The following is a 576,716-nucleotide window of genomic DNA, read 5'->3' as shown; positions in this document are numbered from 1 at the left end:
TACATTGCTGAATCAGCATTCCACCTTGAGCCAGCGTGCTGCTAAACAACAACGGAGAATTAACTGTGAAAAGATCCACAGCGCACACTCCCATGACTACAACTGTTGTAAAGCTGAAATGACAGAAATACCATATACCTGGAGTAACCTGATCAGTTGGATTTGAGGAGCTAGTTAGTTAGTGAGATGCCTGCACATTTAGACATGTAACTGACTGATGGCCCACAGCCTGGACAGAGCATCTGTGTGTGTACGTATACATATGTACATGTGGGTGTGTATGTCTTGTATGCGCATATCAAGAGGAAAATACTCGGTTACCTATAGATGCCAAGCAAAACTGCACAAAGAGCAGCACACTTTAACATGGTTGAGGCCAATGGACCATGATGGGCTAGTATCAAAGGCCATACCCTCAAGGACATGCACACTACCAGCTGCTGGCCTCAGCAAGTCGCTCCCCTGAAGATGCAATGACAGAAGAGAAAAATGTAATGTTGTGCACGGAACAGGGGGAGAGAAACACTGATCTGGGGAAAGAAAGGGGAGAAGCTTGCCCCCAGAAAGGCAGTCTGTGCACACAAGGCTGGGACATAGCACTTTAAAAAGAGCCAGTTTTAGAGGCAAGGCATGTTTGTGCCCCACAATACCCCACAGTGTGTCTCTCAGCCTAGAAATATTATGTATTTATCAGTGCTCAGTGCTCCCTAACAAGAAGTCTCTGCTGCTTCCAGCCTTCCAGCACAGCTCTGGGCAGTGTTACTGCTGCCTCCTCGCCTTCCTCCTCACATCTTCATAGCACATACCTGCTGGCAAAAATTTGTACAGCAGTCCCCAGTTTTGACCCAGGCTAACAGACCCATTTCTAGACAATTCCCATGAAGGATTTCTGATTTAACATGTCAGGGCTATTTCAACAAGAATCCTGCGCACAGAACTCTACACTGAAGGAGAAAAGAGTGGTATGGTATGGAGATGAGCCTACCACCTCAGCATCAGACAATAATACTGGGTATATTTAATCTACCAATATAGAGATGGCTTTCGAGAGCTTGACTCCACATTGCAACCTCATCATAACATAAAGCAGCCCCGAACACGTGGTGCTGTATTGTACACATCGATAAGCTGATTTGCTCTGCAAGAAGGTGCTGGTGTCAAGTAACAATTGCACCCTGCTTGAACTTTATGGACTCCAACTTTCTTTCTTCATTGATATTTTTTTTCTTGTAATTTTCCATGTTCCCGCAGCTCAGGGAATAGATCAGGAGTCCTCCTGTGGTTAATTTAGCATCTATTAGCTTTTTATCAACTTACTTGTAAATTAATTGTTAGGACTTCCTTAGAAGGAAGAAATTACATCTGATCCTCCACACTCTCTACGGAGCGAACTCCAGCCTACAAAGAGGAGCAGTGCTCCCACGCAGAGATGTGCAATCTCTATCAATAGCAATGTTAGCGAAGAGCCAGCTTGTTTAAACGGTCAAGATAAGCAAGGCAAAAATAAGGCTGACTTGGCATACATGTTCATTAACTTAGATGTGGGAGCTTTGAACTGAGGAGAGAAACAATTAAGCTCTAATTGTATCTTCTTTAAGGGGGCATTTTGAACAGCTAACCCTGTTGTAAGGTGGCTCTTGTTACACATCCCACGTCTTCCTAGGGATTAACAGCCCTTTATCTCACTCGACTTTTCTGTTTTCCTCTCCTTGTGAAATGCTGGATCTGATTTAACTTCTAATGTAACAGCCAGCATACAGTGACTCAAAATTCAATAGATCTTCCTTGTTGCCTCTTTCCTTTTGGAAAGTCTTCATCAACGAAACCCTTGAAGTTGTTTTAAACTGTAGTGCTCTTTTTAACTGTGTAATCAGAGATGATTTACTGAATGCATTTCAGGATGATTGTAGCATGTGTTAAGGGATTGCTGAAGAAAAAGAGGAGAAAGGTGCTAAGGCCTATCTGCCTCCCTCCAAAGGGCAACGCAAAGCAGCAAGAACACCAACTCTATATGCCACTATTATTACAGAATATGGAGTACCGATTAAAAGACAGAAAAGCCAATATGTCAGGTATTTGGACGCTTTCCACCCACTGCACGACCAGCACAAAGCACAGACCACAGTGATAGATCATGTTGACCTATTTCCTAGACTGGGTACTGAATCATACGCGCTATTTGCACACTCATTATTTTCACCAGATGCATTTGCGGACACAATTATCCGCTTTGCACATTCAGTGGAAGCTCAGTTCAAGTGCTGAAATGTTCATCTATCTTGTATGGAACACAAGCTCTTCCTTCAGCATATGTTACTTTTTTTTTTGTCTCAGGGCCAGCTGTCACACTATGCCTGTGCAGAATATATTCAGGATAACAAGAAGGAACAACAAAATACACTGATCTGTGGCAGATATCAACTGGTGTACTTTAGGTTTACGCCATCAACTTTGGCTCAGTGCAGTTGTGCCAGTTTAAGCAGATTGAAGAAGTTTAAATCAACCTTTTTCATACTCTGAGAGCACCTTGGACCAGGAGGTGATCTCTCATATCACGTGTGTTAGCTTCTGCAGCACTCAGACCAACAGATTTCTCTCTGTTGTTTTTTGACTTCATGTATTTAAATCAGCTCTGGAACATTATACGATTGAACCTTCTTTTAGCTTAATCAGTTCCAAATATGTATTTGTCTTTCTAATCTGAAAGTCTTTTGGTGCCTACTTATCAGCTGAGCTGAAGCCAAGGATCAGGCTCTCAGCAGTAAATATCTCACAAATGAGCTTGTGTAAAAAAAAAATTCAAAAATAGAGGACTTCAGTGGTCTGTGTGAGGATTAGTGATTACTATAACAGCATTGAATTTACAGGAGCTTGGAAACATAGGGGAGGTCTGATTCAGAGAAGAAATATGATAATTTGTGGCCAGAGGAAATCTGAGAGGGTTTAGCCAAACTAGAAATATATTTTGGTGCTCCTTTACTGTAATTCCTATAACTCAAATTATAGTAATACAATGGGTTGTTTAACTCTTGTCTTATACTGCCAGGCCTTATGCATGTCTTAATCCATCCAGCTCCTTTTAATGAACTCATTATTCTTATAAGGCTGAATTATGCAGGGTGGTTTGCTCTTGTTTAAGGAACAAAGTTGAGCAAATATATATTTAGGAAGCAAAAGAAGCCGTTACGGATGAGCCAGTACAACCCTTTTAGAGATCCCATGTGGTAACAACCAACCCAGGAAGAGGATTTAATGCACCAGGAGATATTTGTGTTACAAACCAATTTGGGAGTTCTGGGTGCGAGACAAAACTGCTCTGTTTGACCTAGGCTGATCTGCAAGTCCTCCTGGTACCCTCAAACACGGAGCTCACACACTGTATATTAATCTCTGTGGGACTTTCTAATATTTATCTGAGCTTGAGTCAGCTAGGCACTAAAGCTGTTCAGAAAATGTTATTTTTTGCTGTGGTGCTTTTTTTTCATTAGTTTTTATTCAAAAACACCATATCCTGAACACCTGTCAGAATGCTCCAAAGGAGATAAATTGCATAAACCTAATTTTTCTGACCATCAAGAATAACTTGTTATGCTACGTTTCCAGGAGCACCATAGTCTCCTCTCCTTCGGAGGGAAGCAGTGCATAATGAAAACCACGGTGTTACCACAGGTTCTGGACTAGAATTCAGCTTGTGAAGCCAATACTGGTGGGCCGATGGACACGAAGCTACAGTCCTGCACCAGCGCTAGCCCACGCTGCATGGATATTGAATGCTGTGCCTCCATGCAATCTTTAATTCTGCGGTGAGATCCATTATTTCCAGGGGATACTGAGTTTTTCTACATAAATCCGATTCCTTTACCAAAGATCTTCACTTACTAAAGTGAGATAACTCTCCCCAGAGAATGGCTTACATGACCCACCTTGGTCTCCAATAGTTAGAACCTGGCTTAGGCCCTGCGGATCTCTCATATCTCCTTCTCTTTAGTTTGACTCGTGGGTTTGTCTCTTCATAAACAGATTCTACATTAGGTCCCTTGCATAGATGTCTTATCTTGCAGTTCTTATTTATTTTCTCTTTCCTATACAAAGGATTTCTGCTGCTCAAAACCAGCATCTTTGAGTCTTCACACCTTGGCTCCTGGGAGTTACTCTCACAATCTCCTGCCAATCAGCACCGTTATATTTCCAAAGCAGTTCGAACCAGAAAAAAAACCCCACCTTTTGTGCACAGCTTTGACGTGTTTTCTTTCAGAAGGTCCCTTCCACCCTCAAGAAGCAGCCAGCAGAGCTGCCATAGGACCTGCAGATGGAGAGCTGGCCTCACACAGCCTCTTCCTCGCCCTTTGCTCTGCTTTCAACCATCTCAGGTTTTGTTTTCTTTTCTTCTTTTTTTTTTTTTTTTTAAAGCCTCTTCACCTGCTGCTGGACAGCAGCAGAACAGATGCTGCAGAATTATGTTTCAAATCTATCTTTACTCCCAGGCAAGACTCAATATTCAGGGGCATGGTTGGGTCAAAATTATTTCTTCATGGCCTTTGGGTATTCATCAAATACATACAGCTCTGGCATATTATCCCTTTTCAGTTATGTTATATTACTTTCAATAATAGCTACAATTTAGCAGGTGCACATACACCAAAGTAAAACCACACACTAAAAGCTTGTAGCTAAACTGTAACTCCGTGAATCCAAGGGGTAAAACCAGCAGAGTCTTTATAGTTGCATTAAACTACCTGGTAGCTGGGAGCTGGAGCACGTAAGTCCTAATTCTGGAAAGTATTCAGGCTGTGGAAGTTCACAACCCAACGGAGTTGTGTTTTTTTTTAAACTGGAAGCTTTTTTCCCTTGTTGAAGTCTATTAAATTCCGTATGTTAAACTTGCGCTTAAACTTTGTGCAGGATAAGGATGCTTAGGATGTTTTGTAACTAAAAACTCATCTGAAATGACCAAAGTTTCCAGCTTTGAAAAACAGGTGCAAAAACTAAGAAGGTGAAATTATTAAAACATTAAAGCATTTGAATCTCTTCTTCAAGTAAAGTCACTAGCATTTTAAAGCAGTAAAATCTGATGTAAAATCTCCTTCCACTGAATTTCTGAATTTCCCACTCTGGAATGGGTGTCTGGACACCTCTGTGATTAATACTTTCATGACTGCCCAGCCAGATGGATGCCTGATGGAAGACAGAAACATAACAGCCATGTAAATAAAGATGTCTTTACTCCAGGCCCTGCCAAGAGACTGAAATCTCCTGGCCTGAAAGAAACGCAGCAAAGTTGGGGGTGATGTGGGAGGAATAATTTTCATGTGAGTGTTCCCAGAGATGAAACTCAGTGAAAATGCTGAACATTCAGAAAGTTGTGGGAGGCTTTGTTTTGTATTCAAAATACTGTTGTTTGGTATTGACTGAAAATGTGACTTGTTATATGGTGTTGTGAATGAGCACCTGTGAAACAAATCTGCTGGTCACCTGGGCAGAGGTAAGAGGCATCAGAGAAGCCACTCCTGAACATTATTTAAACCAAATTTGCCAGTTTACTGATATTGGCATTTATCTTTTATTACTTCAGGGTCTGCTCCAGCCCACAGCCTGGGCTTAGTGCCCTTTAGCTCAGGGATACCTGTGGGCATACGCTAATCTTCCAGGATGAAATTGGGCTTTTTTTTTTTTTTTTTTTTTTTTTTACAACATTTTAACAGAGCTGAGTTCTTTTCACCGAACTATGAGTACTCTGAAGTAAGGCTCCTGCCTGTCACCTTCAAAAGTTCACTTCATTAATCTCACAAGAGATGTGAGGCTCAATCCTGGCTGAGTTACTCACACGCAGACAGGACGGGACTGTGTGCAATCCAGCACCGAGAAATGCTGGGGCCCTCTCCCACAGGAGCAATAACCAACTGTTAGTGTATACAAGCCTGATTTTGCAAGCCAGCCTCTGAGCTAAAATGTGTGAGAGAGAGTGCAGATGGACCTCAGCATTTAACAGGCAACCATGAGAGACCAGCAGCTCAACAGCATCGGAGGCAACCTGCTTGCAGAGAGGCTAAAAACACCAACCCCACCTTCTGCTCTGACAATCACGCCAGCTTTTATTGTCCATCGGCTACATTTTCCAACAAGCTTTTCCTTTTTTTTTTTTGGCATATTACCACACTACCCACGGGAGGAATGCAAAAGCGTGTTTGTTGTCCTCCAAAAATCTCATTAAAATTTACCTATGCCAAGATGCCTCCAAAATCCTTGTGAAGAGCAGGGCAGGTTGCACTCTGACACTCACCACACCAAATATAAAATATATATTCGCCTACCATGGGCTCCCATCCTGCCCCATACCTGCCTGTTTTGCCATCCTCGACTACACATACAGCATTAATGCAGTTGCGCGCAAAGCTTAACACCACAGAGCCTCGATCCGTGAGGAGTCATTAGAGGCTAGAGCAATACAAATAATACATAAATCATTCACAACAATCAATAGCTATATTCCTCAAATGCTTTATTTCCAACGAATAATTCCACTAGTTCACGTTGCCAGGCATGGAAGCGGGCAAAAAAAAAAGCTGCAAACAGCTCTGAAAACTTCCCAAATTATGGCTTCCCGCAGCTCTTTTACCTATGGCAGCTTTCGACGGGCTTTTAAAAGCGGATGAAGAATACAGGAAATCCACAGGCAGAGTGACTCTGTGTGGTGCTGCCAGCCCGCACGGGAGTCAGGAATGGTATAAACAGTGGAGAAAATGGGTTGGCAAAGATAAAAAGATTTCCCCAAAATAGAAGAGAAGAAAATACATGCAGAAGAGAAAAGGATGGACAACAGGGGCATCTTACAGCCGGTATATAGGTGTGCCTCCTGTTGTTTACATGCCAGCTCCTGCAGTTTCAGGAGGGAATTATGGGAGACTGAGACTAAAATAAGAGCTTTTGGGGGGTTTTTTGTTTGTTTTTGGGGAGCTGTTTTTTTTTCCTCCCCAAAATCCTATAGTCTGATACTGCATGAAGATTGTTCAAACGAACATTTACTGGGCGGGCTGTAGTCACCACGTGGAAGTTGCCATGAAGATGTCTCATGAGTGCCCACCTCAAAGGGAGCAGGGATGCTCAGCCCACAGGGACTGCCTTCCAGGGCACAGCATAGGCACTTGCAGAATAAGAAGGTTTCAGCTTTTGTCGTGTTCCCATGGTTAAAGACATTTGCCTGCTCCTGGTGTAGTTCACTCAGTGACATCTCACCTCATCTGACCCCGTTCACTTTGACTCTCTGGACATTTGCACTTTTTCTAAGTTCAGCTAGACCCAATCTCTGATAACACACCGACCTGCTGTGCACAGAAAGCGCTTCTGAGTTTGCATTGTGAAAAACAGCAGACTGTAATGCGTTCTCCTCTGGGAGCCCTCAGTTTGGAAGTATCAGGGAGCAGTTGCACAATTAATCTAATCAGAATAAAAGTCTGCATTTGCACAGCATCATTTTGTGATCTTACCATTACACAAATGCTTCCTAAACGCTGAATAATTAAGCCCTGCAGATCCCAAGACTGGTGGGTAAATAAGCACTTGCATTTTCTTCTACCAAGATGTTTGCAGCTTAAATAATTTGGCGAAGGTCGCACTGGCCGTCTGTGGCAGACACACACCCAGCAGCCGGTGCTGACAGTGCCTTGTTGGCTGCCTTTGCACTTTGATCTGTATCCCTATGTTGGTAAGACAGGATTGCTTCCTCCCCAGCACATCACTGTTCCTAAGGCAAATCGTGCGTATGCAGAAATACCTGGTTTTAATAGATGCATTTTTGTTGTTTTAGGTGGTGGAGATAGGTTCTTTTTTCTGGGAAAATTGGTGGTGGCCAAAGCAATCCGTTTCTGGAAATGGGAGATAGCATGATTTTTTTTTTTATGAGTGGCAAAACTCCTTTCTGATGCTCCTGCTGCTGGACACAATCTTGTTAGAAAAATTGTAAGGATCTGGCAACTGGATTTTGTGTCAAAGCTTTTTATTTATCTGCCTCTGCCTGCCAGCATGGTGACACTGTATCAGCTCTGGGACCCTCTGACACTTCCCACCAAGTGCCACGCCTGCTTTGGTCACTCCAGAGGCACTGGTGACAGGCGTCCTTTGCCCGCAGGTGGACCGCAGAAGCCACAACGTCATGGAGCCCCTTTTGCAACACTGGTTGAGATTTTCTAGTGATTTTGACACTCAGGGCTTGCACAAGCAGGTTTCTCAATGGGCAAGACATCGCTGGGATTTCCATGAGCAGGCACTGGCATCCTGCTCTGATCTATCCGTAGATAAATTAAGTCCAGCTACCGGCCACCTCACAGCACTGGCGTAACCCCATGTATGCCAACGCTGATGCCTCCACTGTATGCCCTCCTATGTTTATTCCTGTGGCTTCTGGGGAAACCCAAGCAGTCATTCCTTAGCTGTTCTTCATCTCATCACAATGCTCAGGTCTAAAACAAGTGAGACAACTTGTAGTCTAGAAGTGGCTGGGATTTTTTTTCCCTATTGACAGCAAAAGGAGCCTAAACAGTCAGCACAGATGTAGATGTCTAAAATGAGGTGAGCTATCTCCTGTCGCACCTGATTGCCTACATGGACTGCTGCATGGAGACACCCAACTTGTGTCCCAGTTGTCAACAGTGAAGCACATAAATACAGACTCTGCACAAATTAATACAGCACACTTTGCAAAGAACAGGTTAATTGGCCCAGCCACATGAACACGGTTCCACAGCTCCCTGGACCCAAGCAAGGGTGGCACTCCAAGTGATCCAACCAGACATGCTCACAAGAAGACTCAGTCCAAGGTCACACCATGATGCAAAGACCCTGCTGTACCCCAGCAAGAGCTCTTGCCTTCCACTCACCTTTTTTAAACCACTTATCCACATTTTCTGTGTAATTGCATCAGCGTAATAGCCTTCTGTCAAGCTTGTGCCACTCATCCATCACACATTAACAGTCTATTCTGATTTCTGAGGTACATTTCATCTTCTCTGACACCCATAATTTTCATGTTACCCCTTTACTGAGGCAATTAAGTCTTCTTCCAATCCATTCTTTTAGAGTTTAAATTTACATTTTTAGTACTAGTTTTTCAACAGCCCTGGTTCCTTCACAGTTGCAGAGTTTAATTCATGTTTATGTTCGGTTCACATGGCACCCTCATCACATGGTTTATTTCTGTCAACTATAACTCCCTGCAGAATTTAGATTGCAGCCTAAGCTCACTTTGCATTTCTACCACAAGAGACATCAAAACACATGACCAAAAATGAGATGTTTCCTTCTAACTTTGACAGTTTGCTTATGTGCTATAACATTTTTATATAAAGATAAAAAAAAATCTATCATTATTGTAGCTATTCTCATTATAATGCGTGCAAATGCATAATCCAGTGAGTATGAAAAACACAGACAGGGGAGAAAAATCCTAATGAAAAACTCAACAGAGCATGCAGTACTTCTGCCTAGCATTTCTAAAAAGTTGTCCATCTCCATCGTCTTGAGGACCACTTATAGTTTAGAGTGGAACAGGTCAGTGAATGCTTTTTCTTGCATGATTTAGATAACAAAAAAAAAGCTAATAGCAAGTTTATTTATCCTCACTGAGGAGGCTAATTGCAACAGAGTCTGGACCTCAGGAGCAAAAGGCAGCTGCATGTGGCTTCTCCTCTTTCCCATTGCAGCCCTGGGAATGCCAGACATTGGCACAGACCTGCCAAAAATGCTGGACAGTGCCGGGAGGCTCCAGAAAATCCCTTTTATTTCCCACAAGCCTTCACACATAGATGCTAAGTCTCACCTTTGGGAATGCTCGGAGCAGTGGCTCTGTGCCCATCCCTGCCCCGCCATCTCACTAGCAGGAGAGTTGCCAGCTGCGGTTCCCCAGCCGCGGCCATCAATCAGGCTGTTATTACCGCTCTAAACACTGCGTTTGTCAATGGCTAATGTTTTTCACAATCAGGGAGTGATGGATTAGTCTTCATTTGAATGGAAGTGTCAGGCTTCATGAGGATTAGATCACAGTAGCGTGCGAGGGTCCCATGGGTGCTGCCCACTCATGGCAAAGCCCCAATCCAACAGTTATTTTCCCATCTGTAGGACAGCAACCAAACACCTCAGGGAATAGTTCTGAAGTGATTTGCAAACGCGGGTGTGAGGAACATTTATAAAAACTATGACTATTTGACATTTACGCAGTGCTACCACTGCTGGATCCCAAAGCAGAGTGTAATAACTCCCATGAGCCGCGGTAAGCTATAAGAGTGGGACCAGCCAAACCAAAGCACCTCACTCTCCAACCCCTCCCGGCTCCTGACGCAACCCACGGGGCTCTGGGAACAAAGGGAAAAATGTGCAAACCTCGCTTTTGCCATGTGTCAGAGCATATTTCCCCCGATATCACCCAGCAGCACTGTTGTCTCAGCAGAGCACAGGAAAGACAGTCCTCCTTCTCATCTATCTACAGTGTCCTGTGCCTAGAGAGACTAAAGAGGCCTTGCCATCATTTAAAGTTTCTCACGCTGTATGTCTGCCTCCGGAGCTCAGCACCGTGGGTTGGTAGGTCGTGTCCCAGCACGGGCATCTTTTCAGACCCCAGGGCAGAGTTTACGCATGGCTCAATTATTACATGGCCTGTAATAGGTTTTCTACAGAGGCAGCTCAGCTGAAAAAGGTGAGGGTTTGTGGATCTATTGTAATTTTGAGGGGGAATAAAACTTTGAAGAGCCTCCTCCTGAAAAGCCAAGAGTTTCTCCCAGATAGGTCGCTGGTCCTAATGAGCTCTTATTTTTGACTCAGAGAAAACGCAAAATCTCACTTACAAAATGGACTTATCTGAAACTAAACCTGTGCTACCCACTGCACATTTCATCTCTCCTCTGCTTTCATTTTACTAACAGGGCTCTCCTAGCACGTTCACTTAGGTCTCTCTCTGCTTCCTCGGATGGCAGCCTAGCAGATTTGTTATTGAAGCTTACTGCAACCACTCCCCACCTTCCCTCCTTGTATTGCGTTTACCCTCAACCCTGCCCGATAACTCTGGCTGCTTTGCCAAATTGCTGAAAGTCATGGATACTTCACTAAGAGAACACAGACTCACAGAATAAATAAAAACAAAATTTTTTTAAAAATCAAGAAAAAGAGTAAAATTAATTCTTTAACTCAATTGTTCCAGTCCTTCAAAGCCATTACCTTAATGGAATAGATCTTTGTCATGAAGAAGTGATGCTGGGAGCCACTCCATCCTGCAGGTTTGGAAGCCAGTGACATGCACCTCCAGCAAGAATATCCCGAAGAGTCAGCAGGACCGCAACGATGAGCCTGGTGCTCTCAGACAAGCGAGGAGGGACTAGGAGGAACTTGCAGATTATACTGAGGATGAAATTACTCCAATCCTAACCAAGCTGCTGCCTCCTGGGCTTAGGGAACTGTAGGCAAGGGGACAAAAGGATAGTGTGTCCCGTGTGGCTTGCAATCAGCCCCAACTCTGGTCCCAGAGCAGTGTGTGTGTTGGTCCCAGCCTGTGACGCCAGCTTGCACCCCGCCTGGCCTGGCAGAGGAAAGGAGGGGAGTGTGGAAGCCAATGAGCGGCACAAACTGTTCTGGCCTCCTCAGCAGGGACGGCGTGCCAGGCTTTCTCCCATGGAGGGGGTTGGGGAGTCTCCAAGGGAGCTTGGACAAAGCTGCTCTGACAGACCACGAGCACTGCTGTGATTTCCATCCCTGCCTGGAGGCAAAGCCAGCCGCACTCCAGCAAGCGAGAGGATGGCCAGCAGCAACCTGGACTTATTGCCCATAGCACCTGTGCCAGGGTCCTCAAAAGCCCGGCTGGCTCCTGCTGTTCACTGGCGTGCCCAGGATGGGGTTTACGAGGGAGCATCCATTCTGGGACAGAGAGCATCTCCCCGGCAGCAGCACTCCCTGCCATCTCCATCCTTGCTCAGCAGCAGCAGCAGGAGCTGCAAATCTCATCCTACAGTGCTGTCGCCATGGGGACACCCCTCACCCTCGTGGAGATGCAGCTTCATCTGCACCGCCAAGGCATGCATGGACAGACATGGTGCTGGTATCACTGCTGCTGCTCCCAGTGCCCCCAGCTGACGCAGGGGTTTTGGAGAGCCCCTTGCTGTTAGCACACAACATGCAGAGCTTCCCCTACTGCCACTTGTCTCGTATGTTGGGTGCTATAGTGATCCATCACATCATCCCACATCTGGATAACAACCAAACTGGACCTTTTAATCATTTTTCCACAATTAGCAAGAACAGTTTTTAGGAATTAGAACACTGATGCTCTCTTCTTTCAATTGGATTGGTGGTACTTAGGAGCCCGTTACTTAGGAACATGGGCTGTTATATTAGTATTGTCATCTTGTCATCAATTAGCTTTTAATTAACTTGAATTTTGTCTTTTCTCTCCTAATTGGGGAAGGGAAAGAGGAGAGCAATCAGCAGGATAGGTGTATTCAAAGTAGCCTCAACCACAATTTCACTGAGCAAACTATGAGCCACTAAACACTGATGGCACTTTCTAATGTATGCTGTAAGCATTACAAACATGATGAGCTACATCAATTTCTAGTGCTCCTCTACATTTTTGACCAAGAGCCACTACTGGAAGCCAGGATCCACTCTGTCCCACTGACACAGTCAGGACGGCTAGCCACCGGGCAGCTCTGTCCATGTAGTTCGCTTCTCAGGCTGCAAAACTATGCAACTTCTGGCTTTTTGTTTTTTTTTTTGTTTTGTTTTGTTTTTTTCACTAGACAACCCAGAAAGGGGAAATCTACTCCAAAGTGGGGAAAGCAAACACTGAAGGAGAATAAGGTGAATATCCTCTCACCTTCTCTCCCATTCCTGATTTATTTATTGCTTCACTTTGTTGCATTTTACTAGCATCATAAGTGAAGATCTCTCCATTACTCAACTGCCATAGGTGGGCCAGTTCCACCATTAAATCCACCCTGGAGTCTCGTTTGTGCAAAGCTCTCAACTATGTGAGAAGCTAACACAGAATTTTGGGTCTGTTCATGGAGAAAAAACTCCAGTGAGAAGGAAAATATGCTGATGGTGGGGTGAGGGATGGATGGCGAGGTGTGGGAGCAAGCCAGGAGAATCGGTATTGCAGTCCAGAGAGAGGTTTTCATCCATTAGAGGGGACACATTTTTTTTCTTCCAAGTGAAACAGTGATTATAGTGCGTATAGGTAAAGAGAGACAAAGCATGAATTTGTGGGAAGAATCAAAAAATCCTAAATCCTCTTGGTTTAAGCCTTTATGGTACTTGCAACCTTATTTAAAAAATAGTTGAAGAAGCTCTCTTTTCACTGTACAGTTATACCCAAAAACGCAGTGTACTATTCATCTGCTTGTCACATGGCCATACATACCAAAGTCCTTACCCTGAAGGTGATGCTCATTGCACCTCTGCTGAATTTTTCTGGTCAACCTAGTTTCCTTGCAGGATTGGTCCACAGTTCCTTGACCTATCATCTCACCTTGCCCGTAGCAGCATCCCCACCAGCCTGTCTTTGATGCAAGCCCTGATAAAGGGCAGGGCTGAAGCCAGCCACAGTCAGAATTAAACAACAAGTTGGATTTCTCCACACCTCTTTTTGCCTCTTGAAATTACCTTCCAGCTGAGTACCAGACTGACCAAAGCTGATGGGAAATGAAAGTCATGGTCCATGGAGAGTTAATGGCTATCTGAAAGCAGCAAAAAAACTTAGGGGAAAAATTATCCTCCCCTCACCCCCAAAATCTACCTGAGTTGAGAAGGGCAATAAATCAACAGATGTGTTGTCCCATTTTATCTGTCTCATCATCTTGTGGACCTGCAGATTGGTGATAAACAGCTCCAGAAAGACTCAAGATGACGTTACAGAGAAAAATGTCTCCCATCTCCCTGTTTGTTTATGCACACTGATTCCACTCCAGAGTCATCTGTAAGGCAGTCTCCTCTTGCCACCAGTCTAAAATAAAATAAAACCCTAAATAAATCCCAGAAGCCTGAGGTCGGGGAAGGCTCAGCAGTCTTGAGCAATGACACCAGCACCGACTCTGGGGAGCTGACTCAAGAACCTGCCCAGAGATGTTTCCTTCAGTGGCTCCCCCCAGGGGAGATCACCCTCAGCTCTCCCTGCTTATGGATGACTGTACCCATCCTCTGCTTTTCCCCCAGGACATGCTGTTGGAGAATATAAGAGATGAGGACAGAAGGATGTCGCCTCCCCTTTGGCCTCTTGTTTTCTCTCTCTGGCCTTGAATTTTGTCATATCTGCTCTAAGACTTGTCTTTGTCAGAGATGTAGGAGGAGTCATGGAGGTTGAGACCAAGTGTACATCCAGCCCCACACACTGGCCCCAGTACCACCTCCAGCCTCACCCTCCTTTTATCTCAGGGATTTTTGTGAGACTGATGTGGCCTGTGAATTCAGCAACCACCAGCACATCCCCTGCGCTCTTTGCTCTACGGAGAAAAATTTAGCTTTGTCCGAGCCAGACCCTATAGCAACACTAAAGCCCTTGAGCTGGCCCAGTTCTGGCCCTTTCATCCCTGTTAGCCACTGCTACAAGCGAAATTAGAAGCAAAGTGCTTCTCCTGGGGATTACAATGTGTTTGGAGCTGTGACCCTACATTACAGTTAGCCGCTCTCGCAAGCCTGTAACTCTTCCTGAGTTACTTCTGTTGTCTCCATTACAGTTGCGTTCATTTGTCCCTCAGGCCCTGACCAACACCTCTGCAAGAGCCTCCCCAGTGGCAAACACGGCACAGCGGCGGCTCTGCAGGGAGGGGTGAGAGGAGCAGAGAGGGGCTGACGGGACTGCGGCTGCACAAGAAATCAATACAAAGCAGAAGATAAGACTGAAGTCTACCATGTCATATTCTGCGTAAAAAAAATTTGAAACTTGCCATCTAGAAATCTGATTATAAATAAATATTCATGTGTTACATAATCTTTTCACATTGGGATTTTCCTGTGAAGAGCCTGTTTTGGTACTCGTTCCTCCAGTCACTGAGCTGAGTCTGATGCACTGGGCATTTTCTGGATCCAAAACACAAGGCTATTTTGGTTGGTATATTTTTCTCCCTCTCCACCTTGCTTGGCTGAAGTCACTTGCACCTTTTTGGTTTTTGATGTAGTGTTGCCATAAGAACCCTCTGCCTGCTCTGCTACAAGAAGTGCAAATTTTTATCTCCCTGCTGCAAGAGAGTAGTAAATCAGAAGCAGCTGACAGCTTTGTCTCGCAGCCTGTTATCCATAGGCGAGAGGATGCCTCCCCCGAGATCCCATTAGGTGTACTGTCTCCACCACTAAACTTTCAACAAGCGCATTCGCGGAGACCTGCGTGTCAAAGAGAGTCCGCCAGCTAATGATCACTGGGAATTCACTTCCTCTTGCTCTTTCTCTCCTGCGCCCACCTCTCCCTCCTCTTTCTTTCACACTTTATTCTCAAGTTTATTAAAAATAGGCTCCATTTAGTTTCATCACTCAGAGCCTATGTAACAGCTCCTGTTAAATGGCAACACATACAGGAGCAAAGCCTCCCCTCTGGAAGGGCAGGCACTGGAAGTTGTGAGGAGTGACTATAAATCCTGCCTTTCCTTTGCTGACACGCACAAAAACAAAGCAGGAGAGAGCGACAGGGCAAAATAACTGGATGTAACAAATCCTCATTATGTCTAATACGCTGCTCACCTCCCCGGAACAAGGCAACCATCATTCACAGACACAGGGGGAAGGCACACCTGGAGCTCCTGTGAGCACCTCTCCTGCTCCCCAAAATTATGAGCACGTTCCTGAGACTGAAGTAAGAATTTGAAAATTGCCATACGAACCTGAGAGGAGCTGCTGTGGATGTGTAGTGGTCCTGTAGCATCGCACTCGCTGTTGTACCTCACCCATGGCATCTCCCCTGCAAGAGAAGGGATGAAGACCTTTCATCACAGAGCGTTTATAAGAGCAGCATTGTGGTGAAGACAGCAGAGCCCATTTTATAACTGTTGTGTGAGCACATGGTGGAGATGCTGGAAATGCATTCACTCCAGGAAGGCAACACACCTTGGGAAGAGGCACAGTGGGTTACCTAAAAGACCCAGTGCACTCATGGTAAATACACTAGAGCCTTTTCCGTCAGTGGGTCTTGGCTTTGGACTTGCACCACATAAAATAGAACAGGATATTTCTGTCTGAAAGCTCATAGCTCAATAGGGTAGATGCAGCCCTAGACAAGAGAAGCAGGACAGGCGGCATTTGAGAAATAAGAAACTAAAAATACGGAAGCCCTTAGGAAGCTCAAGATCACAGGTACCATGAGCAGACATGACAAGAGAGGCAGGAAAAAAGCTTGCAAAGCACTTTCTACTGCTGTTTTCTAAAATATGCGAGAAGTTTTAGTCTCCAGGAGGCTGTTGGAAAGAAGTTCTCAGCTCTGCCTCTGCTTCTACAAATAGTTTTCTAAAAATACCAGAAACCAGCAATTATTGCTAGACTTATTTGATATTTATTGTCATTCAAATGCTTCTGTAGACAAAAGACAAATGTAGATGTCAGCCAAACTCTGGACCACTTCTTCCTTCTTTCTGTGCTCTGGATGAGCAGGGCAAAAGGAAATCCCAGTCCCTGGCTGTGTAACTCCCACTGACGAGGCTCAGGAGGTGCAAGGCAAGCTCCACAGCACACTTGCTTCAAATTTTGCTCTCCCCTGATGAATCCATCCTGATATAACTTAAAAACTTACAGAATAGTTTTGGTCCTACATGCACAGCATCATTAAAAGCTCATAAAAACACATTATCTTTCCTTACAGGGTTTTATACCTAAGTGCTATCCACAGAGCCAAAGTTACGGCAGGGACAAGGTTTGCAGCAGCGGGGCTCTGGTCTTCAATTTTAAACAGAGGCTGTGCCCCTTTGCACAGCAAAGTAACGCTGAATGACCCTCCAGGCGCTCGTTAAAGTGAAGCCCGACGGACAACAGAGAGAACAAGGCAGTAAATCCACGCCGGAGCCTCCAGAGCCCAGCGAAGAGGAAAGAGCGAGTCAGAAAATCATGCTCCCTGCTGAACAACATTTCTCAGGGTTCAGAACCAGCTCAAAGGTGTCACTTCACGTGTCCCGCTTTGCAGAGTGCGAATGGGAAGGAAGCAAAGCCCAAACATGAGCTCACTCTTCTCTGCTGAGATTTATTGTGTGCAGGGACTGGTGGGGAGGACGAACCAAAGGGTGCTGAAAAGAGAGATGGATGTAAATCAGGGTCTTCTCAGACAGTCTGGGCTGTCACAGCTCAAAGGGGAAAAAAAAAAAAAAATCGTTTTCATGTCCGCCTTGTAAGCTTTGCCTGGCTTCATCTACAGGTTCACACCTGGCAGCATTTTCCACCCACTTTCCCAACACTTTGCACTGAGGCGAATGGGAACATGGTCGAAACATGCTGGATTGCTCCCTGAGAAGCAAAACAGCTCGAGAACCATTTCTCTCAAGTTTAACAGAGTGGGGAAATGATTTTCACCTAGCCTGCAGCGAGTCCACAAGACAATCAGTCACTGCCTCTGCTGCAGCGATGCTGCAGGCAGAGCAGCCCCCGGGCAGGTGGTCCAGCGGCGGAGGGATTAACTAGAAGATGGCACGAAGCAGCTCAGTGAGTGCAATAATGGCACTGCTGTACAGCAAATGCAGGAGCACGTTGCTGCCCATTACCATGAGAAACAACGTTTTTGCTGGGTGCAAATGGGTTGTAAAAAGTAAAAAGCAAAGCGATCTCTCTGCAGCCTGAAATACTCCCTACACACACGAAGGAGAGCTGGGAGACACAGACTAACCACTGAAATGCAGAGAGGGATGGGTACGTGTGAAGTATCTCTCTTTCTCTGATGCTGTAGATTATTTAAATGAGTTATTAAATTAACTTTTTACACCTGCAGCCACTCTCCAGCTGAACACACACTGGCTTATACACCCTCAGCCCATGGGAAAGTTCCCCCCAGTGCCATGCACAGATTGCAGGGGCATCCAAATGCTCGTGACATGCAAACCTTCCTAATTTGCTGTGCCAAAGGCTGTTTTCTTCAAACCAAGTCACTCCTAAAGCACACAAATAGTTTTTTCTTCGTCGGAGCTTCCTAACACATCTGTCTCACCAGGGCATGAAAGAAATCCCATTTGTCCCAGCATGACATTGCAGTCCCCATACTGGGGTACTGGTAGGGTTTGACAGTGAGTGATGCTGGAACGCAGGTTGGTGATGCGCAGGCGGGTGGGAGCAGGAAGGGAGCATTGGGGCACAGCCCTGAGGGGTGACCCAGGGACAGACAGAGGCAGGGAACAGAAATGCCCTGTGGACTCACCTGGGCTGCTTGGTTTTCCGTGGCGTACAGCAACAGGGATGAAGCCAAGTCCCCTCAAGTGTTAAAGTGGGATGAGAGGCAAAATCCTGAGCTTGACTTGAACCCTTTCTAGAGATAAGGGTCTGAGTAAGAACATATTTCTAAAACTCCTGAGTGGGATCCAGAGGGAGCGTCAGGTTTGATTGCGGGGTGTGGCTCACTTTCACCTCTACAAGAGCAAGAAATGAAAAAAAAATAAATTACATTTTAATCTGTCTTCTATCTTGTGTTTGTCTGACAGCTCCATAGGGGACCTCAGGAGCAGGGTAGCACAGATGCTGCAGGTACGGCTGTGAGCATAATGGATTTTTTCAGTTCATTTGGAAAACAAAACTGAGCCGTTCTGTGCTGACCTGAAATATTTTTTTCCACTCTAATGAGAGAGAAGGAGCAAATACTCACCTTCAATCAACTAAAACATCCAGTTTGACCCAAAGTGAAAGCTTTAGTTTTGTTTTCACGGCACTCAACCATTTCTTAATTCATGCTAAATTCAAAACAAGAAAGCAAAATGGTTTGCACTTAGCTAAATAGTTTTCCTTACCTTCCTACCCTCACCCGGGACACTCTGCACTAAATGCAAGTTGAGTCTACAAACTATGTTGGTTTTGAGCTCCGTGGAAAAGTGAAGGAAAATCTTACTGCCGGTCGAACCTCCCCTGTCCCTCCCACGGGCTTCGAGGCCAGGCTGACGGTGCATTAACGGCGCTGCAGGTACCCCCTCGCACAGGCATAATAACAGGACCAGCTCCCTCAAATTAGCAGCTTTAAACTCCTTTCCTGCCCCATCCAAATATCTATAATAAAGGCAGTACACAGCTCGAGAAAGGTGTGCCCTCCCCTACCCACTGATGGCTACCTGCTAATCAACTGCCGCTGCGCCCCCCCATCTACAACTTAAAATGTGTTCTTAATGGGTCGGCGTCCCCCGGAGAACAGCGGGAGAACTGAAAGTAAACCACCAGGATATGTCAGGATTTGAGTCACAGAGCAGCTCTAATTGAAATCTTCTCTGTCATTTACTCATCAGGAGTGTAGAGCTCCTTCTTTGAATGAAACATTAGACACCGGTCTGACAGCTCCAGGTGGAAGATCACTCGGCAGTTTAATCGCTCCCTGACAGCCCCGGTTACTCCTACATCAGCATCCATTAACTTTCATTTTATTCAGACCCTTTCATGCCTTTTTAATTGGTGGCTCTGGGTGCTCTGGAGCAAGAGGCGGTCATATCTCGGACGGGATGGGAGAGCTGCTTCTCACCGTAGTGATGCCATTTGGCTGGGCGAGGGCTGCCTGTCAGGTCACCTCCCCTCGGGTGGAAATCTTCAGAAAAGAGGTCATCTTGTGAAACCGCTAATCCAGTCAATCTCCGGAAAGGAGATAACTGTTTTGCCAGAAGCTGTGATGTTATCAAGAGCTTGAAACTTTTGGGGTGTACTGTTTAAAGCCTCAAGTCATGGATGGAAAAGGCACTGTGAAAAATTCAGCTTTAATTTAATTTTTTTTTATATATAAGTTGGTATCAAGCCTTTATGTTTGCAGAGAAAAGCTCAAAACCAGATGTGAGTGCACCCTCAAGGCTCAGACAATGGAAGACAGATAAAAAGAACCCAAAGTTTATCCTCTTTAAATCAAGACTGGATGTCTCTTGAAAATTGATGCTATAACTCAAAGAGAAGTTATGGGCTTCATGCAGAAATTATTATCTGAGGTTTCCTGAGCTGTATTATGCAAGAAGTCAGACTAGATGATGATAATAGTCCCTCCTGGCCCTCAAGCCCATGAATCCTTCTCCTGAGTGTCTCGCAATTGTCCCCAAATTGTCCTTTCCTGTGTTTATACGCTTGAGTATGGATTTTCAGTGGTATTCAGACATCCTGCACCAGGTATGGATTTTTCAGGGTGAAATAAAGGAATTTTAGTACATCCCTAACCTGTCACTCACCTGTACCAGATCTTTCTATTTTCTCTGAGCCCCCAGCCCAGACCCAGGGAGCCAGAAAACCTGTGGCAACGAGCAGGCCAAGGCATTTTGGGCTTCGAATTGCCCCCACCCTGTGACACAGGGCCGGTGCTTGTCACCAGTATGTGGGGGTTCAGCCTCTCCTTATTGATACCACCAATATGCCTCTCCCTGCTCAGTGGCCACGGACCACCGTGGTCCTGCAGACCTCACGACAAATGTTTACTGAGCAGATGGGAAGCGAGATGGCCATCTTGAGCTCTGTATTTGTGAAAAGGCTCTTCACTTCCTCTGCCACCTTTATCCCTTCCAATTTCATTCTGTGCTCATCTCAGCTAACCACCATTTCTCTGTAACACAACGGGGCTGGCTGGCTGCCGGCTCGTCCCAATTATCTGTGTTGCTGCACAATGTGCTGCTCCGCTTGACTGCTGGCCGCACCGAGCCCTCGCTCCATCCATGGACCCAGATGCCCAAAGATTCAACACTCCGTTCCCATGCGATTCTGGCAGATTTTTGCTCCAGCCTCGGTCCAGATTGCGTTTGCTGGCTCTGGCTGGCTTGGCAATGCCACGGTGGAGCCACCTCCAGAATAAATAACCCTCTTGTGACAGGACACCGGCAGGCCTCCTGCACGCACATCGTTGGTAAGTTCGGTTGCTGTGTGCGAAAGTCAGGACCAATGAAACGTGTCCTAAATTAGTGAGAAGGGGAGAGTGGGGAGAAGACACAGCTTTCAAGTGGTGATGCCGGATTTCTGCAATACAGCCCTGGAAACCTGAAATTCATCCTCCCAGCAGGGGTTTCCAGCCCCATTAATAATCTGAAGTAAGACTGAGTCTATGCCCAGCAGAGCTTCCAGCAAAGTCAGACAAGACAAACCAGCATGCTAGATAACAGCTGGGTGTTGGGAGGAGTGAGGAAACTTGGGTAAGGGAAAAGAGACGGAAAAGATTGCTGGAGGGAACGCACAGAAAGATGGATTTGATGGAGGAGAGAAAAGGCTGCCTGGTGAAAAGGAGAGGAATGTATCCAAAGCAAGGGCAGCATAGCTGAAGGTACAACAATGAGTGTGAAGAGACTAAGGGAACAGGAGAATAAAAGGGCTGTGAAATATAAAAAGAAGACCTAGGGATAACAGCAGAGATACGGAAAGATCTGTGTTGGAGACCAGATTGAGCTAACCAAGTGTAAGAAGCAAAAAACTCCATGAATGCATTCAGAATGGTACCAGTAAAGGAAAATAGAAATAGAAATGATCATCTGGGAGCAGAGACAGAAGTGAAAAATGTAAAAAGGAAGAAAAAGCATTTATCTAATGAAGATGGGAGGTGATTTTGTGGCTTATAAACTTTTACACACTGCAAATAGAAGTAAACAAGGGATTAATGCAGCTAATGAAGGGCAAGTTTCAGTTTAAATATGTATGCATACATAGATAGACAGATATTCTACCATCAAACAAAAGGACAAAAACACGCCAGCAAGAAGTTGCTGCTTTTCCAGAACAAATAAGAAACCATCACTCTCCGCCTGAGCACTAAGACAATCGAGCCGTTTCACATCTCAGTGCCAGGTGAGGGAGAAAAGTAGTAAGATGCCAAGATGAGACAGACAGCGAAGTTGACCCTTAATCCAACTCCTCACAAAAAAAAAAAAATCTGAAGATTCTTTGTTTTTCAGACTTGCATTTATCAGACAGGGGTCAAGGCACCATGCAGCACAACTTAAGTGCGGCAGCATGGGATGGAGCAGAGAAATGCTGCTGCATGGGTATCAGCTGTGTTCCTCCTGATACTCAACTGCCATGTCCCCTTCCATCTCCCACTTCCCTAAAGGGAAGAATCTAGGAAGAAAAAAAAAAAAAAGGCATTCCTTTTTAGACACCACCACATCAGATATTTATATATCAGGTTTTTTTTCACGGGAAATATTCAGATTTCACACTGTTAGTGTCTCAGTAAGTTCATGTAAGGTACTGTGAGACATTTAATCATCGGGCTCGTCTTTATTTAATAGAGATTGTTTAATAGTCTGCAAATCTAGTAAAATCACAGTGTTTCAGCACGCAATAAACCACAAGGGAACTTGAGGTTTTTCATGCCAATTAAGCATCAATAGCCCTGGATTTGGCGGCCTTCTTTCACATTGCAGGAGTTTGATTTTGGCTATGCTGCTCGTGAATTACAGCATTAACACAGGCGTGCGCACACCCCCGAGAGAGAACCTCTGCATCACCAGTAAATCAAACGGGGCACAAGCAGGTAGAGAGCCAAACGTTCCCAAATGTTGGTGGTGCCTATATGCTTGAATTTAATTCAAACCTACTCATAACATGAAAAGACAGAATATTAAAGGAGCGCTCCTGGATTTAGGCGTGATGGTAGCGTACTCGCTGTTGGAGGAGGATGGAGACCTCTCTGAGAACTATGAGAGAAGGTCAAGCACATGTATCAGGCACGTGCTGATAAGAAGATAATTTACTTGCTTCCAGCAATGCTGATCCCAGCTCTGCCCACTGCGTGCAGTTGGAGAAAGGATGGATATGTTTGTTGGCAGTAGATGTGGAGTTCTGAATTACAGGAGGTTGACACGCTATGACCCCCTGTTGAATAGTAAACCTAGAAACAGGGTCAGAAGTACTCAACGTGAGGTGGCTTTAACACTGCCAATTCTATCTGCATAGTAAGCGTTACGATTACAATCATTATTTATAACCCCCACAACGCAGCTCACCTGAGGAATGCAAGGAAAGAAAAGGCTTTGAAAGACAACGATTGCAGCTTATTTACAACGGCTCCATTGGATCACAGCACTCTCCAGACGCGTGTTAAAGTAGCAGTAAAGGAAGTAAAAGCATTTTTAAAATCTGCCTTTATAACTGTGCGTTGGTGACATGTATTTAAATCGCCTGCATGCCATCAAACGGGGGTTCCAATTTAAATGTCACTGTGGAAGCTCTTTCTCATATCCTTTCACAAAGTCATTTGTCACCTTCCAATTCATGGCAACGAAAGGAAGAGAACAGAAAATTAGAGAAACAAACAAAAATCTGTGTTTTTAATGTAAAATGCAACCCTGGAAACCTCTTCCTGTATTTTTTTTAAAACGTCATTCAAGAAAAAGGGGGGAAGAAAACAAAACAAAACAACCATTAAAGGAAACTATACACAAAGCAAAAGTCTTTCTCTTTGCTTAAATGCTAGAACTAATAATCAAATTAAATAACCACTATGGCTGATCATCTGGCTGCCAAAGTGGATGTTTACCTTTCCGTTTATTACCACCACTGTTGTGATAAATTTGAATAAGTATGGGGGAAAAAAAATAAACAGTAGAGCTTTTTTTCACAGCGTTTAACTCTAAACTCAACAAAGTAGCTTTATTTTCCAGATCACTGAAATATTTTTTTTTTTCTGGCAACCTGACAAAGTGTCTTACATATCTCAATGATTTTTTCCCAAGAATTCCCAGCTTATGCTGCCCCAAATTATAACATTTCTCTAAATACGAAAACCTTTGTCACTCTAATGCTTCTGTTGACCAGTAATCTTATTTTTATCTTAGACAAAATATTATGAGCATAATCCATAAGTAATATAACATGGTCTCGACAGCTGAAGACACTATTAAACCATTATTTCATTTTTTCACTGCAGTGGCAACTCTAGAACAACCACACAAACACGGATTATATGATAGCAGTGATAAAAATAATGGGTACCTTCAGCCATAGGGCCAATGTATGACTCCTAAGGCATAAAACATCGTTCCTGATGCCAGAATATAACCTTCTGCCTTTTCACCTTTAGAGGAAAATATTTCGAGTCAAAATAATTTAAGATTTGTTGATGGTAGACAAGAGATTTCTGATTAAAGTCCTTTATTGTCAAATATGTATTTAGTTTGCCTTATCAGAGTAAAAGTTTTCAATTCTTCCCCCAAAGCACAGCTCCTGCAGTCTTGTGATTGAGATGAGAATTACTCTTCTATAAAAATAATCAAGGCTGTAACTTGGACCCAGATACTTTGACCCCAAAATGCCTTGAAAATGCACATCTCAGGTTATAATATCAAAAGATGCATTAAAAAGACTCAGAGTGTTGTTTCCAGGAGTCTCATCATTTAGCGTCAAACCCAGGCTTTGAGGGAATCTTGAGTCATGGGTGTACTCACAAAATCCATTAACTTCAGTAAAATTAGATATAAGCCTGAATTCCAACTGGGAGATCTCCTTTCTACGGATGTTATTGGGCTTTGGATCAAGGTTAATTTGTACACAAAATAAAGCACAAAGTTTCACCACCAGAATAGGTCTCAAAGTCAAAACCAGTACTGGCTTTACACTAGTTTCACCAGTTAGGAAACTGCACCAGACACTTGGGTTTACTCGTATTGTGACCTTAATTCAGCAAACTCATTAGCATGTGCCTCTGGCTCAACCTAACCAAAGCTGTTTATTTCAATTTACAGTCTGCAGGGCTCCACTGAACACCCAGAACATCCGTGCGCCCTGAATTCAGTCCTGCCTTGCTTTCCTCCTCGTAGCATCAGTGCAGTTGCTGCTTGGAGTCACTTCTGTAAGAGAAGGGTCTAAGGTGCACTGTGCCTCATCCCAGTCATTTCTGCAGAAGTTTACTCAAGTAAATTTGTTAATTTTTTTTTTTTTAATTTTTCAACATGGTTTTCAGGCTTTTAAGTCAGGGACCTAACTTTAAACACTTAAATTAAGAAATCAGTTGTTTAATTTACAATCACCTAATTGGCACATCTGTCTTTTACCTTTTTTGCACCAGTTAAAGTTTGCTACCACAGAACAGCAAACAGCACTGACTGTTAAAAAATATTGTTCCACAGTCCACAAATTAAAAGGTCTCACAAGTAACCCGAATGAGTATGTAAACACACTGGTTAGATAAAGAACATGGTTTTAGTTGTCTGTAATCAGCTCAGGCGCTTATGAGTGAATTTGGCATTCGTGGAAGTAAAATATTGTTTGGTCTAGATCAAAGGATGGCACGAGCGGGTCCCATTCAGCAATCCCAACAGAGCTAGGCAAATAATCTACTTTGTGAATTTGGCCTCTTGTTCTGTTCTCCAATTATCCACAGGCAGATGGTGATTTTGTTGTATTCGTTCACTATTTAAATTATTTGCTAGATAACCTCAGTAAACAATTCTTGTTCAATAGATTCCCAGTGAGCAGTTTGCTTAGGATGTTCTGCACTTGCTGTGGTTCAATAAGATGCAAAGATCACCTGGAATCACTGTGGCCTCTGCTCGGATGAGCAGAAGCCTTAGAAATGGGTTTCCAATGAAAAAGGCTGTGATTTGTGATTTCAGTTTCGACATTCCGTTTCTGGGAATATTTCTGTAAACTGAGCTTTTTCCCATGAGCACACCTAATAGCCAACCCACTTGTCTGTACAACGGTCAATGTGGAGGAAATTTTAAGCAGCCTAGAACTGCCTACGCAGCCTTTCAAAACATTTTATCATCCATTAAAATAAAAGCTTTTCAGAGAAAAGTTACGTTGATAACAACAAGCCTATGACACTTACAAGCCTTCTTCTCCCCATCATCTGGGTCCTTCAGGCTCTCCTCAGTCTCTCTGATGACCCATCTCTCCACAGGTCTCCTGGTCCCCAACCTCCTCCTCCTCCTGCTGACTGATCCTTCAGCCCCCAGGTTCCCCACTTCAGAAAAACCACATTTGCTACTTACCACTGTTTTAACACTTACCAGTGTTAAAAGATATACATGTCCCTGAGTCTGGAAGGTTGTCCATTGTCTGCCAAGCAGATGGATGAATAGATAATGTCTGAGAAGCTGTTTAGCTTCATGCTCAAATTCCACTGCATCTGAGCATAAGTGAGATATTTTAAAAACTCTATTACTCCAAGATTTTCTAAATCAATAAGGCATAGGGAAATTCTCACTGGGTATCACAGCTCATCTAATATATCTGTCTAACCAGGCAACCTAAAATATCCTTCAAATTATTACATTTCTAATTATTACATTTTTATTTTGAGGGATTATTTACCTAAACTAGAAGAGTCTTCTGATCACAAAGATCCTTTAAAAACGTGCACAACTATTTATAAAAAATATTTTGCAGCTTGATTTCATACTATAAGCTGTCCAGTGCCTGCCAATGAATTGTGAGCCTACTCCGCTTTTCCCGATATGGATTTCTACCAGGCAGAAATAAAGTACAAAATTACTTTTCTTATTTTATGGACCATAAGAAAAATCACTGATCTCAGGGCTTAAATGCTGTCCAGCAAAGCAAATGACCATTCAAAAGAGAATTATAGGACTATAAGGAATTGCCAATAAATAACACATCGATATCAAACCACAGGGTGAGGTACCACATACATCAGAGGAAAAACCAACATCCTTATGCTGAGATCCTAAACAATCCTGGCAGCATCTCCCAAGAGGACAAAACAATATATTCCAGTGACTCTGAAAAGGGCATTGGGATTTCTTAACGAACAGCCTGGAATTTATTGTCTATACACAAATGCAGAAACATTAGATAATGGCAGGAGCTGAGGCTCATGAGATGCTGGTTGAGCTTTGAAGTAATGTAGAAATATGCTGAGCTGGCAGTTTCCAGTGTAAAGCAGGGTAAGAACTGAACTAGTGGAATTAGTGAAAATTCAGAGGTTTGTGGCTCAGTGTTGTATAAGTGAATGTTAAGAGTGGGAAAGACCAAGTTACTTCTCTTGGAAGGTTGGGTTTGTAACTGCAAAGGCCTGGACATCTGTGGAGACCCACCAGCATGTTCTCATAACTGAGCTGTGCAATGACATTTTTAAAATAACTCCATTGTTAAACAGAGGCTTCTCACAGTATCATGCTCTCATACTCATGCCTGATGTAGCAAGCTGCAGAGGAAGCTGGCATGTATTTATGGAAGGAGGACTTAAGAGATGAAGTCTTCTCTCATTTGGATGCTCCAGGTCAGTGGACAAAGGCAGGAATTCACAGCGCCCTGTTTGAGTTGACTAACTAGTCTAATTTAACTCTCTCTGTAGTTAACGGAGAAACTCAGCCTGCTCTGAAGCAGCATTTCAAACAAGAACCTGATTTAGCTGCTCTGAGTCACGCTCTGGAGGAGCTCTCCCTGCTCCCCATTGATTGTAGAGGGAAGTAGAGGAGATTAGGTAGCTAACTTAATTGATTAAATTAGATGTCTGAAGTTGCATGGTACAAATGCCCTGCAAAGTGCCCTAGAACAGAAAGATCAGCACCATTTCCTGGGCTGTGTAAAAGACCTTGAACTGTATCCAACACAAATTGCACAATCTTTCCAACTGCTACAGGTTTTTGGTAGCTGATGCTGCTAAAATTTACTGCACAAGGTATTGTTCAAGAGCTGTAGAATGGCTTAGCATTGAAGTAAAATGAAAAGTCACAATTAACACCAAAATCCTGGAAATAGTTGTTTGTGTTTTTTTTTGTAGTGGTACTAAAATTCAAAATAGAGCATGGGGGTGACAGAGCAGCATAGTGGATGTGCTGAAAGGGCGAAGTTCTCATGTAGGTGCTGTAAATGAAAAACCTGGACTTTAGAAAAAAAGGTTTCACACAGTGTTGGAGGCTGAATTCCTCTTTATAAGAGAAAAGACCTCGTGAAACAAAAGTAAATAAATACAATTCAAAATAAAAATAAGCTTTCAACCTCTACTGCAGCCTGACAACTGATCTGACAAGTTAGCACAAGAGCTGAAAAACAAAACAACAAAAAAACACCCTTTTTTTTTTCTTTTCTTTTCTATAGAAGAAGGGGAAAAAAATCATTTTGAAATCACTGAAAAGCTTCCTATTCACTGATACTGGCTCATGTCAGTCTTTGGGTAAGAAGTTTTGACGTAACTTCATGCTCATAAAGTTTAGCAGTCCTTCAGAAGACATAAAATGGAAATCTATTTTCTTCCAGAAGTAAATGCCATCTAGCAGTTCCACTCTTTCTTCTACAGCACTTTGGTGTAGCTACTGCTTGGAAAAAAGGGTCTGTCCTGGGTTCAGCTTGATGTGTTACCATTGAGAAAAATCCCGAGTATTTACAAGACATGCGTACGGGACATACGTATTTAGGGACATGCGCTTGCCTACATTAGCAGAGAGTCTTTAGACCTAACGTTGTCGCTGTTTGGGCTAATTTAGCTCCCTTGGCACTGCATAGAGACACTATGCCCTAGAAAAACCCTCCCAAGGTGGGCTTGCTTTCACAGCTCTTCTCCTCTTCTTGTTTCATCCCTGTAGAGCTGTAGCTTACAGAGGCTCATTTTACAAAAGATCTCTCAGTTGACTTAGATGGCCACCATGTTGTCCCTGTTCACTGGAGCAAAAGCATTTTTCTGCCATCTCCCAGTCCTCCAAGCCCTGTTACTGGAAATGAAGTTTCTATGTCTAAGGCACTGGAGCAGTTGCTCCTGCCTCTGGAAGATGGAAGCACTAAACTGTTAAATTAACAGCTGCAAACAGCTGATGGAATTGGGATAAAAGCAAATGAACGTGACCCCAAATCAATCCTTCTGAGCAAAGCGGGCCCCCACGCAGCCCAGGGCAGAAGCTCAGGGCACAAAGCAATCAGCCTGGCAAGCGTCCTGGCCGGGGCTGTAATTCCACATCCTAACGCAACCTCTGCCTCTGAGACCAATCAGTTCAGATAAAAACACTGACAGGGAGAAAAATAATTTTGCGACTGGTGGAGAAACCTTAAAAAATCATAGTGAAACTGAGATTTTTTTTTTTTAAGCCCCACATTGCTGCTCAGCTGGGGGTATTTTTTTCTGGGCTGTTTCACCCATCCCTACATGATGATATAAAAGTCAGCGCTTCATTGAACTTTCTAATAGCCAGGACATATTTCCTTCACAACCCCAGTGCTCTCGCTCACTATGAGCTTTCTCCTAAGCAGCATGACACAACATATTGTAAAAGGAAAATGATAATTAGAAGGAACATTCGAGCAGAGGAACTTGTCTGGAAAAAACGCTTTAGTTAAATGAAGCGATAAAGATTGTTTTTAACTTAATCTGTTAAACACACACACACTCGCACGCACATACGCCATTCTAGCCCAGTACAAGAATATCTGTTCACCATAGACTTACCGTCCATAGACAGAGGACAAACTTGAGAAGAGAAGAAGTGGTGAATTCTTGTTTTGATTCTACAGAGGTTAAATTGAGGTGCAGAGAGATAACCACAAGTGATCGAGGCTGTGCAGAGAGATCACCCCAAGGCACATCAAGAACCGAAACTCAGGAGCAAAGAGCTGCAGGTGACACTCGTGTGACCCAGCTCTGTCACAGACTGTAGATGCACTGGTTGCTCCTTCCGCCGGCTCAGGAACGTGTGTCCCACAGCCCCAGGGGAAACTGCATCACCACCGGGAACCAAATTCAGTTTGGATGCCTGAATCTTGCCTTCATCACAAAACCATCCTTCTTCAAGGGCTAGTGTTAAAATCATCAGTATTTTCAGACAAACATGTATTAGGAATGGGTGATAAAGACATATCTGATACAAATTACAAATACTGCAGAAAGAAATAAAAAAAAAATATTGTCCCAAGGGAAAGGAAAAAAGATTGATTGCCCTGACAGTCAATTTCTGTTTTGAGTCTTTGGCTAGCAGCGGGATGGCAGGAGATAATGGTGATCAAAAACATCGAATTGTTTAATTAAAAAATAATCCCAACAATATACTTATTTTTTTTCTCCAACACATTGTGAAAAAGCCTAGATAGCGAATAAGGTTTTACTTAAATTCATATCCTCTCAAGATAATGCAAGAGCCTTAACAATCCTTAAGTCCAACTATAGCATCCTCTTCCTTTGGGAGAGGTTCACTCTTCCAGCAACGGTGGATCTCTAAAAGCTACAGGGGTACAAGGCTTTCAGAAGCAGTCCCAGGAGAAAGGAGGTGGCACGGTGCAGGCAAAGGAGCCGAAGTTGTTTAATGGATATGGTTTGTCCGGTAAATCTCCATCTCATAAGTGTTCTGAAATGAGCAAGATGGTTCTCTGTGTAGAGATTTAGGAATAAACTGCCAAGTGGTGAATGATCACGACGTACAGAAGAAAGCAAGCAGTGCTGCAACTGGGATGGGACTACATGGGAGAAGGAGTTTTCTTACTGCTCGTAGCTCTGCCTGAGCCTGCAAGCGTAGTGCAAAACAAGATCAATACAGCAACATGTGTTTTCTCCAGAAGAGATTTTTTTCTCTTTTCTTTAAGATTTCTTTTCTGGTAACCTTCTGCTTTTTTTTTCTTTCAGCCCTTGGTTTCCTTTTGTCTTCAAGCAACAAGAGAAAATAATTTGTAAGCAGAGCTGGGTTTCAGCTCTTTGCTGGGAGGCACAGGGCAATGCAGCACAGCTCGTCTGTGCTCAGGCTCCTTTCCACAGCGCTGCAAAGTCAGCCTGGGACCGGACAGCTGTGAGTTGCTGTTACAGCTGTGTTCTCTCACGCTGTTATTCAAAAATCTTTCAGAGTAACATTAGAATTGCCAGCGTGGAAGAATCGGTGGCCATTCTACCTAGTGACTTATCTCAGAAAACGATCAAACAAGTAACTTTACAGGAAAATAAAAAAAAAAAAACCTACCACCCAGGAAAATAATTTAACAAATCTCTAGTGTAATAGAAAATAAGTCTAAAGAAGCGCTGTGAAACTCCTAATCCATTCGGAACCTTCCCTCGTGACTTAACTATTAGAATTTTGGATATTTTAATGGTCCTCTTTGAATCTAGCTAAAAATCATGTACTTCTGTACAGGAGATCAAATGAATCTGGTAGTCCTGGACAAGCGTTACCCTCTCTATTCTTCCACCCATTGCTCAGATAAATTGCCTTGTCCAAAAAGATGTTAGAGACTGGGTATTGTTCACTTATCGTAATGTCTGTCTAGAAATCTGCTCTTCACATCTGAGTAAATCTTGATTCATTCCAAACTGGAAAGTAAAGCAATTTTTTTGTGGTCAAATGAGAAGACAAGAGGATAATCCAATAGTGTCATGATGGATGCTGATTAATTAACCAGTCTTTCTCGATGGACATACTAGAGGTGATCCTGCACTAGGAGTAAGAGAGCCATGGGAAGTGATATTCTCCAGCAGAACCTCTATAGCAGACTATCAGCACAAACGATACATTTGTCCTTGTTGGATTTTATGTTTCCAGTAAATTTTGTGCAGATGGAAAGTACCACCTTCACAGCCCTGGAGATCCAGACACCGTCGCAGAGGTTATTTCTTTTCCTGACACCACCTATAAACAAGTACGTTTCTTTTTTTTTTTTTTTTTTCCCCCTATTCTTTTACAAGCTCTCCCATCACAACGGTGACCAGATTCACTCTTTATGCAGGCAAACCATGTTCATATATGATGGGGAGAAATACTTAAACTGCTCAAAGACAAACTCCCAGTACCTTTATTCATGCCATAATTTCACAATTGTGCTTCTAGTGTAACCACTTCCTTGGGTTTAATTGTCATAGAACATCAATATCAGAGTAAACCAAATAATCATCTCCTTACAAATGGAGTATTTGGGTGCGGCAGGTTGGTTGACTTCGGTAATGACATGAGCTTGTTTGTCTTTCCAAAATAAGCACCTGCTCCTAAGGAGAAAGGATAACTTCTGATCATCCAGTCTGGATGATCCGCTCAGATCTTAAGTACTCAGCTCATGCACAATCTGCCTGTGGAGCTCCTAGGTACAAGACACTCCCAAAGCACATAAAAATGCTATTTTGCAATGTTTTAGTGTGAAACAAGTCAAATTTGTTCTTTTGTTTGCTCTCATCATCTTTGAACCTAAAAATCAAAATAATGGTTTACGTCCATGTGAATCCTCTGATGTCACAAATAACCAAAATTGATTATTGAGATTTTTCCACTTCTGGACTTGTAAATTGGCTTTTGGCATCCTCATGGCTTCATGCAGCAGGAAAATATCCACAAACATGGTAAAACTGCTCGTTGCAGAGAGTTAAGGCTCTGGCACCTGACTATGCTTTCACATTTGCAAATCCCCGCAGTGCGTTTCAGAATTAAGTGACAGTCAGTTTTTCTTATTCATTTTTCTGTTCTTGAACTTTGGCCACTGCTATCAGCATCAGTCTCGGGAGCCTGGAATACTCAACAGATTAACTCTTTTTCTAGAAGAACCTGCTGCAGGAGGTGGTCCTGTAGCAGCACCCACTGCCAACACTGCATAGCTATCATTTTTAAGGACAATCCATCAGCCAGGACAAGTAAAGCAGAGTTCTGAAAGTCTTCTTGCAGTGTCGATACCGGACTCTCTCCGAGAGCTGAGAAAGTCCATTTTCTGCATCAGTGACAAAAAGACAGGACACAGAACGGTCACTGACTTTAACAGGAGCAGGATAGGCTGTGGTTTAAAAGGAATCTGCTCCAGATGACCAGTCTGAGCTTGTGATTTATTATTGCTCTTGCAACACCAGTGTTGTAGTAGATACTGCTTTTGGGTGAAAGTCTATATGGGCTGTCAGAGAGTTGTTGCTTCTGTGCTTTCTCTCCTGTAATGGGAATAAACACTCTGACACCTTCTACCCAATAATATTTATTGCTATAGCAATGGAGAACTATCAAATTAAATTTTCCAACCAAGGCAAGCTTCCACTGGTCCTATTAGAGCCTCACAGATTTACTCAATGGCAGTTAAGGAACTTCAGACCCTCAGTGTTTATCATTAAGTTTGATTTCTGGGTAAAAAGTTAAAAATAAAATTGAAGTTCAATAACGCTCTCCTTGCAAAACATGTGTCACCTATAAATATCCATCACATATGGCTAAGTGCTACAGCTCTCTCATTTACACTTTGTCTGCAGGTGGCAAACTAAACCCAGGAAATAAATTTACTGTAACAGAAAACTTACTTAAATGTTAAGGAAAAAGTAAAAGTTAAACAGGCGTTTTCACATCAGAGGAACGTTGACTTTCCTACCATCATCTCTACCAGAGCACTGTGCAGAACATCTTCTAAAGGACTTCAGCCCATGTCATGAAGATTCTATTCAGTTGACTGTAAAATATCAGATTCATTTTCCCCTACTTTTACCTCCCTGGTGCCTGTGTAAGTGCCCATACTACTGTCTTTATTTCTGTCAGGGAGTCGTGGCTCCTTCTTCTCCTTACAAATCAGGAATTGCACATACAAAAACAATGTTTGTTAAATCAAGATGTACTTTCCTGAAGACATCGCTCATCTTTAAATTTGAAGGATAGTGACCAATCTATTCCATTCTTTCTCCTTTATTAGGGAAATAATTGTCTGTACTGGACAATTTGCAGAAGTATAATACAGAAAATAGGAAGTAGGCATGTGAATAAATAGAATGAGTCAACATTGCTTTTGTTAAGTCAAGTTGTGATCAGAAATCTCCTGGAGTTCTTTGGGGGTGCTTATGACCTTGTAAATAAAAAAGATTGGTCAACATAGTATAGGTGGATTTCCAGAATACTTTCATTAGATTTTCTCATTAGGGGTCTTGAAGAACTGAGATCACCATGGGATAAAAGACCTGCTCATTTTGTGGATTAACGATTGGTTATAAAATAAGAAACAAAAGCTAAGGATGGCTTTTCAGCAAGGTCTTAAAAGGATGACTGATAGAACTTGTTTTGTCCAACAATTCTACACAGCCTCAAAATGGAGATGAACACTGATATGACAAATTACTGAGGATAGAAAATTATTTGCAATAACCAAACTTCAAGCTTATTTCAAAGAAGTGTAAAAGGCTCCCTTGACACTGCAGGATAAAAATGGGAGAAGAAATTCAGTGGGAGGGAATTTAAGACTGGACAGATTATAGGAGTCTGGACTAGGTTAATCAGAGAGTGATTATTCAATGACGGTGGATGAAGAGGGGTAAAAGATGAGATAAACCTAAGAAATTATCCATTGTGTGTGGAAGAGACGAATGTGGAGTGATTATTCAGTTTCTTACAATATGAAAAGTGGAAAGTACCTAATGAAAAATGTTGGCAATTGAGTTAAAACAAATATATATATATATTTTTAGAACAAAATAAATAATTATTTTGAGGAGGTCATTGTCACAGGATATTTCAGCAGCTGAATTGTTAACAGATTGGAGAAAGATTCATTGAGATAAGTTGTTGTTGCACATAGTTATTAAAAGTATGACACACCATCAAGCCTGGAAAGCACTGAACTCCAGAAGCTGGGAAAACCATCAATTTAAAATAACTTTTTTTCTTGTAGATGCCATTCTAGCTAACCTGCTATCAGCTACTGTCAGGAACAAGACAGGGAGTTACGTGGGTCTTTCATCTAGCACTGTACAGCAGTTTTTCCATTTTCATGTGAGTAATTCCAGAGCACAACCACCACCTGAACCCAGCTGGCAGACAGACTGCCCGGAGGGGAGCTGAGCCACAGCTAGTCCCAGATAGGGGCAAAATTTCTGGATTTTATAGCCATTTACACCACATATTGTATTCATTATACCTTCAATATACATTGCTTTATACCAGAACTGCATTATCTATCTGCAGTGATATGACATAACACCATATAAAAAATGGTCTATTTTAAGACAGGATTGCATCTTTGTCTGTAAAAACAAGACTCTCTCAACTTAATAAAGCCATTGGTGCAAGTTCACTGGTTGTTCTTAGCTGAAAGGACAAGGCTGTGGTAGAATCAAACTCAGTGTGGAAGCTGAGGATGGTTATCAATAGATGGGGGCTAAAAAAACAGATGAAAAGTACAGTGACCGTGAGCCTCAAATCTGCCCTCACTTAGTTCCAGCTCTTCCTTTCCTGATAGCGTAAGAGGATTAGGAGTTTTTTGGAAGGTGCTTGGCTGCGAAGGGCATCCAGAAAGCATGCTGCTCTTGCCCCTGTTCAAAGACCACTGAAGTCAAAGGGGCTCTTTTCTGCAGCGTTTTGTGTTCAGGCTTCAGTTCCCAGAAAAGATTATCCACGGCAGATAACTGTCAGGGAAGGAGTGCCACGCTGTCTTTCTTAGCCCTTAATTGCAGATCCAAATCAGCTGCCCAAATCCCAAAGACAAGAGCTATTTGCCGCTCCCTGAGCCTGGGTTAGCTCTTGCACTCCATCTGCTCGCAGACACGAGATACCCTCCTCCCCACCGCCCCATCAGCGCTGCTAAACTGATCAAATTGGGCCCTTTCTTCTTCTTTCTGTGTATTTCTGATATCAGCTGAATACCACTCTCCTGATAGTTGTCACTCGTACATTATTAATGAAGAGGGATATCGTATTTCCATGTGCTAGCTATCAGCTCCATCCCATAAGAGGCTGCTTTTTCAGAGTTATTTAGGAGCGTGTGGGTTGCGTTGTCACATTGCTTGGGTAATGAAAGGGTATAGAAAACAGCCTGAGACCTGGAACTGGAGATATGTAATTATTTCTGATACCAGGAGAGCTTGTAAGTTGGGGTTTTTTGTTATTTGTGCTATGACAACTGTAACTGAATGTTTACCTTTTAGCCTTATCCCATATTTAACAAACTAGAAAGATGGATGCATTAGCAGGGTTTCTAAGGGGAAAAGAGTGTAACAGAGTTTTTACTCCCCTTTGCTGCTATGTGAACTTTTCTGAAAGCACAAACAGTCATTCAGGCAAACTGTGAGTAAGTTTGTTTCTGTCCTGTATTTTTCACCAGTGCTTAATATCATGTCACAAACCCATCAAGGCACACGGCTACGTGGTGATACTGCCCCTTTCACGCAGAAGATTCAATTCCATATGAATGGCTAACACTGCTTATGCAGAAACACACACCTTTAAATACCAAATGAATCCCCACTTTCATTTAACCCTGGCAAAACACAAGGTCAGATAAGGCTCCAGCCAGACAGGAACACTCCAGGTACCAGAGGCAGTGTGTTTCCCACCAGAGAATTGAAATTCTTGTGGTGGGTTGGAGCGAGAGCCAACCTTTCTGCCAGGAATTATTAGGAACAAGATATAAGTGCTGATCTACAAACGTACATTAAAAATTATAGCAATTTCTATAATGCAGTGAATACTACTCCATATATCTGCTTAGAGGGGGGACTGCTAAGTAAAGCTTTAAGCTTCATCTCTGCATCCCCATCAGCCTAACCAGTGTTCATTGTGGATTGCAAAGCTCCCTTCCCAGCGTTCACAGAGACCCATCAACATCAATCAGCTGATGTTTTAGCATGAAACCCCAGGATGAACGTGTGACTTTCTTCTTCCCTTATGAATCTCCTACATCTTGAGATAGATCAAAGTTATTAAATATACAAAAAATGCCTAGGCACAATTACCAAAACACAGTCTGATTTCAGGTGTCTTTCAGCAGCAAGTACTGCTTTGTCTCACAGAACCAAGGATTCTGTGCATTCGCAACGTCTAAAGGTGAGGTAATATTTTACGTGCCCCATTTCAAATTTATAGGACTTAGAGAGACAATTCAAAACTTTTTCACAGTTTCAGTGCAAATTTCCCCCCAACTCTTCCTGTCTCAAGCAAGTTATTGCTTAAGTGACTTAAATCAGATAAAATACTGAAGTTTGGACGGTTCACTCACTTTTGCTCACTTGTTTTTAGCAAAAGAGAACAAACCTCTCTTTCTTTTTTCTTTTTTTTTTTTCCCTTTCTTCTTAGGAAGAGATTTGGCACACCTGGTGCCAGGAAATTTCCAGAATAGAAGAAATTCCACTGAAAATCTGGGAGAAACTCCATATATTTTTGCCTCCAGCCAATGATGTGTTGAAAGGCAAGCAACAGCATATACAAACTGTAGATGGATTGTGAAGGCACATTGCTTATTTAATTTGCAGGAAAATGTGCCAAAGCAAAGATCTGAGCACTCCGTTTTTGTCACCGACAAGCAGAGCCTGCTCTAGACATTGTCTGGTTGGGAGCAAAGGGGGAAGAAGGCCTCAGAGTTGAGAAAAAAAAAAAAACAAAACAACCAGATTGCGTGACTAAACTACAGTGAAAATGAGCTGTGATCCATCGGGAGTGAGAGTCTGGCACTTGCCTCACCTTCATCCGTGCTGTTTCCTCTCCTGCTGCTTGAAGATAGCCAAGAGCTTCCTTTTTAATCAAGGACCATTGGAAAGTACCAGCGGGCTCCCACTCACAACGCGTTGATTGGCTTCCAACCGCAGTGACAATTGCATCCTGTAATCAAAATAGCAATCATTAATGGCACAATTATTCCCCCGCCCTCCACACGCATGCACACACTCTTGTATCACTGAGTAACGATTCAGAAATGCAGACTACAAACAATGTAAAATGCATGCCTGGCTCTGAGAAAGGCGCCTGTCCCCAGCCTCGCACCAGGCAGCTCGTTTCTCAGATGCTGCGGGAAGGCAGGTGTTGATGGCAGAGTCTGCAGGTCAAAGAACTGATTGGAAATCAAAAGGTAAAATCTAAAGGAATCGAGATGGGAATCCAAGTTGAAGCGACTGTCATTTTTATGCAGTGCTCCCCCTCATCCCTGTTGCCAAGTATCCCTCATCATGTTCTATCTGAGCTGTTAGCATCCGGCTGGGAATTACCTTCCAGCAGGTTTCCGTCCCCATCACTGACTGTGCCTGGTGGCCATGGGGAGAGTCGGTACTTCTGTGGACATCTGATTTTCTGACTGGTTTGAGCACAGAGCTGGCGCAGTTTCTTCTGAAGACACCTAACTGTGCTGCCAGCTTTTCCTTTCCATTTTACTTCCACATCTGCTTTCCGCTCCCTTTCTGTTTTCCACTGTTTAATTACTGCACAGGCTCTTCCCTGTCGGCACCCAGCACATGCCAGGCTCTCCTCTCCTGCCCTGAGCCCTGTGCTATATTCTTTGGATATCCTCCACCAGTGGCTCAGGGCTCCACTTCTTTAGCATAACTGCCTTTTCTCTTTCGAGTGCAAAATAAATCTCCACAGAAACACATCCAGCTGAAAGATGAATTATTTTAACCTTAACACTTGCAAACCAGAAGAAAAATAAAGGTGCTAAAGAATCAACTAAATGCCATCTTCAAACCTAATTTCTTATTAGAGCTGGGTCGACAATGGACCTCACAGTTTGCTCTAAAGGCAGGAGAAAAAAAGAGAGAGAGTTACGTAAAATCTGTATGGACTTTGCATTGAGTTTTGTTTGATGAAATAAAAATGAAAACTCTTTTTTTTTTTGCCAGCCAATATCCAGCATTCCTTTAGAAATTTGTTTTTATTTTACTTCCAAGTTATTTTACTTTACAAAATAGTTATGATGAAGGTTAATTTTTAAAGATCACTATTTTAAAACAAAGAGGTTGCAAAGTTGCATTCTGAAATGTCAAAAAAGAAAAGTAATGACAGTCTCAAAATCCACACCTCTACTTTCTTCCTCCCCACCAAAGGTATGCGCTGAGTTGAAGCCTATCTTGTGCATAAATTTCATTCTTCTAATTTTCAGTTTAGTTTTTCAAACACACCTCTCCTAAACAGCCATCCATTCCTAATACTTATGCTATTTTTTCTCCCTTTATAAACTCTATTAACCATCGTTGAGGGAATCAAAGTCCAGAGGAGTTCAGTTCAGAGCAATGAATATATTTCTCTGTAAACGGAGCTGTTTATGGAGCAGTGAAGATCCAACTAGCAAATGATGCCTATTTCCAGTATGCATGGGTATTGTACAAGGTCTTGCCAGTAACGTTTAGTACCGTTGGTGGGAGTGTGAGAACTGTTAACTGGATGAACTACTGACAAACCTTCTTCTTGCTGACCTGCCACGAGGGCTCAATCAGGACCTACTGACAGAGCAGACAGCAGAAGCCGTCAGTAAATCGTGTAGGTAACCAGAGGGCCTGAATCTGTAGGCACGATTGGCCACAACATTTCACCCGTACTAAACTAGCTTCACATATACCTTTATAGAGAAACAGGAAAGAATACATCTTTATTTACCATTTCTGGGAAATAATGAAGCAGGTCCCAGACACAGAAGGAGATGGAGAGTTTATGAAATGTTACTCATAAATAAATCCCTGAACAATGAAAACATCAATTCTGTTTACTCTTCTACAATGCCTCTCCTGGAAATGCTCTCATGGCATCATACATTGATTCTTTCTTTCCCTTTTCACCTGGCTTCCAGGTGTCTACAGGTGAAGAAGACTCTTCCATAAAGTAATCAGTATGAGACAGAAACACCAGCTCCTCACATTGGGAAAAGTGTTTCCGTGTCAGCCTGCATCAGATTGACTTATTAGCAAATCATTAGCAACAAGCAAATCTCATGAGTTTGGAATTTCACTCTGTTCATTCCACATAAATATTTAAGTGTGTTTGTCTTCATTACATTTCTCTGGGCTTACTCTAAAATATTTGGCAAGTAAACCAGACTGAGGATGTTGGAGCCTGAATCAGCCTGACAGAGCCCACAAACTAAATGCAGAATAAATTAGCGATGCCCAGTGGTTGCACTGGGGAGCAAAACAAGGCACAGTGTTAAAAAAAAAAAACCCCATCAGATCAGATTTAGGATCTACAGTGGAAAAAAAGCAGAGAAGTAGAAAGAGAGAGCTTGTTTGCACCACCAGCAACTTCATAGCATCCAATTACTCTTTTCCTGAAGGCTCGCTGGCACCCCATGGCCATTTAAAGCCAGGTTCAGGGTTGCTTGTGTTGCCAGACTGAGGTAAAGCACGGTGCAATGGAGAACCAGCCCCTGGGCTCACCTGGGCCCAAACAGTAGCAGCGAGGCGAGTCCTCTGCTGTGGGACCCACACCCCCATGGTCCTCCCTTCAGCAACCCTCACTGCAGGCGACGGGCACAGTTCACGTGAGACCAAATCTGGGAAAATCTAAACCAACGTTTCAAACCTCAGTAAATAGTTCTGGACAGTTTTAAGAGCCTCTTTTGTTACAGCTTGTTCAGCTGTCTCTAAAGCCCTGCAGCAGAAAGGAGAACCTGAGATTGAAGAAGAGAAAAAGTCTTTCCGTGCTTGATTCTATTAATAAGTGCAGTTATTTCCAGGCACACGCACTTTTTATTGTTAACAGTGAGTTCTGACCTACATGAGGGACTTCAGCCAAGGGACTAAGCCACAATTTTCCAGCAGCTGGACTGTTGGAAAGAAGGCCAGATCTTCACAAAAGCAAATCCTGCCTTAAGGAGGCTTTGCCTTGAGGGGAAACTTGCACTGTGACAAGACCCACTCCAGCCAGTGGTTCCAAGGCAATTCCCAGTGCAGAGGGAAAAAAAAAAAAAAAAACAAAACTGGCTGGCTCCTCTGCTACACAAACAGACACAAAAGCACAAAACATGTGCAGCACCGCCTTTTCTTAAAGTGCATTATTATTAACTGGAAATAGCAGCCAGATCCATCATGTTCAGCGTGCCCCACATCACCGCTTCGCTAAACACCACAGATTATTTCCCTGTAATTGCCTTCCTGAGCTGTCTAGCAGCCTCCATTCATTTCCATTAAGGCTCGGGAGGATGATATTGTTTAATATTTCCTCATCCTCCCCTTTTTTCCCCTCCTTTTTTTTTTGTAAATTCAGCAATTATGTGCTCACTGCCATCCCCTCAGTCACAAAGTTTAGCACTTGGCATTGCAGTGGAGCAGCTGAAACTGTAGTGAAGTAACAACTGCAATTTTCACCTTTTGTGTTTCCCCCTTAACTTGAGAGGGAATTACATTTGTGCCCTGCAAAACCGAGCAGGTTTCACTTCTGTTACTTCCCTTCGCTTTGCACAGGACAGTTTGATGGAGCAGTCAAGGGGGATGAAATAACTCACAGAAGAAAGCCCTGTAGCCTGGTATCATCCAAGAACCAACACCAAATTCATAAGTTGACTTCTGATTTCTTGCCTTTGGTAGCTGCAGAGCATTAATTAAAAATGTTCTGAATGTAGATTAAGTTTCTGCACTCAGAAGTTATCATCAATGCCTCACCTGCCTTGAAATAAGAACTGCATATTCTTTGATAAATGGATTGAACACTTTGCCTGGTTTCACCAAGTGGCTGCATCTTCCTTCGGAGGATTTACTCCTTAGCAAAGTCTGCGTCGTCTCCTGTGCTGCGACTGTGCACACGGAGTCCTCCAGCCGTGAAAGAGCCTCCACCTGCTCATATCAACAGAAATACTCAGATGGGTTAGGATGATATCGGATTTGGTGCCAGGATCATCTCCTCATAGAAAAATAGATATTAAGTGAGCAATCCTTCCATCAGACATGTACAAATCCTTGAACTTCTGCCAGTCTGGAAGGATTGCTAACATCTCTGTTACAGTTTCAGTGCTGGCTTTGTCTCACTGATGCTCTACTTTTCAGAACAGAATCTAAAATACCATGTTGTCATTTCTGTTACTTTTCCTAATTTTCTGCACATGAGTTTTTAATTCTAATTTTTTTTTTTCCTTCTGATAACTGTTAATCTCATAAAGGCGCTATCAGATATTTCAAATCTCTCCTGTTCTGGTAATTACTACGCTTTGATGCAGCAATCTTTTGATGTTGCTACAACCTCATCTTTTCATTAATTCCCTGTGCCATTGCTGTCAGAGTCTGACCTGATCTGACCTCATGCTCCCCCAAAACGTCGGCTGCAAGACAGGAGCCCAGAAGCGTTCAAACAGGGTTTTTCATTCTCATTCCCTTGCTGGGCTGTGGAAGTGCCAGGTAAAACTCGGATCCACACAGCCTGTCCTCATCTAAGCTCTTCCACTACTGTGTGCCAGCTGCTCAGATCAAGGAGTAAAAGCTCTCTTAAAAGGTCTGCTGAGGCAGTTCAGATAACTTGATATAATTCAGAGGTTCCCAGTTAGTGCAGAAATTCATATTCCACATTGACAGCTCTGTGGGGATGAACAGCAAAAATTTATACACCATTGGTATATAAAATGGCACAGAACAGGAAATACGATTAACAAGAAGGAAATTCAGAGTAGAGGGACCCCATGTTATCTTTCCAGTCCTGATCTCCTTAAGCAGCTCTGGGGCTTTTCTTTGCAGCATGCCTGTTTTTACCAGTGTGTTTTTTAAACCACCTCTATCCCCACCTTTGAGCGCACGCCAGCACACTGAGCCCTGGGCTCCTGCTCCTCAGCTCTGCTGGGCCACAGCGGTTGGGAGCAGCATCCTGGGCCCCTGCCCTCACACTGCCTGCAACAGCAGCGGCTCAACCCTGGCGAGGGAAAGCAGGCAAAATCGGAAACAGGGGGCTCCCGGGATCTAGAAAGGATTATACACAATTCACCTCCAAAAATAGTTAAATAAAAATAAATGGCCTAACACAGAGTTGTTCAACATTTGGCCAAGTCCTAATTTTGACTTCACTGGCATTTAATGATTTACATTAGCTGGATATCTGTCACTATACAGAGATATTAGGATCTGACAGAATTACCAGTTTGCCAGTGCTTAAAATGCTCTGGGGATGAGGAGGAATTCAGGTATAATAGAACTAAAACTTTGAACTAAACTGCCTCAAACTGCCTCTTTGAACCTTTGGAATGGAAAGCCACCCTCCAAGGATGCAGTTCCACATCATTTGGGGAGCAGCTGAGCGAAGCATCCATGAGATTTCCTTGGGGTCAGATCACTAACAATGGTGTGAGGGATTTATTTAATCCAGGTCTTCATCAAGGAGCCAGGGGCTACTTTCTGTATTGAGAGAGAGATATCATTCTCTGAACTCAAGGCAGGAAGGAAAGGAAAGAAAGGACATAATCTCCCATGGACAGGCATGAAGGAGACAGAACAAGGCAAAGAGACAGGAGCAGACACATTAGCATTTATCAACACATCTGCTGACAAGAGAAAAGCAAGACTCTCTTCATGTCAGGTTAAACAGGCTCAGAAGCCGGAGACTAAAAAGGCTGGAAAGGCTTGCCAGTTCCTCAGCCCCATGGACACAAGGGAAACTGAAAATGTGACCAACATGCCACCAAGACAGTCATGCTTCTCAGGGTCAGCCAACAGCCAAGAAATAGCTCTGAAAGCCGCAAATGAGCTTCCTCTCCCTAGGGAACCTGAAGGATTGTGAAGTTACTTCAAATGTGCTGCAGATAGCTCCTGTAAAGGTAGGCTGAGGTGGGAATATCCAGCTTAACTGTCTTTGCTCCCCAGGTCAGACCAGAGTCATTCATGCCTAAGGCTAAAAACCGGAGCAGACGAAGGGGAAGATGCACCCCACTTCCCAGAGCCGGGCATCGGGGCCTCCCAGCTGCACAATCTCACGCTTCTCCAGGGCACTGGGTGCTGCCACCCTTGTCTGACCACCAAAGCTGGCCAGGCCACCCTTCCCCATAGCTGGTGACATTCCAGCACTCGCTCCTGGAGCAATCTCCTCTGCAGCCTTCCGCTGCCTCCCGCCTTGCTGTGGCATCAAGGCTCCTACAGCACCGAGAGTGCCAAACTCTGTGTCAGCCTGACTCATCTCATGGCTAACAAGAAGGATGCATTTCCACTGCATAAACCCTTTTATCTAATTCTTTAAGGCAATCAATAAACCCCTGATCGTAGTGTTCCCTTCCTTGCCCTTGCTCAGATCTGTGTCAGCTGGGTAATGTCACCGAGTGAAACAGATAAAAGTTTTACTAGTCCTTCGGGGCTATTATGCCAAATGAGAAATTGCTACATATTCACACCCACAAACAGCTGCTATTCTTTTTTTTTTTTTTTTTTTTGCATAAAATGCTTTGGAAATAAAGATGCAATGCACTGAGCAGCTGTTAACGCTCTTTAGCTTGTGCACTGGCTGTAATGTGGAGGGCAGCACTGATCTCCAGCATCGCTGCTGCCACACGAGACTGAATACAGCAGCACAGGTCTCAGCTAAACTCTTGTTCACATCAGCTCCAGCTACTGGGCTTTCACACTGCAGAGAAATTTCAAACTTAAATCTGCTGTCAAAAACAAGGAAAAAAAAAACTTCCAAGCAGGAAATGTTTTTTTTTTATCCTTCTTTTGTTTCTGCACATCAAAAAAGAGATGGATTTAGTTCCCCATATTGTAGGAAGCCAAACTGGTTCTTCTGCTTACCTGCATGATGTGTGATTTCTTCTGATTTCACTTTGAAGCTTTCTAGGTGGGGCTGACAGCTGAATGGAGCTGGACAATTGCCAACGGGTCTCGAGGAACAACGGGCTTTCACCTATATCTCTAGCAGTACATATGAAATGAAACCATCAAGAAAACCTAGAAGCAAACTACAGGTCTCCATAGGCTAGAGAAAGTGGAATTAGTCACCCTTTGAAACACGGAGCCCATAGCAAATGAGAATAGATGGGCTTTGATGTCAGGAGGAGAAGCTGGCAGAGCTCAAACTCTGATAGCTCCTTCTCAAAACCTTGCTCAGATTGGCTTTCATCTCTCAAGGTCTGGAACAGCTCTGTGCTTCAAAAAAAAAAAAAAACCCAAAAAGAAAAACAAAAAAAAAACCCCAACACACCTTTGAGGGATCTCTTCATTGAAAAGGAAAGGAATTAGAGAAAGGTAGTCACATCAACAAGTCAATCATCATCAAGGTGTTCAGCCTGCGAACTGATGCCGCCTGTCGTATTTGCTCAGGAAATCCATGTGTTAGAGCCGGAATTAAAAAGCTCAAGTTTGAGAAATGGCTGCTGATGCCCTTTCACTAAGAAGTGACTCTTACTGTTCTCCTGACACTATTTGAGCACACCCCATCTGAAAGTACACGGCAAACAGACTAATTAAGCCTCCACTAAATAAACCTATAGGGAAGGTTTATCAAACCAAGGCACAGAGCCACGAAGTAATTTATGCAAGGCTATGGCTGAGGCTGGTCCCAAATCCATTCACTGTGTACAACTAGACAGTGCTTTTTTTCAAGAGCACTGCCCCAAAGTCTTCCTTTTGCACCAGAAAGCTCAGCCAAAACTAATTAAAACAGGTCACTTAATGCACAAGCACTCTGGACAACTTCCTGCTGGGTTTCCTCAACTAATAGCGCAGAGTTTGGCTTTAACGCCTCAGGGCAAACGTCTTTGAAAGTGAGCGTGTGTGCGCGTGCATGACACCGAATAAATTTGATCAGATTTCGTGTGACAAAATTATCAAGGAAACATTTGCGTTGCCATTTATGCAGCAGGCCGTACGATGCAAAGCAGAAAGAGAACATGTTCAGAGTGTCAGGCAGCGGTATGCTACAGCTAATGGAAAGAGACATGTGAGCCAGAGAATAATCACACTCATTAACAGCGACAGCCAAAACTAACATGGACAGTGCCTTCTCACCAAGGGCAACTAATGTGTCTGAAGCTCCTCTGACTCGAGCCACTGCTGCGGCGAGGCTCAGGGCGGTTGGGACGTGGTAGATTTGTCCTGACATCCTCCCTCTCCCATGCAGCGCCCTCGTCTCCAGCTCACCAGACAGCACCCGCAGGACACGGCCACCACGGAGGGTGAGGAGACCCAGATCCCGGGCGATGGAGGCTGCGGGACACTACAGCACACCGCAGGCAGCGAGAGCCTTCTCCTTCTTTATGCCCACTGCCAGCCAGCAGAGAGGGATCTGCAGCCTATTTATTCTCCTAGCAGTTTGAAATGCACCTGGGCATGAGAGTTAACAGATTCAACCCACTTGTGAGCAGGCACTCTCCGAGATAAAGGGTGATCATTTTAGGATGTGATATGCTCTAATGGTTCTAGGAAATTTTAAGTGTATTGACCTTTTCCTTCCACTTTCCTACCCAATTATGGGACTGGAAAGAGTGGTTTATATTATACCCAAGAGACCTTCTGAGTGAAAAAAAAGCTGGAGAATGAATTCATTTTGCACGTCTCTACATTGGTTAGTTTTTGGTAGAAGAGCTCTATTTAAAGAAAGACTGTCAGACCCCGAAACTTGAACATTTTGTATAGTGTGTGTGTGTCTCTGTTAGCGGCTTCTTCAACCAGTTCTTCCTTTTTATTCCTATAAATACAGTAGGATTTGGCAGGGAGAACTGCTCGGCTTGGAACTGAGTAATGGCTCTCAGGGTTTCTATAAATTAAGAACACCCAACTTGACAATGTACATGTCGTCTTTATCAATTTACTCCCCAAGCCCATGCCAAGCTTTCTGCTATAAACTTCCTCTCCGTTTCACACCTAATCATGTGTAGCGTAAATCCCACAGCTCAGAGACTACTCACAGGGCTGAGGAAGGATCAGCCTGGGGTGTTTATCCTCTGATGTGATCAGGCTGAGACAACTATTCCTCCCTGCTCAGCCTCGACCACAGCAAAGGAACCTCAATTCAGTGAATAATCAGAGTTTGGCTTGTTTTCTTAATTCAAATGCAAAGCATCTGGACATCCCCATTTGCTATGCTGTCCACCACCTCTTTTCTTTCTGCTTTGCTTGTAAACAAGCTGCAGGTGAACGCACTGCTCAGCACTTTCCAGACTTCATCCCAGTATTTTAAAACACAGCACAAATGTGATTAGCACATCAGCCTTATTATCTCCAAAAGGATTCAAGAAGACGACTGCCAGACAGCTTCAAGTCTTTGACAATCCTATTAAGGTTAAGGGAAGCAAGCAGTGTTCCTAGAAGTGAGTGGCGATGCAGAGGATTATTGCTGTAGTTCAGGAGAGGTGTGGAAAGAGAAAAGTTGCACCTTCGTACTCTGCCTCTTCGTGTCACCCCAACAGCATAAGTTATCACAGAGAATTGTTAAATCTGCCCCTTCCTGTGATGACAAAGGCAAATATTGTACTAGAAACTCACTGAAATCTCCTCTCTTGGCCCCATGTGCCATGCTTTGCTCACAAACTACACTTTTCACATGCTCTCTACTGCCTTGCTCTTGTAGACACTTATCTGGCTTTTCCAGACAGGCAATAGCCCAGGCGGACCCGTTGCTCTTTATCAGTCTGGACAAACGGGCAGGCTCACGTGCATCTTGTAACAGAATACGCAAATACTTTCAGAGGTCTTTGGGTTTCTATAGACCTGAAGTATTTATTTTTTTATTTATTTAGTGGGCAGCATCTGCATTTCCATCTGGGAAACAGCGACTACATCGGGAGAGACATATGGGAGTCACTGTTTTTTAAATTTCCGACATTGATAGGTATGCATCTGAACTTTCACCAGCAGTGTCCTTGGCTCAAAGAGCCAACTGCATTTGCTTTTTGTTGGGTTAAAGAGCAAGTATTTCAGACTAAAACTCCAGCAATGATGAGACAGAGCTCCTGTGTGTCTAGAGGAGTTGTGCACTCCCTGTTGGGAAGCCACACACTGCTGCGGGGACTTGCTGTGCTGTCTTGATTCAGCTCTGTAAGGGCCTGGGACAAGAAATTCAGCACAAAAGCTGTAAGTGCTTTAGTCACACTTGGGTCTAAGAAGTCAGACCCAAGTGTTGACAGAGATGTGAAAATAAGAACGTTCCCTGCACTACATAAGGAAGACCAGTTTTCATATCAGTTCCAACTTGCAGAGCTGTAGAAAAGGTTTCTGCTTGCCCTCTTCTTGCCCCATCTCTGTTTCATATTCCTTTTCTTCGTAAGTCTATATTAATTCATCTTGTGGTTAGCCAAGTGTGGTTATATACACATTTAGATACCCATATATATGAATATACATACGTGCATATACCTACGTATATACACACACAGATATCTATGCATCCCAGTGGAAATTTTTTATATCCTTGCAATCTCCTGGAAAATTCCCCAGCAGGCATTAAAAGGCAGAAATCTCCAGAAAGGCTAATAAATCATTCTAAGTATGATGTTTGTAGGGGAAGACATTTTTGAGATGATAAAAAGCAGCACATTTTCAAAATGTCAATGAACCCACAGAAATGGTGAGCAGCTTTTTCAGATGTCTGCCCACTTATTAGAGATGGGCAAAGTCAGGTACCTGAAATATTCAGCTAGAAAAAGTTAAAATATAAATGACTCTGTAGCCTTTCTGAGTCTATAAAAAGGGAGGCAGGGATCAGAAATGACTGGGGGGGAAAAAATGAATCTCCCACAAGCCTATTTTTCAGAAACCAGAGTCCAGCTTGCTCCTGAGAACTGCCGGAAGCACAGCACAGGGAGGTAACTGCTCATGAGAAATTCTCTTTGAATACATGAGACAATGTTACTGGGCAGCCAGGTAACACAAGGAGCAAACATCACATTTGTGTGCGAGGAGGCAGTTTGTTTCAATTTCTACATATCCCTATATTTCAGGTACATCAATTAATACTTGGGAGGAATGTCACCAAAGCCAAGGGCTTGGTGTGTCTATTGTGACTTTCCAAATCCCAGCATCTCTCATATGCTTATACATGGGAGACATAAGAAATGCTGAACATAAACACAAATACGATATACAACTGCAGAAATGAGATGTGATGGGTACTATCGCTGATAATGCTTTCATTATGTTCCTGCTTTGAGTACTATAGGGAATAGGATGCCCTCTTCCGCCCCCACCATCACAATTACAGAGCATTTCACAATACCATCGTAGCTCTTCTTTTTTTTTTTTCTTTTTTTTTTTTTTTTTATGATTGGTAGAGTAACCATTTGGAAATGAAGCTCCTGCAATCTCCCATTAAAGAAGACAAAAAGCCAAGGAGGTATATAACATATGGCATTTTTATGAAACATTAGGCACAAAGTGATAGCCATATTATTGTATATTACAAAGCTCTGAAGGAGCCAACATGATAGCCTGACTGCCTGAACGTTCAAATCCATCTTTTTGGAAAGGAGATATGGGCTAATGGAACAGCTAACGGGCCACGTTGCTGGCAGCTGAGGGGTTGATTTTTTAAAGAAGAGCTACGGTTGATAGTTTTGGTTTCCTAAAAATATGGGTTAGTTTTGTAAAACAATTGAAATATTCACAACAATTTTCTAATTCTTCTCCCACAAGCAGCACTGGTTTCATTTATGCTTGATTCATATCAGTGCAAATGAAGAGAAACTCCAGCTCCTTGTTTCTTTATACGTGCCTCTGTTCCACAAGGTATTTAAGCACAATTCAGATCCATCCCTATTCAGTGAAGAACTGACACAGATCTCAGGCTTTCAGCAAAGAAATATGCTTAAGAGCTTTGCTTAATAGGAATGAACTGCAAGCCAGGGCTTTAGCAGCTGCTTTAGGTTAGTATCTGCACCTTTCCTGACGAACTTTGCTCCAGAGAAAAGTCATTGTTTCAAAAATACTGTACCTGTGGTGAGAAGCTAGCCTTGTCTTCAGCCTGCAGGAAAGTTCATTACTTGGCTGCAGCATCTCAGCAGAAAAAAAAATACTTGGTATCAATACCCATCTACCAAATGCAAAAAAAGAAATAATTTAAAAAAGGAAACTAAATACCTCAATATTAGACTGCATTTTTAGGAGATTTCTCTAATAGCATCTGCCAAAACTGCAAACCTGCGTATTCCGTGAAAGGACTATCCTCACTGAGGCACATCCAAGAGGAGTGCACACGTGGGATCTCCAGAGCCTACAAACCAGTACCTCAGTAAACCCCTACACAAGCACATCCAGCTTTTGCACAGCCAAGATAGGCTTGTGCATTTTATAGATGCAGTTAAAAAAAAAACAGTTGGAAACTTATTGCACTGTGTTTCACATTAAGTGCATGTTGACTGTAATTAAAATAATTTATATTTTGCAAGGGCACTTTTGTAGCGCTCTTCAACCCAGGGCCACGAACTGCAGCAGCAATTAGTAAGAGACATGACTGATGGAAGTTACGGTTTCAAAAGGTCAGAGACAAGTTTCCACGCTCACAGCAGCTGCATACAGCATCAGATTTGAAAGGAGCCAAAACCTTTGGGTTTTAAGGATGGGTTCAGGTTTGTAAATACCATGTTGGACCCAGGCAGATGTAGGCGGCATCAACAGACTGAATATTCCTATAAAATCCTCAGCCCCTGAGGCTCCTGAATCCTGCTGGTGAAGAGTCTCAAGGGGCTAACACCTGATGTATGGACATCTGCAAAGGCACCTTTCTCCTAATTCTGCTGAGCTGCTCTGAGTGCTGCATTGGCCAACACGTCACAGAGATCTGGGTCTACTGTTTCCAATTATGACGTGGCGGCCAACCTACTTGTACTGTGCAGCACCCGTGAAAGATGTAGGGACAAGCTGGAGGTGGGCTCCATACGTACGTGCCTCCCTGCCTCCTCTTGTCGCCTGCCTGAGCTGCAGCCCCGATGTCCTGGGCTCTTCTGGGACATCAAATGGAGCAAGGGGAGGACAAGGTCTGGGGCAAGCAGGATCGGCTTCGGACACAGGCCGACCACAGGTGGGAAGATTTCCCTTCACCCCAGATGAAGAAAGCGGTTTTTCCAATGCAATCTGTTGAGAGTGCACAACAAAAACATCCATAAATATATAGAGTTTTGATTTTTTTTTGAGAATAAAACCTTCTAAAATTAAAATTGTTGCACTGATAGGTAGTTAGGGATAGGTAAATCTTACAATATCCAGGGCTTCATTAAGGACACAGGCAGCTATGGATAACTGGGATTTCTATAATTGTATCCAGTCCTGAGCTTCACTGTTCTGAAAAACACAATGATTAGCAGAACAACAACAACACAAAAAGTCCAAGCAAATGAATATATGAAGTTTGTAGTTCTGTGGTTGTGAAGGAAACATTGAAAAACCTAAACTGACTGTAAGGAGGCGCAGGGGTACTGCAGAATATTTCAGTGACACAGCCCTGTGTCACTAGTAATATCCATGCTGGGGCTCTCCCTGTGCAAACCCACGTCGAGCAGCAAAGAATTCCACAGCTCCTGATGCTCCCCGACTGCTGGGATAAATGAGTGTGGATGAGGCTGGGGAGGAAAGGGGGACCCGTGCCCCTGGGTGCAGCACAGCCAGAGGCCGTCCCCCGCAAGCTGGCCCAAGAGCAGCATGCGGAGGGTCGGCAGCTGGATCGCGGAGCAGGCTGGGCTGTGACCTCTCAAGGCTCTGTAGAAAGAGGCAAAAAAGTTGTTATTGATGCCACTGTCCCTTCGCCTTCCATAGATATTTTCTCTTTCCTTTGAGCATCATTGCTTATACTTAGTAATGACTATCACAATGCAAATTCCACTTTCTGTATAATATATATATTCTATATATCAAATATATTGAATGTAATTTTCCTACTTTTCTATAAAATTAGTATAAATTTTCTATAAAATTAGTATAACCTCCACAGGTTATCTTAGACTGATATGAGCGTATCAGACAGAAAGGCCCACCACTTTACTCTGAAAGGCCTACCACTTTTCTCCTTGTTCTCTGGGCAAAACAGCAGAGAAAATCAGCACAAAAAGTCTTTGGTGTTCCTTGTGGGGGTTTTTTATTTATTTATTTTTGTTTGAACCAAAGTTTTCCCCATTTAAATCTCAATTTCCCTTCTCCTCCTGCAATTGGGGTCACCACAGCAGGGATGAACGCAGCACCTATCTGGTTACACACAACAGACACCAGCACAGCGGAAATAAAAGAAAGCACTCACCACATAACTATAATTGTTAGTGCAGAAATGCACCGACCTAAATAGAATTTCACCTTGGGAGTTTGGGCTGAATTGAGTCTAAACGGAGGTGAAATTCCCCAGGCATATGGCGAGTCCTCTGGCTGGCGCAGTCAGAGCCCCGCAGCTCGTCATCAGGCCCCCGGCACCCAGCGTTCGCTCGGCGGCGTGCCGTTATTCGGAGAGGAGAACAGCTGTAAGCGTCTCTTAATGCCGGAGGGGAGCTGGGGAGCACTAAACTACCGTGTGTATAAAATGAAAGGAAGAGGAACACAGCCCCGCTGAATCAGCTCAGGCCACTGAGGTCTGTTTGTTTCAATTATCACTGGTAGTCAAGTCCCCTGAAAGCCCCCATTAGCTCCCAATGTGTTCCTCTACACACAGGCACCTTTTCAAATATCTTTTCCTTTTAATGAAGCTTTTTTTTTTTTTTTTAATAGCACACGTTGGAGCAGATAACTGAAAAGAGAGCGTGAGCACTTAAATGGGTCAAATGCGTCCCTGGTGTAACACAATGGGATGTATTGATACCTTGTTTAGATCTAAGTTGTTGGGCGAGTGAAACGGCAGAAAAAAAAAGGGAAAAGAACAAAGATCTGAAACTAAATAAAGACCTTGCCTCTCTTCCAGGTTTCTCTTCTAGAGAAGACCAGTACATGATGTCTCTGCTTTGCAGGCTTTTGTGGATAAGTAGTCACAACTATATTTTTCTACCCGCTAATGCTATTTATCAAACCCCTTCCAGGGAAAGGGTTCAATTCATGCCTGGTGCCTCCATTCATGCCTCCACTGAAGTAAGTGGGGAAAAAAAAATAGCCTCCAAAGAGGAGCATATTTTCCTGTTTCTTTTGCGGGGCTGCTTGCTACCACACAGGGAGAGGTTTGGATTTATTTAAAATGCCCAGGATGGCACCTCAGTTAAAGTTCAAAAAACATCAAATAAAGCCAAGAAGGCAGAGTACAAATGTCCTGGTCGCTTTGTGCAGGTGACAGTACTTCAGCCCGAGCGTTGCTCTTTGCCCCAAGGAGGGACACGCGAGTACAACCTTAACGCAGTAGAAAAGGGATGGTGCTTCCAGACCACAGTTCAGAGATTTCGACGGCAGTACAAGCACACCGACAACCCAAGCTCCTGCCAGCACTAACAGACAAGGAAGAGAGGTTCTCACTGAAATTGGATGGAAATTCTTCTCTTTTAAGATACCGAATCTCATTATACACAATCTGCTTGCAAGTCCACAGTCAGCTCTGCTCCGTCTGGCAGCTAAGAAATGCTGTCTTATTTCAAGGCTGAATTTCTCCACACTCATTTTCCAGTCTTCTTGTTAGGCTCTATTTTGCAAGGTCAAAAGGCCCTTGACTCTCAAGACTCCTCTCCATGTACATGTTCTTAAAATGAACGATAAAATCTCCTCTCCATCTTTTAATAAGCTAATGGAGAGAATTCTCTGTGCTTCAGGTCATGTAACTCGTTTCACATCCTCTGAATAATTTTCACAGCCTTCCTTTGAGGTGTCTGTAAGATCTTCTTGTTGCTCCTGAAGAGGCAATATCAGAAGTGGATGCAGTCCTCCAGCAGCCACCACTAGAGTCCTGAGGACAGGGATGAGGTTACTCCCCTAATTCCATTGATTCTTTCCACGCACAAGCAGGGTTGCCCTTCTGCTGCAGAGCTGAGCATGCACTTTGTGGCTGTTGCCCACGATGACCTTCAAGTCCACTCCAGAGCCACCATCTTCCCAAGACAGAATCTCCATTTTGCAGGTCCTGCCAGTAATTTTCCTTTCCATCAGTTGAAATCTGGCTGCATTTAACCCCACCGGGACTGTCACCGCTTTCACAGGAGCCCCTTCTTCTTCTGTCGGAGCTCTCCCTGCCCCCCATCGTGCATGTGGGCAGCATGTAATGAACCACCACAGTCTGCAGCCTGGGCTACTTAGGAAAATCAGAATTGATGTGCGTGAAAGAGGCAAGCAGAGAGCTTACGGCTGTTCCTCATGTCTCCTTTCTAACTCTGAGGTGGGGAGGAAGGCTGCAGGAAGGGGAAGCGCACCATGAACCAACACAAACACAACCAAGCGTATGGCAACTCTGAAGAGAATGTTAGCAAACATTTTCCTCCTCCAGAGATTTTTTTTTTTTTTTTTAAGAGAAAAGAAGAACAATCTTGTCCTTCAGAGGAGATCTATTCTACTGAACACACTATTTTTTACAGTAGCTGATGCCCCTGCCAGCCCATGTGAAAGCAAACTGAGTGATTAGAAGAGTCTAAACACTATTGCTGCAAGAGAAAAAGGACATGGAGCAAGGACAGCTATTTTTAAGCTATGCAGCAGTGTTGCCTGCTGATTCCACAGCACTAAAGTTATAATTTTGTGTTGATCACACAACACTTTTTTTCAAACCCATAACCAGACTTGTAATCTCTGCCCTGTGAATCACTACAGTGGCCACCAAAGAGAAGGAAGGTACTAGGTTAAGATAAAAGATTCATGCATCAACATTTAAACTCTGAGACTTGCACCTTGAGTGCAAATTGTATTTGCAGATCTTAATGATGAATGAAAGCAATCCTTAGATTAGATCGGTAGAAAAGCCCAAATAATTTTGGATTTACAAGGTATCCAGAGGAGGGAGGAGTAGTTAATGTGAACACACGCCGGGCACTCCACGGATGGCAGAGCAGAGAGTTTCTGTTTATCCCTCCACATCCTGGAGTTAAGCACAGTGGCCAGGGAAGAACTTGAAAACAGGTTGGAGTAGATGGTAAAAACTTCTGGGCTAAAGCACTGTTTGTAAAAGTGACGTGCTGGCAGATGGGAATCCTGTGCACATTTTCACGGGTGGAATTTCAGTAATCCCTTAAACCCCCCAGAAGCAAACAGGTGAAGTCAGGTGCTGGCCTGTTGGATATATATATATATATATTTTTTTTTTTTTTCCAGGGCTGAAGTGCAGGCAGTTTTCTTTATCCTGCAGTAAATACAGAGGATATCTCATTAGCCTAGTTTAAAAGGGGGGGAGGTAAGAGAAGATATATCCACTGGCGTTAAGTGGAATAAAGAATTATACACAAACAGCACAAGTCTGCAGCAGCTGTAGTCAAGAAAACAAATCAACTATTTATTACTTCTCCTTCAGTGTTTTTAAACATTTATGGAGTGCCATCAATAACCAAGTTAATTGTGAATGGTGAATGGCTGATAGTGTACTTGCAAAGCCTTCTTTAACCTGCAAGCACCAGAATTGCCACAAAAAGCACTTTTTATCAATAACAATAATTATACGGCCCTTTAACAGCTTTCTGCATCCCTTATGGCATAATCCTGCTCAGCTACTCACACCGAGCTTTGCACGATATTATTGAGTAGGGGTAAGGAACATCGAGCGCACGGGAACACCGTGTTTCTTTGTGCGTGGGTGTGCAGGGTGAGCGCCCTCTCTGAAGAGAGAACCCAGCCGCTGTCTTGCCAGACAGAGACTCGTCAACATCCACAGCTGAGCAAACGAAAATGCTCCACGCTCTCTGCCATTTACCAAGGTAGAAATTAATCCTGCGTGACCTCATTACTGCCTCTGGCACCTTGCTTAACTAAGTATCTAAATTAAAAATAAAAGTTAAAAAAAAAAGAAAACCAACCAAACCAAACTGCATACTTGTGCAGTGACCTGGTGTCAGAAATAGAGAATTTGTCTCCAGACTGATTTAATCATATCAGAAAGATGGATGCCAGCATTCATTACCATGACAAAATGCTTATTGTTTAATCACATTATCCACCAGCTTTCAGCTAGGCTGAGACAAGCTTATCTGACACTGACCTCCGTTGGGATCACACGGAGCTGCTTCCCGGCTGCTGCTTCACCAGGCGCTTGGTTTTGGGATGTTTTTAGATTCTCCATGTGATGCTGAGCACCTGAAGGTTCCACCATGGACATCCCTTTGTTGCTAACCTGGCTGTAATTTTACCTATTCCCTTCGTTTCAGTTCGCTGGCCTGCATAGAATCATAGAACGGTTAAGGTTGGAAGGGACCTTCAAAGGTCATCTAGTCCAACCCCCCTGCAAGGAGCAGGGACATCCCCGACTAGATCAGGTTGCCCAGAGCCTCATCCAGCCTGGCCTTGAATAAGGCCGTGTGGATACATCCTTTTCACCCAGGTGGGTACAAACAGGGCATCAGCAAACAGGTACCACATGAAAAGAGTTCCTGATCCCTCCCCCAGATACACATTTTTATGAGAAATCTCATTCTTCCTGAAGACAAAATTCAAAGCAGCTTGTTATTTTTACCAATTCACTACTTTTTCAGGCTAACCCCCACTGAGGTTTGCCAGACTTCAGCCAAAATAAGAGCTCCCAGAATAGGAAGGAAAAAAAAAAAAAAAAATCTGCTTAAAGTGTTTCTGAAACATACTCCATTTTGGTGACTTCTAACAGATTTTAGTGTTCTGCTCAGCTCTGGCGAGAAGTACGGCAAAGTACCTCGTGCTTTGGCCAGCTGATTTCTCTGTGGGTAGCAGGTGCTAAGGGTCCTCCTGAGAAGTGGCCAAGTACCGGGTCTTGCTCCCAGCTAGCAGGAGCACTGTGTCCCACCAGTAATTTCTGTCACGAGTGCGCAGAACATGAATAATTCTCCTACCAAGCCTGCTCAATGAAGCTGTAAATACACAAGCGTGTCGTACAGCCAGCACATCTTCAAGCTTACAACTTCTGTTGAAGCTGTGGTGTATCTTTCACAAAGACATTTAGCCTCAAGCTAAGGACTTCAAATGAGGGAGAATCCACCTTGCCGCCAGATAATTTATTTCAGTGGTTAATTACTCTCACTAAAAATGTGCGCCATATTTCTAGTCTGCATTTGTCTAGCAACTGCTCTAGTGCAAGTTTTTAAATGAGTCCAAGCGCGTGCCGGAACAGGACTTCGGGAGTTAATTAATACTGTTTGGATAGCCAGAGAGGGGAGACGTGTTCAATAAAGCTGACATTTATGTATCACTGTCAGTTCACAGAGATACTGGATTCCCTTGCAAGGCAACAGGCTTGTGCATTTTTAGACATCTTAGTGGAATTTGAGTAAAGTCGTAAGGAATAATCTGCTTAATTTCTACCAAAACCTGCTCTCTATAATGTAAAAACAGTTTTATTTCTCATTATTTAGGGGAAAATATTCACTCCATAGTCCCTGGCAAGCCTGAGCTAAAATCTTTTCTCTTACCATTTTGATTTTTTTCTCCATGCTGCTGTCTTTACCCAGAGATGGGCATGAGGTTTGGATTCCTGACATTGATTGATTCAAGGGGGAGAAGCATGTAATGTTTGATCTGACAAGATGAGCATGTGCAATCCTTGGACAGATGTAATTACCTTGAGAGAAGTAATATTTTGAGCCTTGAATGGAGTTCTGTTCAGGTGTTATCCAAGTTCAGATTCTAAAGGAAATTATCACAAATATGCAAAGAGAAATAAAGTACTGGAAGAAAAAGTCTTCCCAAACACTGCATAAACTGAATTCCTTTATTGTAATTCTTCTTGAGGTTCATACCTTGCCTAAAGTGACGGGACTTTTGCTCAGCTTCCAAACCAGTCAGATCAACAAATCTAGGGCACTGCCTAAAAAAACCACTAAGAAATGCAAACTTTTCTGCTATCACTGCAAAGGCAAATCTCTTGTTCCTCCCCTACCAACATGCAGCCACCAAAAAGCAAAATTTAGGGGGATTTCACACTTCCAGAGACAATAATTCACAAATCCCTCCTGCTGGTTGCCAAACAGCGCGGAGGTGACCCCTAAAGAAGGGCTAGGAACTGGTTTTCCCACGCCATGAAAACTGATGAGGGATATTAGCATTCTCCTTCTGTCCAGATCAGCATAAAACTTCAAACCCAAACCAGTTTTGAAAACTCAGAATTCTGAGGGAGATTTTTAACTGCCTTGGTTTGGGTCATTTCAAATACCTCAGTTCAATTTCATTTGAATCAGCTGTTCACTCTGTTCCTCTGTTTTGCTTTTTAAACCATAATATTATTATAGTTAAATAAAAATAAATAAACACAAGTTATTTTACGCTGGAAAAAAACAATAAACAAAGCCGAGAAATTTACACTGGGATTATTAAAAAATAAATAAAACCCTTTTTTTTTTCTGTGAATGACTTCATTCACCTTTAATGAACTGAGCCATTCCAAATGAAAATAATTGTCTTAAAAAAAAATCCCAACCAGCCCCAGCAAATAGATTTTCTTGTTTTTGTAAACCCTTTTTGTCTCCTTCTGCAGGTACCTGTTGTGCTTCAATGAGAACCTCTTATCTTGCACAATAAAATTCAATATAAATTACTCAATTCAAAATTTAATATTTCCCATCACCAAATGCGAGAAAAGTGCAGCATGCCAACACGTATCTAAGTAAAAATGACTTCAACAACCATTTATTTTCTATTTCACTGATAGAATCCTGGCAAGCCTTCCAAGGAGCTGGCTCTGAAGCAAGAGAGATGCACAGAGCCTTGTAACCCCTACACCTTCATTTCAAATGTATTGCTTTTAGAAGAAGTGTAGGTGTCTAATGGGGCTTGAGAAAGCTACGTTTTCCTTCAACTACACCCTCAAAGTACATCAAGAGTGTCAAGTAAAGAGGAACTAATTCTATTTTGCTTGCTTTCAATAAGAAGGAGAATTGTCTCTCCTCCCCTTCTCGCCCCAAGCAACAGTCTTGGCAGCAAAGAATATTTTTTCATAAAGCATAATGCAGAAGCAGCTCTCATTCACTCCAGCAAATCCTGTTTAATCCCTGGATTTGTATCGTTTGCTGACTAGACTGAGAATTTTGGCTGCATCTAATCCCTTGGCTTCTGAAGAAAAATGGCTTATTTAAATATTTAGCTGCACTTTGTCAATATCAGCGGGGCAGGGGTGATGGATGACAGCAATTATGCTGGGTGCATCTCCATTAACATGTCACTTTTTCCAGGTATGGAGTCTGCCTCTTTTATGGTTTGTTTAATGATCAAGACTGAGGAAGAATTTTAATGACTCCTTAGCAGCTCACGTTCATTTGAGGTTGGATATTATTTAGCGGCGTACGAGTAGCTGGTGAGTTGCGATGATCAGAACAGTGGATTAGACTCGTACTCTGCAAACCAGTTTTCTCCACACTTCACGACATCCTAATTTGCAGCAACTACAACGCGCCAGGAGATAAGTAGAGGTCCAGCCATAGAAGCTTAAGTAGCTCCCAGTGCTCTTCAGTGTAAGGGATTACATTTTTAGTACATCACGTGAGGAAAGCATTCAACACTTCTCACCAAATATCTGCCAGTCATATATTTCTCTCATAAAGGATTTCTTACAGAAAAACAGAGCTAGAGATGAGAGATTAATGATAGAGATATCTCGCTCACCTGTATCTGCAGGGATGTCTTCAGCACCCCAGGCCTGGCGATCGCAGCGACACGCTGGCTCCAGAGACATCAGGCAGGGATGTGCCAGAGTTGCAGCCTGGGTTCAGAGATGGACTGCCTAGGGTGTCCTCATATACGCTTCATTCTCCTCACTTTCCAGACCACAATGGAAAAGCCTCTACAGTCTAGTGCTGTATGGCAGACACAAAGTTGGGCATCTACACTCATGATGACAACTGCAAACACTCCTGGGTCCTCTAAGTGCCAGAGGAAGCAAGTTAAGAACAAATCTGAAGCCATCCACTGTTTCTCATCCTTGGCATGGTCATCCTTTATAGTACAGTGGATCCAGCCCTACCTCACTGACAACTGTAAAGGCAAATACAGAAGAGAACTGTCATAGTTCAGCCCCGACTGGGGCCAGACTACACAGTCTCTCTCTCACTGCCCCCACCCTCCAGTGGGACAGAAGGGAGAACTGGTAAACAAAAGGCAGCAAAAACACGTGGGATGAGATGAAACAAAAAATAAATTTAAGAGAGATAACAGAAGAAAACAAAACAGTGATGGAAAACAAATACAGTACAATGGCTCACAACAAATCTCCATGTCCAGTTTCTTCCCATGTAGCAGAAGGCTCCCCTCAGCACCCTCCTCACTGGTACACTGAACAGGATGTCTCAGGGGATGGAACAGCCCTTGGGCCAATTTGGGTAAACTCATTCCAGCTGTTAGCTACTCAGTAAGCTATCCCAGCTGGGTACCCCAGCAATAGGGGCCACCAGCTCCGGTTCCCCTCCCAGCTCAGGTGAATATTAACTCCTTCCTAGCCAGAACCACGACAAGAACATAAACCATTGGCAACAGGGGCTAGACTTACAAGAAAAACTTGACTTTGACCTGCAGTTCTTTATCCCTGGACCTGATTTTTTTTTTTCTCCTTCTGTCTGGCCCATGGGTCTTGCTTCTGGTATCGTTCTCTATACATTATTCCTAAAGTTTCTGCATGTAGGATGAATTTCTTTGGCTGCTCCTTTTAATACTCATTTTTACCTTTTCATATGTTCCTGTACGCACATAGGCCTCACATGAACTATTTTGCTCTTGGTCAGAGCAGTACATAAGAAAGAAATATTTGCTCTGGATGGGCTACTGTATGTTAATATTACTGTGAAATACATAAGCAAGGTGTGATAATCCAGTAAACTCCAGATCCTTTCTGTATTTCAAGTGCATGCGGTGTAAATCTTGTGAAGTCAATTGGATGCCCAGAGGACAGAAAAAGGCAACAGAGATCTCTGCATGTAATTTCATTCTCAAGTAACAGACACTCTTAAAAATATAATGCGCAGTATAAACTATATTATTAAATTAATATTAAAATGTGCAGCTAGCATTTGGGGCCGGAAAAGGCAACTCAGTGTTCCCTCTGTGTTTGGAGGGGAAAAACTGCTCTTCCACACTACCCAAAAAAAAAAAAAAAAAATTCTATTCAAAGTCTGCCTCCTCACAAATACAGGCTGCTCCAACACATTTTTTCTTATCTATTTCTTCTGCTACCAGGCATTGGAAAGATCCCTGTACAGAAGGTGTGACGGACAGGTTTAATCAGTCAGTCCACAGACCTGACCTCCATTCTCCACTTCAGCCTTCACTGCAAAGAAATAGACAGACGCCACCTTAAAAATAATTAAAGGCAGGCCACACAAGGGATCTACACAGCACTGCCATCTATTAATGGAAGTGATGGATGCTCTGTATTAACCTTGCCACAGTTGCAGCCCTACGTACAGGGAAAGAAGCAGCTGTGTGAGTGATTCAGTGAGGTTAGCTCTTGCAAATTGTATTAATAATTCATCTGTCCACGTGAACAAATCCCTCCATGCGAGGCTGAAGGGCTGGACTAATTCAGTGTTGCAAGGTTCAGATAGCCATATGCTCCTCCAGACAAAGCCGAAGCTGAAAATCTGGAAGTTAGCAACAACCCTTCCCTTTTGCAGGCTTTGTGCAACATCCTGGTGCTGCCCAGCCTTCCTCCTGGGATGGTAGAAAGCAAAGCTTTCTGTAACGCTAAGGATTTGCGGTCTGGTGACAGCCCTGGAGCTGGAACTCATCAAATCTCAGGAATGGAATGTCAATATCTCAGCCTTTACAACGTCAGGCCCAGTAGCCAGCACTCGTACACAGAGTTTTGGCTTGCCTTGTGGACCACAGACTGGAGTTTGAGAAGAAAGTAGATGAATTGATGATTTGCTATAGACAGATCAAATAGTTTCACCTTTCACCACCTCTAAATTGCCTATGAACAGGTCACCAGTTTCTCAGATTTATTACTCACAAGTATTTAAGCATTTCCCCAAGCCCAGCTGGCACTTCCCACAGCAGGTACAAGGGCCGGTGCTGCGGCACGGCAATCCCAGCACAGCCGGTGGCACGCTGCCGGCACCAGGCTCCATCAAAACACACTGCAGGCCACCCGGCTAAAAAGCTGAGCAATCCTAATAACCAGTTAAAGTGAAGGACTGGAGTCAAAACTTAAGGCTGCACATACTCTTAGCAGAGTGGTTTCGCTGGAGTTTGGTCATCACAGGAAAGGAAAATAACTTTCCAGGTTCAGGTCTGTGGCTGATCTAAGTTTTTCAGAGCCAAGAGCCTGTGCTGCCATTTACTACCCAAGCCTTTGTTCAAGGCAAGTTGGAAACTCGCAGGACTTGAGGAAGGGAGCAGGCAGTGGTATTTCTCACTGCTGCCATTATCTTCATCGATTTCCCTCTGTGGCAGCACTCGCATTTCTCACCCCTGCATTTCAGGGCCTGCTTTATTTAACCTTGTGCCCACAAGGCCCCTATCCAGCTCTGCCTCTCTGACAAACTGCTATAGGTTCCTCCTTGGCTTTATCAAGTTCAACATGATCCCATTCTATGATCTCATTCGTGACCCTGGGCAGAGCCCCACCAGGCCCATGGCTACAGGTGCTTTCTGATGGCATTACAGGTGCAGCTCTTCTGCCATCCAGAGAGACCTCAGGAGCTGCACACCTACCAAAAGTACATCAAAAGTGATTCACTGGAAACATTCAAGGCCAGGTTGGATGAGGCTCTGAGCAACCTGATCCGGTTGGAGATGTCCCTGTTCCTTGCAGGGGGGTTGGACTGGATGACCTTTGAAGGTCCCTTCCAACCCAAACGATGCTATGATTCTATGATTCTATGAATTGCAAAATATCATCTGTGTTCTTAGAAAATTGCTTTGTGTTTGCTTACATCCCCTGTTTCTCAACTGACAGAGTTAACTTTGCAGGTCACTGAATGGCAGAGAGGGGAAAGAAGAGCACTGGGGTGAGGAGACATGGAAGCGACAGGCTTTGAGAAATGCCCCAGATCTTGAGGGGAGAAGTGATGGATTTCAAGATTGTGATTTTTTTAAAAATATCTGTACTCCCTTGATGAATGTCACCAACCTTTTTTTTTTTTTTTTATGGCAACCTCTAAAGTGTTAAATTTCCTTGTCTTTGCCCTACCTACACAGTCTAATTTGGAGTTACCTGCTAACAGTAATTTAACACGCTGCAGGGATTTCATACCTTTTTTACTTCTGGAGTAGTCATTTGACAACACGTAAAGTGGGAGCCGAGTGCAGCCAAGACTGAGAAACCCTATTGTCCACGTTAAATGTGGGTGGCAGAAGCAGAGAATCTGGAAAGATTCAAAAGAAGCTGGCAATTACCCGAGAGCAGGGATATTTGAAGCAGATGAGCCTCACACGAACCCACGCGAATACATTTTCTTACCATACGCGCTGCATCTACTGTGCTCCCTGCTGGGTTTACGCAGCGTGTATTGAGAGACTCAGGGCACAGGGTTACTTAAGCACAGATCGGGGGTTCAACCCTGAAAATTAAGAACATTTTGGCTTTAATGGGGAAGAGCTTAACATGACTGGAAACTGTAAATGTTATGGCTTTCCAGCAGTACTGTAACCATCACTTTGAATACATAGCTGTGACACCAGCTGTGAGTTTCTGTGCTGGATATAATTGCTTTTTTCCCTCCTGGTGTTCTTTATCAACCACCCAACCAACATATGAAGCAGAGGAATTTGCCATATGACAGAGGAAATCAAGTGCAGGATTTGCTCTAGTTTCCCTTGGTGGCGATCTGCTACCAAAGAGAAACAATGACAACAACAGAACACAAGAAAGAAAGGATCATTTGCCTAAAATCCTGGCTGAACCCAAAGACCATGTATGCCATTTCCCCAAGGAGCCCTGAGTCTATTCCATTTTGAGAAGTGCTACCACCAGTTTGGAAACATGGGGATCCACGTCTGGGTCCAGGCCGAGGGAGCGGTGAGGCTGGATTCACAGCCGCTTGCCACACACGCCCGGTGCGGCCTTTTCCACCCACGGCTCTGCCGCTCCTCTGGCTGCACTGGAGCTTCCCTCCGATCCCCAGTCTGCCTCCTTTCGCTTCCACCCTCCGCATTCTTCTCTGAAGTAACCTCTTTGCTCTGTTTCCTACACCCAAACTTTGTCAATATTTGGCACCAACTCTGATTATAAAAATACGAGGTTTTATAAAAAAAAAATTCATATTGTCTACGCAGCACAAATAAGCAGCAAGTCCAGTAAAACCCACCCTCCTTCCACAGCACATGAAGCAGTGGTAGAGCAGATGACTTTCCCCAGCAGCTCCTAAGCTACCTAGCATCAGGCAGAAGTTTCTCTTTCCGAATCATTCCTGTGCTCTACGGGTTTGAACGACATAGGGAGTGAAGACAGAAACCTGAATCTTTCTGTTTATATTGTAAGGCAAATGTTAAAGCAGCGGAGGAAATTTTCACAGCCAGCAGACCCTGAGGACAGGAACACAGACAGAGGCTGCCTAGCAATGTGTTTCTTGTTTCTAGCTACCCGGGCGCTCGCTGGACCTGACGGAGGAGACCTTGCCCACAACTCCCAGATGAATCTGGGCCAAATGCAGCACTTCTGAAATTCTTTACTTATTTTTGCCCAATTTTTCTATACAGATCAAATTTGCATTCAAATATATGTGTTGTGGACGTGGGAATCTTTCAACAGATGATTATTTGATGGAAACCATACTTTCTTTCACCTCACTTTAAAAGAAAGGTTTTTTTTTTTTCAAAGGGGAGAGATGACATTGCAATCCATTGAAGATTTGCTATTCAGCAAACAGCTCAATTCAGAGTGCCAGCTTCCCCGTTGGCTTGCAATATAGACTGTGAGAAATCGTCATTCTGGTACAATTTACTCTGCACAGTTTCATTGTACAGAGCTCTTGACCCTATTGAATTTGGCTCAGGAGTTACCATATGAAAGAAAGTATAAGACGATGGCTTAAAAAGGAACTTGAAACCTGCCAGCGTATTATTCATTTGTTTAGATGAAAATACTAATGATTATTTTTTTCCAGACAGTCTGATGGTTACTTATAGGTACATTTAAAAGAGAGAAAGGTGAAAAAACAAAATTTCGTGCCTTGTTGTCACCAGTAGGAAAATAAAAACAAGTAAAAGTGCCTGAAGCTCCTCAGCAAAAACTGCTCCAGAAACAAGTATTAACATCACAAACACTGCAGTCATGACAGAAGGAGGATCTCACAGGTGTAGTATTTGTAATTTCAATTGATGTGTAAGCGCTGTTTATGAAGACTTCAACAAATACACACTAGAGCTCTAATTTGGACCTTTCATTTTCACTTAGAAATAATAAAATAAAAGATGTTTGTTCTCTCTCTGGCTGCTCCCAGGTACCTTTCAAGCCAGTCAGTTATTTTTAATAAGCAAACAGAACTTTTTGTTACAGGAGGTTATGAATGAAGCCCTGTTCAGAATGGCAAGTGAATATGCGAATCATCTTCTGGCATAGTTAGCAAGAAACTTTGGCAATGACTGCTCTGATTTCTAGCATTTTTAACAGCAAGAGTAACCTTTGCAGCACAGAGTTGAATTTTTGAAGACAGAAGGAGCAACTCTGTTTGAGCTACTCATCTGATGGAAACAACCAACAGCCAAAAATGATGGGACCTGAGTTGGCAATGGGTGCAAAGCCTCACCCTCCCTCAGTGCTATAACCCTCTCCAAGCACTGACAAAGGTAGAACTCTGTCCTCCATAGCCATCTACATTTTTCTCTACCCTCTGGGACATGACTGTGGCTTTCTGAAACATGGAAGAACACAACAGCATAGGGATTTAAGGAGAGCAAAACATAGGACTGCCACGAACGAAGAGGGAGAATAACCAAGAAAAAGGCAAATAGTGAACAGCCAGCGGAGACTTGAGGGACTCATTACATATTGCCTGGGTAGACACTCCTTGGGGAGGACCTATTTAGGGCCTGACTGTTATAGAAAGCCATTTTTGAGAAAAAGAATTAATCTGGTTTAATATCCCGCTTTTCATAACCAAAGTATGGCAAAGTACCTTGAGAAAGGAGATGCACTGTAATTCATGGCTGCCAGCAAGCGAGGGAGGTGTATACACACAGCAGTACTGTGGAACCTGCCTTTGATAGCAGAAGTGCTTCTGCCGAGCAGGAGGATACTGGATCTAAAGGCCAATTTGTTCTACTGCCTCTTCCAAGATATTCCTCACAACCTGTTTTCTCTTCCCTTAGGACTCATACAGCATCAGTAGTAACAAGTACATCGCCAGTCTCACCTTGGAAACACCACAGCCATCTGCCATTTAAAGGGATGGAAGAATCTACACCTCTCACCTAGGTCCCATCCAAAGTGTTAAGGCCTAAGGATCCACCTGGGCAAACGTGCTTCAGCATCTCCCAAGGGAGCAGCGTGAGTTGCTTTTGTGCCTGATCAACCCTACTGGAATTGACTGTCGAATCATTTTCATTAACAATCACCTAGACTTTCACGGGTGGGACGGCTGCAGGCAGGATTGCTTGTCTGCATTTGTAGGGAGAAGCTGCACATTCCCACCGGGCATGTTTTCCTGGGCTGCTTCAGCTGGAGACCTGCACGACATCCCGCTAACTTGCAATCCCACATAACTCCGCTGGAAGCAAATCTGTCTGCAAGCTCAGGCTGAGCTGCATGAAGCAAGGCTACATATGAATAAAACAAGACAATTTGTTATCTTGTATTAAACCCTCAGCGATTTCAGCAGAGCTTGACTTGCTACGGGGTTTCATCAAACCCAAAATTCAGGGCAAATATGGCAGAAATATGGGCGAGGAAGCCTGCGAGTCAGAATGATTGGCTTTGTCTCGGATGAGGACAAACACACAGGTTGTACTCCACAGAGGAATGAATGTAAATTATTACAAGAAAAACCTAACAGCTTGTTTACAGTGCATGTTACTTAAATTATGTCAGTATTTCTCTCTTTTTTTTTTGTCAAGTTCTCCTTCAAATGCAAACAAATCCCTTTCTTACCCCTCAGCTTTCAAAAAAATCGAGCAACTACATATCCTCTTAAAGTGCCAGTCAATCCCATGCAGAAAAATAAGCAGAAAAATAAGATATTTTTCCTAAGCAGAAAAATAAGATATCTCTTTTTTGTTACTGAAATGAACACAAAACAAAAACCCTGTAGCATCAGACCATCATTAGTGAGTCTTTCATCAGAAACAACAGGTTGGCTTTCACTCATCACTAATGAAAACTTCTCTGCCGCCAAGTCTGACTCTGCAGGTTAGCTCCGGGGAGCTCTCGCAGCACGATGTGCACGGGGGCTAATTAATACTCTGTGTGATCCACGATTAAATTTGTCCCAGAGCGTCACTGCACCTGACATGTCCAGGGCCATTTTTTGGTATACCCTTCTGAACAGGAACAAAATTACAACAGATACCCTCGTCTGTCTCAGTAAAGTAAAGCAAATAATGAAGGGAGCTGGTTTTTGCCAGACAATCAGGTGCAGCAATAACTCTTTTCAGCAGCCAGAAAGTTCTGGGGGTATATTGTTTTCTTGAGCTGTCTGAAATAAATCACAGGGGGTAATTACAGAACAGAGAGATAAGACATAAATCCTGTTTAATTGACAACAATGAGAAAAAAAAGAAATGCAACTGAGTTTCGTCCCTCCTCCTGCGCTCCCTATGTTGCTCTGCTGTCTTTGGGACATCTGGAGAACAGGGAGGGTCAGACCCAGAAACTGGGATCTCAGCATGAATGGGGAATCTGCCTCAATCAAAAGCTCTTATGGGAAAGCATCCGTCTCAATGCTTGGTGATGGGTTTACATGGAAGACAACAGAGCAGAAAACTGATATCAGCCTAGATTATCTAATTCCAGGACTTCTGAATCCAAGAGCAGATTCACGTAATGGATTCGAGAACATGCACACAGCACAGGCCCTGAGCAGGACATGCCGGTGGCTCACGCTGCTGGCCGGAGGAGAAGGGAGAGCTGGAGCTCTTGTCCCTATCTGCACTAACCTGCTGCACTTCTCAGTCCACAGCACCGTGGTCCAGACTCCCAGGTTTTCCATCTGTGTCCTCTAGGCAGCAAAGGGCCTGGAAACAAATGGCCAAAAAATCTATGTCATTTTGCTCCCCACTAACCAGCATTTTAAGGCAAACTCTTTGGAAAAAGCTCTGTGGAGTCTCCCTTCGTCAATCAGCTTAGAGGTAACTCAGTGCTGGAAGGGGCAGCATATCCTGGGAGCAGGACAGCCAGCTCTATTCCTGCCATTGTCACTACCTTCTACATGCTCACCTTTAGGGGAAAAAAAAAATAAAAACAAATGAAAGGGGCTGGAAATGTCATTACTCCCTGAGCTTGTTGAGACGTCTGAAGGTGGGCTCAGTGTCTTACAACAGACAGAGCATCTGTTCCCTGGCACTGACATCTGAAAGGCAGTGCTGGGTGCTCACTCGCTGCTCCTGGTACTTGAGATGGGGAGCAGTGGGAAGCGCCCAGTCGAGGATGCAAGGCCAGGGCATCTGCCTGCACAAGCCTCACTGCTACACTGGCTGCCAGTTCTTAGAGCAGCGCATTCCTACCTTGCTTGGGAAGCCCAGGATGAATGACAGCAGGGACTCAGTCTGTGACCCCCAGTGCCGGCAAAATATGTCTCCATCCTGAGCTACAGAAGTTGCTCTCAATAACTGGTTGTAGCCTTGGAGCTGAAGGAAATGGGATTGCATTTATTAAACCAGTGTAATCCACTAAGACTGATTTGACACTAACCTGGCAGAGGAACAGCAAGATTTGCACCGAGCCTCTTGCAAATGCTTCCAGGATTCTGTTCCTCTCCTTCCAACCTGAGGGAGCTGAATCAGCCCAGCTCGGAGGCACAGACACACAGCAAGGCCCCGGGGCACAGCTGCCACGGCTCTTTGGTGGTGGCTTTCGTTTTTGGTGCTGGTGATAGTTCTGTGTGGCCTCTTCGTACATCTGCTGCTGAGGCAAAGCAAATCAGCCCTGGAGCGCACAGAGCAGCGTTCAGTCAATCTCTCCACGTATCTGTCACAATCTAAACGTGATCCTTTTGCTAACTGCTGTCTGTCTCAGGGAGAGCTCTGCCAGCCGCTAGCTGCGATAACCTATGGTTGTGTCTTGTCCTGCAGTCCACGTGGCCAGAGCAGATAGGGCAGGGTGAGGAGGGGACCTTGCTGCCCTCCCACCCCCAGGGAGCAGGGGCTCCCCGCTCCCAGCTCCGTGCATTCCTGCTCCCAGTTGTCATAAGAAGGTCAGTCAGACAAAAAAAAAAAAGACAGGAATGCTTATTTCCATTACTCCCATGCAGGGATCTTTTGCAGATATATAAAGCAAAAATTGTCCTTAAAATACATCACCATGGACGCAGAGAGAAGACACAAAAGCCTGCTGACACCAGCACAGACCTTTAACCACTGGGACGCCGCAGAGCCCCTTGCTTAACCTGCAGTGCACCAGGCCACGGGAAACCCTCCAGGTTCAAACGACAGTCTGGTACCAGCCTCACAAAAACGTGGTTGATACCAGCCTGGTCCCAAAGACAGTTTATTAGAGAATAAACTTCTTAGTGTCAGTTACGCTTCCCTGAATGTTACAGAGCTTTTCAGCCAGGCATCCGGGAGCGCATTAGAGCCATGCAGCATCCTTCATGGCCCTCCGTTACAGATGGGCACACCGAGGCAAAGAGGCAGAAAGTTATTTGGTTATGTCCACACAGATCATTTGAGAACAGAACACTGTTTTCTGCACAGCCCTATCAAGTGCATGAGCCCTTGGATTGCTCTTCTTCATCAGGCCACTTGATATCCATTTTATACAGAGCAATACTGAGGGCATGGGCCACAGAATTGATCGGTGGAGGGAATCAGTGATCAGTGAACACAGGTCTGAAAATTACCATCTGTCTTCAAGTCCATCCTGGCAGTCACAGGCAATCATGTAATCAGTCATTTAAGCCCAGGAAGATTCACTAAGCACCGACTCTGCTGCCACATCCCAGTCTCACTGCTGTGCCTTAGCCCAACGCTTCCAGAAGGAAAGGCTGAGAGCCTCAGGAAGGTGGAGCTGGAGCACAAAGAGGCAGAGCAGGGGCCCAAGAGCACTCTAGGTACTGGAGCTCCCGTGGGCAGCATGTATGTTGGAGACCCTTCCTCTGCCACACAATCAAAAACCAGAAAGGACGACACTTGGATACCTGCCGTGCTCGCCACCCTGACACCTGATCAGATCAGAATGAAATGTTATCTCCTCTGATGCTGCTCAGTTCCAGTCCTGTGCACTCTTTTGCTGAGTCAGCCCTGCTGCAATCCAATTTCTTCTTTTTCTTTCTGCTGTAGCACAGCTCCATGTAGCTGTAGAGCAGAACGTCATGTCACACAACGATGCCACACGGCTTGCAATTGCCTTCACCTCTGCCTCTCCGTCCCAGCTGGCAGGGACAGGCCCTGTCCCTCACAGAGCCGTAAGCTCAGCACCAGTAAATCAGGCTGTCACCATCCATACCCTACAGACCCATGAGCAGACTGCTTTCTCCAGGGCTGTGCAGAGAGGTGTTGGCAACAGCTGCCACTCGTTTTTGTTACTTTACCATAGCAGATTAACTTGTGGTGCTTCGAAAGAGCAGAAAACACATGGTAGGAGGAGGAAAACATCTGGAGCAGGAATTAAAGTGTGCCTCCCTTCTTTGTTTCCAATATACTTCTTTCCCCGCACACTTTTTTGTTTGTTTGCTCACTGGATTTGAAATATTAAAATAAAAGGAAAATTTTGCCTCCTTTTCACTTGTGTGTCAGTGGAATGACACACAAGATCTAGAGCATCACGGAACAGGAGCCCCAGCAAAGGCCTTAGAGCAAATAGGGCTGCTTCTGTGCCTCTCTGTTTGTCTTTTCCATAGCGATACAGTGAGACAGGAATACTGTCACCTACCAGTGACAATACCTGCTCTCTTGTGCCTTTCCTATGAGGACCTCAGTTCACTTCACGTCAAGTGGATTATTCCAGATTTCGGAGGCGGCAGGTGGGGGCTATTAATTATTTTTCTTCACATTTATATTTCACACCTAACATCAAGCCACAAGAGTAAAACAAAGACCAAGTTCATCATGCAGCAGCCCAGAGGCAGATCTTTCTGCCTGTGAATGCTGGAGGGACATCCTCTCCACTGTACACAACTTCGGATCAGATCTGGGACAGAACGGGCCTCGGGATCCTCATTCCAAACCACTGTCAGCTTAAAGCCATTCCCTCTCACCCTCATTTTTATTTATATATTGCTGTATCTAGGCTGCACCGATGTTGGTCGTTCTTCTTTTGTGACCAAATGCAAGTTTAATCTGCTGATTCTTGTAGCATCCTCTTTCCTCTCACTTTGCTCTCTCCCCCTCTTCCCTTTCATCTCAGCTTTATTCCCTTTTCACTGTATTCTCCTCTATTTTCTGTATTGTATGTGCCTTCCTTGGTGAGTGCCTAGCTCTGAAAGCAAAGCCATGATGCCTTGTGCTCTGGGAAGTTATATTGCCTTGCATTCTTTTGGCAATACCAATGCTTTTAAAGAGGCAGCCGCGTTTTCATTAAAGCAATTTCCATTGCATTACCCACATTTGCATTCAAATACACATATCTCGATCCTAAAACATAGGTGTATTTGGGAGCAGATTAACGGTATGTTTGTAAGTAGTCTAAAATAAAGCAATCATAAAAATCCCAGCAGCTTTGGGAAATAGTTGCCTGGGCTCTGCAGTAGTCTGTGCACCGGGGCTCCCAGACTGTCGGGGATAATGGAACAAGCCCTTCAAAAGAGCTGTCGCAGTGGTGGATCGTATGGTTTCCAGTGAATTAAGCAGAGGCACTTAAATTTTATTATCCCTCTCTCAGTCGGTGCCCCTAAAAGGACTGGGGAAAAGTTATCAAAAAGCATCCAGATCCTGCCGTTAAAGCATTCTGTGAGTCCAGCGTTCAAACACAGCTAACAAAATTAAAGCTTGTATTACTGCCTCTGTATAACCTTCCTCCATCCCTAGAACATCCAGAATTGAGCTTACAATGCCCATTATCTTTTTTTAGGTATTTATATCAATGTGTAACAAACAAAGCCTTAGAAAAGAACAACAGCAGCAAAGAATAGCAAGGGCAATTTTCTAGATTTTATCATTCCTCAGATTTTGTACAAGCAAAATCAGAAAATTACATCTAAATTTGAATCTATCCCTAGCACCCCAGTCAAGTTGTAATTCCTTTTGAACATCCTCTGGAAAATACATCTCTATCTAAGTCCTGGACACACAAATTTAAGCAAATAGCAGGTTTGGGGCATCCCCCACAAAAGACGAGGCAGCACAATCAATGCTATTCCCTGCATTGGGCCCTAGAAGTTTAACACACGGACCTTCTAATCACAAACTGACAGGCTTGGCCCATGCCTGATGCCTGTCTTCACCTGATGGGACCCCAGCTTGGCCTGGGGTCTCAGACATCATGAGTGGTTTCTGATGTGGAAGATCATCTCCAAGACTGGCTACAGTCAAAGCCATGGCTGGGGTGGACACACACAGATGTGCCCCTGGAAAGCACTATGGGACGGGCGGTAGAAAAGAGAAAAAGGAAAAGCAGAAAGCTGGTGCACAACCAACTTCAAAATGAGATGGATGGTGCTATCTGCTTGTACAAGATGCAAGGAAAAAATATCAAAGATTAATTTGTGAAGGCCCAGCAGGAACTGTGCATGCTAGGGATTGTGGAGGAAATAAAGTATACAAAAATACAGTTTTACTGTGGTTTGAGAAAGCAAATAAATCAAAACACATTAGTAAATATCAGATGTATGACTAAATTGGCAGAGCCATTACGTTATACCAGTTTCACATAGTTGAATGCAGATTGAGCAAAGTTCATTTCTGCAAGGGATTTGCTGGTCACCGAGTTTAAGTCACATAAGTTTTCCTGAGGAAAAAAAACAGCTTTCATCCCTTATCCATCTGATTGACTAAAAATGTGATTGTTTATATGAAACTATATAAACCTAGATAATAACTCCTACTCCAGAGTCACTTTTGCTTTCCAGTTCCATGAATAAAAACAATCCCCCAGGATCTTGGTCCAGTCTTTCACCCATGGACCCAGGATGCCTTCCGGAGAGGCACTTGTCCAGTGGGCAGCAACGTAGGCAGGCATGGGGCCTGCGTCACCGGAGACACACAAGAACATCCTTCAACATTATTTGTGAGTTATTGAGATACATGAATAAGTGGGGTTGTGAAGCTGATGGCAGGCAGAGAGAGGACCTGGCTGAAGGTCGTCTTCCTGCTCAACGCTGAGGTGTTGTGGTCAGGTGGTGCAACAGCAGCACACACATCTTTTTCCCTGGAGTAAGTGGTACAGAGAGATGCTTCCACCTCCTGAAGACAGTGCAGAAATATGATGCTCCTAACCATGGCTGATCGAGATAAAACTATGTTTGGTCAGTTTTCTGTTGAATGCTTAACTATTTAAAGCATAGTTGTGTGGCATCCTTGTGGAGAAGCAATGTTTTACAGCATTTTTTTTTCTGCAAGCAGAATTACTACAGAAACAACACAAAATAAAGCACTCGGAAGTCTCTGTCCTGCCCTTTCATTCTATTATTTACATCAGGTTGAATTTTTTTTTGAAACTGCTGACTCTCTTCTTCTGGGAGTTCTTTTAATTACACTTATAATGTTATTTCAGGAGGAGTATTATCATTCCTATACTATAAAATTACTTGATCAAAAAATTGTTTTAATTCTCCATAGGCTCCAGCAATAAAGAGGAGATGTTCAATCCATGCCCTCTTCAACCTGGATGCAAGACAGAGGGAGTGAAAAACATGTGAACTCCCCAGCTGTTTGCCTGATAATTATTTTAATGATAATGAATGGGAACTTGTGGAAGAGGGAGTGTTCTGTCTTCTGTGGGAGGAGAAAGATTTAAGTTTGCTACTTCGTGGATTTGTTTTGTAAACTCCAAGGTATCAGAAACATTAGTCACTTCTGAAAATCTTAGCTTTGAATCCCAGCCAAAGCACCTCCAAGGGGAGCACTCTGCAAGCAGGATAAGGAGAAGTATTGCGGCGTTTATTAGGAAGCATGCAGTGCTCTACAGCCTTTTCCTAAAATGCTACAGGAGGAAGGTTCAGTGGTTAGGCAACTACATTGGGACTCAATACTAAGTCCTAGCTCTCTCATAATCCTCATATAATTTGAGACAAGTTACCCAGGCTCACCGTGCCTCAGTTTCCCTTTGCAGAAGTGTTCCAAGGATAATTAAGTTCATTACCTATTCAAACCAAATACTAATAAAGACCATGCAAGAAGTTAATTAGAAGCATCCCTACAACTCTGTGTGCTGGTGTTATTGCAGAACACCAATGTACCTCTAAATCAGAAAAAGAAAAAAAAAAAAAACCCAAACAAAAAAACAACAACTTTGTCCTTTGCCTATCATTCATGGTCACTTCTGGACCTCCTTCTACAACATGACCTGGCACCTAGAGATAGACTAAGCTGGCACATTCAGACCTCAAAGTAGTGTTCAACATCCTCACAAGGGCTAAAGAAATCCCAGGATTTCAACCGTTTTGTAGGGTTAATAGGGAAATATGTTTTCCCTATACACAAAATGCAAATTGCTGTTGTTCACAAAAAGCAACAGCAAATGCATCATTCCAGGATGTTATATTTATTTTTCTGAGGGCCTCATGAAGGCTTGGGAAAACCATCAAGCGCTCCCCAGGCCACAGATTCACCTCCCGTAATGTTAACCACTTAACCAGTTTGGATAAGTCAACTGGGCTCCTTCAGCAATTAGTGGAGAGGGAGAACACCGACCTGGACATGACCACGCTCTCTCAGCATCAGAGCACTGGCTTGAAGCTGATGACAGACCAGGGGCTTACCTGGGGTTTGGAGACATCCCTCATGCAGGCTTTGGACCTCAAGACTTCTTTCCCATTCTAGGTCATTCCTGTGACAAAGATGAGTCAACCTCTGAGCAAGGTTATAACAAATTTCCCTTTCCCAGCTATGTGAAATGCATGGGAGACTGAGTTGCCTGGAGCAAGCCGGTTTGATTTGATACCTGCTGAAAGTGGGTACATTCAGGAAAAACAGCAGTTCAATAAATCTTACCATTTCTTCTAACACTGATGTTCAGCACAGAAAGAGATCAGCCTCTTTATCGTGCCTTGAAACAGATTTTGGCAGAATTCACATACAAATAGTTCCTGAGAGTAAGTTCAGTTTGTATTTAATATTACCTCTAAAGTTGAATTTGTTTTCAAGGATGCTATTGCAGTCTCTTTTGTTCCCAGACCATTTATAGGAACTCACCTCTGAATAACGTGGACACATCTGACACAAAACAGTGCAATGCCCCAGGTTCAAGAATTATTCAGCTGAGATGAGAATCCCTTTCATTTGTGAAGAACCACCACATTTCAATTTCCTGAGCACGCATTAAAGCCTCTTTCTTCTGTTAGTATTTACCACTTGCCCTGTGCTATTTAACTAGCAGGCAGTGAGAAATGACCCTTAATACTCCAAGTGGAGTCTTCTCCTTGGAGATCAATAAACAGCAAGTGGGAAGGCACAGACTAAGACCAAGACCCTACCAGGTCCAAGGCAAATCCTCTCCCAGGAGGGCTGGATGAGTGCAGTCATTACCCCAGCCAGCAGCTCCCATCCAAGCATTACAAGGCCACTTTTATTACAATAGCTAGTAGCACTGAGCAATAAGGAGAACCGGCACACATCAGTAGGGCTTGTAAGTGCTCCCTTGGGAAGGCAACTGTTCACTTGCACAACAGTCCTGGTTTATTAATGCTTCCTCCTCCTTGTTTTATTTCTCTCTAAAGCGCTACTTCAGCCTTTAGAACAAACAAGTGTATTTTTAAAACAGCCCATGCACATTGCCTTCACCCACTCGCTCTCACTTCTTGTGCTGTAAAGTTTGCAGATCGTTAGTAATTTCCTCAGAGAAGTTGTAATCCTCACTTTCAAATCTTTTCTGTTTCGTTGCTGGACTTGTGGCTGCCTGGACAAAATGGCTCCAAGACCTGGGGCCTTACCAGCAAAAGCAGGGCTTGGGCAGAGAGGGGAAGGTTGTTCAGAGGCGAAGGGCTATCCAGCACACAGGGAAAACCTAAGATGCTTGCTCCTATATCATCTTGGATGGAGTCAATGACCTTTTCCTGAGACAGGGCATATACTTCATTTACTGCTGTACCTCCCACTAACCTCAGTGAATCCTACCCAGCTGGACTCCGGGGAAGCTGGCCTCAGGATATCTTCTGATACATGGCAACGCACTGGTGCTGCCAGAACCACAGATGCTGTCTTAATGGAACTCGTCCCTCTCTCCACGTGGAGACACCAGGTGAGTCCAGCTGTGGTTATCCCAGCCCAGCTCAACACGGTTTGTCTATGCAGTAATCGATAACAGCTCTCTGCAGGGGAGGGGACAAATCCATCCCTGGTGGCCCTGAAAACATCTATGTCCTTTGTTAATAGCAAAAAAAAAAAAAGCTTTTCTGAAGCTTGCACCTGTACTAAACTAAGCTTATGAACGAGTACAGCTCTCAAGGACAAATATTGCTTAATCCAAAGACCGCAAAAGCGAGGAAATGAAGGATCTTCCCACAGGAATGCTGTTACTCCATTTGCCCTTAGCAGCTCTATCCATTTTCAACAATCCTTGTCATGCTGTCTGCAATTCTGTCTTTAGAAAACCAAAACACCACACAGCAGAACTGTGGCAATGGTAGAGAGAACCTGGAGACCAACTGTAGACCTTGAAACTTGCAGCTCACCCTCAGCTCTGTTCTTCTCACAAATGTAAGCATCCAGGGTTCGGAAGGCAAACTCCTGGCTCTAAACCACAGCAGTGATGTGTTTTCTCAACAAAACCCCTTAGCTATGGGCAATTCTCTCTTTTTTTTTTTTTCTGTGCCTCAGCCACAGTCGAGCTGGTAGAGAGGGAAGGGATTACCTTCCTCCTGACTCTGAAGGTCAAACATCAAAACAGAAGAACTTAAATAGCAGAGAACTTAGAGAGACAACTATGGATTTTTTAGAAATTAGAAAGTGCTTCTAATCAAAACAAAAATATTATTTTAGGAAAATGGTTTTCGTATTTGAACCGTACCACTTATATACCAAGCGAGAAAAAAAAAAAAACAACTTCAAGGGAAATTTTTAAACAGTAAACCATTTTAAAATATAGGAATACTTCTGGCACACATTTTTAAAGCATCAGCTTTTGTAAAAATGGAAATCCACTTTTTAAAAGATGTTATGCTAAATAAATGTTAATTTGCCAGCTGAGGAAACTATTCCAAGTACTGCAGTATGTACTGTCCTCTTTATAGGACATTGATCTCTCTACTGCACATTTTAGATCACACACATTTCATAGATTAATGAAAAAAATGCGATTTTTTTTTCAAAGAGTGTTTCACAGGGACTTACCTTTTGCTAGAAAATAACTTTATAAATTCTGAACCTCATGTAGGCATTGCCCACAAAAGTACGGATGACTGTGGTGACACCCCATAAATAGAAGATGATGGCTGTGAGCAACTGCAAGCACTAAACTGATATTCTAGTGCTGCATCCAAAGTGCCCTCGCCCCCATGAAATGTAAAGTCAAGGTTGGCCATGTAAGACTAAGAGATGGTTTGAACAAAATGGTTCTGAGTCACAGCTCCCAAACAAATTCCAGTTGTGGCTTATAATATTCTGCTTTTCTATGGCACACTCTTTTCTGTTAAGCCAAAAAAAAAACCTAATTTTCATTCTCTGTCCTAAATGGCTTATCATACTTCTACGTGATCTTTCATAATTGCTGTGGTTCCTCTTAGCTGTGGTCCAGAGGGAAGGTAACACATTCTTGTATATTTTTAGCGTAAAACAAGAGTAATCCCCCTGAAGTCAAGAGTGCATAACAGCAAAGTGAGAAGACAATTAAGTCCTGCTGTTTTCAAAGTGCTTTGAAATCTCTGGGAATAGAAAGGTGCTATATAAATCTCATATATTATTGTACTATTTATTAGTATATAATAAATCCATGTAACATAGTAATGCACGTACAAAGCCTAAATACCAGGCACAGGTCGCTAGGTTCTCCGTGTGTCTATTTTCTCTCTCTCTAGAGAGCTATGTCTTGTATAATGAGAAATAAGTAGCAAATAAAAATGTGCAAGGGCTAATAAAAACAAGCTGGTTTTTAGCCCTTGTAACTGAACAGTGTGTTTCAATGGCATCTTCACTTACTACTTCCATTTTTTCTTGCTTTGCAAGTCCACAGGGTAATGACAGGCTACAACAGAAAGCTCCAACATTAATTTCGGAATGCCTGAGTCAGCCACTTATCTTCCTTTATCCTCTTCTGCTGGATTTTTTTTTTAAATAAAAAAAAAAAACAACAAAACAGAACAAAACCAAAAACCACTGCAATTTCATAATCTTAAAATAAATATATCACCCCACCCTCCTCATATTTTTCTGGAAATTAGACTGTGCTACACTATTCTGCAATTTCTTATTACTGCTTTTATCCCCAGCTACATTTAGTGCCAGTACTCATATTGGTCCTAACATTACAGCAGTAAGAGCTCATATTTAGTGACTAAATTATGCTTTATTTGAAGATTACAGAATATCGAAGACAACAGAACTTTCCTTTCACAGTAGCTTGCAGCTTCTTGTTTGTCCCTGTGGTGTCAGGTCTTGTTTTCCAGTGGGGAGATCTACGTATTAATTCTGCTTTCTTACAGAATAATGATCATTCAGCCCAGGACTTCCGAAGTGCTATTTAATGAGCAGCAGACATTATGGGTACGTCTGTCTGTCATTGCCCTAAGGTGGCTGTAACCCTTCCGTCATGCTAACTATACTGAAAGCAGGAGTTTGAGAACGAAGACCCACAAACACAAACCTTACTGGCGCTGCTAGTAAGTCTAAGAGAATAAGCTCTTTCCAAACAGGAACCAGATCTTTGCTTGGCCTCAGGCATCACCTGTGGATGGTGGCTCCAGCTACAAGCACAGTCTGAAGAATGTGCAGCTACGAAAAATGGTCACGCAACAGGTGCTCAAGGCTCTGCATGCCCGTGCAGTGGTGGCCACCATCTCCTCCTGGGCACACAGACAGCGCCATTAGGACATTGATAGCTCCTTTGCTATTAGGAGATTGAGGTTTCAATATGCACAGAAGCTCCAATCTCTGCTCTATAGATGCTTTCTTCAAGATACCTCTTCCAAGAGCCATGGGAAAAGCAGCACTGATGGCTTAGGGTAGTTCTGTGCCTGGCTGACAGAAACGGGTTGGGTTAGGGTGAGAAAACTACCAGCAGAACTGCAGCAGCTCTTCTTGTGTTGGAGTACATTGCTCAGGACAGCAGGCTGGCAAAAATTCAGCCACTGAGATCCACTGCTTTCCACATTGGCACCTGGGCTGGAAGGGAGCTCTGGAGGTCCCTGGTCCAGCACCCTGCTCAAAGCTGGTTAAACCAGTGCACCTTGCTCAGAGACTTAAGATTTGGATATCTCAACTTTGGATTTCAAAACTTCCTGACCACCTTGGTGTCCTCTGCAGGACTCGCACCACTACCTCAATGTTGTTCCTGTTCTCAAGAATAAAAGACACTTTACACAAATGATCTTTGCCATTTGAATAGTCACAAACGGCGATGTGAGTGCCAGAGACTCTGATGCATGGACACAACAGCGCAGGATCCCCAGCTTTCCAGGAGAGGCAGGCACCAAAACAAGCAAATGTAAAAGTACCACTGACATATGAAGGCTGCAAGATATATAAACAACTCGCCTCATAAAACTAAAGGTTCAGAATTTTCCTCCTTGTCTGGAGCAATCTGGACTTGATGAGTATTCCAGCTGCCACACTATGTTCCGGAGAGCCGAGTAACTGCACGTCTTAATATTTGCTGTGCTTTCTGGAAATTGCTTCCATTCTGTATTCTGTTCAGATAACAGCAGAGCAGAGGAGACATATGCTGTGCTGACAGGAAAGAGATTGTTGGAGTTGTTCTTAAAGCTGGGAAAGAAAATAACAGCAGGAGAAGAGGAATATTTTCCCCTACAAGGAGTTAGTCCCTTTAGAACAAACAGCCACATACCATTCTGGGTTATTATTTGATCCTCATTTGAAACCAAGCACAGGTTTCACATGGCTGCCCATCATGGTGCTCTCGCATCCCTGTCTCTCTACATGTCCAGCCTGGTGCAGCTCTGGATGTTTTCAGGATGAATGAAAAAGCTGTCGTGTCCGTGCCATTCTGTATCAGTTTCTGATCTGTGCTCTGTGGTATGTTGCTGCAGAGCTTCTTCTAAACAAGAATGGCTTTATCCCTCCTCTGCTCCCAACACCACGTCTTGTTACCCATTACTGCTCTGAGTTCTGCTGGAAAACAGCAACTGGAATCTCAGTAAACATCTAAACCTACGATCAAAGTTGTATTTTCACGTGATGGCCAAGTACAACACTAGCAAATTGTCATTGCAACCTTTCTACCAAGGAATGTGCTCCAGTTACCTTGAAGTGTAAGAAGAACCTGGAAGCAAGTCAAAGTACTGTTCACTAAATTTAAGTTTCCAAAGTTTGAGATGATGGGTATTGAATGGAAGAGACACTGAGAGAGAGAAGCACATCAGCATCAACAGAAATTAGTTCAAAGCGTTTTGAATCAGGCCCCAGGTGAACTCTACAACATTCCAGCTTCAAAGGTGACCTCTCAAAGTTTCCTCTGGTTACACAAAATTGAGGTGCAAATATTCCTAGATTTGAAAAAGCAGCTGCATCAGATTTATCTGGCAGTGAAAAAAAAGGGAATTGAAATTTGAACTGTTTAAAATATCACATTTTGTGATATATGGTCTCCAACAACACATTGTCTTTTTGTGGAGTCTTCTGTGTGTGGTCCTTAAATCCTTTTTCATAAATAAAGCCATCTGTCTCTTTTGAACTATAGTAGCTCTAATTTTAAAAGTCAGTATTTGCCAATGTCTACAACTCATTAGCTCCCAAGCTGTGAAAAACTTCCGTATCTGGTGCACCATTCAGCAGTCCCTGCCAATTGCTCTGCTTTAAAAATTATACCCATTAGCTGTAAACATTCTTTTTTATGAAAGATATGTTTTGCTTTAGATGTCAAGTAACTTGAAAGGTAAGAATGAGATTAAGAAAAAAAAGCCTAGCACTCAACCTCCGATCCTCTGAGAAAAAAAATCTCACTTGAGGATCTGCGTAGATGTAAGTGCTGGAATAGCCAAACTATTTACCTCACTTCCATGTACTTCTATGTAAATGTACTTAGCTTCCTTCACAATAACAAAGAGAAAGGGACAGACAGCATAATTCCAAATAAAAAAAGAAATTTGCCTCTGAATAGGTCTTCAGAAAATTAGCAGGTTTCTGGGCCGTCCTCTGTAAAAGAGAGGACTCTTGATGAGCTGGGTTGCTGTCAGCAGGAAGATTGGCAGATAGAGGACAAAGGAAAAGATCCACTCGGAACATATTTTTTTTTCCCATTAAGATGTATTTTTCAACAATACCTTTGTGATGCTGAATTGCTAAGATCAAAAGAGATAAGTACAGAAATATTGTCTGGTGCAAAATGTTTTCTGAGGTGCTGAAGCACTTCGGGATGGTACAAACAATTCCCAGGAAGAGGTGAAGTGTCCTGCCTGCTCGCTGGAGCAACAATCCACCCGTGGTTCCTGGAACCAAAGTAGCTGTGCAAAGAGGATCGCAGGGCTAGTGCTCTTCCAGACCGGGAAGGGTGACTGAAGATGGGAGGAAAAAGCAGACGGCGTATTCACTGATTTTAATAAACTACATACAGGGCAGAGCTCTTCTAAAAACAAACTCCAGCTGCATGACTTTTTGCCACAAGACCTTGCACACTTACAACTAAGTTTTAAAAAACCTCTGCTAAATGTGTTGAAAGAGAAAATAAACCCAGCCCTTCCCAGTGGGTAAGGAGGAGCTGGGTCTGTGTTTTGGTTGCGATTCAGCAAAACACGTAGTGGATTCCCAGTGAGATTGACAAGATTTAAACAGATTCATGAGCAGTTTGTTGAACTGAACTTGGTTACAGGAGATTTTAGAAAAATCACTTACCACTTTTTAACTCTTTCAACATCTGTGACACGGAACCGATGCTGATATATGGCAGCATTGTGCTTCCCAGATAGAGGTCGAAGGTGTAAACATAATTTTAACCTTCTCTGAGATTCTTCAGAAGAATTTCTTAATAAGAAAATAAGCCTGCTTGAAAATTAGGATAAGCCCCACAGCCAGAGCCCACTGAAGGCAAAATAAAGGCCCTCCTTGGTTTCAAAGGACATTGAATGATATCCGAGACTTACTTATGAAGGGTATCTGAAGAGGTGGAGGATCATGAAAGAGGTTGTGTGTGTGTGTGTGTGTGTATGCGTGCACGTGGGTACGTGTAGGAAGGAGACTAGCTATCGGCTCCATCTAAATAGACAACCGTAAGCAATTCTGGAAAGGCCTTATGGAGGCTTAAAGCAATCCTTATCGTGCTACGAAGATGCAGCCGGGCTGACAGAGCTCTTCCTATCTTGGAGAATGGTAGGTTTTAGCAAAAGAAAAAGACAGTAAAAATGGTCTCACTTCTTAAACCTAATTTATTACTTATTACTCTATCTTTTCAAATTCTCTCTCTCTCTAACAGTTGGTTTTGTTTTGTTTTGTTTTGGTTTTTTGTGGTAGCAGATTCCTTTTCTCACCAGGAAACAAAGTTTTTATGAAGAAGTCTGGGATAAGAAATGCAAATGCATGTCCACCTGCTTCCCGATGGACTTCCTCAGTGAACTGTCTTGCTTTATCTCCTGAGGCATCACAAGAGGTGTGAACAAGGCTACATAGTTGTGTTTGCTTTCCAGACAAGTCAGGGCTGACAGCGTACCTAATGAGAGACTTCTCAAAAAAGAAGGAAAGGCATTGAAAAAGGTTACAGACCTCAATGTGGCACTTAAATTCTGGGCTAGATCTTATAAATCTGGGTAACCAACGTTACTGTTTAAAATACTGACACGAGTTGAGTTAAACCTCCTTGAAACCAAGTTGTACATCCTGACTTAAGACAGTTGTAGTGAAACCTCATTTGACTGAAGTACTACCCATGTTAGAGCCGCACAGGCCGGCTCATGCCGGAACTAAAGAACGTGACCTGAAGCATTTCCTTGAAATTGCAGCAGGTTTTGAGGATGTTGGCTGGTGGGATTGTTGCTGGAGAGCTTAAAAGCAAAAGCCAGGAAAGGAAGGAAGCATCAGAGCCAGCCACAAAAACACCCTGGTAATGAGACCTCAAAAAAATCCAAGAATGTGCTATAGTGGGGACTCAATTAACTGTCAGATACAACTGTGATCAATATGATCAATACAAATAAGAGGACAAGGCTCAGCTCGTTACAAGCTAACTGTCTCAAAGTCAAAAAAAGAGAGAACTGACTTTGTAAAAAGCAAATTTTCGTTTCCCTAGATTTGGTAAAATCTTTCATCTTGCATTGCTTTTAACAAAGGAAAAGACAAGGTGTGGGTGAGCCTTCCTGCTGCTGAACCCACAAGTCCAGGACAGATGAGTGAAGTACTGCTCATTTATCACTTAAAGCACAACAGAAGAAACGGGGAGGCTCGATTTGCCTGCCTGTGCTGGGCCTCTTCTGTACGTACAAGGATTTCTATCTCTAGGGCTGTGAATACAGCACCTTTCAAAGACCGTGAGTTCTTTTTAGAAATAGGCAGATAATGAGGCTGTTTCCACTCAACCCTGCATTTCGATGGAAAAACAAAACAAATAACACTGTCAAGATTTATAGCAAATACATTATAAAGGGCACTAGGACATTTGTATAAAGAACTAAAATGGACCTGCACTAGAAAACACACTTCACTTTTACGACTTTAACTTTAGGGCATGAAAGGCACCTCATTAATGATTAGAGGGATACAGATGAGCCATAGCAGTCGATATATACTTATAAATGATATACAGGGAGAGCTGAAAGACAGCGAATTACAATCTGCAGTGCTCTGCTTTTTTTCCTCTTCAGCTTTCTTTCTCAGTCTTCCAGTTCAAAGATGACAATTAAAAATGTATATTGACCAATTCTGTATTAACTCAGTCAAACAACCAGCCACTTCTAGTAGATGGTGTAGATAGCTGGTCTCAACTAGAGCATTATAGTTGTACCCAGAGGCTTGGAACGAGCCCAGGGTCTCGCAACGGTGCTGCTCACATGGTGACCACGGGTGACACTGAAGCTCCCTGCCAGCCAGCGCTGCCAACAGCTCATCAGCATTGCACTGGCTCACCTCTCTGAAAGGGTCACCATCCAGCCGGTTTCCAGCCACCTGCCTGGACTTATTATGGAATTTCCAGTTTTGCTGATCATGCCCAGCTGGCCTGAATGCATGACTTACCTGATGTCCCTCAAGAGATGTCTTGCAGCAAGACGGGGTCCTGCTGTTGCCTCTGCTGCAAGTGGGTCGTAAGCGTGTTTGGATACCAGGGTTGTGCTCTGAAAAAAAGAAGTTTCACATTTTCTGTAAATGTTTTTGTTTCAGAGTGTTTGCTTTCAGGAGCTTTTCCTTATTTCCTGATTACTCTTGGCTGGAGTATCTCTATTTATGGAGTTTTAAAATAAGGTATTCTATTGCCCAGCGGAGCCAGCTAAGAGCACATGTCCAGCCAGTTCTTGCTGACAGACAAGTGACGTAATTAGCTCATTAAGTCACAGTAACTCAGTTTCTTTGGATCACTTGATCTTATGCTAAAAGACAGACCATTCATCAAAGACTTTACCTCTGTGTGGACAGGAAGGAAGAGAAGAAGGAAGAGGGGAGAAATGAGGAGGCAAAGGAAAATTAAGTGGCTTACTCAAGGTCATGAGAAGTCTGCAGGACCGGCACAGCTGAGCTCAGCACTGAATGCCAGCCGTAGGTCTTCATGCCAAGAAAATGCCTCCTCTAATAATCAGAAAAACATACATTTCACATCAGGAGGCAAACCACTGTTTTCCCTTCAAGACAGGGAAAAGGGCAGTTGTAGCTACTGGCTTTGGCTGTACTGATGGCTCAAACCTTGCTGACCCTCTCCTGAACAGGGCTAGCAGAGAAGTCATCCTTATTTCTTGGTGGTGAAAAACACCGAAAGAGAAAGCTTTTCCAAAACAGGGCCTTTCTCCATGGATGAGATGCAAGCAATTCCTGCTGCAGAGTGGGCAAAGACCAGCGACAAAGCCAGAGTGGATAAGTCTAGGAATATTATCCAGGAAAAGGAAAAAAAGGGAATCTTGCCAACCATGGCAGGTCACAGGAAGGAAGCAGAGCTATCACATCCTTCCACCACTCATCAGTCTCCAGCTGTGTTTTTTTTGGGTGGTCTGTACATGACCATTAACAAAGTTAAAGATGTCCTGAAGCTGTTCTAATGCCACACAGTACTTACTCAGTAAAAGTCTGGGCAACCCTGCAACCTTGTGCTGCCCTCCGCCGCTTCCCTGGCCTGCAGCAGACAGACGGACACGCAGACTAAGGTCAATGGATCCCCAGGGCTTCTCGAAAGCTGCTGCTGTGCAGGCACCTTGTGATTTCAGAGCTGACTTCTCCATCCCTTTGTCGTGTAATTCTCTCTTTATGGAGTTCTTACCTTGGGGGAAATGGGTTTTATTGCAAAGTCAAAAGGTAATTTTTACATAGACTCCATTACCTGTTTATAATTAAAACCATAAAATCCCTTTGTAGGAGCCTTAATAACTTCCCCCCACACCAAAAGCGGTTTTTATAAAAAGACTCATTAAAAGTACTCACAGCTAATGCTGTAAAATTAAGAGAAACATATAAAATCATTGGGACTTATTTCAGCATTTTTTAAAAAGGCATTTTTTTTCCCATTCATTTTTATAGCTCAGGGTGATACAAAAATGGCAAGCCAATCTTAGCTTTTCTGGTCCTTGTCTCCTCCCTTTTCCCTCTTCCAGGAAACCGCTTGCCCAAAAGAAGTGCTCACTTCCCAGGGCTGTGGGGACAGGTTGTGAGAAGGAGCTGTGATTTCCATCTGTGAGACCGCTCGGGGAGCTCTGAGCCCGGCAGTTCCTATGAGCTGCTCCATGACTCATTTGCTTTCCTTGACCTCTCGTCATTCCCAGTCACAGCAGCACGGGGGTAAAGTGAGCAACAAACTTCTCTGAAGCTTTCTGCCATTTGGGACCATTGAGGCTAAAAGATATTTTTGCTATAAAGGCTATTAAATATATAAAATAAATATATATATATATATTTGAAACACTATAAACAGAAAATGTGGCTTTTAAAAAAATTAAAGTGAAGTGAAATTTCATGTTTTACTTTGCAGTAACAGCTGGCCAGGAACATGGATGTGGAGGGTTACCACAGCTTGGCTATCAGCTGGTCAATGCCTGAAATATGGCGCTCATTCCTTCCTCACTCAGGAAAGCCCAGAGTCATAACCAGTGCTCCAGCACAGAGAGAGCTTCAGAGCCTTTCTCACCGGTCACTGAGCCCACTGCAGCTATAGCTATCTCCCTCTTCGATGCAGCATCTGTTCATCTGAGTAACAGAACAAAAGCTCTGATCATTGGGCATCTCCTTGAGGAAAGGCGGTGTACTGGTTATGGAGCAGTTCACACTTTAGACATCCCTGAGCTGCATCTGAGCAAGACCCCTGCTCAATACAGGAAAATAAGAGATGATGCCACATCAGCCACACTCCATTGCCTACCTTCCTCTGGCTCCCTAGGACTGCTTGATCAGCAGAGAGCCGTACTGCCGCTGAAAGCATTTCCAAATCAGGTTATGGTGGGATAGATAAGAAGTACAAAGATGAGACAGTTGGTAATGTGTAAGGATTGCCCCAAATAGCCAAGACTTTTATGGCTGCAATATTAAGTAAAAGAGATCTTAGAGAATTAGGAAAAAAAAATTGATTACACATTCAATCTGAACTGGTCCTGGGCCAGCGATTGGCCTGGGAGAGCTGTGTTGGTCCTTTTCCAGTTTTGAAGAATAAAAACAAGCAAGGAAAAATTAAAAAAAACAAAACCAAAAACAACTGTAAGCAAAACCTACATGGAAAAAAATAATTCCACAACAAACTTCTAGTGAGGTTTCTAAAAACAAGTTTTGAGTATCATACAAGCAATTTAAGCTCCATGGATTCACAGCCTACAGGCATCTCAACCGGAGACCAAAGCAGCCCTACTCTACAAGCATCTTTGTTTTGTGTTTCCTTGGCCCTTCAGACAACTTTATCTCCAGCTTAGATTTCCAGCCCATGTTTATTCTTTTTCCCTTGCTCTAAATAACATGTCCTCATTGTCATGAGCACTCGATAATGTCACCTTAGCAGGAAATCATGTGTGCAAATGAGATAAAATTGGATAACCTAAGTGGAGGTCAGTCCCTGCTCACGCCGAGTTCATGGGTTAATAGGCAAGTGTCATCATTCCACACTTCTGTAAAGGAGAGTAGATCTACCCAAATCTGGGAAATTCCAGTCCCTTGAGAGCCTGGCTTAAAGCAGACATCACCTTTAACAGAAGCAGAATGAGCAGAGAGTCTACTTTAAGTCAGGAAGTTTGCAGCCATAATTTGGGAAAGAACATGCTCTGACTGTTGCCCTTGCTCACAGGCTAAGGAATATATTGTCCCATTTAACTGCAGAATTGTTGCATCTTATTCTCCCCTTCCTACCTAAGTACTGACTTTCTTAAATCTTCATTCTCCACTTGCAATAACATCTATAATATATCTTCTTTTTGTTTTTGTGTAAATAATTTCCAGTTGGAAATGCTGACTCATGAGGGAACTGAGGTTAAAGAAACTTTATTTCTGTCATAGAACTCGATTCCTTGTAATTTAAAGCCTTCATGCATCATTATTTATCTTATGCCTCTTACTTCAGGTCTTTGTCCCACCTCTAGGCCACAGCAGGTGGAGAGCCATGTGTCTGTCAAAACAGTAAAGTCGTCTCGTTGCTCATTTTTGGCCTCCTTGACCTCACTTTCTCACCTTACTTTACTAGTACAGTTCTTCAAAACTTCAAAAAAGCAATATATTCCCCTTGATGCCCTCCTTCATTTAATACAGTAGCACTTCTAATGCTTTTTTAAAGTCATAGTAACCTCTCAGCTCCCTCGACCCTGCCACATTTCCCCCCCTTTCTTCTTTCTCACTTAGCTTTTTCTTCCAGCCAACATTCAAAGTCCACTTCTCTCTCGGGTTTCTGGCCTTTTAGCTTCATCCTTCTGACATTTCGGCATACAAATAGCCATCGCTATGCTAATCCCATCTGACTGTTGCCTTCACTTGGGGGCTGGGTTACTTTTAAACTCCTAACACATCTTCATCCCTGCAGGAGTGTGGCAAACAAGACTTATTTAATCACTCAGTCTCCCTTGTACAGAGTCTCCTACCATGACTGAGGGTTTCTTGATTTTGTGCTGTTCTCTGTGGCCTCAGGGAGTTTCTGCTCCTGGAACTCATGCCTTTTTGCCACCTTCCACTTTCTAAGGCTTTATCTCCACAGCCATCATCACAACAGTCCCATCCCTTCAGATTCCCAAGGGGAAGCCAGCCAATCCAGTAAACTATTGCCTGTCAGCATCATCTGTTCATCCCCCACAGGACCTCCTTGCTCTGGAATGGCATAAATGTGATGGAGAGCAGAGAGCCTATTAAATCAGGCAGCCTTGAGGCTGTGCCTTACACCCGCGTCTCCAAAAAGCAGCAAACCTGTCCCATTTGCTAACTGATGCAGTAAGTCAGCTGCTCCCATGGCAGCCAGGAGACATTGCAATGATGGCTGGAAAAAATAAATAAATAAATAAATCCCATCCCATTTATTTGTCCCTCATACACGAAGGTCCCTTGCAATGTTGGTTTGTAGCTTGCTGATTGTGTTCTTATTATTTGTAACTCACTCTTTTAGAAACATCGAAGTAATTGGCCTTGGCGGATTTCCCATCAATTTATCTTTCCCATCAATTTATCAGTTTTAACTCTTTTGGGTACTCAGTCTGTAAAGACTACCCTCCTGTCAGATGTGGAGTGTACCCAATTCAGCAGGACCCAGATCCAGTTGAGTAGCAAAGGAGTAGTAATAACGAAAACCCCTTTCACAGCTGCCCCTGCTCCCGCTGCACCTTGGGTCTCGGGCTTTCCTCAGAAGGGTCATAAAGAACCCATACAGAAATCTGTGATATATTACATGGAAAGAACTGAATTTATCAGCCGTATACAAGAAAAAAGCAATCACAGTGTGAAAGAAACAAAAATTAGACTGGATTAATGAGGCTGGTGATGGGGGAGAGAGTCATTTGTGGACAGATTAAGCAGACCAGTCATGTAATAACATTGCTTTAGCTGCGTGTTATTTGTAGTGAGTGCATTTACACCTGCTTCTAAAGGAAAAGGACATTAAACTTAATAGAAGACAGTAGACACTAGAGGAAAGTCTGAAGCTATTTGAAGCACCACTCAGCTGCTGTTATTATGTATGGGAGAAATTCCAGCTTACTGGGGGAATTCAGACCCTTGAAGTTATGAGCCTGACCAGCAATCTGCCTCCGGCACGGAGGGAGCGGGGAGAGCACAGCCCTTGCACACGCGTGCTCAGCTCAGCCGCGTGCAAGCAGCCGAGGCCGGGCTTAGCTCATCAAATGCAGGAGGGAGCACCATGTTCAATAAGGCTGATAGATCACTTACAAGATGCTGTGAGATACAATATGCAGTAATCACACAAAAGCACAGCAAAATAGAGACAAGATAGGAGGAAAAATTGCTGACTGATTAGTCATTTGTCATAGACTTACCAGGAGTTTACCAAAGTTGGAGGTAACGGAACAACACACACTTTCTGTGTCTTCAAACCAACTCAGGCACTGGGTTTTCCATTCCAATTTCAGGAAACTAAACAGCAGTGATAATTGATTAACAGCTCTGAAATGCCTTCCCATGCGTTTTCAGTTCCTGATTCCATCATCCCGGTAGGAGAAAATTTCCCCAACAAACAGTTTATTGATTGTCCATTACACATTTTTCCCTCTGAAGTTAGAATGCCATCCAGATGTCAGACACAAGATGCTAAACTAGAAATTCAGCAAGGGAAGAAAGATCTCTTTTTGCTGCAGCGTTGAATCTGACATTCAAGAATCCAGATCCCATTTTTACCCCTAGAACTTCATTTATCCTTGCTGTACCTCCCCATTTGTAACAGAAAACCAAGAACAATTCTGGTCTCAAATTTTCCTGGCCTTTGGTATCGATTATGAGCACTGCGAAGTCAGGACCATGTTCCTGGGATGGTCTGGAGAGTGCCTAGCATAAGAGCTCTGATTTGGGTGTTGCAGAAATGACTGTAATACAAAATAAATGATAATAGTAGGTGAAGGGTACTGTCATATCTGTGTCACACAGTTTGCCTCTTGTAATGGATGGCTTAATTTTTTTTTTTTTTTTGCCCCCTTCTTTTTTTTGGAGGAGTTTTCAGACACCTACGGCCTCCCACAATACCTAGTTTTCCCTCCATAAAATGGCTTCACATCGTACTCTGGATGATGCTCAGCAATGTCAGCGGTAAACAGGGCCAGTAAAAGATGTGCAGGTACCAAAATACACACTATGTGATTTTTTTCTTTTCCTTTTTTTTTTTTTAAATAAGACCAAGCACGACCGTCTTTTAAGTTTTAAATACAGTAGATTAGTGCTCTTAAATTTAGAAATTAATAATGCTGGCTAGCAAATTGCATTTAAGACAGAAGCGCCTTTTGACTAAGTTTGCGTGATCAGTTCTGCCAAGGCACCTCATTCCTGCTCCACTTTAGTGCATGGGGTGGGCAATTCCTGCCAAATTCACCATTACCCCTCCAACCACAGAGTCAAAAAGCTGAGTCTCAACCTGCGCCCAGTGACTTAAAGACCGGATCACTCTTTTACCCCATCCGTGCACCCCCACACAGCATTACTTTTGTTCTTTAAATAGAAAATATGCAAAGAAAATGAGTATGAAACTTCTCATTTTTCCACGCAGAAGAAGGAGAAAGCCCAGAACAAACAGCTCCCTGCAGGAACCACAGCGCTTTGGCGTGCAAAGGGCGACACGTGCTTACAAACGGTGCCTAATTAACTGCTTAAGGACAGATTAGTTGCCATATGTTGCCAAGAATGATGAGTGTGCTTCCAGCGCGGAATTAATCGATTACAAATATGCCACCTCATGAAATACGCTGCTAAAACACGGGCTGTCTCACACCCTGGGGACAAAGGGAAGGGCGCTGGGGGAGCGATGTGCATGCTGTGTTGGTTTTCCCCGTGATGCTGTGGCTGCACACGAGGTGAGCAGCGCGAGAGGGACCTGCCTGTTCCCATTCAGCCCTCACCTCACCCTGCAGCTCCCTTTGCTGCAGAAAGTTAACCAGGGTAATATCATGGTGTTCTGCTGCTCAAGGGGCTTCTTAAGGGTTTAGCAGGGCTGAGGCATCACCAGAAGGAAAGAAAGGATGGGGAAGGATCACATCTTTAAGCAGTGATGAGCTCACCATCAATATCAGCTGAGCTGCCTTTTTCAGCAGTGCTTGGTCCTTTATGTGTTAATCAGGAGAAATCACTTAATCTTACCTCCTTTTCTGTAAAATGGGTTATTGATATACCCCAGCCTTACCTGGTTGGGCACGGATAAACCCATAACTGGCACTTTGCTGCCAAGGTCACGGGGACCCTGTGAATGGGTGTGTGCAGAAAGAGATGCAAACTGTAATTCATACAGGTCCCCCACTTTACAAAATCACAAAAGGCCTGGAAAGTCCTTGGAAAGCAACAAAAAGTCTCCATTGTGGTGCAGATTAAACTTTTCAAATCTGAACTCCAGTATTTCCCCAGAGATTTCCTGTCACCTGCCAAGACTGACCAGCCGGAAAGCAAGTAGGGCATTGCCCCAAATGTTGGAGCAGCAGATTATACTGCAAGCTTCATACCTTGAAAATGGTATGGCAATGAAGAGAAGACAACAAAGCAGTCAGTGCAAGCATCAAAAAGGTCAAGCAATCCTGTGCTTTCTTAGGAGCACAATTTATGCCGTGCTTCAGTAACATCCGCAATGGAATAATCTCGAGTAGGCATGGAGAGCTTTCCTACTCTTTCGCAGACCTCGGGAGGAGATGGGAAACCAAGGAGATTTGTCAGATGTTAAACAGAAGCAAAAGAAATTATCTTTCTGCTTTCTCAGAGTTTTTTTTCCATCTTCTCCTCCCAGCACAGCTTTAAATTCCTGCCTCACACTCAGCTGAACCTCATACCACTCTTTTGCACTCATCAAAAAAGTAATATTGCAGGTATTCTATATAAATGCTCATTTGCCTCCTAGTGCCATGTAGCACTTGAAAAATAAGAAGGAACTAGTACCAACACCACCGAATGCTGCAAAAAGGCAAGATACTACTACATAAAAATACCTGATGCTGAAAACAGGATGTGAGCCACCGAGATCGGGGGGCTTTGGTACGGCTCCGGAAGATTTAACTACAGGACCCTAAGGAGCCAAGAACTGAGAATTGTTGGGCTACAAGAAAAATCTACTTCAGTGAAGAAAATGGTAAAGCAACTTTTAAACCACAGCCAGGAGGCACCTAAATATTGTGTTTGAATGGGCCATTGAGCATCACAGCAGCACCGAAGGAAGGGTAAGTTATCTGGAGCACAGAGAGGAAAATTGAAAGGGAGAGGGAAGAGGTAAGAGAAAGGCATGAAAAGAAATGAAAGCTGGGAGACTTGCTCCTGCAAGAGGCTTAGCACTTCCTACAGGCACAGAATGCATCTTTAATGGAAAGTGATATATTTTGACTTTAAATTCAGCCTTTTAAAACCCCACTGTGCTGTACAGAGGCTCCATTGTCTGGAGCAGGTTGAGCGCCAGCCCTACACGTGCGGTGTCGCTTCTCAATTATCGGCAATAATTGTGGCTGCCAGTTTGTCACTGCCGGGATCATGTAGTGGATTTAAAGTAGACAGAAGCATCAATAAACTGAACCCCATCAAGTAACATACAAATCTCAAATACCTTCAACATCATTGAAGTCAGGCATAAGATTAGCTCCAGAAGACAGGGGAAAAAAAAAGTTATTACAAGATCAGCAAAATCCCACAAAACTCGCCGCTTTCTATTCAAATGCAACTCTATCAAGAAGCTGCACACACGCCAGACTGGATGCCATTTACCACACTCTGCAGAGAGAAACAACAAACACGTTTTTCAGAAGATAAGGCTTTTCAGAGCCTTCTTTATTATCATTACACTAATTATTCTGGGATATTAATTCCTTTTGTGTTTAAGAAACATGGAAAATTCAGAAAGAAAATGCAGTACAGTATTCTCCCCCTCCCTTCCTCTCCCTCATCCCATACCTTTGGAAAAAATTGTTAAATGCTCTCCTCAGGAGTTTAAAAGTAAGATACTAAATACAGAGAGACAAGAGATTGTCACTTATATTCAGTGTTTTTATGAAATCCAGTAATTTCTAGAAAAGCAAAGCTCTTCAAAATGACCTTTTAGGTACTAGACAATTTATTTGAAGTGGGAGAAAGAGGAAAAAAATCAAGAGGACTTTCTCATGATAGGATGAAGTGCACTTAGTAAGAGAAAGCTGTTGAAAACACTTACACTCTATTTTAGGTCTTTCTACTGTTGCCCATCACCATGGTATCAGAACATCTGAAATGTAAAGTGGATTAGCGAACTCTAAGTCCCTGTGGGCTTTCTGGTTCTTTGTCATTTTTGGTGTATGCAGAATTCCATGTGACATGAGTCCACGTGTGCTTATTTCCAGTGAGGCTGAAAGCAAGTTTCATTCTTCTACAGTGCTGCACCAGAGGATGGAGCTACAGCAATTTCTTAAATTGGTCAGACTTTGGCTTTGTCCATTTGCCACTGGAATTTTATTCCATAAGCAGGTCCCTTTTTCGACATGATACCTACACTTCAGAACTTGAAGCTGGTATTTTAGATTCTCTGAGGTCTAGATAGGTGTCTTGAGGTGTCAAATACATGTCTTACTTCATATACCTCTTTTCTAGGTTTGAATGGGTTAATTTTCTCATTGGTAATTCTGTGAAACTAATCAAATGGATGTGAATTCATGACACACTTTTTTTTTAATAGCTTTTTGTTTTGCCAGAGTAAAAACCCAGTCCCTGTCAGATTGCTGCATCTCTCCTATATGACAGCTAGGACCATCGCTGTCACAAGTTACATGATGTAGCTGTTATTACAGCGAATGTTATGACTCAAATGATGAGATTTTGTGGTCATCTGATTGCTCTACACAAAATTATATTTGAATGGAACTAATAACGAAACATTTAGAACCATTACATAAAATATAAAAGGATGAAAGACCGAAACAATGAAAAAAAAATAAATAAAATCCAGACTTGGGGACATTCTCCAGCACAGTTCATACCCTCACACAGCAGTTCCTATTTCTCCTGCAGCTCATGGTTAGAGACGCGTAGATGGCCTGAGCCACTCTCAGAGTCCAGGAGGCCCCTTGCAACCATGCACAGCCTCACGTCGCTCTGGGTCCCAGGGGTGGGGTCTGGTCTTCTGGTGACGCTGAGTATTGGAGACACCAATCTGGACAGTCTATAGGATGCTGTCTGTGAGTAGGCAGAGCTCCAGTCCCAAGTTAGATTATCTAATCTGGCTACATTCTCATTGCTACACGGTCCCAGAAACCAAACTTAGGTTAATAAATTATTCCGCTGATTGTAGAGACTGACTTCATGCACAATCAGCTGCGTGCTATAAATGCAAATTTGCTGCTCTGACAAGTCAAAAGCAAGCTCAACAACTCCACGGCAAATCCATGCCGACAGCAACACTTCCACCTTCTCGTCTTTGCAAACCTTCTGCAAAGCCCTGATTGCCAGCATACAGAGCTGTCCGCGATTTCCAAGGATGTAGTAAACCAAATTGCTGGCTCAATCCTCCACCCAGAAATCTGGGAAAATTAAATCAATCTGATCTACCATAAGTCTTCCTTGTGCATGCATTCTCTCTGAGCCCATTGATCCTGCACAGGGGTGGGTGGGAGCTAAGTGGGACCCACTCCCACCCACCCTGGGCAAGGAAGGGCACCAGCTCCACGGGTCTCCTGTGAGCACTGGTGGGTAGGAGGGTCAGGAACCATCCCACAGGATAACGAAACACTCAGTTACTGTAGTCGATACATTAATTGTAACTATTAACAAAGCAGTATTTCAGAAAACCTTCTGAGGGTGCAGGGCAACTTGTCCTTAGAACAGTTTAGCCTAAGGTTTTTACCTTTTTTTGGGCACTATATGTAAAAGTAGTGTCTATTTAAAATAATTACAAAGCCAGTATAATTCATTCAGAATCACTACGAAATAAGTGCCACGGGAAGGAACTTTTAAAAATTTAAAAAGGAATGAAATCAATGCCTTGAAGATAAATGTAACAGAAAAAAGTATAAGACAAATTCATTAGTCAAGGAAGACAAGTCACATTATTACTGATAACTACAAGGAAAACCAGAGTATCACCACTATCACTGAAGAATGTGTTATCAAACTAGAACTGGGTCCCTGTTATGTCTGTTGCATTCTGAAATCTTGAATAGCCGTGATTTGATCAAGTTGACTTCAAAAGAGATCAACCAGACCAGCAAAACAGAAGACGTGATGACTGTACCAGCAAAGTGCGCAGCTCTGGAAGTGTGCGTCCGTGAAGGCTCCATGCAACCTCTCTGAGCAGCTAAGTACGGCCGAGGGAAGTCAAGGGGGTACAGATATTTTTGCATATCCAATAATTAAATGAGCTTTCATGTAACAAGTTAATAACAAGAAAATATTTTGAAGGTGATAAGAACAGCCAAACACCAAGATACTGAGTCAGCTCCCCATGAAAACAATTTATTTATACAGCGATAACCATCTCTGGTTATAACCAGAGAGAAGTTCTAAAGGGAGGTTGTAGAGAAGATGGAGATGAGTTTTTCTCTGATGTGCACAGTGAAAGGGCAAGAAGCAACAGTCACAAGTTGCAGCAAAAGAAAACTTCATCAGAATAAGAAAAATTATTCACAAAAGTGAGGCAGCGCTGGAACATGTGCCCCAAAGAGTCTCTGAAATCTTCATCTGTGGAGACATTAAAAGCTGGACTAGAGACCTCCAGAGGTCCCCTTCAACCTAAATGACTCTGTACTTTGGAACGATGGAGGAAAACAACTTATCTTGTGCACATAGTTAGATAACCACAACTTTTTCTAAAGACATCAGAGGATATTGGATCACCTGATGAAATTAGATGAGCTTAGACAGAGAAAGCACCAAGGCTGAAGGACCCCACACACCCAGCAAACTACCGGCATCTTGAGCGTGAGCCTGCTCTTTCAGGCTCAGTTTTTCTAACAGCCCCTTCCCCAGATTCGAAACCCCGGGAGCCAGGTGAGACCTGTCCCGGGCTCAGCATGACCCTGCCAGGGTCGGTGCACTGGGAGCCTCCTGTGTGGTGGCTGCCCTTGGGATGGGGGGAGAAAAGGGGAGAAAGAGAGAAGCTGCCTATTTCTATATAATAATTCACTTAAACAATTGAGCTACATCTCTTTTTTGGCACTGGATGTGCCAGTGTGCCTCCAAATCTCACATCTCGCTGCACATTCAGCCTGCCCGGAGAGTGGGTTGTTTGCTGGTATTAACAATCCCCCCACCTCCTTCATAAAATACTACTGAAAAAACATTTCTTGTAGTCAAATAGCTATAAAACATTTTAAAATATCAAGTGATCCCATGTATTCATATACTTTCAAAATAAAAGAAATTTTAAAAAAATTTAAAATCTGGCGGCTTCAGTGGTGAGAAGTAATATTACTTTTTCCTTCATCGTTTGTCCCAATCCTCAGAGCAGGGGAAGGGCAGAAGAGATTACTATTTCACACACTGGCATAAAGCCGGAGAGACACGGATTAGGATAATTCTTCTGCTGTGCCAGCCTGTTTCCCCTCAGCAATTAATCCTCCCACTTTCCCCATCTCTTGACCAGGCATCTCCCCTCCCTGCACAGATGAAGGACTCGCCACAGCTGCCTCCCCGGCCCCAGCTTTGCTGTCCCTTTCCACACAGATTCAAGCTGTTTTAAGGCCCCTTCTCACTCTGTGGGGTTGGGATGAGACATCTGTATGTGTGTCACCTGAGCGACAGCGCTGAGGCCGTGTCTGGATGGTTTATCAGATCAACCACGGCTTGGCCAGCTTTAGAGGATGCTCCTGCTGCAGGTTGGGCCACAAAGGGAGATCTGAGCATCCCTGCACCTGGCTCCAGGCAGGGGATACGGTGACAACACACAGTAGATCCCCTCGCATTCATTAAAGGGCCGACAGACGTACTCACACGTTGTCACTTCCCTGTCTGACGTAAGGTCACTGAAAGAACTCAACAGAAATCACAGCAGCAGGAGAAGCAGTAACATGCAACTCGCAGTGGCCGTGCCGCCTTCTGCGTCAGTTCTCACCTTCCCTGGAGCTCCTGCGTGAGTTCAAGCTCTCCAGGCTCCATCTAGGAAATCTGGGCGAGAAGTACAAGCAAACATGCATTCGTTTGCACAGCCTCATTTTTCAGCTTGGCTGGGCTCATAATAGAACTCCAGTTAACTTTCCAAGTTTGTTCATTTTTCAGTTTAAACCAGACTCCAGTATGTCTCTGTGGATAGATGACAGCCTGTTCTTTGCCTCGTCTTTTCAGGTTTATGCCGTGATCCAGCACCCTCCAGGTAGTCCAGCAGCATGTGCTACTCCTAAGAAGATTGCCCAAAGGAATTTAGGTTAAAGAAAAAAAAATAGCTAAAAAAATCCACAGATAAAGAAGGAAAGAAACCAATCTCCTTTCAGAGACAGCAGAGAATGGCATGGGGCCACCTGCACACAGACACGAGATCCAGGTTTGCCAGACAGCATCTGGGATTTCTCATCCCTGCGAGCAGCTGACAGAGGCCGTGCCACGCGGCGGGATGGCCCCTCACCTCCCGCTGCAGCCCTGTGCCAAAGGCTTCACAGCTTGCCTGGGCAGGTGGGCTTTTGGTCTTCTGCTTTTGCTCAAAAGCTGAAGAAGGTGCAGGAGGCACTGAGACGTGACAAAGCACTGCCCAGAGAGACCTCGCTGCTCGGACCATGGCACATTTCATAATACATTTGGGTTCCAATAAATTTCAGATTGGAAGAAATCCAGATGAAGGGTCTAGGGTTGTCTTCCTAGCTCTCTCCTTGTGAAAGCAATTTCCTTTATTGGCATCTTCAAAGCAAAAGTAATCTTGCTGAGGAACGTTTGGCAAAAACATGGAAGGTTTTTATAGCGATGGGGCCAAAGGTTTATAAAACCCTATCGAAGCCACTGCAGTCCAAGGTAATAGGTAGCTATAGACTTACAGGACAATTAACAGAAGGAAAACAGCCTCAGTTTTCAGTAAAGGGAAAGGCAGAAACCTGCATTTGATTTTTCCCAGTACTCTTCTTTTCTAAGGCACTCACACCAACATCACCAAACACCAGTGCTGTCAAAGCGAGACATGATTTTAGAAACAGGCATTCCAGAACATTTGCAATGTTTAAAGCAATAAATTGTGCTGAAAAGTCATTCTTGCTTGCCCACTGATCCCATATAACGCTACAGCTCCCATCATTATCACCTGGATATGGAGACTGTTTGGCACGGCAGCCCAAGGAGATGTTCTTCCCAAGGGCCCTTTTGTATTTAGGATAGAACAACAGGGGACAAAAGAAAAACAAGTTTGTGCAGAGTCTCACAGTCCTAAACAAGCAGAGTAAATTAGTATCAGCAGAAAATGAAAGACAGTCCTACACAAGGCTCAGCAGAGCCCTTCACGTGTGGATGTGGGAGTACGTATTCTCTGGCAGAATCAGCTCTTCCCCTGCTCCTCCACACGGGAAGTTCAGCTGAGCTGTCATCAGGCAAGGTTTAAAGCCAACAAATGTTCTGGTCTCCAGTTGCTTTTCCTGCCTGCAATTGCAAGCGTATTCAGAAAATAACGCGGGCAGACAATGGCAGAAGAATTATATTTCTCAGGCACATGTGCCGTGGGGATCACGAAGCAGGGATGGTAGCTGAACCCCTCCTGGCAACCGCATCTCACAGAGGAAGCCAAAATAATCACTCCTCTGGACAAAGGGAAACTGCTGCATTTATAAAAATCTATTGTTTATGTTCTTTAGAAATAAAACCATAACATTTTCTGCTTTGGTCATAGGTATATTAGCTGAACGAGCGGAAAACTGAAGCCAGCAAAATTTTGGCTGGAGGCAGCCATTGTGTTGTTGCTAACAACACTCATCAGTTCACGTTTAACATCTCTCTCTGCTGATGTCTGAGTCATGTGACAAAAGCAGCCATTGGCATCTTCTCTCCTTTACTTAGTTCAAGGACTTCCCACGAGTTCAGGACCAGAGGTTCACTCCTACGAACACTAACGGGCTGGCGAACACCCAGAGCGCAGTCAGCAGTAACAGCACTGCCAGCACCAGGCATGCACACAGGGTGGGCTGAGATACTCCATCCTTCCTGAGTCATCTCCGTGTTGCCTCCTGACTAACTAGACCTTGCATATTTGTGCTTTAAGCTAACCACAGGTTAATAAATATATACGCTCTTATGTGATGTCTCTCCCAAATGGCTGCCTGAAGGGATGCTCTACCTTTGCCATGCCATCGTTAAGTCTCACACACACAACTACTTGCCAGGAGAGCTCAGTGGTCCTCACTTGGTCCCTCTCCCATGGGCTGCAGCCACTTTTTAAAGCAGCAGGTAGTATGGGAACAGCTTCGCTTGCCATCGGCAGCAGATCTGAACCTAACAGCTGGCTGGACCACAAACGTGAGCATCAAAGGATGCAGATTTTTTTGTCTGCTCAGTGTGCAGTAAGGTAAGGAGCTCTTCTACACAGTCTGGCTACTACTATGGTTGTGGACCACGGTTTTTGAAGGAATTGCTCAGGAAGGAATTTCCTCTTTTCCTCTTTCTCCCTCCATTTTACAGCACCTCCAGGTCCTGTACCCCTCTCTCCGCTATCTGTGAACATCTCCGGATTTTGTTTTGAGAATACAGCCATAGAGCAATGCACTTGACCTTATATGCAGCCTTCTCCTTCTCTCTTGAAAGAGTTTTTGGTAACATTGTAACAGAAAATTCTGACTCAGAAATTTCTGAAGAAGCATGCTTATACCTGAGTTTCAGGCTAATGTAGTATTTCTGCAATCAGAAAATAGATAATACATTTGTTTTTTCCCTGCAGCATTACTATAACCAGGGCTAGACTGTGGCACTCAGGTTTTAAAGGCAGCATTTCAAACACAACTCAGAGCTTTGCAATTAGCCTGTCTCCGAGCGGGCAGGGAAGAAGGAAACGAGAGAGACCGAAAGCACAAGTTTGCTGGGAGGTGTTTTGCTCAGCAACACACATCACATACTTGGCTGACTTGGTCATAGTCAAAATTTTCAAACATGCTGAGGTTCTCCTTTGGGTGGAAGTCAGGGTGCCCAAAGTTTTTAAATCTTAGATTCCTTCTTGGCTGTGGAGCCAAAGAAAACAAACCCTTTACACCAAAGGGTGCTGAGGTTTGGCAGACCCCAGGATGCCCGCTGTTACCTGTTCATACAACCCAAACAAGTCTCCAAGCAGAAAACCAAACCCACTAGCTTCCAGCTCACTGTGCATTTTTATCTCCAAGATAAAGGTAAAAGTCAGTTTAGGCACAGATTTTAGGTCGATGCTTCCTTGAAGGAAGGATTGCATCAGGGAAGAAAGTTTTTTTTTTTTTCTCTCATTTAAAGGACACTAAAATCTGTGATATCCTGAGAATAAAAGGTAATTGAAGTAATATACTGATGACATCTCATGTAACCAGACTGACTAGATCAGACTCTGTTTGTGTTTGCTCAGATTCCTCACCTCCTTTACAACCTCTCTTGATTTTTTTCTGTTTGCAGCAGAAAACACACAACACAAATCATCCTTTCAAACTTGCTCCTACCTTGATTAAAAAAAAAAAAGAAAAAAGGTGCTTTACAATTCTAATGCTGTAACTGCTGCACATATGCCAGAAGTTTGTTCCTACTGTGTCAGCTCACACAAGAGCTTGGCCTTATCTACACAGCGCAGAGATTTGAACAGGTTTAAGAGAGCTTTCAGAAATTTAAATTCTCTGTTTACCACCTAGTAGCCTCCTCTGCTTCTCAGTACACAGTTCCTACCACGCCGATGAACAAACACAGCCCCCTCCTAGTGCACAAATGTTCTTCCCAAAGGAGTGATACAAATTAAGGTAAAGTTCTAACTCAATTCAGCGGAGGGAAATGTTTGGGCACTGGGGAGTTCTTCGTACATATATAGGGCACACAGATGTAAACAGGACATAAATATATATAAACATATATATATATATATATATGTATGTCCTAATACAAGGCACAGTAGTTACAGAAGATCAATTTGCAAGAAAAAATAAGCCTGGGTTGCCCAAAAGTGAAAATGCAAAATGCCCGTAAGATCAAAATGATATTTAATCCAAAGGGCCATGCAGCTCCCTTTCCCAGTCTGTTGGAGCATCCTGTGCTGCGCCATTGCCTTACCCATCGGGCAGGCAGGTGGGCAGGCTTGGGCAGCTTCACACAAGGATGTGATGACCAAAGACAACTGCTTTCCAAGGAAGACCACCAAACAAGGTCAGGAAAAAGCAACAAAGTGATTTCAGGGCTTAGGTCATTTCAAATTGGATGGAATATGTTAGGAAAACATTTCATCTTTCACTCCATGTGACTGCATTTACCACAAAGGTTAAATTCATCTGCAATACTTTTTTAAGGTTGCCCCTCAGGTTCAAAGAGTGCAGGATGTTCTTATCAACCCCTCAGAGCTTGCTTTGAGGCTGATAACTTCTAAGCCTCCCCTTTTTTTCACAAGTCTGTGAGAGAGCGAGAAAATTGCAAATAATTGCATCCTGAAGTGATGGAGTTATCTCCCCCAAAATCCAGTACGATTCCCAGGAATAAATGTTCCTCTCTGATCTCCTCATGGTCCCTGCTTGCAAAGACTTGCCACTGCTCGAGCAGCTTCATGCAGGGTCCACAGCAGGAAAATTACTTTAAAAGCAGCAGATAAAAAAGAAAAAGAAGTAGCATTGAAGAAAGGGCAGTGTTTTCCACAGACCAACGCATATAAAATTCTGACGTTATTCAACACGCTTTCAGACCAAAAACTGTTACAACATCTGAGAGATCCACTCTCTTTCAGCAAGCTACTACCTGCCTTACACTTCTACAGTATTTCTATGTCTCTTTAGCCTGCTCCTATCATTTCCAAGCTGCAATTTGCAAAAATAAGTCTCCAAACTTGCAAAGGCTGATTCACATAAGCGAAAGCAGCAGCAGAAGTTAGTCAAAGAGAATTATTTGAATGTTTACAGCCCAAAATGATTTTGGACTTCATAGAATCATAGAACAGTTAGGGTTGGAAAGGACCTTCAACGGTCATCTAGTCCAACCCCCCTGCCAGGAGCAGGGACATCTCCAACCCAGGTCAGGTTCCTCAGAGCCCCGTCCAACCTGGCCTGGAATGTTTCCAGGGATAGGGCACCCAGGTCTGGGCAACCTGGGACAGTGTTCTACCATCTTAATTATAAATAATTTTTTTCCTAATATCTAATTTAAATCTATCTCCCTCTGTTTTAAAACCATTACCCCTTGTCCTGTCACACCAGGCCCTGCTGAAGAGTCTCTCCCCATCTTCCCTGCAGCCCCGTTTAGGCACTAGAAAGCCGCTCTAAGGTCTCCCTGGAGCCTCCTCTTCTCCAGGCTGAACAGCCCCAGCTCGCTCAGCCTGGCCTCACAGTAGAGCTGCTCCATACTTGTTAATGGCATGATGGATGTTTTTGAAGCTATTCTGTTTAAAAATGCCGTGAGCCACAGATTGACACTTCAGTCCTGGCCCAGCTGCAGGGTGAGCACATCTGCACCAAGAGGGATGTGAATTTCTAGAGGAAGGGGTTTTATTTTGACATCTGCTAGAACAAGGACACTTCTAAATGGTCAAACTTGGAGTGAGACACATGAAAATAAAAAGGTCACACACCAGTAACACAGGAAGCAGTGAACATATATAACAGATTCCATTCATTACAAACTGCTTGCAGGCTCTAGACTTCAGTGCAAAAACATTACCAAAAAAGAATAGCGGCACTTGGTTGCTTCTGCGCCTGGATGCAAAACAGCTCTGAGCAACACAAAAATGAACAACAGGTCCCAGAGTTTTGTGTAAACTATGGGTTAAGGAATGCATGGAGGATCTCCACAACTGGAAGCAATAAAGCCCCCCCAAATGTCAAAGGAACCTTTTTCCTGTTCTTAAGCAAAATCTCAGTCTGCAGCGACGGATAGGGTGTTACCCATGGTGAGGAGTAAGCTAAAAACCAGATCTGCAAAGATTAACACAATTTCTACAAACAACCTCTGAAAAACAAGCAATTTCATGAAGATCCAGAGTAGAAACAAAACAAACCAAGTGCTTATTTTGTATTTTGGCATTAATCTTGACTCAGGCCACAGCTCATCCTTCATACCCCAACCGATGCAGGAGCCAGTATCACATGCTGCAATGCCTCTTTTTATACAAATGAGCTGGAACCCAGCTGCTTACACACAACGTATTTGCATATTCAGCTGCGTAGCGTAACTACAACTCAACTGCCTGTACACACAAGCGCAGAGAACTGGGGTTGCTCATCACCTCCTTTGTCAAAGCCCATTTTCCTCACAAGATAGTTCCTATAACACCAGAATAAACAATAATTTCGGTTCCTTGCACATCACCAGCATTTTCCTAGACAACTTGTTCTTTCCTTGTCAGCACCCTGGATTTTATAAACACCACCAATAAAGCCTTCCAGTCGCTTTTTTTTTTTTAGAGGTATATTTGTGCTCAGCTTTTAGAAGAAAGAGGAGGTGACAGAAGACACACACGCAAGCACGCTCGCACAACTGCTTCCCTACTTTGCTCATGGAACAGGTTCATTTGCAAGAGTGATGCACAAAATCCCAATCCTGAATGGAGATTCCTGCTGCACGTGCTCCTGGCACGCTCTGCTGTGGGGTTACAAGCCCTGCATGGATCCTATGGATGGGAAAAGTCAGAGTCAGTTCAAGCACAGCACAGCACAGCACATTACTTGGAAGAAAGAACCATCCAGGTATTACCTCTCATTTGAGATATACCACAACCAGGCCTCCTACCAGAGAAGGCCATTACAAACTTACCATTGTAAACACCAACAACACAACTTTCCTAAAACCAAACAGTGAGTCCATGGTGGAGTTGAGAGCCGAGCTAAGTGTTTCCTACGTAATAGGCTTAAGCAAAAAGCGGTGGTCCCTCCTTCCTTCTCAGCAGACTCAGTCATGAAAGGCTAAGCGAAAGGATGCTCCTAGGAACACCTTTGAAAATGTCAAATAAAAGGATATTGAGTATAAGCTCTTCAGCCCCTTGATTCTATGTGGACCAAGGCTCACATTCACCCTGTAAGTGAGCCTACTGAGGGGATTATTGCTAGAAACTTCTGGCTTTATCTGTCTCCAGAACAAGGTTCTGCATATTTCACTGATTTTTCTGTGCAAGCCAAGCTTTCTCTCACAGTTGTTGTTTTAGAGGAAACCATTTATATATGCAATGAAAAAAAAAAGCTATTTCACCATATTGCTGAAAATACCATCAGATTACAGTTTATCTTAACAATATATCATTTACAATGTATTAATACAAGATTACTAAATATTATATTGCTTTTGGCACAAACGGTGCATTATAGGTGTTTATAAACACATCAGTAAATGTTACAGACTTTTAAGTAACTCTATTGACCTGTAGCATACATGCTCCGTAGCCACTCATTCACTATACATGGTTTATGGCTAAACTTTTACAAGCCACTTATAAATACAATCTTGGTAAGAAATACGACATACTCCTAAACAGACACAGAAATAACTCACAAAAACCAAGATCATTTCAAGAAAGAGTACAAGTCTTTTTATTTTTGATCCTGTAGATTAAAATTATACCTCAGTGTACAAAAGTAAAATTAACACAGAATAGTATCAAAAAAAAAAATTGTCTTTCAAATGTGACACATGGAAAAAGAAAGAGAAGACTTTAAACAGCCAAGCTAGATGGGGTTCAGAAGAATTTCCAAGCATAAGCAAGAAGCATTAAATCTGTTCCTTCTCTCTTTATGCCATTTTATTTATGACACAGGTCATTTGCTTGCAGGTATCTACTAATAGGGGCAACACATCTCATCTAAATGCAGACATCTCAAAATTAGTTGCCCATGTCAGTACTGGTCACCTAGCCAACTCCATCAGTGGAGTAAAACAGTCACATCCAGAGGACAGTGCAGCCCATCCACCTTTGCCTTACCCAAGACAGATTCACCCTCTGGAGAGGCCTTCTGCTTACCAGCGAGACAGCCATCCATGTTACCTCTCTAGAGTTGGACAACTACCACACAGACAGCCATGCCTGAGCAAGTCCCAGTTCTGAAGTCTGCTGTTAAACAACAGCTGCACAGCCAGCTCAGCATGAGATGTGACATTTAAATGTTTAACTTGTGAAACTGAGAGCTTCAGCTCAGGCGGAGAGTGTTTGTCAAACCTGACAGACCTTGCAGTAGGATCAGTGTGATGATATTGGTTATCGTGGGGATGGATGGAAAAGTAGCAGCTGATACTTGGAGGCAATGACTGACCTAGATAAAATACCTCCTGGATTCACACCTTGGCACGTGTCAGTCATGGCAACAGGAACAGGGTGTGAAGCACTTTGAACCCCAGTGGGTTTCAGGCTTCTGCATCTGTCTTCCTGCAGCACCTTTAACCCAATGCTGTCCTTGCGCTGCGCAAACAAGAGGACAGAAAAGTGAATTTGTGTATGTTCTCAATGCTGGCACCTCAACATGTAACTTTATAAAACCACTTGGAATACAGCAGCGCTGTCTCTGCTGTTTACCTTCCATGAATGCAACCTGTTGTCAAAATCAAGTGTCAGTAAAATATTTTGGATAGATCAGAATAAAGCACCGAGATGAACCATGATTAAACACTATGAATATACAACTGTCTCTATTACACAGTTAGGACTGTACGAGTAAGATTTCTTCTCAATCTTAACACCATGCTGAGGAGCTTTCTTTGGTATCAACTTCTTCCAACCGGCTCCCTGGCATAATGATAACTCTGTGTGACGCAGCCTAACCTCATTATAACGAACCCTTTGAATAAACAGTTGTGATATTCGAATGTTCACCACAATTAAAATAGGGAATTTGCCTCATCAGGCCAATGAAAAACCACCCATATCTGAGCCAAAGACTGATACCTAGTGTAGTAAGAGCATTTTGTTCCTAGCAATGAAGAATTAGAACAAATATTTTCAAAACAAAATAGTGAATACCTACAGAAAGGAAGAGTAAAGTAGATTTCCAAAGGAGATTTACTGTGCTTTAAAAAAAAAAAAAAAAAAAAAAGAAACAGGAGCTACATCATCCTTGTTAAGATGCCTTATTGTTAAATTTTTCTTAGTAAGGCTAATTAACAATGCCAAAAAGAGTAGTTCTTACCAGTCAGGTTGTATGAGCATAGCACAACTGGATTCTCTTGTTCTGATACTCTAAGCTGTGAATCTTGATGCACTTCTGCTTGCATTCTGGGAATAAAGCGGTCTTCAGAGCACAGCAGCCTTGCCTGCTTTCTTGCCTACAGCCTGCTACTTTGCACTGACTGAATCGGATGGCACTGCACCTGTATCTGTTGGTAAACACAGGCAGAAGACCAGAAGATGGCAGCCTGCTGGTAAATGCGTCAAAATATTCACTGCCGACACCCGTATCTGACGTTTGGGAGTGGCATGCAACATCTGCACTCAAAATTTCTTGTGCGTCTGCCTATAGAAAACACCAGAAAAATCTCAATAACACGTTAGCAATTTCTATTCAGCACCACAATACCAAGGAAACAATACAGCAATACCTGTTAGAAAGAAAACATTGCAAAAATAGGCTTTGCTCTCACCCATGCTTCTAAGACTGTAATTTTCAAAAATACTTAGCTCCTATACAGGCTTTCTGAGAGGTCTGACTCAAAATCTGCAGCTAGACTGGAGCGCCCGGTGAATTCTCTTTGCTGCTGTTGAGCTCCTCCTGAAAAATAACCATGACGCAAAGCCAGATGCCCATCACCCTGATAAGAAGCCAGTCTTGGTTTTTTCCATGCAATCACCCCATCATCTCCAGTAGCACTACTTGCAATGCATTGTCCCCTCTGAGTGCAAAGAAAAGGCACAAGTACAAGAGTCTCTTAGTAAAACATTAATCTCAGATCACAGATTTATTTTATGGATTTGCAACACAGCCCATATTACAAACATTGTCTGGGAACATTTACAAGAATAAATAAGATGGACTCGCAGTTGTAAAAAAAAGATTACACTTCACTGTAATGTACAGTCAAAAAATATATCTGATATTCATTGACTTGACATTATTTACCTTCCTTCTTTTAAGCTAGAAAGAAAAGACACTGAATGCACAGTGTTGAGATTTTTGCATTTATATTTTTTTCCTTTTTTTTTTTTTAATACGTGCTTTATCTATCAAACATCCAAACTGTACAAGTGAGTTTCACCAGTAATCCATAAAGGCCAAAGGAGGGGGAGACGGGGCGGCATGGCAACAGCAGAGACTAGCTCTCATGCAGCGCTTCTCCCTGCCGGCAAAATGCATCCAGGGAGCTGGAGTAGGATACTACGGATCCAGATGCAGCCACAGCATTGCTGTGCAAAGTAGTGACAAGTCTGGCAACAAGTGATGCTAGTAGATTTTAATTTCAACAGGATTCAGGCGGCGGGGGGAAGTGGGAAGGAGGGGATGGAGATTAAATCAATATGGGAACGATGTGGTTTGTCAGTAGAGGTTAAAGGATGTGTTAAGGATGCAGCTCAGACTTTTGGCATAGAAGTACAGCGTTTAAGCACTGGAGATGTAAAGAAAGGGCTACAGGCCAATGAGGGGGTAATGCCAGTTCTGCTTCAGGTACATGAAAGTCCAGTGCATGAAGCCTGGTTAGACTTTCAGCAATGCAACAACTGACCATCATTTGTCCTGAGGAGTCTTGTTAGAGAATCTCAATTCGTGAAAGCTTGTAAAGTGCTTGTCATACTCCCACTTCCATCCCTCAAAACACACTCCTTTCCGTCATTTCACATAACTAAGATTTCCTGGAGATCCCCACTGAAAGATGATGTACTCACACAAGGAAATAAACCTCCACAGCGTGACCTGCTCGAGGTATCTCACCAAGGCCCCCAAACAGCAGCGTTCCAGGGTATCAGCTCTCCCAGTTAAAAATATCTCCACTGAAACATTGCCGTTCTGTGACAAGCGTCTCCACTAAAGTAACCGCTATGGTGTTGGACATGTGGATATGAAATACCAGCACTGGTCCCAAAGGGTACATCTAGAGCGCACCTTAGCCTCACAACAAGCAAATCCTTGCTCCAGACAAATTGGTGTGGACTGGCTCATGTTTACGCTGCTTAGAAACAGCTCACGCTGAATTGACTTGCAAGAAAAACATTTCAGTTCTTTTTTTTTTTTTTTTTTTTTCCCCAGCAGGAAACACTATGGGAACATCAGCATCTGTCATTCAGTTTTCTGCATTATTTTGTTTCTTAAGGCTCAGGTTGAAAACAGAGAAAAGCGGTGAAAAAATCTGCTGGATGTACTGGGATGAGGATGGAAAGGCTAATTTAGATCTCATGTTTTCAGAAACTGAAAAAGCTGCCAGGTTTTCATAATTATGCTAGTCCAACATGAAACTGTAGGGTATTCTAAGTATAGTTTATTTTTTACAAGGGAGGCTTTTAAAATATTTTAACACAGCAAATAAAGATTATAGACTAGAGGTCAATGGAAGTCAGTGAGATTTTTTTTTTTCCTTCTTTCCATCACAATCAGTACCACCAGGATTTGGTCTTGATGTATGAAAATGCATGATTTTTCTTGACAGTTACAGCAAATTGTACATTCTTCAAGTATGTATATGAGGAAGATGACTGATACCTTTTCCAAGTCAATGAACAGATAATACGGGATAGATTTTCCTAGTGTCCTTGCCAAAACTGCAGAAAGTGGGCTTTGCTTGCTACGATGTTGGCTCGCCCTCGACGAAAGAAGAGCTAAAAGTATTTTTGGGAACAGGGAAGGGAAGAGCACTTGCATTTAAATTGTATATTATGTATGTATGGCTATAGAAGGCTGCAATCTAAATAAATAGGAACACAGGAGGGTTAACAGAATCTTTATTACTCACTTCTATCTCCTTGACTTTAATTAGCTGGCTCCCTCTGTTTCTACTCCTGAAAATGTCTGTGCAGGGAAGATGCAGCAGTTCTACCATTTCACAGTCTCCTAGAAGGTATACTAATTTTTTGACCCAAAGGCAGCAGTTATGTTGAATTTTGCCACATAGCCCCCTTTATTTTTCTAACAAGCTGGGGCTGACTGAAGTTTGTACACTTAAGACAAATGAAAGAATCTCAAATTAAAATACAGCAGGGTCACACCAAGTTCTGGAGATGCTCCTTGAACTGGCTGGAGATATCATAAAAGCTAACTGTGCTACCAAATTAATAGAGTTGATTGTTTAAATTTATTACATGACAACGAAGTTTTCCGAGTGGAACATCTCCACCACGCTGCACACCCAGGACCGCATCAAGACTGTGCACTGCTCTGTGATGACTTGTTAAGAATTCTGCAAGTGTGACAGACAGAGGCACCTTATACTTGAATATTCCTCTCTCAAGCAAACCTCCTTTTATCTTTGTCCCTTAGGATTTATTCCCTCTGTTACACTCCGATTGCTCCATCCCCAGAGAGCTCCACAGCTTGGAACATGGCATTACCTGTTCTTTATAATTTTGGCATGAACTGAGAAGAGTAAGAAAGAGGTAAGAGCAGCCGTGCAAGAATGAGCGACAGAACAAAGGGCAAGTTTCCTACCTGCTTCAGGACTCCATTTAATCTGCCTTCTCTTCCCAATGTTTGGTTTCTCCCAAAGGATGTTTCTTCTCCTTTCCTTCTCCTCCAGATGGCAACTGGTTTATCTGCCTTCTCAGTCACCTGCTGCAGGAGCCTCTCTCCTTTCTCTGCTCTACAGCACATCAAGAGCAGTGACCAGCAATCGCTGGCTTGGCACTGCCAAGGAAATCCCACAAACTACTTCTAAAGGGCCTGTGAAAAGTAAATGGAAAAACACATCTACCACCTGCAGGCTTGATTCTCCTACTGTCAGGTCCACCTCGCCACTGGACCTTTTTTTTTTGCAGGGAACTCACAGATCCAGAATAAAGGATTGAAAGCTATGACACAGTATGGGCTTCTCCAGGCAAAACCTCCTCTGCCTTACAGAGTTGCATGGACCAGACTGACTAGGGGCCACAGGCATTTCCCAAAAATCTCTCTCCGCCTTTCGGGAGTTACCTGGACACGTGTGTGCACATGGGCTGAGCAGGAGAGACGGGGTACAGAACTTGCGGTTCTATGTGGGGGTAAAGGCCACAAATGTTACATCTTTTTAATGCATGTAAAAATCTTTTGTTGCTAACTCTTTCATGTAGACCAAAATACTCACATAAATGGCTAAAATTGCAATAAATTAGGAAGGACCCACCTGTGCATTAATAAAACTGGCTGGAGCTGAGCATGGTAAAGACACCCATAATTCTGCGCAACCTTCTTGAAGAATTCCAGTCATAAACTGAAAGGCCTCCTACTAACCACAGTCCAGAGAATACCAATTATTTCAATCTGCAGACATAAATAAAATCACCAAATTCCCATTTGCTTGCTTGCTACCAGAGCTCCTGATTCAGCTGCATTCACATATACGCTCCCTTGCAGTCTCTCCTCTTTACATTAAAAACCAAGTACCTCCAGTCTATTTACAGGAGGTCAAATGGTTGTCAAAAAAAAAAAAAAAAAAAAAAAGGCCACCATAGGACACAGCTCCTGCAGAGCTCTTAATTAAAAAACCTACAAACCCACAAACCACCACCAAATAAACAAACACAAAACTAAAAGGAGAAAATGAAAAGACTGTTAAGACCTACCATACCTTTTAGGGGTTTTTGTCTATCTGGTCTTTTGGTCTCTTCTGCAGACAGCTCAGGGTCTTCCTTCTCCAGCAGCCAGCCTAGATAGCTCTGGAATTCTTTGCTTCAGTTACATCCCTCAATAATTTAAGATGCTAGTTACCCCCTGTATGAGACAGTCACCACTACTCCACCCTTCTCTACCTATTTCCAGTTCCCTGTATTTCAGATTACACTTTAGAACAATACTATGCTATTAATAAACCGTGCTCCCTCACCCCTGAAGGATGTCTGAATGGGGATAACTTTATCTTCATTACGACCATTCAAATATTATCAATATGTTATTCCAGCCTAAAATTCAGTCATTGAGGAATTGACCTTTCTACTGTACATTATTGCTCTCCATCCACAGCAGGGGATGCTCAGGTTGGACAGCTCACCCTGACTATTAATCCTTTCAGGAACGAGAGAGCCTCTTTCATCTCGTTTCACAATTTCTCCCTTTCCCAGTGAAAACAAACCCATCACCGATAATCTTGCTTCAAACACATTACCTATTCTGCTATAGGCTGTTCTCTATAGTTTAAACAACCTCGAGGTAATCAGGTTATTTGAAGTGAGCTTCTTATCTCTTCCAGAACAATTCCCATCATCAGTAATTCACATTCAGCATTGTGCAGCGAGGGACAGCAGGAAGATCCCTGAGCAAACACAGACCGGAGCTGGGTCAGCCCCTTGAACGCAACGTAACTGCACGACCACGTAATAGTTTGGCAACATGATCTGCAGTGTTTGCTGAGCGTCTTTCCACGGGGATCATAGGCTGGGCACTAGAAGAAGACTGAGACACACGGCTGAGCTGCCATGTAACAAACTGTGACTAACAGCTGGGCTGTGGTAACCAACTTTTACATCAAACTCGTTCCTCGCAAATACAAGGTAAAATTTTGCTAAATATCTTTCCCTGCACTTTATGTCATGTCACTTTGTACTTGCAGAGAGCTAAAAGCACATGGCGAGTTGCTGTGGGCCAGCTGATAAATGCACCTGACCCTTTGGTAGCATTTTTCATACCACAAAATGCATTCAAACCTGCCTCAAAAACTTTAACACTCCACTGCAAGTGCTATGGTGCTCTGCTCATCCAACACCTCCATGGGCTTACTTCTGGCTTTTTAACCCGCTTTCCTCCATGCTACTGTTAAGCCTTGAATTACCTCCTACACTTAACATCTCAGGCATACTGCCATTTCTTCTGTCTCTCTACTCCTTTCATCCTGGCTGTCACCCTCAGTGCTTGCACTAGTCCTTCACTGGGGGAACGTATCGCTATGCTAGCTTCCATGTAAAATTAACAGAATGGTAAATACTAATTAATATTTCCATAGTATCCACAGGGAGTTATTCCCTCTGGCTTTCTCGAGTTAAAGAAGTTAGAAACATTTTGCTGACTTGCAGTTTTTTCCTACCCGGGCAGCTGTTGAAAAATCCCATTCTGGGATGAGGATTCCCTCTTCCCTCTTCTTTGCTAACGACTCCCAGCTCCCAACCTACACTGTTACAGCAAGCCACCTGAAATCAAAACACTAATATTATGCCTTCCTTCTCATTTTCATCTCATAGTTTTGCTTTGCCTTCCATTTTTCTGCAGAACTGTTTGTGTTGCTTAACAGCAAAAGAAAAAAATAACATTAAAACCAGCAGTTTGCTTCATGAGACCCCAGACATCCACCTACAGCCCCAACAGGAACTAAAGGTGATTTCTTGCAGACAACAGAAAGGACCAACTAGGTCCTTTCAAAGGAGGACCTCTCCTGTGAGGCCAGGCTGAGAGAGCTGGGGCTGTTCAGCCCTGCAGAAGAGGAGGCTCCGGGGAGACCTGAGAGCGGCCTTCCAGTGCCTAAAGGGGGCTGCAGGAAAGGTGGGGAGAGACTCTTCAACAGGGCCTGTTGTGATAGGATGAGGAGTATTGGCCTTATCTAGAAGAGGGTAGGTTTAGATTAGACAAACGGAAGAAATTTTTTAACGCTGAGGGGGGTGGAACACTGGCCCAGGTTTCCCAGAGAGGTGGTGGATGTCCCATCCCTGGACACATTCCAGGCCAGGTTGGCCGGGGCTCTGAGCAACCTGATCTGGTTGGAGATGTCCCTGCTTCTTGCAGGGGGGTTGGACTGGATGGGCTTTAAAGGTCCCTTCCCAGCCAAACCATTCTATGATTCTAACTAGAAACCAAGCAGATGCACCTGTGAGGGGGTTCTCACCAGTTCTTTACAGCACCACTGACAACATCAGAGACAGCGTGGTTCGAGCTCATTTAAGACCTTCATGATACTGAAGCCACGAATCCAAAACTCCTTGGAAAGAACAAGAGCTAGGCAGTTCAGCATCCTATGCAAGCCCCTCTCCTCTGCTTAGCAGGATCATTACTGTTCCAAGCATCCTTCCTTAGACTGCTGCAGGTCTTGGTAGAGATGATAACTATTGGGTATGTTTGAGTCAAGAGCTGCTTTAATCAGATTTCATTTTCATCCTTCATTGTCAAGGCAAAGGTATAACTATCGAAAAAAAGAATGACCATGAAAGCAGAGGTGCCTTTTGAATTTACATACAGAAACAGCAAAATGTTTTGAATTTCTGGCACGCTGTACGTCAGGCATTGACATGACAGAGCTCCCAGCACAGTCTGAGTATTTACCTGAGGGTGGAAAACTACAGGGTGGTAAGAAAGTGGAGTTTCCTTAAACTGTTTACCTTCAGTCTACCTTTTAGCAAGTCTGTATTTGAAGAAACCTACATCTCCCAGAATCTCATTTACACACAGAGCATCCTCGTATCCCCACACTCTCAAGATAAATAAATGGCTAAATTGAAATACTGAATACTGTAAGGTTGTCTTGACTAAATTATTTTTTTTTCCTACAGGATTACCCTCCAGACCTTAATGATTAACTACTTAAGCATACTCTTTCAGAAAAGCCATTTCTTAGCTGCTAGGAAGTCAGAGGGAGATCCAGAACCAGGACAAAACACATCTGGTGTTTGTTCCAAAGAAGGAGAGCTACACAGCATTTTTGCAAAGCAACAAAAAAAGCTGTTTTGCTTAAGAAGGGAAGTTGCTGTGCTGGTCTAACACTTCTCTTAACACATGTCAGAATAGGTTTCCATGTACATACATCACCTTTCCTACAGCTTGGATAGGTTACCATTTTGAAGTTTGTAGGGCCTGGAAAACTGAATATGTCACTCAACTACACCTGACCGTACAACAGCTTGGAAATAGGGAGGAAATCTTGATGAAACTCGGTTTTAAGATTACTGTCAGATTTTAAGCTCTTGAGCAGGAACCTTCTTTGCTCTTTGCACAGTGCCTAGTTCAGCAGGGTCCTGTCATGACTAGGGGTCCTAAGCTCTACAGCAATACAAATAATAAATAAAAAATAATAATACATAGTATATGATCAATAATACCTACTTTATACCCTGTTTTTCAAAGACACACTGCACCCCAGCAAATACTTGGAAAATAGGGTAACAAAGTTACCAAAAGTTGCAAGACAAATGCAATTTGTTTGATGCAAATAGCTAACCTTAAGGTTCAAGTGGCTGGGAAACTCATTAATGGTATTGCTTCACCAGCACCAAAATAAACACAGACCAGGGAGATGTCACTGGTTCATGCACAGCCTTGGGAGTCTGGCAGAAACTGGGAGGAAACGTTTGCGTAGAAGCCGAGGCAGTGAATCCATGAGCAACTTCTCATTTCCACCATCTACTTCCATGCTAAAAGGGACTACGGATGGGAAGAGAATTCCAGTGGGGTTTTTTTTTTGTGTGTTGGCCTTTTCATTTGAAAAAACAAATAAAAGGTAGACAAATTGTAATGAAGCATTTCCTATATCCCCTATGGCTATCTCATTTTTCCCAAATGACTGCTGAATGAAATTAAAAAAAAAAAAATTCAAAGACTGGCATTTGAGAATAAAATTATAAATTAAAAAGTAGACATTTAAAAGAGAATTTCCTAAGGGTTTCATTCCTTCCCCACTCTGCAGCAAGGAGAGAAAAAATACAATCCAAAAGAGGAGAGAAGAAGTCAGAGGGGATTAGAAAGTCCAGTCTTTCCGTCTGTCTCCCATTTTGTGAATTTTTACAGTAGGTTATTTAAAGAAGCAGTAGATGTTCCAATAGAAAGCAGGCAGCAGCAAACACAGGCATCATCTCCTCCTTCCAGAGAGGTCTGTGCAATCTCAGTCTCTTGCTCTGGGAAGGAGAGGCTTTCCTTCCCACACCTGTTACTGCCTTCCAGTGTGGGAGAGGGGAGAAGCGTCGGCCATAGACCGGGGTCTGGCATTTCAGAGGCTCCTCTCCCTCCGCTGGCCTAAAAGGAACTCAGGTATTCCAGTGCAACCTCGTATACAAATTTATACTGTTCCTGAAAGACAGAACAGAAATCACTGACATTAAGATACAGGTAAATTCTTCAGAGCCTCATACCACAAAAGCTGCCAAAAATGCCTCCTCCTTCTTTCTTACACAACTTGGCAGGACCAGGTAGATATTAATTGCATTTCTATGTGATCCTGAAGAAGCATTACTAAGAGATGGTATAGTCAATGGAAGAGAAAAACACCCGAAGAGACAGTCACAGTGTGGATTATTCATTATTTGCCTCAGTCCCTTATCACACACACTGCTTCTGAGGAAAGAATCCACCGTCATCGACTGAGATGATTGAATTCAGGACAGTTTAATCAACTTGGCTGCAGGGAGCAAGGTCTGGTTTGCACTGTTCTCCCTTCCTGGTTTCAAGGCATGCCACAGCATTAAACACTGGGCTGTACGTGTGCACAGGAGGACAAATCCCACCCCCTCCCCATGGCCATGGTGACAACTGCTTGGGGTTTGACCTCCTGGAGGCAGCTGGGCCAGGGAGACGGTGTTCATCACCCTGCCAGGGCAACTGCTCCCTGTCTGCTCAAGGAGAGCAGCAGTGGGATCAGAGGATTCATTGCTTGTGCTAAAATGGGATTGGTTTTCATTCTGATGGCTTTATATTATCATTTGTTTTATTCATACTGAGCTAAGACATGGAACTTTTCTACCCATCCTAAAACACCCCCTGCATGCGCTGGGTAGGGAAAGGAGCAGGAAAACAAGCTTACCAGTGACTCCACCATGTTGGATTTGTTATTCCGTAATGTTTTCACTATGTGGAACACATCGATGATATTTTGCTGCTGAATCATTTCACACACACTGCAGATGGCACAGAAGGTACCGCTGCGTCCCCCACCGTTCCTGGGTGCACAAGAAAAGAGGCAGCGGGTGAAGGCTGAGAGAAGGGAGGAGCGCGCTGCTTACGCAGCAGCTCACACACCGCATCTTCTAAGAAAGGTCCGTAACGTGGGGACTGGTTAAGGACGTTCAATGGTTTGTGAAAGCAGGGCAGGAGAGACAGCGATGGAAGGGCTAAGCCGATCACCGGCAGTGGTGGGCAGGGACGCCCCAGGGACTGCAGGGCAGCTCCTTGCTGCTCTGGGGTCAGAGACGGAGAAGCAGTGGCAGTGCTGCTTCGGTTGTGTCTGGGCTCCAATCGTGAGACCTCCCTACACAACAGAAAGCAGCAGAGCTTTTTCAGGTACTCCTCACCACAATCAGTAACATCTCTGGGCCAGGATGCTAGAATTTAATACAATATTCAACTTGAAGTGTATTACGAATGAAATTTAACTCCATTTTCTCCAACTGAAGCCTGGCAAACCATCAAATTTCCAGATCCATAATCAGTGCTCTTTAGACAGCAGTTCGTGAGGTTACAGACATTTTCCAGTCCCACTTACAGGCAGTGGACAACAGTGCGTCCATCTCTCCCATCGTACTGTTCCTGCCACTTCTCCAACCTTCTGACCACCTTTAGGAGGGAGCGTTTGGAAGGAGGGGTGTCCCTGTAAGCTGGCCAGCCGATGTACTGCAGGTGCTGAACTATGCGATATCCATCCTGAGGCTAAAACAAAGAGCATTTTCAAGATGCTAAATGGAACAGGACAGGAAGCAGAGAGAGAGAGAGAGAGTAAAGCAGGGGGCACTGGTTACATAGAATCATAGAAGGGTTAGGGTTGGAAGGGACCTTCCAACCCCCCTGCAAGGAGCAGGGACATCTCCAACCAGATCAGGTTGCTCAGAGCCCCCTCCAACCTGGCCTGGAATGTTTCCAGAGATGGGGCATCCACCACCTCTCTGGGCAATCTGTTTCAGCGTTCTCTCACCCTCATTGTAAAATACTTTTTCCTAATATCTAAATCTAATATAGTATAATATAAATCCAATATAAGCTAATAATATCTACATGACATCTTCCCCTCTGAATCTGGTATCATTGACATTAACATCTTCCACTTTGGATACCTGATACAGTGGAGAAACAAGGAATTTTTGCTAATCTGGATGATGACCTCAGAGATCACAGAACCAGGCAGAAACTATTTGCACAAAATCCCGTTTTGTTTCCAGTAGAGAATAAAGTCTCGTCAAACTGTATGAATAAATCGCATAGATCAAATATGTTTTTCCTGGTAGCCTGTGCTGGAGGTTAGTTGTGCCATAAGAACTAAAGGCAAAAAAAAAGCCCTCAAAAAAATCTCTGGGGACTACAGCGGGAAGGAATCCTCATAAAGATTTTAGTAGCAGCCACTGGTGTTGAACATAGATGGGTGCAGAGAGCTGTGAGCTCACAGCATCCACCCTGCCAGCCAAGCATTTACGAGCCAGCTTCATCCTGACATCAGCCTTAGGAATATTAGCTGGTTGACTTCAAGGCTGTCTCTGGTTCAGCAGGAGAATATCTAACTGATTTGTGTCGCTGGACCACAAGGGTCACTCTGCAATGCCGTAACTGAACTCCTGCACAGGCTCTCACCACACAGAGATGGACATGTTATCAGCATGGAAACATAATTTGTGGAAACTGCTTTCATTTCTGATGAGGAAAAAAAATTTAAAAGGAACAAAAAAGGAGACATAATCCACCTGGGAAACAACTAACGAGAGAAAAATTCTCTGCTGAAACCCTTTCCTTCAGCCCTGAAGTTTCATTGCCAGGGTCCAGTGTGCAGATAAACGTTTCTATCATTTCAGCTGTCCTGGGGCTGAGTTGCTTATAGAAATGGCAGTTGCTTATTTATAGGAAAAACTGTGGCTACTGAGAATCCCAGTCAAGTCAGTAAACATTGCATCTGCCTTCAGAGACACTGCACAGTAGTTGACAGATGGAGAGCTGCTGCCACTACCCCAGTTTATTTCCTGTTATATTGATGGTTTTATATTGGCTACTAAGTGATTAATTGTTCTCAAATACACACAGAAAAATGCTTTCCATTTAAATACAGATTTTTCAGCTCATATCATCCACTTTCTACTGTCAGCCAAGAGTATTTTACTGATACAGACTGATGCAATTAAATATTAACTAAAGGAAGTAGCTACTAAATTCTGCACTGGAATTTTGTTCCTAAGTGAGATTCGTTGTCTCTAAACCACAAGTCTTGATTCTGCCCCTTCCTCATGCCAAAAATACCTTTTTGAGAATAAACAGGGAATCTTGTATTTCATTGATCTTACCCTGGCCATGTTGCAGATCCGGAATATCCGGTTGATGATATCTTCATCAATGTCTGCTGAAACAAACTCCACTTGAATTGGCCCATAACAACAGGACGTCTTCTCTGGCCAGTACTGCATGCAGAGCTGGAGAAAACACCAAAAGAAACAGAACGCACCTTAATTATTAACATGGAAATGCATGTTTGATCTTCTTCCCTTGCGAATTTATAACCAGCTCAAAATCCATAACCAATCTTGTATTACATATCTTTGCTCAGAGAAGACCTCCTTCTATCTCAGTAAAAGTTTTTTTGTATCATGATGCAGAAAACTTTTTTGTATCAGGGGCAGAAAAGGTGGCTGACAAATTAAGCTTCTGTAGGGGTACAAATTTAAAATGAACATTAGAAGATCAGTGCCGGTAGGTAAATTTAATAGGAACCACAGAGGCCTGGTGTTTAAGGAGGGAACAGTACACACACCAAGAAAATTAATCTTAATTCAAGCAAAGTGGAACTTCTGTTTTCTGTAAGATGAGCTTTTTAGCTTTCTGAGTCTACCAGCAGGCAGGGAAGGGAGAATGAGTTTGCTCTGAGAGCAGCAAGAGCAACTCCAACTTCAGGGTGAACCACAACTGAATCTCTGAATTTTGCGAAGCAGATTGGAAGTCTTTTTTCTTATGCTGATATTACTGAATTGAAAGTGTATTAAAAAAAAAAATCCTATCCAAACAAATTAAAACCTAAGTATTTAAAATCCATCTGGAAATAGATGATGGTGAGAAAATATTTTGCATGAGATCTCATTAGCAGTTTCTGCTGAGATTGTATTTCTTCCTAGTTTTTTTCTTCCTATTTTCAAGTGTAATTTTTTAGAAGTTTTGAAACCCCCAGATGCTCATTTGAACTTGATCTCAAGCTTTTCAAGTTCAATCACTGCCAGTAATAACGTCAAGTGTGTGCATGCTACTGCATTAATTCTGTATTCCTGTTATCCCTTTGATCATACGGGACTGAAATTGGGTGGGATATTCACACCGTCTTATGCATCTTTGCCCTTGTTAGTTTTTCAAGATTAAGCAAGCCAGCCAAGACCACATAAGCAAGTTCTCCTTTGAAGGTTGTCTTTACTCTTCGTTCAGACTTTCAAGCAGCCTACAGATGTCCCCTCAAAGCATCTGTCCAATAGGCAAGGAGATCTGAGCTGAGCAGGTGCTTTAGGAAACAACCTCAAGGTGTACTGGAATGAAAAAGATTAATTTCCTTAATATTAAAAAAATCCACTTTTCATAAAGCAGGTCTGTGAATGGCCATCTACGGTAGATAACTACAGCACTGTCATACATCGTAGGTGCAAGCACATCGTTAAGTTTCCTTTTCAGAAACCTCACTTTCACAACTGATATCAAACTGTCACACTTTGCCTTCAAAGTTCGTAAGATAAACTTTAAAACCATCCTCAACTCCCAGTGCCAGCTGGGTGTTTCTGGCATTGGCTGCAGACTCAAGCTAGGTGACACCATGCTAGAATAACTGACAAAGTGACTTTATGCATTGCCAAATCTCCTTTTCTGTGCCTACAGATTACCTCATAAGAACAGAACTTTGCTAGGAAAAAAAAACACAGCAGGTAAAGTCTTGTGCAGAAAGACAGACACAAGAATAACACTGGCTGAGGCTCATAGGTTTGTGTTTTCCAAGAATGAAGTGTGTGAAAGTGTGTCATTTCCAGAAAAAGCTGTGTTTTTCTTTCAAGTGACAGAAAAAAAAGGGAAAGATGACATTTGCCTCTGGACTCCATGCCAAGATGCAGAATCAGGCAGGGTGAACCACACAGGAGGCAGCAAATGTACAGGATCTCCAGTTCCTCTCACAGTGGTGGGATGCTGTGGGTCACCAAGAGTCCACTTCTGAACGGAGCTCCTACTGCAGCTGGAAATGAAATCCCATAGGGCTCATCCTGAAGGGAGATCCCCTCAATGAACCGGGTGATTGGCTTCTCCATTTCCATAAAAAAAAAAAAAAAAAAAAAAATCTCACTGCCTTCAAGTGCGGTAAGATTTTGAAGACAGAGAGACACCAATGAAAAATTAATCCATGAAGTACCAGCTACTTGAGGGTTCTTCTCTTGTTTAACAAGTGCTTTAATGGGTGAATTAGCCATGCCAAATGTACTCTTCACACAAATTGCATGATTACGCCTTTTTGAAAGCCGTTATCTTCTGCCACTCATCAGCAAGGTGGCTGGAAGTGCTAGTACAGGAGGAACTGCAGCACCCTTCCCCCAGCAAGCTCAACTCCTGAAAATAACGGTGTGTTTAGTAGCCAAGAAAGCAACTTGCACATTATACTAGAAAGAAAAAAAAATTAATACACAGCACAATGTGCTTCTCCAGAAACTCTGCAAACTGCACTGCTCAGTATTACAGAATTGTGTGGGAAATCTCAGGGGAAAGATCCTTCAAAGGACTTCAGCATCTCTTTTGGTTGTATTCTCCTGGAAATGCCACGTGGACAGGCAAGCATGAAGCACAATAGGGCCGTGGTAGGAAACATTTTTATGAACTAAAGACAAAAATAAGTAAGGGCAGAAAGCAGGTGTGGGAGGAAGATTTTGGTCCACAAACACAACATATTTAGATATCTAATGAGGGCAGGCTGAGAGAGCGGGGGCTGTTCAAGCCTGGAGAAGAGGAGGCTCCAGGGAGACCTTGTAGAGGTCTTCCAGTACCTCAAGGGGGCTGATAGGAAAGATGGGGAGAGGCTGTTCAGTAGGGTCTGTTGTGACAGGATGAGGGGTAATGGTTTTAAAATAGAGGGAGGGAGATTTAGATTGTAAAAAATTTTTTCCTAATATCCAATGTGAGTTGTAGAGCACTGTCCCAGGTTGCCCAGAGAGGTGGTGGATGCCCCATCCCTGGAAACATTCCAGGCCAGGTTGGACGGGGGTCTGAGCAACCTGTTCTAGTCAGGGATTCTTGCAGGGGTGTTGGACTAGATGACCTTTGAAGGTCCCTTCCCACCCAAACTGTTCTATGATTCTATGATTCTGATCCTTGTTAATTGCAGGAAGATTTAGCTCCTTAGAAGGAGCCAAGCATGTGGATTTCTCCTTCATTACACCCCAAAGTATTACCTATTACTTTCCAGTTCCCCTTTATTTATTGTGCGGGGCGGGGGGTGGGGGGGAGTTAGGGCAGTGGCAGAGGGGCACAAGAAAGTGGTAGTAGAAATGCTCTTAAAACCATCTGGATTTGAGAAGAAAGTTACATGACAGAGATGATGAAAAATGACTCACCTGTGCTGCATCCATCTCATTCAGCATCACAACAGAGGAGCAGTTATAATCGAACACCAGCCTCCAGAAGTCTGCTATGGTGTTAGGCAAAGGGTGTTGGGTTACAATAAAGGCAGCAGGTTGCTTGTGGCTCTAAGAAAAGAATAAGATTAGTTAAAAAAAAAATAATAATAATTCAATCAACTTTTATTCAAACAAATATTACACCCGGGAGGCTATGGCTAGGCAATCTGAGCCATTTAACCAGATTATACAAATCACATATCCTTCTCCTCGTTATCGCTCCGCAATGAATGAATGTCTCATAATGGGATTCTTTTCCTCCCAATGAAGACATTTCATTAAAGAAATGTCACAAGAGCAGAGATTACCCAAATCAATTATTTATATTTTGAGACTCAGCAAATAATACTAATTCTACTGTTACTACTACTATCAGTAATATTAATAATTGGAAAGAAAACAGCTGGAGGCAAATGCTATCCTTTCTGCTGTAATGGACTCTACAGAAGGGATTAGCCCCGCCGCCTGCTATTGTTCCCTGGTGATGCTGTGCTACAGAGGTGGCACGTTTGGACCCCGGTCATCCTTGAAGAGCTTGTGGGGCAATATTCAGAGCCTGCGACACTGACATTTAATTTCTGATGCTATTCTTTCACCTCAAAAAAGCTCTCTGACCTCAATCTCCCCCACCACGAAGGGGAGGAACTGTGTTCCTGACCTCTGCGGGGCTGCATTAGTGAATGTTTGCGAGGCACTTGGAGACGAAAGGGTACGGGTCTAAAACACTGTTGCTTTCCAGCCACGCCAGGCAGTGCTTAGATGAGCCTACAAACTGCACCATTCTTTGTGCCGTACATCTGTGAAGCAGACTTGAATCAAAAGGCCCAAAATTTTGGGGATAAAAAACCAAACCAAACCACCACCACCACAAAAAAAAAAAAAAAAACAACAACAAAAAAACCAACCAAAAAACCAACAGATTAACATTTTTGGATTTAAAGTAAAGAAATAAATAAAACCCCAAAGTATTAAGATGGCCATTGTGGGGGCTTGTCTTTTCTCCTCCATATGAGTCAGCCACGGGTGGAAGGGCTGAGCAGACCATGCTGGGAGGGGGAGAAGGTGCTGTGCATGCTCTGCAACAGCTTGCAGAGGGGCCGCACCATGCTTCTGAGTGTGCACGTGTGATGGGACATGAAATAGAGAGAAGGAAAAGGACATGATTTCTTGGGAAATGACCACTCTGGAATAGATTTTCCTCTTTCTGTATTTCAAACTTAGGAGCACCAGTCTGGGTCAAAAGCTGTCATACCAGACCAACGGTGGCAACAGAGTGGTAAATAAAATAGTAAATCTTATCTCTTAATTACAGTTAAGAACATCATGATGTTTCTGTTGTACATTTAATTGTGCACCAATACAGCACATTGCATAACCGGCTGAACTGTTGGCTGTAGGTAAGAGGTGTTTGCAGGTTTTGCCATTAGGAGAAAAAAGAAACATTCCCCACCTGTTTTCTTTGCTACAGGTGAGGAACCAGGCTCATTGTCCTATTTTAAAGTGAAGGTGACACAGAGATATTAATTACTCATGTAAGAGAACACATGTAGGATCTTGGGAGAAAGATGACGACAGGGACACAGCATGGACTCATGTCTTTCTCCAAGCCCCACACGTTAAACACAAACCTACTGCCACTTCTGTATGGGCTGACTCAGAGCCGTGGCTAAAGTCTCTTTGCTTAAGGATTAAGTTGAATTGTTTTAGGGAAAGGTGAGGCACAGTATTTCTTCCTTCTTCTTAACAAAGCATTTTGTAGATGCAAACATGGCTTTCCAACGATTCTCATAGGAAAGATCCTAAAGTCTGTTTCCTTGAAAGGGACAGAGGACATAAAGAGGAAAGGTCTGGAGTTTCAAAATCTGCTGAGGGAGAATTCCTCCCCTCTATGGGCAATAGTAACTTGGGCTGTATTCCCAAAACCTAACTCAAGGCAGAAGAGGTTGGTTTTTAACGCTCTGCAGTCAACAGACTGAGACTCTTCCCGGCACAGTTTTAGCTCGGAGCCCAGATCGAATGCTCCCCAGCACGTGCCTGTCTTCACACAATGAAAGAAGTAATGGTGCTTCAAAGCAATACTGGATGGATGATCTCTTGTAAAAGTCTGTACTCAGTCCAAGACTGCAGGCAGGAAGCTACTGGAAAAGACAAAGAATTTGCAAGGTCTCCTCAACAGGACACGGTTCACAGGAATGCCTATGAAAATGTGGGATTTTGGCTGTTTCCCTCTGTTTTTTTTGGTTTTTTTTTTTTTTTTTTTTTTTTCAAAAGCTGCTGATTCCTCTATGGAAGGATAAAGGAGAATGAGAGAACATCATAGCTGCTGAATTTCAATAATGGGTAAAAAATTCCTTTGTACAAACAAATTTAATTTGCAGGAATTTTGTGAGGAAGGATCCAAGTATTAGAAAAGTGATTTGAGGTAATGAGGGCTGAAATGGGCAAACACATTCCCAGTCCCTAAGAAACCAAAGAAGAATAGATCATGCTTCTGCAGATTTGCCAAAGCACAAAACACACTTTAAAGAGGGGGAAAAAAAAAGCTTCCTTAGGTATATTTGCAAGAAAAACATCACAATCTTTCTGAAAAAGTCTAAAATTAATTCTACGACCATTTGACTTAACCTCTTAAATGCAAAACTATCACTGGTTCCCAAAGACTGAAAAAACCAGACAAAATTAAAAAAGATCGACCCCACCACTGCTAGGGGAAAAAATGATGAGATTTCACCCTGGATCATATTTACACATACTCCAGCTGCAATAATTAGTGGCTTTAAAGACATCTGTGTCCAAAGGCAGTTAGGCACCACAGCAAAAAAGAAACCATCAACATAATTCACCCTGTACAAATGACCCGTGCTGTGAGATTCTAGCCTATGAACAAAACAAGGCAAAATGCCTTTCAGACACATTCACATGAGCTTAACTCATGTCCTTCAGCCTTAAAATATTTTGCACATCTGATCCTTGTACTCCCATATTCTTAATTGCATAAGCTCAAATAAATCAGCCGCTCCACACTGCAAACTAATCTTTTCAAAGAGCTGACCTGGCAAACATTTATATTCCAATTTATATAACAACCAACAAATGGGAAGAGTTGTCCCACCACTTCTTTGTCCATCTGCCTTTCTACAATACAACCTCAGACTGCATGCTCATGAACTTCTTCATCAACAATTTTCCACCAATGTGAGGCAGAACTTCAACAGTAGCGTGATAATCACAGTCTAGGTGACACATTTTTGTGTGCTTTTGCCCTGTTTGGAGATGTCAGCCCCGAAAATTGCAGGTAAAAATGGTTTTCTGCTTTGGATCGCTTTCGCCCAGAAAAATATCCTGACAACAAATAAACTTGATGCAGACTAGGATCAGTGGTGACACTGCAGTGCCGCTTACATCCATGAGTGCAGCATTGATGTAGTTACTTGATTCACCATCCACGGAGATGAGGAAAGGCAGGCATCGGTCCAAGGGCAACACATCCATGCAGCGGTTCTTGTCGTGGTTCCTTGGCAAAAGACCGATGCTGCAATCTTCTGGCCGAACACGTGGTGTAACAATGTTGAGAGTCTGCAAAAGAGAGTGAGAAGAAGGGAAAGACAGACAGAAGTAGGCTGAGTGTCTTTGAATTTACTTCCAAGAAGGATGCCATCCGCACAATGTATTTATTTCAAAGGTACTTAGATATGGGTCCCTGCAAGGCAGCAACAAGGCTACAAGAGGGGCTGCACGCGACACTTAGACTATCAGATCTTTGGGATTCCAGAGAATGAAAAAGAAGGAGCGCTGAGGAGCTTCTAAGGAGAGCCCAGATCTCTGACAGTGCAGATAATTAGGCAGGTGACTTGTTAGTGATTTACTCCTGTCTATTTTATGCCCTTCCCCTGTCGCCCTTGTTTTTGTACTTATTTAGATTACAAAAACTCTCCAGAATGAGCTTTTGCGTGTTCAAACAACATGTAGTGCATGTGAAATTCACCCAGCCTTACCTGAGGGCCAGTAGGACCCAAATAATACAAACTGCACCACCAGATCTATGGTTAGATCAACTGGTTCATAAAGATAGCAGCAAAAGAGACCATCGTTTGCATTAAATCCAGACAAATAGGGCTGAAGAACGCTCTGAGCCAAAATCTTGTAAAAATAGATTCTACAACTAGACAGACAACAAACCTCTTATGCAAAGCACAGCGGAGCATTTCCTTCCCAGAGGAGTTGCCAGCCCCCGGCAGCTCAAAAGAACAAGCACACAGGCGTCAAATCTCATCTCATATCATGACAAAATAAGCCCAGCCAGCAGTGACTTTTTTTAATAGCATGAAGCATTTGGTGAAGTTAGGCTTTAGCTCCTTCATGCCAAGCGTCCAAAACTAGAAATACTTTTACAGATGTGATATCACTTGATACAACCACATCTTTTTTTAATTGAACTGTCATCAGTTGGGATCTACATTCTATATCTCACTATACCAACCCTGATGATTCCCTGTGAGGTTTCAGATAAAAAAACCCACACATTCTCCCTTTGCATAGGGAAGGAGGAAAAGAGGCATCTGACTCAGACTGGGGCTCCCAGAAGACGTTCTCCTGCTGCAAGATACTTTGCTGGGAAAGGGGATGAAAACACATTCCTACAATTAAAGCAATCTCCACCTTTTTACTGCTAAGAATAATTGCCTCTTAACAAATAGCAGAAGTCTCTCTCTCTCTTTCCCATTGAACTCACCTTGCCCCAGACTTGCCACAACATTATGGTGATCCTCATTCCATTGCTTGGCCAAGGCAAAAGGCGCTACACTAGCACTTGTGAGTTTTACTGTAAGTCATTTCAGTTCTCACCATCAGGTACTTGGCAAGACATACACACTGAACTGAGGGATTCAGTTCACTGAAAATTAGTAATAGAGAAAATAATGCTCACTGAGCTCACTTTCTCCTATTGTATGGAAGGACGTCAACAAGTTGATTATCAAGACTCAGAAGCAGCATATGAGCCACGAGAACAGATAATGAGGGACCTTGAGGGATAAACATTTCTGCGTAAATTATAGAAGAAAATGAACAACAGAATATTTGTTGAAATGAGAAGTAAAACATTATCTGTGAAAATTAGTACTCTTGCTCTACTGAAGTGATGGGAAATTTTTCCTTGCCAAAGGCTGAAAAGTCCATGCTCAAAACAAATCTCTAGTAGTAAACCAACAAAAATCAGCTGAAATTAGACCTTGGTTCAGTGTTCCTCTTCTCTGCTCTGTTAGAAATTGTAAAATAACACACAGAAATTGACTAAACACCTTCAGTACACCAACTGCAATGACAGAGACATATGAAATTACCTGAAACTCATCTTTTATCTGGCTGGAATTGGTCTGTGGATCTAGTCTGCTGATGTTGTAATATATGGATCTGAACTCACAAACTGGAATGGCCGTGTTGCCACAGAGACATGCCTCCAAAATGGCATCATGGACAAATACATACTGCTCCTGCACAGGGGAGGGGATAAGATATTAATATTGTATTTTTAACACAGTTCACAAAATATCATGTTTTTTTTTTTTTCTTAAATCATTCCCAACATGCATATTTGGCTCCGTTTCATGTGGAGACAAATTACAGTGTGTTACACAACAGCTTTGTGAGCATATTTCATCCATCATTGAATGTGAAGTCTCGTGTATTCATTTCAAATTTACAAGTAAAATGGGAAGTCACCACTCTCAGGAATGCTAGGACAAAACGGGGGTGGGCTGAGAAGGCAATCAGGCTGTAAAGCTTTTCTGTTCACAATCACAAGGCAAAGGTCAGGACTGGATTGTGCTTTGGGTCTACAATAACACCAGCAGAAACAACTGTGCTAACAGGTCTGCTCCATCCATCTCTTCAAAATTCCTGGACTCCTGGTATTCTGGGTAAAGTTCTTACCCTGAACTAAATATGAGAAGTCCAACAAAGTTAAAAGCTTCTCTCTGTTCCAGGGTGTTGTCCTGTCCCTCAGGAGGGGAAGGCATTGGAGCACACCGAAAAAAGTTGTGTAGTAGCATAACGGTGCCATCAAAGTTTGTGCAGCTGCTGGATGCCACGTGATGGAGCAGCTTGCTTAATCAGCACCCAAAGCTTGAACAAAGGATGTGTCATTTGTTTAGCTCACAATTGATACATACTAGGTACTATTCGAGGCTGCAGTATATCTATGAATGAGTCATGAGAGGATTCAGGAGCTAGCTTTTTCCTACCGTGAGAATAAAATTAATCAGCAATGCTAAGACCTAAACTTCAAGGTTTGCCCTCCTGTCTTGGAGGTCTCGAGTAGCTGCCAATGAATGCAATTTGGTGCACATGTGGTCATGTTTAGCCACCGAAAGTTCTGTATAATCACATCACAGAGGAAGCAAGTGTTGACTTAATGAATTGTTGGGCTCCTGTTGAGCGGAGAAGCTGACAGAAGAGCAGTACATCGTAAGAGGAGACCTGCTGACACCTACCTCCGTCTGCACCAGATTGACCCTTTGGGATCGCAGCTCTCGCACACAGTTAAATATATCTACCACGCCTTCGTTCTCCGCCATGTCAAGCATAATGTCGATGGCAATAAAGCACCCTGTTCTCCCGGCCCCAGCACTAAAAAAAAAAAAAAAAAAAAAAAAAAAAAAAAAAAAAAAAATTGCAATGAGAGTCTGCATGATCAAGGGACCGTGGAGGAGCAGGGCTTTACAGAGGAGAAAATAACTGTATCGCAGACACAGCTGTCTTCTCTTGGAAGCTGCTCCCTTCTCCCTAATGGGTTGATTTTTGTGTGTAGCTAAAATAGCTTAGGATTTAAGAGGACGAGGCAAAATAATATTTCTTGAAAGGGAAATGGACCCAGATAGCAGGAAAAAAAATACTTGTTTTCTTGAACATCAACAAAAAAACCACTCTCTGAAAATAATCATGATTTTACAGGTCGGTTCACCTGCACACCTCTTATCACACAGGATGTGGGAGAGCAGCCTCAAGGTTGCAAACAGACACAACTCCAGAAATTTTCTTCCATGGGACTCTTTATACAGCATGCACAGGTTTACTCAAGTGGGTATGATGAAAAGGGCTGAGTTCTCCACCTCAGACATTTCATTTCCCCTTTTAATTCAAGGAGATTGGGTCCCGAGGAGGGTGATTTCAAGTTGTGGATTATAAAATTAGAGAGAAAGGAGCTCGAGGCTACTCAAAGGCTTCAGTTTAGAGCCCCTTGCTGCTAGTGAGAACTGGACCATCTCCTGCAGAACTGTGTTGTCACGGTGTCCTCCTTTCCTCCCAGGAAATCAGCCAAGCTGTTTAGGTGTGAAGGATAGAGAGAGGAGAACGTCTCTTCACGTTACTCCAAAGGAAGAGGGAAAACTCAGCTCAAATCAGGGAAACTTCAGTTGCACGAAAACTCCAGCAGAGCCGAAAGCAAGGAGATATGAATGACCATAAATTAATGGACCAGATTAATCAACTGCTCAATAGAGAGAAGATATTTTTCATTTGCAGAATTTTAATGAATAAATGGCATTTCCTCTCCCTTTATCTCTCAGCTTTTCAGAATTTTAACAAATAGTTATAACATTTCTATATTTAGAGGATCCTGGCACTTCATAAATATCGAACAGTGATATTATCCAGCCAGGCATCGGTAAGGAGAATTTGGTAATTACCACTTAAAGCAAGTCATTAAAATTCAAAAGCAGATAAATAACAGAGGGGAAATGGCATTTATTCATTAAAATGTGAAGGGTGAAAAATTTCTCCTTGCTTTCTTGGTGACAATGTATCAGGTTCAGACTCCTTCCAGGGCCAGACCCATGTCATGGCACCGAGGTAGCAAGTCAGGCCCTGAGCTCTGAATGAAATTCCCTTCTGCCAGCTTAGCTGTATTTTATTATAAAACTGATCAATTGCTTGATAAAAACAAAACAAAACACCTCCCAATCCAAAAGTGTTTTAAAAAGGTAGGATTTATTTGATTTTCTTTTTTTAAAGTGGATGTGGGATGTACTCTCTCTCTCTTCCTGATCACACAGCATGGCACTTAGAGGTAATTCCCTGTGGACTGATTAAGGGTGAGATTTTGGGATAGCCAGCTCTGCTCTCTAGCCTTGTGCTCCTTTATGGAACATGTGCCCTGAGCTGTGGCCTGAGCATTGCAGAAGTAGCTGTTACAAACCCAAACTTTGTTTTTATAGCAACGTCTTTCATTGCATTTGAAGTCATCTAACTCCAACGCCAGTCTGTGCATGTGTGCCTGCTCTCCCCCCACCAACAGCATGCCTGATCACGCCTCACGTTCTTCATGTCAGGAACGTTCTCCTATGTAGGCACAGTAGGCCTTTAAGCTCAGTTGGATGAAAACAGCACACAAGAGAGCTCACCAGTTACAGACAGAACTGGAGAGCTAGCAAGCGCGTGATTCCACAGTCCGCATTTCCACAGCTGTAAACCAAGCAGTGAGGTTTCCTCAGGCATTCCCCTTTTACTTACTAGCTGGAAGGCACTGGGCAGGTTTTAAGTCTGACATTCCCATTCCAGCTCCTGGGCTTTGAGGAGGCCAAGATGCACAACGACTGGCATCCTGAACCAAGAAGACAGACTAACATTTCAGATAAGAATATTGATGCTGGTACAAAGCTGAACCACAGTGGGCACAGAAAATCAAAGCTGCTTTAAAATTCCTTGTCTTTTTGTAGGCATTGTCCCTTCTGCCATGTGAGGTTTGTTGCAGATAATGACTAGAATGGCTGTCCCAGATATTTACCATTTTCCCAGCTCTGCTATGAGAATCTAAGAGAGTATAGGCCACCAGAGAGTCTTGTACATACAAATGGCCCTCTCTGACCTACTTAGATCATCTCCAATTGATGCTTGCTAAGCTCCAGAGCTGCCACTTTAGAAAAGAAAACCCAATTCCACTTTGTTTCCTGGTGAGGCCCACAGATTATACTCTTAAACAAACAAAACATAGTTGATTATTGCCAGATGAGAACAAAAAAAAGGAAAAAAAGCTGCAAAAGCTGATGGAGGAAAGGTTCAGACAAAGAGCTGGCATACCTGCAGTGCACAACGATGGGTCCTGCTTCTGGGGGATTGAGAAACTTCACTTGACGAACAAAGCCCAGGAGGCCGGTGGCATAGCAAGGAACCCCGTGGTCCGGCCAGCTGGTGAAGTGGAACTGCCGAATCTCTCTGATCTCATGGTAGCCTTTCTGAGGAGACAACACAGCCTCTATTTTTCTTCCATTAGACTGAAGCATATTCTGATTACTGCTCCTTTCCCTCACGCAGAGGGCTGAATAAGCATTTAGCTCTCATTATACGTGGGAACGTGTCTCATGCCGCTTTCCTCTTTGAGACATTTCAAGCTGAACTCCAATTACAAATGAGGTTGGTAACATACAACTGAGGACTGTGACAATGAATGTCAGCTCCCAATTCAAATACGTGGTCTCAGAGTTCAAACACAGCTGATTAGGAACTCTGCAGGGTGACTTCAGCCCCAATGTGCCATGGCTGCACTTGGGTGTGCCAAGCCATGGTGTTATTGCCATAAACCAGCAAGAAGTCACTCTTAAATCCTTAACTTTTGGGGAATGACCACCTACAGAATGGGCACACACCAGGCAACAGCAGATTTTCTGCCACCTCCTGCCAAAAAAAAAAAAAAATCTCAGTTTGAGTTTACAGCTGGTGATGGAAAGGGCAGAAACTGGTACCCTGACCCATCACTCAGCCTTTCTGGTGAGATCAAGTTATTGGTACATGAAAATCTGACACCACTTGCATATGCAAAGGGTAACACAGAAGTGCCAGCTAGCTGTGACATTTTATCTCACAGAAAATTTACGTGGAGTCCTGCAGCAGATCCTCTAACCTGTCAGATTTTGGCATTAGCATTTCTTACCAAGTTTTTCAGTGATTTAATAAAATACAGAGCAGATGTATTAGAAAACTGGAACAATATTCCCAGTTTGGCTGAAGTTCATTTAGCAGGAGTTTTTGAAAAGCTTTAAAACCACTTACTGTTTGGAGAGTAATTTGGACAGACCTGGAATACGCTGACATGTAGACTTCCAATTTCTAATTACACATTAAAAAAAACCTTCCAAATCCTGATGATTTGGGGATAATTTTTATTCTCTTGCCTTTATTATATTTTTATTTCTGTTGAAAGGGGACCCAACCTGGCATCCAGTTTAACTGATACCTTTTTTCATCCGTAATTTGCCACTGTGAAACACAACAGTTATTATTCCTGGCATACCATCAACTATCTGCCGGCTTTTGGATACATTTAAACTTCACGCACTGTGGATTCTACTTTTGTGGCTACATCACAATGTTCCTGTAAAATTATTTGTCCAAGATTGGAATGTCTGTCAAAAATTCAGCTTTCTGAAGTGAAACCTGTCCAAACAGTAAGAGCTCCCATCTCCAAGACCATTCTGGATATGTTTCCCCAAGCTCAATTTCTGAACACAAATTAAGTGTTGCATCAACATTTCAGCTGAGTGAAGATTTCCTTACCTTTTGTACAGTAAACGTGCGTATGACATACTCTGCCAATGGTTCTGTCTCAATTAACGTGACTTTAATATCTCCATAGACCTCTGTGTCATCTGGCCAGTATCGAACACATTTTACCTGAGGGAAGAAAAGAAAATGTTGAGAGGAACTAGCTCAAGTTGAGTCAGAGCTGGCCTACATTTTACTTCACTTTCAAGTTGAAGCCAACGCAAATTGAACTTTTTTTTCTGATGTACAGACTTTCTTAAAATTGACTGTGGAAATTAAATCAAAATTCCTTTACCATATATAGAAATGACAGAGATGATTTTTTTCAGTTTCTTCTGTTGTGAATACAAATGAAAAGGATGCATTTAGCTCTTCTTGTTTAAGACAGTGTTCCTTAAATTTCCGTACATGCCCTGACCACGTACCAGGTTTACAGAATACCTGGTAGTCACTACCACCATCCCCTTTAAGAAAAATCTATATTCTTCCTATTGCTACCGTAATTCTGAACTCTCCCTGTTTAGCCAAAGAATTTCAGTTCATAGGGATTGTGAGATACTGATGGACACTTTAAATTTGGTTGACTCTAAGCTTTCCTTATCAGATGTGTACACAAATTCACCATTTTACCAGCCGTGACAGGCCTCAGCTAAGGCTCAAGAAAGAAATCTGATCATGTAAACATATCTGAAGCTTAGCCACTTCTAGAAGCCACGTGCAAAACTAAGAGTAGAAATTAAAACCAAGGCTCTAGAAGGGATATTTAGGCTAACAAAGACTATCAAGTCATTAAATGCTTCAGTATGAAAGAGTGGAACAGCACCTAAAAGCTGAAGCAATTAGCTACTGCAAAGCAGGTTTCATGTTCCAGTTCCAGCCATAAACAGAAAGGGGTTTTATAAATATTAAATATGATTAATGTATGTTTGTTGGGCTTTTTTTCCTACACAGAGGCATTTATTTCAAACTGAACTGTCAGTAAAAGGTAAAATAGAATAAATAACAATAAATGAACAGAACCAGCTGACATTCAGCCATAAGATCTAAAGGAAATAAAATACCAAGCAGCTGAATTACTAATGGTTGTCAGTAAACTATCATTTAATTTTTTCTTAGTACCAAAGGAATGGAAGGTGACAAACATCAGGACAAAGTATTTAAGAGCTCCAGTTTCTGGCTGAGAATGTCTTTAAACCAAAGACCTCCAGGAGGGGGAAGAATATGCTGGGGAAAGCTACCTCAGACACACTGCGTTCTTATTCCCTAAAATCTAGCACACGCCTTTTTGAGCTATTCATGTTTGCTCCCACTGTTGGCTTTGGCAATTGCCTTGTGCTGACACAGGGACTTCTGGTTCATCTGAGGCCAAGAGAGTGAAGCGGTGGGTGTTGAGGTGGCCAATGCTGCTGGGTGGCCCCAGGATCCAATTGTGCACAATCTCATACCACCAGGGAATAGTGAGTGAGTTTCCAAAGGGATTGGAAACTCTGGGCTTTGAACTGTCATTTAAAGAGCTCTTGTAGTAGTTTGAACACCAGTTGCACGTTCTTGCCCCTCCAGATTTTTGCGGGTAGAGAGGTATTCAAATTCAAAACTATTACAGAAGAACATTTTTCCTTCTGTACTGAAAAAGGAGACAGCTTCTCAGCTAGCATAAATTTGTATAACTCTGCTAAAGTCGAGACTTACACCAGGAAGAGGATCCTTAATAGTCTAGAAGGGAAGCAACTAATTATTAGGAAATCTACCATTTTAGTGAAAAGCCCGGAGTGGCTTAATTCATTCCCTTCCTACATTAAGCAAAAGGCATTTCACTTGCTGAGCTTGCCTGAATAGCTGCACCATGTTACATCCAGCACTGGTTTGGCTTTGTAAGTTGGGAAAGTGGTTTTTACCCTTACCCTGCCCACTTCCACCAAGTTGGTGACCATGACAACACTTGCAGAGTTTTCTTGCCAAATCATTCTCCAGAAATCCTTCACTGTCTCTTGCATCGGCCCTGGGGCAGGAGAAAAGAACATCTTAGAGAGAGTGTATCGAACAGCAACAGCTCTTTTCAGCTCTTCCCCAGCCATTGCCCCGTTCCCACGTCATCCTACTCTCCCTTTCAGAGCACCTCTCTGTGATTCAGGGTTACAAACACAGAGCAGCCTTGAGCTCTCTGCCAGATCAGACACCTCATCCTTCCTTGCAGGGGTATTTAATGTTCTAGTACCCTGGAAAGAGAGGTGATGCCTGTACTGTAAATAATGGAGATAGTTCCAGTAGCTAATCGTGTGCAAGTGATGGGACATAGATGCACCGTATACTGAGTCTGTAATTAAGGCTGTGTTGAAATTTGTCCCTGATGCAGCACTCTCATTCCTCCATGTCACACTTTATTAATTATGGAGGAGGAGGGAAACACACAGAATTTAGCAATTTTCTGAAGTTCCCTCAAAGAGAAAAAAAATCAGGTTCCAACAGTCAGTACTCACAAGAGGTTTAATTAGACTAGAGCCTTTCTCTGACCTTGTTTCCTTCCTCTCTTCTAAAATGTAGACAAAATCCTCCCACAGAGTCCTTTCACCCACTCTGCCCATACTCCATCCTCCATGTTCTCTGCCTTGCTGCATGCGCTATACCTGTACATGCTCAGATGCCAGTTTTATTCTAACATGGCTTTTTACTCTTTCAACAGGGACAAGTCAGTGAGGCAGTAATAAAGTAGAATTTAAGAACAGACTTATATCTATGAACATCACATATGCAGTTAAGGAATGCACAAAAATGAAGACAAATAATGGTAGAGGAAGTCATCATCACGTAAGAGTTTGGCCAGTGATGCAGGAAAACAGAACCCTATTGCAAAGAACAGGAGTAGGGAGGTTTGTCATCTAACATGGATAGCCCTCAGCATTGAATTTTGTTGGTTTTATCTTATTTTTCTTTTTTTCCCCCTAAATGCACAGGAAACTCATCACCTAACTTACAGAAGGTGGTGTTCAAATGCTTTTTCTACTAGTTCCTGCTAACCAAAAGTTCATCAGTCACAGGCTTATTCATACTACCTACTTCAAGCAATTTCACTCCAGAAGGTAAACCCAAGCTCTGTAAAGCCCCTTTTACTTCTAATCTCATACTTCATGCACAAAGGACACATTATACATTGCACTACCACCTCTAAGCCTGTAGCATTTTTTATTTCTGTACCTCAGATTTTGTGCTTGAGTGCCTTAAAGATCTTGGAACATCCTATACCCTTCCCTTTCGTGCTCCTATACCAAATTTTGTTTCCCCAAACCAGAAGATGTCACCATATAAATAGCTCTTACAACAGTTTAAAACAGCAGTGGCTTTACAAATATTTAGACATACAAGAATGAACTTGCCTTGAGTTGCAATGTAATGGCGAGGCCGGTGGTATCCCTGGAAAAAAAAAAGAAAATATGTGATAGCCTGTGAGATCACAGTTCAGACAAAGCACAACAGCATGTATTTCATACCTTCCAGCTACCAACAACTGCTGCACATTTAACAGCCTACTAACGCTGGTTATCAAACGAACGAAGATAGGCAGCTCAGTCGCCCTATGAGATTCTAAGTGGCAGTATCTCACTCAGGCTGAATAATAAGATCTCATTATGTCAAAGAGAAAACAGGAATGGGGCAGTTTTCACTATTCCCTCAAAGAAACACAAGTCCTGGGGCTAATCTGTGGGAAATTCTGAAAACTAATAGGCAAAAAGTTGCACATTCTTGTATGAAAAAGAAAGTGCGTATTTGCCTCTGTATGAAAATGCTGCATATCACTCTTCTGTAACTTTATTAAGTGTACTTTTCATCCCTTAGAGAAGCTTTTCTGTATGTTGTCATGTTCCTAAAATTTCAGAGATGCGTACAAGAAACACATGTTCACTTGATGATTCTGTGTGTGTGAGGGAGGCTGCTTTTTGAATGTTATTTTATAACACTAAAAAAAAAAAGTCTATCTATTTAGGCGCCTTCTGCACTGCAACTTTGTAAGAAGTCAGATATCTACCAACGTTGTTGCGAGGGCCTGATATTGATTTCCTCATATGTCATTTAGCCCACGTTCCACTTATGTCTGTGGATCTGCCAAACAGAGGAAATCTCCATCTGTCCAGATTGGTCACACAGAATAAACTGGAGACCGAGAACCTTCTCCCTGTCACAACACGATGTTTGTAAAATGTTCAGCTGTCACTCATATCAGATCAACAGTCTGTCCCTACGTAAGATACACCGAATTCATAAGCAGACTTGTCAGCAGGAGCTTTTGTCATAGCGGGAATGTCCAGGAGCCTTACATCTATGTAATTGGCGTTGATGTAGTCAGAGTGAGGGTCCCCATCCAGCAGTTGCAATCTCACTCTTGAATGATCATCTGAAAGAAGGAAAGGAAAAAAAGTGACAGTAACGATAAAGAGGACTTTAGAAGTGCTTCACTTTATCCACTGATTCTTGCAGGTGAGTAATTGAATGCTAACAATAATAAAAAATAATATAAAAATATATCTTGTTCCTACAGAAATAGGAATGCGGTAGAAAAACATCAGGAAACAGAAAGCCCTCTCTTTTGCATTTAAGATGTAAAGTTTAGATCCTTAGGTTAGTGCTCATTCACACTTCGTGTTCACTAAATTCACATAAACCTATAGAGCTTTCAGACAGACCACAAATGTTGCTTGGTTTGGGGGTCTGAGGACAGATATGTGCAGGAGGTACCTCCATTACAAAAGCCATCTTCACACTTGGAAGTAACAGCCTCCCTGGCTTCATCTGAGCTATGGAAACTGAGGCAAGAGCTAAAACTGTCAAGATCAGGATGAAAATAAATAGGTCATGATGGAGGTATAACAGATTAAGGAGGGCAAAATGGCGAAAGAAACCCTGCAAGTAAGAAATGGGGCAACCCAGAAACCTGAAACACCAAAGGAGATCAGAGCAATGTTCCTTCATACAACCCTCAAAACTCACAGCAGCAAAATGGCATCAAGACAGTGTTAAAAAAAAAAAAAAAAAGAAATTTATAAATTTTCATGTTTCTGATGACATTCAAAGTTACTTTAGATAAGGCAATAAAATAACAGATATCAATCTTTTAATCTCCCGGCACACTTTACAGTTCAGACGCAGAAAGGAACGACCCCAGCGGGCAGATTATGTCGTTATTTCCCACCAAGGGAAAATTCTGATCTTTCTCTGGAACAGCTGGTCCTGGGCTCTGTCAGACGAGATACCCCAGGAGCTGGACTGTTGAGTTGATCTGGTCTGGCAATCCCAGCGCCAGTATGCAATTAACTGCAGAACTGCTACCGAAGGGCCAGTTGCTCAGCAAAGGCTACTGGGTTACAGAGGTCACTGCTGGGCTCATTTTTAAAGGCTTTTTTAAAGAAGTATAATACTAAGTTTATTTCCTTTCTACCAGCTCTGCAGACCCTAGCTCTCCATCAGTAAAGCTTTTATGTTGAGAAGCACTTTGCAAAACACAGGCCTAAGCACGATTTACATTCAATTAAAAAGAATCATGGCAATGAAACATAAAACTACGATGTGTGATTGTGCAGTAACTCAGTCAAAAAGGGTTTTAGTCATCACTTAATTAAACGTGGAACCAGATAATAATTGTGAAGACAGATATGCGTGCAGTTCTGAAAATGAAGATTTGGATATATATTAAATATTCATTTGGTTATGTAAAGGAATGATTCTCTGTTCATCCTTTGGGTGAGATTTTCCCACGCAAAAAATACAACCACATTGCTGTATCCCATACATGCATTCAAAAAGGCTTCCACAGGTGAATTCATCAAAAGCTCTGTTATATTTGTGTTAATAAATATAACCTTTGTAGACGCAGTGGAAGCAGGCACATTTCTCAGAATGCTGATGTTGTTCCGAACTCTACAATTACCTGCGCTCAAGGCAACTGCACTGGGAGCTGCAGTAAATCATGTGGTTAGACAGACAACAAAAGAATTTACACTTAGAGCAATTCACAACGAGCTGATTAAACTGGACATCTGGATGAAATACACAACATCTCCTGCAGACAATTTCACACTTGCAATTCAAGGCAGGAAACTAAGCTAGTTAAGAATCACACGGAACAAAAGCAAAGAGAAAAAAAAAAACCCTAGAGCTAATGGGTGGGAGGGGAACATCTACTAACTCCAGTTGCAATGCCACAATATAATAACGTTACAGAAGCCTTCACTTACGGCAGCAACAGAACTAAGAAGTGATGAGACCAAAAATGATCCCAATGACAGACGAAAAGGATCTCAGGTTGATTTTTTAAGCGGGACAAAGGACACTGTCTACACAGGGTGTGCAGCTGAAGCGCTCCGAGTAGCCCCCAAGGAAGAACCTGCCTCTCTTCATTTAATAGAGCCGAACCCCAAAATTAAGTTTCAGTTCTTTGAGCCACTCCATATTTGAAAACTTAAAACAGACAGGCTGAAGGACCTAGATATAAAAGACCTGGGAAGCAGACTGCAGAGAAGGTCTACGCATTTAAGACAATTATGGATAAAAAGAAGATGCTCTGTAGTAGTAAAAAGTGGTGGTGGTGGTTGGGTTTTTTTTCACTTTAAGCCAAATATAGTTATTCCATCTGTGAAAACCAGTAAAGGATGATATTTTTTTTTTAAAAAAAGAAGGAATTCAAGTTTAGGTCCAATTATGTTTTGGTACCAAATGAAAAATACCTTTAGCTGAACTTTGCTTTGGGAGGACAGAAATTACAGAATTAAAAATATTTCATTGCATATTTTACAAAAATTATATTCTTTCCTGTGTGAGACTTGTTTCTCTTATAAGTGTGAACAGTGCAGCCAAAAAAAACCTGAGTATACGGTAAGCAGCCAAAATATTAAGATGTCTTAACGTTGTCTTTAATCTTGTTAATAAGTTTAGGAGCACAACCTGGATAAAAAAATAATGAAAAATCTTACCTTGTAAATCCCTTTTTTTTCCCCCCAAAAACTTCAGAATTTTTTTTTTTTTTTTTTTTTAATGGAGAGAGGTAAATCCAATGGAACTTATTACACTATTAGCTGTAACAATCTTGTAACTTAGTTTTTTTAATCTACAGACTTTAAAGGGCTTTTTAAAGAACAGCAAATGTCTTCATTATATCTTCTCCCAATGGTTAAAATTTCTTCCTGATTCTGCACCCTATCCACTGGACGACACTAGCCAAGGAGACTACGTATCTGGCATACTGAAACAAAACTGTCACTCAACTCTTCTGTAAATTTAACAGACATCACATCACTGTGTGTTACAAATGGATTATAAGAAACTTTTAAAATGGAGGGAGAAACAGAAGAAATAATGTATGTCTGTAACATTCAGGACTGCAAAAAATGGAAATATACTTTAATAAATGTCTAAATTATTTTCTTTCTCCCTGTTTACTATAATTGACATGCAAGTTAGCAGAACTCTAAATTTCTATGAAGAGTATTTTGACTGAAAATTGGTCTTAAAACAGACTTCAGAACTGACAAGAATTTCTCTGAAAAGCACTGTGCTCCCATTTTAGCACAAAAATGTTCGCATTTCAAACTTCTGTCAAAATTCCCATTAGTGATCATTTGAGATATTGCAACTTTTCCACATCTCATTTTGACACCAGCACTGGATTAATCTCGCAAACTTTCACCATCTAAACATTATGCAGCTAGTCTAAACTGGCCATCAAGGTTCCTCACATAGTCAATGGAGAAATACAGACATGCTTTGAAATTATTCAACCTAGTTCTGGTCCGAAAGGATGATTTGCCCTCTCAAGGACCCACTGTTCTCCCCTTTCTATCCCTGCTGATCCTGGACTGTGCCTTGAGAACTGGGTAACAGCAACGTGAGATATATCCCACCCTCTCAGGATCACATACGGACATTGGATATGGACATTGCCCAGACAAGCAAGGGTTTAGATGCTACAGAAGAAATCATGGAATAAAAATGCTTGGAAGATAAGAGATGTCTATTATAAATCCAATACTGATGCTTTTTTTTTTTTTTTTTTAATTCATTATCCCTGTCCTTGGTCAAGAAGTGCACTTCACCTGCATTTCAGCTGAGATCTCTGTTCATCTCTTCTATCACAAAATTTTCTGATTAATTCAGTCTTCCAGCCCAAAGCACATGATAGTCAGAGCACAAAGGAAACGAAGCAGATTTCTTTACTATCTTTTGTCATCAACTCAATTGTTTTTAATGGACCATTACAAGACTTAACCATGGCACCTAAGTGGGAAGATGCTCCACTGCAGGTGGGAGGATGCGTCTGAAGCAGCACCCCTGTGAGTGCTGACCTGCTCCTGTAATACTACACTCAGTAGAGGAGAAAAGAAATGGAAAGAGAGCTCTTCTGTAAGCTGAAACAAAATACAATCCTATGTCGGTATTTCCTCAGCTCCCATCTGAGAGTTTTTACTGTCTTATAATGTAATGGCTCTAAATCTGGAGAAGATGGGGAGAAGTAGAATAAAATCAAAGGTCCCATATAGCTTCTGGATGTTTTCTCTTCTACACAGTTCAACCCACAAAAGCTCAACATCCCTCCCTCAATTCCTCTCGCTGATGCACTTTGAAGGCCTCAATATCTAGACTCTAAAGGAAATTTAAATCATTTCACTTCAGCACGTAAATGGATCCACTACCTTCCCTTGCTTTCTAAAGAAAAATCTTGCATCTCCACAACTGTCTCTGTTTACAGCTTTTATACCCAAAGTGCAGGAGCAAAGCTCATGGACTCTGCCGACATTGCAAAAAGTTCAAGTGGGGCAGCTCCCTCCAGCACGGTAAATCTGTGCAATTACAGTGCATCTTTCCACCATCAACAGTGGATTTCTGTGGTCATACAGACTCCAAATCCATTCCTCAGCTTTTCCTTTTCTCCAAAAAACATACCAGCACTGCAGGCTGAAGGGAACTCTGAAAAGCTGGGGTTTAAAGCACGGGAGAGCTTAGAGCTGTCTTGCACCTCCTTCTCCTTGAGCAGGTTAGTCTCATCTGCAGTTTTGGTTTGCAAATGGAAGAACAGCAGATGTCGGGGCTGGCAGTAAGATCTAGGTTTTCACAGAGAGGCACGATGTTAATACAGCCCTGGGAAAGCAGTGAGCCGAGTCAAACAGTCCTGTACGTGTACTATTACCCAGAAGGCCATAAAGACAAGATCTAATCTGCTGTGATTCACTGAGCAATGCTACTTATTTCAAGAGCTTACAAACCCACATTTTAACAAATGTCTCTGAAGCAGTTACCAAAGTTGGATGAAAATCTGACTTTTCAATTCACTCCCTAAAAAGCACATGATATCTTGCTGCAGGAGCGATGAAATGACAACCGTGGTTAAATAAATAATGTTAATTGCCTTTTACCAAATAAACTGGTAAAAGTAATCAGTGCATACTCCGGGTTTTACCAGCAATTCCAATTCCAGCAGAACAAAGCAGCTAAGGGTGTAATTGTTTTCCACCTCCTCTCCTCTGCTCAGGCTTTTGCACAGTTTGTACCCACTGAGCACATCTCGTTTTCATGATCTGCCCAGAGGGAACTAGTCTCCTGCTATTCCCAGCTCTGCTATCAATTCTCTGTTCTGGATCCTGTCGCTGCTTTTTCTCAGGAACGTTGCTCAACGTCATCCATCAGTAGCATCTGGCTCAAGGCTTAGCCACTCACACCACTGATAATTTCCCACTGGTTTTACAAAATGTCTGATGAATTACATGCCCCTTCCTTAGGCATCCTCCCTCCCTTCCTTCTCTCCAGCCTCTTCAAAGTGCAGCAACAATTTCACTCCATTTTACTTTATCACGTTTTATTGCATGTCACTAAATTCTCCTTCCTGTCTTTTCAAAGAGCTTTTGTCTCCTCCCCAAATTCTGTTTCATACATATCTGACGCAAAGAAAACCCATTCGACTTTGTTATTTACCTTCAACTCTTCTGCATCCTTCCTCTCTTTCACTACCTTGCTTTCCTTATCTATAGCTTTCAACCCTCTCAACCTCATTCTGAAATCTTTCCCAACAGCCCTCAAACCTGAGCTTCTTCTCTCATCTTTTATACTGTGCCGGGCACTTCTCCCTTAGTTTTAAGCACTTCCTTATTCAAGTGCATCACCTCCTATCTGTACAGCTACAGTATCTGTATTTATAGCTAAAAGGCTAACATCACTCTTCATTAGACAACAATTCATCTTTGTGAACACCTTCACTTTAGATAATACCCCATTTATCTTCCTTGATTTTGCTTCCTTAATTTCTTCTCACATTTCACATGGAGCTCAATGTTTACTTTGTGACCATCGTCAACATAAATTAGATGGCGGCTATCACACTTCAGTCTTGTCTGTTTTCACCTCCACTTTAAAATTATGTCAACTGCTTCCTCAAAATCATACAGAGAAAGAAAGTGTCTTTCACATTTCCTTGATTATATCATACCACGGCACTTCCATAGCTGGATGATTCACCTGTCTTAGACTAATTTAATCTAAGCTAATTGTATGGACAGTAAACTGAACCTCTGTCTGAAGGTATCTCTCTTTGCACTAGGGAACTTATGACAAGGTGGAGCTTTTAGGTAGCTAAAGGGAGACGATTTTCACGCTAACTGTAATACTCCAGTACTATCACTTCCACTTTTCCCATAGAGAAGCAAAGACTGATGAAACTGGTGAGCTGCTCACAATCAATGCAGAAATCCAGCAGCAGAAGTGGGATCAGATCAGCGCTCACAAACTTCTGATCTCCTTTTTTAGATTTCTTCACATTTACCATGGGGTCCCTGAACTGAGCTGCTCTGTGCCATTCCCCAAAATTTGTTAAATTAATAATTTCTTTAAAGTCTTAAAAGAAAGAGAGGAGTAGTTAAGATATGTGCAAGATTATCTTTCTTTGTGGCTTTTTTTTTTCTTTTTACTTCTTTAGTAAAATCTGTTTGTTCTAGAAGAAATACACATTTAACCTGAGAAAAAAAAATAAAGCACTACATATATCACTCAGTGTGACTTAATTTCGCTCTTATGGCATTCCATAGATTCATCCAGTCATGAAAATCTATGGTGGATTCATTCATATTCCTTCTTCTTGTTCTGATGGTGTCAGGCCTGGCTTCTCCAACTTGATGCTGCTCAGCAGCCCTTAAAAAGAATTACTTCTCAGACATCCTCTCCCCAGTCATTATAAGGAATAATAAAACACCGGGGTAAGTTGCCTGGAGAGCTTGTGGAAAGCTCAGCTCTGGAGATCGTTAGGAAGAGTCTTCACAAATATCTGACAAAAATGACAGAGGCAAATCTAGTCCTGACTTGGAGAATAAAGCTGACCTAAATGGTTTTATGGAGTCCTTCACTACTCTGCAGTTCTGTGACGTATCAATATTCCTATACCATCAACAGTAATTGGTTATTGAAAGAAGTAAAACTAAGAAGCTTCAGTGCATTTCAGCTGCCTTACTGCGATTCTGAGACAGAAGCTAAGCTTGTCCCACACATCAAACCAGGTCTCTGGGGACAAGCAGTGACTGCTCCACTGGTTACTGACCACAAGGAAGGAGAAAATCTGATCTCTGATTCATATCTAAAAATCCAATATATTTGCATCTCCTTTTGTGCTCCCGTTCATGAAATCTCTGGGTTATGTAGTAAAAATGGTCAAAAAATTGGCATCAGCCTCCACTGCGAAAATCTGACAAAAGGATTTAGCCTTTACATTGCAAACAAGGTAGACAGAAAACGTGTGAAAAAAAAAACATAAAGCCATGCAATTATTTTCATATAAAACAATGAAAAGAAAAAAAAATTAAAAAAAAAATCATAAAAACATAATCTGTAACAGATTGAACTATGGAATGCTCAGCACTGTAAACCAGCTTTTAGTGAGACTCTCAAGCACACCCTTTTCCACAGAATGCTTATAAAATCTTACAGAAAGCTCAGTTTAATGTGAATTTACACCTACAGGAGATTATGTTGCCATATCTATTCTTATTGCGGTTTTCGTCTTCCTTGGCTGTATCCCAGGATGCCGTCTGCCCCTCGGGTAGTGCCTGCAAAATAAACAATAGTAGAGTGTTTATAAAAATCTGGCCAGTGCCTTCAGGTGGATTAAGATGACTGAGCATAATTCAGTAGTCAACCAAGCAAACAGCTGTTCCTGAGGAAAGGGCACATCCAGTAAGGCAAAAAGCAGAGCTTGGTGCAGACCATTTGCATCTCTTGGCTTCTGCCAGTGAAGAATCATTTTCCTCCTGCTACATCAAATCTAAAAGGATCAGGGGAATTTGTTTCTGGCTGCACAGCCACAGGTTAACCTCATTTCCCCTGCAGAATAGGGTTTGTGGAGATGTCGCATACATACAGTTCTGAAACATATATACATCGCTGAAACACAGCGCTCAGTCTTTCATATTTAAGTTGAAAACAGATACAGGGTTTCACCTATTTCTATATTAATAGTGGGGTGATGCAATACAAACCACTAGCTGGTTTTTATGGATGGAAAATTTTAAAAGCTGAGAGTTTTAGATAATTTCTAAGGAAGAGAGGTAAAAGGAAGCAAAACATGCTCATGAACCATTAAAATAAATAGTAATTTTGCTAAAATCTGCTCTTTCAGTTGAAAGAGGATGCGGTAAAGAAACTAGCAGCACACGGTGCTACCCTACCCTACAGCTTGGTCCCATGCTGTTCTGAACCGACTCAAATGAGCTCCTTTCCCGTCCAGATACATCCGGGACAGATTTTCAAGGCACAGTCAGGAAAATGGCAGTTGTCACGGGATCTGGTTGGAGGATGTTCTTGCCTTCCTAGGAGGTTGGCCTGGACTGCCTGTAAGCAGGATGATCCCTCTCCCGGCCTCAGGACAGTCAGGGATGTCAGCACAGGCAGATCGAAGCAGCAAGCCCAGCTGTGCTTTCTACCGGAACAGGGACAGCACCAGCTCCCTGGATATCAGCGGCACCACAACTGGACGGAAAGCCAACATCTGCCAACCGCTGCTGTCGGCTGCAGCCAGCCCGGCCTCGGCTTGCACCAAAAAACACAGGTGAGGAGAAGAGCTCCCACTGAATTTCCTCTCTAGATCTGCCTCCTCCAAAAACTACTCCCTAACATCATCCTACGTTACTGAAAACAACAGCAACATTATAAATTGCATTCTTTATGGTCCCTAGGGAATTCTGGGGTTTTTATACCACAATCACTGTAGAATCCTATCTGCCTGAGCTAGCAGCGGGTAGGTTTGACACAGCTGTGCTAGAAAATGAATTTATATTCATCTTCACAAGCGATCCAGGTCTATTACACTGCCTGAATGCAACAGCAGAGAGACACAATTATTAGGATCTACAACACTGACATTACAATTAAACTTAATATGAGCAAACCCCTGGCAGACCAGGTCGTTGTGCATTTCCCCCAAAGGAGTTTCAGGATGGAAAATGTCAGGCACCACAGCACTGCCAGGAGCATTGCTGACAAAAGACAGGGACAGCGAGCTCCTATTCAAAAGCCCAGGAGAAAGAGTAATAACACTGTAATTGGTGAGGGCTTTGATCACACATATATTTCCTTCACAGACAGCTGTTTCCAAATAGCAGCTCATCTCCTGAGCAAAGAAATCCCAACCAACAAACCCACACACAACAAAAAAAATCCCCGAGTAAAAGAAAAGAGGTGAGGAAGGTTCATGTTCATCTTCAAAGACTGAGGAAAAAGGTGCCTTATTTTTCCACTAATATCAAATTACAGCAGATTGACCAGAGAATGGCAACAGTCATTAGACATCTAATCATAGACATCTAAAAAGAAAAAGAAAAAAAAAACGAAAATCCTTTCACATGGCAGAAGCCGACTTGGCCAAAGAAAATACATTCAGGTCCAATAAATCCCTTTTCAACAAACCCTAACCTTTCATGTGATTCGAACATGAAATTCTCCATTGAAATTGATGTTTTTATATTTGCCTGATAGAGCCTCCAAAGATTTAAGAGTCCAGGATTTCTCATCTCATTCAATTCCAAAGAAATCTCTGCTTTTCACAGAAAACTCTATCTCTGAAGAGAGGAAGCACAGCTCTGGCTGGTGAGGAACAGACTGCCTTTTCAGAGGTGCACCTTATACCCCTACTTTTATACACACCAGATGAACAAATCTGAGTGAATGCAAGTACACAAACAATTTTTCAGTGAGATCACGAAAAATGCAGCACAAAGAATTGAAACTGCATTAAAAATACCAAGGCAAAAATATCAGTTATCACTGGGTTGCATTCAGAAAAAGAGGAGCATACCTAATGTTTTGTTCCTTCAGTTCTTGTTTGTAGAACAAGTATCTCTATAAATAGCAAAAAGCATTAATATTTCTCTTTCTCTCTGCATTATCAGCAATGGTAAATCAGGATAGAACACTCAGGCATCTGTATTTGATCTGCATTTCACAGGACATGCTCCCTCTTCTTTCTCTGATTTAACAACTGCAAAATGTCAGTGTTCAAAACTCTGGATGTGATTTTCAGGCTTTTCTTACTTTTCTTCTTTTAGAGAAGTTTTGTAAAATTTATACTGACATACCTTCCTGCTAGTGGAACTTATGTTATAATGATGCTTTTAAAACTAAATTGATCTGATTTTTATCTGAAATCACAAGGACAGATCTCTAAAAGTCAGCTTCATCTCAAGCAAGCTTTCTAAGCAACATAGCCCAAACATAACTGAAGCGTTCCCATTAAACTGTGGTTTATTGCAAGCCAATTTAAATTTCCAATGGATGCATTTAGTCAGTTGCTATTTGTTTTTAATTTAAACACGAAAACTCAAATCATTCATTTGCGCTGATCTACCCCAACGCTGCAGTATTGCTGCCGAAGGCAATATCATCAATTAAAAGCCTCGCTGCTCATCTCAAAGCCTGCCACTGGCCCTCTCCCTGCACCCTTTTCAACAGCAGTGGCAAAACTCTTCCCACAACCCTGCTGTAACCCAGGGTTACAAAGTGTTTTGGTTAAAAAAAAAAAGTGATAGGAAATATTTCAGCCATTTCAGTTCCTCATTCTGGTTTGTAACAAAATCTTAAGCCAACATTGTCCAAGCACAGCATCTACAGTAACACCTTGCTGCCAAACATTTTGCAATGTCACATCATGGCCTGAACCACAGGATCCATTCTTTTGACCAGACGGACGTGTGGCCAGTCAGAAATGAAAAGGTTAAAAGCCAGAGGTGACTTCAATAAGCCGAAGATACTCAGATGCTTGAGGAAGGAGCCACAAAATCCAAAATAACTGAACGGTCTCAGTAATGCAGCAGGAGAATGTACTTCAGTGACATCCTAAATCATAATGGAAAATGAGTTTGGATGCTTAAGCGTATTATCTGCGTAGCCAGTAATCGGTGCTCGCAGTAAGTCTGTGGGACGAGTCCCGCAGCTCACAACAAATCGGGGCTGATACGTTCTGAAAAAGGAACAGGTGACATCTAAACACCTCCCATTTAAATGTTTATGGCTATGCCTAATCCAAATAGTGCTATCTCCATCCAGTGCCAGGGACGGATTTGTCTCTTGTGGTCTACACGTTTTATCGCTAAACGGAAAAAGAGCTAAAAAGGCTCAAGTCACACTTTGGCCTCAGGTGCAGTAGGCAGACCCAGAATAACACAGACAGCAAGTGCTGACAGGTTCCCACGTTCACACACACCCCACACAGTTATCACCCATTTCACACCAGCAGTGCCGCCACTTACACAATCACACCCTGCTTCTCCTCTCCGTGGGGAGGTACGCGTGAGATGCAAGCACCAGAAATATTTTTCTAGATGGCCTTGATAAAAAACACGCTGCCTGTGCTCTGATGGTCTGTAGGTGAAGGTATATTTTAAACAAATATCGAATGCAATTTCCAGATTATCTCAGCGGTTACGCATAGAGATAAGAGATTGTCATGTGTGACTGACACACTACATTCAAAGTGATTTTTCATGAGAGTAAAATTATTTGGTAACATGTCGCTGTAATTTATGCTATCAATTTGCAAAGTAAGTAGAAAATCAGCTCCTTAGAAGAAAAAAAACATATTTGGAGGTGACACTGATATTAGTGTATGAAAACACATTTTAAAAGAGACATCAACTTCTTTTTTTTTAAGACTTTTATCAACCATTTTGCAAAGCCAGTTTTGCAGCTTTGTGTTCCTCCAGATTCCAGCCTGAGATACCACTCTCAGCCAACTTAGATATTAGGAAAAAAATTTTTACACTGAGGGTGGTGGAGCACTGGCCCAAGTTGCCCAGAGAGGTGGTGGATGCCCCACCCCTGGAAACATTCCAGGCCAGGTTGGCCGGGGCTCTGAGCAACCTGATCTGGTTGGGGATGTCCCTGCTCCTTGCAGGGGGTTGGACTAGACGACCTTTGAAGGTTCCTTCCAACCTTAACCATTCTATGATTCTATGAACTTAAAACCTTCCAGAAGTTACAACACTCCCTGACATCCTCCCCATGTTTGCGACATTGCTGATGGTGGCTGAAAGCTGTTTGAAGCTGAAGTGCTGCCTGCGTCCCTTGCTCTGAAACCCAAATTCCACCACTGAAAACGACTGCTAGTTTGGGCAATTACCTCTGATTGAAGGGTCGAACAGCACATGCAGTTTGAGAGCTTGTGGCATTCTCCAGGCTATTTCTTGTAAAGAAAGGAATTATGCAAATCTATATAATATCATCGTCATTATATACGTATGTAGACAGCACTTTCTGGGAAAGGCAGAACTTGTGGAGCTGGAAGTTGCATTGACATTTTTCATGCTAATGTGTTATTTTGATAATTACCAATGCCAGTGCCAGAAAATTACATATATGCCAGCACCTGTTTTTTTCTTGAACATCAATAACTAGATCTTAGGGCATCCATAATTGAGCTGAATGTAGTTTTTGGTACTATTCATGGAAATGGAGGCCATGGGGGGGCTAAGTAAATCTCCCAAGAGAATTATTACCCTTTTTCAATATTAAACAGAGCTCTTTATATTGATAGTTTAATTAGCGTGCTTGATTGTGGAGCATGAGTGACTAGACCTGGTTAACATACAGTTACCAGAAACATTTTTTTATGACAGTCTTTGATGCCATTTGATTAAAAAAATACTCCCTGGTGGCAGCCAGGAAAAGACTGCCTCTCAATTACAGCAAAACCCAGCATCAATGACACAAACCCCATAGACTCGTACTTGCAGGGTGGAAAAGTGAGCTGTTTTCATTAAGTAACTTATTTTTCATAGCTGTTATGTTATTTTTAAGTAGTTTTAATGCCACTATGCATATTAATTGCTTATTGCCTTCCCACAAGCTTACTACATTCATTATAATTATCACTTGCTAGAGCAAAGTCTCACATACGTTTGATGCTATTTCCCTTTTCTGTTCTCCCTGCTCTAAACATATATTCCTCCTCCAACTCCTCCCCAATGTCATGTTTCTTGTCATTCGAATTACATTCCTGGTCACTCCAGCCTGGGGGGAAGAAGGTGGCGGGGAGGGGGGCTGCTTTCATTTTTGTACTTTACTTTTTGCTTCTCTCCTCACCGATGAGTTGGAAGAGCAGATCAGCGAAACATATTTTGAGCCAGAGGTTTGAGCAAACTGGAAAACTTCACCTTTATTTAAGCTACACAAGGTTCCTGCCTTTGTCTTTACAATTCTGCATTCAGGTCATTACGCTGTGATTTAATTTGATCAATTGTTACAGAATATTTGGAGGTCCCCAAATCCCTTCCTTTTCCTAAAGCCTGGCTGGCAATATTGTCAGTGAAAGCACATCAATAAGTAAGGGACTATGGGACTCCAAGTCCACCAAGTTCAGCACCTGTTAAATATTTACTGTCTGCTCTTTATGAGAGAGTGGCCACGTGCTAACAGATGAGCACGATGTCATTTACTTACTGCTGTAGTACACACCTTTTCTTTGGACCAGAGGGCCACCAAAGACTGTTAGTGCTGTAAAATCCTACCCTCATGAACAGAAATATGACGGAGAAAGGAAAGCATTAAGAGGGCAAGTGAATTAAGGAAAACAAGCTCTTCAAAACATTTATCCTCCCCTCCCAAGCATCTGTTCTTTGTGAGTGCAACTTCTCTACTTATCCATGTGAACGAGGGTTCCTCTCACCTCATACTCCTCTTTAAATCCATAGCCCTGTCCTCGCTTCATCTGGGTGATGTGCTGCAGCAGGTCAGCCACTCGGATGGCCGGCTGGAACTGCCCCCGCGGGTAGGACATCTCCACCGGCTCGCAGCTCCGGTACGGGTGGGTCTGGATAGTCAGGGTTGGCTGGGTCATCTCTCCATGGCTGCTGTCTGTTTGAAAGACAGGGAGGCAAAATAAGCTTTCACCTATCTGGTATTTCCACTCTCATTCTTGCTCTGTTTGTTGATTTGTTTCCCCACCATCCCGCAGGCTGGCACAGGCAAAAGAAAGTAAAGAAATAAGTAGGAAACACACACTTGCCTACAGCTGCCTAGAAAGGCTAAATCACACTTGAATATTTTTTGTGTCAAGAAGACAAACCCAAAGGGATGGGAAACAGAGTAAATAGCCAATCAGGCTAACGAGGATATAGCACATAGAGCGAAATAGCACATTTTGTTCAGGTGAGCTCTGCGTAATGTTGCATTACATACCTTTCTTCACAAACCTGCAAAGAGCATGGCTGAAAGACACATACGGATGAGCAAGATATTCAAGTGGGATTTGGGGTGTATAGTACAAAATAACTGAAAGGGGCCCAAGTTAACAGCAAACAAATTATTAGCATTTCAAATAAGTCACACAGGATGTTAGAGGCAAATTAAACTGCTCTGCTAGTTCGGGCTTAAAATTTCTATGTCAATTACAAAGATGTAATACTGTCAGAAAGAATAAAACAGCACAAAAATATAGTTAGCTCCAGAAACTTAATTTTCAGATACATAAACTTAACAGAAAAAGTTTCTTTCTTAAATAAATGGATTTTTAAAAAATCTCTATCATTATGTAATTGGAACTGTAACCTCTTATACCCCCAGCAAATCTCTAAATACACAACAAAATATACCTGGCGAACTAATAGAAAAGAACTTAAATAACCAAACAATTTACTGTCACAATATTTATTTTTAACAACAGAAACTTAGATGAAAAATACAGGGTTTTTTTTATGTATCAGAGTTGACCGTATTTAAATAGTTGGCCAAATAAACCATTGCTTTTTCTTATGATTACAGGGATCTGAGATGCTTGGGCCCTTTTGCACATACAGGCCTTAACGGCCTGCATCAATTCTTTCTGGTCTTACCCCAAATCAACCTATTAGAAAACAGAAGATGTATCCCCCTCAGATTGTTCATAAAAAAAAAAATAAATCCTTAAGATTGCATACACAAGGCTTGTTTCTTACAGAAAGCTTACTGACAAAGAGCCTAAGCAGCATCCCTTGTCAGCAATACTACAGGCATGGTTTAGAAAGGATAAAGAATAAATAAATCAAATTGCAATTTCAGGGTGATTTTTGTGAGGCAGAAATATGGCCAGAGCGCTATTATAAACATCGCTATCCTTGAGAAATCGCCACGGAGTTTCGATCAGAAGCCGGCAGGATCTCTGCCCTGTCCCTCACTGCAAAGCTGGCACAGATGAGGGCATCAGACTGCCTTCCCAGCAGCTGGCAAGCCAACACCACAACAAAACACAGCAAATAATGCTTTAGTTGGTTTACTGGTGTATTAGGGGGAAGACATGAAGGCAGGCATATGCTCGGTTTTGCAGTTGCAGGACTATGAGAAGGAGAAAGGAATGCCAGCAGGGGACACTGCCACAGGGCAAGCTGATCTCCAGCGTGCGATAAATAAGTCTGGTGGTTGAATTATCTGAGATGCTGAACACATCCTGCTTCTTCTGAACACAAAGTGATCATCTGCTCTGAAGATTAGGCTACTGAATTTAAGGATTTCTGAGTCCCAGGTTCTCATAAACACAGTCATATTCCCAGGACGCTCAGAGACTTACAGAGCTACGGCTCTGGCAAAGCTACCCTCACATACAAAATGAATAAATTTGGGATTTAAGGAAGAGTAACATCCAAAGCATTTGTATAATCATCCCTAATGCTCCGACTAATGACAATGTGAGAACTCAGAACAGAGGGAATTTCAAGGCTTATTAATTCCCCTAGTTGGATTCACTTTCCCAGTGCATCTTTCCTCCCCTATTCCCTATTAACCTCCCATAATGGAGAAGAGAAAATTTTTATCGCGGACCGTTTCCGACAGAGGTACTGTGCTTAATTTTCCATCATTAGGTTTAATACAAACCCAATTTCACAATTGGCTTCTCTGAGGAACCTACAAGTAATGCCACATTTTTATCAGCCCCAATTAAAAAACATTACAATATCCTCATCCGAGAGGGAGTCTTAAAACTAATGTGCGCTTCTCGCGCTAATACAGTAAGGGCACATGCAGAGCACAGGCTACTTGTAAGATGTAGCTCCGATCAGTCAGCTCCTTTGCAGGCAATTATTAATTTCTCTCCTCATCAGATCCTTTAATGCTGGTATACCTGGCTCTCTTCTTACAGGAAAGTATCACAGGGAGAGCTGAAAGCCAGAAAAAGTGGTGCCCCCTCCTTTCCAGAATAACTTCCTTCGAAGTAGGCACTCGTGTTATGAATCTGGAATTAGAAGCTGCTGCTCAGCAGCAGAGAAGGGTCTGACTCTGGCCTTGAAGGTTGTAGTGACAACTGTGCTTCTGGTCTCTTTGGTCAGGCAGATAAAACAACAGTACAAAGTCACTCATGGCAGTAACAGCTCTTGCAGCATGGTCCATGGCATCACACCGCTTGCATGTCTCTCACCTAGACAAGTGTTTCTGCTTTAAAAAGTGTCAGAGAATCTAGGTCATCCTAGTCTCAACCCAATGACATGCAGAGCTGAAACCAGGTGGCAGATGACCTCCTCTGGAGGTCTGTGACAAATGCATCCTGAATGGCCTCTGCCCTACCTGAAAGAAAACCCAACCCGACATTTACACCAGCATAGGATGGCTGTCAGTTATTCTCACCAGCAATTTATCTGACCAAGGAAAGAGTGGAGGGCCTTTTATGGAGACAAATTGCCATGTATGAGGTGAGCCTAGTGTTCACATAGTCCGCTAATAAAGCCTGACTCAAGAAACATATTGTTCCTTCTTTGTCTAATCACACCATAAGCCTGAACCTAAGCATGGTTAATGAGCCACTCGAGCAAGGCACTACACCTTCTCCAAGATGTGCTGTTTACAGCAATTTTGTGAACAATTCAAAATGCAGGCAGTGGCAAACTGATCTCTCACTAGGACAATCAACTAAAGGAGTCTTTGGAGGGCTTGCAAACAGGCTTTGCTTCTCCTGCAGCTATATATTTATTTTTTTTGAAAGATGCTTGAAATAATTCACTCTAATGCTCAGAAAGCTACTAAACATACAGAATCGTGCATCAGGTTTTTCTGGATGATATTTCATATGCACATCTTATTTCTAGTCATATGTCCTCATTTTGTTGATAGGAACACGTACCACCACATTTCATCGTGCACCAAAGATGGAATACAGTTCCAAGAAATAATCCAAATTAAAACATTGCAAGAGATGGTGATTCCATTCTGACCCAGAAAGTTGTGGCAACGGTTAATTACTCTTGCTGTATAAACATTTCTTAATTGCAATTTGATTTTCCTTAGCTTCCACTTGCAGGCATGGAATCTTATTATACCTTCTGTTAGATTAAAGAGTCCTCTGAGCATTTGCAATCTTGACCCGAGCAGGCACTGATCAAATCACTTCTTCAGCTTCCCTTTGATAAAGTAAATCAATTGAGAGCCTCTGAAGTCTCATTAGGGCAAGCTGTTCAGGGTTCCGGCTCCTTCCTAGAATCATTTCCAGTTTTCCACGGTTGTTTCTGTGCGGCTGTAAATAAACAGGTATTCTGCCTGTTGCTGGAAAGATGCTGTTTGTAAGAGGATTGTTTCCAATATTAGCAGCTTGCAGTAGCACAATATGTTGTTGGGTTGCTTGTTAACACTTTTTAGCATAACACTCTTACTCCCCATACTAAGATGTTAATTGCCAACACAGATATTTTGATTTCTGGAAGCTGGCACTTGTGTTATCAGCCTACTAGTTCACAGAATACCCTGCGATGTGGCATAGGATGTTAAATCAACGATTTACTGGCTCTCACATAACTAGCCTGACTGGGAAACTCTTCAGGCATCTCAGCTTCTCCGTTTAGTGTATAACTGCAGATAATCAAATTTAGCAATGCTGACTCCCCTTTGAATATTCACAAATTCTTCCTCCTTATGAAATGGTGCTTCTGTGACCCTCTTCTTTGCTGAAGAAATAATCATGAGCTTGCTGAAGTAAACTCTGAGGTCTTACTCTGCCAAGAGAAATATAACAGAGTCCAGTGTGCAGAGAAAAGCAAGGGCCAGCTTGGCGGCATCTCTCCCCATTTGAGAAGCAGCCCTGAGGGTCAGATGATATTGCTTGCCTGCTGCTACGCCACCTTGTATGATACACTTTTGCTGCTACCCAGACAAGTAAAATAAATATGTCTCCCTCCACAGAAAAACTGATAAACTCCTCCACGGATGTCACAGATAAGATGAAGAGCAGCTGAGAAATTAGATTCCCAGCCTGGAAGTGGCTCTGTATGATTGGATCCCTGTGCAACGTCCCAGTACGGCTGCTGGGAGGGGACCTGCTCATGCAGAGCAGCTTTGGGGATTGAAACTTTAGATCCTTTCATAGATGTCATCTTCTTTCCTAAACATAGCTTTGTTAGTCTGAGACACAAATATCTGGACACAGAGTAGGATATTGCCTTCTGACCGGAAAACTAACCTATGCCTCAAACAACTAGAAGTAATGCTGCACTGATGTGTAATCTTGTTTATGTACAGAAGTTTCTTTCAAAACTTTTGTTTTATTACCCATTAATTCCTTCTCTGTCTGAAATGGTAGGCCCATCAACTCTGTTTATATTTTTATTCTTTTAGTCTTGGCAAGTGTGTAACATGATAAGACATCCTTTGCACAAAATAAATTATATTTTGAGTGGTGGTTGTGATGGATTTAATTACACACATATCCAGTCTCTCTACACCAGAGTAAGGGTTGTCAATTTTTTGACACCTTCCAAGGATGACTACAGCATGGCTAATATCTCTTCCCCTTACACTAGGGATATGGTGCGAGCTGGTAAAATTAATTTGCTTTTTTGTGTGCATGAAGGCTTTATTGTATGATAAATATCCAGTTATAATATGCTACATACAATACAAACTGAGGTATGGCAAACCAAAGTCAAAACATCATTTACCTAATGATATCAACTGAGGTATAAAAAGGCACGTTCCTTAACAAAAAGCCTTCTGACATCAAGTTTGACAGAGAGCGGAGGATGCATCTTTCATTTCAAGAGCTATGAAGAAGCCACATGTGCATAGAAAAAAAAAAAAACAACCAACCAACCAAACAAAAAACAACAAAAAAACCCCCCAACAAACAAACAAAAAAAACCCAACAACCTGGAGAAAGTAATTTTCTCTAGATTCTGAAGAGATTTTTAAGAATTGCTTGGTAAACACCTTACACAAGTGTATTCTAATCTTATAAAAACTACCACGTACATTTTTTTCATCAGTTAGCATAGAAGAAAATACCCTTAAAGATGCAAGGAAGATGCTTTAGTGAGGTGGGCTAAGGCCTGGGACTACCGGGTACACGTGTAAGAGTGCAGCTCTTCAAATGGGTGGACCTCACCCAGTCAAATCTCTCTTTGCCTCCTCGGTGAAAAGAGGCTATAAGATCTACCTACCCTACAGAGCGATTCACCAGTGACAGCCGGAAAACTACTGGTAACTTTGAACAGCACACAAAACTAGAAGCCACTAAAGACTGGAAGAGAGAGTTTTCCAAGTTAGCTGATCATCTGCAGCCAGCAAGAAATGTAAGAGGAATTCAGCCCAAGTAACAGCCTACAAGGGAACGCGCCTCCGTTGCTCATTTGCTCATGCTGCTGCAGGCCAACATCAGCACAGCGAACTGATGTAAAAGCCTCTCCCACAGCTCCTTAGAGGCTGACATGGCCTGGGAGGCTGCACATACAACTGAACAGATCAAGCCATGGATTTTCAAGCTTCCATTGCATCAAAAAAAAACTCATCCTGCAATTTAAAATGGTGAGAGACTCGCTAATGCAGCAGTATCAGCTGCTTAACATCTTTTTAGTTCATCAAACATTAGATTGTGGATATATCCGCAGCAGATTGATTAGGTACGGGCAAAAGCCCATCCCAGCTACGGAAGACTGAAATTCAGGGCAAATTTCTATGTCTTTCTAAGGACAAGCCAGTTTTTGTGTGAGACTTCAGAACATTGAGCTTCCTCTGCTTGTTCTGCCCATCTGCAAGAAACTACAAGGTACTACAGTCCTCGTGCTCTTTGGAGGGCAACAACTCTTGTTAGGAGCAGTCAAAATGAGAACTAGGGCAAGTGTGCTTACATACTGCTGGGAGATACTATTGGATCCAAGGGAAGGACATGCTGGTTCCCCTGAAGAGACTGCCCTGATGACATCTGCTGAACATCTTCAAGAGCTACTGGACAAGCACATTTTCTGTAAAAACAACCTCAAAGGTTGTAATACATCCTCTTCAGGCCTTAAAGCACTGGTACAACATGGGCCTTACTGAAGAAATAAAAATAGGAAAATCTAGAAATCTACGACCTTTATCTGTTAAGTATTCACTCCTCTAGTGAAGATGCTTGCACAAAACATTTAAATCCAGAGTTGTCTACAACTGGGAGAGAAAAATTACACTGAAAACATTACACAAACCAATATTAATCAAGCATGGGATAGGGCAGAGGCAAACCCAGAAGCCGCTATATCTCACTACCAACAAACCATGCCACAGTCAAGCCTAGGGAGCCATCCGCTATTGCAGATACAGAACATTTGTTAGCAGAAGGCGTAACAGATGGGAACAAATAGCACCGAACTGCAGGTAGTGCCCAAAGATGGATATTGGTGGTGGGACGACTGGTGCCCTTTTTAAGACCTCTTGCTCTTTCCCAGGAATGAATATTAATAAAGATCAAAAATTGAACTTATTTTGCTCATACAGCAACGTCCAATGTCTGGTGAATCTGTCCAAGCAGCAAGAATGCCAAGGTTTTAATTTGGCTTCAAGTCACAAGATTGAAATTTCTTCGATGCCAAGAGCTGCTTCACAGCACCTGTGGCTCTTAGATTCAGATGGAACTGGGGGAGGTGACCAATCTGTGTAAATAATGTCTTAAAAGTGCTCTGTACCTAACTTCCCATATGTAAAACAGCGATGCTCATCCTTACTCAGACATAGTGGTTAGTAGAAGTTAAGTTTGAAAGAGTTTTGAATACATAAGTGAAAGACCTATGTCCTCTTTTTCTCCTTTAAAATTTGGGATTTCGAATGTTTTGTGGGCTTCCTTGGCTTTTGCTTTCCCATGGGAAGTACAGACTGAATCTGTCCTTCACTTTAGATTTTTCTATTGGCAACACTGAGTCTCTGGGAAAAGAGAACAAACCTTCTGTAAAAAAAGGACTCCTCTCCTTCTCTACTTCGTTAAAAGGGGGCTCATTCATTGCAGCCAGCATTTGATAGGTAGCAGGATAAATGTGTGGATTATGGCAGTCTCTCCAAGCCTCTGTGCTCCGGCTGTTGGTCTGTAAGCCATGGCACTTAAACGACTGGTTATAATTTCTGCCTGGTCCAACTCTGGGCCTTCAACATGCTCAGAGGAATGTTTAAAGCAGCCACAGTAGATTACTCTGTCTGGAAGTGAACATTTACTGTAGATAATCCAAAATGACAGGTCTGATAAATACCGCCGGTTAGATCCTGATCAACCACACATCATCCTTCTGATTCATAGCGGAGGAATTGCCTTCTTCAAATTCCACACGCAAGCAGCATCCTCCAGGGAGAGCCTGAAGTTGTAGGCTGTTATTACTCACTTTCAAGGGTACACTTCCAGTAAGGTTCTGGACAACTTCTTCTATCAGCTAACAGTTTCTGCCGATTTCACTGTCTCTGTTAACTTACTGTAAAAACATCTTACTTTTAAAAATCCAAAAGCTAAGAGCTGCACGCTGGATGCTTTATTTATCATCCAAACAAGGAAAGCTAATTTTCAGAGATGCTGAACACTAAACACCTGCCTCCAAAGTTACCAGCAGCCACAGAACAGCTTCTGCCTCTCAAACCTATACCAAACCACTCGAGTACCTAGCATTTAACTCTCAGCACACACAGAATGAGGTGGGGTCACTTGCTCAAATTCAGCCTCTGATTTCTCCAAATAACCTTTATATTTGCAACTGAGTCCAAAACTGTAAGCTCCCACCTGCTTTAGACATGCAAAGCCTCACTTATATTTCCAAGCCTTGAGGCACACGTAGTTGAGCATTACTCACAGGACAAGGGGTAATGGTTTAAAACTAAAAAAGGGTAGATTGAGACTGGATATAAGGAAGAAATTTTGTATGATGAGAGTGGTGAAACACTGTCCCAGGTTGCCCAGAGAGGCGGTGGATGCCCCATCCCTGGAAATGTTCAAGGCCAGGTTGGACGGGGCTTTAAGCAACCTGATCTGGTTGGAGATGTCCCTACTCCTGGCAGAGGGGTTGGACTGGATGGGCTTGAAAGGTCCCTTCCCACCCAAACCCCTCTGGGATTCCATGCCAGCTGCACAGGGACAGCCACCTAGATGAGTCAAAACTAGATCACGGCCCATTCACGAAAAGAAACAACAAATACTTGAGACAGAACTCTTAAACCTTAATTTTTGAACTGTTCTTTCCTTTAAAAAATAAAACGAATTCATAGTAATAATAAAGCATGAGTACAACAAAATGCTTTCCAGTTAACACAACACATGACCATAGGACTAACTATGACTTTGGAGCCCAGTCACTGAACAGTGCTCGCCGAGTTATTTTCAAGATACAATGAGTACGCAGTACACCATACCTGTCTTCTTACCTAACAGCGTGGTCGATGGAACAGTGTCTGATGACACTTTGAGATGGAATTCCGTTCACCCACACGACACGGATCAATGGAAATCAACAGAAGATCAATAGGAAAAAAAGTTACAAAAAATGAAAACAAGGTTAGCTGTATCTCACACTCAGAAGATTTGGTCTATACGTCATACTGGAAAATGTACAAAAGCAAAGAAAATTTAGAAATGAAAAAGTCTGGCACTAGTACCTGAGTAGTAGGAATTCAACAAAGATTTGCTCTGAAGGGTTTTGCTTTGGACAGAAAATGAACAAGGAGAGGGTGATGCTAGGTAGGAAAGACATAAGGAAAAGACTTTAGACATATATTAAGAGAGAGAAAGAGAACAGGGAGAGTGTTCCTCAAAGAACACAGTATTATGGGATATATAAGGCTTATCGAAATGAATTATATTTTTCATCTCAACATGCATATTACATTTATTACATTGTCATCATGATGGATTTTCTTCAATAGAAGCACTCCAGACCCCAAATACAGTATTACAGGTACTGTAAATATATGTGTTCCTACACAGGGTGCACACACAGGGCTACATTCTAGAGATCCCTTTTTTAACCACAGGAACAAACTTATGCTTTTGTCTCTAGGAGAAAGAGCCTTAAAATTAACCAAAACACAAACTATAAAGAATCAAATGCAGTATTAACAGTAAAATAAGCCTGCTCAAACACAATGTACTCTAGTACCACAAAAACCTTACCACAGGTAAGGTAGCAAGTTTTTTGTTTAAACAATACAAGATAACAAGGGACTTGTTCTTCAACCCAAGACTTTTCATAGCAAATCCTATAATCCTCTCCCCTGTGAGCTGGGTTCTTTCAGCAGGACAAGCATCCCTGCTTTCTCCTGTTAAACCATTAGCTTTCTCTGGACAAGAATCCACAAATTATTTCCATATTAATCAAATATTTATGGAAAGGAGGCAGGGCTCAGCATCTTCACAGGAGATTCTTTTCTTGATAGTAAATTTATGAGGCTGGTTTATATCTACAATAGCATACATGTACATTCTTATGGTAATCCATCATTTCTGAAGGCATATTCTTTTGTTATCATTCTGCATTCACTCTTAAGAGTTACAAGCATATATTTATCTACTCCTCAAAATGTTGGGCAACTAGCTAATAGAAATCTCAGTACATCAGAAAGATGACAATAGATAACACATGAAAAACTATTTCATAATCCAATAGAAGTAGATAAAACTTAGTATACATCAAAGTAATTTCAGAAGCAATTTTTGAATCTCTAGAGTAAACAGTACTTAAAAATTTCAGCTTATTCTATGGAGTGAACCAAAGAAGTCACTAGTCTAGGGAGTTTCATAAAGCCAGCAGAATTATCTCCTAAGCAGTTTATAATCATCTAGTAAAGAAACTTGCTCTCATTCTGCATCCTCCTGCTGTATTTTCAGAATAACACCACTTGAAAACACATTTTAAAAATCAAATTTCTCACAGCTTAGTCTGCTGGAGTTCTGCCCCAGCTGCCTTTAAGCCATAAAGCATCTCTTACTTTCTGCTCTGTATTTCTTAGCCTAAATCAGACCCTTCTCTTACTGTACTTGGAACATGGCCGCTTTTGCAGATATACAAAATAGATTAAATTTGTTTGCCAAGGGTCACAAAGCAAGTCAACAGTAAGGGCGTGGAGCAGGACTTCGATTTTCTGAAATTTGGGAGTATAAAAGAACTCATTGGGCCATACTGCCTTTCCAGGGATTGCTAACGATAAATTACTTTCAGGCAACTGAAGATGCATACCACACTTCAGTGAGTTTGATTTAAAATATTAACAACTAAAGTTTATGAAATGAGCCATATCTGTGAAAGTGACTTCTAGATTCAGAAGAAAAAGGGGAAAAAAAAAAGAACCCATCAAAACCCAAAACTTTGGAGAGTTCATTCCCAAAATCAGTCAGGTAGTGGCTTGTATAATAAGACGCATACACAGTGCTGCTTCCTAACCAGAGGATCTCACGTCAGGGTAGAGATTAAGATTTCACTAGAAATTGTCTTTATACTCCCTGGAGCGGCATATGAGGCCACACAGATCCCTCTAGTCACGCAGAACGGCAGAGGCTCCCACCCTCTGAAAATGATTCTCCCTTAGTTTTGTAAGATTTTCTGAACTAAACCCCACAAAAATCCCAAACCAGCATGAAAACCAGTAAAAGGGATCTTGATATTTTTCCTTTTATGTCTTTGATGAAATATGGGTTTATTTTTTATTTTTAAATTAATTTTAGAATTTTTAATTAATGATAACATCTCATGGTCATGAGATGTTATGTCCTCAGACTGCATTTACCAGGTAACCTACCTAAGAGTGAAACAATCCTTAACACCTACAGCTGCCTCTTATCTCTTTGTTCTCGCCAGTAAAAGCACACTGACTTGGTAACGTACAGTATGCTCACTGATGCACGACTCATCTCCCTACAGCTTCCAAAATGCTGTCTCTCTTACCATGCTTCTGCCAGTAACATTAAAGCTACCTTCCCAATCTGTACCAGTCTCACTCCTGAAGTTTGTCTGGAAAGCAGCCTCCTCCCAAAGTGAGAGGTCACACAAGTTAAGCCCACCCTAATAAATCGGTCTCTAGCAAAACCAGCTGCATTCTAAGAGATTAAACCTTCAGAATCAAATAGTTCCTGTTGGAAATCCTCCAAGGATGTCAAGATGGCTATGCAGGTGACATGGTATTCTCCTGGACAAGCCCTATCCATGGCGTTTCAGCACTGCAAAGTCAGAAGAGCAGTTCCTTTGAGCAGGACATGTCATCAGTGCATCATCACGAAGATGATATATTACTGCTTCTCCCATCACATGGATGAGCTGCCAAACTGCACACAGTTTGTGTGCAATAACAACCCCTTGCACACCCTTCTGCTCAGTGCACACGCACTAGTGGACAATTTTAGGCCCACCTTGTCTTTAACTTGTTATCTCATCTCATAATAACCCTGCACTGAGTCAACGCCTACATGTGACTGTTGTGCCATCGCTGCTTTCCAAACATTTCTGTAAATGGAGGAGCAGGCTCAAACACTGCAAATGCCATCATCTGCCTTTAATGAATTTAGGATATATTTTTATTTTTTAAAAAGCAAGATATTTGAGAAAATTAGCAACTACAATGAGCCTGCTTCACCTCCACATAACTCCTGGGTAAAACTAGACAAGCTGGAGTAGTTGTGGACTAATCTATCTTTCAGCAAACACCTATTCTGATTCCATATGGTGTCAGAGACAGAGGGCAAGTCCACAAAACCAGTTAAAACTCCTGTACGTGTACCAGTAAGAACTTTGTCTGAGTAACAACTAAGAGTGTAGAATGGAAAGAGGGATGAGGGGTTTTGCATTGGACCAGGAAAGACAAATGCCCTTTTCTCTTCCACTTTTAAGCAAAACCTGAGGTCTCTCCCTGCTCTAGCACAGAGGCTACAGATCTTCCAGAACGTAACTACATTTGTAATGAACACCTCTCCCAAATGATAAAATTCAAAACTACAAATATCCCACAGCATTGGGTGCTCCTGAGCACTGCGCTGGCCTTGACAAAGGTCTCCATTGCACCCAAACAGCATGACTGTAAGGATGATGCCACCTGCATGAGTTTATATTGAAAATATAAGCACGTTCCCCTAAAACAGGGGGGAAATAGAAGGTGGGGAAATCTGCAGAACCAGAACACCCTGCAAGGACATTGTCATCTGGAGATAAACCTGTTTGCAATTCATTCAATAACTGTGAGGTATCCTACTTAACAAGCTGCCTTGTTCTATTTTATTGCCTTTGTGAGTTAGCTAGGTGATCTTGGGATGGAAAACACTTAGCTTCTCTTGGTGGACTTTGTTCAAAAAGGAGAGGGCTATCTCCAGGTCACTGCTACAGCCGATTTGGGCTCTCATAACAGAGGGTGAAGATGGAGAGGATGACCACCTATAGTGAGATATCTGCAAATGCCATTTTCTGTTGGGAGGCAAAAGGACCATTTAAGAGGGAATTTGACTGCTTCTTAAGACACACAGCTGATTTCAAATGCTAGGAGTGATAACTCCCTGTAAACTCTACTCGTTAGCGGGAACGTTAAGAAGTAATCCTATTATGTTATTCAAAAGTTAGAGTAGGTCCATATAGAAACTCTCAACTATTAAACTCTATTAAGGCAACTTTTTAAAAATAAAGTCTTTTATCCATTAAATGCCTGTATCTGCACGTGCACACTACTGCACAGAAGAGAACTTACCTCCAACACCTCAGCATCCTGGACTTGGCAGTAAAAAATTTGGAGAGATCATAATGGCTTACTGGTAATTGTATCTCAGGGGTATAAAGAGGAAAGAAAGAAAAGAATTGGCCCATGACTTGACTCAGGGTGTGTTAAAGAGGGAAGTAGTGATAAAATCTGCAGTGATGTCAGACAAGCAAAGGACTAACTGATTAAAAAAAAAAAAAGAAAACCTAGAGGGCTGCCTTTTTACAAAATTAGATACAACATATTTTCTATAATTGCCATTTCAAGTAATGACTCAGCTGTTTTAATTAGTCTCTCAAAATACCAAGGGGAAAAAAAAATGAGGTCAACATTACAGGCTCATTTCTTCTCTTATTTTCTGTTTGGAAAAAAAAAAACAACAAACTTCTAAAAATCCAAATTCTGAAGAAAGTGTTAGTTTCTAGGATGTCTGTTACAATGCTGTCGTCTGCTACCCTGTCTTTCAAAGATATGAACCACTGATAACTCTTGCTGTCTCTTTAGGAGATAGAGCTACTCAGCATTTGACAAAATCAGATCTTGACTCAAGTCAATTTAGTATCAGAGAGCAGCATTCACTGCTAGCCCTGACGGTCCCAAACACCTATTTATCCATCTCACAGGTATGTCACACAGAGTGGCAGTAGCGATGCATGCAGATGGAATTTGACACGACCTACAGGCAGAGGGAAAAGAAGAATTCACTCAGCCTGTCCCACTCAATCTGAAGTTGCAAAGAAAGGTTCCAATGATAAAACAAATTTTTTACCTTAAGCACTTCCATGTTAGTTATTAGGGGGAAAACCACCAAGTTTTAGTACGTACTTGTGTTTCAGAGCTGCTCCCTGTTCAAACTAACAGGCTAAGTGTCAAAAGAAGGAGTGACACTCCCATAGTGTCTAAGTTAAAATTTATTTAATACGAAAAAGTTTACAAATCACCATGCAATGCACCATGCACTCAATCTGGATCTAGTGAGGCTAAAATACAACTTTGTGCTGCTTTACCCACAAAACTCTTCCAGCTACAGAGGTCTGAGTGGTTTACAAGCATTAACTAAGATTTGTTTTACTGAACCTGTATGAAGAACAAACCCAGGACACAAAGAAACGCTGTCTTTCCATTCCAGTTCTCTAACCATGAGACCATGCTTTCTTTCACAACAACTTCATACAGAAAATGTTATTTCATCCTTCACGTCAGCTAAATGATTTGATTCAACTCTTCTACTCACAAAGGAAAAAATATTTATGAAGAACAAATAAACACATGCCTTTTTGACTGTCTGATGCAGTTATTAGAAGAGACTTTATAAATTTTCCTCAGTAGATTTAAAGTCAGAAGGAATGCTGTACACCTATCTGACAGTTAAAGTAGGGACATTTCAGACAACTGATTTCTATTGAGCTTTTGCAATGATCTCTATCCCTGTCATTCCTAGCTCCTCAATATTGTACAGGAATGGGTCCTTTTAAGAACCTAGAGCTCTCCAGGGGGGACATATCCATGGCAAGCAAGTTAAACTTACTGAATCCATTCACATCTTGGCAGCTGGAAGAAAAAGCTTCTTCATTGTGAACAGCACTGAGTTTGGTGGAGGTCTTGTCGGAAGTAGCCACGGGACCCATCTCCCTCTGCGTGCTGGTCTGAGTCTCCTTCTGCTTCTTGGCTAGCTTCCTTTAGGGTATTTTGAAGAGGGGAGAAATCAAGGTCAGGTTTCCCTCATTAAAAAAAAAAAATAAGAAAATATTTTGAAAACCACTATTATCCCACTTGGTCAGACATGCAGGGCATGTGGCAAACCGCATGAGCGGAAACCCCAAAACTTTAACGTAATTGTTGTGGAGCACAACAAATAGAGTGATACCAGTCTTCAAGCTTAGCCATCCCTCCCAGTAACACATCTTGCACAAACCTGCATCACCCCAGCAGTAGGAGTGCTACGTCATCCTTGAAGAGGGTGGCATAGGTGAAGCCCCTGGAGCGGGTGTTAGCCTCTCCAGGAAGAGCACAGGGCACTGTGTCAGAACCACTCACCAGGAGCTAAATGGGACGTCTGCATCCATCCCACAGCGCACCTACACTGGGGATTTTCTCTGAGTGCTCCAGTGGAGAGCGTGACCTGACTCTGTGCAACCTGGAGCAGGAGTTCTGCCCTGTCCCCAAGCAGGGCAATGAGGATAGCAGCCTCTACTACATTTTGTCACAGACCGAAACTGCACTGCAGATTGACAGCCAGTGACAGGTTGGGCAAATTAAAGGATGAAGTTATTTTAGAAATGTCTACATAGGCATCTGTTCTGGGAAAATAGTTCTTTTCTTATTTTGAAGAGACATCAAAAACATTGGCAAAAGCAGAAACACTGCCTGCTCTGAAAACAGTAACAAAGCCAAGAACATAAGAGGCTCCTCTTTTGCAAACACAGCTAATAATAAGAAAATTGAGAGAAGCAGGAAAAGTGAGCTGCTAAGCTTCCCTTGACATTTGACTGCCCTGTGTTTCATTCATATTCGAGAGCAATACTATTTAAAAATGAATGTGTGACATTCTACAGCCCACACCTTGAAAAAATATCACACAAATCCCTAGCACCGGCAAAGAACTTTGCTTACACGACTTCTGTAGATAAGAAAATAAAACAAAATAAAAGGGAGAAAAACAGATTACTGTAAGAAGGAGCTTTAGTTTTCTTTTTTTTCCTCCAGCTCAAAGAAAAAATAAAATCCTAACAATGACATCATTTTGCAAAGAGGTTTGTCTTCACTAAAATGACATGCTTATGGTAAATACTATCCATCTTTTAAACTTCATTAGATTCTTAAAAGGATATTCCTTGCAACATATTCCAACAGGCTTTCTTTATTCGCAGCACGTGTCAGAGTGGCATTTACAAGCAAGTTCAAGTGCACAGCTGAGCTCCAGCCCTTCACAAGATGGGCAGCTAGGCCAGTTACGCTCATTTGCAAGGAAGGGTCAAAGAGAACTAAACCCTTTGTCTATGTCTGTGGGAAACGACCATTTTAGGGCAAGCTGACAATCCAGACCAGGAGAGCACAGATTTATGGAGAAGTGTCCAATGTTTGATGCAAACTTTTGAACAGGTACATCTGCTCCATCTGCTCAACCAGTCGAGGTTCAGGCTTTTATGGTTAGTGGTTTCAATTCAAACTCACAGCTACTCAAATTGGGTATGTAATTATAAAGTGTTTATTTGGATCTCACAAAATCTCCATGGTGTATCCACTTCTGCAAATGAAGATGCAAACAGAGGAACTGTCCTTGAGTGCTGAAGCAAAAAGCTGGCTGGTTTAATGATGTTAAAAGCTTTGCTTCCAGTGTTCAGCAATGTTAGCACAGTCAGATTTATTAACTATGAGCTACAGCCATGGAAGCCCTTTTTTTTTTTTTTTTGTGCTGTGGTACCTGAAGTAACAACAATAGTCTTGAAGTGTATTAACCCTGCCAGGCGGCTATTTTAATCCTTTAGTTCTGCTAATCACACACGGCTATGTGAATTCTTTGGCAACAGGAATTAAAATTTCCCAGTGGGAAACACTAATCCAAGATGCCAAAGTCCTTAATAACAAGCACTCTGGACTGCTGGGGTGAGCCACTACAGACAACCACTACTGATGCTTAAAAACGGTGAGTCAAAAAGGGTAACTTCCGTATTAAATCCAGATTAAATTATTTGTGGCAATAATTATCTGCAAGTCCCATTGCCTGGTATCTTTTCAGAGATGTCAACAAGCTACAAAGAGTCAGAACTGGCAAATTCATTTTCTCTTTCAGTGAATGAGCAATAACATTTCTGCATGTGCTAGGCAGGAAAAAATAACCCCAAACCCAAGCCCATCAGTCCCCAAAGGCCTGCTTATAAAAGCCCTATGCAAAGCAGTTCTACCTGGTCCTGTAGAAGACAGAGAGGCCCCTAAAACATTGGCTTGAATGCCTAAAAAGAAAAGGTGACATGAGTTTAAAGTTCTCGATCTAACTCAAACACACAAACCAGGCTGCTCGCAGGTGGACCAGCTAACGCTTAGGCAAGTTCAGAGAGAAGCCACACAGAAAATTGTTCTGCATCTGAAAACGCTGGAGTTTTCTTTCAACGGTATGTTATCAGTTTCCACCTTTCTCCCTCTCTGTTTCAAGAGTGTAAAAATTCTTCATCTAAATTTAGAGGGAAAAGGAAGACAGATCTCTTTTGAGGATTTCAGAGCTAAGCTTGCCAGACACAGCAAGGGGCTCTTGGTTTCTAAAGTGCCTTTTCTGCCTGCGTTACATGTCTGGGTAGAGTGGCAGCACCGGACTCTAAGCCTATTTGGTCCTTACCATCATTTTAATTCATAGAAAGGATTATAAAATCAAATGACTAGCACTTTCTAGAATGTGAGGGATGTGACTTAAACCCACAGCTAGGTACAGTTTTATTTCCCACCACGTCAAAACGCCTTTGGAATGGGAAAAGCATTTATCTGGAAATGCTGCTTCCAAAAATAGGGCAGTTGAGATCTCGGTGAATCACTGACAAGGCTCCTGCTCTCCTTACTGACCAGCCTCCCGTAACATAACAACAACGAATCTGCTATCAGTGCATTAGTGTCAATCACGGGCTGCCGCCAGCGCGCACTCGGCACCGCCTGACACCCGGCCCTGAGAAGACGCTTTCCATCTCATGCATTATGAAGCTGAAAAGGGGAAGAAAAATAAAGGACCGGGTAGATATCTGGAAGGAGAGTCTGATACAATCAACACAGAGTGAAGAGACCAAAATGTCAAAATGTGAATAAGGTGATATTAATGGCCGTTTTACACTTAAGTGTAAAGAAAATGTGCCAAGAGGAAAACAGGAGTCCACAAAAGGGGTTTACTGGGTTGCCCTTTTCGGTTCAAGAGGGTTTGTAAATGAAGAGATGATGTTTACAGGCACTATACACACACAGGAGGGATGAGACAAATGCTCAAAATAGAATAGAAAAATGAGACCAGCTGTATAATCAGGCAGTTGAAGCTGACCCAACTAAAGCAAGGATAAAAGCTATCGGCAGTGAACCTCAACTAAATGTGAATTTTGCAAGAAAAAAAAAATACAGAGACCTGATTCAGCTATTTTTGAAAGTTCTACTCCTGTCAGAGAATAGAGAATATAAAATGCTGAAGTACTATATTAAAATTGCGGGAGTTCCAGTTTAACAGCCAAGGAATGCAAACTTACTATCAAGTACAAAGCATTTACTGCCATGAGCATTAATCAGAAAGCTCAAGCAATACTTTCGGTTAGAAGTATCTACAGGATCAGACTCCTGTTTTGCAGAGGTTTAGATAAACTTCAGGGATTATTTTTTAAAGGCAGCTTCAAACTCTTCTCTAACTTTTTATATCAATTTTACATGAATGAATGTTAAATCTGGAACTGTCACTCCTAAAGAGCTCTTGTACATGTACGTTGACAGATTTAATTTTAGATGTTTCACAAGGATGGATTATATACACTGTAATGTAGATTTGCATGCACAGGTAATTTAGACATTAGGTATAGATCACGTAAGTTAAACATGAAATTTCCTCCTACAGACAAGAATTGCATATTCCCCTCATTTTCAATAAGCAATCTGAGAAAGCTACAAAATACAATTCTTTTTAGATATTTCTGTGCAGCAGCCTGCTAGAAGTACACATATTATTTATGAAGAAAGCTGCAGAAATTGAAGGCAGGCAGTGATCAGCCATGCAAATACCTGACAGGGAGCACCGGTTAAATGGCAGCTCTATGGAAAAGGATCTCTGTCCCCTAAACCACAAACTCAATTTGAAAGAACAGTTTCATGTTGGTGTAAAAGCAAGGGAGGGATTATACATGGCACTATGGTCTGCAAGACACTGGTAATCCTTTTGCTGTGACTGAGGATCGGGAAGGCCTCTGCTGCAATATTGCACTTCAAATAAGGTGTGTGCCAAAGGGACATGTAGAAAGGCCAAACACGAAAGGTAAATCTAGAAAACATAACCTACAAGCAAAGGTCAAAGGAAATATGGATCTCTAATATAGAGAAAGGAAAATCAAACAGCTGACAGGTCTTCAAATATATGAAAAGACACTGCAGGGAAGCTGCTCTCCCTGTCTACAGGGGCTGGAAAAAAGTAACAGGGCTAGGCCATGTGAAGGGCAGCTCACTTTACACGTTGGAAAAACTATGAGCAGGTGAGGCTGCTCATCCCTCAAGCCAAGCGGGCACATAGGCTGTGAAATCTTGGTCACTAGAGGTCTTTAAACAGAGAGCAAGAAGAATGAGAGGTAAAAGCAGTACGGCCTTCTTGCAGCCTGACCAGTGCCCCGACGGTCCTGCTTGAAACGGCAGTTCATCCCACCCTGCCTTTGTGCAGGTAACCTCAGCCGAGCCGAGAAATACGCGCTGGCCTAAGGACATATGCAGCTTACTGCTGCTTAGAGCCGCTGCGAGGGCAAATCCTCCCCTTACAGGCAAGCACAGCTTTACTTGTACTTATCCCTGCCATGGGGAGGCCAAACTTCATGCAGGTTAGTGCTGGAGCAGAAGGGAATTCACCCGAGCACAGGCTAAGTGAAGAGCAAGGACCAGCCGCCCACTTTTACTCACAAAGCAAACATTAGTTGACATGAGAAAGTGATGGAACGTAGCTGTAAGTCGAGAGATGCTCTGAATCTGTGTGCATACAAACACAGGGCCTGGAAAAAGGTAAGGCTGTGCTCTCTAAGCTTTACTTGATCAAATTAATCACTATTTGTGCAGGACATTTACTTACAATCATATAAACTTTAGACAAGTCTATACTTGTACAGCCAGCAAACACTGCCCTCTGCAAGGTTTAGGCTTGCTATCACCACACAGACATGTTCTAAATAAAATCTCACTTACTTTCTAGATTTCATTTATACATATATTTTAATTTGCTTTCATTAGACTGGCATAAACATTGATTCATGATTCTGTTTTTCCAGCATCTAATGAGAAAATCAGTTTCTTCTTAAAATTCTGTTTTAGCAAGCTGACCTGTGCAGGCAGACCCCACCATTCATGGAAATATATGGAGATATTTATGTATGTATGTGGTAATACAGAGGTACGCCTGTAAATAACAACGTTTTATTTCTTTTCAAATGTCCCACACATGGTGGAAATAAATTCAGCACAAACCCTGTTATTTCAGAAAATGCAAGTATAAATTTAGGTTAATACCTTTGACAGAACCTCTCTCATGAAAAGAAACTCCTGTCTGAACCCACCACAACAATTAAAATTGGTATGAAATTAGGATGGAAGTTGAAGGGACAACTCCTACATTGCCACCGCATCCTCAGTACTCTGGCCAGTTCAGGGGAAAAGAAAAACAACATATTGGCCACTGAGTGCCCTTTTCTTATAAATAACATTAAACTCAGCAGTTGTAACATACATGAATCTATGAATTTCAAAGAATACTTCTCTGGTCTGCTATCACTTCTGATTAAATTTCACTCTACAACCACTACTCAGCCCAGGAGAAAGAAACAAACCAAAATATGAAAAACTTAACCCACGTACAGAAAACATTTCCATTCCTTTTCCTGGTGAGGCAGTAACAAAGCTTTGCTATGGGTTAGTGCAGCTGAAAATGCGGTTGCAAAGGAGGTGTTCATCATTAAACGCAAACCCTCCTTTAAACCAGATGAATTGCTGCCTGTGTTTTACAGCTTCAGCTAGGAAAAGAAACAAAAACTTTCAGACTTGGATGGGTCGCTATCTTACACTGCACATCGTATCTTGTAATGCTATTTTACAACCTAAGCGCAGCGTGACAGAGCTAACAATTCTGTACGTACCTTAGTCAACACTGGTATTCGTGTAAATACAGAGTAACTCCTCTGAAAGGGTTCATGCATCATCCTGCTGACAGCGATGCAATGAGTGTAGGACAGGAACTCCTAATTTGGCATCCCCCTCTTCCCATCACAAAACCAAGTTCTGTCCAAGGATCTCAAATTGTAAGCAATTAACTTTTAATGATGGGTAAACTGAGGTACACAAAATGATGTCAATCCTGCACGACTTAGCAAGTTAGGAAAAGAGGCCTCCTGTATTTGTATTTCCATTTAAAGTGTGTTAAAGATCTTTATGGCCTTCTCTTTAAGCCACAATAATATCCATTCCTGTATTCTGTAGAAAGTTTTTAATGAAGTGTTGCTATACAAAAATCCCACAACTATTTACCTGCTATGCAAAGAAAAAAAAAAAAAGAGCACAAAATAGCTAAAAGAGTTTTGACTGTTTTTTGTTAAAGCTGCAGCTACTCAACGATCTTACAAAAGCAGATTTTACAGTCCTGGAGAGCAGCAGAACACAAGACAGGCTGAAGGAAGAGCACCAGTCTAGACACTACCACAGAGCTTATGGCTCGTCTCTGCAAAAATCAGTTAACTCTTTACATAAGTCTCCATGACTTTAATACAATTATCATAAAGAACTGTTTAGAAGAGTTAGGGTTGGAGATTTTGGTCCCTAAGAAGAAGAAATGCCAGCATAGCAGATGACAGAGAGTTGAGAGGAATTATCCGAAAGCTGAAGGGAATTACTCTAAGAAGCACAACCTTGAAGTCCAGAAATTAAAAATAAAAATAAACCGATGTAGTCCTTATGGTCATATTTAAAGGTCTGCCAGCAGATCTGAGAACCTAACCTGCTTTTTAATACCGGCAAGTCATTCAACTGGAATTTGCTTCAGGACTAAAACATTCATACAAGTTTCTAGCACGGAAATCAATTCTGTTTTTAAAAAGTATATATATACATATTGCTGCTCTTATTTTCATAACATTTCAAATAAACTGAAATCAAACCTCTCCGCTCATAAGAGGCTGTAGCAATTGGTTTTGGATAAAAATTACACAGTCCTTACCAATTTCAAATATTCATCTGCAATCATAATGAAACATCCTATTTCATGTGAAACTTGGAACATGAAACTCAATATAAGTTCATCATATGCTCCTTCATGGATTATCCTGCCTTCTTCCCTCACTACTGGAACATCCCTTGTACTCTAACTGCGCAAGGAAAAAGGAACAAACAACAGAGCTTGGTTCTGCCAGATCAGGGAATGGACCAAAATACAATCTGAAACCAAATGTTGACACGCACAGCCTGATGATGGAACTATTTACCGTGCAACGACTGTTTGTGTGTTACCTCTACCATAGTGATGCCCCATCTAGCAGAGCTCATGCTTGATGGGGTAGCTGAGACACCATAAGCACGGAGCTGGGAATAAACTCTCTGCAAAAGGTGTTGGGTGCAGTACTAGGGAGATATAGTTATATGATTTCTACGTCCTGAGCTCAAATCTCCATGGAGTGCTTCAGTGGGGTGCTATGAACACATAAGCTTGCCTCTGGCTTTTCTCTATTGTGATATGCTGCATGGTCTACATCTGCCTTATTAAGTCTTTTTAAAACATTTGCTTCTGCTACTGCTGAAGCTCAATTGTAACCTCAGGCTTGGATGACCTCCAGAGGTTTGTCTCTTCACTTTTCCTGAGTCACTCTCCTGTTCCCTGAGAAAAAAAATTCTGGTATATTGACCCACACAAGCCATTACAAGGCAACAAAGAGAACGCTTAATGATACCCTTACTGTCTCTGCAGCAGAGTAATCCTCAGCTGACTGCTTAAAGCAATGCTGTTGTATAAAGGGGTCACACTGGGCTCAGAAGTTGATTGATATTTTAAAATACACAAATGTCAAAATAAAATAAAGCATGGAACATTCTGACCACATACTGCCTGCTGGAAACAGGAAAACTAAGGATTGCATTTTTTTCAGGCAATGGTGCTGACTAGTTGTAAGGAAACTAGAACAGTAGAACAGTGCAGAAGGCACTTCTCTAAAGTTCATGAGAAACGTGCAGAAGAGGAAAGGTTGTAGCAAGAAATGCAACCAGCTAGTAGCACCTACACTTTAAAATTTTCCCCTACTAACACTTAGTGAAACTTCTCTTGAAATCTGACTGCTTAAGGTCAAATTCCATTCTTAGTGAACCAGTGTGAAGTGTAGAGGAAATGGAGTTACTCTGCATTTACAATTATGTAACTGGGCAAAGTCAACGCTCGTTATGGTGTCTTTAGGCTCCTCACATACTTAGCACGGCGGGGATGTTCTTCTTTCAATTATTTTCTAACAGGTCATCAAGAAGCAAAATGACTCCAACAGGTGGCACATAGAGATCTTCATCCTTAACTCCTTTGCCCTGTTCTTTGAATGTAAATCAACTCATATGGAAAAGAAAGTAATTCCACTAAAAGGGCAGAATATAAATGCACTCATTTTGCTGGCCTGCTGAACAGCTTCCAGATGTGCCCACAGGTCAAAATCACAAGATCAAGACAAAGATGACCTGTAGGAACAGGCAAAGGAGGATGTTGCCGGGGCAGCAGACTAGGAGGGGCTAGCAGAGGAGACATGGCCTTTTTGACAACTTTGTCCATGTCAGAGCCCTGGAAAGCTTGGCAGGTTGCTGCTTTTGGGGGAAAGGTTTATGTCAGTGATATGGCTGCTGCTTCTGAGAGATGGAGAGGAGAGACTTGTTTCTCTCAGCACTAACAGTTGCCTTCTCCATCCCTCCCAACCCTCTGGTGGCAGCAAAGGCATCCAACTCAATTCTCCAGGACTCCTTCCTCAGATCATTGATCCAGTCCTCTCCTCCTCCTGATCCTCAGACAACTATTATCATGGCAGAAACAGCTTGGCCCTGATTACTTTCCAGCCCCTCAATCTTCAGACAACAGATGGCTCTGGAAGTACCGATGTGTGAAGCATTTTCACACGCCTTAACAACTGCCTTAATTATGCAGCATTGTCATTAGGACTGGATAGGTGATTTAGATCTGAAAACCTGAAGCACTTCATCATCCAATGGTCTAAACTGACACTCGGAACCTGGCAGCTCCAGGAACAGGGATGTTTCCTAAGATAACATCAAGTCCTAGTTGTGAGAAATCTTACATTTTTGAAAATCTTATATCCATGGCTGAGAAATTCCCAACAATAAGGTTCAGGTGCGAATTTCCCTGCAGTCTGGCTAAATATGACGGACAATTTTAAAAGGTCCAGTTGGGGCACTCTGTATTAGTCCACTAGCTTTTGAAGATCTATAAACCATAACTGACATACCTGTGGACATTCACGTGTTTGCAGGCACATTTACAGGTGCAATGGTGAAACAAGGAAAGAGTAACAGTGTGGCAGTGAGAAAATAAAATACAAGCTGCTGGAAAGACAAGGATAAATCCAATGGCAAAAAAAGGGGGTAAAAAAAATAATACAACAGAAAACAAAGCACAAAATTACCACAGGGTAAGCATGCTCAAGAAACATCATCCCCAGCCAAGTACTTACAAGTAATAGGAGTAGGAATACGCATTTCTTCTAAATATTGATGGCCAGTCAGATGAACAAAATATCCAAAAGGAGAAAAAAAGAAAAACACACGATTAGATTTATATGAATGCTAGGATTTTTGTTAATATATGAAGTATTTGTGCTGTCTCTTGTTACTGAGCTATTCTTCTCCTACACTTTTTTCAGGAGCTATACTGGAAACAGGAAACATAGGCTGTGTTTCCACTTCCGCTACTGACTTGTGACACCCTGAATAAATCCCCTCACCTCTTTCTTCCTGAACTTTGCCATGTCAGTAACACAGGTAATGAGACTCACCTTTGCCTGTAAAGTGCTTTGAGATTTTTGGAATGGAAAGAAATATGTAAGAGCTAGTAATATAAGTAACAATAAATAGGAAAGTGACTATCTAAGAACATCACAATTTTGGAATATTTAGACAATGAGCAAATTATGTAATGATAAATCAAGCTTCATCAAACTCTAAAGTGCAAATAGCTCATTAACAATTCAAGCAGCACTACATATTTAGAGACGATCACTGGGGGTATGCATCAGCTTTCTGCGTCACTGTGATTAAGCATTTTCTACTACAGTTTTTCTACAATACACTGCAGAACATTTTGATATGTTTTGAGCAGCACCACAAAACGAGCCTTGGCAATCAGTTATAACTTAAGAGGTGATGTCTTCCCTTTTATAACTGGAAAAGAGCTTCTCTGAAAGGGCTGCTTCACAACAGACCAACACAGATTAACAGCAAGGTGCAAGGGAGCCTCCAAAACAGCAGCCATGGTCAGGACAGAGAAAAACCATGTAACCCAAACTCCAACCTACTCCACAACTTCAAAATCCCACCCTTGAAGACACTATGAACACCAGAAAGTGCTCACAAGTATAAAGGCAGGATTCAAGTGTTCACTGTTATGGTTGCTCTGAACACAACTTTCACACACACACAGATTCAGCACAGTTATTCTTTGCGCAGAATTGCCCTCTCTGCTACAAACACATTGGGTAAAGGATGGTGACTACAGGTGCACATGAGGATTACTCTGAAATAGCATGCTTTGTATAGTTGTTGCCCTTGCTCTAAACCTGAAATTCCAGCCAGATTCCTGATGTATCTCAAGTTATTTGAACGACACAGAGTCCAAGGTGTACCTAGAAGTATTTATAACATCATGCTATCACCTCCTGAAACACAGATTCTACATGCAACAGTAATGCTCCAGTTAAGGGGCAGTGACTGCCACTGAGCTTCACTGTGAAATTTCAAGTTCTTCCGAACCTTTAAACAAAGGGAAAAATCACCAGGATATGGAAAATGAGAGCCACGCAGCTGAACCCCCTCCATCCTCAAAATTATTCCATTAATTAAACCTCTCTGATACGCCAGTGCCGGGTTTCACAGCACTATCATCTGTAACTGTTCTGTTGAATGTCCTGCAGTACTTTCTGCTTCTCTCATGTCTCAGCCAGTGAACATACACAATCACATGAGACTCTTAGTTCTCATTGAAAAGCTGCATATCCCTCAAGGCTACAGAGGAAAGTTCAGGAAGATTTATTCCCTAAGGACAGAAAATAAAAGAAGAAAAACAAAAGGAGGATTTTATTGTGGAATTGGATAGGCCATTTTGGCTCAAGTTCTCCTAAAATATTAAATCTAAAAGGAGGACATTCTAAGGAATGTTTCAAAGCTAACTGTTAAAACCGGTCAGACTTATGGATCACTAAAAACATGACCTGATCCTAGAATGTATCACACAACATGAAAAACCTGCCTGTCATGCACCTTAAATACGGACACAGAAGAGACATGGGTCACTGTATGTGCAAATATCCCTATGGAAATTCTGTCCTATAGCTTGGGTGTGTTTTGCTCAAGAGGCATTTGAGTTTTATTTAATTAGCTTAAGGTAACAACCTAAATCTTAATCCAGAATAAGGAGTTGAATTTTCATAGAAGGAACTAATCCTAGACCCTACATAGCCCCAAATCTCCCTGTTTGCTACCAACAGCAGTTTAAAGAATTTATTTACAGTGCACCCATGACAGGCTGTCTGATCCTATTTATTCAGTCTTCTACTTAACGGGGTCAGTAGAGGCTTTGTCCACTCAAACGCACAAGCCTGAGAAATGTCACATTCTTCACTCCAGGGAAACGCAAGTCACGATTACATCGGGGTTAAAACTGTCCACACCAAATCAGAACTGACCAAAACCTAATCCTTCTGGGAGTAAAAGTCAAAGGGTGTTTCCTCCAGAAAAGAAGTTTACAAATGTCTTGTTTTCCTTGTTTCAGTTTGTTTTTACTAACAGTACTGTGTCTTCTGTTACACGAAAATATTTAACTAATATTAAGGACAAAAAAAAACCAAGCTCCTTAGAGAATTAGCAACATTTTAACACAATAAAAATGAGGTATTTCAAGGTATGTATCTATTAATGAAAGAAAGTGGTACTGCCTTATGTGGGCACCCATCACCACCTGTAAATTAACCGGCTGGATTACATTGCAGCAATTTGTGTGTCCATACACATATGATGATATTAGAGCTGCAAACATGTAGCTAGTGGGTTCCCCAAACCAAGAACATAAATCTCGTTAATGGTTTTGATTTTAGATACGATAAAACCGTCATATTTAAACCAGAAATTTATATATACACCCACACAATTTTTACACAGAAACTTTAGCAGACTTCAGGAGACCTCATCGTTTTTAACTTTTAGATAATAAATGTAAAGTCAAACCCAAACTTTCCACTGCATAAACATTGTGGCTGGATTGATTTAGCCTCACAAATCTGACTAAACTATACAACATTGGCAGCCCCCAGAAATTTGCCAGTCACTAGAGTTTTTGCAATATGGTCTACTGAAACTGTGAACAATTGGGCAACACTTGCTCAAGTCTTGCAAATGAAAGGTTAAAAAACCATGCTGATTTTGTGCGTCTTGCAGAAACAAAAAGCAGCTTCTGATGAGCTGCCTAATCCTAATCTCAAACCAGTGCCTGCCTTTCTCATAGTATTTCTGTCTCTTCTAATCTCCTTCCTTTGCTCTTTGCACTGGTTAACAAAATACTTCATTCAGGAAATCCACTACTGTGCCTATTACCAATGAATGATGATGCCCTGGACCATGAACAAATGTCACTGTGATATTTTCTAGCTCCATTTGAAGAAAATGTCTCAAGTTTGTCTAATTAAATTATTTTTCTGCATTGTTGCCTTGCAAGACTACACTGTCTTGTACACTGAGGCATTAGCCTTACTGAACTGAAAAGGAGAACTTTTTTTGAAGCAAGGTTAATGCAAAAACTGAATGCAAGAGCTTAAGGGCCTAACATTTCTGTTTGTAAAATAAAAAGAGAACTTTGTTGTTGAACTGTTCTCTCAGAAAAGTGCGAGCTTTCAGCTGTGCTCCTTCAGAAGTTCAAATCAATTTGTAGTCCAAAGCAGCCTCTCCTTTTATAAAAGCTGGTCCCAACCCACTTAAGTCTACAAATTTAATGAGCCTGGCAGTCTTCAGTTCCTCTTTGGGGAACACTTGGCCACATGCAGCTCCAAGCTTCAACTGGATGTGACTGGTGGGGAGACCTTGTAGGTTTGTCAGCGATGCTGGAGGTGTGCTACGCGGATCTAGAGACAGCAAGCTTCCAAAACCTCTTTCTGCACTCATATAGCTTCTAAATGGGAAAAGATTTTAAAATTGATAAGCCAGTTTATTTCTCATAATAGTGTGTACTCCAGTGGGTAACCTCGCAAATGACAGCAAACCTGCAAAGAGAGATACAGACTGCCGTGATTTTGCCTGTTTGCAATGGGGGGCAATAAGACAGAGGAAAATGTGATTCTCCAGCTCTAGAAAGGAAAAGGGAAAAATTTCTATTTCTAATAATTCCACTCACCTCCTTTCTAATTTTGATTTTGAAGATGCCTAGGTTAACGGAGCCTATGGCAAAGACAGATACAGCAAAGTTCTGTCTATCACACCCCAACTCAGTAAACATTGCTGCTTTTGGGAGCAGGCGAGTTCCACAGAAGACCACGTGCACTGTGTTAGGGAGCCAGCTCAGGTCAGCACTAGCTCGGGAATTTTTATATCAAGCAAATGGGTCCTCAGACTCCAGCTCCTAGAACTTGCTCTGTATTATGAGTATTTTTGATTCTGCATTTCTCTGTGTTCTTCTGTCAAAGAGATATCAAATTATATAGCAGCAGTCATAACAATCAAAACGTCCTAACAATCAAATGCTGGAAAAGGCTGGATCTCAATAGATCTCCCTATCATTTACTTATCCGAGTTATACATGCACCAGAAAAAAAAAAAAAAAAAAAAAAAAAGCTAAAATCCAGTGACTTTATATATCTGCTAACTAAACTATATAAGTCTCTAAGTTTCCTCCTGACCTCTAATAAAAGTTTGTTATATTATGCATAAAACATGTAGAGTCCATTTAAAAAAAAAAAAAAAAAAAAAGGAAAAAAAATAAACTGATAATCCACAACAGCTGTAAATTTTCACTTTTTCTTTGAAGGATTCCTACATAGTGATAAACCTAGTCTTTTGCTGGTTTTCCAGTTTCCATTGGAAGACAGAAGATTAAACAAAGATGTTGAATCACTGATATGTATATCCAGACATCACATTGATGCATTCATCAGAACAAGAATGATGAAGATGTCTTCCACAGTATTTGGAGGAAAAAAAAAAAAAAATTACTTGTTCATAATTCTACCTCTGAGAAATTTCCTAAGTGTTTTCAAATTTATACAGAAAACAGACAGGCAGCAATCACAGTGTTTAATAGCAAGAGTTCCACATTTATATTTTGAAAGATGTGGTAGTGTTTGGGAATATGAATTTGATGTGAAATCTTAAAGTCTGAGAAAATATAGAGATTATGAGTATTACCTCCTCCTTAGTATTTAAAATATATTGCCTCATAAGAGTATCCTTACCTCTCTGTCTCAGTTCTTGGCAGGCTACACCACAGAAAAATTGTCCGCAAATAAGAAATTCCTGGTCATCATGAAAAATCAGTGTTTGTTTTTTGCCCAGCAATATACATTATTTCTAATAATAATACATTGTGGGACAGAAATGCTATCAATTTTTAATAGCTTGTGAAATACACCAGGTTGTTCAGATGTGGCATTACTCTGACAGTTTTCCTTACACATTTTACCTTTCAAGCTGAAATAAAACCTTTTTTTAAAGAACATTAAGGAAGGTGACAGGAATAGATGAGGACTGGGCATTAAACAAACTGGAAGCCCAGCTCAGTTTTTCCTGAAACATTTTTTCTGTTTTTCATTGGAAGCATCCAATTTTTTTCTGTTTATGAACTGAAAAGCTCCCGGGGGACTGGAATCAGCGACGTCTATAATGTTTAACACTAAACAAAAGTGCAGTAGATGTGACTACAAAACACATACACACTTGTCCACAAAATCTGAAATTTTTGCACACAACAAAAATTGGATTAAAAGTCTAGATTGCCCACACCTTCAGTAAATTCAACAGAAATTCAGAGCAGGCCAGTACATATGTGACCGGTTTTGCAGAATTACATCATTTGGAAAGGCTACTCAAAGGACATCTAGTCCAACCTGCTGCTTAAATCAGCTTCACTTGCAGCAAAGTCCCTCATTGCCTTGCCCAAGTCAAGTTTTTAATTTCTGCAAGGATGGAGATTCTCCATCCCTGAACCATTTTGGTAACCCTCCTCTGGACTTGCTGTAATACATCGGTGCCTTTCTTGCACTGAGGATTCCCAAACTGGACACAGAATGCGCAGAGCAATCTCACCAACGGCAAAGAGAAGGGAATAATCACTGCCTCAGCCTGCCGGCTACACTCTTGCTAACACCACCCTGGATGCAGTTGACCACCTTTGCTGCAACAGCACATTGTTGACTTGTGTTCAACTTGTCCACCATAACCTCTACATCCTTCTCCGCAAACCTGCCTGTACCTGGTTATTCCACCCTAGATGGAGGACTTTGCCTTTGTTAAACTTCACAAGGTTCCCATCAGCCCATTCCTCCAGCCTTTCAAGGTCCTTCTGAACAGCAGCCCTGCACTCCAGCATCTGTAGCACAGAGCTACTCCATTTGCATATGTCCTCTAGATTAAGGTAGAGGAGATCATACCTAGATTTAACTGCTGCTCTTATTTTCTGGAAATACGGGACTGTTTGTCGTAGAGATAAGAGATCTCAAAGGAACAGCGCTTTGCTTTGAAAAGCTGCGCTCCCTGCAATAGACCAAATAAAATTATCAAGGCTCTCACATGTGATGCTACCTGTACCTTAGACAAGGGGCTGCCAGGACACCTAGCTCCTGTTTCATCGAGAATCAAATTACTGCTGAAAAGTAGGGTTTCACTTCAGAAATGTGCCTAGGCTGACGGTTGGACTTGATGATCTTTAGAGATCTTTTCCAACCTTAATACTTCTATAAGTCTATAGTAGTCTGTTTCAAAGTGTAAGTGCAAAGGGTCCAAAGAAAATCACACAAAATTAACTGTTTGAACATATTTCATTACCATATTTGATTTCTCCAAATTTTATTCCCCTGTTAACTGAAGCTAACTCTTGGAAAGATTCTAACCCTCAGCAAGATGTAATATTTCAGCTGAACATTGGTTGCAAAGAAATTCCTGTGTGAATAAATGTCTCATCAAGACTCAGTTGGGAACAAGACCCTTGATCACATTATTTTAAGACAGTATATTTTTGGCTGCTAAGAAAGAATTCTTGTCCTCTGTTAGACCACTGTTGTGCTGCCCACACAGGCTGACATATCCACCTCCATTGCCTCATTATTGCTTTGTACTTCTCTATGCTTTTTCATGAGCTATCCCTTCTCATTAATTATCAATTATTAACTCTTGGCAGTAATAACCATTCCTTTGTTGCTTATATAGTATCTGCCAGAACAGACATCTCTTCTGGGACTACAATTTGTTAGTGGTAGCACTACGTAAATAGGTACTAACTGCTGCCCTCTGCAACACAAACAGAATGTTTTATCTCTACCAAGTTTATTCTTCTTTTTGAAGTAATAATACTCTAGCCAGAAGGTCCCAGATGGAAGCAAAGCAGAAACTTACCTTCTTTTGATGGTAAGCATTGCTCCCAAGAGGATAATAACAAACATCAGAAGACCAGCTATAACTCCGGCCATTTTCACCGTGCTGTCCACTTGTTTTTCTGGTTCCACTGCATTGGAATTCTGGGTGGAAGCTCCTTAAAAGATGGAAGGAGAGGAAGGAGGAGATAAAAAGAGAATTTGTAGAAAAATCACGCAATGATTCACTTTAAATAGTCATTTGAAAGCCTAACAACACGTTTGCAATCAAATTACAATACACAATTGTCCATCTAACCAAATCTGCCTTTAATAATGGCTAACGACAGATAAATCAAAGCAGTAACAGAGTGTAAAATCCTAGTGTAATACAACTGATATTTTACCATATTATACTGCGATGGAGAATTGACTGTTCTGAAGCACTCGGCATACACTCAGAAGCAGGAGAATTAATAGCAGTTATAATTTTCATCTCAAATAGCTGAAGTGGAGGTGCAATCCTTACTCATCGAAATAACAGATGTAAAAGTTTGCAGTAATATATCCCACAATACTACTTGCAGAAACTTTTTTTTTTTCTTCTAAAATCAGAACACATTTGTATTTCTCACTGTACTGGAGACATGGCTTTTGTAAGCATACAGTTACACTTATGCATGTAACAAGCATCAATCCAAGGCAGAGAGCACCCTCCACATCATCTAATGTACTCCATGCCTGAGCTCTTCTTAGCCCAGGCACGACAACATAATTTCTATTTGAAACTTTTTAAGAGTAAAGCCTACGCACCTGAAGACAAAACATATTTAGGAACATTATTTGCACAGCACTTCTTCTTTTACTTCCTTGCCATAATCTGACTTTAAGAGTCTTTTGTCCCTGCAATAATTGAGGGCCTTGCAGAATGCTACCCCCTGTTGCTGGGACTACTGGTATAATGCTTATCATATACCTTAGCTCTGCTGACTTCACTACTTGCTACATAGAATTTTTCCAGATATAGTTTAAACCACTGAGCTTGATTTAGAAAGCCCCAAAAGATTTGAGCTGTGGCTACTCTAAAGACTAAATAAGCCTATCTTTATCATATTCCTGATATACTTAACTGCTCCTAAAAATATCACCATTCCATTTGGTTAAGTCAAATGAATTCATGTTACATGAGATCATAATCTTATCTTCGCTTTGCTGTTGGAGTCAGCCAAGTCTTCCTTTACAGCTTAAATACAGTAGGAAAAGCGAATTAAAGGTGAAAACAGAGTGCTGTCATCAGAAGACTGTAATGTTTTGCTCTTTTAACAACTCTGTTGCTGACCTTCTCAAAAAGCTGAGTCACTTCTGCTCATGAAGTCAGTTGCTTGGGGACAAAATAGTCAATCCAGGCCATATGTTGATGAGACAGTAGAAACATTCACTGGGTTATTCTTTTGGTCATTTGATGCGTGTTAAACTGCATATACTTTATGAGGCCTCTATCTGCAAGGATGAGTCCCGACGGCTACCATGACCATACCACATAACTGAATACAGGGCTTTCTGATAGGATCTGAGTAAGGTCTTACTTAGCTAATGGACTTCCAGGGATGAGGATCTGATCTTGAATAAAGTATTATATTTTCCTCTCATCATATCTTGAAGATCACATACAGAACCATGACCCAACGCATGCAAAGGAAGAAAACTCACCACATGCAGTGATAAAAGTATGATTTTGCTTTTCCTACAGCTTAAGCTGTTAATCTAGTTTGCCACAGCAAAACACAATATTTACCAAGCAATAATGCCAGCTGTTTGAAATACACACGTAATTTTCAGCTTTTTCTCCCTGACAACTCTACTGCTCTGCTGTGTCCACTGATTTTTCCCGTTCAGTTAAGAGTTCACTGATAACTTCTGTGTGCACATGTTTGAAATGCACTAATGGGACTCCTGAGAGTGAAAATAAGATAATGTATCAGTTGCATATTATCATCTTTATTTGACAACATCTCTTACAATCTTGGATGAAATCTGCCCAAGAGGTGAGCTATATGCCATCATACACGCAATCCCAACACAATCACACAATAAAGTAAATGATAAAGGCACAATTTTTCCCTGAAAATGGCTAAAACTCTATTAGCTTGAAGTGAAACTTGGAAGTACTCCAAATTATTCTTCACTTGACCTGCACTTACTCCTACGGCCCTAAATAATAGGTATTGGAGAGTGGTTTTCTACCACAAAAGGCACAGACAGACCCCCTCTATTTTTGTACCATCTGAATACCCTCCTGAATTGCGAGCCACATTTAAAAAAATTACAAATGTGCTGTCAACTCCATCCTCTAACCCACTAGATCAGCTCGATTTTGCCAGGCTGTTGCTTGTTGCCACAGGCAATGTGCGGTCAGTGTATTTTTATTTGATATTTCTCCTCCCATTGTAGGCTAACTGCAGTTCTAGAAAGAGAATAAAGGCTTATTATCCATCTTGACACGTACACACTGTGGTGACTGATTCACTTGAATCTTCTATCTAACTCTTCCTATCTATCTTGGCAAAGGCCAACAATTCCTTGAGGCTACTAGTCCAACCATTTGTAAGTTGTCTCAGCTAATAGTGCCTAGGAATTGATAATATGACAGTGTCAGTAAATTCCTGAGTCTTGGATTCTTAAAGCTTTGCAGTGAAACATCACTGCAAAAGTCTCCTGTTTTTCTGCCGTTCTGGTATATTTTCCTTGTAGACACCTAAATCTCCTATGGTTGCCTGTACTCCCACCTGCACCACCACCAGCTGTAGGTAAGGAGAACGTTTCTGTACTGTTCTGGTCTGTGAGCTGTTACTGTACTTGCAGAAGATGACTTCTGCTGCTGCTGCTCCTGAGAGCAACGCTTTTTCAGAATTCAGTTTTGTTTCTCTTCTTGACTGGCATGCAGGTAGATCTGAAATCCTCTGAGCACAGAAGCCCACAACAACTCCTCAGATGGCCATTTCATACAAATATCTTCAAAAACACTTGGAAAGCTCTGCACTACTGCACTTGAGGGGCCACCCTTTTCCTTCTGAAAAACATTGTTTATATGATGGTTTATATGATGTTAAAAGGGAAAGAAAATAAACTACAACCATATTTTCTCGTGATTACTTGCACCACACGTCCTGGAATAAATTGATCCTCATAACTAAAGCTGGATACTGGAATAATAGGATATAGAACAGGTCACCACTGTTATTACTGTGTGTATTTCAGTGGCACCCAGAGCCCAGCTAAGGCCAGGACCCCATTACACTGTACTCACACGAAGTAGAACAATTTTATGCTCTAAGCTTACTTTCTTAATAAAGAAGGTAAATGATGGAAGACAGTGCCAGAGAAGCAAAGTCTGTAGGTCTCCTGACTCCCTATCTGCACATTATCTACTAGACCAGAGTATCCCTTTCAGGGATACACATGTATGTTCTGTATAAAGCGTACTTTGCCAGAAGCTTAACCAGTGGCATGAATCTGACTTTCACAGGCATCATCATTCACCCATTATTCCATTTTACATTCATAGCATTTTCAAGACTTTAGTCCTTTCCCACCAACCTAATTTACTTTGTTGTTTCAAGCCCTTTCAGGATTCTCAGAGGTCCAGCATCTCGCAGTGAGACAGAACGCATTACACGCAGCGCATTCATGGGTGATACTGTCCTGGTGATGCTGCAGAAATGCAAAGAGAGCAGAGCAGGGGCAAATGGGTTCTTTCCCAGAGTTGCCTCCCTCATCAGCCCACGAGAAGTCAGGTTTATGGATCATCAAGCACTGACTTTTTTTTTTCAGTAATCACTCACAGGCACCCAAGGTCTAATCCAGCCGTCCTGCTGCGGATTCATAGATACCTAAATCCCAGACTGGTTCAGTAAGGTGCAAGTACAGGAAGCATGGTTTCATACTGTGCTGGCTCCTTGCAGCTTTCAACCTTTTAAACTCCTCGCTTCAGGTCATGGTTAAAGCTGGCCATGCAGTGGCTGATAACTTAAGGACAAGAATTTTGAAATCTAAAATTTTTTTCAATATAGAGGGTGGCCATTTGTATTCCAGAGTTAAATCTTTCAGAAGATTTCTTCAGCTGGAAGTGCCTCTGTCCACAAGGAAGAGATGATGTCTTTAGTTATTCTGAGCTGCGAGATGGTTTGCAAGTGATTCCAACAGCCTAAACTCAAGTTTTTGCCAGTCATATCTAAAGAGGAAAATCTTCTTAAAATGCTAATAAAGGGAAAAATCATCCACTTACCAGCAAGTGTTCATATGTAGCACTATACACTCCGAGAGTGATATTCCTATGTACTTTAAATACTCTTAATGCTCATGCAAGGTAAGTAATAAATTATGTTATTTACTTTCTAGATCCGGAAAGATGAAGGATATGCCTTTGGTATCACAGGCATACATGCACAGCAGAGCTGAGGACTGACATTTCTGGACTGATACCCTGTGACAATTCTATCAGACCACACAACCCCTCACAGACGGGGATGGGGTAGGATGGAGGAAGAAACAGCCACAGCAGCTAAGTGAAAGATACAATGGCAATCTTTCACCCATCAATTTATGCACAGATATATTATTTGAAAACAATAAACCACTAGATATAACGTGACCTTCTCTGTGGAGGTGGCACACTGAAGAACATCCAGGAAAGAATGATTATTGAGTGCGTGTAGCTAAGCAGGACTGAAAATGCAAGTTTCTTTTCTAAAACCTATTTCACAAACTGTAATTTGAAACATTCTTTATTTAAAGTGGCAATTACAATATTGCATTTTAAAAAAATGTAACTGACAGGAAAAAGAATTTAAAAGAGCCACAGGCAGGAGGAAAAGACAGATATTTATGTGAGATTTCCAACCGCATAGTAGGAAAGAAAGTCCTATGATGGAAGTGGTACCACCACCATCAGTAGCCATGTCACTGCATCAGAGGAAGAAGCATCCTATAGCACAATAAGAGAAGAGAAAGTGAACAAAACAGCCATAAGAACAGATGGGTCAAACACCCCGGGGCAAGAAAAAAAGCAGTGCAAGTATAAATGATGACGGGACAAAATGAGAGAAGCAACACAAGTAACAGGGGCTCAGCCACAGCCAGATGACAGGAAAGACCCAGAAAGGGGACAAGTCAGTCTGGCAAAGACTAGGTTTGGTTTCAAATTCGCAACACCTCAGAATAAAAATTCTTCAGATAGAAAGTTACTCTTGAAACAAAAACCAATCAGAAAAATTACTTCAAAACATTATTTAACCCAGAAAAATTAATTGAAAAATAATGGATTCAAAGTCATTATGAGTTTAAATGAGTTACTCAGTAATTTCTTTGTAGCACATAATGGCCAGGCAGCATGCTGAATGTAAAATTTCCTAACAGACCTAGGGGCTTATTTTCAAAAGACAGTTATTCTCAAATAATTTATACATAGGATTTCCTTTTATTTTCTTTATTTTTTTTTATGATGCTTTCTATGCGACTGGCCTACAAATGATTAAAGCATCTCTGCATGTAGAAATGTTTTCAGATCATGATTATATCTATGCCTCTGAAACAGCCTCTGATACGCAGACACAAGGGTAGACAGGTACCTCTAAGAACGAGAACACTGAAACAAAAGTGGAAGGACACCGTTTTACATCTTGATTGAGAATACCTGTATAGCCAGCACTACCCAGCAACAGCCCTCTGCGTCACCTGGCTGCGTGCACTGGGATTAAAATAAGCTATGCACGATGCCAGTGCTTCTGCATATCATAACCCAACAAAGTTAAACAGCCCATCAAATCCGAAAGACAGAGTCCACTTTGGCTATTTCTTTGTTGTAATTCATAAAAAAAAATTAATAGCACCAAGAGTATCACTACACGTAACGTCACCACACCAATTTTCTGGTTTCAGTTATTGAAGGCTGCAAACAGCACAGCCTGAAGACTACAATGAGACATTTTAATTTTTTTTTTTTTTAAAAGCTCAAAAAGAATGGAAAGAATGATGGGAGCCAAAAGCTTTCAACCAAATTCTAAGCAGAGAGAGCAGCAAAACAAAGCAGTCCTGGAGAGAAAGACAGACCAGAATTTCTATGAGGGATTATGAAGCACACAGGTTGAAGCTGTAGGAAGATGAGGGTAAATACACAGCGAGGAATCAAGCTTAGCACTACTAAATTGAATGAACATTAAAAAACAGCAGTAACAGAATAATTGATTCTGCAGATTCCAGGCAAATTCACCACAAAAGCTTTTCTTTTCTCCTCCTGTTTTTCTTCCTCTCACTTCAGAACAGAAGCACTTAATTCGTGCTAACGGCAGACATACGACCCCCAAGAACGGGAAAGGTTATTGCATTTGCTTGAAAGAAGAGCTCAGACACGGAGCAGCTGTTGTGATGCCAAGCGATGGGGTGGTTCAGAGGGTGATGGCATGTTTCCATTTTAACTCTCTGCTTTTGCAGAGCTGTTTAGAAACTAGCTTGAAATTATGAAAATGAAAACCAAGTAAAATTTCCATTATCACAAGTTCAGATTTACAGATGTGACTTAATTTTTGTACAGTCTTAAACAAACACAGGGAGATCAATCTTTTGACTGATACAGTGAAAAACTTTACTGTGCATGACAACGCTATGGATGTGTAACAGACTCCTCACACCCTACCAACAAAAACTAATTAACCTTTGCACCAGCCAGTCCCTTCTAAGCAGTTCCTCTGCTCTCATTACGGCTACCATTAAAAATCCACAGCCACACCAGCTGCAGAAATTACAAAACCAGTGAGCAAAGCCCAGAGGTGGGTACAAAATGAACACTGAAATGAGGCCACCTTTCCAGCCCAGCTGGTCAAAGGTGCTTTGAGTACCATGGGTGGCCTACAGAAACCATGCCCAGTAAGACTTCACCCTAAGCCTGAGTATCACGCAAAGGAAGATACTCACCATTTTACAGCAAAAAGGGAGTCACATGGCCAAAGCATAAGGGAGTCTGTGTGTACACACTCTACGTGTGCTGCATAAAATACTGGGAAACTTTCTGTACTTTGCCAAGTTGAAAGAGCCCTTGCAGGCATGTCTTGAATGAAGATGTTCCTTTTCCTCTAAGGTGGTATTACGAAACAGCCTCTTTGACACCCATCTCTCTCATGACATTGTCACATACCCTAATGCTACCAATATATTTCTTTAAATGTTCTGTTCCTGGAAGAAACTGAGAAGCTAACACATTGATAATCGCCCTGTTTCTGAACATTGGGTCACTGAAAAATCTATTTAAGGAAACAGAGGCATAATGTATTTGTAATAGCCTTGGGTTCGTCATGCCTTTGGAAGTGCTATTTAAGGACACTGACAATAACCTGTTTATGAAAAACTTCAGCAATCCACAGTACCTGACCAGCAGCTGACACACCTTAGAAAGCATCTCCAGATATCAGGAAACAGAGGAGCAATACTGACTGCCCAAATAAGTTGGTGTAAGTGTATGAAGGTTAGGAACATGCAACACTGCTGCCCTCTAAAACATTAACAGCCCTCTCCTCCTGCTTCTCCACCCGCGGCTGCCCCCTTCCTCTGCCCCATCTCGCAGTCCCCGTGCACAGGCTTCAGGGGACATCCAGACAGTTCTTCCTGCAAACTTTCAAGAAGAAGAAAGAGACGAAAAGAAAACCCCACAACTCTGAATTTCACAAATGAGTCATCGTGCGTTGCTCCTTGCATTAAAACTAAATAAACCAAAACAAATCCTTTCTGATTTGATCATCACTTCTGGCTCTAATGTCCAACTACTGCCTTTTTTTTCCCTTTCATCTCCTTTGCCTGGCTACCAGTTCATCTGCAAACAAAGCTGACTGCACAACCCACCAGCCACAGCACGCAGCCACCAGCATCCTTTCACACCAGGTGGGTGCTTTAAGGGGACGACAGCCTCTATAGCACTCCAGGTAAATCCATGCCTGCTTGGACTCCAGGAGGACTTGGCTCACACAGCAATAATCAATTTTGTTCTGCTTTTTGTAAACACCTTTATTTCCTGAAGCAACCCAGTGTATCCCAGCAGCAGATGCTCTGAATTACAGAGGTGATATTTTCAGTCTACTGCTGCTAATCTATCTCAAATTTTACCTTAAACACCGTACCTGTCCCAGCCTCTCCCCTCTCATTGCTTATTTTAATTGGGGAGCCCAAGATTAGGGTCTGTCAGTGCAGCAGAGCTCTAGAGTAGACAACATCCTCTAGAAACTGGGCTGAGGTCATCAAATTCAGTTTATTTGTGGCCTCATCCAGTTTTGCACCAGGTTCTTCACTAATTCAAAGTTGGTTCATTAGCTCCCTGGGTTAAGGAAGCCCCTAAACTTAACATTTTAAATCTCTATAAGGAAGTCTTGATATCAAATTTGGTGAAAATAAAGATGCTCACTTGTTTAAGTGGGCATCCACATGCCAGGAAGCTTGAGTTGTCTTCTCAGTGGGGAATATTTTTCAGTGAAAGCAACATAAGTGTGTCTGTTATTAACAATTAATTATGGTGATACACAAACTTGTGCTAAAAAAATAACTTTTAGAAGGCGAAGTAACTGCAATAATCAGGGCAAAAGAAAAAAAAATAATGCATTCAACTTAAAAAGTGTGATAAAACCATCTGAAACAAATAGCACAAAACAGAATAAACCTGTCAAAGGAATAATATTACAGTGCATCAGAAGACAAAATGCAATAACAAACAGATTTGAAGTGGGATTAGATCTGTTTAAAAAATACATTATCTGTCTACAAAACCAGAATATATTTCAGAAAATAACAGAGCCCTCTTAAATGAATTTGAGGGAGCAAGAGCTATTCAATGAACAGTTTCCATATGCAGCAAAACTGCCTGTGAACAGTAGGAATTTCTTTCCTCCTCATTTTCAATTGTTTTTTTTTGCAGTCACTCTCCCCATGATTTCACTGGTCCGCTTTCAGACTCAGGTTTCATTTCTAAGGTCTCAAGATGGGTAAGTACTCATCTCCCAGGAAGTTCCCTTTTTCAGTGCTGATGCACTACAAAAGAGCAGGACCATTTCTCTCAATCTTAAATGCATTTGAACTTCACGGTAATCCCGGTACCTTTTTGTTCCTGTATCATTACAGCTGCCCCAATGTGTAGTTAAAATAATTCTTGAGTGATGAAGTCATAGCTAGGTAGGAATATAACCATACAGCACTGGGAGAGGAGCAGTCCTCCAAAAATGTAATCCATCCCGAAACTGAAAAACCAACCCTCCTTCCCCTCCCTTTCTTATTAATCACATGTAACTCTGCCAGATCCCAATAAGTTGTTCTATGCACATCAGGTTAAAGCAGAAGCAGCTATTTCCACAAGCTGATGGGAGTTTTCTGGAGTGAAATGATGGTACTGGTCCCAGTGTTATATGCAACCAGGCAAGTTTGTGACACATAGACGTTCAAGCTCATACTGAGGGAAAATGCAAAACCCTTGAAAAGTTCTGAACCCCCTCCAGTAGTGACCTGAGAATGACTTTACACAGTGCTACCAAGGCTCGATTCTGCAACGCCTCTGATTCCAGCAGAAGTTTCTATATAGATGACTGACAGAATCTAGTTCTCATTTTCCTTTCATCATTTCTTCAACAGCAGGACTCAGCTGTCTAATAGTAACTGCAATAATCAGCCCCAGAAAACGCCATAGCTACTCTAATTCAAAACTGCAAGGTCATCTCCATGCATTCTCAGGGATATTCAGCCTCTGCAGAGGGCCAGCAAGGGATCCATGGGGCTCTTCAGCCGTGCTCAAGTGCTCCTATGAAGATTTAAGTGGTGTTTGGATCTCCAGATGATCCTCCGCACAGGCGTATACCCACTTCAGCGCACAAGGAGTGGCGTGTAAGGACTGCTTCCTTTATACTGTAGTTACAATAATTGTAAAAATATTTTCCCATGCAAATCAAATACGAAACAAGAAGTCATGAAGCTGCTCAGGCTTCTGGAAGTTTGAACAGTTTTCCTTTTCCTGAACTGATAATCACCTGTGCTCAAGAGGCTGGGTGGGTTTCGCGTGGTCACCTCTTGTCTACCTATTACTGCTAAGAACAAGCAAAATGGTTCCCAGGCAGCATGCACAAGAGAAAAAAAAAAAAAAGGAAAAAAATAAAAATATATCGCATAATGATTATTAAAGTTCCATTCTTTCATTTGCAAGAACTCACATTTTAAAGAAAGAAGAAACGAGTATCAGGAGATAAGGAACCATTAATGAGCCCTCTGCCTTGGTTTCAATTACGCTGTGAAATTAATTTAATGCACTTTAAGAATACAAGAGGTAATCGCTCGCTCTTGGTAAGAGGTTGCAATTTTCTCTAATAAGGTGCCAATATAAATATGTTGCTTTAAGACAGGGAGAACAAGTCAGTTAATTCCGAAATAATGGTACATATTAAAACAAATGTTATCAAGGAAACCAAATGGCAAAACTAATAAATAAACTGGCTGACTGAAAATTTTATGGCAGAGAGCTGGTAAATCGGGGTTTAATTAGAAACTTATTTTTAAAAAGTGGTTTATGCTAATGATATGCATCCAAGTGACTAATGCTGTGAGAGACAACATTACTCCAGTGTTTTAAAAAAGACGAGTATCCCATGCAAGGAGAGAAAGAAACGGTAAGAAATCTGAGACCAATGAACTTGAAAATAAATAAATACGTAAATACAAAAGGTCAATGATGCTTGTGGATTTCAAGCATGCTGGCAAAACGTGAAATGGCTACACAGACTGGACAAACACAGAGAGCTTTCTGATGGATTCCCCAATGTCACCACAGCAAAGGCTGATGATGAGTCCCTGTCGCTGGCATCTGCAAACTCTTACTCTGAGATGCTGGACAGAAGGACATGAGCTCAACAGATGTGCTTGCCCGGGCGGGTATCTACTAGCTCTGCTTTGGAGGATGCACTACTGGTGTAATGACCTAGCACTCTGAAATGCTGAGCCCCTTCCCTCTGACATTTAATAGGCCAACACAGAAAGACTTGAGAGATCTTTCTTGCGACCACAAGAATCAAGTTCATCCACACAGGAGTAGCTTGCAGAAAACCATGCAGAAGAGTGCACCACTGGGACAACGAGAAGCAGCTCCTGTGTGGAGCTGAACTGAGCTGAGGTCAATCTGAACAGTCTATTTTCTGCTAAGAGGGGAGGAGAGAAAAATTGAGAAACCACCAAAACTCTCTTTAATGGACTAAAACACTTTTTAAAGAGTTGTCTACTTTCATTTTACAGGTTTTCAGGCAATGGGACACACAAAGCAAACTGCCTCCCAAGCCTGCTGAAGTACCAACAGTGGAACTCACTCATCTCTCAAGTAATTAAAGCTACTCAGCTTCTGAACAGGTGCCTTGCAGCAACACCCAAGATGTGTTATAATCCCCCAGTACCACACTGCCTAACACATTTTATTGCCTAATTACTCCCACACTCACGTTTAGTGCCCTTGTTAATCCAGTACTTCAAGAGAACACTCACGTTGCTTAAACATGTCTTGATTCTAATCTTCCCTTCACTGGTGTAAATCAGAACTCATTTTACTAACGTTAATGGAGCTACTGCACAGTCCAGTGTCTAGGAATGTAAAAATTAGGTCTATATCCCAAAATGAACGTTCAGCCTGGCACCAGTAGTATGTATTTATTTTCTTGCATCAAAACAAAATATGCTTTTTCTCTGGTACCGACTCAAAGAAGAGCTTTTAAGCTGTCAACGCTGAGACCAGACCCCACTCCACAATTTGTTTGTTGTTTTTTTCTCACTTTTACCAAAGACACCACAGCGGTATCTTTGCTGGCAGCTCTGATTATTTTGTTCAAGGCAGATTACAGGTTCGCTCAGTCTATCCTCAGAAAGACAACGATGCAAATAAAGGCAAATACAAGACAATGCCATTAATGATAATCAATATAACGAGTAGACAGAAGACAGCACAGACACAGTAGGTCACCTCAAACATCCCGGCTATCAGCCTTTGATCAGGTCACAAGGTAATTGTTGTTTTGTGAGTGTCTCTGTCCATTGCCACACAGCAGAGAGGGCAGACACGACACCTCTCTTCAGGGCTGGGATGTGGAGTGGCTGAGTCCTTCTATCCATATGGAGTTAATGTACGGTGGGAATTCTGTTTCATGACACATGGAAATCTGAAACTGTGGGAAAGCTCCAAACCACAGAACCACATTGTTCAGCTACTGCTCAGCTGCTCACACTTCACAGGTGGCAGTAATGGAAGATGCTGTTACGTTATCAAGACTACAAATTCACTTGTGATGCTACCTTGCTTGTGAGCTGCAGGCAATACTGTACCTTTGAAGAGCTAAACCTGCATAAAATTCACCGCAGCAGTGCACAGTCCAGTGTCTTTGCTAATGGTCACGCGCTGAGAAATACCACATTCCAATTCAAAGAGTGAGGACAAGAGAAAAATAAAGAAGGGAGAAAAGAAAAAGAAAAGAGAAAAAGAAAAAAATTCCACAGGGATTTCCACACTCCACACACAGAAATAAGATATCTGCCTATAAATCAAAAGTGAAATCCATTGAGACAGTTGGAATCAACACGAGAACTACCATCATTTCTTGTTCTTTTCCATTCACATCAATCAAGAAAAATCCTAAAGAATAAGATCACCAATAAGCAGTGGCTCTAGGCATCCTCAAGCTCTAATAATCTCTTTTGTATCTCTTACAAAATTAATATGAGTAAGAGGGGTTTTTTTTAAAAAGGGATGACATTCAGAAACAGCAGAGTGAGGGTAGCTTATTGCCTCTTCCTAGTGACCTAACAGGTTAATGAAAATTAAATCAGTTTGCAGAAGTCAACTCAAGGTCAAACACTATATGCGACACTTTTCTGAATTACTCAAATTAGACAGTGCAATTCAAAAGGTCATGAAAGAGTGGGGCTTTTCAAGCTACGTAGGTTTTTACTTTCCTTTGAACAAGAACAGAACAAGTATCTTTCCTGCTAGCATGACAATGTTTTTCCACCAACTCCAGAAAAAGGAATGACTGAAACAGAAGAAACTACAGGTTTCCAAAAATGAATTAATCCAGTTTCTCTAATCTCATGAACAGACCACCAGTGATGCTCTGGGAAAACCCTGGGGAGATTAATTTCACCCAGGCTTGTCTTACCCAGTTCTGCTCTTTCTCTTTCTCCCACCAGAAAGCCAAAATAAGGTATTTGAAATGGTCACGTCACTATCAGCTGGAAAAACTGAGGAGGAAGAAGGGGAGACTGAGACACATAGAACGTTTGTAACGCAGAGAAATGAATTAAATAAAGATCTTACGAGGAACTTTTTTAAAGGAAAGCAACACGAGGATATGAGGAGTACTAGACCCAGAGATGAAAAGGAGAAAGGGGAGAAACGGGTCATCCTCCTTGGCTTTCAGTGGTGACACAACCGCTTACAGCCCCACCAGTTTGTGTATCAAGTCTCAGCAGAGAAAACAGCTCTACAGGTGGGAACTTCATGCAGCACTGACCATCCCAGCACATGGCCTTCTGTAAGACTAGGGGACTTCTCCATATGAAAAAAGTCCTATTCTGCTAGGGGGCTGGGACTTCTTTGAGCTGTCCCAGCTCCTCTGTAAGTACAGATGCAGAAGTCATCAGAAGAAAGTACCTAGAAGTTATAACTTGTGTTACTGTCAAAAGACAGAAAGGACTGAAAAAAAAATTGAAAAAATAAGATGGTGCATCAAAGGAAAAAAAAAAAGTCATGGGTTCCCACCTATTTTGTTTAACTCTTAAAAGACTCCATGGGCAGTAATGCAGTTATTGCACATTACAGCAAAGCAATGAGAGCACAGGATGGCAATCCTGAGTTTTGGAAATGGAGAGCTACCTGTAGCACGACCCATGGCAAGTACCCTATCATCTCCTTATAGCTCATTTTGAGACTGCGACATGTGTTGAGAAAGTCTTCTTACAGCTGCTCCTCTGTGTTACAAGTAAATTGGTTTCTGATAACTTTGCTGGCAAAGTAGCCCCTGGGGTGATTTTGAAGTCCTTAGAAGAGGTGTTAAAGTAACTGTAAACTCCAAGAAGGAACTCAGACATTGTCACAATTGGTCCCTCAAGAGCTACACCTTGTGAAGCAACCTAGGGATTGGAGCGTTCCATCTTAACAATATTTGTCTCAGGATTGCTCAAGTCTGTTCTATTTGACCTACTAGTATGGTCTAATCTGAAATAACTGCAATGAAAATAAGGAATGTGCTCTACTAGTTTGTCAAATGATCCCATGAAAATGATGTGATAAAAGAATTGTGTCCCTCTGTGTTCAAGGTTAGGCTTACGTGAGATCTCTTACTTATCTACCTTGTATACTTGTGGAAAGAGCAAACTTAATAGGAAGTTAACGTTGCTTCTTCAGTGATGTTCCGCCAATAGCAAGAACAGTTCTCAGGACAGGAAAGCTGTTGATAGGATAAGGGAAAGGAGGAACCACAGAGACAGGGAAAGATACCGTGCCTTTAAAAAAATAACACAGTCCACACATAGAGTACAGTGGTTATGGAAATTAATTTTCTGCCTTGCCTTTGTAATATTCCTTGGGGGGCGGGGAGAAAGAAAAAAAAATTGTTCTTTGAATACTAACTGTAATGAAGTTGTGTCACCACTGCAGCTTGTACATTCTGGCATTATGCATTGCATGAAAAAGAGACCCACGTACCTTTTGTTGCCAGCCGGACACAGTTGATTTTTGTTTCCTGAAAAATAAAAGAAAAATAAAAAGGAAAACATCAAGGTGTGTAATTTGCCCATCTACAATAACCATACATGCCTTTAAAAAGGTACTGAAATAAATAAGCATTTTTCTTACACTTCATCTCTGAAAATACCACCAATGGTTTTAGCTGCATAAAACACTCCATTCTAATGGACCTGCCTACTGCCGCTTCTCTAACTGTAGAGAAGTTGAGAGTGACAACATGTTTCTCCACATTCTGTGTGAGTGATGGGTCCTGCATAACTGCCTGATTAACTAACAGAATTTACCAGTTAAGTGATCCGATCTGTATTAGGCAGACAAGCCTTGGGTCAAAAGTACAGGCAACTGTACATCGAATTTTCATGCACCATTACTGCGAATTTTGCAAATTGGGTATTTATTTAAACACATGGCAAACAGACACCAAAGCAGTCATTTGAATATTTCAGCTCTCCGATACGTATGTGAAGCGAAACAGCATGCTGTATGGCTAGCTCTGCCAAATGTGCTATTCAAACACAACCCACGCCACCGCGGTTCTTCACAGCAGAGCTGGGATCAAACCCAACACCTTTGTTCAACCTGCCTCAGAGCCTACAGACTTGCGTTAACAGGAGTTTCGATCGGAACAGCAATGTTGTATTTGGCTTAACTAACAGCTCCAACTCAACAGCCTTCTCAGGCCACCTCTGCTGAAAACACATCCTTTCTGCTATCCCCAGCTCCTCATTCTACAGCCCTTACTGGTTTCTTCTGTCCAATGCACGATTGCCATCCAAATCTTAATGTGCTGCTTTGGTTAAAAGCTGACTTTGTCAGGCAGTAATCTGCTGCAGGGCTTTCGTAGCACTTTATGTCGTTACACACTCCTGTACATGTCTCAGGTGTAATGAATACTGCATAAATTACTGTGTTTAACAATGCCACATTAATATGGATGCTGCCTGTGCTCTCGAATAAACAGCCTAGCAAATGCACTGCTGAGCACCTCATTCCATCCTCAAGCAATAAGATGAACACTGTGAAAGGATTAATTTGCTCTCAGAGATCTGTTCCACCTGTGACAGACCTGCCTTAGCCTGAGCAGAAACACACAGTCCCATTGTGCCTTTCTCTTTACACTTAGGTTCTATGTAGGAAGGGAACAATCCACACAGGGAAACAGAAGACCAATTCCCTCTGATTACTTTCTATGCATTCCTCAAGATACAAGCCAGCCACACTGTCTGGATATAAGTAACCCTGTGAGTAGACTACAAACCAACGAAATACTCAGGACAAATTGTCCCTTTGTTCATCTTGCCTTCCAACTCACTTAACGAACGCCTGAATCACCAAGGACAAATCATGTCTATTAAGGACATCCCTTCCCAGCCATACAGTCTCCAGAGTGGGACTGAAGCACTGTTTATTCCCGTAAACCAGAAACATCTCACTTTGGTGCACTGACTTCTCTCTCCCTTAAAAATGAATTCCTCTACACAACCTGTACAACCGTCGGCACTGCAAAGTCAACAGAGCTCCCCATTCATCTCTGCCTCGTGTATAATCAGCTCGAATTGCCAGCTATTCTGGAAATCCAAAATCTTTATTACTAGTGATGATACATGAAACAGGAAAAACATAGCTTTATTTTCAGAGCACAGCCTCAGCACATATGCTTGCAATTTTAAGACAGACACATCCTGATGTAGCTGCAATCTACAACAAGGTGACCTGGAAAAACAGTGATGAAAAATTAAATAAATACAAAATATCGAGACAGCATTTTTGCAGTCTACAAGTAAGTGGACACTTGCTCGCATTTTCTTGAGAAAAATTTTATTGTGTGTTTGTTGCTTTCTGCAAGCTTCAAAGTGCAACTGGAGAAACGAGTCAAGGGTGAGAGAAGAAAGTGAGAAAATAACTGAAACCTTGTTAACAATGCCGTAACTGATCTCATTGAGCATGTGCATAATCCTGCACATTACCCTCCCACAGGGTAATTTGAGAAGACAGGATGCAGTATGTTCTGTTTGTATCCACATCTACTAATTGCCACATTTAGCACAGACAGTCGTATTTATTAGAAGACCATGAGCTGGCACTGCCAAAAGCAAGGGCAATCAATCACTAGAGGAACCAGACATCTGAACTTCAGAACTTCATTTCAAATTGCATCTTCCAAGAAGGAAAACATAAAAGAAACCACCACAGACACCAAATGTCCAGCTACTAGGGATGCTAAAGTTTAAAAACTTGAACTTAGTCCATATTCTTGATTAGAGCTGATTATTCCAACGATTCCCATTTATCACCTCATTGATCAACTCACTGCTCATCTCTTTAGTGTTTCATAAAAATGACATCTCTTTACATTTACTCTATTTTTCTCTGACTGATGCTGAGAATTTTGAGTTTGTACAAACTTTTCTGCTGAGGAAAATAAATATGTTTTTTTTTCCCCAAATCGGCAAAACTATTTTCCCATAATCACTTATGTTTTATGAAAAATATGACTTTTGATTCAGACAAGGTGCTTTTCTGCCCACAGTAAAGTAAGATGCTTCTGTTCAGCCAATAGTAAAGCAGGAATAAACAACATAGGTAGTTCTCAGTTACCCATCCAAATAGCTTAAAGTAATTATAAGAAAAATAACGAAATAAAGAGATAACAAAAAAGTTGTAAGAATCGAAAAACAATTTCCCCAAATTTCAGTCTCTGTGTTGTTTCTGAACATTCTTTAAAATGCTGTGATATCTAATTCCCATTTTACGATACTACAGAAGTTTTACAAGGCCTTATATGTCTACAACAATCTTAATGATGACCCAAGACCCTACATATCTGTTCCATATTATGGCTGAAGTCAGAGGAATGATTCAAGATCCCACTAGCACTGCTACTTTGGCTCTATATCACTGCTAGGTTATGGCAGACATTTTACATCCAAAGAGGAACAGAACAACATAGGTATATTTTAACTGGAACAGGAAAACTCTCCATGAATATATCCTACAGCTCTTGATCCAACCTTAATTTTCCAACATGCTTCACATCCAGAAAGCTTACTGCGTATTAAGCCCATCTACCCATTTACCAGATTTAAGTAAGTTTGTTTTCTGGAACTCACTTCTACATGAATAAAATACAATGACGGTGTACCCTCAACTCCAGGCAGAACCTTGGCCAAATCTTTAAGTTCATACACCATGGACACAGACCGCATGAGGACTCTCTGAGTGCTGGCAGACCCGGACCTACGATTCGGAGGAGCTGGAGACTCTCCGAAGAGAGAGGAGCTGGGTAAGCCCTCTCTGCCAACACAGCTCACGCACAAAGACTTGAAACAACAGACTATGAGTCTGTTTTCACAATCTTCTGAGTTCTCAGGGTTTTTTTAAACATTCCTTTAACATTGTTTCTGTTTCAAAGAAAGGGAGTTGATGCTGTCTACTAATTATTTAGGTTCCTAAACGCATGTTTCACTGAAGTACCCTGGATGATAACAAGACAAGTTCTGCCTCTGTCTCTTTATAGTGTTTGGATGGGAACAATTTTCTTCAGAAAAGGGCTGTGAGGGCAGAAGGACATATGTTTATGTGACAGCTGCATCTTCACAACCTAAAAGGGCAAATTATTATTTTTTTAATTTTCTTTTAAAATGACAGCTTGCTGTTTACAGACTATGAACAACAATAAAAGAAGCAGAGTTTTTTCATCCATCTGTTTTCACACCCACAATTTTTTCTTCCCTTTACCATTATTATGACTTTGCATTAGCTAAACAGTGCACGCTTTGCCTGAAGAACCACCTGCCAGCACCAGCGAGACCTGTTGTCCCCAGACGTACCATTCAGGGCTGCAACAGGCATGATTTCATCAGCCAGCTCAAACTGGGGACAGGCAATTTTAACTTTTGCTGGTGCAGAGGCAAGACAAGTAATTACCAATCTCCCCTTGACCTCAGCTCCAGCTTTAGCTCCTCAAGTCCCAGAGCTGTACTCTGAGCATGTTTGTTGGCAATCTGCTTCACACAGGTTAGAAACTGTGGTTCTGTCCACTGAACATCCTAAGGAATTAATTTTTTGGTCCTCGACAAATTTTGCCCAAGTTCAGGGGAAGCAATAGATCGTGTGTTTCTTTTTTATCTCACTGAAGTTCACTGTTTGTTGTCTTTGAAATAATCACGCACGCATAACCGTGCAGAATCAACGGACTATCCTATAATTTCTATTATCAGCTTAAGGAAACTTAGTTCTCCAAGAGACTAAGCTAAACCTAGAATTGCCTTTCCAATTATCAGCTATTTTTAGTATCTCTGTCATTTGGAGAATGGAGGTTTAACAAAGTGGTTAGGGCTTTTATTATTTACAATGCAAAGTTATTCCAATGGTACTTAGTTAATCATCGAATACCCACACCTCCCAGCCCCTCAAACACGAAGTAGACTGGAGAAGGTTTTTATTTACTATCCAGAGAACACTCAGGTCCACATACTCTGTCCCCAGATGTGGAAACAGGGGCTGTACAACGAGTGAAGTGCTTCCACAGATGCTTTATTTCTGCCCCAGCAGCTCCAACATGAGATTAAGGAGTAAACATAAATGAGCAAAACTGTTCATCTGAAACCCTACGGAACACAGAGCTCCTCAGAGCTGTTCAGTTCACAGAAGCAACGCAGGCAGCCTTGGTGCCACTTCATGTTTCAGAACACAGCTCTTGCTGAAGTACCTCTGTTTTTTTCATGGGCCATCCCCGCAGGGATGGATGCCACCTCTCTGCTGGCAGCTCTATCCGTACCTCCAAAACACCCCAGAAGAATGTTGTGTACTGTGAGTAGGCCTGTCAGCATCATGAAATCCAGCCTGAAGTCTCCTGATAATAATGAACTGCCCGATTGTGCATGTAGTACAAGTCATTAGAGGAGGGGAAAAAAAAAAAAATCAATAAGCATCTCTGTAGAGTTTATCATTCCCGCAAAAATAATACGCTCATTGATTCCTGTGGTGCCACTTTTCATAATTCTGGCCTGCAAACACCGCTCACCTGCTGAACCACCCAGCTGGAGGACCAGCATCCCCCATATCATCTCCAGCTGTGTTCCAAAGGCTCCTGTCTCATCTCCCATTTAGAGGAAAAATGGCCAAGAGTTATCGATCGCAACTGTGCCATTACAGATCTCATTTTAACTCAATGAAGTAAAAGGCAACTGTGGGAAGGATTTTTAGAAAGCTCTGGTTTCTGAGCTGCTCAAAAATTCAGGCAGGTTTCACAGCAGCCAAAGAATTCTCCCCGTTTGAGCATGTGGTTGGATCACTAATCAGAGTCTGTCACCTACGCTGACCCAGATAAAGAACTTGGGGACAATAAAACCTGCAACATTTAACTTTGGTTATTAAGCCAGTATAAGGATAAGAGAGGATAAGGAGTAACACGGCGTTGCCAGCTTGGCCTTGCCTTCCAGAGTGATAAACACCGAAAGGGCTGGTGTTTTGACGGGGCTGAGCTCAGGGAGGTTTTTCAGACCAGGAAAACGCCATGCTCTGTCAGGCAGCCATCTGCAGCAGGTGGCACCAGGACAACCAGCAAACATCAGTAACTACCTGGATGGCTGCGACAGCATGTGTGGAGACCCTGCCAGAGGACAGCGAAGCCAGTTGTCCATTCTTCTTCCTCTATCACTTCTTGTGCTAACTTCATTTAACAATTAAACAGTAACTAATGGTGCTTCTCACTCCCACAGTTACAAAGCCTGGAGCTTCTGTTTCCTTTTCCTCTTTTTTCCCCTCTCACTTCAAACTCTGACACATTTCAGTTCAGCATCTGGCTTTCAACAGTCCCTAGGAGGGAAATTCACACAATTTGGAAGCGTTCTGTAGAACAAAGCTGAAAACCGTTCTGTTTCACATATGCTCTATTTAGACCCCTGTCTGGAAGCAACATCACGTTGACCAAACTTCATACAACAACCCAGAAAAAGAATTCAGCCAGTGACAGCTCTCTCATTCAAACTCTCAGACAACGAGTACAACATTGCACAAGAGAAGGCAGAAAAGCTCATGATCTGATTTTTGCAGCAATTTGCCACACTTGTTTTGCACCCAGCTGTTAATTATGTTCCTTTCACTGTAACAATCACAACTAATGGTTGCAGAGCAGATGAGAGCACAAAATGAGCACAACCCTCCACGCACAGAGGAGATGAAACAATGCAGAGCTCCTATAACTTCTACCTCCTCCTAATCAAGCTTTTTGACCAAAACCAGAATGTTTGTTCAAATTAAGCTCTCCCTGGAGTCCTACATTTCCAAAGGAAGACGTTCTGGTTCACTACACGAAGGTTTTTCATTGCAGGTTCCAGGTGTGGAGAGAAGCTTCATCATTCCACAACTGTCAGTGATTAATGAAACTATAGAATATCCTCAATAAAAAAAAAAAAAATGAGTGGCAGTGCTGTGTTAAGTTTTTCATGTGCAAGGAAACATAAGGCTATATTTTAGCTGTGCTAAGTTGTTACTGTTCCAGTTTTTTTGCAGATGTCCATTATCAAAAATGCCATGTTGCAGTCATAATTATTAGCAGGCTTTACAAAGACCAGTCAAAACTGCTCAGGTTATAGACACAAGTGGAAAGTCAGAACTCTTAAATAGAAATTACACGTGTAAACAATTCTGGGAATGAAACAAAACTTATTATTTACAGCTGCAAAAGACTGGATGCAAATCAGACCCTAATGTTTGAAATGTGGGGCTTGAGGATTTTATCCAGAAACAAAAAAATATCACAGCTACTCCTTTGAACACGCATATTCCAATCTCAGACATTTCCTCTCTATGTTTTTTCCACATAGCACTGCACTTCAAGGATATAGAAGCACATACAGTACCAATCAAAATTATTAGGAGAAGAGAAAATTGCTTGCTCACATAGGAATTTGTTTTGTCTGGCAGGATACTTCTCACGCTTTCACAAACTGTGCCTTGTAGCATACAGACACTTTTGATTATATTTAAAAAGTCCTTTACAATCTTGTGCTTTTATTAGGATGACAGCCCAAGCAAGTCATTCTTTTTTTTTGAGTCCTTATCACCTTGTATGCGATGCAATTTGCCAGCTACAGAGATCCCGAAAAGGCAGGACCCACACGTTAGTGCTGCCTTAATCCAGAACGCCAAGGGAAGCCTACTTTTCCACTCCTATAACCCATTTATGGCATGTTATATTGTACTTAAGCAAATAAAGTTTTTTCTTCCCTGGGGATCCATTCACTAGCAATTAACTATCACACAAGGGGGAACTAACTAGACACAGAGAGACATACACATGTATTTCACAATTTCCTTTTTATAAAGGCAAATCCAAAATTGAATTAATTGAGTAGTGCTGGAAGGAAACTGTATTGACTAGAAAGGGAACCAAGGTGAAAAACAGCACAGTATTGAAGGGATTTGTGCTTTTCAGCCATGCAGCAGAAACTCTGCAGGAAAATGGTAATAAATGAAGGCAGTAAAACACCAAGGTACGCTGTTAACATTCATTGGCATTGCTAGCCTGCTAAAAAACATACACTGCTCTGTGATGTACGGCTGAGCATCAATGACACCATCACAAGTGGAGACCAAAGTCTACACCATTCACCTTTGATGGATTTTTCTAATTTTGCTCTTTCAGAGGTGATGTCTTGGAGATTTTATCTATGTTAAAGTCAGATTCACGAAAGCACTGGCAAAGGTGCTAATAACAGACTCAGCTACCCAGCTTCTTGATGCCATGTTAATGCTCTAAGACTCTTTACGAGGGGACGGTGTCAAATTGTATTGTTAGGTGACAATGAAAAACAATTACAGGAGCCAAAGGGAGGAAGGTGAATGACTGCTTAGACTGGATCTGGCTTGTACGCTGTTACCTGAACTGACCTGAAACAGGAGACTTAAAAGAGAAGGACGCAAACTATCCTATGCTGGAACAGAAGAGGGAAAAGAAGCCTTCCCCTTTTCCTGTTGGGACATTAGGTATACGTCATTTGAGTCTGAGAATGGGGCAGACTATGTTTCCTGTGCAGTCTCCATTTTAAACTTCACATCACAGAGTAAGTACATGTAAAAATATAGTCCAGATAAGACAGACATGCACACAGTCCTCCCTGCAGTATGACTTACTCAAGCTGAAACTCCCAACCAGAAGTGCTACGTTATGATGTGACCAAATGCAAGCTACAAGGTAATCCAACTCCATAGCTTCTGGGTAGTTCTAATCTCATAATGTCACCTCCAAAATCACAAGCACTGTGAACTGGAGACTTATCAGGATATTGCAGTTACATTTTTCAAAAGCACAATAGCCCCTACTCCAACATTCATGCATATGCAAGGAAAAAAAAATCCAAATTGTAAGCAATTCATTCTGTAAATCACATGCCAACATGTGCCTTTACAGAGTCTGGCTCCCCAACTGGCTTCTCATTGGATCTAGGCATCAGAGACAAGTAATGGCGTGGTTAATTTTCATCAAATTTCTGTAAGAGGGTAATAATAAGGAGTTAAACTGGCATCCAATGGAGAAGGAAGGAGAAAGATGAGGAGGACAGACAGAGGTGGTCATATGTACAGATTCAGTTCAATTTTCTCTGCACTTACTCCATTTGCCTTGCTAAGAGCCTGGAAGTATATGCTGTAGCTTTTCAGGGGAGAAAGCGGAGCGTTCCAGTAGCCATTGTAGGTTTTGTTGTCCCCCACTGTGAACGGCTGCGTGACGGGCAGGTTGATGGGTTTCAGCTCAGCTGCAAAGTAGTGTGGTGAGTCAAGACTGGAAGCGTTCTTATAGCTCACTGGGACAGAGAAGCATTCAACGATGTCTGCAGCTCTCCGTGCTTTCTGCAGCTTCTCCTCCTTGACAACAAGCTGATAGACACTAAGAGGAAGAGACGAAGTTAAGATTAGAGCCCCAAGAGCCTTAAATATCCAGAATGTTTCCAATAACAAAAGAGTAAAGCAAAGCAAGAAATACACAGCTAGGGCATCATAACAAACACAGTTCTTGACACACCAGTAACAGTGGCAGTGGCCACTGAAAGTCAAGAGCAGATGCTGATCAGTTGGTCTGTTGATTTAGTTGAGTTAATCAAGACACACCTTGGTGAAAGCCAGAATATATTTCAATCATGTTACTCTTTAGGAAAAGGAGTAACTAATAACACATCCAGTCTATAATTAATTTTTAATGTGCTGAATATTAGAAAGCAGATGCTTTCTTCTCCAGACACCAAATGGAAACATGAACTGCTTGCTTGAGCCAAATGGCGACTGCGGCAAAGGAGAGCATCAGGAGGTGGCAATGATTTCAGATCCCTTTTGAAACAGTTTCAGGGTGGAAGAGTCAGTTTAGATCAAAAAGATTCTCACATCTTCTAAGAACGTAACTTTTTTCAGCCCTTCCTCACATCTCTTTTGGGGATATATCCTGGGATGTAGAGTTCTGTAACATTAATTCCTGATGATAAGTCTCCTCCTTCTTTCCATCACTAAAAGGCTGGCTGATATACTGAGCAGGTGGCTCTAGAGCTCTCCCAATTAACTTTTGTTTTGGGAAACAACAGCAACTCTTCATATTCTTTCCATCTTTATGAAACGTTAATCCTTTTTTTTTATTCCCACTAAGCTCTTCACCTCTATGATATGCAACAGCAATCTTGTTATTTCTAGCTTACTATTTCAGGCTCAAGGAGGCTGCAAACTGCTCAAACGCACTCTGCTTTTTTGGTTTCTCAGGAAGTTAACAAAGCTCAAGTTCACTGCTGCTACAGCTGAGGCAGGTTTACTGTCTGCTTAACACTGCTCACCCATTTGACAACGAAAGATGCGGCTGCTGCCGTTTCACTTTTTGTCAGGATGTTCACAGGCGCTGCCCTCACTTGTCTGCGTGAGCCCGGTCCTTTGTTTGGTTAGACAGGGGAGATCGATTAAAAGATTGGAAACAGCCAGCAGCGTATCATTCTCCCCGCTTTCACGGGCTCATTGTTGCAGAAAGATTGGTCTGAAATTTTTCTAGTATAGCAATAGCTCATCAGCGAGTCTGTGGGAAGCAAAGTTCTGGCACCTTCAATGAGCAGGAGTGAAACAAAACCCGGCTCACGCTTTTGAATTAACCGTTACCTCAAGTCTGCGGGCACCTGGCACGCTCCCCGGTAACAATGAGGCCGTCACTGAATCGCTTGGAAATCATTTGGCTCCCACTGCTAGACATAAAACCAACAAATCTTTACAAGTACGACCAATTTCTGAATGGCTTAGTACCAAAGTTGTCCTTACGCAGGCTGCTACTAATGTCTGCCAACGCAGCAGGAGCACCCACCAGACCTATGGACTGCAGCCCTTGATGATGTCCCATCAGCATTGTGGAAAACCTTCCTCAGTTCTACAGTTCATCACAGGTTTTAATAAAATATTTTAGACCTTCTCTGCTTTTTATTTTACGAGTTTTAAAAAGATAAACAGGTTTCTCAGCAACACTTGAAGTATGATCATTGAGGATGTAGCAAGAGCTGTAAGCAAAAGCCTGTTTAACCTCAACCCTTCCCTCAAGCTCAGCACTAGAAACCTTTACCCTGCCATTTTGGACACTGGTTACTAACAGACTATCTGCAGACTCGTATTCTGACCCTTCTTCTCTGGCAATAATAATTTACACTGCTCAAAAGTTTGTCATTTTGTTTGTCAGCAATGTGCAAAACTGTAGCTGACATTTTTATAAGCATTTGCCATATGTCTTCTAATCCAAAAATGCCTAGTTTATTTTTTATCCAACCACAAACATTTGTATTTTCTGGTTACAAAAATGGTTTCCTTCATGTATATACATAAATATACACATACAAATATATACTAATCTCCTTTCAGCCCACATTGGCCAAGGTTTCCCTCTTCCCACCCCCGATCCCTACAGTGTCCAAGGGGTGACTCTCATTCTCTTGGTGATCCCACTCACAAGGAATAAGCCAATACACTTGTCTGTGTTTGGAGAAGGAGAAGCTCCCAGGGACATGAATTGCCAGATAACTGAACCCCTTCCCTAATCATTAGAGAACTTATTCACCTTTGAGGACACTCCCAGTTTCTCCCTTGACCATTCTAATACGTGCTCCACCAGCACAGGCACTCTATCATGAGCAAGAGGTTTGATACATAGAGAACCTAATAACAGGCACACTTCGCCTGTATTCTTTCACCTTTTCACTTTCATACTTGTCCATTGATACGCTTCTTCCTTTCACAGGGATAACTCACTCTTTTAATGACCCGCAATCTTACTTTTAACTTTTTTTTTTTTTTTTGAATAAATGGAAGTGTCTCTGGAAGCACAACGGTATGTTTGTGGGCATTCAACTGAAAGGTAACAGACGTCCCATTTGTGTTCAAGTTAAAACCCCATTAATTTCCTGCTTGAATATTGTCTCCTTTTCTATGAAAGAAATACCTGAGCTAGTACTGCTGCCACTGTTCCCCGTCTAATAAACCTGCTCTGGTGAACCTGAGGATGAGTGACTGCTTTCTTGGCATGTTTTTCCTTCATGCTCCAGCTCACACTGACTGACACAGCCAGTGCACCTCTGTGCTTTCCCCGCTGGACCCGGTGACCGTCATCCTTCAGCCTCTCTCTTTTCTCTGAGTCTCGGGTATTTGGCGGTCATCAAGTAGCCACTTTCAAAGGAAGTGGTCAAGTGGCTAAGAGCACAGCCGATTTCAAAGATAACTCTGGACCCAAGATTATAAGCTAAGAAAGTGTTTCCTTATCAAATGATTACTCTGGGTCCCACTATTTGGATCCCAGTATTTTTATCTGTCAGATCAACAGATAGTGCAGGATTCACAGTTCACCCCTAGCTAATAACAGACTGGTACAGTCTCATTTTCTTTTTTCTTCTTTTCTACCATACCTTTCTTTTTCAGGCTATGCTCTTCTCATGTTTTGCTTTTACCTAGGAGCAGAATTTTCCTGATTGCCCTAAAGACGTTTTCAGAGATCAGCTTCTCTGCATTAACCAGAGAAGTGCTGCAACGCACATCAAATGCTTCCTCACCCGCTACCACAGGCATGAAAACCCTTTCAGAACTATTTGCCTTTTCACTGGGGCAAAGACCCAGTGATCATACATCGGAATGAAATTCCTGTGGGAATTCTCAATAGTAAGCATGCAATTACCCACCCCAAAACTTGGCCAAACCATCTGCATTACTACAAACAATTCTCAAAAGAGTAAAAGTAATTCAACTTCACTCAAAAGATGATAACTTTCTGTGATTTTCCCAAGATTGCTGTCAGGCACTAACTCAAAATAAACTCAGTATCACCTGCCCTTTTGTCCTGCAAAAGCACTTCAGCTGCAATCACACCTCTGTTTTGGCGCTGAGCAACGTGCTACAACTGATAGTTTTGTAACACACAGCAGAGTGATTCCAACCAAGGGGAAGGAGGAGTACTTTTCCAAAAAGAAGTACTGGAGGGAAGAAAAAAAAAATAGTGGGCAATGGAAATAAGGAGGAGATACTCAAACTACTCTAATAGCTCTTATTCTGGCTACCAGGTAGGTAGGAACACAGATCTCCTGGGGCTTTCCTCCTCTCAAGCTTCAAAGCCACCGCTTCCAGTCAGTACCAGCTAACAACGCTTTCATAGCAGGAATCAATACAGCAGTTGAAAATGCTCAGCTGGATAAAAGAAAGTTTCAGTGTCATACATTGAAATTATGTTATAAGAGACAACAAAAGCAGAGCATTAAAACTCCCAATGCTATATAACAACTTCAGTACCAATAAACTTGAAGATGATACAGTAAACCTAACCACTACATTTCAATGTTTAATATTGAGCCACAGTTGCAAACACTGCAATCAAACCCACAGATGTACCTGCTGCAGGGCAAGAGAAGCAGGGATCTTGCGTCCCTGGTGCTAAGCTACTCCTAGACACCTCACTGCAAGCAAGTAACGCCGCTGTCCCCATAAAAGACGGGAAAGGACTGGTTTCCAAACATCCATGAGCTCTGCTCTCTAGGGATGCTCAGATCTGGGCAGCTAACCCGACGCCTGACTTCCTAGAAGGCCGGGGAGCTGACTGCCCTGTTGTGCAGCTGCACACTCTGATTAGAAATGGAGGCCAAAACCAGGCTCCTTGATAAATCTCCCAGCTCTTATAGGGATAAATCCACATTACTTTAATAGAAGCTTTTAAAAGTTTTTTGACAGCTCCACTCTAAACCACTGATAAAAGCACCAGCCATAATGGTCGCCACAGCACAAATGTTGTCTGCAGAGGAAGAAAATGTGCTCTTTTCATCATTTACAAGGTAATCTTTTAAATGATGAGTTCTCTATTCACCGCGGAAGCACAAGTGCAGATAATCAACACTCCAAATCACAGCCCATTTCTGTGCAACTGAGACCTCGCTGTCAGACTTCTGCTCTTGATTTCTTTTTGTGCTGCTCGCAGCACAGTTTGAGGATGGACTGAAGAAATGCTTGTCCACAAATCTAGCCATGTATTTAGACCAGCCTCAAGTTTTGGGTGGAGGATGTGCACGAATATGGGGAGGAAAAGCTGAGCCAGAGCTTTCCATAAAAGCATTCAACACCTGATCAGTGCATTCTGGTACCCTGACGTGATACCTGTCAACAAGGTGAAATCTTCACTGTACCCCTGACAACGGCAGCATATAAAAAGGAAGATAATTTCTTTGCAACCTCACAGTGACCCCCACACCTGGCTTATTAAAGCTTAAAAGAAACAACGCTTCTGCAGCTTAGTATTCCCCCTGGATCAATTTTGGCACTACATTTTCTTAAACGTCTCATATAAAGATTTCATATACTTTCATTTAATTTTAATATTTAACACATAAATATATTATCAGCCATATATTATTTCCAATAATATTTTCTCCTGAGGAACAAAAATAAGTGGCAATTTGTACAGCCTGATGTTGCAGTGCATTTTTTAGCTGATTATTGTGAGCAGGTTTTGTACTTCACTCTACAGACAACAGGAACTTCTCGTTTCCAGCTAAAATGAACACAGAATAACTGTTTGATAGGCTACAGGAAATAAGCTATCACCAAAGGGTAGGGGTTTCCTTATTAACAGTTATTTTAATTGAAAGAATGAAGGACAAAAAGGGTAAATGAAGTAAGGATGGAAAAGACTTGAATCTTCTAACAGCTGTGTCATCTCAGACTGAAGGTACATAGGAGGTAGCAATTGACACGGAGGTGGGCAGTGCGTTTCCATTGTTTCACCTTTTCTATGGAATTAACAGATCCAGCACTTCTGAACAGGCTATCCAAAACCATGGAAATCAAACCCAAACACCATCTGACCAATCTACCAGAGTTACTGCTGCACAGTAGTGAATAAAAAGCATCGGGTGCACAGGAACAGCATCAAAATAAAATAATTACAGGGACTAACAAACAGTTCAGCTTCTTTTCTCTTATTTACAATGCAAATACTTTTAACAAGCATCATCTTAAGACTGTAAGAGCATTATCAGCGTTCTGGTTCACACGGACCTTAAATACCGAGTGCTGGTTTCATACTGCAGAGCTCTGCAACAAACTACAGAAACCAGACGTAACCTCAGCCATCAAACACCAGGTCTGCTCACTGGAAACGCACCCTCAGACCAGTTTCCCTGGTTGTTACCTAAACATGGCAGTCCTGATACCAGCCAGCCTTTTTTTTTTTTTAAGAGCCCATTTTGTAAGCTAAGAGTTAAGTCACAGAATCTAGGCTGCAGACACTTAACAAGAGCTTTTTTATCATTTGCTTTTCCATTTAACTTCTGAACCCATTAAATTTGGTTGAGCCAATTTAAATATATTTGTATATACCCATGAAAGTTCACTGCCTTTATTCTGACAGCACGGAGCCATCTCCCAGGATACCAGGATGGGAGAGGGTTTGATGTGCTGCCTGGCACTCACATTTAGAATTCAGCTGTGCTCCTCCTGCAATCCCATCATCAACCGCTCAGGAATTCAGATCGACTCCACAGACTGTTTCCAAGTTCATAAAGTTTTCAGAGTTCAAACAGGTGGCAATATATTCCTGAGAACCGAGTTACCTACTTCACATCTTCTAAAATGTCACCCTTAATATCTTCAGTAGCACCTTTAATCAGAAGCTCTGAAACTCATCTCCAAAACATAATGAACAGAGTTTCACACCTACCTAGGACGTACATACAGGACCCGGTGCACTGTTCTGCAATTTTCTGTCTATTTAAGAACTGATTTGAAACCCATTAAAATCAATTAAAGATTGCTACTATTCCCATTAGGCTTTGTAACAGCTCCGTGCAGAATACAGTGTGCTGAAGTTGAGGTTAGCTTTCAATAAGCACTTTCATGCAGAAAATAGGGGAAAAAAAGAGATTGTTCTGCAATGTCATCTTCTGGAATATGCTTGGCTATTTCAAAGATTCAAAACCTAGCCCATTATGAATATTTGGCTGCACTGTCATCAATATAATCATTAAAAGAAATCAGCTTGTTTGCATCTGCAAGGCATTCACAAAAATAAAGCTTGTAATAGTGATGCTACTTGAGGAAATAGTCTCTCATATTGCAAAGTTATTCACACCAGATCCTTCATTTTGAAGTTATTTTCGTGTGCTCTTTTAACACTCATTTAAATTAAACTCTTCTACCACATTCACTGAAGCTGAAGACTAACAAAAACAAAAAAAAACCCAGCCAAATTTGTAAAAATGGCATACAAAGAAAAGACGGTAATTACTGCCATTGCTACGAAAAAACCCTGCTGAGCCAATATTAATATAATCCATTTAATCAAGACGACTGATAAGAGAGTCTTTTCACATTTTCTTCTGTTCTCATATTCAGTTCAGTAGTTAGATTCACTACCAAAGCATGCTGCACCCTGAAATTCATGAAACAAAGGGTAGCAATTTCACACTTGGCTAGTACTATTTGGAGTCAGAGTTCTCATGTGGGGATTTTTTTATGGCTAAAATTTCAAGCTTTGTCAGATTTCTATAGTGATTGAAATGGGGTCTAGAGAATGTAAGAAAGTTTAAAGACTGCATGCTCCCTGTACAGAAAAGAGATACAGCCCTGTATTCTCCCCAGTCAGCACCAGTAACTGTGATGAGCTACCCGCGGGACAAGCAGTTTAAGGAATAGCTGTGTCAAGCTTAAAAAAAAAAAAAAAAAAAAAAAAAAAAATCAAAACCAAACAAAATATTTATATTTGTATTTGTAGAAAAACATCCTCCTACCATCACTATACCAAATGTTATCTTTGGCCAAAATACTTTGTCACTCTCTTTGCAGTCATACTGCAGCATCACACACAAAATTCCCACAACCGACTGAGAAAACAAAAAATAGAAAGTAGACTTTTTGTTGTTGTTGTTGTTTTTCTTTGGAGTGGTTGTTTTGTTTGGTTTGTTGTTGTTGTTTAGTGGGGATTGGTTCTGGTTTTTTGTTTGTTTGGGGTTTTTTTTGTTTTGGTTTTTTTTGTTTGTTTGTTGGTTTTTTTGGTGGTTTTTTTTTTTTGTAAAAAGAAGTCATAACGTCAAATGCAATGTCATACGGCCTCAGACCCTATGCGGGTAGATTTTTATCCCCACAGCTCTCTGAAGTACAATACCTACTTAACCTCCCACTGCAGATGTGTAAACAGTGGCCTGGAGAAAGTGTGATGAGCGACCTGCCCGGTATCACAAAATATCAGTTGTATGTAAACAAATCCCTACGCTCTTGTCCAATATTCCTACTTCCACCCACCAGTCAATGTGTCCTTTCTAAGGCAGTCTGGAACTTCCAGCCTGAAGATGTGCTAATCCTCCAAAGTCTTTCAAAAAGGCAAAACAAACAAACAAACAAAAGCTACTTCTGGGCATGCCTTGAGATGTGACCTGCAGAGATGAAGGAGGAGCAGCCAGTGCAGGGGAGGAGAGGTGTTCTGGAGACCTTATCTTTCTTACAACTGCACCACACAGAAGACACAACAGCCTGCTAAACTTCCACAAACACCAGCAACAACATATTTGGTAGCCAACTGGTGATGGTTTAAGCCAACAGCTGTGTGCATGTGTGCACATCTAGATACCTGCACGTGCACATACGTGTGTGTATACATAAACACACACTAAAATCAGTGCTTCCAACCCCAACGTTCCATTACTCACCATTACTCATCTACAAGCGATTAATGACCGCGTCTTTCCGACAAGGACAGGTATTGAAAAAAATCTAAAAATTCAATTATTCCCATACAGTTCTGAGCAAGTCTAATCATCACCACAGTGTCCATGCACAGCAAACAGAAACATGGAAACATGCACAAAAAGTAAGTAGTTGTCAAAAAGACAACTGTATTGACAGTCAATATTTACTGACCAAAAAGAAGGATTTTCGTGCTTAAAAGCAGTTGTATTATTTGGTCTAATAAAAGATGCTATCCATACTCACAACATTGCTTCCTTTCCATTCCACCAGAACGCTGCTACCGCATTTATTTACTTGCGTTATATATGCATCGCTCTTTTAAATGCCTTAAATTCTCTCAGTTTAATCTTTTTGGAAATAAAATTAAAAATAATAATAATAATAATAAAAGAACCAGAGGGCATTTCAAAGCTCTGTATTTCATTATCTCTACCATCTCCATAAGCCTAACCTGGCTCGCAGATTAGACATAATAGCTGCCGTTCCCCAGCGGAACAAGCCCAGTCCCTCTCTCTCCAGTTCAATGTTATTCTGTGCTGGTAGATTAACAATAATGAGTGCAGACAGATACGGTTTTCGCTGCAAGACGAGCTAATGTTAGTGGCTTTGGAGGTGTTTTTTTTGCTCCTGAGCCACCTGCTGTTTGATCTACAAAAAAAAAAAAAACCCCAAACAAACTAACCTCTCTTTTGTTACTGTCGCTCAGTATTAAACAGGCTGATGGAGGTCTTGTCGTCATCCTCAGTGATCGCTGGTTTAAAGACCCAAAGGAAGTTTCAAGGACAAAAAGAGCCAAAGGTGTTCTTGAACAACCTGCAGGTCAAGGAGAGACTACGGCACACCCTTACTGGGACTGTCCCGTACCTTCTGCCGTGTCCTTCATAAAAGCAGTGGCTTGGACGAGGGGATGGGTATATTTGCACACATTCTCAGTCAGAATTAACTTGGGTATTTCCAATGGCTTCCATGAAATTAGGTCCATTTGGATGCAGATATAACCTACTTTGGATTTCAAAGCTTTCTCACCTTCTTCCACAACCATAGCTACTAGACTGTGGAGGGAAAACCTGCACATGGGAATCTGATTCTATTTAAAGAGAGAACACTAGAGATACATTTTTGTTGGTTTGGTTGGTTTTTTTTTTTAAACTAAAAGGCTAATAAAAACACAAGACAAAAAGGAGGAACGTGCTCCGTTTCTAATATCAGGAGGAATTTGCTAGTCAAGGCCACTGTGTCCAGGTAACAGTCTACTCGGTGATATCATCAATGTGCAATAGAAAAGATGAGCTCTCCTGCTAAGGGTAATACAGATTTCCAGCACCTGAAGCTGTAGGAGTACCAGCCAGATTCTTTCCACCTTTTCTGGACCCTTAGTGCTTTTCACAAAGTGCAAAATGATCACGCTGCTGACAGCAGGGAGAGGTCTTAAATGATACCTTCACTACAACATCTCCTGTCCCAAAATGAAGGAAAATTGAGGATGGAGAAAGGAGGAGAAGGAAAAGTCCCAAGGGCAAGGACTTCAATTCATAGCTAGTCTGTCATCACCTGTAAATACCTCTTGCCTCCACCACAGTGGGAACGGGGCAGGCTTAAACATTAGGAGGTTGTATCTGATAATCCCGTAGTTCACCAGCTCCCTTCAAAACTAAGCATATTTTTGATAGAAAATTAAATATTAAATACAGAGTGTATCTTTTGGCAGGAAAAAAAACCTCAACTTGCATCAACATCAGGTCCTGCAGTTGCTCAGGGATGTGTCAAGGTGGCTGACAAGGGAAACCAGCATTGCCTCCTCTTCTGTTTTGCTGTTTGACCGTTCCAGTAGAAATACTGCACGCTCTGCCTCTCTCCTCGCCTTTCCCTTTTGCACCATGACTACTTGTAATTAAACCAGGCCTGCTTCCCCTTCCTTTTGCACAGTAAGCAAATCCCTCACCACCTCCTAGCTCTGCCTTTTGCTTTGGAAAAGTGCTGTGCCAGGAGAACTGAAATTACAGAGAGTCAGAACAGCATCATGGCTGCAGAGGTTTATTCTTCTGAATTGTCTGGCTGCATTTACGATAATCCCTTCATTCCATCTGCAGCCCACGCACTGGTGCAGCAACCCCCTTTTCTAGTTCCAAGAAATTATGCATTCATTATGGAGGAAATTAACACCTCAAAGCAAACTATAATTAGGAATTCTTCAATTCAGTTTATGCTTTTTCAATTAGGCCCTCTATAATTTTAATCACGGGAGCATTAACATGTTTCCGGAATTTATATACCTGTAGTATAATTAAATCCTGAAATGCCTTAGTTTGCAACAGCAAAGCAGAGCTTCCTCATCTCCCTTTTATCACGTTTTTGTGTTACTGTTGATGCACTGAGGGGCACCTGCTAGCGTAAACACTGCCTGCCACATGCAACAGAAGAGTCCACTTGTCTTTGAACTCCTCATCCTCACTCCTGGTAGAAGGACTGCTGGCTGGAAAAGGCTTGTGGGCTGCTTCCGAGGGGTGGACATTTGCCAGGAACTTGTGCCCAGGCTCATCCCATCTCATTTTAAGTACCTTAAGGAGCTGCTTCAATTAAGTTAATTACCCTCTGTGGTCCGCACAAAGAGCCAAGCTCCTTCCTGTGGGCTGCTCTCATCATGAGTAGCTGTGGTCAGGCTGAGTTCGTCCCATCGAAGGGCCTGATCCAAGGGCTCTCACAGGCAAAAGCAGGCTTGGCAGGCTGCCTTGAGACATTCAGAGTTTCTAATTTTTAAAATCTTTTACATGGTTTGCTATTATCCTTTTATTCTGTGATAACAAGGAAGGGGCATATTGGCTCTGGGAGCTGTGAAGCAAGGAAATGTCTTGGAAAAAGGAATCTTCAAACTGGCAACCATGGGTACTTTTCTCCTGTTCCCTCATCTTACCGGTTGACAGCTTGATGTGAGAAAATGGCCATCAATTTGTGATTCTCAGCTTAAAGTTCAGACTTCATTAACCTTTTGATTGCTGGAATTTAATCTGATGGTTTACGTGGACAGCATAAAAGATTTATGCAAAAACATTCACTCCCCCACTCTCAGTATCCTCAGGCCTTCATAAAACTAAAAACTGTTACCAAAAGCTTCACTCTAGAGCTAATAAAATGCTGCTTGACACAAAAGAATTGGCTCTATGCGTAACCGGACTGTTAAAATATTATCATTAAAATATATGCAAACTTTATGGCTTTCTCCCATTTCCATCTACTGTCAAAGCTCTCTGTGCAACGCTTGGTAAGACATAGCAGGTCATCCAGGCTCAAAAGGCTATGTTTCTGATGGCCGATACATGGACAAAGGCAGTTTTATGACCTTTTAAGGGGCAGTATTCTCAGATGAACAGTATTTCTGATCCAGTAAGAAAAAGGCTTTCCTGTACCAGATAATACAATTGACCCAAAATGCCCCTTATCCTCACTTTTTAGGGCCAACACCTTCAGAGGGAATTAATAATTAAAAAAACCTTGAAACACCTATTCAACTAATTATGCCATACTACATAAAAGACTAAATATTCCTTCTTGATACTGACAGTTGCCACTTTGCATCCTGATGCATCCCTGGATCTCCATTATACTTCTCTCTGGATACAGTAGGCAAAGCACTTCTAAGATCCAGAATAACTTCAAGTACCACTGAAGTCGTCATGCACGATCTAAACCCACCACTCAACGACTCCAGCTGAAATGGAAGTGTCTGCGCAGGCTCGCAGTGCTCTGGTCAGCTCACCAGGGACTGGAGACACTGATGAGCTCAAGCCTTCAAATGCTCACTGTGCAATTCTATTATGTTCCTTTTTGGTACAATTAACATCATGCTGACCTACGTAGCTCACATTATTCCATGCCTGTCACCCAGATTCTCATTTTTATTCTCTCTCATTCAGGCACACTTAAAAAAAAAAAAAAAGCAGATCTGGTTTATTTTTAAGAGGAAAGAAACTCACTCATTTACCTTCAAACTCTTGCCTAAATCAAAGGCGGAATGCCATGCAGAAGAAACTCTGCTTGAATGACTTCAGAACAATATCCCTGAGGTACATTAGGAGATGTTAATTAATACAGATAATTAGGTTTATAATATCAGAAGCCTAGATTGATAATCTCATTCCTTATTAGATACCACAAAATTAAAAGATCTAATGTGATGACTGTTTGCCCTGTATTCAATCAACCAAATCATGTGACGCATGCATTTGAATATGAGTTTAGAAAAAGCAGGTCAGGAGTTTTATCTTCCAGGTATTTATACCACGCCTATCAACACAACTGAACTTTCAGAATTGCCAACGGCATGATAATTTTTTATGCTCCCCACAGCTTTCAACATTAGAAGCTTTTTTATTGTTTCACTGATCCTTGACTCCAGTCTTTATTGTCAAGCACAAGGTACACTGCGTGGGAGTTTTAAGAACAAGAAACTGCCACGCTTTCTTGGCATTAATGGATTAATTATCAACATAAATGCCTGAGGCAAACTCATGTGATGCCACTAAGAAGTTGCAAATGGCATTGCTCCCTATATAGCTATGGAGATCTACACCGCACAGCCACCATCTGCAAAACAAACAAGTTTTGCAAGTTTAGAGCTTCTTGTCTCGTTCCTCCTTCACTACAGAACCAAGGTCACCAGGTTTGCAAGCTACTCCTTCATAAGGATGGAAAGAACTACTGTGCATTAAAAACAAAATCAAAATAAGGATGTGAGACGGACATCAGAAAGGCAAGCTCAGGATGAACAGATGATGCCTGAAATCACAAGAAAAGGAAGAATTATCTGGAGATTAAAGTTATAGCCTATGGCTTCAGAGATTCTCAATTTCTACTTTGTTGCAGTCTGAAATGGAAGGTAAGAGACACTGAGGCTAGTCAAAGCCTCAGTTCTCCAACGTAAAACAAAGCAATACCACTCCCCTTTGTCACAGGAAATTTCCAGTTGTTACCATATTCAGGAATATCCAAGTACACAGATACATCATATGGGATTGTTTGCCTGGAGAACAGCTAGAGCATAAAATGAGAAAAAACCAACGTTCTTAGGTGTTCTGCTAAATAACACTACAACTTTTTATCTCTTAATCTGTTTAGCATCTTGTAAACCAAAATATTTTCTTTATTTCATGCTCGAGAGACCAAGAATGAGATGATAATACTCATGGACCTTGCTCCATACAAATTAATTTTTCCTACCAGCTGGCTGTTGATACGAAAATATTTGTTTCACCTTTGCTTAGAACTTCCAAATATATTTAAAATATTTAAACTCCCTTTCTTCTATTTAGCTTTACTTATTTGCTTTAAGATCTAACCCACCCTTCCTCATCACCAAAGTGATTACACGTACCCAATCATTGCCCGCATACACAATAAATGAATATATTTCTCCAGGATCACTTGTACATGCTACTTACATTGTGTATATATAATAAATATATTCTCCCTCATAAACACATACATACATATGCATAAGGGCATGTACAAAAATATCTTTGTTCTAAAATACCTTTCCTTAGCACAGTACGAGGTCAGGTGCCTAAAGACTGTCCTATACCTGCGTGCTGGCAGACACACAAAATAACATCACGCATTTACTGATACACCTCAGAGAGCTGCAAGAAGATAGGGAGATTAAATCCATCTCTTTTCAACAATAAAGTTCTCCATAGTCTGAAACTCCAAAAAATAACTGCAGACTCTCCTCTAACGTCCTTCTGCAGTGTCCTACAGCTGCAATACACAAAGCAGCATATAGACAAGGCAATCACACCTAAGGGAAGCATTTATTTAAACTCTGAAATCTTCAAAACTAATACACGCTGTGGAAATTTTATTTTCTCCATAACAGTAGTATAGGTAGATTGACAGAACTAACCGCATGCTAATAAACCAGACGGACTTTCAAATATCCAACACACAAAAAACAGCCCAGTAGACACGTCATGTAGATAAAATCCCTCACAGTGGTATTTTCAAGCAGTGAATGGGATATAAATTCTCAAATAGAGGTCTAAAGATGTCATATGTGAATAATCTATGAAGGACTGAGTCCTCCTGACAATAAGAGATGTAAAGGCAGAATTGTCCTCAAAATCACACTGGAGATTTTGAGGAAAGAGTTGAGGAGTAAAGACTGGGAACACTTGCATTCTTCTTCCCTCTTCTGAATCTATTATAGATGAATGTCAGTCTTCAGCAAATCAATCATAGCATCATTCACAGGCTTCAGATTGATATAAGAATACCTAAAAGTTATTTTTAAAGGGCAACGTGGAGTCAAGCTCTGCAGGTTATATCATGGAAAATAAAGGCAAGAATGAAATGCCTATGCCTCAAGGGAGAATATTTATGCCTGCTGAGGCTTCGTCTTTCTTTTGGCAATAGAACAAAATAGATGAAAGAATATCTAAGTTTGTATTATTTCTATTAGTTCATATGAAAGCATTCTTCATCGTTATCTACAGATCGTTAACAGTGCTGAGTTCATGATCATTAGTTTTACAAACAACCTCATTCAATTTATTTATCATGAGCACTGGGGAACATCAGAAATGTCTTAATGTTGAAAGTGTCTTTGGATTTGGTGTACCTGCATTTCAGATGAAGGGAAATACAATTAATCTTATTTGAAATATTCTACAGTATTACTCTAAAAATGATCTTGCAGACCATACTCCATCTGTATGCTGCTTGGCCTCCAGCAGAAAGAAAAGACAACGTCACATAACAATCTTAGGTACAGGTACTAGTTAATAGTCACACCCCATCACGTACTCCAACTCAACGTCCCCAGTATATAAGAAGAAATATCAAGAATAATTACTACATAGTCAGGTTCTTTCCAGCTTCACGGTTTGGAAGAACTATAATAAAAACCCAGGGCACTGCAGAGCAGACACTGGCTGCCTGGAGAAGTGTCAGGTTGAAGAGATGAGGGGTCAACCTACTCCTGCATAGTGAAAGATTTTTATGTCAGAGGTTTCACAAGAAGGCATGAAGAAACACTACTTCAGACTACTTTCAAGTGCCTTTTTCAGAACCATCTCAGGCAGGCTGGGATATGAAAGGTCAGCGCGCAAAGGGAAGGGATCTAGGAAAGCATGGCCGTGTCTACAAGGGAGGCCAGGAGAACGGGCATCCTACCAGCATGCTGCATCACGTGGGATCCCCTCCAGCAACCTCTGCACTGGCTCGCTGCTGTGCATGCAGATTTCTGTCTTTGTCTCAAATTTGTGTTTTCACTAAAGCCTTGGGTAACTGAACAGAGGATAGCAGCAGACTAAGGGGGCTCTAAGACATTTAAGCTTGTATAAAAATTTTAAATAGTTTTGAAAATCAATTGTATCATATTTAATAGAGATGAATGGAAAATAATATAGTTGTGAAGGACAAATAAAACATGCAAAAACCAAAAAGTAGAAAAACTAACCAGAAAACAACAAAGAGGATATATTTGGTCTCAGTTCAAATACAAAAAATAAAACCACGGAGGAGGAAGAAACACCTCATTCTTTGTGTTAAGTCTTACAAGCCGTTCACCGTGTGCTATTCTTCTAATTTGCTAGGTGCTGTTGAGGTCTCCAAGGATGTGCTACCTGCTTTTGGATATGGTATTTTGAGAGAATTTATACAAATGGGAAAGCATGCAGAACAGACTGAAAGGAAACGGAAGAGGATGGGAAAATCTAAGGTTGAAATAACTGGATTTGTTGAGAACAGACGAAGAGTGGTCTATATGGTTACACAGATAAAGGTATTCACACATCCTGAGGTGGTCACAGTCAATAAAAAGCTAAAATTCTCCCCAAGATCCCCCTCCCCCTCATTGTCCTCCCAGGTTCATTCTAGTTTTCATACATATGTCTAAGTCAATGAAATGGGCTCATTACAGGAGCTAACCTTATCACTTAGATGTGGCATGTAAATACTGCACTCTCTGCAAACGTGTGTATAATAGGCTACAATGCAATTAAAGAAACCAGAGTGAAAATTTATAAAAATCTCTACCAATTTTTTTATAACAGGTGCATTTGCTGGAAAAGCCATTATTCACTGAATGCAGTTAAAAGTATAGTAAATTGACTTTGAGAAAAATCACAAGACTTTTCAATAAAAAGACAAAATAGCAACACTCTTAAGACAGCAGGTGGTGAAACGAGATACAGGAATGTTCCCCCATATAAAGAAATAAAACAAAACAGAGCTGTGTGATTTTACTGCTCTTTTCCAGCAGAAAAACCTCCCTAAAGGACTCAGAAAATAGGCTCCTAAATTTGCTCATATGGAGTACCAGAGATTGAAAGGGAAACTTTAAAATACATTACTCAGAAAAACTAGAAAAGAGATGGTGCTTAGGCTTAAAGAGCAGATCTTTTTTTTGCTTGAGAGTATCAACGCAATTGGGGGAACGGCGTGACACAGCGTGGACCACCAACTGATACAGGATATTTCATTACATCAAGTAGCTTACATCTGAGCAATTCTCTTCTGAATACTTACTTTTGAAAGAACGGATTAGGGGTTTCTAAAACACCACCCATAGGAAAAATTTTTAAAATTATCTTGTGAAAACTCAAGGAAAAAGCTTGAAAAGCCTCTAGGGAGGTAATGGCTGCTGGATACCTCTGCAAAGCGGTATCCACTATTTTTATTGTAGGCGACTGTACTTCATGCTCTCAAGCTGATGGGACTGGCAGGAAGAATGACCAATGAGCACTTCCGCCAGCAACAGAGAAGGCAGTGCTGGCTCAGAAGGGACGTTTGTTCGTCCGTGCTGGTGCCTTTCACCATGTACCAATTCACCTGGGCAGAAGGGAGCAATGAGGTACAGGCCTCTCTACATCGTGTTTCCCCAGTCAGGGAGAAACTTGCAGTCGAGCAGCACTTAGGGACATGGTGTAATGGTGGACTTGACCACCCCTGGGAAACATTCAAGGCCAGGCTGGACGGGGCTCTGAGCAACCTGGTCTGGTTGGAGATGTTCCTGCTCCTTGCAGGGGGGTTGGACTGGGTGGGCTTTACAGGTCCCTTCCAACCCTAACCATTCTATGATTCTATATTTCTGTGTTTGGTTTACTGTTGGATTCGAGGATCTTAAAGGTCTTTTCCAACCAAAATGATTCTTTGATTTTATGATTTCAGCATCTCATCATTAAGAACGTGATAGAGCTCAGGGACAGCCAGAAATTTTCTCTGCAAGGTCCTCACTCTATTCCACGGGTGCCTGTGCAGCTCCCTGATCCTAAATCCTCTATTCTGCCAGTGGAAACTGTGCTTGCCTACAACTGGCCAAGCCTCACTAAACCAGAGCTCTTCTTTTCTGAACTAGATCACTATGTCACTCCACAACCAGCCCAGGAGCCACAGCTGGGTTATAATACAAAGATGTGAGGAGTTAGATCCAGAATCTGAATAAATGCATCCACAAGCATTGAAGATGGTTCAGACATTCACGGGAGAGTTACAAAAAAAGGCCTTGTCCACCACAGAAGACAGAGGCCTGAAGCCTCCTCCACCTCACACGGCAATGCTAAATTCAGAGCATCGCAGCGCACAGCAGCACGTACTGCTGTACTCCAGCGCCGCAAAGGCATCTGAAGTGATGCTGAAAGGGTAATAACCCCGCGCAATGCTCTCAGTAATCCTTCCCGGAGGTTAACAGCGGGAGGCAAGTAGGTTGAGGCATTTATAAAAGGAGACCGTGAAAGGCAGAATCAACAGCAGAGTTGGCCTTTTAGTCAGCGTCGGCTTTCAGCAGCTCCGTTATCAGACGAGAATGAGAGAGGCGTGAGGGAAGCCTGGGGAGGAAGGAGAGGGGAGAACTGAAAAGAGAAGACACAACAACTACCTGACAGGAGCTCCCCGGGACTGAGCAGGCTTCAGCATGACGGTGATGGTTGTGTCAGTCTCATTCAGGGGGGAGTCTGTGTCGTATTCCGGCATCGACGGTGCTACAGCAGAACAAAGAGCCACGCGTTAGTGATGCACCAGTTGCTGCCTTTGGTAGTGATGGCAACGTAATATTAACATTTCTTGGAGATCGTTTAACATTTCTCAAATGAAACATCAAAATACTTCACAGTGTTATGACCGAAATTGTCAAAACCGCTTAAATATTTGTACACTCTTTTCCTGTTAAAATTAAACAGGAATTGGACACCAAAATCTTCAAGCTGGCTTTGAAAATCCTATCTTGAATTTTTTAAGACTTAGTAATCCTTTGAGATGGGATCATTCCTTCAGCTTTAAAGGTGAAAAAAGAAAACCACACAGACATTAAAAGATGCCACTTGGGATGACAGAATCAGTGGCAAAGCTAAGACGAGCACCCAGGAAACCTGTCTCCTGTTCACTGTTCCAGTTACTGGATTAGACCTCCCACATCTTAGAGTTTTCAACATGCAGACTTCAGTTGTGGTCCTTGATTAGCTGGAAGGGGGTGTTACGAAGCCCAAAAGCACGAGAAGAGGGGACCACAAATTAGCCAGATTATTTTAGCACTCAAACCCACAGCGTCCTACCCCAGTGCTTCAGTGATGTTAATCGCCAGGCTGCACGGCTGCCAACGGCACGCTCAGGCAGCACCCAGCCACCGTATCCCCATCGCTCCACTGACGTGTTCCCCACAGCACGATGGAAAACTACTGCATATTTACACTTAGCCAAAATCTAGTTTTTACTTCTGCTCTGTTATCTTCTGTTAGGGTCACTCGATGAAACTAGGATAGGTTTCCTCAGGAACTATATTTTACTTATTATGTTACTTCTGCCTTCCCCAACAGCAGACATCTGTTTGGGACATAATTTTTACCGTGGAAGAACTGAAGCGATCCTGAGATCGGTGCAGCATGAACTTTATTCTAAAGATGCGGGTTTTCTTGAAATATCTTTAAAGTATAAAGCAAACAGAAAAATTCACACAAATAGTTCATCTGTAAATCGCAATGACAAGCTGCATTGTGGGGGTCCCATATTTAATCCTCTCTAAGTGATTTCCTCTGTAATCCCATTTACAATCAGGATTTTTATCTAAGCACCTGAAAACTGTCAAGAACGGTGGTTGGTATTATCAGCTCAGCCACTGACTTCCCTGTCAGTAAGCTGGCAATGAGTTCAGAATGAATGCCAATTCCTTAACTTCTCTGAAAATGGTGCTCTGCATCAAGGGGAAGCAGTATGAGTCATTTAAAGAAGGTGCACGTCAACAGTGCTTTTCAACACCAGAGATCAGCGTAGTTGCTGGAGACGCCACAGTAAGAATTGTTCAGCTGTGGGCAGAGGAGATGGTGCTACGAGAAGTTTGCAGGGCCAGTATGGACACCAGAAACAGGCTGGGCTCTGCCTTTGCAGGCTCCATCATCCTCCTTTGATGCACCTTCTTCCAGCCTAACTGCAGGGCTGCACTGGTGCCACTGAATTCCTGGGTGTAGGTTAGCTAGCTGGGATGTCTCCTGGCTGTGCGTGAGACCTCTTTAGTTATCGTCCGAAAAAAAAAACTCTGAGAATTTACAATCTTACTTCCAGACACCATACAGTTAAGAAGTAAATGGAACAAGCATAGGTCTTGGCAAGATTAGCCAACAGAATCAAGTATAATTCAGCCATCACTCTGTATTAGTCACAAGACACTGAAATAAGACACGCTAGCTTTCTTGTGTGCTCAACATGGAACAGTTGTGTAGTACCTCAATAAAACTACAATTGGCAGTGATCTCCCTAAAACAGCAAGCGCTGCTCATCAATTTAACGCCTGTTTTGTGAGATCCCCGTCCTGGCCAAAGAGAAGTCCTCAGGAATTTTGCCATTTAATTGTGATTAAGACATAAAACAAACGTGTTCACCCATATAAATGTATACACTCACACATTGCTCCAGTACAGATGTCTTGTCTTTTTAAAATATACACAGTCTTACAAGGATATTCCAGTCAATCCAAAAATCCTTCTTCTCCCTACTAACCTTGGGATTGCCTCTGAGCGCAAGTTTCACAGCAATTTCCAAATTACATATATAGGACTGACCACACCATGAGATAATCTAATGTCAAAAACCTACCCTAACGCTTGCATGGAGTCTGTGCCCTACCTGTTGCGAATCAGATGTTTGGAACATGGGAAAAAAAGAAAGAAAGAAAGAAAGAAAAAAAAAAAAGATGACAAACTGAGCTCAATGTGCATACAGTTAATAATCATGAAGGCTCCTAACACAATTTGAGCACTCACCGAATAATAAAACGCAAAGAAACAGAATCAGAGGGAAAAAGCACTGCCATTACTGTGCTATTTTATTTCTCTGGTCTCAAATGAACAGAGTGCCTGTCGTGCCTTCCCTTCACAGCAGGGCTGCGTAAACCCTAACAGCCCGTGGAGCTGTTACTGTCCTTAATGGCTTTACCTCACGTGGTCGGGACATGGGCTTTTGCACTAAACGGCGAGAGTTCAAACACTACTGATGGTTAGTGCAGGGAATGGGTATGTTTTACTTCCTTAAAATTTACACTGTCACTTATTGCTAACAACTTATTTTTATGAACAAATTTTGAAATAGGGCAATGGAAAATACGCACTGTTGTGCACTCTTTCTGTGGCAACCAGCTGTAATTTCAAGCATTACAAGTGTCCTGAATGTCCCAAACGTTTATTCCAGTTTTACTGAAAAAATAGTTAAGCCATTCCAAAACATGACAGTTTTAAACTATGTTAGAGACTCTAATTTAGTGTTAGCAATTAAATGTTAAAATTAAAGCCTATATATGTCTACCCAATATCATCTCTACCATCCCTTTATCTATCTTTTTTTTCTGATAGCTAGTCTAATTTCTTTTTTTTTTTTTTTTTGAGACACATGCGCCTTCTCCTTGCAATGCCTTCTGATTCCAGTGCCTTTCATATCTTTGTCTGGCTACCTCAAGCCCTCCCTCTGCCCTTATTCAGAAAGAAACCATTAAAATAGCTTTCCTCCTTTATTTTTAGTCTGTTTGCACTATTAATTCAATTACTTCATTCCATCCATTTTGGTGCATTCTGAAAATAAAAGCCACATTATTGAAGGAGCTTCCCCAGCCACGCAGAAAATACTAACAATTACTATAGCGATAGTTCATTTGTAGAACTAACGAAGGTTCTCTTTTAAAATGCTCCAACAAAGATATTCATGGATATTTAAGATATCTACAAATTAACTGCTGCATTTGTAACCCAAACACACACAGACACTGGATTGTGGCTGTTTTAAAAATTTGCCCTGTGAAACTTGTAGCTGAGACACTATGCTGAATACCTTTTTATTATTTTATTAATCAGCTGCTGGTCTAAAGAACAAAACCCTAGAAAGTTCTTTTTTCTTCTTCTCCAAAGCAGTACCTGAAATCTTAGTTGCAATCCGTGTAGTGATGGGTGGCCCAAAGCCCTTGACTGTGCTGGCTTTGATGGTGAATGAATACGTAGTCCCTGGGTATAATCCTACAAAGAGGTGATGTGTTTCATTCCTTAGTTTGAAGACTTTCCCTCTTTGGCTGGACAGGTCAGCACTGGGATCCAGAGACCCAACGGCCTTGTATGTAATCTGCAAATGAAGAAGAAGGAAAGCAAGGTGATAAGGGGCCTTCTGCACCTGGCCTTTCTCTGCTCCCCTATTTTGCCATCCCTTGAGACCAGACACTGAAAATACAAGGACAGATATTATTTCAGTTATCTCTAGTGAGCGGTTCTGCGTCTGGATGATGTCATACAAACATGACATTTTTCCCAGGGCTTTACTTAGGAAAAAAACTAATTTCTTCTGTCCACTAAGGCCTCAGCATGTGCTGATTTACAACAAAAGATGTAAAAAATTGCCTTTTGTTCTGAACCTCAGAACTTCTGCAGCCAAACCAGAGCACACAGCACAACCAGCAGAATTTTCATGAAACTCTCCCATATGATCCCCCAACAGCACACGAAAACTTTCGGTACAAACATGGACATATTTTCTGTCAAGTTGTTTTTTTTTCTTCTGGCAAATGGTCTTCTCAAAAGGCTGCTGAAAACAATACGAGCTTTTTACTGACAACAAAGGTTTTGGAAGTCTTTTCCTGTACTAAAGAAAATATGCCAGGGACAAAAGCCTTTCTCAGAGCTTGTAAGCCAGCTTCTGATATCATTTCCCTCCCCACTTTTAGCCTCTGTTTGCAGGTTTAGATGTGGTACCACGCCTGAGAGAATAAGTCAGCAGGGTTACAGACCTGGAGAGTCGTTGATGAATACAACCGCTGCTGGTGCTAACACACCTTTAGGGGAACCCAAGCCGAAAGCACACCTTTGAAATTCTGCTCCAGCTCCATTACACTTACCCACGGCAACCCCGCTGATATACAGACACTTGCAAGTAAAACTCATGACTTATTTACCAGCCAATTCCTTGCCCGCGTTCCAAATTCAATCCAAAGGCAGCTCAATTTCCACCGAGCTGTCAATATAATATAACATGCTCCACTGCTCTCCTAACCTTTCCTGATATTATGGGATCCTCGCTTATTTGTAATGAAACACTATGAATAAATCAATGTATGTTAACACACGAAGTCTTCAATTTTTTATTAAGGGCTCCACAAGAATCTAATTCCCAGCTTTGCTGAAAGAGCCTTTGAAAATTTTTAAGTCACTTGCATTATGACAGGAGGAAAATGTTGCATTTTGAGGAAAAGTAAATAGACAATGTTTAAAAAGGAGGGCTTTAATAAGAACAGGATAGGGGGGCTTTAATAATAACAGGATAAGAGACAGAGACTGATGCTACTGACACCAGAGAGGGGGTGAGCGTGTGAATCCTATTATTTGGACAGACAAGAACAATTTAGACAGAGTTGATGCCCAAGATGAGGCAGCATAATAGAGAAGGGCCAAGAATTACACCCAGGCCCACAGAGAAATTACAATTATATTTCACTGAAAATCTACTAATTTTTCCAGGAATTACAATCTGGTTTTAAAGTTTTATTACTTGCCAGAAACCTGAGAAAGAGAGAGATCTTAGCACAACAATCATTAAAACAAACAAACAAAAAAATGCAGAGAGGAGAAATCTTTACACTCACTTCTTTTCTTTAGGTAAGGTGAGGACCATGCAATGCAGCATGGCATAGGACAATATTCTGACAATTCTTTTTGCATCAAGGTACCTCAAGGGAAGGAAATCTGTGTAAAAACACCATGGCAGTTAGAGCGAGCATCACAGACCTTCCCTTAAGAGACATGACCCAGTCAATGCCACAGCCAAACCCAGAAACAAAACTACTTTATCTGTAAGGTAGGAATGGACTGATGCAATCTGTATGCTCTATTTGCAAATCAAGTGCTAGAGAAATAGCAATTCTATAAAATTCCAAAGGGGAATCAGCAAAATAGGAGTTTGGGAAAATGAAAGGGAACGTCCTCCTGCTGGGTCACTGAAAACCACGTTCACAGGATGCTGAGGTAGTAGCCTATGCAAAATCTGTGGTATTTATTTTCAAGCACATTATCTAGAAGGCTATAAATATAAGAGGAAGACGCACTTGTCCTTGATGTCCATATAAATAAATGTATTCAGCTACCTTCACCAGTTCTAAAATCACTACAAAACGAGTTATTTTCTTCATTAAAACACCAATCCCCTTAAGGCAAACAGAGCTAGAAAAGATTTCGAGGAAAAAAAAGTCAAGGAAAGTAACTGATTTTTTAAAAATCTCTTTTGCTGTTGGCTGTAGCAGAGAATATGAGTACAAGGGATCTTAAAACAACCTGGGTTCAACTCACAAGAAGGAGGAAGGGAAAGCATCTGAGAGGGAGTACATTCATGATTTCAGATTCAAGTTTGGGCCAATTTTCAGAGGCTGCTCACTCAAATCAGACTTCACTATTCCCCAAAACTTTTTTTAAGGATATATAAATTATTAACAAAGAGAGATTTGTGGGATAGTCAAATTGTGAGATTATTGTCACTGCAGCAGACTCTCTATTCCAAAATATAGGAATCCTATTAAACCAGGGGATGTGCAGACATTTAGAGAAAGCAATCCTTGTCCCCAAACCATAACATTTAACTTTAATACACGAACAGTACATGGATGCAACACAGAGAATGGGAAAATAATAGTACAAAATTGTGCATGTGGTCTGGTTTCACATTCCAGGCCAGGTTGGACGGGGCGCTGAGCAACCTGGTCTGGTTGGAGATGTCCCTGCTCCTGGCAGGGGGGTTGGACTGGGTGGGCTTTAAAGGTCCCACCCAAAACCATTCTGTTATTCTATGAAACTATGGAAATTTCCAACTCTGGAGTAATTGATAAATACACAGAGATGTCTGGAGAAGAAATACAGCACTTTCCTAGAATAAGAAGGATGCTGAAAAAACCACCTGCTCTTCTAGTTGGTACGCTGAGTATTTATCTTAATTTCTTGTTCCAAGTGTCAAATCATTTCATTACAAAACAAACAAGAGATTCTAATCTAGAGAATGAGATGACTCAATCACTAGAAAGCAGCTGTTCTAAATTATTTTAAAATAATCTATTTTAAAGACAAGCCACATCATACTTCTGTATTCTGAAAAAAAGAAACAATATTAATTCAAACGTTTAAAAACCTAGACAGAAAACAAGCAAGAAAAGACTCAAAAATATACTTAAGAATTTCACTGTGATTGAAAATATTTGTTTTTATTCTGATGCAGAATAAATGCAAATACTAAGATGAAGAAATTTCTCACAAGACCGAAACTCTATGTTTTTTTAACCAGCTCCCTGGTTATCTCCTTCAGAGCAGGCAGCTGTCTGAAGTTGAAAGTCGTCTCTCTTCTCTGCAAATTGGAATGGTTGTCCATAGTTTGCATATATAACTTTGAGCTTACATATAGGCTCCAGGGCAACTTGATGATCCCAAGGAAAAGTTTTAATGGCCAACACTGCTACGGTTCTAATCACACCAAACACCGGTGTAGGCTAAAATCCAGCAAAACCAAGAAATAGACATGAATACATCCTAAATCTTCCTTGGAATCTCCTTCACTGAGTTAACAAAATGGTTCTTAAAGCGAAGCACCAACAGCAGTAATTTGAAATAATCAGAAGGTCAGATGGCACAGGAACTGAGAAGGATAAGGAATAGCTACATTCCCACCAAAACAGGAGGGATGAAACACAGCCCAGCATCCACCCAGCCGGACAGGAATGATTTACTTAGGAGGTACACAGACGATCCAGGTTCCTGGTCAACTGTGCAAAATTTGGCTACGTGAGGCCAAATTCTTTGTAAAATGTAAAACAGGTCAACAGCACAAGTTCAAGTCTACTGGAAACTACCGAAAAAGGCTTTTATATTTAAATTCCCAGTGTTCAGTCATATATAATTGCTGCTATAGACTACAGAGAAAAAAAATAAGAACAGATCAGCGTAACAAATGGGATGGTTAGCGAGTTCAGTCCTTGTTGTTATTTAAGTAAACATCCAAATGCCAGTGCACTCTCGGTCCCCATCAACCAGAAGCATCCCCTCTTATTCCATCCTCTCCGTTTTTTATCCTATTTAAAAGTTCAGAGTATTAACTCCCTGAAATCACTGAGCAAATACTACGTTAACAAGCACAAAGATGAAGATATAATATTGAGAGCATAAGCACAGATCTTCTCTCCTTCACAGAGCCTAATTTAACACAATTTTCTAGGGAAATGCAAACCTTTGCTACTGTCACCATCTGCGACTGTAAAACTTCTATCAAATTACGAGGACTTATAAAACTTTAAATGTAAAGGGAAAGACCATAGCAGAGGTATCAGCTAAACTAGGAAGCAGGCGGCTATTTTCCACTGAAAATCTTTCTTCAGAGGAAAATATATAATTAAGAAATTATTTTAAAACCCCTCCCATAAGCCACTTGGATTCTGCCATACTGCACAGGTGTATGGGCAACAGTGTGTCCACACAAACAAAAGGAGATTGTGATACTGGAATATATTATTATATGGCTTCATGAGGCATAGCTCAAATATGTCTGTTCAGCCTGAGCATCTGCCGCTGACTGGGGCACAAAACCCTGCAAGAAAGTTAAGGCTGTTCAGCCTGGAGAAGAGGAGGCTCCGGGGAGACCTTAGAGTGGCCTTCCAGTGCCTAAAGGGGGCTGCGGGAAAGATGGGGAGAGACTCTTCAGCAGGGCCTGGGGTGACAGGACAAGGGGTAATGGTCTCAAAATAGAGGGAGGTAGATTCAGATGAGATATTAGGAAGAAATTTTTTATGCTGAGTGTGGTGGAGCACTGGCCCAGGTTGCCCAGAGAGGCGGTGGATGCCCCATCCCTGGAAACATTCCAGGCCAGGTTGGATGAGGTTCTGAGCAACCTGATCTGGTTTGGAGATGTCCCTGCTCCTTGCAGGGGGGTTGGACTTGGTGGGCTTTAAAGGTCCCTTCCCACCTAACCATTCTATGATTCTATGACTTTACAATCTGCCCGAGAAGCTGAATTACCGTTCAGTGGTTCACCCTCCACCTCAGCGGCTATGCCGTGTCCAGTGCCCGGGCGCACGCTCAATCTCTACACCACACTCAGCAAACACAGACAGTAACCAAAGTCTGGTGAATTTTACTCCAACTTTGCATGGTGAAAGCAGGGGGAAACTTTGTCCTGCGCTTTTTAAAATAAAAGTATTGGTAAGCATAGTTGAAAATTGGAGGTTAAAACAAAAAAAAAATCCCTTTAGAAAAATGGGTACATATTGTTAAAAATGTGGTAATTAAACAGTGAAACGGACTGTCAAGTGACATGATAAATTACCCTTCGGGTTTAGATGTTCTTTTGGAAGAATGCATTACTGCACGATCATGAGGCCCTATGCTTAATACAAGAACAAATGGTGATAAAGATTCTCATCACTTCATTGCAATGGTCCTGCTTGCCCTCCGCTACTAAAATCCTGTGGGAACCCTGGATGGCTGTTCAGATTCCCTTTCATCTCTTAAATAAATAAATTAACAAGACAGAATATTCTGCTCAAATCACGGCTGATGTATCCATTTAGCCTTCCCATACATTTGATGCATTTGAGTAAGCTTTCACACTGATGAATAACTCGCTTGTCAGGATTTCACGTGTTTGTAACCTTAAAACCGGGGGCAGCAAACTCTAATGCATCAGGATTGAAAGCTTGCCAGTCAAGGCAAAAAAATACGCTTATGTTTCTTCCCACAGCAATTGATCCCAGTGTACACACTACTTCATCTTATATCTTTTGTCATATGGAATTAATCAACCACGGCGAGTAAAATTTTGCTCTCTACAACCACATTCACCATCAAACATGAGGACTTTAAGCTTTCCCTCTGACTTCAGCAATGGCAGCCAGCTGGAATGCAAATGCTAAACACTGCTGTTAAATCAAACACCATTTTGTAGGTACATTATGCAATCTTATATCTATTTTCCATTTTAGTGACAGCCTGCACAGCAGTTTGAGGAAGGCATCTGAAACCTATAAATCCATTACATTATCCCCTGCATTCCCATCGACGTTTTATGTTCCTGTCTTTACGAAACAGCCCATTCTGCCTCTCCATACTCCTCATACAATACACAGTCCCTAACTTCTGGGGATGCTTTGGAGCTGACAGGTAGCAGCAACTGCTTTTTTACTGCCTTTTTTTTTTTTTTTTTTCCCCTTTTCAGTTAGTAAAGCCCCAAGACTGACCCCATCTCTTGCCATGGATAAGAGAGGAGCCAGAAGGAGGAACACTGCAGAGCCGTTATATGCATGACCATGCCAAGGTCAGAACCTGGGTCCGCAGGGGCACCCTGACCCGTGTCTTTCACTTTATTGATCCAGAAAAAAAGAAAGATTTTCCTGAGTTATCACTATTTTCAAATTCCTGTCTTGTGAAGCAAGACCTGGAATCAAGACTTTTTTTAATCCATTGGTTCTTATCACATCGAGCTGCATCCAGGGGCACGGCGGGGTGGGTTCCCTGCAGAAGGGGCACTGGGAGCGAGGATCCCCAGTGACCATCAAAGGTGTCAGCTCCTCCTGTGCTGCTCGGCAAGCGGGAGACGAGGAGGGCAGCCTGCCCACCCGACCAGAACAGCTCGGCAGCCAGAGTCACACCCCGCACCAGGGCTGTGCTCCCCTCTCCTGTGCCCTGTGGGAATTGTGTGACACCACGGCATCCCGGCTGGCCTGCTCTAGCTGATAGCAAAGGCTGATATCAAAATCACTAAAATAAGAAAATAAAGCTGCTGCCATGCCAGAAATGGAAAAATGCAGATCAGTCACAGCTTTTTGTCCTTTTTTTTTTTTTTTTTCTTTTTTCTTCCAAAGGGGCCCCTCATTTTGAGAGATGTGCTACTTCCCAGCTGCATTATCCTCTCCTGAACTAGAATCTCTGCCATTTAACCAGAGGACAACCAGGCAGGCTCAGTGGTGCACAAGCCTGACTTAGCGGTAATTAAGTCCAACCTAGTGCAGCTTTAGAGAAGCTCAATACTCAGCTGTCAGAAGCCCCGCACCAGCGCATTCAGACTCCACCGCAGAGCAGAACATCTCCTTGACTGCCAGCTATGGTCCCGCCTGCCCAGCACCTGCAGGCTACAGAAAAGTCACTTCCCCCCATGCTCTCCTACACCATTTCCTCCAATTTCATAACCAGGTCAGCAAAAAAAAAAAAATCACAAATGGATGAGAAACAAGTTTGTCACAGGCAAAGTGGGATTCTTCCAGGGCTAGAAATCATTATGCAACTCAGAAGGGCGCAGAGAGAAGGGAGTCAGGTACCAGTGGAGAGCGCAGGATGCCTTGCACAGGCTTCAGCGCTGCAGATGGAGGGGACAGGGAACTAAATGAAAGGCTTCATGATTGAAAATACCTTGGGAAACAATAGGCTATTTAGTTTTTAATCTTGCTTCACATATTCCACTGCATGCTCTAATAAAGCCTACAAGCAAACTTCATTTTCCCCCCATTTCCCCAAAATAAACACAAATAAACCGATGCATTAAAGTCTGGCAGAAATACCCTTGAACTCAAAGTTATCCAAATGTTTCCTTCGCTTCCTGAGTCGCTGGCTTCAGGGACTTCCCCAAGACAGGTGTTAAGAAGCCACGTGCAATGTGTACTAACCGTGCAAAAGACTTTTTACGGTGGAAGGAAGCCAGCTCTAGCTCGTGGTGTCTACTGGAAATGTTTTCTTTGCATTCAGCGTGTCCAGAGGGTGTGCAAGGTGAAGGTGTTTCACCGAGCATCTCACCTGCTCCATTTCAGGCATCACTGACATTCCAACAATTTTGCAAGGCTTCTCTTCAGTTCATACTACATCTGGATTACTCTCACTTAGTCAACACTGAGTTTCTGAAACACATCTTCTTGAACCTGAGTGTGTATCATTCACAGCACAGCTAACATCAAAAGCAGCTTCAGATTTCAGTGCAAAGAACAGCAAGGACCAGCCATCCCAACCACAGCTCTCCCTTCCCACCTTCTAGCTGGACCTGACAACAAGAGAATTAGTAAGATGTTCTTAGAACTGGATAAATATCCCTTACACAGACCAGCCCAGCAGCACCAGTCAGCATGAATCATAGAATGGTTAGGGTTGGAAGGGACCTTCAAAGGTCATCCAGTCCAACCCCCCTGCAAGGAGCAGGGACATCTTTGACTAGATCAGGTTGATCTGGCTTCTCCCTAGTCACACCACACCAGGTGAAGTGATGAAGATTTAATTGTCCCCTCCTCTTCAGTGACACCTCTTAGAATCAGGGTTTAAGCTGAATAATGACAATCAGCACTGCTAAACTCACACCTGACAATGAAACACCTTGTCCCAGCCTGAGATGTACTTAAGAATGAAAATCAGCTCTTTTCTTCCCCACAGCCTCTTGCTCAGGGTCACTCCCAGAAACCGCGCTTCCATGGCAAAACACCGCTGTACCGACAGCTCCCAAATGCTTTCAGAAGCTGATGCAATACGGGGAGTAAATTACAAAGTAGTATCTCTGTCAGCTGAAACCCACCAGCAAAGAGCAGCTACAGATTCATCAAAGCCCAAGCTTTTGTTACACCGATTTTTCTGCAAAAATCTTTAGCTTCTAGTGTTAATTCTACATCTAATCCTGACAAAACTGCCATTTTGGCAGACAGTTAAAGATGTTGCCTTTTGCTTTCCAAAGGTGAGACGTAATTGTTGCTTTGTGTAATTGCAAAGGGCTTATTCCTCCTGCTGCAGAGACTGCTCCAGGTTCCCAGTCAGAGGAGAACTGGCACCGTCCCCACTCCTGTTCACAGCGTCGCTGTCTGATAACACTCGCCGCTTACGTTTCCAAGGCTGATGTCAAGCAGAGCACAAATCATAAACAACCAGGGCCCTGGATGTGGGCTATACATTTGATTTCAAGTTCAAAGCTGAGAGTGCCAGAAGTGGAGGACTCAGCACCGTATTTTCACATCAAAGCGCACAAATATTTACACAGCTCACCTCCACGTTTCAGCAGCAGTCTCACTTGGGTGTAGAAGATAAGGCCTGAAGAACACAAGGAACCTCTTCTTTTCCACATACATTATCAGAGTTGCTTGTTTTCTTGAAGAGAATAGGAGAGGGGCACAATCCCTATACAACACCCCTCTGGCTGTTGCTTGGTGTGCTTTTTCAAGCAGTGCAATACTAGAGATTGTATTCCCCCCGACCGCTTGAGGTGACCTCTGCTAATATGGTCACAACAAGCTGACACCTATAGGAATTACAAGAAAATACATCTCTCTGGATGCTGAGGGAAGCAGGAGTGCATCCCGGTGCGTAGCTTTCTGCACGCATCCCACCTGCCCTGACTGCGATGGAAAGGGAGGCACGCGCGCGGGGAGCAACGCCTGCGCCATCCAGCACCCAAGCAAATGTTCTGAGCCCAGTAAACCACTCAGACACATATTTAGCTTCCTTTACTGCCAAGGGAATTTTAAGTGCATGTTTATAGGCTCACGACAAAAGCAGAGGATAAGTGAATCAAGCCCAGAGTTGCACTCTTACCCTAACATCAACCTGTAACAACTCACACAAAAAATGAAAAATTTATCTGCAATGAAGGAATCGCAGAGCACTAAGGATGAGAACTCACTTGTAAATCAGTTCTGACACAATCCAGGACCCAAACTTTTGGCCTATCTTTCCTCTTTCATGCAAGCATCCCTAAATCTAACTTTATTTTTATATGTTATTTTCTGATACTTCCTTTTTTGCCTGCATTTTTCAATTTTCAGACTCAGAGCAGAAACACTGCATCTCAAACACAAAATACCCACAGATAAAACGTGTAAGAGGTGTCATGCTTTGCTTGTCATCAAATAATCTGATTACCTGTACCTTGCCATGCTCTTCATACACTACTATTTTCTAAGATGAGTTTGTCACAGCATGCCAGAAAGGCAGAATATATTAAAATGAAGGTATGACCATTTTTTTGGAATTATGTTAAGACAATTACTCCGGCTGCAGGTTCTACAGCTGTCTCTCAAGTTATCCCAACTTTGGATTTTCCTCACCAGAAAGATCAAAAACCAGCTGTACAGGGGAAGTAACAGATGGAAATAGGCTGTGCAATTTTCTTTACTCTTCCTGTCTAGCATAATTCACAAAATACAGGCTGGCCAGTTGCAAAGATTTTGAAAACTGCTGCAAGTCAAATTCAGCATCATGAAACAGAATGGAAGACAACCCAGCTCCCCCACCAAGGCACACCTGCCATAAATAAGAGGGTAAGAAATTCTTCCTCATGCCAATGTAAAAGTCCTTGTTTTAATGTTCTAAGTAATAGGAAATAAATCCACCTGAACTGCTTCAGCCAGCAAAAAAGTCAAGTTGCTTCTGCAATATTCTAGCAGAAAAATGGTCAGCTTTGCAGTGAGATAACAAAGTGAAGAAAATAAATTTCTATATGCAAAATATTTGCTTGGAATTTAGTGGTTAAGATGCTATCTTGCATATTAGTATTTATAGCGAGACGAAACATATTTTTCGTGAGTAGCTCTGCAAAAGCAGACATGGTTGAGATTCTCATGAATATTCCTCAGCTGATCACATAGCTGGAATTTGATGAGTAGAGCTGCTAGCCCGGGTCTTGCTATAACAGTGCCATAAAATGTAAGGAGCCACCCCATCTCCCAGGTGTGAATCTGGGGAAATGGAGGAGCAGAGGGCAGGACCTGGTAGAGAGCACGGTTTTACTGGGAATGACTCCAGCCTCTATGCAATATCTTCTACCCTGAAATGGAGGACCTCCAAACTGGGAACATCTGGGAGCCAAGCAGCTCGTGACAGCTGCATTAGGAAAAGCATTAGAAGCTCTGCAGCTGCAGCAACAAAAAGAAATACCACCATGGCTGAGGCATCAACCCTTGCCAGGGCGTGAGGTGCCCCTACGTCTGCACACACCTTCTCAGGCGCTACAGCACGGGTGGGATGACCAGACTGAAGGAGACTTGTACACAGCACCCACGGCAGCACAGACCCTATCTCAGAGCGGTGCAGAAGCCGAGCCTCTGGGGTAAACAGCCTGCTGCCTCTCCGTCCTAAAAATCTTTTCTGATGACCTTTTTACATCTCAACTATATACATTTCGTATCGTCTAAACCTCAAAGGACTCGTCCTATGTTTTTATTTGAAAAAGCCACTCAGTTCCCCTAAAGCATGAATTCCTAATCATCACATAGCATCCTCCCTCTTCCCACCCTTGCTGGAAAGTTCCTGCCCCCTTTTCTCACCCGGGGGCATACGACTTCACACTGTAATTTTCCTTTCCACCCTCATCAAAATATTTCATCAGAAAGAACGAATCCTGTGCCTGATATATCAGGGCCTTTAAAGCAGCTTCACAGTGTTTACACCCAGAGGGCTTTCATTCGTGTGCAGACTGTTTACGGCTTTTGCTGAATAAAGTCACCGTTGCTGGTTTCCCTCTTGAATAAATCCTGGCCCTGATTTTCTAATGTCCTGGGGAGAGACTAAAGTCAGAATTGAGCTGGAAATCCTCCATCACCTTGGAAAAACAATATCCCTTGTTCCTCAGGACATAACTGCTTTAGAGCAAATAACTGGGATATGGTTTTTGCAGATACTTTGGGTACTACATGAATAAAATCTTATTACTACTGCAGAAGAGGTTATCTCCAATCAGGTTTGCTGCAGTAAGTTTTCTGGTCTATTCACCCAAACTATATTTTCACCAAAGCCAGAGGCTGTAAAATGCACAGTGTATAAAGCAAGTTAAATATTCCTACCAAAAAAAAAGTTTCAATTTTTTAAAGTGACTTCCCCCGTCTCTGAGCTATCCATTAGCTGGAAGTGAGCCACATCTCATTGAACACCTAAATACTCTTTGTGGAGGGAAAAACCATGCAGTAGCCTAAGTGCAGAAAATGTGTTCAGAAGTCTGAACCTGAAGCAAAGTTCCCCCCCAGCTCTTCAGAGTGCTGCAGTATCGGGGGGCATCTCACTCGCCCTGTGCCCAGGGCACTGGAAAGAACTGGTCAGAGGACAGGACATAAAAAGCAAGTGCTCACTACCCACTGAAAAACTGTGAAAAAAATTGTACCATGATCCTTCTCTCCCTGTGATGTTCTACTTGTAGCTGCTTTATCTGGGCAGAAATGTTTCTCTTCCCTGTGACTCTTCACTCCTACCAGACAGTCAAGAGAAAAATGACCGTATGGATGCCCACATACTTCTCTTTCCCATCACCATGTCACCCTGGCTCTCCTGAGTGCCATTATCTCACTCATCCGCTCTGAGTTACCGAACTAGGATCCCAGATTTATTTTGAAGCTTGGTGTAGCCCCTGTTCATCACTGCACAAGGTGAGAGGCTCCGGTGTGAAACCTGAGCAGGGAAAACACAAAAGCAGTTTATTTTCACCAACACTGAAATCCTGCTTTCTTCACTTATAACTGCCCGGTTGAAAGAGAGGAATATGTGTCCAAATGGACAAGCACGAGAGCTGCACCCATGAAGGCCACACACAGAGCACTCGGAGCCAAGGCTGATTCACTTTGTTCGCACAAGGACAAAGCAAATCCAGCTTTAGGCCCTTCTCCCCATGTTACATTGATTTTTGGTTTTTATTCAATTTGAGAAAACACAGGCAATTCACTCAAACGCTGACTAGCAAAGACATAACTGTATTATGCACATTATGGTATATTTTAAGTTGTACAGGTTTTTTTCAGCTCTATTATTTTGTTTTCTGAAAGCACACTGTGACCACGTGAATGAATAGCAAACTGTTAAGATCTCTAGATACCTCTCAACTCCAATTCTGATTTTATGGTCCTGTAATCAACTTCCAAGCCACATGAAAACACTTCTATTGCACTTTTTAAAATGTTTTGCAAAACTTGGTATGATATACCTGCTGTACTCCACTGCATTTGCCTGCTCTGAAGATCAAAACAAGACTGAAGAAAGATTCAATTCTATTGCCTTTTTTAATGGTCTGTTGGATTTTCCTTTTACTTCATCTGTAGGAATGTAGTCAACTATAAATTGTGTTAACTGGATAATCCATTAGATTGGCTCAATCGCCTTTTCTTTGTGCTCCACACTAGCAGCGATATTCCAAGCAGTCTTCACTGCTTCCTTCTTTTTTATTACCAAATTCCTTGTGATGCTCCAAAGACTGTTTGGATTGGATTAGGTTGCATTAAAAGGCATCACAGTTCAAAATGTCTCACAAGGCGCAGTTTTAAGTAGTCCAATTTATCGTTCCAACTTCCCCCTTTCGGATAATCTAGCTCTGCTGCTTCTTTGCTTTTCACTAATGAGCTGGAAAATCAAGCACACCAAGCTATCGGATGAGTCTGACTAGGTCCACCTCTGCTTTATAAATAAGTAAAAACTCTATAAAAACTGTACCTCATCTCTTTGCTCCCCCCATTCAAGCCCTCCACTGTGGCAGGGATCTTTCCTGGCCTCCACGAGCACCAGTGGGAACTTGCACTGGATCTGTCCTATTTGGTGCAATTATCCCCAGCTCTTGAAGCATTTTGAGGGGGCAGAAGTAGAAGAAAATAGCTTGGCTTCCCACTGACACCGTCACACGGGGCCAAGAAAAGCCACGTTCCAGCCATCACTGCTGCGTCAACGTCTGGATGCAGAGCTGGAGCGGGTGGCAGGGAGGCAGAGCAGCGGCACCGTGATGAGCAACCAGAGGAAGCCAAGGGGTTTTAATCATCATGGTGAGGAGGTGAACAAGGTTAATTGCTGCAGACTTACACTGTGCATGCTAGGAATCACAGAATAAAACTAAACTTGAAAGGCTCAAGCACTTTTCAAAATGTACTTCGTTAGATTTCAATTATAAAGCAAAATTAGAGGACCACAGAACAAGAAACAGTGCATATTTTCTCTGAGGAGGAAGAAACTATTTTCTCCCTCTAAGGCATTTCTTTTAGTACTCTCTCCCTCACTGTCCCATATTTCCAAAAACTGTAACCCCAAGCCATACCTCCTACACCGCAAGATGACTGCAGCAGGGCAATGGGAGCAAAAGGCAGGAAGAAACCCTTCAGGCTCCGAATCCAGACTTTTGCAACCCCAGGCAAGTACGTAAAGGACACTGAGTCACCGTGATTCGCACAGCCGATCATCCTAATGCCACTCTCTCCTCCACACATCCAGAGTACGCTTTCAGATCTTGACATCACATTTTTTTTTTCCTTTGGATGCTTGACGTTCTGCAGGCTATTTTAAAGGTGACTAAGAAAAGGAAGCCAGGCAGGAGAGCGGAATGTGCTGTACAGTGGTACAGGGAAATTCAGGGGAAGCAAGTAGTCCAGGGGTTTTCATAAATCAAAAATGGGTAGAGTATGTACAAACTCCTGTAAGGACTCAGAAAAAGGCTTCAAAAATCTAAATGACAACATTAGAAAAGGTATGTCTATTTGTGGTCAGGCTTGAGCTGCCGTAACTTCCACACAAAAGCCCTTGATTAGCGCAGGCCTATATTTTCTAATAGTCTCAGTGATTCATCATTTACACCTCAAAGCCTATGGCAGCTCAGTCTGAAAGAGGAAAAAAAATAATTGCTTCTCATTGGACATATGAAAGCTGTAGATACCGTACTTCGTGCTAGTTTTTCTAGACAGATTTCAAAATTTTTCAGACCTCTTATATGAGTTCTCCAGATCCAGTGGTGGAAAGACAGCAACAGGTCGAAAAACAGAAATGTAGAAATATTATGTTTAGCCATACCTAAAAGGTAAATAAAATAGTTTCAACTGGCTGCTGCCTGAACTTACCCTGAGAAAAATACCAGGGCATTTCATCGAAGGAAAAAGATCCTACAATTGACGTTTTGAGCTTGCTACAAAGTGTAATTTAAATAGACTTACCAGCTGCTGCTGCCCTTACTGCAGTATCAGCGCCTTTTACCCACAAGCATTCAGATTCTGAATGGTAGTAATGAGAATGAGAATTTGAATGTGGCGCAGCTTAGGCTCCCAAGTATAAAACATGAGTAGAGTAGCATCAAAATGTGGCAAATTAGAGTGCAGACACCTGGTCCTGAAAAGTCATGCAGAAAACTTAGTTGATACTGCTTCTCCTTGTTTCTTATTAAAATAATTTGGAGGCTTGAAAGTGAAACAGATTTATTAATTCACTGGGGAGCCAGAGAGAGTCATCACACAGTAATGGAAAGGCAGATTTTTCTATTGATTCAAATTAAGGGTAATTTATCAAAAAAAAGCGCCATGATTTGCATGAAAGACGTCGCCCAAAGACACAGCAGTCTGAGTGTGTTTTGATATGTTTCACGCACACACACAGACCGTTCAGCGCAGCTCTGCCAGCAGAAGGCATTAGCTGGCAGCGCTGCTCTGCAGCCACGTCTTTAGTTTACGATCGCCCAGCAAGATAAAACTGATCGGTCAGAAGACTTGGCTCTGAGATAACCCAATCATTAGGCACTGCAAGAGAAGCTGCTCCCCTCTCTTAATCTATTACAAGCAATCTGGTCATTCTTATCCACTCTGGCCCTCCGAAGCAAGGAAAGCTGACCATTCGATGGCTTCGGTGAGCCCCTGGACCCCTTGTCAACTGTCTTTGTCCCTGTGGGAAACATGAGGTGCCTTTGTTGCACAGTTTTTAGCCCTGGGAAATAGAGAGGAAATCTGAACTACTCCCAGGGAGTTTGGTTTACCGCAGAGGATATAAGAGTGTACGTCTTGCTTCCAGAAGTATTGGTGTTTTCTATATCCAAACCATTTACCAAAGGAAGGCTATTGCTTCATGCAGAAGCTTAAGTCTTCCAGGTTCGGTCTTTCTCAAACTTAGACTTGAATCATCAACAATAACCTAGACAAACTGTGATGCCAGAGAGAATACAGCAGGCTCAGAGAATCTCTGGGGCATTCCTGTACACCTCAACAAATGAATGCACAAACATTTCACAGAATCATAGAATGGTTTGGGTTAGAAGGGACCTTCAAAGGTCATCTAGTCCAACCCCCCTGCAAGGAGCAAGGACATCTCCAACCAGATCAGGCTGCTCAGAGCCCCGTTCAACCTGGCCTTGAATGTTTCCAGGGATGGGGCATCCACCACCTCTCTGGGCTCCACCACCCTCAGTGTAAAACATTTCTTCCTAATATCCAATCTAAATCTACCTCCCTCTATTTTGAAACCGTTACGCCTAACATTTTCCTAACATTCCTACCATTTAGATGCTCTCTCTCCTTTTCAGTGCCATGTTCATTACAGCCAGAGTTACAGGGACAGTGCCACGGGCTACACACTGGAGTGCCAGTAGGACCAGGTGGGTGTAGCACTGGTGATCAAGAACACTATTGCCTTCCTCATCCTTCTCAGCTGTGGCAAGGAGCATCACTCCTGGGTACCACCTTCAGCTCCCCTGAGATAGCTATTGGAACACTGGATTCCCTTCCTCGGCTCTCAAGATATTTCTTCTAGAGCTCCTCATCATAAAGCATTCATGTTTATGAGAAAATCTGTTGTGAATAAACGAGTGTAAAACACCAAAGAAAGGCACATTGCATTCACCATGTCACCTTGCTGTCATTGCTGCTGCCAGACCACAAGCAAATTTATCAGACGTTTACTCTCTGTGAACGGGCGATTTGTGCAGCACGCTGGGCACGTGTGCAAGTTATTGATCTCAGTAAGCTAAATTTTCACAAGGGACTTCAGGCAGCTTCCATTTGCATATGCCTGCTCTGAACGGTCAAGGATTTGATCGAAGCAATTCCTCTCCTCAAGTCACAGAGTGGCTCATTTGAACAGACTCCTCAGCTCGTATTTGCATATATAGAGTTTAATACCAGAGACACACATAAACAGGAACGTCAGCTTTATGAAAATCCTACTCTTGGGGGAATTGCTCTGTGGAAAACAATAGTAAAAAGCAGGATTCAATGTAAATCTTACAGTGAAGGGAAAAAACCCACTTATTACATGACTAGGAAAAGTGGATAAAATGCTGAGAAGCCTCTTAACAAAGGCAAATTATCACACAGCGTGAATGGCAAAGGGATCGTTTACATTCCTAGTCCGTAAAAAGCAGAGATTAATACAGCTAAAAAAAAAAAAAAAGTTAAATTTAACGAGTAACTCAAGTCTTCAAACAAACTGCCAGTTTAATAAAGCTGAATGACAGGGTCAAAGTGTTGGGAATAAAATCTCAAGGTTCTGTTAGCAGAGAGAACATTCACGGATCGAGTGAGAGGAAGAAAAGGTGATTTAGCACTGAAAGAAATAATTACTCTTCAAATAAATAATTAGAATGAACATTTATATTGTCTTTTCTTCCCCTCTGAATGTCCCCAAAACTCAAGTTTAGTTTACATACTTAGCTAATTAAAGCCCTAAAAATAATATCATTTTTAATGAGCCATTTCTGGAGAAAACGAGCATAACTTAAAATAGACCCAGGCACTTTGATTACTGCCTCAAGTTTATATTAGTTTTCATGGTGCAATAAATTTTTTAAAAATTGCCTCCTGCTGATCTAGTTATGATTCCATTTTTAAGCAATTTTTAAAAATTAGAAATGTATTGCAGATTTTCATTCTTAATGGCTTAAATTTAATTAAAAAAATGCATTGAAGTTGGCAAAGAAAATACTGAACCAGATTCTCAGCTGATTTAAAGAGGAAAACGTTACTGAAGTTGGAGGTAGCAGAGCTGGGTGGTTTGTACGAGTTGGTCGTTTTGCAGAAACACCAATCTCTCCACCTGCCAGCCTTACAAATCCACTTCTCACTCTAAGTGTCAAGCTGGGTCCAGCTCTTCTCATGTGTCAAATGTTGGCTAAGCAGACCCATGAGTCTTTTTTTCAAACCCTGTTTCTTTTAATTGAGTCACAGAAACCCAGTGTGACCAGCACATGACGAAGAGGCATAGCGAAGCACGGAACACTGCTGTGGAGCACCAGTTGCGTAGGGCTAACAAGTTTTAACTCCTCGGAGCATGGAACTAAACTATCCATGAATTAAGACAGGACTGCTCCCTCCAGAAAGTTTACACAGTCACCTCTCATGATTGCATCTACTTCCCCCAGCGACGTCCATCTGCTACGTATGGGCTACGTACTGCCACTAGCAGATCCACAGGGAGCTACTGTTCACCACGTGGATTCTGCAGGCCCAAATACTCAGCTGACAATTAGAATGAGAACGGTGAGACAGATCTAATCACAGCGTGCCTAGGACAGCATTGAACGAGTCAAGATGCAATGTGAAAACACATCCATCACGGAATCAGACTGACCCCGAAACGCTGACAACGTTAACAGAAGCAAGACAAGCCCGAATTGCTCTTTAGAAACTCTTTTGAAAAGTACCACTTTGCAGTCATTCAGCATGTCATCATAACCTCAGGATACCTCCCAAAACAAGAAGCAGAGCTCCTATAATTAGAAAACAGCAAAGGATGTTCATTCCAGGTACGTTTCTCACATTAGAAGTACAGTACGAGTACTCTAAGTGCAAAGAGAAGTAATGCAAGTACAAGAGCACAAGCTCCACTCTCACACGAAGTCATTATTTTAAAGTCTCTGATGTCTGCATGATCTGCTGCTCACAAAATTCATCTGCTGAGAGCACTCTTTCCACTCTCACAGCAATGAGGACCTGCTTAGTTTCAGATACCGGCAGGTATGTGGGATTTTGTTCACCCTTTTTTCGCTCTCAAGCACAGTTACTTTTATTTTTACTGTCATATTGTCAAAAAAACAATGACCTGAGAACACAGCTGCTAGAAGCACTTACATTGCAAACACTCAGACACAAGGTAAGGTCCCACACAGACTCGCCCTTTGCAGTGCCTGTGACACCCAAAAGAGGCAAAGGAACGGAACCATTTCCATGGAACGGTACTGGCCAGGGACCACAGCTGGAAACAAGGGAAGAAAAACCAGTTTTGGTTAAGAGCCAAGAAGAACCAACAACCAAACTCCAAGTCCACTGTTATTAGACAGGTTTATAATTGTAATTATTTAGAACTTGGATGCAGAAGCATCCAAAAACTCAATAGCCAAGGCTATTCTTACAGTGTATGCATTCTGAATGAAGGTGGTGGCCCCAGAAATCTCTCCAGAAGTCAGATTTGAGTCAGATTTCTATAGAGTTGCACACAGACAAAGAGATTCAGGTTCTTGAGCTACAAAACGATATCTAGCCATCAACCAAGTTTCCAAACTTTTCAACAGAAGGCAGGCACTCATCAGCTCCTAGGTGGTCATCTCTGGTCCCTTCCTTGAACGCATGACATCGGCTCCTTAACGTAGCAGGTTCTTGGCGGTGATGTTAAGCTTCCTTTAATAGCAGAAGATTGCAATGATACCTACCAATTGTCCCATCCACTGAAGCGTATTTCTCTCTAGGGACTTCAACATGAAAAGGAAAAGCTGTTGAACAGAAGGCAACATATCTTCCTCTACACTGAAATCCAGGGACATATCTGCTTGCAATGGCAAGAAGCAGACAAAACGAGTGCCACCTCAGAGAAGAGCTCTGTCACCTCATCTGTTGCCTTCTTCAACAAAACAATGGCTCTCTGAGGGGCAGACAAGGCTGAACAGGTTGTACCAGACTGCAGTGTGTTTAGCTGCTGGCAATATTTATAAACAGTAGAATTCCTGTGCAGAAATGTTTATAAACAGTACATTTAGAGATTTCTAAAAGCTGTACTAACCATGTCAGAGAGTACAGCACCCAAACCCTGCATCCTCTTAGGTGACAAGAGGATGCAGAGGAAAGTGTTCTTCCCACAGATTAATACTTGTCCTCCTTTAGTATGAACTTTTCTGAAGGTAACTAAAAAAAAAAAAAAGGGGGGTTTTATCCCGAATTTTCTGAAGGTAACTAAATGAAAAACAAAATGCATCCCTATCTTCTGAAATGCCACCTTTCTCGTCCAACAGTTAAGAGCGTGCATGAAAACTAATTCAAGGCTGTCAAGTGCTTTTGCAATAATTTTATTTCACTCTGCTTATTTTGGGGGAGAGGCAAGAGACAGGCATTGCACAGGATGCAAACACCTGGTGCTCAGGGACAAGATACCAGCATTTTGCTGTAAAGACGTGCAGCAAGCAGGTCTCCCGATGAGATCAATATACAACACAACAGTAGCGTTTCATTGTTTAAGAGCTTCTTTCTCATCTACACTGACACAGCATGGAAGTTCAGAAAAGACCTGTAATATACCTGTGAAAACCAGCCAGTCTTACCCAGGACTCAACTTGCAAACAGTCCAATAACACAAATAGATCAGCAAACACAAAGCATATTTCTCTTTCCCACCTACACACAGACTGTTTGGTAAGAGTATAAAAACATTGCTGTCCTGCTCTGTACCATAAATATTATTACTGGTACAAGAAGGAGGCTTTCTCCAAAAACCAGATGCTTTCAGTCTTAAAGCACCTGCTTGTGCACAGCAACAACTGGCAGAGGATTTTATTTCTCTGTTTATCTAATTTGAGACAACACTGAAAATCTTACGTGGAACTGTAAACAAGTGCAGAAGCATGTTCAGCTTCACCACGTTTCACAACATCTACCAAAACAGAGGAACCACTGTTGGGTTTATCTGAATTCTTAATTGATTAATCACAGGCAAGGCTTCCACAAGCAGTGTGTGCCCCCAGCACATCATTAAGGATTATGTTCACAGATACTCTGCCTAGACAGCACTGTGTTAAATCCCAGCAAATAATTTGGTCACCGAGATGTGCATGGAGCCCTTTAGGAGCAAAGCTGCTAAAACAATTACGTAAGGACATGAAAAAGCAGTGGGTAAACCGCACATCTTGATTCTACCCAGGCACAACAGCTTCACTAGGGCTTCATCTTTATCTCAGATTTGTTGGGGAAAAAAAAGAGTCATTGCTACCATTCCTTCCCTATTAGAAATGTCAAACACTGACATAATTTTTCTTTTCATGCCACTGAGGAGCTCAGAGTAACAAAGGAAAACACCAAGATCTCCATGCGGCAGACAGAACTGCAGCTCATCGATACCATTTCTTCACACGGCAACTATTAGCAAACCAGTGTAGCTGCAGGGAATTTCTCGTGGTCCAGAAAGGCTGCTCCAAAGGTCCACAAGGTCTGCCATCTTTATTTACATCTGTCAGTAAAGCAGCCAGAAACAGATACCCCCCTGCTGCTGCTGCTGAGATTACACAAGCTAAACCAGCAGCAGGTGACAAGGGACTTCCTCAAAACTCTTTCATAAGCAGCTTTCTTGGTACTTGATTACCATGACAGAGGGAAGCGAGAGTCTAAGCAGCCCAGCTGACAGCGCAGCAGACCTTTGCCTCAGGCAAAGCAGAATGAATTCCCATCCTTCCCCAGTCAGTGTAATTTATAGCCCAGGGCTGTGTCTCATTACGCCGGCCCAAGCCAAGGTTGTTCCAACTTCTGCGTCAGCCCAGCAACAGACTTGTCTCTTGCTGGCACCCCTCTGAAATTGGGAGCCGTGGTTTTATTTAGCTGGAAATCTGGTCTATGGTATAGAGAGAATGTTTCTGGAAAGTGGGGCATTACAGACAGATTTTATAGGATGCAATGAGAGGAAGATTACAGTATGCAGGAAAAGGACTGAGTTACATCTACCAAGCAGCCCCGTTTGCTCAGCAGCTGCATGGATGAGCTCACAAAGTTCATCTTTAATAAGGATGATAGCTAGGTGAGAATGTAACTTTTGTCTGGGTAACCTGAATAATTTCTAATTTTTCTGTGTCCTAAATAAGGAAGTGGCACGTTAATAATGCTGTGTACACATTATTTTGTTTTCCTCTAAATTTAAGTTTTACACTGTCACAAAGACAGATAAAGTTAAATAGCTTAGAAGAAGCTTTTGGCTCAGTGGAAAAAAAGGAATCTTATCAAGCACTAAAAGGAAAAACATCCTAGGCAGCAATATGCGGGAGTTCTGTGGGCATGACTTTTATTTGTATTCCCCTTCTCCAATAAACAAACTAACAATCAGCCACCAGCCCCTTGTGATCTGTGCAAAAGGAAAGAAAACAAACAAACCAATCCCCACCACACCACATTGCTCTGCTGCCAGTATTCCAGCTCCAGGAAGAGCCGAGCGTCGCGTATGTGTTGCCATGGGACATCCGAAGCAGATGGCAATACCCTGGCACCGCTCACATCCACCACATTCACCTGTGGGAGCAGTTCTGTGCAGGAGCTCAGGGAGGAGAACAGGCCCCAAACTTGCCCAGCAGTTCAGGGGAGCACACATTTGACTCAGGAAAAGTCACCAAAGTGAAAGCCTTAGAGAACTACAGAATCACAGAATGGTTTGGGTCGGAAGGGACCTTCAAAGCCCACCCAGTCCAACTCCCCTGCAAGGAGCAGGGACATCTCCAACCAGATCAGGTTGCTCAGAGCCCCGGCCAACCTGGCCTTGAATGTTTCCAGGGATGGGGCATCCACCGCCTCTCTGGGCAACCTGGGACAGTGCTCCACCACCTTCAGCGTAAAACATTTCTTCCTAATATCTAAATTAGATATTAGACCATTCATTCTAAAAGACAACATGAAATCTGAATAGTAGCACTTTTTGCTTTTTCAGCAGTTGTTTAGTTTGGGGGGGGGTGTTTTTAGTTATATGTTTTTCTAGTTTGTGTCCTCTCACAGAGCTTCCATCCAAGATACAGGCCCTGCAGAAGCATTTTAAGGACAACAGCAAAAGCCTTGCTGTTCTCAATTCCTGCTTATGGACTTTAGAGTCAGCCCACGACAGCTCAGGGACTAATGACCCACTGCCAGCAGAAGCAGCATTTCAGACTGAAGAGCGACCCTGAAAACTTCAACACACAAGACAAAAATGCTAGAGATGTTAAATCTTCCAGGGACAAGACTCAAGTTAAGAAGGTGCTCCTAGAATTTTCACTACTTGATTGGGTTTTTTTTTTATTTATTTTGAATGGAGTTTCACTTACACTGAAAGATCAAAATATTCCTGAAATGAGAGAGTTTGAAAGAGGAGTTAAATTCTATTAAGATAGGGCCAGACCTTCTACGCGGGTATGTGAAGAGTAATATTTTTCACCGCCTCAAGATCCTATCTTCACAGTATCTCAGTATCTCCTTTTTTTCAGCTCCAGAAGAAAAGAAAATTTGACTCCAATATCGAAGAGGACACCACATTAATGAGACACTTGCTCAGCTCTCCCCCTTCAGACTTTACAGTTCCTATAGCTTTTTGATTACCTGGTCATCACCACTGCTGGTTTTGTCATTCCGCCAAGCTCCCTTGTATACAGCCAACAGCCCGGGCAGCCTAAATCACCACGTTTTCACCGGATTATTAGGAAAACAAAACAAGGCTGGCTGATGCTGCTATCCTCTCAAATTCTGATTTCAAGGTGATTTTGTGCTCTCTTCCTCCTTGGTTTGTGAGAATGTGAGGAGAAGGGGAAAAAAAAGCTCTCATCTTCTGCATGCTTGGAGCCAAATAAGGAATTAACTTGTCTAGCGCAGTATCTACTCCGAAGTGTACGATACGTCAGGGGAACAATCAACCTCATGGTTCTATAAAGCTGATTGAAACATGATTACACAGCAAGCCATGGGCTCTTTTTCCGAAGACTTGCCAACTGCCTGTGCTTCTTAGGAACAATTACTACTGCAGGTGATTCCGGACTGCAGCTGGGATGGACATGAGTTTCAATCTTATCAGAAAGTTTCAGACATTTTGGGGTACAAGACTAGAGTTAATTGCATCAAGCGTTACACAAAAGGAATAATTTGAAGAAAGTTATCTTCTAATGAACAGAAAAGAGTTAGTAAACAGGTTAGTGAAAATCCTTCTCTGGTGCTGGACTTCCGAATTAAAGAATATATTTTATGACCAGAAGTTTGGGTGTATTTTCTGTCTTAAAACTCAGCTTAAGCCAGGCAATTATTGCTACCTGCATCCTTCCACAGCCCATCAGATTTCATCCAGGAAACAGAAGGAAGCAAGGCCTTCCATTTTTCCATTCTTGTACTATGTCTTGTGGAAGAAGGTTAAGGAAGAGTCAAACAGCATTTTTGCAAGTCATATTTAAGGCTGGCAACATGTGAAAGACTAAAAGCCCTGAAGAATAAAAGTCCTTTAATTTAGTCACAGCATGGCTGGTAACAGTACAAAAAGCCACAGCACGGCTCTAGAAATGAATATGAAAGTTAACCTGGGGAGACCCTGTGAGTAAAGGAGGCCCATTTGCTCCCTAGCCTATTTCCTGAGAGCCACACAAGCGAATTAAACCTGAATACAAACACAAACACCACATACACAAGACAGGATAGAACATGGTCCTACACCCAGCCTTTCCCTTCAGCAGGAACAGGGATAGCAGGGCTGAGAAGTCTCATCGACTCTCCTCCTTGCTCAGACTCCTTCCTCCTGTTCATATTTCCTTGGGACTTTATCGCTTTTTGTTTTCTATAAATAAAACCAAGTTTAATGTCTAAGAGAAAGGGAGGAAGAATGGAGCAGGTAACAAAGTAATTGGGAGCGCCTCAGTAATGTATTCAGGCCATTAAGGATTTCATTAGGTTTACTAAAAGGTCATTAATGATAAAATATCTTCTTTTATTTTACCTACTTTCTAAACATTATAGCCTATTCTGCCATTCAAACTTGCACCCCACTGACATCAATTAGCATGCTATATATTAAGGAGAGTTTTTAATGAGCTGTTATTTCATATGATTTTATTGCAGAGCCTCATTGTTCAGTTTAATAGCAGAAAATGACAACTGTAGAAATTGCTTTGATAGGACTGCACCACTGAGGCAGTTATTCCATCTCCATACTTGTTCCTCAGTTAGCTCTTGATGCTGAAAGCACTGCTTAGAGTATCTCATGGCTGGTCTGCTGTGCGACACTGGGCGTAGCAGAAGCTGGGGGCACTGAACAGAAACCCAAACAGACACAACGCAGTGCTAACAACATCACTTACAGCTGCCGTTTGCTACACACCGTAACGTAACAGAACCAAGACCCACGTACGTATAAAACGTTTTTGCCACATCTATAGATAAAATATCAGTCCTGATAATTGTAACATCACATATTTTTACGCACTTAAATCTTAAACTATCCACTTACGCTTATTTTCCAAGTGTCTGCCTCACCCTAAGTTGCTTTTCACAATGTCAGACAAAAGCGGTTGAATTACAAACAGAAGGAAGACTAAGTTGTTCTCCCTGTGCTAAAACATAACTGCAAATCCTTCTGAAAAATTCTTCTGAAAGCTGTCCCACCCTTGCTGTCCATCTGGACAGCATGGAGAACAGAAATCAGGAAAAAAATAGCAGCAAACAGGGAGGGCAAAAAGAGAAGGCAAAAGGGCAGGCAAGGGACTCAAAGTGACAGAGACGGGTAATGAGAGTAAGGCACAGGAAACTAAACCCAAACTCATCCTGGCCACTGGATGGCAGGATCATAGTTAAAGATGTGGTCTAATACACACACACAAAGGACAGCAATAAGATTAATTTCCCTAAAGGAACCATAACAATGGCATCTTCTCCTTTTGAGGGCAATGAGAAGATCACCTTGACTGGCTTTTCCTCTTCTACACAGTTCCTCAGTTGCACCAACTAAGAGGACAAAGCCACCACTTCTGAATTTTTCTACATTAAGCAATACTTAAGAGGAAAAGGAAATAACCATCTAGGAAGAAAGCACAAACACATATCTGTAGTTTGCTTTCAACTTAGTTAACTAATACAATTTGGTAAGCAAGATATTTTAAGATCTGAGTATCACAGAATCATAGAATCTTAAGGTTGGAAGAGACCTCCAAGATCATCAAGTCCAACCATCAACCCAACACCACCCTGTCCACTAAACCATGTCCTGAAGTGCCACATCTACACTTTTTCTTTGAACTCCTTCAGGGATGGTGACTCCATTCCAGTGCCTGGCCAGTCTTCCAGTGAAGAAGTGTTTCCTAATACCCAACCTAAATCTCCCCTGCTGCAACTTGAGGCCATTACCTCTCATCTTATCGTTATTTACTTGGAAGAAGAGACCAACACCCGCGTCCCTACACCCTCCTTTCAGGTAGTTCTAGAAAGCAATGAGGTCTCCCCTCAGCCTCCCCTTCTCCAAACTAAACAATTCCAGTTCACTCAGCCCCTCCTTGTAAGACCTGTGCTCCAGACCCCTCACCAGCTTCGCTGCCTTTCTCTGGACGTGCTCCAGCAACTCAATGTCCTTCTTGTACTGAGGAATGTGGAATTGTTAAAGAGCTTTATCTGTATTACCATAACTGCACAGGTATACTGGCACTTGAAAAGATTAGATGGAAGAAATGTAATTAAGAATTAACTGTTTTTCTAGGTAAGCAATAAAGAACAGAACCAAAATTGTCTGAAAGAACAGACCAAAATTTTAGGTTTTTTTAAACACAATTGAAAAGAAAATAAAGCATAGAGAGGCAGAAAGACAAGATGTTCACATATCTACAAAAGGATTTTTTAAATTTGAACTTCATTATAAGAAAGAATGTTTAGGTTTTTTTTTTTTCCATTCTTGTCACCTAGTTTGGCTTAGAAAGAGCACAACATGCACACTAAAAAAAAAAAAAAAGGGTTTGTTGTAGCCAAATATATTCTTATTTGCATTGGATTTATATTGCTGCAAGTCTATTGGCTTCAAAAGAACAATAAAAAGGTAATCAAAGAAATTGTTGTGCTCAAGGGACCGTATTATGCTTTTATTTCTGGAAAGCTTGATCAAGCAATTTTTTTTAAACAGTTGATTCATACTATTTATAACACAAGTATGCTATTTACCTGAAGATTGTCATACCTTTAAAAAACGTGTGACATCTGAGTTTCTCAAAAAAACCCTCATTGTCTCATCAAGATGTTACTGCAAACCACAGGATTTAGAAGAGCTTCATTATCAAATGCTTCTGAGTTAAGTATATCCTGCAAGTAACAGGGGGCGCGTAGGGCACAATTAGGAATCCTGTGTAATTTGAAGAAGTTTGTTCAAAAGCTCTTTAAGGTATTTATTCCGAAAAGTATTCCTAATTAGGAAATCATTTCAACATTTCCTAAGTTTAACACTGTGTTAAACTAATTGGGACAAGATGGAGAGAAACAACACTGACAAGGATACAGGATGCTTTTTTCAACGGGGTTTAGCACCCGAGTGAAGAGCCTGCACCTGGTGCATCCTCCCTGCCCCTGCCCGCCTCAGATGGAAGGAGCACGAACAGCCCACAGAGTCACTGCCCTGCTATCAAGCACCAGAGGAGAACCTAATTCCTATCATCCCCCACATCAGCTTTAAATCAACACAGCTCCAACCGGCTCCTGTTCCACCACGGCATTTTGCGTTTCCAAACGGGGCAGGAGAAGGAAAGCCACCCTGTTTCACCAGAACAGCAGCTGCGTAGGTTGGCTGCTATGTTATTGTGCACAGGTAAATCATGGTTCCTTGCAGCATCGGGGAAGCCACTTTAAATGCCCTGTGTATGGCAGATGGGTCACGCACACACACACTAGAGTTCTAGGGCTGACAGGGAGCTTATAAGCCACGTTGCTTTATTAAACAGCATGGAGGGGAAAAAAAAAGGGCTCTCTGTGGGATTCTGCTGGCTGAAAGAAAAGATATTTTTATGACCTTGTGCTCCTCGGATTTCACCGGAAAGCTGTCTCACTCAGCCCTGCCTCGTCCCAGAAACAGAACAACAGGGTCTGTGGCTGACAAGGCATCCCAGCCTGCTACGAAAGTCAGCCATGCTCAGATTTACAGCCCTTCTCAACTGGAAAACAAACAAACAGAAAAACCATAATAAATCAGTGCAATCAGCACCATTCATTTTCCAAATTCTGGCCCAAATGCTGACCAAGAGGGGCCCAGAACACTGGCAGCATCTAACCAACCTGTCCACCAAGCACTCAGTAAACACTACAGTCCCATATAATAAACCATTTCTCTTCAGCCAGCCCAACCTTCTTCCAGTGTAATTCTGCGCAAAAAGCCGTTAACTATAGAACTAATTTAGCTGGGTATATATGCACAGCTTTCCTCACACGTAATTGTGTATGGGGAGAGGCTGTTTAGTTATGGGAGAGGCTGTTTAGTAGGGCCTGTTGCAATAAGACAAGGAGTAATGGTTTTAAAATAGAGGGGGATAGATTTATATTGGAAATTAGGAAAAAATTTTTTACGATGCGAGTTGTAGAGCACTGGAACAGGTTTCCCAGAAAGGTGGTGGAGGCCCCATCCCTGGAGACGTTCAAGCCAGGCTGGATGAGGCTCTGAGCAACCTGATCTAGTCGGGGATGTCCCTGCTCCTTGCAGGGGGTTGGACTGGATAACCTTTGAAGGTCTCTTCCAACCCTAACCATTCTATGATTCTATTAATTGAGAGGATGACGTAGCCTGCTACAGAGCTGCCAGAGTTTCAAACTTAAACAGATTACACATGGCTGCATGGTTTCGTTGCCGGTTTAGATTATCAAAGAATTCTAATTCAACATAGTTGAGATGCAGTAAAACACTTATCCTTCATGTAATTGACTTTCATGGACTCTGGCCAAACAATACCCTGCGCTACAAGACACTGGATTTATACAGTGTCACAGGAAAACCACATTAGTGCTGCAGATGAAGAGAGTAACATGCAATTGCACAAAGATTGCATTGTCAAATGCCTGTACAGAAGCCAGGCCCAAATACACAATTCTTAATTGATCATTTCCTGGGTTTTGAGCACTTAACTGTGTATCCTTAATGTTCTCTTAATGTTCAGCTAAACGCAGCGGCCAGATGTGTGCAGCGTGGCCTTCCTTCCGTGCGCACTTAGCAAGCTGAAGCGAGAAAGCTCCGTCCCAGGAGAATCGTGCATCCACAGAATGCAATTGAGAAGCTGTAGCATGATTGATTTTCATGGGAACGTTCAAAGCCAATTCTCACTGAAGGCAATTTCCGAGAATTGTCATCTTTCTGCTATTTCCACTGTAGAGCTTTATATAAATTGGTTGCAAGATTTCGTGGTTGTTGCTTTCCTTCTTGTGGGAGCCATTTTTCACTCTTCTTAACCAAAAAAAAAAGCCTTTAAATAAACAAACAAATGACTAAGCCAAGTTGGGTTTGCAACCCTTTCAAGCTTTTCCAGGAAACTTTTTTTTTGCTACATCTTTTATCAGGGAAGATTTTATCCAACAAATGACAGGTTTCATGAATAGCTTAAAAAAGGGCTGTGAACAGAAATGCACGTATATCCACGCAGTGGATAGCTATCACACCAGACAATCATGCTTTGTGTTATAACAAGTATGTACTTTCAGTGGTCAAAGGCGGAAGAAATTTGGTTGCACCCTATTGTAAATGCGCCCCGCAAATATTGGCCTCACGCGTGACCTTCTAAGAGGCAGTTCACATTTAATGACCTCTCCTGCAGAGAAAAAGTGAGCGAGGTGATTGAGAAGAAATGGCATGTTGGCAACTGGAGAGATGATGAAGGGCAGACTGCAATTTTACACGGCAGCTAAGAGGATCTGTAACCTCTGAAGTACAATTTAAACTCAAATCCACTGGGATTAGGGGAACTAGGTTCCAAGCATCCCATTAAAGAGCTGAAATTGTGTATTAAAGATCCTTATATTATTATTTATGGCATCTAAATAGAGATTTACAGCATTTCAGAAAGAGTGACTGAGAAAACTAGCTAGTTAGAAGCTGGAAACACATCCTTATTTTTCCCAAAACCCATGTGCAACCCACATGCTATTTAATAATCGTAAAGATGAGAACGTAAGTGATTACAAGACTACACTTTACAATGTTTAAAAAGACAGCTCGCTGTATAAACATTGCCTTTAGGCAAGGCTCATTGAGAGGACTTCAACAGTCTGAGTCGTTTTTCCAGCCAAGGAGCTGGATGTACCATAGCCACCTTTTAAAAGCTTCTAGGATTGTAATACCTTATAACAACACCTTCCTCCAAGTAAAGTCACAAATATCTTCTACAGGAATGCTAAGTGGTTTTTGGTTTTTTTTTTCCTTCTTCCTCTTTAAGGGTGAAGCCTGACAATTCTGAGAAACAGACTGCACACAGGGATTACAAAGGCGAAAGCCAACGATCGAGTGCACCCGTAAGCTTCCAGCTACCCAAATGAACAGTGAAATGTTGATATAAATAAGTTGTTTATTTACATTTTCAAGATTAAATGCAAGTTTGCACAAAGGTATCTGGGTCCACACGAGCATCTGAAGCACTTCAATTTGGATTATGGAACAAATGCCTGGGACAATCTCATGTCATCTAAAAGCAAGAGAATTTAAGTACCCAAGCTGGTCCATGACCTTGAATTTGATTGCTTATTCATGCAGTATAATGACAGTATAGATCCTTCTGCTGTTTGATGGTGGTTTGACTCTACACACACTTAGGATTAAAAAAAATAAAAAATAGAAATTTTAAAATAAAATCTTTGTTGCATGTCTTTGTGTACAAAGGCTTTGAAGCTGAACTCCCACACAGTATAAGCACAATAAGCAGCATTTGATTATTAGAGATTTTAAAGCATAGCAGCCTTTTCAGGACTAGTAAAAAAATATATATACATATTCAACAAGTTGTGGTGCTTTCAGCCTGCCAGGAGACTGAAGGGGGGACAGGACTGATTACAATATTATCAGATTCTGCCACTCACAGTTCGCTACAAGAGACAGCTGTAATAACGCCTCTTTCACAAATATCCCGTGAAAAACACCTCTGTAGAGATTCCACCCAAACCACTGCACCAGCAAAATCCATTATCGCTGTTTGGCTGTGTTTCTGAACACAGATTGATCTACTTGTCTCATGTAAGTGCCTACACACCTCGAAGCTACCTGGGAACTTGTCTCTAGCTGGAGCTCTTCAGCTTTATCTCCGCTGCACGGCTTCCTCGCAACGGCAGCCTATGCATCTCCCGAACGGCTCTCTTGCCCGGACAGATCACCCGACACCTCCTAACTCGGCACACGCTCTGTTATTAACTGCCTTGTTGTGCTCCCTGAACACCCCCAGCGTGACCTGGCCATCACTCACTCTCTACACGGCTCACGCCCTCATCTTCTCAGCATACTGATTAACTAACTTGCCATGCCACAGCCTCCCGAGTTCCCTGGAACAAGAGATTTTTGCTCCCTAGAAAGGGACTGCAATTACATCCTGATTTAGGGATCTAGAAGGTTCCTTTGTTTAAAATCCCAGCTGTTGCTGTACCCAGTGAAACAATTAATTCTCCAACTGAGCACAGCAGGGGTTTTAAATCAGCCTTAAATGCAAGGCTATCGCCGCCTTTATTAAAAGACTACAATAGCAGTTTGAAGGATAAATATCAATCAGAAGAGACTTGCATAAGTCAAAAAGGTTCATTAAGGCCCTTCCATTTTGTTTAGGCTCTTTAGAAGCATTCAGTCATTACGGAATTAGGGATTCTGGCTGCCAAATGACTTGCTGAAGGTTGCGCTGCTGAATTGCAGCCCAGTTGGCACGGACACAGCGTGTGCGCGAACCGCAGCGGCAGCCTGTGTGATACAGAACCCTGCCTGGCAGGCAACCACAAGACTGATTAGGGATCTGAGAAGAAAATCTGTCCCAAGGAAAAGCAAGTGGGATGTAAGTAGAATAGACAGTGTGTTTATTTGGAAGCATTTTAGAGGCTTACAAACAATTTCTTTTTAACAGAAATAGAGAGAAAATAGAGAACCCAGATACAATGAATCAGATCTTGAATGTGATGGTAAGGACAGAACTATTACTCAGGAGGAGGGTTTTTTTGTTTGCTTTTATTAGGAAAGTTTGTGCCCAAGGGAGTTTGAGACACCATCACTTGCATGACACCTACACGTGACTCTAGCCAGCTCCTTCCAGGTGAAACACAGAGCTTGACACCGCTAGCTCAAATTCATAACGTGACATTTCTTCATCTGGACTTCGCAGGGAACTTTTCTTTAATAAACGTTGATAGGCTCTTGGGTTTTTCTCTCCCTATTGACAGCGACACCACTGCAGGGTTTCTAGGTAGCTGCAAATTTGCCAGCACATCCCTGAGCCTCCCAGCTCTTCGTGGCGACAGAGCAGCACCGCTGGCGCCGGGTTTCAGGAACCGTGCTCCTACAGGGATCTCATTAGAGCAGCGCCGCACAAGTTCATAGTTTGACCTTTTTTTCTTCTGTTGTTGTTAAAGCCTTCTGCTTCTACCTGGATCGGTACTGTAGGCCACAGAAAGAACTGAAAACCTACCAGAGAATAACCACTAGGTTTTGTTGTTTTTTTTTTTCCTCTTCAACTAATAGGTCAGCTGAACTCTGTTAAAGCAGTGTAAAGACACGATGACACTGAAAAATGTCTGACCCCTGTGCCTAAAATAACACTTCAGAGGTCATTACTACTGAGGAATTACTTTGGTCCTAGACAAATGGCAGGAAATCTTAAAATAATACTAGTAGAGACAAAAGCGCAGGTTTAAGTACCTATAGCAGGCTAGGGATTAAGCAGGCAATACAAAAGATGCAACTATCTGGACAATACTGGCTGTTTCTCAGTATTTTTAGGAAAATTAAACTTCAATTACAGGTAGCAGGATGAGATGTTTCTGTAAAAAAACCTCTACTTCATTTACCATTCATTTAATGGTTTTAAAATAGAGGGGGGTAGATTTAGATTAGAAATTAGGAAAAAATTTTTTACGATGCGGGTTATAGAACACTGGAACAGGTTGCCCAGAAAGGTGGTGGAGGCCCCATCTCTGGAAACGTTCAAGGCCAGGCTGGATGAGGCTCTGAGCAACCTGACCTAGTCAGGGATGTCCCTGCTCCTGGCAGGAGGGTTGGACTAGATGACCTTTGAAGGTCCCTTCCAACCCTAACCATTCTGTGATTCTACTCAGCAATTTCAAAACCAGTATCTCCTGTTGCTTGGAACAGGTGCTCATATTTGCTTGCAATACAGACTTCAACAGCCAGACAACTACCCTGAGAATGCTCTGGCCATCTCTCCAGGTTCTGTGTAACTCCTCATCTGTATTTTTATCTCCAGCTGATAGCCTTGTCTCATGACACCATAGAGAATGTGAACGTTCTGTATGAATTTTATATGTAAGAAGGGAGAGGGAAAGGAAAATATTTCCATTCACGACAGCCTTCAGGCATTCTGGTTCTCCTGGTGTTTCTAACACTTGGATTCTTAGCCTTTCGGAGATGAGGAGGAAAGGGAGGAAGGGTTCAATTTCACCTTGACTTCTCTTTGGCTTCAGCTGCCAAATATGCACAAAGTCATTATGAGAACAGAAAAATTTGTTTGTGGCTCCACCGAGACGCGAGCAATGATATGACTTGAGGGGTAAAGGCACTGTCATGATGCATCACTACCCTGGGGGCATTGAAGTATCTCTCTGCAGCTGCTCAGCCAGAAAAGCTACTCAGATTGCTGAAGTCCTTTCAATGAGCTGAGCCTAAGGCAATATTTTAGTAGGAAACGGCCTCTTTAAAAATTAAAAGGAGTTATTTTTGCATCATTTGACTCGGATTATTTTAAATGTGTTCCATTATAGGTCACCCATTCTGCCAGAAAAATAATGAATTTGCAACTGATTCTATTCAGATTATTTCCTTAGAAATAGAGACAGCTTTATAATAATTCCTTACCAGACACAGGATAGCCTGTAGTACAACTTCAAGAAATTGCAAGGGTTTGCTCTATTCTAGCACAGAAAGGTGCTATGCAACCTGCACAGGTTTCTACAAGTGTCTCAACAGTGACCAACAAAAAAATGACTCCTTACTTTAGTGAAGGATTATCGCTGGCTCAAATAACACAAAATTAGCAAGAGGAACTTCTATTCCTTTATTTAGTCTTGCTGTATCAAATTCAATCTACCTTTTGTGAGCCAGCTGGAGAGATGATGTTAAAGTGCAGTTACATTTGAGTCCAGGAGAAAGATCTCTTGCTCATGCTGTGCAAGAGCTCATTGATGTTAAACCTGCTTGATTTTTCCCATTTCCCATCACTGTGTTAGAGACAGCATTAGCAAGGAGAACTAGGAGTGACATGTTATAAGACATACTGTTCCAAATGGAGAAGCAGGATGGGAAGAGGGAACGAGCAGAACCGCATTGGCAGTGGCAAAGACACTTCCTGCACCCATGCCTTTCCCAAAATAAGTTTGTACATTCTCCCAGCATAAAAGAGAAAGCAAAAAAAGTGATTCTTGTCCCTCTGTATCAGACCATGCTGCACAAGCCCACAGTGAGGATTTTTACCATATTATCACCATAAAAGGAATTTTTTTTTCACTTTTTCTAATCTTACTGTTGCAAATGCTGAACGCATACACTGAAACACGCTCAGTCATCATTGGTGCACCGCTTTCCAATATTTAATAAAAATGCCTCTACTTTCTCTTGTACAACTGTCTCCCATTTCACATGATCCTCTAAATCAGTCCTCTTTCTACATTCCTTTTCCTCATGTTTGGATGTACATGACATTATGGATGCAGTTTCACCAAAAGCACATGACAACAGTAACACTTCTGTACTTTAACAAGAAGCATCAGCTCTAGAATCACATCGAATTTTTTTTTTTGAGCCCACAAAGGATGGTTAGTGGTCATGGTATGACCTGCTGTATATTTTGTTTGGGGGTGGGGAAAGTGGTTGGGCTAGATTAGGTGTATCATTGAAACATTCAAGATCAGCACAGTAAGATTTAATGGCTACATTCTGCTGAGATTGGCAGGAAACATGATGACTATCAGAAAGACAGAGATTAATTAGTTAGAGTATTTAGGTATAAAAACTAACAGAAGTTTATCACAAGAAAAAAAAAAAAAGAAAGAAAACAGACCTTGGAGATACTGCAGAAGAAAAAAAGGATGGGAATTGAACACCCGAGATACATGGCTCTCATTTTGCCACAAATATCGGTAAAGAAATCTTTTCTCTTTTTTTGAGCTGGAAAACTTTTTCAGTGACAGCAGCAGACTATCTTGAAAATTCTTATCTATTTTCATCAGGCTTCTTTTAGCACCTGCTGAAATCTCTCAGAGCTCAGGATTGGCTTAAACACATACGAAAAGGGCCCTGTGGCATGTACTCCTTGACAACAATCTGTTCTCCTCACCTCATAGAGTGTAATGACGCCATTTGTCTCATTTGGAGGCTTCCACTGAACATAGATCTTCTCTTCAAAAGGTCCTCCCTGGATGGATTCCAAGGGAATGGGTCCAGGAACTACAAGGGGAAAACAAAAAATTAAAAAAAAAAAAAAATAAAAAAAGCTGTGTTAGAAGCTACCATCAGCTCCAGTTGCACACACACCAGAAGACACCAAGAGGCCATCAGACTGGAAGTTCAGAGCTGAAAATAAACCAAATAAAATTAAAAAAAAAACCCAAACCTCAAGGCACTACCATAACACCAAGGTACTAGAAATATCAAAGGCCTATTCTCAGCCTTTGGTTCAAATAAAAAACTCTAATCTAACCAATAAGTGATAAATAAAATCAGAATCCATGAAAATATGAAACTAATTTCAGTACATACTTATTCCAGTGCAGCACAGCATCAGTGGGGAATTTAATTTGTCCTTCTCTGCACCACAACAGCAAAGCTCTATCCACCTAAACAGCCAGACTGGCACAGAGATGCTACTGGGCTGCACACCTTTATCAATATGAAAGATTGATTTTCTTAGGAAAGGAACAATGTAAGATTTGTATTTCATTGTGGCTACAAGGCCAGCTAAAAAATCCACCTACTCAAGCAAAATTTTAATGCTGTGGAAGATAACTAAATGCACTCCCAAGCCTGTCTGATAAAAAACCCTGTTCATTTTTCTGAAAGATCTGCCATGCTCTGATGTCCCCCCATATGATATACTGTACTGCAAGAGCTACTTCCAGCTGAGAGAAACTCAGGACATCAACTCCTTAACAGCTCTGGCAGAGGGAGAACTCTTCTTTTTAACACATTAGGACACAGCTTGTAGTCTATAAGAGTCCTTGGTCTGAAATAGCTCAAGGTGGGATAACACCACTTCAAAGCTTTCCATCAGTACTTCTGGAAAACAGTTCTCTTGTATCAAGAACATAAGAGTCAGCACCAAAGCAATTTAGCTTCCAAGACGTATAAAAAACGCTACGTCCAGAAGACCAGCATTAAGAAAAGCTACACTCTGGAAAGGACGGTATTATACATATTTTTGGAATGCTGATGTGAAGGCACAAGAAAAATCAACGAACGCCAGGATTAGATTTGCCGATATGATAAAGGAAGCTGCTCTGTAGGTCCTGGGTAGCTTAGAACACAACTTGTATAGAATTAAACCTACTGCTGCTCAGTAACTGCTCAGACTGGCGCTTGCCACTTCCAAACCCTTCAGGGAGCCCTGCCCTTTCAAGAACAGGGCTGTGAAATGGAAATTTACACCTACAAATTTTACTTGCATAACACACACTGTCAGAGAAGCCATTTGTAAGTCTAATGGGACAGAGGGTTATGTTGTTGTTTACAACTTGAAAATATTTGTCTTCCCCAAAAAACAAGCAAGCAAACCCAACACAACTTACCATCTTCCTCAGTCTGCACAACCAGCTCCTCGCTTTCCATTCTGCCCTCCGGATTAGAGAGGGCCAACCTCAGCCGAATGGTCATGAAGGGCCGAAGACCTCGCAAGGTGTAGTGAGAAGAAGTTTGGATGAGTTCCTCTGCCTCAAATTTTTGCTGGTTAAACACATACTGGTACTGGACGGTGAGATTGTAGCTGTGGCAGCGGGTCACTGCGTAACCAAAGGGCTCCCACTGCAACGTCAGCTGCCGGGAGCGAATATCAACAACTTCTACGTTCTGTGGCCCATGGACAGGATCTGTGAAGCAAGATTAAAAAAAAAGAATTGTCACTAAAATAAGTCAGTCATCCATTAATACGCCTCCTTCCATATTGCCAGAGTATCTAACTACTTCACAACTCTGAATGTTCTTGTCTTTACAACGTAAAATGCTAGCTAAATTAACGTCAGCTCCATAAATGTATTCTGGCTCCTAAATACCCTGAAAATCCCATCACAGGACCCTGAACATTGGTCATGCTCCTTATTCCTGTGAAACCTCACTGAATCCAACAATAGCAGCATGATTCTCATCAGCTAAGTAGTGTGAAAGTCACACTTTCCTCACTCTTACAAAAAAAAAAAAAAAAAGTTAAAAAAAGGTAATTGATGGTCTACTTGAAAGTGCCTAAATATCTTTGTGAGAACACTCCTAAGTTATGCAAATACACAGGAAATGGCTGCCAGAGAAGGAATGAACCCAAGTCTCCCAGCTTTCAATTTAGCTGCATAGCCCCTACCCCCTCCTGCCGACGCTAAACCCATTCTGCTCAGACGCTAAAGCACAAGAGTGTAAGAATCAAAATTAAGAACCTGACCATTAGACTTTCAACTTCCCAGTGCTACAACCCCTCAATTTTTTAAACTCTTGAACATTTTGGTAATGGGGCACATGAGCAGATCATACCATTCCTTGAGTAAGTCTTCTGAGTCATCTCAACCTTGTGCCAATAAAACTTGTCTTTCAGATCGTACCCATGCCTTGGCCACACCAAAGCCTCATTGCTTTTTATTATTCTTTCTACAGTAGCTGAGTGAGGTACAGTTTGAATATTCATGCGTAGGAATAATTTTCACCTGCTGTTCCTTAATTTATTTTTAACAGCATAACTCAAACGCTCTGACTAGAGACTGCCCTTTATATAAAATATAAATGCATGCACTGCTAGACAGGCAGATATAAAGAATGAAGGATGAGCGAGTAAAATCAGTGTCTGAGATATGTCAGATGGTAATAACACTACACATGTCATAGTTGGTTTATCTGACATTTCTTCTACTTGTGCAGCCTGTTTGCTTTTTTGCTCAATACATAGTTAAGCAAGGTAATTACAAAATACATAATTTAACCTAAAGTTTTTTGATTTATAGCACAATTCAGTGCTTCACCCACTTCTCATGTTCTCTCATGATTTCAACCTATGAAAGGAACAGAATATTTTCATGGGAAAAAAAAAGTTGCAAGGACTAGTTACACTTCTTAAAGTGGAGAAAAAGTCTTCTAGTAATTCTTGAAAGTAAAGCACACAGCAGCATAAGCAAATGCACAAGAAAATACACTACAACAACCAGCATATTCCATATTACTTCTAAAAAACTCTAGTGACTGGTAATGGGAAAATAGCTACTTCTGAAACGAACCAAATTCAGATTTTTTTTATATAGATACACACACACACATTTTAAAATGTGACGGATATTAAAGGACCATGGGCCTAAAGCTAGCAACTGGTTTAGGATTCCATAAGTCATGGCATTCCCTTAGAAAACATATCTTAAATGAGATTCTTCAGTCCTCTGTGTGTCAAAAAAACCCCAGAATTTAGAAATTAGTAAGTTTGTATGCATAAATATCCACATCTATACTTAGGTGATAACCATTCCTTTTTAAAAAAAAATCCATGAAAAGAACACTCCTGTAGAGTAATTGTACAGATAAACAAGCCAAGCAAAAGAACGGTTCTGCAAAATATTTCAGCCTCTGAAACTGTAAAGGTAAGCACAAGCCTCACTCTAAGATACATCCAAAGGAAAGAAAACCAAAAGCAGATGCAGATGCTTGTCCTTCTGAACTCTCCACTACACCAAGCGATCAACTCCAGACCCCAACCCAGGCTGAGATATGGCAAAAACATTTCATGCCAAGACAACAACGCAGCTGAAGATGGCAATCAACCTCCATATGTTAATGCTATACTGTTGGTTTGCTTTTTTTAAATTACTGTTATTTTGTTTAAGTCAGTCATGCTATGGAATGAGTTGGTAATTAGAGGGTGTTTGGTTTATCGATGTCAGATGTGCTGACTTTATCAGTGGGAAAGGAACAACTCTGATTCAGCATCATCTCACCAAGCCATATGTCCAAAACCTGGACTGTGGAAGATGACCTGCATTTTTTTTAGCTTGCCTTCTCATCTTGTTCACATTTGCCCTTTCCTTTCTTACTCAAAACTTTAAATATTGGAAGCTGCATTATATCAACCAGTTTCTAATTCTACTGAAAATTTTACCATAAATTGTCTAAGATACATTTTGAGGCTTTTCTTTAGATTTCCAACACTATTCTTTCAAGAGAGTAACCGTCCTATTGGCCACGGGTGACTTTGAGTTACGAAGTCAGGAATTAAAATACAGATTCCAAACATAGTCCATACCCCACTGCACAATCACAGAACGTACCGTATTCTCCCAAGGCTGATAATCCTAAAATGTGAGATACTGCAGTGAGAAAATGAGATCCCAGTGCTGTAGTTCACAGCAAAAGCAGGAAGGAGATGCAGGTTTCAGAAATACCCACAGCCTGAGGAGCCTCTGACAGCAGGTGGAGAGACTTGACATCCAATGCCCTTCCAGATTTTTGAGCAAAGGGAGAATAAAAAAGTAAAAACTATTTAAACTTTAGGTTCAGAGAGGAAGAAACCAAACTGGAATTAAATCAACAGATAGAGGCTGGACCTAGAAAGCTTTATATTCACTCTGGATCTCTTCTGTTGGTTTCAATTTCCTTTTTCTGGAAACTGAGACTATGTAATTTTGAAAATGTTCTCCTGTTGCCACACTGATTTCCTCTGCAGCGTAAGCCATTGAAACTCATTTTCAAAGATGAGATTTTGTAGTGCTGTTTTTAAAGGACAGTCGTCCTACTACCTTCTCCATTTAATTCCTTCCACAGTTTAGTTTTGTAAGCATACAATCTCAAAAGGTCTGTCATACATTTCCCCAGGATTCCACTGTCAATCATCCGTTTTTCATTATGCCGTAGTGACTTACTTTCCCCAAAAAGAAAAAAGAACACTAAAAATGTTCATAATTGATCTACAATCCCCTAGCACCGGTGAGTATTTGAAACTGGACAAATTGCTCTATTTTTATATTCTTGGAATTATTGCTTCCAAATAAGGCAAGAAAAAACTTAAAAATTATTAACTTTGCACTTGGCTGGTGAAAGAAAAGCTGCTAATATGTACAACAACCTCAGCTGCACAAAAATATCTATGAAAGGAAGATAGAAACAGACTGGCCCAATTTGAATACTTAAGAGATTAGATAGAAAAATACACTGGTGTAACTGGCATTAACCAAAGTAAAATTATCTAAATGTTCTGAAACCTTGGAAAAACGAAAGGAAATTCTTGAGAAGCAGGAGTAATGAAACAGCTGCCACTGATCTATGAAAACTAGTCCTGAACCCATGCAAAAAAAAAATTGCAGTCTCTAGGGTTGCACTGTACAAACGGTATACTTTTATTTCAGCGTGGTTGAACTATTAATTACATTTTGAAAGTTCACATCAGAACCAAGGACTGAACAATATTTTTAAACACTGCATCTCCCACCAATGCTCCCATACCTGTCATTACTCTGGTAGCTGCTGCAAACAGCAGAATGGGAACGTTTCTGAAGCACTTGTGATGTACAAGTGGCCCAAACAGAAACCAACTCTCCCAGTGACCCTTCAGCTGTGCTCTCAGTCCTTAACCCAGGTAACCAGGCATCTGTGACCCACCAGTGACCTGCAACGTTCACAGATGCATTTTCTGCTACCACAATTCTACAGAAAAGTTGATTTTTATGGCTGGTTTTGCTCTTTCCTTATTGAGTGCTACAGATCTCGTTTTGTTCACTAGTCTTCTTGCTCAAGGTGAGGTGTAGAAAGGCAAAGGTGGATTTAGACTATTAATAACAATTGTCTCTGCTTTACACCATTCCATCAAGAGAAGAGCAGAGAGGAAAGGAAGCAACGGTGAAGCACTGGGGTTCGAACACAAAGCTCAAGTTGAGCAGTGAAGTTAAATGGAGACAATCAGCTGCTGCCCCCCAGGTTAACTACCTGCTGCAGGAGCCTAATTGCAAGAAATTGTTGCCATCGGTAAAGACATGACATTGAGCAGAAGATGTCTGTACCTGTCTGAGGGCCAATGCCCATGTCTCCTGACCCTGCAGAGGGCAGGAAGCAGAGTTCATTAGCAGTGCAGGTGTCCACTGATTAAATTCTGTTTCCCAGCAGTAGGTTACAGAGACTGAGAATGCACAAAGGGAAGAAAAATGAGCGTGACAGGTGCAGCAGCTTTCTGTTGAGTCCTGAATTGATGTCTTCAGATCAAGAAAAACAAGGAAAACAGGTGTGAGTGATTCCTGCCTTCTCCTCTACACACCCAACAGCCAGTCACTCCAGTCAGAGCAGGCTAATAAACATCTGGGCATCCCAGTAAAGTCCCCACCCCTTCCTCCTTGGCAGACTGAGAGGAGATATGATGATGACTGGGTGCACTGGTAGTTGACAGTAAGACCAAAACTTAGAATCATAGAATCACAGAATGGTTAGGGTTGGAAGGGACCTTTCAAGGGTCATCCAGTCCAACCCCCCTGCCAGGAGCAGGGACATCCCCAACCAGATCAGGTTGCTCAGAGCCTCATCCAGCCTGGCCTTGAACGTTTCCAGAGATGGGGCCTCCACCACCTTTCTGGGCAACCTGTTCCAGTGTTCTATAACTCGCATCATAAAAAATTTTTTCCTAATTTCCAATCTAAATCTACCCCCCACGATTTTAAAACCATTACCCCTCGTCCTATTGCAACAGGCCCTACTAAACAGCCTCTCCCCATCTTTCCTGCAGGCCCCCTTGAGGTACTGGAAGACCGCTATCAGGTCTCCCCGGAGCCTCCTCTTCTCCAGGCTGAACAGCCCCAGCTCTCTCAGCCTGGCCTCATAAGAGAGGTGCTCCAGCCCTTTTATCATTTTCGTGGCCCTCCTCTGGACCTTCTCCAACTGGTCCATGTCCTTCTTGTGTTGGGGGCTCCAGAACTGGACAGGTACTCCAGGTGGGGTCTCACCAGGGCAGAGTAGAGGGGCAGAATCACCTCCCTCAACCTGCTGACCACGCTTCTCTTGATGCAGCCCAGGATGCGGTTGGCCTTCTGGGCCGCAAGGGCGCATTGCCTGCTCATGTTGAGCTTCTCATCCACCAGCACTCCCATGTCCTTCTCCTTAGGGCTGCTCTCAATCCATTCCCTGCCCAGCCTGTATTTGTGCCTGGGATTGCCATGACCCAGGTGCAGGACCTTGCACTTGGCCTGGTTGAACTTCATGAGGTTGGCACGGGCCCACCTCTCCAGCCTGTCAAGGTCCCTCTGGATGGCATCCCTCCCTTCCAGCGTGTCGACGGCACCACACAACTTGGTGTCGTCGGCGAACTTGCTGAGGGTGCACTCTATCCCACTGTCCATGGCGCCGACAAAGATGTTGAACAGGGCCAGTTCTCCCAACTCCCAGCATGATACAACTTCTCTCTGTGACCCAGAAAATATTTAAATTCATTTTAATTCACAGAATATACATTTGGTAGTATTACAGAATGGTTGAGAATTTCACAGAATATTTCACCCCCACAACAAAACGAGACAGCGGCCACTTTTCACACAACAGCAAATCAGCAGTTAGGCTGTTCCCTTTGTGTTCTTCAAAGACATTGTTCTCACTCCACAGATGGAAAAACAAAGTCATTTGTCTGACAATGATTTTACTCCAAGTATTAGATCAGAGCTGAAGCCTTCTCCATCTCGCCTTTATTCCGTATTCCTCCTCCTCCTCTAATTTCCACAGGACTAAGTCAGTCTAGGGAAATATACCTACTGTCAAAAAATGTAGCAAGATAAACAGAGCAAAAGCATTCAAGTAGTTTGCCTTAAGTGCACAATTCAAGTGTGTGTGACTGTTCAGGATAAACCAACCAACTTTACAGTCCGTGCTGTTCATCTCCTCAAAGAGATTCTGACAGAGGAGCTGTTCCATAAACACCTTGCATATCCACGTCCTATACGTGGACGTTTTAGAATGACGGACAACTCCGTCCATCCCTGAAGTGCACCACGTCTTTCTGTGACAGAGTTCCTCTGCTGAGCGTCACATCTCACACAGCCGCTGCCCATCACATTTCGGTGCCTTCCAAGACTGAATGTGGTACCAATGCCTTTTCAGACATGACAGACAAAAATACTGGTTAAACATGGTTCACTTGTCTTTCAATACCGTAAAAGTGTTTTGGCTTTGCCCTTTTCTGCAGAAAGAACAACTCCCTAATATTTGGACCTAATTTTTTTTTTTTTTTTAAAAAAAAAAAACACTTCAGATTTCGTCACTGGTCTAAAGACACTACAGACCAAGCTGAAAGCAGGCAATTATACAGAAAGGCATATTCTGAGAAAAGACTTGTAACAGAGAAAAGAAGAAAAAAAAAAAAAAAAAAAAGGAGAGAGACTGATACAATAAAATCAGAGAACAAACAACTCTGTTGAGATACCTACAATCAACTAAACCCCAGTCACACACAAAGAAATAGGTGTCATTACAGCTGATGAACTAAAATAGGCTATCTTATGGCATTCTCTGAGCAATGAGGAAGGACGAGCCCTGCCACACAGAATCTATTATAACAGAAAGATGAAAAGTCAGATAATGGAGTCTGTGCTTAGATGAGCCAGGGACTGAGCTCTCTCAACAGTTAACACCATCATTTTACTTCAGTTCACAGCACATTTTCTTCATTTTTTTGGTTGATCTAGTTTTGTTTCAGTTGCAAATTGTACTCTGAATTCTGTACCGAAAGAAACCTAATACTTCAAAAAAAAAAAAAAAAAAAAAAAAGGAAAAATATTTGATACATTACAAAACCCATTAAATATCCTGTGATCTCATTGTCCAAGCTTGTTTAAAAAAAAAAAAAAAAAAATCAACCAAAATGCCTTTAAACTGAGCCCAGATCTATCCAACGTTTGATTCACTCAGTGGACCTTTCAATTTTTTACAGAACGTGCCCATCACAGTCACTGACTAAAAGCCCACATGCTGGCACGTACCCAAGGCGGCACGAAAAGCTACGCGTGCCAGCGTGCGGGACCGCAACCTGACGGCGTAGGCTGCTTCCGACGCCTGCCATGGCTCTACCTACCTGTGCCGGCTCCAGCTCACACCCAGAGCTGAGCTGCCAAACCTTCACTTGTAAACAACTTCAAGATAATTAAGCACTGCTTTTTAAAAAAGGGTTTACTAGCACCTGTTTAAGTGGAATTTTTTTCCCATTATATGATGAAATGGTAAAATGAAAGCTTTCTTCCTCTAGTACCTAAAACTGTTGTTCCCTACCAAACTTAAAAATAACAACTTAAACCAACAATAAAAGGTAATTACTGGTTTTATTAAAAACATCTATCATGGACACACATAGCAGTGGTATTCCACGGCCAGGAACAAAATTTACATTATTGAGCATTTTGATGACTAAATACAAAAGCATAATTAAATATGCTAATGAAAGTGAGATTACAAAGCAGGTAAACCACTTGTTTTCTGTCAAACAAAAGTAAAACACATTTTTTATGAGTGTATTTTATTATGTATAAATAAAATATTTAAGTGTTTGTTTTACTATTGCGCATGTGCATTTATTTTTATTACCTCTTCTTGGGTATATTTCTGCTCTTATCTTCAAATGGAATACGTGGCAGAGATTAGAGTAACATATAAGCTAGTTCCTGACAAAATATAAATTATCTCTGTAAAAATAAATAAGGTAATCAAAACCATAGGTAAAATAGAGGGTGACTCTCCAAAGTCACAGGTCTGTGGAACCATTCTGAGCAGCAGAGGAAAAGCATCGCTCCTGCAGATAGGCTTTCCCTCATCTGTAGCTGTGGTTTACTTTTATATCTGGGCAATCTGCAAGATAAATTCTCTGTGTTCTTTCAGAATCCTGTCTCTCAACAATAAAAATTAAAGTTAAAATTTCCAGTTTAACTCCTAGATACAGCAGAAGGAGCTGTTGGTTGACAAAACACTGGCTTTGCAGGCACCGTTGAAATATCCTGCTTGCCCTACGCCACTTGCAGCTTGTCCATTTTCTCAGGATTCTACAGCAGCAGCAACTCCCTTTTTCACCAGTTATGGGTAGTCATGCATGAGGAATCTCTGTATGATAGGGACTAGCAAATTCCCTGTACCAGGTGACATCTAAAGGGATTCTCTCTCCACAGTATGTCACATTAGAAGAAGATTGCGTGATTACTTAGAGCAAAGAATATGTCACAACCATAAGAATGAGGTTAGACAGCTGGGGAGTCCTCAGGAGCAGGCAGTTGGAAATTCAGCTAGAAAAGAGGACAGAGACTGTAACTCTATGTCAACCAGTTTATTTTCCCAGTTATTCCCTTAACTAGACCAAGAGGCTTCCAAACTCCTGCAGCTGAGAACTGGTTGCCATGTATTCCAGAAACACCTTTTTAGACAGGATCCAGATCTAACTCATGACTAGCTGTTTACTTCTAATTTCACGCTCATGTCTTCCTTGCACCAGGGTGCTGAAGTCAGCAACGCCATGCCATTAACGCCACCGATGATTAGCTCTTGCATGAATATACATATTTGAACAAACATTCATTTCCAAACGCTATAGACACTCTTTGGGATAGTGGAGGACAAAGAAAAGTTTGCTCTGAACAAAATCAATGCACTGCATTTAGCCCAATAATTGCCCTTTTCCTAGGGTATGATTGCACTTTTAGCTCAAACAAAAATAAATCAGAATAACTTTACACCCAAGGAAAGCACAAGGAGAGCAGAATGCGAGGGGCAGGACCAGCACTTCTCTAAGACCATTTACACCTGATCAGCATGCCACTAAGAAAATACTCTTACAGGATTTCAATGCAGGCATTATATATGAGAAAATAAAGATAAACCAGCTCTTCAGAAACACTGTCAAGCCTATAAAGAGCATAGCTTCTAACACAGCTGAGACTCAGTGTAATCTGGACATACAGGCCATAGTGTCAGGATTACAGCAGCCTTGTTAATACCCTCCAACACACAGTTTTTAGAAGTCTAATTGAAATCCAAGTCTTTCTTTTAGCCCAAGTATACCTTTTTAAACTCAGCAGCCGCCTTTTTTTTTCCCTTAAATTCAGCTCTATTAATTGCCTGCTCAGAAAATGACTCAATTCTAAATTATTCCAAATTGTTCCTAATGCCTGTAATCTCTCTGCTGCCGCACGGCCCCATCATACGACTACAGGTTTCTATTATCAGACATGCTCGGGGTTTGTTCAGCGTTTCATGCTCTGCGCTGCAGGAGGCATGAATCTGCAACAGCCAAGGCACTACTGCTACAGGAAGGCTAAGGGGTTGGTGAACTCTACACTAGGTTCACAGTAGAGCTGATTTTATCCAGGAAAATCCCTCAGGGGAGCTACAGATCGCTTGCTTCACAAACTTTGAGGAACTTTGGTTTCAAACTTTATTAAAAAAAAAAAAAAAAAAAAAAAAGGAGACAACCACCAAGCAGAAACATCCCGCAAATCCACAAGAAGCAAAGAATATCAAATTATTGCCGTTCTCTTTTGCTCTTTTGCTTAATACTACCTGCTAAGAGAAAGCCGTGACTTCCCATTCCCTAATCCCTATTTGCTGTGTAGGCCTGGACACATCCTTTAAACAACTTCTCATCTCAGCTCACTTGCATAGCAAAGCCCTGGTTTTAATGAGCACAGGAAGGTCAGCCCTAATGGACCTAAAGGTACAGGCCTAGCTCTGGACTGTCTGTATGACAGAAAATGGTCACATCTTCATTTACAGGCACATGGAAACGTACAGATAGATTTACAGCCCTGCTTACTTTCTTGGTCTCTCATGGACAGGAGCAGGGAACTAGTCACCCACCAGCTAGGAAATTGGGTTCACCACGACCAAAGAGCTGTCTTATTACAACCAACGACTCCAAGACAAAACTGCGCCAGCCAGTGGAAGATCTTGGGCTGACTGCTCGCTCATGGATCACAGCTGAAGTGAAGCTGGATGGCCAAGAGCCACATCTGTTTCTGGGGGTGCACTGCCCTCATCTTTGGGTTCTGAAACACAGACGGTAAAATGAGGTCTATGGCACTACTTAAAATTACAGTGCTAATGAGTAAGTTAGTTAGTCATGCCCTAAAAGTTAGGGAACAGCTCATTTGTCCACATCAAGATCTTTATACTTCAGAATGTTCTCTTCTGGCTGAATTGAGTCTCTTGCACTGGCCATTTCTTACTGCATATATAAAAAAAAAAGACCAAACGAAGTGGAAAAAAAGCAGTGTGTTTTGTTTTCGGCAACTATGGCTTGATTCTTTGCTGCCATGGCTTTAAGAACAAGGCTAGAAGGAAGTAGATGGCATTCATGTGTGAAAAAAAAGCCTATGTTTTTAACAGAATTAGGCAGCTGAGCTCATTTCCACCCCATTAGGATCAGTCTATGAGACAGTGCTGCCAATGAAAGCGCAAGAGATTAGTTTTCCCCTCACTAGCTTAAGCGATGCTCTGGGCGCCAAATACAGATCACGGCACTTTTCAGAGATATTGCAAAGCTCATGCAGGGAACCGATCCAGATCCTGCCTTTCAATTTCTCAGCAAAGCCATTTCCACACAAATGCACCACTGTGCCCTCTAAGAGTTTGTTCTGAAACGTAAAGAGGAGAAAGGAGGTAGATGCTTATTGGAAATCCATTTGCTGAAAGTGTGTTAAGGAAAGCTAAGAGTTTCTAAGAAAAGATCTGTTCATATGTCACTGAAACATCCCAATAGCTACTGCCACGGCTTGGCACCACAGGTCTGCAAGCTGTAACAGCATTTACGGCACCTTTTGTTCATTTAACATATCACTGAAGTTACATTAAGAAAATACTCCTAATTTCATTTTCCTCCAATATTCCCACCTAGAACAAGTGCTGAAAAAGTCAGTTGGATGGCTGGTTGTCCTCCAGCTGTTAATAATTTCCTTCTGTTCAGAGCAGAGGGCAAGAAAGAAGGGCAGAGAAAAAAATAGTGACTGTTTTGCTATTAGAGTAAGTTCCTACCAGAGATATGTTAGCATGTGCTACCTAGATGGTTATAATTTCTCTCAAGAAATAGAAGATTAGAAATGTCAGGGATCTCCAACTGGCATCCACTCAGCATTACTCTGTCAGGATTTACAGATACAACCACTTTCTCTTCCCTCTTAATCTTCAGAAAACCTCCTATGAAACCTAAAATCCAAGAGCATTACAGCTACAAAGAGAAGCAATCAACTCTTGGGTCCAGTTAGAACTAAGGCTGCACGTGCAACATGAATTTTTTATTTTTTGTGCCTATGCATGGTGCGCAAGGACTTCTAGAGAATTTTAAGTGTCCGTGTTACCAGGAGGCTCAAAAAGAGCCCATGGAACCCCTTCAGTATTCTGGTGTCATAACAGTAGCCCGAGCCTCCCTTGCAGGTACAGGGGTACAAAAATCCACATGTTCAGGGCTGATCACCACCCAAGCATCTTTGTGCTCCTTGCCCAGGAGCACTGCCTCCCCCAAGTACGCAAAACCTCGTCAACACAGCCTGGTGATTCAGTGAACTAACAACTAGTCTGACAAGCAGACAGCAGTAGATTGCAGCTGTTTATGTCCAGCTGTGCCAGTGGGCAGCAAACAAATCACAACACTTTATTTTGGTTACGGCTGAAAACACTTTCTACCAAACATCTGTTCTTCTACTCCTTCCCTCTTTCATGCTCCATACATCCCACAATTGCTGTTTCTTCTGCCTCAGCCCAGTCTTTTCTCCACTCCAGCACTTATTCCATACTCCAAGTCCTCAACTACATGTGCTCTCAAGACTTCTTATTCCAGTCTGAGTTGCCAGTCCATCCCAATCCACTCTCCTTCAGAGACCACAGTTCCCCATCAGACTGAATTCCTGATCCCTGTGAGCCACTCAGTCTCACACCTTGCTTATATGTTCCTCCTTCATCCTTAAAATACATCCCTGCTCTTCATATGCCCAGCTGCCCTACACAACCATCATATTTCCCACCATCTTCTCCCAATTGCTCTCTAAATCCACTTCCCCATATGCCTTCTGCCAACACATCTCATCAGCTCTAATTCAAGTCCAGCAAATTTCTCCTCCAGACTGACTGAGCACAGCAGGGAAACCATCTTTTTTTTTTTTTTGCTAGAGAATTAAGGATCCTTTCACTTCTAATACAGAATTTAACCTTGAACAGGACAAGAGCAACTTAGAGCAACTGAAGTCTTCTGAAAATTTAGCTGTTACTACCTGTGAACTTTCTACTGTATACACATGGACTACAATTTTTCCATTTCATCTAATTCAATGACACAGATTGTGGTGAATTTTCACGCTGACAGGAGAGAAAAAGAACAACAACAAAACCCAAGCCCCTCAAAAACCCACCACGCTCCAGAGGGAAAGGTTAGCCCTAGACACACATCAGTTGCTTCCTCCAGGAGATGTAGACTTCAGCTTAAAAACTCAATAGGCACGTGCAAAACCTACGTTCTCTTATCTCCTTCCTGGAAATTGCTGAAGATTTCCACAGCATTCCTCATGCTGGAGGTTTGCTTACCTTTAAGATTTTCAGCCAAAAAAAAAGTTTGACAAGGCCTAAAGAGATGGTCCTTATGTAAAACCACAGCAACTTTCAGTCAACAGATCATATCACCTGCTCCACCTCCAACCCTTCCTGGTATTTTCTCTTTGCATCACAGTCCGGGCTATGGAAAAGGGCTTAATCTGTATTCTGAAGCAAGCTTCCTGCGTAGTCAAACTTAGATACAAAAGAGTAAAGTTCAACTTGTTTTCACATTTAGACTTCAAGAACACAGAACAGGGATTCCCCAAGGTGAGGGGGACTATCAAAATATTTCTTAAAGAATGCATATGAAACTTTTAAAAGAAAATAGTAATAGATAAAAAAGAATATAAGATTGAAAATCGCTGGAAAACACTGCAGAGAAAAAGAATACAATGGACCCAAAATTCCCCCACACATCACAGCCAAGAAATGAACACACTCAACAGAGGAAGCTTGCCTAACCGCTGTCTACATTACCGCTACGTCTAATGGAAGCACCAGCCCTTCACTTTCATTATACTTCCCAAAAGAACACAAAAATAAAAAGCCAGTAACTGGTGCTCAGCATTCAATTTGGATTTCGGATGTCAAATCAAAGGAGGTAAAAAGCTGTTCCTGTTTTGTGATATTCAGAGAGTATATCAGCCTTATTCGTTGTCTACGTTATCCAGTCTAGACATCACTATCTGTATTAAAGAGAACAAGATCATTGAATGGAAACCTAACAGTCAGGGAAGCGTTAGGTATGAGTATACTGACAAAATAAATTCTCCTGTGAGAGCAGTTTATTGATTTGTATATTTGACTCTCTTTGGGATTATTGTTCAATTACTTTTATCCTCTGAGATGAAAGCAGCTGAATGTAACATCAAAAGCAGATAAAGTCACATGTTTCAATATTTCTTTCAAATCTGCATAATATCCATTACAGATTCGATTTTCAAGAGAGCTCTCGGAGAGCAACAGTGGAGTGTAACTCCTCCAGACACACAGGTCTTATCTACATTTTCTCTTAATTATCCTGGCTGAAGTCAGAATCTTTCCTATAAAGCACATTATTTGTCCTTAAGCAAGCGACAGTCTGCAGAAGATATCTGACTACAATGCCTTTTATCAGGTGAGCTGCTTGCTAATTGCTGATATGATTAGTAATTTATCACCACTTATAAACACAAACAGAGCATATAATTTCCACTACTAACTTGTAGTACCACTGAAGAGCTTAAAGCATGGTGGTGGTCAAGAGACCATGAAAGCATCATTTTGCTTGTCTGCATTCATTCTTCACTAAAAGCTTTTCATGCTCTGCTTGCAAGAAAAAAAAAAAAAGGTATTTTTAATTGGCAAGACTCTGTTTTCACTGTGGGACATGGACTCATGCCATTTTTGTTTTGCTGCATACGTCACAACCAAAGCAGCGTCTGGAATATAACATGTAACAAGGAGCTGATTGGTGCTCCTCTCCATTTCCACAAAATGAGCTTGACTGTGCAGTCATCAGACCAAGCTAGCTTCAGTTCCTCAAATATGAAAATCCATATGTTCCAAACTTAAAACTGCAGTAGGCGATTTTATAACAAATAGCGCACTAGGAGAATCGTTCCTGTGTTCTATGTCGCAGGGACATTACAGCTATAGTTTAACTTGTGAACGGTACCCGCAGCGATTACAACTCTCAATTTTAAAACTATGAGATGACCTTACTAGAAGCCACATACCCACCAACAATCTGAATGTGAGTTTTTTTAAAGGCAGGTATGCACTAACATGGTGACTTTAGATAAACACTTGCACTTTCCACTTTGCATTTTTGATTAACATCTGTTTCCTCAGCTCTAAGAGGAACTATCCATTTCATAAAACCAACAGTTCAGTACGGCAATTAAGCTGCTAGCTGCACTCTCTTTGGGTGGTCTACACTCTTGCCTACAGTCGTGAGCAAGACTGCTCCTTGAGTTCACAGCATCAGGGTCAGCAGCAGCCTAGACCAGAAGGGCACTTTGAGACCGGGAAGAGATGGAGCGCTGGAGTTCCAGACCACTGCAGCTGGATTTTTACTGCGTTTGAGCTATTCATCTGCTCTCGCACTATTTTTGTCTTTTGCAACAGACTTGTAAAAATCAGCTCTTTGCAAAGCTATTTCAGACAAGGTCAGCCCGTAAAGCACGTTGGCTTTCTTTTAGAGATGCAGTTGCAAGGGGAACGTAGTCATGAACATTACAGAACTTTAAAATATTGTTTCTGGGGGCAATAGATTTTACTTGAAGATGTATTAGTGCTCCACCTCAATATTAAAAAGGAAAAAAATCACTTTAAAACTTACAGCAATGCATTTAAAGTCTATTAATATGCATTTTCAAATGTCATGCCTCGAATGCGACAGGCAAATTTCTGAATCAATCAGCCAAAGGGAATTATTTTACTCAGAGATTATGTGAAGAGAAAGTAACAAAAACCACTAAGATGTAGAATAAATTTATGCTGTAACTTAAGCAACTAAACAGGCTTTTTGGTGAAATCAGAAGCAACATACTACGTGTACCTGCTTCATGGGATGATGAACTGCAGAACATTCTGGGGCTTTTTTTTTTTTTTTTTGTGTAGTAGAACAAGATTTGGGATTTTAATTTGTGATCTGCCCTACAAATAGCACCTGTGAATTTTTCAGGCATGTACACGCAGCCCTGGGTGCCTGAACACTAGCTCACTGGCTGGGTATGCATCAGATATAAGGGGCATGTCTCCCTTTTTCCAGTCACCAGGGACTTCACCTGACTGCCATGACTTTTCAAGTATCATGGAGAGTGGCTTGGCAACTACATCAGCCAATTCCCTCAGGACTCTGCAATGCCTCTCGTCAGGGCCCACACTTATATTCAGATTCCTCAGGTGGTCATGAGGAACCTTTGCTCCCTCAGTCCCTGTCTTGAGTTAAGACAGACTAACCACTGCTAATGAAACATCTCGTCTAAAAGCAGAGAAGATTAAATAATCCAGTGATCTGATCCTGGGGGAAGATGGCTGATGGATGAGGAAAGAGCCATCTACCTTATTTTCATATTTTCATTGCAAAATGAAGGGCCAGTAGCAATCCAACCCAAACCATTCTATGGTTTGGACCTATGGTCCAATCGAAGTAAAATAAAGTATTAAAAAGTACACTCATATATTTCCACATGCCAGGAGAAATAACCTTTTCATTTAAGTGTAGCTTAAAAAAAAAAAAATTATTTAGGTTTTAAAATAGACCTTAGTAATTGTATGAAAAAAAAGATTTTACGTAATAACAGGTAGCAAGATAAGACAATGAGACTTGATAGTGTCAAAGACTATTTCCAGTTATATGAATTCCACTGAAAATGTTTAAAAAAATTGAGAAAACACCTTGAAGTAAGTTATAATTCACAGCAGATCCATCAGACACAGCTCAGACCTTTTGCGTAAACTAAGTTCTGATGAAGTTTCTCTGACTTCTTGTTCCACATTAGAATGCTGCTATTTTATGTTTGCAGTGATTTGTGATAATGCTGGGTGAAAGCCACTGCAAAACTCAGACGTAAAACATGGAGGCTCCCATCCCCACATATACCAATGAGGAAACCACTGGACGTAAGAGACTCATTTTAAATGGGAACAGTATTGGATGTATTTTGCTCAGAAAATGACCTTTGCCATTATAATGACACAGAAGAGGCTCAGGCTGAGTTTTGTTAAATAATTGTGCCAGGTATCAACTATCTGTTGGGGGTGGGGAAGCAACAAACCTAAACCAAGGTGCTACTTTCTCACACAGTAACTATGATGTAATTATCAATTTAAGAAAATTGGTATTAAGATGAAGATGGAACACATTTGCATATGAACTCAAGCTCAAAACGGAGACATCATGTATAGAAATTAAAAAATCAAATCACTGTACTACGATTTCAGTTTTCCTGAATATCCTTCTGAACGTTTCTTACTCTCATAGTACACTCTGTACCAACAACTACACTGCCTGGGTGTGGTATTTAATAAGAAGCCAACCCCGCAAACTGCAGAGGTTACTATGCCAGATGAGATACAAGAAATACTGCTGTTATGTGTGAAATCCTCTTTTACATGCCCCTGCATAAAACATTTCAATTAAAGTTACTGCTTAATCCATTTTTATCTAAAGCAAAGAGAGGCATAAAAAGGAAACCCCGACACTGCAACAGTCTTTGGTGATAATTTGGAGAAACTACAAAGCAAGGAAGAATTTCCTCACATCATGTACCACACTGTCAAAGCGGACACACAGCTGAACCTTTCTGTTCCTTCCTAGAGGAAGGAGATTTTTATTTCCCAGAATAACAGTGCAAAGCAACGTGCTTGTCACCTCCCAAGTACGTTTACCTGCTTACTCACACCAACCTAGCTTTAAAATGCACGGATTATGCATCCTTAGGAGCGCAGCCACTGAAACTCCATACACACTGCAATGCCACTGAATAAATTCATTAAATATGTGGCTGTTTTCTCCTTCTGAATCCCAGTCTCTTCTGGGGTATGCTTCCAACAAGCAGTTTAAAACGAACTTGAGCACATCTCAACAAGCAGTAGGGAATAGTACAAAGAGAAAAAAAAAAAAAAAAAAAAACATAGGATACTGCAAACATACAGTCAATCAGCAACGCATGAAGAAAAAAGAACCAGAAATGAAGAACCAGAATTTTTCAGCTACGGGGTTAATAGTCTTGTGAAGATAATCCTCCTATCCAAGATGAGACAAATCCAACTTCCTAGGAGATGGCTTTGAGATGTGATATAAAGCTGCATTCAGCTGCAGTGGACAGCACATGTCTGGTGCTTCTATTCTAAGCAGAAATTAATACCCAGGTACAAATCACCATAAATCACTCTTGCTTAGCTCATCAGCTAAAATACCAGCCTTTACATAAGAATACATCTTTGGCATTTCCAGTCTTACACTTCATTGTGATAAAAAGCCAGCCTTGTCGCTTAATCCTGGGCTGCTAATCGGGAAGGGCGGGAAGCTGAGAAGCGGAGCGTGCATCCAACTGTTCGGAGTCAGAAACGACAGCACACGGGGAGGTTGTTCTGCTGACAACGCGTGGGCATTTGTCGCCATCTTAGAAGCTGGGAAGGAGAAGGAGTGGTATATTCTGAATTAAGCTGGAAAGTGACAGGATTGGGAGATGCCAGTTCCCAAACTGAATACATCAATAATGGATAACTTGATCGCAAAGCAGATCAAACGCACGGCTCAGCAGTTGGGGCCTGATTTAAGAACGGGATGGATTTTCTGATGCAAGTAATCGTTATACATGCCTAAAGATCCACAGGATCCAGACAGAAAATGGATCAAATCTATTTCAATATGTTAATACGATAAGAGTTTTCCTGGAAAGATAACTGCCATAATTGGGATCAGAATATAATTATGCTCTGAAGAAGGCAGGCCTGTCTATTCTTGCCTACAATATGTCAAATTTGTTGCAAAAGGAACTAAGAAACTTGATGTCTGTCCCTTTGAATAGAGGGATGTAAGATCTAACATATTTGATAAAAAGTCCATAACTGCCTTTTTCTTTCTCTGGTTTTGAGTGTAATGCTTCAAAAGAAACAAAAAAAGAACACATCAAATTAGTTACAGCATCGTATGTAAGGAGACATAGATGGAGGATGCATGCTCAGAAGCTGATGTTCTGAAGAAGAAATTTCATTCTTAGAATATAGAATAAGGTAAAAAACCCTCTTCTGGCTTCCTTCGCCAGCGAGGGCACTGCCTGTGCCCGCGCTGCCACCTCCGGGATCGTCCATTCCTTGTGGAGCAGCCTCCTCTTGCTGCTCCCTTAAAATTTCTGTATTTGCCATTGAATTCTGAGATTGAGACAAGCCATAACGTCCCTTATGTTAATATAGCAGTAGTCTTCTCATTTAGCATTTCCATATTACTGTTTGTTGCCTTTGAATTTTTAGCAAGCTTTTGTTTGGTTTGTTTTCATCCTTAACAGGAAGGTCTGAACTTCACATTTGGATGGCATTGTGTCTGTAGCAGGCAAAGCTTTTGTCAGCTGATAATCACAGACGTTGCTGCGTTTACATTGACCTATTTAAAACCTCAAACGGTTATAATAGGTGGGAAGCATTTTCAAATGCACTTCTGAGAAGTTATTAAAAAAGTATAATGGTCCCATTTGTCAAAAAGCAGGTTTCCTCTTTAGCACAGACCTAATACATAAAATAGTCTTCAAACTCTTTTCAAGACAGCGGCTCTCTTCCAAGTTTGCAACGGCTGACATTGAAAACACTCTTTGACCCTGGTTCAGAGGGCAACCATTTTGCTGTAGCCTGCTCAAGAAGAAATTAAAGTTGATTTTCTCCAGCTTCAGCAGCTCCCATTGACTGCTCCTCAGATTTGAACGTGCCCTTGGGGTGTCTTCAGTCTGTACAGATTTTCATATGCAATAAGGATGAGTAGGGCAGGAAAACCCGGGGAGGGAAACATCTGTGCCGGCAGTGGAGAACAGGATAAGCTCCAAAGTGAGAGCCACCGTTAAGTTTCTGAGGTTTCCACGCCGCTTACAAAATGTTTTACGTTGTGCTTCAGCACAACTGCTGCACAGGGCAGGTAACCTTGGAGATCAATTGTTCATGAATCAGCAAATACTTGCGTGTCTTCTTAAGATTTTCTGAAGTGAGATATTTACATCCTTATATAATCCCAAGAGGAAACAGGTGGCTCTTCAATGTACTTGTGGCTTTCTCAATGACATGCTTAGGCTCCCAGAAGGAGGGCCTCAGGGGTGGGTGGTTAGCTGCTGTGTAATTGCAAAAGCAACAAAATCTCCCATATTAAACAGGAATGTGTTGGTTTGCTTGTATGCAATTTGTAGTACGGTTTTGTCTTGAATAGTTTCCTTTTGCATTTGAATGCAAACTGAACGCATTTATTTCTATCTGCTTTCACAAGTTACTTTGCATTCAAATTATAGGAAGTTCTATGCACGTTATACTACAGACTAAGCAACAGAAAGAGGCGTGTGCTGGAACACGTAGAGCAACTAAGACAAGGAATAGGTCTAGAGTTCTCGCTGTTCTCCCAGGTAATAGAAAACACTGCAGCCCAGATGTGCACTATGTGTCAGTACCAAGATCATTACGTCAGATATACGACTAAAGAGTTGAAAGAATTCAGGGTTAGGAAGCAACACATTCAAAATTACTTCATCAAAGGGGTCTTTAAAGAGTACACGCATGGAAAGGCTCACTGGCACTCTGACATGGCTGCTTTCTAGACTCCCTGGACCATCCCTTGGCTGTTTCCCGGTTGCAATCCAGCCCAGGGCACTCATATTTGCTCACTACGAGTTTCAGGAGACTGAGAGGACATTTGTAAATTTGTACCTACTGTGATTGACCTTCAATGTGTGATCAATAGTACCAGAAGTGGTAAGACTAAAACCAGAAAATCTTGAGGTGAGATCAATCACATCATGATCAAATCACATGTTATAACACATCACATATTCTTTTAAATATAGCTTTTCCTTAGAATTTTTTTTAGCCACCTGATACCCACAACTTTTAACTTGAAAATTGCTCTAACCTGAACAATCTCAAGTGTGTGGCGCACCTACACAATAAGCAAAGGCACATTATCGCATATTGCTCAAATTACATCACATTCCTTACGTTTCCATGTAAGAGGTTCAGAAGCACAATCACTATTCCTAAAGGTCAGGTTTTGATGTGATATCCTTCTAACTTGCCAACACAAACACTCATATTGCCTTTGGGTCTTGGACATCAACAAATAGCAGAGAAAGTGAGAGAAAAACATAAATATCCGTTCTCTTCCAAAGCAGCATGTTAAATAAAAACTTAGAAATGCCTCAGGAGCACAGATCATTAAGATAATCTCGTCTGCCTTTGTAAAGCATGCTGTAGGAAATGATCTGGCACTGCAACTTCCATTCTAAGCTTAAATGCCCCAAGCAAAGAGGCTACTAACTCTAATACATTTCCTAAGACTGAGGTTTAATGCAATTAGTTTGCTTTTTTCTTTCTTAATTTCTATTCAGCTATTCCTAGCTATATTCTTGGTATTATCCTACATTCTTCTTCCACCTAAGTGTTTACAAATGCCTAAATTATATCCTTTTTTTTATTTATTTTCTTCTGAAATGTTGTCCAATAGAGGAACAACATGTATGTCTAATTACCTCTCTACAAACCACAGTATCTCCTTCTATGTCCATGAGCATTTTGAGTGCTATTATTTCAAATCCTTCCAGTTTTTCAGCACCTCAAAGATAACGACTGATTTATTATAACATGTTCAGGAACATAGCTTCTCTCCTCCACCTCTCTTCTTGCTTTGAACCAGAACATTAGATATGGCTCCTAATTCACGAGATCGGTAGTTCCAGAAGTCACATCTGGAATATTATGTGAGTAAATGTGAAAAAAAAAACAAAAACATTCTAAATGCAAGTGGCACAAGAAAGACGAGGAAAAAAAATCAGCTGGTAAAAAATACACTTTTGCTGATTAACAATATTTTAGTTATGTCAGGATCTGCAGCGTTCCCCAAGTGCTCTGCCTGCAAAGTAAAATGAATGGAACAAATGAAATAATCTTCCTTAGAAAAAGTCAGAAAACAATTTAAGTGAGGTTAAGTGAGCAATGGGAGACTCAATTCTTATCAAGAAGCATTTTTGCTGTCTTTCAGGAAATTTTTGCATACAGGAAATGCGTGTGTAAGGAAGATTTCCAAAAAAAAAAAAAAAAAAAAAAAAAAAAAAAAAAAAAAAAAGAGAAAGGAAGCTAGCAGGTACTCCATTCATGTTGGGAAACACACACTTAAAAGCCTCTTTTTGCCCTAATTTTGAGCTCAGTATTACAAAACACTGAAAAAAAAAAGTATTTGAAGACAGGTCTTGGTGCATTATTTTAGGAATGTGAGTACAGAAAAACGTCCCAAATAAATAATTAGGAAATAAATTTAGAAATCAAACACAGAAGGAGATGAGATGAGCACTAGGCAGAACACTTACAGAGCCACAAGAGAAAGGGTAAGATGTTTCAAACATTGCAGGCAGAAACAGGGAGAACTTGGAAGATATTTCTTATTGGAAATGGCGAGGAAATTCTAAACTCTCCCTTTCAATCACTTACCCAAACACCTTTCCAGAGTTTGTTTATTCAAATGAAGCAGAACTTGGGCCAAAACGTAACTGAAGACATTTAGTGCATCCCAAATCTCAGTTCTAATTCTGAAACAGCAATTACATCTGTGCTGAGATATGCCAAGCTTTGCGTAAAAAAGAAAAGTGACACACAGGATTCTGAATAAATTTGATTCATCTCAAAAGTTCTTGTGGTATTGTGCGTAATAGCTTAGCTTCATTTCTTTCTCTAATATTTAGCATAAAAAATAAGCATGCATCCTATCCTGGGAGCATGAATTGAGCTCGTTTCCTGTTGATCTTACTAAGAAAGTTATGAAACTTCATCCTCACTGAACACCAAAGAGCATAAGACCTTTGTTTACTCCCATATTTTTATAGTGCCTAATTCTCATGCCATTGCAAGAGGTTAATAATCTACTTTCTTCCGATGAGATGTTTGTTTCACAGTCAAAATTCAGCACATGGTACACGTCATTCATTGAAGCAATCAGAAGAACACACTCCAGTCAACATCCTTCATCAATGTCAACCGGAAGAGCAATTATATTTCATCCAACCAAAAATAAACAAGCATCTTTGATGACAGGCAAAACTATCAGCTGTAGAGTTCTCATCAGGTCCCCACTAACACAAAATTGTACATGGGTACTTGTGCTAGTCTAAGAATGCATTACACTGGAGTAATTCGGAAAAAAAAAAAAATTAGAGACACATTCTGGGGATGTGCATGGGAGCAGAGGGAAATTAAGAATATAAATCTTGAACGAATCAAAAGAGAAAAAACCATCAAAATGTATAATGGTTTGATTTGTCAAAATATACTACAATGGCTTGATTTTTCCAGATTTCCTCCACGCCTGAAAATCCAGACTAACTCCATTAACATTAGAGCCCTCATGGAAAGCTGGATGCAACAGAAAAAAAACAACTCGTGTCAGTTGTTTTATGAAGCAAACACATAGAATCACAAAACTATTAACCATTCAGCATGCATCTCTGCCTAACACCAACCACAGTACGCTTTATTGCCTTTATCCAGTTAAGGTTAACGCACTAACATGCGTATAAGGCTCGGTGAAGTCACACAGGCTATCCAGGAACTCAGAATATATTAAGATAAGTCTTACAGAGTTAAAGAATAAAATTGCAAGCAAGATACATTCACCTACACTTTGTTATTACACATATGGAGCATATCACTAGGTAGAATATATACATAATTACTTGGTTTTTGACAAAACGTGAAGGGAAGTACAAGAACAGATCATCAAGAACAAGATGAAGGGAAGAAACAATTATTAGCGTTTTCAGTATGCTACTTAAGCTTTATTCTATAGCCATCTGGGACCCTTAAAGCCAGCATTGTCCCTTTAGATTCTCTTTCCTAAATTAGGACAATAAAGCCCAAAATGATCCTCTGATAGCACTCATTATGCCTACTGTTGCAAGAACCCTAAAGCTTTCAGCCACACTTTAGCCACATCACATAAGATTCCCAATAAAACGACCCGTTTCCCTTGGTTTTACGTACATGCCTAGCTCTCAATGGCAACAAAACACTCCAGGGAGCAAATTCCTAGGTATTAATGAATTTCTCAGGTGGTTTAAGCCACTTAATCTTTGGCCTCATGCCTTACAGCACCACCCAAGGCAGGTTATAATCCCCCAGAAATGCACTGCCTGATGCGTCTTTATTGCTTAATTATCAAGGTGAGATGCTTAAATTTAATTAGGCATTTAATTATAGGCACACACATCTCTAAGCATTACTACCAAAAACGTTCACTTAGCTGAAGAATGTAATTTATCTTTTTGTTGTTTCATTCTTGCGCGATATTAAATTATAATTTGGAGTACAGTTTTTAATTTTGCCGAATGGATCTTGAAGCAGAAATTACATATCGACCTTTGACTTTTGTGTATTAATGTCAGGTCAAATTGCAGGGCCCTCCTCAACCAGCTTTTCTGCGAAGTCAACTCATATCCAATGCAAGGTTACCACAACCCCATCCGGTGGGCTGGATCCAAATCTCTTTGGGTACAAGAAGGAAATCCCTTCCTCTAAACTGCCTGCCCCACTGAACTTGTCTTGAATACGCTGAAGAAAGCAGTTTATCAAGTTGTGACCCGAGCAGGGAAGATGTGGGTCTGTACATCACCTCCAAATGGGTGAGGCGTGACCTCCCAAGCCCTTCCCTCCTAGGGTTTATCAGCATCCATAAAACTGTCACTTCTCAGAAGTACTATCATTTCACTAACCAGCAGGCAGCAACCACCTGTAAGGCAGAGTGGGAGAAAACACACAGAAAAACAGGATGGGAAAGAACCTTGAGACATTACATACACCAGCAGCCAGCTGGAGGTTATTAAGAGGATACTCCTTCCCATCTACACTTCAAGCTTCCAAATTTACACAGAACTGAATTGCCTAAAGCATAGGACATTTCTTCTTTTCCACCAGTATTTCAGGCCCACACTTCTTACTGTAGAGGCAAAAACTATTTTCTCAACAAAGTTTACAGTAAGTTGAACTGCAGAGCTGCAAATGAGGCTGTTACTGTGGAGGCAATAACTTTCACCTCAACCAGATACTGTGACATCTGTAGATTCCCATTTTCTGTTTGTGTGTTTTGAGGTTTTTTTTTGTTGTTGTTGTGGTGGGTTTTTTGTTTGTTTTTGGGGTTTTGTTTTGTTTTTTTTTCCCCTGCCAACTGCATCATGAGGTATCACACTTGTGTCAGAAGGAAAAACAATACTATTTTAGCAACTGTGTGACCACCAGCATTTTACATTAACCAGCCTATTGAACTTACATCAGGAGTTGGAAACGGGAAAAGTAGAAGCCTCAAAAGTATTTCTGAGCATCCCATACTGCAGACCAACGGCAAAAGTAGATTACAGAGACTGTGTGAAGGAACAGCAGAAAAACCACTGAACTTAAGTCCACCCTACCAGCCCTCAACTGTTACACAGCTGAGCTTCTAAATGTTCTACAGTGATATACCTATAAGCTCAAGATCTTTGAGACATGAGGTTTAACTGTGGCACTTCTTGAATTGCATCTATTATGGGTTTTGCATTTTAAATACCAGTATCCTTTCCAGCTCTACTCCTTGCATCCCAAAACACACAATACACACTTCTTTTCAACACAAAACAGGGGGTGGGGGGGGGAGTAATCTTGGGAAACACTTTTTAAGAAAGGTTTTCATTCAAAGCCCTGCAGTCAGCATGGGGGATAAAAAGGAACTCTTTGAACAGCTCAGATGATTTACTTTGCCATTTAGGACAGCAAGTTTGATTTTTCAGCAGTTATACATGTAATCCTTGTATTGCTTTAGGACGCGTGACCCACTGTTGTTGACCTTGTGGGCATTCTTTGAAACAGTACTGGAATGAACTGTGTATTCTCCCCAGGAGGTACCCAAATTAGCTTTAGTGTTGTTCTGAGAATTAATAGGGACAGGCACATTTTATGTAGATAATAAAGTTTCACTTGTAAAAGCACGTTCCAGGCCATTCAAGAAACAGGAGAATAAAGAGATGAATCTGGCAATAAACAACCTACTGCAGGTTGGAGAGAAGACACATGCATGTCCCAAAAAAAGAAAAGTTTTCACCGGGTCCTGCTATTTTTTTTTCTTACTTCAGAAGCAGTCCAGCTGCTAATACAAAGACCTCTCCTGTACAGAGACTGCTGAATGTGTCACAAACAACAGACAACAAAGCTTGTGTGTTTGTTTTTTAAATTAACACCTTCTCCAAACTTGTCAAGCCATGAGGCATAAAATTGGAATCTGGAATTTTTTAATTGTAGTTTAACATTTAAGATATTTTTTCCCATCCATGTAGGCACAAAAAGGCAGAATATACCCTTGCATATGAAGCTATAGAGAAGTTTTAATCAACCATAAGATGTGCAGGCTCTGAATGTCTGTGTAGTTGGATTAGATAGCAGTTATTAGGAGTTTATGGATGTACGTTATTAAAAAAAAGTCAATGCTTCCTTAGCACTTTATGCTACCTAAGATTTTATTCATGGCGTTCTTGTTGCACCAACAACTTAAGCTAATCGTTACCAAGAGCTTTTTAAAATCATACCACTCTATCGTGCACTTTATAATTAAATCATTATTTTCTAAAGCAAATATTGTTACAGCTTCAGTTCCAACCACAGCTTGGGCACGCACGTGGTCTCAGCATCACCTCCTGCTATCGCTCCTCTCTGGTCGTTACTCACATCCCTGCCTCTGACGAGCAGAGTCAGAAGCTCCTTCCACTTCGCTGTGAATTTAGCATCCCAGTGACCACTCAGCAAAGCACACACAATTGTTTAAAGGAAAAAGTGAGAAAGCTCCTACCACTGCTGCAGGACAAAACTATTTCAGAGAAATCTTCATTATAAAAAATTAGCACACATTGTTAACTTACTAAACACTCTAATCCTTCATTACAGACTCCTGAGAGGTATAGAGACAAATATTAGTTCTGTGCTGCTTTGCATCCATGTGCAAGTCCCCCATCATGACTCAAGGCTCTCTTGTGTTGAGACCTCTCACTTCTATGCCTTAGTTCTTACATCAGAATAAAACCCTGCATGCACTCTTTTTTTTCCCTAGCAAAACATGGTATAGAAAGAGATCATTTTTCCCAAGTTCCGTTTTCACACCTGGATAATTGTATTAGCTTCCTAACCCACTGGGAGTGGGGGGAAGGAAAAAAAAAAAAAAAAAAAAAAGAATTACATACAACACTGGTTCAGCCACATAATAATGTACTCTGAATGATTATACTTCTCCACATAGTCTATAGTCTAAATAGTCCTGGTAGTCTCAAAATTGTACTTCTGTCTTTAATAACTCTAAAAATCAATTATTTTATCATGTCAAACACAGATATTCCTCAGATTTGTTATACACCTACAGCTCTTCTAGAGAAAAATACAGCACATGAGAACACCAGTGTATAATGCCTTGTCCTTCAGAAACAGAAGGTCTTTCAAAACGGCCGCATATTCCTTTGTCTCCAGTTTTAGTCAGATGATCTCTCTATCAAAGTAAGCTTCAGAAGACAAGATAAAAAGTAGGCCATGAAAAAACTAACCCAAGGGACTTGCTGCACACAAAGGGTTCTATCCATAGAAAACAAAATACGTCAAGTCTGGTGACAGGGAAATCCTGCTCCCCACACCATAGCAGGATTACAAAAACCCTTGGATGGAAGTAATAAGGATCCCCTCTGCCACTGCAGCCATTTGGGGATGTCCCTTTGTAGACAGCACTCCTTAGTGTGGTGTTCTGCCTTGACCTACATTCAACAGAAAAGCTTCAAATCAGCAGCGAGCTTCTCTCTTCATTAATGCAGCCCTGAGGAGAAGGACTTGGGAGTGCTGGTGGATGAGAAGCTCAACATGAGCAGGCAATGCGCCCTTGCAGCCCAGCAGGCCAACCGCATCCTGGGCTGCATCAAGAGAAGCGTGGTCAGCAGGTTGAGGGAGGTGATTCTGCCCCTCTACTCTGCCCTGGTGAGACCCCACCTGGAGTACTGCGTCCAGCTCTGGAGCCCCCAGCACAAGAAGGACATGGACCAGTAGGAGAAGGTCCAGAGGAGGGCCACAAAGATGATCAGAGGGCTGGAGCACCTCTCTTATGAGGCCAGGCTGAGAGAGCTGGGGCTGTTCAGCCTGCAGAAGAGAAGGCTCCGGGGAGACCTGAGAGCGGTCTTCCAGTACCTCAAGGGGGCCTACAAGAAAGATGGGGAGAGGCTGTTTAGTAGGGCCTGTTGCAATAGGACGAGGGGTAATGGTTTTAAAATAGTGGGGGGTAGATTTATATTGGAAATTAGGAAAAAAATTTTCACAATGCAAGTTATAGAACACTGGAACAGGTTGCCCAGAAAGGTAGTGGAAGCCCCATCCCTGGAAACGTTCAAGGCCAGGCTGGATGAGGCTCTGAGCAACCTGATCTAGTCAGGGATGTCCCTGCTCCTTGCAGGGGGGTTGGACTAGATGACCTTTGAAGGTCCCTTCCAACCCTAACCATTCTATGATTCTATGATTCTATAATGTGAAGAAGAATCTGCTTAAATGAGCACCAGCTGATAAGAGAACTCTTTTCACTAATTCTTAGAAAGCTACTAGAAAACTCCTCAGTAGAAAAAGTTCAGCGCTGGGTGGCAGAGAGACATAAAGCAGTGACCCAACATGTACCAGCTCATTTGGAAAGACATTTCTACCTAAACTAGCTTGGCAGAAGAAATCAATCCCATGCAATCTTTCCTCTCGCTCCCAAACCAATCTCTTTTAAATACTCCCACGTACTTCCGACCTTGTGATCAAGGATATTACTCTACAGCTTTTGCAAGCAATAAAGTCCTCAGAGGACAGGAGAATAGCTTTTGGGTGAGTCAGAGAAAATGAAATAAGGTTTTCAATTCAGGTAGTGAGAAACTTAACTAGATCAAGCATCTAACAAATTTTTAGCATTCACGTGAATGCCCAACAAAGAGACTCAACTAATGGGCCAGCCTTAGGTGACTGCAAGAGTAGAAAGGAAACAATGCTTTTCCATTTATCACACCTTCCTAACTCCATTAATGCCAAAGGAGAGGTGTTAAATGGGTCGAGCAGCTTCTGGGCAAGGTGTGTGTGTAGAAACATAAGAGGAATTTTCTCATTTACAGAAGAAATAAAACTAGTGGATCACACTGCGCATTGCTTCTGTAGGCCAGGCTGGCAGGGACGCTATGCTAGAGCCGGCAGCACAGCTTTACAGGGTACAGCTATTAAACCGGTATTTACTGTCAAGTTGTCAAAGCTGTTCCTTTTCTTCTTTTCACTCTTTTATCAGTTTAACATCAACAAGTTCCCCTGACACCACCTATGTGGTGCTGGAGGCACAGAAACTTGAGCAATAGGCACAGAGACTAAAGCAATTTGAAAATTATCGAAAAAAAGAAAAATTTCAGCAGAAAGTATCTGAAGTTCAAGCAACTGAGACTTCCTTTCAAACACCTTGCTTTGGGGTAAGGTTCTCCTAAGGCAGAGGTTCAGCAGCACTTCCCAGGTCCCCAGGGCAATCTGCCCCAAGGGGGCCTACAGGAAAGATGGGGAGAAACTCTTTAGCAGGGCCTGTTGTGACAGGACAAGGGACAATGGTTTTAAAATAGAGGGAGAGAGATTCAGATTAGATATTAGAAAAAAATTTTTTTTTCTTTACACTGAGGGTGGTGGAACACTGGCTCAGGTTGCCTAGAGAGGTGGTGGATGCCCCATCCCTGGAAACATTCCAGGCCAGGTTGGACGGGGCTCTGAGCAACCTGATCTGGTTGGCGATGTCCCTGCTCCTTGCAGGGGGTTGGACTGGAGGGGTTTTAACGGCCCCTTGCCACCAAACCATTCTGTGATTCTATGAATTGTCTCATTTTGTTCTCTCCTCCTGGCCCCAAAATTCTCAAGGCACATGCAAACACTAAAGGCTGTTTAGTTGTTGTCAAATACAGAATAGTTACTGTTGTTCAGTAACACAAAATGGTGTTATACTCAAAAAGGAAAGTCTGTTTCCTCACACTGGTAGTACCAGAGCTGAAAAGCTTTATTTTCCAGGAGGAAGTACCACAGATCAGATCCCTCCAGCAGACAAACCAACCACAATGCAGGAGCCGCTGCCGTTCCAGCTGACGACGTCTGCACCCCATTCCACAGAGGCCCTCACGTATGTAAGGTCCCCACGGCACACAGCTCAACTCCTACGAGCAGTGCCCGAAAAGGAGAGGAATTACTGATCTACACCAAGAGAACAGACCCTCTATCAAACCTATGTACATTTAGAATTTTTTTAAAGCATTTTCAAGATGTTTTTCCTTTAACAATGAAAACCTTTCAGACTGACTACAACTTAGGGAGTACTAAAAAAATCGTTTCCCTTGGCTGCTCTCCTAAGCACTTCGAGTCTTCCCCTGCTCTCTAACAGGTCATAAAGGCTCTTTCAGGTTTAAAACTTTCAGGAACAGAGTTTAACCAATAAATTAGTGTTTCTGCTCTGCTTTTGGGAAACAGAATCGTATCAAAGTAAAGCTAGTGTTATAAGCCATTAGCAGCAATAAGCGCCTATTGCAAAAAAAAGCCTTTAACTCACAAAATTAAAAAAAAAAAAAAAAAGAAAATACAAAACCAAACCAACAACCCACAAAATACCCCTCCTCTAAGAATCGGTAGTTTAGAACACATCCAAAGATGGTAATTACATAAAATTGTGTCGAAACAGCCTTTCACTCTTCCTTGAAGAAACAAGCTGCACTATGACCACCTCAGGTTCAACACCAGGGAGTTCACTCTGCGTTACGCTGAGAAGGGTGTTTCACTGATAGCATTAATATTAATCCTTGACTGCTCGGATACAAGAGTAAGTCTGCGGGAGACAAAGAGAACGCTGGGATGCAGGAGCTAGTCCTGTTTTTTTACATTTTTGGCAATCTATACTGCCCACAACATGCACATCTAACTCATGGTAAGATATTCCCTTTTTTCTTCTCCCCCCTCAGCAAAGCCATGCACATACCTCCTTCTCCCACAGGTTAACAGAAACTGGGAGCCCCAAACAACTAGCCAGCTAATAAGTACTACTACTACACATTTAATACTGAACTATTTAATTCTACATCATACACTCTCTACGTAAGTATACTGACATATAATATTTGATAATAAGATGTGTTTGGTTCCAAGACCAATAATAATAATTCAACTAGCCAATCTGATATTAGAGTCAAAGGTTGCTAGCAACACCCACTGCCAGTTCTGGGGTGATGCAACTGGTTTCTTCTCAGTTTTGAGTGAGAAAGGTTGCTGGCTGTAGCCCCAAACTTTTAAAAATGAGAGGTTTAAGGAAGACATTTTGGCATAGTTTGGCAAAGCCATTGTGTTAGAATTGAGATGTAGAATTCTACAGAAAAACAGTTGTTAAGTGCTGCACATCCTTTTATGTTTGGGTGGCACTGAAATCAATAAGGTGCCCAGTACAGAGGATACATACAGCAGTGGAAAGATTTCTATTTACGGGTAAACTGATACTGAAAGAAATCCTTTGATTTTCCTTGGGCTGATCTTTGATGTTTATGCCAATGCAGGTTCCTTTTCCTGTTTTTACCTCTTCAAAGGCATCTAAAAACATCTTCTCCAGCCACATTTTCCTCTAGCAATTTATTTGTAGAGAAAGAAAAAGACAATGAAGGTTGCGTGAACAACCAAGTTACTTGCTGTAAATGAGCATCATTCAAACGTGTTTTTCCCAGTCTTCCAGGAAGGAGAAATGAAAACAAAGCGAACACCTTGGTTTTGAAGATGTGGCTGCCTTTCCATATCTGAACACCACTAGGCTGACGTGTTATTCATGCCTGGATTCTCTGCAGTAATATTCTTTCATTTCAACATCGCTGTCACATAAGAAATCCACCAATATCAAACAGAATTTATAGAAGCATACACTGCTCTTGCCAAAGGCTACAGGCTAAAAAATACAGATATTCTGCCCACTTTTTATTGTTTGTTTAATTTTAAATATATAGAGAGCAAAAACAAAGTTTTAGCCCATCTATTCCAACACTATTAGAACCAGATAGCAGATCAGGATGCTCAATTAGATTTCTGTTTGAGCAGACAGACATCTAACATCGTCTGCAGCAGTATAGCATAAAGGTAAAAAGATAAACCAGTCTAAGCCAGTAAGGAATATTTCTTTGCTCTCCTGCTAGCTGGTTGTGTTTGAAGGCAATGTGTCAGTAGAAAGCTCAGCTATCTCCTAATTAGTCACAACGGGCAGCCTGAGTATTTACTCGTTGGCTGGCCATAGGTTTATAAAATATTTACGGCTACATGCACAGCCCAAACAATAAGATTTTTTTTTTTTTTTTTTTGCCATTTTCTACTTCACCGTACTGGCCTAAATATTAAACCCCTGTATTTTGATCAGAAGTTATTTTAAATATAAAAGAACTACTTGAAACCATGCTACTAGCTCCATTTCAAATGCTGCCCACTGAATGCTGCTGCTTTCATTTTCCAAGAAAAAAACCAAAACATTCTGCAGGTACCACAGCAATCTGGTTTCTGACATAGGAGAAGGACAGGGTAGAGAAAGAAATTATTTATATGACTCTAATGTGATGTCAGGCAGCCGTGAGATATTATTAATATCCGGTCAATGGCACCAGGGCATTTGAGAGCCCTTACTCCAGCACACCTTTGATGTATTTCAACACACCACCTTTAAAAATTAGTTTTTTAAATGAGATTAAGTGATTTGAGAGATCTTGGACTAAAATATTTCTCATTCACTACATCAATGATGAAATCCAAACAAAATAGGATGTGAAAAATATCAGTGTGACCATGCTACAATGACACAGACAGATAAGAGACACCTCTGCAAATACCCACTTTTCTAAGAAACGGTCTATTTTCTTCCCTTTATTTCTTTCCTTCATATATGTCTCTCAAAGCATCAAATCACCTATAACAAGCCATTGACATTTCTTTATATTGTAGCTCTAAAGAAACTTGAGGATTAATTGCATTTACAGTACGTGGAACTGAAAAAGGTCAGCAACCTGAAAAATGCTTTCCATACTCAATGCTCTTACAAATAAACTAAGACTTTCCAACCAGTAGTAGGAAGACTTTGACAATTTCACTGAAGAAACCAAAATTGGTTGGTAAATATTTGAGGAAATTGCATCTTCACAGTAAGGATCACTGAAAATGCACTTCCTTCAACAGATCATGAACTTGGATGCTGTTTATAACACAGTTCCTGGGTTTTATGCAATTGTAGACAAAATAGAACCCTCAAAGACTTAACTGAGAATCTGAACAAGTACAGCTTGTGACCAGTACCCCTCAGAAAATAACCCATCAGTACTCTTCTCCACAAAGAATAACGGTGCATTTGCAATGTGGTTTTCACCTGGGCAGTCTGAGCATTTCTGGTGATCTGAATTTCTGTCCATCCCCAGGTCTGCCTGGGTGCACTCACGTGGAACACTAGTCACCGTTCTATGACTGAATAAGGAACACTGGTAAAATTATTGAGGCTATTTAAAAAAAAAAAAAATCAAGTCACCTCTATTTGATACTACAAATCCTGGTGCCTGGCCTCTCCTTATGTGACATTCTGAATCGCTGATGCCTTCTCTCCCTCCATGAAACACTGGAGCACTCTGACAACAATCCTTTTCTGGTGTGCAAATACCATTCAAAGAACATTTTTCCCTGTCATTTTCCGCTGCTGAAACATTTCTGCTGTGCTTTAGAGCTGCCTATGTTCCCAGGACTGTGATACACTGTGATTTTCTCTTTGCAGAAAAGTTGTTACCCATTTTATTCACTTTCAAATTGAATTTCATACTGATTAAAGATCCAGGCAGACTACTGATATTTAGTTAGCCCTTATGAGAAAGTACCTTACCAAATATTTAATTTTCTATTACAGTCTATATCTAGTGTTTTCATATCATTCTATAGAACTTAAGATTTAATTTTATTCCTGCTATAGAATTTTATAGGCTGGTCTTAAAAATCTTCAGGAGTAGACATAACTCTCTATTAATTTCTACTGGTTTTTAAAGTAATTCTTGCAGGACCTCTGCTTTCATCCTTAATAAATTCTTCAGATATAGTTCAAAAAGATTCAGCTGAACACATAGAGATGATATGGACCACAGCACCTTTAGCGTGCTTAAGTATGGAGGTAGGACAGATTGTGTTGAACTTACTCAGGGTCACTCGATTCTTTGCGTATTTACAAATAGGAAACTACTCTGGTGTTAAGCTTCAGCTTCTTCACCCACTACAAAAATACATAAATTAGCTACTGATTTCAGAATGGACATGATCCCTGCACCACGTGACTAGAGATGCTACTTCCCACCGATAAGTGTTGAGTACACCTTCCTGACTCAACGCTGAACTTCGTACATCAGTTATTTTACTGCATGCTCAGAACAGCTCAGTTATTCTCACGTACAATATATCGAATTGTATCCTTTTTGGCTCCTCTAAGAAACTGTATTTCTCAGCCTACATTTTGTACTCAATGAACAGTATGATCAAAAGGGGCTAGCTATCATCTTTGATGACAAATAACAGTTTTAAACCAACATTACTGTGCCAAAGGAAAACAAGTGGTTACTTGAATGCAACACATTGCAGCACTCAAAACATTCCAATATTTACATAACTGGATTTCCAAACATTTAACCAAAATAAGCACTCAGTTTCTGTTTAGGAAGCAGAAGACTCTTCAGTCAAAAAAAAAAAAATATTTACTCTTTGCAGATTTGCTGAAGGACGACAAGGTCAGCAAGGAAGGCCTGAAACTGTCAAACAATGATGCAGCAGCAAATCCTTCTCCCAGTCAAAACCAGTTGCTTTGAAAATGATTGATGGTTTAAGTATGGTTTGAAATGCAACTGCTAGGAGAAACACAGAACAAGATAGGGAAACAGGCCACAATTGGTCACATAATTCAATATCTAACACTAGAGGAAAAGGGAAATCTTGCTTAGAACTCAGCAATGACTTCCAGGGATGGACGGGAGAGAACAAGTCTGTAACACTGACCTGCAAGGGCAATTAAATGGCTGATTACTTTATTTAACTATTTTAAAAGAACAAGGCAGTGCAACGCAGTTGGACTTCATCAAAATACATTTCAATTTCAGCCACCCTCAGAAACTAAGAAAACGTACTGCTAAATTTTATTTTAATATTGATCTTCAGTTACAGATCCGGACAGTGCTGGCAGGGTGGCTACCACCCAGCTCCCCGTCAGCCACTCCAACGGTTTTGTCACCGGTGACATTTGAATTTTCCATACTGCAGGACTGGCGTGTGCCAAGTACACAGCAAAAGGAAAGATTAACAATACAGGAGAGAAGCTAGCAGCCCAACATTGTAGCAGTGGCCTGAGGGTAGACTCTAAGTGTTTCCAAGCATTTCTCCAATGTACTTTTCAAGCATCTTGCGCTTCCAGAAGCCTCTATAAAGTGCAGCCAATGCTTTCACTGTATTGCTGTGGTCACTGCCACAAAATGTGTTCTGGAAACAGCTGAGGATGTTTTATTGCATGCTGTTAATGGAGAGCAGCCTAAAGGTTCATAGGCTTAATAGTGAAACAGACCTCAGCTGTTTCCAAGCCGTGTTTTTCTTGGATTCCCATTACCGACGGCTCTGTCACTGCGCGGTATTAATGCTGCGGTGTTGTACATTTGCCTGTACAGACACATTCAATTTATCCCTTCTGCCACTTTTTGCTTCCTCTTTCACCTATCTACATATCATGTAGCACCGTATCTGTTTTCCATTTAAATCTCCATCCTGAACTTAAAGGAACCTCCATGGATTCAGGGTCACTGATCCAGGATCATTCAGGATTTTCTTTTCAAGGAGAGGATTAGCTACTATTCTGTATCTGGTAATGACAAAACAGATACAATATGGCTGATAAAAGGATTTCTACATTCTGCTCTGCTTCCTTTGTGATCTGAGGTGCAAATACAGCCTAATTCTTCAAGCTATAGGAATATGGGGACTCCAAAAAAGTCAAATATCCTGCATGCAGGATAGCACCTGGCAATAGGGTTTGAGAACAATAATCCAATTCAAACCAAAGAGTGTTCCTGAAAATGCCATTTTCCCCTTCTCCCTGACTAAAACCTACCATTTCACAGCACAGACTGGTCTTCCAGGGCCTCCTCTTAACTGCTCCACAGCTCCTACCAACTGCTGTGCACAGACAAAACACGTGGCCTGAATTGCCAGGGTGTCTTCTGACCAAGTTTAAATGTGCCTTTCAGTCCCATGATTGCTGATCATTCGTAGGCAATGGTTTGCTGCCCCAGCTCAGAAAGGGGCCACAAGGAGCGGCTGGAGGATGCTTGGAGGCTTCCATACAGCACCTCTGTTTGAAAGGCTCCATCTCATGCCTGGTCGAAGCAGATTTCAAATAACCAATTATGGCAGTAAAGCGAGTAAAACAAAGGTCTTGATCATAGACTCACAGAATAGTTTGGGTTGGAAGGGACCTTCAAAGGCCATCCAGTCCAACCTCCCTGCAAGGAGCAGGGACATCTCCAACCAGATCAGGTTGCTCAGAGCCCCGTCCAACCTGGCCTTGAATGTTTCCAGGGATGGGGCATTCACCACCTCTCTGGGCAACCCGTGCCAATGTTCCACCACTGCCTGTCTTTAACACTGGAACTGCAATGTCTTTAACAGTATGGGTAAGAGCTACCCATGGAATTATCTGCACAAGTGCTAAAAACTGGGGGGAAAGGGTCCTTGTGCCATGATGACTGGCAGAGCAAGACAGTGGGAGGGAAGGAGAGCCAAGAGCCCCATCTGCTCACTACCAGAGCTGCCTGTCTCGGCACTACGCCTGTCTCCCTGAGGCTCAAGTTTCCCTGAAAGCTTTGTAAACTAATGAGCTCCTCCTTACAGGCTGATAATGCAGATTACGCATGTATACTTCCATCAACAGAACATCTACAGCTACAGAAATGAATCAAAACTCAAGATAGATAAATGTCAAATTATCTGCACCTTTATATCACCCAAGCCTCTTGCAGGAACTGAAGCTTCGTCTGTATGCAATTTCTCTTATCACTTACTTCGAAATATTCTCTGAGCCAACCAAACACTCAGAGTTCGCTCTGCCAAGATCATCTCTCTTCCAAAATCTCTTTAAAGCAATGCTTTCAAGTTTTAGAACATGGAACACCACCAAATCACAAAGTTATTTAAAGTATGTCAGGTCACATTCACAACATGTCATTGACTTTCATGTCTATAAAATGAACTATTAAAGTCCACGTGAACGCATGCATGCACATGTATGCCTGCCTGCGCACATGCCTACCTATTTTATTTCTTCAGTGAGCCATGCTCTACAAGAAGCCTTACTTTCTTAGGTCGTATGTTTTATTGCACATGAAATATATCTTCATAGAATACCCAAGGATCTAAGATTTTTCTTTGGTTTTAAAAAAGAGAGTAAGCTTGTTCCTGTCATGCTGCTTGTATGCTACGCTACAAAAATCAAACCAAGGATTGTTATTTGCCTCAGATTTTTCCTTTTTCTCATCTGTGGAGGTGACATGTGAGGATTCAGTTCTGACTCTTGTGGAAATGTGTCAACAAAACAAGGACATGAGCAACGCCAGGTAAAAATCCTCCTCCACCCTACGCACCTTGGTGGGATGCTTCAGCTTTCCTTGGATGCAGCTCTACTGGAAGGCACCTGTGATTTCAGCCTCAAGAATTTGTTCCTCTCTGATCTTCCTGCTCTAGCAGCCAGTAAGTACACACATACTCAGGGGTCTTTAAACAAAAATAGTATTGAGATCACAAAACTCATTTCATGCAGGGGGAAAAATGTGGGAGATAATTATTTCAGTGTCTACAAGCTTGGGGGTTTTTTTAGAAGTATTTTAAATGTTTGTAACTTTTGACTTTGTTTGCTTTTAGTTTAAATATATTTTCTCACAGGCTATTGAGTATTTCAAGCAGTACATACGTGTTACATTTTAAACAAAGTCAAATCCTTGACCGGGAAGAAGTTCCCCACTGCTTGGGAACATGGCTGTTTGAAACTTTTAAAGTGAATAAGCTGCAGCCACTACTGCAGGTGCCAAGAAGATGCTGCAGCCATGTCACTCAGTTGCATGACTTAAAGTTATGTGCCTGGATATGGAGAATACGAGAAAAATTTCTCAGTTTTCCTTTGTGTAACTGCAAAACAAGGCTCAAGAGGAAAAGTGCACTTTTTGAGCTCTCTCAATCTCCAAAACCAAATTAATATTACTTACTACAGCTAACAATTCCTCAAAAATCAGCCTTAAATGCAAACCTGGCTTTGTTTTTCTGCTATAGCCAGTTCAATTATCCTTAACTTCAAACTGAGAACCAGCTCCCAACTCTAAAGTGTTGATCTTCGTATTTTTAAGTTTCAGTGAAAACAGCAGTATTCATCTAAAAGCACACTCGCATAAACTGTAAATTCTGAAAATTAATCTTACAAATAAGAAAAGTATCTCTTCCTCTTCTCAACCTCAAAATGTAAAAATTCAAGAAGTCAATAACGTCAAATTAACCTTCGCAACACGGCTCGATTCAGACCCTGTGCACCAAACGTGGCTCACAGAAACGACTCAGTTGTGCAAACAGGCACCCTCAGCCTCTGCCAGGGACAGTGGGACGTGCTGCAGACAAGGGTACCACAAACGGGACTCGGTGATAAGAGCTCCCTGGATTAAGAAAGTGCTTTTTACCCCCAACGGGGTACTCTGAAAACAGAGCAAGGCAACCTTCACTGTTTGAATTGCTGCTGCCCCCGCAAAGGGGCTGAGAAGTCGTCGAACAGCAAAGAACTGAGGTAGCTGCTCCCAGTGCGGCCAGTCCTGTTATCCTCTAATGAGCTGGAACGCAGGGAACCGTTCCCTTGGATCTCCTGTCCCAGTCAGATGGGACAAAAGCTCTAAGGCGGTGCCTCGGTTTTGTTTCCTCTGCATATACCCCTCAGCAGCCTGAGCAAATGAAGCACATCATTGTGTCTTTGGCTGGAAGGCTCAATGATGGTATTTAAAGAAGAAGAGATATTTAAGTGGGGCATATTGCGAAATAAAGTATCATAGAAAAATGTTAGACTACTAAGAAACCTGTTGGGCTCTTTAAATTTGTGCTTTTTTTTTATTTCTGACTCCTCAACAGAAAATCACAGACTTGCTTTATCGTTTAAATCTCTAAGCCAGCAAAGACCAAAGTTTGGTGCTGAGGAGTTCAGACATTTGATGAGCTCATCAGCAGAGCTGGCTCAGGTTTGGGGGGTATGCATAATGTAAGCAACAAAAGCAAAAGGCAACTAAAAACCACAGCTGGACAAGCACCCTGTGACAACCCCATCATTTTAGTAATCTAAATCTGAATGGGACACAACACAGAAGAATACAATTTTCCACACAAAACAAGACAGCACCGTCAGAAGCAGTGCCATCCTTCCACTGCTCTTTCATCTCCGATATTTCAGAACTGCTGTATGTGTAATAACTAACTGCTATTTCAGCCTTCCTGAGTTTTTTTTTTCCTCATACGTGAGACAGAATAAAGAACTTCTTCCCATATCCCTTGGTCATGTTGATAGGGCTTATGAGATCTCACCTCCAACCACATCCCCTAACAAAACTACCCTGATAAGTGCAATGCCAATATTTACATACGTAGCCACAAAGGGACATTCCTGTTCTGAGAAAGAAACCCCACTGCCCTCTCACCACAGTTTATGGATATATCTACATAAATACATCTTCAGCTGAAGCCAAGTTACACACCCAGAAGTGTGTGACCACAGCTCACATTCACGTCCCATCAAAGCCATGCTATCAGCAAATAATATTTTAAAAAGATTAAATAACTTCCCTCCCTTACCTTTTCTGTTTACTCTGCAAATGACTGACAAACCTTGCCAGCAGCCATTTATAAACAGCATAAAACTGGGTTTTACAATTTCTTTTAAACCAAGAAGCCCCCAGCAAGAAAAAAAAAAAAAAAGAACACAGTGCAGTACTATTATGGATGGCTCAGATGATACCAGTCCCGCTCCTTCACCTGGGCAGTGACTTTTCGGTCACTTGTACCCCACGAGCAGGATGTTCACAAGCATTTTAAACAATGAAAGGTGCTGATCAGTAAAAGCTATTATCTGACATTGGGGCAAACTCTGAATAATCAGAAATTCTCCCTGTTAGGGTTTGAATTTTGTTCGGACTATTTTAAGCTACCTAAAATCCCAATACGGCCTGCCAGAGGTCTGGTGTGGAGCGCTGATCTACTGTGTGAAACCTGGAGCTCCAGGCTCCACCTGCATGTGAGCCAGGGAAAGGTGCATGAAGGTCTTACTAAAGTTGTAGCGTGAACACTAACAAAAAGTATATACCAGTACACAGCTCCATATTTTAATTCACAAATATCTTGTAATTGCCGTTCCAGAATGCCCAAGCAGTTCATAAACATAAGATAACAAAGCAACACTAATATCTATCAGAACATCATAGAATCACAGAATGGTTTGGGTTGGAAGGCACCTTCAAAGGTTATCCTGTCCAACCCCCTGCAAGAAGCAGGGACATCTCCAACCAGATCAGGTTGCTCAGAGCCCCGGCCAACCTGGCCTTGAATGTTTCCAGGGATGGGGCATCCACCACCTCTCTGGGCAACCTGGGACAGTGCGCCATCAACCTCAGTGTAAAAAATTTTTTCCTAATGTCTAATCTGAATCTACCTCCCTCTATTTTGAAGCTCTTAGATCATACATATGTATAAGGACACAAAGACACTGCAGAAGTTTGAAGATGGAAAAGCTAATGCACCTTTTTTACACAAAGTAAACCAGACCATCAATACAAACTTAGGACTTTTTTGCAAATGTAAATGTAATATTGGGCCACAGAAATTTGTGCAGACACAAAAAAGCATTTTTTGCACAGCATTTTGCACACATGGAAAGCTTTACTTGGTTCAAGATCACACTGAAACAACAGGCAGAAAAAATGCATCCAACACAAGTTCTGATTGAAAACAAAGGCCCTCATTGATTCCAGCCTGACAGATAACACACGTAATAACTCCGCTACCGCAATGATGTACTGAAAATCATTACTGTTATAATAAAGCCAATGCAATAGCAAAATTGAATTTTAAACTTCCAACAAGAGTCTGCTGATGCCTGCTCCAAGTCCCAGCCTGTCTGGACAGACCACCCTTCACGTTCGGCGTGTCGCGCACCAGACAACGTGGCAGACAGAGCTCCTCTCCCTCTGAGAGGCCCAAAGCAACAGATGGAGCAATTAACTCCCTGCGCCACAATATTGCTGGTTTTGAACTGCGGGTGCCAGGGAAGATAATTGCTTTCCCTGCTCTCCTGGAATATGCTGCATTGTTTGCTGACAAACTCTCTAACTCAAAACACGCCATAAAGCCCAGGGCAGCAGAGTATTTGTATGCCACTGTAAACGTAGCTAACCACAAAAATTCATCCCCAGTGCAACATCCAGCATTTGGAGGTGAGTCTCTAGCCATTCTGGCTGATACAAAACACAGTTACTCGAGATATACAAAGATGATGCCTTTTTGCGTACTAAAATAGAGACTTGAGAGATGTTTCCACCTCATTTTAACCAAAATTGTTGGTCATTATATAATGCTCCTCAAGTAAAATACCTACTTACATCTTAGTCTCTTAGTGGCCACGTTTCAGCAGCAGGCAATTTAATTTGTATTTGGCTTTGCGGCACAGAGAGCAAATCTGGATACAAAATTACAATTAAGCATTTTGAATTAATTGCTATTATGGCCTTGACATTTAAACTTGGCAGTTCTCTATTAAAAAAAAAAAAAAAAAAAAAAAGACTGTTGTAGTTGCTTCAACTTCTCTTTCCTTATTTTTCTCTTCTCTACTACATGTTTTTCTAAAATTGAAGTAAAACATTTACAAACACTTGACAACCTACACACTTCTTCCTGTATCACTGTACACAGTCTGCTGCAGCACTGAATGCATTTTGGTTTGAGATCATCACAGGCTGAGAACAACAGATTTAAAAAATAGAGGTCATGCCATACCTCTGAATTGGCACTGAATTTACCCCCTCAAAATAAGCCTTTATGTACTGCCAGTCCAGGTTAAAGCGTTCGGGAGTGCTCAAGGCAAAAGTGGGGACAAGTTATCCCACACGATTCCCAGTGAAGGTTCAGAGCAGACTGCGAGTGGATCATTGCTCTCAAAGGATCATGCAGGAGCCTGGGAATCTCTCTTGATGAAAGCAGATTTAACTGGTGTTGCTGTATCTCTGCACCTCAGACAGGCCATTCCTCTAGCAGAGTGTATTACTATAGAATAATTTTTTTTTCCTAACCACTTTAACAAGCCGTGTATGATTGGTGAGGCACAACACTGAATTTATTTCCCAAGACATTTTATAGTGGGTCGTTTCAGTCTATTGCTTTGTAGTATGGTGATGAGCACCACCTATAACACATTCTATATATATAACACATTCTATATATATAACACATTCTATATATATAACACATTCTATATATATAACACATTCTATATATATAACACATTCTATATATATAACACATTCTATATATATAACACATTCTATATATATAACACATTCTATATATATAACACATTCTATATGTTGAAATGATTTATGTGATGCCTCAGAATTAGCTAAGTGCCATCCTTGGAGATTTGCAACTCAGACTTCAATGGCACCTGACAACATAAACCAAACTCAAACAGAACTCCATCGGCTTGGGCAGAACTCCATTTATGCCAAGTTTATGCTCATGTAAATCCCCTGAAAGACTAACACAGAGAGAAACAATAATATTTAATACAGAATAACATATTTCACATACAGCATATTGCATCTGTTATTGTTTCTCCCTAACGGAGTTGTCCTCTCCTGTACCACGCCTCATCTGCTCCTTCACCTGCTGGTGAACCCCAGTCCCTGTTCGATATTTACTCCCTGGTTAAGTTCCAATCTTTCAGTTTGTCCACAACTGAGTCTCTGTCAAACACAGTTTGGTCACAGAAGGAAGTAAAAACCAGCTGTCGCAAGAAATTCTCCCAGATACTCAATGCTTAAAACCATTCACACGTCATCTCTACCAGCCCAATGTGCCTCTAGAGAAACAGCTCTGTTGAGCCTACAGCCTGTCAAAAACATGGTCTTCTGCAGGAACTGAACAGTTACATGGAGGAAATAGGCCATTATTTATAGTAAGTGGTAAACCATTATTAATTCATTTGCATTGACTATAAAACCAAAATGAGCCATCATGACAGTCGGAGGACTGTGCAGTGCAGAGTAGGGAGCGATGTGCTGGCACTATTGCTTTATTACTTTTTCAGAGTCTCCCTTTGTTGCACAGCCCTTGCCTTCAAAAGGTAAAACTTGTTGCAGTCCTTCCCTGCAAAGGATAAAACTACCAACAGTATTTGGAGGGTCAGGCAGAACCTGCTCTTCACAGTACCACACAATCTTCTGCTTCAGAATTGCAGCATCTAGTTTCACCTGTCAAGTCATGAAAGTGTTTATCTGGAAAAAGAGCTTTCCTATACTACCACCTTCTCCTGTAGAATTCCTAGCAAGGAAAGAAGAGTGAGGAAAATCCACAATTACAAGGGGCCTATCCCCAGCCCCGGTGAGGGACACCCACATGAGACATGCACATACAGCATCTCAAGACTTTCCATTGGCAACACCTCCTCCTGCTCAAAACTTGCTCCAGCCAGCACAAACCCTAACTCAAGCAGTTGCAACCAACATGGAGTTTGAGAAGGTCCTGATGAAAGCACACAGTACCTATAGAATAGAGTTTCGCTGCAGAGGAGCTGGGGGGAGGATTTCATTGCTTCTCTTCCCAGCTGGCTACTGAGACGACTTTTCCTTTCCCTCTTTCCCTTTTCTCTTTTTTGTTTTTGTTTGTTTGTTTTTGAAGGTGTGTGTGGGGGGGAGTTTGGTTTCCCACTCCCCAAAATAACCTTCACTGCCATTAGCAACAGATGCTACTAAATCTTTTTTGCATGCAAACCTGTGCTGACATCTCTTGTGTAAGAATATTACACAAATCAGGAAGGGAACAAACACCAAAATAGTGTCCTTTGCAAGAACACTGTGGAAATGCAGAATACACAAGGGTCCCTGGGACGACACACAGCTGCTATTTGCCATACCAAAGACAACAGGAAAGCAAGTGCTACAGCGATGGCACGGTCCCTGCAACTGCACAAACTAAAACAAGACCTTAGCACAGCTATTCTCACCATAACAAAGCAGAAGTGTTGGTAATCCTCATTTTATACATGGGGAAAACAAAGCAAAGCAATTAACTGTTTTCACCATCACTTCAGACTGGTCCTCCCAGGCCTCTCAACAACTCAGTTCTCTACCTGAGCCACCTCCTTCCCCCGAACCATTCAGAACTCTGAAGCAAAGGAACAAAACCATGCAAATGGGAAAGAGGACACCTTCTGTCCCTTTTACTGTTCAATGAGATAGAGATAGCATGTGGCAGAGGTCTCAGGACAGGTCAGACTGAAGGGTCCTCCATACACTGCAAGGTTTCTAAAGTAGGTTTAGACTTGTGTTCATCCTGTTCTTGTACTCCCATCACCACCTCTGTAACATACTCTTACAACAAGGGCAGATTCGTTTCTCCACTTGTCTCTCCTGTACTTGGACCAACACATCTTGACAACCCCCTCTGCTCTCTCCATTCTGAGGCTTTGGCCAAAAAAGCAGCAACTTTGAGGAGTCCCACCACTGAACCACATGCATTAAAACATGACCGATGCTGCCTCGAGGTTACATCGATGTACGTGCACCCCTGTGCCATACTGCCGAGTTCGACGTGGAAACATGCTCAAGCTAGAAACATGTCTACCGCAAAACAGCAGCAATTTGGAGTACTTGGAGAAAAAGAATTCAACTCCAAAGTGGTTTAATCTGCTTCAGCAGTGATCACTCATTTGAAATGCTTACTCAAGTCAAGGAGCTCAAACTTCCTTAAAAGTGATAAATGCTTTCCATTATAATAATGTACCGTGCCTCCTCCACACCTGGTCTGTAACAATGGCCTCCACAGGACTGCTCAGGGTCAGTGGCCTGCTGCTCTGCTAAATATTAATCACGTTGATTTCAGTTATAAAATACAAGGCTAATGAATCCTGATCCATTCATTGAGTACCTGCCTGCTCAACAAAACTAACGGCAGCCCATTAGAGACTTTTCTTTCACAATGGTAACATTACAAAAATTCTACAAGGTGAAAGAAAAATGGTGTGGTTGGGGATTTTCCCCCCCATTATTATTTTTCACATCACCTTGCAGAGCTTTAAGTACATTACAAAAGTTCACCAAACGCATCTTAGCCCAGACTGCACATTAGCTATTCACTCCTAGGAATGCTTGCTGCAACAGATATAAAACCATGGCTTTTCTCTTTTTTTTTTTTTTTTATGACAGGGATTCCTTTCTTTTATTGTAATCTTTTATTAGCTTTCATTCTCAGTTGTCCACTTTGATTTAAGGTACATCTTTCCTCTAGCCTGACAAGGCAGCATGAGGCAGGCATATCAAAGCTAAAGAGTTATTTACTTGAAAAATGTCAGCTTTGAAGATCTCTTCTTTTCCCTTAAATGGAGGCTTTCAAAGTCCAGTGCATGCAACTCCCCATTGAGTAAAATGACTGCACTCCTCGTACAGCTGCTTTTCAGCAGTCTGTGATCCATCTGGTAGCTCCAGCAATTTATAAAGCCTGCATAATAGAGTTAACACAAAATGCCATTCCCTCGGAGTTAAAAACACACAGTGAAGGCTCATGAAGAACAGTGTAGAGAGAAATATTTGCATGAAGATCTCTGTGGCAGTTCTTCATGCAGTATGGCCCTCTTCATTCATAACACCTTTGGGAGAGCGACCGCCTTTGGTCTGGCTTGGGCAGGAACAACAGTTCTCTAACAGGACGACTACAAAGTCCTGTTTTCTTCCCCAGTTCTCCTCAACATGTAACTAAAAATCCTCAGGTCCTTGATTTAGTCTGCAGCTTCCTTACTGAGCATCCCACCTCCAACACACACTAATAGCTGATACTGCAACATTAAAAATCAAGGATGAGAGAACCTAGACTCCTGGTCAGAAGAGTGAGCTTTTTGAATATGAGGAACAAGAAATTAAAGATACCTGTTAAAGGAGGAGATAAAAACCTGTGATATACCCCACTAAAGGCCATGACAAACAAAGAACAAACCAAATCCCAGAATAATTCAGATTGGAGGGGACCTTTGCAAGTCATCTGGCCCAACTCCTCACCCAAAGCATAGCTAAATTCAAAGTTACATTCAACTTTGAAGTTCAAATACCTCTTTCTTCTGGTCCTCTCACTAAGCATCTCCAAGGTCATCTGGCTCTGTCCTCCTTATTACAACCACTCACCATTCTCACTTCCCTCAGGACCTGACATACCATCCTCTCACAAACTGTCCATGAGTAGCAGGTTCAAACACTAATCTCCTCTTTTTTGGTTCACCCAGCACCTGCAACCTAAACTTATTCTGCTACACTCCAAAAACCTCTTGGATTGCTTGTGTCCTGCCATGTTGCCCTTCCAGTTGGGGTGATAAAATTTCTGCATAAGAACAGCATTTCCAAGAAGTTCCAGTAACCCACAGGCTTCCAGGAGACCCCACTGACAGACTTCACATCTACCAGTCCATAGCTCAAGGTTAACACCATGACCTGAAGCTAGTTACAGAGACAGACATTCCTCCCTATTAAACTATGCTAGCACAAAAATATAGCATACACTGTTTTCTTTCACAAACATCGAAATTTTCGGGGGGAAAAAATGGCTTTTTTTTTTTTTTTTTTTTTTTTTTACTCCTCAAGAAGCAAGAAAAAACAGGTTGAAAATATGTTGATGATCTTGGAGAGGGGGAATCTCAACACTCTCCTCATTCCTTGATGTCAGAGAGTTTGCCAGGTTCTCCCTGTTCCCATTCACACCAGAGTTGTATTTTTTTTTTTTAAGAGCTGAAATTGACTTTATGAAGTTTTGACAGTCTTGACAGCATCATGTGTCTTCCAAAGCTTTCCAGCAGAAGCAGGTAAAAAAAATAAAAATGGAAATTGAGTGTTATTTCATGACTCACTATGTAGCAATTTGTATGCAAGTCTGCACAATGGCTTGGCTAACTCATCAAAATTTTACGCCAAAACAAAACTCTTAGGACCCTGACCTTTTGCTCTCCAAAAAGCAGAGAGAATTCTTGCATCACTTTTGACAGCTCTTGCTTAAAAACTGAAGGAAGAATCACCTTGCAAATAGATTTCAACCATGGATGATGGTAAAGAGCCACTAAAATTTAAAAATAATTTTAATTTTGTTTAAAATCTAACTTGTATCTTGCTGATGGTCTGGAACAGAGAAGTTTGTTACCTACTTTGCTTCTCAGTTCACCATACAAAGGGCAGTTAGCAACTGAACACTGTCTTCTTTTGCAAACACACTGAATCACAAAGCAAGCTCACAAAATTAATCCTGGAGCCTGTTAAGTGATTTTTACATGGACATGTTTGCCAGTGACCAACTGGATGATGCAGAATATTTCCAGACGTCACAGATCTCAGAAACGCAAAAAGTGTCTGTTACCAGTATATGTCCATTGAAGTCCATGATGTCCACTGATGTACACCTGTTAAATATGCATTGATATAAATATGAATTAAGACTGCTACTTTGACATGTTCTGATAGCCTCCATACACCTTCACATCTTAGGTACCTTCAGACACCAGAATTGCAGGGGCCAGAACAGATTCCTTCTCTACAACCCCAGGCTGCAAAGGAAGGTAAACTCAAAAAGCCTGCGTACCACAGCAAAGCATGAAGGACAATTCAGTGGCCAGCACGTTAAACCATGAGCAACTATGAACTCATCAAGACCTAGCCTAAGCACTGCGGTCAGCAAATGACATTTAGGAAACCCAACACAGGAAAAATTACTCCTGCCCTGCAGCCATCATTTACTTACAGGTAATTGCCTGTCCAGGTACATAGTGAAAGGACGTGTGGATCTCCCACAGCGCTGTGCTACCTCTACATGCATGATAACGTTTGTCTATTGTATTTTGAGAAGGAGCAGTAATCTCTGGCAAGCGTTTCTCCTGCCAGGGCTGCTGGCAGGCCCACTCTAGGTTCATCTATATTTCTAGGAATTTTAGTTTACCTTGCAGATCAGGAATACAGCTGCTTTTTTGCAAGGCCCATATTCATGACAGAAAAACAAACAGCATCCATCATCAGCAAGTCTGAGCAGTTAGTTGCAGCCTAGACCTTCCCACGCAGTACTTTTGAATTCTCCTCCCTACCATACACTTAACTGTTACTGAAGGCAGTGAGCTCACGCGTCCTTTGGTACTGCAACAGAAAGTCAGGGAGATCAGTCTCAGGGTAAGCAACCGTACTTCTCATCCTTTTGAGAAGATGGAGGGTGCAACGGGAATTGACTGACAGGGTTTCCAGGTCAATGCTGCCTGAGGGTAACAGCAGCAGTGTTGTCTCTGAGCGTTCGCTGATCTGCGTAAAACGCGGCGGTTCCGCCCCACTCTAAAAGTAGGAGATCCATCACCACGGCTGCCAGCACAGTGCTACCCCTCGGGCCATCTGAGCTGAGACAAAACTTCATAGGCACAGAAATACAAGCTGTAGTCCCTTCTCTATGCGAGGATTCTAGTTTACAATGACTGAAAACCTTATTTACCTGGAGAAAAAAAAAAAATTAATTAATGACTAGTGAGTTCCCACAGATATCTACACTGAATTCACTATTAACCTAGCATACCATGCAAATGTTGATACTCCACAGCACTGAAGAAATTAACCATCAGCCAAACGACTCTGTAAACCCCACAAATCTTTCACAACTCTATGTGTTTAATAACAGTACCTCACTTCAATGAATAACACATAATAATGACTACACTAATATAATAATTAGTTTTTTTGCTTCCCATCTATCTGCCACTACATAAACGTAGAAGTCAGATCTATGCTTTTTTTGACAATTACCAATTTTTTCCTCTATTTAGAAACAAATGTAATTACTTCAGCTAAAGAAGACAGAATTACTTCTGCAGCAGAGTCAAAACATGCATCAACACTCATTTTCTGTAATTATTTCACGAGCAGCTCTGTCTGGCATCTTTCTCGAATGAAAGTAGTTTTCAAAAGGCCTTTGGCTACTTAATGAGCAGCACAATTACAGCACAATTGAAGAAAAAATAAAGGAAAAAAAGAAGAGGTTGTCACCATTTATTTAACCTTCTTTTTCAGTATCTACCTTTAAACACAAAATAACTTCAGAGAAGAAAATTAATCTCCTCACGCCCTCACTTTTCTGTTTTACTTTACAGACAGCGAGAGCTCTCAACAGTCTCTTCCAGGACAGCGAAGTGTCACGGCTAGGATATAAAATAAATACTGCCTATATCCACGTTTCACTTCCTAGCAGTGTATTATCGTAGCATCTTGAAAACAGCATTGTGATTAACCTTAATTTTTTAAAATTACCATGTATCAGGGTTAATGTCTAGACACAAAACCCACACACAGCTCCCACACCACAGGTGATTAACACATCACAGGGCCCACACTTAAACTGGTTGTGAAGTTAAACATAACTAGTTAAACTAAGCGTGGCATGGATCCAGTATTGAGAAGCGATTAGATTAGTTCAGAAGAGATGCATTGGTTAGAAGTCAGTGGTACGAGCAGAGGTGGTAAGTAGAGGAGGCCAGAAGAAAAGCCCCTCCAGATGCTTATGCTTGGATTAGCTGGAGCTTTGCCTCTCCTGTACAGTGGGAGCTGAGGATCTGAGGAACAAAACAAACAAACAGGTGAGAGGAGGCAAGATGCTCTTGACAGCCAGATTTCTCTCTTGTCTCATCAGTCTTTAACCAAAATAAAATGTGACACGAGTATGACAAAAGGCTATTCCCCTTGCACAAGCTTCCTAAAGCAAAGGGGGACAGAAAGTCCTGCGTATTCTTATAGCCTCCACACCCCCACACTAATCCATCACCCTTCTGACACCCAGAGCCTGACAACTCCTGCCATCAGCTTTCATGAATAAAAAAAAAAAGCTATTTTAATTTCAAACAAGGCGGTATAGTTATTAAGTTATTTTTATACTCCTCTGCACTTCTAAAACAAACTTTGAGTTTCTTCACTTCCCAAATACATGCTTTCAAGGCACAAATAAGTAAACAGTACACTTCAGCTCCTCACTCCATTCACTTTACTGATGACAGAGTGAGTAGTGCCGCAGAACAAGATATTCAGCCAAAGGACTAAGGAGTCAGAATACATCCAACTTGAAGACAGACAAGTAACAAGAAAGTGCCTTACCAGTGCAAAACTCTAACAAGTAAAAAGCAAAAAAGTAGCTTCAGCGTTAAGCAGTTTTAAACTCAGTTCATAGTGAGATTAGCGTCGATTTGGCAGGGGAAAAAATTAAACTTCTAAAGATAAATCTGTAGAATCACAGACAATTTGTAAAATGGTGTCAAACAGTTTGCCATAAATTTAGGAGATATTCAGTACAGCGCACAATCGTAAGATCTCCAATTCAGATACCTAAGCAGAACAGAAATTTGGATGTTTCAAGAAACGAAGATGAATTTTAATGACTTAAGAGAAAATTGAGAAGGGAAATTGCCTTTCAAATTTTCTTCCACAGCAGTTAATGCTTCAAACTGCCACCTACTATACAAGACGAAACCTCATTTTGTCTCATCTTGGGATGGCAGAACCAGTAACTAAGAACCAGATGAGAACCTGCACTGCATTTTAAATGTGATAGCTATGGCTTGGGCCAGGAGTCAGACTGAAATCCACATCTGGCACAGATTTTATTTATTTACCTTTAGAACCTAAACCAGGTTACTTAATTTTGCTGAAAGTACTTTCCCTACCACGAGCAGGGATACAGTCTGTATTTGGTGTGAATAAAGGCCACAGCCTGCTTACCCTGTAATGAGTTACATCCAAAACGCAACAAAAAGAACTCTGATCTCAATAAAGCACAATGCAAAGGGCTAAAAACTCACTGAATGAGCTACAGGTCAAAAAAAAAAAAAAAAAAAAAAAATCAATCAATACATAAAAGCAAACTGGCAATAAAAGCACCACTACCAGATTCTGGGACAGAAGGACTGGGAAAGTTATCTGAGTGTATGCCCTTATGTCTCCTTTCACAGAGAGACTCCCCTGCCCCCTCTTGCCTGCCAAGCTGCTCCTCATGTCACCGACCCGTCCTAGAAGGAACGGCCTTAGTCACAGGAAGCCTGAGATGTGCCGCTGAGTCCCAACTAGCCCTGGTCCCTGCTCATCTCTTCTGGTTCTGGGCCCAGCATCCATCTAGGTATCATCTGCTCTCCAGCCCAGGGCCTACATCGTGATCCATCACCTGCCAGTGTGGCCCAGCCATCACTGATTAATACACTTGCTGCCGCTGCCTCACCAGGGTGTTTCAGTGACAAACTAGTCCCCTAAGGAAGATTTACCAAACCGAAATGCGATATATCACCGAGTTTCTCCAGTCAAAAGCAGTGACAAGTGTGTCCCAGAGTGCAGAGCGTTAGTTATAGCAAATGTGGAAGCCAACATGTTCTTACCCTCTCCGTTTCCAAATGTGCCGTAATATTTACTGCTACAATATCTTTCCCTATCAACCCTTTAACGGTCTCCTATGGAGTCTAATTAAAATGAAGTATTGTAACATACAATCAACACTTGCACGCTATTGATAGATACTCGCAGATGTTGTTATAAAGAAATTAGCTCCTCGGTACTGATTAACACAGAAAGCTGAACAGCAAGTTTCTACATTTTCCTCATCGTATCTTAAGCTTAACATTTCAACAACAGGGAAGTTTTATGTCCTCAACTTACATTATTTTTATAAAGAACATAAGATATGGTATCAAATAATAAGATCTTTCTGAAAGCTGCTTCTAAGCAAGTGACATTGCTTAGAGATTTAATTGCCATACACTTTACTCAGAGATTATTTCCCCCTCCATACAAACACAAAACTTAAAGTTTCGGTCTTCAGGCAATTTGCCCCTCAGTTATGAAATTCTACCTAAGGAACATTATAATGGTTGAACTATTATTTGAAAATGCCTCGTATACTCTGCCATACAAGTTCCTAAGAAGATTATTTGTAACCCAAAGGTCTCAGACAACACAATCTGCAAGATGAAAAAAAAAACCTACTCCGTTACGCCTCATCCTCCTAGGACAAAACCTAGGATTCGAAGGCAGCTGGACTCACTACCCACCTAACACACCAGTCAGAGCAAACAGGCACTCAGGAGCTGAAAGCTGGCACAGCACTTAAAGAAAACAGAGATCTGAGACCGTGCTTTGACGGAGGAGAAGCCGAGCTCTTACTCCCATGAGAATGACGCGCTAGCTCAGCTCTGAAATTCAAATACTCCTTTTTCACTAGAAGAAAAGAGATAACAAAATTTAAAGAAAATAAAGGAATCAGAACTGAGACACGATAATGTAAAAGTTGAACGGCACTCAACCCAGCACTGCTGTACCCGCAGTGAACTCAACAGCATTCCAGATATCCGCTGTTCCTCCCCTCTAAATTGAACACTGCATACTGATACCCTAATAGCTTCGGATTAAAAAAAATAACCCAAAACAACCAACCACCCAACAAACCACCACACACAAAAAACCTGGTACAATAATATGAAGGCTGCCAAGAAGCCGTATTGTTCTAACTTCATGTCAAACCTCCTCTTACCGATGTCTCCCTCGCAGGGTACATCTTGACACCTGTGTGTTGTCTCAGCAATGTGTGACATGTAAAGCTTTGCAGATCACGCTGATTGGCGCAGTTCCTGAGGCTTCCACACTTATCTTCAGTTAGATCACACACTACACAGACCAAGGCTCCCTAGATAGTCTAAGACGGTATTTTAGTGTAAGCAAAGTTAAAATTATTGCAAGCTATGTAATTTGGCAGGTACCTTTGTCAGAAACTCAGAAAGCTCAAAGGAATTGTTTGGGCTAATTGTGGCCAGCAAAGGCCACAGTGCTGCATGTTTCCAGAGGCAGCAAAGATGTCCCTGGTGCTCTACAAGGATTTCTGGAACAGGCACCAGATCTTCTGCCATCTCCCCTGTAGTACAGCAAAAAGATTAAACGTAGGTAGTGAGGGAGTCTACTTTCTCAGCAGCCTTTTGAGGCTGGAGAACAGCAATTCCAGCCAGGTCCTCAGCCAAGGACAAAGCTCTGACTCTGCATCCCACCATCTGTTGACTCTCTTGGGGCTGGATATGAGGGCAAACGGGGAGCAGATCCAGTAAAGTTGTTTTACAACCTGCCCATACCTTACCCTGCTTATTCCCAGAACTAGACAAGCACCCACCACAGATAAAATGAACTCCTGTTTTCCTCCACAGCTGTCCGTTTTGCCGCTACAGAAAGGTTTTCCACCTTGAGGTGGAGCGATGTAGCAGAGAGGAGGAACACAGCTGGTAGCCTGGAAGCAGGGAGTCCATGCCTGCAGTTTTGCATGGAGACTAAATGGGCAATTTGTGACTGTCACGTACTCAGGAAAGGATAAGCAAAAGGAAGGTTTGAAAACAAACAAACAAACAAAAAAACCCAACACCTGACCAAATTTAGTGAGGGTCTACTATGTATGGAGTGGGGAAAGAGATAGTTATTTATGACTCAGGATTTTGGAGGTCTTTGGACCAACAGTACTGCACATTCATAAATATTACAAAAGCAAAGCAGAAGGGATTTTTAAGGACAGACCTGTCAACACCATCAAGAAATTGCTTGTCTTTGCTGCCCAGAACATGGCCACGTTATTGTTATTCCTGTGCTCTGAATACACAAGGCGACCTGCAGCGGTGTGAAGGTTGCCCAGAGCATCTCGCACCGTCCTCACGCTCTCAGGAGGGAACAGATGGAGTGCTGCAGGCTACAATTTGCTATTGCAGCCGGACTCCTTCAAGGAAGACAAATTTAAAGGAAATGCTGAGGGTGATACAGCAGCAGTACCCTGGTCCTTAACCCAGGGGACAACTTAAGGTAGGATTTGTTTTACAAAATCTTGAAGGTATTTGAGTTTTAAAGCATTCCTATCTGTCAACACATACAAGCACGTGATTAGAGGCAATGCCATTTCGCGATTCCTGTGCAAATCACCTGCACCGTGTGGCAGGTTTTGTCCTCCTGCAGTGAATACAAGAGATTTCTGCATGATGTTTACAAAGTCTAAGTCAGGCAGCAATTTAATCCCATCCTGCTTTTTTCCCCTGACCTGTAGAGGATAACCTGGTTTTAGGGTTATTACCTGCAATGGGAAATGTGTGGTCAGCAGACAAATGTGTATCTCAAGGTAGGCATTGTCTGGGTTAAAAGAGTAACTGCTACGATTTGCTGACAACTGAAAAGGTCTGAGCAATGCAACTGAAAGTGGTCAAACGGATAGAACTGATGGTGCCAAGTGGGATGATCATCAGAGGACAGGCGCCACAGAGGGAAAAATACATCACTGAGTGCAGAAAAGCCATTTTACAGGGACCAGCAGTTACAGATTTGAGTCATGTAGGAGGAAATTTGGCCCCTGATGACAGAACTTGGAGACAGTGAGAGAAAGCATCATTTGAAGGGAAGAGGTGAGCTAGCTGAAACAGCCTCACGTGCAAAATCTCAGAGAAATTGTACACTTCATACACCGGAGTGCCAAGGGCAGGGGGACAATTAGCATCAGGTCCTGGGGCAGCTGGGCCACAATCCTATTTCTGTGCAGTAGGAACACAGAACATCCGCCCCATGGCTGCTAGACCTCGCTTCCCTGCGTCGGGGAAAAGCAGGGTTGTTCTTTGGCTTGAAAAAAACTAATACACAATTCTAGATTTCAGATGCAACTGCAGAAACCTCTGGTGCCTCCTCCTCAGTGGGCTGTATAGCATCACTTTGCTCTGAAATTATTCTTCCTAATACTCATACAAGAAAAAAATTATCCTATTTCTGTAAGATGACTAGTACAGCACTGCACAATCCCTTCTATTTCACTAATTTAAACTGTGATTTCATAAGCACTTCTGTAGAGACTAACGGTGCCAGATCTGAAATTAGGTAATCACAGACACACCACAGCAATCGTGGACAAAGGAACGCTGAATTCTTTGCAAGGTCCTTTTTCACACCATGAATGAGGGAAGTGTATTTGAAAAAAGCAAAACTCATTACTCATTCTCTAAAACATTGCTGTTCCTGAAGCCTAAGTACTCTGGAGGATAGTTAAATGAAGACCCATCCTGTTCCCACCAAGCTCACCCAGTGCTGACCTCATGGCAAAGGACTTTGGAGCAGAAAGTTCAATCTTCTGCACATGCAAATGTCCAGCACGGCCGGGCAGATAGCAGGTCAAATAGCTTTCAGTTAGTTTTGCTAGACAAACAGTACATTTCACAAAACATACAGATATTTTAATATTAATTCATTGTACTATCATCTGTGTCATCCGAAAGTGAGATTCAGGTATAATCTGAGTTTCTACAACTCCTCCTACTTGCCCTTAACTTCCATCATTTTGGAAAAAGCATGGCATTTTGTTGCTGGTGTTAACATTCTAGATTCAGCTTCTAAATGGAACAAAAGCTACAATACAGCTGTGGATGATGAACCCTTAGACACCTAGCATGAAAAACAGAAGATAAGCTTGTACTGCCTCATAAAAATAAAAAAGGACCTACTGTGCCAGGCACCCTACAGACCCTTCATGGCAGACGCTCCATCCTCACAGATGAATAAGAAGGACAAAGGGTGAACGTTTCAGAGATGCGCTTTGCAAATAAGAAGTGGCCAAAGGATCTGATCACTACTGGGATATTTCGGTTTACAAATGAACATATGAGGAAAAGTTCCTTCATTTTTAAATAATGTTGTTACAAGAAATGCACAAAGTTAAGGTGATGAAGTACAGATATTTTAGCAGAAATTACTCTAACTAGAAAAAAACCCTCTTTTCCTGAACAAAGAAACTCCACAGCACTGAAGCAATTCAGAACAGAAAACACACACCCCAGTAAATAGCATGTTGTTTGAAAATAATTTTTAGAGTATTTTGCAATAGAGTAAAAACATCCCATGGCTCCTTTCTCCTTAGGTTCTTACATTGCACCTTCAACAACATTAGCTTTGCATCTGCATCACAGGCAACACTCTGCCTTCCCCTCTACTGATAAACAATGCTTACTTTTAAAACATCTCAGCATTTTACTGCCCAGGGACACACCCACAACAGAGAAAAGGCAGGAGCAGCAAGCTGGGCATGACGATGCCCTCAGCACACAGGTATGTGTCTCCAGCCTGACAAGTACTTTAACAAGGTAACGTTACTTCTAGCACAGGCCACCGTGACCAGGTTTGGAGACTATTTCTTGGCACAAGCAAGAGGATCTTTTACATTGAGACACAGGCAAAGACAAATAAAGACAGACAAACCATCACTCACGCTAACGGACCAAGTCAAATCACCTGCAGCACTGTCACCAACCTGTGAGCCTCGGTCCGACTGCGCTGCCAGCAACACGAGGGGCTTGAAGATCCAATAGACATTCCCGATCAGCTGCAGCAATATTACATGACGCACCTGTTTGCACGGAGTGCGATTCCAGCTCTTTTACACTGAGATATTTGCTTCTGTGAGAAAATAAGTCAATATTTGCTCCGCCGTGCCAGCTGGATCAGGGGAAAGCTATGAATCGCCCAAGCCTTTCGTAGGCAGCAGGAGAAGGCTGGCAGAAGGTGCGTGTCTGGAGTTTGCATGCACAACGCTGACTGGAAGCAACAGCTATTGAAAACAGCCTCAGAACATAAACGGGAACACCAGAGGAGACACAAAAGTCATTTTTAGTCCATGGATTTTATGTCAGTTCATCTTTCAACTCTGTGGTTCCTGATTTCTTTAGCAGAGTAGGGCACAGACCAGATTAAAAAAAAAAAAAAAAGTTGAGTTTTCACAAAGGAAGGGGAAGTCTTATAACTGAAACTGGTATGAGTGCATTGTTGAGTTATTTTGAAGAAAAAGATAATATATACGTTGAGATGTGATGGGAATCAGTGTTTACAAGAAATTTAACACTTATCATCCAAAAACCCTTCCATCAATACAAAGCAAATTATAGGATGCAACATGATGATTTCTATACATTACAAGATGCAACACAAAACACTACACCAGAGTTTTAATCCATGGGATGTATCAGACAACAACTCAAAGATATTCGGGCTCTCTTACAGCAGCAAGGGTATTTGCTTTGTCTGACTTGGCATATCACAGTTTTAATTCTGTATAAAAGAAAAAAAAAAATATCGCAGTTGTAGACTTCTTTTCAAGCACAGCTTTTTTAGTGACAATGGGATTCTTTCTGCCCAGGAAAAAAGAACCATGTGGATCTTTTTACAGAGGAACGTGTTATGAATTTAGAAATAAACATTATCACAAAGCGACCTACAGAAGGGCAGGTGGAAAGATTTACTCCCGTACCAGGTTAATAAATAATCCATCTGAGGAGAGTAAAACCAACTGGGAATAACTGGTCTTATACACAGAGCAGTTCAGACATAGGAGAGCTTTTGTTGCTGTATTCCTTCTCTTAAATATGACATCCTACTCCTCTGCTTCATTCCCTCCTCTGTTAAAAAAGACAACTTAACGCCAACAGTTTATCTTCCTATTAAAACCATTAGGAAAATACATTTATCACTTGAAGGCTTTATCTTCAAAGCGGCAGACTTCCTTGATATATAATCTAATCTTTCAAGCTCACCAAAGATTTTCATCAAACTTCATTAATTGACAAATCAATTTCTGGAAGTCTGGATCCATTCGCAGGACCGACTTCCCTCCCGCTTCCTTTTGATTCTCCTTGAAAGGTTTTCTAGCGTTTACGAGTGCCGCGGGGTGGAAACTGTGACATTAAGGCTTTCCGATTTTGTTATCTTGTGAGTTGTGGTCTTGCTTTAAAGCTCTTTCCAAGATCTTAGTTAATAATTTGAAGGATTATTGGCAGCTAAAATGAGGATTTGCAGATGTTGAGTGAAACACACGGTAATAACATCTGTCAGTCTGATTTTGATGCTCACGCCTGTATGCCTCTCCAGTAATATCTGAGTACTTTGATATGGTCACAGCTATGGTCTACTTGAATACTATTTCTAAAGTCATAAAATATTCCATTGCTTTGTATTTTCAAAAAATGCAGCTTAAAAAAAAAAAAAAGCATTTTAGCTTCTAAAACTAAAAAGCAGAAACAAGTTAAATGGAGTTCAAAGCATTTCCTTCCCCCCCCATTGCACTCAGTGGAATAACAAGTAATTAAAATAGTGACTAAGTTTATAAACCCCTACAGAGTCCCACGGCCACGGCAATCACCTGGATCACAACCCAAAGCCTGGGGAGATGGGAAGTCTTTGCTTCTCCACCTGTGTAACGTGAACCGAGATACACAGGGACCCTGGCATCCCCAAAGGGGAATAACATCTTGCTTCACTCTTGGCTTTGTCTCGTTCAGATACGGTAACACAACAGGTCACAGAAACATCCATGAACTTCTGTAGGTGGTTAAAAAAATAAAATAAAATTCCATTTTCTAGCTCAAACAGTATGAAAACGCAATGCACTTGTGCAGAGACACACACGCCATTACAAAAAGGGTTCTGTACTCTCACACTCCATCTGCTGGTTCTGCAATCATATTTAATATTTAAGACATCAATGTGCTTGCTTGCAAGTACATCTGGGTAAGCTGGCAAGTGTTAAATAAAAAGTCATGTTCATCTCAATACTTCAGAGTCCACTGGGGGAAAATAAAAGAGTAAAATATTTACGACAAAATGTAAAACAACTAAACATGTAAGTGACAAAGCTGTTCCTAAATGTGTTACAAATATCTCAGGGTTAAAAGCATTAAGCATGAGGTTAAAAATGCAGTGCTCTTCCATTTAGCCCCTGCCTTGCTTTTGTATTACATACTAGAGCTTCCAAACAAGCCAACTGGTGTGCATTTTATTCTCTGAAATGTTTAAAATTGGGCATTTTCCATCTATAAACTCTAAACATCTCTTATTATGTCAGTGCTTTTTAATGCAGACTCTTGTGCATTAAAAATAAATACATTTAAAAATGAAAGGCATTTACGTTTCAGCCGCCTTTGGCAAAGCAAAATGAGAAACTTGAGCGGGAAGCAGCAAGCAGTGTTTGTCCTGGGACAAAGATAGGATCATGACTATGCAAATCCACAGAGCTCAATGAACGCTCTGCAAGGCTGGGGCTGTCATTCCACTCCCAGGATGAGTTATGGTCGATATTACAGACACCTCTCCCTCCAGTCGCTCCTCAGTGGAATTTCAATGCTAGACACATGCACTGTAAAAATACACCCAGAGCATCATCCCTTCCAGTTCCCTCCCACCGACTGGGCTTTTCACACTCGTATAAAGCGACATCTGGAAACGATCATCTCATCGCACCCTCAAAAAATGAACAGAAGCAGTAATAATATGGTAATAAGGGATGAAATTTTATGAAAGATGCCACTTAACTGAAGACTAAAAGACACCGTGCAATTTAAATAAATTGCTTTTAGCAGGGGACTGAGTGACAATCAAGAAAAAACGCCTGGCCCATTTTCTAAAACCGTGGGCCAGATTTTCAGCAGGTGTAAAATGCTGACTTGGGTAAAGCAATGCCAGTTCTGCACAAGCTAAGGATTTTTAATCCCATGAAGTCACATTTTTAGGACCACACTGGAGACACCTTTAAATTGAGGATGCTGAAATGAAGCTGCATAAGCAAAGAGGAAAGAAGCTGTTAACACAGCCAATACAGGCTTGCTTTGCTCCCCTCCACAGTTTCTTTAAGTGAGCTCAAAAAGAGGAATCACACAACTATCTGAATGTGCACAAGAAAATTCAAACCACATTGTGTTGTACACAAAGATGAGAACTCAATTTCCTGATTAAGCCAGGGTGGCTTGGTGTCCTGCTTTCAGCTGGGATGGAGTCAATTCTCTTCCCAGTAGCTGGTGTGGTTTGGATTTAGTATGGGATTCGGCATGTGAAAAACGTTGATAATACACTGATGTTATCAGTTGTTGCTAAGAGATCAAAGACTTGTCACAGCTTCCCAGGTTTTGCTAACTTGCAGGTGCAGGAAGCTGAGAGGGGTACAGCCAGTAGACTTGACCCAAACTGGCTCAGTAAATAAGGAGGGGTTGGCCAGTGAGCAGCTCTCACTCTATCTCTGCTCAGGATCATTCCGAGATCACTCTCAGTTCAGCAGCTGCTGCTCAGGACAGGCTGTACTGGTCACCAGGTCATCAGATGGTGAGAAACTGTGTATTGTTTGTTTTGTATATTCAATTATTATAATTGTTGTTGTTATTATCATTATAAATATAGTAGTAGTATTATCTTTTCCTTTGCTATCCTAGTAAACTGTTTTTTTATCTCAGTCCATGAGTTTTCCTTTCTTTCTGATTCTCTCCCTGTCCCCTTGGATAGAAGGAGGGTGAGCGAGCAGCTGTGTGGTACTTGGTTGCCAACTGGGATTAAACCACAACACCTGATAACACAGAAGTTGACATAATTTTGTTTTAGGTTCTCTGTGCACCACTTGTGTCCAGGCTTCAGTCTAGAAGATCTGAAACCATTAACGTGGACCTCACTCTCCTGTCAGTGAGCTTTCTGTATACAGACTTCATGTGTGCCCAGCGTATTTCAAGTAGAAATATAGCCTGGAAAAATTGCAACAAGAGAGAAATGAAAATAGTTTATATTCACTTAAATTTCATTCCAAACCACTTTCACTTTTAAAAGTACTGTGCACACCCCAGATGTCTAGCCACCTCAAATCTACAGTGCCACTAAGTCAAGCAGTGCTCAGGGATTTGCTTGAGTTTAAATAGAATGGGGGTTTTGTTGTTTTGGTTTTTTCCCCCCCCCCCCTCTCTCTCCATTTTTGAATCTTCAGATTAAGAATACTCAGGCTATTCAGGATGAAACCTGGACAGAACTCAGGAGTCAAGAAATTGAAAAGAATAGTGTCCTAAATTCAGCTGGCATGAAAATAAGTGCTGGGCAGGTTCATTTCTTTTGGAAGAAGTTATGAAGTTCCATCATTCATGAGAACTGTTCCTCAAGGCATGAAACCCTAATGCCTTTATGAAAGTTGTCCACTTATTGACCAGCCTGCCCACTCAGAAAATAATGCCATAGTCAAACCCCATTATAGGAAGCCACTAAATTCAACAGCAACACCACCAAGCAGAAGCAGCGTGATGTGGAAATGAATAACTGGACTTCATCCTAATAAATAAAAATAAAAAAGCACTTCTGGATAACAAACTGCTTTTGCAGATAAAAAAAAATCCCTATAATTTAAATCCATCAGGAGCAAAATCCCTCTGGAACAAAAATCCAGACTAAAGCACTACTATGATTGCCTTTTTATTCATAATTGTATTTAAGCAGACTAAGATAAGGGGAATCAATCCATACACCTCAGGACACAAAGCCAATCTTCTGCAGGGATCAGGATAAAGAAAATTCTTTGCCACACACACCCTGGCTAAAGGCAATAGGGGATACGCTGAGCTAGACTGGGGAATTTCCAGGCATTGGTCACTGCTAGAAACAAATATCAGCTTTATGGCACACTGATGTGCTCCAGCAGTAAATCCCAGCCTCTCCTCTGCACACTGCTGCTTTCTAACACACTTAATTTAGTGCCTGAACTTTGGATGTACTGCAGCCTCAGGCCAAACCAAGGATCTTGTCAGCTCCAACAGTCTGGCTTTTCAGGAGTCCTGTGGTCAGGCAGTCACCCAGAGTGCACCAAAAGACCCTGCTTCCCCTTTTCACCATTTAATTACCTTCCCTTCTCCTCCCAGATTCCTACTGAGCCATATAAGTTGTCACTGTTGTTATACCTCAGGCAACACAGCTGCTTCTTTTTTTTTCAGTTCTTTTCCCGTAATTAATTCATAGATCCAATCTATCCTCTGTTCTTCAAAAGGTATCTTTCCAGTCTGACATTTCTACAGCCAACACATCCATAACTTGATACTGATAGTTCCTCAGAGACATCTTCTGCCTGGACCACACCTCTGCAACCTGAAGAGAAACCAGAAATACACTTTGCTTCCTACAGAGTTCTGTAGTTTCAACTGAGGCATTGTCTATGTCATCTAAGAGGTCTGAAGGTACACATGATGGGCTAAACAAAAGTTGACAGACCTGACAAAGAGAGACAAGAAAAATGTACCACTCCAACACGCTCAGAGCTAGAAAGCACGTATCTCAACAAATATTTTCTTTCAGTGGTTAATTGAAGGGTAGATGCTGTCTTTCTACTCTGTCAAAAATTAAGTGAGGGAAGAATAAAGCAGAAATCAAGATATGTTTATTATCTATTTAATCAATTTGGCAGGGAAAATCATCAGCTTACAGGCAAAGGGACTTCAGCTGTTCGGGTGCAATAGAGATGAAGCCCCTATCTTTCAACAATGCTACCAGGCTGGCTCCGAGCACAAATTGGGGATTAAGGATCAAAAAGAAGGAATATAATATTTTTTGTAACTCTGCTCTCATCTCTCTGGTTGACATGCCTACTGAGGTGGAATGAAAACAGAGTTTCAATCATAAAGCTACACAGACAAAATGACTAAAACGGGTACCGGTCCCAGAGGCTTTGCTGGATCCGCAGACCAAAACACGGACACAATCGTGCCGTTCTCAGCTGCTCACCTGCGGCGCTCCGCAGCTCTTGGGAATAGGCGCTATCAGGAGAACAACTGCATTTCACTGCGCTACACAAGCCCCTGTTTCAGGGAATTGAGCAAGAGAGCAAAACTGGACACAAACAGAACACGCGCTATGGAAGCTGGTCTTATCACCGCCGAGAAAGTCTCTTGCAGCGTTTACCAATATGGAAAACAGGAAACCCGGGTGAGCTTTTCCTTCACTGCTGATATTCTACAGGAAGCGTTTTTCAAAAGCAGGCAATCCTGCTAAGTAAGCATCTATTTTCCCAGCCATCTGCATTTAAGGTTACAGAAGACAGTGGAGCTAAGAGTTCCAATTTAACTAATATTAATAGGAACAGGAATGTATGTTTCAGGACAAGGCTTAGAGTAACTCCCAGTTAAATTAGTCTGTGAAACAGTGATTCTAGTAAAACCTGCGCATCAGTTGCACAGAACTATCTTTCAAATCACTCAACAGGCCACCTTGCATAGCGCTTTGACTCATAAGCAGGGTTTTTTCAGGTCTTTTTTTTTTTTTTGTAAGCTTGAAAAAAAAAGAAGGCAGCAGTATAGCAACCCTGAATCTTATTTTTCAACATCTGCATGTAAATGTTTCCTATTTAACAAGAGAGATCACCTTAAAATTAAATCAGAAAAAAAAATATTTTTGAACCTGCTGTTGTAATAACTTACACTAACTCAGTGCACCCCAAAGTAACCTTCTGGTTGTTCAGTTTGTGCATTTCAGAACAGTACACGACAACCGCCTTCTTCTAACATTTGTAACAGAGCAACAGGCAAAAACACTTCTATAGAGTCACAGAACGGTTTGGGTGGGAAGGGACCTTCAAAGCCCATCCAGTCCAACCCCCCTGCAAGAAGCAGGGACATCTCCAACCAGATCAGGTTGCTGAAAGTGTAGTCTTAAAACCACAACAAAAAAAAAAAAAAAAAAAAAAAAAAAAAAAAAAAAACCCCACACAAAAAAATCCAACCACAAAATAAAACAAAACAAAACAGAACAACACAGGCAAAAGCTGCTTACTGCTCCTAAACTTTGCAAGATTTGATGGCAACAAAGTACCTTTTAATAATAACTCAAGAAAAAGTTTTCCCAACTACTTTGCAACATCATTTCAAACTCTGAACGTACAGATTATTTGCACTTACATCAGCTACTTTATCCTGGCTGTTTTTGAAAGGAGTACTAAATCCAGCCACATCGTTCAAGACTAACTTTTATTTCCCTAGGCCAAGAACAAAAATTGAGTATTAATGTTGACAACCGCTCCTTTCTCCAAGATCACAGCTTCTGCTGAATGACCCAGTCTCTAGCAGCTTAAGAGATCGGTTGCCCATGAATTTTTCCACATGAGGACAAACCTCCTCTAATCATAAACCTACGGAGGGGAGGAAACATTATAGGGAATTACTCAGGAATTTTTCTCCCATCCCATTCCTTACCAGGCAACTCTCCTGTCAGATGGGAAAGTTTCCCGCCTCCCAGTCTCAAGCTCACAAAACTCTACTCATCTTATGAGTCACTGTTCACCATCCAAAAAGGCAGAGAAGCTAATGTTCAAGATAGCTTTTCCAGAAAGCATTTTAACCAGGTATAAATATTATTTTTAATGAGTTATCTCTGTCCCTTTATTAATATTCATTTAAATGTTACTCTTTGGCTTTGCTTTTCATGAGAGTTCATCCCACCTAGAAGGCAAACACTTTGCAGATGAGATTCCTCCCCCACAACGATGGCCTCATTTGCAAGGTCTTCCCTTCTCCTTCCCATCCACTAAAGAAAAAAAAAAAAAAAAAAAAAAAGGACTTCTCATCCTCCCTTTCTGCAGCAACAGGAGAAAGAAAAAAAAAAAAAAAAAGCAGAGGAATAGTAAATAAACAACAGAGAAGGAAACAAGCCCCAAGCTTCCCACATCACAGCTTTCCAAAGCACACACTTTTGAATTAAAAATCCTTGTTTCATGGGCTTAAGAGCTCTGTTTAACTATTGAGAAAAGCTTAAAAAAAAAAAACCAAACCAAAAACAAAAAACAAAACAAAACACACTCACAAACCAAAACACACACACTCAGACCACCAGTGCTGAACTACTAGGCACTACTGGGACCTGTAGTCTTGTTATTGCCCCCAACCTATCATTTTGAGATTAAAAACTAATATTTTATATCTTCCTTTCTTGTAACCATTCCTCAGCCCTGTGTCTGGTCTTAACCTTCAGCAGTCGTTCTCTTTTCCCATTCCCTGATGGGCAATTCTTCCCCTGACTGAGCGTTTACTGTTTTATGCCTGAAGGTCATTTAACCTTTTCCTGTCCCAAGTCAGAACCTATCATAGTCTATGGGGAGAGGGGGAAAAACTCCACACAAACCACCAGCCAAAACCAAAAAACCAAACTCTACGCAGAACCACAACAACAAAAATAATTCAGTTTACCAACTGCCATATTTTCCGGCAGTTGGCTTTTCCTAGAGGAGGCAAGCTGGGACTTAATTTTCAGTATCATTTCTAAAGATCAAATATAAATGAAATCTGCTGTCCTGCAGAAAACCAAAAGTATCACTAGTGGGATAACAGATGCCCAGGCACACACTGTTTATAGAAATTTAGATAAGATATTATCCAGTTTAATAAAACTTCTTTGTGCTCGTTTAGAGCAAGACCTATAACAGGTAGTTTTCATGGGTTTAAATAATGAAAAACTTTCTGAAGCCCATGTAAACCACGTCCATTCACTTGGATCAAAAATATGAAAATATGAATTATCTCGCTAAGAGCTGTGTCATGGTGAAATGACTTTCTAAGCTCATGCTGAGCCACTTTGGTCATGCTTTTGCTCTGATGCAAGGCCAGCAGTCAATAAACTCACAGCAGACAACTGCAACTTTGTAAATGAGCTTCTGTCACTTGATTTGAAGTGGAAGAAAAGCATGGTCCTTCCCAAATCCAGTTCTAATTTAGAGATGGAAAATAAAAAATAAGAATCTCATTGCAAGTATGCCTAAATTGAAGGCAATGCCAGTGGTTACTCAGACTCCCCACCACGCAAGTGGTAGGGTTATGTCTATGTGAAAAGACACTAAGGAGACCGTTTAGTTAAAGGGATGTTGCCTTCTCACTGTTGGAATCTTGCAAACACCTGTTTATATTACACTGATTTGCAATTTAAGTAAATAAATACTACTTCTCCACTACGGGTGATAATTCTCTACTATTACTTCTGCAGTCAATTTTGTTCCCTTTATCAGTGGGCCTAATAAACACAGCACCAAAACTGAACACTCCAGTAAAACAGGACTGCTCCGGTCATCCAGTGATTGCATACAAACGTGTAAGAGTTTGGCACTTCCCTCTTGCTAAGAAAAAGCAGTGATAAAGAAAAGATCAAAAGAATTCACTTGAAAGCAGCAGCATCACTCATCTCTCAGCTATTTAAAAAATGCCTCAGTTTTCACTGATGTCATTCATCAGGTACTCTAAGAAAAATGAAGGAAGTAGTGCTGCTCTCTTGGTTCAGCACATTTTAAAAATCGTTACTGTGGATGTTTTGTATAACTATCCTCAAAACAAGGTATTTTGAAGGAGTTTCATGACATATGGAAAGTGGAATAATGAGTTGCAGTTTCTTGTCTATCATTTCACTTGGCATTTTGTAGAAGTTGTACACTTTTAGATAGTGGATGAGTTTCTCCCTTTCTTTGAGTCCATGCTTAGGATCAAGATCATTACAGTTTCTGCCACTCAATGCCCTAAACAAAACATAAATGCCATCACCATCAATCTCAACAAGGTTTGTATGACAACTAACATTAATAGAATGACCTTCTCCAGTTAGATTGTCATTAGAAAATTAGGATGGAAAGCTGTGAGTGGCACAGCTTAGCCAATTTGAACAAGTTATCTATGTCATCCTTCACGATGTCAGTCAATACCTATGCTGAACAAGAAAACTTGGCAATTTGGGTTCCAGTACAAGACATCATTAAGAAAAAAAAAAAAAAAAAACAACTTTTAAGTTTGCAAGTTTGGCTGCTGCAGAAAGTGTCCCTGCAAAGTCATAACGCATGAACTGCAAACCAAATCTGAGCACATCACATTTCCATATGCAAATCCATAGCCCCAGGCCAGGCCTGCAGGTACTTCTGCTGAAGGTTAGAGAATTTGACCCTGCTAGCGAAGGAGGTGACAGCCAAAAGGTGAGTAGCAGAGCACAAGCTAATTTCCCAGATAGGCCAGGATGTCATCCATGTCACTTCACACTTTCCACCTAGCTACAAGAAAAGCCCTCAAACATCTTCTACCAATGGACAAGTGATGAATAGAGCAAACATCTCCATGACAGATCCTCATGCTCAGATATTTTTTTCCAATCAATTCTTCTCAAAGAGACACTAAATGTTCACTCTTCTATAACCTGAACAAAAAAGGAAAGCAGTAAGGATGTGCCCCCCCACTCCACAACACCCTCAACCAGTCAGGTTTCCTCTCTTGGTAGAGGAAGAGAATGCTGCTGGGGATGCTTGTGCTATGACAGTGGGTGAGGAATGCTAACATTCCTTAAATCCCATCCCAGGATGCCATTTGGCTGTTCTTGATGCATTCTTCACACTTCAGACTTGCTATCTTGTCAGAAAGAGCAACTGGAACCAGAATGCTTTTGTGTAAGCTCTCCACTACTTAAATCCATTTGCTGCAAGGCCAATATGGCTTAGAAAGAAGATAGACTTTTCCTGCCCCTGGATCAAAATTGATCTGTTCCAATATGAAAGACAAAGGGAAGATGCTACACAGTGTTTGAACAGGTTTCTTTGTCAGAAGTGAGAAGAATCAGTTCCATCAAATGCAATACAAAAATGTTTCTTAAAATCTAAATGCTTACTGCTTCACCACACTGCACTAATAAATTTATAGCACTGTCAATTTGTTAATTACCAAAGCTGAAACCATTATGCAACAACATATATTTTCTTATTCCCTGTAGGGTGAAAATTTTTTAATAGATTAGTCTTAAAAACAATTTGCCTACTGGAGAATTGATTGGAAAACTCTCATCTGCTTGTCCATTTCAACAGAAAGCAGCCATACACTGTAGCAGAAATTCTGGCAAATACACTACGTGCATAAAGCCAACAGTTTCTCAAACACTTGCCTGTGGAATAAAAAGTAAAATATTCCAGGATATATCAAAATTCACAATGTCAATTCAGATCACTGATGAAGCATAACTACAATAAGGATGTGCAGAGGACCATTCGTTAATGTGTTAGTAAACGAACCAAAATATCTGTGCCATACTGTAAAGCCACAGAAACCCTACCTGCACACTTGGTTCTTGTCGTGAGTGGTGGTCCCGGGGGCCCCGTGCCTCCTTCTCCAGGGCGAGTGAGCAGCACTCTGATCTCATACTCCACATCAGGATCCAAATGCCACAGTTTGTAATTAGGAGAGTCTACAATGTGCGTTTCCGCCCAGTTCCCAGTGGTCGTCCGATACTCCACCTCTTTCAATATGATGGGCCCGTCTCCAATGATGGAGTTGGCGTTGGGTTTGATCCACAGGTACGTGGCTCCGACAGCCAGCAGCTCAGGAGGGGCAATAGGAGTTGGGGGTTCTGTAGACAAAAAGAAATCATGAGAGGCCTGAAATAACTTTGTCAAAAGGATCAAATTACGACTATGTATCTGTACAGTAAGGCTGTTCCAAAATCTTTTGTATCACAGGCACAATTTCTCCTGTCATTTACAAAATCCTCCATAAGAATTTTATCTGTTACTGAAAAGAATTTACCTTTTTTTTTTCCTCCCCCTATTAAAAATTCAGCCCCCTTACACTGGGGGATAGCGTTACCAATTCAGAAACACGTGTAAAATACAGTGACCACAAAACAACTTCTGTTTAAAATAAAACACAAAAGTAACTTTTAAAGATCAGAAGGTTTATACTCATTTCCTCCTTCAAGCATATGAGCAACGGCAGTCAGTATTATTTTGGGGAGTCAGGGGGGAAAGAAGTCTTAACTAAAAACGACTGAGTGCACCCAGCATACACCGTGGATAGAAAGGCTCCAGTGCACCAGCTTGGTCTTTGCCCTGTGACCCGGCGCGGTGGAGTGTCACGATCACTGATCATGATATTGTGCTTCAGCCAACGCGTGATGCTTAACACAACACAATTAGCAATCAGTGGAAAACTTAAATCACTTGCTCATTTTGTGATTTTACCAAGCAAAATAAAGGTTAAAAATCATATATATATGATTACATATATCTATGTAATCAAAGCACTGGCTGTGTGTCTGAGAAAACACTAGCAAATTTAAGCACCAGGGATCTTCCCATGGTCAATAACATCAGGAGTCAGGATGTTGCTGGAACTGACTCTAACTGGGGCTCTTGGTAGCTCAGAACTAAGAAAAATCTCCATGGCACCGGCAAATCAACACCTCCTGTCATGTTTGATTGCAAAGTCTGCTTAACATCATGAGCAAAGATACTCAAAGTCTGCATGAGACTTGGAGAGTGCCTAGATGTCTGAAAAGCATCACGAGGAGGCAAGAACCTGGCTGCTGAATATCTCCTCTATGATAAAAAAAGAAAAGCAAACCAAAAGACATCTCAGCAGCACCCTTTGATGAAAGCTGGGGGGAAAAAAGAAAAAAAAAAAAAGAAAAAAAAAATCTACAAGACTCTGGCTGCCTGCCTGATTTTTATTTTTTTTTTCCCCTCCCTCTGTCAGTGTATAAATAACACTTGCATACTGTAAGCCGCATGAATAGCATACGCTTTGTGGTTTTGAAAACACGAGCTGAACTGTGCAAGATGATGAGCAATTTCTTTAAACTCATCTAGCTTCCCCTCCATCACACTCCAACGTGGTTTCCCCTCAGCCCAAAGGACACAAACTCTGTTCTCTTGTGAAAATAAGATGATGAAAAGGACATCTCTGTCTCAGAAAAATAAACCTATACATGTTATAGTATGACATTAGTTTTCACGTTCTGTAGGAGTTATTCTAAACTCTAAATTCTTAAAGGTGATTCCTCAAAGAACCCAGGACCCACAGAAATGTGAAAGAAAGGAGTTTGAGCCCCGCATGATGGGAGGATGGTTGGACATTCCCCCGTGGAGAAGTCTTATAAGTTAACATCTGCTCAGTGAAGAGAAACAAATACACAGAAATCATTATTACACAAAATGATCAACTGAAATGTTACTTGATTTAATTTCCTCTGGCTAACTAATTACAATGAAACACGCTATCTCCTTGAGATTGACTGCAGTAGTTGTGCATTGTACCTCGGGGAAAAAAAAAGAAAAAGAAAAAAAAGAAAAAAAAAGAAAAAAAAAACCCCACTAATCTGAATTGTAGTTGTAGCAGGTATCCAACATGAACAAAAACTAGTGTGACAAGCTCGGTTTTCTGTTGAATATTTGTTTCTGCTTTTATTTTGCACTGTTCTCCTAACTCCTGCCAGAATCTTTTTCTGATATGAATTGTCAGGCTGATTTTGTTTTGACTTCGTAAGGTTATTTCTCCAAGAAATTTGTTTTCAAGAAATGCACGTAGATACGTTTTCATTAAAAATCAAATTACTATAAATCACAAGCAGTTTATTACTTGTTTCTTGGTGCAAGACAATTAAACAATAGACAGTGATTCTCATTCCCAATGCAAAAATGACATCTTACCAGTCACATCACAGCTGAACAAAAGACAAATGAAATATTAAACGCCATTCTCCTGGGCTATAGACTCCAACAGCAACACAATCCAGGTTACTTTGGGATTTGATTGCACGATTCAAGAGATTTACAAGACTGAGCTTAACTAACCGAGCAGTTTGGCCTGCTAAACAGACAGTAAAGTCTCATCTACAAAGTTTAGAAATTACTATTGCCAAACTGATCTAAATTCAGACAACACCCAGCATTACTGTCTTCTCTCTCTATTTTAGACCAAATCTAACCTCCACCATGACCCCCTTCCCAAAAAGTTATAGCAGTTTTCCCTTCGCCTCCACCATTAATTTCCCTCTAAGTACCATTTGAAAAACAGGTGCCACAGAAGGTAAGAAAATTAGGAATTTAAAATGTTGCTCCCATTTTCCCAATTTAAGAAACTAAGAAAAGCAGCCATTATAGCAGCTACTCAAGGCTCAGTCCCATCTCACTGAAAATCATAGAATCATAGAATGGTTTGAGTTGGAAGGGACCCTCAAGGATCATCCAGTCCAACCTCCCTGCAAGGAGCAGGGACATCCCCAACCAGATCAGGTTGCTCAGAGCCTCATCCAGCCTGGCCTTGAACGTTTCCAGGGACAGGGCATCCACCACCTCTCTGGGCAACCTGGGCCAGTGTTCTACAACCCTCACTGTAAAAAATTTTTTCCTAATATCCAATCTAAATCTACCTCCCTCTATTTTAAAACCATTACCCCTTGGTCCTATCGCAACAGGCCCTACTGAACAGCCCCTCCTCATCTTTCTTGTAGACCCCCTTGAGGTACTGGAAGACCGCTATCAGGTCTCCCCGGAGCCACCTCTTCTCCAGGCTGAACAGCCCCAACTCTCTCAGCCTGGCCTCATACGAGAGGTGCTCCAGCCCTTTCATCATCTTTGTGGCCCTCCTCTGGACCTTCTCCAACTGGTCCATGTCCTTCTTATGTTGGGGCTCCAGAACTGGACACAGTACTCCAGGTGGGGTCTCACCAGGGCAGAGTAGAGGGGCAGAATCACCTCCCTCGACCTGCTGGCCACGCTCCTCTTAATGCAGCCCAGGATGCGGTTGGCCTTCTGGGTCGCAAGGGCGCATTGCCTGCTCATGTTAAGCTTCTCATCCACCAGCACTCCCAAGTCCTTCTCCTCAGGGCTGCTCTCAATCCATTCCCCGTCCAGCCTGTGTTTGTGCGTGGGCTAAATAATGGGCTCTTCCCTATTGGCAACAATTGGATAGGAAGTAATTTTTTAATATCACTCTGTGCCAAATTATTGCAAATTATCTAAACAAGTTGCCCATTATTTAGCAAAACCAACACATTAATAAGGACCATTTTTTTCCCCTGTCTAACTAAACACTTGCCCGTTACAGATGACCAGCCTGATGTTACAAGCTCACTATTTTAATTAAAATCTGTATGTGATCTTGATTAAATAAACATGGTGACAGATTGGCCTTGTACATTTGTAATTAGGATCAACCATATTTTAAGCCCCATTTGATCCAGACAGTATTTTATATCGCAAGCTTTGTCCAGCCTGTTGCTGCCTTTCAGCCATTCCCCCTCCTCCTCCGGGCACAGAGAGGAAAGGCCCAGGCTCCCCAAGAACGAGGACATCTGGAACAGGATTGCTGAAACTGGAACAATATCTAGCCTGGATCCCAGACTCCAGAAGAACACAAAAACGCGGTTCCCAGATGCCTTCTTTCAAGAAAACAGAAGATCGATGTGATACAAGCTCGAAAAGGGAGTTATTGAACATGAGTAGATTTTATTGTATGTGCAAAGCAGGTCCAGTTGTACAGGCACAAAGAGAATTTGGGGTGTGCCTTTCTCCTCCCATTAAGAGAACTACAGCTGTGGTCTACAGCTAAGAATGTTGAATACTGTAGAGCTTTAAAATGACAGAAAGTTCAGTGGTGCAAAGAGCATGAGAACAAAACTAACATGAAGGACCAAAAAAGGCCAAAGAGAATCACAGAATAAGTACCACCAAGTCCAACTCCCTGCTCCTCGCAGGACAACCTAAAACCATATGATTAAGAGTGTCATCTAGATGCTCCTCAAACTTTGACAGGCTTGGTGCTGTGAAAAACATATGTATTTTACTATTTGGCAACTGCTCCTGAGTGTTTCTACCCTACTACTGGAATATTTCTCTATGTGATTTTCTAAGCAAGGCAATTCGAAGCAATTTTTAGACGATGGAAGAAAAATGAGCTCCATCAATCCCTCAGATGCAACAGGGAAGACTGAAAAATTAGAGAAAAATCCCCAACAACTGTTATCACTGCCTCCTGTGAAATAATCCATTAGAAAAAGGCATTCTAGAAAATCTAATCTTAAAAACAGCTGGATAAGCCTCTTAAGCTATGGATTTTATATGAATAAAACTTTTTTTTTTAAATGCCTTCCTTGTTCATAAGACCATCTGATAAAATGTGCAGCCAAGGAGACCATGAACTTTCACTTGCCTGTGGATGGTTTTAGACAAAAAAAAAAGAAGCCCTAAAGCTCCAAACACCAGTATGCTGCAAAGTTCAACGATTCTATTTCTGAAGTGCTAACCTGTACCCTTACTTTGTTACTGAAGAATCATGCTAACACATGAAATTCCTAACACGACTCTGAAACATGGAAATAAGCAGTCCAGTTCGGACTGAACAGAACCAGAAGACAAAACCAGAGAGGATGCAGAAAAGGCTGATGTGCCTGTTCAAAAGAGGAGGAAAGCAGGTTTGTATCCGACCAGGCCATCCAGCCTGTACCTTGATGACCCTTGTAGGTCCTTCCAAAACCTCAGCTGTGCATGGCCCACGCACAGCCAGGCCTCCAGAGCAGCAGGAAGACAGTCGTAACGCACGCACAGCCCTGTACTGTTCCTCTCATGCGTACAACACAGAACACAGGTTCTAAAATTAAGATCAGAAGAGACAGTGGTTTTTATTCTTTGGGGGTTCAAGAGGTGGGGATGGGAGCTGCTATCAAAAGGCATTTGCCTGACAAGCAGGATCTGTGTTCTCAAATATGATACAACTTATTACTCTGCTAATGGTGATTGTAAGCTTTTCTCACAGCGTCCTAAACAAGCAGCTGCAGACTCTGCTTGCCAAATTGATATGGATGGGACTGGAAGGCAAGGAAACCGAATTTCAACCTTCTCATAACTTTTTAAAGCAAAAAATACAGAACAAAATATATTTGTACAGTTTTTTACACAGTAGCCACATACTGCTATAATTTAAAAGCTATTGAGAACAGAGGTACTTAAATTTGCATTTAAGAAGGCAAGCCCAGCTGTTTTAGAAAAAAAAAAAATGGAATCACATTAAAATTCCTTTGTTCTGATTTTTCACCTCACCATCGTTTAAGCAGAATTTGATACCTTTGCACAACTGTTCTGTGCTCTTCATTGCTGGCTATTAGAGATTCACTTGCCTGCCTGAGCAGCATCCATAAGCACCATTTCTAGTTTTACACTACAGCAATAAGCAGTCTGAGCTCTGACTGACTGTATTTATATTAGCATTGCTTATTAGCACCCTTCCCACTTTGTAATCAATGCTGCAGTTGAATTTTGTTTTCCAGTGATTGTCCAAACTTCCAGTTCCATTTATCGCACAAAAAAAATGGCACAAGGATTCTAGAATAATTAGCATGAGACTATTTCACTGCACTGACAGACACTGTACTAATAGTTTTTTGTCTAAGAGAGACATCCAGATCTGTCTCGCAGTAATGTAACAGGCTGACAGCAGTGGCACATGTCAACTGTGCTGGAACAGTGTGCCAGCGGTATTAATGAAGTGATTCATTAATTCACCTGGACAAGCAAACTGCACCAGCGAGCAATATAGTCTGTTACTGAAGAAAAGTGCCCAGAACCAATTCTGAAATCATTAATTTGGAATATTTAATTAAAGCTGAAATCTATGAATGTGAGAGAAAAATGAAGATTTAGGATTTCTACAGCCTATAGAACAAGGGTCAATGGTTTCACAAATTCATACGTTTATCAGTGCAAGGCCTTGGTCATTGGTTTTGCATCCCAGTATGAAACAGAACAGTCCCAGCAGACAAACATCACCCTTACATGGCAGAGTTCAACCTCTTACCCCCACAAGCATTCCCATACTATGTGATGCAGCCCTGTGGATATGCAGGTCTCTTCTTGCCCCTGTTGAGAACAACACTGCATTCGTCCTCATGAACCATCAGCCACAAGATGCTCCTGTGCTTTGTAATCAAAGACTAACATATAAAAATTGAAAATTACCTTTTTAGCTTGTGGCACGTTGGTTATTTAGCTGAAGATCTAGGACATCAGAGCAGTAAGTGGGGGGCTGGATTTAAACACTGCTATATTGTTCTATGGACTAGCAATCGAGTGTCAGTAGTCTCTATCTGATGCTTATTCCCAACAAAGAAGTCACTGTCACAGTGATAAGTAACTTTAGTACTCTACGACATAAAATGCTCATTTGGCACAGCATGTCACACGCTCCTGTTCTCACTTTTTCCTTAAGAGCTAATGCTCCTGTCTACAAGGGACTTGTCATACATTTAACGTACAAGAAGTGAGGGAGAAAATAAAAATGATGGAGAAAGATGTGAAAGAATTGAGCAAAGCGATCAAAGAATTAGCACAAGGGCAATGACGAGCAGATCTCGGAGGACAGCAAATCAGTATCACCAAAGAAAGTCAATGGAGTAAGAGATCCAGTATTTGGCAGGGTGCTCATCTTGTGACATTCCCAAAAACCCAAATTCAAAGACAACAGACTATGACCTTCACATCTCACAACAGTGTAGGTGCAGTACTTCCACACCGATGGAGAACTTGCTGCAGTCGGGTGAAAATGAAGAATACATATTCTCTATGTATTTTCCCCTTCAGAAGCAGTAGAAATGCTCCTTGGTGATTTCAATACATATGTTCTAAATTAAGCAACTGAGCTGCCTGGGTTTAAAGAAAAGAACACAGTAATGCTTACAGGAGTTACTATAAAGCAGTAGAAAACCTCTTAACCTTTTCCTGAAAGCACTGCAGTCACCATGCAAGACAGTTGGAATAAACCCTGGGTGAAGAAAGTTCATCCGTATTAGCATCATCTTATTAAACAAAAATGTACAAAGTTGCCCTGAGACCAGAAAGAGGTGGTACAAGCCCATTGCCTCCTACCAACTCTTCTAACTGTGCTGTAGGTTAAGGGAGAGGGGCACCAGACACGAAATGGGAATTAGAGTAGCATACTATTTCATTAGGATTTCACACTACTTGTGTTTCAGGAACTTAGCCTGGATCCCACCAGAGTCTCAGAGGATGCTTTCATTCTCTAATAAAGAAGAAAATAGCATCGAATTAGTCAAACAGTATCTCATTTCCTAGGTAAATTAAGTGAATTAGATGGAAGGCTCTGTGCTCTAATTTTAAAGCTTATTACAAGAACTCATACAGATTAGGACTGAATGCTTCTCTTCGAATCATCATTTGTACTATAGAAGAGGAAAAAAGGTGACTACAGACTCTCCCATGGCTCCCTAACGGCTCAGTATATGTACGAAATTCCAGTACTGCAGTAAAACACATTCGTAAGCCTTGTGCACTGAGGGTGCTAGAAGGGAACCTTTCTCCACATAGACAGGAGTGCCACCTTGTACAGTGCTCAGGCAGGCTCTCTAGGTCATCTCCAAGAATGACAAGCTCCCCAAGGGTTGGAAATCATGGAAAATTAACTCTCATTTTTAAATGCATGTAATTCAGTGAGTTTTTCAACTGCAAAACAGCCACAAAACGACATAATGAACAAGCGAAGTAGTATGCTGCTTGTTGCTTACAGAATGGCATGGTTATGCAATGTCATTCTGTTTACAGAGATCTTTCACGATCCATGAAAGGCCCAATACAAAGACTTTTGTGCATTAAGAAGTTAGAATGGTTTGGGTTGGAAGGGACCTGTAAAGCCCACCCAGTCCAACCCCCCTGCAAGGAGCAGGGACATCTCCAACCAGACCAGGTTGCTCACAGCCCCGTCCAGCCTGGCCTTGAACTTTTCCAGGGATGGGGCATCCACCTCCTCTCTGGGCAACCTGGGCCAGTGTTCTATATCCATGAGCTGATTCCAAATACAGACTTTTACGATGTGGCTTCGATCCATTCAAGCCTGCACTAGTGATCTTGGGTTCCCTTCAGACTCAGTGGAGACTACAGAGGACAAATGGACAATTCCAGAGAATGTACAACTCATCTTATGGTAGATATCCAAGACAGATAAAATTAATTGCTCCCTGATCTCTCCCTCTTTTGAGTGGTATTAAAATTGAGGTGAGATGCATTTTACCTCCTTGTTCTTATTTTCTTAATGCCTGGCCTTCAGCATGATGTACCAGACCTTATTAAGGGGGAAGCCACAAAGCACGCTGTGCAAAGCATGGCTAAGCAAGAAATAATACTGAGCACCTATGCGCTCTTTGAATACTCTCTGAATGCCCTCATTCAGGCCAGCAGAACTTAGGTGCTGCAGCCTAAAACCATCACATGAAGATAAATGATTATGCTTTTCTCTGGAAAAGACGAGCACAACTCCCTTTCTTTTTGTATATGCAGGCAGAGCATGCACTGGTGACAGCGATGCCCTTTGATTTAATAATTCAATACTTAAAGGGCTTGTCAGAGAAAGGATTTAATTCTCTTACTAAGACTGTTCTGAGGCTGGACCATCTTAGCCCTATCTGTTAAGACTGTGTCACACAGAAAAAAAAAAAAAATCTCAGTTTTCATTTGATATTAAAAAAAAAAAAAACACAACAAAACTACCATGACTTTCTCTAACCAGCATCTAACTTCTCCATTTTGCTCCTCCAGGAATGCGCCCAGCACACTTGAACCAAGTCCTATTCTCCAAACTCATCCTTGATATATTTTCCTCACAAAACAACTAGTAATTTTTAATTTCTTTCTACTTCCCTCATTTCTTGGAGCTTGGCCTTGATGACAGATGCATCAGATATGCATGGACTAACAATTCATGTTAGTCTTTAAATGACCTACAAATAAAACCAAGATGGGTTTTAACATAAGACACATATTTGAATGCAGCAATTACAAAAGCATCACAAAATATGGGAACTGAGCATCAGCCGTTCTTCAATGAGGGAGATGAAAATAGCGGAGCTTTCCAGCAACTCTGCTGAAAACATGATTTCTCCACTAGAAATTGCTTCAGCTGTGCATGTACCAACAGCCACTCAAGTTGCAGGTTACTTCTGAACCTGCGCCTGAGTTCTCTCTTTACCCTGTGTGAGAAACCCCAGGGTCACTATAATCTGTGCATATTTGCGCTCTACACTGCTTCCTTTAATGACCTGTAACACCACAATTGGAAACACCAGTCTACGGGAGGCTCTTCCTTCTTATGGCTCCACCAAATCTGCACAAAGGCATGGAAAACTGCATCCACATCCCACCAAAAAGGAGGTCCTCTCCATCAGTCAGTAGACATGGCCAGCTTTAGCACTCATCTTTATAACTTCATGGACTATTTAAGCTCATATATCATGCGTTATTAAATCTATTTCAGCTTTCTGCATGAAGAAGCTGCTAATCTCCCATAGAGATTGGAAATGTAAACTCAACAAGCACAAAAAAAAAAGTAGAAAGGCGGGAATAAACACGTAAACCGTGAAACAAGTAATTTCAGGTCAACGCAAGTTCAAGCAGCTTCATCAGTTGCTATGCTACCAGCTTATGATGGTGGGAAAGGATGAAGGCAACAAGATTTTATAGCTTCATCTATAGAATCTGTTTAGCAACTTTTGCTTTCCGGCACATCTCTGTCTGCAGAATGAAGGATCGTTAGTGGCTAAAGCTGCTGAAATGGCAAGTGACTGGAGGTATTGACTACTATGAAGCAGCATGAAATAGTTTGCCTGGATTGATTAAGTAGCTTAATCCATAGCAACCTGCTAGGTTTGCAGGAAAAGCCTGAGGCAGGACTCTCCGTTTCATTTAAGGCAAAGTGGGGAATTAAACATGCCATTGCCCTTTACCACCCTGTCCACCACCTGAAGATGCACAGAGCAGATGAGGAACAGTAAGGAGAACTGAGGCAATAGCCAGGTTGGAGTTCAAACATGACAGACCACCATGGCAGAGACTCGTAGACTCCACGACGGTCATTCTGCTGTTGCACCACTGATACCGATCTTTCTTCTTGCAAATACATCACGCACCCCTGAGCTGGGTCTGCTTCAAGAGCGAGGACGCTGGTGTGCGCACATGCAGTGCATTTCAAGAAACTGCTCACAGTTAATCCTCACAACATATTGGTGAAGCAAGTACGAGTATGTTGTTTTATAACTGGAAATAATGATTAAAGGGTGTCTGCAGGGCCAGAGACTGAATGTAGTTAGTCTTATGTTCCAGCCTACAGACTTTATGACCTCTGACAAAGAAGCGTATGCCAGACTTGACAAACAAATTCAGGCTCTTTCAGCCCATGAAGCAAAACATTCTCATTTAAGCACTTATTTTCCCATGACAGATCTGTGAAAAACACTAATCATGTTTGACCATAAGGAGGCAAGTCAAATCTGACACAGCCTCTAAAGAGCTGACACAGTAAAAGAACACAGCAAACGCGCCAATAGGGATCTCGCGGAGCCAGCGTGGTGGAGATGCAGCACTACAGCAGCACACTATGAACTTCACAACCAACATACTCGTGGAGAGTGGATGGCCACCTGAGCGCGCGTTTTCTTGATATTAATCCGAGCAAGAATACAGTTCAGATCTCAGTATTCATACGAAACTGATGGAATTAGAACTGACTAATTTTAAAAAGGAACTTTGTCAAGCACTCATTTCAAGAACCTGCTCTTCATGTCTTAACTGACTGAAATGACATACTTGGGCAGACTGAGAGGAACATGGTTTATCACAAGGGAAGACCAGGCTTTGTCTTTATCACGGCTATGCTTCATTCAAATTTAAGTTTTATCTCTTTACTTCTTTCACTGGGAGTAAGCATAGATGAACACCCTAGGAAACCTAAAGAAACTACTTGAATAGCTGGATATCGGTGACATCTAAATATTCTTTATACAGATTTCAAAATAGTCACAGTAATAACACCTACATAAATTGTACTATGGTTTATATGTAAAATAGCACTTTTCATCCCTGAAATTCAACACAGGGATTCACCACCCTTCCACTTTTACTGACAACAAACACGCAAAGTGTGAAAAAGAGCCAAGTCGCTGCCAATAACTATTCTGCTGCCACTAAGGCCTCACTACTTACACAGCTATGTGAGCAATCCAATCACTTATTAAAATGTCAGTGTGGCAAGAATATTTCCTTCTGGTGCCAAAAAGAATCATATTGTCTAGAAAGATAAACATCAGGAAGAACAACTTGAAGTTGCATGGTAATTTTCAGAACATAAAGGGATCTCTTCCATCTTTAAGTCATACGCCAGTTTCTCCAGCTAGTGTAAAATATGTACAAAAGAAGAAAGTCTGCCTGCTACAGAGACGTACTCCCAAAAACAGAACATTTACATTAATACTTAGGTATTCCAACTACTTTTTTTTCCTGAAAGAATTAACAAACTCTCTACTTCTGAATGCAACTGAAAAAATATCTGACAGCCAATCCTACTAACCCTAAATATGCTCCAATAATATGAGGAATTTTTTCAAAAAATACTTTCTCTGTTTATTTCATTCTACCTTAACGTAAGTTGAACAGGGCTTTGGACCGTGATCTTCACCCTACTAAAATGTTACAGCACAAAAGTGTCTGGTATTACCTAGATATACCTAAAAGTCTTGCTACTTTAGAGACAACGCAAACTAAAATAAATTCATTTTCTGACTTTCGTCTTTTTTCTTCTTATAGTAATCACATCCATACAAAAAAAAAAAAAATCCTTGAGGCATGGCTTGGTTTAGAACATGGGGATCCATGTATATTGAAGCCATACAAAAAGTACAGTTTTAATGGCACACTAGACTTGCAGACAGTTGAGAAGTCACACCTATTGACAAACTTCATGTCTGATAAACTCCATTTTATTTCCAGAGTCCTAACTCTGCATCACAACCTTCCCTGTGAAACAGCATAAAAAAAAAAAGAGACATTTCAAAATCTCTTTTGTGTATGAAAGAACCTATTTTGTAGCCATTAAAGACAAGAGATTGAAGGCCTAAGGCAGCAATCTACAGTGGTGAACAATGAATGACATTTCTACTCACCTATTCTTAGCGCTACCAACCGAGTGAGCAGCCAACAGCAGAAAATTACGGGGGATGGAAAGTGACAGCTGTTAACTTTCCCAGCTGCAGCACAATGCAAAAAATGTCCACACACAGGGAGCAATGCCCTAACCAAGAGGCCAGACCACTCCAATAAATTTAATAGCCCAACTAAGAGAAAGCAGAACAGGATATTTCCACTAGACTTCAAGGCCACCAGAGATCCAGGATCCTGGATAGCTTTTACTATTAGTTACTCTTAGATAGATTCACTTTTTTTTTTTTTTTAAAGTCTCCCAATATTCCCATGAGTATCTGTGGTTAGTTAAGGAATTTTTCTGCTACATAAATGTTCCTTGCTGTTGTGTTGCTCTTGAGACAGTTAATAAAAACAAGACCTCCTACCATCAGACAAATCTGGAAATCTGTTTTGGTTTTGGAAGAGCTGAAGCACGGCCTCTGGAGTTTAGACCGTAGGTTTTTTATAATAGATCTCATATCTGAAAACCAGTGTTAAGTCAATATTAAGGACAACATGAGTCCTGCATTTGAGGTTATGCAATAGAAATCTGTTCAACTAAAGAAGCTATGTCTGATTCTCTTTGTACCATTTTTTGTGCATATCCACCAAGATCTCAAATTTCCTTCGAAGAAAAAAACCATTATGGAAATACCTGTTCTAACTGTAGAAATAGTAGGCTAAAAGATTCTAATGGAGGAGCTAACAGAGTATTTACACAGTAGTTTCTTCATTGAAACCTGTTTGGAGTTTTCTGCTCACAATATACTACTGGTCCCCCAATCAATGCAAACTGAACCTGCACTTTTCCTGAGAAGGTTCAGATTCAATCTGGATTTACTGATTTTTCAGATTCAATCTGGATTTACTGATTTAATCAGCTGAGAGTTTCCTACATAGTCTGGTCCCCTACAGGCATACATTTAGTAAGTTCCTAAGACTCAGTATGTGCTGCAAAGGCTAAGAACAGGAAAAAGAGGATGGGAAATTTAAGATATGGAAGAAACTTTAAAAAAAAAAACAAAAACAAAAACAAACAATATGAAGAACGGTGCAAAGGATTGAGATCATAATGATTGGTCACCATTTCAGGACGACGCACAATGGCATATAAGCTTTGACATACAATCTGTCCATTTGTAATACCAGTATTCCCTAAGTAGGGCTATCAAACAGGTCATGACTCATCACGAAACAGCAATCCACCCATGCTTTCTGGCTGAAAGAAGATCACCGAAACATGAGGCAAAATGTGATGAAGCACCACACTACTCCAGAGCAGGAGCTGAGATCACTACTAACTGAGAGAAGTGGACTATATGTGTTGATATACGTACATACCTGCAGTATTTCTATTGCCATGTCGTCTCTAACATCGTGACGATAAGCACTGCTCAAACAGCCTCTACCCCAAACGGCTTGTAACTCAGCACCCACAGACAGAAAGAAACGGGGATGGTTCTCAGCCAGCGAGCCAGGCTGCAGTCTTTATGCATTATCAGCCTGTTACCAAGTACTCTGTAGTCATAACAACAAAACTGAGAGATGCCAATTACTACAATAGTGAGCACATAATTAGCAGCAGCCTGGACAACATATCATCCTGTAAGACTGAAGAATCAGCAACTAAAACGCAAATCACCAACATACTATTAGGAATAAAAAGTTTTCTTCCTCTAATAGAGTTTATCATAGTATGACTTGCAAAATTATTTTTCTCCTTTGTTAAGAATGTTTATCACTTTGTACAAAGACTGTACTGCTTAATTCAGTAGAGAAGTCTTTATGTGAGATTCCATTACGTTGTGATTCGAAGTGCTGATGGATAAATAAGTTCAGCAAGGGAAATGTCACCGAGTTTGGAAATCTAAATTTTGAACCCCAGAGCTGCATCTTTCACATTGAAGCAAAATATCAAAGGGTGATTATCTGAGCATTTGCTACGTACATAAAATAGAGTTAGAAGACAAAGGTTTATTTTCCCATTGCTTTGCACACGTGGAATTCCTGCTGATGTAGATCACTAGAAAATTTCAAGCAGAGAAGTCACTGTATAAGCTGTCATACATATCATCACAAATGTCTGTGCTAAAAAAGTTAGTGATTTTATTGTTACATAATTATTAAGCATGGGGTCAAAATTTCATACTGTCAGTAATTCCTGTCAGGCACCTGATGAAACATTCCATTTCTAATACATCTCAACATGAAACAGCAATGCAGAGTTTCACTGAAACACAGAAACCATAAGGATGAACAGCAACACAAAATATTAAGAAGAACAGTCTCTGCAATTCTCTAAAAGGACCTGACCTGATTATGCATAGTAAACTGTTCAGTTCCCCCATTTTTTTTCTATTTGTTTTTCTTTACAAGCAGAAATCTACACTATTCAAATAAACACTAGTTAATACCTTATGAGATCTTTCTTCAGTGCCACAAAAAAAAACCCCCAAAACATTTATTGCTCAAACTTGTAAATTTACATTCCCTCCTTGGGGCGCAAGTAAAAATCACTACTAGTGAATTGTTCGACATAATCACAACCTTCAGAAGAGCTGCAGAAAAATGATTGGTCAAATCTTACCCAACATACTAGCACCAGGGAAGTCTAACGTTTTGTAAGACTATTTAAACCACATTCACTTTGCTTCACTCAGAGTGCCTCTTTCCAAGGTATCCTTAAAAACAGTAGCACATCTGAGTTGAGAACAGGCAGATACTGATTACGGGACAATACTTGGCTTTAATGAATAGCATCCGATCATTTCACTATCATTTGTTAACCATTCATCAGCTTAGCTCCTTGTAGATTTACTTAATTATTTAAGAAATACCAAGATTATTTGGCTTTCTGCCTAATTCTTCTCTAGTTTACGCTGATACAAATCCAAAATAAATGGAGTTACCACTGTGAGGCAAATAAGCCAATTTCTACTCCTTTGCTCCCCAGTAATCTGAAATGTTGATGATCTCCTATCCTTCACAGGCAAACTGGTAACAACTAGTACCAGAGGGAACTATTTTCTACCAGAACCTGCACTGTGCCTGCTCTGAACCCATTTACTGCTTAGTAGGACCCTGGCACAGCTTCGCAGTCCAACGAACGTGATTAAAAATGACTTGATTAAATCAGTCTATTGAACAGGTGGCTCTAACCAATCTGTAGGGAGAGGAAAAACACTGTCTGCTAGGGAGAAATATACTTTATGCTTTCTAGAAATGTTTAAACAACGATAGGTCTACTGACCTGACTACGAAGAAATTTCAAGCATCCTAATTCCATTAATCAATGGCTTTCAAAAACTCTACACAAAAAGTGGGGGTAAGGGAAAAGAAACCCCTGCATGGCTGCCTATACTTTTCACCACAACATGAATATTTGATTAGATCTTGGGCGACTGGGAAATCAGAGACGAGAGAGTTAGTCGAGAAAGGACGCTATTCTGCAAACACAGTTGTTGCAAGGCAGTGGAGTGAAGCTTGCCTCTGAGGGTCTGGCTTGACTTCCTAACAAACCCAGGGAAAAGCAGAGCCAGGAGCTTACAGTCAAAACAAGCAACATCAACTGGAGAAAAAGTGACTAGAGACAGAAGAAATTGCAGGGGAGCAAGTCAATCAGACAGGCACACGCTGATGACCATCCAAAGCTGGGCTCTCTGGGGCACAGAGATAAAATAACAGGGTTTTTAACAGAGCTGTCTGTAGATGGTTTGCAATAATATTAAAATAATTTTATATAATTGTAATCTGTGTGCAATAATTTAATAAAAGGAAAGAACTGAGCTAAACTCACCTGGACCTTCTGAGCAAGTAGGGTTGGTTCATGAACAGGTATCATATATCCTAAGCAAAACATTACAGAGTTTTATTTCCAGGACAGTTAAGGTGATGAAGTGATCAGAAAAGAGTACACCTGGACTAATGGAACAAAAATAGAACCAGCCCCAAAAGTGTAACAACACTTTCTAGAATCAGCTTGACTACAAGTGTTGTTGATTATTAAAAGTGAGACAAGAAAAACAAACAGTGGAAACAAACCTGCTGCTTTCATCTAGCAAAACATGTTTCAGAAGACGGCATTGGCTCTTTAACATGTCATATCACACGTATGCCTTCAACTCCTCTGCTGATCTTGACAGATGCACTTTAATTTATTTGTGTAACTCTCACTCGAAGTTGAGTAAAATACGGAATAGAGTGAATCTGCACCGTGATGCAGAGCCGTTACGTACACATCTGTCACAAACTGCCAGTTTGAACGTGATCTGCCACACAACCGGCAGGCATTTACTTCACTGTTAATAAAAACTGTGCCTATACTTTCTTGGGATCTACCAATATTCATTGCATAAAAGCAAGCTGCCCTGAAACACAGACAGTAAAATTAAGATGAATTCACACAGAATGTACAAGCTTCAGTTGCAAAGATAACAGGGGTCCACTTATCCTGATATTGTTGGAAATGTCTGAACTTTAAGAACGTTAGTAACTTCTTTATATACATTTTAAAAACTCCCAGTGATACAGAGGCCCATTATAATCCGGAACTAAGCAGCTATATGTTACAGGGAGAAACAAGCAGTTCACACACACGCACACTTTTTTTTTTTATAGGGTTCTGAGGAGCTCATTTGGAATTTACCGTGCATGTAAATGCCAAATGAATTTCAAGTACTGCGTTAGCTGCCAATCCATTACACAGTCCCTTGCAATTTTAACTTACAACTCCTAACTGCCTGTGGCACCAGTTTTGGATTCTAGTCCTTACAGCCTGTTGCTGAGATGATCTTGTTATCCTGTGGGAATCACAGTATTAACGCTTCCCAGACAAGGTGCGCATACAATGGAACATTGCCCAATGTTTTATAACGGAAACAAGAAAACGCGGGAGGCTACAAATAAGCTGTGTTCCACAGCAAAGGACTTCAATGCCAAAATTAGAGTTTAAGGTCCTTGTGATCAGTGTTAGCCCAGTGCTAACTGGCGAATCTTAAGTTGCTCATTCAGTTATCACCAGTGACAACGTACAACTACTCGAACTGGTTTCAGGATCATGCACAGCACGCTCAGCTCAGAATGACGTATCCAACTCAAAATTTCAAGGAAACGCACACATCAGTCATCTGCAACAGCTCAGGACTAGGAAACAATGCCGTACCTCGCAAATCCAGGGAGGGCTCAAATCAGTTGTATCTTAGTTGCTGATGGTTCCACAGACTGTCAATTTTGTGCTTACAGTATACTAAAGATTTTCTTCATTAAAACACCAAAATTTTCATAATAGCTTTACATGTGTGTTCATCAGAACTACTTCTATAATTTACACTTAAATGTTTAAATCTCTCTTCACTGTAGGCATAAACAAGGTTTTCAGTTTTTAAAGATCTACACTTTTAAAGATCTACCTGCAACACCTTCCAAAAGGAACTTGCAAAAAACTAAGAGCAGGTCTCCAGTTTCCCAAAAACAACATTAAGATTAAAAAAAAAAAAAGGAACCAAACCATTTCTTTACATTATTCAACACAAGAAAACAAACAAAAAAAAATCTCAAGAAACAAAACTAGACTGCACTGCAGTTTGTCTTACCAATGTAAGGTACGCAAAGGCCTTCACTAAGCTTTAACTGTGTAAAGGCAGCAGGCAACGTGACAGACCGTGAAGAAAACGGCACACAGTTTTTCCGTGGCACCCTCCCACAGGTACCCAAAGCTGTGCCTGTATTTTTTGGCCAGAATACAATCCATAGGTTAACATCCACAGCTAACCAACTTGACCCACATGGCCTTTTCAAGTATCGTTTAAGTGCCTTTCACTTGAACTGTACATTACAAAGCTCTTCATTTCTTTGATTCATTAAGTTGAATGACTCCTTCACAGATTGACTATCAGCAGTATCTGGGTCTTCAATCAGTGGAATTCCTCAAGACACCTCAGGTAACCACATGAAAGAAGCACAGGTACACAGAAGCTGAGATTTTAAAAATTTCATCTGATACGATTAATTACTTGGCTAGGTTAATTTAACACTGAATTGCACCCAACTCCCACCCTCAGAAATTACAGTCCAGATTTACAATTCTAAGCCTGTGAATCAACATTTTCCAAATGGGTTATAATAACCAGACATCAAAGACTCAGTGATGAAAATCTATACACCTAACATCATCTCAGGACGACAAGCTCCTGCAATTGAGCTAAGGTAGCGCAGCAACAGCACTACCAGCTTACTTGTCTTTGAGCAGCCTGATTGTCAAATTGATTGGAATTAAGAAAGATGTCCCAATGTGATGTCAGCTTAATCAAAATTATTAATTCTTCATTGTTGAGTTAAAAGTGCCTGGACATTAAACTCAGTTATGTTTACATACAAGATTTTTCAATGAAAAGTGGTTTATGTGGATAATGATAGCATACGCATCTCACAAGTAGCTGTGAAAGAAACCCAAAACCATCATTTTGTCATATGTTAAAAAGAAAAAATGCTTAGTAGCTACATACGATGAGAAGTCAACTGGTGGTCCTGGGATTCTTGCATTCCTTGTTAAAAAACACCTTTCAGAATGTTGCTACAATTTATTTGGTAGAATTAAATACAGAGTAGTGTAATACAGGAGGTAAAGACAATGACTCAAACTAGCACTTGGACACCACAGCTCTCCTATACAGAGCCAATTTCAAGGCAACCTTAACAAGTCCTGTCTATAGAAGACTGAGAATCTAGATGAAGGATGTACAAACACAACAGTTGAATACAGTCACATACAGGCAAGGTACAGCTATAATTTGACACATAAAAGCAGCTAAAGAACTGTAGTATAGTTCATACTGGGAAAAATATCTTCTCATTACCTCTATCACAAGACTACTTGTATTACAGGATTTACATGACACACTGCTATTGCTTCATTTGTTGGAAACAGCAGTGGAAAATCTGATCACGGATCATTTATGATTGTCCAAATCACAAGCCACCCAGGGAACAGTTAAGAATTGCAAACTGAACAAGCAATATACTTTTTTTTTTCCCCACCATCAGGATTTGATGATATACTATGATGCACAAAAAACGTCATTGTCAGTGGTAAATCCTGTGATGTGCTTTAGCCTAAAAAGATAAAACAGTTAAAATCTATATTCTGTCATTCCTACTTACTTGGTCTTTACAGCTTCCAGTTAATCCACATCAGCATGTTCAGTTTACAGTCAAGTAGGTCCAGCCTTACTAAATGGTTCTTTCCACCTCTGTTAAACATATGATCCTATTCCCGTTTTCCTACAAGGTTCTCAAATATGGACACAGATTCATTCCTGGGGTCAGAGGAACTGTTATGCTACATCTTCCCAAGGGACACTTGGAGATTCTGTGCTGCCCTCTGCCCACTCACTTCACAGTTGGGGGAGAATATATCATGATCAAAGTTTAAGCATTTCTCATCACATCACCAGCGATACATCCATTATATAACGTCAAATGTGGTCACGATGCAAGACACTTCCAACCATGGAAGACCTGGTACAAACCTTGAGTGCATCCATAAAGAAGCACACAGGCTCACCACAACCAAAGAACATGGCTTTTTCCTTCCCTTCTACACGTGGCATTAAGGACGGACAGGAACACTCCAGGATTTATGCCTGTAATAATGCCATTTTAAGGCCAGTTTGCTTAGTGGGTTATCTTTCAAGGTTGTTTGTCAGAGTTCAGTCTCCCTTATACACAGTGTCGTGGCTGAAAGAACTGCTTGTTTTATTTCCTTTAATAAGATAAACAGATACCCAAAAGATGAACCAGTGAGAAGCAGCAGCAGCACGTGTCTGATACGGCACCAACAGTTCCTTTTTGATGCCCAAGAGTACAATAGGTTCTGCTGTCAGAGACGTGGTCATAACACTTTTTTACGTAAATACTTTCACAGGCACTGGCCTGAGGGATCAAGACCTTTAGCCTTTCAGATGTGTTGCAAAATCTGGCAGAATTTGCAGTAAAGGGATAGCTGTTGAAAATTACTCCATGACAACAATCAGAAGGAAAAAGGAAAAACTTACATTTTAGACAATCTCCTACATTTAGAGTAGCCTCTCAAATGCATTTCCTAAGTCATTGCATTCTGAAATATCAGCCCTATTGACTTTTCTTGTTAAACACATACAAAAAAAAGCCAGAAAGTAGAAAGGTAGAGGTATAAAACCCGTAGAGGTATAAAATGGAAAACAAAGCTTCTAAGGAAGCTCTCAGAGTAAAGAAAATAGGACTTGTAATGAGGCAATCTAAATCTAGTTTGAAAAGCAGAGACAGGGAAGGAAGAATAATTTCCCATGATCTGTTATTTCCTTTAAAAGCCCCCTTAGAACGAAGGTAGAGGTGCCCATATTTGAATTCTACTTCATCTGGTCAAGACAGTAAGACACAGGAAGAAAGTTAAGAAACAGTTTAAGAAGAAAACCACTTTTCATAAAGCAGTAATTTCAGCAAAGACTTTCAGTGAATCAGAGTCATGTCTTGCATTGTATCCTATTTCGTTAGTGAGGGTGTCATAAACTATTTGTTCACCACATCCTTGTGTGGACTCCACAATGTACAAAACTTGCCCATGAATAGAGAAGCAGATCATTTTTCATGAAGAGCTTGGTCTTTTAATAAAATGTGAACACTGATAGCAATTTTTTTGGGTAGTAGAGTCTGAAATTTTGAAGAATAGATTCAGGAAAGTCCTAAGAGATAGGTAATTAAAACAGCAATATTACCTGTGGGAATCAGCACGAGCCATGACACGAATCGAAATCAGAATTCCTGTGTCAGCTAACATATATTTTTTTATACTTTTGATGGCACATCTATTTTAATGTTTCCAGTTCCTGAATTCTGTCATGAGAAAAGTAAGGGACAGCAAGAGATGAGATAAATACCAGAATACTTGAGGGTGCATGTAAATAAACTGCAAGCAATGAACAAGTTGATTCAGCTTTGGGAGAAACAACTTATTGCTGAACGTATATTGCAAAAGAGAAAATGCTGTCCATCTGCAATTAATTCATTCCTATCCTGCCAGTCAGCATGACACAGCCAGCCAGAGTGACTGCAAACAATAACTGTGTGGATAAAGGGTAATTGGACAGGGAATTGCTTTCTCCTTTTCGCTGCTCAGGCTCCACGATGCCTGTTGCTCTATACTTTCATCCTCTCTCTGCCTTGTGAGTGGACATGGACAAAAAAAGACTGCTGTCCTAGACTGTTCGCTATTGATAAAGAACATACGAAGTAAAATTTGTTATTACTTAATGCATTCTGTAGCTGAGTCTGCTGTCCTTTCCATCAGCACCAGGCACAAAGTGTAAGCGTCCAGCTATCACAGGTCAGCAGTGTATCGAGCGTGGTATCCTGCCCCGGTACTGGCTAGTTGACAGAGGCAGATTTTATATCTTACCTACCCTTCACTTCCTTTTGCTCCCAAACCCTTCTCCAATCAAGCTGAGAGGAGATAGATGGAAAAAAAAAGATCCTTTTCAAATAAAACAGTGGCTATGGAAAGGGATTCCAACTGAAAAAAAAGCATCCATCAAAACACTCTGCTTCCCCATGCATCTCTTTAAAGAGTCTTGTAAATGCCAATGGAAATGATGGGGCGTCTGATGTTTTGACAGAAGCAAGAACATCATTAAGGTAAGAGCTGTCAGCAGGTGTTTTATTTTCTCCCTAAAGAATAAGGCTACTGTTTAGGCATTACTTTTTTTACTAAATCTTTTTTTTCTTTTATTTCTATTCTACAACACAATCTGAAAAGACGGCGTACTTTATTTGCCCGTGAAGTAGATAGATTGGAGAGTAATAGTGACAGCTTGTGAATAAAAGCACTACAACCATGCATGATTCAAAGGCAGTGGCCAGCAGAGATGCACTAACTGCCCTGCTGCTGGGATAAGAGAGAAAAACGGTTCCATACCCCAGTGCTCTCCTTATTAACACACCTAGACAACAATGCTTAGGTAAAATTATGGAACGGCAAGACGGTATCAGAATTTTCATTATTTCATACACATTAAATAATTACATACATAGATTTCATAAAAAAGTGAGCCTTTCTGTCTGTATTTACAAACTCATCAGACCCCAAATATGGATTATTACGCTGGGTTTACCAGCAACACACAAACAGACAGGTTGATGACACTAAGCATGGCCAAAGTATGGGCAATCTTGCCCAATGGATAGCACAAGGGTCCCATCTTAGCAAGTGGAAGATGAGAAATCAGAGTCAAGGTACAACCTAGCTCAGGAAGCAGGCTTAGGAACACAGCCATAGGCTTCAGCAGAGTCTACAGATGCTGCCAAGCCTTACCGTCCCCAGCAACAAAGTTCAGAGGATGAGAAAATCATCACAGCAGTAATCCAAGCTAAATGGCTTCATTTGCTCATTAATTGCTTAATAGGCCTCATCTACTCTAAAAACCACTGGGAACTCAGGACCAGCCACAAGCAAGTTCTTCACATTAACAAGGGGGAGGAAGTTCAAGACAGCAATAGACTTAAGGAGACAGCTGGCAACAAGAAGCAAATAAAGGAATGAGATCAAGGAGCCAAACCAGATGAATTGTAGAGGGAACAATGCAGAAAATCTTTGTTCAAGGCTTTCGGAAAACCAATGGGTCCTGCTCAGAGGAACGATGCCTGGAGATGCACCATGAACATAAATGAAACGTTAGTCCACAGTGCCGAACGCTGCTACTAGTAGGCTCCAAGTGGGAGAACTGAACTCCAAATCTAGTGACTACGGCACCCAACAGGGACTGCAGTTCTTGAGACACACACAGAATATTTAAGGTCCACTCAGAGGAAATTCCTGGAAGGTACTCAAACTCAGTGACACTTATTTAATCCAATACACAGAACAAGAACCCAAAGGAGTGCTACGTGTCAGTTTGGTACAGAAGATTAGAGAGGTCAAGCAGATCTGCTAGCACAGACTCCTCAGAAGACATTCATCAATAAAAGAAAGGGTTGAATCACAAAGTGGAAACACTGAGTATTTCTTCATAAGAAATAATACAATAGATGTTTATGCTCTCTACTAATTTGTTTAATGGTACTTACTCAGAAATCCTTATTTAGTTAATAAAGAGACAAGTGGCATGTGAATAAGTATTGTTAGATGCCTTGAATACTGAAGTGAAGGCATGTTCTACAGAAGAACAGCAGCCGTATGAGAGAATGAGTCAGATATTTGTGTTTCCTAGTTGAAGGAAAATTAGCAAGCTTGTAGAGGAATATACTATTTCCAGACACGTAAAAGCATTCATGATTCTATCTGCAGTTTCCAATGAACGGAGAAGTTTTACTCATTCTAGTTGATGCACAGCTTTTGCTCCATTCATGTGGCACATAATAGCGATGAATATTACCTCAGGGAGTAAAAAGACTTTCTGGAATCAAAGTTGTTCTGCTTTCACAGTGAATACACTAGGGAAGGCAGCGGACAGATGCAAAAAATGTGCATTATACATAGAAAATCTGTTTGGACAAATAAGCCCATTCGTCATAGGTAGTATAGTAGGTTTGCAGCTATTTCCATATGTGCTTAAGTGTTAAGAAATGTGTGAGACTGCATCTAGATCATGCTCTCAAAATTTGCTAGCCACATATTTTCTCAAAGCACATATCAGACACATGCACACTGATTTTGTGCAGAATCTGAGGGAAAAAAAACAGTATCTAGTTCAATGTAACCAAATCCATGAAGAATTAAACAAAAATTCTAAAATTACTCATTTTTAACTACTAAAAAAAAAAAATCCATATGGGCTTTTCAGCTTTTGCAAGGACATCCACAGCCCAAAATTTCCCATATGAAACAGATAGCAGTGCTATTTACTGTAGTTTCTTTTCCTCCAAAAATCCACAAAGAGAAAGCTGGTTTCAAGAAGTCTCATCCATTTATTCCAGAATACACATTAGAGACCTGTTTCCTGGCCAGGATATATGGCTCTAGTGGACAAGAATCTCAAACACAATCCAGCGCTTGCAGCCCAGAAAGTCAGCCGCATCCTGGGCTGCATCAAGAGGAGCGTGGCCAGCAGGTCGAGGGAGGGGATTCTGCCCCTCTACTCTGCCCTGGTGAGACCCCACCTGGAGTACTGTGTCCAGTTCTGGAGCCCCCAACATCAGAAGGACATGGACCAGTTGGAGAAGGTCCAGAGGAGGCCACGAAGATGATCAGAGAGCTGGAGCACCTCTCCTGTGAGGACAGGCTGAGAGAACCGGGGTTGTTCAGCCTGAAGAAGAGGAGGCTCCGGGGAGACCTTAGAGCGGCTTTCTAGTGCCTGAAGGGGGCCTACAAGAAAGATGGGAAGAAACTCTTTAGCAGGGCCTGTTGTGATAGAAAGAGGGGTAATGAGTTTAAACTGGAAGAGGGTAGATTCAGACTAGACATGAGGGGGAAAAAAAAAAAAAAAAACCAAAAAAAAACCAAAAAAAAAAAAACCACCACACTAACCCACCAAAAAACCAACAGTGAGGGTTGGTGAAGCACTGGCCCAGGTTGCCCAGAGAGGTGGTGGATGCCCCATCACTGGAAACATTCAAGGCCAAGGCTCTGAGCAACCTGATCTGGTTGGAGATGTCCTGCTCCTTGCAAGGGGGTTGGACTGGATGGGCTTTAAAAGTCCCTTCCAATCCAAACCATTCTGTGATTCTAATAGGACCAAAGCAGAGTGAAGCAGGAAGAACTGAGCAAGACAGGAGAGATACAATAGGAGGAGAAGTAACGTGGAAAGGTCTGGTTCTGATGGACATGCAAAAGAATGCAAGAAGGAGTGGATTTAAGTGCCTATGTAGCCCTGCACAGAGCTAGGGGTGGCCAACTCTCCTACAGATGGTGGAAGTTGAACACTGTCAACTAAGTTTGAGAAGCTCCATCTGTATCTCATCCCAAAACAAGCCACAGTGCAAATAAACCACAGAACTAAATGAAAAATTGAATTTTCTTACTCTCATGGTGGGAAGGTGGTGGGGGTGCAGCGCTAAGCAGCGTATTCAAACAAAAAGTCAATGTCTATGCCTGCTACACTGGGTTAACTTCTAGGAGCACAGAGCAACACACAGATTCAAACACACACTTGTTAGGACCCAGGATACTAACGCACATCCCTACAAAACTTTGTTTTCCTTTTCTTCTTGGATATGTATTTCATGCAATATTAACCACGCCTATCGCTCATGACTTTATTACTCTAATTAAGTTTGCATTTGTTAATTTTCCTGAAAATTGAACACAGCAGGGTTTTACTGAACACTATTTTTTTTTCCTCTCCAAGTGATGGTTCCAAACAGGAATATAACAACATCTATAATGAAAAGCAGGCTGCAAACCCTACTAAGATATGTGACAACTGGTTTAACATCTAAATTGTTGGAGGTATTATTTCAGGTAAGTGATCCTAATGCACTGCCACATTTTATGCCATTAGCCTCAGGGCCCCGAGCATAACCATTTGAGTTAGATATCATGTTAGGTCCCCTGGGTTCAGTTTTTCTCAAATGTTAACAAATACAGACTTAGATGTGAGTAGAGTAAGTGCTTGCTTTCATGCACACGATACAGTGCATAGCAAAATCTGTACCTATGTTTGTACGCCTGGATGACTACTTCCACATCCTAACTACAGAGACTATTTTAAGCTTACTGTGGCATACAGCTACAGCCGCTTCAAAAATAATAATACTATGCACATGAAGAGATATCTTGTACGGTTACTTTGAGCATTCATTTTAGTGGTCCAATGCAATGGCCTCAGAGAGCAAGCGCCCCAGCTGCTTACACGGTTAACTAAGAAAAGCAGACGCCTTTGAAGTTCTCGAGAGGAAGACCTGGTCTGCTCAAATTTAGATACTCAGCTCTGGCAGATCAGATGCCACGCATTGTCAACTAACCACCAAAGTTCTGTTTGAAAGCTTCCAGAATTGCAAACACCACCAGAATTAATGCATTTTAGTTTATCTCCTGTCTCCATCTATTTACAAAGGTCTAGCAAATACCCAGTCTGATCCTCTACTGTGCATACAGAATGACTTTTCCCTGTAAGCAGTCCCGAAGCACAGGAGGTTCTTCACATGCAGTGCATACACTACTGTGACACTGATGCCATTCTCGAGTAGTATCTGTAAGCAAAGCTACCACCCAGGCCAGGGAGGAAATGTTAAATATAGAAAAAAAAATACTGTTAAAAACAAACAAGCAAAAAAATACCTAGATCTTTAAGTATTACAGGCCTTTTTCAAGTAACCACTAGGTAATACCAGGGGAGAAAACAGCAGAATAGAAAAGCCAAGTGATCTGTTCCTTTACAGGCACATATCTCCACTAGCCAATCCATACACCACGTAGTCCTGATTTGGCAGGTATAGATGACTTTTTCCCTAAAAGGAACTTCTAAGATGAGCAAATCATTATGAAGTCTGCAATGGTCAATGGGAGAAGAACTCATGGAGGTAACCAACAGTTGTGCTGCAAGTTAGATTTCTTTCATGCTTTGCACTGATATAGTTTTGGATTTTGTTTTGATTTTTGTCACTCAAATACATTTTGTTGCAAATCACTTCTGAATCATAGTTTGGATCATAAAAGTTGACTCATTTCTCCCCATGGATATCAACACAGTATCTCACATATCCAGTAACAAGCTGAACTTTTTTTTCCTCTCAATTTGTGATACAACTGCCTGGAACATTAGCTTGTTCAACAGACACAGAAAGAGAAAGAACACATTAGAGACTGTAACTTGTACATATCTGACACCAAATTCTGCTTAGCAAAGCCCAAGCAATTCTGATTTAATGGAGAAACAAAAAATAAAAAAGCCACATTTTGCATACAATATTTTCATTACTTGTCTTGAGATAAAGTCTTTCCTCTTTCGCTTTTTACAAAAACACATCCAAAGCAATGGTTATCAATAGTGCACTCCCCATACAAGGAACTGCACTGCTGTAATTGTAAAGCAACCTCTACTATTTTGGAGTAACCCTAGCAACTCAAATATCTTATTGGTCAATTATTATTTATTTTCTCCATTCCCTTCAACCAGAAATACCTACTGTATTTTCCTTTGTTCAAAATGGAAACAGGATAAATACATGTTGCAGAAACCAGACGGCCATTTCTCTGATCTTGCTGACAAAATTTTGACTGACGTAAGGAAAATTATCACCTCACCTGCAGCAAAACATTTTGATGTGGACAGACAGGTCGATGAGTGGATAACATTATGGCCTGCCACTTGAACTGCTGCTCTAGAGAGCAGGTAATGAGAAAGAGAAGTAACGGGTGCATATAAAAACGTAAGAACTGACACAAAGACATACAATGGTTTTACCTAGGACAGAAACCTCCCTTTTTTACCTTTGAAAGCAGTAGTATAGCCTGTACCAGTGAATGGGAGGTTGCTAATTTAGTATACACAAGTCACTTGTATTCATTTAGAATACCTCACCAACTGCACAATATTAAAATTTAGAAAGGTATTTCTTCATACTCCCACGTGATCTTCAGATCATACGTTGAGAGGAGAATTTGCTCTCCTACAGCTCCTGACAGTGTCATTGCAGAAGCCCTTTCTCAGGTAAGTAGCTAGTCCATTGCTGATGTACTCACCTCTACACTATTTTTTTTTTTTTCCTGCAGACATCTCTGAGAAATCTGATCCATTACTGTTACAGCGCTTTTCAAGTGGAGATACAATCCTCTGCCAAAACTCAGGGACAACCCCTACTCCAAAAAGCCCAGGAGTTCGGTGCAGGCTCCTCAAGAAAGCTCAGCTGTCACTGAGTAAAGATGGTACTGCGGTTGATCAGACTTCACAGAGTTAAGCAAATCATATCAGCACATAATATAAAAATATTCTAGAGCATTTTGCACGCCTTTAGAGGTCACAGACATTCCATGTTGTCCATATGCCAATTCATATGCTGTTTCCACAGAAAATTCAAGCCACTCACTAGGCGAGTCAGCTTGGATAGCGAGCACCAAGTTGTATTTTTCAAGTAAATACATCTGTTCAGTTCTTCCCCCTGTGCCCCCCACCAGTTTTGTTCCATTTGACTATCTTCTAGCTGTAACGGCCAGGGAGGATCTATCTCAACTAACAGCAAGTAGCATTGTAAGCCACAGAAAAAAAAAAGCCTCACATTTAAGGTCAGGTTGTAGGTCTGCTTATCTGAAATTTTAAGTCAGACTTTGAAGAAAAAAAAAAAAAAAAAAGCTAAGGCTTTTTTACTAAGGCCTTAGTAAAAGCTAAGGCCAACATAATGAAATTTGAGCAGTATAAGTAAAACAACTGATAAAAACAGAACATTTGCTAAGCACCAGTAAATTTTAGATGTAAAAAAATCCTCAGCATTAACTGTTATATTGAGCAAACAGCATCTTAAGCGTCCATATAAACCCAAAGTTTTCAAAGACTAACCCAAGGCTGGATTCTGCCCATCTTACACATCACACTACCCTAAGTAGTCAGCAATAGAAGCCCTTTAAGCTTACTGTGAACCTTAATTAAGATCTCCCTACATGTTTGTGCTTCAGTCAACCCCTTGTATTGGTTTGGACACACAACCCCTACCCCATTAGTCTGACCATCCAGTCAACACAGACCTCCTTACAACATCTGTGATAACCAGGAAGGTGTTACTCTGGCTAGGAACCCTCCCTTCTCATTTCCCACCTAAAATACCCCAAACGTTGGCTGAAGTAAACTTCAGGATTTGTGCCCAAAATCCCACCTCACGTCCCATATTAAGTGCAACAAACAGTACTATCACCACTCCTGGTAATCTAACATCACGGATGTAATAGGCAGACACACCAGAAGGGTCTGCTAACCTGTTAAGTCATATGAAAACTAGGCGAATCTTTCTTCACCACTCAATACTTACCTTTTTACAATACACAAAGTTTCAGAATACCCTGCAGATCACAACACTTCTTCCTTTTTTCACCTCACCTGGGTTGTATATCTGCTTATTTTCAGTTTAATGCTCAGCCTCAAAACATACTTCTTGATTTAGGTTGTTCCCTACGAAAGACTCCAAAGTATTACACTGAAAGTGTATTTTTTTCTCTTTTCTCACAAAATGCATTTTGAGGCAGTAATAAATGCTAGAAATTCCAATACGCTGCATGGCGTGCTGTTCACTGCGATAGCTGTAATAATGGGTGATAGGTCTTCATATTTCCACAAAAAGCATTCCAGACCCTGCGAGAAATTGGGGAAGATTGAAACTACCATACAATACTTCTGCAAATAAAGGAAAAAGACAGGAGAGCCAGTACCAAACAAGACCTGAGCCTCATTTATTCCAGAAGCATATGCATTTCATTTTCCATTATGGCCAAACTACCAGTTCACCTAGCTGCTGATGACAGACCAGTTGCCACTGCTCACAAAATACTTTCCGCGCTTTATTCCTATCAGGGTTAAAGCTGATCCAACTAAATCTGGGAAATTTACCTCCTAGATGAGGTACTGATCTCTGTAGCTACGGAGCTGAGGAACAAAGATTATGGTGATGGAGTTCATAGCTATCAGAGCAAGGCAGCCACAGGCAACATCACTGCAGAGATACGACTCTGATGCAAAAGTTGGAAACATTTGACTGGAGTAAGGTATAGACACTAAGCAGCGAAGATAATTAAGTATTTAAAGAGTTTACCTAAGGCTGCTGAGATTTTCTATAATTTACAAAGTATTAATCATGATCAATCTATTGCTTTTGAAAACTATTCTGCTTTATTCATACAGTATTGCACATGACGTAAGAATTACTTGTAAATTATTCTACGGCTTGCATATTGCAAAAGGTCAAATTAGATTAAACATTTTTTCTTTCTGTCTTTACATCTGTGAGATGAAATATATGAAAAACAATAAAACTTCCTGATGAGTATAGAACTGCTACACCTGATGCTGAAGCACACAGAAAATTCAGATCCTCTATTTTCATAGAATCATAGAATGGTTAGGGTTGGAAGGGACCTTCAAAGGTCATCCAGTGCAACCCCCCTGCAAGGAGCAGGGACATCCCCAACCAGATCAGGTTGCTCAGAGCCTCATCCAGCCTGGCCTGGAATGTTTCCAGGGATGGGGCATCCACCACCTCTCTGGGCAACCTGGGCCAGTGTTCTACAACTCGCATTGTAAAAATTTTTTTCCTAATTTCCAATCTAAATCTACCCCCCACTATTTTAAAACCATTATTCCTTGTCCTGTTGCAACAGGCCCTACTGAACAGCCTCTCCCCATCTTTCTTGCAGGCCCCCTTGAGGTACTGGAAGACTGCTATCAGGTCTCCCTGGAGCCTTCTCTTCTCCAGGCTGAAGAAGAGTGTAAAGTACTGTGATTCCAAGAAAACAATATAAAAAAGGAATTATGGTGACTTTGAGGATAATTCTACAACAGAATGAGTTTCCTCAGACTCCTTGACTAAATGCAAGGGTAACTATTGCCAAATTATATTCAGCTAGCAGAGCTTGGAGAAGACCATGCATATATGGTGAAAAGGCTATATCTTGGAGATTGAAAAAAAAAAAAAAAAAAAGTATTTTTCATAATTACTGTCAGTGTGCAAATAATTTCTAGATAGTGGAGTTAGGCCTTGTCTGCCTTCAACATGTGTCACCTGAGCTATACAGCTCTCAATGTAGTCCTGTCTTAATAGGCAGGAGAAAGTAAACAGAGCATGCAATTGTCAGAGGTCATTTACAAAATCAAGAACATGCTCTCAGAGCTTTGAATATGTAATTTAATATCAGCATTGAGTGAACACCTCCTGAAAAAGAAATTACTGAAAAAGTATTACACTTAGGACTTCCCCTAGTTATATATATAGAATTTTATACAAAATGCTTGCCATTTCAGTTCTCAAGAGTGTATGGGTTTGTGACTACAACAATAATAATAAAAAAAAACAAACCACAACACCAAACTTTCCACTAGATAGGCGATTGCTGCATGCTCTGAATGACCTAACCAACAGACAACAAAACCAATGTACCCAAATCCTTGGTCATCCTAAAGTCCCATATTCTTATCATAATGCAAATAAAAGTAAATTATTTGCATCGAGTAAAGATATGTAACGGAAGTAAAGTTAAGTAGAAGGGAGATAGTAGAAAACAACATAAGAGAAGCACAGAAGTGCTTAGATAGAGAGTTTCAACCTCAAAGTCATGGAAAATACTGACAAATCACTATTTAGTGAGCAACTTGGGTCTGCAGACTGAATAATACCACACTGCTGATTAAAAGGAAACTTGATATGCTCAGCAGTGTTCACAAGGGTCAAAAAACTCATAAGCAGCAACAAAAAAGCAGCATTTGTCATAATATAAAGGAAAGAGAAGACAAAATTAAGGAAGTAAGCAATCCAAACCTCTTCCATTTTAATTTGTGTCTGTATCCTGCTGAGGGAACAAATAGTTTGTGAGTTGTAGTCTGTCATGTAACTCAGTATTAGCTGCAGGCTAACAAATAGGACAGTAAAGCATATGCAAAGACTGATTTACAGGATACAAAGAGAGATAGCTGAAGTCTTGCAGCTATTTGCATCTTCCTCACACACAAACAAGCACTGATGGAAAGTTTTATGGTGAGAAAGAGAGAGAGAAGAGATGCACTGGAGAGAAAACTGGTTAAAAAAAAAAAAAGAAGAAAGAAGAGTGGAATAGCTTCTTCAGAGAGGGTTTTTTACCTATTTGTGTGACATAGCACAACACAACGCTGCAGCTGAAATTATTCATAATAAAAGGAAAGGTAGAAAAATCAGCAGCACTAGGAGAGGTCCGTAGGCAAGCCAAGCCAGAGTTTTTCAAGGTCCACCCTGAAGGTGTGATAGCATAGCTGTTCAGCAGGCAGGTACGCACTCTAGAGAGCTAGGAAACATCACATCATGTTTCAAACTCACAGGCTAATGATTAAAAGAGTGGCAGAGCTTGCTGTAATCACCCTATTTAACTGCTGCTCAGCAGGTTTCTGTTCTCAGATCTAAAACGTTCTTTAAAAGTCACAGATGGACAGGGGTAACAGCGAGGATGTGATCTGAAGCAGAGTCCCAGCACCAGTAAAAGAAGGGAATAAGTTGTGGTATTTAACATGGCAGAGGATTAACATATGAGATCAAAGCTAAAAAACCAGCACAACAGATTTTAGGATGGTGGTTCTACGAGAAGTGTATTTGATCATTTTAGAGCTACAATGGATGCTGGGAAATTATTTGCTCAGAAAAATAAACTCTTCAGTTGAGTCGAGATGAAGGACTGTAAAATCTCAACTCAAAACTGCAGTTTTGGCTATTTTCTTGCCTTAAATAATCTCACAGTTGAGTGGGGAACTAACTTCAAAGTGACCATTCTTTCCTTAACACAGAAATGTTCTTTTTAATCTCTTCATTCGGGTGGGACAAATGCAAACATAACCAACACCCGACTTCTCCCTGGAGTTAAGTTATACTGGCTTTGAAAGCAGCGCAGTCCACCTCCGTTATTCAGAGGTAAATGCTATGCAAACTGTAAAAATCCCATCCGCCTGAATAGCTAACACAAGCTTGCTGAATGGCCGCCATTCAGCACCACCAACGGACTTCAAAAGATTCTTGTCATCTCTTAGCTTTGAAGCTAAAAAGATTCTGGAGCTGACATAACATCAATATCCTTAGCTCTGAACTCAACCATTCTGTGTTTACAAAGCTCCACCATTCTTTCCTCCAAACTTACAACCTTCTTTACCTTAGGATTAGAGCTTCAACTTGTAAATGCCAGCCTGAAAAACCCAGAGTAGTTTAGTTTAACAAGTGACCGTACAGAGGATCTGTTGCAGCATACGTAGTGGTATTCCCAAAAGAAAAGGAGGTAGAAGGGTGTGTATAACACACAGACCTGGAAGTACGTAAGAAGGCTGAGTACACACATGAAGAGAGATTGTTTAAGAAAGGGTTAGACCTCAACACAATCAAAACTGGTTCAATACATACAAAGGGAAAAAAAGCTAAGTAAAACAAATCAAAGTAAGGTGCTCTTCAACACAGATCAGTGGGAACTAACGTGCTGCTTTTAACTGTTCTATCTCTTGCTTTGCAATTTTTTTTTGAGTGGGAAGGGACCTTCAAAGCCCACCCAGCCCAACCCCCCTGCAAGGAGCAGGGACATCTCCAACCAGATCAGGTTGCTCACAGCCCCGTCCAACCTGGCCTTGAACGGTTCCAGGGATGGGGCATCCACCACCTCTCTGGGCAACCTGGGACAGTGCTCCACCACCCTCAGAGTAAAAAAATTCTTCCTAATTGTGATGGTTTAGCCCGAATCACCACACAGTTTCTCGCTCACCCTCCCCCTCCCCAGGGGGATGGGGGAGAGAATTGGAAAGGAAGGAGAACTCGTGGGTTGAGATAAAGATAATTTACTAAAATAAAAAAGGAAAACTACAATAACAACAGAATATAAGGATATTAAAAAATATACAAAGTGAACAATATGTATAATTGAACAATAAAATGAACAATATGAATAATTAATGTTTTGTCACCATCCAATGTCCCAATGACCGATACAGCCCGTCCCGAGCAGCAATCGCGGAAACAAAACCGAGCAGCAAGAAAAGGAGCAAAAGGGAGCCAGCAAGGTAGGGGGAATGATGCCAGCAAAACGAGCAGGAAAGATGGATGCCAGGAAGGCAGACACCCACCCTCGCCTGCCCCCACTTATATACTGAGCATGACGTTTATGGCATGGAATACTCTCTTTGGCCAGTTTGGGTCAATTATTCTGTCTGTCTTTCTCCCAGCTTCCTGCATCTGCAAATTAGTGAGACTTGGAGAGCAGGACGGTGTCCTTGGCCTCATTCACAACAACTGGTATCACCGGGGTGTTTATGAACATTCTTCACACACAAAATCCAAAACATACCAGCTATTGAGAGGAAAAGTTAACTCCATCCCTGCCAAAACCAGGACACTAATATCTAATCTGAATCTACCTCTCTCAACTTGTTCATCTGTGACTTTTAAAGAATGTTTTAGATCTAAGAGCAGAAACCTGCTGCGCGGCAGTTAAATAGGGTGATGATTACAGCAAGCCCTGCCACTCTTTTAATCATTAGCCTGTGAATTGTAGTGTAAAAATTTTCATGGAAGTTGAGTGAGGTCATAGATGGACAGGGGTAACAGTGAGCGTGTGATAAACATAAATATAAAACCTAAGCACACATTCCACGCATCCTAAGAAACCCAACTATGCACTAAGCAGATTCACAGTATGCTGTCAACAAAGAGTAAAGCTTAAATCAAGGCAAAGATGGCTGGGGAATTCATTAGCACTTTGCTCAGGACAGAAATTGTCCCTTCCACAGGTGATTTTAAACTATGTAGTTCAGTCATCCTACAACAAAGACAATACCATTGCAAAAAGCCTATTAGCTGCAGTAACTACCGCATTTCTGAAAGAGATCAGTAACTATACTTCTTTACACTGTCTAGAACTGCAACATTTTTTTAAGTTCAAAAAATCATTTGCTCTGAGGCATTTGCATCTACAGAAACAGTTTACTCCCCTTATTTGAAATTAATTTGTTTCTCCTACAGAGACAGGATCTATAGATATCACTGTATCACAAACACACAGTTTTGCTGGTTTATTTTTTAAGGCTTTCATATTAATGATCATCCTTTTATCCTGAGAAATCTGATGCATCCGATGCATTTCATATTAAGTGAAAACTACTTATTTAGATGGACTTTTTTTCCACTGTAACAGAAGTAGTGTTTTGATGTGAAAAGGATTCATTTCCTGCTGAGATAACAGCTCATACCCAACAATTATAACTCGTAAGTGTTCAGGTATGGCTAAAGCATACCAGACTCTTCACTAAACATCCCAGTATGGCGACAGATGATACTTCAATGGACTTTTTTTGAATCAAAAGCATCTAACAGGATTGTAACCACAGGGCGGGTAAATTAAGAACAGCTTTAGACTATATTTTCCAAGAGAACCCCATTAATAACTTCCCTACATTTAAACAGGCAGAAGACGAGCATAAGAGTTAACCATGCATGTGACTCATCTCTTGTGATAAATCTTTCAGCTAAGGCATAAGCAAAAAAAAAAAAAAAAAAAGTAATTTTGAATTATAATGCCACATGAGCATCATTCAGCAACCAACTCACATGAAAATTTTTACAGTAAAAAAGAAAGAACAACAAAAAGCTGCCAGACACATTTTACTATGACACACATCTGGGGGTCTGAGTTACCAACCTTACACTGCAAGAAAGTTTCCAGTTAGCAAGGACCTTCAGATGGTGGATACCCCATCCCTGCAAACATTCAAGGCCAGGCTGGATGAGGCTCTGAGCAACCTGATCCAGCCGGGGATGTCCCTGCTCCTGGCAGGGGGGTTGGACTGGATGGGCTTTGAAGGTCCCTTCCAACTCAAACCATTCTGTGATTCTATGATATGTCCTTAGCACTTGATCCTCTTTTCTGAGCATCAACAGTCCTGAATTAATTTATATGCAGTTGCATAGAAAGTCTGGATAATTTTAACTAGAAACTGAAAAGGCTGAGAGTTCCAACTACAGGATGTAAACCATAGGGATAATCTAGCAGGAACACATCCTACTAGAAATAGCATTATAGGTTAGAGAAAAAGTGATATAAAATGTTAATTCTGCAGCTTGACTATACTCGGCAAGCGTGCTAGAAAGCTAATGGGGAGAAGCAGTAATACTGGCCAAGTAACTGCTACTCCTTCCTTCCTTTCAAAAATAAATGAGAACCGGTAGTTGCAAGACTCTGTAGACTGACAAACGGATACTACAGCACAACGGAAGCCTCCAGCACTGAAAACCCAAGAACCCGAGTTAATTGTTAACACTCTTTACACCCAGCAGCAATATACCAGAAAGTCACAGTACTGCTATCTTTCTGCAAGAAGTGAGGCATGAAAGACATGAAATTACCTTGTCCATACTTTTCAAACCTAAGTGTAATCCTAGGTAGGATGAAACACATTCATTTGTGTTTTGCCAGCATCCCTACTTCCACCAGCTGCACTGTGTGTTGGGAGCTTTCTCTAAAATGCAAAGTTTATAGGTAGTTATGGTTTACTGGGACACACACCAATCAATAACATTCTATTGCCACTGATTTTTGGATCATATCTTTTATCTGAAGACCAAAATTTAATAATATAAGTTACTGAAACATTTTTAACATTTTAGGATTGAGGATGCTTTGCTAAGACAGCCTATTTAGACTTTGATGCCCATTTTCTCCTTTATATTGCCTGAATGGAATGAGGCACCTCAGAACTGCAGATGAGAGAACAAGTGTTATCACCTTTTCTACAGAGGTCTACCCTACAAGATAATTCACAGAAATGTCAAGGAAAGCAGAGAGAATCTAGAGAAAGGTGAAGATCTACCACCTAGCAATGCTTTCCCTTTCATTATTTTTGTTCTTTGGAGATTCCCTCTGTTCCCTTTGAATGGAGAGAAGAAGAAACATGACATAGATAAAGTATGAAAGACTGTTACTAACCAAAGCAGCAAGAAAGCTCTGTTCTCCTCACTGGGAATCTTGCAGTTACTCAGTTCAAGGAACTGTAATTAAAGCTAAATAAAATAAACAAATGTTCTACCAAGTTAATCACACCTTCATACAAGGAAAAGCTATTTCTTAGAGTCTTGAGAAAGATAAAATAATCCCAAGAGATCTCCTTACTACTACTAGAGCTTTCTCTAAGACTAGTGAGGAATTCTTTCCCCAATGAGTTCCAGTCAGCAGAACTGCAGTTGGCATGAGCTGTCTGCTCACCACGCCACAGCAACAACCGGTACCCAAGATGCACCAGGGAGGCTGGAAACAATTCCACAAGCAAGGAAGGAAGAAATAGCTTTCCATAACACTCTTCATCCTTGGAAAATTGAAGGATATTTATTCAAGTCCCTTCTGCTTCAAAAAGATTGTTCCTTAATGTTTCCCTGCTTATTATTGTATTTATACCTTGTATTTAGACAAGAACTTTATACATAATCAGCAACATCGCACTTTGAAACCTATACATTAAAAATCTGTTCAAGCAAATTCATCCCATGCCTACCTCTCTACCAGACTCAAGTGAATTTTCAGTCAGAATAGAAACAGAACTCTTGGACTCACATTTGCCTTGGGAAGAAAAACAAATAAAAAACCCAAATCAAACAAAACACCACAAATGATGCACACCATTAATCTTTCAATAAATTCCTGGAACACAGCTCAGTGGTACAACAGAAAAGCCACTATAATTTCACAAGTACCTACAATCAAGATAACGTTTAAAAAAATACTCCTTGCTTGTTTTACACAGAATCAGAAGCGCTACTGAAGAAAGAGATAAAAAAGTGGGAAAAAAAAAAAATAGATTGAATTGTCAATACATCATTAGTTCATGAACTTTCCTTGTACTTCAGCTGTAGCTTTGTATTCTTCCTGGATACACTCATTCTAATTTATACCTTGTTGACACATGCAAACATGAGAAATCAGGAATGCACATGCTGGAACATGACTACAAGTCTGTTTGGCATTTGTGGTGTTCTGAAAACTGGATCCTGTATGTAAGTACACATTAATGAGTTCTCAAGGAAATGGCTTCATTTCCCAGCTCTTTTTTTGAGGTTAAACAGAAGGAGAAGGAAATATTTCCTTTTGAAAGAAGGAAATACTAACTGCTGATTTGTATGAAGCAATGGCTTTGTCTTCCTATCTCCAGCATCCACTTCACAGAACGATAGTAAGTTAGACTGAAAGAAGAGAAAGTGGAGCTAAAGCTCTCAGAGAGAGTGAATGAGTATCTGTAACCTCTTACCTGCCTCCCCCTTCTCTCACCGCACACCCACCTAACGATTAAAACTGAGTTAGTGCAACTACTATTTGACCACACCAAACTAAACAATTAAACAGAGCAATGACAAGTTCAAGTCATTACCAGCCAGATGCAAACACCAAGGAAGGGAGTATTACATTCCCTCACCACCGCAACTGCAAAGAAATAAAGGAACGTAAGTGGCTTTTGCAGATACCCTACAATCACAAAGCCATTCTCAGTGTTCAGTAATCTCAAAGGCAGCATAACCTTCATAAATAGTTTGCATGCACACACAAAAACCACTCTGCTGGCGCAGCGTGCAAAAGAGTAACATCATTACATGCTTTATCAAAGCTACACTTAACTTTGCACAGTACAGTACATGTAAATTCTGCAGAATTTGTCTAAACTGGAAAAAACAGAGAAAGAGATAGCACACAGCCTGAGGGGAACCCTCATTATCACAGTTTTGCTGATACTGTTGGTAGCCTCAGCAAGAGATTTTTCTCCTGTTCACAAGGTGATAACTTCGAGGACCTTGATTAATGTGCATTTCTCAGGCAAATGAATTCAAATCTACCCAGCAACTCCTGCGATCTGGATAAGTCTGATAAGTAGCTGGAAGGCATGAAAATTTCTGTCTGAACTTAATGCATACAAGAAAAAATACTACTTTTTTTTTTATAGTAAAATCTAAAACACATACACCACAGCTGAGCTTATCTCCTAAATGGTTCCAAAGGAAGAACGGACTCTGTCTTCTAGCCACCCTGATGGCAAAAGAGGATAGCTGCAGTACATTGCCTACTTTTTTTTCATATCAACACCTCCAATCTCCTGAGTGAAGTACGGGGACTTGAGTACCACCACAGAAACAGCAGTTACATTACCCCACGATGGCAAAGATATTATGTTCACTTTAATGAGTACATTTAGCATGAATACCTTGGGGTACAGAATTATCCATGCATCAGGCACGAAAACCAATTAAAAATAACAACAAACAACAACCCAAAAAACCGTTGAAGAATCTTTTTCATATCCACCACCTGTCCCAGTAACTGTTTTATATGAAGTGAAAAACATTGGAGTTTGTGAGCATCCTAAACAACTACGCTGAAGACAATTACATTTTTATCCCAGGAACAAGCTCTACTCAAGAGTACATGTGCAATGACGTATTATATATACTTTCATACCTACACTGCACTTTTTTTTCTTCAAAGAAACCTACGGAGGGCCTGATGCAACATTTCTAGGACCAGATTCAGTCCAAGATCAGGCTCAGCTGTAGAACACAGATGTGTTTATTTCTTACTACTTTTAAGCTTTTTCTCCTAATAGGACTTCCATTGTTTAATAATTAACAGAAACTATCCTGAACACAGCTCCAATAATAAACACTGAGATAGTCAAAATACCTGTAGAGGTTTTCCTTGATGAGTCTGCCTTCTAATTGTGAATCTAGGACTTGCACAGTGTATTTAATACAGAAGAAGCTTAAATACAGAAATTTAATTAAATGTCTAATGATTTAGTATGCTTTTCACACTGGAGTGTCCCAACTCTGATAGCTTGACAGGGTTTGTTTTTTGTATGTTATTTTTTGCTTGGTGTTTGTGTATGTGGTTTGGTTTGTGTTTTGTTTGGTTGTTTGGGGTTTTTTTTTTTTGTTGTTTTTTTTTTTTTTTTTAATCCCAGTGTCTACTTACAAGGAAAAGACTCAGATCCCTAGAGCAGCTTCCACTGTGTATCTGGTGAGTTAATAAACAGATGGTACAATTACACAGCAACAAGTATTATACCAGAAGAGATATAGAGAAAAAATAATAAGGAACTCTGAAAAAGAAACCACCTCTCCCCTCTGGTGTCACTGAAGGCATCAGCTTCTCACATCTAAAAACCTTCAGAAAGGAATGACTGGTAAAAGATGAGCTGTCCCAAATCACAAGGATGACAGAAAGCCACTCAGTTAAGAGACAAGTCCAATGCTGACTAACAACATCTCAAATATCAACTAAGACAAAACTGAAGGGAACAGAACACACCCTTAGAGGTCCATAGAGGGGCTTTGTTGAGTACTCCTACCCCTGTAGCAGCAAAACGGACCCTAAGAACATGCCATGAGCCTTAAAAGGATTTGTATCAGGTAGCAACAAAATAATTTTGAGGGACTTCCTGGAGAGTGAACATCTTAGAGAAATTGGCTCATAAAAAATAGGTTATAGGTGCTATAACATTCCCTCTTTATCACCTCTCCATGGATTTCCACCATGTATTGAGTAATTCATTTAGGCATCCAAAATATTTAAAAGATATCAAAAAACAAACCACAGCTGCAAACAAACCTCCATACACACATACACATGTGTTATTCACAACCTTAACATAGTGTGACAGGTGTCCTGGAAGGACACTATCATTCATATAGACTTTAAATGATAAGATTCCAGTCAATTTCCACAGTGTTTTAAACAATCTTTACCCAAGCAAAACCTACATTTAGTTCAGAATACGAGTAACTGCCACGTAGCTCTTACTTAGAAGAAAATTACAGACAAGAAGCATCCCATTTGTATGTGATCAATACAGCAAAATGTAGAATCTCTGGGTTTTTTGAAAACCGCCCTGTACAAAATTGTATTAAATTACTATATGTGCAACAGTGAGAAACAAGAAATAGAGAAGAGCTATTTCTACCGGAGCACCAAAGGATGGCAAGGTGTACAGATGGAAATTATAGGTTTCTCTGGCTTGACTATTATGATTCTAGAGTGCAAAGAGAATAATAGATGTATTGTCATGTATACGAGCCTTGCAACAGTCAGAAGACAGAAAAGTATGAGCACAGACAGAAAATAGTTCTACAGAAAAACATTCTCACAGTGCTACAAAGGTATCTCCTACTACTAAATACACTGTAATAATTTGAAACTAATGAAGTTATGACCTTTTGTATAAGATTTCCACTAATTAATTTACAATAATACACTGTTTTCAGTAAAGATGTCCACATAGACAAGTAAGGGGAGGACTTTGGGGGGCAGCAGAAAGTGGTGCATGTTTAATTTCACTGACATTTCATTTGCTGAAATAGGTATCTGTTGTTCCAATTTAGGGTGTAGAAGAGCAAAATATCTCTCTCTCTGTATCTACCAAACAGTATTCATTCCATACTGAGAAAAGTAATTCTCATTCTCAGCACTACAATAAAACATCCTATGCACAGGGAAGCAAACAGATCTTTACATTAAAAAGATACACCGATACACTTTTAAACTTTAACTTTTGTTGAAGAAATCCCCTACAATCTTACGTTCAACTAATCAAGCGAAAGCATGTGAGAAGCAGAGTATTAGCTTGGATTTAGTGGGCACAGGGCAGGACTATCAATTGAGCAAAACTTCAATTATAGACTAATTTAATGTACACCCAAGTACATTATTGCAATTCAATAAACATCTCTTCAGAATTAAACAATTCCAATTTGCTTGCATTTCAGCCTGTGTGCATGCATTACAAATTTGCTATTATCCACATTAAAATTAGTCAGACTGTTTGGAAGCACTCATCCATGCAATCCCAGTGTGTCACAGTGCTGCATCAAACCAGCCTCAAGTGAACCACTTAACCTCACCCGCTCACTACACAGCAGCAAGGAGCAGAGCAGTGTACCTTCCCATAACCATATTACTCTCCTAAAATTTTTTCTAGCTAGGTGTCTGAACAATCCAGCAATGAATCTATCAACATTTCTCCTGGTGGACATCCAACCATTCATGTTTATAAATTGTCCTTCTCATTTTTCCCTCCTTATATCATTGACCATGAAAGTGTGGGGCATCTACTCAACTTTGCATATTCTGATATTTGGTTGCTCTGGAAGATTGCCTTCCCTCTATTTAGCTATGATACGATACCAGATACACTAGTCCTGGCAACTCAATTTCATTTTAATAATGAATTAATTCTTCTGGATTTGACCAAGATGCAAAATCACTGAGTGGGAATTAAAAGCACCAGAGCAGCATTCTCTCCACTGTCTGTGCAGTCTGAATATCTGCACCATGCAACACTCTATATTTAAGGCACTGTAAAGGCATCAGTATACGGAGCATCAAAGGACAGAGTAAGTTGGCAGAAAGTGGATAAAAAGTGATCCTCCATTTTCATAGAACAGTGAAATATTTTAAATTGCACTCAGTGAACAGATCCATACTCCTCCGTCCTGGTTTCGGCTGGGATAAAGTCAATTTTCTTCCTAGTAGCTGGTACAGTGCTCTGTTTGGGATTTAGGACAAGAATAATGTTGATAACACAGGGATGTTTTAGTTGTTGCTAAGCAGTGCTTACACAGAGTCAAGGCCACACTTCTGCCTCTCAGCCCCACCAGCAAGTAGGCTATAGGTGCACAAGAAGTTGGGAGGGGACATAGCTGGGACAGCTGACCCCAACCACCCAAAGGGACATCCCACATGACATGGCGTTACACTTAGTACGTGAACTAGGGGGAAAGTTGGTCGGAGGGCTGTTGCGCAGGAACAGTCTGAGCATCAGTTGTTTGGTGGTGAGCAATTGGGGTTTTTTTTGTTTGCATCACTTGTCTGTCTTGGATTTTCTCTCTCTCTTTTTGTTATTTTCCTTTTGATTACAATTTATTCTTGTTATTTTATTTCAATTATTAAACTGTTCTTATCTCAACACATGAATGTTCTCACTTTTACTCTTCTGATTCTCTCATCCATCCCAGCAGGGGTTGGGGGGGGAGAGTGAGCAAGCGGCTGCATGGTGTTTAATTGCTGTCTAGGGTTAAACGATTACATCCTCCCATTTGCCATCACTCCCATCCCAAAGTATAGAACGTCTCAGGAGCAACTTAACCACCTTCTGATCTCTCCACCTCAGAGACAGTGAGCACCCTCGTGGTGCCGCTCAGAGTCAGTTGTAAAAAAAAAGAAAAAAAAAAAAAAAAAAACAAACCACCAAAACCAGCACAGTAAACAGCACTTTACTGCATGTCTCATGGAGGCAAGATTAATACACATCTTGCACGTGTCAAGTACAGTATTATCTCGAATCACAGTAAATAACAGGGCTAAAAGCCTAGCATCCTTCAAGAACTACTGATGTTTCTACTCTGTGCTTCAGGACGTCAGCAGAATCAGCCCCGTCATTTACTGTGCAAGGCTGCTGGGAGACTCTTCTGACAAGCAAGGCTTCATCACAAGATTACTGATGCCTGATAAAACACTGTAAAGGAAGGCAGATGAAGCTGACTGACAAACTTTTTAGCTGACTACATTAAAAGTACCCATACCCACTATGTATTACTACAAAAGCTTATGAAGAGGGCTGTACACAAAGTTCCAATTCAAATACTTAAGAAAATAATTGAAATTCATGTCACTTTTACAATTTTTTTCCTAATTAATATGAATGAAAAAAGAAAGTCCAACAGGATGTCAATTTTTATACACAGACACCATCTGGGAGGAAGTACTCATTTTGCATCAACTTGCTGCTTTAGTGTAACCTACCTTTCACTATTAATTCTGCATAATTCGAAACTCCAGATCCACCATCCGAACGAATGACACAGCGGTACTTGCTGATACTGCGCTGAGAGGTGTCAGCTACACTGACGGTGGCAGAAAAACGCCTATGGTTGACCACTCGAGTGACCATTAACGCTGTGTCTCTTCCGTTCCACTGCTGTAAAGGCAGATAAAAAATAATATCAGTTATGAAGGCACACAGATTATGCATCCATATATAAATTCATTCTCTGTTACGCTTCTTAACATTGTTCAGACCTTCACGTTCACATCATTAGGTTAGATTTTATACAAGCACAGTTTGTCAAGAAAAGCCATACCCCTGAAAAATTTACAGGGTTGTGTGAACTAGGGCTTAAATATTCTTACACATATATTTAAGTTTTCATGTCTATTTATTTTTTGAAACATATTTGGGCATTTGATGTGTTATAGGTATTGAAAAGACTACACAATTGTACACAGTACATTTAGAGGCCTGGCTAGGATATGAAAATATTACAAATTAATGGATTTTGGACATCTGGGAAAATGCTATGAATGAGCATATTTTATAAACTTGGCATTTTCAGATGTAAAACTTTTATTCTGAACCAATTTAAATAACTTGGTTGGATAAGCAGACATCCTTACACATCCAACATTCCTCAATAAACCTCTCTACCAATGTCAGACTACATTTTCCCAACTGGAGGGGAGACAATGAAGAATTAGCTAGAAACAGAAGTTCTCCACGGCATGAACACCTGAATTGGCTCAGTTGCTCTAGTTTATTGGGAGTTTCAAAGGAAGACATACTGCTGTTTTGTCGATTTCCAGTAATCAGGTTTTTGGGGTGCTTCCAAGGCTATTTTCATTAAATGTTTCGATTTTAGAGAATGGAAAACAGGTTTCCGCTAGCAACAGTAGCTATTTCCTCCCAAATCCCTGCTTCTCACAGGAAAAGGTTCACACTGCTTCAGGTCAGAAGTGTTTTTACACGCATCTAGTCATAACTATGGAAAGATTTCACTGAAAGAACTCAAAAATATAAAGAATAAGCCAAAAATATACCTCAGTGGATGCTGAAAGTACACCATAGGTCAATAAATTTCAGATAAAAATGTACTTTTTAGTAGAACAGCTGCAATGAGAGTACAGTTCAAGTGACTGTCAAGTCATTTTTAGATGATGCTGACTACATTTCTCACCAACTGAAGACTTTTTCCCCAATACTAATTTTCATTTTTATGATTGGGTAAACTGATTCCTCCTCTAGTATTTAAACTCAATTTGAAATTGTTATTTTTAAAGTTTATGAAAACGTCTGAAGTCAATTAAAAAGTCTGAGAAAATCTGCTCGTTATTTGGCTACAAACATCATAGCAACCATGACAACGGCCATTCTTGTCTGCCCCAGAGGGTACAAACATGGGGTGGTCAGGCCCTCAGTAACATCGGTTCAAGTCAAGAATAAACCCCTCTGACTGTCCTAAGTGTTCCGAAAGTTTACGTTGGCCCTATGTGCATACACAGCGCATGTACTAAGATCCTCTTGACTTGTTTGGGATGTTAGGTGTTCAACGGCACATTAGTTTAGAAGAAGTGAAGAGCTCAACTATTTTAAAAGCTTTTAGAAGAGTTCTATTTAGACAGCACAGTAATGTTGGGACTCCACATATCCGAGCACTTCAAAGGGCAGAAGAAAATTTTTTTCTTTACTTGGAAACACACACTCCACATTGTCAGTTTGATATATGTTCCATTTCTAACTCCAGAACTGAAAATAAGTTCTGAAGGTTGTTACTATACCCACCTGAACAGCACGACCCAGTCTTTCAAAATCAACTAGCAGAGTGAAAATATAGACACTAAGAGAGAGAATGTTTTGCTCCTTTAGTGAGTAACTAAAATGAACAACTGGATATCAGTGTAGCCAAGGGAAACTGTGAGGAAGAAAAACACTAGGTCCAAACTGGTTTTGCCAGTTTTTACCAGCCTGGTAGTAATTCTCAGTCTCCTTCTTAACATAATGTCACCAGCTCTGGGCTGAGGATATTTTCAAAGGATGAGAGAAAAGAAGATTGCATAATCAAGCAGAAGTGAAGAAATGTTCCACTTGTTCTGTCCGTTCTGTTTTATGACTGAGTGCTTACAGGTACATGGGCATTTGTTTGAAACCAGAACTTTGCTGTCACTGGACATTTTTTCCATTTCTTGTATCATGATTCTGTACTTTGTCACCTTAACCTCTTATCTAGAAACCATGTAAGGCAGTTCTCAAAGGATCTTAAGGAAAAAGTTTTTGCCTTCCCATCCAGTCTTTCTCTATCTACTTATTTTACTTGAAAAAGTACCAAAACCAAACCAAACCAACAACAAAGACCACCACCACAAAAAAAAAAAAGCAAGTGCATTACTTTACCTGGAGCCAGAGTTTGTCGTGCTGCGACCACTTCCCCCCAGCAATGCACTGGAACGTCGCATTCTGTCCCACGTTGACCTCCACGTTCTGAAGTCGCAGGAAATGAGGTGCTTTTCCTAACAAAAGATGCAAAGCATTGCAAGGGTAGAGCAAGGCGGTAATTGGCCGTGTTACACCAACACAGATACAAACACTCAGCAAAGCACGGGGGTCTATCCCTGACAAAGTGATTTTGCAAAATAAAGATGTCCTTCAGTATTAACTGTTCACCACAGATCTGACAGAGCATGGCCTAAGGGATCATACAGAGCTCTGGCACATCTGAAAACAGAGAATTAGATCAAATCACAACACAAGTTCACGGTCATCAGCACAATTTCTTACTGCTTACTACAAAGAATAATTGAGTAATTTCTTTTCTTCAGAAAATTATGTTTCTAAAAAGGTTGAAAAAAACCAAATGCTTCTGAGCTTGTTAAGCATGACTGACCCAAACCAAATTTTCACACGGGTTTTTTTTTCCTTTTTTATTTTATTGACTATGAAATACATCCTAGATCTTTAGAATAATGTGTCATTAATATCAAATCAGATACTAAATGAAATATTCATATAACTGACAGTATCGCATCACTGTGTTCGTGTAAGACCACTCATATCGGTGTTTTGCTGATGCTAAATTCAGTATTAATTCAATATTAAACCACTGATACTGAAATGCAGACATCACATTTGTAAACAATGGAACTAGATCAGAGGATTATCTTTTTGACTAAATATCAGACTCATTTACCTCTAACTTAACTCACAAGAAAATAAAATATTACAGTAGTGAACGTGACACTTAAAATTACTTAGTTCTTGCTGGCCTTCACAAGAAAGTTTGTGCACCATCTGAAAACCTTTAGGAGGACACACTGAACAGCCTTATGAGACTGAAGGTCAGAGTTTTTCAACTTAATCACCACATTTTCTAGTATGATGAGACACTGATGAAATACATAACTTCAGAGGACACACCAATCCATCTTTTTCCATTGGAATCAAATAGCTTCAAAAGGATGCGGGTGTCTATGTCTGTGCGTGCATAAAACTTGACATATAAGTTTTTTGTCTACTATAGACACACGAACAGAGAACACACGCCTATATACTATGCCAAATGTTTTTATCTAGCTTCTGTATGCCATTCACCACACGTTCACTCTGCTGACAGCTCCTGAAAGGTACTGCCTCTCTATAATCGTGCCTTTCTGGGGATCAGTAATTTGCGTCACGGTTTACTGGAAAACTACCTCTGGGTGACAGTCAGAACGTACTACATGACATTTGCAGGCTAATACTAGTAATTTCTGCCTGCAGTCAAAGGTGGGCAGATACAAGCCAGCTCCAAATGTGAAGCTGCATAGCATGGGTGAGAACAGTGACACCAACCCCAGACTCCTGGTCCTCAGGTCCACCCAGCTTCCAGAGACAAAAAAAAAAAAAAAAAATAAATAAATAAAAAGAAAAAAAGGCAATACCAGGAAGATGTTTATTTTTCTCCATTACTGTGCTATTAGGGGCATTTCACAGCATCTTTGCTAATACTTAGATTTGTCTGCTATACTGTCAGCTACGAAGGTAAAGCAGAAATGAAGAAACCACACCAATAATTTCAATAACTTCCAGGGTCATCAGTAGCTTCACGGTCCCTGTGTTTTGAGTCAAAACAATTGTAAAATGAATATAAGGGGCAAAGATTGTACACGTTAACAGAACACCTTGGTGACATTTCTTCTGGTGCCTGTCATCGCTGTACAACAAAAGCAACACTGGGAATCAGACAGGAGCATTTACAAAGACTGCAGAGAACTCGCAGCTCGTAGTGAGTTCTGTATGCCGCGGGTTGCAAACTGACTCAAAACAGAGCGGTTCACTGTTTGAATAATTTCCGTTTTGAGTCACCAAGAACACACCTAATTTTGAAGAGGGACCTGCATATACTTGGAGAAATGGATTTAAAGTCAGTTTAAATACTTGATAAAGCAGGAGTGTAACACAGCATCCTGCTTTTTTTTTTTTTTAAAAAAAAAAAATCCCATAACCGTGTCCAGGCTTTAGGCCATATTTTGTTCAGTGGCCCCTTTCCCAGTAAAGGGTTCAGCCATCACCCAGCACGCTGTGGAACGCACGCAGGCCATTTTGGGGATTTGTCTGGATGCTGCCAGTTATCAGCAACATCTGGTTAACGCAGATTGTAAGTAGTTCTTAATGAAGTAAATGCACCCAAAGGCCTGAGCAACAAGTACATGGTAAATACAAATATAATTTAGTTAAACAGCAATTAACCATGCTGCTGTTATCAGAAACGTCCTGGTAAGCTTGAGCAGAGCCGTGTCTGTCACACGGAATGGCAGCTATTCTTTGAAACTGTGTACTGCAAGAAAACCAGTTGATTTCACTCCATCGATGTGATCCGTCACTTTGTGAGCAGCTGTCACTGACTTACTAGAACCATGAAGTAGTGAGAGGGGCTGTTAAAAAAAAAAAATCTATAGAAGAAACTATATAGTACATACACAATAGAGACACACAAAGTCCTCAGGCTACACTGTAGACACAGAGAAACCAAACAAGTTCAGACTCAAAGATTGAGGCTGAAGGTTTCTTTAAATAAAAAAAAAAAAAAAAAAATTAAAAAAAAACCCCAAAAGTCTGAGCTTAGTACTATAGCTGCAATAAAAGAAAAGCAGCACTAATATTTCTGAACAGTGTAATGAACTTGCATTAGTTTCTACTCCTGTGCAAGTGCGTTGTCTGAATGAGATTTATTTTTAATATCTTTACAGGGGCGCTGAGTGGGTTTAACATTTGTTGAGAGAGACAGACCTTTGGGATATGTCCTTTACCAAGGAAATACTGAAACAATTTGCTTGTTTCTTATCAAGTTAACCACACAGGACATTATCAGAAGCTTTTTAGATTGTTTTCTACAGCAATATGATTCAGAAATAATAAAACAATCAGCTTTACATTCTCATAACAAGAGAGGAAGAGAGACTTCCACAGATGTCCTGGCACTAGCTATAGACTGAGAGCAGTTCTGCCTTTTGCACAACTTGCAAAGTTATATAATTATGCAAGGCTGATTGTCTTTGGGTGTCTCAGAGGGATACAAGACATTTTAGTGCTGATCAAATTGGGTAAATTGCTCCTTTAGACTGCAAAGCCTGGTATATAATGCACTGATACAGTTAAAAAAAAAACAAAACAGTGTGCTCACTGCATGGATGGGCGAGAACTCTGACTTCATCCACAGCTATGTACCCTGGATGTCCTTTCAATGAGACAGATTCAAATATCACCTGAAACACAAAATAAGAAAAAGTTTTCTTAAAAAGTATAGCTATACTAGTCGTTTGGCCAGTCACCATATTCTGCTTTTATTCTAGTGTCTGAGTCATTCAAGGCATTTTATCATTAATAATGAAGGGATTCTAAGGCAATTCCATATGTACATGCATATCAGAGATTGACAATCAGTTTGATAAGGAAAACAAAATGTTAGAGTAACATTCACTAGGATCAGAGACAACTATGTGCTTCTTTCATTTGGAAGAGCAAAAAATACCCTGCTTATATACACACCTCTATGCACCTTACGCACCAGTTCAAGAACATTAAGTGGGTAATCATTTGACATCTTGTGCTTAGTATGCCTTGGAGAATGCTGTACATGAGAAAATTCTCTGATCGAATCAATAACCCTACACGGATTCTTCTGGAGAAAATCTTGATTTGGCATGCATGTCACCGCAGTATTAGAAAACAAATTACAAGCCATTCCAGTTACTGGACTGAAATAAGATTTTCCTAGATGTAATAAAGTTGTTTCTGCTGTTCCCTAGATTGAGCTAACATGATCTGTGAATTAATATTCTTTAAAACCACATGTAGCATTTCTCTACAGTAATGGTACACCAACTAGCATTTTCCATTTTATGTATCTGGATAATGAAAGCATTCCACTAATTTGGGTCTGAATAGACACATATTCAATTACAGATTTAAAAAAAAAAAAAACAAAAAAAACCCCACCTCATTCTTCCCTATGGCTTTGTGATTTTACATGGAAAACTGCTCTGAAGCTTCCTGTTACTGAAAATATACAGGTTATCTGAAAATCAGCAGTGCAGAAAAAAAAAAAAAAAAAAAAAAAAAAAAAATAAAGAGATTACTAAAACTAAGTTAACTATTGCCAAGTAAGTAGCTCTTCAACTAAAAATTCAGGAGAAAATAGTATTAAATTGGGCAGTTTGCCCAACAATTAAAGGCTAGTAGCACATGAGTTGTAGACTGTGACCTCATCGCAGTCTGCAACTTCCTCGAGGCAGGCAGCAGTGGGCTGGTCTCTCTCTGCTGACAGGAGGAAATGTAATGGAGCTGTGTCAGGTGAAGTTCAGATTGGAAATTCAGAAAAGGTTCTTCACTGAGAGAGTGGTCAGTCACTGGAACAGGCTTCCCCAGGGAGGTGGTCACGGCACCAAGCCTGTTAGAATTGACAGGCTTGACATCCAGGGGATCTGGATGAAGCTCTTAGTCGTATGGTTTAGGTTTAGGTGGTCCTGCGAGGAGCAGGGAGTTGGACATGGTGATCCTTATGAGTCCCTTCCTACTGGAGATACACTCTGATTCTGAGAAACAGCAAGTTTAGAAATGTTAAACTGCAACAGAAAAAAAAGAAAAATGCAAACTTATCATTTAACATCTTGGTAATGCTACCTCTCAACTCAGAGATTCTCATCCTGAAGAATGAAGTGCTATCCCTTCACTACTTAAAAAAAAAAAAAATGAATGGGTGGAGATGTAATGGATGCTGTCCTCTGCATTTCAAAGAGACATCCTCAGTTTCACTCCCTCTTAGTAATGTTCACATTGTACTAACTTGTTCATTTCTGCGTAAGTATACAATAATGCTTTCAAGGACAGAGTTAATTAACATGTTCAGCTGGCACAGTTATTGCTATTAGAGCAGTATCTAGTGCAGCTACTTGTTTCATATTTCAGTCATTTGTAACCTCTAAAATTCTTTACTACAACACAAAGTTAACTACTTCAAGCCAGTTTTCAATGCTTATTTTCATTCTAAATAAAAGCTGGTATTCCTAGTTCCTTCACTGTTTACCCTCTTCTTCATCTCCTTCATCAGCAAAAGATTCAACCGTCCAAAGGCTGATCACCGCATGCCCTGGCTGTGAAAGTAGATCAATACATCCTCCGCAAGTAGAGAATTGCTGTTAATCATATTGCTTTGCATTTGTTCTTCCAGAACATAGTTTCCACTCATATTTCCATGACTTCCTAAGATCTGCTCCCTCAATTCAAAACATATCCAAATGTGAGACATAAATCCATTAGAAAAAAGACATGACAAAAATAGGTAGAACACAAAAATTACCAGGCAAATGTATAAACTAAGAAAAGCTCACATACTAACAATTTGTAGAAACAAAGTTCTACTCCAGAGGAGGGTAGACCAAAAAAAAAAAAAAATAAAAAAATAAAAAAAAAAAATAGGCTGTCCAAGGAGCAATAGGAGGAAGACAGTCTCTGGAAGATAAGATAATCCAAAAAACATCAACAAGCGTTTCGTGTACCAAGGTTCTTTACAGGCTTTTTAGGGACTCTATAAAATAAAGAGTACAATGCAAGTCCTTAGTATGAAATTATAATTTAGTATGGAATTATAATTTATTTTAGAAATGAAATGTCAATCATGATAAAAATTATACTTTCTGGGAAGGTCGTAAGCAACTACTGTGACTCCCTTCAGATTTAAAATAAAGTGCACTATTACAGCTACAAAATCTTATTTTAGTTTTTAATTTGTGGCATATAAGCCACAATGAACTAATTCCCAATTTCCTGCAAGCCAAGAATTTGGAAAGAAAAGTTATTCAAGGCATCGGTGTTAGCTAGTAGTGCATGGCAAAAGTAAGCACTGATACACAGAGAATTGTCTTCTGTTAATAATCAATATGTGAAGAGTCTTTAACACAGCACAACATAACTGAAGCTGGTAACAAATGAGTCAGCTCCTAAAATCCCCACGCACACCGGCGCAGAATCCACTGACAAGAGCAGAGGACTCCTCTCAATTCACACAGCATTGTTGTAACAGAGTATTTTATTATCTGTTCCACTTTACACTCAGATAATTTTTGTTATTTCCCAGTTCAAACTTCCACATTGTTGTCGTTTTCTGTATTTTGCAGCAACTCAGCACTACCAGAGTGACAAGCACAGAAGCACCAAGGTTTTACTGGAAACAGAGCTGAGACCCATCATCAGGAAAGGGCAGGAATCCACGCTTATGGAGCTCAATTCTGTAAATTTCACTCTGAATCTTTCACATCCTTTTAACTTCAGTCAGAAACGCAGTACAATGGTTGAGACATTGGCATTAAGGAATTTCTCAGAAATTAATACAGTAGACAAAATGCAAAGCTTTACTCAAAAAACATTCCTAAATGCTCCTGAAAACTGCAAATACTAAGTCAGTTCATGTTTCCTTACCAATAAACAATCCTACATTTCAGTGCTGCTATATACCAACAATGTCTACATTAGTAACGCATCCTGGCTCATCTGTTGTGGTGCAACAGTTTTCTTCAGGCACGGATCAATAACCTTCCTTGCTATACATCAAAAAACCTCTTCCTGGCAGACTCTAGTGCTGCCCTTGTTGCATTCTGGGACTAAGCTCATCCTTACGGCAAGCAGTAATTCAAGATTACACGTATTACCTTTCTCCAAGAACTATTATGGCTTTTTCTCACTACACTAAAAACATCCACAGGCTGGGAATCCAAGTACAAGTAACCCTAGGGTAGATATTATACATCTCCACCATCCCCACATTTATATCTCAGCAGAGTGCTTTTGGATTCAGATGACTCGTGACCCTTGCGCAGAGCTGCCAGACCTAAACCACGACCTCTGGTAATCGGCTGGGTTACTGGTTTTCCCCTGCTCAGATCTCCAAAGCTCACAGTACTTGTCAAAGCCTCACACTCAGGACAGACAGTTTCAGATTTTTTTTTTTGCCTGACTGAAATTTTGATGCACACTGCAATTCAAGATGGTGTGGTTTCTGTGCATTAAGAGAATAATCCACATTTTGCCTGACACTGGTTTCATTTATTATAGAAAGACCATTATTTTTTCCTGTGTTACCTGGTGCTTTTGAAATACAGAACATGCTTTCAGGCCTCTTGCGTACAAAGAGTTCTCCAGGCATGCAATTTTGATTTAAAGCTGACAAATAACACATCCTAGATTGTGAGAGTGCAATGAGACGCTCCTGAAGCAACCGCACACCTCAGTTTTTGTCATCCTGCCACCTCAGACTCCTTTAGTCAGAAGCGTTACTTTGGGCTGCCAAATAACAATAATTTTGTCTAAGTCCTTCATTGTGTTTTCCTCTTCACTTCTGCAAGCTCAAAGTTTTCTTTTTCTCTTTTTTTTTAATTTTTTTTAACAAAAATTTAATTAAACGTAGAGATTTGCAGACCATCAACAGAAGATGGTTTATCAAATCAGGGACTGACAATAGATCAGTCTATTAGATCCCCCACAATAGTGGGACAGATCTCAAATCTTAAAAGCCACACTTAAGGAATAAGAATAGAAATATAAGCAGAAGGAAATATCGCCCCAGTTCATCAAAAAGTGAAAAAGAAAATTCCTTGCATTTTCAAGGAAGGAACTACTCCTCCTAGGGAGTTACTGCTGGCTTAAAGTGTGTTCATTTTTGCACTGCAGTGAAAAATTCTTGTTTGATTTAAAGGTTTTTTTTTTTTTCTCAGGAAAAGCAAAAAAAAATCATGACCTGCAAAAGGACTTGCAAAAGTAAGGCAGGCTCAGGAAGTCTACTATCACTATATCTAAGAGTAGGATCTCTCTTCGCAAGAGATCAGACCGTCTTTTCCAGGTTTTTCAAGCACTGATTACCTGGGTGAAAGATCACTTCTGTTATCTCTGCGGAGCACCTCCTGTGAAGCAAATTCATGGCCAGGTTCATGTATATATGAATGGAGTATAAGCACTTTAATACGACTCCAGAACAAGTGGCCAGTTGTGCACAACCCTTGTAACACCACTTTCCGCTCATTTGCATCTCTTTATCCCTTCCTCTCACCCAGCACAGCGTGCTCTATGTATTCTGCTCATACCCTAACACTTTTTCAGGGGCAGAACATTAAAGCATTCTGCTTCAGCTCAGATTTTATAGACCTCCTACACAGTCATTACAAGCAAAAAAAAAAAAAAAAAAGAAAAAAGAAAAAAGCAAGCCTTTCTACCTGCTGTTTTCTATCCAAAGACTATTTGTTGCCTTATCACAGTTTATTCTATCATAATTCTTATCTCAGTCATGTCTTGTATTAGTGTCATACGTACATCAGCTTTTCCTGCAAGGTTCAGGGTGCAATTACCTCTCAGGCTTTTTTTGTTTTGTCTTGAATATAAAAACAAGACAAAAACATGCTTTCAACACCTCATAAGAAGTATGTGAGTCTATTGTGTGCAATCTTACCTAATTAAAACTAAAAAAAAAAACCACTACATAGTTGCCACATGAAGTTTGAAGCAGACAACTAACAAGTAGTTGTAAAATTAATATAACAAAAAACAACTTACCCATTACATTTCTCAACATTGTGCTTGTTTAAAAAACAAAACAAATTTTCTAATAGAACAAGTGAGAAAAACAAAAAAAAAAAAAAAAGAAAAGGAATGGAGGATCTGGTGAAGAGTATACTCTTGTTGATAACATGGTACAAGACAGAAAAGGAAAAGTCCAGATGCAAAGCTGAGTGAATGAATGATCCTTCTTACGGAACCAACCAAAGGCCAAAAATAGTTCAGATAAATCTATACAGAGATATAGTTACACAACTTGACACCCAGTTACATTTATATTTACATAGTGCCATGGAAAGTGCCAATACAAGTCTGTTTATATGCCTATTTCACGGCAAACAAGTAGGTCTTAGTTCGCCAATAATTTGACTCCCAGCAGTCTATCCATCACTCTGTGACCTGACAATAACTGAAGAAAAAGGGTGAAGAGGGAAGAAAATATGTCTAGATGTTAATATAAGGCCCTTGCTGAAAAACTGCTACATGTAAACTCATTGTGATAGGAAAAATTCCAGGTGATGGGGAGTGGAATTAGATTGTTTTTTTTTTTTTTTAATTAGCTCACACCTAGCCAAATATTCAAAGAAAAAAAGAGAGAAAAGTATTACAACTCGTACCTGATAAAAATGTGGCCAGAATGTACTGATAGCAAGTTCTGCTTTCACCCATCCTTCTGTAACAACCCCCGAGACGTTCCATATGGGATTGCCTTGCGGTCCTCCGTTCACCTTCACGTAGACATTCAGAGAGCCAGGACTCGAACGGTCTCTGCTGGACAAATAATAGTGGAAGTCGATGCAATGCGTGTCATTTTCCTTCAACGTGGGCAACAACAAGTGAGCTTTCTGCCCAGATGCCCGCCCAGAGCTGTTCACCATCATGAAGGAGCCTGTAGAGGAGAGCAAAAAGAGAAGAGAGTGGTGCGGTTTGGCTTGGCTTTTTCAGTAAAAACTGTTCAATTAGAAGAGTCAGTGATTCCCTTAGAAGCCAGAAAATAAATCATTTATCGGAAGAGCTCAAATTAGCTATTTTACGCCGTTGTTAGATAACGGAAAGGAAGCATATTAAATTGCAGAGTACATGCACAAATAGATTCAGAGTCAACTAGAAGCACATAAATTAGATAACTTAAAAATTAAAATAATAACATTATTTTGTTTTATTATTTTATAACCTCGTGATAAAACAGTCACTCTAAACAAAAACATATTCACACTTTAAGCAGTAACAAGGCTCCCCTACCACATATAGTCCTCCAAAGGCACACGCAACACAAAACCTACAACAATGGACCAAACGCTGAGCTGATGTTTGCCTGCATGGCCCCTACCCTCTTCATGCCAATCCAGACCTGCAAACCCTGCATCTTGAACTACAAACTTTTTAAGGTTGTAAAGTGTTAAGAAAACCCAATTTTCAGAGCCCAAATGAATTTGGCTTGTTAGCATAACAGTAACATCTAGACTAGAAATAACGCAACAAGGACAATTATTCTTCTAGGAGGGAAGGACAGGTTGAGTTTAGGGAGGGAAATACATACTAAGGCAATTTATGAGTTTGTTAACCTGGAAGCTTGCATCCTATTAACCACGGCACTTGATGTTGAACTCACATTTTGATTCATCAAGTAGTTATTTTACAGCACATTGTGTCTTGACTCATCTCTTCACAGATGCATCAAGGTGACAAATGTTAGCAATAAGGAAAAACATGATGAGAGTTATTCGATTCAATGCCGCTTAAAGGATCTCCTTTATGTGTGCGCAGACACACACTCAGAAAAAGCTGAAGAAAATACCAAGATTGCAGGGGGCGGAAAGATCTGTGTGTCAGCAGCCAGGCATGATAATTTTTAATCAAATGCAGCCCTCTTGACATTCTCGGTTCTGATGCTGCTGCCAAAGCATGCTACAAATGTATTTCTCTGCTGGCTTCTTGCAGTTCACAGAAGATTGAGTTTGAAAAGCCTTGCCTCTCTTCTAACCTATTGACTTTCCCTATTCCATGCCCTAGCAGTGTGACACTGGGATGAGCCAGATAAACATTTTGATCAATTCTATGCAGTGAACAGGCATATATTCTACATTTATATTAACAGATACCAGCAACTTTCTCCCAGGTTTTTTTTTCCCTGTGTGTATATGATATATACACTTTTTGTAAAGGATTGAAAAGCATGGATGCAAAGGCATTCTTTCAAAAAAAAAAAAATTAAAAAAAAAAAATCACACATTCTAGAAACCTTGGAAAATTTAAGCATAATGCAAGCACAACTGGGGAAGAGGCTGTACCAAGAAATATGAAAACTTATAGGCAAGAAGCTCCCTGGCTATCCCATCTTTCATTTTGATATGCTGAAAATCAAAATGGCTCCAAATGAAGAAATTCCAGATTCACAGCAAAGACTTGGAGAAACATAAGAGTTTAATCAATTTTTTTTCAATTTAACTCTATTAATCAAAGATGGGATCCTGAGAAATGTTATTGATCTAATTCTGCTGCCAGTCACCCACAAAATTCCCTTCTTCAATGAGTACTGTATACATACTATTCTTAAAAATCCACCCAAATAAACCACAGTTTTGAGAAACGGAGATTTGGATTCTGTTTCTATAATCTAAGATAATTTATTATGAGAAAGCAAAATTGCCAGCAGGCGTGGAAAGGCAGCACAGCCTGACAGTTGAGGGAGCAGGCCAGAAACCTGACCGCCTGGTTTCCAAGACTAATTACAATCTCTGTCAGTACGTATAGTCTGCCTTGTCTTCCCTTACAAATACAGCAAGAGTAGTCGCAAGAAACACTCTTCTACTGAGAATCTGGGAGGAAAGCCACCGTAAAGTTGCTGAGTAACAGTAGTACAGTACAGGGGAGCAGAGCAGCTGCTGTGAAATGCTCTGCCTGCAGCATTTCAATGCCATTCTGAGAAACAGTGCAAGACGCAATGAAGACAAGCTCTACATTTCCTAGATCTCGTACTTGAGGATGACAGCACAGGAAATTAAAAGGGCTCCTGTACATTACAAGGGTTTTGAACAAGTGCCTGCTATGCTAGGTAGGAATCCAGGAAAACTCATTTTTGCACCATTACCGGTTGGCTCATAGTGCAGATAATTTAACTTCTGAGCATCTTTCTCAACTTTTTTTTCCTGTTGTTGTTTTGGATAATACATGGATTCCTACCCTAAAGAACCACTCTGAAGCTGTACTGTGTCTAACACAACATGGTCTTGAACTGTACTGGGGGAGGCGTTTCAGTGACAGAAAAAGTTGGGAGTATTTCACTTTTACAGATTGACATATAAAAATAACGAGTTTTCCTCTGGGAGAAAAAAAATCAGCTTTTTTAAAAAGTTCAAAGCAATAATTACAATTTTATTTTTCACCACCCACAAAAAAAAAAATGAATCACAAGCTATTCGCAGTATGACAATGGCCTTTTGTGCAACTGCTGACAATTCTAGAGAGAGTATGGAGCCTGAATCTAGTGACTGACAACATAAGCAAGTAAAACACCCATCCACCAAAAGCACTTAAAATAATTACTCTTAGTCACTAAAAGAATAGCCTCACAAACAATTGTCATATGCAAATAATTCATAGCTTCTTATTTATAGCTTATATATTTTTTTTAAAATACAGTATTGTTTAGAGATACAGGAGAAAAATACTATAAAAATGTGTCTCTGGTGAAGTCCTGATAAGAGGTATTCTTTTATATGACAGTGGAAAAGATGAAAAATTTCCACTTATAGTGCCATGTCTATTAGAGAAAAGTACTCACACCTTGCTTAAACCAGTTTGCCATCCACTAACCACACCGCATTCCTTAGTTCTGCAGAGACGTAGTGTTGCAGCTTCCACAACCACCCCTTCCCGGCTAGTCAAGGGACAGTGCCCAACACCTCAAGCCCAGCCATTGTAGGGTGTGTAAACTTATAGCTTTGTTAAGAATATCTGGCATAGGATACAAGAATATGTCAATTTACAAAATTAAGTTGTGCATAAATTACACTCCGTACTCTATACTGGCCTCTAAATATCCTCATCTGTACACATTTTCATTTTTCTTTTCACAGCGTCAACTCCAACGGGTATCCTGTCCTCTGTCCCCTAAAGACCTTCAAAAGGTTGCTCTGCATGCCCCAAGATCAATAGCTGAGATCCACTGTCCTGTTATAAATGTCCATGCCCAGTGAAATTTGTCTGGGCAGGATACACCACTTAGAGGTAGGTGAGAGATCATTAAAACTGCTCCCACCAGAAAAAAAAAAAAAAAAATTCAAACCAGTCTTCTAAAGACAAGTGTGGTTTTCCTTATTATCTTTAATAAAAATTGGCATATTGTGATTCAGAGTCTGACAGCCTTCTTTAGACTGAACACAGAATTGAAACTGATGGGACTTATACTCAATCTGAAGCCCTATACGGGCAAATAAGAGAGACACAATCTGGTCTGGCACCAAAAAACCACTCGTCATATTTTTCCACTCATAGAAAGAACGAGGGAATGAATTAACACATCACAAATGGAAATTATTGATCAACGGATGACTGAAAGCCACTTAAACGTCTCCAGGCAAGAATCTGAATAAAACAAAAGGTGTCTTGGAGAAACTCTTACTCAGACCATTACACATCCAATTTGTGAAAATAATAATAGTAGGGGGAAAAAAAGAAAAAAAAAATCATTTAGCCTCATTGTTTTGTTTACCTCCATCCAGAAAGTTCAAATGTCATAAAGTCAACATCAAATTTAAAAATTACTTTGGGGGGAAAAAATTACCTACGCTGTGTAAAAGTTATTTTATATATATATATATATTAATATTAATTGGACATAGAACTATATGCTTATTAAAGGAGACTGAATATCAAGTCAATTAAATTTAGTGCTCTTGGATCAATAGGTTAGATTAATTAATATCTTGCTGGTTTTGTCCTGAATACTCAAAAATGAATGTGTTCTGTTCAGACCAGTCAGAAGCAAGGAGGATGCGAGGATGGTAAATAAATTCATTTTTAAAAATCCGTTCAAACGACAGGAACATAAAATGGCACTCTCGCATAGTTATTAAACATACCGCTGCAAATTGGGGAATTAAACCATGAAGTGCTCTCTAGCTGGCCATAAATTTCAATTTTTCCCCTGCTTGGTGCATAATGATGCCTTGATAAGCGTCCTATTATTGATGCATCTGCAACATATACCCTCTTTCTGGAGCTGAAATGCTACTCTGTAGCAGATGGTGGCTATTGTGTTTACACATCAGCACTTTATGATTGCATTTTCTCACGTCTGCAGTAAAAAGAAAGCCGTAATTGAGTTTTTAATGGCTTTGCACATTGTTCATTAAGATTACATGAGTGTGTTCTGACAAATGACAGCTGAAGAAATGAGCCACTGAGAACCCCTCGTGATCACCAGACAGACCTCAGTTGATGCTGTTTCATTGTTGGCTTTGAAGAAGCGTGCTGCTTAAAAGTGAAATTATAGAAACCATTAAAGACTGAATGTAAACTTGAAAAGGAAGCTGTCAAAATGTTCAACTGCAAAACAAGACTTCTAAAACCTTGAAAACTAGAAACAGGTACGGAATATTCTTAATAAAGAGCAAACACTTTCCCAAAATAAAGGAATGGCTTTTCCAGCAGCTCCATCAGGTGCAAAAGTATCTTTTAGACACAGTATTGCTTATTTCCAAACAATTCTGTCTCCAAGAAAGTCAGTCTAACATCTGTCCTTGTTAAGGTAGAACAGCATAACATGGAATACTCTGGGTTGGAAGGGGCTTCAGGCCAAGCTCCTGCTCAAAGCAGGGTCAGCTATGAGGCCAGATCAGGTTTCTCAGAGCTTTCACCTACTGTGCCTTACAAACCTCCCAGGAGGACTGCCCATCCCCTCTGGGAAACCTGCTCCATTGCTTGACTGCCCTCAAGGTTTTTCCTTATATTCAGTCCAAAACCCCTTGGTTTCAACTTATACCCCTCATCTCTCATCCTCCAGACACTCATTGCAGCAGAGACCCTAACTTTGTACTCCCAATAACCTCCTTGTAGGTACTTGGGGACCACTGCTACATCCACCCAAAGCCTTCCCTGTCCCATCCTGAATAATCCTCTTCTTACAGGGCAAGTGTTCCACAGCCCCATGGACTTGCTGGCCTTCACTGAACTTGCTCCAGTTCACCAGTTTGTCCGATATTACGACACCTAAAACTGGGCACAGTACATTCAATGCAATCCAATGAGTGGCAATGAAAGGGCAACCACTTCCATTTGTCTGGCTATGACCCTGCCAAAATAACCCAGAGTGCCACTAGCCTCCTTTGTTGCCAGACCACACCACTGGCTCATGTTTAGCTTGCCTTCCGCCAAGATCTTCAGGTCCTGTTCAGCGGAGCTGCTCCCCAGCCAGTCAGTCCCCATGCTGTCTTCCCAGATATTGTGGTATTGGTCCATGTAACTTCATAATGTTCCTGTCAGCCCATTCCTCTAGCCTGTGTTTGTACCTCTAAATGGCGGCTTACCCCCAATTGTATCAATTGTTTCCTCCAGTTTGATGCCACCTGCAAACAAGAGCTGCCATCCAAGCAGCTTTGAGCCACCCAGACCGTAACACCCCGACCTGGAAATGCGTGCAGCTCTGTCCTGCCTCTGGTATCAGCAGCCCTATAAGATTTAATCTTCTGCAGTTCAACTACAGTACCAAGAAAGCTCTGATAACTTTACACTTAATCAAAAATACGGGGAAAATTAAGCTGTTCTAATTAGATATAAACCGAAAATGTCCTAAGAAGGACAGTACTTACCCCAGTCATTTTAACCCATGTACGTAAGTGAATGAGTACACATCTTTGCAGTTTTAAATGATACACGAGAAAAGTCCGCTACTAAGAATCTCCAGTACACAAGAAAAAACTGCCACACAGACTGTGCAGATGGACATCAAAACAAAGCAGAATTCATGGTCAAGGAGAACAAAGTTCTTTAGAACAACATTAATTGCACTGGCAGCTTTACAGATATGACTTTCTCACCATACTTTTCACCATCTTTCCAAGGTTATTATGAGCATGTTACAGAGCACAGGCCACAGCACAGATCCCAGAGGGACACCTCTGGTAACCTCCCCTGCTGAGAGTTTACTGCTGGTCTTTGCCTTTGATCTGTTCACCATTTGAGTGCCTTGCCTCTTCTACTGCACTCGCACTTCTTTGAAGGAAGAGTCTTCTCAAACATCTTTCAAAAAACAACGCAACAGATTTTCAAAAGTCATTTTAACAACAAAATCCAATTGATTTGCCTTTAAAAAAAAAAATTAAAATGTCAAAGTGTTACAACAGGTTTGTGAGGTGTGACTTTCCGGTCATTTGTGAGGAAGAGTCAAAGCACTCCTGCAAAGTATTTCATTCCCAGTGGACCAGGGTTAGGGTCAGAGCCAGTTCACCGGCTCATATACTGACCTGAACGTCCTTTATCACAGGTACTTTTACAGATGGGCAGATCAAGCAAGAGGCACCTATGCCAGCCAGCTAAGCAAGCTCATGCCTTTCCTAGTAAAGCTTCGACATCCCATGTTTTTGTGTATCTTTTGGTAAAACACACACTTAAAATACTGTCAAGTCAATTTGAATGCCATAGAACAGATACCGAAAATCACCTAGGTATGAAAAAAACCCATGTTTAAGGACAATATGAGAAAAAAGTCCTTCTACCTCAATACTTGACTTTCAGCAGCAACAAAGCAGCTACTTTCAGCAGAACATAAGAATCAGGGTACTGTGAAGTAGAATTTACCATTTCAGGCTTCCGACAGTCAGCTATACTAAGATTTTTTTCAAGTCAGAAGCTGCATCTACCCCTTTCACTGATTAGCCACAGATCGATCTTTGTCCCTTATTTTTTGTTGAGTGAGTCAGGAATAAGACTCTGTCAACAAACTCTATAGTTTAATTATACATTGTGCTGGGGAAAATAAATATTTCCATGCACTTGCTTTAAGCTACTGCCACTTAACTTGTCGTTCTTATTTTACGAAAAGTTATGATTACCAACCTGCTTCACACTTCCCACATTTTCATATCCTGCTCTTCACGTAAGAGCTGAAGAAGGCTCAGAAATCTCTTCCCCTGACTGAGGTACTGTAGACAGCAATGTTTGTACAAACTGAAAATGAATCAGGGTGTATCTCATAGCTGCTATGCCTTTTCCAAGTATTAGGACAAAATCAGACCCATAGGTTTTATGTTTCAAATGGGGGTCATACTGCATTAATAAAGTAGTGAAATAAAGAGTTTGATTCACAGATAAACATGAATATAAACTGCAAGTTCAATTTAGTATAATTCATGAGGACAATTAATTCCCTTGGGAAACAGTCACATAATAGGAAAGTACTTTCTAAAGACAAGGTCTACTATTTGTAAAGAGCTTTTCTTCTCTAAATTAATGTCATGAATTATGTTGTTGGGGTTTCTTGGTAAGAAAAGTCTTGTCTGGGAACAAGACTGATCCCATATTACTTCAGTGACTGCAAATATTTGCCGTAATTATTTAAAGAAAGTGAAGACGATGGCATAAATGCTTTACCAATCTTCCCTGTAAGACTAGGTGTGTGACAAAAGCAGGTCTGATTTGCACATTTCCAAATGTCCTTGGGAGGGGAGACGTTTGCCACTCTTTTGCTTTATATAAAACCAAATAATTGTACGACAATACTCCGAACTAGGGAAACCAGGCTTCCCACAGTTTCATAATTGCAAACTGCAGATTTTTGCATTGATTCCACTGACTGAGCCATAAATGACTGCTGGCATCTTCAGTGGCATCCAGACACTGTCATCGGTAAATCATAGGTGTTATCAAACTCCACTCCTTTTACAAATGTTTTCCAAGGTCAGAATAACAGTGACCTACAGACAGCAAAAGATGCCAACACAATCTAGGAACGGTCTCCAGCCAAACAACAGCTTCCCCTTATTCACTCCTGAAGTAAATGCTGAAGCAAGCAATAGCTACTGCAGGGGCTTTACCATCCAAAGTGGGAAACATTAAACTACTCCTGACAGAAGAAACAAGATTAAAATATATCATGGATTACAAAGAAAAAAAAAAGTCACATTCTAGTGATTTGCCTCTTTAACATGCTGGTGGATCAGTGAGCAAACCCTCTTCAACTACGAAATCTGGATAGGAAGAGATCAAATGGCTGATAAAGCCAACAAGGGCCTAATTAGCAAAGGGCATTAACGTGGATAATGGGATTTCTGCAAGAAGGTGTGAAACAGGGAGTTGGGGATTAAGTGTTTTGTCAAAAGTTTCAGAATCTCAGTTCTCTTAACAACATGGATGGTTTTGTTAACAGATGGGATTCAGAGTCCAGAAGCTTTGTGGTCCAGTCTGGGTTATAGCTGTCCCAGCAACATATAGTGTGATCCACCCAAAATTTATTTGTCCATTTTTGTTACTTCTATATGCTGCTTTTTTCACTCCATGCATGGGGAAGGACCGTATTTGTTAAAGGGATGCTCTTTTAACCTAACAAGAATATCCTAAATCACCAAATGTAAATAGATTCTTCCCTGTTCTATTGTTAAAAGCATTCTCCTTATAACGTAACATATATGTACAGCACTTGGTCACATAATTCTGTGGCATTTGCTAAGGACAGTCAATGATAGAGACTGACACATTTGCAGCATAAAGCTAACATGCAGGATTCAGGTTCCAGCCCTTGTAAGTTCCTCAGTGACAAAAGGGAATTTTTTTCATTGGCCCAAAGAAAACTGAACTAAAACATGAAAACAGAACTTTTATTAAAAAAACAATTAAAAGAAGCACTTGGGAGAGCGACAGTATCCACCACAGTAGAGGTAAGAGGAAATTTTTAAGCACAGAAGGAACTTCTCATTATCTCAGTTTCTCATACAAGCATGATCACTGAGCTAGAAATCCTGGCACTGCAAGACAACTGACTGTAACACTAATTGATAGGGGGGGAAAAAACCCCCACAAACCAAAACCAACACCTTTTCTCAGTTGCTCGTTTCTGGCATCACTACAGGCAGAGTGTCTCCAGCAGCCTGCACTCAATAAGAGAACCTCTTCGATTCAGTGTGGAAAATCAGCACACAGAGGTTAATTCACATCTGTATAGACACAAACACAGCCGTGATACTCGGTCACACTTCAAAATGCTCCAAAAACTTGTTCTGAATGTTGGATCAGACAGTTCCTGAAAGCACGGGCATTTAACAATTCTGGTCTATAATAGAGACCGCATAGTTTATCATTAAAATCTCTCACTTCAGTGGTGCAAGGCGATGTCCAGAGCTGCTTTCCACCTGCATCTCTAGACCACAGTCCTTTCCCTCATAAATCAGCTGAAGAACTGATGTGCAACTGATATTTGCTGATGAATAGCATCAGCTGTTAAATCACTTCCTCCTCTTCACCAAACAACTCAAATTTTTATTTACAAAGCAGAAATCATTGTTCACCAAATCTCAGAAGAGAGCCATTGCTCTCAAGTTACAGCCATCCGGCGACTGTTCTGCGTATCTCATGCTTACCTCTAGGCTCCACAGTTATTTCTAGAATTTTCTTCCCAAATTTCATAAACGTTTCTTTAATAAAAGATCAATCACCACAGTTGCAAGCCTGGGTTCACTGGGAAACAAAAAGTGGCGTGTGCTGTAGAATCAGAAACAATTCTATAAATCTCAACTGTGAAAAACCTTTTAGTAGATTCATTGCCACATTCAACATTGCTAAGGTCCCTGCTGTAATATACTTGGAGAGCATCCTTATTCCTTTATTTATAAATATGGTATAAATTGTTTGGTAGTTCTATAAGAAGAAAAGGGTCCATTAGCAATGGAGCTATTCTAGTCTATCAGGTAAAGGAATCTCAAAATAATAAACCTCTAATTCTCTATAAACAAAGGATGAGAACATTCTACAACTTTAATTATACCTTCTTCATTACATCATCATTTTAAAAAATTGATGAAAATGTACACTAAACCTTGAAAATTGAACAAGTTTTGTTGCTTTTTAATACCAGTAGTCTGACAAGTATTTATCCTATCAATCATTACCTTAACACTTGGGTAAAATGAAGGCAATTGATTTAAACACTTAATAAAGTTTAGGTTATTAAATGGGCAAATAAACAAGATAGAGGGAATGGTCATAATTCAACATAACAACTTCATTTAAAGACATTGCAAATTTTGTTCTCAGCACCCAAGAGCTTTATTACAGCTGAGCCTTGAAAGAGAAAGCCCAGAGAAATGAGTTGTAGGGACATTAGTAAGCCTCTGTTCAAAGCCTCTCGTGAACACCGTTCAAGAAGGCTCAGCATTCAGCAGAACACCAAATATCTTCTCATGTGATTTAACCTGTGGCATAAACTGCTGCCAAATGCTTCTCTATCTCATAGAAGTGGCAGTATTTCTGTAAGCAGCTTCTGTACACACCCTCTGGAAAAAAAAAATTAATCTTAGGATATAAAACTACTTGTACAGTGAGCGTAATTTATAATTAGATGCTAAAGAACTCTCTTAGGATGGAATACCAACAGTAAAGGAGTTCAGAGGTACTGGTCAGTAAAGAGTTTTTGGCAAAAGTAATTGCTACTTCATAAGCATGCCTCAGCTTTGTTTTCAAATATGGTACTTATTTTAAAAATAGAATTCTATATCTTGTCAAAACCCAATGGCTAAAAACAACAATCTCTCCAAGCAGACACAGATTCAAGGAAAGCATGTTTTAGGCTGGCGACAAGAAGACATTAAATAATTAAATCTACATCTCAGCTGCTGCAACATCAGCTCTCCTTGGAAGAAGCAGCAAGTAAAAGGTCAATAAGCCTGCTCCCTCTCAGTATCAAAACATGCTTTGATACGCCGCAATGTATATGACATGCAGAAAATTAAGACTAAAATTTCTGTTTTCAAAAGCTATCTTTCCCATGAATGTCTGACATATGTAACGTTCAGACACAAAAAAAAAAAATCCCTAATAACACATAGATTATCTATTCTGCATTATCCAGATACAATGGTTGATCAATTAAGACATTAAAAACTTACCAACAGTCCTTTTTCCAGAGTACCCTTTGTTCTCTACTTTTATTTTGTGTTTCCAATTATGGCTTGCCTCTGAACACATTTTCACTTTTGCCCAATTCTCTCCTTTACATGCTTTTTAAAAGATGAAGGACACAGACAGCAAACTCCATTACACCTCCCTCTCCCTTTCCAAGGATGCAGATAACTCTTAGAAGCGGCTTTCGTGAGAGGTGTGTGGACAGATGGATGGCTCAAGGATCATAGCAAGGTTCAATTTAAGTTGTTTTAACTAGGCTACTCTAAGGCCGCTGAGTATCAGGTGGTTACCCTGGTGTCGCTCAAGGTTCTCAGGCAGTAGTAGTTTACGGTGTTTGACAGTTTGCATCACACAAAGCCTACCGTGTGTCTCCAACACCTCATGAGATCATCACTTGACCAGCTGTGTCCATAGCCTATTCTTGATAAGTTAATAAACCATGTTTATTTTCTTCCCATTGTGTTTAATTAAAATTGACGTGAAATCTAAATTGCTGGGTCAGTTGGACCCCTTAAGGTTGAACCAATGAGGACTTTTCTGAAAGACATTGTAGAATTGCCTTTGGCATCAGCAAGACAGCTGCCAGAAACATTTTGGTGAAAATATTACTCTGCTAGAAAGTACTGAACTCCATGTAGTTCAAGCACATACTTATCTTCAATATATTGGACTACTTGTTTGCTTAATAATTAAAGACAAATAGCTGAATATTTTTTATTACATAATTCTGGAGTATTAGAGGTGGTTTACATGTCAGCCAGAATTAAATCTCTCATTAACAGGCATGCAGCTGCATTGCTAGCCAACATTTCTGATCTCTGCAACTTGTACAAAACTTCCATATGTCTTGGATACTATAACATTTTCTAGGAAACTGCAGAGGGATTATTACCTTTTATATCTGTGACAGAAAACACATATTTAAACGTAATGCCAAAAGGCAACTCTAGCATATGATGTCTGAAGAGGAATTGTTTCTTCAACAGTTTGTTTTTACATAACTGCATTCTAACCATATGGTCACTTATTTGCACATTGAAGAAATCAACACTGCAGCTCTAAACTCAGAAGATGGTAAAGGTTAGATGGTGAGCTATTTTTTACATCAAATTTTCAACTGTGCTGAGCTCAGTTTCCACAAAACGTTGGGTGCTGCTGAAGTCAGTGGCGCTATTCTGGGTGGACTGCAGCATAGCTTGGGATGGAATTTGGCACAGCAAATTCAGGAAATAATTAAGGCCACCTCACAAGTCACCACACAGTATGGCAGCACGAGAATTTCTCAAAAGGAGCAGCTCAAAGCTGCAAAAGCAGAGGCTGATGCAGACCACTGCAGAGGCGTACTGGCACAGGAGGAAGGAGCCCGACTCATTCCAATCCACATCTTTATCCACTGTGATTGCTATGTTTTCTCATTCCCATGGGAGCTAAATTAGAGCAGACTTTCCTTTAAATGGGCAATGTTTTTTTTTGCCTATCTTACCTCCTGTTATAATTATAAAACAGCAATCTAAACAGGGGAGTTACTCTCAGCATCCTCTTTTTCAGAGGTATGGTACTGCTCAGGTGGACACCTTCTAGCTGAATGTTACCAACTTGCATTTCAAAAAGACAAAAGGAAATGCTACCTTGAAGCAGCTCAGTGGTCAACAGTGGCTAGTACTAGTGTTCAGAGAAGGTGTCTAAGTCTTCATGATAAAATACTAATTTAATCCAAATAGAAGATACTTTTCTCCATAACATGATTAATTTGGTGACTGGCTCATGACATGAGAGTATTTGTGCTTAAAAAAAAATCCCAAACCATGCAGTTGCAATTCAAGATTATTAAATTAGATCCATCACCAAAGTTTAACCATTACTTAAGTAAACATCGGACAGTTACTGAAATTTGACAAATATTTTTACTCAAATAACTTGAAGTTGTGTTCAATAACAAAGCATTTATTTCAGTAGCTTGAAATACGTTGCCTTTGAGCCACTAAATATGTCCCCATGTTTTACTCATACAAATATGTTCAGTGCACTTAACATACACATAATTTGTAGCATCTTATAATGACTCAGTGCTTGGTCTTTTTGATGTTATGCAGCAACAGGATTACCAGTATCTACAAAGGCTATTTTCTCTTGTCCTTTTTTGAGCCCAGCTGGATGCTTGTGTAAATATTTTTTACTAAATTGTCCAAAAGTACATATAGATTTATTTCCTGTGGATTGCAGTTCATTTAGAATCCAATAGTGTTATACATATGATGTTAAATTTTTATTAGAAATTAATGGTATCTACTCAATCTCATTTCCTGGTCAAGGTTTTCCTGCTGAAAATTAATAGTGCTGCCTACTACAACCCCCAGTCTGAGCTCTGCAGGTGACAACTGACTTCATACCACTGCTTGGGTGGAAGCTTCAAATATTGTACCTGGTGAGGTCCTTGATCCAATCTAAATCCACCTTTTTCCCCAACAGGTAACTTTTATGTAGTGCTGCCACACCAAAACAACTGGTTTACATGGTCATAAACGCACTCAGCTGACAAGGCACGTTTCATTTAAATAAAAGGTAAATAGAACCACATTACAAAGACTGCACCAGCTCTTAGCACTTTGTTTAAATGGACAGAGATAAAAAATAACAGCCAGTACGAGAATGAGCTTACACAGACACTTTTAGCTTGCAGAATAACCAGAGTTTGTAATGTTAACCAGAAATCATCAGTTACACATGAGACACAGCCCCTAACCTACCCCGAGCATGCCAGCCATTAGTTTGTCTCAAGTTCCCCACTACTCTCATGAAGTTTTTCTGCCACTACCACTGTATGTATTTAATTGCCCATTTCCTTTTGCAGAACACAATTTAATACATTATTAGGAAAGACATTGGGGCCATCAGTTGTTAACCTTCTGCCACGCGTGACTATTTTCTGGCTCCACTGGTCTTCAAATCCCACACAGAATTTTGTTCCCCCTGAGGATTACTTTATTTAACAAACTCTCAGGAGGTATTTCAAAAGCTTTGAAATCCCTGGCAAATCCATTTTAATCCACTATTACACTAGTATAGAAGTAATTTCTGTACAGTAGAAAGTCATAGTTTTCCTCTGCAAATGCTGGTCTTCCATGCTGGATTAATCCATTTGTTATTATTTCAATCATTTTACCTCCAAGCTTTCTAGGATCATTCCTTTTTCTTTAAATAAAAAAAAAAAACTCCCCTCTCTTCTTTTTAGTGGCCGTCTATGAAAACACATACTAGCCAAATATCCACCTCCCTTGATCTTCCTTACCAACACCACCACTGGTCATTTTCCCAACAGTACCTTAGTCTGACATCCATCCAGAAAGGTCCAAAAAAAAGATAGGATAATTTCTAGAATTAAGACGAGTGCAAAGTAATCATTTAGACCACCTGAAGCGTACATTTTTCACCAAGTGAAGCAGCTAATTACTGATATTCTAGCTGACTCACCAGTTCTCGTTTCCTGCAACTAGTTTTAAATAAACCTAGTACGTCCTGTTCTCTTATGGAGTGAAGTCCTCTCTTCACTCCAAATTCAAATGTTTATGCTACTGTTCAAAATAATTCTTAGTATGCTCCTTTTCATTTTTTTTGAAGTAGAGTGCCATTTTTATCCTCAAAGCTTACACTTATTTGCCATTCCTCACAGTCCCAGCAATCCCTCTCAGTCGGTACTTTCAGCCTTCAAAGATGCCACCAAACGCAGCAATGGTTGAATGCTCCAATACATGAACTACACTTCCTGATCTCAAGTACAAATGCAGTATAGTTTTCTGCATACAGCCCCAATCCTAACTCTTTCCCTGAAACCAACAGCCAGATACACATATGTTTCAGTAAAAGTGCAGCTCTAGCACACTTTCAATTCACTAATTCTATTTATTTAAATTGGTTTAATTTAAGCAGGTATGAAATACCTTTTGGGGATTACACGTTTTAGTCATTACCAGACAATGATACTGGGACACGTTCCCAGCCTAAATAGGAATAAAAATTAAAATTCTAAATTAAATGTCTTGGAACAATATAAAGTATCGAGACTTGATTGGAGTGTTAGGCAATTACAGCAGAGCATTTCAGATGGCAAAGAGGTAAAGTGAAAACTTCAGTCAAGCTTTCAGAACCCGAATGAAGTTTTCAGTACTGGCACAACTTCAAAAGGGAATGGAGGTTTTTTCCACAGGCAAAGCTTATGCTTACTATTCCAAGAGTGTGCAGTTGAAACAGATTGTAAATACTTTGAGAAGGAATTAAAATCAAAATATATTGAGTAGCTTTCTCAGGTTCTGATCCTGTTTCTAAATGAAGCAGACAAATGAACCTCCTCCCTGAACTCAGCTTAATCAGGATCAGTGCCCAATTATTAACAAGCATTTTCTCAGTAGGATTATCTACCTTTGAAAAATAATTGCTCCTTGTGGTCTCGCAAACAAACAAGACATTCATGCAGGATATACACCGAGTTAACTAGAATTTTCACAAATTCATGCAAAGAGACTAACCCTTCTAAGCACGTGGATGCAATTAAACTTCCAGTTTTCCCATTAAACTCTATTAGAGAAATCTAGTCCAGGATCATATTTCTAATTCCTCCTAGTTTAATATACCAAATTGTGCTCTTGCTGCAAGAGCTGCGTTGTAGATAGCCTTCAGAGTCAACAACATTCTGACACAGATTTTGGGATAGAGATCTCCCTAGCATCCACATCCTGTTCATTTTAAAACCCAGTTTCAATGGCCAGGTGAGTTTCTGGCAAACTGGGATGACTTTTATTCAACTTTTCACTTGTGAATTCCAATCGTGAGTTGAGGGAAAAGAATTTGGATCCCATCTTCCACATGTACACACACAAACAAATGCACACCCCAGGCTCCTGTCAGGCTCTGGACACAATTCTTAATCCACAGACAATAATATTGCAATTCCAAGTGTATATTAGTTTTACCAAATCTTATGCTGTGTGACAGATACTCACTGTACTTCTACTGCCACTAGAAATGCTGCCTGGTGTCACTTATTCCCTTACTCCTTCAGCTGTCTTCACAATGTCAAACTAAGCATTACAGATGTCTTGTTTGTAAGAAATAACTCAGCATATTCTCTTGAAAAACGTCTGTGCATGTCATATAGTTATGAGTTGCTTTATTTCCCTAAAGGGATTAAAGCTTTCAGGTGTCATCATGCAAGAAAAACACCCCAAAAATTTTATCTTTTGCAGATACACCCCCAAATCTTTAAAGTATTTGTCAAATAATTACTCAGAACTATTTTCTGATCTGTGCACAGAAGACATGTACCACAAGAGTCAGCAGGATACTTTAACCTAAGCCATCTTTGTTTAAGAAGGCAACTCAAAAGAAAAACTGAGTGCCAATTTTGTTTTCCAGATTGCACTCATCCGGACAGCTTTGGAGATAAAAATCAGAGGAGAAACAAGAAAATGTGTCAAAATGCATAATTAAATAAGATTTCTTCCTCCAGTGGCTGTATACAACATAAAATGTATCATTACAGAATCTTATTTATTAACATTACTTAAGCTTGGAACATGGTCCAAAAAATAGGCAGTTACTTAAATATGGAGTGGTGTTAACAGTAAAATTCTGATGGATCTCACACAACTTCTCCCCTTCTAGAGGCCACTTCCACTTTGGCTGAGTAGCACTAGCGTTAACTCCACGTGCACTACGGCAGGGTCAGCACACATGCTCTGTCCGCAGACGAATGGCACTCCACTCACCAGTGAAAGTAATGAAGAAACTAGAAAGTTTATACCTCTGAAAAACAACTGTTGAAATAATCTCAATCTTTATGGCAGGCAGGCAACAGTATTTTTTACTCTGGAGGTTCTGCTGGCATTTAATCAGAGTAACCTGCATAACTTGCTCATGACTTTGTCATTCACGGAGAACACTGTCACATTAAACTCACTGTGATGGGTAATCTCATGAAACCCATAATATTTTCCTTCAAATGAGAGTGCATGTACAGGTAGTCTACTGTATTGCCAGGATAAACAATTTGTCAAGAACAATGGTATTGGATACTGGATTGCTTCAGTATTTCTCAAGCTACGAAATTTCTCAAAAAAAAAAAATACAAGGGCATTTAGACTGCTTTCTCCAGTTATCTGATAAAGCACTGAGATGCACCAGAACACACAACCTGAATACTGCGTATGTCACTTAAACCCTCAGGTTCAGCATCTTTCTTGTGTCAGTGACCTGTGACAACGCGGAGGACAGCCATGCTGTAACCACACAGGAAGAGCCCAGCGCTGCTCCGCACACAGAACTATTCCCTTCCCAGCTCCGGACTGTAAGACACAAAGAAGAATACGCTACATAGAAACAAACATTTTGTCTAAAAGAACAGTAAAAATATTAATAACCTAAAACATAGTCCCTTGGTAATGCTCTGTTCAAAACAGCTCTATAAACACACCATTTTCAGTAGCTGAGTAAGAAATGTACCCGAGAGGGACCACTGCTGATTGTGATACACATGCACTAGGTTTTAAAAAACAAACCCCTTTTCCATCCCTTCAGCCCTCTCTGTTACTTCTGGTATACGGAGCAGCACGATGTGAGCAAGTGGAGGAACAGAGTTTGAGCAGTCCTCCCACCGGACAATTTCCTTTGCAGGTTTGCCTCCTTATACTGTAAGGAAGAATCCAATTTCCAAACCTCCAGGCAGTCCACTTAAAACACCTCTTTCCATTTTGAACATGTACCGCTTGCAGCTCGTGCTTTGAGAACACGTAATTATGTTTCACACTTGCAAGGTAAAGGCTCAGCGTATTCCACTGAAACGGGTAACATGCCCTTGGTTTACATTTGCAACATGGATACCTTTACGGAATTCTGATTTCTACAGCGCTGTATCTACAGCGTGGTAGATACAACATGCTAAGTGTAACCCTTCCTCAAAAAAAAACCCCAAAAACCAAAAAACCACAACCTTATGAACCCTATCCTACTTTTCTTCTAAAATAGCAGATCCAGTATTAGACCATTTAAATTTTAAACAGTTCAAGACTTCTTTAGTCAGTGTACTCGTGAAAAGGCATAAAGGAATTAATAAGAATTAAGATAATTTGCCCCATTTGGGTCAGTTTCTATTTGGCATTCACACAGCCTCTATCAAGGGGACTAATCTGGAGGAACAGCAGTGTAATTTCTTCCTGTGCACAGAATTGGTTAGACTCAGCATGCAACCATTTCCCTACCAGTTTCCTAAGAGCTGTGTTTCCAAAGACTATATGCTTAATCTTTCTGGAATTCTCTGGCTCATTAACACACTTATTTTTTTTCTCTAATATATTCCCATTATGCATCAGTGTAGGAGATAGTTTCCTAAATAGCAAGTGGTTAAAACAATCGAATGACTATTTCATACACAATGATGCTAGAAATCAAACATCAAGCAGCATCTAAAATGCCATATAGCACCAAGTTGTGAAAATATTTCATTGTTTTTCAGTAATGTAAAATAAAAGCCTGGGCAGCTGAACAGCCACTTTGATAGGGGTGGAGTGTGCTTCCAAGTATTTCAACCGACACTGACAGTACCAAAAATCAGCTAAGGACGCTGAAAAAAAATCAGCTAAGGACAAACTGCAGCAGTGCCAATGAAAAAACCCTAACTCTTTTTCAATACAGCATCCACCCTCCCTGCAACTCCAGGAACCTTTAAACTACAGTTTGTACTACAGGTATGATTTTCAAGTGTCTGTTCCTTGTCCATTTCTCCGTTCTCAAGCACGTGTGCCTGCTGCACGGCAGGGTTTCACGTACCAAACCACACAATTTCACAGCAAAAGTCTCAAGCACGCTTATAGTATGCATTACAATGTGAAGCACTAAGTATTTGCAACTTTGAAATAAGTGTGAGTTTTAACTACTTCTCAAGCTCTTGAAGATGCTGTTATTATTACTTTGATGCCTAAGATGTCTCTACAGATAGGTCAAGCTACAACCTGAAGCTTTTCCTCCTCGACGTGGTGCGACCAGCATCATGTGCGGGATGACGTGGGGACACCCAGACAAGGAGAGGCACCACGGAAGCTGCTGGGCAGTTGGCGAGCACCTTGCTGAGCCCACCCACTCATCTCTTCCACAGCAAACACCCCCAAAAACCTCAAAGTCTTCACAAACTTCTGAGCAACACGTTTTACACCAGATTTGCCTGTTCAGCTGCAACCATGCCCAGCACCTTGTTAAAACTCACAGCCTTCAGTAGGTGAAGCCGCAGTGAAACCAGAGCCAAGGCACCTCAGGCCAAGGTGGCAGCAGGGGCAGGGCAAGGTTTCTACAACTCCCTCCTCACGGCATGGCCATTTAGTTATTGCAGCGAGCAACAACGTGTGAAGTAACACTTACTGTGCTCAGGCTGACCGAACAACCAAGGTGCCCACAGAAGAAACCACAAACTAGGTTTGGCCTCAAGCCCATCGGTCTACAACCAGGAGCGACTCCAACACTTAATGCAGGAGTGAAGCAAATCGATTCTCTTGCTGCCTTCTCATTCAAATCTCCCACCAGCTCCTTAAAAATCAACATTTTCCTAATAAATATAAATATTGAGAGAACAGTTCTTCCTTCAAAGCAAAGACAGGGTGAACATTAAGATCAACCTGAAATTAATTCTACTAGTTTAAATTTCATCAGTGTGAATTTGTGTTTTTTACTTCAGATAAAGAATATAGAAATTGACATACCACATTTGATAAGCAACTAATTAGCCTGGCATTTTCTCTTTAGGATCAGTAAGCCTGTAATGCTTTCAAATAAAACAGTACAAGAAATCTTATACTGAACAGTGGCAGAATAACACCTTTTACAGACACCCTTCTAAGGCTGGGTAATTAGTTATCAACCTTGAAACCTTCAAACTTAAGATGTTTCAGGCTTGTTAGGCAGGGGAAAAAAAAAAAAACACAAGAAAAATAAATTCTATTTAGCTCCTGAGAATCACAGCAGATTTGCTACCTCTTGAAGACATGCTACCAGAGAATTTGTTGTTAAAACAAGCTTTAAATAAGCTAAGGATCTTGAAGGCCACCCCCAACACCATAAAATTCAGAATTTCCTTTCTTTCACAAATCAGTATAGACACCTTCCTGATGTCTTCTTGTCCCGATACCTCAGCTTAATTAGGGATTTGCCCTTTCCTGCCCTACAAATAGAGCAAAATTGAAAGCAGATACAAAAGGCACGCAAGGAAAATAAGTCATTCTTCTTTCTCGAAGTGTCCAACCACTGCAGTTTTCCCAACTAAAGGCGAATGCAACAGAATGCGTGCCCTAATTAATGGAGAGACATGTCCTTAGTGTTCTCAAGTCAGAACTGCTCAAATACATTACCGCACCACAGAGTGTAGCAGCATAATTTAGTCTTTTATGACAGGCTCAGGGAAGAGTACATACTTTTATAGTACTTGTTGAAGTATGTGCTGATGCATATGTTTGTGGAGAAACATGGATTTATCTTGTTCTGCCTGTATAGATTTTCCTGTATTTAATGAATAAGTCATCAAGAGAACAACAACCAAGTCCTATTACATTCACAACAAGGCCTTCCAAGGCTGGTATTGTCTGATCTCAACATACTTACTCATAAGTTCTATTTGTGATTTTCTTTGGGGCTTTTGCCTCACAAGGCATCCAGATCCTACAAATAACACCTTGTTAACACACACAGGATACACGTATACATTGATTTTCTATGTTGAATAAACTGATCAGAAAAACAAAAATTCAGAACTTCTTTATGCCTCACTTGGAGATTCACTTGAACTGGCCACCAGTGTTATTTACAGCAGTTGCCTGACCTTGCTAATTTGCATTTGCTGCAAGATCATCCCAGAGACTCCTTCAGAAATGAGGGGATAGAGAGTCATCACCGTGCTTCACACTCTGTGGTTATGTGCCTCTTCCCTACTTACTGGCATGTCCTATCAGTACCATTCACAGAGTTCGAGGACGACTTAAAACACGTTCGTATCTGCTAAAAATGCAATTACAAGCTTATTCCCCAGTACGGCCATGCTACCAGAGGATTTCAAATCCAAGGGTCAGACTCTGAGCTTTGCTTATTAAAACGCAAGCCAGTCTGAGGAGCTGGGCAAAACATTTCAGTGAATACTGTGTCAACCAGTTCAAAGAACCAAGTCTTTTTTAGAGAACTCTAATGCAATAATTAAAAAGGAGCTAATAATACATTAGAAAGGATTCAAACAGTGGCTCAGCTGCTTTTGCCATTCGTATGCCAGCTGCCTTCTCGTCCCTTAAGGCCAGAATCTTTCTGCTTATTGCTACAACATCTGAAAACAAACAAACATGAAACTAACTCCCTGGAAGATTAAATCTCAGTAAGGGTGATCCTATGCTCGGCAAAACAAATAAAAATCACTGAAATTCTTATACTTTCCTGGTTTGAAGTATCTCTCATAGGGGGAAAAAAAAAAATCCAGAGGGAAAAATGTATAAGCATTAGAAAAAGGCAGTCCTTCACACCACCGCCCCGCACGAGATCAGCTTTCCATGCTCTACAAACCCTTGTAATGAATGCGACAGTAAATGCTTTGCATGACTCTCTTTCTGCTCGCACAGAAGCAGGATTTTGGGGAAGTAATGTCAGTGGCTATCCTGGCACTACCTAGGTTCTTTTTGCCCTTCCGTTTGTTGAAGAAAAGATCACAGGGGTCCATGCCTCGGCTCCCTGTGAAATTCTGGCAGAAGTACAGATTCCAGTTTAATTCCTGACACAGCCAGTTAAATGAAACCAAAAAGGCTCTTATGGGGGTGTGGGGAGAATTAATACAAGCTCATAAGTCATCACTGTGAGGAGATGAGCAAAACCCTGTACGAGTAGTTTACCCAGTAACACGGACACTTTTCTTATTTATGAATTATTTACCAACTTAGCTTGAGATCTATACGTTTGTTTGGGCTCTGTAACAGTATGAATCCTGTATGTGGCATCTTTCAGCTGATGGGTTACTCACTGTTCATTTTTGCTCATCATATGTGCCTCTAAGCAACAAAAGCACTGTTTCTATTCCTGGATTGGATCCCTGAGCCTTTTACAAGCAAGGAACAACTGCTTCCACAACAAATAGCAAATATCAGAATTTTTCAGGCAGGCACTGGAATTCTCAATAACAGCCATTTGCCCAAATTTTTAAGCTTCCTAACCCCCCTAAAAATCCAAACCCCCTCAACATGGCAACTAATTTCCCAAAATTTCTCTTGCTCTGTCCATTTTGGTTTTTATTTCAGGAAAATATGATGAACATCCTTAGAAATGCATGAGAACCATCAGCCCAGGCAGAGTCTGATAGGAGCACCAGAGAGATTTTGAATGGAGAGCTGTAGCAGTGCTTGCAGAAAAGATCTGTTTTTCCAACTGCTGAGCTAATCTTTTCCTTTAGTTGCAGAAACACACACCAATCTTGTCTTGGGGATAGAATTAATCTGGAAAAGAACATATAACCACTGATGCACAGGGAAGAAAGACACAGCAACCACATTTCCAACATACTGTGTGAACAGTAATGTCTTAGAAGAATTTTAATTAATAAAAATGGTATTAAAATGAATGTTTTATTTTGCTTTTAAATGGTTTGTACTTGGGAAGACACATTATCAATCACCTTAAAAGTATTTGTATTTTAATGGATTTTGAGTCTTAAATACTGATAGAAAAATCTTTAATTTACTGCTCAATGCCAAACTTGCTTTAAGGAATGTTTTAGGCAGGGGCCTTGAGCAGACTCCTGAGCACACCTTGCTCATCTTGAGTATTCCTTTGGCCTTCCCTTCTATTCCGATCCTTTTGCAGCAACATAGCCCATGCCATTACTGAAAGGTGCCCAAGGGTCCTGACTGCTAAGACCCTCTGCATTTTCTCCCCCTAAGGAGACACGTTCTTGCCACTTACTGGAATACGAACAGAAAAGAAGCCTGCCCAGTATCATAGCAGTACCGCATAATAGCTGATGACTTAAGCTGAGAAACTACACAAATACGGGTGCACGTCATCAGAATGGGTATCTGTATTCCTAACAGATGTAAGAGGACAGTCACAAGCAGTTGTGCCTTGCCGTCCTTCAGGATTTTGGACAACAGCATGTCTACATGGCAAGCGTCTCCCCCACCACCATCTCGCAATGACACAGAAAACATTTATGTTGTCAGCTCACAAAGAGCAACCAAGCATGGAAACACTTCCAAAAATCTTCTGTAATAGCTGTTTGAAAACAAGTGCCAGCATACATTACAGATGCTGTTTTAAAACACTAAATAGCTGTTTAAATCTTAAGGAGTGTGATGTAGTCTGTGCCTCAACAGAGGGCACAGCTGAGGAACAGGAAAAAGACCAGGCTATCGACTTCCACATGTCCCTCATCCAAGGTGATTTCTTCCCAAAATATCACAGATCCTGTCTACGCTTCCTGACAAAACAGACAGCTCTGTGCTTGTCTACATGTTCAAATCTTGTATTATATTGCGGCATTTTTTTAGTTTTTTACATGGTTTAGAGAATTCAGCTTCAGCTGTAAAGTCACAAACAACGCCTCTGGCAACCAAAGTCCTATTTCTGTAAAACATACAGGGATATTTGCCTCCTGTAACACTTTGTTCTTCTGCAGTTTGTTTTTTTTTCACTCAGGTTTAATTTTGCTTTTTAACGGCTATGTTTTGGATACCAAATAAAGCGAGACCAAACAGCAGCAAAGCCCCCTAGCAGCAGTGTAGTTCAATTAAAACTACGGAGGTCCAGTTTGAGTGAAGGAAGACATATTATGCTTGCATGTGGTAAGTTGTGACCCTCTGAAGAGTCACAATTCCTTGTGCTGTAAGAGAAATTCAGACTCTGATGGTCTGCTTCAATGGGCTGAAGTCAAAGACTGAGGTGATTAAGACCAACTACAAATAATATTTCTACCTTTTGTGTAAAGCTGAACAAGCGAACGTTGCTCAGAAAAAGCCACAAGTGGAAGCATCTTCACTGGATGTAAAAATCCCGTACAACTCCCTACCGTTCTCTTTTCTCCAGTGTTTTTCCACTGCACACACAAAACGAGAGGGGCCAGGTGGCACAGTGATAAGCATTAGTTTCTCAACTAGATATGCGGAGTAATTTACAAGTAGAGAAAAACTGGCCTCTTAGAAGTTACTCATTCACCTCCACAAATAGTTTCAGTGCTGTTCCAGAGCACTTGAACTATTTTTTTTTTCGTTTTCTGAGGTATGAGCAAGTGTTTAAAACAATCTGCTTGCCAGCTTTGAAAAGGCATTCAGCTGTTCGCCGAGAGGCAGCCTGGGGAAGGACAACTTCGTCCTTGAGTGCCACTGTAGATTTTGGTGATCCAGTTACACCAGTTCAGTCAAGGAAAGCTAGAGTCAGACATTCCCACAGAACGAGTCATCAGACTGGAATTCAGAACAACCTATGTGGAAATTCATTAAGTTCCCATATAGTCCTGCCTGCTCCATCTCTCCTCTGCAGAAAATACTTTTATATATAGTCATAGCACACTCATGCATAATACAGTACTTCAACAACTGGAAATAACCACAATGAAAAGAAACAAATTTCAGAAAATACCATTAAGTGCCTAGTAACTCTCTGACCCATGTGCCCTCGATAAATAATTTGTGTTTAGACAGGGCTTTCTGGGGACATGAAGGGAGATGCTCCTTCCTTCACTAGTTGTCTACAGACTTTCTCTGCTCACAAGCAAGTTCAACCTGACTGGTGTTCTGCCTGTTAATTAACAACAATAATTACGTTTAAACTGCAGGTATCCATTCCTGTCATTACTCAAATTACCTCAAATTTGCACTCTTATTAATTTTTAAGAGTACATTACAAACAGGCAAAAGATGTAAAATTAAATCCATGTGGTGCACAGACTGAACACAAGCCAGTAATTTCTCTTAAGAATTCCAAGCAAATTATTTTATCCAAATATTTAAAATGGCTTTATTGATTCATCTCACTGTTCCACATTTTTAACTTTTCCTCACCTTACTTTCTGCCTAGACTCCCTCACGCAGTTTGCTTTCAGCTCTCAGTTTCTGTAGCAGAGTTCACTGATGATACATACCATATGTTGGGGTAGAAGTTATTCAAATCCTCTGTGACATTTAAAATGTGCTAAGATATTATGACCTTTGAAAAACACCATGAATGAGAAAGGCAGGCTGCAGAATGGGAAAAGTTACTGTTCTTTTATTGGGAAAACAACTGCAAAATTAAATTCTCAACTGCTGCAAACTGGCCAGGCTCCAAAAAAGCTGAGAGACAAGAGACACTGAAAGCACCATGTGAGAATCAGGCCTGTTGGTTAAGAGGTAAATTTAAGAATAAGAAGGAAAAAAAATTAAAAAAAAAAAAAAAAAAATCACTACAATCCACAAACCCCATACAAGCAGAAGAGCCCCCAAAGCTCCATTTAGTTTCAGCTTAGCATAAGCTACGATATTGCCTTTGTTATTTGCAAAGATCTAAAGGAAGCAGAAATCTTCAACGTTTCCCAAGTACAGTTCTTTCCTTTTTAATGGGAGTTAAGATCTCATCCTGTTAGACCTCAAACGGCAGAGACACACAACAAAGTTTGCGATAAGATCGCCCTATGGAGTAACCAACACATTTCTCCCCTAAAAATTATTCTGAAGATCCACACTTTCATTTCACGAAAAGCCCAAAACCAGTACTTTATCAATGACTGAGCTTCTGAATGACCACCTCCACCGTTCCTAACAGCTCCTCTTACTGGAAGAGGAAACAGACTGCAAAAACCAGCTCTTCAAGGGGCCAGCCTGCAAATTACTCCTCACAACAATACACAAGATATACTTTCGGAGATGAGAAGAAAACACACTGAAAGTTTAAGAGGAGCTCCTAAATTGAGGGACTTCACAAAAAGGAAACTACGGTGGAAGCACTTTCATTTTCACTGCAGATAGGATCACACTGAGGATACAAATTCCCTTCAGAAGAGATACATGTTGTGTTGGTTTTGTATTGGTGAACATTGGAGTCCTTCAGGCCAGAGCGGAGGTGCAGCAGTACAGCTGCGTGCTGTAGAACTACTTCATGTACTGACAGAGCTCCAGACAGTGGTAGCCATCCCTAACATTTGTCGATATCATTAAGAAAAAAATTGCCTGATGTAGGAAATTCTGTATTTCTTGCTACAGTAGATCAAACTTCTAAAGAGATACGACTAAACAAAGAAACATTTATGCTGGATATGACACAATGTTTTCTCAAAGCAAGGACAACTTAATCTGTGAAAGAGTCGCCTGTGGGAAATGATGGAACACTTGCCACTGGAGTAATTTCAAGGGAATTATTAAAATAGTCAAACATATACGGGAGTCAGGACAAATAGATGGAAAAGGAGTGACATGGTCACAACTAGTGTCAAAGAACAGGGTCATAGACAGTACTGTTTTTTTTCCTCTGCTCTCAAACATTACTAGATGACTTTACAGTGTAGTAATTGCATTCTTGAGAAATCCATGAAGTGATGCCAAAAACAACCTGGGAATTTGAAGTATACATTCTAGGAAAACTGGTGGTTTAATTAAGAAAAATAATGCTTAAATGGTTCCTTTTTGCTTGCAAGAATTAAGTTTGGAAACATGTTTAAAAAACAAAGTATTTTTAGTGAAAGAATAAATATTTATGACTTTATTCTATTTACTATTTATCAAGATACTTAAGTTAATTCTTATCCCCCAAGAGAAACAAATACCATTGCTTCAGGACAAAGTGATATCTTCACATCTTGAAAAATAATTTTCCCTATAAACGAAGCATGAAAAATTTGACACATAAACAATAAGCATCTAGACAACCTGAGCAGACGGTCTCTTAGTCAAATTAGCCCCAAAAATCCACAAAATATTCCTGTGCAGTTGTTTGGTGAGAACACACAGACTGGACAAATAAAACATTTAGGATACAGAGAATGCACCAAATACATTGTTTGGATGATAACTGCTGTCTAAATGGCTGCATAATGTATAATTAAAGCATTCAGTTAAAAAAATAGGAGAGAAAACACAACAGTTCCATATATGACACCCTGTGTACTGAACCAATAAACTCATACAAAAAAGACACTTGGTTTGGGTTTTTTGCCTTCAGCCCTACTGTGTATTTCTTTGTCACTAGTGTGGTGTTGCATATCACACTTCCTTAACAAAGAAATGCAACAAACTCAGTTGAGTTCTGTGGTTGAGAACCGCTGAGTAAAATGAGGCTTTGAGCAACGTGATCTAGTGGAAGATGTCCCGGCTCCTGGCAGGGGGGTTGGACTAGATGACCTTTGATGGTCCCTTCCAACCCAAACCATTCTATGATTCTATGACTAAAGCACACACCAGACACCACCGTCACTCTAGAACCACCTTTAGAACCACCACATAGAGACTTTTGGGAGAAGGTCCAGATTACCAGCAACATCAAACCAATGCTCATTTTTCAGTATAACTTCAGAGCTTTTCTCCCCTCTTCAGCCTGGATTTTCATTAACAAACTCAGTAGCCACAGGAACGTTAAAATCTCCTCCCTCCAACACTATTCAAACTACATGAAAAGAGTTTAGATGTGTAAAACGCTTTTGCAAATAATGTCGGGGACATTGTTATGGAGGAAGGGGGCTGGTGGAAAGCCACTTCCCTCCTCCTTCCCATACCGAGTTACAGCTTAGTTAGTCTTTTAAAAGTACTTGGAGCATTTACCCTACTCTTCTCCTTGAAAGTCTCTATTTGATGTATTTTTCTTTATTCCAAGGAATTCTGATTGACATACATAGCCCTCTCTCACTTCTAGTTCACAATGCCTTGTTCTTCAACTTATCACCAGCTCAGATATTCCTGTAGAATTTTATTCCCAGCAGAACATCTTTATAATCCAGTGAGGCCCCCTGTTTATCGTTTTTCCCACCTCTATTTTCTAAAGGCTACTAAACCTACATTTTTCCAATCTCCCTTAATACTTTTAGATCCTCAGGATGCCAGAACATTCCAGTTCGACCTTTGCTGTATCCTCTGTTTCCAAACAGCCTTTCTATAACAAGATGAGTTCTACTTAATGAAGTCACCCCAGCAGCCCTGAAGAGACCGCTAGAATTTTTATTCATTCTGCTCATTCGTTCCAGAATTTGTTTGCTTTTATTGTGCTTTTAATGCTGCTGAGCAATGCATTAAAGGCACCAGCTTTATCCTTTATAATCCTTTTTTCTATTACAGCCTATTAAAAAAAAAAAAAAAAACAAAACAAAAGAAAAACAAACCTGTATGATTACTTATAGTTACTTAGAGTCCCCTTGTTTTCAGCTTTTACAGCTTCACTGCCTTACATTTATCTAGAGCTCCCAAATCACATCCTGTCCTAACCTCTAGGCAGGAACAAGCTTTAATCTTTTTTATTATTTTGATTATAAACAACCTTTACACAAAATCTTAAGTCTGTATTTTCAGCATCTTGCTACAAACTTCCCAGTCATATCCCTGTAAGAAATTCCACAGGCCAATTGTAGGAGTTATCATTTGGACAATTTGCTAGATAGCAAAGAGGTAAAATACACAGTTAAGCCTCACTCACACAACAATTTCAGATCTTCAGTGGTTTCCTCCTCCATAAATATTTCTACTCAGTTTCTCTAATGTACACAAATATCAACCCTCATTCCAGAGGATGGTGCCATTCCTTCCCCTACTTCAGATTATACTCATTATTCTTCTATGATCAATTTTACACAAAAACTACTCCACTTCTTATTTTTGTTGCCTACTCAATTCAGCTACATTCAAGAATAAATTCAACAGCTGATTTCCTCTTGCATTTAGTATCTCACTTTACATCTGGATAAGGAGGATAAAATTTGGAAGAAGAGAATTTGGAATATGTAACATTCTCCAAAGTACCTAAGAGAAACAAAGAAAGCCTACCAATAGGACTTCTATTTCAAAACATTGAGTCATCTGTGGAAATGGGATTTAAGTACCTAAGTCCCTTGAGCACTTGCTGAAAGTTGTCTGTAAATTTCTATTATGTGATTTTTAAATTGATAAAGAAAAAATTCTTGTAACTGCCTGTCGTAGTTCAGCCCCGATCAGGACCAGAATACGCAGTCTCTCCCCCACTCCCCCCACCCTCCGAGAGAATAGGGGGAGAACTGGTAAACAAAAGAAAACCAGAAAAAACCCACGTGGGTTAAAATTGAACAAAAAGTAAATTTAACAGTAATGACAGAAGAAAACAAAACAGTGATGGAATACAAATACAGTATAATGCCTTACAACAAATCTCCACACCTAGTTTCTTCCAAGTAGCAGGAGGCTCCCCTCAGCACCCTCCTCACTTATATACTGAGCATGATGTCAGATGGGATGGAATAGCCCTTTGGCTAATTTGGGTAAATGAACCCCAGCTGTTAGCTGATTAGTTAATTATCCCACCCATAGGGGCTGCCAGCTTCAGTTCTCCACCCAGCTCAGGTGAATATTAACTCTATCCTAGCCAGAACCAGGACATTATCCACCCCTTATTCCATACCACCTACATCATGCAAAATCCTACACTTTCCAATTAATCATCAACACATACACACAGATATAATTCCCTTAGTCTATGGCCCATCCCTTCAAAAGGTCTGTTGAGTTTATCCAGTCCATAACTTTGGGCTCCATCTGTCATAACAGTCTCTCAATGCAGTGTTTCCTCAGGTAGTCTATCTGGTGCGATAGACTGTCTCATAATATTAAACAATAATTTCAAATGTATGACATGGGCTTGCACATCAGCTGAAAAGAAATTTTGTTCACTCCTATTTATCATCTCCTCAGAGATTATTTCCTTGCAAAGAACAAGAAACTCAACACAGTTACCCCCAGCAATCAATGGAGATAGTGGAACCTTTTCTTAGGAAGAGTGAAAAACCAAAACAGAGTCATCTGAATAGCAAACCTGGATCTATGCAACAAAACTCCCACTTCCTCAGGTATTTTCAAAATAATGATCACCTGGTATCACCCTGCTCTTCAAACATCTCAGGGGTTGTGCCAGGACATGGAAAATAAAGTGACTTCAGAAATCAGAACGTGCGTAGAAGTATCTGTGAGTTTTACAAACTGGAAAAACCATCCTGAAGGCACTGGAATAAAACAATCCCAATCACTTATTTTTCACTTTGAAGTCCAAACTGATCATAGAGCAACTACAGAAGGCTGAATGGATCTGTGGAGGCAGCAACTTTCTTCCTGATTACACAAATCTGAGTGATTCCTGTACAATTGCTCTAAAGGCAGCTCGACCGGATCGGGAAAGCTTCTGACCTGTATTCTAGGTTATAGCTCTAAACGCAGTTTTTAAAAAAGGCTCCAAAACCAGATGAATATGGTATATAGCAAATATGGCACTGGAAGGGAAATTGCGTAGATTCTCTGAATGGAAAACGGGTCATACAGTCTGCTGTTAGGTACTGGACCATTAACGCTCCGTACAATGACAAGCCAGCCGGGCCCCTCCAGCACATCTGTGCTGTCCCCAGGAGGAGTCCATTGCCTTCCCAATATACCAGAACCAGTTAAAAAGCACACAAGTCTTTAAATGTCTAACCACAGTAATCACAAGTGCTTGAAAAAAACAAACCAAAACAAAAAAAAAAAAAACCCACAAAAAACCCCCCACAACTCCAAAAACTGAGAGTATTGCAAACGAGCGCCTAATTCAGGATAATTGCCATCTGGTTTAACATTTGAAAGCTCTGCCTTCTGCATCCCAGACTCCCGTTATTTCCAGGGGAGACATCTCATTCGGGCAGGAAAGAAAAATAAGTGGGTGACAGCCACAGCAGTTAACTCAACTGGGCTCAGGGGCTTTCAGTGCTGGTAACAACTACTGGGATTAAAAAGAATAAGTGCTGGATTCAGAGTTTAATGGGAGTCCTAAGTAGTTGCGGATTTCTGCCGCCACTTAAGGTGACACGGACAATGCACAAGCGTGTAAAGGAGGAGAGAAGGATGCTCTAGCAGAAATACTGCTTCCATTTCACTCTCTCCTGCCCCACCTTTTCCTGAAGAACAGCAGCAAACGAACCAAGGGAAAATGAAGCAAATTTACAACAGAGCCAGCTTGCAAAGCACTGCAGGTAATTTCAAAATCATCGCAGAAATGTTGGGTCATATTGCTGTTACAACAGTGAGAGGTAGACGTGACAGTTATCAAGGGCAACTTCATTTAACACCTTGTTACTTCTACGTTTATCTGCTTTTTTTGCGTTGATTTTACTTAGGAAAAAAAAAAAATACTTAACGGGGGGGGGAAAAAAAACCCCACCTTGTTTTTACTATAGAAGCAACCAGTCTTCCAGTACAAAGTATTTACTTGTTCATTCCCAAACAGAATTGAGTACAAGGGAATTAGTTAAGCCTCAGTGAACCAGCAAGCATCGCTTGTGATCTTTTTCCATACACTGTCCAATACTCTATTGCTTATTCAGCTTCTGCCTCTTTCTGTTTATCTACTGATATTTTTTAGAGGTTCTTGCTCTGGTTTGTTAAACACGCTGGAACTGGGTTACTGCTGGCATCAGCCGGGTCTTTGCCTCACTGAATTCAGACTCAGGGATCCAAATCTGCCAATGCACTTGGGTCACAGAGTCCACACCTTTTCTATTCGTATGTGAAACCCTGAAGCGCCTGAAGGAACCCACACAGGTCAGACACTTGTCTGAGCCTCCACTTCCATAATTCCATCTACATTCAATATGTTTTTCTACAGAATTCAACAGAACCAAATAGATCTTATTGTACAGATTCATTTACCAAGTTATCCACAGGCTGCCAGTGAGGATATACTGGAGTACACGGACGGAAAAACCTCCGAAACTGTCGCCCTGAGGCTATCACCCTGCTCACATGGTGCAGGTGCAGTAACATAACTGATTATCGTCCTCTCCCCACTCCCAGCTCAGGCACAGAGGGCTCTGAAAGGCCCATCGTTACAGAGACACTAGTTTCACTTGCACATATAGAGCACATTAGATTCTTGTCACATATTTATTTCATTTTTTCTTTAATACTTGTTTATATCTTGCAAATGGTGCACTGAGATTACAGGCTAACAGCCCATACAGCTCTAATATGTCCTGTAAAGTACAAGAGAAGAAAAAAAAAAAACAAAACAAAACAAAAGGCTCCACCTTCTTAGATTTTGGTCTCAGCGTGTTAGAAGGAAGCATGTTGTGCTTAAAGTTCAGCAGAAGTACGTTCTGACTCCAACTCTCAAATAATTTCTTCCAGGAATGCTGACAATTTGCAAAAGGCAAGTTACCTTCTTTCTTACCGCAGTTACCAGCTACAGGGATGATGTATATTGCTCACTTGCTTGCTTTTAATTGGCCTACATTAGCCATAAGATCTTAAATAGGAAACTGAATCTGGGCTCTCAGAAATTTCATTTTGATAAACTAAACAAATCTTCCTAACCTTTAACTGCCTCTTAATTATTAACAGTAAAACATCAGGAGGCCCTCCACCTATGCCAAAACTCTCAAAAGTTGCTTGTCTCTTTAGTTCACATGAGTTTGCCTTTAGAATACTTAAAACTAAAAAAAAAAAAAAAGAAAAAAAGAAAAAAAAAAAGGCAAAAAGATTGGAAATTTTTTTCTCAATTCCTATTGATAACTTTTAATTTTTCCAGATTGCTACTTGCAGAATATAGGAGGAAAAAACCTAAAAATACTGTTATTAAGTAGTTGGTCACAGAAGCTGTATTTCTGCTAAGACACAGTGATGCACTTGAGCATGCCTGGCAGCTCTGGTCCTCTAGTCAAAGGTTCCCCAATTCTGCTTCAGCAACAGAGATTTGCTGAAAATCTCAGCTTCCTTTTGGTTCAATTTGGTAGAATGCTGGAACAGGTTGCCCAGAGAGGTGGTGGGTGCCCCATCCCTGGAAACATTCAAGGCCAGGTTGGATGGGCTCTGAGCAACCTGATGTGGTTGGAGATGTCCCTGCTCCTTGCAGGGGGGCTGGACTGGGTGACTTTTGAAGGTCCCTTCCAACCCACACCATTCTGTGATTCTATGATTTCCTTCTCCCAGAAATACAGAAATTGGTGGGAACACCCAGTCTCATCTTGACATATAGAACTGGGATATACAGAGACTTTGAACCACGCTGTATGGACAAGTCTTGTATAATGGTATGTCGTCTGTAATAGAGATGCTGTGATTAAAAACAAACTCTTACGCTATCTGTGTAGGTGGTACATGGGACAGACTGAGCCATACCACAGGTCGTTTCCTATAGGTATGAAATACACCACATTTTAATCTAAGAGTAATCAGTATAACTGTCAGAAGTACAAATATACTTTGCATCAAAGGCCAAAGAGCTTTAAAAAACCTTGAATGTCCTATCACAGCTGTTCTCAGGATTCTCTGATTATGAAGCTTTTTCTTTTTAAAATTTGTCTTGTAAAACTTAAGCCAGGTTCTGAGCTTTGAACCTGAGAAGGGGAGATCCAGCTGTATTTATGTTCGTATGAATGGAGTGTGTCCCTTAAACATTCAGCATTATAATCCTTAATTTCAAGGTAAACATCTCTTCAATATTTCCTGGAGCTGAAACTGTGGGAGCCCAGGTGCCAACAAGGCTCTGTTCCATCACACCCAGCAAGAGAGGCTGGCTCCCAGCCACATTCCGCACTGCTGAAATCTCACGTAAGGTCTTCCAAACGTATTTTTGTCTAAAGCACAGGGGTCGCAGGGTAAAATGGCCAGACTTGCTACAAAACACAGGAGACAAATCTAGTTCCTCTTTCAAAAACAACAAATTTACAACCAAAGAGTTACTTGTAATATATTTATCCTAATCTCTCAACACACAAACATTTTCAGTGACTTGAAGCAGATTGTTTCGCTAGGAAGAGATAAAAACTGTCAAGAAACTGAAAAAGGCAATTAGCAGATCACTATTCCTTTTGTAATCAGTGATAAAATTTCCAATTTTTTATCCCCTATGGCTCACTCCCCCAAACAAGCAAGACATCACCTTGAAAATGAATGCAATTAATTATATTAGCTGACACTTTTAAAACAGAATAGCTTCTCATTTACATTCCTGGCAGAAATTCAATAAGATTGCATTACTGTAATGTTGATTGACTGCTGCTGTAGTTATACTAGTATCCTGGGAAGAAGAAATAAAAAAAAAAGTTTGTTATGGGATTTTTAGAGCCAAGTACTTTGAACTGTTAAGTATTCTGAAGTGAAGAGACTACGGAAAAGGAAGTTTACTGTGTGTTTAGAGAAGTCAGAACCATTTCATAGAATCACAGAACGGTTAGGGTTGGAAGGGACCTTCAAAGCCCATCCTGTCCAAGCCCCCTGCAAGGAGCAGGGCCATCTCCAACCAGATCAGGTTGCTCAGAGCCTCATCCAACCTGGCCTTGAACGTTTTCAGGGATGGGGCATTCACCACATTTCTCTTCACTTTCCTTCGCTTCTGCACCAAACTCTCCATTTACTTTCACCTAATCAAAAATTTGCTGCATTCTCTTACATGCCTGAACTGATTATAAAGCTGTCTACCAAACCTACAGTCTTTCACCTACACCTCTGAACATTTTCCCTCTCTTAACACAGCTGCAGCTGTGTTGGTATGAAATGATTGCACAGCTTATTGTGTGCGCGCGCAGGGATTTCTCGATTTCACTTCGATATCAGTGTAGCAGTGGCCACTGCAGTACTGCTACAACACAGGCAAAAAGTAAACAAACAACAGAAATTGTTACACTGTCGTGGGTAACAGAGCTTTTGCAGCAAACCTGCAATTATAGTCAATAAATGAAGGCAACAGTAATTATGCATGTATTTTAAAAACATAATTTGTTTATAAAAACATTGTTATTTATGGTGACGTAAATAGCAAGGAAAAAATATAAACTAGTGTTTGTATTTCAGATTGCAGGTGAGGTAATGGCAGAAAAAACCTCCATTTTATTGCATTGGTACATATTCCACGCATCTATAATCATTCCACTTCTACCATAGATGCACAAGAAGGCTCAGCTGTAGTCCATGCCCAGTAGAGAGAGGTACAAGAAGAAGAGCTACATCTCAACACCAACAAGGAGACACCTACGCAGTCAATGAATTTCCAAGATTAAGTGTATTTAAACCGAATTAAGACTTCAGTCAATGCCCTAAGAATATCTATTAAAGTACGGAATAGGCTCTAAGGTTCATAGGGTTTTATCACTTTCTCCAAGTTGTACAGAAGTACACGCAAAAAGTACACAGCATAGCATTTGTGCATGTGGAAAATTTGTCAAAGGCCGCTAAATTCTATATGGGTTATCATATCATATACATTTACAACCATGATGCATGCTTTTCAGATTTCATATCTGAACTTAAGAAAGCTTTAAACATATTTATCATCAAGCAAGATAATAATTATTGCCTTTACTTTTGGAATAATGAAGAAGCATTCAGGAAAAGCAGATGGGAGGATTAGGATTGTCTCCTACATCAAGAGCTTAAAAAAAAAAAAAACAAACAAAAACAAACAAACAAACAAAAAAAAAACAAAAAAAAAACCCACACCAAAAAAATGAGGTAAGCATGAAGCTGCAAGGTGACGAAAAAGAACCCTAACGTTGGTCACATTCCTTTAATTAAAATTAGTAGGGGAGAATCATTAGGCTGATTTCAATTTGAGCAAAGAATTAACTTGAAATAGAATGTCAGTGGATTCTCTTTTTCCACAAAAGATGGAGACGCCGTGGAGTCCTTATGAAGGACTTGATGCAATGCTTTATTTTTAATATGGAAGGCATAAACTCTTTATTTCAGAGGGAGTATACTGGTGATTAAACTATTTCTTAAGTCTCTCCCAGATAAAGGGAAACAGAAATCTAAAGAGATAGCTGATAGAATAAGAAAGTCAAAATAATTCCCAGTGTATTACCTGTATTGGAAAGGCTCTCACGGAGCAGTGTCTGGATCCAAATGAAAATTTCTGAGCAGCTCACACTTGTCTTTGAGCCAATACTGAGATTTTAGCTAAACGTTTTGATCTCTTTGCTTAGGGAGATGTCTAAAGGGCTAAATATAACCTAGAACTGGCAGGCACATGATTTATCAAGTTTAGCAATGGGTCAGACTAGATGTGAACCTCTGGTCTGGACCTGTGCTTGCCAGGATCTCACAAGAGGTGATGAGAAAGTCAGTTATTTAATTTAAACCACATGTACGAAATTTAGTTATCTTTAAGATGAGATAATGAAAAAAGTCAAGCTTTTTGTCCTAACAGACAGCAAATTTCCAAACATCAATGTGAAGACAGAATAAAGTCTGGAATGCAGGGAGCGAAACAGACTGAAGTTACCAACTTCATACGTTCATACACTACCAAGCTGGGTAAGCAGTTTCAATGTGCTGTACACTGTCATTCCCACTCCGTATGATCTCAAGAGATTATTTATTCTCATCCTGTGCCTTATTCAGGTTGCAGTACAGGGCAGCAGCAAAGTCTCTCAAGCACTCTAATGCTGACTCTTCTCTTGGAACGGTCATGGACTTCTGCTGTACATCTAAGAATACAGGACAGAATTCCTGTAACTTAACCACTGGTTAGTTTTATTTTTCTGAAGACAAGCATGTCTCTGTCAAGCAGCCTGGACCACTACTGCAGTAGAAGATCAAGGTACACGGGACAGGGAAGACTGCTTATTACACAGATGCCAGCTTAGCTTGGTGAGCTCATCAGCAAGATCAGCTAAGATGATAATTACAACAAAGCTTCAAATTTTTCCAAAGCGTATGACAAATTATTGTACACTGCTGAAATACACAACTGCCCACACAATGCACCTTGTAATACGTGTCTACAGATCTTACTGGAAGTGAGGTCTTATACTGGTGGAAGCAGAGATGGCAAACTCCAATCAACAGAAGGTTTGGAGGATCTGAGGTCTGTCATAAAAGTGACAGACATGAAATGTATCTGAACACATCAGCAAACTTACTCCACGTGGAAACTGCAGGTTTAACACAACAAATCCACCTCAGGTGAAGATTAGCATAAGAGCCCTGAGGCCAAATTATAGTGGGTTTGGTTTTTAAGGGAGTTTGTCACCATCCAGAAGGAAATTTAGTATGACCACTGAATCTCTGAGATGCTTCCTTACCTTACTTAACCTACTGTCAGAAGTTCAAATATTTGGGGCGAAAAAGGATTTATCTTCAACACAGGATTGGAGCACATACTTTTTCCTCTTCTAACAAATGAACAGCTTAAACAGAAAAGATACGGTTAAAGTTTTAAAAAGAGATCAAAATAAACAGCAGTACTGCAATTTCACTAATCTGGCCAAATATGCATCCTCACACTTCACCCTGCCTAAACACTAAAGCATCAGGGACAGAGAAAGTCCTGTGTGTAACAGCTCTTACTTATTTTACAGAGAGTTACAGCTCATTTGGAGCAGCACACTAATTAATACAATCAGAGGCAAAAGTTTCAGAAATCTCCCAACAGCACACATTAGCATACGCTGCTATGAGACCTGATAAAGTTCAAAGCTTATCTTGTAGCCTGCATGCTCCATGTTTGCTCAGAGCAGCAGCTGGCCAAGTGATCTCCCTTCTTCTCAAAGAGCAAAATTAAATTAGATTAGATCATCTTCTCGCCCTTGTAGAATTAAGACTGTGCTATGAAAACAAGCAAATTAGCTTTTGAAATCCTATTTCTCATTTCAAGGCTACAAGGCTGAGGAACACTTTCTGTACCAATTCTGCAGAGCTGCAACAGAATGGACATGTCCTGCTCTCCTGGCAACCTGAGGGAAACAGTTCTACAGATCTGTCTCTCACTGGGCTCGAGGCTGTGAGTGACACAGGATCCTGAGGGATGAAGCCAAAGAAAGGAACAAAGGAGAAAAAGAAATGGATGCAAGGTCCTGAGAAAAAAACATCCAGAGAAGGTATGATGAGAGCTGCAGGAGTAGAGAATTTTGAAAGCTTCTTGGTTTGTTGCTATATAGAAACACTTAATTCCTAGACAAAGTAAGATACAGAACATGAATGTTATATGAGAAGAAAAGCTCAGAACATAAAGAAAAAAGTAAAAATGTACGGGACAGCGCTGTTTGGATGTAAAAGCTGGGCTGAAGAACAACAAACGTTTATGGATGGCAAATGGGATGGCGGATGAAGAGCATTAGTTCAGATATCACAGTGATGCCAGATGCCATATTTAAAAAAAAAAAAAAAAAAAAAAAAAAAATCAAACAAACACATAACAGTGAATGAAGTTCAAAGGGGGCCATACAAACAAGATCCTATATTTAAACTCTAGTTTCTAGAGCCGAATGACTGCACACCAAGCTGCGAGGTCAGTTAGCACAGATGCTCTTAAACAAGCTTATAAAAATGTGTCCCCATTAAATTACCATGCTGCAGCAATTAGACACACTCCAGAAGAGCATCCTATGCAATCTGTTCTAGATGAACAGCTAATGAGAACTAAGCTAAACCACTTTTTTCCTCCTTTGAATATTCCCATAACTATGCTGCTAAACAACTTAAACATATAAAACTGAAAGGGGGAAAGACATTTGTCTGCTCTGGACAGATCAAATAGTAAAATGGCCATGAGAATGCACAGTGATATCTATGGTACATCTTCACACTGTCACCCTAGACTGCATCAAATTTAGCAAGAAGTTAATTTAGCTTAGAGCTCTTTTTTTTTTTCTTTTCGAAATACCTTGATTGTATCCTAGTTAGGCTGGGGGCGAGGGAGAAGGTGATTTGGTTTTTATTGCCAAGATTCTTCACAGCTTGATTTTCACTACCGTAACTGGAGCAGATTAAAAGATGAAGATGGTACTGGAGGGAAAAAAAGAAATAGAAAAAGTCCCATATACATGGAAAACAAAAGAGGGATGGGGTGAAACTGAACTTTTGAAGTGTTTACGTTTTCATGTGGTATCTGAACAGCAAATAGCTAAGCCTAAGGTTATGGGGCACACTGTCTTGTGAGGAGGTGTCACTAACTTATCCTCTGAAAATGTCAATCACACTGCTTAAAGAGTTAGTTACTAACCCTAAAGAAATAAATTACAAAGTGGAAACACTACATAAACTTCCAGTGCATAAAACATTTGTTCTAAAGCATCTTAAATTCAACCAGAGAAACAGCTCTGTGATTTTGTGGTTTTGAGGAGGGCAGGCCACTTACTGCCTCTGCGCGTTCTTTCAGCACGATTCCATGCTGCTGTGTGTGCTGGAGGCACAGCGAGAAGATTGGATAAAACATCCATCAAGATGCTGGCCTGACTCAGCCACCACCCACACAGGGCAATGGATGATATTTTCAAAGATCTAAGGGATGTGGTCAGATCTTCAGTGTTAAGCACAGTCTTGCTTTAGAAGAATTAGATAAACCAAGGAAGCTCTCAGACACCTGAGCTGACTTGTAGGTTTCCTATTCTGCTTTCCTTAGAACATCATTCTGATCACCACCGACATTTCCTTCATACTACCCACATGCTTACGCTGTAAGTAAATCCCAAGTAGAAGACCAGAATAAAAAACTGTTTCCACAATTAGAAATACAAGCCCTCTCTACAGTGACAGGGAAGTGTCTTTGTTCCGTTTGTAGGAGGCCTACCTCGAAGCACCAAGTGTAAATACTGCAAATAAGGATTTGACATCTCTCCGCGTTTACAGACATTATACTAATAAACAGCCAAGCATTTCTGAAGGTAAAGGAGGGTCCAAAAGGGCTTGTGTTACAGCCTGAAATGTCTCCATTTCCCGTGAATTCCCTGTGACTTGGCTGGTGCCATTTTCACTGCAGCTGTTCATTCAGTGGAGAGTTCACATCATGAAACACGACAGTGAGAAAACGAGCCGATTAGAATTCACTGAATACAGCTTTTCATTTGAAAAGATCCTCAAACACATACAATTGCTTTACTTTGCTTAATTTTCAACATTCATAAACATAATTGCATTTATTTTTCTAGTCAATACTGAAAACAAGTGATAATTTGTAATATTACAACTTTCATCTCAAAGGAACACAACCACAACAGTTTTCCCTCTCTTCTAAACGAGGTGAAAGATACGGAGGAGGCTGGATTGCCTAGGCAGGAGATGCATACGTTATTCTTCCCCAAGAGAATATCTGAATATTGTTGCTATCAACTTCCTTTTGTACATGTATAAATGACTTACAGAAAATAGACTTATTCAAAGCCAGTATTTTTCATGTGCCAAATTACATGCACTAAATACCTAATACTGGGAATAGCAAATGCTAATATTTCCTAAGCATTAAAAATGAAATTTTTTTCCCCCATAAATTCCCAATAGTGAGAGTTCTCAGTGGAACCACTCAACAGAAGCTGTCATTACCATTCCGCCCAAACAGTCTGTATCCTTCTACATAAACAGTGAAGTATTTGATAATCTAGAACATGGACACTGTTCATGATGAATCCCCAACCTGTTGTTTTTTTGTTTTTGGTTTTTTTTTTAAGCTGGTGGGAAGACTTCCAGTTATTTCACTATACACTGAATTGGGCCTATGGTAAAGAAAGACCATTAGTTAAATAATTCATAACACTGGAATCTTAGAAACTTTATAATAGCTTTGTACTCCGATGCTGAGAGTCCGTTAAGTGGTGGTGTGGTAGAAAAAAAAAAAAAAAAAAAAAAAAAAGAGAGTTCACAGGCAAAAACAAAAAAATGTGAAAACAGTAGTGCATTAGCCACATAATCCACTACAGCATACAGTCTCTGTAAGAGATTATACTCAGTTTCCACTGAATTTAAGGAACTTCCGGAGAATTCCAGTATTGAGCAACTGCAAAAAGCTGGAAAGTCATACAGGCAGACTTAGTAAGGCTCTGCTATCAAAGCACATGAGAGACTGAGTAACAACCTTAACCATGCTTTTTGCCTTTCCTGGATTCTGCCCCATGCAGATTTCTCAAGTCACTCTTCTCTTGGAATTTCTTTCCCCGTTAGATTTTCTCCATCTCTAGCTTGCTAACCAACCTTCCAGGATAACAAAATACCCAGTGGAGAGGAAGTCTTGTGACAAATGCCTTAAGCTCTCACTGCAATATTCCCTAATCCTGTAAATTCCTTCAATATCACTAGAATCTACCTCTTCCTTCCGAAACATTTGTTCCTACTTTAGTCACGCTTTTCCTCTGTTCCTCAATAACCACTAGCTTCACATTTATCATTTTCAGTATCCCATCTTCACCAGAAGGACCTTCCCCATCCCTCATTCTGCCTTATGTACCTTATTTACGCCTGTTCTTCCTTAACTATGCTTCTCTTCTTGCTCTAAATTTTCTAATAGGAACTAAGGGGTATTAAATTATCAACCTGACCCTTAGTATAAAAAGAATTTCCACAGAAATAAGTATTTAAAACAAAAGAGCTTAGTCAAAGCTTGCTTTGGATGCTAGCTTTATTTCAATACACCCATATTTATTTCAACAGAATTTAAACTAGATTTCATCTACTTGAAAGAAATCTCTCTTCCTTCTAACCATCAAATCCAGAAGCTTTTAAAATTTGTATTGATAAATGTTTTTCCATTCGTGTGGAATTCCCTAACTTGGCTCTCAAACAAAAAAAAACAGTTTTAACACACTTGGCATCTGGACAGCGTGTCCTAATGTAGCTCAAAATAACAGATTATGGAAAACGCAGACTGCGCGCTAAGATGTGAAAGGCATCAGTTCCTGGTGGAGCAAACAGGTGCTGAGAAAAATTAATATGCTTCAGTAGTGAAACCACGGAGGAGTCATGCACAACAATGGCTTTCTTGTCCTTCCTCTTAGCGTGACGCTGAACGATGTTGAGGCAGTGCGTTACGAGTGTTACGGTCTGACTAATGGTGATAATGGAAAGGTCCTGACATTCACAAACAGCTCTGTTTCTGATAGCTTTCACAAAAAAAAAAGGATCAGAAATAGACTGACAACAGTTCAAATGTACCACTTAACACATCAAGGTGCAGTAACTACATGTGTTCCCTACAGACAGCAATCCCTTCAGGGTCATTAAAAGGCCTTCCTAAAAGTCATTCTCTCCGATTCCTTTGATAACATTTCTTTATAGCATGCGTGTTCAGAGAAGGCTACACATCCTTGCTGAGCTTGGTTTCAGTACCAAAGTACCACCTACATCTGCGTGGAAGTATACTTCTGCCAACTTCTCAGCAGCACGTAAGGAGAAATTCTCTCTCACATTTACAACAGGAACGACAAAGTATTAAAAACTGAGATGTAATTTCCCTTCAGCAAAAGGCTCCTAGAGGGGTAACTGTTTTTAATTAGTTCAAATCCTCTTGCACCTTTCATCGTGGAATAGCTACCCAACTACTTAGCTTTCAAGTGTGATATTCTTAATTTACAGGTCTGCAATTTCACACATGCTTAGGTCAAATGGTCCCTCAGTATTCCTATTCCCTCCAAAAACAGTACGTCTGATTGCAAAAGAAAGGCTCTCCTTAGTGCCAGAACACAGAAACACAGGACAGAAACCAAATATTTGCTAAGAATCACTCTTAAGACTAATTGCTTTAACTTGTTACCTTTCTGAAAATAGTTCTTTGCAAGAGAAGCAATTGCTCATGGTCTTCATCGCTGGCTTTCCCTGCTTGAAGCAGCAAAATTGTAAACTAATACAGGTTATCATTTAAGTTACTGACAACTCACACTTTATACGAGACAGTAAAAAAAAATATGGGTGACAATACATTCCTCTGAGGGACAGCTAAACCTTGATGCCAGGCTTTTAGTAACCATTACTAAGTTATGGGAATGGCTTTGGGGGGCCTTACTGGGTAGAGGAAGGTAGAGCAGTTAAAGGCCATAGTGCAGAAAGAGTTCCCTCTAGTTGCTTGCAAGGTCATATTCCTGCCAAAGCTGTATTCATAAATAAACCAAAATAGCACACTTTCCCAACATTCTCATGCATAGCCACTAAACCAAATCCAGGAAACTAAGCATCAACCCCCAAAACTCAAGTTTGTGTAAAAATAGGGATGAAATTCTGGAAATGGAGAAGAATATTTACAACTGGAACTATAAAAAAGAACCTCAACACACAGACATGAAGCTGCACAGTAAACAGCAAAATAAAAGTGCATTGGGGAAAGCTTCCAGAGATCCCTTTCTACTTAGACCTTAAAAGCTAAGAAAGGACTTTGAGTTCATTTCCTATCCCCTGACTAATGTCTTTATTTGTATGAAAGTGAAGAGTGGGGTGAAAACACATCTGACTCATTCTCAGTAATTTCCCCTGTAAAAAATATTTTTTGGAGAAAAGCGATATACAGACAGCCAAATCAAATTTCTTTTTTCCCCTCTCAGACAAAATTGGATCATGATTCATCACATACACAGTTGAATTTTAATTTATTCTTTGAACGAGTTTGTTTGTGTATTTTCTTGTAAGCAAGAATTAATACACTCAGGCACAGGAAAATGTTAATTTTATTGCGTCGCCTTTCCATTTTTACAAATGTTGAGTCTAACTCCTGTTGTCATTCCTTCGAGCCTGGGGGCAGGGGGAAGACAAATGTCTAACCTGCACACAGAGGTTCTCTGTTCTTTGTAGAGGTTAACGCTAACTTCACATTAGCAATCCCCTGAATGAAATTAAAGGATCCTGCCTGTCTTCAAGGCAGGCATAAATGGACGGCTATCACCTTCCTTAAGGAAAGCTGTTTCATATTTACTCATTCAAGCTGTAACTCCACGGTGCCACTCAACAAAAAGAGGAAGGTGACATAGGAGAGCATTTGGCCTATTAGGCTGACATAAAACTTTACTCAGTTCAGTGGAGTCCAAGTAGAATTTAGCCATCTGGTATTCATATATACATCATGTCGATGATGTTTGCCCGCTAAATGAGCGGCTCATGAAGCAACGCTAATGATGATAACCCTTCTGTTCTTTCAGTGAGAAGCTCAGAGAGCCCTTCAGTTACTGGAACAAAAGAACACACCCAATTAGATGTGGGAAAAGTCCCCATCCCTTATCTCTGCTGCAAGAGAAAAAGAAAATTCTGCTACAAATTCTCAGTGAGGTGGTGCAATGTGTTCAAGGGAAGAGATGAGTTGCGCACACCAAACAGCTCTGGAGCTGTGTTCCCTTCCCTGGGCCACTCAATGCAGACTCACAGAAGAAAGCACTCAGAACCCATTTATGCCTTAAACTGGCCAGCTATTACCTCAAAACATCCACCACTAAGAGGATTCAGCACAGACTCCTCCAAATTCACAAGAGAAGGTTACAGAGCAACTGTTGACTACATCTCCAAAGCGGGCACCAGGCCTGTCAGTGCTGCGCTGCCATAAATGCGAAGGGTGTAGTTACAGCCATTTGGTACCAACCTGCCACAGTCTTCGGAAACATCATGAAACAATTTGAATTCTTGTTTGAATTCAGCTCAGTTGTAAACAGAGGAAGCACAGACACCGTGTGTGCACTTCCGAGCCACTGGTGCAATACCAATCATCCGCTACTTGAAAAGCTTTCCAGAAATATACACACAGACAAAAAAAAAAATATCCATAAAATTATGTTTCAGTGGCCTTTTTCACAACTATTTTGCACCTTCCAAATCATGAGTTAGACATCACAAGCAAGTTTGGCTCTTGGAAAGACAAAAATGCATCTATTTCTACCACAAAAAACACCTTTGGTCAATAACTGGTCTTGTTTCTCTTTGCAGAAAAGTTGTAGCCTCTGTGGAATAAGCAAGCAAAGCAAGGCAATTTGCACTTGCTAAGTAACATGTAAGTGTTGTAACTAATTCTATATATCTAAATACCGTAATTTGTTCCAAACATTTTCCTCATCCCTAAATTAATAATGTCTAAAATTGTTTCCTAGACAAACAGAATGCCTACTTAGAAAGCAATTCGGCAAGAAACAGCAGTGTTTGAGCACGCACATAGATATAGATACATATCTATGTAAGGTATACACACTCATACACACAGAGTAAAGTAGCACTTGGTGTAAGTGCCTATTTACATACATGAAAGGAAGAGAGCAGGGGTCAAACCTTCACCCTCTGAGTGCAGGTTGCTTATCTGCTCACTTGGAACAGGGGAACTTCAGAAAAGCAAACTTGAGATGAACAGTAAATTCTGACACCAAGGAATGCTGCTATAGAAAGACACGTGGCATGATGGCTTTGTATTCAGAGCAGAATCGTATTTAATAAAATTAAAGTAATTACTCCAATCTAGTCAGCCCTGGTTAAGTCTCTATTGGAGTTAGTCAGCAAATGATGGCAAAATACTCTGGACATGCAAATGTTAAATACTTTCATTATTGATATTATTCTTGCAACTGCTACAAGAGCAGGCAAGTCCCTGAAATACTACAATGTTTTAACATGAAAAACAGAGTCAGTACTTTCGTCTGGCTGTTTTAAAAACAACACATCTTGTTGTACTAACGAAGTATTGTCTCAAAAACAGAAAAGCTCAGGCCCTACTGTACCACCAAGGAAATAACTTCTGGGAACCAACACAAACTAAAGAGTCGTGTCCATCTCACATCATCTAACACCAGCACATAAAGACTGAATATTTACAGAAAAAGGGGAACGAAAACTGCAAGACGGAAATAAAGAGGAGCAGGAGAAACCTACTTGCTCTACTTTGAACTTCTGTAACAGAATTAAGGTCTCGTGCCCCTCCGGCACTGACAGGCAGAGTACTGAATTACTGCTTGGTTACACAGCTTTAGCCAAATACCAGATAAAAATAAGAAAGCAATGATTGAAGGCATACGGGAGGAAAAGAAACACTGAATTAAAGAAAGGTTGAAAGGATCGGGTCATGTTTAGTCCTGCAAAACAAAGATTTAACCACAACCAACTATATAAAAGAGGTTATAAAAGAGAGCAACAATTGATTATTCTCCCTAGTCAAAGATGGCACAAAGAATAATAAGATAAACCATAAAAAGGAAAGTGAAGGACTGAGAACCTTTAGAACTCAAAGAGTGGAACAAGCAGCCCAAAGGCTGCAGAATACTCCTCACTTGAGGGTATTCAGGCTTAAGTAAACACCCATCTGTTAAAGAACATTTTGTTATAATTGCTCCTGCTATTATGCAAGGAGGTGGAACGAGAGTCTCAAAGTCTGGGGATTGGATACCTACAATTCATTTCTTTCATGTTTTTGAAACATTTATTCAGAACAACAAACATCTGGTTCTTAATCCCCCAATTAACACTGTTTCCAGCCCTAAGGAATTAATCATAGAATTCATGGAAGCCGTTTATTTGCTAGCAATGGAGTAAAACAAATTGCCTACAAACTTCTACATTGCTAATGGAGCAGTTTAATTGCCCCTCTTTTTTTTATATATATATATATATATATATATATATTTTAATTCAAAAAATAAAGAACAGAAAGTCATCCCTGGGCAGAAGCAGAGTGTCAGCAGAGGATTACACAATGCTATAGGCTCAGGCTCTCGTTCACGGTACTGACCTCCTTTGAAGAGCACTCTGAGATCTGACAATGAAAAGTACTGTAAAAAGTGCTAGATCCTATCATTAGTATTCAGGAGAGCAGCATTCTGTGGCCTGGTTGAATTCAAAGGGACCTGCTGGTACTTACGGAAGCAGATACATGTTACAGAAGATGGCTCTGACACTGCAGGCTTGCCTAGTACCCTTGAACCAACTTAATGCCTGCTCACTTTTTGTTTTTACCATTTCCACAATATAATATTTTAATGTATTCCCAGCTACAAAAATAAGCTAGTGTCTAAAATATCATCCTGATAAAGAAAATTTCATTACTGCTTGCGTTCTCAGAACCCTATACATTCTGGCACTCCTGTCGCCAAAGAGCTCTCCTGGCTACAGCTGGCCACCAGAAGATGCTTATTCCACGAACACCTCTTTCTTACCACCTCTTAAACCCTGCAGCTCAGTGGACTTACACCCTGCTGCTTTCAGCTGCTGTGAAGAAACTAAACGGAATGGAAAGTCAATCACCAAATATTCTAGTACTCTTTTTAAAGATGTCCTCCCTTGTAGGAGTGGAACGTACTGTTTATCAGTTTATTCGCATGGCTTTGCCACTAAATGAATTTTAAGTAAACATCTTTTATTCTTACTAAATAGATCTGCAATGAGTCACCAACACAAACAACATGCATTACGATTCTATCCAGCAATACAGACTCAGTAACAGCTCTAACATCTCTGCTAGCTTGGGTCACTCTAATTGACCACTGCAATTCATTTCAAGGCTCGCACTACTTGGACAGTTCTCAAAAACATGTTTTTGTTACTAGAGCCTTCTGTACACATTTGCTGTGATCGGTCTTTTCCTACCTACTGATTTCAACTATTGTTCTGCGTGAATAGTCCTAAGACATCAATTAGTAATATGAGGAACTGAGCCATTTCCCCTTATGGTCCTTAAAAACCTCTTTAGATAACTCTTTATCAGTACATTCCAAGTTGGTGGTTGCTTTAGCTTTGCATCTTTCTATGATAAAGCTTTCTGCATTTCTTATTTGATGTCTAACCTTTATTAAATTTGCAGCTGCTCTAAAATGTTAACATATTTATTAGTGCTAGATATCATGGAATGATGTACTAAGGAGGAAAACACACACCTCTCTTCATTTATTTAGTTTTAGAAGAAATAATTCTGAAAATCCTGTTAAAAATTACATTGTAGTGTTTTGGGATTGGTTTTATGGTTTTGTTTTTTTTTACCATGCCATTCCAGACTGTTGTTTGTCTGTCTACTTCTCCATGGCTCCAGCATACTTTAGATGACAATACACCTTCATATGGAGGCCAGGAAGATAGGTTTACCTTAATATTTAGAGTTGACAAAGTATGAACAGTCCAAGCCATGTAAGCCCTCCTCATTTATTCCTTGCTTTCCAAATTGCATCAAAACTGCGTATGTTCCTGTTCCTTCGGATCTCTCTGGAATAAGTTAATTCAAAGATCTGTCTCTCTCTAGCTAGGTCTTTATCAGGGACAGGGAATAGGACATAACAGGGTAGAAGAAAACCATAGAGACAAGATTGTCATCATTAAAAAAAAAAAAAACAAACAAAAAAACAACCAACCAACATCCGGAATTATGAAATACATTCTTATAGACAAGACCAGAAAACTGCAACTTTCACAATTCACGGCTTTGGGGATGCTATAGCCAAATCAAGTGGTACTAGATGCTACACACTGTGAAAGATCCTGTTCCTAACAATTTCCAACCTAAGCTATAACAAAAACAAAAAAAAACCAAATAAACAAAAAAAAAACCCCCAACCTGACACACCACATAACAAAACAACCCAGAAACTCACAATAAGACCAAACCCTTAACAAACCTTTGGTGATAAAGAAACCACAGCTAGGTTAGTATCCTGTGCACTCGTTTTTTATGGACAAGGGGCGTGCAGGGACGAAGGCTGGGCTGTCAAGCAAGGGTGATGGCAGGGAGCTATCGTTGCATCCGCTCCACATGGTAACCTGAACAGGCAGCTAGCAATTACAAGGCTCTTACCCCAATCATTACAGGCCTAAGAATAACTCTAGAACAACACTGTATTCCGGTTCTGCCATGCAAGCTCATGCTTCTCAGAATGCAAGGGCACTACCCAGAACAAATAATTTTTTTCTTCAGATTAAAATAAAAGTCTTAACTGGCTGGTCAGGTCTGCTCTGCATTGCACTGCTATTTTAGGTGGCAAGGAACACAGACAAACTACAATTTTTAGAAAATTTTAGCATGCTTTCTTAAAACAAGCTCTTTTTCAATGTGAACAAAGCATTCCACAGCACTTTTATTATTTCCATTATACACCCATATACAATGTAATGTCAATTGCCACCAAGAAACAAAACTATTAGCAATTACCATTACTGTGAGCTCTTCACAGAATATTTCACGTATCACATGAAGTCTACACTATTATTGGATGTTCTCAATACATGTTAGCAAATTAGATATTCCGGTAACTCCTGCTGTTAGAAATGTTTTTCCTGCATATGAAAATTTCACTGTCTGAGGTCTCAGCCTAATCGAGCACTAGCTACTAGAGTTAATTCTTTAGGAATTTTCTTGTCTTTCTCAGATTTAGAACTAAAAGCAGTCAGTTAAGAGTTAAATGGTAACTGGCAGGTTCAATGCTCCCAGACCTTACAAAGCTTTACTCTTTCTGGTCTCTCAAACGTGCATCTCCCCAGATAAGACAGCTTTCTGATCCTGAAAAGTGCAAAAAGCTGGCCAAACCTTGGAATGTTATATCTGAAGCATTTTCTCTCTGCTAAATACAGAAACAAAATAAGAATAAGCATCACAAAATTATTCACAAAGGATATCAAATGGCAAATGTTGTAAAAAGCCATTTCACAGTTATGAATTCTGTTGTCAGATTATTTTGAACACAAGTAATCTTTTTATCACCAAATAAAATCCCACCTCATCTTTTTATGTATCCAGACCCACTACATACCCATACAGGACTAACAGCTGATTTTCCCAAATAATACCTCCCCAAATGTTGCCGAGGCTTCTTACTTACCAGTTGGGACAGCAGGATCCATCGTTGGCTTTTCCCAGGTATTGATCTGCTCCCAGGTAAATCCATTGGTTCCCAAGGCCACACTGTAACCACAATTACTGTAGTGCTCATCAAATGAGCAACCACCTAAAACCAAGAAAAACAGAGACATTTCTGTATTAATTATTTATTCCTCTTTATGGTAGTTCATTTACTTTAATATTTAGTACCCAAGTTTACACAGGGGAAAAAAGGAAAAATAAAATTAGTTTCCTCCATATTACATTTCAGGCAGGAGACAAGTTACCTAGAAAATATTTTTTAAACTTTCCACTTTTTGCATCTTCTGGAAGCCTTTGTTCTCTTCTCTCCACACTACTGTTTCTTAGATCAGTTCCCTTTATTTCAATCTATTGTCTTTATGTTTTCAGGGACAATTGCACGTGAGGTGCACGTGCAGGAATATTTGCGTTTGGATCCTAGTAACTGATACTTCATTACATAAACCTCCCAGTCATAGGTTTAAAAAAAAAAAAAAAAAAAAAAAAAGTGAAGAAGGAGGAACACAAATGGTAAAGCATAGCATCACTGTTCCTACAGTGAATCCTTTTTTTTCTTTTCACTTTTAAGCCTTAAATTGCACAAGATTGGGTTCCAACTATGAAAAGTACAGCCTTCCTTTTAACCATCTCTTATGCATAACCACACGAAGCTCAGTACAGCACACGACCATTCCTCAAGCTCCTTTGAGTCAATACTTCTAAGTACAACCCTTTAGTTTTTCAACAAGAGAATAACAAGAAGTGGATGGCAACTAGCATTCACACCTTCCAGACTGCTGACTAAGTGATCTTTCCTACTGCAATTCCTGAAATATTTGGAGGTAGTTAACTGTCATAAATAACCTGGCAGCTGTCTGAACATTTGTGAATCAAGGGAAGCCCCCGATTAGTGGAATGAAATTTTGCATGCCAACAAAGATTTTCAAAACTTGCATCATGCAGACAAATCTCGTCAGGATATTCCCTGGTGGGATACTCCCGCGCTGGTGTCCCTTACACTGCCTCGGGCATATTCCTCTTCACATCCACTCAACTTAGACTGACAAACTTATTTCAGTACTGGATCCATTAGATCAGGCAGCCTGGGTCCTTCAGTTTAGACCTTAATCACACCAACAGTGTCTCTGTACCGCTTTGGTTTTCTCTCTTAGGGAAGCGAGGACCATTCTTCTCTGCAGACACGAGTCCTCCAAAGTCAAACGGACACATCTAACACTTCACAGCTGCAAGGACTGAACCATGCTCAAGGCAACACTAACTTGCTCTGCCAAACTGCCAGTTGCTCTTGACACTAATCAGAGTTGTATGCACGGAGACATTCCTGACTCTTTACTCCTTCCCACAGGCTTCATTGCCTACACATCCACAAAAAACAGCTGGTACGCGAGTGATCCATGTGTCCTTTGCAGTAAGGATTATCCAGAACTTTGAGGCCTTCTCTAGTTTTCAGCTATATTTTCTATTCTATAGCTCCCAAAAAAAGCCCAAACTTGTCACAGTTCCTATGGAACGCCTCATAAATTACAGACACAAATATATACCGTGTCATTAATATTTATTAAATCTTATTCTGTTAAAGGACTTCACATGCACTCTGACTGCAACTGGTCTAACTTGTTCTACAAAACTTCACTTATTATTTCTATTTAAATATATACTAGAAGGATTTGTTGGGTAGAATACCTGACACTTCAAAATACTCTGTTGCTAAAGAAGAGTTTAAAGGTCAAGCTTGTCCTAAAAAAAAAATAACAATTTAATTTGATGTATTGTATATTTTCATTATAAATAGATCTGACTTCAGCAGATTTTATGACCCTTGCAAGCTTGCCTGTTTCAGTACAGCCTCTGCAAATATTTCTGAACTGTCATTATTTTACAGTGTTTTAACAATTCTTGCTTTAAATTTACTGTACTTGTGAAGCTTTCCCAGCTGTCAAAATGAGCAAGATTACACTTAAACTGTTTCCCTAATTTTTAAAATTTAATTTAGGTGAGAAAGTTCAAATTTAAAATATTAAACATGCTCATTAAAACGTCTAAGGGATTGCGTGTTCTGGATTGCGTGGGAGTCTGCGATGCGACTGAAAGTCACCTTTTTCACAGTGAGCGGGTATGAGAGACGACATCAAACGCTCTGCTCTCAGTCTCCGAGCGAGGCGTTCTCATTTTGATAGAGTCACTTTAATAGTACAACTTCAGACATACCCCATTTCCACGCAGCGCACAGCAACAGCCCTGCTCCGAGCTATTACCTTGAAGGCATTGTAAACAAATTCTCTGATTGAGCCAGACAATTGTACGAGGCCTCAGGTACAGAGAAAATTGCACTGGAGCTGCTACAAAGTCCCAGAAGCAAAATAAGCGATAGCAGCAAAATATGGAGTAGCACTCCTCATTTAAGAAGAAATGTAATTGTCGATACCTTGGTATAATCAGCTAAACAGGTTATTTTATACATGCTGAGGTATGTAAAAAGTTGGAGGAGAAGAGAAAAAGGGGATACAGTGAGAACTTCTGGAAATTAATTGGAAGTTTCCACTGATAAGATACAACACCTGAGAATGCTTTAAAGTGCCTTGTCCAAAAGTCAAAGCTAACCTTGTAGTACAACTGGATAAGAAAGGAAAGGATAAACTACAGAGAGCCTTAAAAGTAGCAGCCAGACATCTACCTTTTAAAGAAAGAAATGTTTAGTGGAGAAACCTCCAAACACAGAGTGACAGGGCAATAAGCCAGGAGGATTAACCTACTAGAAGCAACAGAACTGGAACCTGGAGAGGTGAATTTGCAGGAAACTAGGATAAGGAGAAAAAAACCAGAGTCAATTTTAAAGGCTCAGACAAGCAGGCTGGCTGCACAAACCTCGGGTACCAAGAGGAGGGAACTCTCCATCCACCTCTTGCTGCAGTGTGTCAAAAGAGAGCAGAATTAAAGTGAAATAAAGACTCAGATGGGACCCAGAGCCATTTTACCTTGTGAGCTAAAGAGTCGGCAACTCCTCTGTTCACACTATTACAGCATGCATTGTATTAAATAGGAAAGAAACTTCAGAAAGGGGGAGGAAAGAATCACAGCATCACAGGCAGTCACAGTGTCTTGTATTCATATGTGACCAACAAGTATATCTCAGGTGGCCTTAGTTCTATCTTTTTTTTCCAGAACATGGGAGACAACATTACAACTGCAGTTACAGGCAGCCATCTTCAGAAAAGCAATGGTGGAATTTCCACCCAGGTTCACCTCTGGAATTCAAGATGCATTGTGCTCTCTCCTGTCCTCTTTCACTGACCTTGGTGCCTGCAGGATAGCTTTTCACACAATTCCTCCCCACTCTTTCTGGCATTTTGCTCTTTCTTGAACGTGTTTTTCCAGAAATGTCACCAGTGTCGCTGAGGGGCTCAGCTGCCTCCCGCGCCGGGGCCTTGAGGAAGCGGCCATGACGCACAGCCAGGCTGGGCACAGGGCAGCACCAGCCTCTCCTGGCAAAGGCCGCCCCTCCAGCCCACCCTGCTGCTGTGGGGCAGGGCACAAACACCTGCTTCTCACTGCAGACCCAGCCTTGAGGGTGGAGTCGGGCTGCATTTCCCCCTGTGCTCTCCTGGAAGAGGCACCAGGTAGGCTGAGGGACACGCCACAGCACCATGTCGCCATGCTCGGATCTACCTCAGAGACAGCTTGGGCACTGCCCCAGACAAACAGAGTAGGCTCCATCCATCTTTTGGGCACGCAGCCTCACTGAGGCCAGCGTGCAGACCAGGGAACCACAGGAACCTGCCACAGTAAGGGCTCCTCAGGTGGGCCCTGCTGAACAGAGCACACCCTACAAGCTCTAGTCCCTGTTTAAGGAGGGTAAACTGGGATGAGGAGGAAGAGTTTGAGCAAAGTGTGGCATACTACTTGTCCTGTAGAACACTGCTGACTCAACATGAAAGTGCTCTTATGTTCAAGTGTGTGTGTTCAGGACAATAAGCTCCTGAGCGAGCAAGCGAGCTCAGGGCAGAGGTGCATCTGATGTCTGATGGCACTCGCACAGGTGCTCCTCGTGCTCATCTCATGGGATCCAGTGATCCACATGGCTACACAAGCACCCAGCAGCAAGACCCTTAGAAATTCAATTAGCCCCCCGCTAATTAATTTCACTTTAATCTAAAAATTTATCAACATATTTTAAGTGTCCACTTACACAAGGATAGTAACTCCAAAATGGGCCAACAGGCTAAAACAAGCACACGTATTATTTTCACTGATGTCAGCATAAGTTTAATTTTCAACATTTTTTAAGACAGATAAACTACACCTAAATATGCTGGAAATTAAAGAGGGGCGGGGGGGAAAGGTTAGATCCATCCTAATGCAAAGTCATCCATTACTGAAGCATAACTGCTCGGCAGCAGAACAGGGCTATTTATATAACATAGAAAAAATAATCCTCAAATTGAAAGAAAAAGATACCACTCAATGACTTAAGGTACCAGGCTTGCACATTGTAGTTTCAGCCTCAATAGCACAGAGCTGTTGGAGGAAAATCAAAACATTTACACTATCACCAAAATAGAGGTTCTACATCTTCATAAAATGTTAATAAGAATGAGGATTTTTAGGAAGCAAACTGGGATCTTGGGTCTATCCCTTGGTTAGCTGAAAATTAAACAGCAACAAACGCAGTTGCCAAAGGGGGCGGGAGGGTGAAGAGGAAATGCGGATGACTTTGATATTGCTAGATAATGCATGTGGTGTTGACCCTTTTTCACAAAATGAAACCCAGACAAGAAGCTTTTCCCTTCCTAAAAAGGGTCATATTGAAGCAAATAACAGTTCACATTGGAAGGATAAAATATCCCTTGTTCTACACCACAGGCTTGTAACAATGCCACTGCTCATCTGAGTGATGCTAATTAATCTTGAGCAGACCTATCATCAGCTACTGAGACTGGCCCCCAGATTAAATGTAAACCAGCCTTGCATAAATTGAATGCCTCCTTTGAATATATAATTGAATTTGCAGAAGTGTGCGCCAGAGGGGTGTTTAAATAAGTGCACAAATATGATAAAAAGAACTTCACGCCATTATATCTAATTCAGTAAGCAAAAATAATGGCAGGGCACGTTCCAATTAGTGTTTGATTTATTTATTTTAACAAATCCAATTAGTAGAATGTTTTATAAAGTCATCCAATGTCAAACTCTCACAGACTGCTCAATACTGCTCAAAAGGGATAAAGAAATACGCTGATGTGAGAAACCTCATCGGTTATCCTGCCTTTCTAGATACACGTAGGAAACAGCACAACATCAGACATCATTTGATAGAGCATTTACAGCATTCCTAAGGCAAGGAGGGTGTAGAGACAGCGAGAACATCAGTCTCATTTGTCCCACTCCAGGCCTTTCTTCTGTGGCATAAGTACTTAGCTTTCTCCTTTTTTTTTTTTTAAGTAGAATTTTAAAAGTATGCAGCACTTTTTTGTAGAACATCCCTTTTGAAGCTGTCACGAGAGCTGAGATTTAGTCCATCAGTTTAGACCTTAGCCTCACAAAATATGAGGAAGCAGAGACAGAAACAAATGCTATTTTGATGAGGTAGCACTTAGGAACTATCAAAATCCAGAAGTTAACATACCACTGTTTCTGATCATTCAATTCTCATCTCTTCCAAAGACATTCTTGTTTACAAGGGCTGGAAGAGATGCTCATTAGGGTAAGTTCTATTATGAGATTTATTGTATAAAAATCCATTTATAACTTTTTTTTTTCAGACTGTAGAGTCCATGTAGTAAATCCCTGAGAAATTTTATTACATATTCTTATGGAAGTGGGAGAGAAAGTATAATAAAAACATGCATGCAAATCTTGTGCCAAGTTGCTTCATTCAAGAGAAATCAAGAGATATTGGGGTTTCGTCCCCCAGGAAAGAACAGCTAGTGCTTTCTACTCCTTCTTGAAAGATTAAGACAGAAGACAATAGAAACATGCATACAAGCAACCCAAAATGCTAAGTTGAACAAGAAAGCAAATCCAAATTCTGCAAGACCAGACCTATTTTTAACGAGCACTGTCCAACAGCCTCAGCTCTCAGACATCATGCCAAAGAGAAGGACAAGTATGGAGGGATTGGAGGAGGGCACTCATCACTTGAGACATCATCAGTTTCAACCATAACAGCCTAGAAGCAACGCGTTTTGTATGGCCTTAGGTACCTGACCAGCACAGGATGGGAAGCTTCAGATGGGCCAACAGTAACTGGGAGTCTCATTTGTCAGAAAATCATCCTTCTGCCATCACATTACCAACCTGCTGTTGTAACTGGCCAATTTCAATCAGTACTTTATTATTTCACTCAAGTACTTATTCTACATTCCTAAATTTTCAAGGAAAAGCTTTCTGCAAAGAGAAAAGAGTTATCTTTGCAGAGTTAAAGGGCACCACATGTTCACTGTGTGTTTAAACTCAGGCTCTACAAGGGAGAGAAAGATGCTATGACTCCTCAAACTGCGGGGAAGGCTTTGACCAATTTTTGTGCCTCACTAGTTAACAGAGTATCTACACCAGGAGAAACTGAGGAAGATTCCCCAGTGTGTAATACGGTATAAAATCCAAAGTAAAGCATTCATAACATCTTTTTCTGATGTCAGTTGTTCAAGAACTGAGCTTAGACCTAGCATAAATTCAGATAAGTCACTCAGCCATGAAACACAAATCCACTGAAAACCAGGCTTCTCTACTTCTGGTGCTCACAACAGTGCTTCTCTCAAGGTATCCAGATGTTCTGTGTTTTAGAAGCAAACATCAGTGATTTCTCTAGTGCCTCAAACACATTCCCTGTATGCGATTTGGTTTCTGCTGCAAACATCAGTCCTCACTGTCAAGGCATCATTCATCTGCCACAGGACAGTTCCATTTGTTTGCTTTCCATCTTACTCTTAACATAGTATTAGTAGATTGACATGCAAGCAGAAGAGGTGTTATCTACACTCCAGAAGGTGCTAGTCCTCTGAGATTTTGGTAAAAATTGCCTGGCTTAGGAATGGATCATTCTTGTTAGGTTTAACTAAATTTCATCGCTTTTGCACATTCTCTGTCCTAGCAATGAGACCTTTCAGATGGGGCAGCGGGCAGAAAGCGTGTGCTTGTTTTTAAATGCAGTGATGAAAATCGCTTCACTTCAGGATTAATATATATATGTATAGGTTTGGAAGTTTTTTTTCCTAAATGAAGTTAATCCTTGAAAAAACTGAATGCAGTTTAGAAAAGCTCTTTACTTCAGCTAGAAACATTGCACACCTATTTCCACACACAGCTTACAAGCACAGTTTCCACATGCACACACACAACACATGCATGAATACAATCAAAGGTTGCACGTTCGTTGCATGGCACCCTATGGCCATAATCAAAATATTGCTAACAGTGCATAAGGGATCGTGTACAGTCCTCATGATGCCACCAATAACATAGCTTAATCTTATGAAAGGGACAAATCAAACAGATCTAGCATTGTCTAGTGATACATCTCAAGACAAAGTGTCTTCCCAGTAATAAGTTTTTTTCCAGCACTTCTCCGCAGAAATTATTGGTCCCAAATGTGGAACAGAGTTTGACAAAGCTTATGAGATTTCCTCCTAATCTCATGGAACCACTCAGCTGCAAAACAAGCACTGTGGCTGGGATCCTAACATATACAGAACAAGTATTTAAGCTCTATTTCCTGAATTTGTCAGGTTGAGCTAAGTTTTCATTCTTAAATTCATTCTTAAAGGTTTCTCTTTCCAAAGCTTGCCTACAAGTCACATAATTTGAGCCCTAGACCAGCTCATACATTCCTTACTAATTCTCTACTTCATAATCCACCAAGGATCAGTGCAATCACTTTGAAGTATCCTAGGAGTAAAATTAACACTCAGTGTCATCTGTTTAAATTTATAATGTCCAGATCTTGGATGACTCATCCAACTTCACTTGCCAGAATGTATGTCCTTTGTTTAATACCAAGAATATCTTTTTGCTTCTGACAGCTTAGCTGTCACTATTCCAATAGCTCAGTATTAACATTTTATTGCTTTATTTAAGTATAAGTATATACATATCTATAATCTCATTGGATTTTCTTTTTACGCTACAGAACAAAGTCAGTTAACACACTACATTTTTTCAAAGAACCCTAACTTCAGAAGTTCAGTTTAATTTCAGTCTGCTGAAACACACTGAGACTTATTTACATGAAAAGTTTTCAGGCTTGCCTATTCCAAAGCAAGGAAACTTGCAAAATTAACACCAGTTTTCAAAAGCATAGAATATTCTTAAATAGATATTCCCAATCATCTTTTCTTATTATTCGAGATAATAATCTTTTTAATTCATTAGTTGAGTGGCTTTCCACCCTTGAAGCACGCTTTTGCTTTATTCATAGTATGATGAAATGAAGATTCCTTTTTAAAAATGCAAATTCATAGCACTTATATTTAGACTACAAGAATAAAAGCAAGATACTCAATTTGTTTCTTAAGTTACAGGACCATTTTTTTTCCCCTAAAATAACACCATTCTGTATTCCAAAAATCCATCTTAAATGATTAGCCATGTTTGTGGAAGATGTGCTTAGCTATATTTTTAAGTAAAAATCATTTATGGATATTCATTTTTTGTGCAAAAAAGATAACTTGCCTTTTCTTCCAGCATCTGAAAATCCTTGGGTCTAATTATTCAGTGTACCTTAAGAGGATTATCTAACATTGTATTTATGGTGTACTGTATTATGTTTTCACCAAATTCTGTATCAACTATTGCACCGGAGTCTTGATCAGTCAGAACTGTCTATTGATTGAGTTCATTTCAGCATTTTGTAACATCACATGCAATACCTATTCAAGCTGTGCAGTCGTTTAGATTATGTACTTATTTAACTTTTACCATCCACCAAGGCAGCAAAAACCTGTCTGAAGACAGCTCTTTCTCACTTATTTTATATTCCATTAGTAAGCCTATCTTTCTCAATAAGCTTTTATACAAATTTCAAATTAATGTATTTGAACTTCATGCAAGAAGCAGTCATTGACTGATTCATACTGTCTTTAGTGATGAATAAAATACTGTCTCAAAAGATACCATTTCAGGAATTCCAATACCATCTACAAGTCTTCTGATCTTTCTCCTTTCCCCGTACTGCTGTTCCTTTAGTGCTGCTGGGGCTCTTGTTTTAGGGAAGATCTCCCCGTAGCTAAGATGTTTTCTTTGAAGTTCATGGTCAGAAAACATTAAGACAATAGCTCAAGTAAGGGTAGGTTAAGTGCTTATTGGGCTGGCATTTTCCTAATCATTCCATTACTTCACTCTTCCCAGATGAAGCCAAAGAAAGTAAATTAAATAAATGCTAAACTTCAGAAAGCACCCACTATTCCATCTGCAAAGGCCTCTGTAAAGCTGTTTGCACTTGGCATTCTCTGGAGCTTTACCACCACAGCAGCAGAGCTGACCCCCGGCTAACATCCAGCATGGTCTAGAGACCGCATCTTACTTTTGCACTTGCAGAAAACTACCCGCAGTATGCATAAGGACAAAAAAATATGTGTGTGTATAGACACACACATCCCATCTGTATTCTAAGTGGTTCCTAAAAGAAAATACCAGTAGTTTAAATGTTTTCTTGTAGAAGACTAATATAGTGGCTTGATTCTTGGTAAACAATACTGATAGAATCATAGAATGGTTTGGCTTGGAAGGGACCTTTAAAGCCCACCCAGTCCAACCCCCCTGCAAGGAGCAGGGACATCTCCAACCAGATCAGGTTGCCCAGAGCCCCGGCCAACCTGGCCTGGAATGTTTCCAGGGATGGGGCATCCACCACCTCTCTGGGCAACCTGTTCCATATTTAGTTTAAATTCCTGCTGAACACCACATGCAATTAAAGCTCCAGCACTATGCAGGTCTCCAAAGACTGATACTTGATACTTGAGCCAGCACACTTAACGTGTACTAGCTCAGCTGTATACTGGTCGAGTATCAGAAATTTATCTAGAAAGATATCATTTGTTACTATCAACAAATAAACTCTAATGGGCTAATATAATGGTAATAACTTGCTTGACTGTTAAAATTGGTATACCTTGTTAAATTTAATAACATGGTTATTGGAAGCTACTCCCTGGGAGTGGCTGTTTAAATAACTTTTATTGAGGACTAACAATTCTCATCGCTACAAGTTTGTACGTTTCTCAGATTGAGGTTCTCTCTGACAAAACATTCTTTTACTTGTTGCTGACAGTTACTGTTTCAAATTACATATAGAGTGCACCGTCAAGGCTACTTGAAGGTATGTATTTTAACTGAACACAGTTTAAGCCATGATCTTCACTGAACGTGTCAGGAGAAAGCCAGCCCCAGCAACAGCAGTGGTTACCCAGCTGCTCTGCTTTCGGGTGCCCTCGCGTCAGAGACCGAGGGTGGGAGGGCAAATCCTGGACTATGCAAGAGACCTTGCAAAGTTTGATGAGTTGACTGATGGTCGAGGCACTAACAATCAGCTAGAGATTTAAATTTTAATATTTAGCTACTTTATTTTTATTTTTTTCCTAGTTCCTTTATTCTATCTCTGCATTTTTCACACACATTTTCTCCCTCAATGTTCCTGGCTGTACCATTTGCACTGTGATATCCAGCATGCTTTTCAGCATCACAGTAAAGTGGGGCAAACGCAGAGCATTGGAAGCCCTGTTGTCCTCTACGACACACTGTAAACATGGAAATGATGGGAAGATTTGCTTGCATTTAGCCTCCAGACTCCTCTCTCTAAATTCTTTGCCCAAAGAGCAAAACAGAGTAAATACATGCCAGGAATAAACAGTTCTCTGTATAACAGCAGATGTGAATTCTTGAAAGTCTATGGAGCTCCTTTTCTCTGTTTAACCAACTTCCCCGCTATGGTATGTAAGCAGATGTGCAAAAGTCCCTCTCCAATTACAGCTATGAAGCTTCCACTTCCAATATCTGACCCAGAACACGCAGCTGCATTGCTCTAAACTCTGCATTAAAGGGGGACAGCAAGGGAAAGGAGAGAAAGTTGAGGGCAACATTAACACAAATACGATCTCTACAGATAGTTCAGGTTTTGTAAAAAGGAGGCCATCGCAGCACACCTCACCACTCAGGGTGTTATTCTGACATTCTTAGCCACCTGCACCAGTACCGAATCACTGGTAATCTCAAAAAAAATGACCATCAGCCACATTTCCCTGGGGCAGTCTCACTTGGGGACTACAAGGCAGCTGGCCTCCGTACTCTGAGGGAGAGAAAGTATTTACTAACAACAGGTTGTGAACAGTTCACCATCTGATCAGGTTCTTGATTTTAGAGGAATTCTAGACTGCAAAATGAACTCATTTTCCACATTTTATGTTCACTACACATTTCTTTTTGAAACAGTTTCAGACTGTATGATCCTTCTTACACAAAACTTGCTTGGTAACAAACTGTTGTAGTTTAGCCCTGCCCAGGACCAAGCTACCAGTCTCTCACTCACCCCTCCACCCTCCAGTGGGACGGGGAGAAGAACTGGTAAAGAAAAGAAAGCAAAACTCCTGGGTTGAAATAAAAACAGTTTAAGGGAATAACAGAAGAAGATAAAACAGATAGAAAACAAACAAAGAACTCAATAACAGAAAATACACAAGCACATAATTCCCAGTAACATAACTCACTGTGGATCCCGATGCCCAGCTCCCTCCTGAGTAGCAGCAACCTCCCCCTCAGTCCCCTCCTCACTTATACACTGAGCGTGGTTCCCAGGGGATGGAACGGCCCTTGGGGCAATCTGGGTAACCTGTCCCAGCTGGTGGCTGATCAGTAACCTGTCCCAGCTGTGACTCCAGCCACAGGGGCCACCAGCTCCAGCTCCTCTCCCAGCCCAGGTGAACATTAACTCTGCCCTAGCCAGAACCAGGACACAAACATATCGAAAAAGATTCCTATTCCATCATCCAAGGCCTTTTTCCTGACCCTGGGATTGATCATCCCCAGTTTGAGGCTGAAACTTAGAATAATATATTTCCAACAAAATATTTTTAATGAAAGATTTGCTGAATCCCCCAGTTCTTATTGCTTTAAAATAACATCAAGCCTGAACTCTGCCAGGAAGGATTAAACGCTTAAAGCATTTCTTTCTAAGACATGAAAGGCACAAGGTGAAGGAATCTAAATGCAATCACTTTTTAGGATACTGAATGACCAGATTCTAATAAGAAACCCTTTTCTGTCACACAAACCGCAGTTTCTGTCATCATTTAATCCTTGCTTCACTGAGACACGTGCACTAGGGACTCGGAGCTGCTTATCCCCCAGCACACCTGCACTTCGTGTTGCCGTCCAAAGGGACCTGCAGCTGAGATCCCAGTGAAGGACAGATTCTAAAACCCTAAATTTGTAACATGCTTTGAAATAGTTCCACAGACAGCATTTCGTTTTAGTAACCTAGGAGGGTTGTGTTAACACCTTCTACGTAAGTGTAATACAAGAAAGTTTGCAAGTACTGTAGACAAACTTTCTATTGCTGTTGCTACACTGAAATAGCCTAGGCTCACAAGTGCAATTCAGATGCACAAAAAGCTCATTTACTGGACATTTACTTCTGTAAATAAGGCCCTACCAGCAATTTAAGAAGATAATTGTCTTTGCTTAAAAGATTTCTCTTTACACTAGAAGTCAAATGACACCATCTCCATAAATGAGACAAATACCTTCTGCGTGATACTGCTTTATCCACATCCTCATCAAGCCCTATAAAATACCTTTCCATTTGATTATGATAGATGGAAGGGTATTTGTAGGTACAGCTGCACACAGCATTTAACAGCACAGGAAACTTCATTAAAATGTAACGCGTTCCCAGAGCCTGCAAGTGAAAGCGCAGATACTCAGAAGCAAAGATTTTTTTTAAAAGTGCCCTCCTAAAGATTTCAGCTATGCAGTTCAATTGAGTGTAACATTTCCAATAAATTCATTGTTCATTTTTATACAGGTCATTGTAATTTTAAGATATCTGTGCAAGAATCTAATTCATTAAATATATGATGCTTCAAAAGATTATCATTACTATATTAAGTAATTCAGAAATTAGATTCAGTTTCTGATCAACTGATTTGGTATTAAATACACTTACCCAATTAGAACTCTACTGCAATTAAATTGATACTTCAGTTAACTACACATTAGGAACTGCAGCCAAAAATGTGAGAGAGATGGAGCGAAAGCAATATTTTCTTGGTGTGCGCCCCATGGTCCTTCTCTTAAGCTGAGGCAATCTGAAATCTTTAACCCTTCAGGTGCAAGCCTTAGCACACTGCATAAAGTAACACAAAATCAATTATAAAAATAAGCTAATCAGGCATCTTCATTTGTTATCTGCACATTTTGTAGTCTCTTAGAACAAATATGGCATCAGACCATCTTTTTTACCCCAGCATCCTCTCACAATCACCAGCACACACCTGGGCTGGCAAAGGAAAAGACAACGGAGCATTTCACACAGCCCAGAAACAGAAAAATGGCTGAAGCACGTCAGACATCTGCTAGGGATTGCTTAGAAAAGACGCAAGAGCAGGACAAGCACACATTCATCTTCCCTGAAACGCCTTCCCAGCCTCAAACAAGCCTCACTGATACCGAATGCTCTTTTCCAATGAAAATACTCAACCATTTTCACAATCTACCTGCACTTCTGGAATCTGTGAACTCCCGTGATGACTTCTACACCTTAGCCATGCTCTGGCAGCTTCTGGCCATTACCTTCATGGGGACAGCTAGAAACAGAGGGGGTGGGGGTACTTCTGCCCATATGCAAGGCCACACAAACACGGGACAGTGGCACTATGATGGCAGAAATAGCATTTGCCACAGGTGCTGAGCTGACCCTCCAGCAATGAGAAAGGACTGAAGTGTATCGTTTCCCCATGGAAGTGACCATGCCTGGCAGGCTGCACCCAGAAGGCAGAACAGCTTTAAATCACATTCTGCACTTTGGGACAAGACAGACTTCTCACCAGGCCATCAACCTACAGTATTTTTTTTTCTTCTAAGCCACTGTCTCACAGGTAGAAAAAAAAAATTGCGATACTTGACTGTATTGCAGCATTTCTAGCAGTTTGAGACTATTTTAAGATTAGAAAATTAATATAAGCTTGATTATGAGGTCCCAGCTGGAATAAAGGTGGTGTTTAACTACATCTGAAAACACTCACCAGTGGTGAAAACTAATAGAATTTCCCAGAACAGAGACTATAATTAATACAGACTTTTTTTAAAAAAAAAGAAATATTTAACCAGCAGTTATAATTGTATTAGCATAAAGACTACAAAGAACCAAGGTGAGTGGACTTGGTTTCAAATAAAAGCTCAAACCAGAGTTACACAGGTCAGGTTTTGTTTTAACGAAATCTTTCCCCTTTCCTCTGCAGTCTTTCCTCAGAGAAAGAGAGATCATACAGCCATAAATCACCTGAATTCAGCTGCAGGACAGGTGTGAGCACTGACTTACTGAACACATTTCACCTGACTTCTAGTTACACTGCTAACTTTTAGATCAGGTACACTTCGGTCATCCCACTCCTCACAAAATCACCGAAGCTCAGCACACTCTTCACAGTGAGTTTCTCACATCTGTAGAGCTAACTGCCACAATGCTTCTATAATAAAGTATTATCACAAACATGGAATTTGATTACACTCAGCTCTCAAAACAAGAAAATGAAAATATGAGCTATTGAAAAGTGACCTTCTCTTCCCTTAGAATTGACAGCAGCCATTGGGAACACTGTACTCATGATGACAGCATGAGCTGTACACCTGAAGTAAAAATTACAGCATTTATGAGCAGATAATCAGCTAAATGATCTGGTTTTTTTTTAACCTACGTTGAACGATGAAGAAAATAGCTAGGTGTACTCAAAATGGCTATGACCCATGACATGGCATCCCTTGGTAACATGCCGTTTTCTTGCCAATGTCACCAGGGATCATCTTATCATACATAGCCTTCTGGAGATGGCTGGAAGACATCGTGGAGAGGACAGAATAGCATAAGAGTGAATCACTGTTGCTGTTTAGGAAAATAAAATACTTCGAGTCTGAAGCACTTTGTGCAAACCAGTTTCACTTTAGCAAAAGCTTGACTGTCTTAGAGCGAGGATCTCACACCGAAGAAAAAAAAAAAAAAAAAAATCTCGTCTAACACACTCAGTTGTGAGGATGATCCTCGCAAACAGGCAACACTCTGTTCTCTGCTGAATGCGAGAGCTGGGGATGCAAGAATGGAGTTTACATATACCTACACAATGAGGGAAAGAAACATAACGAGTTGCCTCAGCCTGTGGAAAGTGTCACAACAGGAAACCACTGTCTCTTGTTCCTGGGCGCCCTTGTTATTTTTCTCTTCTGAAACCAGAAGCCCTACGATGACATTTCTGGATCTTCACAGCCAGTGAAGGCCTGGCTAGTTCATTCTTTTCTAACCTGGAGTGGTTGGAGCTTTCTACGCTTTCCTTTCCTTATCTCTATGTATTTTCATAAGGAGCACGCCCTAGCCTCTGCTTCACTGGATTAGGCAAGCCAGACACTCGCGGTCTCCTCAAAGTTCTCAATTTTGCCAACAATCCTTCTAGCCCTCTGCATCTGTGATGTGCTGAAGTAATCTTTCTTCTGAAGGAGTACCTGTGTTGTACAGAATACTCCCGATTAAATAATTTTACAGAATACTCGAGATGAAATACTTTTTGATTAATATAATAGCATTTTTATTTCACCCTCTCGCCTTACAGAAACACATTCACTTTTCAGGAGCAAATCTCAGAGACTCATCTCCATCCCCCTGGTATTAATGCTCCAACAGCTTGCCACTTCAAACTGATTTTTAATCTTAAAGCAAAAAACTAATTAGTCCTGAGATGCATGACCTTGCACTCTGTAATGCTAAATTACATCCCTTTTTTTTTTTTATTTCATCACATTTCAAAGTCCTAATTCCTCCAGTCTGGTATTTTTATCCTCCTCCAGCTGTGTGTCATGGACTACCTACATTAGCACATTCCTTGTTTTTATGTTGGGAGAATCAGTGAAAAAACTCAGATCTCAAGAATTATCCTTTATTTTAGTTAACCTGCCTCCAGTGTGATACAGTAGAAAGGTATAAAAAAACCCCTAATAATGCCCAGGTTAGTCCTAGACTGACCCATTCAACACATTTCTTCTACAGTAATGCTGTAAAACCTGAATGAGATCTGGTACACTACCTTTTCCAAAGCAGTCCACCCCTAACACTGCATCTCAAACCCACAAATAATTTTCCAGTAACATCCAGTCAAACAGTCTATCCATGTATCCCTTGGAAAGTCTATCTTTTAGGATCTATGTGAGTGCATTTCCAAAAACCTAGACTTTAAATTAAACCTCTCTATCTTTAGCAATCAACATTGCAAGATTCAGTAGTGAATGAAAAAATTTGTACCCACTTGGACCAACTTTCCATCCATCCAGTTCCATACTTTATAATAGCAAAAGTGTTGACTATGTGATTTAATATCTTTGATAAAGTCAGTGGACTAGCATGCTGGTACTGATTAAATTGAGCAATTATTAAATAGAATCTGATTTCCAGCACTGTCAAATTGATGCAGTATTTAACAGATAAGGCAGCGATGATGAGAAACATAAGAACAAGTATACTTGCTCTAAACCCTTTCATTTAACAAGCTTCCATTTGACTTCCTCAAATTTGAAGTTACTGTTTTGACATGAAGCATCAATAATCTAGCATTAGTAGCTCCTAAGTACCTTTACTAGTTACTACAAGCAGAGATTTTTCCCTCACTGAATCTTGGGAGAATTTCACAATATTATTGATGCACGCTATGCATAGAAAGCATCCAGGTTCTTACCTTGGCTTTGAAAGTTTACTTGTTTTAAAAATACATAAAGATAAGTATATTCATACACATAGCTAGTAAAAGAGATCCTATCCTCTTTCTGCTAACTGTAAAATTCAGGAAGCTGATCTGCATCACACTTGCGCTGGTAATAGCTGTTGCTTTTCCTTCACAGCGTGAAAACCCATGGATACGGAGAGCAGCCACTGCTCCGTTTTCACGCAAGGCAGGCAATAGGTAACGTACTGAAGACAGCAGGCGAGAGTGCTTGGTTAGGAAGCAAGCAAGCACAGAAACTTGTTGAAAACATTAGGTATATACCTTGTTTTATAGGACAACAATGTATTACTATATGGTCTTTGGGGTACGCAGTAACAGAACTGGTAAAGCACAAAAACAGCTGAAGTCTTTTTTCAGGTTACTTTGCTAAATCCCAGTGGACCACACTATCATACTGCTTTCTTTTTCAACAACCCTTCACTACAGATCCACCCAAGTTAAGTTGAGGAGCTCTGTTACGGAAATGAAGTCTTCTGCTCAAAAGTTCAATCTTTTCCTTGTTACTACTAAAATGTTACAGGTTACTTAATGATTTACTTACACTAGTGCAAGCACGACTTCGAATACTTATTCCTAATTGAAGAGCGATGTGTCAATGAGAAGTATAAATCATGCACGATGACTGTTTCCCCTCTGCTGGTCCACCCTGCATTCTTGTTTTGAGTGGTGGGGCTATCGCTCCAGGTAGCAAACTTAAAACCTCCTGTAAGACAGCTCAGCAAATGCCCCCTTCCCCCCTGCCACCAGTTCCCCCCATCATTTTGAACTGCCATTAGTCATTTAAGATTTTTCTCAAAAAGAGGAGATTTGCATACTTTAAAATAAGTGGGTCTACCAGGAGGATTCAGTTTGATCATTTAATAGATTGTGATTTTTTTTTTTTTTCAGTTAGCTTAACATATTTCTAGGCTCTGACAAAGCTCACATAATTCTTTCCATTCACATGTGGTTTTCTACAACAAACAAAAAAGCCTTCACCTGTTTCTGATGAGCTTTGTGGCCTTCATGAACTCTTAAGCTGTTACATATACTAGCCACTGGCTAACATGGGATATGTTGAAAAGGCTGCCAAGAGATACACAAACCAGTTTACGGAACCACCCATTCTTTACCTTTTTTTATCATTAAGTTTGTTTTTTTTTTCTTTTTAATTAACCTATGTTCTTTTCCTGTAGGACTTCTAAAAAAGCATGATCTGCTTGAAACCCCCCACACCACAGGCATGTAAGGAGACATCATTAGATTCTAAATGACTGTATTCTTATTTTAATCTTTAAATTACTAAAATTGCTGCCTTTCAGCACCAGCACTTATAGGCAAGTACGAAGTGTTTTCCAAGTCTTAAATCTCTTTGGCTAAGATATTAATCAGGCCTTTTCCAAAAAAAAAAAAAAAAAAAGCCTCCTGGAATGGATATTCATCCTTTTTCATTTGGCCAGAGATGAAAACTATACCCAGCTGAATCTGCAATTTTCCATGTACTTGTATTATTATAGCACCCTAGAGACCTAAATGATGGCCAGAATCTGAACAAATTCATGTTATTGTGCTAAATCCCTTAATTTCTTTGGGATTTGTATCAGACTGTACACTGAAGAGTCCACAGTGAGAATCAGTAATGGATTCCCTAGATGAATGAGATTCTAGAAACATGCTAGGAGCCTGAGAGTTTAGGATTAACGCTAGGAATTCAAATACTACTCTAAAATTTATTACTAGCATGACACTAATTTACCTGCTAAAACTTTGGTTTCCTGTACCTGACCAGAGGGCCACTGCAGGGAGCCCTCATGAGACGGGGACGCTTTGGAGGGGAAAGTTGAAGAATTACAGATCATCTCACTTTTGGTATAATTTGGTTTCTAAAACATGGGTTAGAAACTGCATCAGCCAAAAATGATGCCCGAGTTACCTGAACGTATCTTGGGTTCTTTTTTCGGTTCCACTCCTGTGCTGGTGATACAGGAACCAGTAGGGCACCATGGGACTGGACATCTCTGATTATGTGCAAGGGCTAGGGCATCTCTTCGCTGCAGTTACATCCTAGTACATAATCTCAATGTGTAATATTTTGGTTGGTGGCATACATTCAGTGCGGTAATACACACTGTACCAGTCCCTGGCTGGTACCTTAATTCCCCATTTTAGAATACTGACCCACCAAGTTTATACTCCCTATCCTAGACAGGTAAAAAAGCATTTGCTATCGATTCACCCAATTTAAATTTGCCTGCCCACCAGCAAACCAGTCTCATTCATAAAGGTGTCACAGTTTTTTTAAATACAAGGCTCCAAGTGTTCGCTTCGATTACTTCTGACTTGACTACAGAGATAGACTGTAGATACTGACAAGTCCAGATTAAGAGAAAAAAGTAACTTCAAGTCTTAAGACTTGTGTATCTCCTTTCTCCACATAGAACTATGAGGAGCTGACCTAATTTAGGTAATCAGTTATTTTAATTGTTCTCCAAAATGGTCGTGGTGTTGTTCTCACCCAAGTAGCACACTTGCTCTGCCTGAAAGAGGCAAAAGCCTTAGCCTGACAGCCAAACTTCATCCCACCACCACCTTTATTCTTCCATCTATGAGGACAGACAGGTTATAGGAGTGATGTGCTACTTTCTATTTTGCCAGGAGCAACATCACAGAGTGTCCTGGATACACCAACTGCCTCTGAGATCTCAAATGTTCACCATACAACAGCAAACAGGAATTTTCAAGACAACTACTGCTTTTGAGGAAAGAGTTATTGTTTTTTTTTTTTCTCCTCCGATATGAAATACTGCATTCAAATAAATCAAATTCTACGATCCTGCATCACTCATTGACTTTTACTTCAGACAGGCTCATTCGCACCAGAAAAGCAAGCACAGATTTCCATCTGGAAGTGTTCCCTTGTCCATTTCTGGGATTTGCAAACTCAAAAGCTCCCTAACAGTCGATGCACCAAACTGATTTGACGCTCCTCTCTCTCAGCAACAAGACGACGCTACGCCTTGGCTTTGGCAGAACACGCAGCTCTGCTCACATTTCACACACAGAATACAGCTGCAGAGCGTGGAGGTTTATTTTCCGATGTAAGGTTGTATTCACAGGCACACTCTGCTGTCATGTTTGCATTCACGAGTGAGTAAACTTTCAGAGCCTGTGCTTATAAAGCTTTCACTTGCAATTTAGGTTTAAAATTCCCTGAAACAATCATTTCCAGCGATGCTGGAAACACTTTCATAACGTGGAATCCTGGCATAGAGGCGTCTACAGACGATTCAAATGCATCCGTAGGTGACTACGTTAAAATCATGGATAAGGTCTACCAATTCACAAGTGAGCCTCTTCCCCTTCAAATTCTGCCTTAGAAAAGAAGAATAACCAGATTTCTCTTCCAGAGGGAAAAGCAGTATTTCTGGAAAAGGTAATGTTTTTTGGACAATACTTGCCATCAGTTTAGATTATGTGAAAAAGTCTTTTGAGCGTTACTTTTTAGACCTTCTCACAGAATTATCTGGCATTGAGGATAATGCTGCAATAAAAGCAGGACTTTTCACTTAACTGTGAGAAACTTAAATACTGATGGACTTCTAATTTGGGCTTGTTTGCAGACCTCCTTAACACTGCGTACCAGGAAGAATTAAGTAGCCAAATGAGGGAATAAAAGTAGCCAAGGACATTAGAAGCAGGACCCACACACAGAGAGAGAGGACAGCTTGAAGATCTCCTTTGACAACTGCTCAGTGGATTAGGAAAATGTGGTTTGGCTTCAAAAGTGCCCCCTGACAGCATATTTTCTGAAGAATGATTTTAATACAACTTTCTAAAACTCTTCAGTTGAATTAATAATCCTTGAAGGGATTATCTACCCCTGAAACAACCGTATTGTCTCTCCCTCTGCGGTACTCAATTGACCACAGCCTACACCAGTTACCCTCCTTTCACCTCTCACCAGCAGTGCCAGCTCCAGGTTTCACCTTCCAGACTCTTCCATGGTTTTTAATACTAACAGCATCACACAGAATTCAAATCAAGAAATAGTAGCAGAAAGCAATGTTTGTGCTTTTGCCCCTCGCTTCCCCTTTTCCCTGATAAGCTTAGGTGGAAAAAAAAAATACTGCTTAAATTTAATTTATGAAGCTGAAAATTTCAGTTGAAAAGTCAACTATAGAATCAGGAATGGAGGAAAAATTAGATGGAATAAGTTTGCAGCTAGCAGCCTTGCCACCGCTGTAAATGAAGTGTTCTTACTGTACAGATGCCTTAGTGACAGCAAGGGTTTAATTGCATTTTTTCTGCAATACAAGTGGATGCTAGAACTACGGGCGGGGACAGAGGGGAGTTAATTTGATAAATCTTCTAGAGCTGTGGAAAGGACACATTTATTTAAAAAGCAAAATACACATGACAGTGTGAGCTTCCCCTCTTCCTCCCTTCCTACTTACGAGTATCGAAGCATCCCAGAGCTCTTATCGGCTTTAACACCATACCCACCCACACTGCTGTGCCGTTCCAGTGCTCGTGTGGGCTTGTGCATGGACCCAAAAAGAGCTAAACAAACAAACAAACAAACAAAAACACCAAAAACCCACTAACTTTCTGCTCTTTCTTGTGCAGATCCTTCCCTCCTGTTGCTACTTTGACCAGCAAAATTGTGATCTTCCAGAGCAATTATAAACACTAAAGGGGGGGGAACAACAAAACAAAACAAAAATCCCCCCAACAACAGTGATTGCTTCATGACTGTGTCAGAAAACAATCCCTGGTTCCAACGGCAGAGTAGATGAGATGCTGGGACTTCAACCTGTTGTGGCATCGCACAAGAGTTCCTGCAAGTCCCCAGCTTTAATACAGTTTCACAAGCAGAAATGTCACTTAATCTCTTGGTAAGCTGCATTCTGAGAGAGTAAGACACTAGACAATCACCAGCTCCATACAACAGAACCCAGAAGTGCCAAACTCTACTTCAGCCCATCCACAAGCATTACACAGTCTCCCGGCTTTATCACTTCCACCGTTCTGGCAGCAGGAGGGCAGCAATATCCTGTCACGCAAACACAATTAGAATGCAGAGCTCAGTTTAGTGCAAAAACCTGAAGAGACTCAGAAAGTCTTTTGCTTGTGCACCTGCCCATGGAAGTTCACATTGACCTTGCTCGGTAGTGACTTAAATACAAAGCAGCCACTGGGAAGGGAGTTACTCCACAGAAGCATCTTTGCTGCGCATCTAAGGGCTGACTATAGAAACATTTGGGGCTACAGGGGAGCACAACATACAGAAACACGCATTTCCTGAAGATGCTTCATTCTGCTGCCTCAGATGGAGCCATCCTTTGTCAAATACACAGCATTTGCTTACTTAAAATTCCTATGCTCTTTTCTCTGTGTCCCCCACACTAAGGGGGGTACTTGAAAATACAATAAAATAAAATAAAATAAAGTATCTGAAGATTCTTGAATTTAAAATACCAAAGGCCTGATAAAAATTTCCACCAGCAGCTGCTGTTAGCAAGCAGCACTCTGGAGACAGACCATCATGGGGTACTGGGAGGAAAAGAAACAGCGTGACAGTAAAACATTCATTTGGTTTGTCGCCGTTTCCAGAGGAGCCCACCACATGCCACCACCACCTGCAGCTTCGAGCGTCATCTGGAAAGGAAAGTTACGTGGGGAAATAACCACAGCCACTTCTGCCTGGCGTGCTCTTCCCTGCCGCCACGCGCACAGACACGCTGCGGGCCATCGACAACATGAATCATCTTCCCCTGCTATTCGAGCTTCAATTAGGAGAGCCAGGATTTCTTCTACCTTCACACAACGCGGGAAGACAAGCAGCTTTTGCTTCCCAAGGAATATCCTCAACGCCCAATGCATTCAAGCAATGATTTGATCTTGTAATTCAAGAAATCCTCAGGGACGATTTGATTGTTCTAGAGGAATACAAGTGACTTTGAACTGTCTTTCAAATTAAACCGCATCGGTTCCTCCCAGAGGTGAAGGTAGATGTGTGTCTGCTTTACATCACAGAAAGCGATTGCTGTAGCCACCGCTTCCCAGGTTGAACAGAGACATTCCACCAATAGTGTAGAAATGGAAAATTCCTCATTTTTCTAATGCTTCCCACAAATCAGTGTCATCATTTTGAAATGCAATGCTATGGTCCATCTCTAAAAAAACTCCAGCAAATCTACTTTTTGTGGTTTATAGAGCCAAAGTTGATTCACCTCAGTTTTTAGGATACGTAAGTTCTGCTCTACAGATAGATAACCTGTGCCAGGGCACTGTAAGGAGACTTTGTTTATCCGAGCAAAGTTGCACAACGCGTCCTGCAGAGAAATTTCTCTGTTTTCCCAGTGGTTAAGAAAAACGGTGGTATTGGTACGGCACGTCCTTCACCAGGGCTGTGGAGCAGCACACACCCTTTGGAGACTGCGAAGGGCTGGGGCTGGTTGGGATTGGGGGTCTCCTAGGAGAGGACAGATTCATACCCCACAAGAGCAGCTGCCTCCACACAGCACACACCGTCCCTGACCCACCACTGCGATTTCATCCCTTTCTCCAGCTGCTGGGATTGCCAGCAGTAATCGTAGAACCATTTTGGTTGGAAAAGACCTTCAAGATCATCGAGTCCAACCTTAACCTAACACTGACAAGTCCACCACTAAACCACTAAGCATCACATTTAGATGTCTTTCAAACCCTGCCAGGGATGGGGACCGAACCACTGCCCTGGGCAGCCTATTCCGGCGCTTGGTAACCCATCTCCGGGAAGAAGTTTTTCCTAATATCCAACTTAAACCTCCCCTGGCACAACTTGAGATCATGTTACTATAGACAACGCAGCAATTGTGCAAGAGAGAAACCACCAGCAAACAGTAAATAATGCTGCTGAATGTTTGAGGTTTTACACATTAAACTTTCTTTGATGATTTTGTACTCACAGCTGTGACCCTACACATGCTACAAATAGAAGTGCAGATCAAATCCTAATTCCTAGTGATTTTCACAAAGCCTTTAAGCCAGTAAAGCTTTGCTAAACTCAAGAGTCACAAAATCTATTGTTTCCCTACCCAGAAACACTTGCAGAATTTGTCAATATTCAGAAAGTCATCATTCAGACCTCCTGCAGCTGCAAGTAATTGGGAAACCAAAGTGAGGGAATTGGGATCAGCTGGTTCAAGTGCTGAATGGAAGTGACAATGAAATGTAACACGCAGGTGAAAAATCTAAAGTTTGTCTTAAATCACAAGGTAAACTGTATGTGTTTGCAGGATTAACTCTTAGAAACAAGGAGCATTCTGCTGCTTATGACATTTGAGATTTCTGTGCTTTCCTTTCCAACTAACAAAATCGGTGCTGCAGGCCTTAGTATTAAAAAAGTACTCTTACTAGAAGAGTTAGGTACTCTTAGCAGCCCAAAAAAAATCTTAATTTGTTACCTTGGATCCTTTGCTTTCCTTCTGTGTAGCATTCTCCATGTAGACAAACATGAGAAGGAGAAACAACCTCAGTTGAGCCAGGAAAATTAATTTCTCTTTCATGTGCCTTGTATTGTTTAGACACCCTCCATAGAAGATGAGGTCTAATTAAAAATGTCACTCTTTCTATTCAACAGTGGAACAACTACATGTAGGTATCATCAGCTGTTTTCCTGATCAGCAAACCAAACCCCAATTCCCCAAGCTCTACAGACCACAACAGACACCAGGGCACAGCCAGTAAGAACTCTGCAGAAAATACAGACAACCCAAGTAACCTTGATTTCCAGACTTAACTTACAGCAGAATGGAGCAAAAGCACAGCTATCATCAGCACACCAAAAACTATGTAGAATTCAGGACTTTTCATTCGAAGTATTTCCACAAAGCCAAACTCTTCCATTCCTCATCCACTGCCACAAATTCAATTGTCTAAACACGTTATCAGATGGTTAAGCAGAGACAGGCAGGTTTGCTTCACACTGTTCCATTCATCCAGAACTTTTCAGTTGCCCCATCACCTCCTCCATAATAGCCATAACCAGAAGATCTAGCTCCATGAAATACATGCCCCACTTCAGTCAAATGATCCAGCTCCTGAAATGATGAGGATAGAAAGGACTGAGGGAATACTTTCCTTCATGCCTACCACTTCCCTGGAGCAAAAGGAAAGCAAACTGCAGCCAGGTCTCTGCTCTTCAGAAGATGACAGGACCTTTGGTTGTTACTCTCAGAAAAAAAAGTGAATAAAAAAAGAATGCAATTTAGAACCGATAAGTTAAAAGCTCCTGGATCTGGGGGACAGAGCTACAGCAATTTGCTGGTAAGCCACCTAAATGTTTATCCTCCAATTCTATGTACAAGATCTTCAGACTTGCCTAATTAAACGATGAGCATTCAAGCAGTCTCTACTCTGAGCAGCCCATACAGTACCAATAGACCTTCACAGCAACGAACTCACAGCCTAAACTCACAGAAACAAAACTGGTGCCACCATGGCAACAAGTTCGCAAACAGCAAAAACTTCCTAAAAATCGAGAAGCAATCTTATCTAATCACTCAGATACCAGGTGTACAGATCTTAAACACAGTAATTTCTGGTACTTTTCTGGTAATTATTTTTTTTTTTTTTTTGCAAAAAGAAAACATTCAACTCTGTGTACAAATATTCGCTGAAAATATGTTTACAGATGTACACTGTCTTGCAGTAGAAGTTGCATCTGTAATATTGCCTGAGATTATCTGCATTCAGGTAGGAAATAATCAACTGTGTGCAAATCTAGGATCGCAAACAAGCACAAGACTTGAAACAGATACACCTGTTCTGAAGCAAAACTACCGAGCACTGCGATGCCTGTAGACAACTCCAGTTATAAAAGCAAAAGTAGAAACTACATTTGTTCCAAAGTACATGGCTGTCAAAGCAGAGCTTTTCTCTACTCGTTGAAATGTCTCTAACCAGACACTCAAAAAAATGTGTAGGCAAAAGGCTAGTAAGAGTCAAATAACACCCAACTCCACCTGGAACTCTTTCTTTGGGTTGAGTTCGGTTTTGGAGAGCCTTGGGTGTTTAACTCGTTTTCGCTTTATAGTGTTGACATTTTTTGTTTCGGTTATGTTTTTTTGGGGGTTGTTTGGTTTTTTTTTCCCAATAATAAAAAAAATCCCTTTACAACAGTGCACTGAAGCCAGTGGAAAAATACCAATTTCAACCTGACTTCACTAGTTGGAATATCAGAGTTGACTGGCACAACATAATCCAAAGCAGAAGTCTCCACTGACTTCATTGCCCTTTTTCTTTCCCTGTTCAATTGACGCCAAATAATAAGGGTGAGCCAAGGGGACTTTAGAGGTCTCCACTGCTGGGAAGATTTTGAAAGCCCTTCAGTTACAAATTGCTGATTCCACATATTTGCAACCAGTAATTTCAAATTGAAATGTGCTGGCCAAAATGAACTTTTAGAGCAGTTGTGCAGAAGTCCTTGTAGGGATGAGTATACTCTGCTCAAATCCACTCCCAGGATGAAATCTGAATATAATGTGGTACAACTTAGTGCTTAAATACAGAGCCAATTTGAAAGGAACCACGACAGTAGTCTCAGAGCTAGACTTATCCTTTTGGAGCACAGCAAAAAAAGCGTTTGCCATGTAAGATGGCAAACCAGAACACAGTAAGCACCTTCCCACCTTTCAGCAGGGCCCACAAACAGCAAAAGAAAAGCCCAAACACACACCTACAGCTGCTGGACCAGGAGACTGCTTCTCAAAACAGGTCACAGCAAAAGGGTGGGTAGAAAAATAAAGTAGTCTGAAGAAAATTTAATTAATAGGGAATTCACAGCATCATTAAAACATGCCAATAGAAAAAAAAAACTAACCACCAAAACAATGATGTGATATTCAGCAGAAATAAGCTAGATTTCTAAATTGTTGCCCCTTTTATCTCCTTGCATTCCTACGACAATCACAGCATCTCCTTGTCACAAACTGCAGCTCCTTGACCCGACTCAACCAGAGCAGAGCACTGAGAGCCACCTAATTTGGGTGACTCCTTCCTAATTACTGTCCCCCAACTCCACCCTTCCAACATTTTACCCAAGATTAACTCCTGTTTGGAATTTGGCTGAAGTTGTTAAGCTGCTTCAGAAATTATCAGGGAAAAGGGACAGAGCAACACTGGCAAAGGTAACTTGCCATGGAAGAGAAGTTTAGGAACTTGAAGCTAAAACCACTTTATGTTCTGTCAGCTGTGCCTCAGCAGCAGCAGCTCGAGTGCAGACCACAGGCTATTACCTGTAAATGAGAACCTGTTCTTCCTTTAGAAGAACTAGGTCACAGAAGATGACCGAGCTGGCCAGCTAGAAATGTCTGCTCTATGTTCTCTGCAACCTGAAAAGGCACTGAAGTGCAGCGCATCGCTCCCCGTGCGCTCTGCCTGTCCCCGTACAGGAGCGGGTATGAGATCTCACGGGGTTTGCTGCCAGTACAAAACACAGGCATGGTTCTCACTATCTTCTGATCTGAAATGTACGGAACATTAAAGAGCAAAATCACAAATTATTTCTACATCTTGCATCCAAAACACAAGCACCTACAGGTCTCAAATGTCCTTTAGTGGCCAGCTGTCCTGTGGGAGGGTTTATAACTTTGAAAGACCATCACATTTCTGGTCCCACAGTTACCAATGTCCTCTGTATAACAAAGCATACTCATGCACCTAGAATTACAGCTGAAGGATTTTGCTCTATTATTTTCTTCACATGAACAAGGAAAAAAAAAAAAAAAAAAACGGAAATATTTCTTTAATCAACCACTTGGGTTTTGAATGCCATGTCTCCATTAGAACGCCCTCTCTCTCCTGATGCCCTGCAAGCCACTTATCTTTTAATGCTTGAGAGAAATTACCTTCCCTATTTGTACTTCCCTACTTGTAATGAGTAGTTTCCTGTTGTCGAGACATGGCTGATCAGGATTTCTATTGTAACAGCATAAAAAAAACTCAAATAAACTCTAACCTAGTGCATCAACAGAAAGTGTTTACTACACCTTGTGAATAACCTCACTTTTTTTTTTTCTTTTGTCAGTTTGCACTGAGAAAACCAGTTAAACCCAGCCGTTTCATCATGCCAAGGTGACTGCAAATTTTCTCCTTTTTTTTTTTTCTTTAAGAGACCTTAAGCACAGAAGAAACCAATCTCCCTGAACCAAAGAACTTGCAAGTTGCAACATACTGCTTAATAGTTACAGCTTTCATAGCTTTTATAGTGTAAAAGCTTTTAATAGCACTGTAATAACTAACCGATGACGCTGCTGACATTCGGTAAGTGTAACCGCGCAAAGGAGGACCCCATCAAAACAACGCTCCTGTACACAGACTAATGTAAGATTGCTGCAGGATTTCAGATACTCCTCTCTTATCTGACACAAATTCAAAAGGTACAATTTTAAGCTATCTTACAATTTGAATGTTCCCCTCCTCCCCAAGCAACCAGGACTTTCACTCAACCTCTTCTGTATTTTTCAGTCACTGAAGTCACGATTAAGAAGTTCTTTCTTTGTTGCCACAAAACATAATTCAAGCTTTCCCCACCTCTGCAACACAATCAGTTTTTCTGGTATGGTTTCCAGTCTACCTATGTCAGTTAGAATGTATTATTCCTCACAACACTCCTCTACCTCCTCCAGCCCCTGTAGCGGTGGTGCTGCCATGCCTGGAAGCACGAAGCTCAGTCCCCACACAGAAATACTGAAATTTCTGTGGCACATGGCACTTTGCATCACGCATTAACATCAGCAATTTGGTATTTTCTTCCTTCCCTAGCAGCTGTTTTATGCAGAATGACGTTCTACTTGAAAGTCTGCTCCAGGGGAATGAATACTATGGGATGGATGCACAAACACAAGTTTCAGAAGTAGGGCAAAGGCAGGCACCAGCTCTCACCTTTAACAGGCGATGCTGCTCCTGGAGAGACACGAGACCCGCGGAGGGGCTGGCAGCAGCTGCACAGTGTTTGCAGTAAAGGTGTTGTGGGCAACTTAAACTATAAAAAAAAAAAACAACCAAACCTGGTCCCAGTATTTGCGCATGAACCATCAAATAAGTACTTATACAGGCAACACTCTCCTTTCCTGCTGTCACCGCTGGCAGAAGAGCTCACTCCACCTATGGGGATGCCGACAGCCGCATCTCTCAGCCTCCCACTTACTTGAGCCTCATTAAGCTCTTCAGATGGCATGGGGACACAAGGGAGGATAAGAGCGGGAGCGCTGTTTATGTTGCACATGCTTGAAGTAGAATTTTCACAAGAAAACACACTGGTTTTTCCCTGACAGTTGTAATCGCCCACAGGGAACGTTTAGCTATTGTAGACGCTGCTCCTTCCATCAAAAGCAGGCTTCAGTATGTGGTTTCCTTCCCTCTGCCCAGGATGGGAGAGCACAGACAGGAGCAGAACCTGCTCCTGGGACAGCCACAAAATCCAAAGGGAAGCCTTGGCACAGTGTTTCTGGCAATGACATCCATCAGACTGGAACAGCATAGAGGAGGAGGGGCAATTTCCCAAAAGCTTAATACTGCCTGCATTTTTTAATACTCTGTGTGGCACTGGGTATTTCATTATCAGAATTAATTACAAAGTACAGGAAGTAAAAGAGAGCAAAAAGATTATACCTCCAACAAAAGACATCAAGGGTCACAAAGAGGCAATGGACTTGGTTATTTCTCGGTAGGGACAAACTTGCCTTGCTTCTAGGAAAGCGAGGATGTCTGTCACAAGAACCTGAGATAAGAACAGCAAATATTTCCCTAGAAGGTGAAGGGACTGTGTTGGCAAGTCTAGTTGAAGATACCAAACTTAACTGGCCAGCCAGAATAGCCACAGTTGTTGCCCAGGACCCCATTTAAAAAAAGCATTAAAATTATGAGGTGTCACCACGAGAGACCTGCAAACCTGCCAGTTGTGAGAAAGCATCTCAGCTCACTGCCAGAGCAGTGTAACTCCCTACGCAGCCAAGAAAACCTGTGCACATTGGGTGACAGCAGGGTACACGTTTGCTTTTTTATGTCTGCTGCAAGCAAAGGAAACACGCACCTCAGCAGGTCCTGTGAAAGCAGCTGAAAATTATGAAAAATGGGGGCATTTTTCCTCATTCTTGAGATATTGGCGTTTTCAGCCATGTGGGTGGTTGAAGCAGGTTCTCATGCAACCGTAGCTGTTTCTAGACAAAGCATGTTTCTGTAAACTAGAGGAATCTATTACAAAGCCCAGAAAAAATATTTTCACACACACAGCCTAATAATATGTTTTGTCAATTAGCTCAGTCACCGTTCAAAGGAGTCACAATTCTACCCTCTTCCCCTTCTTTCCTCCCTAGAAATAGAAAAAGCAGCATTTTTACGAGTAATTCTTAAAGTCAATTAGCATTTATTATAACTTCCCAGGTACAACCTACGCTTATCTCCCAACAGCACAAAGAGAGGGCCCTTTGAGGGGTTATGATAAAAGTAGTCATTTCACAGCGGATCTCCGCACACTGTTTTAACAATCCTGCCCATTTCTAGAAATCCTGTCACCCTATAATCTTCAGGCAGATTAAAGGCACATAAAACAGCTTTAAAAACTCACGTTGCTTAAGGTCTCTTATTAGTCAGGTTTTCCCTAAACTCACCGTTCATTATTTCTCAGCCAATAATTGAAATGAAGTTCCTGTAATTCCACTAACATGTCATTTTTAACAGGCAGCAGTGGGTGCGTCTCCTAGCTGCCAAAGGATCAAAGAGCCCACCAGGACTATTATGGGAAGGAAAAGGTGAAAACAGCTGAATACCGAAGATCTTCTGAAGTATTCTTTGTTTAACTCTAAATCTTCTGCACCTACCCCTTCTGTGCCTTGAGAAGGTATGGAGAACTCTACACTCTTGAGAATAAGGATGCTCATCTTTAACCTGAAATCAAAGCCCTGAGTACTCTACAGCTTGCTATATGCCCCCCCGAAAAGTGAGATATTAAGTAATGCCGCAACAATTAGAGAAGGATAACGTGTTCCCATTTTTACCTCCTCTTTGTGAAATTGTAACATCTGTCTGAAATCACTGCTTTCTCTCATCTCCCCCTCACTCTCTCACTCTGGTTTGTGAAGCGGCAGCAAAAACCAGAGGTTGTTTCTAGGTTGGAACATTAAATTTAATTAGGTGCTCCCTCTCCTGTGAGGATGAGGTAGGGAGAGCCAGAGACAGAAGGCACACGCTCCTTCTGGAAGGAACCCCAAAAATTAAACTGCCATCAGATCAAACAGTAAGAGATAATGTTTATTAATGAGACCTGTGTTAGCGCTGGAAGAGGAGAGATGTTTCCAATCCCCCTCACTGTCTGCCAGGCATTCCCTTCCATTCACATTTGGTTGAACCCCTCTGTTCTGTTTTGGAAATCGCAACTCTGGATAACAGTAAGCAAAGCCAATCAGTCACTCCATCCTCACTTACAGCTCCTTAGAGCTAAATTACCTCCTTATTTTAACCCAGAGATGGACACACCACACCAAGAGAAACCAGTTCCAGATGCTGGTGCTGTTTGGGATTCATTCTTAGGAGGGGAACTGGATGCTGGATTTCACCTGCAGGAGGAAAGTTTCGTTTCCCCAAAATTCATTACTTAATGTATCATCCCTCACCCAGATGTTCCGCAGCTTCGCAGAATATCTTCCCTATTCTGGGCAACTTGAGCAGCTGTGGAAAGAAGAGGAGAAGAGGGCGACCTTGACCACACGGCCCGTTATGGCTCTGCTAACCATATTCCTTCTACAAGCATGCTATTAGGTTTTTCAGTTTTTGCAGGTTCTTACCTTTGGACTGAGCTCAATCATGCAGAAATATTTTTAATCCGGATGACGGGAGACTAATCTCCACAGGGGTACAAGGAGAAAAAGAACATTTCTTTACATTTGTGACTGGAAGAGGATAAGTGGCTGGCATGGTTCCTGAATCCATCTCCCTTCTAACTCAGTAGAGAGAAATCCCAGACCCCGCTGATTTGTTCAGCCAGCACGTGGACTCAGCCGAAAGCTTGTTTTGGACAAGTCCCATGGCCATCCCCTCTGTTCTAATCCTTCCCTCAATGGCCCGGGCAGAGCGAGAACATCCAGAAGGATCGTAATCAAATCATCTCAGCTTGAAAGAACTCGGCTCCCAGCATGGCGGTTTGGACCCTGCCGCTTCACCCGGAGGAGCCCTCCGGGTCCAGCAGAAATAAATGCTCCTTCCACACCAGGGTGGACAGACGGAGGCACTGCTTTAAAGGAATCACTCGCAGAGGGACACCGTCCCGAGTGTGACCTGCAGAATATACAAACTATTCAATACATGAAGTGTATTGAGAGGGGGCTGAAGAAAGATCCCAGTAACACATGCTTGTCAATGAAAGCTCATTTTCATTTGGGTAGTTTGAGATCTCTAAGATTTTGCTCCTTCTGTCAATCAGGTATTAACATGGAAGAAACAAAAGAACACTCACATTTAAGCTGCTACCAAGGCACCTTAAAGCTCCAATTGCTTCCATTTCTTAAAAAAACAAAAAAAAAACCAAAAAAAAACCAACAACAACAACAAAAACCACACACACCCCACAAAAAAATCCACAGACACCAAAAAAGCCTCCAAAATCACAAAAACAACCCCCAACATTAGCCTCTGCCTCCAGACTCTACCTAGGAGCAGAAACAGATATATCCAAATTCAGCAACTAGGGTTGTTCAGAGCATTTTCAATCCTGCCACAGCATGGTAGCCTGATATCCAGAGACACTTCTAGAAGAGACTTGGCTATACATTAAGAATTTCAGCACTTTGCTGAGAACCAATATTTCTTAATTTCACCTGTCTCTTACAAAGCCACGATAGACTGGGGAGCATATGGGAGGAGGCAAGTCCACGCTGCTGTCAGGTAGCCAGCCTGTATTACAAACACTACTTCATACTTTATGGTTCACGTCTTCATATTAGCGAATGTTGTGTTGGGAGAAAAACAATCCATTTTCATCTCTAGTTGTTTTGTTTTACCTCTTTCCTCAGCAAGAAAACAGCATACATCACTTTGTACCAAACCAACAATTTCTTTAGCGACTATTTTACGCATTGTTCATTGCTGACAATGAAACAGAGACACACTTAGCAAGACAGCCCTCTTCCTCCCCTTCCTCTCACTCAACAACATGCCCAGCAGTAGGGAAATTACGTGGGGAGCAGAATATCACAGTCATAGCACAACCGTGATGTAGTTTCTGGTGGGTTGTAGCAATGTGGAAAGCCCTCCGCTACACAGAGATAAAGAAACCCCAATGTCTTTGGGAGATACAAGTTCACAAGCCTGATTTTATAGTCTAAAAATGTTCTCTTTTGTCCAGTCTCGCAGTAAAAGGAGCTGTCAGGACACAGTTGGGATGCCGAGACCCCCGGGAGGGATGGGAAAGGGAGCGCGAGCTGCCAGCACATCTCCCTGGGACCGCTACGCCCATCCAAGCCCTGACAAAGTCGTGCTCATGGAAAGCCTTCCCTCTCCCCCTGGTACAGCCATCACTAAAACGTCTCGCTGGCTGCCTACAGAGACAGGATTTAAAAAAAAACTTTCAGTTCTTTTCCTTTCTTAACATAAGAGGTATAAAACCAGAATAGCACCATTCTGACTTTACTTGCCCAGACTGTTTATTCCAGTGGCAATTCACGGATGTAAATTACTAAGCCTAATTCTTACACTCGTTAGCATCCAAAGATAATGTGTGCTGAGCACTACTGCAGCTTATTCGAAACAGCTTGGATCAGTGACACAATCTGGAGGACATAAGGTAACGAGGTGACTGAGCTTGTAACTACAGCGACTCACACTTAATGTCAAAGAGAAGCAATACCTTAAAATTCCACACCACCACAAAATTGCGTGTATGAATGACAAGCCGTGGCTTTCTGAGCCCTTCTGTATCTTTAACTTAGGCTCTGAAACTGGAGTCCCAATAACTTCATTTCAATTTTCAGCCTAAGTCCTCAATGGACACCACACTGATCGTGGGACGCAACGACAGGGCATCACTCGTGAGGAGCATCCTACAGACCTGGGGCCAAATCCTCCGCTGGAGACTGGCTGGAGCATCCCTGGCAAAGCTAACAGCCTTGGTCAACACCTGTTTCCCTGGATTTGCTGTGAGTGTTTGCCAGCCTGCAAAAATCTGTGGTTGCCATAGCAACAGGAATACTGTAGTAAAGCAAAGGGAAGAAATATTCAATTGTCAGCAGAGAAAGATTGATTGTTTAGGTTTCCCCCCCACACGTGTAAAACCAACACAGGGCTTTGTGTCATTTACTCCCAACCTAAATTCCTCCCCGCTGGTTTCATCTGATATTTATGAGGGCTGTGATCTCGTAACCTTCTTCCTTTTCATAGCAACAGCCTCCCTGCGCTGCAGAACAATGCGCCTGAGTGCACGGAGATGGGGGAGGGAGCCCTGCGCTGCGCACGTCTCCATCAAAATCATCATGTAGGCAAAGTGCAGAGGGGAAGAAAAGGATAAAACGCCGTAATTATTTTTTAAAAATTCCCTTTGCTTAGCGCTCCATGAATACCAATGGCTGCAGCACAGCTCTTTGCTATGCGAGCGGCGTAACCGTACGGCGCCTTTCAGAAAGAAGCCAGCCCGAACTCCGCGGTTCAGCTGATCTATTGGTCCCGGGGGTTGTACATCACCCGCGTTCCCTATTAATGAAAAGCCTGAACAACTTGATGACCAATTAATTGGTGTACTCAGGTAAACCAAAGTAAGAGTAACATATTGGATGCAAACAGTGGAGCAGCCTGTCCAGTTCTCAGCCTCCATCAGGAGTGGGCTCCGGAGGAAGGTACGAGCAAGCAGCAGCAGATCATTATATGCAGTAACAAGACTCATGGGGAGGGAAGCAGTTCCTGACCCCAGGCAATGAACGGCTGGCTGATGTCCTAAAGCAGGCAGCTTTACATCTCTTCTAGAACTTCATCCTACATAATTTAACTGTGTATTTTTGAGTAAATGTCTAATCTTTTGCCAAGCCTACCAAGTTGCTTTCCTGAAAATGTCTCAAGACTGAATGGCATGATAAAACGTGTGCTTTTTTTTAATCCATTTTAAATACACTGCATTCCAAATTTCTTGGATGCCCTTTTGTTCCTGCATTAGACGAGTGGCAAATAGCTGCTAACGAAGGACTGCACAGATGTTCCATTCTCTCTGATGGATTTTTGTGCATTATAAGGCACACAAAAAATAAACATTACTGATTTGTATTTTCATTCTAGATTAGTTAATCAATGGAACACATAGTGAAAAAAAGCAGAGAAGAAATTAGTTTGGAAAGGAGAACTGAAGTAGAGAGGATGCTTGGTGAACACAAGGAGCGAGGGGAGGGCAGGGCAAGCGGAGCGAAGAACGGCTGCGATACTGATGGAAAACAAACGCGGCGAATACCACTTATGGATCATGACATCAAGAAAAAGCTCTTTTTCTGAGAATGGGAACAAGATCCAAAGCAGAACAGGCAGTAAATGAATGCAAATATAACAATCTGTATTACATAACTGGAAATGTTCAGTCAGGTTATGCAGGCAGTGTTATAAGAAGGGATCTGAGTGCTAATATCATTTTACTGCTCAGGAGTTTGGACAAGCCCACTAACACTATCATCCCTGACAAAAAAAAAATCCTTGGCTTTTTCCCCACGTTTAGGTAAGAGCAAACAACCAACTTACAATGAATGTCTGAGGCCCGCTCTGTGCAAATTACTGTCTGTGAAACGTCTCCACACACTTCCATCTTTTCTGTGCTTACACCCCAGCCTCGTTCAGCAACCTGCCCCACTGTTAAGTTTCCTAATTATGTTCATACACATTTAGTTTGCTCCACTGTAACCAGATAATAGAAAAGCCTGTGCTGGCGACTAAAACCTCAAACGACATGCAGTGCTCATCACAAGGTGAGCAGCCTCTCATTGATGTCTTGTGCACATCTCCCATACAGTTATTACACATAGAGGAAATAGAAAACACATCCCACGCACGTACAGTGGATCATTATTTTAGGGTTAAGTTCAGTTCCCTGACGAAGCTGCTTCAAAGTTAATGTACAGAATTAGGAGGCAGTTTTGGTTAAACTTCGTCAGAAACAGTGGGGAAGGACTAACCAGAACTTCAGCTGTCAAAGACCAAGAAAGGACCAGCATTCTCCTTATATGCTCAGCATTAATAGTTTCACTTTTAATTAAAGAGTAAGAGGTTATAAATTAGAAAGGAGCACTCATTTACATTTACAGACCAACGCTATACCACAAAAATAGGAAAGCAACACTTGCTACAGCTACATACATTTTTGGTTACCACTTTAAACCTGGCATACGCAATGTTTCTGTCTTCCTTTCCTTTATAAATAGAATTGATAGGTTTTTCAAGGCATTTAAAATTGCTAGAAAATGCACAGACAGCTTTCCAAGTCAGCACGGCTAAGTCAAGCTGGTTTTTAATACAAATGTTACCTGGGGTAACCTCCAAAAAGATATTACATTGCAGACAGGTGCAAATCACTTCTGCATCTCCAGAAATATAAGTTTAAAAAACCCAAACCAATGAAAATTCAATGCATGATATCACACATTATATCATAATTGTCAGGGATGTCCCTGCTCCTTGCAGGGGGGTTGGACTGGATGACCTTTGAAGGTCCCTTCCAACCCTAACCATTCTATGATTCTATAATGCAAAATTCATTGACATCAACAAAATTCAAGACAGGATGACCACGATCCCTTCAGATTGGACTTATTTTCAGGAAATCTGAGTGAAGTTCAACAAATTTTCAAATACCAGTACCATCATCTCTGCTACAGATGTTCCTAAAAGCTTTAAACAAGTCACTTTGCAACCCAATTCCCCTGTCTATAACACTGAAAGAGTTTTTCCGCACTTTCCCGAAGCAATGCAAAGGAGTTTGGCAGGGAGTTACTTGGAACGTGTGCAAGGCACTTTGAATATGAATGCATTATACGCTGCTAAATTATTCCATTTGAAAAAGGCCAGCCCCAAACAATTCTGCAGAAAACCTGCTCGCTGGTCCCGTACATTCAACCTCTTTCAGCTCAGTGCTGTTGTTTTATTTATGCACTATGGCTTCCTCAAGTTCTGCAAAATACACGGATTTCAACTAATTTTAGTGCAAGAAACTAATTTCTGTAAATTAAAGTCTGAAATGCTCCAGGGTTTTGGGAAAAAAAAAAAATGAAGCATTTTGTCTGCTATAAGGAAAAATACAGATATCTTCTGGGAATAGCTAAAATTGCTTCGTTTCTCTGCTAACGCCCCGAGACACAGCAGCAGAGAAAAACAGATGTATAGGGGAGGGCAGGATGCAATCTGCTCCCGGGGGATGGCCTGCAGCTCCAGAATTCCCTTTCCTTGACTCTCCTTCGACCGACAGCGCTGTGAGACCAAGCCTTCATGATCCATCTGCCCAAACTGGGCAGGCAGGTGCTCTGGAGGGAGGGTGGGCAGGAGGGGAGCAGCTCTTCCCCAACCGCTGATGGCCACGGGTTGCGTAATCACAGACACAGGATGTAACTGTACCAGTACAGCAAGCTTTCCCTGAACAGCAAAGAGTTTCAGAGGAAAACAATTTCTCCAGAAGAAGCTATTAAGTGCATTCTGCATTCTCTGCGAGGTATGCAAATCCCAAAGGTTAAAGAGATTTGCAAAGGAACTTGAAGAACACTTGCTGGTGCATCCCACTAAAATTAAAAAAAAAAAAAAAATTAACTCAATCTCTTCTCTTTTCTCTTGTGTTACATGCTCTGTAACTTAGAGAAGAAATACCAACTTTTCTGAAGTTCATACAGGGATATTATGCTTAGATGAAAAAGGAAAAGTTATCACCCACTCCCAGAGTTTTAAAGAAGTCTCTAATTCCCTTTTTTTCATGTGATTTCTCCCAAGTGTAGGGGGAGAAAACCCCTGCCACTTGGTGTTAATGGTGCATTGCACAGACTTTTGCCTGAAGGAAGAGCTTTTAAGCAAGCAAAACCAGGATTCAGCAGAAAAAGTATCCCCCTTTACCTCAATTAGGAGATGAAAGGGGCCCCCTCAGGTCCCTAGAAACCTGCAAAGACAGGGCAGTAGGAGCAGCAGGGGTAATAAAGTTTTATGATTTTACTTTAAATGTTGCAATCGCAATCAGTGAGAAGAAAAGTTTTCAGTTTGCCAGACTTCAAATGTGATCAAGAGCATGGATATTTTTTTTTTTACTCACTACCATCAGTGTAATCCTAGAGCCACTCCACTGTGAGACCATTAAAGTAGAAGGTTTAGAAGCCCCATTTAAAACCCAGCCTTGAAGAGTCAACCAAGCACAGCCCCCACCCTGGCTCGGGATGGAGAAGGTCTACCGCTGCAGTTCGTATCGGCAGCTAACGCCTGGGACTCAATCAAGAGAAAACCAGTAAGAGTAATAGTAACTACAAATAGGAAGGATAACTCAAAGGAACACACAGCGTCTTCTGAGTTTTAAACCAATAGAATATCTAATTCAAGTAATTTGTAATAAAAGGATGGCAAGAACAGGCCCAGGCAAGACAAGATAATTGTACATCAAAAGGAAAAGCTAAGAGACTTGACCCATGAGTTGCAGACGTGTGCAATCGCACTGGAGAAAGAACAAGGAGGAAAAAAACAAAACCCGCAGGCTCTTCTCTAGTTAATGGCAGCAATACATTTTTCTCTCCTGTGTATAACTAAAAGGCCAGGACAAACCCTCCATCCCCTACTCCACTTAACTTATGTGTTCTTTGATACAGAGAGAAGGAAGACAATGATGACTTTCACAGGTGACATTTTATTCATTAATGTTTCTCCACATCCACCTACCCTTTGTCAGACCCTTATCCCTCTAACACAAAGGCACAGCAGAACTCCCCTGCAGTTCTCTTCTCTCCGTGCTGATTCGATGCCACACAAACACACTTTGCTTTTCTCCTCTTGATCGCCTGATGAACAGTGCTACTTTGTCACAGTGCCCTGTCTGCCACTTAAAAAAAAAAAAAAAAAAAAAACTACTAAAGGAAATCCTAAGTGCTAACAGCTTCCAGAAAAAAAAAAAAATCAACAGAATACTTAGCAAAAAATCATTTTCCCTTTCTAAGCTAGTAGCCTAACCCCAGCTCCACGCCAGCAGGCACAGGATATCCGACATCGCTTTGGTTACACAGATCCACTCCGAGCATCCCCGCTTTAGGATACTGCCAAAGGTTCAAGCCTGTAACCCAAATTGTTACAAATCAAAGTAAACAAACAAACATAATCAAACTAAACTTGCCAACGGACATACCAACACAGGCTAAGAAATACAAGAAAAAACACAAGGTCTGGACTTCACAAACTGCATGTTAAATGTAAAAACGACAACTTTATTCACACGACAAAACTCCTCTCCTCTTAGCTGACGGACATGATAAAACTCCTCTCCTCTCTTCATCTTCATGTAAGATGAAAGCATTTACCTTATGATTGCCGCCTTTTCTGCTCTGAGAGGCCAACGCCTCCAGCCAACGTGGTAAGAGCGTTAGTGCCTGTGCACAGCAGACAAAATGCCTTGGCTTTCTGCAAATTACAATTTCTGGAATTTTAATCTTGACCTCTTCAGGTTATATTGAGCTTTTCAAAAGGGATAATAGGAATCATGGTTTTTTTTTTTTTTTTAAAAAAAAAAAAAAAAAGAATAGTCCTCTTACACTGCATAGACATTAGTAATTCCTTTTTAGCCCATTTTAGATACTGAGCTTTGAAAAAGCCTTCTCTACGCTGAAATCAGGGAGCCAAGCAACTTGCTGCCCAACATGCATACACATTCAACTACAAATCTAATTTTTCAAAAACATGCTACACAATATTTATTCCTAATTATCAAATATTGCATCTTTAACTTTCAATCTGGTTCCAAACTCTGTTGCACAGTTTGTATACTAACTTTTTCCTCCCACGCTCTGTCATTGGAGTGCCAGTATTTAAAGAGAGAGGTATTTGCAATTTAACGTGGAAGCACCACTTCCGCAGGGTATTCAGAAGTAGGGAAAACACCTCACTTTAGGTCAGTTCATGTAAAAGAACCATCAGATGGAATTTTTAAGAGCAATAGTGAAGGGGGGGAAGCATTCACTCAAAACAATCCCTCCACTTCCATCAATGTGACCCAGCAAGAAAATCTCCAACTCAATATTGCCCCAAAGACACAGGAATAATTAAAATTCCCTTTATAAAAGGCCTAGAATTTCCTTTTTCTATTTTTTTTCCCAAATTGCAAAAGGCTGATGGGGTCAATCAAAGCCCTTCTAAATGTTGATGTTATTAATCAAGCTTCTATTTCCAAACATTTAGTAGATTTTCTGCTTTAGACAAAACAAACTGAAAAGAGTCTGTTAGTATTTTTGTTGGGCAAAAGGTGAAAAATGACAAATAAAAACCACCATATAAAGTGCCTGAAACCAGTTAGTGTTTGTCTAAATACAAGCCAGCAGCTACCGAACAAATTTTCCTGTACTCCTAGACATCGTCTCACTAAGTTGGTTCACACACATTTTCAAAAAGGCAGAAAAGTCTCCTGCATTTGCTGGAACAACACACTCCTTATGAATTTACATTATTTACAAAACAACTAGTTGTAGAAAACTAAACTGACATCATAATCCATAAGCCAATCTTCCACATCCTTCACAATTAGGACAACTATTTTCTTTTCACTGGATGTATAAACTTCAGTTTGAAGCCACCAAACATCTCAGCATCATGGAGAGGCTATGAGATGCAGCGTTACTCGCTTTTCTCAAAATACTGAGCTCCCGTGTTTCCCAGTGTAACAAACCCTTTGTTGCAGATGACAGAAATGATAAGTCAATCACTTTGTATTACGTTGGTACTTCATTTCTTAGATACAGATATCCAGAAAAATAATGGAAGAAAGGTAGAGAAAGCCAAAGACTGCCTCTGACCTCCGTAACAAAAAGGAAGAAGCAGACTTTGTTATCAAGGCAAATACACAACACATCCCCAGGAGGAAACCTGGATTTTGGAAACTAGCAGAAAAAAAAAAAATAAAATCTATCACGTGCCCAAAAAAATGTAATGGGTTATTGTGTGTGATCTTTGTGATAATGAGGTAGGTCACAAAATACAAGACGTGACTGATCCAACCACCGTTAGTATCATCTAGTGAGGATGAAAGTTTGTTCTCAGCATCCTGACAGACACTGAGTCACTTAAAATGAGAGGACCACTTAAGTCTCCTCTAATCTTAGAGCTGTGATTTCAATGGCATTAAAATTTTAAAAGAAATCAAGTGTTTAATTTCCTTCTTACTATTTCATTTTGGGAAGCAGAGGTAAGACTGCAAACCAAGGACAAAGGGAAGATGAATTTCATTATCACAATTTTCATTATCCATCCATCTCTCCACTGTTTCCCTGCTCTCTTCTGTCTCCAGTAAATAAAACAAGACCTAGAATGGGCTGATCCTTAGAGCATCTTCAGGACAGGAACACACCCTGGGTACGCCAGACACACAAAACATATCTTCTCAAAAACTGAGACAAAGTGCTGCTATCTAGAGTTGCTATACTTCCAAAATACTCAGACACAGCCAAGAAAGGGTGAGCAAAGGAATGAGCCATGCAATTAAACATGGGAAGACTTCTGTAGTGCAGAATGACATGGCTTATTAAACTGCTTAAAAAACCATGTACAAATATCCACCCTAATTATGCACAAGAAAAAAAAAAAAAAAAATCACTTTAGTGGTGCTTCTCAGTATTTGAGTCTCACTGCAATCCCAGGCAGGCAAATATTTGTCCTATCCCAGGAGACAGGGCACAATGAAGGGTAATAAAGGAAATGACTTAATAATGTGTGGTATGTACAGAAGAGCAGACAGAAAAATATTGACTTGGTAGAACAGAGAGAACATCATTTGGAATAGTCCTTGGGTCAAGTCTGGTGTGGCAGCAGTTAGAAAAAAAAACCAACCCAGTTATTTGACGCTGAGGTTGCTGGGGAAAGGCAGGAAATGAAAAAAGGGAGATGCTGTGTCAACATTTACCATTATTTTAATACACAACTTACGATTATGAATTCCGATGAACCCAACAGCAGTCAGACAACGAACACTTATGAACTCTGCTTTAATTATTTGTTGATAATGCAGTACATGTGAGGAGAAGAGAACTCAAGGCATCAGATCAAACCAAAATGTGAGGCACGACACTGACAGCTCTCAGTATTTGGGTCTTGGACTCCAAGAGTGTGAGGTACAGAAGTGCTACCAGTCCAGAGGAAGTCTTTTCCCAGATATGGTCCGTGGGAAGGGACATGCTACATGAGAGAGCTCTTTGGTCTCCAGGTGAGCTCTTGAGTGTTCCCCTTGCACAAGGATGGATCCTCTCCCTTGGAGGCAGACAAAAAGGCAGTAGCTACCTTCCATATTTTCCTGGTTAGTTTTTGCTAAATGAATGCATAAAAAAAACCATAAAATTTCAATATCTAAACTGTTTGAGCCTTTATCTGTTCAGCGCACACAATCTATACCCAGAGGACAACATTCTGCTTTGTTACTGCAGCACAAATCCAGATGTCTTCATTTATATATTTATTTATTGAAGCAGCGACTCTACATCTGTACTTCAGAACAGGATTTGGCTCCAATGCATGCTGTCAGCAGTGATTCTCCTATGCCCATAATAACCAGAAAGTTGGGGTTTTTTTCCTGCTAGAATAAGACACCAACCGGATATCCCCTCTGTCTCCCTAGTGCCTGTAGTCCCAAAAGCCGCAAGCTTATCTTGAACACCTCTTTCCTCGAGAGCAAAATGCAGCACGCAGAGCTGCGTCCTCAGCTGATGCGATCCGGACGAACTCGACGCAGTGCAGCTTGGCAGCATGACGGCTCTCGGGGCTGGATCAGCAGCCGCCACTTTCACAGCGCTGGTTTAAAAGTTTGGCTGGATTTTCCATCAGCAGAAGTTCTGCCGGTTCCTGAAATACTTTTATCGCTTGTTTCTGTAGCATTGCGAACCTCGAGGCTTTAGTGATTTGGGGCACATAGAGCCCACACAAAAAAAAAAGGTTGATAAAACAAAACATAATTAATTGTCTGTCTTCTTACTCATTCTTTTCTAGGTATGCAAACATACTATTTCACTTGATGTCCCAAACTTTATAATAAATTGGTTAAAGAATGATCTGAGCAGGAGAGCTCATAGACGAGGCAATTCTTCCCAAGTCATTTGAGTTGTCTTCAACTGAAACTAAGTGAGACGCAGCTGACAAAATGTAACTATTTCTACAGGGATGAACAGCAAGTCAGCCAGCAAGCTAGCATTTTGATCACAGAGCAGCAGCAAGGCAGAGAATATAAAAGCTGCAGAGTTACAAACAGGCTGTCCTCCCCAGTGAAGAGGTCTTTTGTTAAGGGAAGTGCGAGAATTCCCTTTGAACTGGTTTTCTGTCCCTCTGCCAAGCCTGAGTTCGAAGCTTAGTGTAACGTAAACTGTACAATACTGTACAGGTTTGTTCCAGCAAGTGAAAAATACATCCCACACAGCAAGCAATGACATTTTCAACCAGGACAAACAGCCCTGGAGTTTTCACTGTAATCTTAAAATTGACAGTAAACCTGAAATAATAAGTATTGGCAGTTAAAAGAACATCTGAAAAAAAAACCCCAAAAATTTCTAGAAAGCACAAATTTTTGCCCAGAAAGCCAACAGTCCATATCCATATTAATCTGTAAACCTCCTTAAATAACTGCTTATATCTACATTGCAGTCTTAGCACTGGAAAACTCAACTCTAGGAATATATCCTGCATTAAACTTCAAATGGATTTATCATCCATTGAGAATCTTCCCTGGGAAAATAACCAGGTAGGCAGAAAAGTAAAGCAAGACTACATCCCGCTTGCCATTTTACAATCACAATTAGAAACAGGAATGTTAAGTTGAAATTTAAAGATCAAGCTGCTCCAGAGCTGGTTGAGTGCAAGCCCTTTAAAGACGACAGGTTCCAAGAGCAGCCTGCAGATTTACAGTGGCCAACCTTTACAGCACGGAGTTCTCCGTGTTCTTCATTAGCTCATATTTGCTCTAAACGATGCCGGGGGACTTTCATCACTGACCTTGACAGAAACAGAACGAGGGCACTGTGGAGCATAATTCTTTAAAATCTCAACTCCGCTAATATTTCCGCTGGGTGCTATGACCATAGTCACCACTTACGTTACAGTTTCATCCCAGTTTCTACTGTCCGTTCCACAGCCTATCAAAGCGGTGTTTCAGCTTTAATTGACTCAAAAAGAGCAATAATAAAATTATACAACTCTATCATTTTCAGAATTGAAGAGGTTTTCTTAGCATTCCTTGTAAGCAGGACCGGGTTTAAGCAGTTGGTCATACTCGTGCTTTCCTTTCCAAGCAGACTTATCGTTTCAGTGCGTACCCAGGCGCTGTCAGAGAAATCAACTGTGTCTGACTGGGATGACATGAGGAAGACAGACACCTGCAGTAGCAACCTGTCCTAAATTATTTCACTAGGGAAGAGCCTTCTGCTGTAGCTGACAACAAATTATACTTTGACAGGGGATGTGTTCCTCAGAAGATGAAATTGCATCATTTTGAGAACTGCTTAAGACCCTACTGGAAAATCTGGAACTTAAAAAAAAAAAAAAACACACAAAAAAAAAGAAAACAATTTATCTCCTCCTGTTTGTTCCTATCAAGCGTGCCAATCAAGTCACTGCTACCTACACAAATCATTCTTTTTTTCTGCCTCCCATTGGCAAATAGATGAAGGATATTGATTTGACTGGCAGAGAAATAAAAACAGAGATTCAGCTTCGCTGAACTTTAATATAACATAATTCAAAGTTAAATGCATTATATACTGGTATACAACAAAACAGAACTTCAAAATCTGAAAAAAAAAAAAAACAAACAAACAAATTCCACTTCGAGAATTATTACAGGAGATGAAAAGCAAGAATGGACCTAAATATTTCATTTGAAGGCCAGAGGCAAATCTTTCATGTAAAAGCAAAATACAAAAACATTGCATCTCACACCAATGCCTGAAGAAAGATCCTCTTAGCTCATAACCAATATTGAGTTTGTCTGACACTCGCAATACGTCTGCATCAAAGCCACACTGCTATTCCATCATCCTAGCAGGACAACAAGAAATCAATCTCCGGGTAGAGGGATAATCACGGTGACTATTCCAACACAGACATGATACAAGCATTAAAGGGAAAGGATAATCTTAATCATTGGTCCTCTAATCCCATCCCTTCCAAAGCCACTGGGAGCACAGTGAGATTGCCGTGATGCAGAACGCAGTCTGTTAAGTATCCTGCCTCAAGATGAAATTAATGCAAGCATCCCCTCCCCTCTCAATACCTAGTTCTCTGAAATGTCCCCTGCCCCGGTGTTTTATGCCCATAGGGCGATGCTCCAGAGGCAAGATAAAGACAAAAATTATTCTTCTTTTTTTTTTTTTTTTTTTTTTTCCCATACAAAACTCAGCTTCAAATGAAACAAAAATCTTTCAGGTCTGGCTGAGAAAGCTAAGCAACTGAAGTGATGAGCAGTGAACTGCCTCTGATCAAGTGCTGTTCAAAGGATTGGTTTAAATGTGTAGTCCATGATGCCACAGAATTCAAGAACCTAACCGTTTTTCCTATGTTCATGTTTTTCTTTACTGTGAAATGAAGAAACATTATCTGCATTGTAGGAGTGAGAAGCTGTCCTATAAAGACCACAGGACACGCTTTTAGACTCAGTAATGTACCTAAAGCTGCAAGATAGTAATTAGCAAGGTTTAAAGCAGCAGCCAGGCATATAACTCCTACTGAAAACCAGTGGGAACTAATCACTTAACATCCTTCTAAAACTGGCATTAAGTTCCTGTACAGCTCCTGCGTCCTTAACATCTTTGAAATGTTTATCACATTTGCACAAAACCTCTGGAGGACATCAGAGAACTGAGTCCAGATATACAACACCCAGGCTCCTATCTGCCTGCCACCAGCTCATTTGTTCTTCTCCCGGTAAGCCTGGAGAAGACAGGAGATGACCAGTGCTGGATTGCAGCTTCGACACCCAGTCAGATGAGAATCACTCAACAACTCAACACACACTAGTAGCTGAGTACAGATACTCAGCATTCTTGTGCCACTGATTCAAAAGCTCTGGAGAAGTTAAGTGTGTAGAGGTTCGCTGAAGGAGAAATTAATTTGAAAGTAGAAATCGTAAGAGTAGCAAAGACACTGTATTTCTCAAGTAGTAATTCTGGGACTGGGACCCTTCTCTTATTTCTATTTCCCAGTGTGTTTCTACACTTGTTATAATAGACCAGAATGACCACAACACCACTTCCAGTCCCTTAGGGCAGTCTTCATTGGCAAGCAGAGGGTACGGTACTCACCCTAAGCAGCTTGCACGGCAAGCAGCATTGTCCTTGCTTAGTTTTTAAAGTTTTCTGAAGCAGTCTGTGCCGTTATCCAAAAAGACCTCTTGATACCTAATGCTTTGCAAGAGCAGAACTAAGCACCAAATGGTTAACACATCCTGCAAACAACCTTTGCACCAGGCACAGGTAGGACTCGCATCCCCTCACACCCTTCTGTTCTCCCCTCCCATTTTTTTTCCAAGCAGCCACACAACTGACAGTCCTCTGGGGTTCACATATTTTTTTTTTTTCCCCCCTCCTGATGACTTCAGACACTGTTCACATATCTCACAACCACCCCAAAACTACTCAGCTGCTCTCCTCTAAACGGAGCTTTGCTGTACCACACCATCCCTGCCTCCCAGTTGGGGCATCTCACAAACCCAGGAAGGGACAACGTGGAACCTTCAGGCACAAATCCTCCATTCTGCCTCCAAATACACATCCCTCAGTAAATAACAAGTTCTTTCATCGAGTACCACTGAAGCTCACCCTTATAAAAAGCAATATAAAGCAGCACAAACGTACTTGAAGGACATCTTTTTTCAGAGTAACAAAACATAGTGTTTTATTTTGGTTTGAGTGGAGATTTGTTGTTTCATTTGTTGGTTTTTGGGTTTTTTGTTATGGTTTTTGTTGTTTTGGTTTGGGGTGGTGTTTTTTGTTTTTTTTTTTTTGCTTGGTTGGGTTTTGTTGGTTGGTTGGTTTTTTTAAACCAGCCTTGAGTTCAAGCACAAACCAGTGCATGCTCCAGGTTTTGATTTTTACTTTTCTAGGACTGACAAACGCTTACCACCATTTGCCCACATCTAGTTACTATTTCTGTCCAAGATACACTTTTCTAGGACTGCACAGAGAGCATGGAGTCAGAATGGATACAAGGATGGAAGACGGAATGCACATTTACACTAATACTCTAAAGCACAATAAATCTACTGCTTATCTACCTAGATACAAATATGTTAGCCAACTTCTAAAAAGTCATCGGAACTGCATGTATGAGAACAGTACAAAAGTGGAGTGTCCTTTATAACGCAAACCCTCTCAACTGCAGGCTTGAAAATCCTGGCAACCCAAGAGGTCCACAGATGTTAAACACTGTTAGATGACTTCAGGGAAAGATCGTGAAACACAGCTCTGTCAAATTTGCAGCTGCTCTTCCATGGAATTTCAGACAACGTCAGATTAGAAAGAAGGGACACATTTTGAACAGTAAGGGTGATTAACCACTACTGCCAACTGCAAAGGGAAGGGCTGTGACCCCGTATCTTGATGTACCAGATGAAAAGCTTCTGAAAGACACAGGTAAGTCAAAATATAAGGTAGGTAGGCTTTGGTAACAATTACAGTTAAATTCTTGGCTCTGAATGAGAGAAAATAAGTGACTTGAAGACCATAAAATACAGTACTACTAGATGGCCCCTCCTGTGCATCTATGAGTTTTAATGACTGTTCTCGTATGCAATTTTGCCATCTTCTGAACTTTCTATGCCTTAACAGAAGCAGAAGAAACTGTGAAGACCGAGAAATCCTTGGGTAGTTCTACTTTTAATCATAACATAAAACCCCCTGGTTCAAAAATAGCAGTCTGGAAGAAAGTAATAAATTTTCTGTCTTGCTGAAAATAGAGAATCCAAACAGCCCAGGAAAGACTGTTTCAATAGAAATCGAGGCAGTCGCTCTAAGTTTAGGAAAACTCATACAGAAGGATGTTTACTGAAGTCTGTTGGTTAGATGAAGAGCTTTAAAATTCAAGACAGAAGCTCAATGAGAATTAATAAGCATGCAGTAGAGCAAATGAAAGGAGCAAGAGATAGGCTAGTAATTCTTGAGAAGATGTCTATATGAGAGGGGGGGAAAAAAAAAAAGCCCAAACTTTTTTTTTTTTAAAGTAATAAGTAAAAGGGAAACCCCAAAGATATAACAAGCAGGCTTAAAAAAGTATTCTAGTGAAGTTGCTGCTGAAAACATAACCTCACTATTGAGAATAAATACTGCCATTGTTGGGATTCATCTAGACCAAATGTACACTGATATTGTTTACAAGCTAGCACACTGTGTGTGGGGTTTTTTTTCTAGAGGAAAAACAAACAAAACCCCATTCATTCCATTACATTGTTGCTCCTGCCACTTCCTTTGTACCATTGGAGCAGCAGCAACAGAATGCTGAGAGTGAGAAGAGACAGCCTTGGAAGAATGGCAAGATCTGACAAAACTATGACCTGCCTCTGGAGTATGGTCCAAGAAAGATCAGGTGGAAAAGTCAGGTGTTACAGTGAGATTCTCTCCAGGGCTGGTCTACACTCTAGATGCAGTTTAAATGTATTTTTGGAAGGGTGGGGACTGGAAAGATGAATACAGAAAAAAAAAAAGTAATACAGGAATTTAAGAGTTACACACAAAAACTGTGATGCTGTGGAAACTCTTACATTCTTATCAAAGATGACAAATTACTGTGGTTTTGTATTTTCAGGGTTGATCTACACACAAGCTCTACTGCTGAACTCTTACCAGGGCAAAGAACATGTGTATGCATGACAAAATATGGAAACCATGCAAATGACTTAAAAAATATTCCCACCACCACCCAAACCTCCCCCCTGAACCCGCCAAAAAAGTACAAATCTGACAGCATAAGGGCTAGGCGGATACCCCTTAGAAATGCGGGGTCCTAGAGGTTTGACAAAGCACATTCCATAATATTCTTCACATGGTTTTCCTTCGGATGGTGACACACTTCAATGGATCAAAACAAGGCATCCACTTTGAGAGAAGAATTGGAACAAGAACCCTTTTTCAGTGAGCTTATGTGTTCTATCAGAGAGAATTTTAAGGCAATACCTCGAGATTTCAAGCCTATGGAGTCACCAAATGTTAAAATAGTTTTATTTTAGATAACATAATTCTTTAGTTCTTAACAAGCATTTTCTTACCACACTACGATAAGCCATAGCTTGAGTTAGAACTAGTCCTTTGTTTCAAATAAAAGTCACTGCTATGGCTTGAGCATGAAAGCCAAGAGGATTTGATAAACTAGTTAATCTGTTCTGTCTTCAGTGCACCACTGCAAATGTCCTGAAACACAAGAACATTACTCAACTAAAAGGTGAGAAAAAAGAGAACTATTTCAATCTCACAGCTCCAACTTCACCAGCATCCAGACAAGCGTCTCATTTCCAGTTCACCCAACCTTGAAGGTTTGTATTTCTAACCGAGCCACCTTTCCCAGCTTCCTTGAGAAAAGCAGCTCATAGGCAGAGTCACAGGATGTTCAGAAGAACGTATTTGGCACCGATCCCTTCACAGGACACCATAAATTTGAAGATACAAAAAACATGAGTGAAAAGACTTGGTTAGAGAGAACTTCAGGATTATTTCAAGAAATACTTTGGAACTTTTTTTTTTTTTTTTTTAGCAGAGAAAACTGTGATTTAGTTTTGGAAGCATGAGGTGGGTTGTTGTTTTTTTTTTTAAAGTGATTTTGCAATTACCTTCCCACCTAATCAGAAAAATACTCAGCTAAAATATTCTGTTGCTTAGCAGTTTTCAAAATGAAAAAGTACACGAAGGGACTTACCGTAGTCTCAAAAGTAAAGAGTGAATTATTTCAGCATGCTTTCAGAAACAATAATCTCATCTTTACCAGTGCTAAGCTTTACAGTTTACAGATCTGTGTAACTGGATGTTTTCATGCCTCTTACAAGATCTTTAGTCACTTTCTTTTTCTTATATTCCTTCTTTTCTTTCACAATAATAAATGAATTTGTCACACATACAAGAATTCTTAAACCTTGATGCTACATTAAGCTCTGCATAGATGCACAAACACACCTTAAGCCTCAGGCTCAAAATTATTCACACGCTCAGATGTTACGGATGCAAATAATACCTTGAAGCCATGAAACCACTTAGACACTTAAAACAAAAACATTATTTGTAGCAGTAAAGTTTCAGGTAACTAGCCCCTTAATAGTAGGACTATATATGTGGTTTTTTCACCCTGAAATACCACAACAAAAACTACAGACAGTAAAGACTAGGTGGTGCTAGATAAATGATAGTCAGAATTTCTGTCAGTTATTTAATGATTAATTTCTATTTAGGTAAGATATATCAACAGTTTCTATAGACACACAGGGAGAGAGAAGAAAGCACATCCGCAGATGGCCTTTTAAAATCCCCAGCAGCTCTTTCTCAGAGCATCCTTCTTCAGTGGGATTCAGCAAAGCAGTGCTTGGTGCATCAAAGCAAGTTTTGGAAGATGTAATGATTCTGCCTCTTCCATTACTTCCATGTTGGTGATGCTGTATGATTTTTTCATTTCTAACACCACTATTTTCTTAAACTTTAAAACTAATTCTCAAATTTTCATCATTTTCTGGCAGTTTTACTTTATCTTGGAGTGACAGATTCTGTAAACTACGGAAAGGTCTCAATTTTAACTCCAAGTCTTTCAAATTGTATTGGTATTCATTTATGTAATCTAAAGCACTCTGATCGGAATCAGCAGGACTCAAGCAATGCATGTGTGCATCTGACAGGATAAAGTCTTTTGCCTCTTACAGCACTGATGTCTGAACACTATTCTGCTGGAGCCTACTCAAATAACAAAACTAAACAACCAACCTCAAATGAATCAGTGTCAGAACCTCTAACATGAAAGCCAAAGCCAACACCGATTTTTAGTGCACTACTGTCCCCAAAAGTTATGACAGTTTGAACTACAAAAAACAGGTTTTGCATCTGTTTGTTGTCTTAAATACGCAAATCCCAACCCAAAATCCAGTCCACGTGGCACATCTGCATGAGCACATTCAATAGGGCTCTGCAGAGACAGAAGACAACGTGTGACCCGTATTGGGTTCAGGCTACAGCAGGAACTGCAGTGAGAAAAATGACAATTATTTTATGGAATAAAAGTAGAAACGTGGATCTTCGTGAAGAAATTTAACAGGAAAACAACTTGATAAAGTTTCTTTCAAGCTACACTTCCCAAGCCTACAATCTTCACTTCCATGGACAGATAGCACACAAATTTACAAGACTCTCCAGATGACACCCATCACAACTAGACTTTGTAAAGCAGTTGAATAGGCACGAACAAGATAGACGTGCATCTCCTTCAAGAATGCAGAAAGGTCCCCAAAACTATGTATGAAAGTGTCATGCAATCTAAATTTTAATTGGCACATGTATTTAATAAACAAAAGGATTACTTGTTTTCTATCTTAGATTTTATCAAAGGCTACCTCCAGGTTCTCACCTCTTTTTGAGCAGGACAGATTAGTTTAATGACACTTTGAATGAAGCACTCTGCAACGCAAAAACATATAGAAGCTATTATAACTCCCCAATCCTTTCCTATGATTATTAAATTGGAGCAAACAAAGGCTGCATCCTGCTACTGGTTCAACAAAGGATTAGATACTGACACGGATAATGGAAAATCCTAAATCCACCAGATTGAACCTCAGTAAATAAACAAACAAACCCAAAGGTGTATTAACTCTCTGCACCTTTCTAGCTGAAGTGGGGAAGAGGACATCCCTAAAAGCTACACCATGAGTTTCCTCCTGTTTCTTACATGCTCCTGTGATGCACCCCACAACAGACATTCCCAGTGGAAAAGTGGACTGGGCAAACTACTGCTCTGAAATAGGTACTGAATTAATGAATTATTTCCTGCCAAGTCCAAATGCAAAAGTTGGTCTCCCAAAGAATTCAATTGTATTTTTTTTTCCCCTTAATATGTCCCACCTCCCAAAAAAGCAACTCAAGAGCCTTTTTTTTTTTTTTTTAAAGACATAACATTAAATAAATATAGGTACTTCCTACAACGCAAGCACAATAATATTTTATCTGATTTATAGATTCTGCTGCATCTCTCACTACAAAAAGCAAAACTATATGAGTGATAAAATACAGGGATGCAGGAAATCACAGACTACAGGGGACATGTTGTTAAAGACAGCGAAGAAAGGTGCAATAGGTATGCATTCAAAACAGTCAGGGAAAAGGATGCTCTCTCTTTGCATGGGAAGTTCCCAGATGTACAAATTTCCTTTGGCTGCTAAGGATTTAGGAAGAGAGAGAAAGGAGAAAGAGAAAGGGAATACTCACTCTGAGCTCTAGGGTTGAGACAAGCATTGGGAACATTTGAAACAAGATTATCTCCTGGTAAAGGAGAGAATTCTTTGTATAAATTTTTTTTTATACTGAGGGTGATGAAACACTGGCCCAGGTTTCCCAGAGAGGTGGTGGATGCCCCATCCCTGGAAACATTCAAGGCCAGGTTGGCTGGGGCTCTGAGCAACCTGATCTGGTTGGAGATGTCCCTGCTCCTTGCAGGGGGGTTGGACTGGATGGGCTTTGAAGGTCCCTTCCCATCCTAATAATTCTATGATGTTATCATGAAAGCCATGCTACAGCACTTCTGCAAGTCAGGCTGACAGGACATGGGGAAGAAAATTACAGACTGTTCTACAACACAAGAAAATGCACATAGAGAAATCTGTAAGATTCAGAAGAGCAAGTTTATGCCTTTCAGATCAAACCTATTCATCACTCCATACCCTCTGTATAACATCTCTTCCCCCCAGTGACTGGCACTTTCAAAGACACAATCTCAAGGGAAAACTAGTGGAATTTCCCCCACGTCACGGGCTTGTCACATCTAGCAGCCTGGGCAGGAGTAATAAATACTCTGTCGAAAAGAAGTTTCAGGATTCTGCCTTAGTTGCAAACTCCAGATCTGCCATCTGATGCCTTGGAAACAACTGCCATTTCCCACTGTCTTTCCCACCAGGAGTAAAGGTACCAGCAGCACCCAGCAAAAGCGAAGGCTTAGCTCAGGGAACTGAAATGAACTCAAAAACTAAGCATTAAACTAGCACTATCATGACATATACATAACTGTCTTGGAAATGTTGAGATATACTTAAACAAAAAACCCACCAAAGGTTCTTCACGTTAAAACTGTGACTCAGAGGACAAAAAAAAAAACCCCTGAAATTAAATCAAATCTTATCACTTTTCAGAAGGTGATCCCAGCCATCCCAAGTCAACAGCAGCAACGGTTGTTCATCAAAGATGAGCTTGCGGCATCAATCTTGGTTCCAGCAATTACGTGTCCCATGGACTGGGCACCCACTGCCTTCATACGTGGGGGCTGACGAGCGCTGCCCCCCGGTGTCGTCACAGCTGGGCAGACGTGCGGTGCCTCAGTCACGTGCAGTGCCTCAGTCACGCGCTGGACCAGCCCGGCGGCTCTTCCAGTTGTACGTTCTCTCAGGACACATAGCAGGCTGTAGCTTTTTCAGAGTTATTAGCTGCTGCTTTTCAAGAACACTGAACATGTTTAGAATGAAACGGAAAAAAAGCAGCTATGGATTATCCTTCTGTAAACACTTCACTGCCTCCGCAGCCAGCCAGCCGCTGGCTGCAAATACAGGTGTTTCGCTGCAAGCGGGCTTTGGCTCCGGAACATTATTAGGAAAACACTGCTGCGCTTTCCAGCTCATTTGGCCAGGGGAACAGAGGCTGGTAACTAATGCCTACAACTGCCTCAGTTGAGTGAGACCGTACAACGGCGGGACTCTTCCAAAGCTGTCTTTGCTTTCCAGATTTGAACAGGTACGTTCCCTTGGCGAGGCCGTGTGCCAAAGGCATACCTGGAGACCAAAAGCCTGCCTTCTCCCTTGGTGTTCCAAGACACTCAAACATCTTTCAAAAAGAGATGAAAAATCCACCTAATAAATATGGAAAGAAACCCTCTCACAAAGCTATCAAGAGTTAGAGAAAGTACTGGAGGGATCAAGGTAGATTTTAAACATTTTTTTCATTTCTTTTTTCCATAATAATGACCAAAATTTACACAACAGTAAAAGTCTCACATGCAAATGCAAACATCACTATAATCCCTGTTAACAAAGCACACAGAAAAATTAAAGCAAGCTTAACTAAGCAGTGTTTGTGAATATTAATGAGCCTAAAATCTAAATCCAAGCTTTAAAAATTTAAAGTAAAAAGAGGATTGTTTTCAGACTAATTTGTATTTAAACTGGGTACTTTGCATGTGAAACGCGAGGAAGAGAATGAACTATGTTGCCCTAAAAGCAACATTAAAGCATTAAAATGAGTATAACAAAGTTAAGATCTTTGAAAATACTGAATATCTGAATATATTCAGCTTTTAACCCGATACACTGAGCTATGCTCAGGTGCCACTGGACAGCAGCTCATTCCAAATCTCCACATTACATTTTACTGCAGAGATCAAAAGAATACATACATTTTTTTCTTGCTGTCATAGTACCCGACAGCAATGCTTTATTACCTGACAGGTAAAAGAAATGCATTCGCTGCCCACAGAAGTTTAGGACAAATGTGGAACAGCTTTCACATCTCACCCAGGCAGTTCAAGCTTGATTTTGTGAGTGCTGAACATTCCTTGCACCAAACTGAACGCTTTGAAATCCTTCAGGGAGGAAGGGAAAGCACGTCAGGTGGGGTTTATCTAAATCATAGATGTTTATAACAGACACTTGTGTCATCCTTGCTCTCTTTACAGTTAGTGAAGAGAAACTGGTACTTTTATTCTGCATGTCATCTCATCCTCATGTAGATGTCTAGGTGAGATGAATCATCCTGAGAACCACCTTGTCCTCTCCACTGGCTCTAAAGGGAGCTGAAGACTCACTCCAGTGCAGATGTCTACAACGCAGACATCTGTAAGTGAGATGAATCTCACCCTTCACATTTCATGGTTCAAAAGCCCAATGTACCCTATCCATCCACTGAAATGTGACCAAGACATTAAGACCAGCTCAGTTCTCAGAACAGCCACGTTCACCCACGACCAGACTCCCTTCACTCAACCATCTATTAGCTTCAGTACTTATTGGTTTTGTGGTTTGGTTCATGGGGGGTTTTTTTGGGGTGGTTTTTTTTTTTTTTGAACAAAATATCTATCCTCCATATGAATGTAGTTCATAACCATAGCAGATTAAATGCTTCCCATCAAACGGAGCACCACCACTGGGATGGATAGGAAACCACCCGACATAGAATCATAGAATGGTTCATCTGCTTTATTTTATCTTTGGAAATCTGCAGTACATGAGGCAAAGTCCATATACTGTTTAATATTGATAAATGAAAAGTGGACAGTAGAGAATGACGTGAGAATTGCCATAACCTCTGAAAAAAGTCATGGCATTAGAAGATGGCATTCTGTTTGCCAGTTACCAGCACCAGGCATTCCCAGGAGCGCCCAAGGGGCAGGGAGAATCCAGGTTGAGGCATGGGAACTGGGGTCCTTCACCACTCCACGTAGGCACATCCAGAGTTTCAGGGAAAAACGTAACAGCGGTCACCAGGCAGCCTCAACTATATACTAACATCTCCTTAGGAATACGCTCCGAGTCCAAAAGGAAAAAAATTCATTTTGTAGGGACAAAGGACTCACGCAGAGCCCTTCTGCTTTTCCTTCCTTCTGCTTCGATGGAAGACAGCAACCCTAAAGAATGAACTACCAGGAAAATAAAATAAATAAATGAATAAATAACAATCTTAGGCCATTTCACTTCTATGAACTCACCCATTCCTCCTTCCCCTTGCACCCCCTACCCTATCACTATCCCCTCTGCTCCAGATACCGGAGCGCGGCCAGCCCAGTCTGTATTATTCAGCTCAGAGAGAGATCAGCGGCTACTGGAGCTCAAACGGTTCATTAACTTCTTGTCTTGGACCCTGGAGATAAGAACCCACTGTCTAGAACAGAACTGTATGAAGGCAACAAGAGATAAATAAAATGATAAAATAATACATGATAAAGTGAGCAAAGCAGGACTTTTCTCCCTGCTTCTGTCAAAAGTCTAATCACAGGGGAATTCCCACCCTACGCAGAGGTGAACGTAGGGGAGAACTGCAACCCTCAGCCTTAAAGCTGGAATTCACCCCTTGTGTTCATGCACAAACCGGCTAACAGCTTGGATCCAAGTCAGAACCACAGATGTGTACATCCTAAAACACAACCGCAAACACGTCTGGCAGCCTGCGCAGCACCGGTACAAATAAGTCTTCCCTGCCAGTTGGTCTCCAGCGCAAACCAATAAAACACAATGAAACACACCCTGATGTTGCTGAAGCTCGGTATTCCTGCTCCATGGGAAAGGAGTGGGATTTAAGAGCAGGAACTAGCACACAGCATCCAGGTGCCGAAAGTTCCACGCGCTCAAAGCCAGCTCGTTTGTTTCAGCCCTGACAAAAGCAGTGACGTTTGCCAAAGTTTCAGTTTAATTCATCCGCGGCTGCAAAGCCCTGTTCCCTAGAGGTAAATATTGCTGTCTAATGAGGAACAGTCACAAGCAATTATGCCATGAGGCAGCGAACGGCTGCGGATCTGCAGCAAGTTGATTTGTTAGACTAATTCCTGGAGGTAAGGGCTTCGGTAAGCGATGGCTCAAAACGCGATCTCAATGCTTCTGAGGGGATGCTACAGAAAGGAGCCTTGGATCTTCCTTGAGATGAAAAAAGATACGAAATAAGGACTGCGTGAGCAAGTAACCTGAGCCATCTCCACTCTTCACCTATGAATTCCTTCACAGGAGAAGGGAGGTTTATTTAAAACGTGTGTTTTAGAAGCTGCAGTAGGAGCTTGCCGCCAGCCCTAACAGCTCATCTCTTGACGCAGCAGCCCACCTCTCCTCTACCTCCAAGCCCCAGTGCCAGGCAGCTACAGACTGCAATCTATAGATTTTTTTTTCAAGAAAAATGCCTGTTAAGGTGAGGCTTTAGCCTAGGGTCTGCAAAGCCAGAGCAGCTTTCTGTTCCTGCTGCTGCTGTGCTGCTGTTCCTAACGTACGTCATTACTTCTTGTAAGGGTCATCCAGCACAAGGTTCAGACAGTGCAGAAAAGCAGCCACACAGATTTGTATCCCACAACAAAGACAGTCTGGAAGATAATGGTGTATCGCTGAAGCAGGACGTGCAGTATCCCTGCCCTCTGAAAAACAGCTCTCCTTCCCCAAGGCACTCTCTCCTGCATCCCACCCCATTCCTCCCCCACCTTCAAAACGCCAATGCACGCCTACAAGGAACTTTCTGGTCCTTGAACTAAAACTATCTCGGTCTCATTTTGATGCTGCAGAGCTTCTGAACTTTTTGCTTTGCACTCAATTAAGAGATATTTCAGTTCAAGAGCACCTTTCAGGGTTGGAGGAAAGGGAACAAGAAACCCCCTTAGCAAACCCAGTAGCACAGACTCCTGTAATTGATCCAGGAGGGAGATGAAACCATAATTAATACATTCGGGAGATGGGGATGTCTCAAATACACTTTTTTTTGGGAAGGGGGCAAGCACCTGGTTATGTTCACTTTACAAACAAGCAAAAGCTAATTGCTTCAGAGTGCCAGCACAATCTATCCAGGGGATCCATCCTCTTATCTAATGCCACCTGCAGCAGGATTGCGCTGCTCTGAATCACAGACAAGATCAAAGAGCATCTGCGCGCAGTATTATCGCGTTTCCTCCTCCCCTCTCTTTCCTCCACGGGACGGGTTTGTATTTCTCATCACTCTGTCAGCTCAATTGTTACTTTTAATGGTGAGACGTTCCCACTTCTCACCTTCCTCCCCACACATATCACCGCGATGCAGAGCTCAACGCACCCGTCATGGTTTACGGCGGCAGAAACGTGAGCGACTCACAGCACGGGACTGACTCCTTACAAACCAGCTGCTGCCAGGCAGCGTTTCCGTCGATGCACAACCCAGCATCTGCAATTCATACGCTCGCCGATTCCCACTTGCTACCGCTAATAAGGGGCAGGTTAGATACAGAACAGCGTCAATTAGTTACAAATTGAAATTAATTACCATAATAATGGAAGGATGCATGAATATAAAGTTTGCTTCTTTTCCAGTAGTATTTACAAAAGGTAGATTAGTAAGCTGATTTGTGTTAGATTTTTACTAACAAACCCAGGAGGAATTTGGGACACAGTGCAAGGATACAGCTACTTGCAGGCATTAATTACTAGACCACATCAAACCTAACACCTCCAGGAGGATGAAACACCTCTGATAATCAGACATCATAAAGCAAAAAGTGCACGACACCACGTATGGTGTCTGCTAGGCATGTGCTCAAAGTTGCCTGCTTTGACCTTCTTCCACTGATTTAAAGTCTGGGCTGTTGGGAGTTGAATTTGCACGGCAGCTGGCAGAGCACGGCCTTGCAGCACCCACAGCGACGGAGAAGCATCGACACAAGCGACAGCTCACAGGACCCCAGGTGCCTTCCTGGGCAGCCCAGCTCATGCCGAAATCTGCGCTGAAGCCTTGGCAGCCAGCAGTGACCACATTTCAGATCACCCCGTCTCTAATTGTGTCTCTATAGATAACTATTTACCATAGCAGAGAAACAGCTCACAAAATGATCAGCCATAAAACACAGTGGAGTGGCACACACAGAGACACCCTGTGCCTTGGAGGGCAGGCTGCGTTCTCCACGTCTCTGGTTGGTTTAAGATACAACAAACTCTTTGAGGATTGGTCAGTGAAATGACTTTTGTAAGCCAGTTTAACTTGCAATCTCCACGACTGGCTGAAAAATCTGCAGTTTTTCTTGCAATACATTGAGCTCACTTGTCATCCCCTGCTTTATGAGGCTTTGCAATTTATTCGGTAATACCAAAACACTCAGCACCCTTTTTACGTAGTGTGGTAGCGGGTGGCAGCAGTAGCAAAAAGGGCGAACCCATGGTTTCAATCAGTGGCAAACAACCAGGCAGGACTCCAACCAACCCGCCATGGTCCCCGCTGCCGACGCGAGCCCGACCACACGCTGCTGCCGCGGCGCTGGGCATCCCACACCTCAGCCTGCTCGAACCAAAACCCCACGCAGTAGCTGCGTGCTGCTCACAAACGAGGCAGATGACAGTGATTAATCTGGGAAGCTGAAGTTATGAGAGCAACAGCTGAAAGAAAAACACGTTTGTGGGCAGATCAGACTCAACGCTGAGAAAAGACGAACAAAATTGACTTAACGCAGAGGAGAGGCAAGCAGGCACAGGAGAGAAGCAACTCTTGTTGCAGATGCCTGGACTTGCACTCACATCTAAGACTTGCCGAAAAATTACGTGTTCTACATTGGGAATCTACTGGAATGAAGTCACAGCCTCCTCCTAAGACCTTTCACTAGATTCCCTCAGCATGACAACAAAACATTTGTGTCCTGTGCCAGAAACCTTGGTGCTGTCAAACAAAAGGTAACGGTCACTCAGGGCACTGAAACAGGGTGCGAGGTCCTCAGTAAGGGTTTTAAAGGTGAAGCTCTGATTTTTGCTTGGTTCAGCTGGCAGTTTATGGGCCAGCAAACTTCCTTCCTAGAACAGCCACTTCATTTGATGGGGGAACAAATTTGGTGTTTTACAGAGATAAAAGGAGCAGCTGCAAATAATGCCAAGGAGGAGAGGAAGAAATTTTACTCTCTGCTTATCTGACCAAGGAAGATGCACCTACATATTGCCTGCAAGGGAGAAGTCGGCACTGGCACAAATAACACGCCGTGTAAAGCAAGCGTAACTTTCCATCAATTCTGTGAGAGGCCTTTTAGTCCTCTAAGTGCAAGTTTGTACACACTTCATTCATTTATCATCCCTAGTGGGTTTTGTATTAAATTAAATGTTTACGCAGTGCTTTGAAGATGTAAAGTACTGAAAGCAGCACTTTCATTAGATATCAAAGAGCCAGCTATAAGCTTCTAAAGAGCAAGCGGATCCATCAGCTGCAATAATTGGTTGTGCCTAACACTGTGACAAAGTAGAACAGTAAAAATGTCATATTACCCCCCATAGTATACAGACAGCGGAGTACAGAATCTCACTCGGATTTACTCTTGGAGGGAGCAGATCATGACAGCACTATTTTCCCAAAAGCATTAGCTGTTGTTTGTTAGGAGCAGCACTGTCTTTCTCTTAAAGATCAAGTGTTGGACACAGCTAGAAATAAGACACTAAAGATAATCCATGACTGCTGTAAACTACGATGGCAAATGCAATGGCTTCAATTTAGGCCTGTTTTACCAAAGCTAGACTCTGCAGACTTCGCTGTTCCTGACTCCAGAAGCACACAGGTTATGTACAACTGAGACAATACCTGGAAACATGAAGAAGAGACTGCCATGTCTGTAAGCAGCCATATCAATAGGAATGTTTTTCTGCAGCAGAAACGTGACCTGGATTACTGATTCTTTGGATTTCAATGTAACATCCAAAATTATTTTGGAAGATTTTTTTCTTTTATCATATTACTTTGAGATTCTTGATGGTCCTCATTTTACAAGTCATCATCTCTTACTGCCAGCTGTACTGGAGTTGGTAAGAGACCCAATACAATCCCAGTATCTGTCCTGTAGCCTCTAAATGCCAAGACAGGAAAAAGAAAAGACAATAGGCAGTAGATTAGCACTGCCACCACTAATTAAGCTAAACCATGGAAATAATAAAGGGGAAAAAAGATCAGTGGGAAAGACATTGATGTAGTAGCAGAGCGGCAGCTCCAGCTGTTTGGGCACATCTGGCCAATAAAAATGACTCTATCACCAACTTATTTATTGCAGTGAAGGACAGAAGCCCAGGAGCTGGTTTTGCAGGAAGCAGCTGTACAAAGCGCGGGCAGGGATGTAAAGATGTGCGCTGCTCTGTCACTTGTGCACGTCTTCTCGGGTTAAATCTGCCAGAGTGGAGCTGTGCACCCCCCTTCACCCACTACTAAAGAAAATCCTGGCCTTCTGACCTGCCAGGGACAGCGAGGGTTAATGTGCCTTTCTCAGAGGCTTTGTATGTGCTGTGAAATGTAAGAAAATAGTTATCTTGTACCTTGTAAAGAAAACAGGGATTGGAGAGCTTTCCCTCCCCCTTACCAACTCTGAGCACTTATTTTATTTCCTAATTCCTCTAAGTATCTCCACATATTTTGACTGAGAGGATGGGGCTCTGTAATTTTTTTCAGACTGGTTGGATTTTGTATTCTCATCCTAAGCCTCCCCCCACAAACTGCAAATGCTGCTTTGGGGATCTCTGCAGCTCTGTGAATAACAGCTGACAAAGGTTACCAAGATAATGCATCCAAATCACAGCTCTAAAACGCTCAGGTTTATTGAGACAGTACTTTTAAAGAAGATAAAGATTTAAATTTTGATTACTCAAAATGTAATTTTAATCTTTTTATATAAATGCTAATAAAAAAAAATCTAGGAAATATCTTGGGGAAAGGGGGAGAAGATGAAGATGAAATTGTTCTGCCAGGACTTCCTCCTATCTCCCTGAAGTACGAGCGTTAGCCATCACCACCACTGTGATTACTGTTATGGCATTTAAATAGCCTTGATTCACACTATAAATTGACTCAAGATTTTCATCTAGGTGTGACAGTGATCCTCAGATACCTATGATTTAATTTGTTAGCATGCCAATTACCATAGATTTACTTAAACCTGTTTGCAGATTTGACAGAAATTGTAGCTCATACAGCACTTCCGTGAGACAGAAAATGAAGAGAATGCGCAAGGTAGAAATCACCAGGAAGGAGCTGCAAGAATACAGCAGCATTGAGCGTAAAGGGATTGAACTGACCCATGGACAAAAAGTCAGAGCTCTGCAGACCGTGCACGGCAGTGTGAAGTGATAAGGGGTCCAGCATCTCTGAGATGGTCTGGACAGCCTAGAGCCAAGGAAAGAAGGAAACCTGGAGCTACAGGAGTCTCACTTTAGCCCTGGGCCAACAGCAGGGTAAAAGGAATCAAAGATCAGCTAGTAGTCAGAGGAAACCTGAAAGCCCATGAGTTTGACAACAAATAAGTGAAAAAACTCAGATTTAGGCAGGATGGCAAGAGGGGATGAAGACACCGTGAAGTTCTGTGAAAGGGACTGTTATGAGAAGTGGCTTCAGGGTTGTGTTATCAGGCACAACTGCTCCAGCTGCTCATGCATGGGAGGGAACAAAGCTGATGGAGGCACACTTCTCACTGGAGTCCAGTGAAAGGACAAGAAATAACGGGAACAAGATGAGATAGAGTTAATTCCATTTAAACATAAGAATTAATTTATTTTTATCATAAACTTGATTGAACACTAGAACAGGCTGCCCAGAAAAGCTGTAGAGTATCCATCCCTAGAGATATTTAAAATTAGACAAGGCCCAGAGCAACCTGCTCTAATTGACCCTGCTTTGAGAAGTGTGGTTAGACTGAAAAATCTCTAGAGACATCTTCTAACCTGAACAATTCTGTTATTCAATACCATCTGGGAAGAAAGGAAGAGGACTTTGGACCCTCTTGGGAACCAGCTCCTCCCAAAACTCAGTCTCTCAAAATCAGAGGAAAGGACTCAAGATGCCTTTGAGATGTAGGAGGCTCCAAATATGAACTGCTAACCTCTCTTCCACCATCACCTTAAACTCCTCTCCATCTTTTAGCACTCCATCCTTTTGATGCCCAATTCCTTCCCATCAGATATGGGAGTGTTATATCCACCCAACCTCATTTTTCCTTTAGCTCTATTTTCAATATCACCTTTCCAAAGCTACAGTAAATCTCAGATGTTAATGAAATAACCCTCCAGAGAATGAAAGCCACAATGCAAACATGAACATCTTTATCAAACATAGTATTTGTTTCAGGAAAATTTCTCTCAGGAGAAGAGCTGTGGTTTAACAGCTCCCAGGTTGGCTCACTAGTACCTCCTCACATCGCCGAAAGCTTCTGGACAATCTGCACAAGCATATGGATTTTATAATGCCCACACCGGCCATTAAAAAGGAAAGGTCTTAGAACTGCAAGTAGAATATTGAGCAGGCATGCGCTGTATCTAAAACTTTGATTTACATGACGGCAGCTGGTGGGATGCCAGCGAGGGGGAGCGGTGGGGAACTCAGCACACACAGTGCCATCAAGGAAGCACAACGTTGGATCGGGCTCTTCTCATCCTGAGGGGAATTCAGTTGCTGCAAATAGCAGGGACTGGCCTACTCTTCTGAATAATCCATGGAAAAAAGTTACAAACTGAAAATTGCCAACAAAAAGCTTCCTGCAGACATATCTCAACAGTGCACCACGCCTTACAGCGCGGTTCAAGCTGCAGGGTTCATTCAGCCTACGACCGCTTCCTGGAGACCGATGATGCCTGCTAGCTGCTACGATACAGCCACTTGTTTGCATTAGGTTTCCATACACCGGGGGGCGGGGGGGGGGAAGCCTTTCTCACTGCTTGAGCTGGCTTTTGTTTTACCTGAAGGAAAAGCAGCAACAAAAAGCCATCTGAAACTCCCTGGCCAGAGCTTTAATAGACTTTCACCTGCTGGGTTCCCAGCGCAGAAGGTAATCCAAGGCACATACTTCCAAGAGGTTAAAGAGAAAAAAAAATCATAACGTGCCCACGACTGAAAACAGCTATCCATCTGCAGCAATAGGAACATCAGAAAATTAAAGTAGAACACATACTTGAAAAAGCAGAGAACCCATCTATAGAGGTAAAATCACAGGTCAGCTCTGAGGTAAATGCAAGCCAGAACAGCACTGCACTAAACAGATACATTTGTTTTTAAATCAGAATATAAGAGTTGATAAATCATTTCCACACAGGGCACAAGAGAGCTGTCAGATGGCAGTGACTTTCAGAGGTCACCAATCGAGCCTAGGCTCAAAACGGCAACTTTGAAATTTAAACGACAACAGCCCAGACCTCCCATCCGGAGTGATGCTGCACACAGAGCAGCTGCGGTGGCACGAACAGCAGTGGCATGCTTTTAATTTACATTCCTTATAATCCATATCAGCCACTTCGCAGAGACTGGTCTAACTGGAATCTTTTCTAACCTTCCTAATCAAGGCCTCATCCCAAACTTTGTTATACCCAGTGAGCAGCCGTGGCACAAGGCGTGGGCAGGGCAGAGAGCGCATCCCAGTATCAGCTCCATCCATCACATTACCCATGTCTCTGCTGATCTCATCAAGCCCAAATCTGACCAATTCCTGTTAAACCAGGGATGCTGAGGAAGCTCTCTGGCCAGCTTTCTCCTCTCCTTTGCATTCACTGCAGGAAGTGCAATGTTGCTACCAGTGCAATGAATATCACATCAGCTGCTAAAAATGCCCAAACAGCAACCTCCTGACCCACACCGATCTTCCTTCTGTTACTTACTGCTCAAGTCAGCCCCCAAAAAATTGAAGACATTAAGAAAAGGAGGAAGAAGAAGAAAAAGAAAAGGAGGAAGAAGAAGAAAAAGAAAAGGAGGAAGAAGAAGAAAAAGAAGAAATCTATGATTACATAATACTACTAGAAACATTCAAAGAAAACTCATTTCTACTTTTCACTTGGTAAATTCCATTTTTTCCTTATGTAACTAAAGAAAAATTAAGAGTGGGAGATTTTTTAACAAGCAAAGTTCAGTTCCAGTCAGGATGAAGCTGGCACGACTACTGCTACAGGCTTACATGGGGGAATAAAAACTAAGACCACATCAAGTGCTTTTAAAATTCCATCCTAAATTGACAAGCTTAAAGAAAACAAAATGAAGTCTGGCTTTGTGCGTTACTATCTTTTCCATTTCTACGATAGCAGCAAAGGTCTGCACAAAGATTAGTACATTAAGCATTCTTGGGACTGAAGTACTATTATTCACACTTTACAACTAAGAAAGTAAAAGTGATTTGCCCAAAAAGCCGTAAGAGACAAGGACTCAACTGAACAGACAGCCCACAGCCTCTCCATCTGCTGCTCTTCTAACTACTAGACAATACTCTTTCAGGCTATTATCAGTGAAAAGATAATACAATCTCATTTTTTTTTAAAATCTTGCTACATTTTCAAAGTGGAAATAGACGGATACTGGAAAACACTCCCATTGATTGTTTGCACCGAGTCCCAAATTAGATGGAGAATTTCTCATTTGGATAAACCAAAAACATTCTCATTTTAATTTCACATTTCTCTGTAATGAACAGAAGGATCAAAAACACTGGAGATTTTTGCTAGGCTATAATAGAAATTGAATTAAATTTGGGATTTCCAGGCCAGGAAAAACTCAAACGTGAAAATATTTATCTGCATCCTGAATCAGAGTAAGGAGTTGAATTTCTTTTAACCTCTAAACCAGGACTTGTCAAACTCTGATTTGATAGTCTTTTTAACCCAAATTACACATTCTCATATTTCTGAAACACTTCTTTCCGTTCTCAAAGCAAGCCCACCTCCTCCGTGGATGCCCCGTGACAGCACTGGTGATCGGGCAGAAGGCTGGAACGTTATTGCAGGAGATGAAGCTCAAGCCTTTTACCTGTCAGCTGAGCTCCAAGCAGCTTCAGAAGGCCTAGGCAATAAGGAGTTCAGGGCAAAATAAAGCCACAGGCTTTTTTTCCCTGATTCAAAACAACACTGGAAGACTGTTCAGACACTTTGGTCCAAGAACAAATATTTTTGTACTGACCACAACAAAAGTACTCTTGTTTTTCTTTTAAGGACAAGGACAAAGAGTTTGCTTGCTTGTTTTCGAGACACTAGGCTTAAAACTTCCACAGAAAAACTGACTTTGCAGATATTGCACTTTCTACCATAAAATAATTACGATGAATAATTTCCAAACAGTTTTTATGAAGAACTGAAGATTAACTCCTATCTGAACTGCAGCTTCTCTTTCCCTCAATGTTTCTGTAGGATCAACAGTACTGGTTGATGGGCCACAAACACCCCCTGTCATTAATTCCAATTGTTATTAATCTTCCAATTGCCTTTTTTTGGTCATTTCTGTGTGTTCTGAAGCAGCCAGCAAAAACATCTGAGGAAGATACAAATACCAACAAGCAATGCCATGGTTTAGAAACTCAGCAAGCATAGACATTCATGTAACCTCTGTACAATCTGGTTTTATTCACTTTTTCTGCCATATCGGGAGGAAAGATCAAATTCATTTAAGTATAAAGAGGAAGCTTCCAGAACCAACATGAAATATTGCAGTCACTGAGGTTTTGGTAGTTGGCACAATGCTATGTATAGCATGGGACTGAAAAAAGGCCATGTGGCATCTCAAGCCACTAACTACCACTCAAGTCTCTATCTCAAAAGAGAGATCCAAAGGCAATATTCTACCTTTTCAATTTCTTGTGGCAACCACCTTCTCCCTCTTCACCCCCAACGGTATTCTCTTACCCCAACCATCCGTTACCCTTGAAGGAAAGATCTGCTGACAAACAATACCCTCCAGCACCCAATATCGGAGGTATTATACCATAACATTTTATTGAAGGAACCTGGTTAATGCCACAGTGTGAAGTCAGGGAAAGAAAAACAAGACACAGAGATAATATTTCCTTCTCTACAATTATTAAAGTAGATGGCATGAACTATTACCTGATGCAGTAATGTTTGTAATGGGCAGTGATGATCACATGGCAGGGAATGAACGCTTTGGGCTTTGCGAAAGGGAAGCAGCATAGGGCAGAAGATGCATCCTTTGGTCTCCACCTTGCAAGATCCCACACTTCATTCACACCGATCGGTTTGGCAATAAGCAATTACAACCATGTCCTAGAAAATAAACAGACTGGCAAGATGGGCAACAAAAGCCCTTTGATTTTAATGATTAGATGTGAACAGGCACCCAGTTACATGAGCAGAAGGGAAGAATGGAAGCAAAACAGACTAGCGTCTGTCAGCTTTGCCAAAATCAAAATCTCACATGCTCTCATGTCTCAGGTCACATGTTACTTTCTATGCCAGAAATTGTTGATGAAGCTATTGTCCAAAGCCGGAGGATACTATGACAATACAACTACTTGAGATGCTTCTTGCAGAGCAGCAGTGGGGGTCAATCTCAGGTCTTTACACTGCTTCTCTACAGCAGCAAAAACACTGCAAATGATCCATGACTAATTCGTCCCAGTAAACGAAGAGAAAATTAAATCTATCCTGTTCTTACTCAACACTCACATGTCAATCCATCATTCAAGTTGCCTTTTTGTAAATGCTAACCAGGCAGAGACAGCTATAACCATGTGTTATCAAGTCCCCCGTTATGGTGAGAGAGGGGCAGAGGATGTTCTCATGCGGCTCTGGTAGCCACGCATCCACCCACGATCCACCACGCGTGGTGGTAAGGATAGAGACAAGCAGCCAGAAGCCCCCTGGACTGCGTTCCCATTTCCTTCCAACCTACCACTCTGAGCTCAACACATACTCCTCATTTCTTTCTTAATTACTACAAGTAATTTTATTAATATACTTTGCAGCACCATTAACTGTTACCTGAGGCTTTAAGTTAAAAATGATGAGGCAATATAATCTTAATGGTGTTAATGAATAGTACCATGGCTTTAAAGTTTCACAGATCTGGCCAACAAACCATGTAAGCACATTCTGTTGGTTTGGGGTTTTTTGTGGGGTTTTTTTTTTTTTGTGTGTGGTTGGTTTTTTTTTTGTGGGTTTTTTTTGTGGTTTTTTTTTTTTTTTTTTTTTTTTTTTTAAAGTTTGAGTTGTTTGGGGGTCTTTGTTGTTGTTGTTTTGGGGTTTTTTTTTTTGTCTTTTTTCTTTTCTTTTATGTAATGTCCATGAAAACAAACAGGAGCAGAAGGGTGGAGGCTATAAAAGCAGAGATTAACGTTTAAAACAAAATAACTCCCCCCAAGCATCACCATTATGAAAAGTGGCAGTTTGTCCAACCACTCTCATGCCTTTGTCAGTGAAGACAACAATGCAAAGATATATGAGCTACTGGAAAGACAGCACTACAGTCCCATTTGTTTGGATTTTTTTTTTTTTTTTGCCTCCCTCTTTTCCTGGTGTTCCAAGCACAGAAGCAATCAGCAAGTTATCTCTTGCCATCACCGACGGACAAAGGCATGGCACAGCCACTAATGGGACAGAAACGGTGAAGGCTTCAGGAGCTGCAAAATTGGACATTGCAGCAGTCTGAGAATGGAGAGAATGTCTTTGTTCCTTCAGTGACATCTTTAACATTTAAGCTGCACAGCACATCCTGTCAGAACAGAAAGGCTGAAACTGTGTGTCCTCAGCACAGGTTTTACCAGAATGGTCAAATTTACAATGCCCATGACTAAACTGTCAAAAAATCTGGGACCAGGAGCCCACACTGGAGATTTCTATTTACGGGGTTCTCCCTCCTTCTCTCTCTCAGCTTGAGCAGGAGGGGTTACAAAACCAAGTTTGCTTTAACCCCAACTCTCCAAATTCAATAGCTCATCAATCAGGACGGGAAGTACATAAGCTGTAGGTATTGTGGATGTGATTTCCAGCGGCACTGAGCAAACAGCTCCAGTTGCAGCTACAAGGATCTACAGCTGCTCAGCACCACTGAAAAAAAAAAAAAAAAACCAAAAAAAAAAACCAACCCAAAACATTCTTGTAGCAGTAACAGAGTACAGCAGTCAAACAGCTCAATAGATGTTATTAATTATGTTGTCAGCTGAAGACTGATATATTTACTCTGCAGTGATACTGTAATTACCAAGAAAGTGCCCTGCCTTTGCTCAGTAAGTACTGCATGCAGTAATTAATTTTCCTCTGCATATGGATGTTTGATAGTATTATGTAAATAACAAGGTATTTGCTACCATATTTAAAAAAAATATATATATATCTCCACTATCACACTCTGGAAAGCATTGTAAAACAACATTAAAAAGTCACATGAACACAAAAATACAACGTCCTTGTTGTATCTCTTTGAACTAGGCTTCAGGAAAAAAACAGTCTGCCGATGTTGACAAACATCTTGAAGCTGCAGTCTTGGTTTTCCACTGACTTTATTCCCAGTAACTTCCCATCACAGCCAAGAGGCTCAAAAACCAAGTGCTCGGTAATGGGGCACAGGGAAGCAGTGGTTCCCTCAGGAAACTCTTGTGCCAGTGCTCCCCATGGTACCACATCTGCCCACGTACGCATGGTAATACCAAGATACAGCCTTCTGCCATGGCTACACAGAGATTGAGACAGACCAGAGAGCAATCCCAAAGTGAGAAGATACCCCGTAGCACAGGCCTTGAAAGCAAAGGGTGGAAGTCTCCCCTGTTTACCCACATGCCAGGGTTCAATCTCGCCTTCTCCCATCCCAGGCAGCACAGCCCCAACTCAGAATTTGCCTTAAAAAGAGCCATTTTCCTACTTCTTTCCAAGAGCTTAGCTTCTTGGCTTCACCATTCCTAGATATGGATCAAGAACTACAAGTTTACGGGAAATACCTGTAACTGAGAACCAAAGCAGCTCTGTACCTGGAGGGGAATGTTAATATATCATTATCGGGTATTGTAGACCTACTCAAGTTTAAGCATCACATACTCTTCCAGAGGAGACCCAGCGTTGTGTTTGACTGAATCTTGTACAGCTATGTCCCTTATCCTTCCCCCTCTGGCATCTCCTAGGGATCTTGACCCTGAACAACACAAATTTCTCCTCCATCATGTAGATGTGCAATTAACTCTTACATTTCGCCCGCTTCAGCTATAGAGATCAGCAATAATCAGTATTTCAAAGGTGATTTCTCAACTCCCACAGCTGAGATGTAAACAGCAGCAGATGAACTGAGATCTTGAAACAACGCGTGGCAGTATCGTACCTGAGGCCCAGAAGCGGCCCTGTGCCTAAAAACAGCCCTTCAGCTTCTCTTTACAGTGCACGAGCATTGCTGCTCCATGGTTTCCGACCAAAGGACCACACGCTGCAATGCCTCAACACTAGGATCCACTGACACAGATGCACTTAACTGCAGTGAAATTATCCGCAAGACATTAAATAAAGCCTATAAATATGCTATTTTATTTTGCTTCTCCCCTTTTTAATTGTTCCATATTGCAATTTTGAGGCCAAAGAAAGAATGCTGTAATATTCACATCAAGTCTTAATCTCCATCTGTGACTGGCTCCTGCAGGGGCCATCTTCTACTTCTTACTCTGGAGTAGATCTTGATCTTCCAGAAAAAAATGTCATAATTTTGCCTTAATAAAGGCTGTAGGAGGCTTCCATTGGGGATTTATTCAACTAGAAGAGGAATTTATTTTTCAGAAAAAGGAAAAAGATGTAACTTTTTCTTTGACAACATACAGCTTAATTGGAAATATAGCATAAATTAGGACAAAAAAGCCCAGGGATGTTTAAGGCAAAAAAAAAAAAAAAAAAAAAAAAAAAATAGTTTTTAGCAGCTTTGCATACTTGACTATGAAGCAGAGGCAAATTAAGAGATAATCTTCTGTGCTAAATTTATACAAGAGACAAGTTAGTCTACAGAATATTCTCTAGAGTGGTCTTTAAAAGAAAAAAAGAAAAAGTTAGCATTTTACTTGACTAAAGTTATTTCCTATTTAAATCACCACAATTATCCATCTCAACACCATATATTCCTTTAATGGTAATTTACAGATTCTCTCTACAATAGATGCTGTACAATACTCACGAAGTCTAAAGAGGTTAATATGCTGCGCTGTAGATGCCTGACAAAGAATTTTTACAGCGTTTGCCATTTGACAAAATCCAGTAATATACATAATAGATGGATCAGACACTAATACTACAAAAGCTTTCCTAATCTTTCTGTTCATCCTCCGTGCCCTTTGGCATGGGATATGAGGGTTCTTTAGCTTAGGAAAAAAATAAAGTTAACTTCTGCTAGCCACTCTCCTAAACTCACACAGACTATAGCCCAACTTTTTCTATCCTAAAGATCATAAAGCCATTCTTAAAGTGAGATATTCTCCCCAATTCCTTGCTCCAGAGTCATCATAAGAGAATAACTTCTTGCAGGACAGTGGCACCTGACTTCCCAGTCTTCCCTGGGAAAGCCTTTCCCCAGCAGCACGGAGCTGGTCAAGAAGACGCTTCCAGAAAAGCAACCACTCATCCACCCACCCCCTCCTCATTAAATCTTCTTATAAAGACCTTCCACTTGAGACTTACAAAATAACGGGGGAAAAGTCCACAACAGGCAGACCCCAGACCAATGAGAAGGCTGGCCTCCACCTCTGCAGCCAGCCCAGCGCAGCTCCTGGCACGTTCCCACACAGGCCACCCCAAGATAACCACCACAGTCATGAAAAAAAGGGGGGAAAGGGAGAGTAATCACTTTTTAAGAAGAGATCATTAACGTTACAGACTTATCGCTCTTGTGACAACGCCACTGGGAATTGAACCAGAGAAGAAATGGAAGTCTTAAAATTTGAGGCCAAGACTCAACTGTAAAAGCTGTAATGCACTCGCCTGCTTTGTGACAGGTGGACCGGCCATTACGTCCCCCTTTTGGAGAACTTCCCTGCTGAGTTTTCCTCAGAATGGCTTTGCTACCCACTAAGATGCATTCAAACAAAAGTCTTAGATGTGTCAGATCCACTGAACGTTAACAACCTGATTACAGTGGAGAAGTCTCTCCATAAATTCCTCTAAGACAGGAATATTTTCCTCTTCAGAAATATTTACTTCCACTCAAACCAATATTTCAACCAGGAGCTCTCTGAAAGTATCAGGAAGTGCTGGGTGTCTCCACAGAACACCCTTTCCTCATGGCCTTTCCTCCCTTGACTTGGCGATCCCACCAGGAGTGACTCCCGGCCAGAGCTCAATGGTCAGTTTTGGAAGACATCACTTTCCAAAGTAGCCCAAGTATAAAGCCATGCTGCTCTGCCACAAGCAGTCCCCAGGGGACACGGAGGTCATCACGTGCTCTTCAACGTGACAATTCATACTCCTTGCCGTTCATTCTTTTCCTCCCACACTCTTTGGCAGAGCTAGTCCCCTTTTTTTGTCACACATTTCCAATTTGCTGGCTGATGCTAAATTGAACAGCTGATGCTAGATTTGCTTTTGTCATAAGGTTACTATAGACCTTGACTTTTCTTACTAAAGAAAATTACTTTATGTCATCCATTAGTGGTTGTTTATTATGGAGACGTGATACTGCCTCCCAATATAGATGTGTCTGATTTTAAAAGAAAATCAAAACAGGCACTTGCAATGTTCTGGGAATGAGGGTAATGGTGAGGAAGCAGAAAAGCCCTACGTCATTAAGTTACTTTGGCTATAAACTCAGCAGAGCCCAATCTCGGCGTTATTATGGTCTGTTTCAATTTTAAAGTTCAAGTTTAAAAGGATACAAGATTAACCGTCCATGGGTTCAAGTCTCTGCTATGAATTCCTCTTTTGCACAGCTCTCCCAAGGTTCCAAAGTTTGCCTGGGTATAAAACCAGTGACTGCACAAGTCAGCTGAAAATATCACCTGCAGCCCCCCTGCTTGCGAATTCTTTCTGAACTTTTTGAACTTCACTACGAAGCACAACAGAGGTACAACAGCACAATTGCTAATTCCTCTCCTAAATTCAAAGTTTTTAGAGGAAATCTTTTAGACTTCTGCGCTGTGAGCTCTCCTTGTTTTCAATGCTTCCCTCCTTCTCCATCTCCCTCCCCAGCATGTTCTAAATTTAATTTCCCTTTCTTATTTTACATAGCATCCCCTAGAAATAAACTGAAGCAGTGACACAGTGACGATCTTACAGCAGGAGGTGGAACACCACTCCAAAGCCCAAACTTCTGAAACAATCCCTTCATCCAAGGGCACGGCACACACCACCCGGTCCTCTGCAGAGAAGTCTCAATGAAAGTATGAGCTGTAACGTTGTCGATGGTTTAACACCTACCTCACATTCAGTGACCACAGTTATACAAACAAAGCCATAAAAACCTGAAAGGACTGGCAGGCGTTCTCTTTATTACTACACAAGGTAAGCTCTCATTTCCAAAGTAGAAAATCCCCTTTGAGTAATTTCGCTGCTTTGTGGTTATGATCACATCGATACGCAGCTGCACACGCCGCACGCACAAAGTAGTAGGGTAGTACCTGCTCTGGAGAGAGTGATTCTGGAAGGAGTTGAGGGGTTTGGAATCTACACATATGTAAATAAAAGTTTAACTCAAACTTTAAATAAGAGATTAAAAGTACATTCGGCACCATTACCATAATATTCACAAATCTATAATGGGAAAAAAAAAAAAAAAACAAACAGATTTTAATGACTTATTATAGTTTTGATCGAAAGAGGATTTTTGATACTACCTAACATAAAAAGTAAGGTTATGAGGTTTTAAGGCAAGAGAAAAGGAAACAAATCCCTGCCAAATGGCCATGAACAAATGCAATGTAGACATGAAACCTTGGTAATACAAACTTTGCATTAATCAGAATGGGCACATACACTAGCATGTGGAAAACGCACACACAAGCCCAGGGGCAGAGCGTGAAGCACCTCCAGCTGCACACACAGGACTGGAAGGAGCCCCCCAGCATCCCTCCCGCCCCGGGAGAGTTTCCCATGCCACTGCACAGCGCGGTCGCCATGGCTAGTGCTTCACCACCACAATCCTGGCATTCACCCATTGGGACTGGAAACACAGTGCGACTGTCTGGGCAGCGCGGCCGGGAAAACACTGGGGCTCTCATCCTCGCTCACATCCCACTTCGTACCGATGCAAGACTTGGCTCCAAGCTGGACCACTGCAGACCAAAGATCACAGCACAGCCGCTGCACGCTGTAATATCTGCATGTTACAATTCTAAGCACACCTTTTGCTTTAAATTTCCTGGATTCAAGACACTGGATTTTACGTCAATTAGATTGGTTTAAATTATTTTTTTTCATGTTCAACATTCACCATTTTTTATTGTCCTGAAACATATTTTGCTTTTACATTTGAGTTTTTGCTGTAAATGAGCAAAGGCTGAGATACATGTACACGTAAATTGTACAGGTTACAGATATCTACAGTCTCATATTTCATTTTCCCACCCCACTCAACTATCTGCACCAAGTACCTATTCCAGCACAACGAATGTCTCCTGTATGAGGAGAATAAACCAGGAGTCTATACCTGAAAGTATAAGAAAAAGCAGAAACTGAGAGATTAAACTCCTGCTGCAGAGGTCAATTGCATCAGAAGCCATGAGATTGGACTGGTTTTCTTTCGGGACTTTTCCCCTTCAGAATAATCTAGTGGTGGTGGTATATTTATATTATGGTGACTGAAAAAGGCTGCAGCATCCGGCTCCCTGTACAAGGCAGCGCGCAAACACAGCTGTACCTGCCCCAAAGATCTTACAACATCAAAAAGTCTGCTTTATTGAAAAGAAAGCAATTGTACACTTGAAAAATAAATTTCTTTTTTAGAAACCTTAGAGGTTCAGGATATGTAATAACATCAGTTGACGCTTTCACAAACACACACAGTGAAGAGGGTAAAGATTTGAAGGGGAAAAACCTCAAAACCCTGCACCAAATATTGTGACTTCTCCCACACTTCCAACATTTTCAAACGTGAAGCCAAGATGACATCTTCAGCCCACCCAGAACAGCCTTGATTACTTCTTCTCTGCAACGGCTTTTCTTCCAGTCTTACAACATATGTTCTAGATAAACATCTGAGCCTGCAAAAAAGTACCAACTTTTCGGTGTTAGTGGCTATACAGCACATCCCCCAGAGTCATGTGGTGGTATTTTTTAAAGATGACATTTCAAGGAGACAAAAAAAATAAGTGCTACTCGATCTCTTCTCAGGAGTTCCAGTAAGAGATTTATTCTTTCCAGGCAGCCCATGACAAACAAACTTAATCATTTTTATTCCATTGAAAGTAAATATAGCAGTTATATTCCAAGAGATCAATATACGTTTTTGCTAATTGTGCAATAGCACAGTGCTTTTTTGAACAGTTTAGAAACCTGTCTGACAAAGGGCTGAGGAAAATCAGGGATTTTCTGGTAACACTGGCAGCAACAAAAGGGTAGCAGAGGGTCGTTGACTACCAGTATTGTGGTTACATCCCAAGTAGATCAAGGCTGCTGAACATGAATTTTGAGAAAGGCAACACCAGTCTGGTTTACAGACACTCAGGAGAGGCTGTAAGAGCAACGTAATAGTGCTGCATCTGCACTGACTTACCAATACTACTGCAAACAGTAACGGCAATGTAAACTGGCTGTGGTAGCTGGAAAATCCTAAGGATAGATCTAGTGAGTTTTTTTTAAAGGCATAATATGCTCTTTTTTTTAATTCCCTTGGCAAATAAGCAAGCTATAAATTTGCTATCATCATTACAGTCTGATTTCCAGTTTTTACAATGGTTCTGGACACCGAATGTGCACGCTGAGGACTGCAGCATGTTGACCAAGGCTGAATCTCACACAGGGACGTGGCTCCGTCCTGCTGGAGTCCATGCTATGCAAAAGGCACAAAGAGATGGAAAAAAACTGCAGCTTTATCAGCAGAATCTATAACACAGTTATACTATATGGATAGATATCAGAGCTCTGTCTGTTCTGAGCATCCACAGTTATTTGGAGTTCATCAGCAAAACATGCCTTCCATCAACATAAAAGGCTGAAATAAGGAGTGCTAACAGTTGTCCTCATAGGTATAGAAAAAGCCCTTACACTGAGAGTACTTAATAGACAGAAATTACACACTCAGGAATTGGATATCATCTGTTATTTTTCAGAAACACGGAATTTAAAGTCAATTAAAACAAGCTCCTGCCAACTCCCTGCACCACCTGCCGTCACTCCAAACATCCCCAGGGCCCCGTAACAGAACTTGTATAAAAATAAAAAAAATAAGAATCCCAATATGATTACGAACAATGGACAAACAGGCCATTTGCATAGAAAGTTAACACTCTGAAAGAACAATCAATACCATTTCCTATCAGTTGTCTTGGCAGATTTATCATTTAGGCTTTGCCTTAGCAGCCTTGAGGGGAAAGTGAGAGATGTGTGACTGCACGGGAACTAAGAAAAGTCTCTTAAAGGCCTTTAGAGCTTTTATTATAATAATTTCCTTTCAATAGATGAATGAACTGATGACATAAGACATGAAGAAAACTGATTTTCTATAGGATGTTACCTATACATTATGTTGCAGCTGGATGGCTAACCTTTGGAGCTGTATGAACTGGCCAGAAGTTTCCACAGGAGAGCTGTGGCACCCGGCCCTGCTGATGGATATTCCTCACCTCTGACAAGGGCCAGGCCTGACCCCAGCGAGGGTCTCAGCCGCACATCGACTGCAACCTCATCCCAGAGCACAGAGGCAGGATCCCCTCCTCCAGCTGAAACCATCCGCCTCTGGCTCCTGGATTTTACTTCCCTCCTCACTCTGAGTTACACAGCAATTATCGTGCAAATCCCAGCCATACAAAGGTTTTCATTCACAGCTCATATCACAAAAAAAAAAAAAAAAAAAATTGGCCATCTCTTCTCCACCAATTAATGCTCTTAGAAAGAACAGAAATACCATTAGAAAACCTCAGGCAAGCCCTAAACAGAAACCGTAATTCCAAGCCTTCAGCAGAGTTAGATACTGGTTTGCATTAAGGAACCAGTGACTGGAAGCACACAACCCCATGCTGCTGGCACACAGAGTGCTGCTGAAGCACTGCCCCAGCGCCCAAAGCCATTCACATCTCCTTGCAGAGCCCACCGTATGAATGGGGTCCGTTCAGAAGCTAAGTTTGACGAGAGAACGCTCACATGCAGGTTATGCCCTACAGACTGCAACTGATAACACACTTCTCAGACCACCACATAAATCTGAGATGATTTCTGCCCTGGGAAGGAACATTCCAGAAAGTGTTTAACCTATGTAGTGGGAATACTGCATGTATCCTCTTCACTACACACAGCTAGAGAAACTTCTGGCAACGGCCATTTGTTTTGATTTTTTTTTTCTTCTTCCTAACTCCTCCTTGACAAACGATAAAAGCCTCTAAAACAACCTCTGCTAAGCACTATATACATCAAATCTAACCATAGTAAACCTGTGCTGTCGTGAAGATGGGCCTCTCCTATGGCTCTGAGATCCCAGCTTCCAATTACAGAGGCTAGCAAAGACTGCTAAAAAATTGCAGTTGCTGTATAACTGAACAGAATTTGTCTTGAGCATGAAGGCAGAGCCTGTTGTAGGAAATGGTCAGAAGGGCACTGCAACAGAGAGAGAATTAATTTTACTAATGGCAGCTACCTGTAATTACTTGATGCTTGGAGTGATCAAAATACATTCCAGAAGTGTGAATTTCTTTAAAATGTGCAATATAGTTCATGTATGCATGCTCACAGCCTTTATCTCTCTGTAAACCCAATGATGTCCCAGAGCGATGGTACCCAGGTATTCAGTTCCACTGACACCAAGAGCTGCGCCAGCTCGCGCCAGCAACGCTCCTATGTCAAAGAAGACTGACGACGGTCACATCCAGGCTCAGGGTTAAAAACAGTTCATAAACCTCAACTAGTATCACAAAGCTAAGTCTCCAGAAGTTAGAGAACCAAAGTACTTTGAAAGATGGATAAGAAACACGCTCTAGATGAGAATTAAGCTAACACAGGATAGCTCTACATTAGTTTAGTACAAACCAGGGATCATTTCTCACAGTGAAAAGGAGATGCAGAGCTATGAAGGTAAATAAGCCTCCTGGAAGTCAATCCCTATTCTCTTGTTTTTCTTTAGGCTTTGTTTTGAACAGCTAGTTTCCTTTAGCATTCTTCAAGACAAACCAACATCATACAGTGTAGGGAAAGAACAAAGCGGCTCCCTTTATCCACCTCTCTAGCTTCTGAGTAAATATTGCATCATTGCTCTCCCTAGGAAACATCTTTCATCTTTGTTTTAAGGATGTGAGTGAGCGGATGTAGTTGTGAGAACCCGTCAGCCTTTTACATCTGAGAACCAGAACTCTCAGGGCATCCTTTTTCCATAAAATAAAAGCATGTGCAAAGATTTCCCTGGCATCCTCGCTCACCACACTAACATTGCTCACTAGAGGTCAGCTCACTCGAGACTTCTGGCTGCTGAGGGCAGCAAGAACGGCTGCCTGAAACTTTTTTTTTTTTCCCCCTGAGATAGCATTAAAATAGCTCACAGAAAATGAAAGCATGTATGTGGCTAGGTGCCATCTGTTACCCTTTCCAGAAAAAGGGTCATAATATTTATATCCCCTGAGAGTATCCACATTAGCTGTAGGTAAAGATTCTTTTCCTTATATATGACTCCGCACAGAAATATAATGGATGCAGAACAGATGGGGAAAAACAATACAAGGATATTATTAGGACAAACCCATATTATATGGAACAGTTCTGTTCCTTATATAATTATACAAGGGCAGGGAGTGAATTGTAGAAGTATACTGCTGCTCTGCCATTAAGAATAGACCTTAATAAGTATCCTTCATAGTAGAACAGCAGCATTTACACTTGTAACATTCCACATATAACCTGGATTAAAAGGAAAAGGGAATATGGTAAAATAGTAGCAGGTTTTGTGGCCTTTTTTCAAGAATTACTCCATCACTATGCAGCAGCGTCACAGAACAGACAAGTGAGTCCGTTCTGATGGCGGTCTCCCCTTGCATCTGTCCATGACCATACTTCTACGGTACCCACCTGCCTCTGTTCTTTCATGCTGAACACTTAAACTGAAGCATCATTACCTCTTCAGCTCCTAACTGATCATAGGAGGAGAGATATCCACACGTTCTTCAATCTCTTTCATCAGATGAGTTAATAATCACAGACGCTCTTAAAAAAAAAATAAATGCTTGTTTTATCCCCAGCATCCCCTCTGCCACAAAAACATACACCTTCTAACTCAGTCTTCTGTTTAAAAGTCCTACTGCTCAACTGTTGTAATCAACACAGGTAAAAATATAATCCCCAGGAGCTAAAAAACCCTCCTCTACAAAGTTTAGTTCTCCACAGAGAAGAAACTTCAGACAAATTTCTTAATACTAGAACTATTGCTTAGCTTCTGTCAGCAAGGAACAGGAAAACTATAAAACAGAAGACAGACTGACGACGGTCAAAGACAGAAATCTAACGTACAGCTTAAGATCAGTGTAAATGATTCTTCTATAAAACAAGTCATCATCCTAATGTACCAGCTCCCCATTTTTTCTTTACTGCAAGTGTGTATAATGTTTATATAGTTCCTCTGATCCAAAGTCCTTTTTCCTTTGTTATAGTTAGTGTAGTGGGAGTGTTGGTACAAATAATTAAATATTAAATAAAAATAATTTATTAAATATAGTTTTATATATTAAATATAAAATAAACTATTAAAATACATACCGCATTTTAACAAGATAACCCATTAAGTAAAATATTTATTTATTTGTATATAATGACTAACCATATTGTGGCATATACACAGTGTGGACCACAAACAGCTAGCTAAGTGTAACAGCAGAATCCTAAAACAGTAGGTAAAAAAAATACGCAAATGAGGTTTAGACCACTACCTCTTACCCCAGTTACGCCATTACTGCAGAGTGAACACAACATACCCCAAAACCAGAAGAGCTAGTATTAATATTCAGGAGACTTGCCAGTTTCCCAGGTTTTGTATTGGTCTACGTGAGCCGGGGAAAGATTTGGAGGAGATGGAAGAAAAGAATCAGCCACATCTAAGTGACTATTACCTTACCTGGCTACCACACAGTAACGATGCATGTGAACACTCCATCCCTGGAAACATTCAAGGCCAGGTTGGACGGGGCTCTGAGCAGCCTGATCTGGTTGGAAATGTCCCTGCTCCTGGCAGGGGGTTGGACTGGATGGGCCCGAAAGGTCCCTTCCAACCCAAACCATTCTATGATTCTATGAACACTCAACATCCGTTGTGAGCTGAGAGCGGATAGCACATGGCTTAGTGATCTACCATGGGAGAGACATACAACAGTATCCTGAAATCGCTATGAGTCAGCCACCACGGTTCAGCTCACATACCCTAATTTAACTGGTCAGACCTTGAATTAACAGTACCAACCGTATCAGACTTTTGGAGATCCCATATACTTCGCCAAAGAGTCACAGGGAAAGCAGACATCTGGCCCTGCCCTTTCCTTCTTGTTTTGAGCTTAGTAGCCCTCATCCACATACCCCCACCTCCCCAATATTTCATCCTGTAAGGAACACATCTGTGTTCTGCCATCCACACCTTAACTCTGATACTATACCATGACAGTGAGGTAGATCTTAGATACAGTTAATATCTGCAACTGTAGGAAGGGAACCAACTTTGCACTAGAGTCAACTGAGAACCTGAGACATTTGCTAAGCCTAGGGAATTTCTTTTCTTTCTCTCTCATCAGTCCCCATTCTATAAAAAGAAAAAAAAAATTATATATATTCCCCAATCTAAGACTGAGGAACATTACAGCCCATCTTCACTAGTAATCAGTAGCTTTCAAATTATTCATGCAGAAAATTACTTAAAATCCCTCCCCCCACCACATATAAATGCATCTCTTTCTGATTTAAAACAAAGTTCAATCCTCATTTTTTAAAAAGTTTTATCTTAAGGAAATATCGAGGTTTCAAAGTTCTGTAATTTGCAGTTCATTTTAACATTAATGGAAAGAAATGTTCTTCCACTTCAAACTATTTCCTCAGTCAATTAGACAAATCCTCTAAGTGGAGTTTGTGAAGCAGTTCGTGTCCGGGAACTTGATCAGTACCGAATTCCTGAACTTGCATCCAACCTCACCCACGCACAGCGACGCACTGGCCATGCGGCTCGCGAGCCTGCGCACCAGCGGGGTCCACGCAGGAGACACACCGAAGGGTCAGCCCAGCCAACGCGGCGGCTGGGGCAGATGAAGACTGTTAGATGAGGCTGCAAGAAGCAGGCATCAATCAGAAAGGAACAGCTAATTAAAAACAGATGAAAGACTCAGCAGAGATCCCGACTGCCTATGGTCACTGAGAAAACTCCTACTGCAAATTTTAAGAGTAATAGTTCCCCCAATGCCCTTGCTGAATTTCTCATTGACATCTGCAAACCATTCCTGCCACACTCCCCTGCAGTTTCAATTACAGTCACTTGCACATTTGTTTGTCCTAGTTAGCGGCTCTGTTCTCAGCCGTGGTTCATGGCACTTCTAATTACGGTTGCTAGCACAATACATTTCAGCATCAGAGGCAACAATCCAGACCCAGCTCACGAGCCTGACACCGGCAGGAACAAGTGCAAAATCACAGGCAGAGCAAGAACCGTGTTTCACTCTCTGGGTAGCTACACCTCCATGGTAAAAGTCATGGAGAAAACACTGAGCAACTTCTAAAAGTAATTAGGGGTCTCTTGGGAAGAAAGGACTTTGAACAATATTTAAAGAGAAACTGAGCTAGGCGTTTTTCCCTTTTGATTTCAGCAGCCACAAAAACCCGGTCAAAAAGATAGAGTCAACTGGAAAAAACATCAACAATGAGGCAAAGAGAGTCTTGGGTGCAGCAGTAAGACTCGCTCCTCAGCGCCTCCAGCAGATAAACACGCTATGTTCCCTGATCTGGCATGCAGCAGCTTTCCATTTTTAAAGAAAGGACAGAGCACTGAGACTTGCGGTTCTGCAAGTGAGGCATTGCATGTGTAAGCAGAACACAAGAGGCCATGCTCACGCACCCAAGCCAGCATTTCCTACTTCCCCAGCTCTGTCCCCCAGACAATCCCATAGAGAATGTTTCCCCTTCCCCCTAACCTGCAAGTGAGTTAACAGACTTGAAAGCAAGTGATCATTATTATCTTAAATTAACAGAACAAAAATTCTGCAGGTTTCATAAAAGGCAGATTTTCTGTCGTGAAAAAAAAGAATAACTGGTTTTGAACCCTCCTTTCACGGTTTGTTACTTACAGAGCAAACAAACTGCTTTTTAGGGTCACACACCTAACGAGACATACAACAGGTTAACAGGAACCACTTGAGCAGGTTTACTCCACACCACCCTTACTCCTTGCAGCCGATTAAACTCTCTCACATGGGTAAAATTCAGATACTGGCATCACTGAAACTTCCAATCCTAGTCCTCAGAGTCACCTCCTCTATGACTGGATGCTGCCTGGGACAGGGAACACAGGTATCATCCGGTGTATAGCCACTTACCAAGAGTAAATCACGTCTGCGTTAATTACATAGTCCCCCCATGACCATAGGATGTGGGCATATCAAGTCTTTTTATTAATTGGCCTAGATCCTTGGACATGAAAGAACTTCTGTTCTTACAGCACACCTGTAAATAAATCACAAGCACCACAGCTCAGATTTGGCAAGATAAGCAGGTGCCTAAACGCAGCAGGCCTTGGCAGGTATTTCCGACAGCTCCAAGAGACCTTGGTTATCCAGCATCGGGTAAGAAGTCTGTGAAGACAAGGCATGTGAACCCTGGTCCACAGCTCAGCCTCACATCATTAAACAATCCTTTTGTCCACAGAGGCAGGATATACACACCCCAAGGAAGAGCCCAGAGCAAGAATTCACAGCGCAAGTGCTTGATCTTGCAATCCAATAAACTATTCACCTCCCAGTGAAGTCTGTGTGATCTGCAGACTCTTCTCATGGTGCTGTACCAATTTATCTGGGGAAAAAAAAAACATTCAAGTCATTCAGCCCTGACCATCCCTTCACCTCCTGGGCAGCCGCCCGCCCTTTCGCAGCCTGAGGAGCCGCTCTGATGAGGGACGATGAGCAGGAGCAGCCGAAGGGGAAGAAAGCAAATGAACCCAGGCACCATCTCAGAGGTGGCAGTGTCAAGAATCGGGGGGGGGGGGGGGGAAATCACTAAAATGTAACAACTAAAACAAGCCCAAAAGCATTCACTGCAATTTTTTTTTTCTTTCAGTAAGAGCTCATATTTCTGTTTTGTTTATTATCAGGAAGAAATACAATATATTTCCTATCCCATAAAACACACATATAATTTTTGTGGTAAGAAGACCCAGGAGAGGCATAAATATTCCCAGGGGGTTCTGCAGTTCAGAAGAACACTGTAAAACAGTTTGATAACTTAGAGATTACATTTTCCTCTCTCCACCACACACACAGGCACACGTACAAAAGCCTGCCAAGGGGAACATTATTGATGCTTTGTAACTACAAGCCAATAAACCTCATGAATTTCATTCATTTGAAGACTGCAATAGAAGCAGAAAGATAAGTAGCATCCTTAAATTTGGGATCATTAATTTAATCCTCACCCCCAGTACACACCAGCCAGCTTTCTATGTTAAATCTCTTCATGGGTCTTCTACCAAGAGCAAGCAAAACCAGTAAGTGGCATTTGGGAAGGAACATTCCAAGCCCGTTCAGCAGAGCATCCTCTCCTGAATTATCCACAGCAAATGGTGATGCAATGTTTCTTCTGGCAGAACTTTTGTTCCCAAGAATAATTAAAGGTTAAAAAGGAGAGGGGAGCGGTCTTTGCCCCCAAGCAGCTGAAACCAGCAACCCAGCCCATCTGTCCTGACCCACTCTCCCACAGACACCAGTGCCTCCCTCTCGCACATCCCACCTCCTCCACTTCACCCACTGGAGAGGACCCAGCAGCTCCTTCTCTTGGCGATCTCTGGCCCCACAGTTCATGAGACATTCGGGAGGGTTGCAGAGCAAGATCAGATTTGGCCTAAGAGTCACAGCAAATTCTCCTCCCATACTCAAAGCATTCACAGCAGCAGCATGTCCAAGACACTCTGTTTATAAGATCAAACCTCCTATTATTATGGTTTCAGAATAGAGGGAGGTAGATTTAGATGAGATATTAGAAAAAAAATTTTTACAGTGAGGGTTGTAGAGCACTGGCCCAGGTTGCCCAGAGAGGTAGTGGATGCCCCATCCCTGGAAACATTCCAGGCCAGGTTGGCCGGGGCTCTGAGCAACCTGGTCTGGTTGGAGATGTCCCTGCTCCTTACAGGGGGGCTGGACTGGGCTTTAATGGTCCCTTCCCACCCAAACCATTCTGTGATTCTATGATTCTAGAGTAGTATTTCTGTACGATGCCATTATCAAGTATGACCCACCACAGCATGCCTCACATCATTTGTGACATTTGGCACCACAGTTCCCATTTGCAAGAACACAGAGAGCATCAGCTGATGTGATAAAGCTGCTCCACATGGAAAGAGAAGGTAGATCAAACCCTGAAACTGTAAAAGGCTTCAAGAGAAAAGAAATAAAGATGCTGTGGAGTGGGGAGTGCCAAAAATCCATCAAACATGGATTAGCTATCTTGTCAGTGGTGCTAAATAGGTACAAATGGACATGTTCAGTCAGGCAGAGACAGCACCGCGGGGAGCTCAATGAGGGAGAGGGAGGAGGGAGGCAGCTCCCCTTCCAGATGGGATAAATCAGCATCTGTTTTATCTTCGGCTCTGAATGCCTAAATGCATCTAAAGATAAAAAAAATAAAAAAATAAAAAAAATCCAAAAAGTCACTATACACAGACAGAGGACTATGAGACCGAAAGGCAGAAGGACTTGTTAAATCAGACAGTGCACAGTTTGGACACTGCACTCAGGAAAGGACCAGTAATCCTTCACAACTTGGGCAGTGTCGCTTGTTTTGTCCTTGCACACTTTGAATGCAAACCCTTCGTTTATAAAAGCCACTGCGTAGTTATGCAAGTTTCTTGCAAGCCATCTCTACTCGATAAGAGTGAAAATTTAATAAAACCCTTGACTCCTGTTATTTCTGCTTTAAAATTTCAGAGCAACATTTCTACTCCATGAATCACCAATGAGCTGCCCTGCCCAGCAAAATAAAACAGAAATAACAGAAATAACAGCTGCTCCATCTGAAGCATCCCCGTATCCCAGCTGCTCCTGCTCCGCACGGCTCGCGTTCCAGACGCCCCGCTCATCCGCATGCCCGCCACGCAGCAGCAAAGAAACTCTGCGAGCACACCAATAAAGTTCACCATCTAGAATTCTCCCCCAAAAATATCTGTTCCTGCTGGAGACCAAACGCACCTGTGGCAGTTACCAGCATCACTAAGGACACTTATTTGTACAAAATTTAGTTTACAAAGTTTTTCAGCTTGGGAGTTCAACACCTCCCCTGTCCTACAGAAGAGAACCAGAAGCACCAACCATGCATCGCCCAAAATCCCACGGCATAGATCTCAAGAAAAAGTGATTTTAAATCTAACTAGTTGTCTGCATTCTGTTGCTCTTTGGCTTTGGATGCAGCTTTCAAGTGACCTGCATTGTGCCCCTCCAAATACTTTTTTTTTTTTTAAAAAAAAAAAAAAAAAAAAGGGGGGGGGGCAAGAAAACTATTATCTTATTTAAAAGTACATCTAAAAAAAAAATTTGAAAATACCACCACACACCAAGATTTCACACAAGCACAAGTTTCTCAGACCAAAAAAAGAGCATTCTTAAGGCTGCTGCCAGAACATTAACAACATAGGGAGCCTTTCACCCCAAAACTAAAGCAGGCACCAGGGCAGCCGAGCAGTGACCACAAGCCGCTGCCCTCAGAGGACAGCCCCGCGAGGAGTCCCGGTCCAGACACGGCTGGAGCACGCTCAGCTGCCCACACAGCACGGGATGCGCAGCTCAGGCTCCGGGCACGTCCGCTCCGGCCGGGAAGGTCACATCGGCTGGGCCAAAGAAGTGAATCAGGGACTGAAGTCTGATCCGGCACCTAAGTACCTGGGCTTTGCTTTCTGCTTTCAATGCCTGTGTCTGAAAACAAGCTTAGCTCATAAATATACAGGAGAAATAAATTAAGCCTTTTGACAGAGCTAGCTCTGCATTACCTGACATGGACAAAAACCTAATGTTTTCTTTAATTCCTTAAGAAATTTATGACTATTCAGGTAAATAAGAAAAGGACTAAAAATACATACTTGAAATACACAAAATTATGCCTTATTCTCCAAATAAATTATTCATTTGTTTAAGCTAGCATCTATTCAAATATATTTCCTTGAGGGAAAGCATCTCTTCCCCAGTACCATTGTTCTCTTTAAAAGCAGCATTCATCTTATTTACCCTTTTTGGAAAGGAGGCTTGAGAGGAAGCTAGAACAGATCTTAAGAAGTAATCATTTAACGTCCTGACTCTACACGGTTCCTCAGCCTTGCCCTACCCATCACCTTGCGGCTCCATCCTGCAAACCGCATGGGATTTATACGCGACTATCAGCTGGGTACCAGCCACACGGTACCTGTGGTCAGTTGCTCAGCTCTAAGGGGACAACAACAGCTTGCATCCACAGACTTGGCTTCCCTTTGACTGTGAGGCAAATATAGCACAGAAGAGCCATTTATGCCTTTGAACTCCTGTTTTCCAATTCATATTGAGTGGTAACTTCAATCGCTCTTACTACTCAGCACTAATTATTATTCCCTTCTTTAAGCTGAAAAAGAAAAAAAAAGTTGTAGGAAATGAAACATATAGGGGGCACCGTGATACAAAAATCACAACTACAAACAAGTCAAACTGGCATCCCATGTCACCTGCATCTCCCTAGAGATAACTGGGTCTTGCAACTTGTATATCAGCTTTGGGACTGATCACGTACGTTAGCAGAAGCTTGTGATCTGTGCATCTGTGGAAAATGCTTTTTCCTTAAACTAGATTTAAATGTCCTAAAAAAAAAAAAAACAAAAACCAAAAACACAAAAACAAAACAAACAAACAACAACAAAAAAAACCACCCAAAACAAATCCTGGCTCAGAAATACAGAGCAGACAAGGCCTGCCTGTGAGGAACCAGTGACCAAAAGCCCATCTTCTAGCTACATTCACCGATACAAAATATAATTGCTCTCAAACATTCCTGAAACACAATGGAAGTACCAGATAAAAAGATGGAGACCTCTCACAGCAATGCTGGAAGGGAAAAATACGGGAAGATTTATACATGTCTGGAGGTAAGTGGTGAAAAACAGTCTGCAGTAGGTGCAAATTTCATCTTTCCAGCTATTCATCACCTTAAAAGACGCTTGCTTTGGGCAGAGAGACATATTACAAATTTGTTACCGATTCCTCTTGAAAAACATCTCAAGAGAATTTCATTTTCCAGTATCAAAGTAAATAAGAGCAGTGTTGCTATCTGCACACCAATGCAAAATGCATTTTACATGCACAACTAATGGTTTGTGTATGTATTAAAAGTGTAACAAAAATGACAGGAGCTTTAAAATAAAATTAAAAAAAAAAAATCAAAACTCTCAGCCAGCTTCTTCCATAACCTTGTCAGAAACATCACATATTTAAATTTCCATTCATGTCCTTGTAGGATGATCAATGCTTTAGTTCACAATAACACAACTCAAACTCTTCACAGAGCTCGTGTGGATTCAGTTTGTGCTATAAGGAGTGGGGGTTGCAATCAAGAGGCTAAGAAGCACAAAGATGAGCCCAATTCATTGTTACCTTAACATTCAGCACAAGTCACAAATGCACAAAAGAAACATAACATCTTCAAATAAACCAAGAAAATCCCAATCCTACTGCAAATTCTAGATGCTTTGTACCTGAGGAGAGGAAACAACTTGTTTTAGTCATCTGGATTTTCACCAGGTTTTTAAAAATGTCACCAAGGAAAGGATCCTGTCGACCTTTAAATTGAGAGATTATTTGGATGGCAACACAGATTTTTTAATCACAGGCTGCTCTGCCAAAGACAATTCACAGGAGCAGACCGTTTCACACCTGTATGTCTATTTTTCACCACTCCTGACGATCACATGCAATTAACTCTTACCTACTTCTTTCTTTTCTGAAGGTGCATCCTAGATCTGAGAGCTATCATCTCTCCCTACCACTGGAGCAGAACAACATGTTAGTAGGTAAAGAAGGTGACTACATTAGATGGCAACTGCAGACCTGTGGATTGTCACAGCAGGGTTGAGCATAACTCTCCCGGCTGTGAAGCGGGCAGTGATGAGCATTGCAGAGTGCTAAATGGTCAAGGCACACGGCATTGACCCTGCTGAGTAAACCAAGATCGACCACAGGCTGCGAAATCACAGAATCACAGAAGGGTTTGGGTGGGAAGGGACCGTTAAAGCCCATCCAGTCCAACCTCCCTGCAGGAAGCAGGGCCATCTCCAACCAGATCAGGTTGCTCAGAGCCCCATCCAACCTGGCCTGGAATGTTTCCAGGGATGGGGCATAACGTTCAAAGCAAAATCCTCCAACCCTGCTGCCATGTAAGTCCAGTTGATTAGCTGCCTACAACGATGCAGGTTCAATTCAAAGCATTCAACAGCACAAAGTTTTGGCTAGGATCACCGATAGTGACCATCACTTCTCCTGCACACTCCAAATCAGTTTAGAAAACTCTCCAGAACAGAGTGCTCTGCCCTGGAAATACATCCCAGAAACAGCTGAAAAATCAGCTCTGTGGTTCAGGCATTTGTTCTGACCTAATTATTTCTAAACGAGTCTGGAGGGATTTGAGGTATTCCCCTCCTCCCCTCTCTCCAGGTAATACTGGAAATCCTTAACTACATTTCTGACTCAGTGATTTCTAAACGCCTCTCAAAATATTACTAACAGATAAACTGAGGGGTGGGATGGTAAATGTCTTTAAAGTGTTCTCTGAAAATTTTTTAGGTAGAGATTTCAGCTGACAGACCACTGATCACTGGAGACCTCTGAGGTCAACGTGCAGATGGATCCATCTGCAAGGCACATCCCTACGGCACAGCAAGCCCCGAGGACTAGAAATGATGGAGGCAGTCAAAAATGCACGGTCAGGTATTTATCAGTTTGTAGAACTCCTTAATACTGACACACCAATTTGCAGGGGGATTCCAGTGAAAGTTTATTTTATTCAGGAACAAAACTACTGCTTCATATTTAAATTACTTTCTTCGTTCTAACTCTTTCCAGTTATTGCTGTAAAAGCAACTCGCTCATCAGCTGCCTGGTCCTGTGCACGGCCAGATCCCGCTCAGCACGAGCCTGAGGGCTGGCCCTGGCAACGTAACACGAAGGGGATTTCCTTCCCCTCAAAGGTATCAAAAAGCAATAAAGATTTCTTTACAGCCATCATAACTGAGCTTTCGCTTGGCTAAGTTTTACATCAGTTGTATTTTATAGGGGAGAAAAAGGAGTAGAGGGGAGGAAAGCAGATGGTGATTGTATCCTGGCTTCATCTGAGAGGGGAAAAAAGGAGGAAAAAACATTATTTTAAAAAACAAGCAGGTTTAATAAATGGTACAAAGTGTTAATCATATTTCAACATGACAGCAAACCGCTTTGCTAACTGCAGCCAAGGAAGAAAATTAAGAGGAACGCGAAAGAAAACAGATTCCTGGATTTATGTATGCAGAAAAGTGACACTTTTATTAAATTCCTTCTCTGCATGGAAAGATTCCTACCATGTACTGTCACCCCTGCACACCGAGAGACAGAAGTGTAGCTCTAGAACACATGAACTTCAGAAGTGCTCCTGGTGTGTGTGGAGGGAAAGAAAAAAAGAAATTATGTTATTTACTGTTATGTATTGAGTAAAAAGCAAAAACTATGACTTAACCTAGAGGATATGTGCAGTGGAGTTTTTTATTGATCTATTTTTAAAGAGCAAATTAAGCAACTATAGATCTGAGCAACTACAGAGTTGTCAAATTGGCATCAATCCCATGTTCAATAATTGAACAGCTGATAGAGCGCTCAATTAATCAAGAAGTAAAGAAAATTAATACAATTCATCCATAAACCCATGTTGGCTGAAATAATAGGCTGTGAAAGATTAACGTGTTCTCTTCCATAAAAACTTATTGAATATCAATAAGGATAAGCGTTGACAAAGATGCTTCAACCTCTCACAAGGTGTTTCACTGACATCTTGCTCAACCAGCCAGCTGCAAGAACGCAGCACAGACGAACGGGGCAAGAACCAGTACCGCACCATTTCCAAATCCGCAGCACAGTGATGACATCCTCTCAGCCTCCGACATCCAGGAGCCAGGGTGCCTGGCTGCCCTCCAGGCCTCCTTCAGCCCCACGGGCACAAAACGTTTCCTCAGCACAGCTGAGGAGGCATAAATAAAAACAACTAGAAACACAGCAAAATATTGAGGGGCAGCTCCTTTATACTCAATTTGCTGGTATGAAGCTAAAGCAGGAATATGTAAGCATAAGAAATATATAGACAACTCAACAGAAGCAAGAGCGTGTCTCAGGTGGAAGCAGGCAGAGGATGAGAGCAAGGAAGCAACAGAGAAAGTGAGATAGTTCTGTTGAAGAAATTAGGAAAGGTAAACGCTTGCGTAGCAGGGGGTAAAAAACCAAACCAAACACCACAAAAATCACACAACAGAGAAAAAATACCACACACAACCATTTGGATATGTAGGAGGCACTTTTTCAAGATGATGTCTTGTTTTTTTTTTTTTTCCTCACCCAAAAAACATTTCACATACTACACAACACTTTCTGTCTCAGATTGCCATTAATGCTCTGCCGTGCCTCATCCTGCAGGAGCCCCAAGCTCCCAGCAGCACAAGGGACGAGGAGACCGCGCCTGCCCCACAGCAGCGCAGGGCACACCAGGGCATCTCGGGCTCGAGTCCTTCAAGGAGCTGGAAATCAATTCCATTCCTTCCCATTTCTCCCACCACCAACCAACCTTCGTAACTTAATTACAAACCTTTTCTCCCACAAAAAGAATGGCTGATATTCCCAATCTCATATCCAATCTGTGGCAAACTCCACAGCATCTCTTTTATTTCCAAATGAATTTGCCTTATTAAAAAGTAATGAGCTATTAATTAACTTTGCACTCACACAAAGCTGTTTAATTCTCAATCCAATTAACAGCAATCTGCTGAAGGATTTTAATGATTATTTTAAATTTGCTAAGAGAAACATCTCTGAGCCCTTCATAATAAGATATTTATAGAATGGCTTGGGCTGGATCTTGCTTGCATTTTAATTCGATAACATTTTTATAATACTCCAACATCTCTCTACAACTTTATCTTTGACAGCGTATCATTTGAACACAAAGCAATGCTGGATAACTAAAACTGCTTATTTGGAAACTGTTTTGAAGGGATTATTTTGTTTTTAAGCTTCGCCAATCACATCAACAAAGGCACAGAGGGTTCCAAATCCTCAGGTACAGTTTCTGTTTGGGTAAGGCTCACAGGTATTTGCTTTGCAAAGGCTGCAGCAATTGGCTGCTTTTAACATCTTTTCAAAGTGTTACGAAGTCTCCTCTCTCTGCACACACAAGTCCACTCAGCAGCCCAACGTGGCTTCAGTTATAACCATAAGGACACTGCTTATCTTTGAGGGCTTCTAAACCTAAACACAGGCTGGTCTTGCATGGTTGGACAAGAAAGACTTTATGTCCATGTAATTTTGGCATCTGGAGGTTTTTTCTCCTCCTCTAACACACACTCATGCCACGTACACACGTGCAGTCACTACCTACACTCACCTTGCATCTTTTCTGAACTCCTGAAATCTGCCATTTAAAAGAACAATCATTCTCTCCACTGCTGCAGCAAAGGCATCTTACCTCTAGAAAGTTGCAGCTTTTGGGTCTCATTAACACTATAAATTTTCCCAAAAGCAAGCGAAGAATACAAACCAGAGGGGCATTCAGGAAAACAAAACCCCACTTTCCAAAACTCCAAATGAAAAGAGGAAACTTCAATACTAAATATCACAACTGCACCTATGGTTCTTAACAATCACTTGCCACTGCCTACCTGAAATGAAAACTGCCAGAAAATCTGTAGATCAATATTCAATTCTGAGCAATTTGGTAGCATGCCGTCCCACATGGATCCCAGACACCCCATTTCAATCATGTGTTCAGAACAAAAAGTTTAGAGACAGTTCAGAACTTACCCTTGCAGATGTTAACCCCCATCACACACAAAACCCATCTCGTTTAGCTTAATACATATCCAAATCTGAAGCGGTATAACCTATGGCATGTGAAAACTGATAGGCTTATCCAGAAACACGGCGATGGTTAAAGTCACAGCAGCACCAGGATGTGAGGAGGGGGCATTGAAGTGCCAGGGAACATGTTGGGGGAGTGTATTTTTTCTTCTAACACTAACATTTGGCCAATATCAACATCTTTTTCTCATCCAGATATAGGGGTTTGCTGCTGTTTCCTACAGGCATGCCATTTGGACCTTACCTATTTCGGCAATCTTGTTGGATTTCCCGACTTCATGCGCTACTAACAATGGAATCGTACACAACATCTGTCCCTGTAACACTGGTACCCATTTAGGGAACCGAGGCTAGGAAAGGATACATCATCTAAGCTATAAACAGAATTGAGCTTAAGAACAAAATAAACAAACAAAAATAAATTCTGGCACACCAACGAGTCGCAGCTAAAGTCAGCTCTTCTCTCTGTATTTGGCAAAAAGTAGGATACATAAGGAGAGATAGATGAATTTTCCAGATTTTATATATTGAAGTCATTCCCAAAACAGTTGTCTGAATTTTCTTGCTAAAGCTTTTGAGATGTCCACAGTAGCAAACCAAATCAGATGCTGCTTTTTGCTTTGCTATGATCCTCTAGCATTCAATTCTCACGCGGCACCATGCAGGACAACTACACATCGTGGAACAAGGACTGTTCATCTTCCTGATTGATGAAGAATATCTTTGGGTTTTATTATCTCTCTCTCCTAGAAAGTTGATCCTGCATGGCTCCAGTGTTCATTGGCATGCTTCATAGCCTCCAGCTTCAGAGGGGACGCGTGCTACTGTTTGATGATTTACTATCTGCCTTTGATGAAGGCTGAGGGCATTTCACATTATTTTATTATCTAATGTGTAATGTGTGTACACACAGCGTATTTTAACTGCTGCATCCATACTGTTATTTTACAGATCAATGCTGTGCCTCTCTCCAAATCAGAAGAGCCATCTGAAATTATTGATCTGTTCATATTTCTTTTTCTATTGACCATGTCATCTACAGCACCATTAAGTTTCCTTTGGCAGAGTATGTTCACATTATGAAATTTTCCATGTTCAGTGCAGTGACAATTGCTATTAGCTTGCCCCAAGGTAATAAAAGTTAAGCTTCCTGAACGTTTTCTACATAACCTTCTGGACACACACATTCTCAGACACACGAATCACTTTTAGTGTGGCCTCTGCCTATTTAGATTGGACAAGTGACAGCAGCTGACAAGATTTCCCCAGTCTCATAGGATGGCCCGTGAACTCTGTCCCAAAGGTAGCAGTCAAAAAGAGTCACTGGTTTGCAAAATTCAGGATCTGAAAGACAATATCTGAAGATGCTTTATGCTTTTATGAGGCACAGAGAGGGCTTTCAGAACCATTTACACATCTTGCATAACACCAAAGACAACCTTAATTAGAAAACAACAGAACTACCATCTTCAGTGAGTTAAACAACTAAAAGACAAAAACAACTCCCTACCAGCTTCTTTCATGAAAATTCCTTCTACTAATTATTTTTTTCAAATAGAAAAAAAGTAGAAGTTCTTTACTATAGAAGTGACACAGCAGTAACCTAAATAGGTTCTTGGTATATTAAGTGGTATATTAAAGAATTAATACTTGTCATGTGCAACATCTGTACCCTTGCACATCCCCTTCTACAGGAGGGGAAACAACTGTGCACTGTGATGAAGTCAAACTTTACACCAGTTTTTAGACTTCAGGCACAGAAAACACATTTCTCTTTCAAAGAGTATAATATTTTAAATGAATTCCTTCTTCCTTGATGGAATTCAACTGTGCCTTGAGTGCCAAAAAGATGCATGAAGTATGGTTCCTTCCTCTGGATCCAGCATATGGTCCCTTCCATTTGATAAATATTGCTTTCTCTGCATAAAATTTATATATTCAAGCTCATTCCCATTAAAGCCAAGCAGGCTGATCTTATTAAGAGCTAAACCACCTTAAAATTGAGATCAGGGTCTAAACACAACTATATATTGGAGCAAGTGATCTCCAGAATAACAGCACAATGTAGATCCAAGTGTGTTAGGCTAGAAAGTTCCCAAGAGAAACCTTCCCTTCTGCTCTCTGTTTTTAAACCATGGTAGTTACTACAGTATAGAATCTCAAATAATTGATTTATATGGATGTACCTCATTTATATGAGCCCCAGGAAAGACAGCAAAGTAAACATCAACAGGTAAGGTTCTGGTGCAGCAAAGAAAAGGTTTCACTAGATTTGAGACACTGTCATATTATAATATTATAACTTTTATATTTAACATTTTTATTCATCTTAATAAAAGGTTTCCAAAATTGATTGTGTTCTAATTCAACACTGTACTAAAAATGCAGACGCGACAGGGATGAACCAGTTGCTAACACCACACAGCAATAATCTGGGGCTTGGATTAAACCAAAACCAACACATCCAACTGAAAACAATAAATGCAAATACATCGAATACTACTATTTAGCTTTTTTTTTCCTAGGAGAGTCAATAGAAAGCAGCATTTTGTGAAAGAACAAATTTTGTATGGTAGAAAACTGATCTCAGAAAGTTCATGGAAGTGCAGGATCATTACAAATTAAATGATTACTGATACATGAAATACAACATGGCTGGAATCAGGTGAACAAAGCAGTAACAGAAGAAAAATCCAGAGCAGCCTAGGCACCTTGCACCTCTAACTTTGTGAGAGCTTGTTCTCTTTTCAGTGCAAAATGCTGTCAGTTATAAAATGAGCAATCTGTTCTCCTCAAAGCAAAGGAAAGCCCAGGGTCCAATTCGCACAGCTTCAGCCTCTCCACATTGGAAGACAATTCAAAATCATCTCAAAAGCAGCTTGAATTCACATGCTTAAAACCTGAGGATGCCATCTGCAGCCCTACATTTACATTTAACATGAAATTGTGCTGCTGGCAAACGTCATTCTCTGCCTCCAAAGCTTCAGCCCCGTACTCCAGCAGCAATTCCTACACCACTCTTCCAACATCCACGTGTTGTCTCCGAAACTGAAGGGCCATCTGCTCGTGAACATTCAAAGGAAAGGCGGCATCAAAATCAAAGATGTATCACACCACACGTGACATCATAACATGATATTTACAGTAGTAGTGAACATGCTGACAGTGCACAGGGTCCCAGAAACACCCACACTGTTGTCAATACAGTTTTCTCTACAATTATTTTTTCCCAGCAGTTCGGGGCATGCACACAGAGAAACACAACTATCACCTTTGTTTTGAAGTCACGCAGGCACAGCCACTCTGTTTTCCAGAACTCAAGAGCCCATTCGATGCTGCCTGCTGCAGTTGACACAGAGCAAAGAGTGACGCCGGGAAGGTACTGCCTTCACAACGACCACTAAAACCACCCCACAGTCTTGAAAATCACCCATCTCTATATCAGCATCTACTGCTAACTGTATCTGCCATTTATAAAGTAATTCTTTTAATCTTGGATTTATCTTAAAGTCTTGAGGATGCATAATTTGCATGCGGAGCAGCTTATTATATATCTTCTCGCAAACAAGAACAACTACAAAGTCACTTTGTACAACTTTCAAAGTTGAACAGCTCTAAAGCCAACAGGAATCCAGCTACTTGCAGCACAGCATCCCATTATTCGGCACAGAGACCCTTTCCTGGCACTATCACCCAGTGCATGGGTATTTCTGTGTCAATATGGATCAGCCCACGCAACGTGGAACTGATTTTCCAGGGTCTACTTTAAGCGTAGGCAAACAACTTAAGGCCTCAATTGGTATTTTAACAGATTGAAAGAAATATAGATTAGTAAAGACATGTTGATGTTTGCTACCACTTAGAGTTTAGAAGCTTTCAGGACACATATGTTTAAACAGAGAGAGCTGATGAGGATCATGGCTGAGTGATTATTTATTGACATGTGTATAGAGGGATGGAAACAAAATGGGATAATTGGTTCCTTGCCAGAGTAGCTGGCAATCGTTATTGACTATTTTTTATTTTTGGACATCAGCCCAAACATAATACGGTAGGTGCCAGATAAGCTCTCCGTTTGGTAAAAGCGAAGCTACGTGCATAACTTCACATATGTGATGAATCCTCTCAGTGCTGGGCCAAGCTGCTCCCAAAACCTCACCGTTAGTCAGGGCCTCCATCTGCGCGTGTTCCAGAGCAGTCACACACAGACACATTGTTTTCACCAATCCAAGCAGAAAAACAAGTTGGCATTTTAAAAAACCAGCAGCAGCGCGATGCATTTTAGGCACTTGGTACGAAGCAGTCATCAGCACCTTTCTCTCACAGCCCAATATTGAAACAAGGGAAGAGCAAATGTTTGCTTTTCCAAGAAGGGCAATATTCCAACAGATGAGAAGTAGAACCACCAAATATTGACAGAGTGTGAGGATTTGCAATCAAAGCAGCGTAAGGTCTCTGTCACTGGTGGGACTTGAACTAAGCACTCTCACCTCCTAGGAGTGCTTGGTCCATCAGCTGAACTGCTGGTAATAATCCTGCCTGAGGTCTGCAAACAGAGATACCGTGCTCAAAAGTGAAGATCACGAGGAGAAAGATGGCTTAAAAATTGCTGAGACTCATCTGTTTCAACAAAGCTGCAAGCAGGGGATGGTTGTGGGTCAGCTCCAGCAAGTCCACTGGAGCTTTCCCACGTATTTTGACGGGTTTTGAAGCAGACCCTTGAGCACAGCTGCTCAGTTGTTAATACACAAACCTTTAAATAAACTCAAAGAATGCTTTCCTGTCCCCTCTATATGGCTGAAGCCATATCCAAAATTCAGCTGCTTATGTTTTATCTGTGAGCAGCATCAAAACTGAGCAGAAACACAGATTTATTTTTTTTTTCCCCCTATCTAAAAATTAATCTAACAACTCTGCCCCCAAGCCTTTTCTTCAGCATCATTCTCACTTTACTGGAAATTACCATACCTGAAGAGACACTTTGACCCACATACGTAAATTACAGTCTTCCTCCACAGACTGTTTTTTTTAATTTAGCATTAATAATAGCACAGAAATTCAAAACAAAAATCACAGCGTTCACTTCTGGGATTGCTAATCAACTTTCCAGCTTCATTAGAATTAAGAGGACTCTCTCCAAGACCTCTACTGAAGCCGCTGTCCCCTCTTCTGCATTAGACTTTGTGCACAAATGTACATATACACACTCTTGAGCCTTTGCAGTTGCAAAATAAAGATGCAGAAAACCCTGGGGTGTTAAGTGTCAAGAGTGCAGACTGTTGGAATTACAAGCAACTACGTTATTTTAAGTTTTAAACCCTAAAAAGGCAGGGGAAGGAGGGGGCACAGTTGGGAAAAAAACCACCCGAAGCCCAAGTAGAACTTGTTCAAATACTTCCTTATTTTGAGGAGGTAAAGGAACGTATTTCAAAAGGTCACAGTGTGGCTTTGTGGGAGCAGAGGGGGATTATTCTCAGCTTTTTTTTCCCTCAGCAGGAATCATTAATTTGAGGAAAGTTTTTGCGCAGATTAATATCTTTCAACTCAAGAGCATTACTCAACTCAACCTCTAATTTGGCATAAAATTACAATTTTTTTTTTCCAGAATAGAAAATATACATGGCAGGGATAGGATGCATATGGAGCAGAGAAACATGACAGAACTTTCAGAGTTCATCAGATTCCCAAAGCCAGCAGAGGCTTCACAAAACCACCGCTCTTTCTACCAAATTCAGAAATATTTCTGCATATGCAACCAGACACCTGTCAGTAATTCTGACAAGCAACAGCCTCGGCATAGCTGCAGCTAAGCACAGATGTTTTAAGAAACAGGGTGGGGAAGAAAAAAAGTATATGCAAGGCTTTATCTGTATGACAAAACAGATAAAGCAATTAAGAAGCTGGCATTAACTTCCTTCCCTTAATACCTCCAACGTTAAAAAACAATAGATTATAATTGTTCAGTACAAAGTAATGTTTTGCTCTAAACTGAGGCAGAATTTCCACATTATCTGTTAAAGAAGGCTCCTCAAAAAGTATTTATTGAGTATTGATCAAAATTTTTCTCAAACTCAACTTCAACCTCCTATAAGATAAAACTTGAAAGTTTCCAACAGAAAAATTAAGCAATGCTCTCTGAATACAGTAAAAGCTGTCACAGCTTTTTCCTGTCTTCCTATGCTCCCAAAAAAAGTTTCTGGTTTATCAACCAAATTGTCACCATAACCACATGTCTAAGGGAATACAATTCGGTCCAGGAGATCCTGGTGAGCTGTTAGGATTCTTCAGAGTAGACAAGAAACAAAGAAGGATGCAGTTATTTGTCGATTAAAAAGAAAATATTTAGTTAAAAATTCAGTAGTAGGAAACTGCAATAGGGATATTAAACAAGGCAACGCATCTCTGGATTCTGCATTAAAAAAAAAAAAAGAAAAAAAAAGAAAAAAAAAAACAAAACAAAACAAAAAAAACCCACCACAACTTTAAGAGGTTTTGCAACTAGGACCCTGAAACACTGACTTACTAGATGACACATTACAGCCTTCAGTAACTACCTGGTGTCACAGCTCCTTTTCAGTGTTTCATTTTCAAGAAAAATGTCATGATGAGAACTCAGCATCCCACTGGGCAGAAATACGGGTGGAGGTTGCATTTAGCACACAGCTGCTCAGCTGGCGTCCCAGACAGGGCTTTGGCTCTTACGTCCCCAGGACCCTCCAAGGGCTGAGGACCATGAGCAAGAGACAGCATCCATCTGACGGAGCAGGAAAGAGCATCCCTGCCAGCAGATCTGCCATCTTGACCAGGACCCATCTGAACTAGGATAGAGGTTACGGCTTCAGGCAAGGGAGGGACCGAAGCACAGGGGAGAGCAAGCCCAGCGGAGAACCGTCCAGATGGTCAGGGCTGGAGCACTTGCCCTCGGAGTAGGGGCCAGAGGAACTGGGCTTTCACCAAATAACAACTCAGAATACCCAGAATCACAGAAAAAGCAGCAATAGGAGTCACCAGTTCACAGCTGACCCAAACCATCCACCACATTGTGTTTTCCTCCCATTCTTGCCCTACTCCTCTCATTTTCACAACCTCCTGATTTTCCCTCTGCCTCCTTCCTCTTCCCAACCATCACATCTAAGGACTCCCTGAAGCAGTTTTACAAAGTAATTCAGCCTTGGGCCGTTTATCAGCACGCCTGACATCCACCTCCCACCCAAACAGCGCTCAAACCAAGGTACAGACCCAGGGCAGCTTTCAACAGGCATTCAGAAGAGAGACTTCCTCAGCACTACCTTGGTTTTCCCCTCCTATTTTCCACTGAGGAAAGGAATTTTCTTTCAAATCTGGAAAAAAACCCACTCTTCTTACAGTGTAAGTCTTTGCAGGGAGAACTCTTAAATCCTCTGTGGAACAGCAAGTCACCGAGCAGGCTAACAGCAGCCCAGGTCCTCCCATGGTTTCTTAGGGACTAAGAAATCCTCAGCGTCCTCCAGCTGGTAACAGGTCCTCCAGGAAGGCACGTAGAGCGGCGTATGGCCTGGGATGCTCTGAAAAAGTCCCTTTTTCACATCCACCTGCACAGTGCCTGAGCTCAGCACAGCCCATTTCTCTCACAGCTTGCTTCGCTCCTTCCTTCCACCTCCTGAGCTCCTCAAGTTCCCTCACACTCTACAACTTGCGCTTCTTTGCGACCGTCCTTCCCTTTTATCACTCCTAAACAAGCCTAATGGCCAATATTATTGATAATTTAATGTGAGGACATTACACAGGCATTTGTCGATCTTCTCACACAGAGGGCATCTCACTTAGTCAGTGACCAAGCTGAAGACAGTTTGCTCCATGCACAAGTCAAATATGAAGTGCTGCAGCTACGTTAACAGCCTGCTGAGCTCAGCATTTTGCAACACAGCCAGTTCCCTTGTGCTTGAAACCCTATCAAGCAGCCAGCCCCGCCGCCTTACAGTCAGCTCAAAGTACAAGCAGGCTCAGCTACGCGCGTCTGTGACAAACCGGGGCTATAAAAGCAAATTAAGTTTAATGCAGGAGGTCTGCTCCCCACACCTATAGCCCTGCATTAACAGGTCACCCGCTCCCCAAGATAGCATGATGGGCCATAAGGAGCAGGGTGCGTATACATCTCTAGATCTTTACACTAGCCAGGATTCCATCCCTTCACTGCCCAGATTGATATGAAGTCCCCAGGGCTGGGGCTCATGATGCAGAGTTCTCCAGTTCCCAGTAGAAGATGGGACTTTATGACTGGGGAACACCCATTACCTGAGAAGTCACATGACTTTTAAAGATGCTACTGAGGCTGGCTCTGGTCTGGTGCTGGCTGTCACCCTGTGAGCACTCAGGTATTAACCAAAGCCTCTCCACAGCCAGAGGAGCCTGTACAACCTCAGCCATCAGCTGAGCCAGACAAGAATAACCATAAACCAGGAGTTCATTCAGACTCAGTCTATTGATCTTCTGCTACGTGCAAAAGCCTAAATGAATGCCTACACCCATCCTCACTGACACAGCAGGAGCTTTGAGCAGAGGCCCTGAGCAGCTCTCTCTTACCCTGTTTAATGCACACACTTAAAATACTATTAAACATGTTTTGAAGACTACTTGCAGTTTACAGACTACTGCAAAAGCAAAGTAATATTTTGTAAATCATTCCGTTTAGTCCAAGCAGGCAGAGCGGCAGTGCTATCAATCCTGTAACGGGAACCAGAGGAACCAATGGAGCCATGTGTGACCGTGCAAGAATGAAGAACCATAGGGCAGATAAAGCTGAGATCAGCTTGGGCAGACAGCCCACACCCACAACGCAGAGTAGAAATCATCCTCTACAGAGAGCTTTCTCTAGTCATGTTTAATTCCAACAATGAAAAAGTCCTCCTCTTTTTTCCTACAAAGACTGTGATGCTGTTTTATTTAAGATGTGAACAAATGCAAAAAGTAAACTTAAAATACATGGCTGTCCCTGCTCCTTGCAGCGGGCTTGGACTAGATGACCTTTAAAGGTCCCTTCCAACCCAAACCATTCTATGATTCTATGAACTATTCTATGAAAAAAAAAGATTTTCCTATCATCTTGGAGGTATCAAATAAGCAACACTACTTTTGTGGCACCACTTCCAATAAAAGCGTTTAGTGAAAAAGTTAAACCACAAACAGCCCCAACTCATTCAGCATACCATAAGAGAAAATAAATTGCCTTTGTTTTCTGATTTGCAGAATTTGAACACACCATAAGCTCAGTTCTACAAAGCCAAGTCGCCACTTGGACAGCAGGGACACCTCCAGACTTTAAGGTCTGACTCCTACGAGCCTTTTCCAGTCCAAAAGACCCAGATTTTTCAAGATGCCTTAAAAAAAAAACTCCTAGCAGAAAACATTCTAGATAAGTCAGTATTTCACCTACAAATCTCTCTCCCCTCTTGTATGTTGTCTCAAAAAAGGAATTAGTATGTTTTTCCTTAAATTAAAATATAACAGCAACTGACACGCTGATGATTACACCTTTCTGTACCTAGTGGATAGCACTGAGACAGTAAATCAGGATGAGCTAACATAATATACCAATTTATTCAGCAAAGTCAAATATTTGATGAAGCACAAACTGAAATTTAATCAAACCAGAACCACCTGGGAAATCCTGCCCTGTCTATCAGCTATCTCCAAATAAAACCCTAAGATATATACATATATATATATATATGCATGTGTGAGTGTAAAAATACACAGACAAAATGTGTAGATGCGAACAGGTACTGCATTAGGATTGCACCGCTATGTGCAGAGTTAAAACACGCGTGTGCACCACACAAGTATTACAAGACAGACATGCATGTACTGGTGCAAATCCAGCAAAGGGCCACCAAGATGGTCTAGGGACTGGAGCATCCAACATAGGAGGAGAGGCTGGGAAAGCTGGGATAGCTCAGCCTTGGGAGGGTTCATGGGGATCTTAGTGTCCATAAATAGCTGATGGGAAGGAGCGAAGATTGAGCCAGACTCCTCTCAGCAGCATCCAGAGAAAGGACAGTAGGCAAAGAGCATGGACTGAAACACAAGCAATTCAATTTAAATATGAAAACAAAAGCTTTTCTACTCTGAAAGTGGTCAAACGCTGGAACAAGTTGCTCAGAGAGGCTGTAGGTCTCTGTCTTTAGATAAATTAAAAACCCATCTATTAAAAACCCATCTGGGCTGAGCCCTGAGCAACCTGCTGCAGGTGATGACCCTGTGCTGAGCAGGGGGTTGGATCAGACCATCTCCAGAGGTCCTGTCCCACCTCAACCATTCGGCAGTTCAGTTCCAGTATCAATGCCATTTAATGCAACAGTTGCGTAGCTCTCTACGTACTCTTGAACAACTACAGATGAAGAAGGTGGAAAGTACCGTTTTAGACCATTTTAAACTGGAAGCATCTTCACTGTTCACATAAAACACACATGATAAAGATAAGAGGAACTACTAGTTGCTGATTTGGAGAGATAGGTTCAGAAGTGAGATTAAATGCTTTCTTTAGTCAGGAGGAAAAACCAACAGCATATCTGAACAGCATTGTGTTTCACCCCTCACAAACTTGTCACAGTACGACAAATTGAAAAAGAGTGATCTGGGTCCATTAAAAGTGCCCTCAATGCCCAGAAGAAACGCATTAAACTTTTGCTCTACCACAACGCAGACATAAATCAATCACAAATAAAAAAAAAAAAAAAAAAAGATGGTCTCACCTCAAAATAAATTCTCAACAAGCTCTCAAATGAGAAACCAAACCTCTTCCACGTCCCTGCACTTGTGTATGTGCTGTCATGCCATCTTTCTTAAAAAGACTTGTCAGCTCTGTGACAACCAACGTGCCCTGCCTCAATGCTTCTGTGACCTGCCACAGAGCACCTTCCAAAAAGGCACGTTCCAGAAGCCATGTACAACGGGGGACATCCCAGGCACCTGCACAAAACTCCTTCTGGGGGAGCAAGACTTCCACATCTTCAGTAAACCTCTATTTTATTTTTGTTAAAAAGGTCACACACAGTCCCTAACCCAAAGGCACTCATAATTACAGCCGCCTTCTCCCAGCAGCCCCAATTTAAACCATCATCTACCCTGCCCAGCTTGCACACAGGGCTCTCCGGGGAAACCAGTTCCGTTTCTCACCCTGACCTCCACGCTTCGGCTGCGAAAGGCAACCAGGGCAGGAGAGTAAGATACAAGCTGCCACACTGTAAAACAAATCCTGGAAGATACAAACCTCAGTATAGGACTTCGGATACATTTCATTTGTTTTCTGAGGGGTTTGTTTTGTTTTTTTCCCCAGGGGTTTTGTTTGTTTGTTTGTTTTTTCCTCCCAGGGGTTTTGTTTGGTTTTTTGTTTTGGTTTGGTTTTTTTTTTTTTCTTTTTTTTTTTTTTTTCCCCAAGGGTTTTGTTTGGTTGGTTTTTACCAGATAGTGGTGGGAGCACCAGTTCTCATTTCAGCTGGTTAATAGAGGACCATTATCTCTACTGCAAGGAAGATCTGCACACCATTTAGCATTCATGAAAATAAACTTTTGGAAGGTATAAAAAAAAAAAAAAAAAAAAGTGGCTCTACTGACTTCACTCAAAGCATGTTCATGGATGACAGCCAAGATCTTATCAAACCTTCTAGAGAAGGTATCATTTGATAATATTGGGAGCGAGAGGGGAGCCATCCTGAAAACATGCTGCACTCATATCGCCTTTTGTCAGGAGATCTGGAAGTAAGTGCTAATTAAGCCTCCCCTGGCTCCTGTGAGATAGAAAAGAGACATATATGCCACTTACAATAGACTTAATTGAGACATGGGAAAAATAACTTGCCCAAGGTTATAAAACAAGATGGGGAACAGAGCTTGGAACATAAGACCTGAGCCTCCAAAACCCTGATCTAAGCATCACAAAATATTTATCTATTCATGCCCAAGTGTCTCGATGCAGAAATTCCTGCGAGTATAAAAAGTATTATGAAGGGAGCATGCTTCTCACACAATTTGCATTATTTCAGTACAGCATTCAATAGGCTGTTTTTCAAAGCAAGCTAAAGTTAGCTAAAAAGGGCAAGATTTCATTTTCACCTGTGAGATTATGAAACACAAGGACAGTGAGTCAGAGCTTTTCAATTATCCCAGAAAACCAGGAGCACACAGAAAGCAGAGGGCTGTGATACACTTACTTCTAAAAGATTAATTAACAGTGAAGTATCATAAAGGACTGGGGGAAGGGAAGACCTTTATTCATGTTAATCTTAGAACATGTTTTTTTAAAAAATCATTTCCCTTGTGTATTTACACATATATTGCAGATAACGGTCCTGTACTTGATTCGCCTTGCGTAAACATTGTGTAAACATTTTCCTCCTCCTTAATATCTTTTCAACCAAAGTTATTACCTGAGGAGAGGTATCCTGGGGAACAGTATTCAATACAAAAATAATTCTTCAGCCGAATTTATTTTCTTTTTAAAACATTAACATGGAAGGAAGGGAGCAGAAAGAGTCAAGGCCAAGTCCTGTGTAAGCATCAGCCTGAACATGCAACTCCTGCTCCTGTTACCTTCTGCTACGTCATCACTGCGTCCTATGAACACGTGCTATCAATAAACTGCAGGTCAAGTTTCCAGGCTTCTGTTTTGCCCTGAGTTCCCATAGAAGAAACACTCTAAGCGCTACCTACTTCTGAACAATTAACTAAGTCACCGTTCTGACACAGACAAATATCCTGAAAAATTACAACTTTCCTTCCCACATGAATTAGATGCCAGTGGAAACCAAATCCACAGCAGTAAAAAGCTAATTTATGAATCCCACCACACTTCTCCCAGTTTTTGGTGACTTATCTCAAGCTTCTTCCATGACATCGAGATCCTTGGCATGGGTTCCCACCTGAAGATGTGTTAATGCACCCGGCAGGCCTGCAGTGCACTCCTGGCTGGCTGGGACAAGCTCAGGATCAGCCTTGGAAAAACAAAACCCACGAGCTGATGGCAGCCCAGTGACACCAGAACACCTTCAACTAAGGCTTCCCTCCTTGTGCCAACAGCACAGCATGAAGCCACCACAGTGCTGTCCCCCATCCAACAAACACATACGACATCTAGTTTTTAATATGGAAGACTAACAAAAATCCTCTTAGAAAAAGTTCTACTAAAACATTTTTAATCGCTGAGTTTTTCTTTCTTATCTTCTTACTTTTCTTAGCAGAGAGTTGTTGCAGTGAAGAGGAAAGCTTACAGAGGATTCCTAAATAAATCCATTCACCTCTACAGCCTCAGCACAGGAACCGATCTGTATGTTTATCAGGCATATGCCGGGAGCACACGGGCACACGCACCTGCTGTTGGACCACAATTAGTTCCTAGAACAACGCCAAACAACACTGACAGGCGTAGCAGGAAGCACCCTGGACACAGGAGGAACGAATGGCCACTATATATGGCTTGCAAAGTAAGAGCAGAGTAAGGAAAAAATAAATTGGAAGCCTGTGGGTATAAAGAAAAAGGATAAAGTTTTTACAAAACTCATTATTTGTCTCTTTAAACACTGCAATAATGTAAATACTGAGACAAATAATAAAAGAATAGAAGTTCTCAGAAGACATGAATTCCCTCAAGCTGACTGATAAAGAACATGGTATTTTCTCACCTCCTTTTTTCTTTGATAGGATTCAAATAATCAGTTATTCAATTTAATTGCAACAGCACTAGTTTCCCCACCCAGCTTTCTACCATTTCAGTTAAAGTGAACAAAGCACAAGATGACCTTAATTGCATACATGATGCTGATTTTGAATCAAACAAGACGCATAAAATGAGCGCGCCATGAAGCATCATGTAGCAAACACATTTATAAACCAATCATAAACCCTCAAACCCAAATTCATTGCAGTCCAACTGTCTGCTTGCAGGTCGCATCCAAACGGCAACACAATTCCACGCAACCCTCCGCGATCGCCTTACAGAGCAGCTGCTTGCACAGCTCACTCTGCACAAGTACCCAAACTTTTGCTCGTATGCCTACTGCATCATTTCTGGAGTGTTACAGAACCAAAAAAAAAAAAGAGGAGGCAGGGTATTAAATACTTATTGCACAAGTATGGCACAAAGGGAGACTAAGAAAAAATTAACATTGTTAAAAGCAATATTTAAAAAAAAAAAAAAAAAGAATCTAGCTTTCTGAATGGTATTAAGTGCTCTAGCAGAAGGTTGTCCACAAAACCCTGTATCAGTCCTCTTGTAGATTTGACTTTAAAAAAATATTACCTGATCACATATTCTTTTCTGCCACAGGACCTTTTTTTGTTCTATGCAAAAGATTATATATTATACTTACTGAATAAGCAGCTATTCAATATTTTGTTTTATTCTCATTGTTAGCGCTGTGGCCCCATGCATTATTTACTGCACTCTATGCAAACTGATCTCCACAGAGAGAATTATTAATTTCCTCTCAGATTTCTCTACAGCTATAGAATTGCTGTTCCTTCACAAACATTCACAGATGCACTCACCACCCCCACCCCACAGCACTGTGTTCACCCCTCCCCATTTCAGGGACTCAAAGAGAGATGAAGGAAGGTTGCCCAGAGAGGTGGTGGATGCCCCATCCCTGGAAACGTTCAAGACCAGGTTGGCCGGGGCTCTGAGCAACCTGATCTGGTTGGAGATGGCCCTGCTCCTTGCAGGGTGGTTGGACTGGATGGGCTTTAAAAGTCCCTTCCAGCCCAAACCATTCTGATTCTACGTTAACTCCATTCAAAGCACCCAAGGATTTTCAGAATCCTCAGGAACCTCCATCAATCCCACACATGGGGAACAGTGCCACTGGTCTCAGCTCCAGCCATGGCTTCTAAAGCCGTTGTGGATGTTATAGCCAGGGGTCCAAATCATGTGCCCCACAGGGGTAACAGCTAGTGGCTTGAACAACTCACCCAGAATCATTTGGGAACGATGATGCAGAAACAAACCATCACATGCTTAACACTCCTCCTCTCTCCGACTCATACACTATGTACTTTCTTAGCACCTACAAGTCATACATAGCATTCAGTTGTTTGTTTTGGATATTTTTGGTGGGCGTTTTTTGGTTTTTGTGGGTTTTTTTGTGTTGTTTTTTTTTTTTGTTGGTGGTGGAGTTGTTTTTTGTTTTGTTTTGTTTTTTTTTTTTAAATACTGCATTCTCTATTTGCCCCAAGGTCAGATCAAGACCGAACACAGATTGAAGGAGGGGAGTGGGAGGAATGTGGAGGGGGACATGATGCAGTCATGCAGGCTTGACTTCACCATAAAGCTGCTGATATTTAACAAATATGCAACTGCTATTTAGTGAAATTAATTAAAAACAGTTGAGAAGTAGTAATGTGTTAACATCACTTAATATAAGCTGAGTGCATCATCCTCTTTTTTCTTGCTATACCTCCTCCTCTTTTCCCTCTTCAACAGCATTATAAGAAAGTTAGAAAATGAGAGAAAAGCGCCTGCAGTGGATTATTCAATTTGTTTTCTCACAGAGTGCAGTACCTTTTTTTCCTCTCTATAGAAGACAGTTAATTATTTTGTCCTGTCTAAATTAAAATGACTCAGACAACAGAGTTTCCACCGTTTCCTTTGGGACACAATCCCACAACCTCATGGATCTGCAGCAAGATTTTCCTAATGCTCAGAGTAAATTATTTTCTTGTTTCAATCTCATTCTGTTAGTCTTTGTGCACATTAAATAATTCTCCCTGCCTCCCCTTTCCTTTTCTCCGAGGTGCTCTCCCTTTCACAGCTCCACTCTCAGTTGCAGGTACGGAAGCAAAATGTATTTAGATATTGTAAATATCTGCTCAAAAGTGGAGAAATTGCTGTCACTTGTATGTGTTCTTGATACTTTAATTTGTCACTCTCAGGAATAAGATGATGTTCAGGGCTGAGGGGAATATTTTAGACAAAAAAAAAAAGCCCAGACATACACTTTTTAAAACTACATACACAGCAGGTGGCATATTCTGCCTTTAGTGTACTTGCTTCTTTTCAAATTCGTGTTCAGCTGCATGCAAATATGCTGTCAATTGTCAGTTCTCTCAAAATCTCAGCATTAATCACTCCCAGACTTCTCCCATCCACTCAAAATAACTTTGTATACGCATTCACTCTGGATCTATATTGCAAAACTTTCAAAGATTGGGGCTCAATTTCTACCTGTGACTCCTGTCTCCAATGATTATTTCTCCAATCCGCAGTTCTTTAAAGTTTACCTTCATAAGAAAAAATTTAAAGGAACTCCTTCTGAATTTCTCCTGAACTTTAATGGAAATTGTATCTGAAGTCTGACCCCGATCAGTGATCTTTCTGCCGTCCCCTATGCTATAAGGAAGCATGTTAAGGGTAAATTACGTACAACATCTAATCCAAACACTCATTCCGTACCTCTTTCCAGAAATTTTGACATCAATTACACTTGGCAAGCAGGATACACGATAGAAACTTGTATTGCTAATGCTTCTGCATGCTCTAGGTGCCAAATATCTGCAAGTTACCCCCAAAATCAGTAAGCACTGGGAAGTATACGAAGCGACACAAGGAAATTTGGTACTTCTTTCTCTAAAACTCATTTATTCAGCATTCTGTTAGCAATAGCAGCTCACCAGCACAAGCTTTTTGGGAGAGTGGGGGGGGAAATAACACCCTTCTGCTTTCCTGCCATGAGAGCTCTTCACATCAGCGCAAGCATCGGAATCAGCGGAAGGAAGAGAAAACCTCTTAAAACAAAACAGGGAGTGATTTAAATATAGACAGCTGCTGAGTGGCCTTCAAGACTTTGTTCCAAAACATTACTTCTCAGCCATTTTGAGAAGTAGGTTTGTATTACTGCTAAAAAAAAAAAAAGCAAATCATAAAACAGATGTCCAAGGCAGCTATACTCCGTACACTAATTCTTTACACTACACATGCCCTGAAATGGAAATATGCACATTACAGAACATCAGAAACTTTGGCAGGTGGTAAAAGCTTTATTAAAAAAAGACACAAAGTTGAGAGTTTAGTTTAAAAAGGAGTTTTTTTGCTTGGTAGGTTCATTTAAGGACAATTAATTATACTTTCTTATTTTTGCAGGCTCTGGCCTTGGCAGTCTCCAGGGTTATCCCTGTGCCAACAGAGACAGTGTGTTTGTTTATTTCCAAGCTTTCCGCTTCCCTGGTTATTGCTGCCACGTGCTGATATCTCTTAGTGCATACACCGTCTTCCTTTTTTTAATCATAAAAATACATTTACTGTTTGTCTAGGAAGCCCTATTGCTAACAACGATAATATATTCCGGAGGCTGGAGTGGTGTCCTGACCATCATTTTCATAGGAGAAATCCCTTTTCAAAGTACATGCAAGACTCTCTACACAACATTTATTGAAATATATTATTTTGTACTAGATTATATAGATTTTTTTATATTATTATTCATGCTGGAATGTTTGAATCTCATGAACTGCTCATTTTAGAGTAGTTTTCCTACAAATCAATTTTCAGATCACATTTGTGGAAACTTTTGACTGTTCATAGATTTAATGATTTTATTTTTTTTCTCCTTCCCACAGAAATTAAATAGTGTGTCCAACTTAACTAGGTAGCATCCAAGCAGCCAGCAGCATCCCTGGCAATAGCTACCTGCATGTGTTTGTATGCAGGAATAACACAAAATAACTGCCTGGCAAGCAAACCGGCCATCGCTGCCTCTGTACCTGCTTTTGCAGGCAGGACGCAAGCCCAGTGCCGCAGGGTGACTCCGAGGGATCCGTTTGTCCTAGAGGGAATGAGTCAGTGCTGGCCCCAAACAGCCAGACCACAGGAGCGCCGCGAGCCGCAAGCCACCAATCTGAAAGTCAAATCTATCAGAAGGTTACGTCCTGTTTAGTCAGAGCCAGTAACACAGCAAAGTTGTCCGCCTCAAACCAACACTGAGCTTCGGAAATTATTTTTGAAGGGAAGGAGCAAAGACGAGCAGCTGGCTTTAGCTTGCTGATGGACATAATGAGTTCTGGACGCTTACATCGCTCTGAAGCGAGCCCAGCGATGCGCTAAGGTACTCAGAGACGGTTGCTATCCCGATGAGCTGCTCTGGCACACACAGGGATGGAGAGCAGTGTTGTTTGGAGGGCCAAGACAAAGACTTTTCTTTCTGTATACTTATTCTTTTTCATCACCGAAATAAACAGTGCACAACTGTAGAGCAAGTGCAGGAACAGATCTCTGAAATAGCAGCTGAGCTACAGTAACAACAGGAAAAACCGCTTCTGTCATGTTCTAGGCTCCCAAAATATTAGCAACTGGCAAATTTAACAGATGCTTTTCCAAGCAAACCTACAATGGGTCAACTAGTAAATTCGAAATATTCTTATCTGTTTGTTTTGTGAAGACATATGCTCAACCAGCTGGAGAAAACATCACGGTGAAATTAAGGAAGGACTATGAAAAGTAGGCACTGCAGCCCACGTTTCACCCTAAGGACCAAAATTTGCAGCAACAAACTATCTAGCAATAACTTTGGCTGACAGTTAACATACAGGAAGGAAAACAACAGAGGTGACAGCAGCAGCAGCCATCCTCCCAGTCTGCGAGCATCAGGAACAGCAGCCAGGTTCTGAGCTTTATTTCACATCTGCTTCCATCCCTGTCAGGTTCCTCTTACCTTTCGTGTTTCTTTTCATGCTTCCTCCCCCTACTGCTATCATCTCATCAATACTCGCCCTCCCATCACCTTCTCCATAACCAACCCCCAACCCAAAGGCGCTAGTGTCTCCTCAGCTGCCACCCTCGCTGCTTGGCTGCGACGCTGCTCCCGTTTCCTCTTGTTTCTCTCTTATACAATTGCAAGATTAAAGTGTTCTTCGGGGTACAAAAATGAGTCATTTGTGCCTCTGAAGTGTTTTAACACAGTTGGCTCTTCAGATGTTTCAAAGTTACTATACAATAAAGCTACCACATTAGGTTTAATAAAAAAATAAAGAGGAAAAAAAAAGGATTTTGCATTAAAGATGCTCACTAGGAGAGATGACTTGGTACCCTTACAAACTGACAATTGCCTACCAAGTCCAGGGTGACAAGGAAGGTAACAAGCTCTTCTGCTCAGTCAGCTTCTGAACACATCCAAGCTAAAAAGCTAGAGAATACGGATCCAGACACCTCTTGCAAACAGGCAGACTTGCATGGAAAACACTATAAGTAGCTGGTGAACATTTATATTGGAACTGAAAAGGTCTTAGCAACAAAGAAAGAGAACAAAGTAGTAAAAATTCTTGACACCAAATCAATGCAGTCAAATGTGAAGTTACACATACAGTCTCTTGGCTTAACATTTTTGTTTGGTTGGTTTGTGTTGGTTTTTTTTTTTCCCTCTAAACTATACCTCTTTTCAGCCACACACCTCTGAACAAGCATCAAAACATGAAATATTTCCCTGAGAAACAACTGATTGTGGCAGAAATACATTACACTTCAGTTTCACCAACAACTTCTTCTATCACAGCATTGAATTCGCACCTAGAAGTGCAGAGCAAGATCCGTGCTGCCAGCACATGAACGGGTGCACATTGACAGAAAATCCCTACTCTGGAGAAACGAACCATCAAGCGCAGCAGCTTCCCATCTTGCTGACAGAAGTACTCTTCTGCTTATCCAGCAAATACTGCTGCAATTCCAGTAAGCGTGTTTCTAAAGGAAGAAAGCCCCATCTACACAGCAGTCAAATTGCTCTAATTCCTCCCCCACTTCATCTTCCCATCCTACTTCTACTAGGTGAGCACAACCACACATGCTTTCTGCTGAGAAACACTTTTACCAGGCTTTATTTTCTTCTTAAATAAACAAAACCATGTGGCACTGATACCATTCTCGACCCCATGCTTTTCCATTAAAATCAGAACCTGAAAGCACACTGCACACTGTTACTCTATTTGCCTATTTAGGCTTTTTTTTTTTTTTCCTATTTGCAAAGCATCTCTCCGTTATTTGAGTCGATACTAAGGGAATGAAGGTTCACACATACGCAGACTAAGGCCACTCCAGTAACAACGGCAAATCCAGCAGAAATGGAGCCAAAAGCACAACATTTCAAGAACAGCATCCCCAGCACAGTGCGGAGCCCCACCTCTGCTCAAGCAGGTAATGGTACTTTCTTCACACTCAAAGAGAGGAGGACTCACCTCCAACATACAAATGGATAAACCCTGGATTAAGCTGTAATACTCTTGATATTGTTGTTCTTTACGACATTGCAGAGGACAAGGAGGGATGCAGCCCTCCTTTGCTCAACGCAGAGCTGTGTAAGCTGCTGAGAGCTGCTTCCCAGTGATTTAACGTAGCCACCACCCAGGAACGATGCTGGGATTATGATAAGGATGTACAGGAAAAAACACTGTAAACTCCGTTTCCTCTGTTACGTTGGATCTGATGACATTTCGGCTAACAAAACACCAGATACACGGTACTTTGAGTGTTTCCAGTACAAAGGAAACAGCATAGCTGAATAAAGCAGTTTGCATAACCGTAGGTTGCTCAGGCTGCAGCACTGATCTGTGCCCACACAACATCATCAGCTGTCAAACCCCACAGCATTCCTGAGAGATGAACTCAGAAATATCAAGGAACAAGAGCCAGGTCCCATCCTCCCAAAATTCACAAGCAGCTCAATCATTCTTTAACTACATGAGCTGCACCACTTCAAACCACGGCAGAATTCACGGAGCTGGCTTCAATCCCCAAGCCCGCAGTCCCCAAGAGATCTAGCTGAAGAAAAGGAGAAAACATAGAATCATAGAACGGTTAGGGTTGGAAGGGACCTTCAAAGGTCATCTAGTCCAACCCCCCTGCAAGGAGCAGGGACAAATCAAGCAGCTGGCCTTGGATTGATTTACAGGCACTGGTTAAAAGAAAATAGGAAAGTCAGAGGAGACCAGGCACTAAGTAGGTTCACTCTTCCCAGGGCTTTTTGTCCTCTTTACCAGGTCTCGTTCACAGGTGGGTATGCTTGCACTCCCCAGAATCACACCATCTTTAACTCTGGCATTAAAAACCACTTTCAGTCTTCTTTCTCCAAAGGCCCTTGTTTTCCTTAGCTGACTTACCAGCATTTTCTTCTGGAAGGTGCAACACTCCGACATCTAGCCTACAAAGTATCCAACATCTCTGAACCATGGTATGATAGATGGGATGTTTTTATCATTTATTAAAAAACAAATGGGTCTGATTAAATAATGTATAGTCTGATTAAGACATGGTAATTGTCTCCTCTACTATGAAGATATATGATCTTTAGAGCCTGCAATAATGAACACTAGAAGCAATTGCTTGTTAAGTAATCACGGGTGTACAGAAAGACTAGGCTAGGTTGTAAGAAGTTCTTTCTGATGCCATCAACAGCATTAACCTTCTTTATTTGTCTGCTTTGGGGATTGTAGAGTTGCTCTTTTCTTCTGTGTTTGCCTAGGAAGAGCAGGGTGGTGAATGGCATTCAAAAGTAAGAGGCAACACAGGGCCAGGAAGGCGACGGGTCAAGAGATGGGCAAAGATTTTCCCCAAAAAGCAAATATAATCTAAATGAACTGACACCCAGTAGTGCTAGACAGCACAAACAGCACCATCAGAACAAAAATTAGAGAACTAGGAAAGATGAGTGGTACCAGGGGAAAAAAAAAAAAAAAAAAAAAAAAAAAAAAAAAAAAAAAAAAAAGAAAAAATTACTCTCAGCCAAATACATTGGCTGAAACGAGCCAAGTAATACTACTCCATAAAACATTCAAGAAATACCATATTCTTCTCAAGAATGACACCACAGAGCCAAGAAACATCAACCCACAAGCTGTTTGTGGAAGTGGAGCCCTCTGGCACCCAGGCAGTGGGAGGCACAGGAGGTTTCGCGCACCGCAGCGGGAAATACAGACCACAGCTTGGGTCAGTTTGTAACGGCAGGTGACTTCTACATGCTGATGCTGTTTAAAACATCTGCAAGGAAAGACTCATCTCTGAACACACCTACAAGCACATTTTAGAAGCTGCGTTACATATTTTATCTGTGTTTTACATGACACCGAGGAAACAGACTGAAGCAGTTTCCATAAAAAATTAAGACATCTCTCTCTAAAGGACACGTGCTTTATATAGCAATACACACACGCGCTCCCGCTGCTCATCCCCCAAACATCAGAGTTTTTGCGAATGTTAACTAGGCTTCAGTATTTCCATGGCAAAACAGATAAGTCTTGTTGCTCACACTAGTGAGCAAACCCACATACACCTCAATCAGATTTTGGTAGGTGGATTTCAGATCACATCTGCTTTGTTTTTTTGGTTTTTTTTTAAATTAGGGCCATGTTAAGTCTGTCTCAAATTTGCTCATTGCCAAAATATTTAAGCCTCAGTGCTCACGTCGCACACCTCTCCATTCTACGTTCAGCACTTCCCATTCAAGCAAAGAACAAAACCTGCCAATGCGTATCCATTTACCACATTTATAAAATTACAATGAAAATTACCAGAGGCATAAAACAACTATTATGATAAATAAGGAGCTTAAAAAAAACCCCTATATGCGTACAGAGAATCAGAGAGACACTGATCCTACTGTGCTGAATGTTATTCAAAAGAAGGATTGTCAGTGCAATGCTGAACAGATCAATTTACTTCCCTTTCTTCTCTCCACTTAACTGGATTTTATATACAAAAGTAATTGTTCCTATAAGAAACAACCCCTGTCCATATCTTTTGAGGTTCACAAAGCCTCAGACCTACATCTTTACCACTATTCGGGTTGCCATGGCAACAGATGATGGTGCCTTCTAAAAAAATACAATCATCTTCTACAGTAAGTGTCCCAAATCATTCCCAAAATATTAATGAAAACTGGAGCACGTGGGCCTGCACACAGAGCATAATAGACTGAAAAAGAGAGTACAATTAAACAAGAAAAGCAGAGCTGAGGGACTTTCAGAAGGGTGGAGGGTAAAAAAGGGCTCTCCATTTGTAAAAGAGAAGGATTATCACTCAGAGCTTCACAAATGCCTTCATACACACAGTGACCTTTCCCTGCCACTGTCGAAACAGGCAGTTTCACAGCGTCAACCTTTTTAATATTAATTGTTTATTTATTAGAAAACAAATCAAGCCAGCCACGAATGAAAAATAAAGTTGAATTGTAGTGCTAACAGCTCCCCAGAGGGAGCGAAAAGTGATTATTGAGTTAAATGGCTGCATTGTTAACAATTGCCACACAGAGTAGCTCGCTCAGAAAGATCCATTTTTCACTGCCAATTTACTGACAGCAAAATCTGTGAGTAAATGGACTGCCGGTAAACGAATTAATCCTCCCCCCAAATTTCCTTGCAGTTTGCTTCCTTGCTCCTCTTCCCTCAGCAAACCCTGTGTGATGAGCTACCCACCGCTGTAACTTTATGGCATAGCAGCAGTCTTTGAAAGCAAACAGCTACGCATCCAAAAGTTACAGCAAAAGGAGGAGCAGAATAATGAAAAAAAAAATAAAGAAAAACAAACATCAGGAGAAAAAACAAGGGTCAAAGTAATCCGGTGTTCAGGTGAACAGTCCCAGTGTAAACCCACTGTCCTACTTTCCCCCGGTGGTTTTTCACAGCTGCAGATGACTTTGATCTCTTTATTCTCTGCTCTGCTGTCCTAAAAATGCACACAAACCAGACTGGAGCAAAGTGCACAGCAACTGCAAGAACACTCCACATATTTGGTGGGAGAAAAATTGCACACGTGCTTGAAGGAAAAACTTCCCTGTAAGCAAAAGTTCCTTCATTTCTGAAAACCTAAAAGAATCAGCAATTACTAGAATTGCCTGGTGTTACTTCTGTCTCTACTCTACAAGAGCAGAGGAATTAAATTGGTAGCTGACCCTAAAGCTAAAAAAAAAAAAAGTTTAGAAACTCAAAAGCATACCTTCAGTTATAAATAAATAGCGAGACTGCAGGCAACTCAAAGTAATTGGTGTGGAGAAGAGTTAGAAACAGAACAACACAGAAATTACATGAAGAAATCAGCGTTAACCAGCTCCCTCAATATGAGGTTAGGTAGTCCAGGAAGAAGCCATCAGCGTTCTGCTGTCGCTTTGTAGTATTTCTGATTTCACATGTTGTGGGTAATATGAAGAAGCAGCAGCAGCTGTGCAAGTCGGGTAGGAACTGAACACCATTTTATGTAGACTTGGGGCTTTCCTGCTTCTTAGCCTAACTATCATATAAGAAAACAAATGAAAAAACCCAGCGAACTTCTTCCACAATGATTTGGGGGGGGGCGTGGGGGTGTTGTGTGTTTAGCAAAAGGCTGCTGAGTAAACGCATTAGGCTTCCGAAAATAATTTGATCCAAAAGAGACAAGGAGGTATTAGCATCCTAATAGTTATGGAGACAGCACCACCCGATGGAAGATGCGAAAATACACCGACGGCATTAACCGGGGTCTCTCCAAACTTCACTGAAATTTGAGAGACAAAGCGCATCTGAAAAGCTTTGCTTTCTACCATAAAACTATCAGCTGTACGGACAGAGTCCAGACCACTGCGCTTCATGCCAGATATGCAGTCTAAGAGGAGAAAACTTTCTTGTAACTTCATTAACAGAAACAGCTCGGAGAACATTATTTATTAAAATAAGCTCCTCTTATTTTGGATGGTAAGGAGCACACTAAAACAGGAGGTGCAAGGGGATACTAATTATTAGGAAAACTCATGGTCACTGACCCCTGCACTGAGGAATGAAACAAAATATTTCATGGCTTTCTGAAAATAATGAAGACACCTGGGTAATCCCTAAATTTGCATGTGTTTAGCTCATAGAAATTATATATTATATTGCTATTCTCCACAACTACAAAGCATTTTCTTCCCCCTTAAAAGTTCACCATTTTCACAGAAAACTGTTTTTTCTAAGCATCTGGCTAAATGATTCATCAAAAGCCGAGGATCTAATCTCAATTGATATGACAAGTGTCGAGAACACAAAAACACAGTTGAGAGAGAGAGAAAAAGGAGGGGAAAAAAAAAAAAAAAAAAGAGGAAAAGAAAAAAAAAAAAAGGTAGTTCCATATATTGCTTACTCAAGGAAGAAGCTATTTAAACCAGGTTGGATTTCTCAGCCTTTCTAATAAATCTGCGGATCTGGGCAGTTGCCTGGCAATGTAAACAGGATACCATGGCAGTGTCAAAGCGTGCAGGATGGGTTACAGCATCTTCTTCACCGAGCTGACCAGGGACTCCTGTACCTGGCCATTCCCAGGCCAAACTTTCTTCTGAGCCATGCTGCCCTGCGATCAATCTGAGGTACACGGACTCAGCATCTCTTACACTCCATGCTATTTCTGTTTTACAGCAGTGAGAGAGTTCATCTGCTCTTGATCTTAACTAAGAAAAAAAAAAAAACCACAAAAAAAACCACAAACCTTCCATGGTTTAAGATCAACTAAACTTGGGCACGTTCAAGGTATGAAGCCAAGTCTGAGGCGCTGAGATTTATATCTACTAGGCAATGTTACACATGGAATGTTTACTTGTTTTAAGTACACAGATAAGGAAAAAAAAAATGATTAAAAAATTAGAAAGCTAGATACATGAAGTCAGGAGAGAAGAAAGTTACAGCTGTTCATTTTTTAATATAAAGAAAAACTGCAGTGAGAAAATTATTGCCATACTGAAAGATCCAAGGGGGGGGGGGGAGAGAAGCCACATGTATCTTTGCTTTACCTACAAAGTCGTACAAAAGGAGAAAACTGGCTCCATAAGCACCTGTCATCTTCAAGTAATTCAAAGTATGCCTAAAGGAACTCGGAGGAGGGGGGAAATAGCCGGCTACTATTAATGTACACATGCCAGGGAGCAAAGTATTCCTTAACAGCAGAGCAGCAGCTAGAGTGACAACTGGGAAGGAGCCAGCCCGAGCAGCTGAGCCCCTCGAGAAAGTTACCGGGGCTGCGAGATGCAAGGGGAGAAAAAGCTGCCACCAAACTTCTGCGAACAACCCCGACCGTGGGGTGCTGAGGGGGAACTGCACACCCCTCGGAACCACCACCTGCCTCGGACAGAGTGGCTACTACAAAAATAAAATTAAAAATAAAATAAAATAAAATTAAAAAGGGACTCCAAACGCCGCGAATCCAAGAATAAAAAAAAGGCGGTGGGTCCATCTCACCGCGCGCTCCACAGCGCAGATACCGGTACCGGCCGCGGCAGCAGCCACAGCGGCAAAGCCTCCCACAGCCCGGCGCGGCACCGACCACGCCTCGCCACCGCAACCCGACTTTTTTTTTTTAATTAAAAAAAAAATTAAAAAATAAACAAACAAAACTGTTCCTTTTCCCCCACCGACCGGCCGCCTTCCATCCCTGGGGCCCACCCAGAGAGCGAGGCCGAGGGGCCGGAAAGAGAGATGGGGTGCGGAGTTGGGGCTGCCTGCCCCGCAACCGGGTGGGGAGGGAACCGTGCGGGACTCACCTGCGAAGACCTGTCCCCCCGCCTTGGGCAAGAGCTGCAGGAGAAAGACGATCGCGGCGACGCCGGTCATCCTTCCCCGGGAGTTCGCCTGCCCTCCGCGCTGTCCCCCGCATGGGCGGCTCGGGCGCGGCGGCGGCCCCGGCAGCCGGAGCCGCGGAGCTGCTGGAGTGGCGGCGGGGGGGGAGCGCGCGGGGAGGCTCCCCCCGAGCCCAGCGCCGGCCGCGCCCGCGCAGAGCCGGCCCCGCCGCCCCCTCCCACGGAGCAACCGGGCTGCCTCGGTGCTGTGGGCTGGGTTTGGTGCCTTTTTTTTTTTTTTTTTTTAAATCCTTATTCAAAGCCCAGCTGCACGCACAGAAATCTCCGCTGAAGTGCAGCAGCGCGCCAGCAAATCTGGGTTTCCTGCTCCTGCCCCCTTTTTTTTCCAGCGGGGATGGAGAGCGAATGGGGGGCGCGGCGTTAACGCGGGGCGGAGGGGGGCTGGCACTGCGGCCCCGGGGTGGGGAGGGGAGAAACGACCCCCTGCTAATGCCAGGCGAGTGAGAAACGGGGGGGGGGGGGGGGGGCGCGGGGGGGTCCTCCGTGAGAGCGGCTGTGGGAAGGGCTTACAGGCTGAAAATAGTAATTTTCATCATTATTCACTTTACTTTGGAGAGAGTTAACTGCTAAATACCTAGTGACGCCGTGTGCCGCTGCGCTCCTAGGCACGGACACAGTCTTGAAAAACTGTCTAAAAATTGCTTTCCATGGGCAACTTCTTTGCAAAAAAAAAAAACAAAAAAAAACAAAAACCAACCCCACGCCTCATAGGAAGAGGGGGGGAAGCAGCACAAAATACGAGGCATATCAACATCGATGAGCCACCCGAGCTGGAATTCGCGCAGGAAGAGGAAAGCGCTGACCGCCGGGATAAAGCGCCTGGTTCACCTTCACCACGACGCGGGTTTTGTTTTAGACAGCGACTCCGCTTCCAGAAGCGATTCCACCGGCGCCAGCCCCGCACCTCTGGAGACCCCCCCCGTCACTCCCACCCCCTCGCAGAGCCCTTACCCGCCCCCTCCCTGCGGTTCCGCTCGGTTCCCCCCACCCCGCAGCCCCGGCCGAGGCTGGCGGCGGCGGCTCCCGCCAGTAGGGGGCGGTATTGCACCGGCGGCGGCTCCACCGCCCCGGGCTGGGCCGCGCCGCCGCTCCCCAAGGGTCCTGTCCCGTCCCGCCCCCGCCGGGCTTGGGCCAGCAACGCGGGCTCCTCCCCAGCGGGAAGAGGTCCCCCCCCTGCGCTTTTAGTGTTGCTCTGGCCCTGTAGCAAGGCGGGCGAGGGCCCGCCTACCGTTTGCAGGCGGTAACTAGCTCCACAGACGTAGCAGTCGCACACGAAGTGTGAAGGTGATTTTCTCTGGGGGCTCTGGAAGTCTTCGGAAGCCATCCCAACACTCTCTCTACCCCGAAACAGATTCCCAGATTTCACTTTGCAACACTTGTCGGGTCAAGGGAGAGCACCACTCTGCTAGCCGAGGCACACAATGGAGAAAACATCGGTTTGCTGCTGCTAACTCCCACCCCAGCATCCCTATCCAGAGCAGAGTTCGGGAGAAGATCCAAATATCTCACTCAAACCCACCCCCCCCCCCCCATCCCGCCCAGTCCAAAAAAGCCCTCCAACCAATGAGGCACGGTCCTTTCTTCAGGTGTCACCATCACTTCAAAAATCATGGCATGCCACTATCTTTTATGGGGTAAAAAGCACAGTCACAAAAAAAAAAAGTATACAAACGGAGATAAAGGGAACACAGAGAACAGAAGAGCAAGGAGAGAGAGAACAGCACTAAGTATTTCTGCTAGGTAATAGAAAGGATCCAGCCAGCACAGGAGACACAGTCAGAAACTACTGGAATAATTCCATATCAATGCAAATTGCTTGGACAATAGCAACACAGAGCCTTGAAACACAGAGATGGTGCTGGTAAGAAGTGAAGAAAATCATAGGAAAGACCAAGCTTTAAGAAAAAAAAAAAAAAAAAAAAAAAAAAAAAAAAGAAGAAAGCAACCACACACACCAAGCCATCCTAAATCAAGTGATCACCTGTTGTTTCCACATAAACTAAATAAAAGAGGGAAACAAAACAAAACAAAGCAAGCCTAAAATTTGTGTTCTGAATGACAAAAAAAAAAGAATTGATAAATTAAGTGATTTACTGAGATCTGAGGAGGTTAAGCAGTGGAAAGCAGAAAAGCTTGAGACTTCTTTCAAGGAAAGGTGTCAACCCAAGGGAAACAAAAAAAAACCAAACCACTGACCACCACACAAACAGTAACATAAGCAGGGTGAAGAGTAGTAGAAGAGAGCTTTATCTCTAACTGGATAAAGCAGAAAGATTAGAAAGAAACAATCTACAAGAATCTGGGAAAAGGACTGATCAGAAGAGACATCAAATAGTGTAAAGCCGAACATCAGGCTGAACTAAATCAGGCTAAAACCTTGTAAAGGATTGTCTAAACACAAAAATTCTTTTTCTTGTGAGAAAGGAAAACAAAGAATAAGAGAAGAGGCAGGATTACTGCAGCAAGGATAGGATAAACTAAAATTAGGCAGATATTAGCGCAAAACCCACAAACCCTGAAGTAAATATTTCAGTTACATTTCTGTTAACAACAACACTGAGCTGGTAGTAATCTAACTGCGGAATAATAAGTACAGTATCCATACGGAAAAATGGAAATGCGGTGTGATCAACTCTGGAGCCCCTCAGCCCCAACCATGGACAAGACTTTTGTTAAGAAGAGAAGAAACCACAAAACTGTGAACAAATAAATTAAAGCTAAACAAAAAAAAAAAATATGTTAAATACAACATCTATATTCAAATGGATCAAAATATTAGAAAAATGGCAGATCCAGATATTAAAAAAAAAAAACCAAAAAAACATAAATAAGGTCACATCTATCAAGGTTTTACCAGAACGACTGGATGAATGGCACACAGGAAAACAGGCAATACTAGAGAAAAAACAAGCAGCAAGGAACAGCCCTAAAAGAGAAAGGCAACAAAATGTAGAGCTGCCAGCAGAGCTCACAGGCACATGAGGTTAACAGGCTCTTTTAGAGTCCTGTTAAAGTTTAATTTTTACATTAATATCATGGATTGTCTTCTAATAAAATATACTGGTGGCAGAGTCAATAGATATTGGTAACACAAAAGGACTGAAGTAGTCTTTAGATAACATCTTCAAAGGCTGGATGTATAGTGGTGGGATGAAATCCAGCTATAAAAATCTAAAGTTGTAGCACTGCAGAAGGACAGTGAGAAAACATCCTGCAGATCACAAATGTGTCTTACGATCAGTGTAACTCGTTTACAGCCAAAGGAACCCCTGGAATTCAAACAGGGCTGTGATATTGGTTCAGTGATGAACCATCAAGTCAGGGACAAGATGTACTCCAGAAAACTGACACCAACCAAGAAATACCACACGTGACTGTATATGCTTGTGTGTGATCCGTGGCCTTTGCAGCTGGCACAGAGAACTAAAATCCCTACAAACTGGTCTCCCTAGATCTCTTTCTTTGTAGGCTAACATGTCCTAAAAAACATTATTTTATAAAAATAGCGAATAAAAGTTTTAAATCTGGTCTCATCCTAGTGTATGTTAGCACAGCTTATTTTGCTGTTACTAATAACTCAAGCAAGGTCTCAAGTGGCTTAAAAAAAAGAAAACATTAACATAAGTTCTGAAGTTTTCTTGAGCCTGTCGCTCAAGGCTTCTTGACTCCATAAAAATGTTCCCTTGCTGTGCTAGATGAGAGAAGAAAATTTAATCCTTAGTTTTATTCATCCACAAATGATGCAGCTTGCCCCTAGAAAACAAAGTGCTAAATGACTGAAGGCACTGTCACATTGTGACACTAAATGCATTTAACCAAGAAAAATCTGTTAAAAAAAAAATCAGCTCATGGACTTGATTCAATACATATGTTTTTGAAGTATTTAACAAATCAGCTAGCCTGTAAATATCCAAGCCGGTTACCAGGCTAGACTAGAAATGTGGAAGAGCTCATCCAATCCCCTATAGCATGTGCAACAGCTCTGGTACCTCCAGCAGAAAGTGAGCTCACAGGTGGTACCTCCGCCTCCTATGGACAGCGCCGTTCCTCTTCCTAAAAACCAGGCAGAATGCTCTGCAACCCATGTGTTTCTAAGGACAGGAGAACATCTTTTTGCAGTTCTACAGGCTTCATTGGTGGTGCAGAGGTCACCAAAACACTCAGCTATCTGGGTACTGGCAGATTCCTAGAGAAGCATAAGAAAGCTTTGTTCCATCCACGCAGCATCTCCTGATATCTCTCGCAACCTCACCCATCTGTCTTCTCTATTTCATTTTTTATTATTAAAAATGAAACTGTCTCCCCCAGCATTGGCTTCAGTTCTCCATATGGGCTCACCCATATTGACATACGCACACCTGCACCTGCAGACACTCCATTCCTACAGAAAAGGGAAACCCGTACCGCAGCTGCGCATCCCCTTAAATACTGAGGAGTTAATAGCAGGCCAACTCAAAGAATGTCAGGGAGACCTCTGCCCTGTTGCCTGTACCCTTTAAGTGGTACCTTGTCTGTTTTGCCACTCCCACCAAGTTATCGGCACATCTGCAGACAACTATCTGCGCAAATACAGATACCGGCTGCTTTTTAAAATCTGGTTACACACTGAAGTCATTAATTGATGTCAGACACATTGGCACTGATCTGTTATGCATCATCCTCATTAATAAGTTGGGTTTTTTTAGTATTCAAAAAGGAAGACAGACATAACTACCAGCCATCAATTATTCAGAATTACAAGTTCACCTTTGTACGTGAACACAACGAGACTTTCTGGGAAATGCCAAAAAGGCCGGGGTCCAGCAGTTTATCTTGACAATTCTGTATCATGGAAAAGCAATGTGTTAATTCCGTAGAGAGACACAAGCAACTAGAAAGGTACAGCAAGGTGGCAACCTTGAAACAGTCTGAAAATGTCAAACAGCCCACCGGTTCTTCTCCTTTAGCAGGAAATTTTGAACTTAAACTCTTCGTCTTCTTAGTATATAACAGATTAAGGGTCAGAGTGCTCTGATAAGTGCTTTTCTAAAACAAAACAATTGTTCATGGTTGTAGCTCAATTTATAGATAAAAATTAATGAAACTGCAAAGAGCTGCGACACACAATGTTTAGTTTGCCTATCTGTAGCTTACTGTACACATGGTGCTGCTTTTAAAAGGCTGAACAGCAGAAGAGGCAGCACCTGGCTCTTTGTGCTGGCTGCTGATTCCAGGTGGATGAAACCCTGTCCTGGGAGAAGGGATATTCCCTTTGGAAAACACCTGAACGTGCTCAAGTGGAGAAAGCTCCTCGCATGCAGGTTGAGGTGAGCGGGACAGGAAAGGAAAATAAATAAATAAATGGATAAGCCCCAGCCAAAAGGGAGCCCACAGCAGCTGCACAGCTAGGGAAGAGGCTGCGAAGAGGAGCAGATACTCAGCCAGGCCTTGGAGGAAAGAGAGGCTTTTCCTAAGCACCCAGAATAGATGCTGCAGCATTTGCAGGAAGCCACTGTGCTGTTTAATGAAAGCAAACGTGAAGGACAAGGCTGACTCTGAAGGAACACAGTGGGCAGGAGGATATTTGCTTCTGCAAACTTCTTTTTTTTGTCAATATTTTCCAGATCACTCTGAGCTTTCACTAGTTTTGAGAGTTCACAGTTCTAACAGTGCTAGCTGTGACTTATTTTCAAGGTGAAAAACAAAAATGAGGGATGTTGGTGTCATTACTGACATCTTCTGACTCAGTTGTTGAGCATGTTTCTCTGTGTGGAATACTTTTCCGCTAATTCTGTTATTTCCAGCTGTTTCCAAAGCACTGAACAGGTGTAGGTCATGTTTTACCTGTCTTTCATGGCTTGCCTGTACTGTGATGCATTGCAAGATCTAGTCCTTGATGCTGCTCAACCATGATAGAAAATAATTTTATTTAGCGATTTACTACAGCTCCACAGCTAAGCATAAACTTTCTCACACATTTAGAAAATGTGGAGCTCCCTAAAAAAAAAAAAAAAGTCCAAGAAACTCCAGAATTACTGAATCTCCACTCTTCCCCCTTCAAAATTAAAATAATCATTTAATCCCTTTATAAAACAAGTTATTTCATTAGGGTTCATTAAGGCCATATTTTCCTCTCAACACTACTGCATGGTGTCATTAGCAGAAGAGGCAGGAACACATTATCACACAGCAGAGCTTTATTAGCTCTGGAAACAAAGGAACCAGTTCTTCCTCATGCCAACATGGCACTAGAGACGAAGGACCTGCAGGAAAATACCCCCCCCCCCCCAACTCTTTTCTTTACTAATTATTTTACCTTTACCTCCTTCTATGACCATCCCACCTCTCGGCAGAGTCCATCTGAAGCTGTTCAGATGAATACAAGCAACCATTGTAGATGAACCCTCAATACTAACACAGGGGCACACACTCCCACCTCCCTACATTTTCCACATTATGGTTCTTGATCTCCCTTAAGGGCCTGAAATCCTCCATATCAACCAAATTTACAAAAACACCCTGTTCTTGCTGTTGCAGTGGCTGACTCATTTTGACCACTTGGACCAAAACACGCCCAAAGTCTGAAGGATGCAGGCAAGTACTGCTCACATTTCCTTCCCCGCCTCCTTCATGTTCTTCCACAGTCTGTAATCTTGAGTTTCCCAAAGTCACCGCCATCAGCAGATGCAAGGTATCCTACAGCAAGGACGTGCCTTTCTGTGCAAATCTGTAGTTCCCACTGAACCCCTGTAGCTATTCTAAATGCAGCTCTTAAAAACAAAGCTAAATAGCTGCATACTGCTGACCAGAGCTGAGGAGCGTTCCCTCATGTGGCAGACCAGCAAATACAGCCTGGCATCAGACATTGCACCCAGTCCAATAAAAGATTTTTGTATTTTGAGGCTGGACTTTACAAATCTGAAAAGGGCAGCTCTCAACAGTTAAGTGTCACGTGAATAAGTTTGGCTTTGCAGCTTCCTACATAATCAAATAAAGTCTCTTTACCTTGGTAAGTGCTTGTAAAGCAATCAAGAACTGACACGATAACCAAGTGTTTCTCTAACAGTAATTATGAGTCTTTGAAGAAAAAAAAAAAAAAAAAAAGACTTCTCCAACACTAATTTATTTTCTACTTGAAAGCCAGTCTTGCTCATCGTTAGATATTCTCCTTGCTATCACTATCAGTAAATTATTAAACAGCTGACCAGGCTTTGTTTTAAAATGATTCTCTTATGAAGCTCCCCGATATATTTACCATGAACACTGAATGATTTTAGAGGCCTCTAAGGACCCATGAATGATTTCTATTTACTACCTTTAGCAAAAAGCCCGTGTAATTAGCAGCCGGAATTTCACTTGAATCACAGCTACTGGTGATAGTTCCAGCTTATAAAAATAAATAAATAAATAAAATAAAAAACAACTAACACCACAAAAGCTCTAAGCTTTTAATGCAAGAGAACATTTTAACCTAGGAAGTTACTAAGTGGCTACGCACTCAAAGAGATACGTGAAGAATCAGTCCCCTGCTGGGAACGTGGCAAGGATCTTTGTATCCGAAAGCATCAGCTTTACCTAATAGAGAAGAGAATTTTATCGAGCTCTCCATAAAAGCATCTAACCTCACTTTCAGCCCTCCTACTATGAGACTATGTGGCTATCATACTCCCACTCAAAAACTAAGAACACTAATTCTTCTGGTTACGTACACGGCATATAGGCATACCTACACTTTTTTTTTAAAAAGCTTCTTTTTCAGCTAACATCCTTTTATACACATTCAAGCTCCTACCCTTATAATAATCCTGCCAGACAGGGCAGCACGGTTATCTCCATTGTACAGATGGAAAACAGACAGAGAGGTCAAGTTCTCCCAACACACTGAAGAGGTCCATTGCAGAACTAGGATTGAAAACTGCAATTATCACAGTGTTATCAGTATCCTTATGGCCCACAGTAGTCAAACAAAAACCAAGAATTGAAAACATACCAAGCAGTCACAGTTTATTTCCAAACGCCCAGCTTTCAGTAAACATATATGGAAATGTTTCAGTTGTTTGACTAAACCAGCTGCAGATAGACCTCCCATGTGCTTGACTCATTTGACAGAGCTATAGATGCGTGCAGCAGTCCTATCGCTTTCTCAAAGCGGCTTGCTCCGAGGATTTGATACTCAAGTTCTTTCTGCTGGTGTTGCTTGGCTTCAACCCACACAGATCACCCAGCCCCTGCAGTTGGCACAGTCAGGCTGCCCAACAGGTTGGAGCAAGAATTTCATTAAAACTGCTATTTCTTTTAGATCTGTCCACTGAAATAGGTATGCCCAATTTAAATATTTCATAAAACAAGAAAATCCATGAAACAAGAGTCACAGAAATGAACTGAATAGAGGAAGAACTTCACAAACACATTTAGAAGTTAGTGTTCAATAACTCATCCAGTGTTTGCTGCACTATTTCTATTGCTCTAAGTAACCATCGGCTATGCTGCAGTTGAAATCACCAAGAGGTGTGTGCCCAGAAAGCTTGTAGGAGCATTGCCATCAATTTCAGTGAATACAAAACTGAATTCAAATTGGACACCTAAACAGAAAACAGTATCCTCAGTTGATATTTCATCCCACATTTGTTTTAAAGAGGAATTAGTCTACCACCAAATCTCTAGGTAGCCATTATATATTTAAAAAAAAAATGAAAATAAGACATGCTGCTCTACCAAAATAAAGATTTAAAAAAAAAAAAAAAACCAACCCAAAAAACCACCACACACAAAAACCCCACCACCACCCACACACCATGGCAACAAAAGCCACCCTGACATGCATTAAGCCTCAAACCATGGTTTAGGTTTTTTGGGGGTTGGGTGTGTGTTTTTCTGAAAATCAAACTACCACAAATCAAACACATCTTGGTATAACATCACCAAATTCTGTTTTGCCAGGAGGAAAAAAGAAAAAAAAAAAAGAAAAAAAGTTAAGAAATTCTGAAGCTGAACGTTTTAGTTCAAAATTCAATATTTTGGTAGCTGCAGTAATTGCTTTCTGCTGGAGCCAGAAATAAACCTGTTAAGTTTGCAGTAAAAGCAATACTTTGACAAGTGAAATTGTGAAAGCACAACTTCCGAAATCTATATAATCACAGAAATGTCGCATAGGAACATTTTGGTAATTGTAATACACATACAAGTGGCTTCCAGATAGGAAGCCTAGCTCATACTGCTTCGGCCAGCAGAAACCGATTTCCCCTTTTTTAGTCCTCTTCCCAGGCCTGCCACTGGGGAAAGAAAAAAACAACAAATAAAATACAGGTGGTGTAGTCCAACACTTTTACCTACATGACACCCCCCATTACATTACTTCCAAGCCTTCCCAAAGTACTAGTTAATAATATTCAAACTTTCCCTTATATGACAAGTGAACTATTTTTAGCCCTAAGGCTTGGCAAGCCAAAGATTAAATTCCACTGTCCATGTCATACACTAATGGCAACAAAACAGCTCATAGAAGGCAGAAATCTTCAGTTCTGCTTCCCTCTACAGACAGACAAGATTTCCTCTGAACCTGAGGGCACAACCACAACACAAGTTTTATAACAATCCGGTTCACTCAGTAGTAACATCAGATTAAGTGCTCCCAGTGATCACAAGCTGGTACAGCTTTTGTCCTCTGCGATACCTAGTATCTCTTCCCAACAAATTCCAAATAAATATACCCCTGAAAGTGAGAAGCACACGACACCAAGCCTAGAGCACGATCCCATTCCGTATTACACGTTTTGTGCTCCATGTAGTTAAGTGACAGAGAATTGACTGTCCAACACCAAAAAAAACAACCATTTGCAAAAGCAGATTGGAACAGTTTTGAGAGCGATACCAGAGTCAGTTCTTCATAGAAAGTCAACAGCACTCAGGCATATATTAATAACATTTAGACAAAAGCAATTAGGCTGGGAGCTTAGAGAGACTCAAAGGTAGCATTAAGCTTCCAATGGAAGTTAAAATGAACTCACTTAGGTGACATTAAAAAAAGAAGTTTAAGAGTTGATTTGCTCCAAAATAATATTTCAAGCACTATTCAGTATCAAAATTGAACAGCTAGATAACACTTGGATATCACATCCAATAGGTTGATTGTGCATAGCGTTGCGTTGATGGCCAGTTGTCTTCTTTCATTCCCATCTGAGCAGTTTTATCATTATCACTGCTGATATAGTTCACATGGAGCCAACATTTCTCTCGGCAAGAAGTGGGAAACTGGAAAACTAAAAATCCATCCTGCTTCAGCTAGAAACTGAAGAGAGCAATTCAAAATAAAAAACAAACATTTACAAATTAATAGAGGGGGGTCAATATACATGAGAGACTATAAAACATAGAATAACTGATAGAAGAATCAAAAGACACTAGGGAAAATCCATGGCAGAAGGGCTAAGTATGATAAAGAGTTGTTGTTTTAAAGCATAATGAGATTTTTATCATTGGCATCAGCCCATTACTGCGTAAGACGGGTAAAATTATTAATCACAACAGAGAAGTTCAATAAATATTTTGGGTTTACATTTTCAAAAAAGCAGGAGGATATACTCGTATTGCTTGAGGAAGACAAAGTACTTCATAGCACAGCTGCAACGAAGAGCAACTCTGAAAGGATAACAACAGGAACTTGCAGAAAACACCCTGGGACACCTCTGACATGCTGGCACTGATTTTCAAACATCTCTGAAGGCTGACAGCATCATACCAACATCCAAGCAAGGCAAATGAAATGACTCAGCTTAACAAGAACTGGTTAGCTCTGGGCTAAGTCTTGGGCAAAAAGGAAAAGTAAACCCAACTATTTAACTGAGGGAGAGTTATGGGACAGGAGTTTATAGAAGATTGCGTTGATTCCCATTTGTAAAACTGACCTTGATAGATATGATGTATTTTGAGTGTTTTAAGGTGTTTGATTTAGTGATGCACATCATTCCCTAACACTAAATTAATACCATGAGCTCTAAGGAGAGCATAACAGTGACAAAACCGGTAATACAACACTAACTAGCCAAGCTATTTTAAAACAAGGCTTTCCAGGATATAAAAAACACAGAAACTGCAAGTGGAAATCAGTAGTTTCTCCCACCACTGCATATGGCGGAACCAGAGGCTGTTACTGGAACGGTTAAAACTCATGTTCACATTCAGAGATGGAGTTGGAAAAAATAATGATAATAATAATAATCAGGATAGTATGAAAAGCAGAGCATTTCTTTTAAGGCCAGAGGAGAAAACGTCTTACAATGGATAGTAAGAAAGATTGGTCTGTTTGTTTTATAAAAAAAAAAAAGATTGAAAGGAACTTGATTCCAGGTATGTACTTGGGGGATAAGATACCAGCTACTAAAGAGCTTCTAAGTGTCATCGAGAAAGATGTAACAAGAAGCTATGTCTGCAAAGCCAAATCAGACAAGTTGAAAAACTAGGCAAGTTTTTTTCCTCTACCCAGCCACCATGGGGAAAAAAACCCAAAGGAAACCACAAAGCCTCAGCAATGTGATTCCCCCTTGCCATCCTTAATAAAAATATTACATCTTGCGAAGCAGTGTGAAATGGTCATTAGGGATGCTCGAGTTAGCAGCTGAAGACCAAACTGACATGGTTTAACTCTAAAATATAGGACATTGCTAACTTTATAGATACCCATTTCTGTTTCAATCTTATGTCTACTGAAACTCTGCCAAAAGAAAAAAAATGACATTGTGGTATCACCTTGATGAACAAAACCTGTTTCAAGATAAATTTCTCTATTAAGAAGCTAAAACTATATACAGAATAATTCACAAAGAGCCTATTATTCTATTCTCTGCCTGCAGTTTGTAAACATACACTCCTTTGTCTTACTTTGCCCAGCATGCAGTGCTCTTTAGGAAGCAAAACAAAAAGGAGAGTATGAGACATTTCTACACCTTCATGAAGACATATTTTATACAGCCAATACCAACCCAGTGGGAAGACTCAATAGAAATGACAAATAATAAAGAGCAATCAGAACATAAAAGCTCACTCCTCAACTTCAAGAAGTTCACCTACGCTCACTGCAAAGTGCCTGCAGAGCTCTGCTTTCCCATTACCCATCTCCTCCAAAGCCCCAGCCATGTCAGTCTTCTGTGAGCTGAGGATCTGTTCCAAAGGCTTCAGCCAAGCACACGTACCAGATGTTTAGCTCATTTATATATGCTATATCTTCCAAGTAAGTCTTTCTTATTTTAAATTAAATTTTGACTCTTCGATAGCTTCTTTCCTCTGAAAGGCTCGAGGTAAATTGCAAGTACTGAGGTTAAGCACATCCACAGACGCCCATTCACATACCTGCATTCTCCAAACTCCCTCTTCTCGTCAAAACAAGACCAAGGAAGACCATTGCAATTTTAAGAATACATTTCAGTAAACTCCAAAGTAGTCTTGATAGAATTTAGTCTTGATCAAACATTCCTTCCTTTCTCTCGGCCTTCAACTGTGACGCTGCACAAGCTGAGTTCCAGGCATAAGCAAATAATTAATATCAGTGGCAAGATCCTACAGTTCACATTGCTGAAGAAATAGTTCACAGCACGTCAGTGTTGATTCACAAGATTTTTCTGATTCCTAAAGGCATTCTAACCACGAAGTAAAATCACCTAAGCCTGTACCTGTAAGGCACATGCCTTCACTGGAGCTGGAATCCACCAGTGGTGAACAGAAGCTATAGGATATAGCTCTCAAGTACAAATACAGACTGGATCAAGAGCAGCCCTGAGGAGAAGGACTTTGGAGTGATGGCGAAGGAGAAGCTCAAAATGAGCCGACAATGTGCCCTTGCAGCCCAGCAGGCCAACCGCATCCTGGGCTGCATCAAGAGGAGCGTGGCCAGCAGGTCGAGGGAGGTGATTCTGCCCCTCTGCTCCGCTCTGGTCAGACCCCCCCCTGCAGCACTGCGTCCAGCTCTGGAGCCCCCAACATCAGAAGGACGTGGAGCTGTTGGAGAGGGTCCAGAGGAGGCCACGCAGATGATGAGAGGGCTGGAGCAGCTCTGCTGTGAAGCCAGGCTGAGAGAGCTGGGGCTGTTCAGCCTGCAGAAGAGGAGGCTCCGGGGAGACCTGAGAGCAGCCTTCCAGTGCCTGAAGGGGGCTGCAGGAAAGATGGGGAGAAACTCTTCAGAAGGGCCTGGTGTGGTAGGATGAGGATAATGGTTTTAAAGTAGAGGGAGGCAGATTCAGACTTGATATAAGGAAAAATTTTTTTACACTGAGGGTGTTGCCCAGAGAGGTGGTGGATGCCCCATCCCTGGAAACATTCCAGGCCAGGTTGGCCGGGGCTCTGAGCAACCTGGTCTGGTTGGAGATGTCCCTTGCAGGGGGGTTGGACTGGGTGGGCTTTAAAGGCCTCTCCCAACCTAAACCATTCTATGTTTTCACATATAGATGTTTCCCATCAGTGATTTGCAGAGCTGTCTTGAATCAGACAGTATTTCTAATGTCTCTCTAAAACACAGCTTAACATACCTGTAATCACAGGCACTGCTACTGCAAGAGTTTCCAGAATATATAAGTCAAAATAAATAGAAAAATCGGTGACAAGTAGATGAGAGTTCTCCTTATGGTAGCTCAGCCAGTTAGAGACTTGAACATGATACCCTTAAGTTGACAGTTAAAAAAAAAAAATTCTGAACTCTGTCTAGCCCCCCGTAAAGCTTCCCCACTCTCTTGATAGCTAGTCACCTCATCTCCCACACCTCACCAGGGCTACAAGAAGTTCTGCTTGCCATTAGCCATTTAAGATGCTCAAGTGAAGACTAATTGGCTTGGAGTCTAGGAGCAAACCTGCACCTTTGTCAGTATGTGCCTGACCCCAGGTCCTGTGAAAGTTCATGTTTCAGACGCTTATCACTCCCAGCACGCAGAGCAAAGTTGCTCTTCCAATGAAAGCATGAACTTCAAACCTTTTCGTATCCAAAGCAAGCAAATAAGAAGGACACTCCTTTAAAACAGATTATCTTGTCCTGAAACACAAAAGACACTCTGTAGGCTATTGAATTAGATGGGGATAAGATGGGAAATTATTCTTCAATAAACCACACGCACCCTAACTTTTGCTGACTACCTGAAATTCCACTTGAGGTTAAACTAATCTGACACACTCTGCACTGGTGGATTCACACAGTCCCTCTGACAAGGGCAAACAAGGACCTTCCAGATCCTCCTTCTCAGATCCAGTAAGCCCAGTAATGGGCACTGCACACAAGAATTTGCTTCTCTCAGATGATGCCTATGCTAACAAAGAAGTAGTCAGCAGTACAAGATTTGTGCCTTTGAGGGGTGCAGCAGAAGGAAAAAAAAAAAAAAAAAGAGAAAAAGGAGCAGGGAGACAAAACTGCTGGTGGAATCCAGACAAAATCCTGTGGGGTCCCAGCAGAGCTGCTGTGTATCGACAGCTGATGAATTGGATTGCTGCTGTATCTTTAATTGGTTTCTTCTCCATATAAAAAGGAGGAAAATAAGTCACCAGTTAAACTGACAGAGCTTACAAGAGCAAAAGGAGATTGCTATATAAATTATAAAGACAATTAAAATATATAGTGCCTGCTGTGGTGTCATCCTGCATCCTTAAAAAAAAAAATCTAAATAAGCATCAAGAACATTGAAGTTCTAGGACTCGATACAATCTATAAAGAGCCATTAAGTGAGTTGTGCTCACAGTCTATGAAGAAAGCAGTTTGCGTTTCCAGGCTCTCATCCAGTACAAACAACACTGCCCTATAGACTACTCTTGCATGAAAACATCTATAGTCTGAAAAAAAGGCCAAACAGTTAATTTATTTAAAGAGTCACTGAATTACTTGAAACAAATAAACCCAATAAATGAGGATTTTTTTTTAAGTGTTACAGAGAAATAAGCCTTGATTTGAGGAAAAAATAAAATAATTAGAAAGTGTTGATATTTTGGATATTAGATTTAGTAAGACAAGAAAGTTAAAAGGAAAAACTGAAGGCTGCCTTAAAGCAGCAAAGAAGGAAAACAGGCAGCAGATTGTCACTTCTGCTTTGGAGTCCCTTTTATCCAAGACACACTAAGGCAGCCGAGGAGCTGCTTGCTGTGGAATATGAATGGAGGCATTCCCCGCACATTTGAAGGACTTGCATCCACGGGCAGCAACTGAAAGATGACTATTCCACTTTACACTGCAGAATTTAATTATTCTAACTAATGAGGTTGATATAGCAAGTGAAACATGGAAACTGTGACCCAGTTCAGATATATGGCTATAAAAACATATGTTCCTTCTGCACATCCATATACATTAAAATATAGAACAAAAATTTGTAGCCAGCTCCTTGATATGCAAGATATCATGTCCACGACACTGTTGGTTCAGAAGTACTAATAGGGAACACAGCTACAGGAACAGTGCAAGCTGTCCATCTGCACCATGGCTGCAGGCTAAATTAGACTTGCAATGGCATTTGCAATATTAAAGCACTAAAGGAGTACTTACATCTTCTGCTTTAATTTTTGCCTTGCCTGACTTCAGAAGATGCAAAGGAGAATAATCCAGCAGCACAGTACAGCCTGCATTAGTCAGAGTCTGGGCAATTAGCATCCTTAATAAAAACTGCTTGAGGATAAGGTATTTTTGGAGGGAAAAAAAAAATTAAATTGTCTGATTTTGATATGCTCGGGATTCAAAGCAAAGCTTCCTGCTGTCTTCAAAGCCTCACTGAATGTCAGTAAGAGGAGAAAAGTATCACTGTGTTTCTTGTTACAACATTTACTTATTACCATCTATTCACTCATAAATGTCAATGTTATTTCACCCTCCCATTCCTCCTCCTCCCACTTACCCTCCCCCACCAAAAAAAAAAAACATGGCCTTGCCTAACGAACTGGGCTGTGTTATTTTTCTGCTGCTGGAGACTTAAATAAGGCAGAGTCCTGCAGTGCAATGGAAAAGCGCACACAAGTACGTCTGCATATATTACATAAAACAGAGCGTGTGTAATAAAGAAGTCTTTATGGGCATTAGATTTATTCCTATTACGATATAAAAGCAAAAAATTGCGTTGTATTTCTAACAGATAGCACCACTTACATCTGGTAATGTAAATCACACTGCCATGGAATGACATTACAGAACAGCACAGGGTCTCTCGCTTCACACAACTGTCAATAGTTACAGTGCCAGGAGTCCGGCGATAGATAAGCGTGTAATGTATGCTGAGCTACAGGGCTTGGAAAATTTACTGAATCTATTCCAGCTATTGGATTGGCATAAAGAGCTCTGTCAGACCGATGACATTCATCAGATCAGCCTGATCTAGCAAATATATACATTATCCTCTTCCTTTTTGTCTGCTAGCAAAGGAACATTGCTTGGGATGGAGAACATCCACGTGCACAGGTGGGCACTCTCACTCTTGAACTCTTCTCTCAGTGATCCTCTCATCCAACCCAACACCACAGCATCAAGAGCAAGGAAAACCATAATATAAAAGGAATGCAATAGAAATTTGAGCACATTCCAGTGAGCCATCCCCAAATGCTGGTCTTGGACAAGAATCCTGCTTTCTAGGAAAGGGAAGAAAGAGCAAGAAGGTAGCATAGATAGCAACGGGACCAAGATCCTGCCTTACTCATCTGTCCTCCCTCCTGACATTTGGCCAGGTTTATTATGAGAGAAAGACTTGTTTATTAGTAATGCTGTATTGAAATTATGATAAGTAGCACTATAAGACCATTTATTAAGGAGGCAAGAAGTCAAGTAACTTTCCCTTTGCCAATATGTAAGTGACTAATGAGTTTAAAAATGTGAAAGCCTACCAGTTCTGGCTCCTGACCCCGTGAATACCAAAGCACCATACACACACCTGTAACACCACAGAACAACGCCTACTCTCAGAATTAGGGAGCAGAGAAATCTCCATCGCTGCTGAAGTCACAAGGGCCCCACTGTGAAGAGTTAAGGGCTTCTGTGCCAAGTGCCACTTCCCTCCCCAAAAACGCTGTCAAGTTACTACAAGACAGAACAACTTAATGAAAAACAAACACAAGGCTTGGCGGGTGAAGATCACAGCAGGGTAATAAAGGTGTTAGCCCAGCTCATCTTCATTTTCCCCATATATCAGAAAGCTACGCCAATGAAGTAGTAGCTGTATTTCAGCACCCAAGCAGTTCTTTAGCAGAATAACGTGCCTGCAAAATAGTTTACCTATGCAAAATTCTGCATCTGACTTTTACAAACAAGCAATATCTTATTTTTCAGTGCAAACCAGTGCATATTGTTTGTGGGTGTCTAAGCACCAAATCTTACTCCACTACATACAAGCTACAACTAGTTTGAGATACAGAGACAGAAGACATCAGCGCACGCCTTGGACCTCTGGGAGGTAGCACCTATGTGCACATTCAGTTTAGCTCTAAGTATTTCCCACAGAACAGAAAATCCAAGCAAAGGAAGTTTTTAAACAAATGTATTTTTTATAATTGCATACATGGCAGGAGAAGATACGGAAGGAGCATGAAAGCTGACTGTGTTTATCTGAAGGGACAAAAGAGTTTGAAATGTTTCCAATTACAGAAGTTCTACTTTAAGAACTTTGTCATTTCAATTTTTCTTGTACACTTTGTGGTGCTCTACGTTTCTGTGAATTCTTATCTCTTCAGCCCAATGCCACAGGCTACAGGTCTGGAACATAGCCCAGTTCCCATTTTAGTCATAACAGAGAAGGGGGCGGGGTGGGGGGGGATCCCTCACGCCATAGCAGAGCTAAACACTGCCACTTCCATTTCCATAAGATTCTACAGAATCTTCTGGTTCACTAAACAAATGTGAATCTGAGGGGCATCTTCTAGTGCTGCTGCCACTTCTTTCTCCATCATCACTGCTGTTTAATTTGTCTGAGGAACAGGATACCAGCACTAGCACAGCAAGTTGCTGGCTGCCAACCAGAGAAACAGCTCTGTAGCTGACAAAAGCCCAGAGTCTGTCTCTTGTTTCTCCAGAATAATCTGTTGCTGGCTAACAGGAGCGAGTGAGAATCTTCCCATCACAAAAACATCTCTTCATAGGATGCTGGTGGTGACTCACACATCCAGTTAGCTGCCCTCATGTTAGCTCAGAATATGCTTGGTACCATTTCCTTTTAATGTAGAGTAACAAAACGTCATGTCATTTTATAGTCTAAAGTTGTAACAGAGTTCCTCTGGGGTCTTCAAATGAGCCCCCCAATATTTGGTTTCCTGGCTACAGGACGGGTCACACACAACCATCCTTACAGGTGTCAGACTGCTGTTCTGGTTCCAGCTCACTGATGCAGAGAGTAAGGATAATCATTTCTTCGATACCCGATAAAGCTCTTGAGATCAAGTGTTGTTTTATTCTTGTAGAGACATTTTGTAAACTTGGTGTCCATAGTCAAAGTTCTTCATCCCTTTACCCAGTTTGCTACATGCTGATTGCCACACTTAACTCACACAACTCACCTCATCTCAGTGGTGTCTTCTGCAAAGAGCTAAAGCACTACACTTGAAATAAAAGTAGATGTGAAACTCCATGTTGAAAGAAGGAAAGAACTGAACAAAGTAAGAGTCCTTGTAACGCCATGAAATTATTGTCTCACTCTTCAGTCTTTGTCTCCTTTTATATCTATGCTCCTAGGGACAGTAGAAGAAAGTAAAATAAATAGACTAAGTGTCCTTCATAGAATGTTAGCAGCACAACAAAGCCTTGTTTTAAACAGCTTGGTTAACCCACGTGCAGGCCAGCTGTTTCAAACCTGTCCAATTTGTCATGGCACTATGCAATTAGAAGTCAGGTTCGCTCCTAGCGTAAAAGCTCAGATGTAGGTTACAGACTAATTTGTACCTTTCTACACCACAGCTTCTGGAAGTCACTGCAACAGCACAGAGAACCAAGGAGCTGATCCATGCTCATGCAGGTGAGGAACTCTCAGTCAATGCAAAGCTAATAATTTTCTTAAGAAGCAATAGCACTTCAGATTTTCCTTGACATTTTCATTTTCTTATTATATGCAGACAGTGCCACCTCTTTAGGGCTACAGAGAAAACGTACACAACATATCAGAGCCTGTTTCTGTGTAGCACTTCAGCACTGCAGCAATCATTGCACTTAAGGGCATGCTGCAAAGCAACTTAATACCCCAAACGTTATTCATCCTCTGCTTCTCACAACCATTCCAGTGCAAGACCACATACAGTGTTTACTGTCTAATGAGTCCCTCTGGGATGCTGGCAGATTTCTCCACAGCACCAAGTTTTTAATCTCGTCAACACAACCCTTCCTTCCCATGGCTTCTGCTACGCTATGGCCACCAGCTTCCTCTTCTCCTTGGAAGTGCCATTCCTCCCCCCTAATTGGAGGCCTCTGTTTAAT

At 41.4% G+C, this 576,716-nt stretch overlaps 1 protein-coding gene across 2 annotated transcripts; it reads right to left on the bottom strand.

The window, feature by feature from the left end:
• Window positions 1-113,062: 113,062 nt before the first annotated feature.
• On the bottom strand, window positions 113,063-557,406 carry PTPRT (protein tyrosine phosphatase receptor type T). Of its 2 annotated transcripts, XM_086760452.1 has the most exons (35): window positions 557,240-557,406; window positions 438,503-438,628; window positions 388,326-388,597; window positions 382,289-382,370; window positions 379,024-379,139; window positions 376,602-376,776; window positions 332,491-332,784; window positions 264,523-264,819; window positions 263,076-263,185; window positions 227,798-227,999; window positions 224,284-224,386; window positions 205,806-206,079; window positions 197,148-197,184; window positions 192,445-192,501; window positions 182,436-182,571; window positions 175,304-175,333; window positions 167,801-167,848; window positions 165,424-165,572; window positions 159,822-159,899; window positions 159,591-159,626; window positions 150,655-150,842; window positions 144,460-144,547; window positions 136,790-136,866; window positions 135,851-135,887; window positions 134,381-134,478; window positions 132,492-132,608; window positions 131,019-131,173; window positions 128,435-128,570; window positions 127,286-127,435; window positions 125,346-125,519; window positions 121,881-122,012; window positions 118,602-118,727; window positions 116,825-116,988; window positions 116,147-116,282; window positions 113,063-115,416 (listed from the first exon to the last, which is right to left on the bottom strand). In XM_086760452.1, exons 1-35 carry the CDS (start codon window positions 557,307-557,309, stop codon window positions 115,363-115,365), a joined length of 4,524 nt encoding a protein of 1,507 aa, XP_086616578.1. In that variant the 5' UTR covers window positions 557,310-557,406; the 3' UTR covers window positions 113,063-115,362. The 2 variants fall into 2 exon arrangements, with proteins under 2 accessions (XP_086616578.1, XP_086616577.1); XM_086760451.1 differs by lacking the exon at window positions 192,445-192,501.
• Between the last annotated feature and the right edge of the window lie 19,310 nt (window positions 557,407-576,716).

Source organism: Chlamydotis macqueenii, chromosome 16, assembly GCF_036417535.1.
Source record: "Chlamydotis macqueenii isolate bChlMac1 chromosome 16, bChlMac1.mat, whole genome shotgun sequence".
In the NCBI taxonomy this organism is placed as follows: Eukaryota; Metazoa; Chordata; class Aves; order Otidiformes; family Otididae; genus Chlamydotis; species Chlamydotis macqueenii.
This window is presented reverse-complemented; position numbering and strand designations above follow the sequence as displayed.

Excerpts from the sequence above, each read along its gene's own strand:
- PTPRT (XM_086760452.1), bottom strand. The coding sequence starts at position 557,309 with ATGACCGGCGTCGCCGCGATCGTCTTTCTCCTGCAGCTCTTGCCCAAG. Across the intron at positions 379,140-382,288 it reads AGTTCTCGCCCATCCATGCA|GAAAAGCACCTCATTTCCTG; the intron begins GTGAGCACACTG and ends ATCTTTTGTTAG. Across the intron at positions 167,849-175,303 it reads TATTCCTACTCCTATTACTT|GCATTCAAGCCAATGTTTTA; the intron begins GTAAGTACTTGG and ends TTTTCTTTTTAG.